Source organism: Pseudorca crassidens, chromosome 15 (genome assembly GCF_039906515.1).
Source record: "Pseudorca crassidens isolate mPseCra1 chromosome 15, mPseCra1.hap1, whole genome shotgun sequence".
Classification (NCBI taxonomy): domain Eukaryota; kingdom Metazoa; phylum Chordata; class Mammalia; order Artiodactyla; family Delphinidae; genus Pseudorca; species Pseudorca crassidens.
In genome coordinates, this window is record NC_090310.1 from 13,046,030 (window position 1) to 13,533,664 (window position 487,635).

A 487,635-nucleotide genomic window follows, 5' to 3' on the forward strand; every position below is an offset into this window, starting at 1 on the left:
AAAAATGGACGCGGGTCTTGAACAAGCACTTCAAAAACGAGCATAAACATCCAATAATCATATGAAAAGCTGTTAAATGTCATTAATCGCCATGAAAATGCCAATCAAACCACAAAGTTTTACCACTACATACCCACCAGCCTGGCTAACATTTAAAAGTCTGACGATAACACATTTGTTGACAAAGATGTTAAGCAAGGGGAATTCTCATATACTACTTGTGTTAGTGTAAACTGTTAAAACCACTTTGGAAAATAGATTTTTTTTTAATATATTAAATTTAAAGATACACAGGGCCCATGACCAAAAAACTTCACTCCTAAAAATTCCAAACAATATGAATGCATCCTTATGTGTGCTACAAGACACGAATAAGAATGTTCTTGAAAGCATTACTCATACAATATGTTACTAATAAAGAATTTGTCATTAAACTATACATAAATTCTTACACATTAATAAGAAAATAATCAACAGGAAAATGCATATAGCGTATAAACAATCACTTGACAAAATAAGATATCCAAATGGCAAATAAGCATTTGATAAGACGTTAACCTCATTAACCATCAGAAGAGTGCAAATTAAAACCACTATTCAGTAACACTAGATGCCCACATCACTAGGGAAAAGCAAACACACAAATCTGAATGGTTTGACATTCAAACCATCTGAATGGTTAAAGCTCTCCTATATTATTGGTGGGAGTTTAAGCTTTTGCAACACTGTCTGTTTGAACTGAAGTTAAACGTAAGGCTGTGTATCTCCCATGACCCTATGACATAGTAATTCTTCCACTTTTAGGTACAGACTTAAACGAAATGGACACATGAGCCAAAAGACATTTATAGCAGCCTCATCTGTAATAATCCTAAAATGAGGCAACCCAAGTCCATGGATGAGTCAGTTGTGATACATTGATTCTGTGGAACACTCGACAGCAACAGAAATGGATGAACCAGCTCTACACTCGATCACCCAACTGGACCTCATAATTGTAATGCTGAAAGATGTGGGCTCAAAGAACACATGAAGTCAAACAAATAGGAAAAAGGCCAGACGGCTTCACAGACGAAATCTATCAAACATTTAGAGAAGAGTTAACGCCTATCCTTCTCAAACTATTCCAAAAAATTGCAGAGGAAGGAACACTCCCAAGCTCATTCTACGAGGCCACCATCACCCTGACACCAAAACCAGACAAAGATATCACAAAAAAGAAAATTACAGGCCAATATCACTGGTGAACGTTGACGCAAAAATCCTCAACAAAATACTAGCAAACTGAGTCCAACAACACATTAAAAGGATCCTACACCATGATCAAGTGGGATTTATCCCAGGGATGCAAGGATTCTTCAATATATGTAACTCAATCGATGTGATACACCACATTAACAAACTGAAGAATAAAAACCACATTATCATCTCAACAGACGCAGGAAAAAGGGAAATGACACAGGGATGTGTGGTTAGGCGGTAAAACTGTAAGAAAAAACAAGGACGTCCTTATCATCGACAAAGATGGCCGTTTTGCCCAAACTCTAGCCATGTTCCTCAGAGCGTCTTTTTGACGAGGTCTCAACCTTGGCTTATAACAAGTACAGACTCTCACCGCGTCCCCTCACATTCAAAGGCTTAAATAATACTAACACAGTTTCTAGCAGCAAAGGGCCCATCCCTAGGGTGACCTAAGTCCCCTTAAAGTGCCTGCCTGAGAAACTGCAAGAGGATTTACTGTTTGTTCCAGCCAGCGCCTGAATATAGACCCCTGGCCACCTGTTCTTAGAGCAGGAGCTGAAAATCCTTCCTCTGTCCCTTGGAGATGTATACGTTATCTCCTACAGCTCAGGGCTGACTTTCTTAAGCACCTGAAAGCCATTCCTTTAAAATGTAATCATCAGGAAGGGCAGCAGCCCTGTCTCCCAGGGTCCTGGGAGGAAAGAATCCTAAGGATAATTGCCAGTGAACAGAAAGCCCTAATCAGCATTGATACTAACCAATCCTTTGTAATGTTTCACTCAGCTGATTCTACTGAGCCCCTATGTTCCTCTCTTTCTACTCACTCATCCTTCCTTTAAGACACCCAGTCACCTCTGTACAAATCAAAGTTAAATTCAAGTTGGGCCCTCTTCCAATAGTATATATTACTAACTAAAAATCTGTCCTTAGCACTTTAACTAGTGTCTGGCTTTATCTCTGACATAAAAATGGGGGTGGGGGAGGAGGCTATAGACGGCAGGGATGCAAAGAGGGCCCCTGGGTGCTGAAGTTCTAGCTCTTGATTAGGGTATTTGTTACACAGGGGCTGCCTGCTGTTGGTTCCTTGAGCTGCCCTTTTTGGATTTGTAACCATTTCTGTAGGTGTGTTATATTTCACCATTTTTTAAAAGGGTTAAAGAAAAGTACAACTTGCTCTGCTCCTCGCTGGAGGCTGGGACTCAACCACTTTCTAAGAATGTAAACACAAATGCCCCTCATTTGCGTTCAGGAGAAAAACTGCACGGACTTGGGTACTGCTGATATGATATATTGTAGGAAGGATATAGATTTTTATGTATTTGTAGCTTTTCGAGAAGCCACTTAGATTAGATTTTAAACTTTTGATATTGAATCCTCCCGCATGCTTAATCGCTTTACATTTCTTGAAGTGTGTATTACAGCGTAGGAAACTCCTAGGGACTAGAGCATCCTGGTAAATCTTGGACTGAAAGGAAGTTGCATCTTGTTGTTATTCTTTGGTTTTTCTCGAATTAATCACCTCCTCTCACGAGCACACCCAAACCACAACTATCTGCAGAACAACCATCAATGAAAAACACCGAAATCCACCAGGAAAGATCTTCTAACTAAAGACATAAAGACACCGGTAGGAGGGGTGGCATCATGATATAATCAAGTCCCATGCCCATGCCCACTCCCGTTGGGTGACCCACAAACTGGAGAATAATTATAGCTTAGAGCTTACCCCCAAGGAGCAAGTCCCACCTCGGGCTCTCCATCCTGGGGGTCCGGCACCGGGAAGACGAGCCCCCAAAGCACTTGGCTTCGTAGGCCACTGGAGCTTAATATTGGGAGCCCCATGGGACTGGGGGAAATAGAGACTCACTCTTAAAGGGCTCATACAAAATCTCACATGCGCCGGGACCAGAGACGGAAGTAGTAACTTGATAGGAGCCTGAGTCAGACCTACCTGCTGGTCTTGGAGAGTCTCCTGGAGGGGCGTGGGCACAGACACTGGTGGCAGCCATATTCGAGAGCTCGCGCTGAGGATGATGGGGGCAGGTCTCAAGATGGGGGCAGGTCTCAAGATGGGGCCCGCCCCCTAGCTCATTAGCATCAAGACCTCCCCCGCCCAACAGCCTGCAGGTGTCAGTGCTGGGAGCCTTGGGCCAAGACACAGCCCCACCCATCAACAGATAGCTGCCTAAAGACTTCCTGAGCCCCCAGCTGCCTCTAGATATGCAACTAGAGGCAGCCCTGCCCACCAGTGGGCCAAGACCCGGTTCCAGACACCAGTGGGCAAGCACTGGCCCTGCCCTCCGGGAAGCTGGCTCTAGCCTCTAGACCAGCCTCATCCACCAGTGGGCAGACACCAGATGTAAGAAAATCATAATCCCACTGCCTGTGGACCAAAGCTGCCCACAGTAGGCTAGACCCTGCCCCGGAACCTGCTGGGCCCTGGCTCTAACCACTGGCAGACCAACACAAGCTGCAGGACACCCTGTACCCATCGGTGTCAGGAACCACCCCCACTCCCCCTCAGCAATCTGACACCAGCTCTGGGATCCCCGGGCCCTGCAGCCAGACTCCAGGTCCCGTCTCTTCCCGCCAGTGGTCCTGCACTAACCCCAGGACCCGGCCTCATTCACCAGCGCGGGGGCAGGGGGCAGAGCCCCAGAGGCTTCCGGACCCTGAATCCACCCACCAGTGAGCCCGCACTAAGCCCCGGGGCTCCCCGGGGTTCCGCAGTCAGCCGCCTCATGACCAGGCCCCGCTAACCAGCAGCCGGCAGCACCCGCACAAGGCAGGGCCTGGCGGCACACCAGGCCAGGGGCCAAGCAAGCCTGCCAGATGTATTCACGTTACCGAGGTCCTGGAGGGAGAAGAGAGAGAGAAGGGGGCTGAGAACATATTAGAAAACTTAATAGCTGAAAAGTTCCCTACCCTGGGAAAGGAAACAGTCACCCAAATCCAGGAAGTGAAGAGAGTCCCATACAAGATGAACCCAAAGAGGAACACACCAAGACACACTGTAATTAACATGACAAAAATTAACGGTAAAGAGAGAATACTAAAAGCAAGGGAAAAGCAGCAAATAACATACAGGTGAACTCTCAGAAGGCCGTCAGCTGATTTTTCAGCAGAAACTCCACAGGCCTGGCACAATACAGTCAAAGTGATGGAAGGGAAAAAGCTACAACCAAGAATACTCTACCCAGCAAAGCTCTCCTTCAGATTTGATGGAGAAATCAAAAGCTTTACAGACAAGCAAAAGCTAAAAGAGTTTAGCAACACCAAACCGGCTTTACAGCAAATAAAAGAACTTCTAGGCAAAGAAAGAAAAGGCCGCAAGGAGAAATAAGAAAATTACAAAATAAAAAGCTCACTGGTAAAGGCAAGCGTATAGTAAAGGCAGGAAATTATCCACACACAAATCTAGTAGGGAAGTTAAAAGACAAAAGCAGTAAAATCATCTGTATCTACAGTAAGCAATTAAGGCATGCACAAAACAATTAGATGTAAAATATGATATTGAAAACAGTAATCATGAGGGGACGGGAGTACAACTACAGGTTTCTAAAATGCATTTAAAATGAAGAGATCAGCAACTTAAAACCATCACGTATATATATAGACTGCTATACAAAAAGCTCATGGTAATCATAAAACAAAAATCTGTAATAGATATACACGTAAAAAAAGGAATCCAAACAGGACATGAAAGATAGTCATCAAATCACAAAGAAGAGAACAAAAGAAGAAGAAAGGGGGGGAAAAAGACCTACAAAAGCAAATCCAAAACAATGAACAATGTGGCAATAAGAACGTATATATTGATAATTACCTTAAATGTAAATGAACTAAATACTCCAACCAAAAGACATGGACTGGCTGAATGGATACAGAAACAAGACCCCTATGAATGCTTCCTACAAGAGACTCACTTCAGATCAAGAGACATATGTAAACTGAAAGTGAGGGAATGGAGAAATGTATCTCATGCAAATAGAAATCAAAAGAAAGCCAGAGTAGCAGTACTTAGAGAAAATAGGCTTTAAAATAAAGACTGTTACACCCAATGTTCATAGCAGCTTCATTATAATTGCCAAGGTATGGAAACAACCTGTGTCCATCAACAGATGAATGGATAAAGAAGATGATGTTTTATATGTATATACACACACACACACACACACACACACACACAATGGAATACTACTCAGCCATAAAAAAATGAAAATTTGCCCTATGCTGCAACATGGATGGACTTGAAGGGCATTATGCTAAGTGAACTAAGTCAGAGGAAGACAAATACCATATGATATCACTTATATGTGGAATCTAAAAAATACAGCAAACTGGTGAATAAAGCCAAAAAGAAGCAAACTCACAGATGTAGAGAACAAACTAGTGGTTACCAGTGGGAACAGGGAAGGGGGAGGGGTAGTATAGGGGTAGGGAAAAAATGGGCGGTTTATTACGGGATTATATGAAATCATACGTGTGAACCTTTTGAAAATTGTAAAGCACTATAAAATTTAAAGAATCTTTCATTCAATAAAATAAAACACATTTCTGAGTTAATGACTACATCATTCCTGCTTTAACCTCTGTGGACACATGATCAACAGTCATTACTTGACTGCTTCCATCAGTCTGCCCTCAAGTTTAACTAATAATGTAAATTGAATCCATTGTAAGAAGTCTTGGGTACTCCAGCCCTTTCCAAACTTCTCGCTAGCATTCATTTCCCTCTTTTTTTTTCCCAAGGCCAGGCTTAGTCCCCAGTCCCAAACAACAAATAAACTTTGGAGGAAGTTTCTAAAAACAGCCTTGGAATTTCCTTCTGGGGTATAGTATGCCTCAGGGCCATTGCGGAGAGGCCTCCTCAAGATTGGTTCTGCGAAAACAAAGGAAGAAGGACTATTTGACTTTCAAAACCTCTGTTCCAACTGTGAGATTCTGCAGTTTCCTGATTAGACAGAAGGAAGGATGGAACCCTGGCATTTACCCATTAAAGCAATGAGGAGAAGGTCTAATTTGTGGTATCTCTGATAGTTTGCATTTTAAGGTTAAGATATTTTATTGCTTCCAGATGGTCAGCTAACTTCCAGCCAGAGGAAAGTTACTGCAGAGTTTAAGAATAGCTATGATACAAAGAGAGATTTTAATTATCATGTAAAGGATCTAATTAAAAAGACATACAGTAGTTGGCTTTTCACATGCTCAAGCCTATAAAAATCAGTACTTTCAAAAGTTACCTTAAGGAGGAAATTGGAAAATTATTCAATTTGAAACAGAGACAAGAGGAATTTCTCAATTTAGGGAACTAGAATTAGGCTAACTGCTTGTTTCTAGATGCCTTGATCTCCACGTTGTTCCTTCTATTCTGTTTTATGGAACAAGCTCATGAAGGTTCTTTGAGTCTTTCTGCTTCTTTGTTAGTTTCTTTCCGGAGTAAGGCAGTCTCTTCAATCAATCAAGCAAGCAAGCAAGAAAGCGATTGATCAATTTCTGCATCCTGAACTTGACACCTGTATTCAGATCCAGATCCTGCTGCTGATTGGGTGACCTTGGGCAAAGCACATAACCCCTCTGAGCCCCAGCTTCCTGGTTTGTAAAATGAGAAGCCCTCGCCTTAGGGTTTCTGGAGCTATCATGAGACAGTAAAAGTTAGCCATTGTTATCTGCAGAGGTTTAGAATGTGCAACTATTCACAGATGAGGCCAAAGACTGTGGAAGACGGGTAACTATTGCGTGGAATTCTACAGGCAATATTCCACAAGGCACTGTCTTCTCTGTGACTTCCTCTCCCTGGCGCCTGAGCTCTGCAGCACAGAAATATTTTGCAAGAGAAACAGTGATCGGTGTTTGTAGGAGGGATGGGCAGCGTCCTGTTGGAGGCCAACTGAGTTCTTTGGATTTAATGATTTGGAACCAGAAAGCTACTGAATTGTAACACAATGACCTTGAATAAGTACTGTCTCCTCACTTCCCTGCATGATACATCAAGACCTCCTGGGCTTCCCTGGTGGCGCAGTGGTTGGGAGTCCGTCTGCCGATGCAGGGGACACGGGTTCGTGCCCCGGTCCGCGAAGATCCCACATGCCACCGAGCGGCTAAGCCCGTGAGCCATGGCCGCTGAGCCTGCGCGTCCAGAGGCTGTGCTCCACAATGGGAGAGGCCACAACAGTGAGAATCCCGCGTACCGCAAAAAAAAAAAAAAAAAAAGACCTCCTGACCCACCTGTCCCATTTTTTCTGTTTGGCACCTTGGCACAGTGCTGGAACAAAAGGCTGAAAATGGCCAGCAAACTCAATTTAAAATAAGCCCCATCCATACTGTTTAACTTTGTAGCCTCTAGGTGTCTTTTTTTTTCCTTTTGTAAAAATTGAAATATAGTTGATTTACAATGTCATGTTAGTTTCAGGTGTATAGCAAAGTGATTCGGTTATACATATATTTGTGTGTATCTATCTATATTCTTTTTCAGATTCTTTTCCCTTATAGTTTATTATAAGATAGTGAATAAAGTTCCCTGTGCTATACAGTTGGTCCTCTTGTTTATCTATTTTTTGTATAGTAGTATATATCTGTTAACCCCGAACTCCTAATTTATCCCTCCCCACCTTTCCCCTTTGGTAACCATAAGTTTGTTTTCTGTGTCTGTGAGTCTGTTTCTGGTTTGTGAATAAGTTTATTTGTATCAGGCCTCCGGTTGTCTAAAAGTCGCTCCGGCCTCCCCACACTTTCCTTCTCCCTTCCCATTGGAATTTGACCCAGGGAATTAATTTAACCTGAATAAACCTGAAGACTCCAAATATGTCAATCCCATCTTGGAGGCTGCTGTTTCCATAGCCCAGTCTCCTCCATAGCTCTGCTAAGTGCAGTAGGCTTGGCCAGATGCTATGAAAGAAAAAAAACAGCCCTTCTCCTATTGCTCTGCGCAGGAAACCCTAATTTATTTGGTACCAAGCCTTCCTCTTCATAAGCATAGGCCAACCCAACAGCTGACCCACCACCTGTGGAATCTTCACATTTCTGAAGTGGAGGTGATTAAAAGCTGAAGGGATCATTGTGTAGTGTAGAGATCTAACGGACAGCATGGTGACTACAGTTAGTAATACTGTACTGGATACTGGAAATTTGCTAAAAGAGTAGATTTTAGTTACCCTCAACTCAGGAAAAAAAAGTATGTAAGATGTGTTAATTACCTTGATTGTAGTAATCATTTCACTCTGTGTATGTATATCAAATCATTGTGTTGTACAACTTAAATACATAGAATTTTATTTAAGAATAAAATTAAATGAATATATAACTAAAACTTCTTAATCTTGAAAGTGGTAGTTATTACGAATGCATATATTTGTCAAAATTCATTGAAATATATGCCTAAAACAAGTATGTTTTATTACATGTAATTTACACCTCAATAAAATTGATTTTTAAAAAAATAGGAGGGCTTCCCTGGTGGCGCAGTGGTTGAGAGTCCGCCTGCCGATGCAGAGGACACGGGTTCGTGCCCCGGTCCGGGAAGATCCCACATGCCGGGGAGCGGCTGGGCCCGTGAGCCATGGCCGCTGAGCCTGCGCGTCCCGAGCCTGTTGCTCCGCAACGGGAGAGGCCACAACAGTGAGAGGCCCGCGTACCGCAAAAAAAAAAAAAAAAAAGAATAGGAAAGCCCAACTCTGAACCCATGAATAAACACAAACCAAAAATATTGCTAAGACTTCCGAGTGGGCTGAGGAATTACCGTGGGGGTAAAGTAACCAAAACTCACAGCAGCAAGGCAAATCAGCTGTGCCAAATCAGAAATATTTCCTGTTTCTTCAGGAAGAATTTTTTTCTTCCAGGGGAATTTTCCCCTCCATAGTAGTTTGCACAGAGCTGTCTTTCTCCAACTGTAACAGTGGTCTGGCTGGTTAAGTTTGAAGGACAGACAGTGGTTAGGTGGTTCTCTATAAAATCACATCTATCAAGCTAAGAGTAAAACCAAGTTACTTGTAAGTGGCAGACGATAAAGGGAAATCAGGGGTTTCTGAACTCAGAAAATGTCAGCTAACATGCTTTTATAGGTCTGCATTGAGACATGAATAAGCTTAGGGATACTCTTGTGGGTCTGGGAGGCACAGGGCAGATGCTCTGATGTTGGCTTTACAGATACCCATAAAGAAATTCTCCCGTGAATTGGACACAAATAAGCTTTTGCCACCTACCAGATTCAAAACTTTCCTTCTTTTATAGGAATAAAAGCCTGTATGTATAACATCAAACACAAATCAACTTCCAGTGGAGATGCTCCGTATTTCAGGCTGAAGAACGTAAACAAGGGCCACTGTGGGTTTAGCTTTATGACCCATTCAGACCAGAGGCTGTTCACTTATTTATTAAGTTCATTAATTCATTTACTTCTTCAGCCAATATGCATTGTGAAGCTATTGCATGCCAAGTATCGAAGACATAGGACATGATTCTGACTTTAAATCTCTCACAGTCTGTTTGGTGACAGCAATGTGAACAAATCATCACAAGGCAATATGATCATCGAGGTGAGCACTCACAAAGCTGTGGGTATACAGACAAAAGCGTAACTAACACAATCCAGGGAATTAGGAAGATATTTTGCACACAGACACACACACACACACACACACACACGTGCTCATCTGACAGAGATGCCAAGGCCAGTTTGGTGAGAGATCTCTGACCTTCAACATTCCCTTAAACAATCCACAGTAAGTATTGTAACCGAGCAGGACCCCAGGAGGTCTTCCCAGAACAGACCACCCCCCCCCCATGTCCTCCACCTGCCTTTTGTCTGCAGAAAAACTTTAGTCAAAGAATAAATTTAATCAGAGAAGTGAGAAAATGCAGAAAGAAAAACAGTCAAGCAAGACAAAATAATGATGCTTTAGTCATTATTATGCAATAATGCATAATAATGCAAAGTCAAGGACCTTTAGTTCTTCCTCAAGGACTGTAGATAATATTCTGAGCCACGTCCTTTGAGCTGTTTTGCAGACGCTGAAAATCCCATCAGGTGGAAGAAGTTAACTGTACGCTGCCCATAAACACATAGACCCTAGACCGGTTGGAACCAGAAGGTTGATGATGTTGACTCCCAATTACCTCACCACCAACCAATCAGAAGAATGTCCACGAGCTGACCACGCCCTGTTCCTTGAACACTATAAGACGACTCACTACCCCCTCCAGGGCGGGACACACAGTCCTGAGGGCATGAGCCCACTGTGGCCCCCTTTGCCTGGTAAAGCAACAGAGCTATTTCTTTCTGCTTCACCCAAAACTCTGTCTCCGAGATTTAATCCAGCACCAGTGTACAGAGGCCAAATTTCGGCAACAGTGTATCATCGCGGATTTCTCTAAACCCATCTAAGGCTGAAAATAACAGAAAAATGAGTAAAGTTGCTTTGAGTGTCTCCAGTTCTGAGATGAAGAGGATGGGCAATCTTATTTCCATCATCCTGTTAAAGCATAAACCATCTTCTGGGTATGAAGAAAATAGCACTTTGGTATAATTTATTCATTCATCTCATTTATTGATGTGTGTGGATGAACATATTGATTGCCATTATGCCATTATACAGATACATTTCCCCCAAATCCACCAGATGCTTGGATTTGGTTGCATCACTCTTAACTTCCAGTCTTGGTTCTGGCTTTCCTTTTCTTCCTTTGAGATACCTTCAAGTTACTTGTCCTTCTAGGCAAACAGATCAATAAAGAAAAGTGTTACTTGCGAATTTTGCAATGACATTCTGAAAATGCGGGTTAATGATAGAGGACTCTGGAGCTGACTGTATGATGGAGGAGGGAGGGACCTGCTCTGCCCACTGGTTTCTCTGACAGAGCCCCTCTCCTCCCAGTTATAGATGCTTGATGTCTACCCAAAGGATTCACCCCTTTCCCCGATCTGGGAGCCAGCCTGGCTCTGAGGTGTCATTGGGAGGCCAGGACATAGGGTGATGATACGGAATAACACTCAGGGGCTGTGCGCATCTGGTGGGCCACGCTGCCCATTCAGATCCCCAGGTCAAAGTCTCTCCTTGCGCCCTGGTTCTCTCTCTGATCCCTGCCTGGTAGCCATTAGCTCAGGTGTCCTTCTTTTTCCTGGTCCGTCTTCTCTCCCAGGGAAGTAGTCAGACCCCTGATCCCCTAACCTTTGGCCAGGAATCTAAGACCTGATGACAGACCCATATGGTATGGATCAGATCCTTGCATATTTCGTGCCCCAAAGTGATCTGGGACTCAGTTACCTGTTACTGGACCTATCGTGGTTCGTTGGGTGCCACATTTCATCAGCCTGCCCGGACTTCCTCCATCACCTGCTATTGGTTCTGCCCACTCCCTCAATGCCTGCTGCCACTCCCCTCTTGCCTCCCCCAAAACCCTGTGCACAGCATCCTGTGAGTGACACCCAGCCCCACCTCCACCACGAAGGCTGCCCTTAGTCTATCTCGTCCCCCTGGAGTTGGGTCCCCTGTGTATAGTAAAGATGAAAAAGGGTCATTTGCGAGGCTTTCTTCAGCTTGTTCAGGGCTGTGTTTGCTAAAGTGTGATGCCCATAACCCTAACGGAATCTGAGAAAAAGAAGGTGGTCTGTGGGTGGGCCATATTTTGTAAAAAAGTTAATCACTTAATGTGCATTTTGAGCAAATATAGTTTTCAAAACAAACCCATGAGAAAAGGCAGCAGCCTATAATGTTTCAGAGCATGAAGTCTAAGGTTAAACTACCTGGTTCAAATCCTGGCTCTTCCACGTACGAGCCGAGGGACCTTGGTAGTTACTAAATGTCTCTGTGACTCAGTGTCCACATGTGTTAAATAGGCACGATAATAATAGTATCTATGTTATAGGGCTCTCATGAGGATTAAAATGAGTTAATGCATGTAAAACATTAAATAAGTTAAAACACGTATATTAAAAGCATGGCATGACACATTGTAATCACTTAATAAAATTTGCTTTTTTATTTTGTGGCTATTATTGCCTAAAATGTAGCTAACTGAAAAGAGAAGTGAGTTTGTTCAGTTAAAAAATGATGTACATAATAATACCGTTGGTACGTAAACATTAAAAGATTGGTAAATATATCCATCAGGGATGGCTAAGTGGTTGCAATGAACAGAGCCCCAAAATTCAGTGGCGTAAAGTACAAGAAGTTTATTATTTTCTTCGCAGTACAGGATGGGTGTTTCTAGTTAGCAGGTGGATTTGCTCCATGTAGTGTTTTGGGGCCCCAGGGTCCTTTAATCTTGAGGCTCTTTCTACCACTTTGGGTCTCATCATCACCTACTTGATCGAGGTTGCATTGCCATCTTCAGGTTCTTCAGAATGTCTTAAAGTTCCTGGCCCAGAAGTGGCAACACTACTCCAGCTCATATTCCGCTGGCTAAAACTTACTCACATGTTCATACCTAACTGCCAGGGGAGATCAGGAAGAGGAGTACAGCTGTGTCCCACGTTTTGGTGGAGAGCTAGCTGACTCTGAGTGTCAGTGACTAAAGTTTGGGAAATGCTGCTCTTGGGGTGGGTGGTGGGATTCTTCTCAAGACCAGGCCCAAGGAGCAAGGTGGTAGTTAAGGGATTCCCTGTGACAGGGAAGTGCCAAAGAGCTTTAGGCCCACAGATAGTTAATACTGAGTTTTACTTTTCTCCGTTCTCTGTTGTAATTCCCGTGATACACTCTGCTCGTACAGAAAATCTCTTACATACATGCTTTGAGTTGGAGGTGCCTGGGGCATGAGGGAGGGGACTGTGATGGGGGAGAATAATGCTTCCCGCCACCCCACAAAGATGTCAGCACCCTAATCCCCAGAATTCATGAATGTATTAGTTTACCTGGCAAAGAGACTTTGCAGGTACAATTAAGATTAAATTAAAGACCTTGAGATGGGAGAGTGTCCTTGAGTGTCTTTTCCAGGTGGGGCCAGTCAAATCATATGAGTCCTCGTAAACAGAAAATCTTTTCTGTCTGTGGTCAGAGAACCAGAGAGATGGCAGTGTAAGAGCTCAGCCTGATATTCTTGGCTTTGAAGATGGAGGAAGGGGCCATGAATCAAGGAATGCAGGCAGCCTCTGGAAGCCAGAAAAAGCAAAGAAATGGATTCTGAACTAGAGCCTCCAGGGAAGAAGACAGCCCTGTCAATACCTTGACCTTCGTGCAGTGTGGCCCATGTTGTGCCTCTGATCTACAGAGCTGTAGGATACATTTGTGCTGTTTTAAACCTCTTTGTTTACGGTCATTTTTCACAGTGGCAATAGAAAACTAATACAGGGACCTACTCCCTTGGTTGAGAAAAAATGGCAACATGGAGTATGGAAAAATATTGACTGGGGAACAAAGGGTTATGAGCACGAGATTACAAGGCTGGCCACGTGAAATGAGCAAACCCAGGGAATCTTACCCTTAGAAGGAGTGGGGGAGGGCGTTGGACTTCCTACAGCAACTGCGATGGAGGATGTTAAAGGAGAGGGTAACCCAGGAGCCTGGAGAACTGGGGGACAATTGGTTTTCACGTCCTTGGCCATGGAGTTAAGGACTGCCGAGACAAAAATCCCATAAACTTCTATTTATTCCAGAAACTCCACCTGCATGAGAACTCTAGTAACCTCGTTCTTTTCCGAAGTACTTGCAGAATGTTTTGGGCTGTTCCACATGAACTATTAAAAATTATGCCTCCCTGGGTATTTCCTCCAAACAAGTTGTTGCATTCAGCAAAATAACCCAGGAAGCTGTAGTTTCCAGGGTTACCTCTGGAAGCTTCATGAAAGCACCCAGCGGAGCTAGTCTTGGGGTCAAGCCACCACCCATTGGAGAGAGGTTCTTGTACCTTATCGACCAGCAGATACGTGTCGACTGAAAAGAAATGCACGTGAGAGTTGTAAGTTAAGTTTTATTTGGGGCAAAATGAGGACTATAGTCCAGGAGACGGCATTTCAGATAGCTCTGAGAAACCGCTCCGAAGAGGTGGGGGGAAGTTCAGTATATATGTGATTTTGGTGACGGGGGAGTACATGAAATCAAGCTCCTATCTTTTTTGCAGAAGGTTTCTGCTAGTCTTGTGAAGGTTACTGCTAGTCGTGAGGAGACTGTCACCATGAAGGATTTTAGTGCTTTGCTAGATACGAGGAGAATTGCAAGAATTGGGCTCATAAAACCTCCTCCTGAAAATATCTATCTGAAGACCTGTTCTGCCAGTTTTTCCCAGAGCACAGAGTGCCTCATTTCTGATCTCCACCTTGAACTCCTTTCAGGGGGCGTTGAAGGTCAGCAGCTACGGCAGCTCAGCATGTAATCCTTGCAGAGTTAGATGGCGAGTGTCATTCTGCAGTTGGCACATGTAACAAGAAAGGCATCGCGGAGCGTGTGAATACACATTTAATACGGCTCTGGGGTGGAGGTCAGTTTGTGGATGGAGAAAGCAGAGCTCTAGTCCTTGAAAGAGAGGCTGGGGTTCCATGGTTGAACAAATGCCTCCAGTTTGCCCTCCTCTGACCCCGAGCACCCACATCTGCTCTTCTTAACTGGAACAGGACTTGCCAGGTAGGACTAGAGCTGGCGTGGAGGCTGAGGGGAGGTCAGGGAGTGAGGGCTTTGTTGCCGCCCCTCTTGTGGATGATTCCAGCCCCTGGTCATCCCCTTGCTTTCTGAGCTGCCTAGTCCACTCAGGCCGCGGTCCTGCTGACCAGCATCACACAGCATCTGTGTGGCCCACGACAGGGAGAATCCAGTCTCCTGGCCTCTCTCCTCTACACCCTCACTCCAAAGCCAAAGCAAGCGCTGGTCCTATGAGTTTTACTCATAATAATAACGAGCCATGAACAGACAGTGAAAAGTCACCCTCCTTGCTCCTTCTCTGTGTGTCTGTCTTTTTTCCACTTAGAAAAATGACAGCTCTTTTGGCTGCTATAAATGTTAATTAAGTTAAGAAAAGTTGCATACTTAAATACAATAGGAGCTGCTGCATGTGAAGGACTAGGGTAAGGTTCATCTCTCCTTGAGAAGAATGTCAGGGCCCAGGCATTCCCCAGCAAGGGAGTTGTCCTTGGGAGGAGTGTGGGAGTCCCTGGGTGAGAATGAGAAGGGGTCCAGCAGCAGGGCGGAGGGAAGGGTATTCCCCCTGCAGCTCCTTGGACTTGGCCCCCTGAAGCCCTATGACTCTATGAACAAACAGCAACCACCCGCCCCTGCCCGCCCCCCAGCGTTAGGCCCTGTTGTTTCTCCTAAGTGCAATTTAATAATTTTGGTGTTAACAATTTGTTTACTATTTGCCTCTTCTGCTAGACGGTAAGCTCCGGAGGGTAGGGAACATGTATCTACCATACCCTGCACACAGTGGCGCACCGCAAGTGCTCAATAAATGTTCAATTAACGAATAAGTCAAGGACTCGATGCTTTGTAGATTTGTAGATCAATCTGTGGGTAATTTGTTGATAAAAAGCTGTGTATGTTTAGGCTCTCTGATAGGACTCCACAAAGGACTGGGTTGCTGAAATGGCCTTGTAAGGGTCTTTGAGTTTTAGAAGGAATCCAACTTCTGGCAGAAAGGGAGCATTCTAGGGAAAAATACAACCCCAGGGCTGCCATGCAACTCAGCCAGTAGGCAAGTATTTCCTTTTCATAGCAGATCCTACCAGGAAAAGATATGAAACGTACATGCCCATTATATGTAGCATTATTTCTTTATTTTCAATTTTTTTTTTTTTTTTGGCTGTGCTGCATGGCTTGCAGGATCTCAGTTCCCCAACCAGGGACTGAACCCAGGCCACGGCAGCGGGAGCCTGGAAACCTAACTCTTAGGCTGCCAGCGAACTCCCTACGTATCATCATTTAGAAATGATATACGTGCATCTCTGTCATCGTATATAGTAAACATCAATATACGTAGATTTCTTTCTCATTTTAGTTAACAGTACACAGGCATTCTAATATTTTATTTCTGTGCCCTAGTGGGTTGTCTTACGCACCCGCTTTGGAAGCCACTGCTGCTGTCTGATGAGGCTGTGGTCAGTGGAGTGGGCCCTGGCCTGGAGGGGGTGACCTAGGTCTCTTGGACAGGCGGACCTGCTTTGATGTACGTTTCTACCAACTAGTACTCTTTCTTAGTTCTCAACATTGTAATAACAGCAATAATAACCAATATTTATTGAGTGACGAGAGGCTGAAATACAAACAATGGCCAAAGCATCTGTGATTGTACAACTCTGACCCACAACCTCTCCAGCAACCAGTCTGGGAAGCCCAACCATAGCCCTTGCTGCCGGCGGCTCAGAATGGTCAGGATTTAGTCGGCAATTGCCAGCTTCTTGAGTTTCTGTCCCCACTTAGGTCCGAACGTAGGACCAATCATAGGAAGCCAAATACGTTCCCTTAACTGCTGGACTGCTAGTTATTTTGTCTCTACTCTCCCCAGGCCAACAGCCTCCAATCAGGGCATATCTGAAGCCTTCCCTTTTTCCACTATAAAGCTTTCCCTCTCCACTGCTTGCCTTTGAGTCTCCGCCAAACCCAAGGAATGGTGGCTGACTCCTCTGAGTGAGAGAATGTTGCCTGCCTTATCGGTAAACAAGGGCTATTGCAGCCATCAAGCCATCACATTGCAGCTGCCCATAATGGTGAGCCCTGAGGGAACTCAGGGTGGAAACAGGATGCCCCCGCCCCCCAATCAAGCCATCAGCCCCTGCAGCTGCCCCCAGACAGTGCACCTGAGGAGACCGAGCGTGGGAAAACACAGGATACTGGCCCCATTTAGCTGAGGTACATATCAGAGGAATGATTTCAATGAGCCCAGACGTTTGCATCTTCCCATATATAGAAAAGCGCTAAATTCCTTAACTTGAGATGCCTGATTTTCTTTAATTAACAGTAATCTTTTGATGCTCTGGCCACCTGGTCTTTGTTGCAAAAACTCTTATATATCCTGGCTCCTCCCTGACCTCTTCTGAGCAATCTCTCAGAGCTGTCCGAGAGGCTGCATCCCAGGCTTAAGTCCTCAGTTTTGTCTGCCAAATAAAACATAATATTCAACTTTTAGGTGTGCTTTTTTTGTTTTGTTTTCAGCCAACACTCGCAATAGCAAACTGAATATACAACCTTTGCTTGTCCTCACTTGGATGATCTTTGTTTATTTCCACAGTGCTGACTATATGCCTAGCCCTGTGCTAAGTGATTCACATGCATTTATCTTTGCAACTTCATGAAGTAGTATTGTGGATATCCTTCCTGTTTTACAGCTGGGGAAACAGATGAGACCCAGAGAAGTTAGGTAACTTGCTCAGAATCGCACAGCTAATAAGTGGTGAGTCTAGGCTGTTGTGTAGGCAGTGGCTGGCACACAAGGCAGGGCTTCAGCACGCGCAGCAGCTTGGTCTCTCCCCTTTCATTTATCCCCCCTTATCATAGTCTTTTCTCCCCTTATATTATGCATCCTTGAAGTGGAGGAAAGGATGGATTCTGTCTTTTTTTTTTCCTTTAAAAAGAAACTCCGGTGGAATCCTTTCACAATGCATACATATATCAAATTATCACACTGTATACTTTAGATTCTCAAATTTTTTTGGTCATTAATATTGCCAATAAAGTTGGGAAAAAAGAATAAGCGAACAAACAAACAAACAAAACCTCCAGTGAAATAAGTCAAACAGAAAAAGACAAATACTATACAACAGCTTATATGTGGAATCTGAAAACAAAAACAAAAACCCAGAATCATAGGTACAGAGAACAGATTGGTGGTTGCCAGAGGTGAGCACTGGTGGGAGAAATGGGTGAAGGTGGTCAAAAGGTAGACACTTCCAGCTATAAAACAAATGTCATGGGAATGCAAGGTACAGCATGGTGACTATAGTTAATAATACTATTTGTATGTTTGAAAGTTACTAAGAGAGCAGATCTTAAAGATTCTCATCACAAGAAAAATAATTTGTAACTCTGTATGGTGATGGATGTTAACTAGACTTCTGTGGTGAGTATTTCATAATATATACAAATATCGAATCATTATGTTGTACACCTGAAATTAACATAATGATGTATGCCAATTATATCTCAGTTAAAAAACCAAATGACAATTCCAGTATCTGCTGTAATGTTCAGGGTTTTATGAGAGTGAAGTCTCTACCTCTCTGTTTCTGGAAGATTAAGTAGATTGGCAAAGCCTCTGGAGAAAGATGAACCCCGGGTTTTCCTGGATGAACTTCCAAGTATTTTTTGTAACAATAAACTGGACTTTGTTAAAATTAAAAGCTTTTCTTCTGCATAAAACATTCTTAATAGAATTAAAATAATATTTGCAAACCATATTTCTTACAAAGGTCTTGTATTCAGAATACATAAAGAACTCTCAGGGGACTTCCCTGGTGGTGCAGTGGTTAAGAATCCATCTGCAATATAGGGGACACAGGTTCGAGCCCTGGTCTGGGAAGAACTAAGCCCGTGAGCCACAACTACTGAGCCCACATGCCACAACTACTGAAGCCCATGTGCCTAGAGCCCATGCTCTGCAGCAAGAGAAGCCACCACAATGGGAGGACTGCGCACCACAATGAAGAGTAGGCCCTGCTCGCCGCAACTAGAGAAAGCCTGCACAGCAACGAAAACCCAATGCAGCCAGAAATAAATAAATAAATTTATTAAAAAAAACAAAACCAAAAACCTCTCAAAACTCAACAATAAGAAACAATTTGATTTTTTTTAATGGTCCAAAGATTTGAACAGACATTTCACCAAAGAAGATATTTGGATGGCAAAGTATTTATTTTTTTTGGCTGCATGGCATGAGGGATATTAGTTCCCTGACCAGGGGCCATACCTGCACCCCCTGCATTGGAAGCACAGCGTCTTAAGCACTGGACCACCAGGGAAGTCCCAGGATGGCCAAGTATTTTTAACTTCGGTGATGGATTAGGCTGAGATGCGAGAGGTTTTTAACAGGAGCAAAGGTAACAGTCCAGTCAGAGCTCCATATCTTCTAGGCCATGGCTGATGAATGAAAAATGTATCTGGAATCAAAATCCTTGGTGACCTACGAACAGAAATACATCAATCTCCTTCCTTTGTTTGCTAAACAAACAAATACACCAATAAACCTCTTTTAAAAAATGTTGTTTGTAGTTTAACTGAATTTTATGCTTAGGGAAGATTTTTGGAGTCATCCAAGAGAAATTTCTTATTTTAAAGTCGAGAATTGATTTGCTTCTTGGTAACAGGGGTAATAAAACCCAGATCCCCTGGTGAACAGACCACACAGCCACTGAGGTATAATTTCCTTGGTTTTAGTAGCTGGATTGGGGGCAAATGGTATGTAGACAGATGGCAGTCATTGATTGAGGGAGGTCACTCCTCCCTCTGGGAGCCTCTGGGCACATGGTAATTGATGACTCTGTCAATGGGTCCTTTAATCTCTGTGTATGTAGTTCAAGTGGCTATGTGCTCTTTTTAGGCCTGAGAATTTACTCAGCGGGCAGACTCTATTTAGTTCCATCCCTTCACATCAGTTCAACCTTCATTCATACAAGCATGTTGGCTTTAGTCCAGAGTTTTCTTTCTTCCATCGAGATATGCAAGCAACCGGAGAGCTCTATCAACCTTGTGTGCCTTGGTACCACTGGTTTCATAAGCAGCTGGCCTGCAATAAATATTCAGCTGCTTATGTTTTTGCATATCTAACATATGCCAGGCAGGTTCTTAAAATTTGGGTGTCACTGACCACATTAAGAATCTGAAGGAAGTTATGGGTCTTTCCCCCCAGAAAAAATACCCACATGATATACACACACAAATTTCTGTATCTGACTGAGGGGTGTTTATGTACTTCTGGTCTACCTCGGACATCTCTGGGGCGAGGAGCTGATGAGAGACATGGAACAGTGTTTTTGAGTAGAATGAAGGATCCAGCTCACATTATACACCACCAGTTGGTAATGTCCCCGAGCTTTGGGGTGATATGGTTTTCCCTAGGTGCCCTCTCTTGCCTGGGTGGGATTGATTCAGAGGTGGGGATTGCCAAACTGGGGGCACAGTGGGAGACCATGTCTGTGAGTGTGTGTGAATCAGGGCCATTACTGGAAATGTATTTGAAATAAATGAGTAACCAGGTCTCGAGTAACCAGGAAGGGTAGGGAAGTAACTCAAGAGGGCATGGAAGGGCTGAAATACTGGGGAGGGAGAGAGGGGTTGCCGGTGGCTGGAGAACCTGTTTGGTTGGAATTGCGAATAGGAAAGCAGTGGGCACAGGGTGGGATTTTAGTGCAGGATTTCATGAGTGCAGCACTTCTGTGTGATGACAGGCTTCAGGGTGTGACCATGACAGTGGGTCACTCATTGGGTCTAAAACTCTCTGGTTTTAGAGGGAGAAAAGAAACCTCACTGAAGTTGAATTTTGCCTGGAAACATCTCCATTACTCTGAGGCCATTTCCTCTAATTTGCTTCCCGTCTCCTAATCCCAAATATGCCTATGCCTGGGAGTCAGACCCACCACGGTTTAGAGCCATTTACTACTGGGACACCCTAGCCCAATGCCTCAACCTCTCCAGCTGCAGTCCTGTGGATGAACAAATGCCCAAAAATTATTTTTGCAGAAGCTTCCCTTGATTGTGCTAGCTTCCCTCCGAGCGTGGTTATAATAACACCTAACTCAGCTGGGTATTCAGTGAGATAACATGGAGAGGGTGCGTGGCCCAGTGCCTGCCTTATAAACTGCTCAATAACTCAGGTTTCTTCCTACTCAACCCCTTTCCTGCCCTACCCGTGGGGTTAAAAACTGTCCCTTGTGGCTTCTGATGTGCCTTTTTCATCTAACAGTTTTGTATTCACTTTCTTGTAGATTATACAAAGCAAAACCTATTGAACCGGGACACAGAGTTCCGAGGGAATTAAAAGATTGTTATATTTTTTCATTCACTTAGATTCTATATTGAAAATCGACATCTCCAATAATAAATCAGCAACAAAACACAAAAACCCAACGGTAACAACAACAACAAAACGCTTCAATGAGATCGAAATGGTAAGGTGGAAACCACCAGATTTATTGGGCTTCGCTGCCCGATCTTTTTTAGTTGGCAGCCTTATTTCTTGCTTCAGGCCCAAGGAATTAAATGGATCAACGCGGGGTTTTGAATTCCAGCATTTGGAGCTCCTGGCTTTGGGAAGAGGAAGAGATTTCGGAAATCCAAGAGACAAAATATTGTTCTTACGATAAAATTCGCATAGAGGTGGGAGTGGACACAGAAACTGTAACTTGTACGATGAGAATTCTCACACGGAGGGAACCCACCCAGCCCACTAACGCTCGGCCTGGCTCCCAAAGTAACAGAATCCGAGTCTCCAGGCCAGATTTTCCCTCTAGCCATTCCTGGCCACGCAAAGCGGAGCTGCGAGCACACAGAAAGGGATGTCTTCATCGCCAACCAGGATGGAACAAACCCGCCCGCTCGGGGAGTGCTGAGAACCAAAGGGTCCCTCCAACGCGGCAGCCGTCAGCATGACTTGACTGCCCCCATCCCGCACGGTCTGCACTCTCCAGGCGCCCCCAGCCTTTCCGGGTGCGCGCGCAAGAGCCGGCGAGCCGGGGAGCTGTGCGTCCAGCAGCCTGCGGGCGGCGGTGGCCGACTGGCTGGCGGGGAGAGGGGTGGCCAGCAGCGGCGGAGGAGGAGCTGGCGCTGCAGCCGGTCCTCTCGGGCCGCGCCCCGCCCTCCGCCGCCACCTGCGCTTCCCCTCCGGGCTCTCGCGCCCCGGGGCAGTGTGGGCTCTCCTTGCCGCAGCGGCGGTATTACCGCGTCCGCCAATTAGAAGACTCGGCGTTTGGCTCCTTGGGGCGCGGGAAGAGCAGCGCCGCCTGTTTTGGCGAGTGGAGGGTGCGACGGCGCGCGTCCCTCCTCTCCGCGCTCCCCGCGACGTTCGTGGAGGGGGTTACAGAACTGCTGTGACTTTTGAGGTCCGACTACTCCTTCCGGCTAGCCTCCCAACGCGCCAGCTCGGAGAGAGGCCGGCGTGACCGGCAGGCCCAGAAGACTCGCTGCGTGGGCTCGGGACTTGGAACGTGTCCGGGAGCCCGCGGCGCTGTGCGCGCTGTTGAGTTTGGCGGCGGGGTGGGGTGTCCCCTGGCGCGAGGGGCGGAGAGGACGTTGCGCTCTGCCCCTTCGCCCGCCCCCTAGTGCTGCCCCCACTTTGAGAGTAATCGAGACTTGAGTGTGACTGCGGAGCCGCGAGGATGCGGGCCCTGGGCGCGGGTTTTTCCTCAGCTCGGCGCGATGGAGCGGGTCGGTGAGCGGAACAAAGGCGCCCGCCCCGGGGAGCCGGTCCTCGGCTGAAGACCGCGGGGCACGCGCCACGACGGCCGCCTGCGGACTAGGGTTGTGGCTGTGCGGCCCGAGGCGCGGCGCGCTCCTCCGCGGGCGGGCGGCGAACCCTGAGCCCGGCACCTGCGCGCCGCTCCTGCTGCGGCGCCGGGGCAGCCCCGCCTGCCGGCCCGCGGGCCCCGGGGGTCCGCTGCGCTGGCAGCCCCGCTCCCGGTGACCCAAGGTCCAGCGGCGAACCACTTGGTGGTGCAGAGGAGAGACCCCCGGCCCTTCGGCAAGAAGCCGAGGCGCCTGCTAGGGGCCGCGCGCCGTGGACCGAGCAGGCATCATCTCTGGGAGCTCTTCTGCAGACCGAAGCCTTCGGTGTGAGCCATCTAGCTCTCCCCGCGACCGCCCGGACCTCCCAACCGTCTCCGCTGCCCTAGCCGCCGTGCCGTGGGGCCGGGAGCGGCTGAGATCCTCGCCAGACGTCCGGAGCGCGAGGCTCGCACGGACCCCGGCTGCCCCGCGCCTCGCCGGAGCCCGAGGGGGCGCGGGTCCGGGGCGAGGGCCGACCGGGCGTGTTTGATGGCTTCACTGAGAAGAGTCAAAGTGCTGTTGGTGTTGAACTTGATCGCGGTGGCCGGCTTCGTGCTCTTCCTGGCCAAGTGTCGGCCCATCTCTGTGCGCAGCGGAGACGCCTTCCACGAGATTCGGCCGCGCGCCGAGGCGGCCAACCTCAGCGCGCAGAGCGCCAGCCCCATACAGGATGCGGTCCTGAAGCGCCTCTCGCTGCTCGAGGACATTGTTTACCGGCAACTGAATGGTAAGGACGCGCGCGGTTGCCCACGGGGCTCGGCGCGGGCGGGCCGGGCACCGGGTTTCCCCCGGAGGCCCTGCGCGCGGTGCGGGAGGCAAGCACCTCCTGGCTCCCCCGCGCCCTTTTACTCTTCCTGCCCAGTCTCGGCCAGGAGGCCAGGGCTCCTGGAAAGAATTACCCGTTTCTTTTCTGTTCTCCAGCTGTAAGTTTGCTTTTATCGTGGAAACACGTCAGCACAGCTGGCTCCCGGTCTCCGCGTGCAGGAATGATTACCTGGCCGCTCCGGCCCAAGTGCGGAAAGTAGACGTGCGGCCAAATGGGACTGGAGGCGCAGGCGACTTAAGGGAGGAAAGAGCTCTTACAGCTTAGCGTTTGGTGGGGTCGGACGGGGGAGGGACATTGGCCTGCTTAAATGTCTGCAACAGTCAAGGCCTCAGGTCTGGCGCTAACGCGCTTCGGTAGTAGGTTGGAGGAATGTTATCTGTCTAGGAGGCGGGCTGCAGGCTAGCAGTGAGGACTCCTCCCTTCCCGCAGCTGCCTTGGTGAGCCTGCTATTAAGGACACGCTCGGATTCTCCCGAGAGAGCTGCCCGAGGGCAATTGTTAAAGTTTGAGGTGGGTTGGGGAAGTAGGTTTTTAGAGTGTAGCAAAGAGAGGTGTACCATCCAATCAGTGATAGTTGTCAGAGTCTGTCCCATATAAAATGTTCTCAGCGCTTCGGGAGAAGAGGGAGACTTTTAATATACCCTGGTCACATCTGGTCCAGGAACTGATGGCTCATTGGACATTTGCTGCCCCCAAGGTCAGAGTATTACTCACTTGAGTATGGACAGCTCTCCAGGGTCCATGTGACTGGTATCCAAGTCAGAGTCAAGGCTGCCACCTCCCTTCCTGAGCTTCTAACTCATGTCCTCATGGTAATTCCGGAGCTACTGATAGTCATAAAGATAATGATAATAATTAGTGGTGGAATTGTGATTGTGTCAGACACAGTGCCAAGACTGTTCCAAGTGCGTTATCTCGCTGAGTGGTCACATCAGTCCAGGGTGGTTCTTTCCTTTCCTCATATCAGAAATAAGAAAAGGAGGCTTGGAGGGGTTACCTAAGTTGCCTGATGTCCTGCTGCTAGTAAGTGGTAGAGTGCGGAGTCAGAACCCCATGTCTGGTTGACCAAAGAGCCTGTGTTCTTGACAACTTCTATCTACTGTCTCCTCCTAGTTATAAGGAGTATTCATTTTGATTACAAAAAGGTTCTGCATTAGTAAGACCTGACTCATCTACTGTCCTACCTGCATTTAGAGCAAGAGACCAGTCCAGTGGCAGGCAGGGAGGAGGGTGTCACCATATTGTCTTCTTTCTGCTTTCCAGTGCTCCCTTCTGGGTCCTTCCTGGTGGGATGGGGTCAGATTTCCAAGCACCCTCTGAAAGGACCCCTTGGTCTTCTTGATATCATTCAGCAAGTATCCGGGGGATACCTTGAACTTGTATCTGCAGTGGGACGCTGCAATCCCACTGACCCCTTGTAGACAGCGGGGCCCAGCTGTAGGTATGGCCTGGCTGTAGGTGTCCCCTGTGGGGTTCTTGTGGGAGCTCTTCTCCTGAGTGTTGGAGAACCAAGGCACAGAATGAAACAAAAGCCCACAGTTCATCTCTGGAGGAATTAGATGCTTATGGGATGGGCCTTATTATTTTACACAGATCTGTGCTGTAGACCAATCCTTAAGACCCAAAAGAGAGAGTGCAAGATAGCTGGTTCCCTCAAGTGTCAGGCTGTACCCAGGGACACAAGTCGTTTCAATTAGGAAATGAAATATGATATACCCCCACCCACCCAGTGCCCCAAATAAGAATGATAAAATTCCAAAGGGTATTTACTAAGTGCCACTAAGACGCAGGGACTCGTTAAGTCTTTCCAGCAACCCTAGGAGATGGGTGCTGATACTTCCCCCTAAGTAGCTTGCTCACAGCCACCCAGCTAGGGGATGACAGAGCTGGGAATTGAACTTGGACAGTCTGGTGCCAGGATTGAGGTTCTCAGCTGCTGCACTGGCGTGTCTCAACCTTTGGCGTGTGTCAGAGTCACGTGGAGGGCCTGTTAAGATGCAGATTTCTAGGCCCAACCGAAGAATCTCAGATTAAGTAGATCTGGGTGGGGACCCGAGACTTTGCATCTCCAACAAGCTTGTGGTCTGGACCATGGCCCAGTGCCCTCTACTGCCTATGCCAGGCGGAGTAAAGAGGAAAATCCATTTGCCTGTTGGTTGGAGTGGGGGTGGGGACTTCTGGGAAGCTGTGAGTTTGCTTCAGATGGGCTGGGGTTCGGCTTCTTTCCTTGTATACTCCCCTGCCTGGTAAGCGATTCCCTGGGGGTTTGGGGATGTCCTCCACTTGGGACTGCTTGGGTTGGGTTGGGTTGGGTTGGGTGTGGTGGGGTGGGAAGATGAGTTTTCTTTACCTGCAGTCTCTGAGGAAGGCTGGGTTGAGAACTTTTCCTGGGCAAGCCGGGAATTCAGGCTGTAACTAAGGTAGCTGTTCTCTTCCTGGCTGACCAGTGTCATTTGTAACGACCCTCCTGATCTCCACCCCACCCCCCAGCGCTCCATCCTCTGCCTGTGCTAGTTTTGGGTAAAGCGTGCCCCACCTGTTGATACTGTAGGCCTGCCGGGGTCTCCTGCTGTGGCGGGAGAGTGCCAGGGGAGGAGAGTGCCTGGGAGATGGGACCTGGATTCCCGTGTCCACTGGCTCTGCAGCCTGTCTCCACCTCTTGCTACTGAAGGAGGAGAAGGTAACCTTGACCTTGGTGCTCTTTATTCCTCAGGAATTAATGGAGGGTTCGAGAGAGCCCGGCACTGGGCACATAGGAGGAACAGAGCCACTTGGGTCCAGCCCCTTGGGTACCAAGTGGGAGCTGGTGTTTTAATGATGCCTCCGATTTCTCAGACCTTTCCAGTGGACCCTTATGAAATTCAAGCAGGAGGGACACAGCACAGCCATCTCCAGTGTTCTCTCACTCCTGGGACGTTTCCTTGGGTGTCCTGAGAGGGGCCCCTGGGCTGGGGGGGGCCAGGGATGACCCAGACTTCCTCAGAACTGGCCTCTCCGCTAAGACTCTCGGTGCCTGCCTTTTGAAAATCAGTTACATGTTTTTATGGTTTTGTTTTTCTTAATATAGGCTGAAAAGGACACTTGAAAGGGAAAGTGGAAAAGCTGGTATGGAGGGGAAAGTACACAGAGATGAGTTCATTTTTGTCCCTCCAGACTCTCTTGCACCTGCCCCTCCATTCTTTCCGTGAGGCCGCGTCTGCTGCCCCCTCACTGTTGCTGCAGGACCCTTTAACCCAGGGCCCTGCCGCCCCTCCTTTCTGTGTTTCCAGCTGTCTGCGTGGAAAGCACCGCTTCCAAAGGGCCCAAGACCTTCCGGTGGTTTTGTGTTTCCTAAGGAACCGTGGTCGAGCCTGGAGGCTGACAGTCAGGCCCGCCGCCCGCCCCCCCACCCCCCCATGTTCCCGCCCTGGCCCAGTGCCTCGGCCTCTTCGAGCAAGACTGATCTACTTGCTGAAATAACCCTGCATTTGTCTTACGATGTAGCCTCCACGTTTCAGCCCCCGTCTTTGAGAAGTGCTAGCTGTCCTGGTTTGCTCTCCCCGCCTCCTTTCTGCATCCATCCATCCTTTAAAGCTTGGCTCAAGGTCACCACCTGGGGGTGGGCAGTGGTGCGAAGCCACACGGTCTGAGCTGTCCCTGCTCCAGGGTGCTTGAAGCTTTCTTGTCTGTGTCCATTTGCACCCATGGCTTTGACTTTTGTGCCTCGATGGCTTTATCTTTTGAGTGCAGAACTGGACTGCAGGCTTTTTAAGGTCTCGAACCATTATTCGGTTATTTAATACCACCTCCATCCTTCAGCATGTGTCACAGCACCTTGTACATAATGTGGGCACCAAAGGTGTATTGATTGATTAATTGGATGGGAGCTAGTTTTAGGAGGTAAATGATAGCCACAGAGGAAATAACCTTGACATTGTAAAGGCTGGATTGGGTTGGGTGGATGTGGTGAGGGGAATGAGTTGGGAAGACTTAGCTGGGGGGACTGAGTGTGAGGTAGCCATCTTGCCTGTACCATCCTGTCTCCACCATCTTGCCTGTACCATCCTGTCCCTGCCATCTTGCCTGTGCCATCCTGTCCCTGCCATCTTGCCTGTACCATCCTGTCCCCGCCATCTTGCCTGTACCATCCTGTCCCCGCCACCTTGCTTGTACCATCCTGTCTCCGCCATCTTGCCTGTGCCATCCTGTATCCGCCATCTTGCCTGTACCATCCTGTCCCCGCCATCTTGCCTGTACCACCCTGTCCCCGCCATCTTGCCTGTGCCATCTTGAGGCTGCTCTGGTCCTTCACCAGATCCTGACTAAAGAGCATCAGACCCTTGGGAGGACCCTGGAAGTGAAGCAGTTCCCAGGTTAGGGACCAGCACGTTTCAGTATGTTTCCTTTGAATGTGTGATTTCATCACATGATGGTTTTATGTTCCTTTCTCGCTCTAGAATGAAATTAATTCATGTTTTATTGTGGAAATTTTGGAAAATCCAAAACGATTATACAGAAGAAAATAATACCGTGTTAATTTTTTTTTTTTAAAATGGTGGTTTTGTACTGGCATAAGGAAAATGGACACAGGGATAGATTTCTTGTTAGAATTCCCGTGTAACTCTGTACAGGGCTTTTGGCTGTCTGTCACCTTCTGAGGAAGTTACTGGTTTCTCTCATTTTAGAGCTGAGAAAAGTGAGACACAGAGATACTGTGTGACTTAGCCAGGATGACACAGCCAGCGAGGGGCAGAGTCAAGATTCCTGAATATCACGGTACCTTTCCCAGGTCCAGCATCCCCTTGATAGGACAGGCAGGGTGGAGGTCCTGTGCCCCATGCAAGCCCCGAGCTCTGGCTGGTGACCCCGTCCCTCATCTGCACCCCCGTGCGGTGAATCACAGGGGCACGTGTGGCTGCTTCGTCCAGTAAACCCCGGGCCCCGCTGTCATAAGAGGAAATGCAGTCGATTGAGGTTAGGTTCCAAAGGTTTTCAGAAGGATATTGAATAGAAGTAGGGTTGCTCGAAGAAATTGAATATCTTTGCGGGCATGGAGAGAAGTCAAAATTACCCAGCCCAGTCCTGCCTCCAAGCCACACAGGCAGATGAAGCTGGAGTCGGAGTTGCAGAAAACCAGCACGTTCCCAAACAACTCACGTGCAGCCCACCCAGCCTGCCTCATCAGCCACGCCCACCAGGCGGGGAGAGTGAGTTGGTGCAGAGGGACAGAGGCAGAGATGTGCTCTGTGGGCGTCCCAGTTGGCGCCAGAAGGAGAGGGATCGTGTGTTGAAAGCATCTCTTCCTGGATGCCAGAGCTGGCCCTGAGCTGTTTCCTCTTCCCTGGAATATACATATGCTTATATAGACTATTAAGCTGGAATGTACCAGCGTTTCCAATGGGAAGGAGGTAAAGGGGAAGAGGGCAGAGGGTGTATGTTTGTATTAAAATCCCTCCTTGGAGTGAGCATCAGAAGGAAACCAGGGCAGTGCGAGCCTTAGGTGTTGCGTGCAGACCTTCCTCAGGCCTGGTGGCCGGCAGGGGCTCAGGTGTGTGGAAGCCTGGTCAGCAGAGCCAGAGCCTGGGCGCCGGAGGGACGCTCACTTCTTTTACCTCCGATGGACTGATCACATCTGGTGGCTCCTGGAGAGATGGGGAGCCCAGTTCTTGGAAAACCCTCAGATACAGGCACATCTGTGTTGGCCAGTGTGTGTGACAGGCACCCTGCCAGCGGGGGCACCTGCTGCCTGCCCAGCCCAGAGGTAGCGGGGAGAGGCCACCAGTGTCATTCTCGAGGAAGAACTCCAACACCCTGACCTTTGCTGTTGCCAAATCGGGAGTGTCCTTTGTGGACGGGAAGAAGGCTCCGTAATTAGAGCTAAGAGTGACAACGGGGAGGTGGAATGTGGGTGCAGTGAAGCCCAAGTTGAGTGAAGAAACACCTAAGATCAGAAACCTCTGATCCTTTAAGAATAGAATATTGGGACTTCCCTGGTGGCACAGTGGTTAAGAATCCACCTGCCAATGCAGGGGACACGGGTTCGAGTCCTGGTCCGGGAAGATCCCACATGCCGTGGAGCAACTAAGCCCGTGCGCCACAACTACTGAACCTGCACTCTAGAGCCCGTGCGCCACAACTACTGAGCCCACGTGCCACAACTACTGAGCCCACGTGCCACAACTACTGAAGCCTGTGCGCCTAGAGCCTGTGCTCCGCAACAAGAGAAGCCACCGCAATGAGAAGCCTGTGCACCGCAATGAAGAGTAGCCCGTGCTCATCACAACTAGAGAAATCCCGCGTGCAGCAATGAAGACCCAATGCAGACAAAAAAAAAAAAAAAAGAATAGAATATTGGAAGAAAGGGTGTCCTCTTGGGTGGCAGGCAGACTAGGTTTGATTTCTGGTTCTGTCACTTATTAGCTGTGTGACCTTGGGCCAGCCTCCCCACCTCTCAGCTGTGAAATGGGGTCGCTGTGAGTCAGGATGAATTGGGATTCAAGATGTACCGCATGAGCCACGGGGCCTGATGCGTGGCGGCTGGGAGAATGCTCACTCTTTGAAGGAAGGGATCTTGCCCCCTGTCGTCTCTCTGATGCTGAGAACTGCCCTGGCCCGGAGTAGGTGCTCAGCAGACATTTCGGGAATGAATGCATGAACCGTTGTGCTACATTGAGGCAGTGTGTGGTCGTCGTTACCTGAGATGTAAATCTCAAGACGGGGCGGGGGAGGTCCTTTTCCCTCAAAGTTGCTTAGACTCTGAATTAACGTGGGATCCTTCTCTCTTCCATGCGTTTGTCTGAGGCTGAATTCTGTTGCCTTCCTCCTTCTCCTTTCTTCCTCTCTGTCTTCTGCTTAGAATGATGGTGTCTTTGGCTGATCACTCTTGAGGCTGGGGAGAGGAAATGGTAGCCTCTGCATGTCAAATCCCGTTACAGAAATGTTGGTCATTTCCATGTGTTTGTGAGCACTTCCTCACTGCTGGGTGTAGGCTAGATGCCAGGATACAGAGAGATGCAGATGCCACACATACTTAGACATCTGTGGTCCAGTTGGAAGGATGCGTTTGTAGTTTTACCAGGTATATGCTAGATCTCAGAGGAATGTTAAATGAGTATGGGGGTGCTGAGACTTGACCTGGCAAACAGGAGGTTCTTGACCAACGTCTGTTGAACAAGAACGACAGAACTCAGAAGTTTTAACACCTGGAACAGAGGACCCAGGCAGTGACACCACCTGGGGACCTGATGTGGAAGCAAATCATAGAAGATGGTCAGGGCCCAGGACTGGGAATCTGCAGGGCAACTGGCAAGGGGGATGGGTAGAGGCAGAGATGTGTGTGAGGACACAGGAACAAGTGGAACTTGTTGAGAGGACTAGGTGGAGGCTGGACCCAGCCAGGCTTCAGTCTCAGGCTGGTTTGGATGTAGTTCTGTAGACGTGGGGAGCCGCTGGGTGACAGGTCACTGCACTGATGTAAGGGGACTGACGCTGTGTTGGGGTTTAGTGTGTGCGCGAATAGGCGGGAAAGTGGGTTAGAATCCAGTAGTGGGTGGAAGATGCTGGCGTTGCTGAGCCAGCCATGCCTCTGGTTCAGGGCTCAACCAGCCCTCCAATCCTCAGTGATGCCAGGTGCCCCTCACCTCAGAACCCCTCCTTGGCCACATCCTCAGCTAAGAGTCAGCATCTGGAGTTGCTCCCTTTGGGAAATCTGAATCAGCCCTCAGCACTCTGACCTGGGTGCTCCCCACCGGACCCCCAGCTTCACTGAGGTGTACTCAGCCCCCAGCCATGCCCCTTTCTCTCCCTCCCTGTGGCTCCATCCTTCCACATCCAGCCTGGACAGCCCCTCCCATGGCGAGCCTGTCGGGAGTTCTTTTACCAGCTTCTCCAGGGTCCTCACCTCTGTCCACCCCTGTCCTCTCCTCTATCCACCCCGTGACCCCCTAGTCCTGGATCGGCTGACTCCCAAGGAAAGACCCACCATGGCGGGGGTTGGCGCCCTTACGATGCACGCTCTGCAGTCTTAGCTTGACCCTGAGCTTGTCTACCTACCTGTTGATAGGTCTCCCTTTCTGTCCCCCATTCCTTCCTGAGCCAGAGGAAGTGGGCTGGGCTGGAGGGATTCTGCGGGAGGTGGTGATGGATGGGAGGAGTTCTCTGCTGCAAACCTGTCTCCTCCCGCCCGTCCCCCGCTGCTGCTCTCAGATGACACAGAAGCCTGTCCACTCCAGCTGCCGTGGCAGCAGCCCACTGCCTGCAGGCTTTATCCCAGCTGTGGCTGTTGCAGCCACAGTCCCCATAGTCTGCCTTCTGAGACCACCACCAGGCATCTGGGTCCTCTTGCATTTCATGGATCCAGCTGGAGTGCCGTGTTACAGGGTAGGACCTGCTTCCTCTGCCTAGGGGACCAGATGATGGAACTCAGAAGATCAGGGGAGCCAACTCCCCACAGGGTGACCTTTGACAGCGGGGACAAGATCTCCCTCAGCAGGGAAAGCATTTCCGAATGCAGGGTAGCACTTAAAAAAAAGATGCAGGACTCACTTGGTTGAAAGACCTTCCTCTGCCTTCGTTATTACCCCTCGCAGGTCTTTAGACTGCTTGACATGTGGATGACAATTGGTTTAGCCACTGATAGAGAAGTTTTCCCTTTTAATAATGTCCCTGTCATGGCTAACTGCAGAGCCTGAGCCTTGCCATGCATGAGTAATAAACCGCGGCCGTAATTACAGGCGGCCACAGCCACACGCCAACAAACGAGCGTGCTGACAGTTAATAGGGAGCAAGGTTCCAGAAGAGCCTCCTACCATCCCTGCCTCCAACACAATGGCTAATCGTGTGATTAGTGTTTACTGAGGGGTGTCTTGTGGTTACACGTGGCTTGTTAGGCGCTGTACCTCTCTGGTAGAAAGAGTGTGAGGAACAGTCAGGAGACCGGGTTCTAGTTCTCTGTATTTCTAGGGACCAAAGTGTATAAATAAAAGCGACGTGACTTTAGGGTCTTTTAACTCTCAGATTTGCATAATACCCCCTTCCATAATTTGCAAAATACCCCCTTCCACCCACCCCATCCTATTAAAATCTCATGCATTCTCCAAGACCAATTCAGAAGCCGTTTATTCTCCGAAACCTTCCCTGCCACTTTTTTGGAATTAATTGTTCCTTCTTCTGGACTCTGATTGTACTCTGTATGGGTCTGCTTTTATTTTTTTGAATTTTGTTTTATTTATTTATTTTTTATACAGTAGGTTCTTATTAATTATCTATTTTATACATATTAGTGTATATGTGTCAATCCCAATCACCCAATTCACCCCCCCTCCACACACACTTTCCCCCCTTGGTGTCCATACATTTGTTCTCTACATCTGTGTCTCAATTTCTGCCCTGCTAACCGGTTCACCTGTACTATTTCTCTAGGTTCCACATATATGTGTTAATATACAGTATTTGTTTTTCTCTTTCTGACTTACTTCACTCTGTCTGACAGTCTCTAGATCCATCCACGTCTCTACAAATGACCCAATTTCATTCCTTTTTATGGCTGAGTAATACTCCATTGTATATATGTACCACATCTTCTTTATCCATTCGTCTGTTGATGGACATTTAGGTTGCTTCCATGTCCTGGCTATTGTAAATAGTGCTGCAGTGAACATTAGGGTGCATGTGTCTTTTGAATTATGGTTTTCTCTGGGTATATGCCCAGTAGTGGGATTGCTGGGTCATATGGTAATTCTATTTTTAGTTTTTTAAGGAACCTCCCTACTGTTCTCCATAGTGGCTGCATCAATTTACATTCCCACCAATAGTGCAAGAGGGTTCCCTTTTCTCCACACCCTCTCCAGCACTTGTTGTTTGTAGATTTTCTGATGATGCCTATTCTAACTGGTGTGAGGTGATGCCTCATTGTAGTTTTGATTTGCATTTCTCTAATAATTAGTGATGTTGAGCAGCTTTTCATGTGCCTCTTGGCCATTTGTGTACCTTCTTTGGAGAAATGTCTATTTAGGTCTTCTGCCCATTTTTGGATTGGGTTGTTTGTTTTTTTAATATTGAGCTGCATGAGCTGTTTATGCATTTTGGAGATTAATCCTTTGTTGATTCGTTTGCAAATATTTTCTCCCATTCTGAGGATTGTCTTTTCATCTTGTTTATAGTTTCCTTTGCTGTGCAAAAGCTTTTAAGTTTCATTAGGTCACATTTGTTTACTTTTGTTTTTATTTCCATTACACTAAGAGGTGGATCACAAAAGATCTTGCTGTGATTTATTTCAAAGAGTGTTCTTCCTATGTTTTCCTCTAAGAGTTTTATAGTGTCTGGTCTTACATTTAGATCTCTAATCCATTTTGAGTTTCTTTTTGTGTATGGTGTTAGGGAGTGTTCTAATTTCATTCTTTTACATGTAGCTGTCCAGTTTCCCCAGCACCACTTATTGAAGAGACTGTCTTTTCTCCATTGTATATCCTTGTCTCCTTTGTCATAGATTAGTTGACCATATGTGCATGGGTTTATCTCTGGGCTTTCTATCCTTTTCCGTTGATCTATATTTCTGTTTTTGTGCCACTACCATATTGTCTTGATTACTGTAGCTTTGTAGTATAGTCTGAAGTCAGGGAGTCTGATTCCTCCAGCTCTGTTGTTTTCCTCAAGATTGCTTTGGCTATCCGGGGTCTTTTGTGTCTCCATACAAATTTTAAGATTTTTTGTTCTTGTTTTATAAAAAATGCCATTGGTAATTTGATAGGGATTGCATTGAATCTGTAGATTTCTTCGGGTAGTATAGTCATTTTCACAGTATTCATTCTTCCAATCCAAGAACATGTTATATCTCTCAAACTGTTTGTGTCATCTTTGATTTCTTTCATCAGTGTCTTATAGTTTTCTGAGTACAGGTCTTTTACCTCCTTAGTTAGGTTTATTCCTAGGTATTTTATTCTTTTTGTTGCAGTGGTGTGTGGGATTGTTTCCTTAATTTCTCTTTCTGATTTTTCATTGTTAGTGTATAGGAATGCAAGAGATTTCTGTGCATTAATTTTGTACCCTGCAACTTTACCAAATCCATTGATTAGCTCTAGTAGTTTTCTGGTGGCATCTTTAGGATTATCTATATATAGTATCATGTCATCTGCAAACAGTGACAGTTTTACTTCTTCTTTTCCAATTTGTATTCCTTTTATTTCTTTTTCTTCTCTGATTGCTGTGGCTAGGACTTCCAAAACTATGTTGAATAAAGTGGTGAGAGTGGACATCCTTGTCTTGTTCCTGATCTTAGAGGAAATACTTTCAGTTTTTCACCATTGAGAATGATGTTTGCTGTGGGTTTGTCATATATGGCCTTTATTATGTTGAGGTAGATTCCCTCTGTGCCCACTTTCTAGAGAGTATTTATCATAAATGGATGTTGAATTTTGTCAAAAGCTTTTTCTGCATCTACTGAGATAATCATATGGTTTTTCTCCTTCAATTTGTTAATATGGTGTATCACATTGATTTGCATATTTTGAAGAATCGTTGCATCCTTGGGATAAATCCCACTTGGTCATGGTGTATGATCCTTTTAATGTGTTGTTGGATTCTGTCTGCTAGGATTTTGTTGAGGACTTTTGCATTTATATTCATCAGTGATATTGGTCTGTAATTTTCTTTTTTTGTAGTATCTTTGTCTGGTTTTGGTATCAGGGTTATGGTGGCCTCATTGAATGAGTTTGGGAGTGTTCCTTCCTCTACAGTTTTCTGTTAGAGTTTGAGAAGGATGGGTGTTAGCTGTTCTCTAAATGTTTGATATAGTTCACCTCTGAAGCCATCTGGTCCTGGACTTTTGTTTGTTGGAAGATTTTTAATCAGTTTCAATTTCATTACTTGTGATTGGTTGGTTCATATTTTCTGTTTCTTCCTGGTTCAGTCTTGGAAGGTTCTACCTTTCTAAGAGTTTGTGCATTTCTTCCAGGTTGTCCATTTTTATTGGAATATAGTTGCTTGTAGTAGTCTCTTAGGATGCTTTGTATATCTGCGGTGTCTGTTGTAACTTCTCCTTTTTCATTTCTAATTTTATTGATTTGAGTCCTCTCCCTCTTTTTCTTGATGAGTCTGGCTAAAGGTTTATCAATTTTGTTTATCTTCTCAAAGAACCAGCTTTTAGTTTTATTAATCTTTACTATAGTTTTCTTTGTTTCTATTTCATTTATTTCTGCTCTGATCTTTATGATTTCTTTGCTTCTGCTGACTTTGGGTTTTGTTTGTTCTTCTTTCTCTGGTTCCTTTAGGTGTAAGATTAGGTTGTTTATTTGAGATGTTTCTTTTTTTTGAGGTACGATTGTATTGCTGTAAACTTCCCTCTTAGAACTGCTTTTGCTGCATCCCATAGGTTTTGGATCATCATGTGTTCATTGTCATTTGTCTCTGGGTATTTTTTGATCTCCTCAGTGATCTCTTGGTTATTTAGTAACGTATTGTTTAGCTTCCATGTGTCTGTGTTTTTTACATTTTTCCCCCTGTAATTTATTTCTAATCTCAGAGCATTGTGGTCAGAAAAGATGCTTGATATGATTTCTATTTTCTTAAATTTACTAAGCCTTGATTTGTGACCCAAGATGTGATCTATCCTGGAGAATGTTCTGTGTGCACTGGAGAAGAAAGTGTAATCTGCTGTTTTTGGATGGAATGTCCTATAAATATCAATTAAATCTATCTGGTCTATTGTGTCATTTAAAGCTTGTGTTTCCTTATTCATTTTCTGTCTGGATGATCTGTCCATTGGTGTAAGTGAGGTGTTAAAGTCCCCCACTATTATTGTGTTACTGTCAATTTCCTCTTTTACAGCTGTTAGCATTTGCCTTATGTATTGAGGTGCTCCTATGTTGGGTGCATATATATTTATAATTGTTACATCTTCTTTTCGGATTGATCCCTTGATCATTATGTAGTGTCCTTCCTTGACTCTTGTAACATTCTTTATTTTAAAGTCTATTTTGTCTGATATGAGTATTGCTACTCCAGCTTTCTTTTGATTTCCATCTGCATGGAATATCTTTTTCCATCCCCTCACTTTCAGTCTGTATGTGTCCCTAGGTCTGAAGTGGGTCTCTTGTAGACAGCATATATATGGGTCTTGTTTTTGTATCCATTCAGTGAGCCTGTGTCTTTTGGTTGGAGCGTTTAATCCATTCACATTTAAGGTAATTATTGATATGTTTGTTCCTATTACCATTTTCTTAATTGTTTTGGGTTTGTTATTGTAGGTCCTTTTCTTCTCTTGTGTTTCCCACTTAGAGAAGTTCCTTTAGCATTTGCTCTAGAGCTGGTTTGCTGTTGCTGAATTCTCTTAGCTTTGTCTTGTCTGTAAAGCTTTTGATTTCTCTGTCGAATCTGAATGATATCTTTGCCGGGTAGAATAATCTTGGTTGTAGCTTCTTCCCTTTTGTCACTTTAAATATGTCATGCCACTCTCTTCTGGCTTGTAGAGTTTCTGTGGAGAAATCAGCTGTTAACCTTATAAGAGTTCCCTTGTATGTTATTTGTCATTTTTCCCTTGTTGCTTTTAATAATTTTTCTTCTTTTTTAAACACCTTTATTGCAGTGTAATTGCTTTACAATGGTGTGTTAGTTTCTGCTTTATAACAAAGTGACTCAGCTATACATATACATATATCCCCATATCTCCAATAATTTTTCTTTGTCTTTAGTTTTTGTCAGTTTGATTACTATATGTCTCAGTGTGTTTCTCCTTGGCTTTATCCTGCCTGGGACTCTCTGCACTTCTTGGACTTGGGTGGCTATTTCCTTTCCCATGTTAGGGAAGTTTTCGACTATAATCTCTTCAGATATTTTCTCGGGTCCTTTCTCTCTCTCTTCTCCTTCGGGGACCCCTATAATGTGAATGTTGGTGCATTTAATGTTGTTCCAGAGGTCTCTTAGGCTGTCTTCATTTCTTCTCATTCTTTTTTCTTTATTCTGTCTGTGGCAGTGAATTCCACCATTCTGTCTTCTAGGTCACTTATTCATTCTTCTGCCTCAGTTATTCTCCTGTTGATTCCTTCTAGTGTTTTTTCATTTCAGTTACTGTATTATTCATCTCTGTTTGTTCTTTAATTCTTCTAGGTGTTTGTTCTTTAATTCTTCTAGGTCGTTGTTAAACATTTCTTGCATCTTCTCAATCTTTGCCTCCATTTGTTTTCTGAGGTCCTGGATCATCTTCAGTATCATTATTCTGAATTCTTTTTCTGGAAGGTTACCTGTCTCCACTTCATTTAGTTGTTTTTCTGGGGTTCTGTCTTGTTCCTTCATCTGGTACGTAGTCCTTTGCTTTTTCATTTTGTCTCTGTCTTTCTGTAAATTTGGTTTTCATTCCTCAGACTGCAGGATTGCAGTTCTTCTTACTTCTGCTCTCTGCCCTCTGGGTCTGCTTTTAGCTGTTTTTTTTTTTTTTTTTTTTTGTGGTACGTGGGCCTCTTACTCTTGTGGCTTCTCCCACTGTGGAGCACAGGCTCCGGACGTGCAGGTTCAGCGGCCATGGCTCACGGGCCCAGCCGCTCTGTGGCATGTGGGATCCTCCCGGACCGGGGCACGAACCCGTGTCCCCTGCATCGGCAGGCGGACTCTCAACCACTGCGCCACCAGGGAAGCCCTTAGCTGTTTTTTAAAAATTATTTATTGATTTATTTATTTTTGGCTGCATTGGGTCTTCGTTGCTGCATGTGGGCTTTCTCTAGTGTGGCGAGCGGGGGCTACTCTTTGTTGTGGTGTGCAGGCTTCTCATTGTGGTGGCTTCTCTTGTTTCAGAGCATGGGCTCTAGGCACGTGGGCTTCAGTAGTTGTGGTGTGTGGGCTCAGTACTTGTAGCACGTGGGCTCTAGAGCACAGGCTCAGTAGTTGTGGCACATGGGCCCTGTTCCTCTGCAGCATGTGAGATCTTCCTGGACCAGGGCTCGAACCCCTGTCCCCTGCATTAGCAGGTGAATTGTTAACCACCGTGCCACTAGGGTAGTCCCTTTTAGCTGTTGTTTATCTGTGCCTTGCATTAGAATGAATCATTTACATGGTAACAGTTTGCAAGAGAATAGGTTTTATTCATTTAAAAATTATTACTATTTAGTTATTTTTTATTGAGTAACAGTTGATGTACAATATTATATAAGTTAACAGGTGTATAACATAAGAATTCATAATTTTTAAAGGTTATACTCCAGTTATAGTTATTATAAAACGTTGGCTATATGCGGCGTGTTGTACAATATATCCCTGTAGTTTATTTATTTTACATGTAATAGTTTGTGCTTCTTAATCTCCTAACCCTATCTTGCCCCTCTCCCATTCTGTCTCCCCACTGGTAACCACTCAGTTCTCTATATCTGTGACTGTTTTTTTTTCCTTTGTTATATTTGCTTGTTTGTTTTATTTTTTAGATTCTGCATATAAATGATATCATACAGTATTTGTCTTTCTCTGTCTGACTTATTTTACTAAGGCTTATATCCTCCAAGTCCATCCATGTTGCTGCAAAGGACAAAATTTGATTCTTTTTTATGGCTGAGTAGTATTCCTGTGTATATTTTAAAATCCTTCTCCATGTCATTTAGGAGTTAATTCATCAGAAAGTAACTTGTTCTCACTTAGCAAGTGCAGAAGTAGTGGTCACCAGTATTGGTTTAGAACCATGAAGTCATCATGATGACATTATAATGTCATAGTTCATTATATTTCCTTGTTTTTTTCTCATGGTTACAAGATGGCTGTGGTAGTTGCAGTCATTGCATCATTGTACAAGGTAGGAAGTACTGTACCACTGGCCACATCTCCTATTGTTTAATCAGGAAAGAAAATCTTTTCCAGAAGTCTTCCTGGTAGGCTCATGTGGTCCAGACAATGGCCACATGACTAACCTTGCTTTAAGACAACAGTGGCTTTTCAGAGAAAGTAAGTATGGTGGAGGCCAAAGAGAAGGAGAGAAGGGATGGTGTTTGCATTGTGAATCTGTGGTGTCTGCCATCCTCTCTCCACCCCCAATACCTTTTCAGCAAATATTAAAATGAAGCAAGACTCTTTGTTCTCTGGAAATTCAGTGAACTAGAATACTAAGTCCGTGGGCATTCTGGTTAACTTGGATTTGACCTGAAGCCGTCTGATAGGTTGACACCACCATGTGTAACCATATTTTGTCAATGCTAAGGTGCACACTTTTACATCTCTGAAATTGAGATTCATTTGATGATCAGTGATGTGTCATAGTTTAATTGGCAGCACTTCCCCCCTTTCTTGGTGCATAAAAATAGTGCCACTTGCAATTGAAGGCATCTTAGATTTGATGAAACCCAATATATGGACTTTGTAAATACGCAGGCGTACTGTAGTGTGTCGTATGCAGTATTTTTATTGGCATCTAATGCATATCCAGTGTTTTGTGTTGCTTAATTCAACATCAGACCTGTGTACACTATTATACCCATTTTGCAGTTGAGGAAGCTGAAACTCAGAGAAATCAGTTGTCCAGAGACACCCACCAGCTGCCTTTCTGTGTCTTCCTTTGTGAAGTTGGCATTTGCTGACTTCTGGGCATGGGACTCAGTCCCAAGTAGTGTTGGTGGCCGGTCCAGGGATTGCAGAGGGGTGGGCGTGGGAGTGCGGTGACAGGAGGGCAGCAGGGAACCTTGCTTCCCTTAGGTTTAGCAGCTACTGATGTGTAAAGTTGTAAAGCTGTTAATTCTAGAGCTCTAAATTATGCTGTGTGAGCTTTAGATCCCGCCCATAATTAGAACAAAATGTGAGAAAAGTGAAATTGCTATTAAGTTAATTGAAAGGTTTTGCTTGTATTTGCAAGGGAATTAGCACAACAAGAGTGCTAACAAGTGTGCATTGTTAATTTCTTCTTCATTTGGGCAACTCTCAGCAGGCCTCAGGCAGGCTTTGTTCTTGGCTTCTGCCCTGTGTCCTCCCTGCCATTGAATCTTCATCTTATGGGTATCATGGTGGCTTTAATTGGGCAAGATGCAGTGTAATCTTCTGATGGTCATATTTTACTGGATACCAAGCCTTGAGTAGGAGCCACACCATGCGGCTAAGGGCCCAGGCCCAAGAGTTGTGTGTGGGGGGAGGGGCGGGGGGGTTCAAAGCTGTGTGTCAACATGAAGCTGATGCAGATGACTGATGTGGTTCCCTCATGTCTAGAAGGTACGCCCTTTGGCCCAATGCACCCTTCTTCTCTTTCCTGTTCACCATCTTGATCTAGGCCACAGACCTGGGTTGACGTGTGCAGTGTAGAACTTTCATTTGGAGTTCCTAGAAGGGTGGGGGCAATCTTTCTAATGGAATCATTTATACCAGATCAGGGTCTGGGTTAGAGGAGCTGATATCAGGCAGCCTAGAACTACCTTTGTCTCTAGTTGGGGTGGCAGAGTCAATGCCATGTTCACCAGGAGATTGTCTCTTCCTCTTGGGCACAGAGTGAATCTTCAGGCTCCCCGCAGTTAGGTGGGGGGCATGTGATTGAGTTCTGGGCATTGGAAGATGGGAGGAAGTGATGTCTGCCACTGTCAGACCTGGCCCACAAAATATCCTGTGGGGTCGTACATGCCTTCCCTCCTTACCTTCCTGTGGTAGCCTTGGAGTCTACCTGTTGGTGGCATACAAGATGGAAGGATCCTCAGTCCCTGAATGACTGTGTGGAACAGAGTATCATCCCATCCTCCCCAGCTCTCTCTTGATATCTCTGTGCATTGGACATTTGTGTTAAGCCATTGAGATCTTGGAGCTTATCTGTTACGACAGCTAGTGTTAATCATCCTGACTAATTCAATTAGGCAGGTTTTGGAACACTAGTCTCCCTGAGTCACAGGACAATCTCTCTTCATCCTTGATTAATGTGTCAGCAAATACTGAACGATAAGTTGGGTGGTGTAAGGCGGTTGAATTAAAAACCACCCGGCTCCAGACCTGCTTCTCTGTCTCTGCTGTTGGCTTTAAGAAAGCAGTCTTATTTCTCAGTGTCCCAGTGTTCTATTTACAGAATGATGGAATGATTATAATCATACACTACTTATGCTCCATGTTGGAGCTTAGGGATAAGTATTGAAATATGGCTAAGTTGTTTGCAATTATAAACAACTAAATAATACATGCATTGTCTTTATTATGCCGTTGCCTGTTAGGAACTGGCATTTTTCAAGATGAGACAAACTGAAGAGGTTAGTTTAAGAATTAGCAATTAAAAAAATCATGATCTTTGCCGCCACTGCATTTTAAATCATGCAAACATTTACGTTTGTGCCAAAGTTCCACAGTTTCCTTTAGAGCAATTACTGAAATGCATTCACAAAATAAAAATGGAGTTCAGGGAAGAATATTGAAGAGCTCTTTAACGATGTTAAAAACTTTGCTAATTTGCCAAGTTGTTCTAAAATTCACTTCAATTTTTTTTTCCTTCCTACCTACCCATCTTCCTGCAATTGAACTGATTCCAGGAGATTTGAAGAAAGGGTCTGAAACTAATATTAAAATACACAAATCTCATGAAATATCATTTCAAGAGCCTTTTCCTTTTCCTTCCTTAGCTGAAGGTGAACACTCAGGAAGGTCTAAGGACCCTCGAGCTGTGTTTACTTGCACAAAGCAGTTTGGGGAGAAAACAAAAGCTAAACAGTAGTTACCAAGGGGTGGTTCGGATTCAGTTCTTTCCTTATGTTGCTCTTCGGTAGCTTATATGCATAGGCCCTTGGGGAGGAGTAGACTGCCTTAATTTCTTCATCTTCATCCTCCTTACTCAGATCTCAGCTTGGCTCAACTGCAGCCAGCGAAGGGCTTGTGGTTCCCCCAGCATCACTGCTCCATGGGTATTCCAGCTTCCCATGGGTCCTGGGGATCCAGTTCCATCCATCCTCTTCTCCACCAGAAAGGATCTAGTGTAATGGTGCACATTTTCATGAGAGTAAGTTCATGGTTACCTCTTATGGATGAATCTCTTGAAAGCCTAATCTTCAGTAGAGAAAGTTCAATAGCATTGAGTTCCAGACAAGAGGTAAAGATGCAACCCTGACCCCGACAGTTGACCCCACCAGCTACTTCCCTAACCAGATGACCTCTGGGAGGGTGGGAGGGGCAGACAATGAACCGAGTACGGGCTTTCCAGTTGGATAGATGAAATCTCAAACTTCCTTATGGCTACTTAACAAAGCCAAGGCAAAGCTTGGATTTTGGGTGACTCACATAACATTGCTGAGCCCCAGTTTGCCCATCTAGAAAACAGCAGCTGCTTCTATAAGTATGAAAAAGACTGTGCAAGATGGTACTTGTCAAATACCTTGAGGAGTGACTGTATTTAGGAGAATGTTGATGAACAGTTTTATTATACTGTGGCAGTGGTAACAGAACTGTTACTCTCCTTGGAATAGACATTTAGCCCCTCAGAGAGTCAGCTTTCTCCCTCTTTAGATCTAGATAAGATCTAAAGTCTGTTCAAGTTGCGTAATTTTATGGATCAGAGAGGTAGTCAGCGAATCAAAGAGTATGTTTTCATGTAAACAACGGCTGCTCAGGATTGGTTAGATTTGCTTTTTTAAATAAAATGTATGTATTATTTTAAAATTTTTATTTATTTATTTTTGGCTGCGTTGGGTCTTCGTTGCTGTGCGCGGGTTTTCTCTAGTTGTGGCGAGCTGGGGCTACTCTTTCTTGCAGTTTGTGGGCTTCTCATTGCGGTGGTTTCTCTTGTTGTGGAGCACAGGTTCTAGGAGCATGAGCTTCAGTAGTTTCAGCCTGCGGGCTCAGTTGTTGTGGCTCTCGGGCTCTAGAGCGTGGACTCAGTAGTTGTGGTGCACGGGCTTAGTTACTCCGTGACGTGTGGGATCTTCCCAGACCAGGGCTCAAACCTGTGTCCCTTGCATTGGCAGGCGGATTCCTAACCACTGCGCCCCCAGGGAAGCCCTAGATTTTCATCTTTTGGCAGCAATACAAAGTTCAATCTAAAGGAATGAGAAATGATTTTCCTAGGTGTGGTGGTTTTAAAACGTATCTGCAAATTCTTTGACACTATTCCCAGCAAAAGGTGGAATTGAAATCCTCTCCCGTTGATTATTATGGGCTGGCTTGAGTGACTTGCTTCTAGTGAATGGAATTGAATGGAGATGATGCTGCATGACTTCTGAGGCTGGATTATAAAGGGCGATAGAGTTTCGACCTGGTGCTCTCTCTGAGGATGTGCATCTTTGAAGCCTTGAGGTACCATGTCAGAAACCGGGCTGCCCTGAAGCCACCATGCTGGAGAGAGCACGTGGAGAGAGAGAGAGATTGAGAGATGGAGGGGGAGGTCTAAGAAGTCTCAGCTGTTCCAGCTCCCAGCTGTTTCTGTCTTCCCAGTGCATGGGCCAGACATGTGAGTGAACAAGCTTCAGTCTCCCCAGCTGATGCCTAGTGGAGCAGACACGAGCTGTCCCCACCCTAAGCCCTGCCCAAATTGCAGATTCATGAGCAAAATAAGTATAGTGGTTTTAAGCCACTAACTTTTGGGGTGGTTTGCTATATAGCAATAATGACTGGAACACTGGGCTGGTCTCCTTGTGTTCAATAAAGTGTTTTTTCCCTCCTCACCATAAGAAATAGGGGACTTGATGTTGATGATAACAGTGTTAACATTAATACACATAACAATAGCTAACATTTCTTGTGCACTTACTAAAAGTACCCAGCACTGTGCTAAAGACTTAAATGGGTATAAAAGTAGGTAATGAAATTGTTTTCTAAGTCTTAAGTTTCTCTACCACTGATAGATTATGGATAGCAGCCTAATGATTGCAGAGGGGGTTAGGTTGGCCAAGAAGCTGAGGCATCTTTTAGCCAAGTTTCTGCCTTGGCCTTGACCACGGTGTTTAGGTGGGAGAAGGAAGGGGCCTGGAGCTGTGGTGGGAGGGGAGAAGGAAGGGGGCTGGGCCTGCGGTGGCTCCCACCCACGTAGGCATCACGTAGTTAACAGAGAACATCACGTCTGGTCTCATGGACCCTTGCACCAGAGTTTGCAATTACACATAGTTTCCAGTTGCACTGTTTCAGGTCTTTTAGCAGAGACAACACATTTGACAGAGCCTGTTTCCATAGGAGACAAAATATTTTCTACTTTTTGTGGAACCTGGAGAGTTTGGTGCTTCTACAAAGGATATATATATACACTGCAAACCTACAGAGTACCTTATTCTGCAGAACTTTGAATAATAGTGCAAACTTCTTTCATTCTAGTTAAGTAGAGTGGGACATAGGGGGCTTGTCTGAATTATAACAGGAAACAAATCAACATCCCACTGTTCCCAGAGTGAGGACATTTTTAATTGCAGTCTTAACTTGAACACACAATACCTATGGCGTCAACATTTACTAAAGACTAGGGATGCCATAGGCCAGTGGTTCCCAGGCCTGTCTGAGCTTCATACTGATTTGGGGAACTTTGGGAAAAAAGTACTAATTCTCAGAACACTCCACCTGGACGTTCACATTTTTCAGGGTGGGACTTGGAAAGCCTTACTTTTCTAAAGCTCAGTGGGTGATTCTGAAGAGCAGCTGGGAGCCACGGAGATGGTTGACTCCTCTGCTTTGAAGTGCTTTCCAGTCCTTTCCTGGTAGCAGAAGCTTTAAAGCCTTCATACCTGTGAACTACTTCTTGGAGGGTAGCTATCACTGCTCGTTTCAGTGTCTGCATCTGTAAAAAATATCCATTTGATAGGGCTGTTGGGAGGATTAGATGGGTTTATGCGCATGGGATGTCTGATACATTTGTGGCTTCTAGTAGATGATGATGATGACGATGATTTACTTTCTAACGCTTGAGTAACTTAACCAGCATTTGCCTGTTAATTTCAAGGTTTCAAAATGTACCTTCAAAACTGATCTTTTTTTTTTTCTTATTATAAGAACATTTAACATGAGACCTACCCTCTTGATAATGGGCATTGCTGTGGCCCGTGCTTTTGTGGCTCAGGCAGTGGGCACCCCTTTTGGGGCTTATGGTGCCTTCTCTTCCGCCTGCACCAAGCCTTCATCTCATGCCATCTGGGGTGTCTTTTGTTTGATAAGCTGGATCTGGGTGAATATATTTCATTCTGTTTGCTCAGAGGACAGTTTTTACCTTTTCGTGTAAAACCTGCTTTTCCTCTAGTGTTTCCTAAATCCGTATATTGTACTACTGATCTTCTGGCTTTGCAAGCTGGTACCTTCCGTCTGTCTTCTCACACCCAACAGCTCCCATAGCCAGCTCCTGATAACTCCCATCTCCTCCATCGTGTTTCTGCGGCCTCTTCTTTGTGCAGCCCACGTGTCCTACGACTTGGGAATCGACTCTATAATTGTTTCCTCCTCCAAGCTCTGCTCTTTCGAGTCTGTGCTGCACTGTACCACCACTGTTCTCTTCCCCAAATACAGCCCGGATCCAGCCACTCCTTCCCTACGCATGCGTGTCCTCAGCCTGGGATTTGTCCTTCATCCCTCGGGGTGCTTCTCAGCCTTTAGTGTAAATGTGTCTTTCTTGAAGAAAGCGACCTGTCATCTCAGAGTTCTTGAAAGTTATGGGAGGTTGGTTGGACATGATAACCTAGACTTTAAGAAGGCAGATTTCACAGAGTGCAGAAACCTTCCATATATATTTTTTTATATAAAATAAAAATGGACTTTGCTACAGTTGCAAGTAGTTTTGTTTTTATCAGAGACGCGTAAGATGCAATTAAATCTTTAAAACAATTTCCAAACCTCAAATCTATTTACGTAATTTTATTTTAACTTTTGATATTTACTAATTAACATGTATTTTTGCATTTTGGTTAAAATGGGTAATTCTGAATATTTTGCAAGAAAAATAACTTTTTTGAAAACATCTAAAATAATTAAATTTCAGCTTCTTACGTTAACACTAATTTACATATTGATTGAACTATATTCAAATTTCATATATTTTAATATAATTACATTTATTTTTAATCTGTTCGATTAGCGCTATCAATGAAACACAGATTATGTGAAAGTATTTCTTTTATTATCGGTAAGGAGGGAGCTCTGTCATTTTGCTAGTTGTTTTCCACATACCTTATAGAATTTTTTTGTCCCCCTTTTCTTTTTTTAATTTTTAAAAAAATTTAATTAATTTATTTTTTATACAGCAGGTTCTTACTAGTTATCTATTTTATACATATTACTGTGTATATGTCAATCCCAATCTCCCAATTCATCTCCCCACCCCCGCTTCCCCCCCTTGGTGTCCATACGTTTGTTGTCTACATCTTTGTCTCCATTTCTGCCTTGAAAACCGGTTCATCTGTACCATTTTTCTAGATTCCACATATATGCGAGAAACCTTCCATATTTTTAAAAATTTATTTTAAAACTTAATTTTAATTTTATATATTCATTGAAGTGTAGTTGATTTACAGTGTTGTGTAATTCTGCTGCACAGAAAAGCGACTCAGTTATACACATACGTACATTGCTTTTTATATTCTTTTCCATTATGGTTTATCCCAGGATATTGAATATAGTTCCCTGTGCTTGACGGGGAGTTTGGGGCTATTTGATGCAAACTATTACATATAGAATGGATAAACAACAAGAAACCTTCCATATGTTATGAACTTTTCCAAATCTTGTATGGTTGTCTTGCCCACATCTACCTTCCTTTATCTAGCTGTTGATTGAGTCTTTCTAAAGCATTCAGCTTGGTTTTCACAGTCACCCTCTTTCTTTTCTCACTCATAATGTCATCATTTTATGTAATTTAATAGAATTACATAATTACAGTAACAAGCACAGCTGGTATGAAGAGGTTTGAGGAAAAAAGCAACGAACCGTTGGCAGGTATACAACTCAACGGGTGAGAGAAGAAACAGAAAGGCCCATTAGAGAGAGGGGTGCCTCCTAGCCTAGCAGACAGCATGCCCTGGGCATCTTCCTTTATTCCATTTTACAGAGGTGATGGTGGAGTGTTGTCTGCACCATCAGTCAAGAGAGCATCTACTGGGCTTCCCTAGTGGCACAGTGGTTAAGAATTCTCCTGCCAATGCAGGGGACACGGGTTCAAGCCCTGGTCCAGGAAGACCCCACATGCCATAGAGCAACTAAGCCCGTGTGCCGCAACTACTGAGCCTGTGCTCTAGAGCCCACGAGCCACAACGACTGAGCCCACGAGCCACAACACTGAGCCCGCGTGCCACAACTACTGAAGCCTGCATGCCTAGAGCCCATGCTCCGCAACAAGAGAAGTCACCACAATGAGAAGCCCGTGCACCGCAACAAAGAGTAGCTGCTGCTTGCCATAAGAAAGCCCGTGTGCAGCAGCAAAGACCCAATGAAGCCAAAAATAAATAAATAAAAAATAAATAAATTTAAGAGAGCATCTATTGTGTGAAATGAGCATGTTCACTGTGATAAATTGGGGAAACAGGGAAAGATAGAAATGAGAAAATAAAATTGTTATAATTCTACAGCATTAAAATAACAGCATTTTGCTGCTTTTTTCCCCTGTAAACATTTTTGTATCTTTAAGATCATACTCTTATTTATTAATTTATTTTATTGAAGTATAGTTGATGTACAATATCCTGTTAGTTTCAGGTGTGCAGCACAGTGATTCCGTTATATATATATATATATATACACATATATGTATTTATTCCTTTTCAGATTCCTTCCCCTTCTAGGTTATTACAAAAGATTGAGTAGAGTTCCCTGTGCTGTACAGTAGGTCCTTGTTGTTTATCTATTTTATATATAGTAGCGTCTATATGTTAATCCCAAACTCCTAATTTATCTCTGCCCCCCTTTCCCCTTTGGTCACCGTAAGTGTTTTGTAAATAAGTTCATTTGTATCGTTCACATTCATATTTAAGTGTTTGCATCCTTTGCTTCCTCTTAACATTTTTATATAAATATTTCCCCATATTATTAAACACCTTATAAACATTAATTTTAGCTGTTAGATATTATTTTCATGCAATGGTTTTACCATAAGTCACTTTCTTACTTCCCTGTAGGCAGAGACGTAGATTGCTCTGTTAGAAAAAAGTCAAGATTATTTTCTTCCTGTGTAGGGAAAAACCCAGGTCTTCCCTCCTGTTTCTCTCCTGTGTGTCTCCTTTATCACACAGAATATTTTATTTTTGACACTCTTGGTCACCAAATGGATGGAGGTTTTTTTCCCCAACACCGAACAGTTCTTTGTACCGCCACCTGGGTGTCCTACAGTTCAACTCAGTTCTGACATTACCTGGAGATAGAATCAGGTTCCATGGGTTAAGGGCTCAGTCCCTCAAGACTGCCTCCCTCCTCCCCCACTTCAGATGCCGGTCATGAGTGCAGATGGTCACCTGGGCTTCTGACCAGCTATAGATCAGAGGTTCCAAAGACCCCCTCCTTAGGTTTGATTAATTTCTGGACTGGCTCACAGAACTCAAAGAACTCAAAACTTACTTACTTTTACCAGTTTATTCTAAAAGGATATGCTGAAGGATACAGTTGGACGTCCAGATGGAAGAACTGAGTAGGGCAGGGTATGTGGGAAGATGTGAGGGGCCTCTGTGTCCTCCCCCGCCACCGCTCGCCCAGCATTTCTGTGTGTTCACCAACCTGGAAGCTCTCTGAACCTCATACTTTTGGGACCTTATGGAGGCTTTATCATGTGGACATGATGGATCATTAACTCTATTTTCAGCCCTTCTCTCGTCTCAAGAGAATGGAGGGTGAGCTGAAAATTCCAAGCTCCTAATCATGGCTTGGTCTTTCTGGTGACCAGCTGCCATCGAGGGGCCATCCAAGAGTGATGTCATTAGGACAAAAGACACTCCTGTCACCCAGGAAATGTCAAGGGTTTCAGGAGCCCTGTGTCAGGAACTAGGGGCAGAGACCAAATATATATTTTCTATTATCTCACAATTGCTTTCAAATGTTTATTCTAAATAATGATGTGATGAATATCTTTATAGATAGAACTTTCTATCCAGTATCAGAAAGAAATAGTCTCAGTGTGGAATAATGAGGCCAAAAGGTATGGGATTTTTAAAGGCTTTGGATATATTTTGCCAAACTGATTTCCATTAGGTTTTTTTTACCAGTTTATACTTTCACCAATTATGCCCGAAACGTCCTGGTTATCCTCTTTCACAACGAATAGATATTATAATTTCTAAAACCTCTCTAATTTGATAAACAATCCCATCTTCTTGTTTTAGCATGCATTTTCTGGATTGGTAGTGAGATTGAATATTTTTCCAAATATTATTTATTTGCAATTGCATTATTGTAAAATTTTAAGTTCCGATTGATCTGTTAAAAACAGAATTTCTCTGTCGATTATTGCAATTGTTGATTTGCATGTATTTTTTTAGGTAGTGAAGAAATTTTCTTTGTCTTCAGTGTTTATTACAAATAGCCTTTCCAAACTCATTGCTTACCTTTTAATGTTGATGATTTCTTTGGATGGGTTGTATAGGTTTTACATTTTCATAAAGCATTTAATCTTACAAAGTTTTCTCTCATTCAGTGTTTGAAAAAATATTCACACATGTTTTTTTCTGGCTTTATTTAAAAAATTAAGTTGAATTTTTAGCATATGACTAAAAAAAAAGCATGGGAATTATGCTTGGAAATTATCCTTGACATTTGACGTTCTAACTTGATCTTTTCCACTTATTTATTTCAGCCCCATTGGTTGAGTAATGCTGCGTTTTCCACTTTTTTGTCATCCTCTTTTATCATGCTCTCAGTTGTTATATATATAAAAAGATAATGTTTCTGAGATGTCTATTCTGCTCTCATGCTATATCTGTACCTGAAGCATTGCCGTGTTCTATTAATTATGTGACCATATTACTCCTATTGTTTCTCTTCTCTTCTTCCTTTTTTTTTTTTCCTTTTTGCTGTGCTTATCGCTTTGTCTCTTTTTGGTCACAACATCTACATACTGGAATTCTTACTTTTGTCTTTCGAAGACCAGTAACCTTCCCGAAGGAAAGGTACATAGACGATAGATCTTCAGAGATCTTCTTTTGTATTTTTCCTTTGCCTTTACATATATATGCCTTGGCTAATTATAAGATTCCTTTGTCAGAATCTTTCCCCTGAAAGCTATGATATTTAGTATTGCAGTGCATAAGTCTAGGTAGTCTGTCTGTCCGTCCATCCACCCATCCGTCCATCCAATCCATCCATCTGTCCATCCAGGACCAGCTTTGTAATGTATGGGGTCCAGTGAAAAACGAAAATGCAGGTACCGTGTTCAACAATTAACAGTTTCAAGATGGTGACAGCAGAGCATTAAACCAAGTGTCAGAGCCCTTCAAAGCGCAGAGCTCTGTGAGACTGTATGAAGTCACTGTGAAGTCAGCCCTGCATTCATCCATTTCATGGATACTTATTGAGCATCCAGTATGTGTTGTGTGCTTTAAGGGAAAGAGCCCTGAAGATACTCACGGTCGGTGGAGGACACAGGTGAGTCAGCCGTGGTATGGTTAGTACTTGATGAAGGTGTGCATGGGATTTGTGGATGCACAGAGGAGAGAGAACTCCACCAGAGAGAAGGATTCTGGAGGAGATGACACTTGTACTGATGTTCTAAGACTTTTGCCGTGAGTGATGCTGGGAGCCTTTGGAGGGTTTTCAGCTCCAAATAGTGACATGCTCCAATTCAGATGCTTTTAAAAGGTCACCCTGCTGTGTGGAAATGATGTTTTAGGGGACCAGGGTGAAAGCAAGGATGGAAGCAGTTAAGGGGCTATTACAATAATCCAGGCAAGGGGAGGTGGAAATGGTGGCTGGACCTGTTTGGAATAGTGGAGGTGGTGAGAAGCAGTCATGTCCTAGATATATTTTGAAGACAGCACTGTGACAACCTGTGGATGAAATAAGTATGAGGTAGGGGACAAAGAGAGCAGCTAAGGATAACTGTGAGTTTTAATCTAATCAGTTAGAAGAACAGAATAGTCATTCACTAAGATGGGAGTAGGTTTAAGGGGGAGATGAAACATCCAACATGCATTGAGTTTGAGACACTTATTCAACATCCAAGTGAAGATGGTGAATAGACAGTTGGATGTGCAATTCTAGATCTGGGCTTGATCAAAGAGGGGGAAGAGAAGGGAAGGAAGAGGCTTTGCCGAGGATGTTGTTGAAAAGAAAGACACTGTCAACAAAATGTTCTTGGTGACTGAGTATAAAGAGAAGACAGAAACAGATTTAAGACAGTGAAACTGACCAGCTTTTAAGGCCCCTTCCCCCTCATTCCGCCAGCCTCGGAAGTATTTCTTCTAGGTCAGATTCCTGTGGGAGATGATGAAGCTAATTTCTTGATATTTATTTATGATCAAGAGAGAATTACTGCCACTTAAATGTTGCATTATTAATGATTTAGGAGGAAATGACTTCTTTCAGAAACACCAATTCTGAAGGCCTGTTAGATAGAGGCCAGGTAGTAAGTAACTCCTTTCGGTGTCAGACCTAAAGAGTTGATGCGTTTTTTGAAAGGGGTTGCAGTGATTACCTTCCATAGGTTGGGTCCAGGCAGTCATGATTTTGGAAGCAAGTCCGGGGTCAATTTGCTTTTGACACGCAGCACATTTTATTTTATTTTTTTTAAATAGATTTATTTATTTTTATTTATTTATCTTTGGCTGTGTTGGGTCTTTGTTGCTGCTCGCGGGCTTTCTCTGGTGCGGCAAGCAGGAGCTACTCTTCATTGTGGTGCAGGGGCTTCTCATTGCGGTGGCTTCTCTTGTTGTGTAGCATGGGCTCTAGGCTCGCGGGCTTCGGTAGTTGTGGCGCCCGGGCTTAGTTGCTCCGCGGCACGTGGGATCTTCCCAGACCAGGGCTCGAACCTGTGTCCCCTGCATTGGCAGGCGGATTCTTAACCACTGCGCCACTAGGGAAGTCCCACTCAGCACATTTCAGAATCTCATCTTTGCTCATAGACTCTGTTACTCTGGGATTAATCCATAACTAGGGTGAAAGATGGGCACTCTAGAACCTGTAGATTTGGAACTGAAACAGAACATTTCTAAGATGCAGGGAGGAGCCAGATGGGTCCCAGGCCATTCTGATCCGACTGGCTGAGACCATTCTTCCAGTGTCTGGCTGTCTGTTCCCAGGCGTGGTGGTGAATTACGCAGGGGAAAAATACACATCCTCATCCCCTTTCAAAGTCAAGAGGAATTTTTGCAGAGAAGGGAAATCTGGGAGAAGTACCCCTAAGTAGCACTGCCATGTGTATTCTGACTCCAGTAGGAAATTCACTGAGGGGACAGGGACCACACTGATAAGCTCAATGAGGGGACCAGGTGAATGGTCAGGTAGCCTGGTGAGTGTGTGTGGATGTGATAAGGTATTTATTTTATCATTCTCTCAGTCATTCACCCACTTTCAAAGAAGAGGTTAAGTTATCTGAGGACATTTGCTGTGTTCTGAAATGGATTAAAACTCGGCTGTATTTCCAGTGAGTGATTTAAATATTGTATAGCTCATTTATAATTGAATAAGAATGTAGTGACTCTTTACAGATTTTGAAGGCATTCTCTCCAAAAAGGCTGTTTTGTTTTCTCCTTTTCAAATAAACATGAATCAGCATAAGAAATAAGGAGCCTGGGAAAGGAATCAATAAAATTAACTGGAATTGGATTTCACACTTTGAATGCCTTACACGTTCCTATTAGGGGAGATACGGAGAAACAGGTAATCAGTTCAAAGAGAAGCTCGGGCTCATAAAAGAGTGACCTATTTCCAGAAGGTGAATATTTAAAATAAAAAAGGCTTGAAAAATAATTCGCTTTACACTGATGGACCAAAACTCCAAGTAACAGGGAAACCTAACAAAAGACAGGCTTTTTTCTGGGATTGGAAAGGGCTGGGTGGACATCGTCTTGGGGGTAGCACAGAAGAATGGGGAAGAAGACGGGGCTTGGAGTCTGAAGATCTTGGTTTGAGTTCTGTTGCTGTTGATTAGTTTATTTGAAATGTGTGTTTTAGTTTCTACCCTTAGAACTGTTTTCCTTTGTATTGCTAATGGAATGGAATTGACTTTAAAAAAATTTTTATTGGAGTATAATTGTGTTAGTTTCTGCTGTACAGCAAAGTGAATCAGTTATATATATACACATATCAATGCTTTTTTTAGATTCTTTCCCCATATAGGTCATTACAGAGTACTGAGTAGACTTTCCTGTGCTATACAGTAAGTCCTTATTAGTTATCTATTTTATGTATAGTAGTGGGTATATGTTAATCCCAAGCTCCCAATTTATCCCTCCCCCCCACCCTTACCCCCTGGTAACCATAAGTTTGTTTTCTACATCTGTAACTCTATTTCTGTTTTGTATTGTAGATAAGTTCATTTTTACCCTTTTTTTAGATTCCACGTATAAGCGATATCATGATGTTTGTCTTTGTCTGACTTACTTCACTCAGTATGAGAATCTCTAGGTCCATCCATGTTGCTGCAAATGACATTATTTCATTCTTTTTAATGGCTGAGTAATATTCCATTGTAGATATGTGCCACATCTTCTTTATCCATTCCTCTGTTGATGGACATTCAGGTTGCTTCCATGTCCTGGCTATTGTAAATAGTGCTGCAGTGAACACTGGGGTGCATGTGTCTTTTCGAATTATGGTTTTCTCCAGATATATGCCTAGGAGTGGGATTGCTGGATCATATGGTAACTGTATTTTTAGTTTTTTGACTTGACTTTTAATGTTGGAATTATGTCTAATTTCTTGGATGTAACAGTGAACCAGGAATTTAGGAGTTCAGGCCAAGCTAGATCCAGAATGGAGGGGCTGAGGCTGGGGAGTGAGCGTGTCTACAGGAGTGAAAGCCACCTCCCTTGTCTGAGATGGAAGGCCCTCAGGGAAACTTCTCTTCTTCCCCACCTGAAGCTCTCCTTACCTCTGGCTGGCGGGGCCTTCTGTAAATGGGGTCCTGTACCACATGGTATAAATATTCAGGGAGGGGCTCAGTGAAGTGTCTTCCTTCTGAAGAGTTGTCCTTGACAGAGTTGTCCTGAGCTCATCCTTAAATCTCAGTGTGTCCATCTGTGGATTTTTCTTTTGCCAGTGAATCTTGGGTCTCAAGGTCGAGCAGCCTGATAGAGCCAAAGTAGAGTTCTCTGCTTACCTGGCAAGTAACACTGAGTTTCCTCCAGAATAAAATGGAGATGATACCCATCCGATGTGTTCAGAAATCTCCATTCCTTTTTATTTACTTGAGTTTCTTATGTATTTTTATTAAAAAAAATTAAAAAAAAATTTTTTTTGGCTGCACCACGAGGCTTGTGGCATCTTAGTTCCCCGACCAGGGATTGAACCCGTGGTCTCGGCAGTGAAAGCATGAAGTCCTAACCACTGGACCACCAGGGAATTCCCTATAAGTTTCTTTTTTTAAAAACAGCTTTATTGAGGTATAATTAACATGCAATAAACTGCACACGTCGAAAGGGTATGATTTAATACATTTTGATGTATGCATGCACCCCTAAAACTATCACCGCAGTCAAGAGAATAAACATATTTATCACCCCCAAAAGTTTCCCTGTGCACTTTTGTAATTCTGCCTGCCCGCCTCTCCCATCCATCTTCCCCCAGGCAACTGCTGATCTGCCTTCTGTCACTATAGATTAGTTTGCATTTTTCCCGAGTTTTATTACATAAAGGGGATAATATGAAATGTATTCTTTTCTGGCTGATTTCTTTCACTCAGCATAATTGTTTTGAGCCTCATCCATGTTGTGGTGTGTATCAATAATTCATTCCTTTTTATTGCGGAATATGTTCCATTATAGGGGTAAGCCACAGCTTGTTTATCCATTCTCTTGTTGGTGGACATTTGGGTTGTTTCCAGATTTGGGCTATTCCAAAGAAGACTGCTAGGAACGTCCATGTAAAAGCCTTTGGATGAACATAACTTTCATTTTTCTCAGGTAAATACCTAGACGTGGAATGGCTAGATCATACAGTAAATACGTATTTAACTTTTTAAGAAACTGTCAACCTATTTTCCATTTTATAGTCCCTCCAACAGTGTATGAAAGTTCCAGTTCCTTCAGATCCTTGTCTACACTTCTAGATTTTAGAAGCCATTTTAATGTGTGTAGTAGTACCTCTGTGTGGCTCTAATTTGCATTTGCCGAATGACTAACGATGTTGAGCATCTTCTTGTGTGCTTACTTGACATCTGTTTACCTCCTTGGTGAAGGCTGTCTTCAAATCTTTGCACATATTTTCTCTTTCTTTTTTCTTTTATGATTGAGTTTTGAGAATTCTTTATATCTTCTGGATATAAGTACCTTATCAGATATGTGACTCACAAATATTTCCCCCAAGTCTGTGGCTTTCGTTTTCATTCTCTTAATAGTGTCTTTCGAGGAGAGGTTTTAAATTTTGATGAAGTCCAATTATAAATTTGTTCTTTCATGCCTCTGGTATCATAGCTAAAAAATCTTTGCCTAACCAGTTGTCACCAACGTTTTCTTTCATGTTTTGTTTTATTTATTTATTTATTTATTTATTTATTTATTTTCTTTGTGGTACGCGGGCCTCTCACTGTTGTGGCCTCTCCCGTTGCGGAGCACAGGCTCCGGACGCGCAGGCTCAGCGGCCATGGCTCACGGGCCCAGCCGCTCCGCGGCATGTGGGATCCTCCCGGACCGGGGCACGAACCCGTGTCCCCTGCATCGGCAGGCGGACTCTCAACCACTGCGCCACCAGGGAAGCCCCATGTTTTATTTTTTTTTATGTTTCATAGTTTCAGGTTTTACATTTAGATCTATGGTCCATCTTGAGTTCATTTTTGTATATGAACAAAGTTATGGATCGAAGTGTATTTTTTATGTAAATGGGTATCCAGTTGTGACAGCATCATTTGTTAAAAAGATTATCCTTTTTCCACGAATTGCTTTGGTCCATTTGTCGAAAGTCAGTTGTCTGTGTATGTGTGGGTCTATTTCTCTCCACCCTGTTCTGTTCCATTGCTGTGCTCTTCTACATTTACAACAATCCCACACGGCCTTGATTACTATAGTTTTATAATGTCTTGAAATGGACAGTATTAGTTGTCCAGGCTTTATACTTCCTTAAAGTTGTTTTGGCTGTTCTAGGTCCTTTACATTTCCCAAAGAATTTTGGAACCAGTCAGTTTCTGCAAGTGGGGAAAAACCCCAGTTGGCCATCTTTTAATTTTTAAATTGAAATATAGTTGATTTACATTGTTGTGTTAGTTTCAAGTGTACAGCAAAGAAATTCAGTTATATGTATATACATATATATATATTCACTTTCAGATTCTTTTCCATTATAGGTTATTACAAGATACTGAATATAGTCCCCTGTGCTATACAGTAGGTCCTTGTTGTTTATTTTATATATAGTAGCGTGTATCTGTTAATCCCAAACTCCTAATTTATCTCTGCCCTTACTGGCCATCTTTTAAATTTATTGTTGAATTTGATTTGCTAAAATTTGTTTTAGAATTACTGCATCTGTGTATCTGTTGACTGGTAGCAACAGACACTTCTCCTGGACCTTGGTGAGTCCCAGGCTCTGTTACCTCTGATCCTTCTGGGAGGTTCTTTCCCCAGGCTTGCATCCTTTCTTCACACTAATGCACTGATCAGTTGTCAGCTGACACTTGAGGGGACCCTCTGCAGATCTCTGGAATTCTCTCTCTGTGCAGCTCTCTCCTCTCCAGCGTGCTGCCAGTAAATTCTAGCTGCCATGGTTTCCCTGGACCCTCATCTTTATCCCCTCAACTCAGGGAGGCTGCCGGCTGCCTGGGTTCCCTCCTCCTGCGCTGTGGTCTGGAAATGCTTTCAAGGTAGTGGCTCACCTGTCTCTTGAGAATCACTGTGCTTTGTTGTCTGATACCCACTGTCTTGAAAACTGTTCTCTCCGTATATTTTGTCTGTTTCGCTGGTTCCAGGTGGGAGAGTATTTGGTCTCTCTTACTCCATCTTGGTTGGAAGTAGAAGTCACTTACTTGGGTTTTACATCATGGTTTCTTGTATCATTTAGTTTACTTTTTAGATGGGGTATTGCTGTAGCCAGGCTGTAGCCAGGCTGTCTGACCTTTTTTATGTGAGTGCAAGTTCTGTTCATCCAGAGTTCCCTTCCTTTGTTTCACATTTATAACACCTTGTCTTAACTCCTGTCATTGTTTTTGGGTTTTTTTTTGCTTTTTTAAAAAATTGTTTCTCTTTCCTATTTGACTGTAGTCTCCTTGTGGAGTATGGCTGAGTTTTACTGATAGTAAATGTTTGTTTATATAATAAATGAATGAGAATGAAATTTTCCATTTCCATAAGAATATATAGGATGTTTCTCCCCTCCCCCTCAAAGAGGTAGCTCAAAACATAATGTGTTCTGTTTAAAGGTTGTAGCTCTATTTAAAATTTAGCTTATTTTGAATTTTGAGTGTGTGTTAGAGTGTACATGCATGCAATAATGATGGGGTGCTTGGTGTTTTAACATTGGTCAAGGGATGGCTCATTGGGAGTTAAATTGCCCCCCAAATAATTCATGGTGTTCTATAAATTTCTCTCCAGGCAATACAGGTCTGGGATCATATGGTCCTTAACTTTGCTTTTTAATGGAAGTTTACTAAACAAGTGACATTATACGTTATAGCTGTTTTAAATAATCTGTGCTGCTTAGTTCTTTTTCACTTTTATTGCTAAATGGGATAGAGGAAGAATTGCTCAAATACATGATTAATAGGAAGTCTCTATGGGAATTTTCTGTTTTTAAGGTGCCTAGTGAGTTTGAGGGACGAACAGTACTAGAGAAAAAATTTAGTAGAGGGAGTATGTCTATGAATAATTATTTTAGAAAGAAAATGTATGTCTCAGAAATATTCTCATTAGAATTTTTTAAAAATAAATTTATTTTATTTATTTATTTTTGGCTGTGTTGGGTCTTTGTTGCTGCATGTGGGCTGTCTCTAGTTGCGGCGAGTGGGGGCTACTCTTCGTTGTGGTGAGCAGGCTTCTTATTGCGGTGGCTTCTCTTGTTGTGGAGCACGGGCTCTAGGTGCACGGGCTTCTGTAGTTGGAGCACGCGGGCTCAGTAGTTGTAGCTCGTAGACTCTAGAGCGCAGGATCAGTAGTTGTGACACATGGGCTTAGTTGCTCCGCGGCATGTGAGATCTTCCCAGACCAGGGCTCGAACCTGTGTCCCCTGCATTGGCAGGCGGATTCTTAACCACTGCGCCACCAGGGAAGTCCCTCATTAGAAATTTTTGATTTCCAATTACTTGCAAGTTACTAATTTGGGGAGGTGAATTTACTCATTATTATTACCATGTACTTTACTCAATTCTCTGTGATTTGTGCTTATAGCTATTGCAGAATGTAAACTGAATGCAGACTGGGTTTTTAATCTAGTTTAGCAATTTGGAAACGTACGTCCCACTGTAATGGAATTAGCTGTGTAGCGCCAAAGAATTTATTGATTCTGAAGTTTTTGTGCTGTTTACTTTTGCTTTATTTGAAAGAGATTCTGGGATGTGGCCAGAGACCACTGGGAATTGCTTGTAACTATTTTAGAACTACACGCGATGTGGTTGAACGTGGAAGTGAGGGCGCATATGTTGTACATCGTTCCTAGAGTTTTGCTGGGCTTGGAAATGGTATTTCCTTAACTGATTTTTGTGATCCCGTTTGTAAAGAGGTAGCCACTATTGTGAAGAATGTGGGATTATGGGGGTTTTGCATCTAGAACAACGTGAATGAAAGTTTCTATAGTGTTTTCCTTGACTAATTTTGGTTTTCCATTTGGTTTAGATTTACTTTCTGGAAAGAATACTCCCCCCCCACCCCCCACCAATCTGATCTTTTTCTTGACGTTTTTCAGCTGTTGGGGTTACCTGAATGGGCTAATGTAAGAGATATTTTATGGAAGGGAAGGGAATTGAGGAGTGGATAGGAGGTAACCCTAGAGGACAAAAGAAAACATGATGTAGGAAGAATTTTGGAAGGGGGCAAAGAAGTAAAAAAGAGAGGTGAAGGTGTGTGTGTTCATCAGAAGTATTGATGAAGTTAGCCAGGCTTAGGAATGGATTCAAGAGCCCTGAAGTAATCCTTTTCTGTCTCTAGTCTTATCTGAGAATCTTGGTTATGCCTCAAAGCAATGGATAGATGTAGATGACATCTTTTTTTTTTTAATAAGTCTTGTGCCATTGATAATATTTCTTTTTTTAAAAAGCTTATTGAAGTATAGTTGATTTACAATGTCTTAATTTCTGCTATACTGCAAAGTGATTCAGTTATACATACATATATATATTCTTCTTCACATTCTTTTTACTTTATCACAGGATATTGAATTTAGTTCCCTGGGCTACACAGTAGGACCTTGTTGTTTTTGACTGCTCTTTAATGCTGACGACCCCGTAAAGACTAAGCCCTGGAGAATGAAAGCTATTGAATACTTGAGGTTAAGACTGTGTCACCATCTCCCAGTTTCTACAATGCCTTTCCCATAATAATAACTTAATAAATGTTTACTGAATAAATAAATGTCCCTTAGCCTTGAAATTTCACTCAGACCTCATGATGTTTTAAATAAACAGACTAACCTGATTACGGAGGTAAGCAGTTTGGGTGGCTTTGAAATGTCTTAGTCCTTTGGGTTTGGTTTAGAATGAGGATGTTGTCGTGTCCTAAAGGCGAAGAGGAGAGAGACGATGAAGAACTGACAGCAAGACAAGGAAACCCAGGAGAAGGAGATGGGGATTTGGGTTTTGTATCGCTGCCAAGTGCCTGTCTCTTTCTTGTTCTCATGATTAGGATTGCTCTGCTCTAAGAGGAAGAAGGTGTCTTCTTTTCCTTTTTTTGGTCACAACACAATGCATTGTGTAACTGCTGGGCACTGGCCCTGGACGCTGTCCTGCCCATTCTAGAAGAACCTGGGACGAGGATATGCAATGATTTGGTTGTTTCTCTGAGCCTCAGATGTGGTAGGTGGTGCGTGTAGGGCCCTCAGGAATTCTCAGAGCTTGGTGGAATGATTCTGGGTGTGGATTCTAGAATCCCCAGCCATGTCAGTGGGAAACAAGATGGCAGGCCTGCCCTCCTGGGGTCACGGTACGACCGTGGCCTTCAACTCCTGGGCTGTGCAGGTTTTAATACAGTGATGTGTGTCATTGCTTAATGGGATGAGAGGTTGTTTAGCCTAATGATGTGACTAAATATTTTATCTTTCTAATACTCTTATTTTTCTTATTAAAAGGAAACCACATGAGCACAGGGACCTTTGTCTGTTTGATTCACTTCGTTTCTTCAATACCTAGAGCAATACTTGGAACAGAGTATGCACTCAATAGATGTCAGTTGAGTTTGTAGACGGCGTAACTACAATAAATGGGGATCAGGTGAGGGAGGGAGAGGGCGAGGAGGACTGAATACACTTGTCCTTGAACGGATTTCTGTCGGTTTGAGATTTTTTTTCTCTGAGGCAACTTAAGAGCTTCTTCAGTGCTTGCTGTGTCCCAGTGGAACAAAGCAGGACCCTATGGCCCTTACCCCGTGTCCTCCACCTACCCTTTGTCTGTGGAAAAACTTTAGCCAAAGAATAAGTTTAATCAGAGAAGTGAGAAAATGCAGAAGCAAAGAAAAACAGGACAAAACAGTAATGGTTTAGTCAGTAAGCAAAGTGAAGGACCTTTAATTCCTTCTCAAGGGCTATAGATAATATTCTGAGCCATATCCCATGAGCTGTCTTGTAGAGACTGAAACCCTGACCAGGTGGAAGAAGTTAACTGCATGATGACCAGACTAGCCATGACGTAAGCTGCCACAATTCCGAGAACTGGCCTTAAGGAAATAGGAACAAACCGAACCCGGAAATAAAGACTAATGTACTTAAAACAATCAAGATGATGCTGGTCAGACCACCACATGACCAATTTTAAGGTGACTGTCAGAGCTGACTATGCTGTTTCTGTATGTAGCCCCCTCTCTCTGTTTATAAAAGCTCTTGCCCAGGGCTTCCCTGGTGGCGCAGTGGTTGAGAGTCCACCTGCCGATGCAGGGGACACGGGTTCGTGCCCCAGTTCGGGAAGATCCCACATGCCGCGGAGCGGCTGGGCCTGTGAGCCATGGCCACTGGGCCTGCATGTCCGGAGCCTGTGCTCCGCAACGGGAGAGGCCACAACAGTGAGAGGCCCACATACCGCAAAAAAAAAAAAAAAAAAGCTCTTGCCCATTGATTGTCAGCGGGGGAAGTCGGCCTTTGGACAGGAGTCCACCCTCCTTCGCAGTTGCCGGCATCCCAAGTAAAGCAAACTTCACTTTCCACCAACCTTGCCTCTTTATTGGCTTTTGAGTGGCGAGCAGCCAGACCCCACTTTTGGTTACACCGACACAGCGCCAGGTGCCGAGTGGACCGATGGGGGAGACCCAGCCTTGCCCTTGAGGAGGTCTTACTCAAGCCAGAGGGAGATGGTGGGGAATAAACCACCTCCATCTCTTATGGAATAAACCATAAGCCACTTGAGGGCTGCCGTGGGGGCTGCCTGAACGCTGGGGGAATCCTGGTCAGGTCTCCAAGGTCACGGAGGCCTCCCGGAGGAGGGAACATGTGAGCTGAGTGTTGACACCTTCATAGGATGGCAGAGAAAGAAACCAGGGGGCGAGCCTCTACCCAGAGGCCATGCCGGAGCATTGGCACCAAGGTGTGAGGTCTTGGCCCCATCAGGGATCTTCATATGGTTGTGTGTGCTTGGAGCTCTGGGGGCCTGTGAGGGGCGGTCCAGGCATGGAACAGGGCATCAGCAGAAGCGAAATGAAGAAGAAGCTCAGGTATCATGCTTAGGAGTTTGGATTTCCATCTGGAAGTCACTGAAGGTTTATTTTCATTTTTTTTTCTTTTGCGGTACGCGGGCCTCTCACTGTTGTGGCCTCTCCCGTTGCGGAGCACAGGTTCCGGACTCGCAGGCCCAGCGGCCATGGCTCATGGGCACAGCCGCTCCACGGCATGTGGGATCCTCCCGGACCGGGGCACGAACCTGCGTCCCCTGCATCGGCAGGCGGACTCTCAACCACTGCGCCACCAGGGAAGCCCCTATTTTCATTTTTAAAAACCATTTTAAGTAGAAAATTTCAAACATGTATAAAGGTAGAAAGTATAGTACATGACATCCACAAACTCAACCTCTAGATTCTATAATTTTTCCATATTTGGTCCATCCACCTTCTATATATTGTTTGTACATCCATCCATCCAGGAGTTTAAGTAGGGATGTGATTTGTGTTTAAGAGGGCTCCTTTGAGAGGACCATGGAGGATGAAATAGTGAAGGAAGGGAACAAAGGTTGGGAAAACTCATTGAGATCCTGTTGAAATTGTTGTGGTGAGAGCTGATGGTGGCCTGAACTAAAATTTATAACTAACTAAAATTTGATAACACTAGGTGGAACTACACTGAATGTTATGATGTAGCCTTTGAAGTCATGTCCCATCACTTTCTATACATTCTAGTCATCAAGACAGTCACAAGTTTGAGGAGGGAAGATAGTCTTCACCTCTTGACGGGGAGTGGCAAGGTTCTAGAAGTTCACGTGGGTCTGGAAATACTGCTGTTGACCATTTTTGGAAAATGCAGTCTGTCCAAGGGCTGAAATGACAGAATTTGTAGTTGGATATGGGGAAGGAGGAAGGGCAAGGAGTCTGAGATGACACCTAGACCTCTAGGGTGAGGGGGCATCATTCATAGAAAGGCAATAGGGACAGGATTCATTCACAGAAAGGACAGAGGGACAGGCCCCCCCAGGAAAGGGGAGATGATGAGGAAGGAATTTGGGCTTGGGTCCCATTGATTTGTCAGTAAATCCTGCGTCAGAATAGCTTTGTAAACTGCAAAGCCACAGGTGTAGCGTTGCTCTAGGAACGGTGAACTGAGTTTCCCAGTAGTTTTCTGATAGCTTTGAGCTGAGTTGGGTTTCCTGGCCTCCTTGCCTGTTGAGAATGCTGTGACCCTCAGCATTTGCTTCCTTCAGTGGAGTTAGAGCAGCCAGTCAGGACCCAGCACTTACTGAATTCATGCAGCAGGCATTTACTGAGCACCTGTGGTATGCTGGGATCAAAAGAATTCAAGTGTAATGACCAACATCGCTTTAAAAAACTTTATCTAGGGCTTCCCTGGTGGCGCAGTGGTTGAGAGTCCGCCTGCCGATGCAGGGGACACGGGTTCGTGCCCCGGTCCGGGAAGATCCCATATGCCGCGGGGCGGCTGGGCCCGTGAGCCATGGCCGCTGGGCCTGCGCGTCCGGAGCCTGTGCTCCGCAGCGGGAGAGGCCACAACAGTGAGAGGCCTGCGTAAAGCAAAAAAACCCAAAACAAAACAAAACAAAAAACCTTTATCTATAGGAGTGATGGTGCCTGGGGCTACATGTTCTCGTGCATTACTAAGCTCCAAGGATACAGACTTCCCAGCAGGAGCAGATGTAAAATACGCCTGCTGGGCTCTTCCTTGCCTCTGGGTTCCCCACGGGGTGCACTGCTGCTGGTGTCTTTTTTGGAGCACGTACATTTCTATTCAAGAGGAGCTACTGTCCTCACGTGATATGGGACATTTAGAGACATTGGGCTTTCTCGGTTCCCATATCAAACTCAGCGTCAACAAAGTTACATCCCGTCCCTTGTCCCTGGGGCAAAAGGCAGAGCCAGTGCCCAGATGACCCTGACCTGGATCGCTGTCTCCATTCATCCAGTGTCCCAGAAAGCCTGCTTCCCAGGGAACACTGCACCCCACTCCTCACTCATGGCTTCCTACATCTGGAATCTGATTTAGTGTCATCCTTCCTGGGTGGTTCTGATACTGTTTATTCTGAAAACCTTGACTTCAAGTCTGCTTCCCTGTAGCTTGTACATAAACGACTATATTTCAAGTTAGAGATTACTGAAATGCTAAAATTTTGAGTTCCATTAAAGGAGGGGGCCCTTCTCCCTGGGAAGACGAGGGAAGTACCTGTGAGCTGTACTTTGAAAGTCAGATAGAGTTGAATATACAGAGATGATGGAGATGATGAAAAAAGCATTCCAGTTAGAGTACCAGCTTGAAAAAAAAGCAGGGAACAGGACAGAGGGGTATTTTATTCTAAATGATTCTTATCAGCAAGCTACTTAAATGAGCATGCCTATAGTTTGTGTGAGGTTATTTACCTTCATGTCTTGAAATTCTTGTTGATATTATTGCATCCTGCCTATATGCAAACATTTGTTTTTATCAAGAAACCTGAGTAGATCCACTCAACTGAATCTAGATTATAGGTTATGTGAATAGAATCATCAAATTGGGAACATTTTGCCGAAACATTTTTGGTCAAAAGTTTTGAGGTGTTTTGGAAAGAGTTGTAGCATTTTAAAATCAATACTAGGGGCTTCCCTGGTGGCACAGTGGTTGAGAGTCCGCTTGCCGATGTGGGGGACGTGGGTTCGTGCCCCCGTCTGGGAAGATCCCACGTGTCGCGGAGCGGCTGGGCCCGTGAGCCATGGCCGCTGAGCCTGCGCATCGGAGCCTTAAAAAAAAAAAATCAATACTAAAGTTTGATATAGAATGTATATTTATTTCTGTTAAAATTAAGAAAAATAAATCAGCAGGGTAAAGTTTGCTTGCGTGAAGATTTAAGTAATCTAAACTGTGTAATTTTCCAGTAGCCCTCTGTTTTTAATTCAGAGACCACAGCATGCATGTCATTTCCAGTGACATTCATGCCTTTCTGTAGATTTGTATCGACCGTCTGCAGTAACTCAGACTGAAGAACTTCCTTTAGCATTTCTTGTACTGCAGGTCTGCTTGTGCTAAATTCTCTAACTTTGTTTATTTGAAAATGCCTTTATTTCATTTTCATTTTTGAAGGATGGTTTTGCTGCGTATTGAATTCTGGGTTGACAGTTTTTTGGTTCAGTATATTAAAGATACTGTTCCATTGTCTTGTATTCTCCATGGTTTCTGATGAGAAGTCCACCATTTGGATTATTTTTGTTGTTGTTTTCATTGTCATTCGTATTATTGTTCCCATGTATGTAACATGTCATTTTTCTCCAGCTGTTTTCAAGATTTTAACTTTATATTTCAGCAGTTTGCTTAGATGCATTTTTCTTCATCCTACTTATGTTTTGTTGAGTTTTGTGAATCTATTTGTCTTTCACTAAATTTGGAAGTTTTACGCTTATTTCTTCAAAAAATTTCTCTGCCCCAATATCTGTTTCCTCTGCTTCTGCTACTCCAGATATAAGTTGAACTGATTGATATTGTCCCACAGGTTTCGGAGGCTCTGTTCATTTTTCTTCAATTTGTTTTTCTGTTCTTCAGATTGGATAATTTCTGTTGATCTATCTGCTATCTGGTTCATCTGCTATCTCTAATGTGCTGTTAATACCATTCCAATTATTGTTAACAGTTGTTAATTCTATTTCTAGAATTCACATTTGGTTCTGTTTGCACAGTATCTAATTTTCTGAGATCCCCATCTGTTTATTAATTGTGTATATATTTTCATTTACAAATTCTTGAACATATGTACAATAGCTGCTTTAAATCCGCGTTTGGAATTTGAACATCTGGGTCATCTTTGGGTTGATTTGAAAATTATTTTTTCTCTAAGATGGGTTATATTTTCCTCTTTCTTGCATGTCTAGTGATTTTTTTAATCAATTCCTAGACATTATGAAATATATGTTACAGAGACTCTGGATCCTGTTCTGTTCCTTTCAACAGTATTTTTGTTCTAACAGTTAACTTGGCTGGTTTCTAAGTCCAATCTCAGTCCCTTGTGCTAGGCAGCAACTGGCATCTCTGCTTATTTCTCAGTTTCCAGCTGCTGCTTTTTCACACCACTGCCTGAGGTCTCTCACCTCCATGTGTAGTTTAGAAGTCAGCCAGGAATCTGGGTGAATTTGTACATAGATTTTCTGAACTCACCCCAACTGTAGTTGCCTCCCTCCCAGGATTTTACCTCTAACTTTCTAGCTACTCTTCTAGCAGCCCGAGTTTTCCTCTGATACTTCAAGCCAGTTAAGGCTGTGGCTTTCTGCCACCCCTACATACATGCAAATTGGAGATTGTCTTCAGGCAAAAGCCTGCTGCAAAGTCACAAATCTCACCTTCTGCAGTTGTCTTTCAAAGGTAGACTCTTGTCTGTTTTCTGCCTGCTTTTGGTCCCTCTCCACCTTTAAATATGTTTTTTTAAAAAAATTGCATTTTGTCTAGATTTGATCATTGTTACCTGCAGAAGAGTTAGTCTGTACAAACTATTCGGACATACTGGAAGCCAGAGTCAACAATTGGATCTCCTTTACAGGTTTATTGAGGTATGATTGATGTCTAATACACAGTACATATTTGAAATATACAACTTGATAAATTTTAATATATGTTTACACTTTTCAAACCATCACTACAATCAAGATAACAGTGAGTTTTTGACTTTTATTAAGACGTCATAGGAAGATGAGTGGTAGGAAATAAGGCTCTTCTGTGCTTTCTGTTTTACAGATTGCTTTCAAACGCAGTATCTCATTTTGATCTTCACAGTACCTCTGAGTTATAGACGGAATGTTTGTCTTCCCCTCCATCCACCCCCAAATCATAGATTGAGATCCTAACTCCCGATGTGATAGCGTTAGGAGATGGGGCCTTTGGGAGGTGTGAGTAGGTCATGAGGGTGGAGCCCTTATGAATAGGATTAGTGCCTGTATAAGAAGAGACAGGAGAGCTTGCTTTCTTTCTCTGCTCTCCACCGTGTCAGGATATAATAAGGTGGCCATCTGCAAACCAGGAAGGGGCATTCACCACGTACAGGATCTGCTGGTACCTTGGACTTCCCAGCCCCCAGGACTGTGAGAAATAAATATTTGTTGTTTAAGCCATCCAGTCTATGGTAAATTGTCCCTGAACTAAGATGCTTTGTGGATGTCCAGTGGGTTTTTTTTGTTTTGTTTGTTTGTTTTTTGTGGTACGCCGGCCTCTCACTGTTGTGGCCTCTCCCGTTGCGGAGCACAGGCTCCGGACGCGCAGGCTCAGCGGCCATGGTGCACGGGCCTAGCCGCTCCGTGGCATGTGGGATCTTCCCGGACCGGGGCACGAACCCGTGTCCCCTGCATCAGCAGGCAGGCTCTCAACCACTGCACCACCAGGGAAGGCCTCTCCAGTGTTTTTTTTTTTTTTTTTTTTTTTTTTTTTGCGGTACGCGGGCCTCTCACTGTTGTGGCCTCTCCCGCTGCGGAGCACAGGCTCCGGACGCGCAGGCTCAGTGGCCATGGCTCACGGGCCCAGCCGCTCCGCGGCATGTGGGATCCTCCCAGACCGGGGCACAAACCCGTGTCCCCTGCATCGGCAGGTGGACTCTCAACCACTGCGCCACCAGGGAAGCCCTCTCCAGTGGTTTTTAATGTCACCCTTCTGTGGGTGAAAAACTGAGGTGGCTGGGTTCAGTGGCTTGCCCTTTTCATGATACCCGCCATGCTTCCTTCCGCCACTGTCCGCCTGAGGAGGTACATACATTGTGGTCCTACCTTCAGGAGTTCGATTTTATTTCGAGTGGGGAGAGAAAACTTCTCAGAGCAGGGACAGGTAGGTTTCGGGTGGAGAATTTGGAGACCAAGAAAGCCAAGAGGAGGCGTTTGGAGCAGATGTGGAGTGCAGTGGGGAGCACCGCAGTGTTTGAGTGGAGGGTTTTGTGACACGCCGGGCAGCTGTGTGCACGAGGAAGGAAGGGGCTCAAGGAAGAGCAAAGAGACCAGTCGAGGCAGGTGCCGTCAGCCCCGTGTGATGTGATGAGCATGGTTGTTGTGGAAATGAAAAGGAAAATGGGTATTAGGGTCTTTCCAAAGGAAGAACTGCAAGGAAGTAGGATACTGGATGTAAGAGAAAAAAAGTGGAAGAGTCAAGGGTAGCTTCTTTATTAATTCCTGACACCTGTGTTGTTTCACTGTCCCTGACATAAATGCCTGTTGTATGTGAGTTGAAATAAATTGAATGGCGATGGGAATAAGGGTGAGGGGGTGAAGCTTGCTTCCAAACCACTAGATCAACACTTCCCTAACTGGCAGGTGCTTCAGGGTCACCACCTGAGTTTCTGATTCCCTAGATCTGGAGTGGCCCCTCCCCCTAATTTACATTTCTAACATGTCATGCCGATGCTGCTGGCCCAGGGCCATACTTTGAGAACCAAGTGCTCGAAGTCCAGAGAACCTTTATGAATTCTGCCGTCTGCCCTTTCTGCTTCGGGGCTGACTGTATATGAACGTGTTCCTCCGTCTTGTCAACGGGAGTCGACAGTCAGAGAGGTGACTGTGGGATCATTAATCACGATTTAACATTTGTAAGAAGTCTACTTTATGACCTCACTTGAGCTCCGGAGCCTTGTTTCTGGAGCCTCTTGGGTAACGTTTGGAGAGCACTGCATGTTCTACATGCGCAGATTCTTCATGAGCAAACAAGGCAGCTTTCCAAATGGTACAGCAGCTCCTGTGTCCTGGGGAGGGCGGAGGTGGCTGTTCCGGCAGCAGATCGGGAGGTTCTGGAATTACGTGGTGCTCATTAGCTCATCTGCAGAATCTTCGTGTATCATGGGGACGGTGTCCTGACATCTCCCCAATTTGTTGGGTATCTTCTTGGGTTTCTGTTTGGATTGCACAGGGAACTACGTTTCTGTTAATGAACCCCTTAAGTTTTCAGGTTCTGCAAGCTGGGTCTTTGGATGCAGAGGGTAAGTAATTGTTTCTTAGAACAAACCATGTGCCTTTCATGCCAGGGCTGTTGGGGCACTGTGGACCTTGCAGAATTCTGTGACTCTTTTATGATTTTAAGACCCAGATGGGCAGAGCGAGGGGGTTTAGCTTTTTTTCCATTTAGTGTCAGTTTACGGCAGGAGCTGTGCCTGAGCAACGACAGCGTCATTTCTCCAGGAACTAAGCCTGAGCACTTGACTGCACACCTACTCTCTGGCTGGACATTTAACCATTTCACCCATCTGGTCCAGGGCAGCTGATGGCTTTGCTGTCCCCATCCACTTCTTCCCAGTGCAGCTCTTGAAGACAGGAGGAATCACCCTGAGCAAACACCACTGGCTGGGACCCGGCCTGCTGTCCAGACGTTGAAGCTTCTCCAATTCTTAAGTTCTCTGCCCGGAGGGCATGTATTTTACAAAGGCCCCCAGGCCCACGTTTTGGAGATCCAGGGACCTCACAGGGTTATTGAATTCCTCCCAAGGAGTTTTCCCTGTAGTGGTTTCTCCAGGTGAGAGTTGATTCTGGGTATGACCAAGACCCTGATGTCTGACCCCTTCAAGAACTCATCTCAGAGCCACCTCCCCCGCCCCATGGCCAGAGTCTAGTGTCTGCGGCTGCTTGTGTTTAAAAGCCAACAAAGAAGTGGCAGCAACGATCGCACCTTCACTAAGGACGGCCACGCAGTGTGTTACGGGCTGAATTGTGTTGTGTCCCCACCCCCTCGCCAAAGTCATATGTTTGGTCCTCACCCCTAGAACCTCAGAATGTAATCATATTTGGAGGTAAGGTCTTTAATGAGATAATTAAATTAAAAAGGGGTCTTTGGCAGTGGGCCCTAGTCCAATGTGACTCGAGTCCTTATAATAAAGAGGAAATGTAGACACAGAGGGAAGACCATGTGAGGACACAGTGAGAAGGTGACCATCTACAAGCCATGGAGAGGGGCCTCAGAAGAAACCAACCCTGCCCACACCTTGATCTCAGATTTCTAGCCTCCAGCCTGTGAGAAAATAAATGCCTGTTGTTTAAGCCACTGAGTCGATGGTACTTTGTTAGGCAGCCCTAGCAAGCTAATACGCAGTGTTGGGAATTCCCTGGTGGTCCAGTGGTTAGGACTCCGCACTTCCACTGCAGGGGGCACGGGTTCGATCCCTGGTTGGGGAACTAAGATCTTGCATGCCACGTGGCCAAAACAAAACAAAACAAACAAAAAACACAGTGTCATGCCGTTGAAGTAACCCAGATCTTTTTTTTTTTTTTTGCGGTACGCGGGCCTCCTCTCACTGTTGTGGCCTCTGCCGTTGCGGAGCACAGGCTCTGGACGCGCAGGCTCAGCGGCCATGGCTCATGGGCCCAGCCGCTCCGCGGCATGTGGGATCTTCCCGGACCCGGGCACGAACCCGCATCCCCTGCATCGGCAGGTGGACTCTCAACCACTGCACCACCAGGGAAGTCCAATAACCCAGATCTTTTGGATGATTTATCTCCTTTCTTAGCTTGGGTGCCATGGCCCATCTGCACCATCTTCCCCAGCTCTGTCCCTTAGGCCTATGTAGAAAGCTATAATCACACACAGCCTCTGCGGGTTGCTGTCTCCACTGACACACTTTACCTCAGGTAAACCCTCTCCGTCTTCAGCTCAGCCATCTAAGATACTAACCCTCTTGGGATAGGTTCTGCTGGGTTAGAGAATGCCCTCTCTGACTAAATTTGCTGACTGCCTGGCCCAGCTGTCAGTCTTCCCTGTCCTTTCTCAGGATAGAAAACAGCTGGTTAATTTAAAGAGGCCAATCACTTACCTTCTTGGCTTTAGTGTATGGCCGGTATTTAATATTAAAGACCCATTTTACATTATTCTGTGTGTAGCCATACCTACAAATGCTGAGCCAGCGCCATTACCTGGAACTCTAAATTGACTCCTATTGCAGCGCTAAAAATTGCATGGGAAATGATGGAGGGAGTTTAGGGCAGTTTAGGGCTAAACCTGGAATCGGCCAGCTACACCAACTGTGGGACCAGGGGATGGGCGTTATCTAATTTTCTACAACTCAGCTTCCATGTCTTCAAAATGGGGGTAATAATTAGTCAGTCATAGGGTCGTTGTGTATCTCTGTACTTAGAGATAGAATATATGAAGCACAGGCTCTACCAGAGTGAACACTCAGGAAAAGTTAGTTAGCTGTTAGGATTATTACTTTCGTGGTAAAGACCTCCAAGCTAATTCAAGTTTCCTATGTGACCTCTGAATCAACAGAGATATATAAAATAATGGTGGTTAGAATCTTTGTGTTAAGTATCAGTTACTCTATTTAGCATCTCCAAAAATGGTAATCCATGTAATTAGATATGTAACATGTTTTTTTTTCTTTTTTAGCTAATAAACAACAGGAATTTTATTCCTCACAGTTCTGGAGGCTGGAAGTGCAAGCTCATGGTGCCAACAGATTTGGTGTCTGTTGAGAACCTGCTTCCTGTAACATGTTTTTGAACAAAGAGAATTCTGCTTTTTTGTGGGTCTTTAAGTCATTAGATGTGTATTTCCTGGTTAATTTCCTTTTTTTTTTTTGCCCCACTCTGCACAGCATGTGGAATCTTAGTTCCCTGACTAGGGATCAAACCCGTGCCCCCTGCATTGGGAGCACAGAGTCTTAACCACTGGACTGCCAGGGAAGTTCCCTGGTTAATTTCCTTTTGTTATGTAAAACCAGAAGCTAAAGTTGCATCTCTTGCTAATTTTCCTTTCTGCTCTCCAAGAGGAGGGAGCGCTTGTCTACTTGGGTTAGAACGTAGGACCCAGATGGGGCCATGTTCATGGTGGACTGGCTGTGGCTGGCAAAACCTTGTGCATCAGAGTGTGGCCTCTTCTGCTTTCTCCCATCTATGCTACAACCCTCAGCTGAGCTGGGCCCCGCCTCCTGGGGCAGGTCCAGCTATCTTGCTGTCTTTGCTCTTCTCCTGTGGGCGCTCCATGGCTTTCATATTTTGAGTACAGAGTATAAGAGCTCGCATTTTGGGTTTGGGCTTAGCAGGTGGGAGGGGCTCCTAGAGCTTGATCCTAAGACTCCTGTAACCAACCAGATTTCACTTCACATTTGCCATTGCCTTTGGGCTGCTGATTAACCTTGGGAGCGTGATGGAAAGGAGGGGTGATTAGCCTGAGAGCATCAAAACTCCAAACTCAGTTCCCTGACGAACTTACAGCTGCGATTTCCCTAACCAGTTCCCGAATGAAAGTGGGATTTGAGCCTATACAAACTAACTCAGCTACCTGGTCCTGTAAGTCAAGACCAACACTATAATGGGAAAACAAGTATTTTCCCCGAGACAAGAAGCAAGAAAGGCTGGGCTTGTTGCAGCCTGCAACTCCTTCCCTCAGAATGGAGCCTGTGTTTCTCTTATTTTCTCTTTTTCTCCCCAAAGGTAAAACACCCAGGCAGAGACAGCTGTCCGCAACTCTGCTCCCCAGATCCCTTTCCTGTTTTCTCTGGATTTTGTATTTAAAAGCAAATCTTAAATCTCTGACAAATGGACCCAGCCACAGGGTGAGAAGACATTAACTGCAGAAAAGGGACAACATCTCCAAGTTAGTGGATACCTTAAAATGATTAGTTCAACAAGAAGATCTGGGATAAAGACGTGGTGAAACTTGTGAGGGACAAGTAGAAATCTCTCCTGAGTTACGTTCACTTTTGTCTGCTTTGTCTATTTAGATCATTGTTGTTAGTTTTGCTCGGTGGTTTTGTTTTTAAAGAAGCCACAAAAATACTTTCCTGCTATTATTTTTTTCCTCCTGTCCATTTTCCATTGTGGGATACTTTGTTCTTTTGAGAGTATAGTTTGTGCTTAAAAGTCGGGAGATGCTGTCCTGCATGTAGGTTGCCGTTGTGCCGGGGACAGTGCTGCCTGTTGAGACCCAAGTCACTTTACATGTTGAAATGTCTGCAGCAAAGCTTTGGACACGTCACTGGGTCACTGGACACAAGTGTATGTTACAAGAAATGGGCCCAGGGGCGAGTGAGTATGCAGGGAAGGGCTTTTCTGGAGGGAAAGCCCAGTTTAAACGTAAAATACACCTTGGTATATCAAGTACGTGTGTTTTGATTCATGCCCCACAGCTCTTAAAGAAGGTAAAACAAGGTTTTGAAACAAGGTAGTGAGGAAGGCTGTACAAAAGGGTTTGATGCGCCTTGGAAGACAGCCTTTCTCATGGTCCTTCACTCAAGTTGTTTCTGCCAAGAGGGGCGAGGGGGTGGCACGCCTGATGTGTAGGTGCCAGAGGGGTCAAGGAGAACTGAGGACTGGCTGGTCTGCAGTCTCAGTTCCTGGAAAGGATGGGCAATTGGAGAGAGGGAGGCAGGAGCGATCTTGGCCATGAGAGCTGACTAGTCGGTGTGGGCCAGTGGTTAGTGCAGGCAGAAAGCAAGGATGCAGGTCATGGATGCTGTGGTCATGCTCTGAGGAGGCTGCCCAAATGATGTCATGGGTGGGAGGTTGGGAGAAGGGTCGGCCTGTCCTTATCCCTGCCTCAAGCAGAGCATATTTACTTGGAACTTTTATATACTGGGCATGTCCCGTAGGACTGTTTGAACAAAGACTGTAGATGAAATAAGGTTAAAAACCACTTCTTCTGAGGGATCCCGAGAGGCCTGAGGCTTGGTCATTAGGAACAGCTGGTCATCAAGGAAAAGCAGCTGCAGGAGATGAGCTCGAGCTTGAATTTGAAATGTGAAGCCAGTGCACAGAGTCCAAAAGAAAAGAAAGCTAAATTTAGAGCTAAGATCCCGCCCTTCTGTTTCTTGGAAAAAAAATTTTTTTTTAGTATTTCTAAATTGGGGTGTAATTTACATATAGAGTGAAATGCACAGATCTTGACTGTACAGACTGATCAGTTTGGATAAACCTCATTCATTTAAGAAAGTTCTCCTGTGCCTCTCCCCGGTCAGTTTTCCACATCCACCAGAAACAAGCACGATTCTGGTATTTTTCGCCATAGATTAGTATTCCCTTTTCTGGAATTTCACAGAAATGAAATCAGGAAGTATGTACGCTTTCGTTTCTCTTTTCTCTTCACTCAACATAATGTTTTTGCATTTACCTTTGTTAGGGGTCGGCAAACTTTTTCTTAAAGGAGCAGATAGTAAATATTTCAGGCTTGCCAGTCACAAGGTCTCTGACAATATGCAAATGTTTCAATAAAAACATTTCTGTTCTGTTTCAATAAAACTTTATTTACAAAAAACAGGTGGCTGGTTTGCAGGTAGAGTCTGCTGACCTCGGATCTGTGTTATTTTGTTTATCAGGAGTCTTGTTCCTTTTTATTTCTGAGAAGTACTCCATGCATGGATATATCACAGTTTATATATTGCTTCTTCTGTTGATGGACAGACACCCGGGCCCTTTCCAGTTTGGGAGTATTATAAGTAAAGCTACTATGAATGTTTTGTGTAAGACCTTTCTGTGCCTAAATTTTCATTTCTCTTGTATAAAAACCTAGGAGTGGAGTTACTGTGTTGTAACGCTAGATGAAGGTGCCAGGTAGTTCTACAAAGTCATTGTACCAAGTTATACTTCTGCCAGCAACATGTGGGAGTTCCAGTTGCTCCTCACCCTTGCCAACATTTGGTGTTGTCAGTCGTTTTCATTTTACCCATTATAGTGGGTGTGGAGTGGTGTCTCATCCTACTCGGACTGCTTCTTGATTAATGAGCTCAGTCCTAGGCGTTGTCTTTATTGCAAGACACGCCTCTTACTGTTGTCAACCTCCCAGGCATTTAATAGCCTCTCCTTACACAGAACCTGGTAGAATAAGTGGCATGTGTTTACCCAGAGTCTTTGACAGTATGTATTTCGGTCTTGAATCATCAACTACTTTAATTGTCCACATGAATCAGGTTTTACACTGATACCCCTTTGCCTTCTTTGCTGTAAAGACTCCACTTCCTTGGCTCAGTTAGTGGAGCAGAGCTGGGAGAAAGAAGGCAACGGTGACATCATTTCTGGTTTCACAAACGCTATGGTCTTTCCTCCTTCAGAGCCTTCAGACCAGGCTGGCTCCCATTTATTGAAACACTCAGTCAATTCCTTCCTGCCATATGGTTGATTTTCCCTGAGGGTGAGGGGGAAGATTGAGAAGACAGACTCATATACGGCTGGTTATTCTGTTGTGTTTGGATGTGGAGTTTAATTTGTGTTGGAAAATAGCAGTATTCTTATTTCATTGATTTCTTTTTTGCTTCTTTTATAAAAGGAAAGAACGAAAGCTGGGAAATTAGCTACAGAAATAGCAAGTGAATAATAAAATAATGAGTTGTTGGTCCACGTGCAGTTAAAAAAGGAAGAATGTTTTACTTCTTTTGATGTGAATTGACAAAAAGCCTACCGGCTTCTTGTATCAGTGTGGTGTCTTAAGAGATATAAAGCATTATTGTATCTGCTCTCTTACTAATAAAAATAAACCTGTGAAATGATCAGATATGATGCTCAATTTATAAATGAGGGATGTGGTACCTGGCCCAAGGTCACTTAGCTTGGACTGTGGTCCTGGTTGAATAGGGATTTAAAATTGCAAATTTCTTGGTTTGTCTTAAGATACTTAAGAGAATGTTTTAATAGTGACTAATTTTTTTCCCACCTTGGAAAAGGAGATATAGGATCATAAAACAAAAGGTTTTGGATCTTCAAGGTCAAAAGAGTAGGTTTTGGGGAAGAGACCTTTACACAGAGATCCATCCATGTGATGAAAGAGAGCCTGCCTGTGGCATAGGTGCTAACCAGTGGGGACATGAGGTGATGGGGATGACAGTCTGGGCCCTGAGGAACAGTTCTGTCCTCAGTTCTGAGGAACCATCTGTCCCTAGTGAGGTCATTTAATCCCTCTGTACCTCTGTTTCTCATCTATCAAATGGGTTCTTGGATATGATATGATCTTTCTTGGATATGGATATGATCTTTCTTCCTTCCAGCTCTAAACTTTACTCATTATCTAAAGTAATTTCAGTTTCCCCCGGTTTCGTTGCTCCCTTGAATTAAAGAGTGATGTCTTTATCATTCTTAGGTATCAACAGCCATCAGTGTCCAGTGCTGTCTCAGAGTTGTAAGGTCCTATTGGAGTAAAGTTCTTAAGGAATCGAATAGATCAAGAGACGGATAAGAGATGTCTGTTCCTGTGTCTGGAGACACTATAATGGCCTCTGCTCACAGCTTGAGACTGTTACTGAACTTATTATAGCCTTATTACTCATCTGTGATATGGGGATGAAAATGCCATCTTCTAATGGATGTGGTCTGGGGTAAATGAAATGTAAGCGCATAGTAGCCCTCAACAAATACCGTGTGTACATTCTTTCCTGCTGTCCCTTCCAAAGCCAAAAGTAGCCAGAATGAGTGTGACGAGCACGTGGGCATTGCTGCAAGAAAGCAAAGGCCTTGAGTTTGTTTCCCATTATCATTTCCTTAATCCACTGAGTTATATTCCTCGCTCTCTGCTGAACTTGACTGTACCCTTTAAACGTGGCCCTGTACTGGGGAGACTGAGAGGAAGCCAAAAGACCTTGAACTTCCAGGATTTCCTCTTGGGTGTCTGGACTAGCTAACCCAAGAACTCTAAGAACAAAGAAACTCGTGATAACCATACTCTAGCCTGCGTAGCTTGGGAAGGTAGGTTGATTGGCAGACCATTTTAGTCATGGTTTCTGGAGGTGGTGTGGTTGGAAATTATAGTATCAGAGGGATTTCAATGTCTGCATTTCATCCAGAAGGTCTTTGTGTTTTCCATCAAAGAAACGTACTTCTTTTCCTCTCCCCCCTCTTAAAAAAAAGAAATCTGGGTCAAAACAGAGGGTGGAGTTCCTTCATTTATGTGCTGTCACAGGGGTTCAGCATCACCTGGAGGTCTGGGTGGGGCCTGAGAATTTGCCTTTCTAAACAGTTCCCATGTGGTGCTGATACCCCTCCCGGTCACACTTTGGGAACCTCTGTGCTGACCTGCAGCTCCTAATGCAGCAGAGTTGACCCTGGCTGAGAAACATCTCTCTCTTCTTTGTCAAGAGTGATTCCTTTAACCTCTTCACTATGCGACATTCACCCTGATTAAATAACTGAGGAGTTTAAGCTTCATTTACCCTGCAATTTTTCTTTGAAAGATCTTACAAATGATCTATTTATTTTTTCAGGGAATGAGTTTTCAAGTCTTTTCTTTGTTCTCCTGTTTGGCTTATGTTCAGAACACCACTGTTCCTACCAGTGTAACTTTTGTCACCCACCGGTATATTTATTTTTTAATTTAATTTAATTTTATATTATTATTTTTTTGCAGTACGCGGGCCTCTCACTGTTGTGGCCTCTCCCGTTGCGGAGCACAGGCTCCGGACGCGCAGGCTCAGCGGCCATGGTTCATGTGCCCAGCCGCTCCGCGGCACGTGGGATCTTCCCGGACCGGGGCACGAACCCGCGTTCCCTGCATTGGTAGGTGGACTCTCAACCACTGCGCCACTAGGGAAGCCCTGTTTTTTTTTTTTTTCTTTTTATGCCATATATATATGTTAGCATACGGTGTTTGTTTTTCTCTTTCTGACTTACTTCACTCTGTATGACAGTCTCTAGGTCCATCCACCTCACTACAAATAACTCAATTTCCTTTCGTTTTATGGCTGAGTAATATTCCATTGTATATATGTGCCACATCTTCTTTATCCATTCATCTGTCCAAGGGCACTTAGGTTGCTTCCATTCCCTGGCTATTGTAAATGGTGCTGCAATGAACACTGTGGTACACAACTCTTTTTGAATTATGGGTTTCTCAGGGTATATGCCCAATAGTGGGATTGCTGGATCATATGTTCTATTTTCAGTTTTTTAAGGAACCTCCATACTGTTCTCCACAGTGGCTGTATCAGTTTACATTCCCACCCTTTTCTCCACACCCTCTCTAGCATTTATTGTTCGTAGATATTTTGATGATGCCCATTCTGACTGGTATGAGGTGATAACTCACTGTAGTTTGGATTTGTATTTCTCTAATGATTAGTGATATTGAGCATCCTTTCATGTGTTTGTTGGCAATCTGTGTATCTTCTTTGGAGAAATGTCTGTTTAGGTCTTCTGCCCATTTTTGGATTAGGTTGTTTGTTTTTTTGATACTGAGCTGCATGAGCTGCTTGTAAATTTTGGAGATTAATCCTTTGTCAGTTGCTTCATTTGCAAATATTTTCTCCCATTCTGAGGGTTGTCTTTTCGTCTTGTTTATGATTTCCTTTGCTGTGCAAAAGCTTTTAAGTTTCATTAGGTCCCATTTATTTTTGTTTTTATTTCCATTTCTCTAGAAGGTGGGTCAAAAAGGATCTTGCTGTGATTTATGTCATAGAGTGTTCTGCCTATGTTTTCCTCTAAGAGTTTTACAGTGTCTGGCCTTACATTTAGGTCTTTAATCCATTTTGAGTTTATTTTTGTGTATGGTGTTAGGGAGTGCTCTAATTTCATTCTTTTACATGTAGCTGTCCAGTTTTCCCAGCACCATTTATTGAAGAGGCTGTCTTTTCTCCATTGTATATTCTTGCCTCCTTTGTCAAAAATAAGGTGACCATATGTGTGTGGGTTTATCTCCATTGTATATTCTTGCCTCCTTTGTCAAAAATAAGGTGACCATATGTGCGTGGGTTTATCTCTGGGCTTTCTATCCTGTTCCATTGATCTATATTTCTGTTTTTGTGCCAGTACCATACTGTCTTGATTACTGTAGCTTTGTAGTATAGTCTGAAGTCCAGGAGCTTGATTCCTACAGCTCCATTTTCCTTTCTCAAGATTGCTTTGGCTATCTGGGGTCTTTTGTGTTTCCATACAAATTGTGAAATTTTTGTTCTAGTTCTGTGAAAAATGCCATTGGTTGTTTCATAGGGATTGCACTGAATGTGTAGATTGCTTTGGGTAGTAGAGTCGTTTTCACAATGCTGATTCTTCCATTCCAAGAACATGGTATATCTCTCCATCTGTTTGTATCATCTTTAATTTCTTTCATCAGTGTCTTATAGTTTTCTGCATACAGGTCTTTTGTCTCCTTAGGTAGATTTATTCCTAGGTATTTTATTCGTTTTGTTGCAGTGGTAAATGGCAGTGTTTCCTTAATTTCTCTTTCAGATTTTTCATCATTAGTGTATTGGAATGCAAGAGATTTCTGTGCCTTAATTTTGTATCCTGCAACTTTACCAAATTCATTGATTAGCTCTAGTAGTTTTCTGGTGGCATCTTTAGGATTATCTATGTATAGTATCAAGTCATCTGCAAACAGTGACAGTTTTACTTCTTCTTTTCCAATTTGGATTCCTTTTATATCTTTTTCTTCTCTAGTTGCTGTGGCTAAAACTTCCAAAACTATGTTGCATAATAGTGGTGGGAGTGGACAACCTTCTCTTGTTCCTGATCTTAGAGGAAATGGTTTTAGTTTTTCACCATTGAGAACGATGTAGACTGTGGGTTTGTCATATATCGCCTTTATTATGTTGAGGTAAGTTCCCTCTATACCTACTATCTGGAGGGTTTTTTAAATCATAAATGGGTGTTGAATATTGTTGAAAGCTTTTTCTGCATCTATTGAGATGATCATATGGTTTTTATCTTTCAAGTTGTTAATATGTTTCACATTGATTGATTTGCATATATTGAAGAATCCTTGCATTCTTGGGATAAACCCCACTTGATTATGGTGTATGATCCTTTGAATGTGCTGTTGGATTCTGTTTGCTAGTGTTTTGTTGAGGATTTTTGCATCTATGTTCATCAGTGATATTGGCCTGTAGTTTTCTTTCTTTGTGACATCTTTGTCTAGCTTTGGTAGCAGGGTGATGGTGGCCTCGTAGGATTAGTTTGGGCGTGTTCCTCCCTCTGCTATATATTGGAAGAGTTTGAGAAGCATAGGTGTTAGCTCTTCTCTAAATGTTTGATAGAATTCGCCTGTGAAGCCATCTGGTCCTGGGCTTTTGTTTGTTGGGAGATGTTTAAACACAATCTTAATTTCAGTGCTTGTGATTGCTTATATTTTCTATTTCTTCCTGGTTCAGTCTCGGAAGGTTGTACTTTTCTACGAATTTGTCCATTTCTTCTAGATTGTCCATTTTATTGGCATATAATTGCTTGTAGTAATCTCTCATGATCCTTTGTATTTCTGCAATGTCAGTTGTTACTTCTCCTTTTTCATTTCTAATTCTATTGATTTGAGTCTTCTCCCTTTTTTTCTTGATGAGTCTGGCTAATGGTTTATCAATTTTGTTCATTTTCTCAAAGAACCAGCTTTTAGTTTTATTGATCGTTGCTGTTGTTTCCTTCACTTCTTTTTCATTTATTTCTGATCTGATGTTTACGATTTCTTTCCTTCTGCTATCTTTGGGGGTTTTTTGTTCTTCTTTCTCTAATTGCTTAAGGTGTAAGTTTAGGTTGTTTAGTTTCTTGTTTCTTGAGGTAGGGTTGTATTGCTATAAACTTCCCTCTTAGAACCACTTTTGCTACATCCCATAGGTTTTGGGTTGTCCTGTTTTCATTGTCATTTGTTTCTACGTGTTTTTTGATTTCCTCTTTGATTTCTTCAGTGATATCTTGGTTACTTAGTAGTGGATTGTTTAGCCTCCATGTATTTGTATTTTTTACAGGTTTTTTCCTTTAATTGATATCTAGTCTCAGAGTGTTGTGGTTGGAAAAGATAATTGATATGATTTCAATTTTCTTAAATTTACCAAGGCTTGATTTGTGACCCAAGGTATTATCTATCCTGGAGAATGTTCCATGAGCACTTGAGAAGAAAGTGTATTCAGTTGTTTTTGGATGGAATGTCCTGTAAATATTAATTAAGCACATCTTGTTTAATGTATCATTTAAAGTTTGTGTTTCCTGATTTATTTTCATTTTGGATGATCCGTCCATTGGTGATAATGGTGTGTTAAAGTCCCCTGCTATTATTGTGTTACTCTCAATTTCCCCTTGTATTGCTGTTAGCATTTGCCTTATGTATCGAGGTGCTCCTATGTTGGGTGCATAAATGTTTACAATTGTTATATCTTCTTCTTGGATTGATCCCTTGATCATTATGTCGTGTTCTTCCTTGTCTCTTGTAACATTCTTTATTTTAAAGCCTATTTTATCTGATATGAGAATTGCTACTCCAGGTTTCTTTCGATTTCCATTTCCATAGAATATCATTTTCCATCTCCTCACTTTCAGTCTGTTTGTATCCCTAAGTCTGAAGTGGGTCTCTTGTAGACAACATATATATGGGTCTTTTTTTTGTATCTATTACGCCAGTCTTTGTCTCTTGGTTGGAGTATTTAATCCATATACATTTAAGGTAGTTATCGCTATGTATGTTCCTATTAGCATTTTCTTAATTGTTTTGGGTTTGTTATTGTAGGTCGTCTGCCTAGAGAAGTTCCTTTAGCATTTGTTGTAAAGTTGGTTTGGTGGTGCTGAATTCTGTTAGGTGTTGCTTGTCTGTAAAGATTTTAATTTCTCCATCGAATCTGAGTGAGATCCTTGCTGGGTAGAGTAATCTTGGTTGTAGGTTTTTTCCTTTCTTCACTTTAAATACGTCCTGCCACTCCCTTCTGGCTTGTACAGTTTGTGCTGAAATATCAGCTGTTAACATTATGGGGATTCCCTTGTATGTTATTTGTTGTTTTTCCTTCGGTGCTTTTAATATTTTTTCTTTGTATTTAATTTTTAATAGTTGATTAATATATGTCTTGGCATGTTTCTCCTCGGATTTACCCTGTATGGGACTCTGTGCACTTCCTGGACTTGACTGACTATTTCCTTTCCCATAGTAGGAAATTTTCAACTTTTATCTCTTCAGATATTTTTTTCAGTCCCTTTCTTTTTCTCTTCTTCTTCTGGGACCCCTATAGTTCCAATGTTGGTGCATTTAATGTTGTCCCAGAGGTCTCTGAGACTGTCCTCAATTCTTTTCATTCTTTTTTGTTTACTCTGCTCTGCAGTAGTTATTTCCACTATTTTATCTTTCAGGTCACTTATCCGTGTCTGCCTCAGTTATTCTGCTATTGCTTCCTTCTAGAGAATTTTTAATTTCCTTTATTGTGTTGTTCATCATTGTTTGCTCTTTAGTTCTTCTAGGTCCTTGTTAAACATTTCTTGTATTTTCTCCATTCTATTTCCAAGAGTTCGGGTCATCTTTACTGTCATTACTCTGAATTCTTTTTCAGGTAGACTGCCTATTTCCCCTTCATTTGTTTGGTCTGGTGCCTGTGTTCTGGTTGATGAGGCTGGCTCTTGTCTTTCTGATGGGCAGGACCATGTCCGGTGGTGTGTTTTGGGGTGTCTGTGAGCTTATATGATTTTAGGCAGCTTCTCTGCTAATGGGTGGGGCTTTGTTTGTGTCTTGCTAGTTGTTTGGCATAGGGTGTCCAGCACGGTAGTTTGCTGGTCGTTGAGTGGAGCTGGGTCTTAGCATTGAGATGGAAATCTCTGGGAGAGCTTTTGCCACTTGATATTACGTGGAGCTGGGAGGTCTCTGGACCCACTGGTATTTTTAAAATGTTAGAGCAGATCCTTGTAGATTAGGATTCATAATCATCCATCCATCCATCCATCCATCCATCCATCCATCCATCCATCCATCCATCCGTCCATCCACCTATCCATCCATCCAGCTGTCCAGGCATTTAACCATCTATCCATTCATCCATCCACCTACCTACCTGTCTTCCTCCCTATCCACCTATCTATCCCCGCAACTGTCTACTCACTCAGCCAGCCAGCTCTCCACCAAGACAACTACTCACCCAGCCACCCATCTACCTGCCCAGTCATCCACCCAGCCAGCCACCTAGCCAGCCACACAACCAGCCATCCACCCATCTACCTGTCCACCCATCCATTCATTCAGCCATCTAGCTGTACAGGCATTTAACCATCTATCCATTCATCTATTCACCTACCTACTTAACTGTCCTCCTATCCATCTGCCTATCCACCTATCCACCCATCCAGCCAGCCACCCATCTACCTATCCAGCTATCCACATGGCCAGCCATTCCCCTGCCCAGTCAGCTACCTAGCCAACCATCCACCCATTCACCCACTCAGCCAGCCATCCACCCATCCACCCATCCAGCCTTCCATCCAGCCACCCAGCCAGCCATTCACCTATCCGGCCATGCAGCCATCCACCCAACATCATATGCTGGCAGGCTGTAGAGTTGTAAAGAAAGATAAAACCTTGTGCCTGCTCTCAAGAGATTGATGTCACTGTAATAGAAACTCCTCTTTCCTGTCTTCGTTAAAGTAAAATGTGCATTTCTTTCTTCTTAGTGAATTGAGATAATAGGTGAATCCTTTGTATTAATATTGCTGCTTCCCCACAAACATATATTTTCCCAGAAAATGTTTTGAGAAAGCTGTTAATTTCTTGACATAAAGGCATAAATGTTTTTAACCCAGTTTGTTGTGTTGAAAAGCAATTCCTTCCAAAGATGCTTTTCATAGCCTTTTGGTGCTAATGACAGAAAGGTTTTCTCTGAATAAGGATGCTACCTTTTAGAACCCTCTGCTCTGTTATCGGGTTATCTTGAAATGTCTGTGTCAGTCTAGCCAGTGGCTCTGTGCAGGCTCTTTGTGGAATGTGTTTTTGGAGTGATGGACCACCCCAGCTTAGTCTGCCTACGCTGTGTGCTCTTCACCATTATGAGCACCCCTGTAAATAATTCCAGAACACCTTCTGCGGGACCCTTTGCCCAAGTACCATTTTGGCTTTCATTGCACATGTCTGTGGGTGTGAATGCTTTAATGGTTTCTCAAAGACAGTTCTGAAGAATTTAAAGTGGTGTATTCGCTCTGTGTGTACTTTAATCCTGCAGAAGTGTTTTAAAAATTCATTATAAACTTTTATTACAATGGCCAAATTATTTTCATCTCTCCTTTTCCTCATTCCATCTTTGTTTCAACACATGGAGCTTTTTACAGGGTGGAAGTCATTATGGATATACAGTTTTTTCGGATTCACATTATTTTGTAAATGTTCTTTCTCGTTCCTATGTGGCTGTCATGACCCTGTAATAGTCCACGGTTTAATATACCTTTATTGCTTTTCCATTTTCTATTGCTGGATTTTAGGTCATTTCTATCTTTTAAAAATAACCAAATGTTGGGGCTTCCCTGGTGGGGCAGTGGTTAAGAATCCACCTGCCAGTGCAGTAGACATGGGTTCGAGCCCTGGTCCGGGAAGATCCCACATGCTGCGGAGCAGCTAAGCCTGTGCGATGCAACTACTGACCCTGCACTCTAGAGCCCGCGAGCCACAACTACTGAGCCCGTGTGCCACAAATACTGAAGCCCGCGTGCCTAGAGCCCATGCTCCCAACAAGAGAAGCCACCACAATGAGAAGCCTGTGCACCACAATGAAGAGTAGCCCCTGCTTGCCGCAACCAGAGAAAAGCCCGTGTGTAGCAAGGAAGACCCAAAGCAGCCAATAATAAAATAAATAAAATAAAATAAATCTATATAAAAAAATAACCAAATGCTTCTTTCTATTCCTGTCATCTGTAAACGGAAAGGAAAAAAAAACCCACAAGCAAACTCTTTTTTTCTTCTTTTGAATTATTTACATATATTTATATGATTGGGCTATTGTTCTTGTCATATTTTTAATTACTCTTGATACAACTAGTCAGACTTTCTTCCCACAGAATTGAGTCAATCTACTTACCTCCTTGCCAAAACCAGGCTTAATAATTTTTCTTCGTTTTTCCAATTTAATAAGTTTTCAAGAGTTTACCCACTGTTTTGATTTGCGTTTCTATAATTACAGGCACCATTAAACCCATTTTCAGTTATTGTTTTACTAAAGGAGTTCGTTCATCCACGTGTTCATGTTTGTGCTGAAGACGGGTGGAATGTTTTCCCTTTGTATGAGGTATTTGTATATATACTTTTTTTTGGTGTGTGTGTGTGTGCGTGCACATGTGTGTGCGTGCGTGTGTGTGTGGGGGTGGGTGGGTGGGTGTGTAATTAAGTAACATTTATGTTTGAGTTTTCCAATTCTATTGTCTTCCTTTTGTTTAAGATTTTCTGGGCTTCTTAAAAGTTGATAATATTTATAAAATTAGATGTAATAGTAACTGCTGCCTGATAAGAACTCAGATATTTATGAAATGAATGAATATTTATCTTTCCTTTGAAATCTGTTCTATAACAATAACTTTAAAAACCTTTTACTTGGGAGGAGAATGTTATTTTGTTTAATCTCGTTTTTCCTATGGTTTGATTTGTTATATTTATTTGTTATAAAACCATATATATAGTTGTTATATATATGGATTGACTTGTTATATATGTTTGATTTTGTAATATTTTCCCACTAAATTTAGATTGGATGTGGATCTAAGCTTACTTTTCTACATTTTGTTGTTTCTGTTATTATGTATGACATTTTATCTTACTTTTCCATTCACTTAATTCTTTAAAAGTTTGGATCTACTTCTGGGGTCCCACTTCTGCCTCAGGGATCTGTGGCTGGACTTTAAGCCATTATTACTGTTTATGACTTGTTTGTTTTGAACATATTCTAGTATTTAATGGAGAAAATCGCCTTTATTCATCCCGTTTTATTTATTCTTTCCCCCCCAATACTAATATTTTTCCTTTTTTTGCTGTTTTTAGCTAGGTTTTATATACAACAATGTAAATAAGTAAGGAAAAGTTTTATGGAACAAAAATAATTATAAAGAGCAGCTTTCCCTTTTCTAGTTCCAGTGAAATATAATTAGAGAAGCTTTAACTATATTAAAACAGTACATTACACATAACTGATTGTGGTATTCTGTACACACATTTTTATATATACGTTGTACACCTAAAATGAATACAGTGTTATATGTCAGTTATATCTCACTAATAAAAAAATCATCACACAATGTTACAACAGTAGTAACGAAAATAAGTGAAAAACTTACACACAATAACCTGTAATATTTTCTTGAAGTGCACACATAATCCTTTAATGTATATGAAGTTTTACGTGGTCTTTAATTTTAGCTAAACTTAAGTTCCATATTTTACATTTATCCATTTAACTGTAATATTACAAAGATTTCTCCATATTATGTTTCAATAATGATTGTTTTATGTGAGTCAGTAAACTCTGTTCCATTGAGTCATTGTTTAGCAATTTACCTAACGAGTTCTTTTGCTAAATAATTAAGCTGTTTCTAACATTTTGCTATTATAGATAATGCAGTAATAAACTTTGTAGTCCATATGGATTTTTCTTGTTGAGAATGATTTTTTAGGATATGTCACTACAATGAGGTCACTAGGCCACAGCTTATAGACATACGGGTGTCTATAGAAATTGCCAAGTTGCTTTCCCAGCTTGAGAATCTGTACAAATTATGTAATGTAAACAAATCTTTGCTGTTTCATAAAATATGTATTCGTATATATATATATGTTGCTGTATATATTTCATAAAGTGTATATTCATATATATAGCTCTGTATAGCAATATGTATTTCATAAAACATATATTCATATATATGTAGAGCAATAGTCACCTTGTATGCATGAAATTAGCAATATATATAGGTGTGTGTGTGTGTGTGTATATATATATGTATATTTCACATGTACAAGGTGACCACATAATTTCAGTTTGTATTTCTTCAAGGTTGAACATTTCTCCATTTGTTCAATTATATGGTACTTCTTGCATGAGTTGTGTCACTTGTGCAACTTTCAACAGGGCTTTTTTGAGCCCTGTTCCTTTCAACAGGGCTTTTTTGAGCCCCCATCAGGAGACTGCTCAAACCAGCAGTAGCTGTCCCTACCCACTCAGCGGAGGGGAGGTGGACGATTCCACAGCGTGAGAGGGACCACAGTGGGGGAGTGAACGCTGCCGGCCGGCACACATGGCAGGGCACCTAACCAGACCTAGATTTCCCCCCTTCCCCAGTGCATGAGCCCTTCCTGACCACAGCAGTGATGAGTGGACCAGGGGACCCCCTAAGGACAATATAACTACATGACTCCCCCCACTTTTTTTTTTTGGCCATGCTGTGGCTTGTGGGATCCTAGTTCCCCAACCAGGGCTTGAACCCCTGCCCCCGCAATGGAAGCGTAGTCCTAAGCAGTGGACCGCCGGGGAATTCTCGACTACGTGACTTATTATCTGTCTTGACTTGGCCTTGGCAGCAGGAGAAGCAGTGGCTGCAGAAACTCTCTTGAGTCTGGAGGCCCAAGTTAATCTTTCTGTAACTAAGTCAGATTCCTCCTGTTGCAGATATTACTCTTTGAGGTAACTCATTCCCCAAATTCCTCCCCGGGGGTTCCCTCATAGGCAGTATGTAGCCCTGATTCTAATAGTATTATATTATTTTTAGGGTTTTCTCAGGATGATAACTTTCCGTGAGGTGTAGGGAAAAGTTCTGTTGTCAGGGCAAACGAGGTGGTGGGTTTCCACTGCAGCTTTGATGAAGACTTCTACTTGGGCAGACTCCCTTACTTCTCTGGCTATAGGATGCCAACCACCTCTGCGTTCTCCTACTTTCTTTCTTTGTTTTGCTCTCTGTTCAAGGTCCCTCTTTTCTCCTCAAGACTGCTCAGTAAATTCTGTTTCTCTGGAATCTACCAGCCTAATTTTTTTTTTTTTTTTTTTTTTTGTGGTACGTGGGCCTCTCACTGTTGTGGCCTCTCCCGTTGCGGAGCACAGGCTCCAGACGCGCAGGCTCAGCGGCCATGGCTCACGGGTCCAGCCGCTCCGCGGCATGTGGGATCCTCCCGGACCGGGGCACGAACCCGTGTCCCCTGCATCGGCAGGCGGACCGTCAACCACTGCACCACCAGGAAAGCCCCCAGCCTAATTTTTGATGCCTTTCTCTCCTCCCATCAAAGAGCTCTTTTCTGAATTTTCCCTTTGATTGGTTGTTTTGTATCTTTAGTAAGCAACCTATATATAGATTTTAATGCAATTTCAATGGCTTTTTCTTTTTCAACTTATGTTTGTCATATCTTATCTTTCAGTTGTCATATCTTACCTTTCAGTTTTATTTTTGACATCTTGTATTACTGTGTTACCACCCTCTTATTTACCATCACCTGCCTCCACTTTCCCATCTTCTGTTATATAGAGTCAGAATAATTTCATTTATTTTCATTTTCTGTAGTGATGGGGAAGATAAGGTACCCTAGTTCATTCTTCTGTTAATAGGTACTAAGGACTGAAAGGAGTTCATCAGCAAAGTGGATAGTAGAGGTGATGGATGCTGGGTTGGGTGGGGGTGGGGATAGAGTAGGGTGCGTGTCATGTCGCGTGGACTGGCTGAGCAAGGGCTTCCAGGGGCAAGAATCAACATGCCGCTGTAAGTGTCACCAGTGCCTGGAATGTAGGGAGGAGGTAGTGAGAAATGAACTGAGAACCAGTCACCAGCCTTTGGGGGCCGTATGTGCCGTATTCTTTTTTTTTTTTTTCTTTTTTGCGGTACGCGGGCCTCTCACTGTTGTGGCCTCTCCCACTGCGGAGCACAGGCTCCGGACGCGCAGGCTCAGCGGCCATAGCTCACGGGCCCAGCCGCCCCGCGGCATGTGGGATCTTCCCGGACCGGGGCACGAACCTGCGTCCCCTGCGTCGGCAGGTGGACTCTCAACCACTGCGCCACCAGGGAAGCCCTGTGCCGTATCCTTGAATGTGAACTTGATCTTCGAGGCATGATGAGCCATTGGAGCTAAGCCGTCAGCATCTTTTTGAAATGGAGGAACAAAGGTTCATTGAAGAAGGTTTTCTGGTCACTGCCCTTGCCTGGGCGTTTGTCATACACACACATTTAGAGCCATTGGTACACGTTCAGGTTATGAGATGGATACACAGTCATAATCTTTTTTTTAAAAAAATATTTATTTATTTGGCTGCGTTGGGTCTTAGTTGTGGCATGCGGGATCTTTAGTTGCGGCATGCGAACTCTTAATTAGTTGTGGCATGTGGGATCTAGTTCCCTGAGCAGGGATCGAACTCAGGACCCCTGCATTGGGAACGTAGAGTCTTAGCCACTGGACCACCAGGGAGGTCTGGGATACATAGTCATAATGTTTGATTTAAACGTGACAGTCCCAGAACAACAACAGATGCCTGCTTCCACAGGGAGACTCGTCAGGGGGAGATGGTGCCTCCCCTCTGTAATTACTGTAACCAGAAGGCCTCAGCCAGACTGACCCACACAGACAAATCCCCCCAAAGAAAAATATCTGACATAGCTTTTGTACTGTGTTTGTCTTAATAAGTGCTTATAAAGTCATATAATGCATTTCTTTCCTTATGTAAGCAGTTTCAGCATTTTTATGGTATGATACAGGCTTCCAGGAATGTAATCTTCGTTTATAACATTATACCCACAGGAAACATTGATTTATAATTAGAATTGACTTATAATTGGTCATTGATTTATAATTACTTGACTTGCTTCCTTTGTCCAATAATTGATTAAGTTGGGGCTGGCAAACTTCTTCTGAAAAGGGCCGAAGAGGAAATATTTTCAGCTCTGCAGGCCATACGGTCTCTGGCACAGCTGGACAACTCTGCCACTGCAGTGTGAAAGCAACCATGGGCATCGCATAAACAGATGAGCGGGGCTGTGTGCCAATAAAACTTTATTTTCGGACAGTGAAATTTGAATTTCATACAATTTCCATGTATCACAAAATGCTATTCTTTGAATATTTTTTTTCAATCCCTAAAAAATACAAAACCATTCTTAGCTTATGGGCTGTACAAAAATAGACAGTGGGCTGGATTTTGGGTCAATGCTTAGATCATTTCGGGGGGGTCTGGGTAGCTATGGTTTACTTAACATATTGTATGTACTAGGTAGTGTGCTTTACGCTTTTCATATATCAGCTCACATAATGCTTAGGGAAACTCCGAATTATGTATTTGTTTGTTTACAGGTGGGGACACTGAAGCTTACTGAGGTTATGTATAATGTCCCTGTTTTTGAGCACTTTACAGAGTTGTGGGGAAGACAGCGGGTAATTAAACTATTTTGTAATTGTAATAGGATGTCATTGTCATTCAACTAACAAGTAGACGCCCTAGAGACAACATATTAGTAAAGCCTGGGATGAGTTTCGCTCTTGGGCTCCTTATTACTCTTACGGATGGTGCAGGAGAGAGATTGGGTGTGAATCTGACTCCCACTTGGAAGTACAGTGGCCTTCAAGTTATTTATCCTTGCTGTGCCTGTAAGTACAAATAGTGTTGTAAGTACAAATAGTGTTTACATTTATTCAAGTTCATTGTAGATCTTTCAGTTTTTGGAAGGGTAAATTGTGAATATATGTGTCAATAGGGGTGTAGTTTTTTTCTTTTTTATAATTGCTTGTTTTCTCTCCAATTGTTGATTTGTTTAAATTTTATATTTCCCATTGGCTTGGTATTTTAAACTTTAAAATGGATGACTAAATTCTGACAGTGTGATTTTATGGTGTATCACTACAACAGAGATTCTATGATGTTCTGTATGTTGGCAGTCCGCTTTTATTTATGTATTTTATTGACATTTATTATTTGAGCAATGATCAACATTCTCTGGTTTTCAGTTCTCAGTATCCCTTTAACATTTTATAAGGACCATTTATAGTTTATTAATTTTGTCTCATACACTTAGTAACCTAGCCATTTTTGCTTTTTTTAGAAAAATCTGTACACATCCTTTTTTTTTTTTTTTTTTTTTTTTTTTTTGCGGTACGCGGCCCTCTCACTGTCGTGGCCTCTCCCGTTGCGGAGCACAGGCTCCAGACACGCAGGCCCAGCGGCCATGGCCCACGGGCCCAGCCGCTCCGCGGCATGCGGGATCCTCCCGGACCAGGGCACGAACCCAAGTCTCCTGCATCGGCAGGCGGACTCCCAACCACTGCGCCACCAGGGAAGCCCTTGTTTTTGTTTTTGTTTTTGCGGTACGCGGGCCTCTCACTGTTGTGGCCTCTCCTGTTGCGGGGCACAGGCTCCGGACGCGCAGGTTCAGCGGCCATGGCTCATGGGCCCAGCCGCTCTGCGGCATGTGGGATCCTCCCGGACAGAGGCACGAACCCGTGTCCCCTACATCGGCAGGCGGACTCTCAACCACTGCGCCACCAGGGAAGCCCTGTACACATCCTTTTATAGTCACATTTGGTTCATGTGTAATAGATTTTGATTTCTAATCCAGTCAGGAACTCTTTTTCCCCAACCATGAGATAATAATTACATTCTTTTGTATTTGGTGTTACATTTGAATCATCTTCTGTCATCCTAATTTTTATTTTCATTTTTATAGTCCTTTTGACATCTCTTTCCAATTATAACGACAGAATCCTGGCCATTCCTCAATGGCCTTATTCCTTCTTTATTTTTTTAATCCCCCTCTTAATTGTATTCTTCTGGTAACCAGCCTCTTTCTACTGTAATATTGCTGAATCCAGTGGGTCAGCAAACACTCATTTCTATGTACATATGTTTAAATTTTTAACCACTTAAACCAGCAACTTTGGTTGAAAACTTTTAAAAATAAAATTATATATATGTAAGGTGTACAACATGATGATTTGATATGCACACACAGAGCGAAATGATTACTACAGTCAAGCTAATTTAACCTATCATCTTCCAGAGTTACCATTTTTTTTATGTGTGTGTGATGAGAGCTCCTGAAATCTACTCTTTTAGCAAATTTCCAGTATCCAATACAGTATCATTAACTGTAGTCACCATATTGTACACTAGACCCCCAGAACTTATCCATCTTATAGCTGGAGGTTTGTATCCTTTGGCCAACATCTCCCCATTTCCCTCCCCTCCCCTCCCCTGGTAACCACCATTCACATTGCTTCTGTGTTTGCAACTTTTTTAGGTTCTGCATAGAAATGAGACCATGCAGTGCTTTTTTTTTCTGTGTCTGGCTTATTTCACTTTGCATAATGTCAGCGATTTTGGATGCTCTCTGTGGAGGAAGAGCAGTTGTGTACCCCGACTCCCACCCTGTCCCCGGCCTTTCCTCCACACATTGAAACTTCGGGAAGCTCAGGCACCGGTTTTCTTTCCTTCTCAGTAGCTTTGTCTTTGATGCCACACACTTGGCATGGTTGTCACTGATACGTGATTGTATTGATTCTTATTCCTCACTGTATGGCAGCCCTTCCCATTAGCGCCCTTTATTTATCTTGCGGAGTTGGCATTTAAACTCAGTTGCTGCTTTGAAGTCATTTCGGAAGGGAAATTTGTCAGTAAGGGGTGTGAGCAACAAATGATGCCTTCGGGCGTTGGACACATTTAGGTCCTTCTGTCACAGGGCTCTGAAGTGACAGCTTTTCAGGGTAAAGAATACCTGAAGTCTCTGCTTTTATTTCTGAAGGTTTATGCCTATCGCTAAGGTCTAAGATGAGAATTCCGAGAAAAGGCTTGTTTGTTGTGTTTCTTTCAACGTGACCCGCTCTTTGATGTTTAGTGCGGTAAGGAGGCATTTCCTAGGAGAGAGCCTGGTGTCTTCCTCCTTGCTTGTGGACTCTGGGAGAAATGTATGAACCCCTTTCATCTCCAGACTAAGATTTAAAGCAGTCTGGTTCCTTCTAGGGCACTTTTCCCCTTCTCTGTTTCTCAATTCATCTTTTAGAGGTGCCCTTGCCATTTGAAGGTCAGGCTCGCCACTGTTGTATACTTTTTCTCCCCTGCATTGGCTTAGCTTTCCTCCATACTCCAGACTGTTGTTCCATTGATGTGATGTTTTGCGGAACCGATTCTGCTTTTGACTAAATTTCTGGGACGTTCTTAATTGTGTTATCATTTTATCATAGTCTTCTTTGAAATCCCATGTTAATCTTGATTGATTTTTGTAATGCCCCCTTTCACCTTTTCAAGAAAAGATGCCAACTGTCTCTTGAATGTCATTTTTGAGTCTGGTAGTTGTTGCGTTTTGCTTATCAAATGTGGTTCTGGGCCCAGGGGCCCACCCACCCCTGGCCAGCTTCCAGAGTTTTGCACTAATGCCACATAATACATTTTCATCCATCCCGGGTTTTTTGATTTTATTTTTACTGGGCTAAAATTTATTTTTTCTGTTTTATTTGCTTTCTGTTTTATTAGTATTTTTAATGGAGGAGGCTGTTTTGCCATCTTTAATTTTTGGAAGGTGTTTTCATTATGATTATTTTTCAGAATGGTCTGTTAACTATTACTGTAATACTCATTTTTATTTTAGTTGTATTGTAAGAATAAAATTTTAAATTCTACACAAAAGTAGAAAGGATTGTATAATGCCCCCCATGTACCCCATGTAGAGACCCATGTACCACCCAGCTTTAGAACTGATCAGTTTTTCATTTTTGCTCTATTCCCACTCCACAGACACCCCTTGTTTGTCCTGGAGTATTTAATTTATTTATTTATTTTTAATTTTTTTATTATTTATTTTTGGCTGTGTTGGGTCTTCATTGCTGCGTGCGGGCTTTCTCTAGTTGCGGCGAGCGGGGGCTGTTGTTCGTTGCGGTGCGCGGGCTTCTCATTGCAGTGGCTTCTCTTGTTGCCGAGCACAGGCTCTAGGTACGCGGGCTTCAGTAGTTGTGGCACACAGGCTCTAGAGCACAGGCTCAGGAGTTGTGGCGCACGGGCTTAGTTGCTGCATGGCATGTGGGATCTTCCCAGACCAGGGCTCAAACCCGTGTCCCCTGCATTGGCAGGCGGATTCTTAACCACTGCGCCACCAGGGAAGTCCCTGTTCTGGAGTATTTTAAAACAAGTCCCAGATATCATGTCATTTCACCTGTAAATGTCAGATATTGATTCCTGGTCATGACTAATGTTCTTCATGGTGTCATTAAATTTGCTTCCTTAGATCCCATACTTCTTATAAACTGGGAGTTGGATCAGGTCAAGGCTTCTCAATCTTTTTGGCCTTACAACCCTTTCACAATCCTACAAATCATCAAGGACCCCAAATGTTTTTATGTATGTGGGTTGTATCTATTGATAGTATATTAGAAATTAAAATGGAGACTTTCTTTTTTATTTTTATTACCTGGCTGCATCGGGTCTTAGTTGTGGCACACGGGATCTTTGTTGTGGTGCATGGGCTTCTCTAGTTGTGGCACACGGGCTTCTCTAGTTGTGGTGTGCGGGCTTCTCCCCAGCTGCAGCGTGACGAATTAGATTGTTTATGTCTAGGACAGTGATTGTTATATTTTAAATACCTTATATCATTCTAGTTTTTCCACCTTTTAGTTCTTGCCTCTTTTAATCATGCCTTCCTTTTTAAAATTTTTCATAAAAGTACCTAAGTCATATGTACATACATTGTTATTGAAGAAAATCCCATAGGGAAGTGGAAAAACAAAAGCTGTTTCTGCACTTTTCCCCACCCTGTGCTTAATTAGCACCGTTGATAGTTTAGCGTGTGCCTTTCCAAAACTGTTTTTATACAGTTATCCACCGGTATTGACACACATAGACAGAAAAGTAAATGCTTGGTGTTTTAAATGGTTTTACAAAATGATAAATGAGTATGTACACTGTGTATTTTTCTGCATCTTAGTCCTTCAACCTGACAGCATGTCTTGAAAGTCTGTCTGTGTTGGTAAAATACCTCTGACTGCATCCTTTTAGATTCCGCATGGCCTGCTATAGATTCACTACAGTTTATTCAACCAGACCGCTGTTGCTGGACATTAGGATGTTTCCACTGTTTTTCCTACGGCAACCACTGCCGCAGTTGGCATCTTTGTTGCAGCCTGTTTTGGATATTTATAGTGTTTCTCCACATAGAAACCTAGAAATAGGAATACCCGGTAAAAAGTTCTATACGTTTTGAATTGTAGCAGACACCACCAAGGTCTCCCAACAGAGCTAACACCAAGCAGTGAATTTCCTGTTCTCGTATCTTGTCCGTTTTCCCATCGGGTGGTTTGTAGGCACGGATTTTACATTCTGGATGGTAATCCGTCGTTACATTTATTTTAGAGGCAAATATTTGCTTCTAGTATTTTGCTTGGCTTTCAGCTTTGTCAGCATTGTAAATTTTTTAATCTTTTAGAAGTTGTTAATTTCACCATAAAATTTCTCAGTCCCTTTAAAGTGTTTTCTACGTGTCTTTTGCATACTTTAAATGTTTTCGTGTCTGGACTGTTCTCTTTTTTTTTTTTTTTTTTGGTGGTACGCGGGCCTCTCACTGTTGTGGCCTCTCCCGTTGCGGAGCACAGGCTCCGGACGCGCAGGCTCAGCGGCCATGGCTCACGGGCCCAGCCGTTCCGCGGCATGTGGGCTCTTCCCAGACCGGGGCACGAACCCGCGTCCCCTGCATCGGCAGGCGGACTCTCAACCACTGCGCCACCAGGGAAGCCTGGACTGTTCTCTTTTGATGGCTTTGTGATTTAATTCCAACACCATCATCACTCATGATGGATAAGCTCATTACTGCAGACTTCTTGGAGAGGTCTGAGGGGAAGGTGGGTTGAAGTGGGGACCCTGAATCTGGCTCTTGTTGTATGCCATCCGCAGCTACCAGTACTTTGTACTCTCTAATCCCTCCACGATGTTTCATGCCCGTGTCAGTATTTGCATTATTTTCCAACTGGAACGCACCCTCTTTTGATAGGCTGCTGTTTGTTGAGTGCTGGGAATGTGCAGGGCACCCTAAGAGGGACATCAAGTATGTCACCTCTGCTTCCTCCCACTCTCCTGCAGGGGTCAATGTGGTCCTCTCCAATGGTGACCCTAGATGTACCACGCCTCCTGGTTTGCCGCCTGTGTCTATCGCCCTTCCACGCTGAAGCTACGCTGGCCGTGACTTGCTATAGCCAGTACAGCATGGCGGAAGTGAGGCCATGCCGATTCTGGGCATTAGCCTTAGGAAGGCCTGTGTGCATAGGAGTAAAGCCATATCTGTGGTAGACATGTTGGCCAACCATTGGCCAAACTTTCTCTGAGAAAAAAAAAACGGTTCCGCAGTCAAATAAGTTGGGGACATTCTGCTTATCATTTCTCTGGCTTGGATATTTACAGTGCGTATTAGCAGGTGAGATGCTGGGGGAAGTCTTAGATTTTAGAAATCTGTTTAACCTTCTTTAATATAGCATTTTTACAAACATACTTCAGTTTGTTGTTAAATGTCTTTAGAAATATGGTATCCAGTTTATAAGAGAAAGAGCTCATTTGCTTTACCTGGAAGTTGGTAGTCAGAAAGAAGGGAGGCTGCCTAACATACTAAAGAGCACAGTCTTTGACTGGCTTCAGAGACCCCAGTTCAAATCCTCCACTAACCTACTGACTGGCTTTGTGGCCTCAATGAATTACTTAACCTCTCTGTGCCTTTGTAAATTGAAAACCTAATCTGTTTTCATTTCTAAGCATTTTATTTCTAATGCATGTAAAATATCTTGATGCAGAATCAACAGTAGCCATGCTTTTACTAAAAAATAAAAAAAATAAAAAAAAAGAAGGCTTGTGTGCCCTTGTGTGCCTGGGCCCACATGTAAGGGAGAGGCCCTGATACTGAATGGAAACAGAGGGGAGAAAGGCCAGCTGTGCCACTGTCCAGCTGAGCCCAGCCTTCTGTCTCTCCCGGCCCAGGCCCCAGACTACGAGTGAAGCTGTCTTGGACACTGCAACCACAGAACCAGCAGGAGAACTGATCAGCTGAGCCCAGCCAACCCACAGAATCATGAGAAATAATAAAGTGATGGTGGTGTTAAAATACTAGGTTTGGGGGTGGTTTCTTATGCTGTAAGAGATATTGAAACAGGCGTAAATAATTGCTCTGAATATATTAGGGCTAGAGATTAGTTAAAGGACTATTAGTAATAATATTAATAATAGCCATCATTCAGTGAAGTGTCTGCAGTGGTCCAGGCATGGTGCAGATATGTACACGTGTTCTGCATGGCAAAGTGCTCCATGCCCTTTGGGGATCGTTAGTGCTTTTATAAGACCATGAGTAATAACAGCTACTATTTATTGAGCAGCAAAAACAGGCTGGACAGTCTCTCTAGGTAGTTTGTGCAGGTTATTCTCAGGCCGACTCTAGTCCATCCTTCAGGACTGTGTCTGGAGGGAGGAGAGGGGCTACCACAGCGCCTGAGTTGTGTCCTTGTTTCCCTTTGCTTGTAGGGCATCTGCTACACAGCTGTGAGCATGTAGTGCCGTAACCTGTCTCTCTGCCCCTTCCCTCCTGGTACCTGCATATTATAGTTGTTGTTTGAATCCATTATTTATCTTCTTATGACTCTATATGTATTGTTCCCCCACAGCCCAGGGAACTATGATGACACGTTTAATCTTGTACAACTTCTGCAGTTGACAGTTGCCTCACTTTTTTCCTTTCCTTGTTTGGATGTTTTTGTTGGAGCTTTTGGGTTACTCTTTCAGACACTCTGACAATATTGTAACCCCCTCTGGATGCCCAACTGTCAAGCGCATTCATTCCATTTTCTGTTGTGTTTTTGTTCTTTCCTTGGAGATGGTCCTCTCAGTGCCCCGGGGCGCCTGGTGGGCAGCCCTCCTCCTGGGGATTCCCTGTGCCTCCTGTACTCTGTGCCCTGTTTCCACAAGCCATTCTTTCTGTTTTTGAAAATGTGCTCCCTTGGGATCTTCAGTTCGAGTATGTATTCATTTATTAAATATTTACCTCCTCTGTTTTCTCTGTTCTCTATCTTCTGGGCTGCTTCTACATCAGACGCTAAACTTCCTTGATTGAACCTGTGATGTTTCTTATTTCTCTTATATTTCTTGACGTTTTGTCTTTTTATCCAGTTTCCCGGGAGATACGGTCTCCCAACTCTTAAAATTTAAAGATTTTTCTATATTTAATTCTGAAACATTTTCTCATTCTCCAGTGATCCTCTTCTGAATACCCTGTTTCTGTTTTGTGAGTGTAGCATCTTTCCCTCGACGCGTGGGGATTATGGGGGTGTTTCCCCATGCTCTGCACGGGGTCCACACGCTCCACGTTCCACGTGCATGTCATCTATTTGTAGGTTTTGGCATCTGCCCTCCTGTTGTTAATTTTCCTCGAGGCCTGGTGACGCTTTGTTCTCTCACATTGAGGAGGAAGGTGTCGGGGCATTTGGGAGCTTTCTGTGCATTGTGGGGTAGAACAACCAATGGTCCCCACTGGTGGGCAGATCAAGTAGGTGGGCGGCTGTTTCCCTGGATGTTACAGGCTGAACTGTGTCTCCCCACAAATTCATATGTTGAAGTCTTAACCCCCAGCACCTCCGAATGTGGCTGTGTTTGGAGATAGGACATTGAAAGAGGGAATTAAGGTTAAATGAGACCATTAGATCCTAATTAGACCATTAGACCATTGGATCCTAATCCAATCGGACTAGTGTCCAGATAAGGAAAGGAGCTTAGGACACAGAGGCCCACAGAGGGAAGACCATGTAAAGACACCAGGGAGGAGGTGACCATCTACAAGCCAAGGAGAGGGGCTTCAGAAGACACCAACCCTGTTGACACCTTGATTTCAGACTTCCAGCCTCCAGAACTGTGAGAAAATAAATTTCTGCTGCTTGAGCCAGCCATTCTGTGGTACTTTGTTATGCAGCCCGAGCTGACTGATACACCAGGTGAAGCTCACGTGTTAGTATCTGTAGCTCTTTCCTCTGAGGCCATTCACTTTTTCTAGAGAAGAAACTCCCAGCCTTCTGCAGGGTTGTAGACCTGCCTGTGTGCACTGTGGGAGCTTGTGATAGAGTTTAGGGCAGGGAGCTAGATTTCCATGTGAACTTCATCTGTTCTCTTTGACCCTTCGCCCTCCTTGATGCCTAGGGCTCTGGTGCCAGAGCCTCTTAGGGGGAGATGCAATCAGCTGTCTGGGTGGGATTGGCACAGGGGGCAGAAGGTGGAAGGCTAGGGGCAAAGCTGTACCTCATACAGAATTATAGCCATGCTTCTTTCTCAGTCCTACACTCTGCCCCCACCTTCCGGAGCCTTCTTTCTAGGGTCCTGGGCACGAATTGGCATCTTTCTCCGCTTTCAGGTGGTGTTCTACTCTGCTGGCTCCTCCTCCCTCATTTATTCTTCCAAATGTTAGTTCATGCTGCCTGTCTGTAGTTCAGTCTCCTACTTCTTGTCCTTGTAAGTCCATAGATTTCCCTCCTGTGGATAAGAAGGGAATTTATTGGTTCAAGGCAGTGGGTAGTCCAGGATGGGGTGGGGGGCATCAGCCTCCTCGTGCAGTGGACAAATGGGATCTAGGACTTGTCTCTTTCCGTCTCTCCATGCTGTTGCCCTGGGTAAGCTTCAATTTTAACTTTCTATTTTGAAACAATTTTAGACTTACAGAAGAGTCGCAAAAATAGTACAGTGAGTTCCCTAATGGTGACATCTTATATAATGTTGGTATGACTATCCAAGCTAAGAAATTAACACTGGTACAACACCAGTGCTAAACTAAAAATGCTAATAACTAAATGGTAGACTTGATTCAGATTTTATCAGATTTCTCAGTAATGTTCTTTTGTGTGTGTGTGTGTGGTACATGGGCCTCTCACTGTTGTGGCCTCTCCCGTTGTGGAGCACAGGCTCCGGACGCACAGGCTCAGCGGCCATGGCTCATGGGCCTAGCTGCTCCGCGGTATGTGGGATCTTCCTGGAACAGGGCTCGAACCTGTGTCCCCTGCATTGGCAAGCAGATTCTTAAACACTGCGCCACCAGGGAAGCCCTCAGTAATGTTCTTTTTACCTGAATCCCAGGTCCAATCCAGGACCCTACCTTGTATTTAATTGTCAGATTTTCTTTTTTAAAAAATATTTATTTATTTATTTATTTATTTTTGGCTGTGTTGGGTCTTCATTGCTGTGCATGGGCTTCTCATTGCAGTGGCTTCTCTTGTTGTGGAGCAGGGACTGTAGGCACGCGGTCTTCAGGAATTGTGGCATGCGGGCTCAGTAGTTGTGGCCCGCAAGCTCTAGAGCGCAGGCTCAGTAGTTGTGGCGCACGGGCTTAGCTGCTCCGCGGCATGTGGGATCTTCCTGGAACAGGGCTGAAACCCGTGCCCCCTGCATTGGTAGGCGGATTCTTAAACACTGCGCCACCAGGGGAGCCCCTCAAATTTTCTTAGTGTCTTCTAATCTGTCAGCTTACCTCGTGTTTCACAACCTCAGCACTTTTGAAGAACACTGTATTTTGTAGAATGTCTCTTAATTTGGGCTTCTCTGGCATTTTCTGATGATTTGATTGAGGTAGGGATTTGGGGGAAGCACACCACAGAGGTGATGAGCCCTCTCAGAGCCTCATATCAGGGGGTACCTGATGTCTGTATGACCAGTGACGTTCATGCGATCACTTGCTAATATGGCATGCGCCACGTTTTTCCCTGTAAAGTTCCAGTGGAGGGCAAAGGTTTCCTCTTTGTAATTAATACATACTTGGGTGATAGCCATGCAAATATCCTATTTCTCCTTAAACTTTTGCCCTCTATTTTTAGCGTTCATTGGTGGACGTTGCCTGCAGTGATGATTACTGTGGTTTCTAGTAGAGATTTTCTATTTCTCTCATTCCTTCCACACTTCTTAACTGGAATTCTTCTCTAAGGAAAACGTGTCCCTTCTCCTCCATTTATTTGCTTATTCAATGATTTATTTTTATCAGTATGGACTTATGAATATTTATTTTATTCTTTGGGCTATATCCAATACTATGTTTATTTCTCTTTTTGCTCAGATTGTTCTAGCATTGGTCATTTCGAGCTTTGTCAGGCTGTCTTTTTTTTCTTGTGTCGTTTCAATGTGCCTCCAACCTTTCTTTTTCATTTTCTAAACACTTCCTTACTGACACCACAAGATGCTTCCGGCTCATCTTGTATAGTTTATAGACTTAAAATTTTTTTTTTACTTCTGTTTTGATAACAGAAGTGGACAGAGAAAAAGTGTCCAACAAAATGTTTTCCCTAAACCTTTTTGTAAAGATTTTCTGTTTCTTGTGATGTTATGGTTAATTAATTTATATTTACTGTCGTCTAAATAAATAATCTCTGAAGTAGACATCTGTTTGAAGGGGTGCATCCAGTCCCGGTTTTTCCAGAAACAATAACCTGAATTTCCTCGCTCATCCTTAGCCTGGTGCCCTTGGGTGGGACTAACAATACATCTAACTTCCAGCACATGACCCAACTTGGTTTAAAATATTTGGCACATTCCATCCTAGTCAGAGGCACCAAACCACAAGAAAACCTTTTCTAGGGCTTCTGGGAAGGAGAAGCTTTCTCTTTCTTCTATAGGAGCAACCAGAAGAAATGTTCTCCCTTTCCTTGGATGATGATGTGTTCTCAGGTCTGGAACTGCTGCAGCCATTTTGCCACCATGAGTTAAGAGTCAGGAGCTGCTATGTCTCCATGAAGAGTCTAAGGGTGAAGCCAACCCAGGAAGGAAGAAGATACAGGAAGAACCAGCACACTGGGGCTTTGTTTGAGTTGCTGCTGTAGGTAGCTTCACCTGACCTCCGTTTGGACATCCTGTTCCTGGACCGAAATATTCCCTTTATTGTTGAGGCCAATTTGCTCATTTTCCTGGAACCTTCATTCCTAACTATTATAATCTCATTCTTACAGAAATTGTGCTTTACTACATTAAGTGTACAAGGAGGGCATGCAGTAGAGATCGTAATAATCTCCATTGATCTGCACGTAGTTTGAAGCAGTCACACCTTACTTTCTGTTTCCAGATTGTTCTGCACTTTCTGCTGCATCATGATGGCACTGATGGCTTTGGAAGCTGCTTCTTTGACATCTGAGATGTTTGTGGCTATCAACTCACTGCCCCCGGGCTTCACTTAGATAGGTAGCATTAAGTCCAGTCAATAAATAGGGCTGCATGTTAGTTTTCACACACAGAGCAGTCCTATACCGGGTAATCTAAGAGATTTCCTCAAATATCTTGTTGCAGTGGATGACACAGCTGGCCTTTTGACCAAGCATTTACATCTTAGGAAATTATCTCAAGGAAATAAGCAGGCAAGTGTGCAGTACACAGGGAAGGAATGTGCCTGAAGGTTACTGCAGTGTTGTTATTACCCAAGAAAATTGGGTATGGCACAAATGACCAATAATGGGTAACTGGTTAAGTAAATTATGTCACGTTCACACAATGGCATACTATGCAGCCATTAAACAATAATGTTGATGTATATTTTTTGACATGAAATGATGTTTATGATGCATTATTAGGTTACAAAGTTGTATACAGTAAGTATAGTATGATTGCATTTTGTAAAAAATTGCATGTATGCATATAAAAAGTTAGAGGTTCTATTATAGGGTATTTTGTCCTTTTGATTATTCGTTTTTTTAAATTTTTCTAAAATCAGTATCACTTGTGAGTAGTATATTAATAAAACAGTAATATATTAATTACTCTATATTAATATAGTAATACATTAATTAGAACAAAAGTGAGTCATATGACACTAGTGCCCTTCTTCGGGAACTGAAATTTCTGAACAGTGAGTGAAGTGTGTAGGAAGTGATTCTTTAATCAGTTGTCATTTAATGAACTGTTAAGGTCTTAGGTGCCTGTGATTAGGATATTTTCCCTACCACTCACCTTGCCCTTCTCGCAGTTGGCTTGGGCAGCCGGGGTTGGGGAGCCAGGACCTCCTTTGGGGAGCAGCAGAGCAAAGGTGAGTATAAAAAGCAATGACCTGGATTCTAACTTGGGAGCTTTCATTTCCTGTCTTTGTCGTCTAGTCCTTGGTTATGTTGGGGCACGGGAAGGGCTTCTCTGCTTCATAGCAGTACAATAACAAGAGAGAGACTCTACCTGAAAGGGCCTTGTAGACGAATGTAAAATGTCACTGGAAAGACTCTGTGCGCCTTTCAGGTCTTGTTAGGAAAAGAGTTGGGATGTTGGCTTTGTCCCTTAGTTTCTTAGGTTGAATCTGTACGATCCCATGCTGCCTTCTTTGGAAGGGAAGCTTGGCGATCATCATGGCCTCTTCAGCCTTTGACCCCTCCTCAGATTCTTCGAGCATTCAGTAGGGAGAATCTGGAAGTCAAGTGGCAGGTTCCTGGGAGAGTTCAGGTGGGAACCTGGTTCTCTTGAGGTCAATCCGTCTGCTTCCCTGTGTATCCTGTCTCAATACACTCCTTGCCCCATTTGACTCCTTTGCATGGATGTACAATCTGGATGCTTTGGGCTCTTCATAAGCCATGATTGTGTTCCTTTGGTGAGAGACCCCCGTTATCCTTCCTGCCCTCTTTGCTCGATGGCTTCATTTCATCTGCTCCCACCATTTGATTTGATTTGATGGTGTGCAGCGTGAGATCCCCAAATCGTTTCTGCCTGTTAAGCAAATGTGTATTTCTGGGATTGATGTTTTAATTGAATGAAACACATTCTGATGAGGGTCAGTCTGCAGCCGTGAATTTTCTTGTGAGTGATTTGCTGAAAAGCACATCAACTGGTAACGTCTTGTGCTTGGCCGAGTGAATCCGAGATTCCTCATTCCAGGACATGGATTGAATGAGACACGGGGAGAGATGCCGCTGGCCTTGGCGTGCCTGCCTTCTTATGCTGTGTGCCACGGTCAGGTCCTTTGCTTCTATGCTGGTGGCTCTTGGATGCCTTATGCCCAGGGCTCCCTTTCATTGTTAGAGAACATTCAGGATCCTTCAGCCCAGTAGGGGAGCAAACAGTCGCCCCAGAGGATCCCAGCTTGGTGTTTGTTCAGGGAGCCACCTTTAGAATATAACAGGGCAGAGAATCAGGAGGACCTTGCTTGGTGTGTGTGTGTGTGTGTGTGTGTGTGTGTGCGCGTGCACCTGCATGTGTGCACGTGTGTACACACGTGTGTTGTGGGCTCACGTGGGAAGGAGAGGTCCGAGTCTCAGTGAAGGAACCTGGGGCTGACACAGCTGGTTTCCTGCCGAGAAGCCCCTCTCCCTTGTATTAGTTTCCTGCTGCTGCTGTAACAAATGATGACAAACTCAGTGGCTTAAAACCACAGACATTTATTCTCTCATCGTTCTGGAGGCCAGTGTCCAGAGTCATTGGATTGAAGTCAAGGTGTCAGCAGGGCTTTGCTACCTCTGGATGCTCAAGGGGAGAATCTCTTGCTCCTTCCAGCTTCTGTAGGCATTCCTTGGCTTGTGGCCATCTCCGTTCTTCAAGGCCAGCATGTTCACATCTCTCTCTGCTCTGTCTTTATCTCACCTTCTCCCCTCCTGTGTGTGTCTGTTGAATTTCCCTCTGCCTCCTTCATGGAAGGACACTTGTGATTGATTTCAGGGCCCACCTGGATAATCCATGAGAAAATCTCTGTCTCAAGATTCTTAACTTGATCACATCTGCAGAGACCCCTTTCCCAAATAGATTATATTCATAGGTTCCAGGGATTAGTACCTGCTGTCTTTGGGACATCCTTCAACCTGCAACAGCCCTTCTTTCTCCCTTGCAAGGCCCTATTTGATCCTACTTGGTCAGTTCCTCTGCTGAGGTCTAGTCTCCTGCACCTGGCTGGTCTGGGATGTGACTCAGTTCTGGTCCAGGAGGTGAGGGGCACGTTGGCACTGGGCATCCAGAATTTGCCTCCATCCTTGCCAAAGAGAGCAGCACAAGGAGGACGTCCTCTTGCTCTTTCTTTCCTGCTCTGGGTGCTGCTGTGTGAGGGCATGACTCAGAGGTGATGTAGCCTTTTTACAGTCCCGGGAGGATGTCCAAGAGAAGCGCAGGCTCTGACCTAGAGTTCAGGCAAGACTGCCTGCTTCCGTGTCTCTCTGGCTTAAGCCACTGCTTGCTAAGAGTTGCAGCCAGAAGGCTGTTCACTGACCTGGAATTCATGTGAGAAGCCCTTCTGCCCAGGCTGACAGGCTAGCCTGACCTCAGTGGCCTTGGGGTGGGGGGCAGGTAAGGTTACCATGGACCCAGTGTGGATCCCAGAGACGTGTCTTGGAGTATTTTCAGGTGCTTCCGGTGGCCACGGCACATTGGCGTGCCGCTGGCCACATGGTTTGGCCACAGGCTGTGCTGTTTCTGAGGTTTACTGTCTGGTAGCCAGGGGGTCTGAATGATAAGGTCACGTCAGGGAAATCCACACGCAGGAGACAAGTTTAGGGACTCTTCTGAGTTGTCCCTCTTCTTCCTATGGAGAGAAGACTCCAAGCTGCCCCCAACAGCCCCTGATGTCCAGGCAGACGGAGGTACAGGATGCCTTGACTCTTCGAAAGATTCCTAAGTCAGTTCAGCAAACGTTAAGTGTGTGCTGGTAGCTGGACCGTGGTCACGTGTGTGCTGTGAGAAGGGGTGGGAATCCACCCACCCTGTTCATTCAGCTTGGTGTCTGCGGCGAGCTGTGCCCAGGGTGTGACAGATTCTTACTCAGGTCACCCCACAGTCAGAAGGCAAATGATGGGATGAAACCGAGAGCAGAAACCTGCATCTCTGATGGGCTCAGACTGACTGAGCCGAAGGCCAGCTAACCCTAACCCGCTGATCCTTACCTTAGCCCTTACCCTGTCCCTAACCCTAACCCTAACCTGCAGAGAGGATCTTAGGCATCGCCCAGCTCGGACCAAACACTGTGTAGAGCTTGAGCCATGAGGAGTAGGTCCTGTCAGTGAAAGGACAAGAGGATGGAGTAGGTTTGGACTGGAGAAGAGAAAGCTGAGGGTGTACCTTGTATTATTATTATTATTATTTTTAAAGTATCTTCTCTTGCCTTTATTTATTTATTTTTGGCCACGCTGTGCGATGTGCGGGATCCTAGTTCCCGGACCAGAGATCGAACTCGTGCCCCCTGCAGTGGAAGCGCGGAGTCTTAACCACTGGACTGCCAGGACTTACATTATTATTATTATTATTACATTATTATTGCTGTTTCTGCTCTGTGAATCTCCCCATCCCCCATGAGAAAGATGCTGAATGTCCAGTTGGTTAAAATTAAATTAAATGACTACCCCACTTTAATTTTAACCAATTATTTCATATTTGGACATTCAGCATGGTAGTGGTATATTGAAAGTTTTCACCGTCAAGAAACAGAAAACCAACTAAAAGGAAATTAAATAGGTGGTTTGTTTTGCTCAAGATCAAGAATTTGGGAATGGGCTGCTACTGCATAGGGTCAGAAGCTGAATATCAGGGATTCCCTCATGGCTGCAAGGAGGCTGCCATAGCTCCAGGCATGCTGCCTGTATTCAAGAAGGAGGAAGGGAAGTTGGCACCAGCATCAGGGGAACAATAACTTTCTCAGGCCTCCCTCCCCATTCCCCCAGCAGATTTTCCCTTTGTCTCTTTGGTCAGAACTTTGTCACCTGGCTACCCATAACTGCAGAGCAGGCTGCGATGGTGGGTATTTGGGGGTTGGGAATGAAGCTGGTTCAGGCAGCCAGCAGGGCTGGCACAGCACTGCTTGTAGAACTTTAGAATCTGGGCACCTGCAGGAAGAGAGACTTATGAGCAATAAACCCTGCCAGGGCGGCAGGGATGGGATCCATACCCACCCCTGGGTGCACTTCAGGTGCCATAAACTTCTGGTTCTGCAGATCCCTCCCCCATGGGTGCGTCCAAAGATAGGCCACATAGGACAGTGGTTCTCAAAGTGTCCCTAGACGAGCACGATCAGTGTCACCTGAGAGCTTGTTAGAAACGTACATTCTTGAGCCCCACCCAGACCTGCTGAATCAGAAACTCTGGGGCGGGGACCAGTGGCCTGTGTGTCGAGCCCTCTTGCCGATTCTGGTACACATTTGCATTTGCGAACCGCTGACTCAGAGGCTGGGAAGTCCAAGATCAGGGTGCCCGCAAGGGCAGGTTCTGATGAGGGCCTTCTTTCTGGCTTGTAGATGGTCACTTTCTTGCTGGGTCCTTACAGAGTGCAAAGGAAGAGGGGGCAAGGGGAAAGGGGGAGGGAGGGAGGGGGGCCCTGCCTCCAACCTCACCTCCATCTCACCATCATCACATTGGGAGTTAGGGCTTCAACATATGAATTTGTGGGGGGGGCACACAAACATTCAGTCCAAAACTACGGGCAGGTAGGGTCTGGACGGCTGGCCTCCCTTGGGGGCATAAGAGTGTCTTTAGCATCCCCAGAATTCCCTGAGTTACGCTCCAAGTCACCATTCACTTTGGAGAATTCTCAGATTGCCACAAAGACCAGGGAGTACTGGGAAGCTTGGGGGGATGATCAACTAAACCCACAAGGTGAGGCCTCCACTCCTTCTCCTGTCAGACTTGACTGCTTGTCCCCCTTTCTCTAATCACCCCCCATTGCACTGGGGCAGGGGTGACAGCCCCTCTTGGGGCCTTGGTGGTCAGGGTCAATGGGGGGGGTACAGCATTTCAGAACACACTGTACCTCCACTGACCACCCCAGGGTCCCTTTTATTTTCGCAGGGCCAGTAGAGGAGAGGAGGGGGCATAGATGCGGAAGGAGGGGGAGGCCAAGGGGGGATCTTCATAGGCGATTGAGAGCAACATATGTTTCCATGGTGAAATCCAAATTCTTCCACATCATCTCATTTAATCCTCTCAACAACCCTGTGAGGTAGGGTGTAGTCTCTGTGTTACAGAAGGGGAAACTGAGGTACAGAGAGCTGAAGGCTGTGCCACCACCTGGGAAGAAGGCCGAGTTCTAGGCTGTCAGGTGTTCCGCTGACCCTGCCTGTCTGCCTGCCACGTGCACCCTCCCTCACACCTGCCTCACACCTTCCTTTCTTTTTTTTTTTTTTTTGGCTGGGCTGTGTGGCTTGCGGGATCTCAGTTCCCCGACCAGGGATTGAACCTGGGCCATGGCAGTGAAAGCCTGGAATCCTAACCACTAGGCCACCAAGGAACTCCCCTCACACCTTCCTTTCTAAGCATGGAGTCTGTGAGTTATCGAGCTGTGGGCTTCCTAGAGAGCAGAGCCGGGTTGAGGACCACTCCCCACCTTGTAGTCTTACATCCTGTTTTCACAGAACTGGGATGAGGTGTAGGTGGGAGAGGATGGAGCTGGAGCTAGGGGACACCTTTCTTAGGCGGCCCATCCTGGATCCCCATCTTGTCCTCTGTTCTGAAGGCTCCAAAGGTGGTGGCCGTGTGAAGGACTCATGAGCTGGAAATCACATTCAATAGAAGTAGACCCTACAATGCCAGTGGGTTAAACTGCAAGGAATACTACGACTGCTCAAAGGTTTATGTTGGCATGACCAGCACAGGAGCTCTCTGTTGACCGTATGGAAAGCCAACGAATAACAAGTTTACTTTGTGAACCTGGAATCCAGACAAGGGAGCCAGATGGATCAGTGTGTCATGGCCCCAGTCTAGGGCAGTGGCTGCATCCGTGCTGCCTTGTGAAGGGTGGTCCTGTCTTTGGGACTCTCATTCCGGGATCCCAAGCTGACCTTGGTCCTTTGGAGCACACACCTGTGGCTTTAGACGTTGAACACAGTGGACCAGCCTACCATCTGGGAGCCATGCTGTCTCTTTTGGGTGACTTTGCACGTTTGATTTCTGAGCTAGCGTATCCTGACATTATACTTAATCTTGTAGGACAAACAGGATGTGAAGGGCAGGGTAGGGTGAAGGGAGGGAAACTAAACTCTTAACTCCCATGCACTGGCCAGGTGTTCTGGAACAGATCTTCATTTCATCCATGGGAGTAACTAACCATGTTCTTCTGGAGCTTTCTGCAATCATAAACCACAGTATTGGACCAGATTGCTCTATTCCCACTGTTGAAACAAACTACAATATATGGACGCTGATTCCTGAGTTTGGAGACAGAAGGTCTGGTTCTGGCATTAAATGTCTTTTCGTGCCTTGGCTGCCCCTGCGTAGGGACTGTTGGATCTTCTGCCTGTTAGTGGCCACTGGAGGTTTAACTTTGCCCTTATCGATAAAAACTCAGTCTGCTCATCTTCGTTCTGCTCTTGATTGGGAAGGAGACCCTCTGTCCAGGATTTGAGACTTTGCTACCCGGTGTCTTGAGTCATAATACCGCAACAGAATTTCATTTTGCTGTTTCTGTTTGCTAAGGACCTGAAGTGACTTGGATGGAATTAACGCTGGAATAAATGATGTATGAAATGAGAAACCTTTGTCCAGTACCTCATGGGGAAGAGATAGGGGAAAAAAAAAAGAGGGCCACAGACAGAACTGCCGCTGTACAGAATTAGCGCCGATGAGTCGGAAAATGCAGAAGGATAAGACAAAGGATCATCAGATAGTTTCCTCCATTTTTATTGAAACGTCAAGGTTTTTATCAGTCTCCCATCAAGCCTCCCTTTCAGGCTCCCAGTGATGCAAAGTGGATCTTACACTAAATGAGAACAGACTTCCACTTAGTCCTGCCTGTGGCCTGTGTTTTGCAGGGGTCCAGCACCGGGGAGGACTTTGAAGGTGTGTTTTTCTCCCTCCAGCCCCTCCTCCCACTTTGGGGTAACCCTTCCTCCCCCCATTATCAGTAACCCTCGTTCTTTCATCTCTTTTGCCTTGAAAAATCTGTTCTCAAGAAAGGAGCTGACAGACTCATCCACGCTGAGGTTTACATGGTGGATAGGGCTTCACTGTTAACTTCTCTTGGGGTGTTTTAATTTTGAATGGTGTGAAATAAGGATCCAAGCGCTGAACCAGGAAAACTGGAACTTTATACACCAGAAAGCAGGCTGTGTCTTCTCAGCGTGCACACCCTTGGGGTTCAGCCACATGGCCTCACTTCTATAGCCTTATGGCTGCATGAGCCCCATTTCCTTTTTGGGGTGCTTTCTCCGTGCTCTGCAAACCACACGTCCTGGGTGGCCACACCCTCTCCTGGTTGTAAGGCTGCCTGATTCTTTATCCAAGGAGGAGACAGTTGCATTGTTTTGCCCCAAAACTCCTGCCCATCCCAGCTGGGAGGGCTGGGCCGGTGCTCCTGGATCTCCAGATGAAACCTCCATGCCGTGCCATTGATCTACAAGAAACATGGAATCTGGGCCAGCCCTCCTCAGGGGGCACCTGCCCTTGACCTCGCTCACAGCACTTCTGGGGGGTGTTTACAAAAACTGCACCTGCTGCTTCACTGATGGTCGTGCTGGGAAAAAAAAAAAATCATAATGTAAACCGCTAGAAAGGGAGAAGAAAAGAAAGCCAGCCCGGGGAAGGCGATGATCCGTCCTCTGCTCTATTTTTGTCTCTGCTACGTGCTCGCTGAGTGTCCTTGAGGGACTTGCCTCCCTTCTTTGTCTTGGTTTGTTCCTGCCCTGGCAGAATTTCATGCGTTGCTTGCCAGAACTCTCAGGGAATCTCATGCATCCCTGACAGCGCACAGGCAGACGAGCATGTGCTTCTTGGGGGGCCGGAGAGTGGGAGGTGGGGCCGTAAGTAATGGGAGGGGAACAGTGGTGCCCAAATTCCTCAGATTGTAGGCAAATTGAATCCTTCTTTGTCCTGCCCTGAAAGAGGGTCGCATTGTCCCCACCTGTAACCCAAAGGAGCTTCCCCCTCGTGAACTGCGTGGTGGGCGGAATAGCTGACGCCTGCTGACTGTTTACTCTGTACTTTACACCAACTTTATGTGCATGATTTCACTTGCTTCCCATTTTCAATATGAGAGGATTGGGGCTCAGAGGGATCCAGTCATTTTCCTGGAGCAGGATGGGAAGATCTCTCATTTTCAGGCCCCAGCACACAGCCTAGCATATAGTAGGTGCTCTGTACATAGATGGTGGCTGAAGAGGAGGTGGGAACTCTGGGGCTGTTATCCGTGCTCTGCTGCTGTCTCTTAGTGCTTTGATTTATTCACCTGTAAAATAGGGCTGTGGACTAGATGCTTGGATCCCAGAGTGCAGTGGGGGATGGTTGGGGGGAGGGCAGTTGTCAGCACCCTGTCTACCCCTCCTGAGTGTGAGATTACTTGAGAGAGAAGCACAGGAATCAGGACAGTGGAGTAAACAAATATCTACTTCATTAGTGATAAAAGTTGGCTTGAAGGGTGTGGCTTAAATCTGCACCCACAGTGGCTTTTCTGCTACTTCACCCCAGAATTAAACTTCTCTGCCAAACACAGCCCGAGCTGGACAGCTCCCCTGTGGGAGGGCAGGTCAGCCACACCCTCGCTGTGGCAGGCAGAGCTGCAAGAGGGAGGGAGCCCCAGGGGGTGCTGAGCCAAGTGCAGTGACTTTCTTCCCTCCTCTTTTCATTGGTGGGTCACTCTGGTTCTGGGGTGGGGGCAGGGAATGTGGGGAGTGGGAGAGAGGTGACTTCTGAAGACTTTCACACTTGCACATGGCTACCTTCAGTATTTGTTAAATGGATGGGTTAAGCACCAAAGGCTGGGGGACTGCGGGTTCCCCAGCCCAGGCATCTCTCGGATTCTGTCTGCTCCTGCCCCCAGTGAAATAATGAAATGATGCCTCCCTTTATACGCAGGCAAAGCCCTGCCCTTATCATCACAAGGAGGTCGTGGTAGGCAACCTCCAAGGTGGACCCCGGGGATCCCTGTCTTCTGTATTTACACCCTTGTGTGATCCTCTCTCCCTGAATGTGGGTGGAACTGTTGATTCCTTCTAATGAACACATTAGATGTAGCAGATGTGCTGTATGACCCTTGTGAAATTAGGTTATTAAATAACTGTGGCTTCCACCTGGGGGGTGCCCTTTCTCACTCTCCCTTAGCTCACTCACCTGGGAGAACCCAGCTGCCACATCAAGATGCAGCCCTGTGGAGAGGCCCACTTGACGGGGGATGGAGGCCTGCCAAACGTGTGTGCGTGGAGCCTAGAAGAGAATTCCGTTCAACCCCACACTGAGCCTTCAGATGAGACAGCAGCCCTGGCTGACACTTTAGTTGCATCCCAGTGAGATACCTTGAACCAGAGGCACCGAGCTAAGCTGTGCAGATTTCCGACTCTTAGAAACTGTGAGATGATAAATGCTATTTAAGCCACTACATTTTGGATTAATCTTGTATTCGATGATAGCTAGCTAATACAGAAGTCTTCTCTCCCTGAACAAGGGCCCCTGCAAAGCAGCGTTACCAAGAAGGCCCAGTGAAGTCTTAACTCCACCGCCTTTTATTCAAAAAGAAACAAGACTGCCTGTTGGAAGCAGCGCAGCCAAACCACTCCCAGGATTTTTTTTCTTTTTTCACCCCAGGCCCCAGACTAAGGATACAGACAAGCTGGACCACGTGATGAGGCTCTGCAAACAGGTTTAAAAATAACATTACTAGATTACACTGTGAAGTTTAAGCCATCCATTTAGGAAACACTGAGTGCAGCTGGGAAAATTATTTTTATGTTATTACTCTTCAAGAACAAAGTGATGAGTGACTTTGGAGTCAGAGGAGGTGGTGGTTTGTGGAGTTTATGAAAAATACGCTGTCATCTTTGTCCTATATTACATTGGAGTCGCTGGGAGTTAGAACTCAGTTTTCTTAAATTTGGGTGTTTTAAGGGACCTTGGACACATTGAAATAAAAGAATGCCTCACAGTTACGCAGAAACGACATTTCCCACTGCTTTCCTTAGAGCACGGAGCATTGAAAGCACGCTTATTCTTTCAAATTCTTACCAAGTGGCTACTTGGCGGTGCCCGGGGAAGAGCCAGAAATAGACAGAGATACATGTGTTGCCCCAGCCGCCTCAGCTCAGACTGGAGGGATTGTGAATTGTATTTAGATAAGACATATCTCAGATATCACGTATATTTTCTAGCGGCATTTGGGAAATCTGGTCGTTCTGTTTCCCTGGCTCCCAGCTTGTCCGTAGGATCTTGGAAAGTGGCTTGTTTTGCCAATATATGTAGCATATTCCCAAAGTTAAACATTCCCAAGGAGACTAACGCCCTTGGGTGACCCTTTGTCTGCTTGTTTTTTCTCTCCTCCTTCGTTTGGCCGATCTGGGCAGGGCTCTGATGGGAGAGTGGTTTGGGTAAGTCAGCTCTTTGGGGAGAGACAGCAAGCTTCTTTTGTGTCCTTCACCCTTTGTGACGAGGACTGTGTGTTGCCCACCCCCCCGCCCCCAGCCCCACTTCTGAGCTCCCCATCTTCCCTGGGTAGAGATGTTACGGCTGTCTACACAGCCACCCAGAAGAGCACTCCATTTTCCAGCCTCCCTTGCGGTGTAGTCACAGGGATAGGAACTAACAGGATTTGCACAGAAGTACCGTGTGCTGTTGCCACACTTGCCCTTAAAGTGAAGGACAATGCGTTCCTCTTCCCCTCCCCCCTTACCGCTGGTTGGAGTGCAGATGTAGTTTTGAGCCACCTTGGACCACAAGGAAGAGGGTGACGAGCTAGGCATGGTGGGGAAGAGCAAAGCAAGACGGCCACCTGCCTTGCTTCCACCAGCGTCATTTCCAGTCTCCATCACACACAGCACAAGTACAGTATCCTAACTCCTACCCTTTATATCTCCCGGGATGCCTGGAGAAGGTACCCAGGGTTCACTGAATTATGGGGTTGGACAAGTCACCACCCTAGGTAAAGACAACCGCTGCAGACGAACTCTGCCTTCCTTCTTCAGTCTGTCACCTCCAACCACTTAAGCCATTAGAATCTTAGAGTTGGAAAGAATCTTGTAGGTCATCTCTCTAGTCCACCCATCACTGGCATCAATTTCTGCACATCATTCATTCTTGGTCCTTTTAGCTCCCAGCTTGATGATGCAACACATTATGGGGCAGTCTTTTTTTTTTTTTTTTGGTACGCGGGCCTCTCACTGTTGTGGCCTCTCCCGCTGTGGAGCACAGGCTCCGGACGCGCAGGCTCAGCGGCCATGGCTCACGGGCCCAGCCGCTCCGCGGCATGTGGGATCTTCCCGGACCGGGGCACGAACCTGCGTCCCCTGCATCGGCAGGCGGACTCTCAACCACTACGCCACCAGGGAAGCCCATGGGGCAGTCTTAATAGTACCAATTTCCACCTTTGCTCTTATTTTCCCCTTCGAGCCCTCTCCAAACGATACATTGGGGGGCAGGTTTTTCAGGGAGGTAGTGATAAACAGTGTCCGAACTCATGTAAAAGTGAAAAATGTCCATTAATGTCAGGACTGAAGCATCTCTATTGGGCTTGACGATTCAGAGGGCATGGGTGTCCTTGGCCTCTGAGTAAGGGGTGGCAGCCAGATGGAAGTGGGAAGATGGGGAAAGGGAGCTGATGGATGGAGACGTGAGCAGAAGAGAGTTGGAGGTGCGGGGTTACAGGAAGCATTTGCTGTGCCTGTCATTAGGATGTGAGGGACTTGAACAGATTCAGCAGCTAAGAGAGTTCAGACTGAGGGAACAGGTGAAGTTGCAGGGCAGAGAAGGCGTGGCTGAGAGAGCGTTGTCTGCGGAGAGTGGGGAGGGCAGCGAGAATGAAATTGGGCCACTTGACGATGAACAGATGGGAGAGCCATTTCATCCTTTGCGACCAGAGGGAGGGAGGGAGAGAAGACGTGCCGAAGGGGATTTGCTGTGAAGCCCTAGCAAATCTTTTCCATCCAGAAGCCCAGGGAGATAAGCTTGGTGGAATCAGTGAGGTAGGAGACAAGGGTGTGTGCCAAGCACTGGGGTGAACTTTAAACAAGCAGCTGGAGTCACGTGGTGATGATTTGCAGTAGTTGTGACGGGCGAGGGAAAGGGAGCCTTAAAGACCTGTGTGAGGGCTGATCACGGTGCCCAGCTGAGGTACTAGGGCTTCCAAAACTCAGTTGTAGGGGCATTCCACATGATATGTGTGTCCCTGGTGATACAGGCCTGGAGAGGGTGGATTTCAGCTTTGATCCATGGGTTGGGTGGTACCCTGGAGGGCCAGGGATGCTTGGGAGTGGAAATGAGAGTAAGAGAACAGTGCAGGGGCCAACCTTGGGCTCTGGGCAGGTAGAGAAAAGACACCGCAGCAGTTGCTGCCTTGTTAGAGCCGTTTCCCCTGAAGGTGGGAGAGGTGGAAGGCTTGTGGGCAGGGCACAGCCATGTCCTATATGCTTCTGGCCCCAGAAGGTGCTGTCTCCGTCTCATTTAGGACAGTCCTGTGTGTTTTCCTGAGCCTCCACCTTTGGTCTGCAATCTAGTCTCTTCCTTGAATCTCCTGGCCCCCTTCTCCCCCGCCCTGCCCCAGGGTCCAGCCTTCACCACTCGATGCCCATCCCTGTTCAGTACAGATTTCTCTTGGCTGTGTGGGCATCCTCTGAACTGTTCTAGATCAGTGCACCCTTCTCTGCTCCCTCTCGTTCGGCCTCACCATGGGTCTGCCATCATCATGGAAAAGCTCGTCATTGTCATTCTGGCTTTGACTAAGTGCCAAGGCACCGTCAGCTGTTCCCAGCACTTAGTGTTCTAACACCTTCGCATCCCGTTCTGGGGCTCATTGATTCTTCTAAGAGAGACAGAGAGGTTGGTGGTCAGGAGCTGACGTTTGGAGTCACACAGACTTAAGTGTGAACCTTCCTCCTGCCCTTTATTAGCTGTGTGATGTTGAGTAAATTATTCAGCCTCCTTGTCCCCCTCTGTAAAAGGGGGATAATGGAAGTTATCCTCAAGGATGTAACTCTTAGGCTTGGGGTGATGAATAAAAGAGAGATGGCACAAGCTTTGTGGGAATGAAGGTCTCAGAATGAAGACAGCCAGTGGGATGCCTCACATTGCCAAAACTTGGATTAGAAATCAACGAAAAAACTCATCCATCTATTGGGAAGCCCCCCCCCCAACACGAAGAAATAGGTATTTCTAAGGAAAAGCAATTGATCTGTGTTACATAGCCCCACCCTAGACATTCCCAAATTCCCCATGGTATTTGTGTTGTTTACTGAGTCATAGACAACAAGCCATTCAGTAATTACATTCCAATCATGGGCATCCAGTCACCCTGGTCTTCTACCCACCAACTGTGTGGAACCTTTGTCACAGCCTACAAATCATGTGATTGTGATCTGTGGTTTTTTCTAACTGAATACACATTGCATAATAATCGGGACGATTCTGTGGCAGCCATGGTAAGAGTGTGTGCTGAAAAGATGGGCTGTGTTATTTTATTTTTAAATTGATTAATTAAATTTTGGCTGCGTTGGGTCTTCGTTGCTGCGCGAAGGCTTTCACTAGTTGCGGTGAGCGGGGGCTACTCCTCGTTGCGATGCGCGTGCCTCTCATCGCGGGGCTGCTGCAGAGCACGGGATCTAGGCGTGCGGGCTTGAGTAGCCATGGCTCACAGGCTCCAGAGCACAGGCTCAGCAGTTGTGTCCCATGGGCCCAGTTGCTCTGCGGCATGTGGGATCTTCCCGGACCAGGGCTCGAACCCGTGTCCCCCACATTGACAGGCGGACTCTCAACCACTGCGCCACCAGGGAAACCCCAAGATGGGCTGTTTTAAAAACCATTGATTTTGGGAGGCAGACTGTTGTGCCATTTTTCCTTTGCACTGTCTGTCACCCAAGATATAAAGGAGGGCAAGGGTCTGAAGTTGTCCACGTTAATAGTGACACTCCAAGCAGATCTGTTGTCTTTGGGCTGCTTGGAAAGGAAGAGGCAGGCAGGAGAACATAGAGTGCCAGGCTGGGTGCAGTTGGAGAAACACTATTTTGCCAGGAAAAACTGGGGGCTCTGAAGGCACCCCAGGCTTGTGTGCTGCTCCTAGTTCCAAGTCTCTGTGAATAGTTCTGTGGATACTGGGGACTGGACTGGTTGGGTGTTTAGATGTTCTGGCTCTCTGATGGGCAGAGGCTAGAGATAATTAAAGGGAGGTCTGTGTGTAAATTGGTATTTCAAATTAGTTTTCTGGAGATGAAAAAAGTTGAGGGAAAAAAAGGGCAGAAAACAATAAAAACAGAGGAGGGGCTTCCCTGGTGGCGCAGTGGTTGAGAGTCCGCCTGCCGATGCAGGGGACACGGGTTCGTGCCCCGGTCCGGGAGGATCCCACATGCCGTTGGAGCGGCTGGGCCTGTGAGCCATGGCTGTTGAGCCTGCACGTCCGGAGCCTGTGCTCCGCAATGGGAGAGGCTGCAACAGTGAGAGGCCCGTGTACCACAACCCCCCCCCCCCCTCAAAACCCAGAGGAAACCAACAGGAGAAGGCTAGCATGAATTGTGAAATCTACAGAGAGGAAAATTTTTTCCCAAGAAATAGTTGCTCCCCACTATAGTTAAGGTTTTGCCTGGACCCATGGCTCTCAGCTCTCTGGTGGCCTTGTAGATTTAGAGTTACACTTTTGGAAAGCCATTTGGAAGTGCATCTCATGACCCACACAGATATTCCATACCTTCTGAACTAGTAACCTCCCTTCTGGGAATTTATCCTAAGGCAATCAATCTGAGAGAGAAAAAAAAGTACCACATGCATAAAAAGGCTGATTGCCTCATTGCCTTCAATATTAAGAATTTGGAAGCCACCTAAAAGGCCAACAGGAATGGAATGGTCGTTGAAATGATGGTATATTGAATCACAGAGTATCATGCGTTCATTAAGATTATAATTATGAATACCATGTAGAAGTATACATCTATCTGAAATAGCAGTCTTTTATGATATAAGTAAGTGAAAATAAGCGTAAGGTAAGATGCTGTCTGAGCTATGATTAATGTATAAGATAAAGATATATACACATGAATAGGGCCTGGAAGGAACGTGCAGAAAATGAGCATGTTTGATGGATTCATGGGGTGAAAACAGGAGTGCTTGTTTTTCCTTTTTTAGGTATCTTCATTATTGCTGCTAAAGGTCAAATCCTGATTTTGTCATGGAATCACATCCATTTTGTCATCTGTACAATGGGTACAATAATACTTGATATTACCCCCTGATCTCCCTCTAGGCTCTGTTCTTGGCCCGTCCATCCATTCTTGCAGACTTCCCCATGCCCCTGGGCTAGGTACTTACAGACAGGCAGGAGAGCTTGGGCTTGTCCTATGTGGGTCACTGAGAGCAGGTTTGGGCTTCCAAACCCACGTGATTTGAGTGGTTTGACTGCAACGGCAGCGCCCTCAGCGGCCTCCTTCCTCATCAGGTGTCTTTCACCTCTGCTTTCCTGGCACTTTCTAAATGTGTCGTGAGAGTAGAGGTCCTGTGTGCTCCCTTCAGGCCTGAGATTTAGTAAATGCAGTAAACAGTAGCTGCTAATCGCCATCCTCATTATAACGTCTGTATAATAAAGTCGTAAGAAAAAAATGACAGAAGTAGAAGGGCACCTTGAGGTTCATGAAGAGGGTGAGTAAAACTTCCAGATACTATTTCCAGATACCTGTCCTCTCTTCATGAATTCTTTTTTTAATAGATTTATTTATTCATTTATTTTTGGCTGCATTGGGTCTTTGTTGCTGCGCACAGGCTTTCTCTAGTTGCGGCGAGGGGGGCCACTCTTCGTTGTGGGGCGAGGGCTTCTCATTGCGGTGGCTTCTCTTGTTGAGGAGCACGGGGTCTAGGCACACGGGCTTCAGTAGTTGGGGCACGTGGGCTCAGTATTTATGCCTCGTGGGCTCTAGAGCACAGGTTCAGTAGTTGTAGCGCACGGGCTTAGTTGCTCTGTGGCGTGTGGGATCTTCCCAGACCAGGGCTCGAAACTGTCCCCTGAATTGGCAGGCGGATTCCCAGCCACTGTGCCACCAAGGAAGCCCTTTTCATGAATTCTTAAGGTCCATCTTTAAATAACAGCATCCGTTACAGATTTTCTTTCTTATGTGGGGTAAACATACCTCCTGCAATGATATTTAAGCTATTGCCTTTGTTCAACAAAGCCTTGTTATAGTGAACACTGGATACTTTAAGCCTGGATGAGGCCAAAAGAACACTGAGTTTTGACCAGCTAGGTCAGAAGCAACAGCTCCCTCTAGTTAGATCTCTCTGTTTATAATGCTTTGCCTCTCTTTGGTACTCCTTCCTTCTTTCAAAGCATTTTCATATTTATTTTTTCTCTCCTGAAGTTGGTGAGTTAATGTGGTTGGTCTCCCCATTCAATGGATGGTGATCTCTCATTTAAAAAATTTTTTTACCCCTATTGGTGAAAAATTTTGAGCACACCCTCTAATACCTGTGTATTTGTTTACTTATAAATGATATGCGTGGATCACAGTACTGGTGGATCATATGTAAAAGCATGAGATGATAAGATGAAATAAGCAGTGTTTAAAAAATAGTTTTTGGAAAAAAAAAAAGTTTTGGGGCTTCCGTGGTGCTGTGGTTGAGAATCTGCCTGCCAACGCAGGGGACGCAGACTGGAGCCCTGGTCGGGGAAGATCCCACATGCTGGGGAGCAGCTAAGCCCGTGCGCCACAACTACTGAGCCTGCACTTTAGAGCCCGGGAGCCACAACTACTGAGCCCACGTGCCTAGAAACCGTGCTCCGCAACAAGAGAAGCCACCACAATGAGAAGCCTGCGCACTGCAACGAAGAGGAACCCCTGCTCGCCACAACTAGAGAAAGCCCGCGCGCAGCCAAAACTAACTAAATAAATAAAATAAATTTATTAAAAAAAATAGTTGTCATAAAGTTTTATTTACTAGCCTAGGAGACCTTTTTGTTCTCATTAAAATATCATGACTAGTCCTATTTTCAGTCAGAGTGGTGTGAGTGGGTATGTTTTATTAATTTCAAAAATCTTGATTTAGTACTTTGTGATACAGTAATTCAAATGTCTGATTTTAATTCACTTATTCTTGGTCTCAGTAGCTGAAAAGGTACCTTGAGAAGACATGTAGAGCCAAGTGGAAGTTCACAGACGGCGGTGCTTCCTAAATTATGACTCTTATTTTTCAGTCCCATCCATGAATTATGCAAATGTTTTTGTTGAAATTCAGCAAGTAAATTTCCATTTCTCATGATGTCAGCCACTTGTTCTTGTAAACTAACTGAAGGGTGCCACATTTTTGACGAATGGGTTCAAAACCTGCCGTAATTCTTCGTTTGGAAGATCTTTAAAAGACTAGACAAATCTGTTTGCAAGTTTTTGAAGTGTGCAGATATGTTTTTATAAATCAAATTACAGGGCTTTGGGCCACAAATCATTAATCATGGAAATGTTTCTAAACGTCCGTTTTCAAAATGCCTCTCCACTAGTACCGTTTTTTGGAAGCATTGCTTTCTTATTCATTGTTAAAATGTCATCTTTACCTTGAAGGAACAAATTAAATATGTTTGTTCTTCCTGAAAATCTCTGCTGGATGCCATAGCTCTTGATAGTCACCTGTCATCCAAGAATAGGTCATCAAATTTTGAACTTAAAAAAAAAGAATAATATATATATTTTTAAAGTTAGATTTTTAAATTTTATTTAATCTTTATTTATTTTAAAAAATTAATTAATTTTTGGCTGTGTTGGGTCTTTGTTGCTGCACGCGGGCTTTCTCTAGTTGTGGTGAGTGGGGGCTACTCTTTGTTGCGGTGCGCCTTCTCATTGTGGTGGCTTCTCCTGTTGCGGAGCACAGGCTGTAGGTGCACAGGCTTCAGTAGTTGTGGCACGTGGGCTCAGTAGCTGTGGCACGTGGGCTTAGTAGTTGTGGCTCGCGGGCTCTAGAGCACAGGCTCAGTAGTTGTGGCACACGGGTTTAGTTGCTCCACGGCATGTGGGATCTTCCCAGACCAGGGCTTGAACCCGTGTTCCCTACATTGACAGGGGGATTCATAACCACTGCGCCACCAGGGAAGTCCTGCATAATATATTTTTATATTTGCAACTCTTCTAAAGTTCTTTGACACTGGGTAACCAGCAAACTTCTGGGTGTCTCAGAAGATAGAGGTCACTGCCCATCTTATTCACAAAGTTTGGTGAAGATGCAACTGCATCTTAAATATCTTGTGTTTTTACGCTTGACATCCTGAAGCCTTTGGTGCCTCTTGCTACAATCACTTGCCAGGGATGATGGAGTGAATGAATTTCTCTGTGCTGCTAGCTCTGCTCCTTTGTCCCCCAAACCCTGCTTTGATTCAGGCAGAGCAGCCACTGTATCAGGAGCTACATTCAGACAGTTTCTCTCTGGAACAATATTCTCATTTAAGAAGCCATTCAGCTCCGAACATGAATTTACTGTAAATCTTCCGTTAACCGACTCACAAAAAAAATGCACTTTATGTGTGTCATTACAGATATGGAACCTAGCAAATGCCACAGACTGAACCGCGGTGTGAAACCATCACCCCAGGGCGCAAAGCCAGCCTCCACACTGTGTGAATCTTTGCACATTTCTCCCTTCAAATTGTCACCGATGTTTTTCATACATTTTTCCAAAGGTATTTGCTGACAAAGGGATGTGTTTAATTTGCGGCCGTTTGTGTAGCGTGTTATGGTTCAGCTAGTTTTGGTGCGATCGGGAGCACGGACATCTCTCCCACGTGGCTTCCCTACCTTTTCCAATCAAGTAAGAAACCTTAGAAGAGTCAAGGTGTTTACATTTGGTTGGAAGAAAATTTAGAAGGCACTTGGATTGTGTCTAGTACATGTTAAATATCACTGAAAACATTGCGGAAATGCGTCTTCGATTTCTGTATGTTTCATTTTGAAATGTCATCTCAAGTAAGACGGCTTCCTGCTATGCTTAGCTAATAGCTCAAGGCACAATATATTCTTAAGGTAGGGGTCACCGTTTGGTAGTGGATCTTCACCCATGTATTTCATCTTCTAGATGCTTCCTTCTTTGCTTACTGGATCAGTGTCAGATTGTCACTATTTTGACCTTGTATTGTGGCTGAAGACAAGCTCCCATCTGAAGGAAAAGTGTCAGCTTTGTCCCGTTGGGTTATTACCTTGTGTTTGCCTTCCTGCCATCATCTGCAGTGCACAGGTCCTTGGCCAAAATCTTCAAGTCTCTGGCCCGTTTGATGGGGGCTGGTTGCGTGAAACCCATGTCTTAGAATCTATACACTCACTGCGTGGACACAGGTACACTGCATGTTCAGGGGAGGCTGTGATCACATCCAAGCAGGGGTGTTCCTGTTGCCTCCCCCAGGCTGTCAAGGTGCTGGGCTCACCAGGGGCCCCCCACTTTCTTACCACACGTGACATTCCCCTGCCAGAGGGATGCCACCGCCAGCACTTGTATTAGTGAACTCTAATGGAAACTAGGGACTTTGGGTCATAGTGATGTTCAGTGTAGGTCCATTGGTTGTAACACAGGTGGGGCATGTTGAGCATGGGTGGGGGGCCGTGATGCCTGTGTGGGTGTAGGGGGTGTACGGGAAACCTTCCGCTCCATTTTGCTGTGAACCTAAAACTGCTCTAAAAAAATAAAAATTTCAATAATAATTTTTAAAAAGGTGGTGAAACCTAACCCTAACTGAATAAAAGGCTATTTGTGGTATGCATGTATCCCCTTTGGCGTGACTGTGTTTACTCTGTATAGGGCAGGGATATTCACGTGTGAATCTGGGGTGCTGGCCTAGGCCCATCATATAGTTAAAGGTAACATATTATCTTTCTAAAACCTCGAAAATTCTGATTCTGAAACCCAGCTGGATCCAAGAGTTTGGTTATGGAACTGTGACCCTGCGTCTTCTTCCCATAGCCCTGTGGATTGTTCTGGCTCTCCTTGGACCCTATGTTAAGCCTATGGAGGGTGAACCCCAAGCCCAAGGGAGTTGCCACTTGCCCCATGTTGACCAGCGTTTCCTGGAAACAGGAAATGAGACTGGACCAGGGCTGCTCTCACCAAATCACAAGTCCTGTCGCCCATCTGAGGAGAAGCCTCTGGGTCTGCTTAGAAGCCCGAGCTTCCCCAAGAGAACACGTATATATTGGTGGCCTCCTGCCCAGAGAAGATTTCATTCCCTGCAGCATCCACTGTGATAGGCGCGGGCAGCGAGGAAGAGGTATCTAGAATCACAGAATGTTCAAGGAAGAACATTTTGTCAATGGATTCATTGCTATTTCACTCACCCATTCAACACATTGTGTATTAATCCTGTGCTGAGAATGGAGCTGAGGCTGGGGATGCCAAGAGGAAAACTCTGTCAGTCTCTGCCTGCCCTGGAGGTGTTTACAGTTCACCGGGGGACAGACATGCAGATTGCAAGCGTCCGCTTCCAGGGTAACTGCTTGTGGGTTCAGGGGAGAGAGAGTTCTTCCTCTGCAGATGAGTGAGGATGGGCTTAGGATGGGAAAATAGCCCTTTACCAGAAACTTGCAGGTTGACTAGGACTTTTTCAGGTGAAGTGTCTGGAGAAGGCATGCCCGGTTGAGGGAGCATCGTGGTGTCAACTGAAAAAAAAAGCGCAACCTAAAAGTTGAGAATTATGTTTTATTTGGCGGACATACTGAGGACGTAACCCCTGGAGACAGCCTGTCAGATAGCTCCGAGGGACTGTTCTGGACAGGTAAGGGAAGAGCCAGGATCTGTAGGAGTTGTTGCAAAACAAAAACAAAACCAAACAAAAAAACCCAGGTAGTCTTGGAACATCAAAAGATTGCTGTTAATTAAAGAACACCTGGCATCTCAAGTGAATGAATTTAGCACTTTTCTAAATGTATGGGAAGATGCAAGAGTCTGGGCTCGTGGAAATCATGCCTTTGATATGCCCCTTAACTATCTAGGGCCAGTATCTTGTTTTTCTCCATCCTGAATCCCCTCATGGAGCACAATCAGGGCGGCTGCAGTGGCTGGTGGCTTGAAGGCTGCAACATCCTTTGTTTATTGACAGGGTAGGTGACATTTTTCTGTCCTCAATGGCTAAAGGTGTGGTGGCTGGCTGGGAGACATGCTGTGTCTCAGTGTATCTCAGTATATTATGGTAACTCAGTATTATTGGGGGTTAAAGTGAGAAGTAAGAGAGGTGGGAGATGAAACCAGCTTGATTAACAGGGGTCCTGTCACCCCGGGCCCTGTGCCAGAGGGGTGTACATTTCCAACATGAAGCTGGTGAACCCATTAGAGCAGGAGAGGACACATTTGTCTAAAAGTGCTCCCCAACCCCTGCCGTCTCTGGAATTCCTTCTATAGCATCCCTGCTGGATGGGTGAGTGGCCTCTGCTTGACCACTTCTGGGGATGTTATTTGGTTAGCATAGAAATAAATTTCTTTTATGTAGCTCACAATTTTGTCACCTGTGCTATTTCTAAAAACTGGTATTTTAAGGCTGTCTGCACAAGTTCAACTTGTTCTTTTTTGGGAAATGGGTGCAAGATACTTCAATTTAATTCCTTCTGCATTCTCATTTTTCACACCAGTTGTCTTATTATTCTTTTTTTTAAATTTTTTTTTTTTTTCTGGTACGTGGGCCTCTCACCGTTGTGGCCTCTCCAGCCGCGGAGCAGAGGCTCGGACGCGCAGGCTCAGCGGCCATGGCTCACGGGCCCAGCTGCTCCATGGCATGTGGGATCTTCCCGGACTGGGACACGAACCCATGTCTCCTGCATCGGCAGGTGGACTCTCAACCGCTGCGCCACCAGGGAAGCCCTTTTTTAAAATTTTATAGATTCATTTATTTTATTTATTTTTGGCTGCGTTGGGTCTTTGTTGCCGTGCGCGGGCTTTCTCTAGTTGTGGCGAGCGGGGGCTACTCTTTGTTGCGGTGCATGGACTTCTCATTGTGGTGGCTTCTCTTGTTGAGAGCACAGGCTCTAGGTGCACGGGCTTCAGCATTTGTGGCACATGGGCTCAGCAGTTGTGGTTCGCGGGCTCTAGAGTGCAGGCTCAGTAGTTGTGGCGCATGGGCTTAGTTCCTCCACGGCATGTGGGATCTTCCCGGACCAGGGCTCGAACCCGTACCCCCTGCATCGGCAGGTGGATTCTCAACCACTGTGCCACCAGGGAAGCCCTGTCTTATTATTCTTAACTATTATTAAAAGGAATGATAAAAAGTAATTAACCATCTGGAACAGATTCATGCCTACATTAGTCAGGGCATCCATTATAAAACCTCTTGAAAGTTCAGCCTTGGAAATAGATTCTCCAAGTAGGTGGATTCGCTAATGAAGTTTTCTTCTCCAAAGGCAAGTGTATTTTCCCAGCACAGCCAGAACTTCTATTGCCCGTTTTTCAAAGAGGGAAAAAGTAGAAGTGAAAATAGAAATGGCTTGTCAGTTTACTGTGTAAAAGTTGTAGATTTGATATGGTTTTTGTAAGGCTTCTGCCCTATACTTTTCCACTAATATTTGTGGATTTAGTGTGACACGTAACATTGGCTTCAGGAAGATGACTGTATTCAGTGATTGCTTCCTTCAGGGTGCCTGGAAAGCACCCCTGGTCACTTCTCATCCATGATGGAGAAGCTGGAGATGGGTTTGCAGCAGGACAGCACCAAGGGGGGAGTGTCAGAGCCTCAGCGTGTCCTGTGTGGGTTCTACCGTGAGTTTTAGGGGGGACTTGGAATTTGACAGAAGGAGGAAATTACATTGTTATTGGTTCAGCTTTGTGTGCTGCCGAGTTCCATGAATCATTCTCTCCCAGACCATCCTGGGCATGGCCAGGCTGTCTAACTCTTGGAAGACCTGTGTGACACTTTGGTCCTACTGTGTTGACCCTCTGTGTTAGTCCTTTGTACATGTAAACCCAGAGGGTTGCTTCCCTCTGCCACCTCCCTGGCCTCCCGCCATTGCTGACACCCAGAAACTGACATGAGTGCCTCAAGGCAACCCCTGCAGATTCAGGGCTGACCTGGAGCTAACACGAATTCAGACCCAAAAGTCCCTTGGGGAGAAGTAGCTGCCCCCGGGTACTTCTTCCTGGATACAGAACACAGGGCTGGACCTCCAAGGGCCAGGAGGCTGACTCACATTGTCTGTGTCAACAAGAAGCATTTGCTTTTTCCCAGATCTGAAACTGTTCGTGGTGCTCAGAATTCCCAGAGTGCCATGCTGATTTGTGGCCAAGAGCGATGCTTCATGAACTCTTCCGTGGTTTCGTGTTCGCCTGATAAGACCTAACTCAAGTACGATTTTTTTCCTGAAGGCTGGGTATTGCTAGCTTGCAAGTCGATTCTCTTCAACAAATACTTATACAGCACCTTTTGTATTCTGAGCGGTGAGCTGCACTCTGAGGATCCAGGGTTGAATGAGACATGGATCTGTCCCCAAGGAGTTCTCAGTCTGCTGATAGATGCATGAATTGAAAGATTACAGATAAACATACTCAGTGCTCGAGAGAGGTCTCAGACATATGCTGCAGGGTCCTGGAGAGAAGAAAGCCTTACCATCTACTTGGGAGGCTTAGGAAAACCTTCAAAGGGAGGATGATATTTATGCTGGGTCTTGATGCATTCATAGGGGTTTGCCGAGTTGAAAGCAGGTTGAAGGAGTGAGGAGGACAGTTGAAGCAGAAAGGACACAGACAGAAGCAAGGCTTGAAAAGCCATGGGGTGGGGCATGGTGTGTTTCTGCAGATGGACGCTCAGGGTGTATGTATAGGGAGCAAGCGTGAGGCTGGAGCCTCTCATGATGTTGCTCTTGCCTTAGACCCCGAGCCTGGCACGCAGTACCCACTGGGAGGGAGGGGCCAGGATGGGAACCCAGGATGAATCCACAGGCTAGAGCTGGAGCAGGGAGCACCCACTTTCAGGAAGAGTGATGAAATCTGAATGCCTAGGGGATTCCAAGCCCAGAAGTGTCAAAAGCAGGGGTCAAAGCCACAGGTCTCTGAGCGAGAGGAGGGGGTGGGGTGTGAGAAGAAATAGAAGCAGGTGGTTTCTACCAGGCGTGAATGAGTGATTGCCATTTCCTGTTTCATGCATGAATGTCTTTTCTCTTCAAATAGATTATATGATACTTGAAGATAGGAGGATGGCTTTAAATTTCTTTTTAAGTTGTGTACACTAGGGTCTAATAAAGTATCGTTAATGCATACAAGAGGTTGTGCCACTTGCCCACGATTTTAGGGTTTGTAGGGCGGTAGAGTTTGAGACCGTGTGTTTACCATGGCTCTGCACGGCTGCTACAGGCTGAATATGTGTGTCTCCCCCAAATTCGTGTGTTGAAATGTAATTCCTAACGTGGAAATATTTGGAGATGGGGCCTTTGAGAGGTAATTAGGTTAGGAGGGTGGAGCCCTCATGTGTGGGATTAGTGCCCTTATAAAAGAGGCCCTAGAGAGCTCCCTAGCCCCTTCCACCATGTGAGGACACAGCCAGAAGAGGGCTGTCTGTGAACCACAAAGCAGGTCCTCATTAGACACAGAATCTTCCAGTGCCTTGATCTTAGACTTCTCAGCCTCCAGAACTGTAAGAAATTAATGTTTCCTGTTTAAGCCACTGAGTGTGTGGTATTCTTTTTTTTTAAAAAAAAAAAAATATATATATATTTATTTATTTTGGATGTGCCGGGTCTTAGTTGCGGCATGTGGGATCTTTAGCTGTGGCATGTGGACTTCTTAGTTGCGGCATGTGGGATCTAGTTCCCCGACCAGGGATTAAACCGCCCCCCCCCACCCCGCATTGGGAGCACAGAGCGTTAACCACTGGACCACCAGGGAAGTCCCAAATGTGTGGTATTCTGTTATGGCAGCCTGAGCGGACGAAGACAATGGCCTCCAGTTGAGAGCAGGTAATGGCCCCTGTCCTGTGGGTCAGATCTCAACCAGAGAATGTGCTTCGTGGACATCATCACATGTATGAAAGGACGTTAACAAAGTAAAGTGCATGCAGAGGACAGAGACTTGCTGTCCTTGGTCTCGTCCTACGAAAAAGAAAAAGGGAGCAGAGAAGACACCAGGGCAGCTTGTGAGGTGGGGGGCTCACTGTCATTGGAGATTTGTGGGAATTTCATGTAGAAGAAGAATTCGCCTGGGCTGGCCTTGGGGGCAGTAGGTGGATGTTGCAGTGAGGCTGATCTCCCCCTAACTGCTGGGGCTGTCTCAGATTGCGCTGGGCTGTCTAGAAACAGTAAGACTCTCCGGCTGAGAGGCAAAGACAGCAGCAGGAGTACTGTCAAGGAGCTTCCTCTTCTGGGTGGGAGATCCCAGCAGATGATTTGCAATGTCTCTTCCAGTCTGGGGATTCTACAAATCTCTTGCTGTTGCTGTAATTCTGCCGTTCTCCCCTGGCTCCCAGGAGAGGCCTGGCTCTGTGAAGACATGAGAAGCTGAGAGGGTGGCTGACTGACACCCAGCCTTTGTCTTCATTATTTCAGTGTGTGGGAGCCATTTGCCAAAAGAAATTGGGGAAAGTATTTTTAGCGAAGGCATTTGCTTTCCTGGGACCCAGTTTCCTAGAAATGCTCAATTTCTCCCCTTTCATGCCATACCTCATCGTTCCCCAGGATTTTTTCTCCTTGGGGTGCTATTTAGATTATTTTCTTTTTCATCTCTTAAGCTCGTTTGACTCCAGAAGGATTAAGACACAATTGTTAGATTTCAACGCATAGAGACAATGTCTTACACCATCCTATTGATTGTCACAGAAAGTACCCCCTCCCAGGTGGGCTGCTGGCTTTGAAGCAGGGCTCTCAGTCTTGTCTGCACTTTGGAATCACTTGGGGACAGTTGAAAAATCCCAGTGCCCAGGCTGCACGCAGACCGGTTAGATCAGAACCCTGGGTGGGGCCCAGCACCAGAGGGTTTTAAAGCTGTCTGGGTGGTTCCAACGTGCAGTCAGGTCAGAGAATCACAGCTTAAGATACATTCTGGATTCCACCTGGCAGGACCCCTTGTCTCCTGTTCCATAAAGGCATTGAGCAGAGCAGCTTGCAGTTCCCCGACCTGCAGCCTGTGTATCTTGAGGAAGTGATTTGACTTCTTGGAGCCTTGGTATGGAGCCCCTAGAAGATTGGCTTCATGTGCCTCAAGTTCTTGATGTGACTTGGCAAGGAGCTCACCCTGATGCTCTTAGTTATGATGATGATGGTGATGATGATAACGATCATGTTGATGATGACAGTGATAACAATATTGATGATGACAATAATGATATTTCTGCTGCAGCTGATGATATTGATGATGATGATGTTGATGATGATGATGATGATGATGATGATGATGATGGTGATGATGATGGTGATGATGATGTTGATGTTGATGATATTGATGATGATGATGATGATGATGATGATGGTGATGTTGATGATGATGATGGTGATAATGATGACAGAGTTGATGCCGCTGATGATAAAGATTACAGTGTTGATGATGACGACAGTGATGATGTTAATGATGGCGACAACCATAATGAACACTGGTTGGGCGTCCTCCTGTGTAGGTGTGGCCTCCGTGCCAGGTGTTTTGTGCATGTAGCTTCCGCATTCCTCTCAATAATCTCTTCGGTGGTGACTCTTGTTATCTTACCTTTTTAAAATCACCACTCCATGGAAAATGATGACATTTGTACAGAACACGGGAGTAAAAGCGTGACACACCTGGTGGGGACTGGAGGTGATGGCCGTGGCCCTCATTCCAGGAGCCTTCAGCACTGACAGGATTAATGTCTTGGGCACCCCTTAACCCCTGACATAGAGCCAGGAAGCACTGCCTTTTACAGTTGATGGTGGTGAAGAAGAAGAGTGTCCTCACTCTTCAGGATTAATTGCTCTGTTGGTCCCTTATGCACATGTCACTTCTCACTGCAGGCAAATTGCAGGTTTTCACATGGCATGATTTGAATTCTTGGGAAATAATATGTGAATTGTGTTCGCCCAAATGAATATGTTAAAGTCCTAACCCCCTGTACCTCAGAATATAACCATATTTGGAGGTAAGGGGAGGTCATTAAGTTATAATCAGGTCTTTGGGATGGGCCCTAATCTAGTGTGGCTAGTGTCCTTATGAGAAGAGGAAATTGTACAAAGGAAGACGATGTAGGGACACAGGAGAGGAAGGCCATCTGCAAGCCGAGGAGAGAGGCCTCAGAAGACACCAGTCCTGCCGACACCTTGATCGTGGACTTCCAGCCTCCAGAACCACGAAATCCTAAGTTTCTGTTTTTTGAGCCACCCAGTTTGTGGTCCTTTGTTATGGCAGCCCCAGCATAAACTAATCCAGGGGCCGAGACCTCTGCCACTTTCTGGAGTTTGCCTTTAGAGCTTCCTTGGGTTTCTCTTGCCTCTGAAAAAGTGGTTCTGAAACTTCAGTGGGCCTCAGGACATGCAGAGTTCTGGTGAGAGCAGATTGCTGGGCTTCCCCCGCAGAGTCTCTGATGTTTCAGTTTGTAGGAGCGGGTGGGGCCTGGGAATTTGCATTTCTAGTGTGTTCCCAGGTACCTTAGTCAGTTTGGGCTGCTCTAACGAAGTGCCGTAGACTGGGTGCCTTATAAACGACAGGAATGTGTTTCCCACGGTTCTGGAGGCTGGAAATCCAAGACCAGGACGCCAGCATGGTTGGGTTCTCGTGAGAGTCCTCTTCTTTGCTGCAGACTGCTGACTTCTGATTGTGTCCTCATTTGGTGGAAAGAGAGGAAGCGGGCTCTCTGGCCTCCTCTTAGAAGGGCACTAATCCCATTCACAGGGGCTCTGCCCTCATGACCTAATTGGGGATGATATTGATGACAACAAAGGCCCATCTCCAGATACCATCACATTGGGGATTAGGGCTTCAACATACGAATTCTAGGGGGATGCAAACGTCCAGTCCATAGGATCAGGTTATGTGGATGCTGCTGGCCTTGGGGACTGCACTTTGAGAAGCACTGATCTAACAAATGCAGCCCTGTCAATGGTACCCAGTAGGCCTTCCAAGCTTTTTGAATATTTTGACTGTGGGACTGATGGGGGCCCATCAGGGTTAGCTTGCTGGGGTGACTGGCGTTTCAAATCCTGGCTTCTTCCCTCTCTCTGACCCACTCTTCAGGGTCTGAGCATTCGAGAAATGCTTCCTTTCTCGTAGGCCCTCTTTGTTGGCAAAACAGAAGGGAATAACCTGTATCTAGCCTTGTAGTCAGTCATTCTCCCAGTGTTGTTAGGGTTCCTCTCTGTTCTGGTCTTACCTGGGCAGGTACATCCCTGGGATTACAGAGGTGATGAAGACAGACAGTCACGTAAATGGTTATTGTAAAAATGTAATATTTCTGAAGAAATTCTTGGTGGGGAATTCCGTGTGATGATAGAGTACAGAGTGACTAACTTTGTACAGGGAGGGAGAAGAAGGTTGGACAAAGGTAGCACCCTCACACCTGGAGAGGGACTGATGAGCAGAGATTTTTCCTGGCAGAGAGGAGGGCTCAGGGTGCTGTCATCTGAGAGGGCAGTAGGTGCAAAGGCCATGGGGCTGGAAACGATCCAGCCTCTTTGGGGAAGAGTTAAGGAGTTAAGTGTAGCTTGAAGCGTAATGTCTGCGGGTGGAGACGTGGTGGGAGCTGACGTGGAAGAGGTAGGTTAGCACCACCTCCATCTGCTGGGGGTTTGATATTTATCTTTTAAGAAATGAGGGCACGTACAATATTAGTTTCATATTTCTTCTGTAACAAATGACTGCAAACTTAAGTGACTTAAAACAAGCCAAATGTACTATTTTACAATTATTGAGGTCAGAAGTCGGAAATGAGACTTATAAGACTAAAATCAATGTGTTGTCATGGCTACATTCCTTCTAGAAGCTCTAAAGGAGAATCGAATCAGTTCCTGGGCTGTACCAGCTTCTAGATGCTGCTAGCTTTCCTTGGCTATAGCTGCATCACTCCAGTCTCTGCTTTTGTGGTCACCTGGCCTTCTCTGACTTTGATTCTCCTGCGTTCCTTTTATAAGGACCCTTGTGATTACAGGGGGCTCAGCCAGACAAGCCAGGATAATCTCTCCACCTCAAGATCCTTAACTTACACCTTCAAAGCTCCTTTTGCCACAGAAGGTAACATTCTTAGGTTCTGGGAATTGGGATGTGGATACCCTTTGGGAGCCATTACTCAGCCTATCACAGGGCATCTGAGGAATTCTAAGTTACCTGGACAAGGGGAGAGAAATCCAAGCGCTGCTGGTCCCCAAGGGCACGTAAGGGTTGAGGAGGGCCTGGACCCAAAGGGTGTCCTTGTGGGTGGAGAGGAGATGGTGGCTTGAATTGAGAGGAAAAAATTGGTGAGAATTCAGTAGTGGACGATGAAGGCATAGGAAACATGGAGGATAACCCTGAGGTTTAAAATGGTGTCGTTCTTTTTTTGCGCTTTTGCTTTTTAAAAATTGAAGTATAGTTGATTTACACTGTTGTGTTAATTTGTGCTGTACAGCAAAGTGATTCAGTTATACACATATATACATTCTTTTTTATATTCTTTTCCATTATGGTTTATCACAGGATATTGACTATAGTTCCCTGTGCTCTACAGTAGGACCTTGTTTATCCATTCTCTACATAGCAGTGTGCATCTGCTAACCCCCAACTCCTACTCCATCCTTCCCCTCCCCCCTTCCCCTTGGCAACCACAAGTCTGTTGTCTAGGTCTCTGAGTCTGTTTGTTTCATAGGTAAGTTCTCAAATGGTGTCATTCTTTTTTTTTTTTTTTTTTTTTTGCGGTACGCAGGCCTCTCACTGTTGTGGCCTCTCCCATTGCGGAGCACAGGCTCCGGACGCGCAGGCCCAGCGGCCATGGCTCACAGGCCAAGCCGCTCCGCGGCATGTGAGATCTTCCCAGACCGGGGCACGAACCCGCGTCCCCTGCATCGGCAGGCGGACTCTCAACCACTGCGCCACCAGGGAAGCCCTAAAATGGTGTCATTCTTAATGGTCTTGTTAATCAAGAGAAGAAGGACAGGTCCTTCCATCTCCTTGCCTGCCTCACTTCTCTGGTCTTTAGAATTTTCAGGAATCCTTCCCTGGCAGGTGTAGTGCTGTCCTCGGGTTCCCAAAGCTCCCTGCTTCCCGTTAGCCAACAACGTGTTTACTTGCCTGTCTCATGTGTTAGGCTGCAAGTTTCTGGAGCACCTGGGAAGGTGTTGGCTGCGTAGCAGGCTCTGGTTCCGGTCTGTTGAGTTCCTCTTTTTGTATGTAGAGATTTGGACGCCCTTGGGCAGCCCTGAAGCCGGCAACCAGGAGACGGCTGTTGCTAAGACCCCTTTCTCACTCTCACGCCTTCCTGGAATGACGAAGGGGTCTGAGTTATTAACCTTGCCACAGTTACGAATATTTTAGTTTTCGCCCCTTCAGGGAGTCGTGTATCTTCCAGAATGTCACGTAGCCTTTAAAATGGGTGTAAATAAACCTAATAGCTGGAAAGGACTTGGAAATCATTTATCAAGGAGGGATAATTCAGCTGGAAATATGAGAAGGTAATTTTCAAGGCTACTCGCCTGCATGTTTCCAGAAATGTGCTCTCCCTTGAGATGCTATTTCTTGCATCTGATTCAGTAAATAGCTGTTCTGTTCATTTGCTGATGGGTCTTTGAAGCTCTCTGTCTCCTGTGTGTTCTGGCTCTTTCTCAGTCTCTTTCATCCTGCTTATTCCTTAAAGACATAGAGAATAGTAGTTTCCTTTATTTAAAAGCAAGGAGTGGGATGTTGAAGGGAACTTCTCCTTTTGCTTGGGAATTCTGGTTTCTGCCCTCAAGCTGAGAGCAATGCGGGAGAATTTTCCATTATTCATGGCGAGGATGGAGCCCTTAGGGGAGGAGCTATCCAAAGATAGCAAGATTGGCCCAGCACCTCAATGACCTCTCCTCTATAAGATGCGTTCAGGAGTTCATGGAGGAGATAGTTGCGGGAGAGATAGGATGCTTCCGTTTCCTTCCCAGTAGGAGTGATTCCCCCCAGGTTAAATGGGGAGATCTAAGCAGAACACACGAAGAGATCGAGGGTGCCTTCCTGAAGAGGAGACTGGCGTCTCGCTCCCTGGCTGGGTGCTCGCTGAGCTACAGCTCTCATAGGCCTGTCTTTAGACCAGGAAGCAGAGTTTGATGAGAATGTTCTTGGGAGCCTCTGGAATGTGGAAGAAATTGACATGAGTTCCCTGGATTGGGGGGACCTACATGGACATGGGGGAATTCTAAAGTCAGGAGGCCAGTGGGCAGCAGGGTGAGCGCCCTTCACTGTCTCCCCCTACCTACATGGCGAACAGGTGGGAGTCTCCTGTGGACCCCTGGAGGCCTGGAGTGGGCAAGGGGCAGGCTGGAAAGGGGGTCTGCTGTGGAGCAGACATGGGCGCTGAGACTGCCAAGGCCAGGTCCAGTAAAATTCCTAGAAGAGCTCATCCCCATATCAGGGAGCCCTGTAGTATGGAGGGCTTCACGGCAGGGCCTGGACCTCAGATGTGTCCCATAGGAGAGACCACCTTTGATCACCTGCCAGGAGGTAACGCCGGACAGTAGCAGCAAAGCCTTTAAAAGGCAAGATTTTGCTTCTCTTGCTTCGTCTGATCCGTTCTGCCTTCTGCCTTGGTCTCGGAGGAGCCAGGAAGCAGGTGGGAGGAGAAGGACATGTGGAGGACCGGCCAGTGGTCCACCTGCCTGTGGCCCTCAACCCAAAGCTGAGGGGAGGGACGAAGCTGGGAACTGGACGTCAATTGAAGGGTTCACTGTGGGCTGCACTGCACCACTTAAATCCTAAAACTGAATATTAATTTCCTAACGGATTTTGTTCTTGTAACTGAACGTTGAGTGGGAGGCTGAGGGGTCTGTCCGAGATCATCGTCAGGCAAACGAGGGAGATGGTAGAGCGCAGCTGGGGCAGCAATGGAAGAAAAACGGAGCCGTTTGCCTTTTTACTCCATGGAGTTCAGCTCAATAAATTTGTTACAAAACCTGACAGGAGCACAATGCAGGGTATCAACTCAGGATCAGAGATTTAGTATCGTCTGTGAACTGCTTTGTACTGACTTAGAGGCTTTAGAAATATGTGTGCATGCGTGTGTGTATACTTGTATATATCACGTCTCTATATAATAGCATACGACAGGTGCTTTTCAATGTCTCTCTGCTGCTCCACACATGTAATAAATGTGCTTTAAACTCATTTAATCCTCTCAACAACCGTGCGAGTTGGTCCTGTTATAAGCCCTATTTTACAAAGAAGAAACTGAAGCACAGAGAGGTTAAGAAACTTGCCTAAGGGCACACAGCAAGTGTGGAGGAGGAGAGAGCTGTGCCTAGGCCTTCTGGCTCCCTGGACCATTCTCTTTCTTTCTCTCTCTCTCTCTCTCTCTCTGCCCTTTTCCAGTCTTCCCCCGCCCCCATCCCCATCATCTCTGTCTGTCAATTTTTTAATATGGAATTTTACAAACAGAAAGTAGAGAGAACAATGTAATGGACTCGACATACACTCACTCAGCCTCAGCAATTCTCAGTTTATAAGCTGTGCTCTAAGCCCTCATGCTCTTCTGCCTCTTTTAGCAAATCTGTTTGAGGTGGTGGATGTTTGCTGAGAGGATGGATTAAAAAAAAAACAGTTGAAGAGTAATTGCCGTTTGATACAGAACAGAAGGGCTTAGCTTTGGTTTAAGCTGTTCATTTCCCCTCCCACATTCTGAAGTTCAGCTGCAGGAAAAAAAAAAAAAAAAGTAATTCAAGTAATTTAAATTCTGCATGCTGACTTAGTTTTGTCCTCATCTTATCTGACCTTATTTAGTCAGACCAAAAAAAGGAAAAGAAAAGGACCAGGAAGGCGTCTTCCAGGGATTTCATCCTGACCCTTTAAATGAATCTTCCATTTATACTTATATAATTATTTCACATTGGATAGTCTTAATAATATCAAATTTCATTTCTAAAGGGAGCTGACAGAAGCTTTTAAAGACTCGCTCATTCACGTGTGTTAGAGAAGCTGAGAATAACAATTTGCTGCCAGTTCATTTCCTTTCAGTATTTTCTGCCTAAGGGTGCTGCACTTTTCCTTTAAAAAACCCCACAGTTACAGCAAAAACCATACACTCTGATCCCAGATCCCCGTCCCAGGTCCTATAATGTAAGAAATGGCCACCCCTTAGATTTCAGTGGGCACAGCCCCGGCATCTTTCTTGCTCTGCCTGTGAGGGTGGCGATGCTCAGAGTGGGAACTGGGGCTCCCAAAGGGTCATTGTCAGCTGGAGGCAGACTGTGCCCAGTTCCTGTTCATCCCACCCCATATCCAACCTCATTTGCTCTCAGATACCTCGTGTCTGGGAAGCAGGCTTTGCTAAAGTGCCAGAAGCAGTTTTCGAAGGAATCTGATCTCATGGGAGTGAATTTAAAAACCTCTGGCCCTCATTCAGGTTTTTCTGTTTAAATGAAATTTATTGAAGTCAAATTTGCATGTAATAGAATTCACCTTTGTAGGTTCCATGCCTTTTGACAATGTATGCGGCCATGTGTCTCTCACCTCAGTTGAGATACAGAGCAGTTCCATCGCCCTCAAAGCTTCCCGTGCGCCCTTTCATAGTCAGTCCTCAATCCCATCCTCAGGCAGCCATTGATCTGCTCCCTGCTTATATGATTTTCTTTCCTAGAATGTCCTACAGGTGGGACCATACAGCATGTAGCCTTTGGGGTCTGGCTTCTTTCACTCAGTATAGTGCTTTAGAGATACATCTGTGTCGTTGCATCTATCAGAAGTTCATTCCTTCTCAGTGCTGAGTAGTTTTTCAATGTATGAATGGATATTTGGGTTGTTCCCAGTTTAGGGCAATCACGAATAAAGTTGCTATTAAATGTTCATAGACAGTCTTTGTGTGAACATATGTTTTTGTTTCTTTTGGGTGGACCCCCAGGAGTGGGATTGCTACGCCATATGGTGCGTGTTTGCATGCTCAGCAGCAACGTATCAGAGTTCTAGTTGCTCCGTATCCTTGCCAGCACTTGTTATTATCAGGAATCCTTTTAGTCATTATATGATGTGTGTAGACGTCACGCAAATTCTTATATGTGGAAGGGCAGGGATGCACTGTTAAAAAGCTGGCTTCAGTTGTTGCCCCCATGAGCCTCTTTCTCCTGAAGGCCTTCAGCTCACACTTCAGGAACTTGACTACAGGCTTCCCTGGGAATGGGTGTACTTTGTGCCACTTGGTGGGAGACTTTGCCATGGAACGCTTGGTGAGGCAGGCGTGGCGTACAGGGCTGATGAGGGCCCCTGTGGCACGGTGGGAAGAACATACTCTCGGAAGTCTGGGACCACATTCCTTTTCTGCTACTTATGATGCCTGTAACCCCCGCAGATCATTTAAAGCCTGCATGTCCTCTTCTGTGAAATGGAGATAATCGTGGCTCCTTGCCCACCCTATAGAGAGTGAAGAAGAGCTTTGAAAACGGAAACGTGCAATCCAAAGAAGAAAGGAGAGCATGATTATTTTTATTGCTTTCAAGCCATTTTTATTGCTGTTGGCTAAAACCTCAGGATTGAAGTAAAGCATTATTGTTATTAGCAGTGAAGGTCGATGAGACTGTTTTTCATCTGCTTTGTTATTTTTAACCATTTTGTAGACATATAATTCCATGGAAATGTCACGAAGACTGCTTGGAGTAGAAGCTGCATGTTCCATTGTGATTTTTAATATAAAATTCACTTTAGGCATAGGCGACTTCTTGTAATCACTCACCTCGCTTCCCAGATACTAGTCCTCTGAAATGTTATTGGAGACCTTGCTCTGATTTCAAATACTGTCAACTCTTGCTCATAAAAGGAACAGTTTATATAGTTTGTGGATTCTTTCTTTTCCCTCTTGGGCCATTTGTTTGACTGCTCAGTGTCATCCTCAGTTGGTTCAGACGGGAGAAATGGAAGATCAAGAAATGTAGGCTGGATTATTTTCTCCCTGGTTATGGCTGTAGTTGAAAGTTTGGCTCAAATAGAGTTTTTTGGGTTGTCTGGGGATTTGAATTATTCATGCTCTATGCCCTTTCTCTGTTAGCAAAGTCAGCAAAGATTGGATGAAGGGGGACAGTGAGATATTCCCATTTGTGGTCTATGGGTTCTAGCCTATATCTACCAGAATATTGTGTTCAGAGTTGATATGGGGCAAACTTTCTTAGGAGCTTCGTTCTTCTAAGGGACTTTGGAGACAACAAATATTTCTTTCAGGGAAGTAGAAAAAGGGGGCAGAATAAAGAGCCTTTGGTTGAACATTCTTTTGATCAGCTATGAAAAGTTTGATTGTTACTGACGGTCAAATAAAACAGTGGCATTTCTAAACAATTTTCTCTAATGAGATAATGTGTGTGTGTGTGTGTGTGTGTGTGTGTGTGTGTGTAAGAGAGAGAGAGAATCATAGGTTTCCAATGACCTCCGTTTTAATTCCAAAGATTCATTTTTGAGACATCCACCCTCAGAAAGTGTCTGGCTTCTAAGCCCAGCAAGCACCACATTTGAGAATACTCATGTTGCTGCCAAGCAATGCTGTGCTGGCAAACAGACTCTCTAATCAGGAAGAAGGGAGAGGGTATGTGATGGTGGTTAGGTGGGGGCCTTGATGCAGATCTTCCCACTGTGGTCTATTTCAAGCCTCTAGTGGCTGACAGCTGGCTGGCAAAGCTTCTGCATATTTAACAGCTGGCTGTGGCAGAGCTGACTCCTGCCCACCACTCATTTCAAGGGACATTCTGCTTCTCTCAGAGATCCACTGTCAACGTGTTTAATTTTCCCAGAGATCCCCTCGTAAGACATTTGTCGAGAGCATTGCGCTTGACGTCAGTGCACACGATAATAGGTTAAAGTACACTCGACGATGCCACCTGGCTGGTTTCAGTTGTCTGATGGGAAACTCCCTTACGTCCGTGCTCTGTGCTGGTGTCTTTGCGTGGGTGCACTGGGCCTGCGGATGCTGCAGGAACTGGGTGGACAGGAAAACTCAGGGCTTTCTTCTGATTTGCATTTCAAATGAGGACAAGAAGTCCTTGAAGAAGAAGTTAGTTATCTGATTGACAACGTGGTTATTGAGGTAGTGCTGTGATGGGGACCAGCCTTGGCCCTGGTTATCCAAAGCTGAGCAGATCATGACCCCTGCCCTCTGGTCCCTGGTCTCCACAGGGGGTGCCGACGCAGGCTGTGAGGGCCTGTCTCAGGAGTCAGGTCCCTGAACTGACTGCTGTGTGTTTTCAGTGCAGGGAGGCCCCGTAAAACGAACGTAGGAGTAATGTGTTTGCCTCCTGCCATCGTGGCAAATGGTTTAGTTTACAGAGCCTCAGTTTCCCCCCTCAGTTTCTCAGAGTTGGGGGGGGTCCCCCGATCTGCAATGGCAGCATCAACTTGTTGGAAATGCAGATTCCTGGGCATCGCCCCAGACCCCAGAACCAGAAGCTCTGGGGTTGGCCCAGCGATTGCCCTGTGTTTGCCCAGCTCCGCAGGTGATGCCGGTGCCCACTCAGGTGTGAGACCACTGAGTCTGGGGCTGTTTGTGGATTGCTGTGGCCCAGGTGTGAACACTAGCCCAGCGCCTGGCACGGGTATGGGCTCTGCCACCTGCAGCTCCAGGAAGGGCACTCTGAGGGAGGTAACATTTCAGGTGGTCTGTGGGTTGAGGAAGGGGGGCAGATAATGCTGCCAGCTCTATGGTGGTGACTTTGTGTGAAGGTGCGGCCAGGAGAGGAAGGAAGCAGGCTGCTTTTACAGGGTTAGGTTAGGGAACGCCCTCTTTCTCAGGCGTGGGCTTCTTCATTCTCTTCTTGCCCAGCTTATAGATTTCCCTTGGGTAAGTTGGGGCAGTGCTTTGTCTTGACTCGTGGAACCCTAGGAGAACTTGGGTCTTAACTATGGAGAGGTAGAAACAAAGGTGAGATGGACCACCTTTCCTGGAGTCCACACCCACCAGCTCCTGTCACCCCTGTGCACTTGGTTATTTCATTTTCTTCACAGCACTTATTACTTCCTGCACTTAAGTTTATCATGTGTTATTATAGTGTTTACTTGTCTCTTGTGTCTCCTGCCCAGCAGAATATCAGTACCATGTAGGCAGAGACGTTATCTGTTTTGTTTGCTGCCATCTCACAGCACCTTCGAACAGTGGCCAGCTCATGATAGGTGTCCCCGTAAATGTCTGTGGAATGACTGGGTGGGAGGATGAGTGAGTATTCTGAGGGACAGCAAGTGTGCAAATCCGGGCACTTCACAGATGTAAAGAGGTGGGGTTTGCATCACAGTTTGTGTATTTCTTTGGTGACCTGGAAGCACTGAAAAAAGCCATTAGAAAGTAGACAGCTAAACAAAGTAGAGGCATCCCACTTCCTGATTTTGAAAATATTACAAAGCTACAGTAACTAAAACAGTACGGTACATGCATAAAGACAGACATGTAGACAAATGGAACAGAACAGAGAGCCCAGAAATAAACCCTCACACATACAGTCAACTGATCTCTGACAAGGGTGCCAAGAACACACAATGACGAGAGGATAGTTTTTTCAATAAATGGCACTGGGAAAACTGTATATCCACATGTAGAAGAATGAAATTGCACCATTATCTTACATCACATGAAAAAATCAACCCAAAATGTATTAAAGACTTAAGTATAGGACCTGAAACTATAAAACTCCTAGAAGAAAACATAGCAGAAAATCTTCTTGACATTGGTGTTGGCAGTGATTTCTTGGATGTGACACCAAAAGCACAAGCAACAAAAGCAAAAATAGACACAAGGGACTACCTGAAACTAAAAAGTTTCTGCACAGCAAAGGAAACAATCACAGAATGAAAAGGCAGCTTACAGAATGGGAGAAAATACTTGCAAACCATGTATCTGACAAGGGTTTAATATCCAAAATATGTAACGAACTCCTACAACTCAAGAGCAAAAAACTAAAATAATCTGATTAAAATACGGGCAAAAACTTGAATAAGCATTCTCCAAAGAAGGTATACAAATGGCCAACACATGTATGGAAAAGTGCTCAACATCACTAATCATCAGGGAAATGAAAATCAAGTGAGATATCACCTCACACTTGTTAAGATGGCTATTATCAAAAAAAAAAAAAAACAAAACCCCCCCCCCCAGAAAACCAAAAGACAAGTGTTGGTGAAGAGATAGATAGAGAAATTGGAACTCTTATACACTTCTGCTGGGATGTAAAATGGTGCAGTCTCTATGGAAAACAGTATAGAGATTCCTCAAAAAATTAACACTAGAACTACCAATATGATCTATCAATCCACCTTCTGGGTATTTATCCAAAAGAATTGAAATCAGGATATTGAAGGTATATCTGTACTCCCATGTTCATTGTAGCATTATTCACAATAGCCAGGAGGTGGAAACAACCTAAATGTCTATCAACAGGTGAATAGATAAAATGTGGTATATAAAACAGTGGAATTTTATCCAGCCTTTAAGAAGGAAATTCTGCCATATGTGACAACACGGATGAACGTGGAGGATATTTTGTTGGTGAAATTGGTTGTCACAGAAGGACAGATACTGCATGATCGCAGTTATATGAGCTATTTAAACCACTGCATCAAGCTCATAGATGAGGAGAGTAAAATGGTGGTTGCCAAGGGATTGGGGGAGGGGAGCTTGTTGTTCAGTGGGTATAAAATTTTGATTATGCAGGATGAGTAAGTTCTAGAGATCTGCTGTACAACATAGTGCCTGTCGTTAGCAATACTGTACTGTGCGCTTAAAAAAATGTGGTAAGAGAGTAGATCTCATATTAGATGTTCCTTTTACTGCCACCCTCCCCCCAAAAAGAAAAAACAAGGGGGCATAAGGAAACATAGGTTTATTACCTTGATTGTGGTAATGGTTTCACAAGTGTATGCATGTGTCCTAACTCATCAAATTGTACACATTAAAGTATGTGCAGTTTTTGTATATCAATTATACTTCAGTAAAGCTGAAGAGAGAGAGAGAGAAAAGAAAGGAAGGAAGGAGGAAGAAAGTAAGAAAGAAAGGAGACAAAAGGAAAGAAAGGAAGGAAGGAAGGAAGAAAACAGCTGTCCGAGGAGGGGAGAGAGTTTTCTCCTTTCAGGACTAATGATGAGTGCAGTGTTTCTATCCCAGTCTCCATCTGGGGTCTTGGTTTTCATTTATTTGCATGCTGCTTTTATGCCCAGTTTCTTCCCCCGAAGGAAAGCATCTCAGTTACACGAAAGGGAAGGAAACTTGAAATGCATTTGCTTCTTTTTAGTTTGAAAAATTAATTTGTGAACAGAGCTTGTGTTTGGAGCCTAAGATATTTGGGTATTTTTTCCTGACTTTTCTTTGATGATACTTAAAAGTCAAGCCAGGCAGCTCATCTTAACTTCTGAGGTGTGCCCAGGGGAGGGAGGGAGGATGAGGGATACATCTATAAGTAATAATGATAATAATTATATATAATATAAAATGTTATTTATTATATATTATTGTTGTATATTGTTTATGCCATTTAATATATTATTTGTAGATTATATTCTATATTATAACAGATATACTAATATATAATAATTAACAATAATACAATTTATATACAAATAATGATGTAATATATGTAATAATTATATAATGTATAATATGTAATTATTATATAAATATTAAAACTATAATATAAATTAGTTATTACCTTATATATGCAATAATAATTGTACTTTATTATTAACTAATAAATTTTTACTATTATTACTTATTGTATGTATATATATATAGAGAGAGAGACAGAAGAGATTTATCACAGGAATTGGCTTGAGACCCAGGAAAACCAGTGGTCTAATTCAGTCTGAATCCAAAGACATGGAAAGAGGAGAGCAGCTGATGGTGTCAATCCCAGTCGGAGGGCAGGAGAGGATGAGGTGGGATGGCCCAGCTCAAGCTGTGAGGCAGAAATAAAAGCTGGAGGTGGGGGGTGACTTTCTCCTTCCTCTGCCTTTTATTCTGCTAAGGCCCTTAATGGCTTGGGTGATGCCCACCCACACTGGGGAGGGTGGAATCTACTTTACTGAGTCCACTGATTCAGATGCTAATCTCACCTGGAAACAACATCACAGGCACACCCAGAAATAATATTGAATCTGGGCATCCTATGGCCGGTCACGTGGACACACAAAATTAACCATCTCATCATGCTTTTACTTAATCCTCGTGACAACCCTATGAGTCAGTCCTGTTATTAGTATTTCTGTTCACAGAGGAGGAAACTGAGTCTCAGAGAGGTTAAGCGACTGACCCCAGGTCACCTGCACCCTTGTATCTGTTCCCCAGGACTCGTGTGACAAATAACCACAAACTGGATGGCTTACACCAACGAACATTTATTCTAGATTTCCGGAGCCTAGAAGTCTGAAATCATCAAGGTGTCCGCAGGGCCGTGCTTCCTCTGAAAGCTCTAGGGAAGAATCCTTCCTTGCCTCTTCTAGCTTCTTAGTTGTACCAGAAGCCGTGGTGTTCCTTGCCTTGTAACTGCATCACTCCAGTCTCTGCCTCCATCTTTACATGTGGCCTCTTCCCTCTGTGTGTCCTCTTCTTATAAGGACACCCGTCATTGGGTTTAGGGCCCATCCTAACCCAGTTTGACCTCATCTGAACTTAAGTGCAACTGCAGAGATCCTATTTCCAAGTAAGGTCATATTCTAAGGTTCCGGTGGACATGAATTTTTGGAGGACACCATTTAACCCCTGCAACAGGTCTGACTGTTCGTTCAGAGCCGAGTCTTCTCCGCTGCCTTATACAGGCTGGCATCTAACGTGGGGGGATTTCCTCGGAGGGGCACCCACACCTGGAGGAACGGGGGGAAGGTGGTCTGGGAGCAGGAGAAAATTGCACCAGTGCGGTGGTATTCGGCTTTGCTAACGTTCTTTAGAGTGTTTGGCGTGTAAGCTTTCTTCACAGTCATGTCTTCATCGGGGACTTTACCTTTCATCAGAACTAAATAGTTGTCTGGCCCATTTAATGACTTTTATTTCTCAGTCCTCTTTGAGAACAGCCTGGAGTTCTTTCTTTCTATGTGTGTTCAGTCAGTATATCTTGGGGCATGATTTTAATGGGTCTGGGTTGTATAGTTTTAAGCATATTTTGTTCAGTTGGAGAGACTATAGCATTTTCTACCCCATTGGGAGGTGGTTTTTTTTTGCCTTTGGATGAGAGAGGAGTAAGAGAGGGAGGGAATGGGGTCCAGACCCCCAGAGGATACAAGGACGCTGCCCCCGCTTCCCTGTGTTCCTTTGTCTTCATGGTTACCCAGTGAGGTGGGTGGGATTATCTGCATTTTACCACACTGGAAGCTGAGATGTTAAGGAACCTCCCCATGGTCACGTGGCCCATTGGTGGCGCAGCGGAATGAAGTCGGTATGACAGCTGCCTCTACTTCCCACTTCCACCAGGAGAGCAAGGCAGCAGATGGGAGCAGAAGTGAAAGAGATCAGGATGAAGACACCGAGGCAGGAATATCTAGTTACCAAGACGGTCTTGTTCCAAAGGGGAAAACCAATCTATCCTTATCTACGCATGAAAAGGAGGAGATAGGGATTTATTCGCTCCTGTAACTGGGAATATGGGGGGTTTCAATGGTGTCTTCAAGACCCTGCCCGCCCTGTCTCTCTTGTAGACAGGCTTTCTCATCTGATAGCTAAGATGGTAGCTGGAGAAAGAAGCTCTTCCTGGAAAGTTCCATCAGAGACATCTTAGGAAAGTCTCTGGTCTGGTTTGAGGCATGTGCCTGTCTCTGAACACATCACAAGGGCCTAGGGTTTGTGAGTGGCCTCGTCTCAATCCCATGCCTGCTTGTGCCGTAGCAGAGGAGAATCACCCTGGTCCACACGGGGTGGGTTCACACACAGACGAGGAGTTCTGTTCCCACAAACAGGGGGTTGGGGTGCTGCACAGATGCCCAGAGGTGGTGGTGGTCTCTCCAGGAGAGTAGCTGGCTTCAGCCCAGGAATCATAAAGAGAAGGAAAAGCAGGAACCACAGGACCAGCTGTCGGGAACGCCCAGGGCGCAGGTCTGAGGAGCGCTCAGAAATAGGAGAACCTGGAAGGAGGCCCAGTTGAAATAAATACCATGTTATTGCGCAGGGTTGAGTTCTAGTGGGAAGTTCAGGCATCTACTCTAGGCACTGTCTGAGCTAAGACTGCATCCAGGTGGAGACTGTCTCAGTCAGCTTGGGTGGCTGTAACAAAGATCACAATAGACTGGGGGCTCGAACAATAGACGTTTGTTTCTCACAATCTGGAGGCTGAGAAGTCTGAGATCAGGGCGCTCGTATGGTCGAGTTCTGGGAAGGGCCCACTTCCTGGTTCAGACCTCTGCCTTCTCACTGTGTCCTCACATGGCAGAGAGCAGAGAGAGAGGGATGGCTCTCTTCCTCTTCTTCCAAGAATGCTAATCCCGTCATGGGGTTCCACCCTCATGACCTTTTAACCTCCCAAAGACTGCACCTCTGAGTACCTTCACCTTCAGGCTTCCACATACGAATTTTGGGGGGGACACAAATAGTCCACAGCAGAGGGCTGGCAACAGCCCAGCCGAAAATGGAGGATTAGTTCTTAGACGGACCAGCAGGATGCTTTAGCCTTGATATGTATAAAAGTCAGCCAGGTAAGTTTCAAGGCCTGCCTAGCCATCGTCAAGAGTTAACTTCAGCAGAAATCCACCCTCGACTCTAAGTTCTGGCGGATTCCCTCTCCTGCCCTCAGCCCCAGAGTGTGCGGGTGGTGAATGCACAGGTAGAGGCAATCCCGATGGCCTTCTTGCTGTTGGAACAGGGGCTGCCATCGCAGAGCTCCAGCGCGGGGCCATCTTGCCGAGGAAGGAGAGAATGCCGTTGAGCTCGAAGGAATTGGCTCCCTTGACCTCCAGCTCCAGTGCAGACAGGAAAATAGTCCTTTTCCTGGAATCAGCAAGTGTCCACACGCAGATGCATGGGCCGGAGAAAGTAATTTCAGACACGCTGCTGCAACTTTGATAGGATTTGGGTCCCATGTGCTGTGACAGCCCAGGAAGTGACAGGATCCGGGAGGCAGCTTCTCAGCTGAGCTCTAATGAGCATCAGTGTAGAAATGCATTAGTTCTTTTGTTTGTGATCTTCTGCCATCTCTCACTTTTCCCTTTGTGATCACATCCCGGAGTTGAGCCCTTTCCAAAGTCAGCTGCCGTGTCAGGGCGCCACTGTTTCCTTCTGCTAGGGATGGTGTCTGCGGTTTTGAATTTGTGAGAAAATTATATATTTTTTCTGATATCAGAAAAATCCATTTTGACCTCACCACTTCCCCATGTGGGAACAATTTATGATTTTCTAGTCGATGTTTTGAAACTTCATTTGGAATTAAAAAAAAAAAGTGACCCATAGATTTCAGGTTAGCCTCCTGGGATGAAGATGGGTCACCTGCCAGAGCCAGTTCTGTTCTGGAACAAACCTGATTTCTTGTCATCCCTACTAGGGTCTGGGTTACAGGACCCTATATGTTAACCCTGATGTATTAACTGTTTCTTTCTCAAGGTTCTCCAAGCTTCCCTTGGTGATGAGTGAGAAGGCCCCCTTCCTCGGGCTCCTGGGTCTTCGCTGAACCTTGCTTTCATGGGACATACCCCAGAGGCATCCACGTGGTTCAGGCCGTCTAATGAAATCCCAGACTCATTCAGTGGGATGCTTTCTTATACGAACTCAAGCTCAGGCAAAAGCTTGTTCACTCCAGTGACAACTGGCACTCTTGGAACTCCCAACCACGAGAGTGGGACCAACGTGGGCTACTTTATTTTCAGTTCAGTTTAGCAAACGTTTGGGGTTTGAGACACAGCCACGTGGGGACCTTTGAGCCTGCCGGGAGAGATCAGGGTCTCAGCAGAGTGTGGGGAAGAGCAGCGCTAGGGAGAAGGGAAAGGAAAGGGTGGTGTTCTTGGCTCTCATGATAGGTCCAGCATCTAGTGCTGTGTCAGGCACATGGCGGACGCTCTTTCCATGTGCGATGGATGGATGGATGGGTGGATGGATGGAAGGAAGAGCCTCAGCCAGACTGGAGAGCTTAGAGCATGTTTATACACCCAAAGGAAAACCTTGCAAAAGGGCAGAGGAGGGGAGGAATGCTTGCAAGTGGGTTGTGGGTTGGGGAGAATGTCCCATATGGACTCTGGGTTTGGGTGATGAGTCCCCCTAAAAGGGAAGAGGTGTCTGCATCTTTGGGGAGGGTCAGGTTTCAGGGACAGCAAATGAGGTTGGGGGGTGGGTTTGCTGCAAAGAGGCTGAAGCCACATGGATTCTAACCTGCTGTGGGGCGGGGTCTTTGAGGCCACTTGGGGAGGGTTTGCTGGAGGGAGAGCGGCTTGCCAGGAGGGAGGGGCCCTGGGCAGGGTGGGGGTGAGGTTCAGAAAGGAGTGACGGCAGGAGGGGCTCTGAGTGTGACCAGGACACACAGGCGGGGGGGTGGCATTAGCTGGAAGAGCCCTCCCAGAGCCCAGGTGGGAAGAGCAGCGCTGATGTATCTCAGCCATGTGGTTCCCAGGACTCATTCGTTCTCTTCCTCCTCCTTAAAATTGTGATTCCAGTTTTTGTCATGGATTAATTATATTAATTTTATTGTACCATAAGCTACTTTCAAGTTATTCTCATATATGGTACATACATATAAGTCCGTTTGCTAAAAAAAAAAAAAAAATGCTCTTCATCAAGCTTAATAAAGTCACGCTCGCCTTTCAGGGAGTTAGTATTGATGTGTACTTGGGTAAGAGCTTCTTCCCATCTATTCCAGACAAAGCGGTTTCTTAGAGGTCTAGACGAAGAGTTCTGTGAGTTTTCATGGTTAGAAGATTCTCTCTCTTCTGTGTAACTGTGCTACCCACTGCTTCTCAAATCCATTTTCTTTTTGTCCTTTGGTAGAGAAGCTTTAAAATCAGCGCATATGTTTTTTGAAAGGAAATTCTGAGCTGTTTTTCATAAGTGACTGAAACTGATGGAAATGAAAAATGTTAGAACACTCAATTAGGGGGCTCGGGATTCAGGGTGTATTGGGGCTTGAAGCTTATACAATTTTGGCTCCCTCTTTAAGGAAAAGAATGTAAAATTAGAAATACAGAATTAGGTGCAAAATAAATATTTATCTAGAATGAGAAAAATTGTAAAAAAAAAAAAAGCCAAGTTAAAAAAGCTGACAAAATCATCAATATCACAGATTCCAGGAAAATAATGTTTTTATTAGCTACCCTACATACCTTTATAATCTTTTTTTTCTTATATTTTTGGACTACGTGTTATTTGACTGACTTCATATGACAGCAATTAGGAATATCCTTTTCTGTTGAGAGACTAGAAAGGCATTTGCTCTTTCTTTCAGGATGGTTGATTGATACTTTTTTTTAAGAGTTGATACTTTAGAAGATGAAGTTTAGCTTCACAATCAACATTGGCCATGTCAGGTACATTTATTAAACGACTGTCAAATTTAGGGTGACTTCTGTCCCTTTGCTATGTGGGCTGTTAAGACTACAAGGCATTCCATGGTTTTTTGTGGTCACTTGTATTAAATGTACTTTGAATTGATCACATCATGAGTGTTCTTGGAAGCTGTTGCTATTCCAGGGCAGCATAACAATATCGGGGAGACTGGGAACCATTGTAGACGTATTCCACTGACGCTAAACCAAATGTATTCTTAGCCTAAATTTTCCAAAGCCAAATTCTAATGAAATGCCCCTCCCTCAAATTGCCCCACCACCAGAACTGTGACAGAGGGCAAACTGGTGGGACAAGAGACAGTCATCTTAGCTGATTGCAACAAAAGTATCTTGCTTTTGCAAATGTTCTAGAAACATCAGACCATGGGCACACACTGCTGGGGCCCTTTCAGAAAGGCCTTGCAAGGGGCCCATGTAAGTGAGGGGCCCCGAAGCAAAAGCTTCATGGGAAATCCAACTCTGCCCTCGTTGATTACTTCTGAATGTGAATATTTACTAAATCCCCTGGGTGAGGGACCTGGGATAGCACATCCTGGTGTTTTCTCTTTTCTAATAGACCTTTAAATATTCAAAAAAATTTTTTTTCCCTTGAAATAGGCGTTAAGAATCCTTGCCCAGATGATAATTACATTTCCTTACATCTGTGTCGTGGTTTACAGTTTGCAAGGGTTCACAATGCTTGATTTTATTTCATCTCCACTCCAGCCCTGTGAGCTAGACAGGGCCAGTATTATTCCTGTTTGCAAATAAGGAAGCCAGCTCTGAGCTTGCCAGGGTTTTTTCCATCTGCCTCTCAGGAGGAGCATTTGGAGCAGGAGGTATCTAGGTGTGATCAGGGACCACTGGGCACCAATCCACAGGCCTGTGACTGTGCTGGCTCTGGCACAAGCTGGCCGTAAGTTCTTGTCTTCAACCCTCCCGAGCCTCAGTTTCCTCATTTGTCAAGGAGAAATGGTCTCCTAGAGGTGACCTTTAAGGCCATTTTGCTGCACTGTCCTCTGCTTGATCAAGAAGAGTGTTCCTGCCTCTCGTCTCACATCCAGATAGGAGGTGGAGCTTTTTACTGTCCTCATTTCTCTGACTCCTGATACCCTTTTACTTCCTGGCATTGTTCTGACATCCTATCAGGGTCTATTTTCCCGACTGTAAGCCCTGAGCTGGCTGGATCATTGTGGAAATTGTTTTTGTGCTCCTTTGATTTCAGAAGCAGAGCTCAGACACGCAGGTATTTAAGCACCTGACTCTCCCCAGATGGTCCCGCCACGGGCTCACGGGCCCAGTGGCAGCGCCGTGGCCCTGCTTTTTGGACAGTTTTTTGACTATGGTTCTGCTTTGATGCACGCATTCACCTGGAAATTCCGAGGCTCCCACGATTTCAGAACTAACCCTAACCATCCTGCTGTAGGGTGCAGGAGAGGGGAGTCCACTGACCCTGGGAACATGTTGGTTCTGGATATATTTCTTTTGATGAGGCTAGCGTTTCATCAGATTTTTCTTGAAATGATTAAATGAATGCCAAAGCATGATTTGGTTCCTATAGTTGAAAAGACAATAAACGACATAGTTCAGTGTGCCCATTTTACATATGGGGAAACTGAGGTCCACTGATGAGAAGTCAGGAGTCCTGGATCAAACAGATAAGTGGGAACCCGGAATGTTTGTTTAGGCCACCTCCTCCCTGTGTGTTCATCATTGGGCCACACGTCTTTTTCTTTGCGATCTTATTTTGTGCCTAATTATCATTATTGGGCATATTTAATGAGGACATGATTGAGTTTTGAATATTCCGGGGTTTTTTTGCCTTTACATATATTTACTTATTTAATTTTACATGTAAATATAGAGATACCCTTATATGTATTTCTCAGTAGTTAAGTGTTTCTTTTCTTCTCTTAGTTTTTTAATTTCCTTTTTCAAAATGTTATGTTTTTATTATGATAAAATTCACATAACATAAAATTCATCATTTTAAAGTGTACAATTCAGTGGATTTTAGTATTTTCACAACGTGGTGTAACCATCACCACCATCTAATTCTAGAACATTTTCATCACTCCCCAAAGAAACTCCGTGCCCCTTAGCTGTCGAATATTCCATTTTTAAAGGTTTGCTAAATCATGATGCTGAGTGTGTGCTTATGTGTGTGTGTGTGTCTTCCTCCAGTGGGTGTATATCTTTTGCTTGATAATGATTGTCTTTGGAGAGGTTTCTGTCCAGGCAGGAGGTCCAGGAATTTTTGAACCTGCCCTGGATTGCAAAGCCTTCTTTCTCATGGCTGATGCTGTAAGAGTGAACTGGGGAAGGTGCTCTAGGGAGGCCCTTAGCAGAGGCTGGAGGGGTGGTGGGTGGGGAGAGAGAGTGGAGCCCGTGGACGCCCCTCTGCTTTCCAAACCCTGATGAGCCAGCCCAGCACAGCAAGGAAGAGAGTTGAGCTGCAGAGGGGCTGCCTGCAGAGAGGCAGTGAGCCAAGGTCCTGGGTGGCTGGTCTATTAAAAGCTCCCTCCACAATTTTGACAAAAGCACCAGTGTTGGCTGGTTACATCCTGATTTAGATCCTTAGCTTCTGTCTCTGAAAACCCTCCCTGAAGGTCCATTTGCATGTGTTATTCGATTCTCTCTGCGTCTGTCTGCCGTGGATTACATACTCCGGTTCTGCAAACTTATATGTGCAGACTCCAGAGAGCTGCATCCGTTTCTAAAAGGTGATAATTGGAAACAGTATGGTTAGATAGATGTAATGCTGATAGACATAGTGCTCATCCAGGCTCTCTGCCTGCTGTGTGACCCTGGCCAAGTCACTTGCCTTCTCTGAGGTTTGGTTTGCTCGTTTTTTTTAATTTTTATTTTATACTGGGGCATAGTTGATTAACAATGTTGTGTTAGTTTCAGGTGTACAGCAAAGTGAGTCAGTTAACATATACATGTATCTATTCTTTTTCAAATTTTTTTCCCATTTAGGTTTTTTACAGAATATTGAGCAGAGTTCCCTGTACTATACAGTAGGTCCTTGTTGGTTTTCTGTTTTAAATATAGTAGTGTGTACATGTCAATCCCACACTTGCAATCATTTTTATTTATTTTTATTTTTTAACATCTTTATTGGAGTATAATTGCTTTACAATGTTGTGTTAGTTTCTGTTGTACAACAAAGTGAATCAGCTATAGGTATACATATATCCCCATATCCCCTCCCTCTTGAACGTCCCTCCCACCCTCCCTATCCCGTCCCTCTAGGTGGACACAAAGCCTTGAGCTGATCTCCCTGTGCTATGCAGCAGCTTCCCACTAGCCATCCATTTTACACTTGGTGGTATATATATGTCCATGCTACTCTCTCACTTTGTCCCAGCTTCCCCTCCAATCATTTTTGAGTGAGTTGGTTGGAATAAATGGTCTAGAAGTAATAATACCTATTTCATAGGAATCGCTGTCAGGATTAAATGAGATAGTGCATGAAATCCTTTGTCAAAATGCCTGGCACAAAGCTTAAGTGCCCCCAAATGGTTATTAATAGAAATGTGCTTACGATTATTAATATATTCACCTTAATAAACTGGTTTATCCATCTAGAGTTAACGCCCAGTTTCCCCAACACCATTTGGTAAATAATGGCGTCCTTAATTTGTAACACCTTTTTTTAAAGTTCTTCTGTATCCTTGGCCTGCTGCTGGACTGGTTTTATTCTCTTGGACTGTTTGCTCATCATTTTATTAGAATAACATAATTTAATGATTATGGTTTATTAAACTATCTTGGAGTAATGCTTCTCGCAATTTAAAAAGAATTTTGAGTCTTCTTACCTTCCTGTTCTTCTGTGTACTCTGAAGAACTATTTTGTTGGGTTGCCCCCAGATTCTATTGGGAGTGATTGGCATCCAGGTCTATTATAGCTATGTCTTGGTTTGTGAAAACTGGCTGCCTCACAATATCGTCTTACCATCTGGGAAAAGGGTGTACCTCTTCATTGGTTTAAATATTTTCTATCTTTCTAAACATTTATTGCCAGGGTTATTCCTACACACTTATTTTTTTAATTGAGGCATAATTGACATATAACATTGCATTAGCTTCAGGTAATGACTATATATATATATATATAAAATTATATATAATCTGTATAACTATATAATCTACATATATTGCAAAATGATCACCACATTAAGTCTAGCTATAGAAATATAATATATGTAGTATATTATAATATGAAATGTGTGTATGTATGTGTATATATGTGTGGAAACACGCACAGTTTTTTTTCGCTGTGTGACACGACCTTGGCCCCCATCACGGCACATGAGCCTGCCACGCCAGTAGATTCCTCCTCTCAAAGCTACGGATGTCAGGAAAGATGGGAACCTAGTTCTTTAGCCCAATTCCTGCCTTTAGCCCAATGCCTGCTGGCATTCTTCTACTCTTGCATGGGTGGATTAAAGAGAAGCCTGGGGGCTTCCCTGGTGGCGCAGTGGTTGAGAGTCCGCCTGCCGATGCAGGGGACGCGGGTTCGTGCCCCGGTCCGGGAGGATCCCACATGCTGCGGAGCGGCTGGGCTCATGAGCCATGGCTCCGCAACAGGAGAGGCCGCAACAGTGAGAGAGGCCCGTGTACCGCCAAAAAAAAAGAAAAAAAAAAGAAAAAAAAAGAGAGAAGCCTGTACTTACCCCCATTGTGGATTAAGTGAAAACTCTCAAGGCTCTTCTTTCCCTGTTGGGAAGGCACGTCTCACACACATGGTGCCACTACAGCCTCTACTTTTGGGAGCCACAGTTTCAAAACTGATCTTATGAAACAAGAAGGAGTTGCCTGGAAATGTTTGTATAAAGGTCTTACTCCTAATAGACCTAATCTGGAAACAACCCAAATGTCAATCAACAGGTGAATGAATAAACAAACTATTATATTCATGTTGTGGGGTATTATTCAGCAACGAAAAGGAATGAACTACCAATGTGTGCAACAAAATGGGTGAATCTAAAACATTTCATGTTTAACAAAAGAAGCACCTACAATAGGATTCTATTTCTAAAAAGTTCTAGAAGAGCAAACGTAACCTCTGGTGATGAAGTGACAATGTGGTGTTTGTCTCTGGGGTCATATGGGCACTTTCTCATGAGCTGGAAGTGTTCTAGATCTTGTCTTGGGTGATGGTTACACATCAGGTCTTTAGACGCATTGAACTTTTGATCTGTGTATTTTATTGATTGTAAGTTTTACATCAATAAACTACATGGTCATGCTTTTGCAAAAAAAAAAAAAAATAGGAGGAGTGAGATACTATTTCACAACCACTAGGCTATAGTCAAACAAGCAGAAAATAACAGATATTGGTGAGGATGTGAAGAAATTGGAAACCTTGTACATTGCTGGTGAGAATGTAAATGGTGCAGCCAGGTGGAAGAGTCTGGTGGTTCCTCAGAAAGTTACACATAGAATTACCCTTTGACCCAGCAATTCCACTCCTAGGTATACACCTCAAAGAATTGAGAACAGATATTCAAACAAATACTTGTACACAGTACTTGTTTACAACAACCAAAAGGTGGAAACAACCCAAATGTCCATCAGTGGATAAATGGATAAACAGAATGTGTTCTATCCATACATGGTATACTGTTCAGTCATAAAAAGGAGTGAAGTTCTAATGTACTCGGAGATATGGGTGAACCTCAAAAACATTATGCTAAGTGAAGGAAGCCCCCCCAAAGTCATATATTGTATGATTTCATTTATATGAACTATCTAGAAATCAGATTAATGGCTGCTAGTGGCTTGGGGGAGAGAATAGGATGTGACTGTCTAGTGGGAATGGAGTCCCCTTATGAGTGATGCAGATGTTTTGGAACTAGATGTGTTGGTTGTACAGTACTGTGGATGTACTAAATGTACTCCGATACGTTTAAAATGGTTCATTTTATGTGAATTTCACTTCAATTTAACAAAATCAGTACAAGAAGAATGAAAAATTTGGGGAACAAAGAAATATGGTAGCCAGAAGAAAATATGAATATGATTCAAAGCAAGATGTACTGAAGTTGAAGTTGAGAGCCTGCCTCAGGAGGCATGGAAGAGTCAGCATCACAGATCTATGCTCTCAGGGGGACACTGATAGAAATTTATTTTGAGTATGGGGACGCCTGTTTCAGAGTTGACAGACGAATGCATTTTAATCCCAAGATACGGAATGTGATTTTAAAAAATAGTAGCTGCCTGAGGGCGCTGGGCAGGGAGACGGGGCCGATGGTGTGACGGCGGATCTGCACATCTCCGTGAGGGGGCATGTGAGTGTTTTCACACCAGTAACTTGTGGATGCTGACTTACCGCGCTGTAACTGACTAGCAGAGTTATGATCGTGAGGGGGCGGAGCCTCTCAGCCACACACACAGAGAAAGAAAGACTCTGCCCCCTCGACCTTAATTAGAGCACCTGGGCCCACCCCTCAGTTTACAGGTGAGCAGCCTGCTCCCTGGAGAGTGAAGGACCTGTGAAGAGCTGGGTCCCACCTAGATCAATGCTCTTGGCACTTTATTAACTTTTCTCCTGGGCGTTTTTTTTTTAATATTTATTTATTTGGTCGCACTGGGTCTTAGTCGCAGCAGGCGGGCTCCTTAGTTGCAGCATGCGAACTGAATTCCCAGTTGCAGCTTGCATGTGGGATCTAGTTCCTCGACCAGGGATGGAACCCGGGCCCCCTGTACTGGGAGCGCAGAGTCTTAACCACTGCGCCACCAGGGAAGTCCCCTGGGCCTTGTTTTGATCTGCCTGGATTACTGTCATGAGTCCTCGTGTACAGAGAGCATGGGAACTGCCTTTTATGAAGCTACCTCCAATGAGCTAGGTGCTCATCAAACTCATGAATTCCTCGCAGTGGACCTATGAGGTGGGGATTATCTGCCCCATTGAACAGATAAGGAAACTGAGGCCTATGCCAAAAGGATTTGTGACACGACGAACCCCACCCCCTGGCCCTGTGCCTCCGTAGTAATACAACCTTGGTTTTTGTTGTGTAGATTCAATAGGTGTCTGCTGTATGCCAGGCACTGGACACACATGTTTGCCCTCAGGGGGTGTGCAGGCTGCCCCATGATGCAATCAGTGCTGTTTCTTTCACAGTTGGAGAATCAGTGGGGTTTAGTGCAGACGTGATGTGCAGCGGACAGAATGCCAGGGGTCAGGGCAGCCGTGTGTCCTTCGCGTGCCTGTGCTTTTAGTTCTTTGGAGGGAATGATTCACCCTCATAATCACAGCATCACAGAGCCTGCCCTTTCTTCAAGCCTGGCACCAATGGAGAAAAATGGCTGCTATGTTCAATCAGACCCTTGAGGGAGATGATTTAAGTTGCTTTGATAACAACCTTTGGGAGCTGGGGCTCCTTTTAATAATTTAGGGTGAAAGAATGTATGGTCTCATTACAGAGAGGAGGTGGATTTGGGCTCCGGCCTTGAAGTCTTTCTTTCTACAAGGAGACTTGTTGAGTTTAAAAATCAAGATGACACTGAAACGCGTGCTGGGAAACAAGAGATCTGTCTGCCTTTTTTGGCGCGTTCCTCCATCTCTGCCGGAGCGAACGTGGCTGAGCTTTTCCGAATCACTGACTATTGTACGTTCATGGACTTGGACAGGATAACAAGTGGAAGGGGGTTATTTTCTGATCCTAGTAAGTGAGAAACAGCTGTTCCTCCTAGCTTGGGAGGCAAGTCGTTTGTTTTTTCCACACACACTTGCATACGTATACACATACCGTTATCAACATGCTGCAAGGGAAAATTAAAAATTGCACGCGGTGGAACTTCCCTGATGGTGCAGTGGTTAGGACCCTGCACTTCCACGGCGCGGGGCACGGGTTCAATCCCTAGTTGGGGAACTAAGATCCCACATGTTGTGTGGCACGGCCAAGAAAAAATTGCGTACAGTATTTCTAAAAGGGGAAGAAGACGAAAGGGATTTCCAGAGATCCAACCATGATCCCCATTGCTGCATCTCCTCATAATGTGGACGCTATGTGTACACATCCTGGGCATATAGAGCATGTTCTTGGGTGGACTTGAGACTGGCCTTGAGCTTCTGGGACCTCCCTGCATCCTCCAGCCGGAGCTGAGACATTAGCTGCTCTGATGGCCTTGGAAGCTGGAATGGGTCCTTTTCCATAACTTATCATCCGGCATTTATTTCACTATTCCAGACACTTACTTTTATTTTATTTATTTATTTTTACATCTTTATTGGAGTATAATTGCTTTACAATGGTGTGTTAGTTTCTGCTGTACAACAAAGTGAATCAGCTACACATATATATATATATCCCCATATCCCCTCCCTCTTGGGTCTCCCTCCCACCCTCCCCATCTCACCAGACACTTACTTTTAAAACACATAATATTTACTCCATTAACATTTAAAGTAATTATTGACAGGGAAGGGTTTGCTACTGCCATTTTGTTATTTCCTGTTAGTCTTGTAGTTCTTCTGTCTTTCAGCAGGTGGAAAGTTTCCATTAAGCAAGAGGAATACGTTCTAGAGATCTGCTGTGCAATGTGGCACCTGTAGTTAACAGTGTAATCGTGGACACTTGATAGTTTGTTAAGAGGGTAGATCTCATGTTAAGTGTTCTTATCACAATACAATAAAATTCAGAAAAAAAAAGAATGGTGTAAATGGTAGATAAATTAAGGAGTATGCATCCGTGAAAAAGGAATTTAACTATCATTTGAATTAACCACTTATTGGTAGCTTATGCTTTTTACCCAGGAGAGGAAGGTTAAGAACTTGCTATGGACAGTAACTTTGAAAAAATAGCCTCAGTAGGTATAGAATGTGATCACAAGTAATGAGATAGTTTCTTAAACATATACTTCAATTTGTATTTCAAAATGAGTGTTCTCTAAGTTATAACTAACATTGATCACGGTGGAATATTATACAGTCATTTCAGTGCTTGAAAGATACAAACGTAAAAGTGCTAGGCTGTGTGTGCACACACAACCCTCTCTTGGTTGTTCTTGACACTTAAGTCTTCTTGTCTTTTGCTACCAAGCTCAGATCCTATAACTACATAGAGTGTTACCACAGTGGGGAGAGATAGCTGGGCTGATTTGGTGAAAATCTGGAAATACTGTTTTACTGGGTTTTATTAGTTTTCGTGAATTTATTATTTTCAGAAACATAGCATGACTGCTGTTAAAAAAAATTGTCTAAAGTTGAGACTTTGTTGAACTTGCCTTGTTTCCTGCATTTGTTGTCCCGAGCAGTGATGCGATTTTCATGCATGTAATTAGTGTACTAAGATCCTTAAACATATGATGGCTTCTGTAGGTCAGACATGGACTTAATTGCTCTCTTTTCATTTTCTTCACAAATTATACCACAGTGAAATTAGCCAGCCCATTTGGAGTGAATGATCCCTAACTCTGAATTGGAAGGGGTCTGTTCACGACCATGGCTTGAATATACGTTGGGATGCTGGAGGGGAAAGCAGGCATGGTCAAATACAAACATGGTATTTTTTCCGACTTGTGTTGCCAAGATGTCTGACTCTCATCTTTCTCGTTCATGTGGTAATTACAGATACTTAGCACACTGATCTGTTACTTGGAAGCGATTCACATAATCTCTGGTATCGGGGAATTACTCTCTTTGTTTCTGCACGACTCAGATTAGGTTGGACTCCCCTTCATCGAATTTAAAGCCCTTAAATTTGATGAAGAGCCACATTCCTTGCAAAATTTGACCCCCAACATTTGAGATTAGCCCTTGGAATTTCTCTTTATAGAAGTCTGACAACAAACCATGGGGCATTTTTCTCTCCAGGATCCAAAGAATAGCTAAACTCCTCGGGGAGAGCTGTGAGGCAAGTATTTTAAAAACAACCACATTACGGTCGTCTGGAGACTGCAAACAAGAGTCGGCTCTTATTCTTCTACACGTGTCTCAGGGAGCGCACGTGTGGGTTTGAGTCCATTAAAATACGAAACGAGGTTGTCTCTCAAGAAAGGACTCAGAGCTTTTCACTTTTAATTTCTCTCACTCATCTCTCAAGCGCACCTTGCTAGTCTGACCCCAAACACACCTCGTTTCTGCTCTTTGGGTAGCCACAAACTTAATTTTTGCAAGCATTCCTTCTTCAGAGAATCAGCAACTCAAGCAATATTCATTCATTCACTGATTCTTTTGATCTTTTACCCAACAAATAATTTCTGAGCATTTACAAAGTGCCAGGCATGGCTTAGGCTCTGGGAACACAAAATTCCAGGCCTCTAGAGCTTATTTTCTGGGGAGACTGACAAACAAATACCTACGTAAGATAGCAATGACGGCTAGAAAGAAAAGAAAGCAGAGCAGGGGGATGGAGGGTAGTGGGAGGTCCTGCCTCCCTTTTTAAAAAAATTTATATGAATACTTTAATTTTTTATCAGCAATGCCTCTAGGATACTTTATTTTTATTTATTTTTTTAAATTTTATTTATTTATTTATTTTTACAGTAGGTCCTTGTTGGTTATCTATTTTAAATATAGCAGGGTGTACATGTTAATCCCAAACTCCTGATCTCTTTCCCACCCCCGCCCCTTGCTGCCCGCGCCCCACCCCCCGCCGCCCCGTAACCATAAGTTCAATCTCTAAGTCTGTGAGTCTGTTTCTATTTTGTAAATAAGTTCATTTGTATCATTTTTGTTTTTTAGATTCCACATGTAAGCACCTTCTTTAGAGTGACATTTGAGCAAAGATCTCAAAGTAGCAAGGACTGAAGGCATACAGACATCTGGGGAAAGGGGACTTTAGTTAGAGGAAACAGCACTTGCAAAGGTCCTGAGGCAGGAGCCAGGAAGTAGAAGGAATCGCCAAAGGAGACTGAAAATAAACCACTGGTGAAATGGGAGGGAAAACCAGGAGAGGTTGGTGTCCTGGGATGGTGATGGGAAAGAAATGTTTCAGGGAGGAAGGGATAAAATCTTATGAATATTCAGGATTTAAGGTGGTCTAGAAAGGTAAACTGAGAGAGAGAAAGGGAGAGAGAAAGAGAGATTTATTATAGAAATTGGCTTGAGACCCAGAAAAGACAGTGGGGTGATTTAGGCTGAGTCCGAAGGCCTAGGAACCAGGGGAGCCGTTGGTGTAAAAATCAGTTCGAGGGCAGAAGATGAGGTGGGATGGCCCAGCTCAAGCTGTGAGGCAGAAATAAAAGCTGGAGGTGGGGGGTGACTTTCTCCTTCCTCTGCCTTTTATTCTGCTAAGGCCCTTAATGGCTTGGGTGATGCCCACCCACACTGGGGAGGGTGGAATCTACTTTACTGAGTCCACTGATTCAAATGCTAATCTCACCTGGAAACAACCTCACAGACACACCCAGAAATAATATTGAATCTGGGCATCCTATGGCCGGTCACGTGGACACATAAAATTAACCATCTCATCATGCTTTTACTTAATCCTCGTGACAACCCTATGAGTCAGTCTTGTTATTAGTATTTCTATTCACAGAGGAGGAAACTGAGTCTCAGAGAGGTTAAGCGACTGACCCCAGGTCACCTGCACCCTTGTATCTGTTCCCCAGGACTCGTGTGACAAATAAGCACAAACTGGATGGCTTACACCAACGAACATTTATTCTAGACTTCCGGAGCCTGGAAATCTGAAATCAAGGTGTCTGCAGGGCTGTGCTTCCTCTGAAAGCTCTAGGGAAGAATCCTTCCTTGCCTCTTCTAGCTTCTTAGTTGTACCAGAAGCCGTGGTGTTCCTTGCCTTGTAGCTGCATCACTGCAGTCTGTCTCCATCTTCCCTCTGGGTGTCTGTCCTCTTTCTTTTTTTAAAAATATATTTATTTATTTATGGCTGCGTTGGGTCTTCGTTGCTGCGCATGGGCTTTCTCTAGTTGTGGTGAGTGGGGCTACTCTTCGTTGCGGTGCGCGGGCTTCTCATTGCGGTGGCTTCTCTTGTTGTGGAGCACGGGCTCTAGGCGTGTGGGCTTCAGTAGTTGTGGCACGTGGGCTCAGTAGTTGTGGCTTGCGGGCTCTAGAGCGCAGCCTCAGTAGTTGTGGCACATGGGCTTTGTTGCTCCGCGGCATGTGGGATATTCCTGGACCAGGGCTCGAACCCGTGTCCCCTGCATTGGCAGGCGGATTCTTAACCACTGCTCCACCAGGGAAGTCCCTGTCCTCTTAAAAGGACACCAGTGGGCTTCCCTGGTGACGCAGTGGTTGAGAGTCCGCCTGCCAATGCAGGGGACACGGGTTCATGCCCCGGTCCGGGAAGATCCCACGTGCCGCAGAGTGGCTGGGCCCGTGAGCCATGGCCGCTGAACCTGCGCGTCCAGAGCCTGTGCTCCGCAACGGGAGAGGCCACAACAGTGAGAGGCCCGTGTACCGCAAAAAAAAAAAAAGGACACCAGTCATTGAATTTAGGGCCCATCCTAATCTTCATCTTAGCTTAATTACAACTGCAAAGAAAGTGAGAAAGCGAGAAAGGAAGAAAGAGGCAATGTGGACCCGACAGCTGTGGGAGGGAAGGGGGCATGCAGCAGGAATGGGTATGGAGAGCCTTGGACCATGATGCAAATCTAACAGAGCCAGACTCTTGGTTGACTCTTGGTGGTGATTGTTTTTTTTTTTTGCGGTACGCGGGCCTCTCACTGTTGTGGCCTCTCCCATTGTGGAGCACAGGCTCCAGACACGCAGGCTCAGCGGCCATGGCTCACGGGCCCAGCCGCTCTGCGGCGTGTGGGATCTTCCCGGACCAGGGCACGAACCCGTGTCCCCTGCATCGGCAGGCGGACCACTGCGCCACCACGGAAGCCCTCTCTTGGTTGTTTTGATTGTCTGTCCCATGTTGGGCAGAAATGATGAGCCCCCGGTACCCTGGTCATGCTCAGTGAGTGGCCACGAAGAGCATGGCCACTGCTTCAGAGATGGGGCAGATCCAAAAGGTGCTGACAGCTGGAGGCTGACCATTGGGCAGGTTCTTCCTGGAAGGGAGAGTCAGGCAGTGCACCTGCATTGCTGCCATCCCTGGTGCCATCTCTTTTTGTATTACTTCAGGGTTCTCCGTGGACGGGATGGGGCTGGTCCTCACCTGGTCTCACCATTGCCTGAAGATGCAGCTTCATCACTTGATCAGATTTGCTACCATTCATCCACATGCTTCGAGCACCCGAAATCCTGTTACGATTGTTTCCTCTTCCGTGCGCCCGTCCATGAAGGTTTATGCCTTCAGAAATAAATCCCTTTTCTGAAGTTTAGTTGCGGGGGGGGTGAGGTTGGGGAGAGAATAAAATTATATGGGTATGCTCAGTCTGCTGTGTTTGTCCAGAAATTTAGTAATTTTTTCCCAATGGGAAAAGAGCAAGCACAGAGGTGGGGAAGAGAAGTTGAGGATAAAAATACTGACTTCCAATTTGGAAGAGTCAATACCTGTATATATAGATCTAAAGCTAAATTAAGTGAAAAGCGGTGGAGAGGTGAATTAGGGATTCATCCCTCTGTAGATGGAATCTGAAGGCAAGGGGGTGGGGGGAGGGGGGGATGACAACAATGGTTCAGGCAATGGATCTCTCCCTTTGTAGCTTGAATGGTCTTGGGGGAAATTTCTAATGACCCTGAATAGGTGTCTGAATATGTTTGGTTACGTTCAGTCAATGGGTAAAACACTGAACACGGAGAGGGCTTTGATTACAGTGTTACATGCATGTTTTTGTTTGAAGTACTCCAGAGGCATCATTCTTGGGCTGTATTAAGGTCTGATCAACTGGAAACCACTCGGTTTTCAGGGCTCCCAAGATCCAAACTACCTGTGCCAAGGGGATGCCTGCAGTTTGGAGAGCTTTGGTTTGTGCTTCTTTTCCTAGTGTGCTGGAAAATGCTCTGCTAAATGAGCATCCCTTGCTAGTCCATTATTTTACTTAGCAATCCAGTATTTTTCTTCTGTGGGTGTTATATACTGAATCGTGTCCTCCTAAAATTCATATGTTGAAGTCCTAACCCAAAGGTCCTCAGAATATGACTGTATTTGGAGATAGGGTCTTTACAGAGGTAATTAAGTTAAAATGAGTCCGTTAGGGGCTTCCCTGGTGGTCCAGTGGTTAAGGCTCCGTGCTGCCAATGCAGGGGGCCCGGGTTCCATCCCTGGTCAGGGAACTAGATCCCACATGCATGCTGCAACTAAGGTCCCCCATGCTGCAAGTGAAGATTCCGCGCGCTGCAACTAAGACCTGGCGCAGCCAAATAAATAAATACTAAACAAAAACAAAACGAGTCCATTAAGATGGTCCTAATCTGATCTGTCTTTATAAGAAGAGGAGATTAAGAAAGAGACACACAGAGGGAAGACCAGATGAGGACACGGGGAGAAGACGGCCATCTCCAAACCAAGGACAGAGGCCTCAGGAAAAACCAATCCTGCTGACACTTTGTTTTGAAGTTATAGAACTCCAGAACTCTGAGAAAGTAAATTTCTGTTGTATAAGCCCCCTAGCGTGTGTGGTATTTTGTTACGGCAGCCCAAGCAGACGAATACAATGGGGAAACAAAAAAACCCAAGGTTGCAATAGAAGTAGATGGAGATACAGATACAAGTGTATGGATATATAAAATTAAATACCTTAATCCCTAACTTCATTATTTTTCTTCTATCAAACATAATCCGATTTGGAGCAAAAAAGGCTTTGAGCACATTTGAATTTCGTTGGTTTCTCAAGAGAGGTTTATTTACCTATTTTTTTACACTCCTGCTCCCAGGACTAGTCAATTACTAGATGCAAATATAAAACTTTATATATTAGCAAATCTGGACCTCACTTCTTTCTTCCTGGGGCAACTTTCCTTAGGTTGTAGATCAAATCCGGCGCCCAGCTAAAGCACCACAATTTCTCTTTTCTCTTTCTGGCCGACGCATGGCAAGAATACATTTTTCTTTTCCTTGGGATGGTAGATTCCGTGCTGGAAATTCACAGGAGTGAAATCGTTAGCAGTTGTTCTTACAATCTGGTCCCATCTTTTTTTGCGGAGATGTGTCTCTGACATGCCCTTGAAGAGTAAAGCTGTCACCTGTGCTCCTCACAGCCAGGTTTTGGGTGGCTGTCCGCAAGATGGCCAGGGCAGGGCCTCTTTTGGATGTTGTCCTCACAGCTCTATGTGGGATCAGTGGTCAGGGACACTCCAGGCTGGTTATCTGGCATCACGGGCTTCGGCCATGGAGCTGGAGAGTTTCCGTGTTTCAACTACCATTTAGATTTCAGGAGTGATCCACTTAGCTCACTGGCCATAGAAGACCGCTTCCCTGACATCCTGCCACCTCTTTTTTTAGAATTTAAATTCAGGTTCCCTGGAAAGCCACTGGCTGTTGTAAGAAGGAGAGCATCATGATTTGATTGACATTAAACATTTTTTTTAATTGTGGTAAAATATACATAACATAAAATTTACCATCTTAATCATTTTTAACTGTACAGTTCGGGGGCGTTAAGTACCTTCACAGTATTATGCAAACAATCGCCGGAACTTTTTCATCTTCCCAAACTGAAACCCTGTGCACCCCTTAAACAGTGACCCCTCATTCTCCCCTCCCCGCAGCTCCTGGCACCCACCATGTGACTTGCTGTGTCTATGAACATGACTACTCTAGGTGCCTCACGTAGGTGAAATTATTCAGTATTTGTCTTTTTTTGGTGTGACTGATTTATTTCACTTAGCATCATGTCCTCAAGGTTCACCCATGTTGTAGCATGCGACAGGATTTCCTTCCCTTTTAAGGCTGCATAATATTCCATTGTATGTATAGACCACATTCTGTGTATCCATTTGTCTATACCTGGACACTTGGGTTGCTTCCACCTTCTGGCTATTGTGAATAATGCCGCTATGAATATAGGGCTATGTGAATGCAAATGTCTCTTCGAGATGCTACTTTAAATTCTTTCATATATATATCTAGGAGTGGGATTGCTGGATCATATCATAATTCTCTGTTTAGTTTTTTGAGGAGCTGCCATACTGTCAGGTACTTTGCAGGAGATCAGCAAATATCCGTAGCAGCGGCAGCATTTTCCATTCCCACCAACAGTGTACAGGGTTCCAGTTTCTCCATATCCTCAACCACGCTTGTTATATTCTGGTTTGTTTTTGTTTTGACACAGCCATCCTGATGGGTGTGAGGTGGTATCTCCCTGTGGTTTCCGCCGCGATTTTGAACGCTTGCTGTGTGTGCATTACATCTTCAGGTGCTAGTGTGCAGAGACAGTAAGACCCAGTTCCTGCCACAAGGGAGGACTGTCATGGTCTGTTGGAGGAGAGAGACATCTAAACAGAAAATTATAATGCAACATACCAAGCGTCATGACAGAGACAGGTCTTAGAGTGGATGCAGTCAAGGAAGACTTCCCAGAGGTGGGGATACTTCTTAAAGCATTCGTTAACGCCTACTTGGTAGAAAGAACCAGAAAATGAAAAACTAAACCTAAATTCTCAGTGGTTGGTAGGTTTGGGTTAGAGCCATATTTTTGGAATAGAATGACTTTTGAAGCATTGTTTCCTTTCGGTCTGTGTGTCTCTCTGGCTCTGAGGGGCTGTAACGGTCACTTAATCAGGAGACTTACTTTACGGTTTGTGGTTATCAGAAAGAGGCCAAACTGAGATCTCTGGGGCAGGTCAGTAGGTGGGAGGTGCTCACGGAGCCTGACCCAGGTGACTTGTGCTTGCTGCTTGAACTTCTGGGGAAGTTCAAAGGTTCTGGATCCTGCGAGCCTGTCACATGGAGGAAGGTGCAGTGACAGGATATGGAGAGAGAAGCAACTTACATAAAGGCCTGCTATTTTAAAATGGTTCTCTTCTTGTGATGACTGACACTTGTCCCACCTTTGAGGCTCTCTGCAGAGGAAGAAAGGATTGAATTGCAGCTTGGAGGCGGGCAGTCTGCCTCCCGCTCCTGGGATGGAGCCGTGTGTGATCTCACCCGTGTTTCTGAGGGCCGTCCTGACGCTCAGACTGCTCTGTGCCCGTTCTCATTCCTCTGCATTGCCTTTTCTAGAACTGCTTTGAAAAGAGGTAGCAGGTCTGATGTCACAAGATCTGTCTGCCTTTCTCAGGGAGGAGAGAGACAGAGAAAGGGAGAGTGGATATAATTTTGCTCAACTCCTGTGTCAAAATCCCGCCTCCAAAGTTTGATTTAGTGCTTCTGTATTTAGTACACGCTCCTTGGAAGGCCCCCCTGGAAACCTGTCTCTCCCCCAGAGAGTTCTGTGCACCCCCCGCTCCTCGCCCCGGAACCTGCAGAGTGTCAGGTACTTCGCAGGAGATCAGCAAATATAGGCAAGTGAATGAATGGATGTGATGGCTGTTGGGAGTACAAAGGGACAGACCCTCTGGGCTCTGCTCCTGGAGCATCTTTCCTTTCTCTCTGCTCTCTTTACCCACTTCTCTTAGTTCAGGGCCTTTTTAATCTGACTTGGACAGCTGACGTTACCGTCTAATGGTCTTTTCTCCCCTCGGTGTCATTTTTCCCACTTTTGTCAGAGTCACCTTTGTACCGTCTAACATACACCTGATCATTTCTCTTTCTTACTCGGAATGTTTCGGGGTTTACTTTGACCCAGAGACCAACATCCATGACCCTTTGCAAGCTGATTCCTGTCTGTCGTTCTGACCTTGCCACCTTCACACCCCACCTCTCTCCCATCTCATTCTGCTCTGAATTTCTTCTCCCTGCTGTGGTGCGAGGTCTGTGCCTTCCCTTCCCCTGGGAATGTGTTTCTTCCACCCCTCTTTGGCCTGGCATCCACCCACGTGTCCTTCAGAAGGAAACCCAAATGTCACCTCCTTGGGGAAGCTGTCCATTCCCCTTCAGGGAGAGAAAGCCATGCCTTCTTCTGGGTTCCCATAACCTTTGTGCAAACCTTCATTTTGCCACTTACCCCATAAATACCCCAAAGTCTCTTTTCTTTATATTTATTCACTTATTAATTTAAAAAATCATTTGCGACAAAATAGAAATTACATACTACAGGGACTTCCCTGGCAGTCCAGTGGTTAAGATTCCCCACTTCCAAGGCGAGGGGTGCAGGTTTGATCCCATGGTCGGGAACTAAGATCCCCATGCCGCATGGTGTGGCCAATAAGTAAATAAATAAAATTAAAAAAAAAGAAATTATATACTACAGAATTATTCTTATGAATATAGAATGTGATACTCTAATGATAGTTACGTACGGAGTTCATGGTAAAGGGAGCGTGAGGATGAAGCCAGAAGTCACGTGACTACGAATAGTGTGTGTTGTAAAGTCCAGGGTATTTGCCAGAAATGGAGCCCACATTTGCACCTGTTCTTCCTCCCAGCCAACACCAAGAAAGAAATATCATCCATGGGGTTCACCTTATCTCCAGGACAAAGCAAGTCAGAAGCTGCTCAACTATACCAGTGCTGAGACCCTAAAAAAATTTCTCTTAAGTTGACATAAAGCACACCCGGAACCATATCACTATGTCTTCAAAGGTATATGAGGTTGTAAAAAACTAATAAACAGAAACCTTAATTAAGTAGAATCAGGAGACCAGAGGGGGTGCTCTCATGCCCTGTGACGATAGCAGAGCCCAACAGGAAGAAGAAAGACTCTTCTTTCCTGGCAAGGACTCAGCTAATGAAAAGCCCTGGACCCTTTGTTTACTTCAGCCCCGCCAACTTCCTTTTCCCCTCTATAAAAGAGTTCTCCTTCCCTTGCTGTGTGGGGACTTGTATGTAGCTCGTCACGGTTGCAGATCCCAAATTACAATTCTTTGCTGATCCCAAATAAACCCATCTTTACTGGAGAGATATCTGACAGTCCGTTTATTTCAGGTCAGCAAGGTAAATATAACCGCACATTTTGTGCCCAATTGTATTTATTTGCAAATAACAGAATTCCTAGCAGTGTCTGAAGCCGTGAAGACATTTGCTATTTTCTTAACAAGAATTCTAGACATCCAGGGTCCCAGGCTTGTTAGTAATTCTGTGATGTCTGGTGTGTGGTTCTCTTCCTGGTTGGCTGCACTCTTTCCCTCATGGTGGATCCAAACATAACGTCCTGACACCAGCATCCCAAGCAGGTTAGATAGAAAAGGGCTTTCCTTTATATCAGAGAGGAACGGCCTTTCCAGAATCTCTTTAGAAGACTTTCCCTTATATTGGCCAGAGCAAGGTTACATGGCAGTCTGAGCAACACGAGGTCTGGAGAAGTGTTGGACAGAAGGGTATGATGGGCTGAGGCCAGCTGTGATCATGAGGCTGGGCAAAATGCCACGAGGTCAATGTCCTGTTGACAAGGACAAAGGTGGGAGAAGAAAAGGGGCTCTTGGGATGAGAGCTAAGAGTGGTGGCCACAGTAGGTCTCTAACCAACACCAATCCACTAAATCCTATTTTACAGGAGGCAAACCCAGTATGCAGCTCACCGTGGATTAGATTCGTTCTCCAAATAAGTTTCAAGTCTTGAGCAGAAGGGCTACTTTGTATTTCATTTCAGCAAACTTCTATGGATGTAATTTTCTTTTCCACTGACCTTATCTATAACCTGAGCAGCTGGAAGCTGGAAAGTAAAGCTTCCTGTCAATAACTGGAGTGATGACTTGCTGTTTGACCGGTGAACTGTGTGTTTTGTCCCTCAGTGAGCTTGGGGATAAGGGACCACATCCCTCCAGCAAAGTCGATGGACCCCAAAGAGTGCATGATCCCCCAAGGTGCAGTGGAGATCATGGAGGAATGGTGTGCTCTAGGCCTGGCAAAGGTTTATGGGGTTCAGGCCTTCTGGCCAAGCCATGCCGGGGGATGCTCCCTGGGTATGCAGCCAGATGAGGAAGCTTCCCGTGGTTGGAGATAGGCTGCGGGTTGAACCCCCCAGTGAGAAGTGAACCAAGGGTGCTGTTATTGAAGCTGGTGGGAGGCACAGTTAGAAAAGTTGTGCAACAATAAAGGAGGTCCTGTGTGGGGGAACAACTCCGTTTAATTGGTTCCTACATGGCAAACCAACGGGTACGTATATGAAGAGAGAACTGAAAATCATTAATTGCAGGGATTGCAATTCTGACTTAAGCTCTGAAAATAGATTTAATCGTCCATCAGGGATGCAAACCTCATAGGAAAGTGTGTGTGCTCTTTTTGGAGTTGGGTGATAGACCAGGGGTTGTAAAAGGCCAATCTCAGTCTGTCCTCTAAACCCCAAGGATCTCACCAGAGCACAGCCAGCGTAAAATAAGACGGCTTCCACCTCTGGCCCAGGTTTCCACATTCTTGGTAGGTCCAGCTGTCCTGACACATTGATGAGCTACCCAGCAGGACACAGTGGGAAACAAGTTGGGATGAGCCCTGCTCTAGTCAGCAACGCTGGGACCTTCATGAACTCAGTGAAGTTGTCCCCCCTCCTCCAAAGGACATCTTCCCAGAATTTGGCCAAGAAGGGAGGCAAGGAAGGGGGAAATTCAGAAGTAAGTATTCCAGAGGTGGGCATGTTTAGATGAAAACAAAGCCAGTGGTCACCTGGTTTCTTCTCTCTCTGGGAGTGGCCTCCACTCACCACTTCTGTGTTGTGATGGATTGGGGACCTATCCAACTAACAGCATTGATTACCGGACAATCAGTTCCTCATAGAAGGGTATGAAGGTGCGCTTCTTAAATCCCCCCTCTGGTTACTCAGATGTGCTGTCTGCACACGGTTGTCCTGGTGGGCATGCCCCGGAAGGTCTTCAGAACCATCTGAGGAGGTGCCTTAGGAGGTCTGGGAGAGCCTAGGGGTGAGGGAGCCTTGTTGGGTAGCTGGAGGTTATTTAGGAGAAAAAAAGCTTCCAGTGTCTCCACAGTGGGTGTAGCAGCTACCCCAGCTTACACTCCCACCACCATGTTGGCCAATATAAAAACAAATCTTCAAGAAATACACCAGAAAGGATGGCCATAAAAGGTTGTATCCTAAAAGGAAGGCAGAAGGTTAAAATATTTCTCAAATCAAGAAGATAAAATGAAAGAACATAAAAACAGGAAATAAAGTGTTGATAGGAAATAAAACAAAAGAATTCAGATTTTTGATAAAGGGATAAAAAGCTAAAACTTAGAGCATTAAAATTTAAAAAATACAAAAGAATATGAACCTAGAGATTATCATGCTAAGTGAAGTAAGTCAGAAGAAGACAAATATACAATATCACTTAAATAGCCCACGTGCCACAACTGCTGAAGCCTGCGTGCCTAGAGCCCGTGCTCCACAACAGGAGAAGCTACCACAATGAGAAGGCGCACCACAACAAAGAGTAGCCCCCGCTCGCCGCAACTAGAGAAAGCCCGCGTGCAGCAACAAAGACCCAACGCAGCCAAAAATAAATAAATAAAATTAAAAAACAAAACAAAATAAAATAAACAACAAGCATTTACTGTATAGCACAGGGAACTGCATTCAATATCTTGTAATAACCTATAATGGAAAAGAATAGAAAAAAGACTATAGATATATACATATATTAACTGAATCACCTGTTGTATACCTGAAACTAATACAATATTGTAAATCAACTATACTTAAAAAAAGAAAAAAAAATTTTAAAAAGAAAAAATGAAAAGCAAAGAAATAAAATGAATAAAACTTGTGTCAAAAGTAGGTTGGTGTTATAAACCATTGTAAAGCAATTATACTCCAATAAAGATGTTAAAAAAGAAAAAGAAAGAAAAAAAACAAATAATTACAACGTACAACCACATACACACAAAAAGTAGGTTGGTAAGAGAATACCTTTTGAAAGAATAAAATATAAAGAGTTTTTAAAAATAAATATTTAAGCTTATGAAAAATAAGGGTTGGAGGAGGAAAAAATTTTTTTTAGACTAAAGTATAGATAACCTAAAAAATCAAAAAAAGCTGAGAGGGCTCACAGCTCATGCTCCTCTTTTCTCCACATAACAGACTAAAATCCTCTGATCTAGGATAATGTCTGCATTTTATAAACGAGGAGCCTGACATCCAGGGCGGTGGAGAGATTAGCCAGGGCAGCACAGCTTGTCCGTGTAAAGTTGTTTGAGGAAGCAGTGGGAGCACCTTCCCTTGACTCATTCTAATTCTTGAGGTGGGCTAAGACGTAGCAGGAGCATTCATTGTAAAGGATGCGGATGGACACGCTCAGCAGTCACTGTGTGGGAGAAGCAGAAGAGGCTGAAGCTAAGAAGGGCCTTGGTAATCACTGAGATGGGACAGAACATTAGTGAAGAGACTGCTTACCTTCTTACACCGCCTGTGTGTACCTGGATCTAAATCTTGACCTTAACTCCTGCCTCAACATCACCGGTACTAAAAAGCCCTAGAAAATTTAACATAATTGTCTGTGATTATATATTGGTTTCCTAGGGATGCTGTAACAAAAGCCACAGATTAGGTGGCTTCAAGAACAGAAATGTATCATCTCACAGACTGGAGGCTGGAAGTCTGAGATCAAGGTGTCAGCAGGGCTGGTTTCTCCAGAGGCCTCTCTCCTTGGCTTGGAGATGGCTGCCCTCTTCACATCACCTTTCTCTGGGTGCCCATCCCTGGTGTCTCTTCCTCTTCTTATAGGACACCAGGCAGATTGGATTAGGGCCCATCCTAACAGCCTCATTTTAATTTAATCACCTCTTTAGAGACCTTATCTCTGAATATGTGTACCTTCTGAGGTTCTGGGAATTGAGACTTCAGCGTGTAACAGTTACAGGGCGTGCTACTTGTTTTCTTAGCGTAGCATCCAGCTCACCTGTTGCACTTTACCTCATTGAGATGAATTAGTTGTATAATTAGTTGCCTAATATCCATCTGCCCCTTTAGGCTGTAAGAGGCATGAAGTCAGGAATTGTGTCTGTTTTACTTGTGGCTAAATCTCTAGGTCTGGGGCATAGTAGGTGCTCAGTAAATCTATATTGGTTAAAGGCAGGAATGACTCTCTTCCTTTCTGTTCCATTTGCTGTACCCTTGTCACATGTCTCCTGGACCATTCCTAGCTGTGCTTACTAGTGGGGTGCACACTGGTCATGCTTGATGGACTTGGCAGGTGGGAGCTTCCCCAAAGAGAAAGCTATAAAATTCCAACCCAGAGTCCATGTTGGGGAGAGCCACAGACTTTTCCACTTATTGAACTAGGAACATCATTTCTTACCGTCCTTGGATATTATGAACATGAATACGTTATTCTAAGCCCATATGGATCTCTCAATTCTCTGAATCATTCTAAAAATTATTCTCAGGGAGTCTTTATTTTGACCACTTAAGCCATGTGGATGTATCTCAGCTTCCTGTCCAGACTGTAGATTCCAGGAGAGCAAGGCTACATCTCAGGATGCTTTTTCCCTCCAGGTACCCATTTGAGTGCTTGGAATGACACTTTTTCAGTAAGCTGAAATTGGAAAGATTAAATGAGAAAAGATAGTAATCAGGAGGCAAAGGTCCCACTAGCTATCTACCTTACGTTTGGTAGTGTATATATGTCCGTGCCACTCTCTCGCTTTGTCCCAGCTTACCCTTCCCCCTCCCCATATCCTCAAGTCCATTCTCTAGTAGGTCTGTGTCTTTATTCCCATCTTGCCCCTAGGTTCTTCAGAACTTTTTTTTTTATATTCCATATATGTGTGTTAGAATACAGTATTTGTTTTCCTGACTTACTTCACTGTGTATGACAGACTCTAGGTCCATCCACCTCAATACAAATAACTCAATTTTGTTTCTTTTTATGGCTGAGTAATATTCCAGCCGCATAGCACAGGGAGATCAGCTCGGTGCTTTGTGACCCCCTAGAGGGGTGGGGTAGGGAGGGTGGGAGGGAGGGAGACACAAGAGGGAAGAGATATGGGGACATATGTATATGTATAACTGATTCATTTTGTTATAAAGCAGAAACTAACACACCATTGTAAAGCAATTATACTCCAATAAAGATGTTAAAAAAAAAAACAAAACACAAAGGTCCCCCTGCAGCTTGGCCAACTGTCCAATGTAATGGGGATCCATAGTTCTTGTTTCTCTTTAGGAAAGAAGAATGATAAGAATGATATATATACAAGGGAATATTACTCAGCCATGAAAAGAAATGAAACTGAGCTATTTGTAATGAGATGGTTGGACCTAGAGTCTGTCATACAGAGTGAATAAGTCAGAAAGAGAAAAACAAATACCGTATGCTAACACATATATATGGAATCTAAGAAAAAAATAAAAATAAAGGTCATGAAGAACCTAGGGGTAAGACGGGAATAAAGACACAGACCTACTAGAGAATGGACTTGAGGATATGGGGAGGGGGAAGGGTAAGCTGTGACAAAGCGAGAGAGTGGCATGGACATATATACACTACCAAACGTAAGGTAGATAGCTAGTGGGAAGCAGCCGCATAGCTCAGGGAGATCAGCTCGGTGCTTTGTGACCAGCTAGAGGGGTGGGATAGGGAGGGTGGGAGGGAGGGAGATGTAAGAGGGAAGAGATATGGGGATATATGTATATGTATAACTGATTTACTTTGTTATAAAGCAGAAACTAACACACCATTGTAAAGCAATTATACTCCAATAAAGATGTTAAAAAAAAATGGTGAGCGAGTCATAGCTCAGTAAAAGCTAATGAGGGGAGAGAAGGAGCTAGTCTGGGGAGAAAATGTATATGGACTCAGAGTTTCCCTCTCCGAAGGCAATTTGCATAACAATGATTACATATTGGATTGGAGGTTCATGGAACCCTTCCAGAGTAAGTATTGTGGATGCCAAGCCCCCTTAGAAACCTGCTTTTAAAAGGAAATTAAATGGGAAGGGTTGCATTGAAGTCGTTGTTAGCCTTGGGAAGGGATTAGAGGGGACGCTTTGTCATGTGAGAGGTCGGGAAAATTCATGAGGAGATCGGCAGGTTTTCTACTTGATAAAAAATCTTCCTCCTAATGGATTTTGAAAAAGGTAATTTAATTTTGGCCCACTGTTCGCCATCGTGGGCAGGGGCGAGGCAGGTGTTGCCCCTCATCCTTACAGGGACTGTGAGTTTTTCTACCTTTATAAAATAAAACGCAACGGAAACATTTTTTTGTCTGTAGTTTATTACTCTGCAGACAGTGGAATGGGAAAGTTAGAGTAGTTAATTATTCCTGAAGAATAGAAAAGTGTGTGTGTGTAACCATGACACAAAATGGCTTCTAATTTATTTGGCAAGAGTACCTTGTTAGGCAGGATAAATATAGTAGTTAGAGAACTGTGCAGAGGAAAGGAGGTAGAAGGAAATTTTAAATAGATGATGCATAGATAGATAGACAAATAGATGGATGGATAAATAGAGAGTTGGAGCTGGATAGATATGACCCAGTAGAGAAAGAAGCAAAGACCTTTTCTGTGTTAGTCTCAGGCAACTGCCTTAGGGCCCAAAGAGGTTGCTCTGAGCTTGACGGTCATAAAATTTTGAAGTCAACAAAAGAAAGTTGAGGAAAGAGGAGTAAAGGGTCCTTAACTGTTTTTTTTGGCTGCATATTCTCTTTTTATTTTTTTCTATTACTTTTAAAGATGTAATTCACATACCTTAAAATTCACTCTTTTAAAGTATACACATCACTGCTAGCTAATTCTGGGGTATTTTCTTCACCCCCAGAAGAAACTCTGTAACCATTAGCAATCACTCCCATCCCATCCCGCCCCTGTTCCCCAATAACTAGGGTGCTTTTCCCCCTCTGTGCCTTTGCCTATTCTGGATAAATGCAATCACACAATATATTTGATCGTCTGGCTTCGTTAACATAGCATAATGTTCTCAAGGTTTATCCATGCTGTAGCGTGTGTCACTACTACATTCCTTTTTTTTTTTTCTTTACTTAACATCTTTAATGGTTCCAAATTTGGGGAAATACAAAATAAGTGTCTGTTCTTGAGGAATTATATCTGCAAGGAACACACCAACAACTCAGTTATTTGGGCAAAGTGATTGGTAGCAGGCAAGAAATACACCTTGAATTTCTGGTGCTGATGAGGGCTTGTCCCTCAAAGTTTTCACTATGAAGTGGGAATAATATTACTTGTTTCCTCCTTTGAAAAACTCTTTTTTTTATTGAGGTGTGACATTATATTTGTTTCTGGTGTACATAATTGACATGTGACATCATATTAGTTTCTGGTGTACAACAAAATGATTCAGTGTATGTATGCATCGTGAAATGATCATTCATTCCTTTTTATGGCTGAAAAATATTCCGTTTTATGGATGTACCACATTTTGTTTATTCAGTTGTTGATGGATATGTGAGCTGTTTCCACTTTGGGGCTATTGTAAATAATGCCGCTGTGAACATTTGTGTACAAGTGTCCGTGGGAGAAACGTTTTCATTTCTCTAGAGTATATGTCTAAGGGTGGGGTTGCTGGGTCACATGTAACTCTTTGTTTAACCTTTGAGGAACTGTTAATTAAACTGTTTTCAGAAATGGCCACACGATTGTACGTCCCTGCCAGCAACGTACAAGAGTGCCCTTTAGTATTTGAGCCCCTGCCGTCTGCCAAGCACTGTGTTATCCTCTTGGTGTGTGTCTGTCAAATGAGCTTATAGTCCTTATTCCTTCTTTACAGGGTAAGAAACTGAGGCTCTGAGTGTTTAAGACAGAAAGAGAGATCACTGAGGTTATCGCTCTGTGACCAACTGTGGTATCTCCCTTAAGACTGAACCCTGAAACCTGTCCCCTCTGGTGAGGGTCACTTGAAACTAGCCTATAACAAGTAATGCAACAGACCGGTTTTGGGCAGAGCCACTGTGTCCAGTGCAGCAGCAGGAACACTGCAGAGTAACCAGCCTTTCTGCTGTGTCTGCAGCTGGAACCAAGGCAGAGGCCAAGGGAAGCCAGGAGCCTCATGGGCGATCTGGGGCCCAGCAGGACACTGTGGATCAGAACCAGGGGGAGGACAGAATGGGCTGGTCTGGGTCCCCGACTGTGGCGGGAGCCACTGGACATCCTGAGACCACCTGTACACGTATCTTCTGCCTATGTCCGCACCCATCCACACCTGCCTTAGATTAGAAACCCAAAGACTATTGATACATAATTTCATTTCGTTGCTTCTCAGTTATTTATCATTCTCTCCATTCTTGATTTTTGCCTCCGTTATTGTTATTTTTGCAAGTAGGAGGGATGTAAAGAACTACATCCCAAGTTAAAGAGCTCCTCCATGTCAAGTTAAATCTGTGCCGTGTAACCTGGGCACCTCCTCTGGACTGCGGAAAAGCTGGTGACGCCATTCACACCTGCACACCTGGGCAAGTGTTTGCCTCACACCTCCTGAATGTTCTGGCCCTGGCCTACGGTTAACAAGCACTTGCTGGGGAGAGTGGCCCAGGTGCCAGAAAGAAGAGCAGTGGAGACACTCCTTCCATGTCCGTTCACGGCAGCTCTTTGGAAATGGAAACTGGCATTTCAGTGTTGGGGCCTCTTAGAATGGACATGTTTGTTCTGTAGGTCATTAATCCCTCTAAGGTTTCCAGATCTTTCCAAGCCAAGAATAGTATATTCAGGGTGTTTTTCATAGATTATTTCCTCAAACTCTGGCCATAAAGGTCATTTTCTAAGAGGTGGAGAATAACTGGGGCATGGAAGTGTGTATGTTTTCTTTTGGCCTCTTGTAACCACTTGCATCTTTCTTTAGTGAAATCTGCAAACTATTCTGCTTCTTTACCTGTGTAACTCTGCAGCCTGCAGGTGGAGCTGGGTAGGTCTGCTACCCACCCTGAGAGACAGGTGTCTGTTTCCCCCATGGAATGCTCACCCTCTACTGGGCCTGCTTTTCCCATCTGAGAATTCTAGCAAGGGAAGAAAGCAAAGTCACATGGAACAGGGAGGGGCATGAAAGGTGAACCGGGGAAGAGTGAAGATGGAGAAAACCGTCCTGGTCAAAGGAGGCCTTGAGTTTGGGGGATTGCGGTGGCCTTGATTAGCTCTGGAGCTCTGAGGAATCGGCCTTTCCTGTGTGTTCACAGGCAGAATTAAGACCGAGATGTGGAAGATATCTCAATGAGGCTGATGTTGACTCTATTTAGAGAACATTTAAAATGAGCCCTGTGGAGGAGGCTGTCTGAGGGCTCACAAGTGAGTTTGTAGCTCTGGAGGTTTTTATTCTGAGGCTGGACTCCGCCCAGGCATCAGTGTGGAGGGTGTATACTGCGTTAGGTCAGGGACCGGAGTGGCCCTGCACGATCCTGAGATCTAGGTTTTTGCATATTTGGTCAGTTCATATTTATTGGTGGTGGAGGGTCTGTTCTGTATCGGCTGAGTTTATCAATTCTCCAAGAAGCTAGCTTTTACCACGTGTACATCTAGCAGATACATCCTAAGCTAGTGTTTATATTGCTGTACCTGGGCCTGCCCAGATCAACAAGAATTTTGCCTTACTTTCCTTCTTCTGGTTTCTGGGGTTTGAATCAGGTGTTGAGAGACCTCACAATTTCCTACCCGGAGCCACACAACCCCGTAAGAGAATCTGTAGATTTCCAGATATAGTCATGTTATTCCACACTCCTTGTTTCCTGATGGACGTGCTTCCTTGCTGTGTCCTCATTCTGTCATGTATGTTTTCACACTGGAGCTGCAGAGAGACGAGCTTGAAATCTGAGCTCCAAGCGGTCTCGGACACTCTTCTGTCACGTCCCTGTTTTACACGTGTGTGCTTTGTGGCTGGGATTGGTCTAAGGTCATCACTGACTGGGCAGAGCTGGCCTAGGATCTACAGACCGACATCCCGCACATGCCGAGCTTTATTGCTTTTCTCTGTTAGGGTAATTGTTTCTCCATAGTGATCCCTAAAATAAAAGCAGTACATTTCTTTGCTCGCTTTTATAGCAGACTCCTTGGAAGAACTGCCTGGACCTGCTGCCTTCATTTCTTCACCTCTTGTTCTCTTTCGAAACTACTCTGGGCTTTGGTTCCCTGAAATTGGTTCTGCAAAATTCACTGATGTCTCGGCATTATCCAATCCAAGGGTTGGTTCTCGGACCCTATCATTTCCGGGTGTTCCGTCTACATTCCTCTCGGTTTTCCTTTCTTGGCTCTTCTCCTTCTGGTCCTCAGGATTCAGGCTTCCTTTTTCTCTGTGTATCTCTGTTGCCTAGGTGACTCCTCAAGGTTCCTGTCTTTAAATTCCCTTTAGACACTGGTGCATCTCAATTTTATGTCTCCAAACCTGACCTCATCCCATATCATATGCATGATCCCATATCATATGCTTGATATCTCCATTCTCCATATCTTATAAGCATCTCCCATTGAATATATCCCCCCAAACTCTTGATTCTGTCCACCTCACACCCCAAATCTTTTCCTTCTCTGCTTCTCCATCTTAGTTACTGGCACCAACATCCGACATTCTTCATCACTCAGGCCAGAAATGTGAAAGGGAGCTATTTTTGAAGCCTCTCTTTCTCTCATCTGTCTTCAGATAAGCAGAGGTTCGGCTGATCTGGGCTGAGTTCGGCTGGGCTTGGTTCTAAGCTACACATTGGATCCAGCTGCCCCATGTGTCTCTCCCCCTCCTTGGACCAGTGGGCCACCAAAAGCACGTTGTCATGATGATACCAAGATGAAGAAGCCAAGACCAGCAGTGCAAGCACATTTCAAACCTCTGCTCATGTCACAGCCGCTAGTCTCTTGTTGGCCAAAGCAAGTCTCATGGCCAAGCTGAAAGTTAAGCGTGAGAAAGTACACGCTGTCCAGCCAAAATGGTCAGGCTTAATATCAATGGAGTGGGATATGTACTCCTCCCAGGGGCATGGAGGGCAGAGAGTATATATCTGATGAACAGAAATCAAAAGTACCACCTTGGGGATGTGCTTAAAAGAAGAGAAGAAATTTACTTATAAGGAAATGAAATCTTGTCAGTAGGGTCTTTTGTGAAGAACTGGATGTGTGTTTTTTAAACTTGTGGTGCTTCTGAATAGCTCTTTGAGAATAGGTATTTTGTTTTCAGGTTCTGATAATGAATTAGGGATGGTGATGGTGGTGATGGTGATGGTGGTGGTGATGGTGCTGTGTGTGTGTGTGTGTGTGTGTGTGTGTGTGTGTGTGTGTGTTGAAGGAAGGTGATACTGATGATTTCGGTGGGGTGAAGGAAGTAGAAACATTTCCCTAGGGTGGTTCATTTTGTCTGTCTTACTCTTCCCTTATCCCTCCTCTGAATTCATAATTTACCTTCTACGATGTGACCCCAGTTGTCACTCAAAATCTGTGGATCTGCACATATGATATTAAAAGATTAATGCTTTTTGCAGAATCTGGTGACGGTTACTGTTGCTAATGTTCACTGCCCTCTCTCTCTCTCTCCTCTTTACCCCTCTCACTAGGAATAAGATCCTAGGCAGTCTTGCGGCATGAGAAGGGAGGAAAGAAGTTTCCTCTGAAAGCCATCAGGACCGGCAGGTGCTGAGTGAATGTGTCACGTGGCCTGGTCTGCAGTGTCTTGTGTGCGTTTGACGCCAGCAGATTTCTTAGGTTGTGGCAGAGGGCTTTCTTCCATTCAGCATATTTCCTACCCAGCCCTCGGTCAGCTTTATTTTCCTTTGTGTGGATTTGTAAGTGATGTGAGGCTAAGTGACACAATTAACCTGTAGTCACCGTCTTTCATCCATCTGCTCCAAGCGATCCCGACAATTGCCAAACTCTTCTATTCTTTATTTTGTTAGAAGTATTCTTTTCACCTACACCCTCAGGCATATGAATCAACCGGAGCTTGGGCCAGGCCACAGACATGTGTTTATCACCTCTACACACAGAGAGATGCTTATGTCAATGTTTGCTTTGCACTGAGAATGGGATTCAGGGCTTTTTCATCCCTTTCATCACAGTTGCATGAAATCTGAGAGTGCATTTTGTTAAGGCATGCTTGGAGACCCAGATTCTAGATCCACCACTGACTACCTTCAGTGACCTAAAGAACATTCTTCATCCTCCTTGGGCCTTTCTTTTCTCGAGTGCTGAATGTGGATGGGGTCATTCTTAGGATCAAATTAAATAATCTTTGTAGAAATATTCCAGGAAGTCTAAAGTTCATAATGTAAGATATGTCATTTTGAATAAAACTGCAGTTTGAAAATTTATAGACAGCTTGTTGCAAAAGGACTTCAGGCACATAACAGTGATTCATATCTCTTGGAACTGCAAAGGCTGCATGAGCAGTTCGGTTAATGGGCAGAAATGTACTTCCAGGATTCTGGCTCCGGGGGTGGGGAGCACATGTCCAGAGACTTATTAGTCATCGTTTTGTCTTCTAGGACTGAATCCAGCAGTGGATGGCCATCTGTTATGGACTGAATGTTTGTGTTCCCCCCGCCCTGCCCAGTTCATATGTTGTGGCCCTAACCCCCATGTGACGGTATTAGGAGGTGGGCTTTTGGAATTAAATAGGGATGAGATGAGATCATGGGTTGGGTCCCCATGATGGAATTAATAACCTTATAAGAAGAGGAAAAGACAAGCACAGTTTGCTCCTTCTCCATCATGTGAGGACACAGCAAGGAGGTGGCTGTCTGCAGGCCCTGACCAAGAACCCAGTCTGCTGGTACCTTAATCTTGAACTTCCCAGCCTCCAGAATTCTGATAAGTAAATGTCTGTTGTTGAAGCCACTTGATCTTTCCTATTTTGTTATAGTAGCTCGAACAGACTAAGACATCAGGGAAAATTTGAAAACATGGTCTTATAAAGATGATGGAAGGGATAGATGTGTTTAGTCTGGAAAAAAGAAACAATGAGGACAGGTCATGATAATGTCTTGAAATATTTGAAAATGACCTGGAAGTGTAATTATTTGCATGATAGACGTAGAAGAGCAATAAGACCACTGGGTAGAAGAAACCAAACTACACATTAAAAAAAATTCAAGTGATTTAAACCAGAAAACAACATCAAAAACAGTTTCCTTATTTCTCCCACCCCCTACCCTTAGTCTCTGGCAACCACCAGACTGTTCTCTGTATCTATGAGCTTGGTATGTATATATGCATGTATGGATATATGTTTAGGTTTCACATATAAGAGAGATCATACGGTATTTGTCATTCTCCGTCTGACTTATTTCACTTATCATAATGCCCTCAAGGTCCATCCATGTTGTCGTAAATGGCAAGATTTCATTCTTTTTTTTATGGCTAGTATCCCATTGTATTTATACCTATCTACTTACCTATCTATCTACCTATATATCTCACAGTTTCTTTATCCATTCATTCATTGATGGACACTTACGTTGTTTCCATATCTTGGCTATTGGAAATAATGCTGCAAAATAATGTTGCAAAGGCAACGTGCAAAAGCGCGTTGTCATGATGATACCAAGATGAAGAGGCCAAGACCAGCAGTGCAAGCACATTTCAAACCTCTGTTCATGTCACAGCCACTAGCATTGTTTACTCTTCAGCTCTGTGTCTTCTCCTTGGCACTTATATTTCATCTCTTTGCTTTAGTTCTCATTGTGTTCATTCATTCTTCTCCCCAGTTTGGTGACCTTCTTTATGACCATCACTTGGAACTCTTTATCACGTCAATTACTTATTTCCATTTCATTAAGGTTTCTTCTGAGGTGTTATCTTGTTCTTTCATTTGAAGTGTATTCTTGTGTTTCTTCATTTTGCTTGGCTCTCTGTGTAGGTTTCTGTACAGTAAGTGAAACAACCACCTCTCCCAGTCTTGAAGGCGTGGTCTTGTGTAGGAGATGGACCTTGTCATTCAGCCCTGCTTGAGCTCTTATCTCTTAAACCTCTGGGCTTGTCCAAGCAGCCTGTTGTATTTTTAATAGCTCCCAGTAATTGAGGATGCACAAGACCTGTCAGTGTCCCAAAGGGGAGCACCTCGGTACCTAGATTCAGACTGACTAGAAGTCAGATCCTCAGGGATCAGCTTTGAGAAGTGTGCAAATATATACAGTCCTGTGGGACTGAAAGCATAAACCCTGATAGCCACCAGAGCCAGGTCGTCTGGAGGTGTCCCCTGGTGGCAGTTACAAAAACTGGGGCTCCAGATGAGTGTATAAGCTCTCTTCTGGGTGATACCAGGGAGCTATAGCAAGGCAGAGGGAGAGCACCAGAATGGCGTGCACAGCCTACAATCCTTGAGACCACCTCTGTAGGCCACTAAGTGTGTGCAATCCTGAAGCCTCCCCCTCAGGGTGAAGCCCCAGGACCGACAAAGCGGACTCCTTCTCAGAAATACTGGGGGGTGTGCCTCAGTCTGCTGTCTGTGCAGTGGCCTGGGGTGGTAGCCTGCCAAGAACCTTCTCTCTGATTCCATAGTCTGTGGGACCCAGTAATGCAGTACCCCTTGCCCCCTGCCACCAAAGGCAGGCACTCATGGGGATACCCCCTGGGTGGCAACTGCAAAAACTGGGGCACCAGATATAGAAACCAGGGAACCAGAGGCTTGTGAAACTCCCCTTCAGGAAACACTGGCACTCTAGAGCACAGCAAGGATGAGTATGAAGATAGCTGCCCCCTGAAGTCTCTAGAAGGGATTACAACCAGCCCTTAGATGCATGTTTAATTAGAATCTTTCCCCTATGCCACAGTCATGATAATTAGCTAACAGGCCTCCTTCATGGAAAGACTGATTGCTTGGGTCTGTTGCCTGCTACTGCACCCATGGGGTGGGAGCTGTTTAAGAACTCTTTCTTCGTTGTTTACAGCTCTGGGGGACCCATAAGCATAAGCCCCACTGGCCTCCAGAGCCAGCCGATCAAGTGACATCCCTAGATGGCAGCCACAAAATCTGGGGCACCAGATGTAGGTAGAAGCACTCTTCTGGTAGATACTGGTGCTCTAGAGCAGAGGGAGGGTACAAAGATGGAGCCTGCCAGTCTCAGTCCCTGGAGAGGGTTCCAACAGCCTCCTAGATGTGTATTAAACTAGACGCCTACCCCTCAGACCAACGCCTCCACGTAAACGGTTGAGCCTCCTTCACTTCAAGTCTAGGCGCGATCCATCAGCTGCCTCTGCTGGTTCCTGGGATGGGCGAGTCTGAGCTCGTGAGCCTTTAAGAGCGGATTCTCAGATTGCTTCAGTTTTGTGGGTTTCAGGACGCGAGCCCTGTTAGTTTTCAAAGTTAGATGTTTGAGGGCTCCTCTTTCAAGTGTGTGTCTTAAAGGTTGGGATGCCTGATGTGGGGTTCGAACCGTTTGTTCCTCTGGGAGAAGCTCTGGGTTTTGAGTTCCCTCCTGATTGTGGGTCACTGTGCCAGGGATGGGGTTTATGGTGTGCCAGCCTCTCCTACCTGCTTCAATGTGGTTTTCCCCTTGTTTGTCCGATGTGTAGTTGTCATTCAGCCAGCTTTCAGGTTCTTAAAAGAGGAAATAGTTCCATATGTAGCTGTAGACTCAGTGTGTCCATGGGAGGAGGTGAGCTCAGGATCTTCCTACCTTGCCATCTTGAACTGAAACTCCAAGTCAAACATTTTTGAAATTTTATCTAGTTGAGCTGTAAACCAGGAATGCCTTGCCTTGCAAGGTGGTGAGTTCATTATTCCTGGAGGAACACAGTACAAACTGGGTGGCCATCTCTCTGGAATTCCTGCACTTGATGGGGCAGGGTGCTGGCGGAGTTGATCTCTCTTTCCTTCCAACTCAAGATTGTGAGTCGGAACCCAAGTGTACTATTTGCCTTAGGCTTAGAGAATGATTTACTCAGTTCTCTTCCACGAGGAAGCAACTGATGTACTTGAACTCTTATGCCCTCATTGAAGATATTAAGACTGACGTAACCTGTGGACATGATGTCTGGGGAGCACTGAGGATACAGGGCAGAAAATGTCAAAATCAGCATAATAATGCAGATGTCCACAAAAGTCAAGATCTTCATACTAATATATGAACTGGGGAATCAAGAAGGATTTGACATGAGTTCATGAAGCAGTGTTTACCCATTTCTGACATGTCCCCAGGAAATTTCTGTATCAACATCAGCACGTGGTATATTTGGTCAGTTCATCTTACCATGCACTTACTCATTCATTTACTCACTCGCGTTGCTCATCCATCCATTTCTTCGTGTGTACAACATGTATGAGGTGCTTACTGTGAGCAAGGCTATCTGTAAGACACAGAGATGTCACCCTGTTTGCAAGAAGCCTGTGCCCTTGTGAGTGAACAGTCAAGGACACCTATAATAGGATAGAAGCAAGGCTGTGGTTGAGAGTTCTACCAAGGAGCGGCATCTGACTTTCTGGGTTGGGTAGCGCTCAGCAAGGAGTTGCAGTGTTGTGTTGAGTAGCAAGGATGACTGGCAGAGGCACTGAGAGGCAGTGGCTGCTTGGAAGCATCAGAAGTGGGTGGGGTGGCTAAAAGGATGCCACAGAGAGGAAGGTGGAGGATGAGGCTGGGCAGGGAGTCAGCTAGGGAGTGGCTTTGTCCATTACATGACAGTTTTTGGATTTTTTTAGGCAGAAGGAATGCACTAATGAATTTTAAGCTTCGTGGTCAGATGTGCATGTTAGAAAGCTCACTTTGCAAGACACAGTGTTAGGAGTTGACCACAATGACTCAAGGAAGAGATGGCTTGCTTTTGAATCTGGGTGGCGGCAGAAGGGATGGAGAGGAGGAACAGAGTCCAGAGGTGTGAGACACTAGCGCCAGGGGTCATTTGAGTAATGAATTTGAAATATTATAGTTAGATAGATAAAGGGAATATGTATTATATAGCACAATTTATATAGTTAGCACATATGTTTAACATTAATATTATATATATATGTAATAAAGTGCTCGTATAATGCTTTGTATCTAATGAACATTTGTCAGTAAAACTAACATTTGTATCCAAAAATGGTGCTTCCACTCTCTCTTTCGGCAGTATTTCCGGATGAGCTTTTCTGTTCCATTGATCCACCTGTCATTTCTTCTTTCATTATCTCACTGTCTTTTTTTAAAGTGATTTTTATTGGAGTAGAGTTGACTGACAATGTTGCGTTAGTTTCAAATGTACAGCAAAGTGAATCAGTCGTACATGTCCATGTATCTACTGTTGTTTTAGATTCTGTTCCCACATAGGTCATTACAGAGTATTGAATAGAGTTCCCTGTGCTATACAGCAGGTTCTTATTAGTTATCTCTTTTATATATAGTAGTGGGTATATGTCAGTCCCAGCCTCCCAATTTATCCCTCCCCCACTTCCCCCCTTGGTAACCATACGTTTGTTTTCTACACCTGGGATTCTATTTCTGTTTTGTAAATAAGTTCATTTGTACCAGTTTTTTAGATTCCACGTATGAGCGATAGCATATGATATTTGTCTCTGTCTGACTTACTTCACTCAGTATGACAATCTCTAGGTCCATCCATGTCGCTGCAAATGGCATTATTTCGTTCTTTATTAAATGGCTGAGTAATGTTCCCTTATATGTATGTACTCACTATCTTAATAATTAGAGCTTTTCAGTGTGTTTTCCTAGCTGATAGGTTAACTCCCTTCCTGGCTCTTCTTCACACATTCCTCTCTGTCTCTGTGATCATGCTGGCTTCCTCGGGAAGGCCCCCTCACCCTCCCAGGTGTACATGGAATTCCGGAATAAGCCTGGAATTACTGCTCACTATTAAGCTTATGGCTGTGACTTCCTGAGTGTCTGTAAGTTTTATCAGCTTCCAAATGCTTTGACATCGTGTGGGATCTCCCTGGGACTCTGTGACTTTCAGGAGGCGTTGGGGCCTCTGTAGAGACCCCCCAACACACGCTTTCCCAATGGAAGAAGGCCATGCGACATGCTGGGCTCTTTGGCTGTGTGTGTGTTTGTGTGTGTCCGTGCGTGTGTGTGTTGTGTGTGTCTGTGTTGGTGGGTGTGGTTCCCCCACACTAGGCTGTGGCTGCCAAGATGACGAGGAGCTTTATGGGTTGACGAGGCACCAGACTGCATTTTGTTTCTGTCTCTACCCTGGAGTGTGTGCGTGTGTTTTGAGTTGCGTCCCTGTTTCTGAAAGGATAACGCTGGTTATCTGTAAACTCGTCAGTTTAAACTGTGACCCTGGAGAAAATGATGTCATTAGTTGTATGCAGGGAGGTGGGAAGGTAGCTGCGAGCTGACTTACAACCTTGGCCATGGAGCCTTTGTAGCTTGGGCCAAACCGAAGACAGAGGTGGGCAGAGTGATTTATTCTTGCTGAGCAGTTATCGAGCCAGGAGACCTCGGGACTCCTGGGCTCAGTGTGAGATAGATGAAGCTGCTTCCTCATCCACGTGAGGTGTCCTGCAGAAATTTGGTGTTGACTCAACTGCACTAGAAGGGGATTTCTCAAATTTCAGAGGTGGAGGTTATTTTTATTAATTAATATTTGGAAAATTGGGTGGCTATTTGAGAAAAGAAAATATAGTTTAGAGCATCTATGCTCTAACCTCTCTGCATCTATGTAAATTTCCTCTCAGTCACCATAGCAATTTTTTTTTTAACATCTTTATTGGAGTATAATCGCTTTACAATGGTGTGTTAGTTTCCGCTTTGTAACAAAGTGAATCAGTTATACATATACATATGTCCCCATATCTCTTCCTTCTTGCATCTCCCTCCCTCCCACCCTCCCTAACCATAGCATTTTAATTAGTATTGCTTTATTTCTTAATATCAGATAGGCCCCCCCCTCAGTTTTCTTCTTTTAGAAAAATATCTAAGTTTTATTACCTCTGTGTTCTTCTAGGTTAATTTTAGAACCTTTTGTTATGTTTCAGAAAAAAAATTCCATTTGGAATTACATTAAACCTGTACATTAAAAAGAAATAATGGTATCTTCATAACATTCCATCTTCTAATTAAGAAACATGTCTCCCTCTGCCAGTTTATATATGTCTCATTTTATCCATTTAGTAAAATTTTATAATTTTCCTCCTATTGGTTAAAGTTATGTCTAAGTGTACTGTCATAGTTGTTGCTTTTACAGATAGAAAATTTTTAAATTTGATACTCTGGTTGGTTATAGCCAGAATGCAAAACACTGCCCTGGAAGCACTTAATGTCGCTGGCATGGCCATCTTCAAGGTTACCAGGGCCCTTTTCACTGCCAAACCAAATGGCCCTTTTCAGGCTTGATTTCCCTGTGACATTCATCAGTGTGGACTCTCTTTTTCTTTATGAATATACACGTACTATAGTATGTAGTGGTAATCCCTCTTCTCTTCTCCTAGTAGATGTTTTTCTCATGGGTATTTACTTTTCTTTCTCAACATCACTTTATGATAGATGGCTCCAAGTTCAATCTTCACATCTCATCCCTACTCATCCATATATACTCAGCCGTTTTTAAGACCTTTCTATGGGCCAGGCACTGGGATGACCACATCCCTGCCATTAAGTACCTAGACGTGGAACCGTAGGAGAAGCCTTCCTACGGGACAGGTAAGATGCTGTATCTGTCAGGATCCCAGCAAGAAACAAGTGGCACACTCAGAAGGGGTGATTAAAGGGATTTTAGCAAAACATTTACAAAGGTTTGGGCAGAGTTAAGGGAGATCAGCAAGGAATGACCAGGCATGGTGAATTACTCCAACGCTAGGAACAGAGGAGGAAGCAGTTGCCATGCCAATGCCTAAAGGGGCAGGAAGAGGGAGAGGTTAACAGAACACGGGGTTAGCTCTAAGCCTAGGCTAACCCTAGGAGATACCTGCCTGAACACAACTGTGCCATGGTAGCATGCAGCCTCTACCAAACCACACCTGGTCGGGAGGGATCTGGGGGATAAATACCCCAGCCTCTCTCTCTTCTTGTCCATCAGTTTCCTCAAGGCAGCTCCTGGTGGTTGAGCCCAACCCAAAGCCAGAAGGCAAGGGAACCCATGATGCTGTCTAAATAGGTCTGTCTCCTGGGGCATAAAGCAGAGAAATAGGGTGGAGAGAAACATGAAGAATATTCAGTAGAGGTGCTATGGGATGGCTGACCTCAATTTGTCCTTCCTTCTTCCTTACCTTCAACTTCTTGCCAGTAGCATCCCTTGGCTCTGCGGTCTTCAGCTACAGTAACTCAAGAGGCAGTGCCTCTTGAGGGAGAAGAAGGCAATGCCGAGTCCTCTCAGGCCTGGGGCCAAGCAGCCACCCCATTCTCTTCCCTCTTTCCCTCCTTCTCTTTGCCAATTGCAACTTCCATGCCTACACGTTCATATCAGTCTGCAGCGGCTACAGTTGCTTCTGGCCAAAAAGCAAAGGGCACTTTCAGAAAAGAAGGTTCCCTGGGTGCATGGAGTCATCCCAGCTTGTCCCAGTGGCATCTTCTCCCAGCTAAGTAAGGACCAACTTGAGTCTTGTTGGTGAACTCGAACTGTTATTTATTGTTGCCAGCAGTCTCTGGGACCTGCTAAGTAAGCACATTAAAATGCAAGTGAAAATTTTTGCTGCTTTGTTGAACCTTTCTGGCAGATTCAATTGGGGGGAAAATGGAACACATGGACCACAAAATATATAATTCATAGTTGTCACATTGCACTCTGAGGAATGATCTTTTTTGAGGCTGCTAAGTGGGTGCCTTTCATGATGGAAGAAATAATGCCACAGAAAGGGAAAAAAAATCTCACTTGGGAGGTGGTTTTCCCCATGTGTCCTTGGTAGGATTAGCCTGCATTCCTAGACTTAATTCCCATGCCATTTTGTAATAAATTCCCTCCCTGGCCCCTCTGCCTGCATTGGAAAGGCTGTCCATGGGAGCATGCTGGGCAAACACAGCTGAGATGCATTTTAGCTCTGAGGTGGCATTTTATGACCTGGGATTGGAAGCTATCTATTTAGACTGGACAAAAGAAATGCTGTATTGTCAAGGGGAGAAAAAGGTGTGCACAGATGAAATAAGAGGAAGAATCAGATGTTTTCCACCGAAGCTGCTGAGTTAAGTTGAAGGTCAATCCTGCTCCATTTGGGCAGTCTCTCTTCTTGACCCTTGGGCTCCATTATGGCAAGAAAACTGCAGAAGGCTGAGTTTCTGGCTTTCGAGAAGAGGCTGCAAATATTGGGGAGGGAAAAGGGAAACCCAGGGTGAATGATCAAAAGCAGACAAAACGAGGAGAAAAACCCACTGTCAGTAGTCTCTTTATCATCTTCTAAAATTATGTAATATTTCACACATCATATATATCACATATGTGTCAGGTGATAATTATATAATGAATACTAGCCGTGTCTCCCTCCCAGCTTTACAATGGAGCGTTACCAGGATCTTGAGGTCCTTTGGGTGTCCTTCTCCCATCATAATCGACGCTCTTTTTTACTGCTGTTTATAGTTTCAGTACATAGATTTTTATTTCTAAACTATATTTTGATTACTTTTTGAAACTTTGTATAAATGGAATTCTATGCATTTTTTAAACATCTTTATTGGAGCATAATTGCTTTACAATGCTGTGTTCGTTTCTGCTGTGTAACAAAGTGAATCAACTATACATATACATATATCCCCATATCCCCTCCCTCTTGCGTCTCCCTCCCACCCTCCCTATCCCACCCCTCTAGGTGGTCACAAAGCACCGATCTGCTTTGCTAGGTGGTCACAAAGCACTGATCTCCCTGTGCTATGTGGCTGCTTCCCACTAGCTATCTGTTTTACATTTGGTAGTGTTTATATGTCCATGCCACTCTCTCACTTCATCCCAGCTTACCCTTGTGTCCTCAAATCCTGTGTCCTCAAATCCATTTTCTATGTCTGCATCTTTATTCCTGTCCTGCCCCTACGTTCTTCAGAAGCTTTTTTTTCTTTGATTCCATTTATATGTGTTAGCATATGGTATTTGTTTTTTACTTTCTGACTTACTTCACTCTGTATGAGTCTCTAGGTCCATCCACCTCACTACAAATAACTCAATTTCATTTCTTTTTATGACTGCGTAATATTCCATTGTATATATGTGCCACATCTCCTTTATCCATTCATATGTCAATGGATAGTTAGGTTGCTTCCATGTCCTGGCTGTTGTAAATAGAGCTGCAATGAACATTATTGTATATGACTCTTTTTAAATTATGGTTTTCTCAGGGTGTATGCCCAGTAGTGGGATTGCTGGGTTGTATGGTAGTTCTATTTTTAGTTTCTTGAGGACACTCCATACTGTTCTCCACAGTGGCTGTATTAATTTACATTCCCACCAACAGTGCAAGAGGGTTCCCTTTTCTCCACACCCTCACCTGCATTTATTGTTTTCAGATTTTTTGACGGTGGCCATTCTGACCGGTGTGAGGTGATATCTCATTGTAGTTTTGATTTGCATTCCTCTAATGATTAGTGATACTGAGCATCCTTTCATGTGCCTCTTGGCCATCTGTATGTCTTCTTTGGAAAAATGTCTGTTTAGGTCTTCTGCCCATTTTGGATTGGGTTGTTTGTTTTTTTTTTGATATTGAGCTGCATGAGCTGCTTGTATATTTTGGAGATTAATCCTTTGTCAGTTGCTTCATTTGCAAATATTTTCTCCCATTCTGAGGGTTATCTTTTTTTTTTTTTTTTTTTTTTTTGCTGTACGCGGGCCTCTTACTGTTGTGGCCTCTCCCGTTGCGGAGCACAGGCCCTGGACGCGCAGGCTCAGCGGCCATGACTCACGGGCCTAGCCGTTCCGCGGCATGTGGGATCTTCCCGCGTCGGGGCACGAACCCGTGTCCCCTGCATCGGCAGGCGGACTCTCAACCACTGTGCCACCAGGGAAGCCCTGAGGGTTATCTTTTAGTCTTGTTTATGGTTTCCTTTTTTGTGCAAATGCTTTTTTTTTTTTTTTTGCGGTATGCGGGCCTCTCACTGCTGTGGCCTCTCCTGTTGCGGAGCACAGGCTCCGGACGCGCAGGCTCAGCGGCCATGGCTCACAGGCCCAGCCGCTTCGCGGCATGTGGGATCTTCCCGGACCGGGGCACGAACCCGTGTCCCCTGCATCGGCAGGCGGACTCTCAACCACTGTGGCACCAGGGAAGCCCTGTGCAAATGCTTTTAAGTTTCATTAGGTCCCATTTGTTCATTTTTGGTTTTATTTCCATTTCTCTAGGAGATGGGTCAAAAAGGATCTTGCTGTGATTTATGTCATAGAGTGTTCTGCCTATGTTTTCCTCTAAGAGTTTTATAGTGTCTGGCCTTACATTTAGGTCTTTAATCCATTTAGAGTTTATTTTTGTGTATGGTGTCAGGGAGTGTTCTAATTTCATTCTTTTACATGTAGTTGTCCAGTTTTCCCAGCACCACTTATTGAAGAGGCTGTCTTCTCCATTGTATATTCTTGCCTCCTTTATCAAAGATAAGGTGACCATATGTGTGTGGGTTTATCTCTGGGCTTCCTATCCTGTTCCATTGATCTATAGTTCTGTTTTTGTGCCAGTACCATACTGTCTTGATTACTGTAGCTTTGTAGTATAGTCTGAAGTCCAGGAGCCCGATTCCTCCAGCTCCGTTTTTCTTTCTCAAGACTGCTTTGGCTATTCGGAATCTTTTGTGTTTCCATACAAATTGTGAAATTTTTTGATCTAATTCTGTGAAAAATGTCAATGATAGTTCGATAGAGATTGCATTGAATTTGTAGATTGCTTTGGGTAGTATAGTCATTTTCACAATGTTAATTCTTCCAATTCAAGAATATTGTCTATCTCTCCATCTGTTTGTATCATCTTTAATTTCTTTCATCTGTGTCTTATAGTTTTCTGCATACAGGTCTTTTGTCTCCTTAGGTAGGTTTATTCCTAGGTATTTTATTCTTTTTGTTGCAGTGGTAAATGGGAGTGTTCCCTTAATTTCTCTTTCAGGGTTATTGTCATCAGTGTGTAGGAATGCAAGAGATTTCTGTGCATTAATTTTTTATTCTGCTACTTTACCAAATTCATTGATTAGCTCTAGTAGTTTTCTGGTAGCATTTTTAGGATTCTCTATGTATACTATCATTCATCTGCAAGCAGTAACAGTTTTACTTCTTCTTTTCTGGTTTGGATTCCTTTTATTTCTTTTTCTTCTGTGATTGCTGTGGTTAAAACTTCCAAAACTATGTTGAATAGTAGTGGTGAGAGTGGGCAACCTTGTCTTGTTCATGATCTTAGTGGAAATGGTTTCAGTTTTTCACCATTGAGAACGATGTTGGCTGTGGGTTTGTCATATATGGCCTTTATTATGTTGAGGTAGGTTCCCTCTATGCCCACTTTCTAGAGCGTTTTTATCATAAATGGATGTTGAACTTTGTCAAAAGCTTTTTCTGAATCTATTGAGATGATCATATGGTTTTTCTTCTTCAGTTTGTTAATATGTTGTATCACATTGGTTGATTCGCGTATATTGAAGAATCCTTGCATTCCTGGGACAAACCCCACTTGATCATGGTGTATGATCCTTTTAATGTGCTGTTAGATTCTGTTTGCTAGTATTTCGTTGAGGATTTTTGCATCTGTGTTCATCAGTGATATTGGCTTGTAGTTTTCTTTTTTTGTGGCATCTTTGGTTTTGGTGTCAGGGTGATGGTGGCCTTGTAGAAGGAGTTTGGGCGTGTTCCTCCCTCTGCTATATATTGGAAGAGTTTGAGAAGGATAGGTGTTTGGTCTTCTCTAAATGTTTGATAGAATTCTCCTGTGAAGCCATCTGGTCCTGGGCTTTTGTTTGTTGGAAGATATTTAATCACAGTCTCAATTTCAGTGCTTGTGATTGGTCTGTTTATATTTTCTATTTCCTTCCTCCTGGTTCAGTCTCAGAAGGTTGTGCTTTTCTAAGAATTTGTCCATTTCTTCATATAGTTGCTTGTAGTAATCTCTCATGATCCTTTGTATTTCTGCATTGTCAGTTGTTACTTCTCCTTTTTCATTTCTATTTCTGTTGATTTGAGACTTCTCCCTTTTTTTCTTGACGAGTCGGGCTAATGGTTTATCAATTTTGTTTATCTTCCCAAAGAACCAGCTTTTAGTTTTATTGATCTTTGCTCTTGTTTCCTTCATTTCTTTTTCTTTTATTTCTGATCTTGTCTTTATGATTTCTTTCCTTCTGCTAACTTTGGGGTTTTTTGGTTCTTTCTCTGATTGCTTTAGGTGTAAGGCTAGGTTGTTTATTTGAGATGTTTCTTGTTTCTTGAGGTAGGTTTGTATTGCTGTAAACTTCCCTCTTAGAACTGCTTTTGCTGCATCCCATAGATTTTGGGTCTTCATGTTTTCATTGTCATTTGTTTCTAGGTATTTTTTGATTTTCTCTCTTTTTTTAATTTAATTTAATTTATTTTTTTACACAGCAGTTCTTATTAGTTATCCATTTTACACATATTAGTGTATATATGTCAATCACAATCTCCCAGTTTATCACACCACCACCACCACCACCACCACCACCACCACCAGATTTCCTCAGTGATCTCTTGGTTATTTAGTAGTGTATTGTTTAGCCTCCATGTGTTTGTATTTTTTACACATTTTTTTCCTGTAATTTATATCTAGTCTCATAGCGTTGTGGTCAGAAAAAATACTTGATACGATTTCCATTTTCTTAAATTTACCAAGTCTTGATTTGTGACCCAAGATATGACCTATACTGGAGAATGTTCCATGAGCACTTGAGAAGAAAGTGTAATCTGCTGTTTTGAATGGAATGTCCTGTAAATATCAATTAAGCCCATCTTGTTTAATGTATCATTTAAAGCTTGTGTTTCCTTATTTATTTTCATTTTGGGTGATCTGTCCATTGGTGAAAGTGGGGTGTTAAAGTCCCCTACTGTGATTGTGTTACTATTGAGATCCCCTTTTATGGCTGTTAGCATTTGCCTTATGTATTGAGGTGCCCCTCTGTTGGGTGTATAAATATTTACAATTGTTATATCTTTTTCTTGGATTTATCCCCTGATCATTATGTAATGTCCTTCATTGTCTCTTGTAATAGTCTTTATTTTAAATTCTATTTTGTCTGATATGAGAGTTGCTACTCCAGGTTTCTTTTGATTTCCATTTGCTTGGAATATCTTTTTCCATCCTGTCACTTTCAGTCTGTATGTGTCCCTAGGTCTGAATTGGGTCTCTGGTAGACAGCATATATACGGGTCTTATTTTTGCATCCATTCAGCCAATCTGTGTCTTTTGGTTGGAGCATTTTATCCATTTACATTTAAGGTACTTATTGATATATATGTTCTTATTACTATTTTCTTAATTCCTTTGGGTTTGTTATTGTAAGGCTTTTCCTTCTCTTGTGTTTCCTGCCTAGAGAGGTTCCTTTAGCATTTGTTGTAGAGCTGGTTTGGTGGTGCTGAATTCTCTTAGCTTTTGCTTTTCTGTAAAGGTTTTAATTTCTCCGTTGAATGTGAATGAGATCCTTGCTGGGTAGAGTAATCTTGATTGTAGGTTTTTCCCTTTCATCACTTTAAATATGTCCTGCCACTCACTCTGGCTTGCAGAGTTTCTGCTGAAAGATCAGCTATTAACCTTATGGGGATTCCCTTTTATGTTAATTGTTGCTTTTCCCTTGCTGTTTTTAATATTTTTTGTTTGTATTTAAGTTTTGATAGTTTGATGAATATGTCTTGGCATGTTTCTCCTTGGATTTACCCTGTATAGGACTCTCTGTGCTTCCTGGTCTTGATTGACTATTTCCTTTCCCATATTAGGGAAGTCTTCAACTGTAATCCCTTCAAATATTTTCTCAGTCCCTTTTTCTTTCTCTTCTACATCTGGGACCCTTATAATTCGAATGTTGGTGTGTTTAATGTTGTCCCAGAGGTCTCTGAGACTGTCCTCAATTCTTTTCATTCTTTTTTGTTTACTCTGCTCTGCAGTAGTTATTTCCACTATTTTATCTTCCATGTCACTTATCCGTTCTTCTGCCTCAGTTATTCTGCTATTGTTTCCTTCTAGAGAATTTTTAATTTCATTTATTGTGTTTTTCATCGTTTGTTTGCTCTTTAGTTCTTCTAGGTCCGTGTTAAACGTTTCTTGTATTGTCTCCATTCTATTTCCAAGATTTTGGATCATCTTCTCTATCATTACTCTGAACTCTTTTTCAGGTAGACTGCCTATTTCCTCTTCATTTCTTTGGTCTGGTGGGTTTTTACCTCACTCCTTTATCTGCTGTGTGTTTCTCTGTCTTCTCATTTTGCTTAACTTACTGTGTTTGGGGTCTCCTTTTTGCAGGCTGCAGGTTCGTAGTTCCTGTTGTTTTTGGTGTCTGCCCCCAGTGGCTAAGGTTGGTTCAGTGGGTTGTGTAGGCTTCCTGGTGGAGGGGACTAGTGCCTGTGTTCTGGTGAATGAGGCTGGATCTTGTCTTTCTGGTGGGCAGGACCACGTCCGGTGGTGTGTTTTGGGGTGTCTTTGACCTTATTATGATTTTAGGCAGCTTCTCTGCTAATGGGTGGGGTTGTGTTCCTGTCTTGCTAGTTGTTTGGCATAGGGTGTCTAGCACTGTAGCTTGCTGGTCGTTGAGTGGAGCTGGGTCTTAGCATTGAGATGGAGATCTCTGGGAGAGCTTTCACCGTTTGATATTACGTGAGGCCAGGAGGTGTCTGGCGGACCAGTGTCCTGAACTTGGCTTTCCTACCTCAGAGGCTCAGGCCTGACACCCGGCCAGAGCACCAAGACCCTGTCACCCACACGACTCAGAAGAAAATGGAGAAAAAAAAAGAACGAACAAAAGAAAAATAAATAAATAAAATAATAAAGTTATTAAAATAGAAAAAACTTATTAAAAATAAAAAAATAGAAAAGTAATTAAAAAAAAGAGAGAAAGAAAGAAGAGAGCAACCAAATCAAAAACAAATCCACAAATGATAACAAGCACTAAAAACTATACTTAAAAAAAACCCCCAAAAACCCCAGATAGAAACCTAGGACAAATGGCAAAAGCAAAGCTATACAGACAAAATCACACTAAGAAGCATACACATACACACTCACACAAAGAGAAGAAGGAAAAAAAAATGTATATTTATAAAAGGAAGAGAGCAACCAAGTCAATAAACAAATCTACCAGTGACGATAATCTCTAAATACTAAACTAAGATAAACATAAAACCAGAGACCAGTCAGTCGCATACAGCCAACCCCCAGTCTACTGTGGCTCCCAAAGTCCACCGCCTCAATTTTGGGTTGATTCGTTGTCTATTCAGGTGTTCCACAGATGCAGGTACATCAAGTTGATTGTGGAGCTTTAATCCGCTGCTCCTGAGGCTGCTGGGAGAGATTTCCCTTTCTCTTCTTTGTTCGCACAGTTCCCGGGACTCAGCTTTGGATTTGGCCCCGCCTCTGCGTGTAGGTCGCCGGAGGGCATCTGTTCTTCGGACAGGATGGGGTTAAAGGAGCCGCTGATTCGGGGGCTCTGGCTCACTCAGGCTGGGGGAGGGAGGGGTATGGATGCCGGGCGAGCCCGCGGCGGCAGAGGCCGGCATGACGTTGTACTAGCCTGAGGCGCGCCGTGCATTCTGCCGGGGAAGTTGTCCCTGGATCACGGGACCCTGGCAGTGGCGGGCAGCACAGGCTCCCGAGGGGTGTGGTTAGTGACTTGTGCTTGCACACAGGCTTCTTGGTGGCTGCAGTAGCAGCCCTAGCATCTCATGCCCATCTCTGGTGTCCACGCTGATAGCTGCGGCTCGCGCCCGTCTCTGGAGCTCGTTTAGGCTCTGAATCTCCTCTCCTTGCGCACCCTGAAACAATGGTCTCTTGCCTCTTCGGTAGTTCCAGACCTTTTCCCGGACTCCCTCCTGGCTAGCTGTGGCGCAGTAGCCCCTTCAGGCTGTGTTCATGCAGCTGACCCCAGTCCTCTCCCTGGGATGTGACCTCTGAAGCCTGAGCCTCAGCTCCCAGCCCCAACCCGTCCCGCTGGGTGAGCACACAAGCCTCTCGGGCTGGTGAGTGCCAGTCGGCACCAATCCTCTGTGTGGGAATCTTTCCGCTTTGCCCTCTGCACCCCTGTTGCTGCACTCTCCTCTTTGGCTCCTAAGCTTCCCCGCCCTGCCACCCTCGTCTCCACCAGTGAAGGGGCTTCCTAGTGTGTGGAAACTTTTCCTCCTTCACAGCTCCCTCCCAGAGGTGCAGGTCCTGTCCCTATTCTTTTTTCTCTGTTTTTCCTTTTTTTGTTGTTGTTTTTTTGTTTTTTGTGGTACGCGGGCCTCTCACTGCTGTGGCCTCTCCCATTGCAGAGCACAGGCTCCGGACGCACAGGCTCAGTGGCCACGACTCACTGGCCCAGCCGCTCCGCGGCATGTGGGATCTTCCCGGACCGGGGCACGAACCCGTGTCCCCTGCATTGGCAGGCGGACTCTCAACCACTGCGCCACCAGGGAAGCCCTGTTTTTCCTTTTTTCTTTTGCCCTACCCAGGTACGTGGGGAGTTTTTTGCCTTTTGGGAAGTCTGAGGTCTTCTTCCATCATTCAGTAGGTGTTCTGTAGGAGTTGTTCCACGTGTAGATGTAGTTTTGATGTATTTGTGGGGAGGAAGGTGATCTCCACATCCTACTTGTCCGCCATCTTGAAGGTGCCCCTCAATTCTGTGCATTTTTGATGCTTGCTCTTTACGTGAGGTCTGTGAGATTTATCTGTTTATCTGTAAGTCATTCATTCTCGTTGCTGTATAGTATTCCTTTTTAATGAGTGTATTACCATTTATTTACCATTCTTCATTGTATTTTGAACACTGGATTCTTCCTTCCTACAAAATTTCCTGGGCGGAGTATTTGTGTGTTTGTTCGGAGCTGGGTGGAATGTCTTATTCTGTCTCCATTACTTTTGGATGGTCAAATAATTAATCCTTCTAAGCCTCCATTTTTTCATCTCTAAAGTGATCATGGTAATATCTACCCTGCCTGCCCAAGAGAAAAATGGATACAAAAGCATTTAAAAAATTTAAAGCCTAAACAACAGTCAACAGTGGGTGGGGAGAGAGTGGTCAAGTGGATTTATGAAGACAGCAGAAAGTTTAAGCACTTGGTTGGTATTGAGATGTTTCTCCATCCTTTTAAGCCTTCCTTGAAGTCTTGAGCTTCAAAGGAAGCTTCAGTGAGAGAACATGCGTGCAGAGTACAGAAGTAGTAAGTCCTGAAAGTATGCAACTCCTCCTGTAGATATGGTGGAAGCATAAGAGGGCGTGTGGTCAGAGAACACTTCCTGAGCATTGTCTCTTTGTTCTTGCTACTCAACATCTTGGCCCTCCCACTCCTTACAATGGCTACGTTCCCCTCCAAACTGATAGCTGCCAGGGTTCATGTTTTGGGCCTCCTCTACCTTCTGAACTTCCAAACCCACGTGTTTCAGCTCCCCACTGGGCATATGATCCTATCTGAATGTCCCATGAATGCTCCATATACCACATGTAGAGAGCAGAATGCATCTTCTCGTACTTTCTTCTGTGTGCCCTGTTTTGTGAGTGATATTGCCACTCAGTCCTCTCGCTGGAAACCCCAAGCTCACTCACTTATTCCTTCTCTCTCACCCTAACTCGTGTCTGTCTCCTGCCTTGTGATGATATCTCTTAAATGTTTCTCAAATCTCTCCTCTCTTTTTGATCACCACCCCTCATACCTTAACATGATGCCCCTTCTATCCTGGTCTGGGCTACTGCAGCAGCTCCAGAACTAGTCTCCTTATCTGTCACAGAGACCAGGTTTTATCCTCCCTTGTATCTCTAACTATATCCAGAACTCAGGTCTCATCTTCCTTTAACAGCTGCAGAACCTTAACAAAGTTACCACGTTCTCAGATTCAGTGTCCTTATTTGTCAAACAGAGATCATTATCATACCTTCCTCATGAGGTTTTCAAAAGATTAGATGAAACAGTGATAGAATATATGTCAAGCACTTAGCAGGGTGCTTCCCAGCACGCAACAGATGCTCAATAAATGGTAGTTGGCCTTACTGTTAGTGCCTGGGGTCTGTCCTTGTGCTGTCTACCTTCTAGGTAAAAATTGTAAATTGTGCCTCAGATCCTGTTACTTTCCTTCTCCATGCTTTAGGTACCTTGTCACGTACAGATAAAATCTAACCTCAAGGGAACCAAGGCTGCATAATGAATCTCGTGGGCCCTAAGCACTTTGGCCTTCACAGAAAAACAATAAAACAAGAATTTAAAAAAGAGTATTAAAAATCTTATTTGATAACTGTGTCTTTCTGATTTTAAAAGAAATTTAAACATCTTCCTGAACCCTTAAAAATATTGGGGGACCTAGGCACTGTGTTTACTGTGATGAATAGATAAGTCCTCCCTGAAGGGACCATGTACCTTCTCTCTATCTCTTTTTATCCCCAGTCTTGCTGAGGTTATTTCCTCCCACCCATCTTTTTTTCTTTTAGTTTCTCTCTCTCTCTTTCCTCCCTCCCTCCCTCCCTTCGTTCCTTCCTTTCTTCCTTCCTTCCTCTTTCTCCATCCTTCCCTGTTACTCCTTTCTTACTTGATGTCTTTCTTTTGTTTCATTAGTTTTTGTTCTTTTGTTTATTATTGCTTTCTTTGGGCTTCCTCTCTTTTTTTTTCTAATTCCTTGGGTTATATGCTTACCTTATTAATTATCAGTTCTTCCTTTTCCCCCCTTAATATACACATTTATATAGTTACTTCCAAGTATTGCATTAGCACGATCCTACAAGCTTTGAGATGTACTGTTTCATGTTCTGTTAGTTTCATGTAACTTCTAATGGCAATATGATTAATTGTTTGACCCATATTTGTTTTAGAAGTCTTTTAAAACTGCCCAAATGTGTGAATCCTTTGTGGTCTTTTATTGTTGGCTTCTGTTTTTTATTGCTTTATGTTCAAAGATGATCTGTAAGCTAGGTTGAGACTTTTTTGTGGCCTGTCAATTGTTTAAATGTTCCATATACTCTTGTAGAGAATGTACGATTATTAGAAAGTCAAGTACAATGTCCATTAGATCAAACATCTTAATTTTGTTGTTCAGTTCTACCGTATCTTTGCTCAATTTTTGTCCTTATCTGTTCAGTACTGAGAGATGTGTTAATATTTCCCACTATGATTGTGGATTTGTTCATTTCTTCTTGTAATGTGGTCCATCTTTGCTTTATGTGATTTGAAGCTATGTTGTTAGGTGCTTGGTAGTTTGTCATTCCTAAGAGCTTCTGGTGGATTTTTACTTTTATCATTATGTAACGACCTTCTTCATCCCCATAAGGCTGTTTGCCCTAAAGTCTGTTTTTATCTGATGTTTATAGAGTGATTCCAGCTTTCTTTTGGTTAGTATTGTCATGGTCTATATTTTCTTTATCCAATTCCACTCTGTTTTTTAAATATTGATTGTATTCATTTTGTGTAGTTACTATAACCAATTACCATAATCTTGATAGCTTCAAACAACAGAAATTTTTTCTCTCGCAGTTTGAGGCTAGAATTCCGAAATCAAGATGTTGGCCGGGCCATGCTTTCCCTGAAGGGTCTAGGAAGTAATCCTCCCTTTCCTTTTCCTAGCTTCTGGGAGTTGTTAGCAATCCTGGGCATTGGTTGGCTGGCAGCTGTATCCTTCAATATCTGTTGTCAAATGACCTTCTTCCCTCCGTGTATCTGTGTTTCTATCTCTAAATTTTTCTCATATGAGTACACCAGTTATATTAATTTGATGACATATGCAAAACCCCTATTTCCAAATAAGGTCATACTCATAGATTCAGAGTAGACGGGGGGCCACTGATCAACTCAGTACCTTCATAATTAGAAATTATGAAACATTTAAGGCGTACAAAAGGTCTCGTATTCTGTGCACGTTTGAGCTTCAAAATGCCAGCCTTTAGTTAATGAGCAATGCATCCTTCACCCCATCCCAGCAGATAGTCTCAGCTCTGATTATAACTTACCTCTGGGTGTTTCCTTTAACTTATTGCAAGCTCAGCTATGCATTTACAGTATTAAAAAAGTTTTCATTCAGAATTTCTAGGTAGTTTATTGGAAAGTTTTCCTGTTGTTTTAGCCTTCCATCTTGCTGGAAATAGAATTGTCTATCATAAGTGGGTTTTTAAAAATAGCTTTATTGAGATTTTTTTCACATGATATCATTCATCCACTGAACGTGTACAATTTAGTGGCTTTTAGTATATTCACAAAGTTGTGCAAACATCACCACACTCTATTTCCGGAACATTTCCATCGCCCAAAAAAGACACTCGATACACGTTAGCAGTCACTCCCCATTCCCTCCCCAAATACCCACCACCCTAAGCAGATACAGTTCTACTTTCTATCTCTATAGATGTGCCTATTCTGTGCATTTCAGGTAAACAGAACCATACAGTATGTGGTCTTTCCTGTCCAGCATTATTTCTTCGGCATGTTTTCAAGGTTCACTCATGTTGTATATATCACTACGGACAGTCTCTGACTTACAGTGGTTCGATTTATGATTTTTTTGACTTTATGATGGTACAAAAGTGATAAGCATTCAGTAGAAACCATACTTTGAATTTTGATCTTTTCCTGAGCCAGCAGTATGCAGTACGGTGCTGTCTTCTGATGCTGGGCAGTGGCAGCGAGCCACAGCGCCCAGTCAGTCACGTAACATGAAGGTAAACCGCCAACACATTTGCAACCATTTTGTACCCATGCAGCCATTCTGTTTTACACTTTCAGTACAGTATTCAGTAAATTCCATGAGATATTCAACACTCTTTATTACAAAACATGCTTTGTGTTAGAACGAGTTTGCCCAACTGTAGGTAAGTGTTCTGAGCACGTTTAAGGGAAGCTAGGCTAAGCTGTGATGTTTGGTAGGTTAGATGTTTTAAATGCATTTTCAACTTACGATATTTTCAACTTATGATGGGTTTATCGGGATGTAACTCTTTTGTAAGTTGAGGAAGATCTGTACTTTTTAAAAAAGATCGTTTTTTTATTGCCAGATAATATCCCATTGCGTGGATGTACCGCATTTTGTTTTATTCACTTATCAGTTGATAGACACAGCTAATATGAATAATGCTTCTATGAACATTTGTGTACAAGTTTTCAAGTGGGCATATCTTTTCATTTCTCTAGGGTAAAAAATGGAACTGCTGGATCATATGGTAAAACTACGCTTAGCATTTTGAAGAACTGCCAAAGTACTTTCCAAGGTAGCCGCACCATTGTGCGTTCCCACTAGTAATGTCCTATCGGGAGTGATTTTAAAATCCAACACAGGTGTCTGTACTTGACCTGGGACGAGTCCTTACAGATTCTGGAGCACAGTGAAGGTGATGTTATTGGAATGGTTGGTGCACGGTGATGTGGCACGAGAGATTAAAGGCCAGGAAGCAGGTCACCTCCTGTGACCAGGAAGTGTTGGAGTGATCCAGTTCTCAGTTGATGGTTCCTCTGTTGGGCTGGTGGAGGGCAGAAAAGATGTCAGGGTTCCCGAAAAACACCATGGACGGTGGAAATGATTCTCAGGTAGCAAAATGATGCTCACTTGAGACCAATCCTGAGATGCTTGCTGAACCTTTCCTTTTTGATTTTATATCACAGAAAATAAATGTTTATTTTCAGAGAAGCAGGAAACGGATTACAGGTGTTGCCATTATGGGGTGGAGGAGCATCCTGTGACTGGAGCAGATTTACTGGCCTTTGACTTACTTGAGGATGCCTTCCTGGGAGCTTGTGGTCCTCCTAGGCTTTGTGGTCTGCCCTCCAGGAAAGCTGAGGATGCTTTTTACATCTCTGGTCCATGGTCTTCCTGCCCGTGGCAGGAAGTGGGGTGTGTGTGTGCACATGCCTGACGGTGAACAGGGTAGCTTGGGCATTTGAAATAGCAAAAGAGAATGAGAGCCCTTAACAGCAAGAGTTTTCAAGCCGAGAAGTAAAACCTCCCATAACTGTAGGATTTCAAAATTGCCCATCAAGCTGTTTATCGTTTAATGGAACAATAGGTATAAAGCTACCACCATCCTGGGAACGTGCAGTTGCTCAATGAGGCTTGTCACCGAGGCCTTCTACTCTTCTGGGCACGGTTATCACCCTTATGGGTTTTTCTTCTCTGTGATTTATTCTCAAACATTTTGTATTTCCTTTTTGCCATTTAAATGAGATTTAAATAAAACCATTAGGTATAGAACGGTGGGAGATGGTTACACACTTTAAACTCATGATAAAATCAATCTGTATATTATTCTCTGTTCAAATGAAGCAAAAACACCTGCAGTCTGGAAGTTCCTTATTGCTGCCTTTTCTGTGTTGTACTGCGCACCTCCTGGAATATCTAGCCTTGTGGTAATTGATCATGAAGAAAGGAAATCAGGCAGGGATGACAGCCCGAGTTCTGTCCCATTTTGTGTGTCTTTCTTGGTCCACATGTCCCCTGCTTTTGGCAGTCTCTCCCTTTTATAGACCGCCCCTGCCATCCACCCCATTTCCCAAAAGGAGGGAGAGGCTCTTCATGGGTGACCAGCCTTCACCCCACACCTCACAGTTGCTCTGACCTTCCTCTCAATTGAAATGTGTTCAGGACATATTCTGATATCAGTAAATTGAGAACATAATTTTTTCTGTGACAGGTAATGTTAAAATTTCCACTGAAGCTATATCTGAGCCTGAGTGGCATATCCTGGTATGGTGATTTTCAAATAATTCTTTTTCTCCCCCTCCTTTTTCTAGGTTTATCTAAATCCCTTGGGCTCATTGAAGGTTATGGTGGGCGGGGCAAAGGGGGCCTTCCTGCTACCCTTTCCCCGGCTGAAGAAGAGAAAGCCAAGGGACCCCATGAGAAGTATGGCTACAATTCCTACCTCAGTGAAAAAATTTCACTGGATCGTTCCATTCCGGATTATCGTCCCACCAAGTAAGTTCTGATTCAGTCATTCAGAGGCGCTTGCTTTATCAGATGGCTGGGCGTAGACCCATGTCTGTGACATTTTCTTGTGTTACTTGTAACTAGTGGAGGGGCTTTTATCTCCTCTCCTCCATAATCAATAAATAGTACTACTGATTATGAAAATAAATAGAGCTAAATAAGAATTTTTAATTTTTATAAAATAATACAGAAGCATAGAGAAAGGTCCGTGATACAAAAAATTTTTAAGTAAAAATTAAAAAATCAACATGATCTCATTACCTAGAGGTGGTGACTAGTAAAATACTAGTATTTTGTCTTTGAGTCTATTTTCTATACAGATTATGAGCATATGGTGTGTTTCATTTATCCTCTTTTTCATTTATTATTTCATGAGCATTTTCTGATGTTATTAGTTATGATCATTATTTTCATTGTTAGAAATCTAGATTATTTCCAAATTTTCATTATTAGAAATATGAAATATTTATAATATTAGAAATATTTATAATTTTTATAAAATAAATTTTCATTTTTATAAATAACACTTGGATGGATATCTCCCCACTCAAATCTTTATGTATATTGATTTGATATTTACTTTCTTAATCCACACTTCTAAAGGTGTAATCCTTAGATCACATTGTAGGAGTACTTTTGGAGGCCCTAGATACATATAGCGCTATTTTCCTCCGGAAAGTTTATAGAAGTTTCTGCTCCTATTGGAACTTTACTAGACCCTTCCCAAACTGGGTACTAGCATTTAAATAATGCTTTTCCCAGCTGGTAGGTGAAAGAGTACATCCTGTGATTGTTTCAACTTACAATTTTTGTTTGAGATTCTTACCTTTGAAACAGTTTGTTTGTGTCTTGGTTGGTTTATGAGAGGTCTTTGTTCTGTGCTCTCAGATTTAAGAATTGTTTGTTTTCTCTTTGTGAAAGAAGAGAGATTGGTGGGAAAATCAAGATGCTGGGGGAAAATATCCTATTTTCTAGGCAGTAGTCCTCCTTGGCTTTTCAAACAGATGCTTCATCTTCTGTTAGATTTGTGGTGTCTCTCTTTCTTTCATTTGCAGTGTTCCCTTGCTTAGAGTAGATTATTTCTTTTTCAAATGGATTTTGTACAAATCAGTTAAATATCCTGGTTACTGAGAAAAATAGATTCAAGATAAGGAAAATTACCTTAAATGAATTTAAAATTGCAGCATTAGCTGAGAAAACTGTTAAATCTCTCTCTCTGCCTAATAAGCATATATTCATTTTGAATCACTAGGAAAACATACATCACCCCTGTTGGAAGCTATTTTGTGTTCCTGGACTTTTGCTCTCAAAAACATCTGGCTGTTTTCATTTCCTGGTGCTCTCTGATTAGCCTTTCTTATTTGGATGTTGGCAAATAAACAGAGCTGTTATTTTTGTAGTCCTGTGAGAATGAAGATGCTTCCAACGTGGAGCTTAGTGGAAATGGGTCAGTTGAACAATATCAGTGAGCACATGTTATGTACCAGATGGTTTTCCCCACACTAGAGGCAGAACATCGGCTAAGGTAGTCCTTCCCTACATACTCTTGTCTGGGGAGGGAGACAGATGTGCAAGCAGGTCAATCCAGCACATTGTGGTCTATGTGGGTATGTCAGGCCAGAGACATACACAGTATGTACAGGGAGGATCTGGGAAGGTTTCCTGCATGAGATGATGCAGAAGCTTAATCTTGAAGGCCCATTAGGAGACACATATAGACAAGTAGGAAGGGGAATAGCAAGATCAGAGCTGGGGATGCAGATGAAAACATGGCACGCCCAGGGAGGAATACACAGCTCTGTGTGCTCTATAGTGTGGCGTGGTGGCTTGAATAGACCAGGGGTCCCCAACCCCCAGGCCGCGGACCAGTACTGGTCCGTGGCCTGTTAGGAACCGTGCCGCACAGCAGGAGGTGAGCGGTGGACGAGTGAGTGAAGCTTCATCTGCCGCTCCCCGTCGCTCACGTTACCGCCTGGACCATCCCCTTCCCCCCCCCAACCCCGCGCCCATGGAAAAATTGTCTTCCAGGAAACCGGTCCCTGGTGCCAAAATGTTTGGGGACTGCTGGAATACACCACTTAGATTTCGTCCCTCCGGAAACTTTACTAAGATGATAGTAAAGGACTACAGAGGATGACAGCCTATAAGGGACAAAAACAGGTTAGGCTCCCACAGCAGGGAAGAAACACCCACAAAGTTTTGGAAGATGGAAAGAGGATGGATGAATGGTAACTGACATAGCAAACTGGATGAGGCTGAGACCCAACCTTCTACATATGATGGGAAGTGGTGGGAAGGGCAGAAGAATGTAGCCTAGTCACACCTCAGAACCCCAGAGACTCAGGAATTGGAGGTTCTGGGTACCTCTGATGGCTGGGAGGTAGATTTGAATAGAAGGATTATAGCTGTGTCCCCAGATCCTTTCTTCAACTTTACAGAGCCAGACGCTGCCCTTCCCTACCTGGTGGAACATGGAAGGTTTATTCCCTGGAGAAGGTGAACTCTGGGCTTTAGTTCATAAGATGACAGAAGATAGGGCTGTGTACTAAGTGGGGACACCCTTGGCCTCATTACCTCTGCAAGCTTTCACACTCCTGTAGTCCAGATTTGGAAGAATCCACTCTAAGGAAGCCATTCAACCTCAGAGAAATGCCAATGGATCTGATAGGTCCCCGCATCCCCGAAATGTCTGGGTTCTACTCATTAAACATTCGTAAGGCTCTTCCATCTACGCAGAGCAGTCTTACTCTAAAATAAGAAAGGAGAACCAGAATTCCTAGACATTTCAGGAGAATCTCTATTATAAAGGGCCTTAGCAGCCAGAAGAAGAACAACAGAAAAGGCATTTGGAGGAAACAGACACACTTTAAAACTATAATTAATGTCTTAGTTCATGGAATGTTTTGTTTTATTCACAAAATAAGAATCAAGTGCTATGTTAAAGTGATAATCAGAGAATGAACAAGAGGTCTTGGAAGTTAAGAATAAGATAGAAATAAATAGTTCAATGAAAGTTTAGATAAATAAATTATTGTGGTGATCACTTCAAAATATATACAAATATCGAATCATTATGTTATATACCTGAAACTAATACCAGGTTATATAGCCACCGTGCTGTACAATACATCTTCATGACTTATTTTATAACCGGAGTTTGTACCTGTTGACTCACTTCATCCATCCCCACCCCCTCCTCACCTCTGGCAACTGTGATCTGTTCTGTCAATGAACTTGGGTTTGTTTTTTAAGAGTGTGTATAAGTGAGATCTTACAGTATTTGTTTCTCTGACTTCCTTCACTTAGCATAATGCCCCCAAAGTCTATTCATGTCATTGCAATTGGCAAGATTTCACTCTTTTTGTGGCTGACTCATATCTGTATGTACCACATTCTCTTTATCCATTCATCCATTTGTGTACACGTAGTTTGTTTCCATATTGTGCCTATTGTAAATAATGCTGCAGTAAACATGGGGAGGGTGAATATATCTTTGTGAATTAGTGGTTTTTTTTTGTTTTTTTTTTGCGGTACACGGGCCTCTCACCGTTGCGGAGCACAGGCTCTGGACGCGCAGGCTCAGCGGCCATGGCTCACAGGCCCAGCCACTCTGCAGCATGTGGGATCTTCCCGGACCGGGGCACGAACCCGTGTCCCCTGCATCGGCAGGCGGACTCTCAACCACTGCGCCACCAGAGAAGCCCTGTTTTTTATATAAATACCCAGAAGTGGAATTGCTAGATCATATGGTAGTTCTATTTTTAATTTTTTGAGAAACCTCCACATTGATTTCCATAGTGGCTGCACCAATTTACATATCTAGCAACAGTGCAACAGGCTCCCTTTTCTCCACATCCTCGCCAACACTTGTTTTTCTAGTCTTTGTTAATAGCCATTCTAACAGGTGTGAGGTGATATCTCTCTCTTTTTTTTTTTTTTTGGCTGTATTGGGTCTTCGTTGCTGCGCGCGGGCTTTCTCTAGTTGCAGCGAGCAGGGGCTACTCTTCGTTGCGGTGCGCGGGCTCCTCATTGCGGTGGCTTCTCTTGTTGTGGAGTGCACGGGCTCAGTAGTTGCGGCTCACGGGCTGTAGAGCGCAGGCTCAGTAGTTGTAGCACACGGGCTCAGTTGCTCCACAGCGTGTGGGATCTTCCCGGAGCAGGACTCGAACCCGTGTGCCCTGCATGGGCGGGCGGATTCTTAACCACTGCGCCACCAGGGAAGTCCCTCTCATTGTTTTTTATTTACATTTGCCTGATGATTAGTGATGTTGAGCATCTTTTCATGTACCTGTTGCCCATCTGTATATCTTCTTTGGAAAAGTGTCTATTCAGATCCTCTGCTCATTTTTAAATCAGATTGTATGGGGGTTTTTTGCTGTTGAGTTATATTAATTCTTTATATATTTTAGATATTAATCTCATCAGATTTATGATTTGCAAATACTTTCTCCCATTCAGTAGGTCGTCTTTTCATTTTGTTGATGGTTTTCTTTGCTGTGAAGAAACGAATTTAGTCTCCCTTATTTATTTTTGCTTTTGTTGTCTTTGCAAACAAAAAAAAATTTTTACCATTCTTTCAGAAAGTTTGGAACTGAATTAGTGATGGGCGCACACACACACACACAAAGCTTGTGAAAAAGGAAAGCAATTATTAGCACAGGAAAAACCCAAAAGTTCCTCAAGAAAGGAATTGCAATTCCATATATTTTGTGGCTGAGCTGTGAACAATATCATGATACAAATATTGAATAGGTATTAAACCACAAATTATGGTATAACTCTGTTGGAAGAAAGAAGAGGCAAAGTGTGTATGAGAGGTGTGGGTAGTATAAGAAAATTAAACCTTTATGGTCAGAAACAGAAAATCAATTGAAAATATCTAAAATTTAAACATCAGGAATTGCAGCATAATGATTGTTATTTAGAAACATTGAGAGTACAGAAATGGGATAAGACTGTATGTATTTTGTTTTAATAAAATAAAAGTTTAATTATGCCATAAATGTAAATCGACACCAAAAAATTAAGTGCAAGGTGGAAGGGTGAAAGTATAATAGAAGAAAGAGTTGGAGAACTGGGTTGAATGATGTGACCACCTCTGCCTCTTCAGATTTTTCTGGCAGCTATATGGAGGATGAATTTGAAGGTGAAATTAAAGATGAACTTGAGAGCTCGCCCACAGGTCATACATGGTAACCAGAGGTAGCGTTATAAATTCTGGGCTCCACAGCCAAAGGTACCAAATTAACCTTGGTGAGTTGCAAATTCATCCTTGCCGCCAAAGAAGGGCAAGGGCCTTGCCTGTAGAAGCTGCTCCTCTGATATCTGAGCCCAGGGGATAGGAAGGGAGGCAGCTGTCTGGGGCCAGAGCACTTTCTTTCCGCCCCATGCAGCCCAAGCCCAGGAGGAATTATCCCCCCACGGGCAAGATCTTGCTTGTGACACTGCCCAAAAGCTCTCTCAAGTTTAGAGAACTGAAATTGGCTAATGTCATTGCAATTTTATACAGAACCTCAAGTTGCTTTCATTCTTATTGGTTTATTATTACACTACTCTTGACAGAGTTGTTTCTCATAAATATGAATGAATTGGGGGGTAATAGTGGGATTAACCATTTGTTGGTCACATTTTGTGCAAATGGATTCCAAAATGTTTTCTGTTTTATTTTAATTCTGTGATTTTTTTTTTCTTCCCCTGGACAGATATTTTAAATTTGTATGAACCCCCAACTGTCAATCTTTCCATCTTCATTTCTTCACTGCTTTAAAGCAGAGAAAGAGTACTTATAAATATTCTACTCTGTTTTGTGTTCCTTTTCCATCACTCCCATCCATCCAGAGCTTATTTTAGAATATGGTACAAGATATGTATCTTTTGTTTCAAATGTCTGTCCTTTTTTTTTTTTTCAAAGCAGCTTTTTCAAAATGATTTTGGAAATAATGCTTCCTCTTTCTCTTATTTGGAGCTGTTAAATGGAATACATTTTGTACTTTTTATACATAAATGGGCTTATTTTCTAGACTCTGTGCTATTTTTTTGGTCTGTTTCTTTGTTTTTTTCATTTTCTTCTCTTTCCTTTCTTTTTTTAAATCATGGAAAATGATTTTTGACTGAAGTTCCCAGTCTGCCAGACACTGTGCTAAAGACATGGTGAGGAACAGGCACATCTTGGCCCCTAAGAAATCAAAGCAAGTGGGCGAGGCAGGTGGGGCTTTGCAATCCTTTGACTTGTTTTCAGAGGACCTTAGAAACTAAGATAAGGGGATGTGCACTTCTGGGAGAGTCAGAGGGCAGCGCAGAGGTGACCTTGATCTTAATGGTGAAGACAGAACATTGAAGAGCGTGAACAGCATGTGCAAGAGGACTGGGATAGTTCTTGGATTTCAGGGCTGGGGGAACAGCACAGAAACTTTGTGTTGAGTTATAGGGTCTCCAGAGTGAATCTTGGAAGAAGAGGTTGGAGGGAAAGGGGAGGCAGGTTCTGAAGCACCTTATGTGCCACTGCTGTGTTAGGTGGTGATGTTCGTCGTTGTCACTGGATGCCAATGAAGTCAAGATTGTATTTTTGAGTCAAGATTGTATTTTTGTGGTAATTTCTTAAAAAAAATAATGTTTAACTGTGACAAGAATGTGGAGAAAGGTTAGAGGCATTGGAGGCTGGGAGCAGGATGGCTAAATAAAATCTCTTCTTTTCCCACTCAACACCTGTTGAGCGCCAACCATTTGCTAGGCATTGCTTGACAGAAGAGAAAGACTTGATAATACAGTGAGTGTTTTATAATTATCCTATTCCTTTCACGGAAGTCATTTCTCTGTAAAAAACCAAGGACTGAATAGGGATGGAGTGGAAGGGCTCGATTCAGGGAAAACTTTCTAAGAATCAGTGAGATGAGTCAGTTAATTGGATATGGGGGAATTGGGTGCAATCAGAAGTTTCTAGCTTGGGAGACAGAGTGGAAGTGATTTCATTAACCAGGAGAGAATCCTGCAGAGAGGTTCATGTTTTGCAGGGAGGTGGGGGCAAGGGGGTAGCAATGCTGCTTGTCCAGGCTTCCCCGTAGTTATGGCTTTCTTGAGGGAACCATAAGATTAATCTGTCTGGCTTTATTCATTATTTGACTATGTGTGTGCCGGTGAGGAGGTGACGTTTGCAGACACCAGAAGCCAGACAAGGCTTTATTAACCGCCACTCCTTTTCCTTGCCAAGATATCCCATTCTATATCATGTTGTGGCATATTAATTATCTGCCTGCCCACTTATAATATGGGGGAGGGGCCACCTAGCAGCACAGAAATCTGTCTGAGCTTGTTAAAGCCACAGCTGAGATCCCTGCATACATTTTATGGCTTGCTTTCTCCTCCCAGGCCATGTAGGTAATTTATGGGCAGTTTCTACTGCTGATACCTTCAGTTTCTCCTTTGGCCTCCTGCTTATAAATCCAGATGTCAGGTTTCTTTGGAATTCATTTTGCTTCACTCACAAAGACTCCTCTTTTCTTTATTGCCACCAATTCTAAGCTGCCGTAGTCCAACAGTGCCTGCTTTGGACACATATGGTGTGAGATGTCTCTGGACCGTCTTCACGTCACATCTAGCAGACAATTGTATATTTGGGTCTGGAGGTCAGGAATGATGTCTGGCCCGACTGCAGAGATGTGCAGTCATCCAAGTCCAGTGGGTCTTTTGAGTCTGTATGTATGTGAGTTACGGTGTTATCATTTAGTGGAATGCATCTACTCATTGGTCAAGACCCAACTCAAGTTTTCCATCCCATGTGAAAAGGACACATTTGATAATTATAGCTGTGACTGGCCTTTTTGTTTTTTCTGAGTCATTCTTTTGATGATGGGTATCCTGCGTCTTACAGGCTGGTCTTCAACTAGAGTGAAAGCACCTTAAAGAAGGTCAGGAACCCTATGTTAAACTTTCTCTTTTATAGATGTGGGCACAGTGGGTAGCCATCCAGCAAATCCTTGTTGGTTGAAATAATAAGTAGTTGCCTGATTAGGAATGTCTTTGAACCACTAACCACAATAATTATTCCCTTTTATTGACTGCCTTTTATGTTTTTGTCACTGTGCTGCATGTTTTATTGATCTCTTTTAAATTTAACCACTCTCCGAAGTAGCTGTGACCGTCTTTGTTTTATAAATGAGGGAAGGGGCATTGGGAGGGGTGAACCAACCTGCCTGAGGTCACACAGTCAGGCAGTGAGGGAACTCAGATTCGAACCCAGCTGCGTGGGTGTCTTTGAGGCCTGTGCACATACCCACACACATAGGTGCCTCTGCCTCCCCATCTGTATCTGTGGGACGGAACTTTCTACTCCATGCTGGTATCATTAGAAGGCAAAAAAATTTTGAGTCTTAGAGACGGGACAGTTCCTTTGGGGAAGTGAGTGTATGTGCATGCGTGCACGCCTCTGTGTTTGTGTACATGCATATGCAAGTGTTTTTGTGTGCACATGCATGTCTGTGTACTTGTGTGTGTTTACTTCCTACGTTTTCTTCTCTTGTTCCCTTTTACCCCTTCCAACTCTACCAAAATTCCACTACCAAAGGGGCGGTATCCTGAATTTGATTAATAACCCTTGCCTATTAAGACTTCCTAGTATATAGTGTAATATAGTTGAAATCCTCTTGAAAAGATATGGTATTTTGGGGGGTGGGTAAAGCTCAGTAAAAATAAATACTGTAATATTATTAGGTTCAGGAAATGTCTTACCATAAAGTTGATTTCACCTAGAGGCGTAACCAGGGAGAACTTCTTTGCTTAGGGCTTGTCCTCACCTGGCTGGGGGGGTGGGAGAGTGATGGGAAATCCACATGGGGTCGGGGGTGGGGTGCCCTGTCTTTCAATATGTGAGGGTGATAATTCCTGAAGTATTTGTAGTTGAATGTTCATCCCACTTTCATGGGTTCCCTAGGTATGAAAAGCATGTCTGGGTCACTTAAAAGCCTTAATAAGAGAATTTTTCATGGAGGTCATGTGCACAGACTTGGAAATATGACTGAGTTATAATCCCAGCTTTGCCTCTTACAAGCTGTGCGACCTTGGGCAAGTTATTTAACCTTTCTGTGCCTCAGTTTCCTCATATGTGAAATGGTGATACCGACTTCATAGAATTGTTGTGAAGAGTAAATCGGTTATTCCATGTGACCCGCAGAGACTAATATACCAGGCACTACTCTGAGACCTTCTCATGAATTAATGATATCTGGTCAATACATGTTAGCTATGATGATTTTGTGAAAGCTCCTTTACCGTACACACCCCTTATCCTTAAAATACCGTGCAAGATTTAATGACAGAATCTTCAGGAAAGTATCTACCCGAATGAAAGGTGGGTACAACTGTGTGCCTCACTCCAATATGGAAACTCAAGTCTAAGGTAATGGGCATTCCCTTGTCCCCAGGTCAGCACAGAATTCCAGGGGACCGGCCTGAGACAGACACCAGGCTGTGGTGAGCGCCTGGGAAGGAACGTTCGCTTCCTAAGGCTCTTCCAGGACAGATCGGGAGGCTCACCTTTGGGATTCACCACAGCTTCCATATTGAGGAAGTCCAGCCGGGTGTCCTGAGGGCACAGGAGACTTTGTAAAGGCTGGTGGGATGGGACAGCTGCCCCCTGCTTCTAGTCTGCCGTACTCCATAGTCGTCAGACCAAAAACACAGTGTAATGTGTATTCTTACTTTTTCACCAATTGAAATGATGATTTTCCTGACATATTAAAATCGTCTTTTTGATGAAAAGGGCTGAATATTTAAAAAACCATATTTTAAAGTGTTTCTCAAAGGGAGGTCTTTGGAACTTGTTTAAAAATGTAGGTGGCTGGGCCGTATGCAGTGTTCCTGCTCTGAAGTCCTGGCTCTTTCTATGAATTAATTCCCTCTGTTGAGAACCTCTAAGGTAGTAAGGAGAGTTTTGAAAGAGTGGGCATTGTTCAGCTGTGGCCTTGGCTGGAGAAAGCCTATGTCCTCAGTGGAGTTTTGATTTCTGAGACTTTCTGTGAAGCTGCTCCGGTGTGGAGCGTGACTGGGCTTCAGAAGCCAACCTTTGGTGAGGGGTAGAGGTTGGGAGTAGGGGGTGCAGCTGAGAGAGGGAAGAGGAAGCGCTGCCTCATCCTCCAGGTTGTGCTGGGGTCTGGGCATCAAATGACTCCATTTTCATCATTTCCTGCCTATTATGAAAAGATGGAAATCTTAGAATAAATATGGTGATTCAGACAGGGGTCTGGAATGTTCTTGGGGTAAAAGTGTCAGAAGTTGCAAGAGTGACATGTGGAAGCTTGTATAGGGCCTGCAACCCTACTTGCTTAAAGACCTCTGGTCTGGGCTTCCCTGGTGGCGCAGTGGTTGAGAGTCCGCCTGCTGATGCAGGAGACATGGGTTCGTGCCCCGGTCCGGGAGGATCCCACATGCGGCGGAGCGGCTGGGCCCGTGAGCCATGGTCGCTGAGCCTGCACGTCCGGAGCCTGTGCTCCACACGGGAGAGGCCACAGCAGTGAGAGGCCTGCGTACCGCAAAAAAAAAAAAAAAAAAAAAAAAAGACCCCTGGTCTCTCCACACAGGTGGTTCTTGGGAGAGCCTGACATAGGTTCTCAGCCTTCACTGGGCACTGACATCACCTGGGAAGCTTTTATCTTTGGGAGCCCAGACTTCACCCCAGAGTGTATGCATGGATGTAGAACCCATGGGTACGGAGGGCCTACTGTAATTAAATCAGAATCCCTGGGAGCGGGGCTCAAGCATCAGTATTAATTTCTTGTTAATAGGAATTCCAGGTAACCCCAGTGTCTCAAAACATTGAGAACCTGTGGGCCTTCATGTTTCAGGAAGTGTGGTCTTTGCATTTGAATCACCAAGGCCGCTGGTTAAAAATGTCAAGTCTTGGCCTAGCTACAGAGCTAGTAGACTGGTAAATCTACACTATTTCACAAGATCCCTGAGTGATTCTTATTTTTAAATTTGGAGCATCCTAGGGCCCTGCCATTTTCTGAGATTCTGTGGAAGTAGATGGAAGAGAAAATGAGGGGCGGAACAGGGCAGGGGTTCCCGTGCTTGAGAAGTTCCTGTTCCTTGTTGATTTACCTTGTGTCCGTTCCATCTCTCTGCTTGTTCCTTTCCATCCCATATCCTTGAGTGCATCTGTTTATTTAGTGAATGAAAATGAATAGAAATCAGCCTCATTTTGAATGATTTTCCTTTTAGAAATTCATTATACCCCATAAAATGGTTGAAACTCTCGGCAGTGTTTCAAACGTAGAGATACAGAGTAGAAAGAGAAATATGAAGCGGAGATACTATTTGCACTACGAGGGGTGTCATTAATATGATGGGGGTCGAAGACTTAGCTAATTTTTAAGAAAGGATTCCCACATCTCCCGGAGGTAGTGCCAGCCTGGCTGTCCCCAATTTATGAATTGGCAAAGTTAATTCAATCTTTTATTGGGCCCTGAAAAGATTAGCATCTAAATGCATTAGTGCGAGGCTGCAGAAAAGATTCCCCTTTCTTTCTGTTCTAGAGAGCTTTCTGGACAAGCTTCAATTTCTTGCATGGGGAACTTGGAATCAGTGGGTAGAAACCAATGTGAACCTTGTCCTGTCTACGTGAATGGATCTGCTCTGTGGTCTGTTTGCAACCCGCAGGGTCATTGAATTCCAGATTTACTTTCCTCAGATGTAGATGTGACTATGGGAAATGGAATTCTTGATTTATAACCTTGAATCAAAACAATTTACAGCAGCGGTGGTTCTTGCTTCTATAACCCTTTGATTACTTTATGTGAGGATTGTTGGCACTGGAGAACTGTAGGAGAACATCTCACCTCGTGTCATTCTCAGAAATTCCCGTGATGGCTGTTACTGGGGACTCCAGACTTTGAACCTGCAGTGTGTATGTTTCTAGAGGATTTTTCCTGTCTGCCCAGTTACTGTGTCTCTCACTCTATCAGTGCACTTTGAGATAAAATAAACTCTCTCTCTCTCTCTCTCTCTCTCTCACACACACACACACACACACACACACACACACACACAGAGACACAGACAGACACAGACAGACACACACACCCCTGCAAGAAAGCCCAAGCTAGCCTACGAGAGTCCCTCTTAGGCAACCTGCCTAATTCCACTCTGGTGGGTCCAGTGGTTACTTATTTGAAATACTTTCCTGAAAACATTTGTTTCTCAGTCCTGAATATAATCAATAGAACAAACGTCTCTGCAGTCACAACACTTTTTTATGTGTGGAGTTCGTTGTTTTTGCTCTGTGAGTCAAGTAAACATCCCCCGAACTGGCAGCAGGGAGGTGCCACAACGCTTTGTAACAAGGTGAGATTTACAGTGAGCTGGAGGGACGAATAAGGGAATGGGCAAATGGGCTAGATTCAGGTATTAATGGGAGTGTTTCACGAGTATTGCAAATGGAGACAGGCTCACCAGTATTACAGATGGAATGTCCTCAGAGTTAATTTAGAAGAAATTCTGATCACTCAACAGAACTTTGAGGATGGATGCAGCAAAAAGGAGACTGTGGCATATGGAGAGAACATATTTGTTCTTGCAAAATCAGTAGAAAATGTTTAATGTTATCATAACCTCATTTGCATAAAAATAGTCGTAAGCAGTAAACCAAATGAAAGCAAAGGAAGACGTGATGGAACCAATGCTGTTTGTGTTTCATTTCATTATGAATAACATAAAGAATTCAATTGAATAAATAAGTACAAAATTGCTTCGAGTAGATGTACTGCAAATTATTATCCCTGGACACTTCCTTTAATGGCACATGTCGTGATGATGAAGTAATGTGATATGCCTCCGTGGGTAGCACTTGCTGTATACTTGACCCCTGATAACACTGTTGAGCTCTCCGTAACTCTCCAGTGTTGTGTGGCTACAAATTTTTTAGGAGCACAGTCCTGTTACATAACATAACCTTGAAGAAGTTAAATCAGCCATGGCTTATCGTCATGGTGGATGCAGTTCCACTTCGCACATGGGAACGCTTAGGCAGTTTCTGGTAATTGGCAGTTTGATGAGTCTGGGACTGTGCTATGCTAGATACGTAATTCTTACTATTTGCAACCCTGGTGGCAGAATTGGAGCCACTGAGAATTCTTGTGTAAGTACACGTTGTGGCATGGAGAAAACGGATGGCATTTATCAGTTAGTTGATTTCAACCCACATTTTCAAGGGCTATGAAGGTAGCCTGGGGCAGGTGCTGTAGGAGTTCTAACAGATGTGTATGATGCAGTTCCTGTACGCATTTGAATTTATTCGTTAACTCAGCAAATACTCGTTGAATAGCTCCCATCTAAGGTACTGCGTTGTATGTACCCATCTAGGTACTGCGTTGGATGCGGAGACGGTAATGGGAGATGTAATAAACTGGGAAAAAGCAAACACGAGATCATTACAGGTTGTGACAAGTACGTTGAAGTAAATAAACAGGGTGCTAATCTGTGGAGTAGCTGGAAACGAGGGTGTACTTTAAAGAAGGTCCACTGAGAAAGTAGAGGAGATGAGGATGAATCCAGTGATGCAAACATCTGGCAGAAAAACTCTCCTGAAGAAGGAATGGTCCTCAGAAAGGTCCTGAGTTTGGAACGGGCTTGGCTTTATTTGGGAACTGATAAGATACACTGGCAAATGATTTAAGGAGGATGGAGAGGTAGGTGGGAACTGGATTGTGCAGGATCATGAGCAGCGATAAAGAATTTGGGATCTATTCCAGTGGGATTAAAAGTGGCATATTGGGTTGAAATTCTGTCTGGAATCTTAGAAGGTGACCTAACGTGGAGATAGGGTCTTTGCAAATGAAATTAGTTAGAATGAGGTCATACTAGATTAGGGTGTGCCCTAAATCCAGGATAACTGGTGTCCTCAGAAGGAGAGGAGGACACAGAGATGCAGACAGACACAGAGGGAAGGAGGCTGTGGGAAGACACAAGCAGAGATTGGAGTCATGCACCTAGAAGAGAGGGAATGCCGAGTATTGTCAGCAATGTCCAGAAGCTTTGAAAAGGCAAGGATGGATTCTTCCCTAAAGCCTTCAGAGCCCGGCCCTGCCAAATACCATGATTTCAGACTCCTGGCCTCCGAAACCGTGAGAGAATAAATTTCTCCTGTTTGAAGCCATCCAATTTGTGATACTTTGTCATGACAGCCCTAGGAAACTCCTGTTGATAGTAGTGGAAGCCACTGGGGATTTGATACGGGGAAGTGTCATGATCTGGTTTATATGTTTAAAGGGTCATTCTTTTTGCTGTTGGAGGATGGGCTGCAGAGAGCAAGAGTAAAGCAAGGAGACCAGTTGGGAGGATCGTTCAGGTAGGAGGTAATAGTGATTCCAATTAAGGTGAGCATAGTGAGATGGAGAAAGAGATTTTTGTTGGAGGTAATCAAGGAAGACCTCCAGGTTTTCAGACAGAAATGTATAGGTGGAGGTGGCGCTGTTTACTGGGCTGAGGGAAACAAACAGATTTGGGGAGATATTTAAGAATTCTACACTGAACATGTTAAGTTTGACTTGACTTTTGGTCATTCACTTGGAGATATCAAAGAGGTGACTGATTGATGAATCTGGAACTCAGGAGAGAGGTGGGAGTTGGAGGTACACCTCTGGAGCATCAACATAGAGACGGCCATCAAGGCTGAGATCATTAAGGAGAGCTAGAGATGCAGCTAGGGCACAGCATTGAGCGCTGTGTCACTCCAAAATTCAGATGTCACTCCTGAAAGAGGAGAGGAATTCAGCAAAAGATGTGGAGGAGGAACAGCTAATGAAGAAGGAAGAAATCCGGGAGAACGCAGTGACATGGAAGAGAGTGCTTCTAGAAGGAAGGAGGGGTCCCTGGCAGTGACTGGTACTGAGATGCCGGAAGCGGCCAGTGGATTTGGCATCAGGAAGTTCATTGACCATCTTGACGAAGGTATTTAACCCTGATTGGGGTTGGTTAAGGAAGGAACGCGAGGGAGGAAATGGAGAGAGCTAATTAACTAGGCTTGACAGATTTTATCGTGAAGGGGAGAAGAGTCGTTGGGCTGCAGCTGAGGGCTTTGGGAATCAGAGGAGGTTGTTATTGTGATCATTATTGTTTATTTTTAAATTTTTGTTTCTGTATAACTTCAGACTTACAAAAATGTTGCAAGAATAGTACAGAAACATTCTGCCTACCCTTTACCCTGATTCCACAAAAATGTCAACATTTTACAATATTTGTATCTTTCTATATGCACGTATTTTTCTCTGAACCTTTGGAGAGTAAGTTGCACACGTGATGCGCCTTTCCCTCTAAATAGTGTGTGTATCCTAAGAACAAGGGCATTTTCTTGCATAACCACAGTACACTATGATAATATTATCATATCTACTATCTGTAGACCTTATTCGGATTTCACCAACTGTCTCAATAAGTCCTTTATAGAAGAAGAAAGTCCTAGATCAGGTATTACATTCAATTGTTGTGATTTTTTGTTTTGAAATGGTCCTTCAGTATTTATTTGTCTTTCATGACAGGAACAGTTTTGAAGGCTGCAGTCCAGTTATTTTGAAAAATGCCTCTCGATTTGGATTTTTCTGTTTCTTTGGAATTAGATTCAGGCTATGCTGTGGTGCAGGAATGCTACAAAAGTGATGTGTTTATCTCAGGGCATCTTATGAGGACGCACATGGGATCTATTCGTCTCATTCCTGGGGGTGTTAATGTTGATGATTCGGTTAAAGGTGGTGTCTGCCTGGTAGTCGATTACATTTCCTGATTCCTGTAGTACAATGTTGAATTAGGAGAACAAGTTGGCACCCATGCCTTGTTCCTGACCGTAATAGAGCTTAATAGAAGTACCTCTAGTGTTTCCCCATTAAAATGCTGGCTTTATAACTATGGTATAGTTCTTTACCATGTTAAGAATATCCATCAATTCCTATTTTTTTTTTAGTTTTATTAGGAGGAGTTGAATTTTTGAAGGTTTTTAAAAGTACTTTCTGTATCTATACAAATAATCATAGATTATTTTCTCCCCACATCTATTAATATTGTGTATTAGACTATTGGATTTCCTAATATTGTACCAACTTTGCATTCCTGGAAAAAATTCCACTAGGTCATGATGTTTTTTTTTTTTTCTTAATGTAATATTCACTAATATTTTACTTAGAAATTTTGCATCAATATTTGTAATTCTTTCTCTCTCTTTTTGTACTGTCCTTAAGAGGTTTAGATATCCAAAAATTACAAAAAGAATTAGGAGTTTTCTTTCCTTTTCAATGCTCTGGAACTATCTAGGGAGCATTAGGACTATCTGCTCTTTGAAAGTTGGGTAGAATTCACCTGTGAAACCATCTGGTCCTGATGGTTTTTAAGCAGTAATTTCTTGATAGTTTTCTCTAATTCTCCTGGGAATAGGTCTGTTAAAGTTTTGTCTCTAATGGAGTCAACCTTGGCTAACTGCCTTTCCCTAGGAAAGTCTCCATTTCATCTAGGCTTTTAAATTTGTTTACAGACATCTGCAAATTAGTCTCTTTTAAAAAATTCTTGTTTAAATGGTTATTTCTCTCTTTTTTCTTATTTTATATCTTTGTGTTTTCTCCCTTTTTTCCCCAATTAAATTAGCTAAAGGTTGTCTTATTTTGATGATTACTTTTTAAAACCAGAATTTTGATTTATTGATTACATTTTGTATTTTTCTATTCTCTAACTCATTGACTTCTGCTTTTATATTTTTTATTTCCTTCCTTGTATTTCCTTTTGGTTTACTTTGTTGTTCTTTTCCTAGCTTTCTGAGCTGGTAATGAAATTCAAGTATTTTTATTGCTGAAAGTTTTTAAGGCTTTGAATATTCTTCTTATTGCTTGAAAGCGTCCCACTGATTCTTTTATGTGGTGTTTTCATTATCATTATTTTAGAAATTTGAAAGTTTTGGTTTGTATTTACCCTGGTCTCAAGATTTGTTTAGTAGTTCTTAAAAATTTCCAGGTGGATGGCTTTTAAAAAAATTATTAAGAATTTAAAATTCTATTGCATTCTGATCAGACAGTGTTGTTTGTAATACTAATATTTTATGAAATGTACTGATGTTACCTTTGGGACTGTTTCTTATAACTCTTTCCCTGAGGTTGCAAAGAAGGGCATAGTGTCTGTTTTCTGAGAGTAAAGTTTGATGCATATCCGTAAGTTCTAGCTTACTGATTATGTTATTTAGCCTATGTTCTTACTCATTGTCTCTTTGATTTGCTTGTACTTAGAGTGTTAATATCTACTATTTTTGTGGGTTCTGCCCTGTGTCTTCTTGCATCTACCTTATTGATTCATAAAGATAGTTGATATATTTTTTGGTGCATAAATATGAAAACCTGTTATTTCTTCACTGTCAGTTATGGCTTTTAGCATTAAAAATGGCCTTCTTTGTCATATTTAATTTGTTGCATGTAATACGTTTTGGCTTGAATTTTACTTTTTGTGATATCAGGATAACTACCCCTGCTTTCTTATTTTTCTACTTAAAGATAATTTGAAGTTTAGGGGGTTCTCTGTCTTATAGTAATGCTATGATTTTATTTGTCCTTTTAGCCGTTATTTATTACTTTTTTATGTTATGCTTTTTTTTTTAATGTTTGTAAATACTAGATTCAAAGTTTATACTGGTGGGAATGTTTACCTCCATCAGTGGAGCAACTGCATCAAAATCCCTTGGGGCTCTTGTTGAACTACAGATTCCTGGGCTCTACCCTGTATTGAATAAATTAGAATCTCTGGAACTGGGGCCCAGGAATCTGTATTTCAAGTGATACCTCAGACGGTTCTTATAGTCTTTAAAGTTTGGGAGTCACTGATACAGATGGTAAAAAATATAAAGTCTGGGCTTCCCTGGTGACGCAGTGGTTGAGAATCTGCCTGCCAATGCAGGGGACACAGGTTCGAGCCCTGGTCTGGGAAGATCCCACATGCCGTGGAACAACTAGGCCCGTTAGCCACAACTACTGAGCCTGAGCGTCAGGAGCGTGTGCTCTGCAACAAGAGAGGCCGCGATAGTGAGAGGCCCACGCACTGCGATGAAGAGTGACCCCCACTTGCCACAACTAGAGAAAGCCCTCGCGCAGAAACGAAGACCCAACACAGCCAAAAATAAATAAATAAAAATATAAAGTCTGATATAGAAAAGGCTACTGTTGGCCACGACACTGCAGACAGGAATTCAGGGGACTTTGGGTAACTCACACAATATTTATGTGCCCCATTGTGTCCTTCATTTATACATTCATTCAGCAAGAACTTATTGCCACCAATAACTTCTGTCAGGATCATTTGTTTCTTTATGTGAATTATAGCCATCAGAAAGTTAAAAAAAAATCTCTCCATGTACGTATTTTACACCTTTTTATTAAGAGAGAGAACAAATGGCAATCTATTTAATATCTGAGAGTTAGTAAAAAACAAAGCATTTTCAGTGTCTGTCTTTATAAACAGATCAGGCCAGTCTCGCATGTCCTGTCTGCCAGCTGTATTTAGAGTTATAAATGATGCTTCACAACCATGTTCCCGGGAATTTGGAAAATGACTTTTCCATCACAGACTAGCTCTTCCTTCTGGGTTCCTGCTTCAGTGATTCATCTGAAGTGGAAATCACGTTTCTTCTTTTTACTCATGAGCCGTGATGGTGGCGATCACATCTTATCTGAATTGGTCATCTTACTATCTGGATGATCAGATGAAATAAGTTTTAAACAAATGAGTTTAAGAGTCCTTATAAAATAGTAAACGTGTCAAATTGTGTTCAGTAGATTTCCTTTAGTACTGTGTGTGTTTTCATTGTATTTGGTTGAGCCGTATGAAATTACTGGTTTTGACTAGAAATGACAGTTTTGGGCTTCCCTGGTGTCGCAGTGGTTGAGAGTCCGCCTGCCGATGTGGGGGACACGGGTTCGTGCCCCGGTCCGGGAAGATCCCACATGCCGCGGAGCGGCTGGGCCCGTGAGCCATGGCCGCTGAGCCTGCGCGTCCGGAGCCTGTGCTCCGCAACGGGAGAGGCCACAACAGTGAGAGGCCCGCGTACCGCAAAAAAAAAAAAAAAAGAGAGAAAAGAAATGACAGTTGTATATGGTGCAGCCTAACACTTCAGTTCTTTGCAACCTGGCCTGTGGATGGTTTAGCCAAGTGGCTTCCCATTAATCAGAATAGTCAGGTAACCACACTGTGCCTTCTTTTTCATCTTGGGGAAATTATTTACTTAAAGACAACTTGTCAGATTTTTTAAAAAGTTCTTCTTATGCACCAAGGGCTAAATGAATTATTTCACACTTGACTGGAAGACCTCAAATGGTTTCAGAGATATAAATGGAAATCAACCCAGGATTGGATTATCATTCAAAAAAAAATGGAGTCTTGCCTTTTCCCTGTGATTTGGGAGTCAGCAAGCTTTATCACTGCCTTTCATGGTAAGTTTCAGCACTTAAAACCCACTAACACCAGTTCCATGACCTAGAATGGCCTTGAAGGTCCCTTCCCCTTTTCATGTTCTTCTCTGTTCCTTCTCACTTTAATTCTGGGGTAGAATTCAGTTTAACAAATAGCGATTACCTATTTACTATGGGGTAGACACAGAGCTGAGAGCTTGTGGAATGAAGAAATGAACAAGACATGCTACCTACCTGCAAGGAGTTTTTAATCTAGTAGGAGAAGTGGGCGCGTGTGGTTGTTTGTTTTATTTTTGTTTTTCTTTTGTTTTGCGGTACGCGGGCCTCTCACTGTTGTGGCCTCTCCCGTTGCGGAGCACAGGCTCCGGACGCGCAGGCTCAGCGGCCATGGCTCACGGGCCCAGCCGCTCTGCGGCACGTGGGATCCTCCCGGACCGGGGCACGAACCCGTGTCGCCTGCATCGGCAGGCGGACTCTCAACCACTGCGCCACCAGGGAAGCCCGCGTGTGGTTGTTAATACTTGGCAACATGAAATAGCCATGACTTTGAGTTTCCATTTGAGCCTTTACTTCCGTGGGGTAGATTGAATGTCTCCTGCTGCAGGTTGCAAATCCTCGTGACTGCAGCACAATATATGTTATAAATAGCATGGCATCTTGACTGCAGGTGAACTCAGAGAGAGAATGGGCAGAGAGGAACAGGAAAGGTTGTGCACAATTTGTCTGGCCATTTGTTTATGAGATTGAACTGGGTCCTAGTGCTGTGAATGTCTGGAAGAGGCAGCCTCTTTGCCTGTATGAGATGTTGTCTCTGTGACTAAAACACTTCTGGTGAGCGTGTCTGTGTGCAAACTCGCATTCTGCCCGGGACCATGTGTGTTCATGCTTAACTGATTCAACGACTACATTTCCCCAACATATTACACCAGATGATCTTAACAGCAATTAGAATGTTTGCTGCCTGCTGTGTGTAAACCTCCCCAGTTTAAGTAATTCTGAAGATTAAAGCTGGTGATTTGCAGAACGCTTGGTTTGTTTGTTTCCTGCAAATACCAAGATTAACAAAGAAATTCACGGATCCCTTTTTGCCTCCTTGAAGCTGGTGCATCTGCCTCAGGGAGTACATCACGCGTAGCTCTGTGATTTGGATAAAGACTTGCTGTTGCTTTCCTTCATGGCCAAGATGCTGATTTAGTGGCATTTCTCTTGGCAAAGGTGTCTCACGAAAACAAATCATTTTATGTACAATTTTAGAGGAAATACTCCACTCATCCCTTCCCTGGTAACAACCTTCTCAGTGGCTTGTGGAGGAAGCATGACCGATTTGTAGCTGTTGAAAGGTCAACTCAGGTCCCGACTCAAAGACCGTGCCCTGCTTGTGTGATGTTGGCTCGTCCCAGCTCCCTGGACACACCTTCCTCCAGCTGTGAACACTGGCCCTTAAACAAGATGCTTCCATTTCTATAGTGTTAATTTACTCAAGAACCAATATTTTTGGAGTACGGATGATGTGCCCTGGATCGCACCAGGCGCTGGGAAATACAGTGGTGATTGTGAGGCAGAGTCCTTGTCCTCAGAGCAGAGAAATCTTTTCCAAACACATTATGTCCTGGTCACTTTTTTTGTTTTTTTACATTTCTATTTGTTTTTGTTTTTGATTTATTTTTAATTAATTTTTATTGGACTATAGTTGCTTTACAGTGTTGTGTTAGTTTCTGCTGTACAGCAAAGTGAATCAGCCGTATGTATACCTGTATCCCCTCTTTTATGGATTTCCTGCCCATGTAGGTCACCACAGAGCACTGAGTAGAGCTCCCCTGCTATACAGGAGGTCCTCATTAGTTATCTAGTTTATACATAGTATCGATAGTGTATATATGTCAATCCCCATCTCCTAAATCATCCCACTTCCCCATCCCCCATTAGTATCCATACGTTTGTTCTCTACATCTGTGTCTCTATTTCTGCTTTGCAAGTAAGTTCACCTGTACCATTTTTCTAGATTCCACATATAATCAGTATTATACGGTATTTGTCTTTCTCTTTCGGACTTATTCACTCTGTATGACAGTCTCTAGGTCCATCCACGTTTCTGCAAATGGTACCATTTCATTCCTTTTTATGGCTGAGTAATTGTCCTGGTCACTCTTTAGAGATGGGTGGCCCATGTCGGCTGCCGCGTTACACACTTCTTGGGACAGCCCTGCCTCCTCATCCCCTTCGATCCAGACCTTCCTGTGCGCACTCTTGTCTTCCCAGCTTGGAATTCTCTTGCCTCCACTCTCTGACTTCAAACCAGCTCCTTTTGCCCCTCCTCCCAGGTCCTCCCCCTTCCTCACCCACGACCCGGCGCAGGTAAGTAACTTTGCTCATGGCTGGTAAGACCTGGGATTCAAAGTCAGGTCTGCTCTGAATCTTTACAACTCAGAGCGTCATCTGTATACCCCCGGACCCCTCATCAGCTGGGAGCTTGTTAGAAATGTGAAATCTCGGGCCTCGCTCCAAACCTACTGAATCGGAACCCACGTTTTAACAAGGTTCTCTGGTGGTTCACAGACACTGTCAAGTCTGAGAAACCTTGTCTTAGACCTGCACACTGACTGGCCTCTCATTAACCTTTTTTTCCCCCCAAAGGCCTTGGCTACTTTTATTTGTTGAGGCTCCCAATGAAAGAGAAATGCCACCACAAGATTACAAAACTTACACGGTGAATTCTCAATGCTTACCCTTTGCAAATTTACATTTTTAACAGACACACAAAAACAATGCAGTGTATTCACAGCACAATGACAAGATTTACTTTTAAGAAATTGACATGTATGGCCCTGTAGTTGGAGAGACATTGAAATTTGTCTGATGTCTGCTGTCCTCCCTTAATTGCCATAACTAGATATAGAGCCTCAGAGATCCATTCAGTCTAAATATGAGGGTCCCTGGTGTTATGGGGTGAACTATGTCCCCCCATTAAAAATCATTTTAAAAAAGATATGTTGAAGCCCTAATCCCCAATACCTCAGAATGTGACCTTGTTTAGAAATAGGATCTTTACAGAAGTAATCAGGTTAAAATGAAGTCTCATTTGTGGACCCTAATCCAATATGAATGGTATCCTTCTAAAAGGGGGAAACTTGGATATATAGACACACACAGAGGGAAGACCATGAAAGGGCACAGGGAGAACGTTAATGTGAGGACAGAGGATTGGATGATGCGTCTACAAGTCAGGGAACTCCAAAGATAGCTGGCAAATCACCAGAAGCTAGGACGGCCTCCCATTCACCTTTATTCTCACCTTCCAGAGCTGAGATGGTCTGGCCGGTTCCCCGCTAGCAGGTGAAGTGGGTGATGTTCTTCCCATGGCTTGACTCGCACATCTCCTGTGCTCCTGGTGGCCGGACCCTGGGACCGAGAGGCTCTCCTACCCTGGTCTTACCCAGGCCTGAGAACTTCACTACATCAACATCATTGAAACCAACAGGTAGCTTGGGGAGGACAGCAGAAAGACATGTACATACAGTAACTTTCAGCCAGGTCAAGGAGCTGTGGAAGCGGGTTCCCAAAGGTATTGAATGATCGTACACAGACGGGAGTCGAGGCAAAGTGCCCTGGCTTCTCCAGATTGACAAGTAACAATCCAGTACTTTCTTCAACCTGCAGTGCACACAGATATTTTGCACCCTGCGCACTTCCCTGGGTACCAACGAGCCCACGGTCCACCCTGGCACTAGCCAGGACTGGAAGGGTCCACAGCCTGCCCAGGGGATCTGCAGAGCCACTTTGAAGTTCAAGGTGTACAGTATGAAGTAGCTGCTAAACATTATCATCCGACATCAGTCAAAGAAGTTCCAGCTGGAGATGCCCTCCATAGCTTTCCTTGACGTATGTACTCATTTCCTTTGCCGACACTTAAGATGGCTACTTGGGGCTGTTGTCTCCAGAAACCCTGTGATGTTCCAGCCCTAGCAAGCCCGTCCTTTTGCCAGAATTTCGCATCTTTTGCAGTTTTCCTTGCCACGCCCACTTGGACACAGAGATAGTAGGTGTAGGAAAAAGTCTTGCAATTCTCCAGTGCCAGCACCATCTCCTAGCCCTGGAGCAGTAGACAGTAAGGAATATTTTGGAGCCAGCCTCCTGCTTCAGGAAGGCTTCGTATGTAACAGGACAGACGAGGCTGCTGAGGGACAGCTTCCCTGGGACTGGAGTCTGCCTCAGGCTTGACCTTTTAAGCCCAGCTGTCTGCCCCCTCTCATATTGCATGCAAACTCCTGGCTTAATATACTGATTTCTCACCCCTGCAGCAGATTTGGTGATTGGCCTTCTCGATTCCTGGCATTTTAGACCTCTGTGCTCCTACACAGTTTTTTTCTTTTCTGACTCTGTCTTGAGGAAGCCTCTCACCCCAGCCCTAGACCTTACAGGATCAAAATCCCACCCGGGTGTAACCCGGCCCCTCTTCTGTGAGATGTTTGTGTAGGGGTGGAATCCCCAATAGAACACCATTTTGCCCAATAACAGTGGCATTCCCATAAATATTCTTCAGACCAGTGTGCAGACAGTTTGCTACATATTTTTTCATTAGGACTCATTTGGAATTACCTATTAAAGCAAATTTTAAACATCCACATGGACACAGGGAGTAAAATGTCTCAGGAAGAGAAGAGTTGGCTGTGCCAGGACACTCATTTTGAAAAAAGTCATTACTTTGCCTGCTAGACCTTAACATGCTTCCTGCCTGCAATCAGGCCTCCTGGCAAAATGAGGAAAAAGATTCTTCAAGGATGCAGGAGCACGGGACCAGAGGGACTCATTGGCTGGGGCTGAATTCCAAATGAAGTTTCCTCTTTTTAAACCTGCTTCTGTGCTCCTTCCTTTCCTTCCACTCCCAGGCTTCTGGGAGGAATCGCCTTGATTCACTGGGTCTATCACCCCCTCCAGGACTCCTCATAGGCAACAGTACAGGCAGACCTCAGAGATATTGTGGGTTTGGTTCCAGACTCCTGCAATAAAGTCGATATCACAATAAAGTGAGTCACACAACTTTCTGGTTTCCCAGTGCCTAGAAAAGTTATGTTTACACTATACTGTAGCCCATTCAGTGTGCAATAGCATTATGTCTAAAAAAATGGACATACCTTAATTAAAAATACTTTACTGCTAAAAATGCTAACCAACATCTGAGCCTTCGATGAGTCATAATCTTTTTGCAAGAGTAATGTCAAAGATCACTGATCACAGGTCATCATAACAAATATAAAAATAATGAAAAAGTTTGGAATATTGTGAGAATGACCAAAATGTGACACAGAGACATGAAGTGAGCAAATGCTATTGGGAAAATGGCGCCGATAGACTTGTTGGACGTAGGGTTGCCGCAGGCCTTCAATTTGTAAAAAAATGTAATATCTGAGAAATGCAATAAAACAGGATATGCCTGTTATGTTGAAATGTACAGGTGTCTCCTATGATTTTCTAACTGCCATATCTATTTTTTGTCTTTTTTTTAATTTAAAGAAAGTATACAGATAACAGTTGAATGTATTATTTGTGAGTTATTTAGATGGAGAGAGAGCAAGAAAAATTCCTCTTAAAGGGCTTCCCTGGTAGTGCCGTGGTTGAGAGTCCGCCTGCCGATGCAGGGGACACGGGTTCGTGCCCTGGTCCGGGAAGATCCCACATACCGCGGAGCGGCTGGGCCCGTGAGCCATGGCCGCTGAGCCTGCGCATCCGGAGCCTGTGCTCCGCAGCGGGAGAGGCCACAACAGTGAGAGGCCCGCGTAACCGCAAAAAAAAAAAAAAAAATTCCTCTTAAAGCCTCAGCTCTGAACCTTACTCTTTTCAAAAAAGGTAACTACAATCAGCTGTTCGGTGTGTATCTGACATTTTCTCATTCCTGGGTATGCTGGACATATTTTTAATTTTGAAAGGTGCTGCTAACTTGATCTCAAATAGACTTCGCCTGTTTGTTTGGCCAACCTGAATTCAGGATACAAAACATGTTTCCTTAGAGCACTTGGATGCATGTCTTTCATTACTATAGAGATTGATCATCTTTTCATGTATTTATTGGATATTTTTATTTCTTTGAATTTCTGAGAGATGTGTTGGTATCTCTCACTATGATTGATTCTAAATATGTCTTTTACTTCTTGGCTTTTCAAAACATTTTGCTTCATGTGTTTTCAAACCATGTTGTTAGATGCATACATTCGTGACCATTTAATTGTCCTAAGTCATACATTTTATCAATAAAAAACCTTGACCCTGAATCCTTTTGTGTCTCTTGTAAAACCACTCCAATTATCTTCTTAATGATCGTCCTCCTTTCCTGATGCCTCCTTTTCAAAATGTTTTCCTCGTTGCCTTCACAATATCTTTCTAAAGTGTAGATTCAGTCCTAGCTGGGTATTAGCATAAGGATAAGTTAATGAAAGGTATGGGGCCAAAAAGAGTATTGGTGGAAACCCAGAGTTCCAGTCCCTGGGCAGGCGGGGGGAAGATGTTCCTTGCTTAGCTACCATTGTAATGCATGGTCCACTGGCCTTTGGTATAGGCAGGGCTACCCTTCTGTTTGACATGTTTGTTGGTGATTTCTGAATGGGCATCCCCAAGTAATGTGGGTTTGCCTTTAAGGGGTAGGGCCAGGTTAGGGTGAGGCCCCCTAATGTCTGAGGCTGCTCAGAAACTGGGACTCCAGACCTGGCCAGTTGCCTGCTTCTTTGCCTGGTCTTACTAGTCATTGATGAGTCCACCAGCTCCTGCTAAATTTAATTTCACAGTTCAGCCCCATTCCTTTTGGGGCTTTGCCTATGAGATAAAATGCCTTAGCCACAGTCCTAATGACTTGAACTGAAAAACATCGTTCTCTGCCAATAATGCAGTGAGCTGTAGGTTTATGTGATCAAGGAGGGACTTTTTGTCCCATGGGATAGAGAGGACACGTCAAAGATGCACTCTGAGAACTAGTGGGCAGGCCAGAGTTTTAGGACCTAGGAGAGGAATTGGAGCATCTGATTCAGTTGTGGGTACCATTGGAGGACGTCCCAGGGCCAAATGGGGCGGAATCTCTGAGGGCGGATGAGGAGAAGATGAACAGACATGGTGAGAAGCTAGGGTTGTAATCTGGGCAGTCTGACACGAAAGAGCTCCTTGTACGGGGAACGTTTATCCCCATGTCCTTTTTTTTTTTTAAATAAATTTATTTATTTTTGGCTGCGTTGGGTCTTCATTGCTGTGCGCAGGCTTTCTCTAGTTGCGGTGAGCGGGGGCTACTGTTGGTTGGGGTGCACGGGCTTCTCTTTGTTTTGGAGCGTGGGCTCTAGGCGCGCAGGCTCAGTAGTTGTGGCGCATGGGCTTAGTTGCTCTGCGGCATGTGGGGTCTTCCCGGACTGGGGCACGAACCTGTGTCCCCTGCATCGGCAGGCAGACTCTCAACCACTGCGCCACCAGGGAAGCCCCCCCGCATGTCCTTTTTGAGAGCCTGGAACATTGCCTGTGAGGTTGTGTCTTGGGCCGACTTGAAGACAGGCCTTTCTTTGATTTAGACACATGCCATGTGTTGTCATGTCGCTTCCCTGGTCAATAATCCTTGATGTCCTGGCTTCCCACTGCTGGCGGATAGGATCTGAATTTTATAAACAGGCTTCAGTGTAGCTGGCTGACTGCTCTTTTCTTTTCCTCACCCCAGACACCCTCTGAAATACCTATTTCTGTTTCCTCGTGGTGCAATGTACATTTTCTCTCCTGTTTTTGCACATGCTACTCATTTCATTTTGCTTCAAGAGTTTCTCCCTTCTTCCTCTCTCTCCCTTCACAGGCCCTCACCTGGCAATTACCTATTCATGCTTCATAGCCCAGATCAAATTTTATCTCCTTTGCGAAACCTTCCCTGGGTGGGCCCCCATCTATCTCCTTGCAGGCAGAACTAAGTTCCCAGAGCATCCCGAATAAACCTCCCTGGTGACATTTATCATCCCGTAATCATAATTATTATTTGCCTGTCTTTTCCCCTTATGGAGCTGTGAGCTTTCCTAGGGTATTAGGGAGGTTTTAAAAAAACTTCTCTATCTTCAACACCTTGCTGGTCTGTAATTGATGTTCAGTGTGTGCAAATGTCACAGTTAAGCTAGTGTTTCCAGGTGATACAGATACACTTGTCCTTTGGTGTGTTAGAAATAAAGGAACAGGTTTTCTGGGTGAACACAAGATCCATGTTAGATCAAGGGATAGGCATTGCCTTCCGTCTGTCATAAGCATTGAGGCGTATTTGTACTGCTCAGTTTTCTAGGAGTTTTCCCTCTCCTAGATCTTGCTAGTAGGGAAAAAAAAAGAATGTTTGGAATTAAATAAAGTCGCCATCCTCAGCAAGGTGAGCTGCTTCTCCAGTGAACTGATGTGACAGCTTCAAACAGGCTAAGGAGGTACCCTGGGAGGGGACTCAGTTTTCCTATGATTATAGGCTCTTTGTTTAATCTTTGGAATTCCAGAACTGTGTGCTCCATATAACCCTTTTACGCCACAGGTGACTAGAATTTCTTTTCTCTATTTTATTTGTTCATGTACGTAACAAATATTTATTGAGCATCTGGGATGAGCCCAACCCATGTGCAGGAGATATATCAATCAAAGAGATGTGGTCCCTGAGTTCATGGAATCTACAGACTAGTGATGAGAAGGGTTAGTGTTGGGGCCAAAGGCTGCACGGAAAGATTTATTCCAGTGCCTCTGCTTCATGTCTCCACTGCTATTTCTGTATCTCTCTCACCAGCCCAAGATGTGAGGACTTGTGTCAACACGGAGGTCTCCAAGTTCACTTCAGATTTTACTGCAGAGCAGAAGTACATCCTCAAGTTAGGAACTGGTCACACAAGTCATTAGATTGTTTTATACGTGGTTATTAATAGGTGAGACTAGGTGCCTGGCAAGCTCAGTTGGATGGTTCAGTTTCTCTACAAAATGCCCAGGCTTGGGTTCCCATCCCGTGTAGCATTTATTATCATTGTAAATGGCAGTTTCCGTAACTTTAAGAAATTGGCATATGGCTGGAGCTAACTGGGCTTTTATCAAATTACAGTCATTTTATGTTTAAGTTTCTCATGCCTTTTCAAAGCTACATGTTGGCTAACAGAGGAAGGTCTATGAGTGATTGGTTTTATGTTTATTATACGAGGCCATCATGGAATAGCTTCTGGGTGGAGCAACATATGTTTGTTTTCTAGAATAAATAACACGAGGTCGGGCCGTGTCATCTTTCTCCCACATCCGCCTTTGAAAAGAGAATAGTTGTAATTTTGGTTTTGACTCAGAATTCTCTTTCCTATTGTGGCCTCAGAGGGCATGTTGTGGGATGACATGGGGTGTCGATTATTTATGCCAATTGATGTCACACACAAAATTCCAAGGGTGTGTAGCCAAGCACTGCTACTCCCTTTAATTTTGCAATATGGTTCTGTCATCATGCATTAATTTAAACTGATGTGTTTTTCTGTGTTATGTTCACTCACTATAAAAAATAAGAACAGAAAATGTGTAAAGAAGCAAGAAAAAATTATTGATGATTTCACCACCTAGAGGCAAAATGACATTTCATTATTGTTTTACTTTGAATTTCTCTTATTACTCTTCAGGGTCCACCTCTTCTCATGTTTATTTGTTTCTTTTGTTCTCTGAATTTTGTGTTCATGTTTTTTGTTTATTTACCTAATTGTGTGCTTTGGGTTTTCATTATCTTTTACTCTTTTGTAATTGCTGTAAAATTTTTTGGTACTTTGCTGTTGTTTTAGTTTTATTACTTTTGATAATCAGAGGTTTGCAATTATTATCAAACTGTTGATTCTTTAATATCTGGAGTTTGTGTGAATATTCATTTTCATTTTTATTTTACTTTCCTTGTATTTTGAGTTCTCAATTTAACTGTTTTATCTATCTAAAATTTATTTTGCGGTGTGTTTGGAGGGGACACTGTCACAATTTTACCCAATAGGGAGACAGTAGTCCCGGCACATTTTTTGAATGATTCTTCCCCCACCCTTTGGTTTGTGGTGCGTTCTTGGTATACATTCTCTAAGATCAGCTTTGTTTCTGGCCTCTTAGTTCTGTTTCACTTGTCAATCAACTTGTTATTGATTAAATTATATTAGCTTTTAACATCATGTATGTCTCTGGGTTTTAACATCATATTGGATTTTAACATCATGTATGTCTCTGGGTTTCCTTAGTACCCTTTTCCCCTCAACGGCTTTGTTGTTTATTCTTACCTGTTTACTCTTTCAGGTCAATGCTGAAATCATGTGTTAAGTGCTAAAATGATTTCCGTAAAAACCTTTCAAAAAGTAACATTCATAGTATTTTTTAAGTTATGTTTGGTGTGGAATATAAAGGAAGAAACAGAAGCCATCAAAATCCCTCCACCCAGACCCTCCTTGATAAGTCATTTCTTTTTGCAGAGGCTAAGACAAGGGGCTTTGCAGTCAGGTGGATCTGGGTTGAAAGCCTCGCTCTGTCTACCACTCACCTGCCTTTGGGCTTGTGACTCTGAGCCTCATTTTCCTCATCAGCAAAATGGGGATACCCACATGACTGGCTCATGGTGAAAAGTGATTAGATAATGTATACCCTGGAAAGTTCTTGGTGTGGCGAGCAGCTGCATTGGCTGGGCTCACCCATGCATGAGTGTCCTGTGCGGTATGTCACTTTCTTACCACCCAGATTCCATCCTCATCTAGGACCAGAGAGCCAGCCCAGTGCTCCTCAGGTGATGAACAAAGGCATGAGACCCTCTCTTGAGGCTCATGCCTGGAGATGGCACAAGCGCTTCACCTTGTCCTGCTAGTCAAAACAGGTCATGGGGCTGAGCCCAGATCCAACGAGTGCGGAAGTAGACTTCGCCTCTGTAGTGAGAACTTCAGAATCACGTGGCAAAGGACCTGCATACCTTGAGGGGTGAAGGACTGGGGATCTGCTGAATTGCTTTAGTGGTCCAGAGAGGGAGAAGGCATTTTCTGTCCAGGAAGACAGGCATGGCCAGGTTAGGACTAAGCAAGACCTGGAAGGGCTGGTGTGTCAGATTTGACTCAGAGTAAGGAGGGCCAGTCTTTGGGGAAGACGTTATGGATGGAGGTAACAACAATAGAAGCAACAACAATAATAAGTTAGGGGTTTGGGATGAACAGATACACACTACCATATATAAAATAGATAAATGACAAAGACCTACTGTATAACACAGGGAACTGTATTCAATATCTTATAATAACCTAAAATGGAAAAGAATCTGATAAAAAAAAATATATATATAACCGAATCACTTTGCTGTATACCTGCAACTAGCCCAACATTATAAATCAACTGCACTTCAATTTTTAAAATTGGGGGGAAAAAAGTAACAACAGTAATGCCAAGGACGGCCCAGATGCAGGAATAAACACAAGTGTTTTCAGGGTCAGCGTCTATAAAAAGATAGGCGTGACTGGGTAGTTTGGCTTGAACATTAAAAGGAAAAATAGCTAGTTTGGTAATATGTTTCTCGTTGCTGTGCTGAAGTGACAGGGTAACAACCTTTAGAACCAGATTGGCATTTTGTGAGGGGCTGGGGGTGGAGAGAGGGGGGACTGGCTGAGAACAGAGTGTTGTATGGCCTTCAATTTCTATAAAGAATCTTTTTGACCAAATTTTGGATCCTCTGGGCTTTGGAACACCGCTATTTATTATTTCCAATCTGCGTCATTTCCTAATGTATTTTTGTCCCTCCTGCAGCAGTCGGGGCTGTCCCTGCTCACTTTAGAAAGCTTATAGGATAAATACTATGTATGAGTAACTTAGGCAGTATTTCCTGTGTCTTAAGTGCCCTGAGGCTTTCTTAGCTGTGGCCTGAAACTGTCTGCATTCATTTATCCTTAATTGTTTTTAGAAATTCTCCTCCTGAGCCACTGCTTAATGGAACTCAAGTGTTTTTCTTTTCTTTTTCTGTTCCCTTCAGTTGAAGACAGCAAGATAAGCTACATCACACTCAGGCAGATTCATCTCTTAGGCTGAGAATCTGAAGGATGTCCCTGCCCCTGCCCCAGCCCCATATGTGTGTGGTTCCCCCTACCTTTTAGGGAAAGCAGTGCTGCACAAAGCAGGAGACTTTCACTTAATGAAGAAAAAAAACTTCTGAAGATAGAGACAGGTAGGGTTTCTTTGCCCACGTCAGGACCTCCTACTATGTCTTGAAACTGGCATAGTGACATCTGGCCAAGCAGTGCTGAGTCTCATGGATTTTCTGGCTAAAGATAATTGCCCTGTCCTTGGAAAAGCAACTCTTCACAACTCAGTGAAAGAGACTTCCCAGGAAGCCATGGAGCCAGTCGGTATTCAGTCCAAAAATCAGAGGTGGTTTGAGGACGATTCCAAAATAAATGTTTATAGGAACCAGGCTGGCAGGGGAAGCATAGAGCTGTGTTTACCCCACGGTGCTTGAAAACAGGGTGTGAGTCTGGCACTGGTCTTGACCAGGATGTGGGGCTGCAACTGACAATGGTCCTCGCTGGCTGTATGGCCTGGGTTCCTCCCCTCCCACGGCACTCCTGTGGGAAGCCGATGGAGCCCCGAGAACACAAATCCTCCTACACCCACAACATCTTGCATCCAATTTCTGGAGCTTTTCCTGGGGCTCCCTGGACCCCAAGATAGGGACCCATGCCATGCATGGAGCAGGCTGAATCTTGATTCATGAAAATAGGCAGGATGCGTGCAGACTCAACTGGTGCAGTAGGCAGTTCATCTCGGAGACCGCTCTGTGTGGAAACTGAACTAATGAGGTGTGCTGCTTCTTCCTGGATGAACTGAGCTCAGCCAGAGGAAATTCAACCACTCAGGAAAGTGTGCATTTTCCCTAATGAGGAGAGATCCGAAAGAGGGGCCTCATGCATCTCATTTATTCAGCCTCGTATCTTCTTTCGCAAGGTTTGCTGTTGCTAAAAATGATAGCACTCTTTCTTAGGACTATAGGCAAGGCTTGATAAGGACGGAAGAAAAAAAGAGAGTTTGGGGCTGGTTAATGCACTTGATCCAAGCAGCCTTTAGAATGTGAGCTCTGATTAGTAAATGAAGGGAGACAGTTGTGTTCAGAATGGTATCTTTTAAGTGTTGAGGCGCCATCACTGAAGTTATAATTGCGGGAGGAGATAAGTGATGCCTTTGATCATAAGAAGAGCGGAGGGAATAAATTGGGAAGATAGGAGGACTTTGGCTTTTTATTTGTTCATTCAGTAACCATTTATCTGCCAAGTATTGTTCTGGGTTCTGGGGAAACAAAAAAGAAAGAAGACCCACTGGCTGCCCCGCACTGGGAGAGGACAGAGTGAAGAGTGTCAGGATGACAGCGTGCAGAGGGAGAGAAAGTGACAAAGGACAGGGGCACGACATCCTGTTGGGGGTCTGGGAGAGCTGCCTGGAGCTGGGCTGAGGGAGGAGGACAGGTTACGCAGAAGGAAGGGCACTTTAGACAGAGAGAAAGGTGTGTGAATTGAAAGGCAGCGTTTCCAGTTCTGGGAAATACAAATAGTTTACGGCTCCTGGGGGAAACAACAGGGAAGAGATGAGGTTGGAGAGATGAGCTGGGGCTGAACGGGGGTGCCAAGCAAAGAAGTCTGAAGCTAATTCTGAAAGCTACAGAGAGCCAAGGGGATAGTGGAAATGGAAGAGTGACATGATCACATTTGCATCTTAGAGAGATCATGCTAGCTGCAGTGAGGTGGATAGATACCAACCCACAGAGGGCTGCAGGTGGACAGACTGGAGGCCAGGGACCGGTTAGGTGGCTTTGGGTGTCATCTAGGGGGAATGATGTGGAGTGGAGGTGTGGCAGTAGAAATGGGGGTGGAGGGGAGTGTCCTAAAGAGATGCTAAAGATGGTAGAATCTTTAGGACTTGGTGACATGTTGAACGGGACATGATTTTGACTTGACTCCCAAAGAGAAAGAGTGGTGGCCTCCAATGAAGACAGGAAGGTGCAGAGAGAGCAGGTGTCGGTTTTAGGTATGCTGCATTTGAGATGCTGATGAGACGTCCAAGTGGAGATGCCCAGTGGGAAGCAGAAGCGGGAAGCATCCAGACTAGAGATGGGGGTTTGGAAGTTGCTGGCATCGTGGTTGGAGTTGTAGAATTGGATGAGATCACCCAGAAAGAGTTGACCAGGTGAGAATAGGAGAGGGCAGAAGAAGGAGCCTTGAGGAATTTTGGAATTTGGAGGATTAGCACAAAAGGGCAACCTGTGAAATAAACAAGTGGCCAGGACAGATCTCCAGTGGGAGAAAAAGCAGAGGTGGGGATGAGGAGATGGCGAGGGTGCCAGGATCCAGGAGTAAATACTGTTTATGTAAGGAGAGAGGCAACCATGTTGAACACTACAGAAAGGATCATCAGCTGGGGTGAGGTTGGGAAGTTTCCGTTGATCCGGGCCACGTAGATGTCATTGGAAACTAACAAGAGCAGTTTTAGCAGAATAAGGTAACTAGGAGGCAAATGATGGTCTAGTGAGGGACGAATGACAGATAAAGGGGGAAGTCAGGGAGGGCAGACAAGGAGAAGAGGCCGATTAAGGCTGTGGGGCAAGGGATTTTTTGGATGTAAATGGGAGAGACTTGAGTCCCTTCCTTGAGTGGAAAAAGTCAGTGGAAGAAGAGTGAAGCTGGAGGAGAGAGAATAATGGGTGAAGCAAGGCGTTTGGATGGGAGGAGGCTGGGGAATCCACAGCACAGAGGAGGGGGGGTTACCTTTGACCTCCTGAGGCTGCCTCCTTCGAGGCTGAGTTCAGAGGTTGATAAGCTCTTAGGTGGTGAGGGGGACTCGGGAAGTGCTTCTCACATTTCCACGTGGTGCGGAGAAGCCACCTGCAGAACTTGCTAAGGGACGCTGAGCCAGTGGGTCTGGGTGGACCAAGTTGGTGCATTTTTAACAGGCTGCTGGGGGGTGCTGCTGCTACTGCTGCTGCTGCCACAGGCCTGAGACCACACTTGGAAGTGCCTGCTGGTGACCTTGATTCCCTCTGTGGAGTAGGAGGTGCCTGCAAGAGAGAGGTTGGCTCGAGGAAAGCAAGAGAAGTAGGGAGTAGAGATCGGGGTGGGGATGGGGGAATTGAGAGTTCTGAAAAGCCTCGAAAAGAAGGGTGTGGGGCAGCTCCCAGGGCTTCACGGGGACTGGGGACCTTGGATTTGTCTTGTCACCACTGCAGTGGTGGGACTTTTTCTTGCAGTGTCAGCAGTGTGTGTGAAGCGGAGGAAAGTTAGATGGACGAGTGAACCCCAGCTGGGGTTCTTCAGGGCTTGTGGGAAAGAAGGCCAAGGGAGAAAGGGTGGGACGAAGGCAAGGGTGAAAGGAAGATCTTGGCCAGGCGAGGGCAGAGCTGATACACTGAGTGGAAACAGAGTGGCCCAGGACTGGGAGGTCTCATTGAGGTTGAAGAGTGGCTGGTTTGGGGATGCAAGGTGGGGAGAACTGGAAGGAAGGGAGGCTGTGACTGTGGAAGGTGGAGATGTTTGAGGTGCAGCAGCTCTGGGCAGTGATGGGGTCCAGGAAAGGCCATGGGAGCTTCGGGCTAATTCCACTGCCAGACTAGGTGGTCCTTCTGGGCGTCTCTCGTTATGGGTCAGAAGCTCCCTGGCTGTCCTGGGTGGTGTCTGAGGCTGTGACCGGAAGGAGAGATTGGAATGACAAGGTTCTAATGAGACATGACACCTCAATTTGGTATAATCTTTTCTTCCAAACTACAGGGCAGTGTATCAGTGAGGGTCCTCCAGAGAAATGGAACTAATAGGATATCTATCTATCTATCTATCTATCTACCTACCTACCTACCTACCTACCTATCCACCCACCCACCCACCCATCTATCTATCTATCTATCTATCTATCCACCCATCCATCCATCCACTACCCCCCCATCCATCCATCCGTCTATCTATCCACCCACCTATCTATCTATCTATCTATCTATCTATCTATCTATCTATCTATCTATCTACCTACCTACCTATCCACCTACCCACCCATCTATCTATCTATCCACCCACCCACCCATCTATCTGTCTATTTGTCTATCTATCTATCTATCTATCTATCCATCCATCCATCTACCCACCCACCCACCCACCCACCCATCCATCCATCCATCTATCTATCCACCCATCTATCTATCTATCTATCTATCTATCTATCTATCTATCTATCTATCTATCTATCTATCTATCCATCCATCCATCCATCCATCCATCCATCTACCCACCCACACACCCATCCATCCATCCATCTATCCATCTATCTATCTATCTATCTATCTATCTATCTATCTATCTATCTATCTATCTATCTGTCTATCCAGCCATCCATCGATCCATCTATCCATCCATCTAGCTATCTATCTCTATCTATAGAGATAAGATAGGGTATCTAAGACATAAATGGGATATAGATAACATACAGATGGGTGATAAAGATATCTGTACATAAGATATCGATAGATGATAGATAGAGACATAGATAGGTACATAGATGGAAAGCAAGAGAGATTTATTTTAAGGACTTTGGCTTACGTAATTGTGGAGGCTGACATGTCCAAAATCTGCAGGGCTCACCAGCAGCCGTGAGACCCAGGGAGGAGTTAATGCTGCAGCTCGGGTCCAAAGGCAGTCTGCTGGCAGAATTCCCTCTTCCTCAGGGGCTCTCTGTCTTTTCTCTCTTAAAGCTTTCAACTGATTGGATGAGGCTCCCCCACAGGTTGAAGGGTAATCTGCTTTACTCCAAGCCTACTGATCTGAATGTTAATCTCATCTAAAAATACCTTCACAGAAACACCTAGAATAACGTTTGACCAAATATCTGGGTACCGTGGCTTAGCCAGTTGTCACATAAAATTAACCATCATGGGCAGTTAGACTTGCTTGGTGATCTGATTTCATAATCTGGCCCTGTGTCCACAGGGAGACAGAGAGAGGAGGGAGGAGTTTATTTCTTGGTTGAAGAAAAGGTGAGGTTGTTGGACGTGGTGCGCCCTAGAAAACGTGTGGTGTATTCTGCTGTTTTATGTCAGTCAGCACGCATGGGGTTAATGGTCATGACCATGTCCGAGCTCAAGAGTGGTGGCCTTCTGCGCTCTAGAGCCCACGAGCCACAACTACTGAGCCCGCGAGCCACAACTACTGGAGCCCGTGTGCCTAGAGCCCGTGCTCCGCTACAAGAGAAGCCACCGCAGTGAGAAGCCTGCACACTACAATGAAGAGTAGCCCCCGCTCGCTGCAACTAGACAAAGCCCGCGCAGCAATGAAGACCCAATGCAGCCAAAAATAAATAAATAAAATAAATAAATGTATATAAAAAAAAGAATGGTGGCCTATCTGCATAGGGCTTCCTAGGAGGAGCTCATTTCTCTTCTTGGTAGGGCCTAACCCATGGCTTACCTTGGATTGATGTGCCCCGTAGCCACGTCTGTGATTCAGCGTGCGCTCTCAGTGTCTGTGGCCACGTGGAATTCAGGCAGCAGCCAAGAGGCGACTCTTCCACACACTCGCCTTTCCTTTCTGGTTCCTTCTGCCTGGCAACTGGATACCACTATTTGAAAAATGAATCCTCTTCCTAAGTGGCTGGGCCACACTAACGCTTTCTTGGGAGCAGAGCCCTTTTGGCTCTCAGTCTGAGAGCGTGGGCTTTGGGCTATACGTGGAGTGTGTCAGATGCTGACCAGTGAGGGTCTGGCCAAGCCAAGGAAGCATGTGCCGGCACAGCGGGGGGAGCCGGCAGGTTCGGAAGTGCAGGGGGGAACGGGGGTGCTTTCCAGGTTTGCTCACATACGTAGAGCACGATCAGTGTTTAAAGGGTAGGTACCCAGGGACCTGGACCGTCCATTTAGAGGCGGATTGGATGTCGTGTCGATGTGATGCTGGGAGTCCTTGCTCCCACATCGGCCCTCAGCAGTGGGAGGAGTAGAGGTGAAGATGTGTCTGTTGCATGCCTGTCGCAATTCTCAAGCGTTTTCTCGTTGGAGCACAGCTGCTCTTGGGATGGCAAGGTGGGGTTTGATGACTCAAAGTGCCTATTCTGTTTGACGCCCCACACTTCCCTCCCTCTCATTTTACTCCACATCGCCTTCCCGAACTCAGAAAGGTTGGTAGAGAGGCCTGCCACTGAGGCAGCACAGACTCTGCTGTCAGCTGTAGAACCTTTGTTAATGAGTTTTTATGACCTTACGCATGTTTTTGGAGCACCTTGAAAATGAAAAAGGAATCAGCCTGGTAGGAATTTGCAGAGCCCCGTATGAGTCTCTGTTTGCACAGCTTGGCACTTTGGCGCCCCAGCTCTAAGCAAGCTTGGACAGTTTTCTTCTGGAAGGCGTTGGAAGAGAGGAAGGGAGCCCTAGTGCCTCTGTGTGCTCAGAAGTGCTGTTCGCCTACCTCTCCCTCTGTTCTTGACCAAGCAAGTGTCATCCATTGATCCATCTTTCAAACCCAGCCCATAGTCATCTTCTCTGCCCTCCTGACCCATCTCAGCTTATCTGTCACATCTGGTGTAGGTCTAGTTGACCCTCCGTGTCCACGGGTCCCACATGTGCAGAGTCAACCAGCGGTAGATTTGGATCCGCAGTTGGCTGAATCCGCGGATACGGAGGGCCAACTGTACTGCGCGTTTTATATAAGGGACTCGAGCATCTGCGGGGCTTGCTTTCTGCAGGGGTCCTGGAACCGATCCCCTGTGGATCCCGAGGGATGACTGTATAGCATTTGCCGCCTTGCGTTGCACTGCCTTGTCATCGTGTTGAGTGCGTTTTAGCCATCAAACCCCAGACTCTCGTTACTGACAGCGGGATCAGTGCTCGGACAGTGCTTGGTGTTGGTCCCTTCACTAGGGTTGGGAAGACAGTGGGGCAGAGACTGAAGGGCATTGTTGCACTGGGGAGCCAGAGCTGAGGTGAGCAGCTAGGAAGGCCCTGCAGGTTGGCCGCACAGTGATGGGCCATGTGAGCCGAGTGACAGAGAAACCAGGTAGGCTCAGTGAAGGGGAGCCCTCACCTTAGGTGGGACCCCAGGAGCTGATGACCAGGAGGGGGACCAGGGGCAAGGACTGGAGCCTGGGCTCAGGCCCTCGGGACAGCCCCACCTACCATCCTGAGCACACACATGTGCACCCTCCACACCCAGCCTTATAGGTCCTGGGGTTCCCTGCCTCTGCCCTGAGGGCTGGTGGGGACCCACAGAGATGGGCCTGAGTGCATGAGGACAGAAGTGGTTCATAAGCAGCGGAACCTTGGCAATGTCCTGGCGTGGCTGAGAGCAGACGTGGCCTCCCTTTGCTTGGGGTCTTCAGTTAAAAGACTTTGATAACTCCTCGGAGACCAGCACTCAATTGGCCCCTTGCCCAGATTCGTAGCCAGAACACTAGGAGATTTGCCCATATTCCCACCAGCCTTATCAGCCCCCGGGGATGATGAAGCTGGCTTCTGCTCACCTGTCCCACTTGAAGGGACCTCTCCTGGTCTGCACTGTGTTCCCAGCAGCCCTTGGGTATGGTGCAGCTGGACACGGAGGACCGCCACCTCGTTGGGGCTTTTAGGGCAGAGAAAAGGAAGCTGAGGCTCAGAGAGACCAAACCAGTTAGCCAAGTCCCCCTAGCTAGAAGGGGCTGGGCTGGAAATTGTGTAGCTACCACACCCTGCCTTGGGCACGCAGGGGCGTTTGCAAGAGTCTAAAAGTCAGATGGTGATGTTCACGTCCAGGCACCCCTGCAGCATTTCAGACTTGCTGTGTGACTTAGGGCAAGTGACTTCACCTCTCTGTGCCCCAGTTTCCTCAGCTGTGAAATGAGGATGAAAATACTGCCTACCTTATAGGATCGTTGTTCATGCTAAATGAGATAGTACAGCACAGGGAAGCTTCTAGCAGTTTTTGACACCTGTACTATGAAGTGTTGGTTATTATCATCAACATTATTATCTGTGATCTTCTGGGTCTCCTAGAGGTTGCATCTAAATATTTTTACAATGACGGGGATCTTTTGGGGTCCTTTTTTTTTTTTTTTTTTTTTCGGTACGCGGGCCTCTCACTGTTGTGGCCTCTCCCATTGCGGAGCACAGGCTCCGGACGCGCAGGCTCAGCGGCCATGGCTCACCGGCCCAGCCGCTCCGCGGCATGTGGGATCCTCCCGGACCGGGGCACGAACCCGTGTCCCCTGCGTCGGCAGACGGACTCTCAACCACTGCGCCACCAGGGAAGCCCTGGGGTCCTCTTTTTGTTTCCAGGTTGGCCGACTGGGTCACAAGTGTGTTTTGATACCTCTTACCTGTATCACATTGGGGTCATAGAACTTGTTTCCCTCAGAGGTGTTCGTGGGCAGGGCTCTGCTTCTGAGAGGGCGTGGGCGTCTCCTTGGGCTTTGATTTCTTCCCTGCTGGAGACCTTGACCCTTGATCGTGGCACTTGACTCTCTAGTGCGTTCCCAGAGGCGGCCCAGTCTCCCAAACTCTTCTTACTCAGCATCAGTGAAGGAAGAGCACGGGTACTTTTGGTGCTAAGTGAAGTCAATGCCAGTGACTCTGGGGTGATCAGGATGAGGGAGGGGGGACAGTGGTTACCCTTAGGCAGTTCCGGAGTTCAAGAAGGCCTCCCGGACAGCTAGACAGATGAACAGTGGTAAGGTGTCTAAGAGACGTCACGTGGTTGGTTATTGGTCTCTGCCGTCTTTTCTCTGTGAGGACAGCTTCACAGAATCTGGTCCCTTGTTAGCCCTTTGAGGAGAGGAACTTGGTCTCGAATTTCTTTGTAGCTCCCCTCCTGGCCTGGAGCTTTGATTGGAATTGATCCAGACCTTAAGATAGGTTTCCCACCAACCATTTTCTTTCAGACAAAAGATTGTTTACTTCTTTCCTTTCTTTTATAAATTTATTTATTTATTTATTTATGACTGCGTTGGGTCTTCATTGCTGCGCGTGGGCTTTCTCTAATTGCGGTGCGCGGGCTTCTCACTGTGGTGGCTTCTCTTGTTGTGGAGCACGGACTCTAGGCGCACAGGCTTCAGTAGTTGTGGCTCGCGGGCTCTACAGCGCAGGCTCAGTAGTTGTGGCGCACGGGCTTAGTTGCTCTGCGGCATGTGGGATCTTCCCGGACCAGGGCTCGAATCCGTGTCGCCTGCATTGGCGGGTGGATTATTAACCACTGCGCCACCGGGGAAGTCCCAAGATTGTTTATTTCTTACTGACTAGTTATTGAAAGCAAATGTGTGATTTCTGGGACCCATCTCTGGGTCTGTTTCTAGAGGACACACACAAAGCCCTGTGGAGTTTTAGTTATTTTGCATTTTCTGTGGCATGCCGGCCTCTCCCCGGGTATCTTTCAAATCTGGAACCTGTTCTTTTATCCACACGACCTTCCGGGTTTCTCTCATTCACCTGGATTTTGCAGTTGGGGAGGCAGGAAACGTATCTGATTCTGTATGTTCCATGATATAAAGACAAGGCTGGATGCTGAGCTGAGCTGACGGCTCCCTTCCCAAAATCTGCCTGCCTGTGGGCCATTGCACAGCACCTTGGCACTGAGCACCGTCCACCTGGTCAGCTCTGCAGGAACTCGGAAATGGGGGGGGGGGGATGCTTCTTTCACGTCAGCCCTAGTCTGCAGGGTGTGGGATACTCAGATCTGTGTGGTTTGGAAGCACCATCTGAGCATCATCAGGCCACAGGGAGGATTGGTCCAGCATCAACTCCAGGGGCAGGAGCCGTACCTGTTCTCTTCCTCTGTGCAGTCTCTAGTATTTCTAAGGCCTGTGTGGCCTCCCTGTTTCCTTTTCATCATCCATCCTTAATCTCCCTTCCCGCACTCATCTGCTGCCTTGGGCATGGGTGTCTGATCGGAAGTAATGTATGTTTCAGTCTATGTCTCCTCTTTACAGCAGGTGCTTGCGGCCTCAGTTTTCTATCTGTCCAGCATACTGTGGCCACTCCTGCATATCAGGCCATAAGCCAGGCTTAGAGATTTTTTTAAGGTAGAGTCTGCCCCTGTAGAGCAACAAAACCATGTTGATTTTCATAATGACCGTATTCCTATTGTCTCCCTATTGGGAAACACTGAGATGTTGGGCACAGGAAAGGTGAATCGCTGTGAGCTGGGCGAGGTTGGAGCCCGGAGCCCTTTTGGGGAGCAGAGTCCTGGCTGGGTCCTGCAGGGTCTGGGTTGAATGAAAACTCTGGAAGCCTGGCCCATGGTAATGGGAAATCTACAAAAGGGATCAGAGGAGGCAGGAGGGAGGATGGAGGGGCCGGGCAGGCAGGCTGGTCTTTCCATCGGTTGGTACATTGCATTTTCCCAGGGCTCTCAAAGGCTGGTCTCACCTGATCCTTATGAGGACCTTAGCCAGGCACCTAGAACTAAATACAGTGAGGATTATTTTGACAGCTTTAGAGATGAAAGAAACATGAGCACTGTGCCCAGGGTGACAGGTTCAGTGTGTGGCAGAGAGCTTCTTGCTTCTGAGATTCCCCCACGATTTACTGAATGGCCACCTTGACCGTGAAGGGGCAGGACCGGGGGCCCACGAGTCCCATCTCAGCAGAGGGAATTGCCTTCTCTGGCCAAGAGGCTTAACCCGCCACTCAGCCTTAATGGCAGCCTGACCCCATTACCTGTAGCTGGAGAAGACGGTGCTGGTACGATGCAGTTTGGCCTTTTTGTCTTCTTAATTTCAAGGGCCAGAATCTGTTTAAAAACAAAAGGCCCTGAGACTTCCCTGGTGGTCCAGTGGTTAAGACTCCCCACTTCCAATGCAGGGGGCACGGGTTCAATCCCTGGTCAGGGAACTAAGATCCCAAATGCCGAGTGGTGCAGCCAGAAAAGAAAGAAAGAAAGAAGGAAACCAGGCCCAGGAGTGCATGTCAGAGTAGGTACGTGTGTACGGGCGGGGTGCTCGCGTGTATGTTGAGGAGCAGCTGCTAGCCTGCCAGGCTCAGGATGGCTGCCGGCCCTGTCAGGGAGGCTCCGAGGGACCTTCCGGGATGCGCCCTCCTCCCCCGGCTCACCATGCAGTAAATGAGATGATCCCCGCCAACTGCCCATGAGCCCATCAATAACCATTCTAATCTCCTCGACAGCCCCCAGAAGTGAATTTACAGCATCGAGGTAAAAATGAGGCTGCATGATCAGTGGATCCCTGGATGGTCTCCTCTAGGAGACACAAATGTATATTGTAACAAAACTTTATTTTCTTCTGAAAATTGCCTACATGATTAATATGGCCCAACACAGCCCAAGCTGTTCAGCATAACAAAACAGCTGTATTTCTTGCTGTCTCTTCAGTGCTGCTTCCCTTTCACTCCATTCCCTTTGTTTTGCTCTGGAACGCATTGTGCCGTATGCTGTACAGTCTCACACAGAGAGGCGGGGGATGCATTGAAATGCACTAGCTCTGTATTCCATTCTGCTCTGTTTGCACTTGGTATTTCTGATGCGGCTCAGACTATGCATAAAACCACATTCCCCGGGCCAGAGTGCTGGTGCTTCCATCACTGAGGCATGCAGAGCCGGTTCCCTGGGTACCAGTCATCTCTTATATCACTGGGCGCCCCCAGGGAGGCCCAAGCCCTACGCCCTTGAGTCCAGCCTGGATGAAAAACATTCTTCTCTCTCACCCTGTCTTCAGGTATGGGGGAGTTGCTGGATATTAGAAGGGAGGACCTCTTAGTCAGGTGGTCACATTTCCAGTCCCCAGGGAGATTCTAGGAACGCTTGCAAGAAGAGTTAGGGTGTGTCAGGCAGCACAGTCCTAGCAGGTAGAGGCCCCTCTTCCTTGATGATGATACATTTCATGTGTGTTTCATGTCTTTTCCCAGAGTGTAAGCTCCATGAGAGCAAAGGTCTCCTGTACGGTGCTGGGTACTGGGTAGGTCCGAGAGATGTCTTAGTTTGGGTTCTCCCGGAAGCAGACCCTGAAACAAAGATTTGAGTGCATTCGTTTATATGGGCAGTGAAAAGGGCACCACTAAGGGGAAGTAGGACTGAGAAGGGAAGGTGTCCCCCTAAGAGGGTGTCATGCAGCTTGCCACCATGGGTGACGGAGCTTAATCCCACCGGGGGAAACTCTGGGAGCCAGTGTAAACCCCACCCCTCAGAGTCAACCACCTCAAGGGCTGAGGGAGCTGGAGTATTTATACATCATCTCCCAGCTGCCTCTGGATGAGAAGTGATGGGGGTGAGGCAGTTGCCCAGAAGGCAGCAAAGTGGGCTCCGAGGAGGGAAATGCGGGAGCGTGGAGTGGGAAGTCGGGAAGGTGTGCACTGAAGTGAGACCAGGGGGTGCGTGTGGGCGTGGCAGCCTGGGAGACAGGCGACATGTGCCCAAGACTGATGCTCCTCATTCCTGTGGGGTGGTACATTTGGGAGAAGTGGAACTGGATTTCTTAACTGTCTCCTCCTTAGGCTTTATTCTCAGATATTAGTCCAGAGAGGCCAAGAGGGAACCAACGATTCTCACCTTGGGAGGACGTGTACCAGGATTGGGCTGACGGCCTTACCGTGTGCAGCCACAGTGCCTGTGCTTTGCTCCTTCCTCTGACTCTGCTGTCCCCTGCTGTCTTCCCGCAGGTGTAAGGAGCTGAAGTTCTCCGAGGAGCTGCCCCAGATATCCATCATATTTATCTTCGTGAACGAGGCCCTGTCGGTGATCCTGCGGTCAGTTCACAGCGCGGTCAACCACACACCGACCCACCTGCTGAAGGAAATCATCCTGGTGGATGACAACAGTGATGAAGGTATGGGGCCGCCAACCTGCATGCAGTTGTTGGAGAAGACAGTGCAAGCACACGATGTGAGCGGGCGGAAGGGTCACTTTCATTCCATCCTGAGCCCAAGTGACTTTGTCTTCTGTCCCTGGGGCATAGCTGGAGGATGGGGGCCTGTTTTGGGGGAAGAAATCCAGGTAAACACTAGTTAATTAGTCCTTGAGTCCTCTAGGGCTCTGAAGAATAAGCTAACTGTTATGTCTGGACTCATGTCCCCTCTTCATATTACCGAAAGCAGATGACATCGAAGAGCTGAATTCCTCCGCGATCCCCACCCCCCATCCCATCTCCTTGGTCCTTTCGCCAGAGGCAGAAGAAAAAGGGAAATTCTATCTTGTGATGGGAACTGTTGATCATACATCAGAATTCCCCTCTGGGCCACTGTGCCCAAAGTGACTGTCGGTAGAAATGCACAGGGTTTGCAGGTCTTCAGGAGTTCAGTTCTACTAGGAATGATGGCTCCATTAAAAAATATAACAAATACTTTTTGTATTTGTTATATGACAATATCAAAACTCCTTTGAAGTCCTTGGAGACGGAGGCCTCGTGTGAAAGTGGTGGTAGGGGGGTTGCTTTGGCCAATTGTACCTTTGTGTTGGATCCCAGCCTAAAAAATTCACTGCAGGGAGAAACGCGCACAAGCCGAGGACATCAAAGAAAGGCAGCCAGTGTGCGTGCTTAAGGCCAGGGAGGCTTATCTTCAGAGCAGCTGAAAGATTAGGAGCAAGCTGAACCCCTTGCTCTTGGTGTGATCAGTAGAAGATGACCCCGTGCTCCCCAGTCAGGAGAGGGTGAGGAAGAGGCAGGACAGTGTCATGGGTCCTGATGGAAACCTGAATGTCTTCAGCAGCTCCAATGAGCTCACGTTTCATCGGCCCAGGAGCTGAAGTCCCCCGGACCCTTCTGAACCAGCTGATAGTTACCACTGAAGTGTGTGAGTGGGTCTGGACCCAGCATTACACCCATCAGGGCACCACCATCTCCCGGGCCTCCAAGTTTTGAGGACTAATGGGTCATTTGCTGGATTTTTCACATTCTTATTTTAAAACTTACATGGAGGGTCTTCTTGGGAGAAGGAGGTTCTTTCAGTTCCCTGAAGCCTCTAAGTCAGCCGGCCAAGTCATGGCTCACAGTGGCCTGCTCTGCAGCCTCTCTGTGTGCCCCTGCAGACCTCTGGCTTCAGAAGTACTTCCAAACCCTCTGCAGGGAATCCTGACTCCTACTTCCCCCCCTCCGTTTGCTGGCTAAATCCCTCTCGTCCCCCGGGTGTCCCCTCTGTGTCACTTCCTGGGAGATTCCTTTGCTGACATCCTAAGACCCTTGCTCTGTGCTGCCTCAGCTCCCTGTACCCTCCTGTACCACACAGCACATGAGATCGCTGTGCCTTTCATAGCTGGACTCCCAGTACGGGGCAGGACTTGGTTTCACAGGGCCTGGCTGGTAGCCAGCCCTCTGTGAGTCTCACCCTATTACCGAACACAAGTTCGTGTGCCCGACACACAGTGAGGCCAAACAACCCAACATGTCAGGGTTTGGAGCAGAGAAAGGTTTATTGCAGGGCCATTCAAGGAGACAGGTGGCTCATGCCAAAAAAACCGCCAAACTCCTTGAAGGATTTCAGCAAAGCACTTTAAAAGGCCATGATTACTTGTTGCAAACTTCTTGGTATCAGAATCCTTTGTTCTTGTAGTTGTCCACGTAGACCAGGTCAGGATGTTCCTCTAAACCTCCAAGACAAATGTTATTCTGTTCTGCAACTCTTTATCACTACATGAGTGGAAAAGTGTTATACCCTTAAAGGTCAGAGCCTTGAAAACAGGTTATCCTGTATATCAGGCTAAAGACAACATTCTTTTACAAAAGGTGAAGAGCCGGCATGACTAAACACAGGCAACAGAGCACAAAGGTTAAAGTAAAAGGAACAGATCTAATATGGAGTCAGATTTGTTCTTCCCTGTTACAGCCCAGCCAGGGAGTAAATGATGAAGCTGAATAGGGCTGGGAAAGGGCTAGCAGGGGGCAAGCAACGAAGTGACCAGAGGTGGTGCAGAGAACAGCTAGCAGACCCAGAGAAGAAAGCAAACAGTAGGTGCTGGACTGAATTGGGGGTGAGGACTCACTACCAGTGGGGCTCCTTTCCCCGAGGAAATCTCAGCAGACCCAGCCCAAGAGGAAGAAATGGAAGAATAGGTCAGTCTCAACCAGAACACAAGCTCTGTGAGAATGGGGGTCTCCAGTAGATGTCTTAGTGTGGGTTCCCCCAGAACAGGCCCTGAAACTAAAATTTGAGTGCATTAGTTTATTTGGGAGGTAAAGTGCATCATTAGAGGAGTGGGGAAGTAGGATAAGGAAGGGAAGGCAAAGCCAGCGTAAAACCCTCCCCTCAAGAGTTGACCTGCTCAAGGGTGAGGGAGCTGAGGTATTTGTATACACCTTCAGCATCAGATGCTTTCACATCAGAACCTCCTGGAACCCTGGCCTGGAGGAAGTTCTGCATCAAGAGGTCTGGGGTGGGTCTGAGAATGTGCATTTCTCACAAGTTCTCCAGTGATGCTGCTGGTGTAGGGACCACACTTTGAGACCCACTGGGTTAAGTACCATTTCAGTGGTTCACACTTCAGGTCTAAATGAAGATGTTTAATGGGTGAGAACAAGTAGGGAAGAGGTATTTGTTTCAGTCTGATCATAAAGTTAATTCCCATTCATCCTCCCCTGTCCCCCGAGATACCTGGGGAACCCAGAGTGGTCTACATTAATATTGTTTCCCTGTTTTCTTTCCCCAGCTCTAGCCTCTATATCTTTTCCAGGCTAGAAGTACCTTCTCTTTAACTGGAAGAGGAAGTTAACATTTTTTTTCTTTGTGACTAGTATTAACAAATTTTGTATATGTTCTATACACATTTGAAAAGATACCCCTACTCTATAATCATGAAATTGAATTCCTGCCAGACATCAACTTTGTGTGTTTAGCTAGACTATGAGTTTATTTTTTTAAGTTTTTTTGATAATGGTGTTTTAACATCTCCTCCTACAATGACTGCTCCTTCCTGTGCTCCTAATAATGTTTGATTTCTGTATCTTGTTGTCAGTTTCTTTGGCAACTGTAGATTTGTATCTAAATGGTTTCACTATTAGCAGTGGTTGTTGCCATTATGTAATGCTCCCTTTATCTTAAAAGCATACTTTTTTCCCCCTGCCTTGAATTTAGTTTGTCTAACATTAATATTGTTATCCCTGCTTACCTTCGGTTTGAATTTGATTAAAACAGTTTTTTCCAGCCTTACCAATTTTTTTTTCTGATCTTAAAAGTAATGCACGCTCTTTGTAGGGACATTTGAATTTATCCAAAAGCACATATAATTGGACAAAAACAAATACTGAAGAGACTAACCAGAAGCAACTGCTCATTTGCCTGTGTTCTCACCCTCTTTTTTTCAATGCATGTTTTACATTAAGATCCTATAGTAAAAACAAGTTAATGTTATTGTTTTTTCTCCTCTGAACTGTGAAGCATAATATCTCCCTTTTTATTAAGAAAAAGTTCTGCAACCATCATTTTAATGAGGGTAGAATGGACCATTCTCAGGCTAGTCAAGAATGGCTCAGGTGGAAACTGCAGCCCTCCACTTCCATGTTATCACATACATTCAAGGAAAAAGAGGCTTTTCAGAGGGCAGACAGCAGAAGCAAGAAGAACTACAATCCTGCAGCCTGTGGAACAAAAATCACATTCACAGAAAGATAGACAAAATGGAAAGGCAGAAGACTATGTACCCAGATGAAGGAACAAGAAAAAACCCCAGAAAAACAACTAAATGAGGTGGAGATAGGCAACCTTCCAGAAAAAGAATTCAGAATAATAATAGTGAAGATGATCCAGGACCTTGGGAAATGATTGGAGGCAAAGATCAAGAAGATGCAAGAAATGTTTAACAAAGACCTAGAAGAATTAAAGAACAAACAAACAGAGATGAACAATACAATAACTGAAATGAAAAATACACTAGAAGGAATCAGTTAGCAGAATAACTGAGGCAGATGAATGGATAAGTGACCTGGAAGACAGAGTGGTGGAAATCACTGCCACAGAACAGAATAAAGAAAAAAGAATGAAAAGAAATGCAGGCAGCCTAAGAAACCTCTGGGACAACATTAAGCGCACCAACGTTTGCATCATAGGGGTCCCAGAAGAAGACAGAGGGAAAGGACCCGAGAAAATATTTGAAGAGATTATAGTCGAAAACTTCCCTAACATGGGAGAGGAAATAGCCATCCAAGTCCAGGAAGTGCAGAGAGTCCCATACAGGATAAACCCAAGGAGAAACACGCTGAGACACACAGTAAGCAAATTGACAATAATTAAAGACAAAGAAAATTATTAAAAGCAACAAGGGAAAAATGACAAATAACATGCAAGGGAACTCCCATAAGGTTAACCACTGATTTCTCCGCAGAAACTCTACAAGCCATAAGGGAGTGGCACGATATATTTAAAGTGATGAAAGGGAAGAAACTACAACCAAGATTACTCTACCTGGTAAGGATCTTATTCAGATTAAACAGAGAAATCAAAAGCTTTAAAGACAAGCAAAAGCTAAGAGAATTCAGCACCACCAAACCAGCTCTGCAACAAATGCTAAAGGAACTTCTCTAATGGAAACATAAGAGAAGAAAAGCACCTACAAAAACACCCAGAACAATTAAGAAAGTGGTAATAGGAACATACATATTGATAACTACCTTAAATGTGAATGGATTAAATGCTCCAACCAAAAGACACAGGCTTGCTGAATGGACACAAGAACAAGACCCATATATATATGCTGTCTACAAGAGACCCACTTCAGACCTAGGGACACATACAGACTGAAAGTGAGGGGATGGAAAAAGATATTCCATGTGAGTGGAAATCAAAAGAAAGCTGGAGTAACAATACTCATATCAGATAAAATTGACTTTAAAATAAAGAATTTATAAGAGACAAGGAAGGACACTACATAATGATCAAGGGATCAATCCAGGAAGATATAACAGTTATAAATATATATGCACCCAACATAGGGGCACCTCAATACATAAGGCAAATGCTAACAGTTATAAAAGAGGAAATTGAAAGTAACACAATAATAGTGGGGGACTTTTAACACCTCACTTACACCAATGGACAGATCATCCAGACAGAAAATTATTAAGGAAACACAAGCTTTAAATGACACAATAGACCAGATAGATTTAATTGATATTTATAGGACATTCCATCCAAAACCAGCAGATTACACTTTCTTCTCAAGTGCACATGGAACATGCTCCAGGATAGATCACATCTTGGGTCACAAATCAAGCCTCGGTAAATTTAAGAAAATAGAAATCATATCAAGCATCTTTTCCGACCACAACACTGTGAGATTAGAAATCAATTACAGGAAAGAAAACCATAAAAAACACAAACATGTGGAGGCTAAACAATACATTCCTAAATAACCAAGAGATAACTGAGGAAATCAAAGAGGAAATCAAAAAATACCTGGAGACAAATGAAAATGAAAACACAATGATCCAAACCCTATGGGATGCAGCAAAAGCAGTTCTAATAGGGAAGTTTATAGCAATACAAGCCTACCTCAAGAAACAAGAAAAATCTCAAATAAACAATCTAACCTTACACCTAAAGGAACTAGAGAAAGAAGAACAAACAAAACCCAAAGTTAGTAGAAGGAAAGAAATCATAAAGATCAGAGCAGAAATAAATGAAATAGAAACAAAGGAAACAATAGCAAAGATCAATAAAACTAAAAGCTGGTTCTTTGAGAAGATAAACAAAATTGATAAACCATTAGCCAGACTCATCAAAAAGAGGGAGAGGACACAAATTACTAAAATTAGAAAGGAAAAAGGAGAAGTTACAATGGACACCACAGAAATACAAAGCATCATAAGAGACTACTACAAGCAACTGTATACCAATAAAATGGACAACCTGGAAGAAATGCACAAATTCTTAGAAAGGTATAACCTTCCAAGACTGAACCAGGAAGAAATAGAAAATATGAACCGACCAATCACAAGTAATGAAATAGAAACTGATTAAAAATCTTCCAACAAACAAAAGTCCAGGACCAGATGGCTTCACAGGCGAATTCTATCAAACATTTAGAGAAGAGCTAACACCCATTCTTCTCAAACTCTTCCAAAAAACTGCAGAGGAAGGAACACTCCCAAACTCATTCTACGAGGCCACCATCACCCTGATACCAAAACCAGACAAAGATACTACAAAGAAAGAAAATTACAGACCAATATCACTGATGAATGTAGATGCAGAAATCCTCAACAAACTACTAGCAAACAGAATCCGAGAATACATTAAAAGGATCATACACCATGATCAAGTGGGATTTATCCCAGGGATGCAAGGATTCTTCAATGTATGCAAATCAATCAATGTGATACACCATATTAACAAATTGAAGGAGAAAAAACATATGATCATCTCAATAGATGCAGAAAAAGCTTTTGACGAAACTCAACGTCCATTTATAATAAAAACTCTCTAGAAAGGGGGCACAGAGGGAGCCTACCTCAACATAATAAAGGCCATATACAACAGACCCACAGCAAACATCATAGTCAATGGTGAAAAACTGAAAGCATTTCCTCTAAGATCAGGAACAAGACAAGAATGTACACTCTCGCTACTATTATTCAACATAGTTTTGGAAGTTTTAGCCATGGCAATCAGAGAAGAAAAAGAAATAAAAAGAATCCAAATTGGAAAAGAAGAAATAAAACTGTAACTGTTTGTAGATGACATGATACTATACATAGAAAATCCTAAAGATGCCACCAGAAATCTAGTAGAGCTAATCAGTAAAGTTGCAGGGTACAAAATTAATGCACAGAAATCTCTTGCATTCCTATACACTAACAACAAAAGATCAGAAAGAGAAATTAAGGAAACAGTCCCATTCACCATTGCAACAAAAAGAATAAAATACCTAGGAATAAACCTACATAAGGAGGTAAAAGACCTGTATGCAGAAAACTATAAGACACTGATGAAAGAAGTCAAAGAAGACACAAACAGATGGAGAGATATACCATGTTCTTGCAGTGGAAGAATCAGTATTGTGAAATGACTGTACTACCCAAAGCAATGTACAGATTCAGTGCAATCCCTATCAAATTACCAATGGCATTTTTTACAGAACTAGACAAAAAAAAATCTTAAAATTTGTATCAAGACACAAAAGACCCCAAATAGCCAAAGCAGTTTTGAGGGAAAAAAAAACGAAGCTGGAGAAATCAGACTCCCTGATTTCAGACTATACTACAAAGCTACAGTAATCAAGACAATATGGTACTGGCACAAAAACAGAAATATATGTCAATGGAACAGGATAGAAAGCCCAGAGATAAACCCACACACCTATGGTCAACTAATCTGTGACAAAGGAGGCAAGGATATACAATGGAGAAAAGACAGTCTCTTCAGTAAGTGATGCTGGGAAAACTGGACAGGTACATGTGAAAGAATGAAATTAGAACACTCCCTAACACCATACACAAAAATAAACACAAACTGGATTAACAACCTAAATGTAAGACCGGACACTATAAAGCTCTTAGCGGCAAGCATAGGAAGAACACTCTTTGACATAAATGACAGCAAGATCTTTTTTGACCCACCTCCTAGAGTAATCGAAATAAAAACAAAAATAAACAAATGGGACCTTATGAAACTTAAAGCCTTTTTCACAGCAAAGGAAACTATAAACCAGATGAAAATACAACCCTCAGAATGGGAGAAAATATTTGAAAACGAATCAACGGACAAAGGATTAATCTCCAAAATATATAAACAGCTCATGCAGCTTAATAGTAAAAAAACAAACAACCCAATCCAAAAATGAGCAGAAGACCTAAGTAGTCATTTCTCCAAAGAAGACACACAGATGGCCAAGAAGCACATGAAAAGCTGCTCAACATCACTAATCATTAGAGAAATGCAAATCAAAACTACAATGAGGCATCACCTCACATCAGTTAGAATGGGCATCGTCAGAAAATCTACAAATAACAAATGCTGGGGAGGGTGTGGAGAAAAGGGAACTCTCTTGCACTGTTGGTGGGAATGTAAATTGATACAGCCACTATGGAGAACAGTATGGAGGTTCCTTAAAAAACTAAAAATAGAATTACCATATGACCCAGCAATCCCACTACTGGGCATATACCCAGAGAAAACCATAGTTCAAAAAGACATATGCACCCCAATGTTCACTGCAGCACTGTTTACAATAGCCAGGTCATGGAAGCAACCTAAATGCCCATCAAGAGACGAATGGATAAAGAAGATGTGGTACATATATACAATGCAATATTACTCAGCCATAAAAAGGAGTGAAATTGGGTCATTTGTAGAGACGTGGATGGATCTAGAGACTGTCATACAGAGTGAAGTAAGTCAGAAAGAGGAAAACAAATATCGTATGTTAACATATATGTGTGGAATCTAGAAAAATGGTACAAGTGAACCAGTTTGCAGGGCAGAAATAGAGACACAGATATAGAGAACAAACGTATGGACACCAAGGGGGGAAAGCGTGGTCGGGGGGTGGTGGTGGGATGAATTAGGAGATTGGGATTGACATGCATACACTAATATGTATAAAATAGATAACTAATAAGAACCTGCTGTATAAAAAAATAAATTAAGAAAAAAGAGGTTTTTAAAGAACTTACAAAAAAAAAAAAAAGACTGGCTTGGGGAAAGTGTGAATAAAGCCAGGTAACTCTGGATCTGGGTACACAGGCAAGTCAGGGATTTTCCCTTTTAGTTTTTGTTTTTTCAAGTCGTTTGTTTCATTCAGCTTGAATATTGACATTGGCCTAAATTAATCCCAAGTAAGAAGCAATTCTTTGTACCTTTGTGCATTATTACACTGAAATCAGTCAGGCAAAATCACTGCTCACCACATCCAGCGGGCACTTCCTTCTCCAATCCGGCCACATCTGACATTGCTGGCAGCTTCCTTCTCGGCATCTTTCTCTTCTGGAGGCCCTGGCACCACTGTCTTCTGATTGTCCTTCAGTCGTCCTTTTCCTCGGCTTTGTGCTTTAGTTGGGGTCACTCATGGTTCTCACCATCAGGATACACTGGGCAGCCTCCTCCACTGTGCACATTCTGCTGACCTCCAAAGCCATCCCCCGAGCTCCACACCTGTGTGTCTTCTGCCTCCTAGGTGGCTACCCAGCGTCCCTCTGAGACCATAAACTCAGTCAGTCCAGTGACTAACTTACCGTTCTCCTTTCATATCCTCTTCAAATAGTGATGATTTTATTTCTTGCTTTCCAATCTGGATACCTTTTGTTTTTTCTTGCTTAGTTTTCCTGACTCCTTTATTTGATTTAAATTTTTTTTTCTTTTTTTAAATAGAAGTATAGTCGATTTGCAAGATTGTGTTAATTTCTTCTGTACAGCAAAGTGATTCAGTTGTACATATATATACATTTTTAAAATATTCTTTTCCATTATGGTTTACCATAGGATACTGAATGTAGTTCTCTGTGCTGTACAGTAGGACCTTGTTGTTTATCCATTCTCTATATAACAGCTTCCATCTGCTAACCCCAACCTCCCACTCCATCCTTCCCCTAGCCCCTCCCCGTTGGCAACCACAAGTCTGTTCTCTATGTCCGTGAGTCTGTTTCTGTTTCATAAATAGATTCATTTGTCTGACACCTTTATTTTAAAAAAAAAAAAGTACTTACTAATAAATACTCGTTATCCTACCATGTCAAGAACAAGAAATTGACCTTTGTGCTTTCCTAAGAGTTACAAAAACCTCTTCTGGGGAGTCAGCTAGGTCATCAATGACCCCAGGGAAATACAGGGCTTACCCCAGTGGGGGCACCTGGCAGGGCTATCGTGTGAACCAGGTACTGGGTAGAAGGCAAAAATCTGGACAGATGGAATGACGTGTCCTCTATTTTCTGGTTCGGACCTCATCAAGGCGTACTGCCTATGTTCAGGAGGAGGTCAGAGCATAAGGATGAAATGAATGACCTCAGCTGGTCCAAGCCGCAGGCATGGAAAACCAGCACAAACCTAGTCAGTCTCTGGTCAGAACATCTAATTATAGGGAAGGATGGGGACCAGACTTATTCGGATGATCTCCCCTCAGCTTTAAGTGTGGTCAGGTTGCAGGAGAGATGGTAACGATAACCCTCAACCCGTCTGCCTCAAGCCACACCGCTCCCATGTGATGGTTGGCCATGGTGGATCTGTCTCCCTTCCCCATCCTCCTGGAGATCTCCTTTGCCCCCCACCTATGTTGGACCCCATGCCTCTCTCTTTCTTGGTTTACATACTGATTCTGGTGAAACTCAACATCTAGAAGTTTCTTGAGAAATATTACAAGGAAGATAAAATCTTTTGCGATTATCCATGTCTGAAGAAAGCTTTTCCCTAAATCTTCTGTGTGAATGATGGCCTGATTGAGTTAGGTATCACCTTTCAGAATATTGATGGGTTTGCTCCATTATCTTCTGTCTTTCAGTGTTTTTTAGAAGAAACAAGAGTCCTGATTCCTGATCTTTTGCGTGTTTCTTTCCTTTCTGGAAGCTTGAATCTTCATTTTGTTTGCAGAGTTTGGAAATTCACAGTGATGAGCCTTGGTGTAGGTCATCCAGTGGCTTCAATCTGGAATCTAATGTCAGTTTTCAGAAAATTTCTTGGAATATTTAATTGATAATGCCTCCCCATTTTTTCTCAGTTATCTCTTTCAGCATCTCCCACTGTATTCCATTATTAAACCTCCTAAACTGAACCCCCAATTTTCTTATCTTTTCTCTGCTTCCTTACCTTTCCTTATCTTTTTGCTCTGATATATTTGCTTTCTTCAGTTTTATCTCCCTTCCATTCTATTCAGTTTTTTATATCTGCTATCATGATTCTGCTTCCAGTTCCTCATTTTTATTCTCTGAGAGTTCCTTTTTATAGCGTATTGTTTTTATTTAATGGAAGCAATATGTTTTCTGATCCCTTGGAGGATATTAATAATGTTTTGTTTTTCAGTTTTTTCCCTGTGTGTTCTGTTTCCAGAAGGTGCTTTTTTTCTTTGTTATTTAGTTTCTATCTCCCACCTTGGAGGCTTTCTCTCCCCTCCCCCGAGCCTGTTGTCAGCTCATGATTACTTCTTAAGAGGTGATTAGGCAGCTGGGGGCTGGGGGAGGGAAAATGGGGAGTTAGTGTTTAATGGATACAGAGTTTCAGTTTGGGAAGATGAAAACGTTCTGGAGATGGATGGTGGTAACGTGCTTGCACAACAATGTGATTGTACTTAATATCACTGAACTGTAAAGTAAAATGGAATATTTCACATTGTTATATATATGTACACACACACACACACACACACACACACACACTCTGAGTGCTTGGACTTCCAGGGTTTGACAGCAGAGGGGTTGGACACATCTGTCGATCTGTGAATCCGCTTTCCAGCCTCCCCAACTTCACGGTTGATGTCTCGTCTTCTGTCTTCTCTGCCCTTGGAAGGTTATGGGTTTATTTTATTTTTTTTAATCCCTTTATTGTAGTTTTCAGTGACTTTTGTCCAATTCACGAGTCAAATCTATTATCTTATCCCAGAAGTTCCATACTTATTTTTAAGAACTTTTAATAGGAATTGATAACTTGTTCTCCAGATATGTGTACTGTCCCATGAAAAGTATACGAAACTATCTCTTTCTCTGTATCCTCACCAACACCAAGTCTTATTAATCTTTGTCATCTTTGCTGTTCTGATGAGTGAAAAATGGCATATCATTTTTAGATCTGCATTTTGTGAATATTAGTGATATTGAACAGTTTTTCATACATTTGACCATATTTCTTTTTTAGGGATTTGCCCATTAATAATGACACTCATGTTTTTTCTATTGGAATATTTATCTTATTAATTTATAAGAACTTTGTATATATTTAAAAACTTTTTACATTCATTTCATAGATAGTTCTCTCAATTTGAGCTTTCACTTTAATTTGTTTACAGTATTTTTAGACAAGCCTAAAGTTTACATTTTTATATAGTCAAATCCATCAGTCTTTTCCTTTAGTAACATCCTAAGAAAGTTATTCATGGTCCCTAGAAGGTTCAAATATTCATGCATGTTTTCTTACAGGTAAATATTTCTTTTCAAAATAAATTCCAACAGATTACATATTTTTGTATCAGGTGTGAGAAAGTTTTAACCTAGAGACCCTTGTCTCAAAGTATGGTTATCTCGATGTATTTAATAATTCATCCTCACCACTTATTTGAAATATCCTGTTTTCGTATGCTAAAATATTTTACATTTGGAAACATTGAGGCTGACTCACATGAGGACTGATTGGTTATGAAGGAGGGTAAAGAGGAGGGAGGGGTCAAAGAGGACTCCCAGGGTCCTGGCTCCGGTGACAGGACAGGTTGCTGCCATCCACTAAGATAAGGAGTACGGTAGCATAGGTTTGGGAGAGGGATTGAGTTCACCGTTTGGATATGTCAAGTCCAGATTCCAGGGAATTTTACTGTGCCTTCCAAACTGAGGGGTAACTTTAGCCATCAAGTTGAAATAATATTAGAAGCTTCTTCGTTTCCACTGTTACAATCTTTAATACATAAGATTATATATATAATACATGTCTTGTCAATAGTTTTTAACTACTTTTGAAAAACTTTCTTCCTCTTTTCCTTAGGCAATAGTATGTGGAGGTCTTGGCCAAGTCACCTACCTTTTCTGAGCTTGAGTAAACTGGGGATGATAGTGGCTTTTATGCAGGGTTTAAATTACAAGCTTTCGAGGTAATACTTGTAAAGCATGTAGCACAGGTCCTGGCAGTATAACAAAGGGCATAACTGTTGAGTGCACTTGTGGTGGTATTTGATTTGCCAGCTCCAGCTTATTCCTCAACATTCTACTTCTGTGTCACTTCTGCTGGGAAGCCCTCCTGGATTTCCCAGGTGTGGCTGGGTTGGGGGCCTCTGCTCCCAGGCATCAGTGTGTACTTTGGCACAACACTTGGCTCACTGAATTGCCTCTGTGCACTTGCCCATCTTTAAACTATAAGACCCTTGAGAGCAAGAACCATAGTTCCTTCTGTGCTACGTTCCCAGTGCCTTGCACACCAAGTTATAGGGATCACTGAATACGTTCCTTTAAACGGCATGTGTGCAAAGTGTTTCTTTCTACTTCCACTGGCATCATCTTGGGAGTTTTTGTATTTGGCATTGTTGTACGTATCTTGGCTTCAATACTCTAGTTGTTTTGATTTAGGTCCCCCAAACCACCTATCTCCAATCATCATGATTTGCATCTCTCGATGCTCTTGGTGGCTGTAGACCTTGTCACTAATATTTCCCCGTGGAGCAAGCACACCTGATCAAGGTCTTCTCTTGGTTGGTATGTTCAACGGTTGAAAGAAGGATGGCTCAAGTTAGAACTTTTTTCAGTGGAAGGTTCAACCCTCTGGGCTTTCAAAAGGGATTTTGGAGAAGGCATACGGACACTGTTTGCTTTTCTTCTTGGTTTATAACTGCAGAGATAGGAGAGGTCTTGTGTTTCAGGAAGATAACACTTTTCCTGTGTTGTCGAGGCTCTGAGTAAAGTAGCCAAGAGACACCTTGTTATCACACAGCTCCACGCTGGGCCAGGCTTCCTTACTGGGACAGCATCTGCCTGCCTCTCCCCCGCTTGTAAAGAGCCTTCCTGATTGGAAATAATGCTTGTTTTTGTCCCCAACCAGATCACTGCAGTGTGACGGCATTTGCTCCGTGGGTCTGTAATCACAATTAGGTTGTGCGTTTACATTCCTCCCTGTGTATTTTAGGCCATGGGGAGGAGAGGAGAAGAAGGAGTGTGTATATTTTTACACAAGAGATAGTGTGAGAACCCCGGCTAAAGCTTCGTACGCTAACTGGCTTAAAAAAAGTGATGACAACAAAAAACCTTGTTATTTTGAAATAATTCTAGATTCACAAAAAGTTGCACAAAGGTACAAGGGGTCTTATGTGCCCTTCACTTATTTTCCCCCACTGGTAACATCTTGCTAAACTCTAGTGCATTAATCACAACCTATAAATTGACTCTGGTGCGATCCACAAATTGTATGATCAGAGCTTATACCGATTTCACCAGTTTAACGTGTGTGTGTGTGGGGAGGTGTTTCTATACAATTTGATCACAGGTGAGATTCCCCACAGTTCAGGTACAGAACTGCCCCATCACCGCAAAGCTCCCCCATGCTACCCCTTTATTACCACCCAACTCCCCTTACCTCACCCCTAACAACCACTAGTCTGTTCATCATCTCTAGAATTCTGTTATTTCAAGAATATTCTGTAAATTGAACCATAACCTTTGTGATTGGCTTCTTCCTTCTGCACAGTGTTCCATGGTGTGGGTTTACCAAGTCTGTTTAACCCTTCACCTGTGAAGGACATTTGGATTGTTTCAGTTTGGGGTTTTTACACATAACGGTGCTATGAACATTGGTGTACAGATGTTGGTGTGAAAATAAAGTTTCATTTCCTTGGGATAAATGCCCAAGAGCCCCATTACTTGAGTTGTGGTAGACACATGTTCAAGCAAACTTCTTTGGTCATTTAGTCCATTTATGTGACACTGTGTCTTTAAAAATCTGATTGGTTTTTTTATCTTCCAGCCCAGCCTCCAGTGGAGGAAAAGTTTCTGTGTTAGTCTTGGTGACCTTGACTATGATACTAAGGGGAATGGGTTGCATTCCTGCAGAATCAGGAGTAATCCAAAAACTGTGTTGAAAGTGATCAGATTTTGAGCTCCCATTAGGTAACACCCAACAATATAAGGTCCTGGAGGGGCTGATACACCCCAGGGATGGGCATGAGGCTGACCCAAGGGAAAGTGAGACCCAGGCACTCAGACATTGTCAGGTTTCTCTGTCCCGGGTCTCCACGGTCTCTGAGCCCTTCTGTTCCCCTGTCGGCTTGGGAAGCCTGGCCACCTCCAGTTTTCCAGGCCATCTGGAGGGAAATATGGCTGCAAAGATAGCCCAAAGTTGACATTGTAATTACAGCTTCAGCCACTTTAGGGAGACAGGACCACCTCTCCAGGGGAATCCCAGGGAAGGGAACTGGTGCTCTAGTTTGGGTCACATACCCTTCGTCGGACCTGTCAACTGTGGCCAGGAGGGCAGGGTCATGCATAGAACTACCACACACCAGTAACCATGGAGGAAGTCTTCAGAAATGGAGGGGGCAGGGTGGACAGGCAGACGATGGACCCCAAATGTTGTAACAACATCCATGAGATTCGCACCTGGAGTTCCCACAAGTTGGGGAAATAAATGAGGCCTTTGAGAAGGATGTGGAACCTGAGTTGGACCATGAGAGACAGTTAGAACTTGGACATGTGGATGGGAGGAAACAGCAGTGGGGGGAAGTAGACAAACCCGGATCTCAAGGCACAGGTGCTTGGGGCATAGAGAGGGAGGCGTGCAATGGGATTTGACATGTAAGAATTGATGGGTGGATTGGAGTTTCAGAGAGAGAGTCCCAGTCAGAGATGGAGGATCTTGCTGGGCCACGGGATTGAGGAGGGACAGCTTGACCACGTCCCGTGACAACGCTGAGCAGCCGCAGAGCAGGAGGGATTAAAAAAAAAGGCTCCTTGAACAGCCTAGCCCAGGCTGGAGATCAGAGAAGCTGACAGATGAGACAGAGGGAAGGGTGGATTAAGACCTAGAGTCTGTCATACAGAGTGAAGTAAGTCAGAAAGAGAAAGACAAATACCATATGCTAACACATATATATGGAATTTAAGAAAAAAAATGTCATGAAGAACCTAGGGGTAAGACAGGAATAAAGACACAGACCTACTAGAGAATGGACTTGAGGATATGGGGAGGGGGAAGGGTGAGCTGTGACAAAGTGAGAGAGTGGCATGCACATATATACACTACCAAACGTAAAACAGATAGCTAGTGGGAAGCAGCCGCATAGCACAGGGCGATCAGCTCGGTGCTTTGTGACCACCTAGAGGGGTGGGATAGGGAGGGTAGGAGGGAGACGCAAGAGGGAGGAGATATGGGAACATATGTATATGTATAACTGATTCACTTTGTTATAAAGCAGAAACTAACACACCACTGTAAAGCAGTTATACCCCAATAAAGATGTAAAAAAAAGGAAAGGTAAAAAAAATAATAATAAAAATAAAATAAAGTAAAAGAAAAGAAAAGAAAGCCCAGGGGTTGGTGGCAATATCGTCAGGAAGGCCAGCCATGGCCATTTTCACCTTTGTTCCCCAAAAAGTGGTGTTGGAGCTTTAATGTTATTTTCTTCGAAAAGCGAGGTGGATCCTTGAGTTGGCATTGCCAAGAGTACCTTTAGGTCACTTTAGCTGTGAGCTCTGAGTTGCTTACCGGGCAGAGGCTCTGTGGCCTCAGGCTGTGCTGTAGGGTCTGGGAGGGACTGTGCCCGGCACCTGCACACAGTTTGGAACAAATCTTTTCCTTTCCTCTTACCCTTAGGGCAGGATGGCTGCCTTCTGAATCCTGAGGGCCAGGTCCAGCCTGGCCGCTAGCTTCCTTGTCTTACACATCAGATGTCTGGTCTCAAGGGGGCCTGACACCCTGTAGGATGTCAAGAAACGCCGGATTGGGCAGCACAAATGCAGAGGGGCTCTGACACTCCCTTTCCCCTCCTGGGCACGACTCCATGGTGCTAACTGAGCACGCATCTCCTGGAGTCTTGACCACGCCCTTTGACACTGGGAGATGGTCATTGATATCCATTTTAAAAAAGAAGTTCAAGTTCAGAGAGGGAAGTGCTGTAATCCACGGCAGCGCAGCCAGAATTTGCAGGAGCCGGGGCTCCAACTCAGCCATCCTCGTCCCGGAACCAGGACTCTGGGGCCTCCTCCCTGGGGACTGTCACCTCCCTCTGTGCTTTTCCGCTTCCTTCCGGTTTAAGACTCCCTCCCCCGCAGCCCTCCTGTCCCCTTACCAGATTCATCTCATTGTTTCCCAAGACGTGTCCACTCTCCCTTCAGTATACAGCGACACACGCAATAAAAAATGAGTAATCATTTTAACATCTATCGAGTGCTTCTGTGTTCCTGGCACTGAGCTAAGCGCTTTGCATGCATCCACTTATTTGATCCCCCAAACAGCCCTCTCAGGTAGGGACCAGTATTATCCCTATTAACTGTTTACCCTGACATCGTGCAGCAGCTCACGATGAATGCTCCTGACCAGGTGCGTCACTGCCTCTCAGGTGCCCCCAGGCTCCGTGTAGGAGCGCAGTGATCCACAAATGCACGTGGCCCCAAGGTACCCTCCCTCCCAGAGACCTCTCCGTTTTCATTCTTTTTCCACCTCAGAACATCCCTGCTCTGTGCACCCTGGGAGTACTTTTCGAGTCTTCAGTCCGAATGAGGGCCCCGTGTGTGACCGTCAGGTGCGGTGATGGTTGGGGATCTGCAGAGCTGCTGTTCAGCCGGCACATCCCGGCGTGGCCTTACAGCTCGCATCTGTTCTGACCGGTCATTGCCTGTCTTTGGCTGTTCTAGATCTTGATCGTCTCCCCTGGGCTAGAAGAGACATGTTAGGTTCTGCAAACCTCTTGGACCCTAATCAAAGCTGCTATTTATAGAACATTTTCGTGCTACCTGACACCTTCACCTGCACCAGTTTTTGGTGAGCGTGCATAAGCATTTTTTTCTTTGCACAGGACCCATACTGCCTTTGACCTTGGAGAATTCAGGGCTCTGAATACAGAGGTCCCCAAAATACTGGAGAAAGGGAAACTGACCAGAGGCTGTACTCTACTTATTCCATTCCTGGCTGCCAGCTGCACTTAAAGAAAACTCCAAGAAGTGACCAAGCGCCACGCTGTGACCCTGTTCTCTCCAGGGTTTCCTGTTTCCTGTGTGCCGTTTTGCTCCCCCCGAGCCCCCTTAATGACGGTGACTTTGGTTATTTAAAGGAAGAGGATTGCCAGCTTCAGAGCGTTCAGAATCAATATCTCAGTAAATAAGAAACATAATGAAAGAAAAACACACTCCAGGCTGCAGACAAATTTTATCGCTTAAATTCACATGTTATTATTAGAATCAGCTGCAAGTACCGGACTTTCAACTGCCTTTTGATGGGGTGAGATAGGGGAACGCTCTTAATTTGGGGGAGCAATCTGGAGGCACCCCTAGAGGCATTGCGGTGTTTTCCTGTTGGTTTGGGCTCCTTGTATTTATTTTTTTTTAAAGATGAAATTTAAATGGAAGAAGCGGTGGAGAGGAATTTCTTAACAAAGGAGTTGAAAGCAGAGATGGCTTTCCTTTTCAAAGCCCCTCTCCTGAATGCACAACTCCGTGTGATATATTTAGTTTAACACCTCGGTATTTTGCACCTCACATCTTTTTTCTTGCTTCTTTTTGTCTTTCGCTTTCTTTTCTCCTTGCTTTGATCTCACTATGGAATCGCCTTTAAAATGCTTTCATACAGAGCAAAAACATCCCTTTTTAATCTCCCCCATTCTTCCCAAAATTTCTGGCTCTCGCCTCACCTCTTTTTCACTCCTGTAGTCAGAAAATGCATTATTTAAGTCCACAAAGCTGAGCGATGCCCAGAGAATGAAACATACAGTATAGACGCCTTCTGGGTTATTTCGTCTTGGGTTTTTACACACTCGCCAGGTCCATGCAACGGAGCGGTGGGCGTGGCAGCGGAGGGGAGGGGCGTGGCTCTTACGTCACTGCTGTCCCTTCAGAGTTTAGTGGGGTTGTTTGGAGGAGTTTGAAGTTCAGCCGGTTATCCTTGTTACCCCCTCCCTTGGAGCCTCTCAATCAGCCAGGGGGGGCTTCTTCTCTGGAGAGGGCCAACCACTGTCAGTGGACGGATGGCTGGAAAAGTGTGCCCAGAGCAGAAAAATGGGGGCTTCAGAGTTCCAGAGAGAGCCAGTTCCTGGCCAGGCCTGAGTCAGGCCTCGACTTCCCACGTTCAAGGCTGAGTTCTGCACGAGCAGATGAACGACTTCAGTTTTCACGGCCTTGCATCCGCAGGAATCAGGCAGAATGACAAGGAGGGCAGGCATGCCGCTTATGAACTGTGTGACTTTCAGCCGAGTGCTTACCCTCTCTGGGCCTCAGTTTCTTTCTCCATAAAATGGGGATCATAATACCCCTTACCTCACAGAGTGCTGATGAGGGTAGAAAGAGTTGCCAGAGGTAAAGCAGTTACAACAGAATATCCTTAATTAGGATTCAGTAAATGTGAAAGCAAAACTCGAGGAATTTTACGGGTTTACAAGAGAGAGCATTCTCGAGTTAAATACGAGAGGAGAACTCATCTGAGTAGTATTTTGGAGCATTTCATGATGAGCTGACATTTTTAGTCAGCTTTGGCTAGCAATTAGGGGATATCAGTATTTTATTATAGATACAGACAAACATAGTATTTGAAATGTTTGAAAAGTAGTGATTGTCAGCCAAAGAGCAATTTTGCATCCAAGAAGCCCGCCTCACAGGGTGTACTCACCTTGAAGCTATGGAAACTCATGATTGGGGCCCCTCGCTTGTGTGGAGGCGGCAGTGGGTAGGGAGCCTAACAGTGGTTCACAGGCCTGTGGGTTTTTGTAAAATTTACAAAAGAGATTTTTTTTTTCGTTTTCTTAAAGGGGATCCTTCAGATTATATAAACTTCAGGTCCTTCAAAGCCCAGATTCGTTTCTGGGACTTAACTAACTCCATCTGACAGATAGAAACCCACATATTGCATGAGGTTTCTCCCCCTTCCCTTTTTAAATTAAAAAAACATTACTTAAAAAAATGCATTATTGATCTTTGGCCACTTTTATGCCTTTAGTTTTGGTTAGTTATTTCAGGCATAAAGGTATTCTCAGGCATGCCTGAAAATCCAGGTGTTCTTAATCTATTTTTTGTTTTCTTTCAGTGGCATCATGGCTGATTCACATATTAAAAAAAAAAAGAAATCTCAAAAAAAAGGCACTGCAGAAATGTAGGGCATCGTGCCTAACGGCTGCGCTGAATCTGTGTTAAGGACCGTGTTTTTTCCCTCTGCTGACTTAAAGTCCCCAAGTATGGTGAGCTGGAAGTTTCCATCAGGGATGGGGAGAAAGGCTGGTGTCAGGGGGGACACTGGGGGTGTGAACACAGATCCATGGGTTGGATCCTCCCCTCTGAGAGGCTAGAACCCCCTTTAATGAGTCCAGAGGGGCTTTGCAAAGAAGCTTCCAGTGAACCAAATTACCAGAATGGGGATCAGAAAAGCTAATGGGCAGCAGAACAAGAATCAGACCTTCAGTAAGGCCTAGGGATTTAAATTCACACTCAAAAAAAATACTTCAGCCCCCGCCCCTTCAAAATCGACCAGGGCTTACAGATACAAAAGGCCGCATCTTGTATGATTCTATTTTTATGAATTATCCAGAAGAGGCCAAGATGGAGAGCAGATTAGTGGTCGCCAGGGGCTGCGGGGAGGGCAGGACACGGAGAGTGACTGCTTAATGGGTGTGAAGTTTCCTTTGGGGGTGATGAGAAGTTCTGAAACTAGATAGCAGTGAAGGTTGCACCACACTGTGAAAGCACTTAACGCCATTGTACACTTTAAAATGGTCAAAAAGGTTAACTTTATGTGTATCTAACCACGGTAAAAAAACAATGAAAGAAAAATCAGGCAGTGCATTTGAGAAGTTCTGGGTTTGTGGGAGAATCATCTGGAGTGCTGGGTCAACCCCACCGAAGCCCACTAAATTAGAACTGCCTAGGGCAGCCCGGGAACCTGCGTCACCTGCCAGGTGATTCCTAGGTAGAGCGGAATCTCACATTCTGAGGAACTCTGGCTTTGAGGCAGGCGGGGTTTTTTTTTTTGTTTTTTGTTTTTAATTGGAACATGCCATATGTGCTGTTTTCTCATCCCAGCTGTCACAACCCATGCATTCCCAGCGAGCAGCATGCCCACACCTCAGCAGCTGTTGGCAGGGAGAACTGTTGGTTCTAAGTGGCTGTGATGGTGATGGTGGCACGGATGGCAGCAGAAGCAGTGTTGGTAGAATTGTACCACTTGTCATTGTAATAGATTGTGGGAGTGAGAGCAGAAGCCAGGAACATCAGGGGTCCTTGTCAAGGGACTAATGGTGAGGTTGCTGTATTGGGGCAACCTCAAGGGGTTGAGGTCATCTCCAAGGGGTTCCATCTTACAGACAAGGCGGAACAAGAAGGCCCAGGCAGTGGGAAAAGCAGAGACAGGCGGTGGCCAACACCGGGATTCTGGAACGTCTGCCCAGTTCGCATGAGACCTATTCTGTGCACAGGGGTTAATTCGTCACAGGTGGGGTTGGATAGGGGGTCAGCTCTAAGTCAGAGCTACTCCAAGTGCGTTCACCAGAGCAGCAGTGGCAGCCTCATGGAGCTCGTTGGAAATGCAAGTTCTTGGGCCACACCCCAGACCTACTGGTGATTTTCACGCAGGTTAAAGTTTGAGAAACACCATCTAAACTTAGACTGATTCTCTTGAGTCTCCATACCTTGAGGAGAATTACAACGTTCAGTAAGTCTCATCAGCAAGACTTGATAACTCGCGGGTTAAGAGGTACGGATGGGGCCCAACCCCGGACGGTGTGGCCACTTCCAAGCCCACGTCTGTGTGGTACCCAGGTTCATGCACTAGTTTTGCGAGCAGGTGGAGATGCCTTCTATGTCCACACTTTTTTCTGAGCAGGGTTTAGAGACAAGAGACTAGGCTGATGTTTTATTCTCTAATATCTCTGGAATTGTGCGATCTGGATATAATTCTGTAATAATGTTTTTTGCTTTAGTTCTCACTGTTTGTCACTTTCTTTCTGTCAACGTCTACTCCTTAAGCCTGGATGACAGGCGGTCCTTTTATTGTTAAGGAGTAGATATATCTCCCGTCTGGTCCCTTCCAGTCACGGGCAGTGGTTGCCTTTCCCCTCTTGACCCTCAAGTGCTACTTACCAAAACCTTAAGAAACACAAGCATTCCCAAATGGCTCTAGACCAATTTAGTATTGGATTTCATAACATTGGTAGGTAAACATTTATTTTTGCAGAAGTGAGTTTTTGTTTTCTTCTCTGAGTCTGTAGGTGAGAAAAATCGTATGTAAAATGTTTTTCTTAGCTGTCATTATAATGTCCAGGAATGGTTTCATCTGTTAAGGATGATAAAGGATCTTAGGTGATGGGTGTGACATTTCTTACCGCTGTCAGGTTGAGAATTTGTTTCCTTCCATGGTGAGTCTGGAGGCCTTGTTTTTATTCAGTTAACTCGTGGGCTTTCTCACTTTAAAGCAACTTTGAAATCTCAACACCCCAATGCCCTCAGGCTGTCACAACTCTGTTCCACCAGGACCAGCCTTTCTGGAAATCTCTCCTGAGCTGCCCTACTCATCCACTTCTCCCTAAGCTAACCTTGTCCCCGAAGGGCCCAGCTGCGTCCAGAAGGGAATTCTTTTTTCTCACTGTTCCCATCAGGAAGCTACTGTTTGTCTAGATCAGCGGCCTGTTCTCAGCTCTCATTTTCTCTAACTCATTTGATTTCCCTGACACTGGATGTTGAATAACTCTTTGAAAACAGGGATTGTGTCATTTTCAACCACGTAGGCGCTCTATAAATATTTATGAAATGAATGCACAGATTCTTCTTTTGGAAACTCTACGCTTGATAGGATTCTGCCCCTGTGATGCTGTTTCTAGCCCGTCTTGTCCTCTAGCTCTGCTTCCTGCCTCCTGGATGCACACGTTTCCCAAAGTGGGGTTCTGAGTCTTCTTCTGGAACTCTCACTCCCTCCTGTGCCATCGTCTCTCCCCACCATGTCCCTGACGCTCTGTGCCCTGTCTTCTCACTCTGGACCATTATCCTGCTTCAGCACTCAGCCCCCAAAGGTCTGCTAGCCGCTCAACCTGTCCCCAGGTGAACCCATCAACTTCCGCTTCTCTTCTTTTCCTCTTTTCTGATTAATGGCATTTTCCCAGTCTCCCAGACGCTAGTGACTGTCGCCTCAGCAGATCCAGTTCCACGCCTGTGTTTTGCTGTGTGCTTGTGTATTCTGGAGTAGTGAGAGCACACGTCCAAACCTGCTGATTAACTCAGATACGACCTTCTCCTTGGACACCCGCAGCCAAAATCATTTCTCCCTTTGTGACCTTCCCCCCGACCCTCCATCACACTTTCCCTCTACGACCATTTTTCTTTGGCCCTTAGCTCCTCAATATTGGAATTTTTTGAACATGTCTCATCTCCTTGCCCAGATTGTAAGCATCTCAAGGGAGTGCTTGTGTCCGAATTGATTTTAAATCCAAGCCGGGGCACAACCCAATACATTATTGGGTCCAGAATCACATACAGGGATTGGAAAATGAAGCCTTCTCAGTGTCTCTTGTTCTCGAGCCCTGCTAGTCAGATGCTGGCATCTCCCTTCGTGTTCCCATGAAAGATCCCAGGGCGTCACTTCAATTGTGTCTGGAACAATGTGTCACTGAATCTTGAAAGATGGAGGCTGGTGACTACTGCTATAAAATGATGGTGCCTGGAGTTTAAAATGATATTGACTAGCTAGAAGGATGTGCTCTTGTTCATGGGGTATTATAAAATGAATCCATGTGAATAATATTAATAGACCAATTAGTATCAGAAATAAGATTTTGAATGCATGTCAAGGGCTTTATATGTAAATCTTATTTATTCTTAGCAACCATAGGCCAGTACCAAATGATGAGGCATTATCCTTTTATCCCTTTAAACTTTTCAAAGCACTTTAATATTCATATCCCACTAGCCCGGAGATGTTGAAGGGCAGTGGTAGCAAACCTCACTCTTTTTTGCCAAACTTGTAAATGCCTGTTTATCTCTCTCCTCTCAAGGCTCAGTCACAACCGCTGAACAAAGGTGGAGAGCACTTGATACTTAGACATGGTGACCGGCATGGCTGGGACCTGACATCCAGTTGCAGGGCAGAGCACCTCAGGGTCCCAGGTCGCCTGGCAGCTGAAGGTCAACCATGCCTGCAGGTCCCTGTCGTGGCACCTGGCACTCAGCGTCCAGAATGTTCTCCCTGAACTTACAGAGATTCTTGAGACTCCTGCCATCCCAGGCCAACCCTAGAGGGTGAGCAGGATTCCCACCGTATTATTCTGTGGGTCCATTGACTTGATTTTAAATCCAAGCCGGGCACAACTCAATACATTATTGGGTCCAGAATCACATACAGGGATTGGGAAATGAAACCTTTGCCTTCCATGGTGTGTCCCTCATCGCCTGCCCACCCACCCAGCACTCGAGGGGAGTAAATGAAAAACCAAGCAAGCATGGCCCGTCCAGCCTTCTTGCTAGCATTCTTGTTCCAAGAAATTTAATGAACAGACGGGAAAATGCAGCCAACCTTCAGTCAGGAGATGGTCTCTAAAAGCTGAAAATTCTTTGGGTCACCCCAGTCCCATGTACCTGGCTGAGTGAAGAATTCGACGGTCCCCACAGCCTGGCTTCTGCACCAGGCCCCTCACCGGCTCTGGGATGATGGCAAAGATGATAGCAAACCGGGCAAAAAGACAGACAATAGATAACTTACTGAGGGTGTAATGCTACCTGCCAAACATTCAAACTCAGTGGTTCTCAAAGTGTGGTTCCCCGTACCCAGAGCATGGGTGCCCCAGCCTAGACCTTCTGAAAGTGAACTCTGTGGGCGAGGGACCCAGCAGTCCATTTCAGCCCCTCCAGTTGACGCTGTTGGTGGCCTCCAGTTTGAGAACCAGAGTTCTGGTTTACAGGCCTATTTCTCCATCTTGGACATGGCTTCCTCAGGCTCCCTGGGCTGCTTTGCCCTAAACTTATATTGAGGGAAAGAGGGAAGTTAATTACTCATATCAGCTACTCCGTGTTGAGCGTTTACACTGTGCCAGGGATAATTCTGAGCATTCTTGAATTTATGAACATCTGTAATCCTCACCACAACCCTGTGGTATCCATACTGTTGCTGTCAGCCCTCAGTATCCCTGGATGTGAAGCCTGCAGGTACAGATGACCAACTGTAAGGGACTTGAACATCTGTGGATTTGGTATCCCTGGGGGTCCTGGAACCTGCAAATACTGAGGGATGACTGTATTACCGTCCCCCTTCGGTAGGTGAGGGAACTGAGGCACACATTGACTGGCTAAATTGCCCAGGGTCACTCAGGTAGTAAAAGGTAGCACAGCGTTCTGAACCCAAGGCAGTCTGAGTCCAGTATGAACACCCGACCACCTTGTGCCCCCTTAGAGTTTCTGCCCCTTCTCCACCCAGGTTCTATTTTTTTCTCCTTTCCAAACTAATTCCTCCCTGTATTAGTTCGCTAGGGCTGCTATAGCAAAGTACCACAGACTGGGTGACTTAAACAACAACATTTATTTTCTCACTTTTCTGGAGGCTGGAAGTCCAAGATCAAGGTGTTGGCAGGGTTGGTTTTTCCTGAGGCCTCTGTTCTTGCTTTGCCGTCGGCCACCATCTCCGTGTCCTTGTATGGTCCTTCCTCTGTGTGCGTGCTCCTGGGGGCTGTGCGTGTGTTCAAATCTCTTCTTCTTAAGGACACTGCTCAGATTGGATTAAGACCTACCCTAAGGACCTCATTTTAACTTAATCATCTCTTTAAAGGCCCTATATCCAAATATGGTCACATTCTGAGTTACTGGGTATTAGGGCTTTAACAGATGAATTTGGGGGGGGTTACACAATTCAGCCCATGACACTCCTGTTCCCCCACCATCCATGCCTTTAGCTGACAGGAACTACGTCATGTCTCTGTACCCTTGGGGGCTCTTTCACTCCCATCCATCTAAACCCCCCACTTTCTGTACTTGTTCCTGGGTCGCATGGCTGCATCGTTCCCAGGGACAACAGCCATGACCTAGAGAGGGCAGCCTCGACATGCGCTGCAAGTGTATGGCTTTAATTTGCCAGACATTGCTGTGTATAACTAGGAAGTGAGGGGTCTGCACAGTGTCCGTAAATACAGCCTTGTGGGTTTTTCTAGAGCAAGGTCAGAGGTGACGATGTCTCCAAAAGTATTGTCTGTGGACCACTCACATCTGAGTCAGCTGGGCTGCTTCTGGACCCCCGAGGCTCTCCGAGGGCGCATCCTTGGAGTGTGCATATCTCAGAATCCTCTCTCTGTCAACCCTTCCCTGTCCATCCTTCGACACCTGCTGGTTTTCCCCCAATTTTACTGAGATATAATTGACATACAGCACTGCCTAAGTTTAGGGGGTGCAGCATAATGATTGACTGACATATACTGTGAAGTGATTACCACAGTCGGTTTAGTTAATATTCTCATCTCATATAGATACAAAAAATTTAAAATAATGTTTTTTTCCTTGTGATGAGACAGTGATTCTCAAGTACGCAAAGGTATCCCTTTACGTCTGTGGAATTAGACGCATGTGACCCATGTTTCAGCTCTTCTGTTCCTAGGTTGTGACCTTGGGACAGGTTAGTCTCCCTAAGACTGTTCTTAATTTGCAGTGTGGAATTCATCTAGTTAATTAATGGGATTAATCTAGCAACCACCTAGGGTGGCCGTAAGGATTAAATTAGATCATATAGATCATGCACTTTGTACCACCTGCTGGTGGCAGGAGGGAGTGTTCAAGCCCTGATGGCCTTCTTTCACCATCAAGGTAGCGTTTCTACTGCTGAGCAAGGATTTCTTTCACATCCTGTGACCAAAGCACAAACCCTGTTAATGTTGCATCTAGGGTGTGACTCTGGGTCTGGACCTCCCAGAACACATTCTGTGAGAACCAGCATATGTGCAGATGGAAAAACCCATATAAAATTGATAAACAAGACCCAGGGGACAGTGGGGGCACAGGAATGCTGGCCAAGGAAGGAGGGAGGGTCAGAAAGAAATCCCGAAGGACATCAGTCAGAGATGTCTCCTGAATCACTGGGACCAAGTTGACTTTTCTACTAAAATGACTAACATGCAAAATTTTCTGCAATCTCTGGACTAACTGAAGATCTGTCGGCCTCACGGTGGGTTGGATGCACATTTGACACGTTTACGGACCTTCCTGTGTTTTGTCATTTGTAGAGGAGCTGAAGGCCCCTTTGGAGGAGTATGTCCACAAACGCTACCCCGGGCTGGTGAAGGTGGTGAGAAATCGAAAAAGAGAGGGCCTGATCCGAGCTCGCATCGAGGGTTGGAAGGTGGCCACCGGCCAGGTCACCGGCTTCTTTGATGCCCACGTGGAGTTCACCGCTGGCTGGTAGGTCTCAAGCTGAAGGCTAGAAGCGCTCGGGATTTGCAGCGTGGTCAGCGGGGCTGGAGTCTGGGAGGTGGGCCACTCTGGCCGTTTCCCCTGGGGCGCTGGCGAGAATGGAGAATCTCTTGCTACTTTGCTCGTTTCCATTTCCGGGGAGGGTGGTTGACTGTTGAAAACAAGAGATTCAGTTATAGTTTTACCTACTCAGGCAAAGCTTCCCAGAATTTATGGGATCGTGACTTCCCTGGCAGTCCAGTGGTTGAGACTCCGCTCTTCCAATGCAAGGGGTGAGGGCATGATCCCTGGTTGGGGAACTAGGATCCCGCATGTCATGTGGCCAAAAAAAAAAAAAAAAAAAAAAAATTCTGGGATCATCTTTAACAGCATTTGGAGGAAGGGAAGAGTTTCTCTCTGCCGATGTGGCCCCTCATGTTTCTCCAGGTGAAAAGAATATGAGAGAAATCGATGGGCGTACAGGGAGTAGATTTTGGATGTAAGAGAGTGAAGCGTCAAAAATGCCCAAATCGGGGCCTCCCTGGTGGCGCAGTGGTTGAGAGTCCGCCTGCCGATGCAGGGGACGCGGGTTCGTGCCCCGGTCCGGGAGGATCCCACATGCCTCGGAGTGGCTGGGCCCGTGAGCCATGGCCGCTGAGCCTGCGCGTCCGGAGCCTGTGCTCCGCAGCAGGAGAGGCCACAGCGGTGAGAGGCCCGCGTACCAAAGAAAAAAAAAAATGCCCAAATCAGTCAATGATCATGTTAAAATTAGGTTAGAGCTTTACAGTTATATGATTATTTCTAACTAACCAATGATAAATCAAGTCAGAGGTTAAACCCCTATGCCAGGATTGCTTAATTAGTAAGAAGCAGTATTTAATTTCATTAATAATGTTTATTTACACTCAATGATACCATCTTGAATAAGTTCACGGTACCATATTTGAAGAGCCAATATCCCATCACTAATTACGCCTTAAAATGTCTATTCTTCATTTGAAACAAACTTTAGAATCCTTTTAATGGCCAGAGAAAAGGATGGTCATGCACATGACCACACAAAGGTTTGGAACGTGGGGTCACCGTTACTACTGGTCCTTTCATTTGCACACGGGCATCTGTTGCCATCTCAGACCCCAGTTTTCTTCCTTGCTTTTTCTGCCACCATCAGACCCTGATGCACACAGCTGTAGCTGTGCAGCCCTGACCTCCTCTGAGCCTCACCACTGTTTATCTCTCATAATCATTCTCAAAGTGTGGTCCCCAGACCAGCAGCATCAGCATCACCTGGGAACTTGTTAGAAATGCAGATTCTTGGGCTCCACCCAGACCTATGACATCAGAAGCTCTGGGGATGGGGCCCAGTAAGCTGCTTTAACCAGCCCCCCACCAGGGCACTCTGCTGCTCACTCAGGTTTGGGAACCCTTGAGCTAGAAGCCTTCTGAACAGAAGCCCTTGAATGTTCCGTTGGAGCCTCAGCCTTGCTCTGTCTCACCTTTTCCTCCATATCATTCCCTCCTCATTTCTTTCCTGTCAAAACTGGTGGTACCACCCATGTCCCCATCACTTGATTCTTCTCTCCCCATCGTGTTACTCATCCAAGCCTCCTCCAGCTTTAGCTGGTTTTTCCTCTGTTTCTCACGTCTGCCTTTTCCTCTCCGTTTTGACCTCCACGTTCCCGCTCAGACCTTCAATATCTTTCACTTAAACTAACTGACAAATATTTGCTGGGTGATGAGACCATGTCCCAAAGACCGCTCTAGGCTGTGATTTAGGTGACTGCCTGGTCGGGTTTGCCCAGCACTGAGGGATTTCCCAAAATGCAAGACTTTCAGTAGTAAAATCAGAACGGTCTTGGGCAAAGAGGACAGTTGGTCACTCAGCTGGGGTTCAGAATCTGGTGAGATTTGGTATCCGCCCTCCAGGAGCCTGAGCCTATAGTCTAATTTTGACTGATGTCTGTGATCCAGTCTTAGCCCTTCAGACTCATTTTCCAGACTTCCAACAGAGGGGTGTATGTCCTCATGGCAGATAGACAGTGTGTCGCAACTCTCACTAGGTCACACTGCAGTAACGATCTCTGTCCTGTCCACGTGGCAGATCCGCTGCGGGTTGTCTGTCTGTGGCTCTGCTCCATACGGCCTCTGCGTCCCAGGACCCAAGGAGCACCCCTGCCTAGGATGTACCACTTTTGTAGCTCAGGGAAAAGGATAACAGTTTCTGCTCAGATGTGACATGGTCACACCTTCTGTTGGCCAAAGTAGGTCACATGTCCAAGCTAAACGTTAATTGGGGTTGAGGGAGAGCGTGCCCCTCAGCAGGGAAATACCGCAGGCCTCGGGGTCATCAGCAGGATGTCCCGAGGCAGGGGAGCAAACCGCTGGGAACAGTTGTACGCTCTGTCACAGACTGGGAGACTGAGCTCCTCAGCTTCAGAAGCATGATTTGAACCAAGGTCTTCTGCCCGACACTCAGTAACTTCCCCCACACAGTGACGGCCGAGCTGAATGCTTCTACCTGCAGGGCACCAGACCAGCCTAGGGGAAGGGTGGCCCATCCAAGGAGGCTGTGGAGCTTAGGGGTTGGGCCTAAAGCCAGACCATCCGGGTTAGAAACCTGGTTCTACCTCCAGCTGGCTGTGTGGGCTGGGGCATAACCTCCGTGGGCCTCAGTTTCCTCATGTGTAAAATGGTGATCATAGTATTTGCCTCATTTGATTGTTGCGAGATTTATATTGGTCAGCTCATACAGAATGTTGGGAATGGTGCCTGGCAAGTAGTAAGTGCTTGATAAACATCTGCTATCATGAGCTTATAAGGAAGAAAAACGTGTGTTCAACGATCAGCAAAGACAGCGTGTTATCAGGGTGACTTGAATATGATGGAGAAGATGCTCTAAGAGTTGAGAGGATGGAGAGAGTCTTCTACTGGGGGAAATGAAGGCAGGCTTCCTGGAAGAGGTGGCACTTGATTAGAGAAGCTTGTGTGGGTGGCTAGATTTCCTGCCTGGGCACAAGGGCATTCCTGGAGGAGAACAACAAGAGTGAGGACTTGGAGGGGGCGGAGCTCTGAAGCACGTCTAGAAACCAGGGAAAGTCAGTCCCATTTGGTTATCAGTCTCTAAGGTGTGTGCAAAAGTATCGGAGGCAGTAAATGGCCCAGGGTATATTTTATTGCTCGTTTTAAATAGAAACACGAGATGTGCCAACAGGTAATTCAGTAGATGCAAATGAAAAGAGATGGAATGGAGGCCGAGCGTTCTCATTATTCTTCGAAATAATGCAGAGGAATGGGGTTTTCACTTGATTCCTTTCCAAAGCCTGCGCCCTGTTCTAAGCAGGGAGATTAATGCCCTGGTTTATGAGAGCCATCTTTTCGTTCTTGAATACGGGAAATGATCCCTTCCTACATCTACGTCAGAGACGCACTCTGGCAGGGGTGCCTGACCATCTGCTTTCTCCTAAGCTGGCAGGGCTACACCTTAAACCTGGAGCCAGGTCCCTGCCTGTCGCCTGCTGTAGCCCTGAGCGGGCGGGCTAGCTGAGAGGCAGGATCCTGCCTGCCCTTGCATTCAGTTAGTTCCTGCCTGCCATCCCTAACCCATCCAATTAGATCCCTTTTAAGAAATCAATTAAATAATCAATTAAAACAACTGAAATAGGCACACTCACAAAGAAGCTAGTGAAAGGCTTATTGAAACCAGGCCATCAAGGGCAGAAGTGACCTATTTGGGGAAAAGGCAATTCAGCTCCAGCAGAAAACAAAAAACCAGAGGCATCGGCCAGTGCCTGAGGGGAAACTGAAAACACTGTACAAAACTGTGGGGAGATGCAAACCTTATCAGGAGGGCCTTGATTGGACGGCTCACACTTTTTTATTCTTCCTCGTATCTGTCTAAGCTTTGACTTAGACACTGTTGGTATAAAAGACAGACCATACTTTCCGGGGCAGAAGCCCTCGTGTTCTGAGTCCCTGCTTCAAGCCTCTCATGCCAACGCAGGCAGCACTGTGGGAACCCCACAGGGGTGAGGGCGTGAGCTGCACGTCACAGGGCTCCTTTAAAGCCACCTGATCCAGGGCTTCCCTGGTGGCGCAGTGGTTGAGAGTCCGCCTGCCGAGGCAGGGGACACGGGTTCGTGACCCGGTCCGGGAGGATCCCACGTGCCGCGGAGCGGCTGGGCCCGTGAGCCATGGCCGCTGAGCCTGCGCGTCCGGAGCCTGTGCTCCGCAACGGGAGAGGCCACGACGGTGAGAGGCCCGCGTACCGCAAAAAAAAAAAAAAAAAAAAATCCCCCTGATCCAGCTGGAGCAGCCACTTGGGAGCCCAGTTTCCCTCTGAGTTCCAGCCTGCCCAGCCTTTTGCTACGACGCTTCTATTCATTGTCTGTGGTCTTGGGGTCTGGGCCGGTGGAGGTGCGGGTGAGCCACAGGTGAAAGATTTTATTTCTGCTTCTCTGTGTTTCAGGGCCGAGCCAGTTCTCTCGCGGATACAGGAGAACCGGAAGCGGGTGATCCTCCCGTCCATCGACAACATCAAACAGGACACCTTCGAGGTGCAGCGGTATGAGAACTCGGCCCACGGGTACAGCTGGGAGCTGTGGTGCATGTACATCAGCCCCCCGAAAGACTGGTGGGACGCCGGAGACCCTTCCCTTCCCATCAGGTCTGTGCCAAGCACGCGCTCCAGTGGCTTATTTGTCCCCAGATCCCAGGGGAGAGAGGACCCCACCCACCCGGGGAGAGGGGGGAGGGAGGGGGGCTGGAAGGGACCACTTGAGGATGGAGCTGCAGTGGGGAAATAGCTGCTTTAGGAATTTAGGGTGTCTTTCCACTGAAGTTTTCTTGCTGAGAGAGGACGCTGCATTTTGCTTCTTTCGCTAAAAATTCTCCAGTGCAGCTTATCGAACAGCAGTCCTGAAGGATGGAAATTGATAGGACAGCTCACACTTTTTTTTATTCTTCCTCGTATCTGTTGAACTGTGTTCAGGTGCTTTTAAGTGTTGACGTTTGAAAGGTATGAATTCCTGGGACTTTTTCATACTTGCATGCTTCACAGTCGCCGTGACGCAGGAGCACGTAGAGAAGGACAGTATTTCTATGGTAGCTGGGGTAGCCCAGGGCCTTCGGGCAGCTCTGTAGGATTTTTGCCCCAGGCCCCACCCAGCATCCCTGGAGGTGAGGAGATAGATCCCTCATGTTGTACCAGTTGGGAAGCTCAAATACAAAGGATGGGGAATGAAGTAGGTGGATTCTGATGTCGTATTCGTTTCCTGTGGCCTCTGTGACAAATGACCACCAATTCAGGGGCTTAAAGCACAGAAATGTGCTTACTTTCTAAAGGTACTGCAGTGATCTGAAGTGAGCCTTAGAGAGCTGAACGCGGGGTGTCTACAGGGCTGGGTCCTTCTGGAGGCTGGAGGGGAGAATCCATTTCCTTGCCTGTTCCAGCTTCGGGAGGCTGTTCTCATTCCTCCGCTCACGGCTACATCCCCTCCCTTTCTCCCCCTGCTTCCTTCATCACGTGGCTGCCTTCTTTCCTCGACGTTCCTGCCTCCCTCCCATAAGGGCCTTTGTGATGGCATTTGGGGTCCACATGAATAACCCACGATTGTCTCCCTCTTCTCAAGATCCTTTACTTAATCATATCTGTGAAGTCCTTTTTTCCAGATAAGGTAACATTTGCCGTTTCCAGAGGTTAGGGTGTGGGTTTTGCGGGGGGGTGGATGGGGAATATTGTTCAGCCGACAACAAACGCTTTGACTTTCAGCGAAGATGATACCCGAGTTACAGTTCAGTACTTTCTGTGAGTCCTACGTGAGGGTCAAAACTGGCTTAGTATCTTCGTGGTTCCACGTTAGAAGAGGTGGAAGGGGCCGTCTTACTTTGCCCTCGTTTCAGGACAGTGTTTGTTGGTATAAAGGGGGCAGTTGTGGAACAGGAGTCAGGACTTTTTGCAAGTACCCATAAAGTTCTTTCTCAGTTTATACATTTTTAATCAACCAGAGGAGGATTTTGAGATGGACAGACCCCCCCCCACCCCGTGGCATATTCTCTTATTTTCTGGCACAAATTGAAAGCTGACAGATTGCATTAGGGTAGAGCCACTCACGGGCAAATTTATGCAACAAAGAAGGTAATCTTGGGCTAATAACTTGCTCAGCTGGAGATGTCTCGTGGCTCAGTTCCCAGCCCAGCCTAGATGCTCAGTGTCTTCATGTACTGCTGCAGGGCTGTGCTCTCGGATTTCTGCAAATAATAATGTCGACTCATCACCAAGGTGTTATCTGAGAACCAAAGCGTAACCTTCAGAGATATTTAAAATGTAATGGTTGAGATGACACCCATGAGGATGGCTACTGTATAAAAACAAGCAAAATAACAGATGTTGGCAAGAATGTGGAGAAATTGGAATCCTTGAGCATTGCTGGTGGGAATATAAAGTGGTACAGCTGCTATGGAAAACAGTATGACAGTTCCTAAAAAATTAAAAATAGAATTACCATATGGTCCAGCGATTCTGCCTATGGGTATATACCCCAAAGAGTCGAAAGCAGGGTCTCAGAGAAATGTTTGTTTGTACACCCGTATTCATAGCAGCATTATTCACGATAGCCAAAAGGTGGAGGTAACCCAAATGTCCATCAACAGATGAATGGAGAAACAAAATGTGACATGTACATACAATGAAATATTATTCAGCCTTAAGAAAAAGAAAGAAAATTTGACTCATGCTACAACACGGATGAGGCTTGGGGACGTTACACTAAGTGAAATAAGGGAGTCACCAAAGACAGATATTACATGATTCCACTCATATGAAGTGGCTAGGATAGCCAAATTCACAGAGACAGGGAGTAGAATGGTGGTTTCCAGGGGCTGGGGAGAAGGGAGGAATGGCGAATTATTATTTAATGGTGTAGAGGTTCAGTTGTGCAAGATGAAAAGAGTTCTGGAACTTGGTTGCACAGTCCTGCAAATGTACTGAACGCTACTGAAGTGTACATGTAAAAATGGCTAATTCAGTGCATTTTATGTTATGTGTATTGTACCACGATTAACACAAAATTAATGGGGTGTGCTTAAAGACCCCGTGGCCTTCAGATCTTGAAGCGATGGCTTGACGGTGAGTTTCGTATTTTTGTCCAAGCACTGCTTCATCCCTGACACACAGGGAGGCTGACCTCCAGCCATGACGGGTAAGGGAGTGAAAGTGTAACAGTGGTGTTAGGGACAGAGGAAAAGGAATGGATACAGTGCAGTGCTTTGGGACGCCCGGAACACAGAGCTATCCCCGAGTATGTGAGGCACTAGGCGAAAACTGAGTGTGTACTTTAGGTCACGTTAACAGAGGAGTAATACGCATTTTAAAAGGACTGAAGAAAATGGAGTCGTGATCATGAGTCATTAATATCTCTGATGTACACAACAGAATCAGGTGATCCCTTTTTAATGTATCATAACTTATGCAATGCTTAATTTGTTAATAGTTGATGGAGATATTTAATGGTAGGAAGGACTTTTTATGGCCCTTCTGATGTTATTAAGCAGATACAATACGCTTTTTTTTAATTAACCATTTTATTTTTTATAAATTTATTTATTTATTTTTGGCTGCGTTGGGTCTTCACTGCTGCACGTGGACTTTCTCTAGTTGTGGTGAGTGGGGCTTCTCTTGTTGCGGAGCACGGGCTCTAGGCGCGCGGGCTTCAGTAGTTGTGGCACGTGGGCTCAGTAGTTGTGGCTCATGGGCTTAGTTACTCTGCAGCACGTGGGATCTTCCCGGACCAGGGCTTGAACCCGTGTTCCCTGCATTGGCAGGCGGATTCTTAACCTCTGCGCCACCAGGGAAGTCCCAACAATGCTCTTTCTTAAATGTCAGGATGTGATGGTTCCCCCTCCTCCTTGTGATCTCAGTATTTTAAAAGGAATGATTATTCTGATAAAGGGTAGGATGAAGAGAACTCTTTCACCATCCAGATGACATTAGATTGGATGAATCTTTAGATGCTGAGTCTTCCCAGTAGGCCATACGATATAGGAGATGTTGCGTTAAGGGAATGTATATCCTTTCTGTTTTACTTCTTTTTCTCTTTCTTCCTTTGTAACGCTTTTTTCTTCCTGTTTGGTAAACAGCTATTTCCCAAGGTTTTTCCTCTGCTCTTCTTTGTCTACACCAGGGGTTCAGGCATTGAGAGTAGACAGGTGCTGTTAAAGAGGGGAGAGCCAAGTGTGAGGGGTGGCAGTGGGGACTGAAGAACACATGCCCCGCCCAAGGAGCCAGCAGCTGCCAGCCCCCCGTGATGGTGACGGGAGCACAGAGGGCCGGCGTTGTCAAGTCCTCAGACTTTTAAGAAAAGACACAAATTCAGATCATTTTGTGAAATCTCCTGACTTCTAAATACTGGCAATAAATCCCTCTTCTTCAAAACTATGAGGGCCAAACATGTTTCTAGAGTGGATTTGACCAGCCGGACCCCCAGAATTTGGTCTGTGCTCTATACTTGCTCCATGAAGACCTCAGTCATTCCCAAGGACAGCCTTAGTCCTTGGTTCTCATGCTGGGAGCTGTGGCACCTGCGGTCTGTGGCATTATGGTGGGGCTGAGGGGTTTGGGGAAAGTGTCACTCAAAGCCGTGGAAGAAACATGGCTGGACTTCCTGGAGCTTGAGTTAAGCCATCAGAGATCCCCTGCCGCCTCTGTTGTGTGTCACAGTCCTCTGCTGCCCAGACTCTTAAGTCAAAGACTCTGGGAAGTGCCGACCCCGCTCTCACCTCTGTGCAGAGAAGGCTCTCAACCTATGTCTTAAGCCCCGATTTTTCTCCAAAGTGACATCATCTCTAATGTCGCGTCAACAACCTATCATTAGACCAGTGGAGTTTAAACTTTTTTGAGTCGAGGACCTCTTCGATAATCTAATGAAAGTCATAATCACCTCACTCCTGAGTATGTATGAGTGAACAGAACTTCACATGTAATTTCATGAATTTGTGAGATGCCTGGAAGCCACCTGCTTATTATCCACAGGGCTTATATTAGGAACCACTGCAAGGGAATTCCCTGGCAGTCCAGTGGTTAGGACCCCGCACTCTCACTGCTGAGGGCCCAGTGTGAATCCTTGGTCGGGGAACTGAGATCCCATGAGCCATGTGGCCAAACCACTGCTAGACATTCGACCTGGTTCTCCCAGTGGAAGAGCCTTTCTTTACCGTTCTTTATCAGCTACTAGTCTGTATGCTTTATGAAGCCAGGCCTGTGGTTTTTTCTACTGTAACCCCCGTGACTAATGAGTACTTAGCACTTAGTAGGGATGCGGAAAACATTTAGTGAACAAACGAATGGATGAGTGACATCCAAGGCTCAGAAGAGAAGTCAGGGTTCGTGCACGATTCGGAAGAGGATGAGATTGCCTCCCCCGTTATGCATTCCTATGCCTCCCTCCCCGCAGCCCCTGACAGCTCCCAGTCTTTCTGTCTCTATGGAATTGCCTATTCTGGACAATTCCTATAAGTGGAATCATACAGTATGTGGCTTTGGGGGTCATCCATGTTGCGGCAGGTGTCAGTACTTCATTCCTTTTTCTAGTGAGTTTTTATAGTGAGCACCTTAACGTGGTCACAGATCAGCATCCTTTCTGGCTTCCGTATCTGGTTTCCAAGACTCACACACCTTTGTCCTGCGTGGGAGGGGAGAGGTGACTTCTCACACACAGGGCCCCCATCTGCTCCACTGGCCACTTTTCACTTGCTTAGCATGAGTCAGGCACCAGTGAGTATGTTTCTCCACTGCCGGGAGTGCTGACCACCAGGCTTGGGGTGAGATGGTAGGATGCCCACCTTCTCCCCCTGGGGAAGGGGATTCAGGGTACACCTCGCTCCAGGGAATCTCTCCCTGACACACTCGTCTCCCAAACTCCACTTACTCATCCTCATCAGGCAGCTAGCTGCCTTTTGGTTATCTGCTTTGAACTTTTTGCATGATCTCTTTGAGTATAGCATCTATTGCCTGAACATCCTCAGCTCAGATGTGGACGTGAAAGGTCTCATTTTAACACAGTACATACAGCTGAGGGCATGAAGCAAGGAGAGAGGGAGGGTCTGAAGACACAGAAAGGAGGAAGAGTGCTGACTGGGAAAGAAGGACCCTGAAGAGGCAGTAGGGGATGGGGTCAAGAACGTGAATTGTAGTCTGGTCTTGAAGAGCAGGAAGAGAGAGCTTATGCTGTGTGACCCACATTATGAATTCAGAGACGAAATCACTGCTGAGAGAGAGAGAGAAATTTTGGATCGGGGGCTACAGAAAAAATGATAAATAAAGGTCTGGCATAATTGCCAAGAGCGATGGGAATGGGTGAGCTGACCTAGAACCCAAAAATGAATCGCTGGCTGTCTTGGGGGCCCAGAAATAAAAAATCAATAGATTGTCCATGAAGATTTCTTGACAAAAAACTACTATGAACTCCGTTGTGCTTCGATACCAACTTAAATTGTATTATTCATAGTATTATGTCCATATATGTGAAAAATAGTAGCAAAGGTAAGAAAGAGGGATATACTATCTTTAGCCTGAAGGCACCATGACGTCATGGGAACCTGCCTTAGCTCAGCAGCCTTCAGAGCTCTGTAGCTCACAAGTTGGGAACCGCTGATCTTCACAGTTCTTTCCAGCTGTAATATCCCGTGACTTTTACCAGGGGAGGGAAGGGTCTATGGAGTCGTCAGAGATGGGAAGGTTTATAGCATGTTGCTTTCAGGGCACTGGCTGAAGCTGAGTCAGGCGTCTTCTGTGACGTGCCAGCGGTGCCTGCCTGCTCTGTGTTAGGTGACCCTGTAATTAGCGACATTACTCATTAATAACTAATTCAAGCTGATGATTAACAATTAGCAATCCTTAATCCAACATATAATTTGATAATAAATTATAAGGTACAGGAGCCATTAGAGCCTGTTAGACTCTGGGAGTTGAAAGGGCTGTCCTGGATATGTATAGTTGCTGGAATCTCACATTCTGTGCACAAATGTATATAAAATAAGAAGGTTATTTTTTTTTCCTCTCTAGAGGAAGATGACTGGCTTGCTGAGAGGAAATCTTTAAGTGAAGAATCAGATTGTCTTAGACTTGGAAATAGAGCTATCGTCCCTATGCATCAGCAAATATATTTTAGGAACCAACTGTGTGCTCAGCCTCGTGGTGGGAACTTCTGGGGGGACAGTATTGGTAAATTACATGATCTTCTTGGGTGAGTTACTGGACTAGCTGGAGACACAGGGCTCAACTGTGCATAATCACACTTTAGCGCAGGTAAGTGTGGATTTGTAGGAGGGGGGAAGCTTTGTGAGTGGAGTGGATGGGAAAGCTTATCAAAATCATAACTAACACTGGAATTTTCTACGTGCCCGGCACTTTTCTCTTGCTTTACGCAGTACAAATCCATGTATACCTCATACTAGCCCTATGAGATAAGTATTGCGGTCGTCCCCATTTCACAGGCGTGGCTACTGAGACGCAGGGGCAGCACTTTACCCAAGGTCACACTCCCAGTAAGAGCTGAAGCTGGGATTCGGAGCTAGTGGGTCCAGAGTCTGTGCCCTTCCCCACTGTGCTGTCCCTCCTGAAAAAGCAGTGACTTGTGGGCCTTGCAAGCTGCAGGGGATTTTCACTGGCAGAGTGAAAATGTGGGGGATGACACAATTAGAGGTACAGTAGTGAACATGAGTGTGTTTGGCGTTGCCAAGACCACCCTCAGGTTTGATGATCCACTAGGACTCATACAACTCAGAAGAGCTGTTATGCTCGTGTTGATCGTTTATCACAGTGAAAGGATACAGATTAGAACCAGCAAAGAAAAAAGAGGCATGGGACTGAGTCCAGGAGAAGCCGAGCGTGGGCTTCCGGTTGCCCCCTCCCTGTGGAGTTGCACGGACGGAGCTTCAGTCTCCTGGAAATGATTTATAACAACGTGATGAAGCGTTGCCAACCAGGGAAGCTCGCCGGAGCCCTAGCATTCCTGGTTTTTACTGGGGGTCAGTCCCGTAGACGTGGAGCAAACATGTGACCAACCTTGGCTCCTTGGCCTCCGGCTCCTCCCCACCTCCCCCTGCAGAGGTTAAGCCAATACAGCATGGCCCAGGGCCTCCTGGACACTCTTACCGGGCAGGATATTCCAAGGGTTTAGTGGTTATCTTCCAGGAGCCTGGCAAGGGTGAGTTCTTTCTTTGGGATGTGCAGGGTTTGGGCAACTCAAGTCCATTGAGTTACCCGTCTACTGACAGCGCAATGAGGATGGGGTGTTTAGCATCTGGTGAGGAGATGAAGGTAGAGAATGTGCATTAAAAAGTGGAGGGGAAAAAGAATAGAGGAAAGATGGAAGACTAAGTAGATTGAAACAGGAGGTCCACTTTGTGGAGAGCTCTAGAAGACAGAAGGAGGAACCCGGACTCAATCCACTGTTCCAATGAGCTGGAATGAAAATGAATAAAAAGCTAATTGGGAGAGATAAAAAAGTCGAATAGTGGTTGCCTAGGGCTAAGGGAGGAGTGGGAGAGAGGAATGATTGTTAATGAGTACAGGGTTTTGGGGGGGCATGATGAAAATGTTCTAAAATTGATTTGGGTGATGATTGCACAACTCTGTGAACATACTAGAATCTATCGAATTGTAGACTTTAAATGGATGAATTGTATGGAATGTGAATTCTACCTTAGGAGCTGGTGGCCATCAGTAGATGGCAGGTGGCCAATCTTGCAACAAGATGAAGACACTCGGGTATTAATCCTTGGCTCAGAGCCTTGTGTGGACCTCCCTCTTCGGGGAAGTGGCAGGACAGCACAGAGAACACACCAGGAGATCAAACTGGGGTCCAATCCCAGAGCAGCAGAATTTGTCATGGTAGAATCGCAAGCAGGGATCGGAAACCGAGGAGCATCCTGGGCAGAAGTTGAATGTCTCACAGAGACAGACCCACCGATTCTGTTGACCAACCTGGGCTGTGTATATGATGCTGGCCAAGTGCAGCACATTGTGGGTTAGAGACCACAGTGGTTAGGACTTCCCTTTGGGTCTAGGAAAGGAGAGTCAGAAAAGGAATCTAGCTCAGGGGCCAAGGGAAGCCTTTCACAATTCAGGAAGAGAAAAATCATAAGAGAAAAGCTAACCATCCTCAACCATCTTTTCCTGCCCTTAGAGTCTACCAGTAACAGGAATGACCTGTTCCATTTTGCCACCAACAGGGTCTGTGTCATTAGGTGGGTCACTCACCATCTGTGTAAATGAGCTTTTAATTTTCTTATCCATAAAACCTACCCAGCATTTAAAGGTATATTGTTCCAGTAGTGGAAAATTTCCATAACAAAGCTTTTGGTCCTTTAGTTGAAAAGCTCTAATTGTAAACTCTCTGAGTTTATGGTGTGAGGTGTTGTAGATAATTAAATGTTTCGGTTAATAGAGTTCTACAGAAGCAAGTCACAGGGGAAATTTACAGTTAAAAACCTCTACAAAACTCTCCATGCTTCCTTCTGGGAACAATCCTGGAGGAGCCCGGTTGATGGAAGGTGTTGGTTCCGTCAGTACTGGTCAACCGTGGGGTTTCATGCTCCTCCAGAAGAAGCATCGTTATAAAATGGGATCAGGAATAGGGGGTGGCTTTGCGGTGCTCCGTCTGTTCCCTCCTTGGCTTGATGAACATTGATTGATTCCTATTGTGTATAAACCTCTGTTCTAAGCAGAATGGGGGATGCTCTCCTTCTGCCACAGTCCTTGTCAAATTTATCCACGTCGACATATTTTTGAGACCCCAGTGAGAACTCAGTGGATGACAATGACTGCTGAAGAAGCAACGAGTAGGGGTTGCCCTTCTGTAAGACTGTCTAATGGAAGACATATCCATTTCTTTAAAACATTGGTCATGTAGTCAGACGATTAGCTGGCAAGAACGCCTCAGCGAGAACACAGTTGATTGAGATGTTGAAGGAGCATCGACCTCAACTTTGTCACTTCCTGGTGACAGCAGGTACAGTCCACATGGAAACAGCAGGTACAGTCCACATGGAAACACAGGACGTCACTGCCCAGTTGTCTGCTCTGCATAGCCCTCCATAGCTGACTGCTGCCTTCTCTTGGTGCTCAAAGAATACCTGACCCCAACAGCTGGGAGCACGTTGTTCTCAAATGACTTGAAGTGTCCACAGCATGATGGGGTGGAGAGAACATGCCCAGGTCCCAAGACTTGTTTTCTAGGCTAGACTTGGCACCTGGCTTTGAGCCTCAGCTTACTTCTCTGTATAAAAACTAGATGTGCTACAGACCCATTCTATGAAAACTTGGTCAAGCTACTTAATTCTCTGGGCCTCAGATTCTTCATCTGTAAGTAGGGATGATAATCTATTTTACAGGGTGGTTGTGATTCTTAAATGAGATAATGCGTGTAAGATGCCTGAAAATGCTAGCTATTATTATTGGTGCTATTGTTATTATTGTTCCTCTGTAGCCTACAAGAGCAAACCTTGCGCCTCACTGTGGGAATCCTATAACCCTTTTCTTATTATCTGGGCATTCATACAGCTGGATGATCATGACAAATAACCTAATCATTGTATTATCCTTGAGTTAGTATCCTACATAAGGAGCAGAACCCTGGGTGCTAGCAGGGAGAGGCATTTTTTAAATTAATTTTTATTGTAGTCTAGTTGATTTACAATGTTGTGTTAGTTTCTGCTGTCCAGCAAAGTGAATCAGTTATACATATCCACATATCCACTCTTTTTTAGATTCTTTTCCCTTGTAGGTCATTACAGGGTATTGAGTAGAGTTCCGTGTGCTATACAGCAGGTTCTTATTAGTTATCTATTTTATATGTAGTAGTGTGTATATGTCAATCCCAGTCTCCCAATTTATCACCCCCTTCCCCCCTTGGTAACCATAAGTTCGTTTTCTACATCTGTGACTCTATTTCTGTTTTGTAAATAAGTTCATTTCTACCATTCTTTTTAGATTCCACATATAAGTGATATCATGTATTTGTCTTTGTCTGGCTGAACTTCACTCAGTATGATAATCTCTAGGTCCATCCATGTCACTGCAAATGGCATTATTTTGTTCTTTTTGAGTAATATTCCATTGTATATATGTACCTCATCTTCTTTATCCATTCATCTGTCGATGGACATTTAGGTTGTTTCCATGTCCTGGCTATTGTAAGTAGTGCTGCAATGAACACTGGGGTGCATATATCTTTTTGAATTATGGTTTTCTCTGGATATATGCCTGGGTGTGGGATTGCTGGATCATATGGTAGCCTTATTGTTAGTTTTTTAAGGAACCTCCATACTGTTCTCCATAGTGGCTGCACCAATTTACACTCCCACCAACAGTGTAGGAGGGTTCTCTTTTAAGGAGAGGCTTTTTTTTTTTTTTTTTTTTTTTTGCGGAGCACAGGCTCCGGACGCGCAGGCTCAGCGGCCATGGCTCACGGGCCCAGCCGCTCCACGGCATGTGGAATACCCCCGGATCGGGGCACGAACCCGCGTCCCCTGCATCCGCAGGCGGACTCCCAACCACTGCGCCACCAGGAAAGCCCCAAGGAGAGACATTTTTAATGCCAGGGGATTTGCACACGAAAATAAGGGGCCCACGTTTCCCAAGTCAATCCCTTGAGGGAGGCAGTTCATTCTAAAATGAAATACGTTTATTCAATGGTGAACACACTGCTTTTGGGTGAAATTAATGGTATTTTTTGACATCACCTCTGTACCTTCAACACCAGCCTGGGTACATCAATTTTTCTTTTTTCATGACACATTGATAGCGCTGCTAGATACCTTTCCTTTGGAAGCAGAATTCCCAGGCAGCGCCCTGGAGCGAGAGCAAAGCTTGCAGGGTAACCGTGCTCGGCCTTGACGAGCATCATCCTGCCTCTGTCAACCGACATGTGTTGTGACAGCTCACAGCAGCCAAGTAGGTGAATCTGAATAATTTGGAAAGGTTTTCCTCCTCGCCCACAGAGAGGTTCAGTGTGGTGGGCTGAAGAGCAGGTAAGTTTCACTTTAAATTCAAGGATTTTTAAAAATGGAAGACGCTTTAGCTCTGAGTTAAATGTCCGGCTCCTGAGTTATTCCTGGACATAAGTAGGGGAGCAGCAGTACCATGAATTGTAGCAAGTTGATCCGGTGGAGGAAGAACAGTAAGGTTCAGATCCCTCTTTGGATGGAGCTGAATGGGTATGACTGCGGAGAGGGGTAGGCTCCAGCCGTTAATTTTGATAGCTTTAATCCTTCCTTTCTAGATGATACGAGAATGTGCTGTCAGCTGGGCCCTTTAATATTCCTTTTTTCTCCTGCCCTGTCTTCCCATTCCTTTTTTTCTATTCCACCCTCATAGCCCAAAAAGTAACTAGAGGAGGGTGCAAAATTAATTATTCCTTAGTCGTTTTTTAGCGGATCCTTTGGACGCAATGGCTAAGCTGCAGATTATAACTTGTTCTCAAACCCAAACAGCCTTTTCCATTTACGCAAGTAGCACTTGGAAGACTTTCCATCCTCCAAGACTGGTTACTTCTTATCAGGCCTCACCAGTTGGCACAGTGTTTGTTATGTTCAAGCCTCCATTCTCCTCTCTTTTATGGAAATTCAGGAACACATAACTCTTTCACTTCTCTTAGATTGGAGAGAAAGCAAATAGAATTTTCTTTCCGAGCTCGGGAAATTCATCATAAGCACTGATTCCAGAGCCTGTAGTGACCTTCTCTGCCAAATAATGAACTGTCAGCTGCCCCGCCGACACAAGTGACCATTTGCTGTTGCTTTCCTGGCCACTGAGACATTCTTCTGCCTGGGACCCAGCACTGTTTCTAAGGCTGCAGGAGTTTTTACCCAGACTTTCCCAAAGTAGGGAAATTTGGGCTGACATTTTGCAGTCTCTCTGGAGTTTAAGGTCACAGTCTTCACTCTTTTTGCTGCCAACGTGGCTCTAAAAATAGCTTCTGCAACCAAGCACACAAGAAGCAATGAGTTTCATTTTCTGAACTCCAGGCTCCTGTGTCTTAAACTGCCCTGGTAGCACATCCTCATAGCAGCAGAGAGGCTTGTTTTACTGGTTTAAACAATGTGACTACCTGTTCTGAATGATGGAGCAGTGGCCCCTTCAAAACATTTTGAGAACCGGGCAGTGTGGAAAGCCTGGGAAAATTCACCCACCGAGGAGGCCCTTTACAGACTTGGTAGGATGCCCAAGTCAGTATTTTGGAGTCTGACTTCCATGCATGAAGTTCAGTGGACCCCAGGCTCCTAAGAAGTTTAACTTAAAGGAAAGAGGAGAAAAATGTTGCCTTGAGTGTCTTTGATTAACACTGAATTTCCGAGTGTGGCGTGCTTGGTAGCTGCGGGCGGTTTCCAGGACAGAACCAGCTGTGGGGTGAGCAGTTCCCATGCTCCAGCCATACCTGAAGTTTCAGGTGGAGGGAAGGGCTCTGAGAATGACTCCTGGCAAGCGGCAGCTTTTTACTTTAGAGGTCGATCCCATCTCCAATCCAAATTCAATTTATCGTAAGCCAGTAGTGTGGTATCTATTTATTTATTAATGCGTTCATTCATCATTCATGTATTCATTTATTTCGCCATCCCTCAGTAAAGGTTTGTAGCAAGTTGCTTTCATCTGTACTGAAAAACAAACTGACGGTAACTCTTAATCCAGACATTGCTCTTAATTCTGTATATACCACCCCATTCCCCTGATGTATGTGACGATGAAGTAAATGGAAGCAAAAAGGCAATGAGGCCAAAGAAAGGTTGTGAACATGAACTTTTTCACCTGGCCTCTGGTACCCTCGTCTCAATTAAATGCTCTGATGTGGAGATGAATGATAAAATATCACATCTGCCATTAGGTTGTTAGCAAATTTCTTCAGTTTCTTTTTTTTAATTAATTAATTTTATTTATTTATTTTTGGCCGTGTTGGGTCTTTGTTGCTGCACGCAGGCTTTCTCTAGTTTCTAGGCGCGCAGGCTTCAGTAGTTGTGGCACATGGGCTAAGTAGTTGTGGCTCGCGGGCTCTAGAGCACAGGCTCAGTAGTTGTGGCGCATGGGCTTGGTTGCTGTGGCATGTGGGATCTTCCCGGATCAGGGCTTGAACCCGTGTCCCCTGCATTGGCAGGCGGATTCTTAACCATTGTGCCACCAGAGAAGCCCCAATTTCTCTAGTTTTAAATTGAATGTCTTGGACAGGAAAGAGCAGAATATTCAATCATTCATTCACTCACTGGCAAATATGGATTGAGCCCGTACTATAGGCCAGACTCAGCCAATTCCGAAATCTAGGGACTGCTGCTGGGTTTGGGTTACCGACAATAGGTCCTTTCTTCGGAAGTGCGCAGCCTCTTCAGGAAAGAATACTCGTCTCAGATGGTTTCTGGGTATGTGCGGACAGACAGGCTTATTCCCCCTAAACGGCTGAGCAGAAGCCTCAGGGTCTTTGTGTGTCTCCTCTTCCCTTGGGCAGCGTCCTTGGCCCTCCTGGCTGCTCCTGGCTCTACCGCTGTCACTGGCAAACGTCTGCAGCTGGCCCAACTTGTGATCTGACTTCTTGGCTTGATGAGGGCCCGTCTGCCTTGGGTCCCTGTAGCCCACGCTTGCTGCAGACACCTGAGCTTAGGTGATGTTTCCCCCCACCCATCCTAGCAGGCTCATCTCACCGGGAGGGGGACCCTCAGCTGCTCCTGTGGCTTTCAACTCGGCCTCCCCCTTCTCTCCATGGGAACTGAGCCTCCCGCCACACGACCCCACTGCGCCATCATGGTCACTTAGATGAGATGGGCCCCATATGGCTATGAGGCCACCTGTGCCAACTTCACTATCAAACACATCTCTCCATGTCTCTGGACCAAACCTGGGCACATGTCCCCTCTCCCCACCTTCCTGTCCCTTGTCCCCTCCCTATGAGATCTTAGGTGGGAAAACCATGGGCTTTTGTTTAAAACGCTTCTTAATTCTTCCCTGCACCAGCCCCAGTACTTGGCTTTCTCTCCAGTTATAGAGCCCATGGTCTGCTTCCTCTGAGCTTTACATCACCTCCTGAAGGCTTTACCTCTTGCAGAGCAAAGAAAACGGGATTTCTGAAGGAGAGCTGCTCCCCAGGCCCTGCATCACCCAGGGTTTGGAGGACGAGTGGGGACAGCAGTGAGGACCCGTGTCTTTGGTCAGCCCTGCCCTTCATCCCCTAGCTTGTTCTCTCCCCGGCTCCTCCAAGACCCCTGCCCTACCTTCTTGTTCACACACCCAGCCCCACTCTAGGTCCTGGGCCAGGATGTCTGACGTGGGGGTCAAGGCTCAAAACCAGCAGCTGCGCTGTGAGCTGAGAAGCTGGGTTCACATCTTGAACCGTGAACCTCCGGGCATCCTTGCCAGAATCCCCTTCATCCCATTCACCAGCGCTGCTCCCACGGGCCCTTGTTGTGATCATGAGGCTCTGGACTGACGTCCCCACGTTGACATGCTCCAGTCCACGAGTATGCCCTGTTCATAGACTCCTGGCTTCCAGAGAGCCGGGGCCTTTCTGACTCTGGCCAGTCTGTCTCTTGGGATACCAGCCATCCACTCAGAGTCCTAGGCGTCTAGAAATGTTTGCAGTGCCTGCCTGCCCTGGAATCACACCTCTGAATCCTGCTTCTTTGTTGGCCTGCTGCGCCCCTGCCCCCAGCCCCAAGATCGCTCTTTGGATTCCTGGTGTCCCAATAGATCACTGAGCTCTGGTTGTAAATTGCTGGGACCCTCAAATGCAGTGATTGTGTTTGAAGGGCTGAACTGGGACTTCCCTGGTGGAAGTCCAAGCTTCCACTGCAGGGGGCGCGGGTTTGATCCCTGGTCGGGGAACTAAGATCCCGCATGTCGTGCTTGGTGTGACCAAAAAAGCAAATAAAAAAATAAAAATGAAGGGCTGCACTTTTTCAGGCCACCTCTGTGCCTCTGTGGCTGGTATAAAACCTTCCTTGACTCCAAATGGCCACCTTGACCTTCCTAACCCCAGTCTTGATGTATCCCCTTGTATATACTCTCATGCCTCTAAGTTGTGAAGGAGGGTGGTCTCATTGATTGTAAATTTTTATGTGACCAGGACTTCCATACTCTCCTCTCCCAAACCCTATAGTAGTTTCTTAAAAGTAACTGTGCCCAGAAAAAAAAAAAAGAAAGAAAACTTAAATCTTGTTATCTCTGGAAAACTGGAATATTGGCATGAAGAAACTTGAAATTGCAGAGTCTTCAAATCCCGAAGAATATGAGGAAGGAAGAGCTGAGGCTGACAGCCATGAAATTAGAGCTCTATAATTTGCCTATAGGCTTTCAGGAATGGAAGAAATAAGAATAATTTTCTGCCCTGCTTCTAATCCAGATGTTGTCTTCCAGCCCAGCAGAGAAGAACAAGGGGCAGGGACGAGGACACTGGAGAATTTAAAAATCACATTGTAACAATACTTTTTAAATTATTCATGGTAAAATTTATTATGTATGCATTGTAAGTTTAATATTCATTGGAAAAATTTAAAAATAAAAAAAGGATTAGATAATTGCTCATAATCACACCACCTAGTGATAACCGCTATTAATATTTCATTAGTTTCTTACATGTTTTAAATTATTTTGTAGTTTTATAAAAATTATATATGGATGTGTTTAAAAAGTCAAACATATATTCTGCAAGGCTTTATTCACTCTCTAGAGGCACCACTCTCCACTCTTGTAAATGATCCTTTTGTTTACCTCTCTATCGCCACATACTTACAGTTCTACTTCTTGTTTTTTGAGATGTAGGTGTGTTTCTTAACTTCCTCCTACGAAAGATGATGTAATAACTCTTTATCACTCATCCACACCCACAACCATATTTACACATCCTTCTCATTCCTTCCCCCGTCCTCCATTATAATTATATTGTAATTTTGTTTAGATCATTTTTTAATATTTACGTTATTATAACTACTTACAGCTGATTCACACAAGGTTACTTCCCTTTTCCGGCACAGCTTTTTGTTTTCTGTATGCTTAATTACTGCCTTTCTGTCTGTTTGCTTACTTCATTCTCTATATACTTTTCACTAACTCAACCCCAGACCCTCTGCCTCTTGTCTGAATTCTCTCTCAATCCTCTCAGCCACATTTGATATTCTGTCCAGTTCATCTTTTTTGAAGAAGACTTTCCAGAGTGCTCTGACCCTTTCCATCAGGACTGGCTGCCCAGTGGAACACAGATTCTGGGGTTCCCTTCAGTTCTTTCCAGTGTTGGATCCCCTGTGTCGTGATCCCATGTCTTTCTTTTCTTGACTTACTCCTTCATTTTAGTGATGAATCCTCCTCAAGTAAATTTTTTAGTCCTTGCATACCTAAAAATATCTGGATTCCCACTTCCCACTTGGAATGATTTTCCCTCCTGTGTTCCATTGTCTCCACACTTCCAATATAGCTATTTGGGAGTCCAGGGCCATCCTGACTCCTGGTTTTTTGAAAGTAACTTTTCTTTATCTTTTTAGAAATCCTTTTATCCCAGGTGTTCTGAAATTTCATGATGATGTGCTTTGGGAGAGATTTACATTTATCCGTGATGCTGAACCCTCGTTAGAACTTTCCAACGGAAACCCATGTTCGTGGTTGATATTCTTCGTGTGTGTGTGTGTGTGTGTTCTCCATTTTTTGGAATGCCTTTTGTTTGGGTGTTGAACCTCCTGGACTGGTTCTCTAATTTTCTTATCTTTTACTTTCTTATTTTTCATTTTTTGTGTTTTGACTGTACTTTCTGGGAAATTTCCTTAACTTTATTTTCTAAACTTCCTTTTTCTGCTTTTACGTTTCAATTTTCCAGAGCTCTTATTGGTTCTTTCGCTGAAGTTTTGTTACAGCACCCAGTTCTTGTTTTATGAATGTGATATATTCTCTAATTATCTGAGGATATCCATGCTATTTTTTTCAAAACAAAAAGCATGCCCATCTCTCAAACATACTATTAAATCAAAGAATCTAGATCCCAAAGAGTCTATATAGAGTTTTATTCTTTTTACGTAAATTTCAAAATCAAGCACAACTAATCTACAGTGTTGGAACTCACAATGGGGGAGGTAACGAGAGGGTCATGACTGAGAGAGCACACAGGAGGATTCTGGGAAAATGGTCACCTTCTGTTTCTTGACTTGATAATGGTTAAATGGGTGTGTTCCATTTGTGAAAATTGACAGAAGCCAAACACTTGAGATTTGCACACTTTTCTGTATCTCTGCTCTACTTTAATAAAAAGCTTTCATTAGAAATGACAACTGACAACACTTCTGAAGCCTTCATAATTCTAATAATTTTTGCTGATTGTCTTGTTTTTATTTTTCAAGGTGAAGCATCACATTACGAACAAATAAACATAATGTTGCCTCTTTCTTTCCTTTCATTATATTGAACTTTTTTATTGTCTCAAGTGAAATCTACCAAACAATACTGAATATGCATGGTGGTCTTTATTTCAGCAGGTCTTATTTCATTCCTGACAATGAGATCCTTTGAGTGTTTCACCAGTATGCCTAATATTGGATATTTGTTTTAAAGAGATATCAAGTTAGGGAAATTTTCTTTCTAATTTAGTAGGAGTTTTTCTTGGGAATACATACTGAATATTTTCACATGGCTTTTTGGCATTTATGAAGGCAATTGTATGTTTTTTCTCTTGGTTTATTAATATTTTAAATTATATTCATCAATGATCTAAAATAAGGCCATATTTGTAGCCCTGAAATAAACTCTACTTGGTCCTAGTGTGTTAGGTGCTAGTATTTTAGTTAAAAATTTCAACCCTCAACTGATCAGTGAAACTTGTACGTAGCCTTCTCTTTCGTGTGTGTTGTCTTTTTTTTTTTTTAATAACAGCATTGTTGAGATATAATTCACGTCATATGTTTTATCCATTTAAAGTGTATGATGAGATGTTTTTTAGTATATCCAGCAAGTTGTGCAACCATCACCATGATTTTAGTACATACTCGCCACCTTAAAGAAATCTGTTACTCGTTTCCCCTGACCCACACAGTCCTTCATTGACTAATCTTTCTGTCTTTGTGGATTTGCCCACTTTGGACATTTCATGTAAATGGAGAAAGTGGTATTTTGGGGACCCGCTTCTTTCACTTAGCATAATGTTTCCAAGGTGTATTTGATGGATGTACTGCTTTTATCGTGAGCATTATACATGCTTGGAGAAAATTACAACCTTTTGCATTTTCTTTTATGTTCTGGGCTACTTTCGATTTCATGCCATTTTCTCTTCCTCAAAAAATAAACAGAATGTACTTGTACAGTCTGGGTCTAGTGCCTTTTTGGACAGTAATGCTTGATGACTTTTCCAGGCTTTCCAGTGAATAGTCTATGCCAGTTTTCTCCTGTCTCAGAAAGCTTTCTGGATTGACGTTTCTGCCATTCATTTGTCATTAAGACATTTAAAAGCTTCTTTATATTTGTGGTCAAAGCCCCTTCTCAGTCCTCATAGCATTTATATGTTTTTTCTTTCCTTTTAAAATTAGATTTAATTTTAAAATCTATTTCATTTCCCTTTTCAAAGAACCAACTCCTTATTTATCAATTCCTATTCTTCTCTGGATATGAATTCTACAATTTGTTTTGTCTTTTCTTCTTTTACCCTTGGTTTCTTGCTTTTTATGCCTCTGAGTTGAAAAAATCAGTTCATTTATTTTCCTTTTGTCTTGCTTAATAGCAAAAGCCTTTAGTGTTATGTGTTTTTCTCTTGAGCACAGATCTTCCCACAGCTCATAAGTTGTTTTTTTTTTTTTTGCGGTACGCGGGCCTCTCACTGTTGTGGCCTCTCCCGTTGCGGAGCACAGGCTCCGGATGCGCAGGCTCAGTAGCCATGGCTCACGGGCCTAGCCGCTCCGAAGCATGTGGGATCTTCCCGGACCGGGGCACGAACCCGTGTCCCCTGCATCGGCAGGCGGACTCTCAACCACTTGCGCCACCAGGGAAGCCCCAGCTCATAAGTTTTTATATGTAGTGCTAGAGTTGTCACTATTTTGTAAATAGTGTAAAATTTCAATTTTTAATTTCCTCTTTGATCTAAGAATTATTTAGAAGTATTTTTTATAACCAATGTTTAAATGTTAGTTTTTTTTTATATGTTAAGCCTTCATTCTTAATTTCTTGATTAAACTGCATTGTGATGATTTTTAAATTATTATTAAGATTTTTTGGATCAACTTTTATAATGGTTATTGGAAAAGAAATTGTGTTCTCATTGTATTGTCCATTGAAAGAAAGTAACATCTTTTACTGATTGGCATTTGCTTCTGGTTTGTCCCTGAGGAGCGGTACAAGCTGAGCTGAGCAGAGGTGACCCTCTGTCTACTTTAGCTCAGTGTCTCATGGGAATGGGAATCTCCAGTGGGTACAGGCTCAGGGGCTCTGGAGCAAAAGTAAATTACATTGCTTTTTTTTTTTCCTGGCAAGTTCTGTTTCATGAAGTATAGTCAGAATATTTGCTCTGCTCAATCCTGGGTAGCTTTTTTTCAGTTTTCCTCCATATGCCTTAAAAAGGTTGTCAATTCTGCCTAGAACCTGGCCCTGATTCTCCATCAGTCTTAGTATTCTTATGTGTCTCATCCATCATTTTCTCTGTTCTCATTGGTGGCTCAGTGAGTCCCAGACTCTGAACTCTAGGAGGAGCCATGCTTACCTTAGTTATTGTTATCTTTCTAAGGTATAGTCCCCAGCCTGAAACATAGTATTTTTTTGCACGAATGCAAGTTGAGAGTGGCTGGCTGAGTTGGGGGTGTTGCTAACTGATTTCATTTTTTTTAAATTGAAGTCTAGTTGATTGACAATGTTGTGTTAATTTCTGCTGTACAGCAAAGTGATTCAGTTATACATATATATACATTCTTTTTTTTAATATTCTTTTCTGTTATGGTTTATCCTAGGATATTGAATATAGTTCTCTGTGCTATACAGTAGGACCTTGTTGTTTATCCATTCTATATATAATAGCTTACATCTACTAACCCCAACCTTCCACTCCATCCCTCCCCCAACCCCCTTCCCCTTGGCAACCCCAGTCTGTTCTCTATGTCTGTGATTCTGTTTCTGTTTCATAGATAAAACCAGTTTCATTTTGAACATCATTCATAATTATATTCTAGATATTTGTCTAGCATAGTAACCTGGGTAATCAGCAAACTTGATTCTAAAATATTCACTAATATCTATCCTTTCCATGTAAGATAGTGTGGAAAGGGCAGATGTGGAAAGGCTGGGAAGTGAGCAACATGGGAGGATATTCTCCCATCCTCCTCCTTTGGACCACTTCATGTTTTTTTCAGCAGCCTTCTCCCCCTCATCAGGTCCTCACTGGATGCTGAGTGCCTTCATCCGGCTCCTTTTGTCCACATCAGCAGACACACTGATTGACCCACATCCCTCTTGAAAGAACTTTTTCTGTCTGACCCCAGCTCGGTAACTGACTTGCTAATCCCTTATAAACCTTTGCATATTACAATTCAAAAATATTATATAATAACTTAATATGTCCCATGAGTATTAATACTTTTCAGGTTTCTTTTGGGGAGGGGGTTGGTTTTTTAATCAGAGTCTTTACTCATCTTCTTGTTTGTTGATTCAGCAAACATTTCTTGAACAGCACCGTGAATCAGGCACTGTACCAGACCCTGGGGGACAAGAAGAGTTAATACTCACAGAGAAGACAGCTGTCTTGCAGTTCAGGCTCCCCAGCCTGGGTTGGGGAAGGGTGTTCCATCTGGAACCTCAGATCCCACTGGGCAAACACCACACTGGGCAGGCCATGACTTTTCTTTAAAAGATAGTCCTGTTTACCTAAGAGAACAAGTCAGACTTTTAAAACCAAGTAGACCTGGATCAAACCTCGGCCTCATGACTTGTTAGCTGTCTGTTACCTGAAAACTGGGTTTGCCTCTTGGTGGGTGTCAAGCCAGAAGACACAACCAAGCCAAAGGTCAGAAGAAGGAAGGATTCATTACTAGCAGCAAGGAAGGAGAACCCCAGGCATCTTTCCCAAAGCAGTGTCTCCCTCCACAGCAAAGGTGGGGAAGCTTTAAGCTCAGGGTACCTGCATACTCCCGAAGGGGCTTGGGCGGTCGAGTTCGAGCTTTAGTTGATTGAAGTCATGAGGGTCAGAAAAAGTCAACATCATCATCCCTTAGGTTCCCGTAGATCTGGTGGTTGAGCTTCAGGCTAATCTTTACCATTAAAACAGAACTGGATAGAGGGGTGGAATAGGGAGGGTGGGAGGGAGGGAGACGCAAGAGGCAAGAGATATGGGGATATATGTATATGTATAGCTGATTCACTTTGTTATAAAGCAGAAACTAACACACCATTGTAAAGCAATTATACTCCAATAAAGATGTTTAAAAAAAACCAAAAAACCAGAACTGGAGTCTTTACAACTGATATATTATCTTTGCTATTGCCTGATGATAGGCAATGTTTCTGCATTCTTTTGTTACCTTGTAATCATTTACTACTAAGACCTGTTCAAGAACAAGCACTGTGTGGCCAGGCTTAGATCACAAAATGGCTTAGGCCAAAAATGGCTTCTCTCATGTCAAGAAAGCCATGCCTGATTCTCTTTCTCTGGGAATCCCCTACCCTATCTGTTTACATGTCTTGGTTCATTTCAGTGAGCCTCAGGTCCCAGGAGAAGTCTCAGCAGAGATTGTTACCTCTCGGGGCTCCTGTGAAGCTTAAGGGAGGTGGCGTGTACAATGCCATTTACCTGAGTTAGTTCTTTCCTACACTCTCGAAAATCAAGTGCGAGGCCTGGCAAGGGGGGAATGTTGGTGCTATAGCATTTACATCTTAAAATAAGCCTCTTTGGAGAAAGGAGCTCATGACATTTTATCCCAAACAGTGGGCATCAGTGGGAGCTAGGGCACACAGCCACCCCCTGCCCCCACTCTGTGAAGCCATGCTGTGTTCCCCAGTAGGGCCTCTGTTATCACCTACCCCATCCTGCCATGGAGTAACCACAGCAAAGCTCAGTGTGTGAGGTCGTCCAGACCTGCTGCCAGGTTTAGCAGCTGGCTGGTCCGTTTTCCACCACAGATGTAGTGGGTCTCTATTCTGTGTATCAGAAGACTAACATCTGACTGATCTTTGATTGCTCCAGGACCAAAGAAAGTAGAACTCTTTCCCATTGAATTAAAAGCTGCATAGAGCAATAGGTGAGCCCCTCAGATACACAGGTAGACTTAGAGCTTTCCATCAAATAGACAAGGATGGCAGTGTTGGACCATAGGATTGGGGGGGATAGTGAAATATCATGAGGTCCCTGTTTCTTAAGTAGTTTTGATCACACAGGACAGAAAAAAATAAACAGAAGCTGTATGAGAGGAAAAGTTTTCTCTTCTACTCTTCTAGGTTCTTGACTGGTACCCAGTAACAAAAGACAGATAAACAAAAGAAAAGCAGACAGAAATGTATTGACATGTATATGTCATATATACCTGGGAGAAACTCAGGGATGAATCAACTCAGAGGTGGCTTAGAATTGGGGCTTAAATATCATCTTCTGCTAAAACAAAGGAAGAAGGATGTGGAGGAGAACACTTATGGGAAGAAGACCAGGAAAAGTACAGTAAACAAGGAAAGATAAGGTTTGTTATGCAGATTTAAGTCCATGTCTTCTCCAAGAGTCCCTTGTGATTTAGAGACATCCTCTCTTCCTGGTACAGAGGGGGAAACGCCCTTTCAAGTGGAAATTTTCTTTATAAATGTTAATTTCCCTTACAAAAAGATAACTTATACTCTGTTTGCAGAGCTTCCTCTATGTCCACTGTTTCTCAAAATAATCCTCATGCCAAAGAGGCATATTTGGGGTGACATACTTTGGTTTCCTACGGTCATATTTTGAGGTGGCATATTAGGGTTGGCTTCTTATTTCCTTCAGAAGAACTCAAAGGTATATTGTTACACGTATCCCTTGAGGAGGACCAGGACCCGGCCCCACAGCTGCACTATTGTTTCTTGACTGCTCTTCCTTTGTTTCTGCATTCCCTCGCTTTTCTAATTAGTGACTGTTTGAATCTGTCCTTTGGTATTCAGGGAAGGTCTAGGAGGCAGAAACCTCTTTGCTACAAAGAAAATGGGGACACAGAAAGGCTTTTGTACCCAGGAGGGTCCTGCAGGGTCCTGCTCCATTTCACTTTTTCACGCTCATGATGGAAACCCAGGCATTCAAGAATGTATTAGTCGGGACTTCCCTGGCAGTCCGGTGGTTAAGACTCCGCCTTTCCAGTGCAGGCGACCCAGGTTCGATCCCTGGTCGGGGAACTAAGATCCCAAAGGCCATGTGGCACGGCCAAAAAGAGAAAAAATGTATTAGTCAAAATCTCATCATCCTGTATCTCTAGGTCTTACAGATGGCCTCGCAGACCTGTCAAAGGAAGGCCAAATCCAAACTACTGGGAACATTGGAAATACATGTCATGGATGTTAGACAAACACTTTAAAAAAACAAGTTGTGTAAAAAATGGAGACAGAATGTAAGAATGGGGCTTTCATTTTTCTTAAGCAGGAGGTGTTGAAATCAATCGTTGACCTACTACACTCTCTTCTCATTAAGAAACCAAGTATTCAATGACTTCTAAGTATTCAAAACAGGGAGGTGATAATGGAAGGATTTCTTAGAAGTAGAGTAAAGCAGTCCATCATCCCAAAGGCTTTAGAAGAGTATTTGGACAGTGATTGCTGAGGGCTGTGGTTTTCTTTCATGTGTGTATTAATTCACTGTCCTTTTTACTCAATGGGGCATAGATATAACATCATTTAAATTAACATAAAAAGTCAGAAATGGGACCTCCATTAGCATATCCTCAGGAGGGAGTGAGCGCTTCCTACATGGTTGCCTGTTGCCATTGCCGCCCTGGAGCAGGACCTCCTGCTGATGCCTTCCTGGTTCTTTGCCTTTTGCTGTCCAGTTCCAGCAAGTTCTTCATCTTAGCGCTCTGTCCCACAGCTGCCCCAGTGGGGCTGAGCTAGTTATTATGCAACTGTTATGAACTTGCTGCCCTCTTGGGCAAGAAACGATGCATGTCTTTAGTTTGGGGATCAATTGAAAACTGGCTTAATTAGCTAGATGTGCAGGAAATGCCTTTATTCAGTTCTCCTGTTCCCACCTATTTCATCAAGGACACAAAAGTCCTGGGAAGGCACAGCAGACCCTTGTGCTCAGTGATGGTGGGGATAAGAGCTGCTCCGGGTTACAGACCCACCCTTCGTGTAGATCTGGAGGACGCTCCCTGCTGCCCCGCCTTCCGAAGGCATCTGTGCAGCCATTCCCGGTCGGGGCATTGAGGGGACCAGGGCAAAGTTCTCCCCCGTAGTAATGTTCATCCTCACCCCAGCCATTCATCCCCTCCATTCAACGGGCGCTAAAAAGCTTTATGGTGCTTGTTTAATGGTAAGGAACACTGTATTCAAGACTATTGCAGTAGGGGTTGACTCTGTTTTAATAGGGGAGAGAGGTCAAGCTCAATTTTGAATACAAGGACAGTGGGGATTTATAGCCAAGGATCAGGGTGACAGGGTCAGTGGGGGGAAAATTATGAAGAGGACCATCAAGGGTGGGAGGGTTCTTGCTAAACTGAGCTAACAGGGTTCTCGCTGAAGGAAGGCCAAGGATGTAGACATTAAGGGTGGGAGATGAGGAACTTGGTTAAATACGAAGGGGGTAGGATTCTGTCTACACTGACTTCACAGCATCCTTGTGTCAACTGAAAAAAAAAAAAAAAGCCCAACATGAGAGTTGTGAGTTAAGTTTTATTTGGGGCATAATGAGGACTATAGCCCGGGAGACAGCATTCCAGATAGTTCTAAGAAACTGTTCCAAAGAGGTAGGGGGAAGGTCAGTGTTACATATGATCTTAGTGAAGGGGGTACGTGCAGTTAAGCACACATTTTGGCAGAAGCTAGCTGCTAGTCCCAAGGAGCAGATGTCATTGTTAACGATTGTAGTGCTTTTCTAGATATGAGGAGATGCAAGGATTGGGCTCATAAAATCTTCTCCTGAAAATATCTAACTATCTGAAGACCTGTTCTGCCAGTTGTTCGCAGAGCACAGAGGGCCTCCTTCCTGATCTCCACACTCAGCTCCTTTCAGGGGGTGTTGAAGGTCAGCAGCTGCAGCGGCTCATGATTTAATCCTTGTAGAGTAGACAGCAAGTGTCGAGTTGTGGTTGGTACTTGCTAAAACTGGACTTGGCAAAGGATGGACACAGGAGGCCAAGGCCAAGGCCTGGTGGAGAAGAAGGCTCAGAGGAGCGTGACTAAAGTTTGGGCAAGGAGAGAGTCTTCGTCAGGGGTCATCTGCCTACGTCCCTTGCCCTCCATGCCCAAGATGGACCTAACCTGTAAGCAGGGGTGGGCTGGGGGCTTTCTTCAGAGATGCCCCTGAAACAGAAAGAAGCTGTTTTATGACCCTCTGTTCCCCCTCCCCCAGGACAACCTTCAGACCACAAAGATTTGCTGGGAAAATGATCTTTTCATTCTTTCCCGTCTACTTGTGCCAAGACAAGGGCAGGAGTTAGGACACTCCTTGGCAGTCCTTTCGCGTTTCTCATCTCTGACTCACGCGGGGTCCACGGATGGCATCAGGATCCCTAAAACCCTGGTGCTGGGGGACTGATGAGAGACAGAGAGGAGATGGCTTTCTTTTCTGATTGTTTCCCTTCCTCCTACTGTTGTCTTCAGCTTCCTAAACACACTTTAGTTCCAGAGTTACAACATAAGCTCAAGAAGAAAAGCTTTAAGGAATCTTCATTTAACCTCCTCAGCTTGCTCTCTCGAGAGTTCACCAAATCTACTTCTTTCTCTTTTTTTGGCCGCGTGGCTTGTGGGATCTTAGTTCCCAGACCAGGGATTGAACCCAGGCCACCGCGGTAAAAGAACCGAGTCGTAACCACTGAACCACCAGGGAATTCCCCAGATCTACTACTTTTTTTTTTTTTAATTTATTTTTGGCTGCATTGGGTCTTCGTTGCTGTGCGCGGGCTTTTTCTAGTTGTGGCGAGCGGGGGCTACTCTTCGTTGCGGTGCACGGGCTTCTCATTGCAGCGGCTTCTCTTGTAGCGGAGCACGGGCTCTAGGCGCGCAGGCTTCAGTAGTTGTGGCTCACGGGCTCAGTAGTTGTGGTGCACAGGCATGCTTGCTCCTCAGCATGTGGGATCTTCCTGAACCAGGGCTCGAACCCTTGTGCCCTGCATTGGCAGGTGGATTCTTAACCGCTGCGCCACCTGGGAAGTCCCAGCTTGATCTGCTTCTTCATACGTGAGGTTTGATAGACTTCGCTCTCCCCAAGATGACTGCCTGATAGACATATACAAATGGGATGGAGCCTTCCTCCCCAGCTCTGTCTTCTCCTTCTGTGTCTAAGCTACCAGGACCCGACATTGGTGGTAAAAGCTTCCTTCTGCCGTCGAGGCTGCTTAGAAGAAGCATTAGCTCTTGCTTTGCTTTGTACTCACCTGCTTTCTCTCTTCCTCAAGTCTAATTCCTCTTTCAAGTTACGTCTCTACATAGTTCTTGGTTGGACAGCAGTAATGGCTCCAGGTTCTATAAAGAAGTTGGAAAGCTGTCCATCCCGGGGACAGCTGTCTGGTCAGAAAGGGGCTGGAGTGGGACTGGGCAACGTGTCTTAGAGCCATTTGCACATCAGCTATGCTGTGTTATAGATCAGGGGGGTCAGCTGTGTCTTTTAAATAGGCTTTTATTTACGTAAGACCCACAGGAGATGGAGTACCTGCCCATTGTCTGTATTACAAAAGCATCTCTTTAAAAACAATTGGGTTAATTTGGGGCAGTGGGGGACACAGCCATGCCTGCAAGGTAGTGACCATCAATAGAGAAACACAAAGGCAAGGAGCCCTCTTTTTCATCAGAAGTAGTCACCTTGTTTTATGTAAGAGATGTGTGCTTGAAAAAGTGGCCTTTAAAGGAATTTCTGCACTTGAATCCTGTTAGCTTGACTCCCTCCTCGTGGCAGGACCCAGCCTGGTGAGCTACCAGTTTACTGATGGGAAGAAGGTTTGGGACTCTGGGGGCCTGAGGCTCATGCAAAGAGTTCCATTCTAGACACCAGGGAACGTGGAAAGCCAAAGGAAGCTCAACGTCTGTGGGGAAACCTGAAGTCTAAGTACTGAGAAAATCAGACGTGGATGACAGCTGTGATGGGGACCAAGGGGTCTCAGAACCAAAACGTACAGGCTGTTGTCTACACAGACTGGCACAATGGCACAGGGGCCCTCGGTGAGGGCTTCTGCCCCAGCCGGACCTTGCATCTGAGTTTTATGAACTGGCACGTGGGGGAGAGTGTGGGTGTGTTCTGGGGGCCATTCTTGATCTCATAGATGGGACCCCCTGAATTCTCACTGGCTTGTGCTCTTGACCTGGTCATTCGCAGTGTCTGTCCCTGCACGGGGAGTTTTGGGTTCTCCTCCTGGGACTGCCCTCATTCTTTCATTCATCCACCTCGTAGTCTGTCATTCACTTGTTCTTTCCTTCCTTCAGTAAAAATTTATTGAGCTCTTATTACTTGCTGGCTTCAGGGCCATAGTGATAAGTCAAAATAGACGTTCCTGCTGCTTAAGGGAGCTCAGAGATTAGTGGGGGAGAGAGCCATTTATCACATCATCACAGAAATGAACTCACAGTTGCAAACTGAGGTAAGTGCCTGGCCCGTAAAGATGTGATGTGAGAAGGTGATGGGGAAGCTTCCCTCACAATGGGGACATTGGAATGGAGATGCGATGGGGATATGAAATATGTAAGAGATCAACAGGCAAAAGAATGGGAGAGAAGGGAGAATGGGTTGTCAGAAGGGTGGCAGCCGTTCTGGGCTCAGGGAATGGTCAGTGGAGGTTCTGGGTGTGGGGAGGAAAAGAAACATCACAGTTTCCAGGAACCGCTAGGAGGTCATGTTGCTGGAGGGAGGAGAGATAGAGGAACCGTGTAAAAGAAGGTTCTGGAGTCCCAGAGGCCTGGGTTCAAATGTTAGCTCCACTCTATCACTTTGGGCAAGTTATTTCAACTTTATTAGCCTCCGATTTCCTCATTTGTAGATTAACAGTCATACAAGCATGGTGATTTTGCTTCATTATATATTTGAAATTTGCTAAGAGAGCAGATCTTACATGTTCTCAGCACAAAATAGAAATGATAGTTATTAATTACAAAAAAATTTTTTAAAAGAAATGATAGTCATGTGAAGTGATGGAGGTGGTAACTAACCCTGCTGTGCTAATCACTTCTTAATTTACGCATGTATCAAATCATCACTTGTACACCTTAAACTTACACAATGCTATATGTTAATTATATCTCAGTTAAACCTGGAAAAAAGAATAGCAGTGGTACCTATCCCTAGGGCGATTGTTAGTAATATCAGCCACTGTGTGTGGCCTTTAAAGACTGAGGCCAGGGACCAGAGGACCAACATGACTTTATCATGCAATGACAGTTACTGTCCGTCAGGGGTAAAAAACAGAAACAAAAAACGTTGGTCTCAACATATATGGTACCCTTACATTTAAGTCTGTAGTCTGGTTAGGAAGTTAGTAGCAATGGTATATTTCCAAAAATAAGAGATAGGATATGAATACAAAGTTAAGATTGGCAGGGCGGGGGAGGATTTTGGTTGGTTAGTTGATGGGTTGGTTGGTTGGTTGATTGGTGTTTGGTCTCTCCAGTGGTCGGAAGAGAAACACCAGTGGAAGCCAAGTTGAAGGGAGCACTTTGGATGGAAAGTCCCTTGGCTTTGGTCAGTCCCCTTCCTATCTGCAGTATCCATGGGTCTCTCTCTGGTTGTTCAGACCCAGATTCAGAAAGGAAAAACTCCTTTTAAACTGCTGGTTTTTAGAAATGAAAAGACTGATCTAAGCAGAAGGAGTGAGGTGGTGTAAAAACCACAACCTAGGCAGAGATTTTAAATGGATCAGGAAACGAACAGACTGGAGAACTTACTCAGCTGAAAGACACCTAAGGGAACCTTGAGTTCTGAAAACAAGTGACTGAGAATCACAAATGAAGTCATCTGTCTGACTTTTGGATTTCAGAGAGTGAGGGTGCGTGTTTTGCATATTGAATAATCTTTTTTTTTAGACAGAGTGATCATTGGTTCTCCTTATTTCCCTTTTATTTTTCACATTTTTTTCATGCAAATTCATTAAATTTGAGATGTGATAATGGACTGGAATCCTGCCAATCTGATTCCCTACACCACAGTTAATCTGTTGGACATTTTGAAAAGCATACATATAGTTTTAAAATATAATTATGCATGACCCAACGTGACTGGGGCCCTGTTTTTAATCCCTGCATCCTTCTAGAAGTAGAGCTCAGCACTGAATCCTCCAAAAATAAATTCGACTCCACAAAGCATGTTTTGTGTAAAATAGATTTCACAGGCAATTAACGCGAGACGTAGTAGAGAAGGCCATGTCACATGCCACATTAAAACTTGACATAATTGCTATTAAAACCTGATTCTACCCTTCAGTTTCCTCATGGGCTCCCACTTACCTTCCCCCTCCTCCCCCGATATCTTTCTGTGCTTCTCTCACACTAAGCACATTACCTCTTAGGTTTTCCAATCTGATTTTCTCAAGCCCGTCATCCCCTTCAGCAAACAAAGGACCCTTCTAGAGCTCCATGCTTTGCAGTTGGGGATTATAAGTAACCCATAATGCTTTCCCATCACAGATGTTTATGTTTCAGTTTGCATGTGTGTGTTGGCTCAGTCCTAATATTTGCATTTTATGATTGTGTTCTGAAGTAAGAGAAAAATAACCCAGTTCTCCTCAACAGGGTAGAGCACTAGGTCTGCCCTCAGGGAGCCTGATCTGGGCTTCACTTTTCACGTGGGTTGTCATGGAAGATGTTTACTGAACTCCCAAAGCAAACTCCAAGCTTTTAGGGACTCGTGACAAAGCCAACTTAATGGGACCTTACAGGTCTTTTAGTCCAGTCACCACATTATGACAGTACAGTACAGTGGGCCCTCGAGCCAGACCATCCTTCCTAGCTGTGTGAACTTAGACAAGTCTCTTAACCTCTCTGGGACTCGATTTTATCATCTTTAAAATGGGGAAAATTAACAGCACCTGTCTCATGGGCTTGTGTGAGTTATTGAGTTAATACTGTGAAAGCAGAGTTCTCAAAAAGGTAAAATCGTGTTTTCCATGCAAATAGAAAACATAATACTTTATTCACATTTTTAACTTGTGGAAGATGTCAAGTCCAGTTAAATGAAAGTTTGATTTACAGAGATTTATATTCTTTACCAGAAAAAAAGTTCACTACAGGTGGCATCTTCATTCTTCTCAGTTTTCTAGAATGTGGCAGCCACCTCTGCAGGGGGTGGCTGACTAACACCCCCTTCCCCAAAGATATCCGCAACCTAATCCCTAGAACTTGTGACTGTTACTTGGCAAAAATGACTTTTGCAGACATGACTAAAGATTTTGAGAGGAAAAGATTATCCTGGATTATCCCAGTGGACCCTGAATGGAACCACATGTATCCCGTGGTATTCCTATCCATGTGAAGGAAACAGAGATATGGTGTACACCCACGCGTGCGCGCGCGCGCGCACACACACACACACACACACACACACACCAGGGAGCAGTGTAACCACGGAGACAGAGAATGGAGTGATGTAGCCACCAGCCAAAAAATGCCAGCAGCTGCCACATACTGGAAGAAGCAGGAACAGAATCTCTCACGCAGGGTATGAAGGGCAAGGCCCCAGGTGTCATGATTTCAGCCCAGTGAAACTCAGAGAGCATACATTTCTGTCGTTTGTTAAGCCACCCAGTTCGTGACAGTTTGTTACAGCAGCTGCAGGAGTTGGCTACAGAGTTGTAAAATAGCGCCCTCAACAGAAACTTGAGGCGCACACTCCCCAGGGGCTCTGCTGGACCACACCCAGCGTTTCACTGAAAGGATCAGGAATCTCCTACCTGTTCCCAAATTCGGACAGTTCTTCCTGATGGTCTTGGGATATATGTAAAGTCTAAAGTGCTCAGAATCTATATAAAGCATCTGCTTCATAGTAAGGTTTGCTACATAAGTCTTAGCTAGGATACTACCCTTACTACTCCTAAGAATAATTAATTACGCACCTTCGTCATCACCACCGTCACAGTTATTATTATCTTCATTGTCCTTCATGTTTGCGGTTGGTTCTTTTCACTTGGTGGGCTGTGTTGACTGGGAACCAACGATTCAGTCAGCTGGTTGGGATCCATGTCCTGTGGCATAGAATAATGAGTGGGATTATGAGTGAAAGGATGGTTGCTCTAGTTGGAGGTTACTACGCCAGCTCTTAGGTGGAGGTGGAGGGTGTTAGCAGTGATGCGCTTTGGATTATCCAAGCCTCTCAGCTGCTGGGAAGACACAGGCAGCAAAAAGGACAGTTAAATGAAAAGATGTGTGGTTTTCAACGAACAAAACTCATGGAGCATGCCCACAGGATATAAAAACACTTGCTCACAAATCCCCTGAATAGCTGAAGTAAGTGCCTTATTGCTAGCTTAAAAGGAGATTGTATTTCTTTCTTTAATGAATGAGGATAAACCATAGGTTGATGAGAATGCGGAAGAAATGGAGTGTGACATTTAGTAGAATTTTGGATCAATCTAGGGCTGTGGTTCTCAAGGGAATGGGTGAGAATTTTGTCCTCCAGGGGACCTTTGCAATCAATATAGGGTGATATTTTTGGTCATTACGGCTAGGGGTGCCGCTGGCATCTAGTCAGTAGAGAACAGGATGCTGCTAAACATCTTGAGAGACACAGGACAGCCCACAACGAAGAATTATGCAGCCCAAGATGTCAAGGGAGCTGAGACTGAGAGACTTGCATCTAGGGTGAGAGTCTGAGCCTTATAGAATCAGAACCCTGGACGGAAACTTGGAAATTGCATGCAAAGTTGAGTGGTTTTCAAATGATGTCCTTCAGATCCCACAGGGTGGGATGAGGATGGCTCAGGGGCTATAGTGGGGCCAGAGGGGAGGGGGAGGGGTTCTCCAGGTGTCACCCATCACATCACCCCATCATCTACCCTCTTTTTTCTGCTCTTGTGCTGGTGTGAGATCGAGTATTTCAGCTGGGTCCTCCTGTTGCTCAACAAAAGTTTGAAAGTAACCCATGTGTTTTAATCCTTCCATTGTGTAGTTGGACAATAGAACTTTGATGGTTGTAGCACAGGTCACAGTGCCAGGTGGGGACCCCAGGCCATGGCTTCCCCTGTACCATTGCTGACCCTCTCATGTATCCATTCTGACCCTGTTAGTAAAACCTGTGGGGTTTCAAACCCACGTCTGAAAATCTTCCACACATGAACTGGTGTAGTTTCTGACCATAACGAACACATCCAACAGGATACAATAAAAGAGTTCTGCATTTATTGAGAATCTTATTGAGACCATTCACTGAGACATTTACTGTGCCTACCTGTACTTGGCTCCGAACGCTTAGAGGCTGTAGGATTTGCAGCTGAAATTATCCAATTCCAGTACATATTCTGGAAGTTGGAGTTTTAAATCAATCCACAGCTGATGTTTTTGCCTCTTCTGAACACAGAATGGTAAGGGCCAGGAAGAATAAGGATCCTGCTGCCATCTGTCACCCTGCTTGATGGCTACCTAGCACCTGGGCCCACCTTCCTTATAGTTGGGGGAGTTTCCACCATGAGTCTCTCTTAGCTCAGAGAAACTCGCTTTCCAGCCTCCCTTGCAGATAAGGCCAGTCGGAGAACCAGCTTCTCCAATCAGACTCACCTACAGGGAGCCTAGGGAGACAGTGAAAGGAGGAGGTATCATGGCTCTTCTGGCGACAGGAAGGAGAAGCCTCTGAGAGGCAGAAGTGGGGCCTGTCTTTGTTGTGGCATCTTGTTCCCGCGTGGACCAAGTGGCAGCTGGATACGTGCATCCTTTAATAAATTCCTGTTTGGCTAAACTAGTTAAGGGCAGTTCTGTAGACTGTAACTCAGAAGCCCTCCTGCTGCAGAAGGAGAAATGGAACAACAGAACCATCTCAGGCCAAATCCCTTTGCATTTCTGCCTTTTTTGGTGCAATACTCACTGTAGCCATCAGGCAAACCTTCATGGCTCCCACCTCTTCCGTGTTGCCCACTCTCATTAGGTAGGTTTGGGGAGAACAACCTAACGGTTGTATCTTGTCTGTAGACCAGAAATCATCTCTCACAGTTGAGTTCAAGAGCAGTGGCTTTATTTGCAGCAACATGGATGGACCTAGAGATGATCATACTAAGTGAAGTAAGTCAGAAAAAGACCAACACCATATGATATCACTTAGATGTGGAATCTAAACTATGACACAAATGAACTTATCTGCAAAACAGAAACAGACTCACAGACATAGAAAACAAACTTATGGCTACCAAAGTGGAAAGGCGGTGGGGGAGGGATAGATTGGGAGTTTGGGATTAGCAGATACAAAGTACTATCTATAAAATAGATAAACAACAAGGTCCTACTGTATAGCACAGGGAACTATAGTCAATATCCTGTGATAAACCATAATGGAAAAGAATATGAAAAAGAATGTATATATATAACTGAATCACTTTGCTGTACAGCAGAAATTAACACAACTTTGTAAATCAACTATACTTCAATTAAAAAAAAAAAAGACCAGTGACTTTATGACAGGGACTTACACAGCCCATGGTGACCACATGGATGACTGACTCAATCTCTATACTTGAATTTCAAAAACTATTTCAAGTAAATTTTTAAAAAACCCCAAAAGTTAATCTTTTTTCTACCCAGTTTTCCACTGTGTTTCTCAACACGTGTGGCTTTAGGTAGGCTCTGTCTTAATAGATCCTTGGTGGAAGCCACAGAGAAGTGGCCGTGACAGGCTGACAGCGCTTCCTTGATTACAGCTCGGCATGGCTTCAAGTGACACTCAAGTAGCTAATTGATTCAGGCAAGAGCATTTGTGAGTGATAACAGCACAGACCTTTTCTTTTCAGCTGGTCCTTGAGGAAGAAGTCTTCCTAATTCAGTCATAGAGGAGGATTTTTTTTTCCTCTTGCTGGAACTCATTCATTTGCAAAACAGAAAGATGTTTAAATGTCTGTAGAAATTTGTAAAATTTCTTTTTACAAGTTGAAGATTGTAACATTGAACACAGAGATGGCATCAAACTCATGCTCAGATGAAAAACAAAGTCGCATTTGAACTTTAGGCCGGGGCTTGAAGGACTGCTTCAAGGATTGCTCTGATGTTCTCAGGCCCCAGGGTCCACTTTGGGGTTGTTCCAGCCATTTTTCCACAGTGTTCCAATGGAAGCATTACGCCAGATCTGCTTCTGTGAGTCATGTCACATCTTTCACGATGCTGACGGAGCCATAATCGTTCTCCTTTGAAGTAAAGCCCTTCTTGGCCAAGCAGGTCTATCCTTTGAGAAGAAGCTTTTGGTACCAGGTGTGCTTTGATCCTTTGTTGATCCTTTGATGACTTGTTTTCTAGGCCATGCTAACCAGTTGGGCAGGTGGTTAACAACTTGGTCCCAGGAATGGTCACAGGTCAGTGGCTCTTGGGAACCCCTCAGAGGACTCCTGCACAGTTCTGGCAGGATCGTGCAGTCAGTTCTCCTCGCCGCCAGCATGATGCCCTCCACTTTTCTCTCCCAATGCCCTGTGATGTCTCTCCTGTTGCTGTGATGCCCCAAATGCCAACACTGTGGGCGGCACGGTGCCCGTGGCAGGCACAGCCGTCCATGCTCACCCAAGGTGCTTTGGTGACCCCTGTGGCCCATCAGTGAAGCCACTGGAGTCTGATGTCAAGGCCTTTGTCTCTCATCATTGCAGAAGTGGCTGGTGCCTACCCTGCTGAGCCTGTGCTTTCAAAACCCTACAGAAGATTTTCCTGCACAAGCCCTTTCACTGCAGCTCGGTCAGCACAGAGTTCCAGAGCGGGGAGCCTTTGCAGCCTGCCTGTGAAGATCATAAGGCAAAGAGACCACATATCCCAGGCTTGCAGTCACCTCGCTCCTTTGAATGTGGTCCCCCAGCTTTGTGCCAAACCAGTGTGCTTTCTCAGGAGGCAGCTCGGAGTCCCGTATGAAAGCCTGCCTGATGAGTCCTTCAGCTTAGATGAAAGCTGGGCGTGGTGGTTTGGGGATGCGTCCGCTCGGCCTGGCTGAACTACACTTCCCCAAATCTCCTTCCCTATGTGTTTTCCAGTAGGACGGTCCACAGGAGAGATTCCTAGGGGAGATGTGGACGATGGAGGTGAAACAGCAGCCGTTTTGTAGCTCATGTACATTTTCACTCCTCTGCTGCCTCCACCTGTTGGCTGCTCCGTAGTTGCTCCACTTTTCCCAAGAGCTTCTTTAGCTTCTCCACCTCCTGGGCCTGGTGCGTGTGTTTAGCTCCGTGATGAAGGGCCTTGGCTTCTGCAGGACTTCCCAGACCACCAAGGTCAGAGGCAAGGAGACACTTTGACAAGTTTCATTCGTCCTCCTGGGCTCCAGCTTGTGCTTGTGGATTCCAGCTTGTTCCTTTTTTTTTTAATTTTTATTTTATATTGGAGTATAGTTGATTTGCAATGTTGTGTTAGTTTCAGGTGTACAGCAAAGTGATTCAGTTATACATATTTTTATTCTTTTTCCACATAGATTATTACAAAGTACTGAGTATAGTTCCCTGTGCTGTACAGTAGGTCCTTGTTAATTGTCTACTTTCTATATAGTAGTGTCTACGTGTTAATCCCAAACTTCTAATTTATCCCTCTGCCACACCTTTCCCCTTTGGTAACCACAAGTCTGTTCTCTATGTCTGTGAGTTTATTTCTCTTTTATAAATGATTTCATTTGTATCACTTTTTTAGGTTCCACGTATAAGTGATATTTGTCTTTGTCTGTCTGACTTACTTATTTCACTTATTCACAAATAAGTCTGTCTGACTTATCTCAGTGTGATAATCTCTAGGTCCATCCATGTTGCTGCAAGTGGCATTATTTCATTCTTTTTTATGGCTGAGTAATATTCCATTGTATATATGTACCACATCTTCTTTATCCATTCATCTGTCGACGGCCACTTAGGTTGCTTCCATGTCTTGGCTGTTGTAAAAAGTGCTGCAGTGAACATAGGGGTGCATGTATCTTTTCAAATTATGGTTTTCTCAGGATATATGCCCAGGAGTGGGATTGGGTTCCATCTTGATCTTGCTTCTCTATGTTATAGCCATCGTCTCCCCTTCTTGACCGTCTACCCTGTGGAATTGAAGCTCCAGCATTAGACGTGAAGACGGAAGCCTTCCAGAGACTGCCTAAGCAGCTCCCGCGGTTGTGTGTGGGGTCAAATCTCTGTAACAAGCCATCTGTCTACGTATCTATACATCTACATCTGCATCTCTATCTCCTATGGCTCTGCTTCTCAGCTTGAACCCTGACTGGTGCACTGGGCGCCCTGTTTCGGATGTTTTTGTTCCTCTAGCTCACTAATCTGAGATCTTACTTTGGCCTCTGCTTTCAGTCTGAGCAGAAGTGTGATAGTCCTAGCTTCTGATCGTGTATGCTGGCTCAGACTTTGTTTTTTTCGAACGACCTTTATCGCGGGTGCTTGTTCTGCCCTTGGTGCCGTCACTGAGAGCTAATCTTGCTACCTTTCACCCAGCCATGCTTATGGCTCAGTGGAGGTGGGCTTTGAGACCATCCACTATGTCCATTCTAATTTTGTGTCCCACCAACCCCTCCGACTCCATGGTTAAGGGACAAGCAGGTGATATGCTAGTATTTCTGGAGCTAAGATGTGCTTTGTGGTCTTGTCATTTGCTGTCATGGTAGCTCCCTTGGCATCCCCTGTGGGTTTACTTCATAGTGACATTGTTTTTTTTAGATTCAGTCATAATCCGTCCTCTGGACTGAAGAGGCTGGTGAGTATTTGCGTTGTTCCCCAGAAGTTATGTGGGCTATGGAGTCAGATGCGACAGGACACAGTACTTCCTCTTAAGAAATTCATAACCTAATCATCATCTTTCCCTGCCTGGAGCAAAAGCATGTTTCACTGACCCAGATTTTATAGTATGAGAATAAGCAGAGCCCCAGCTACCAGTGTTCAATAGATCTGATGGACTTAAGGTACACTGAACATATTTTCATCCTGGTCTTGATTGTATTTGTAATGGCAGATCTTTGTGATTTCCTAGACTGTCGAGACCTTTCAGTGTGGACCGTAGCCCACTGCCTCTCACAGCAGCAGAAGCCTTGGTGGCGTGCCAGTGCTCTGTGGACGCTGCCGTCTATCACCTACATCTGTCCTTTCAAGACCAAGGAACTTACTTGTTCCTCCAGCTGGTGGGACTGTTACCTCCTCACAGCTCACAGCTGAGTCCCTCTCCTCACATCTCGATGACAGGAGGGTGCTGCCTTGCCCAAGGTTACGTCCTTGTATGTCCCCAAGTACGGCCATCACCCACTGACTGTTCATCGTGGGGCATGGGGGTCCAGCCCTCTTGCCTGATTTGAGACATCTCTGTAGGGCAACTCTGATCCAGCGTTTCCCAGGGGATCAGCCGAGGTCTTTGTTGTAACTGCATCACGGTTCAGCTCCTCTCCTATCTGGTTCCCTCACACCCTGCACCCAAATCTCCATTTCAGAGACTACTTCCTGGGGACCTGACATATGACTGGTATCTCCACCAGGAGGGTGAAGTTTTTCCTTAAGCATTTCCCAGTTTGCTGGAGTATGAACGTGAGTTTGTTCATATATTTCCTTAGCTGTGCTTCACTGAGACAGAATGGGGTAGACCAGGAAGAAACCAGCGTCTGGAAACTAGAGCAGGTGGGTCAGAAGTTCGGTGACGGGACCGAAAGCCTGTCCAGGGCCCAGGGAATCACTGGGGGCTAAGCAACGATAGACTGAAGGCAAGAATGAAGCCGTAGGCAGTCAGCACAAGGGGCAGTGGGGTAAGGGAAGGGCAAAGGGGCCTGCTAGGGTGGAGACCATAGGGTATCTGGGCAGGCGAGCTCATGAGGTCCTGTAGGAGAGAGCAGGACCCAGCATCCCACCTGATGGAATTCAGAGGAGGCGTACAGACTTTGGAGAATGTGAAGAAATGTTCAGAACAATGGCAGGTTCCACACAGGGAGCAGAACTGGACCCAGTTACACATCGAGATCACCTGACGGGCTTGTTGAAATGCAGTTCCTGGCGCCACCCGCCCCCCCCGCCCCAACGCCACCCCAGATTTTCTCATTCAGCAGGCTGGGGTTGGGTGGGGCCTGAGGAGTTGCATTTTTAACAAATTCCCAGGTGACTCTGATGCTGATGGACTGGGGCCATGGTCTGAGTACCTTGACATAGAACAAGAACAGAAGACAGGTCAGCTTGACACCAACACCTGAAGATAGCCCTCCAAGGTCTTAGTCACACCCAACTGCTCCAGCCAAAGACAGAGACCTGAAGTAAGATCAGGAGATTCATATAAACAGACTGATGGATCTCATCAACAGACTTTAGAGTCAGATATTCACTATGGGAAGTGACTCAAATGCTCTGAGCCTGGTTCTTCCTCTGAACAAAGTTCATCTGAACACCAGCTGTCAGGGAGGGTGGTTGTAGAACTGGGAAGAATTGACTGAGATCAAGTATAGAAGGTGCTATAACCCGAACAAACTCTCACTAGATAGAATGACGGCAAGATCGAATAACTAGATAGAATGAAAGAGAAGTACAGAGAATGATGGATGATGAAATGGTGATAGCAAAGCCCTGTGTTTGTACAGCACATGGAGGGTGCAGGCAGAGTGGGGCAGCAACTTTTTTTTTTTTTTTGACCACACCGTGTGGCCCGTGGGATCCCAGTTCCCTGACCAGGGATTGAACCCGGGCCCTCAGCAGTGAGAGCGTGGAGTCCTAACCACTGGACCTCCAGGGAATTCCCTGGGACAGCATCTTGAGGGGCCAGGGGAGCCAGTCCCTGCAAAATGTTGGCATTCTGATGCCCTGGGCTCTGTCTCCTGCCCATTCTCCTGGGCCTTTGTGGTGCTATTGAGTAGCTGGGCCAATGGTAGAGGTGGCAGGAGCGGAGGTAAGGGTGGCGGTGGTTTTATTTTTCCTAAGGCAGGGAATGTAAGAAGCTGTCAAGACGATTTCTTTCCACCAGTTGATTTTACAGCTTATGATTTGTAATGAGGGCCATCCTGGCCTGTGAAGCACGCAGCGTTATTTATATGTTTGTTCCCTGCCTAGTTCTGGGGAAGATTTAAGGCAGCCACACACCCCGGTAAATTAACCTACTATCTGTGCCAGGGGAGAGGGTTCTGTTCACAGCCCAGGCGGATAGGCTGGGTGGAAGTGGCCTCAGATGGAGTGGTCTTGGTGGTAGACCCCAGCGCCATCCTGATGCAGTTGGAGAAGACAGCCCAGACCAGCTGTGCAGAGGATTTGTCAAGCACAGATCACTGCGTCCCACGCAGATTTTCCAATCCATTAGGACTAGGGCAGCCTTAAGGATTTGCATTTCTAACAAGTCACCAGACGCCACTGATGCCACTGGTCTGGGAGCCAGGCTTTGAGAAGCACTGACCTAGAGACATCTGCAGTGAGATCTTTCTTCTGTAAGCAGGAGCTGGATCCGGTGTCCGTGTTTCCAGGGGTAACTGGACCTGTTTTAGGTCCTCTTTCCCAGCACAGAGCTGTATCATTTATACCCATTTTCCCGAAATGCATCCTGTGCTAGAACTTTCCAACCTTGGCACCCATAGACACCCTCAATTCTTTGGCTGTTACTTTCAGGGCCTTGTCAGGAGCCAGCATCCCAATTCCATGGTGTTTTTACGAAGGCATCAGATAACGGGTGGCTGATGGCAGCTCTGCCCTGGCAGAGCAGAAGAGAGAGGCTTTGGTGGCTGCGGGACTTGGGTTCAAAAACTACGTTGAGGTGCTTCCCTGGTGGCACAGTGGTTGAGAGTCCACCTACCGATGCAGGGGACACGGGTTCGTGCCCCGGTCCGGGAAGATCCCACATGCCGCGGAGTGGCTGGGCCCGTGAGCCATGGCCGCTGAGCCTGTGCGTCCGGAGCCTGTGCTCCGCAACGGGAGAGGCCACGACAGTGAGAGGCCCGCATACTGCAAAAAAATAAAAAAATACGTTGAACCCAAGTTCAGGCAAGGGACTTCCCTGGCGGTCCAGTGGTTACGACTCCGCGCTTCCACTGCAGGGGGCGTGGTGCAGGTTCGATCGCTAGTCAGGGAACTGAGGTCTTGTATGCCTTGCAGCACGGCCAAAAAAACCCCAAAAAGCAAAAAACAACAACAACACAGAAATGTTGGCAGATGCTTGGATGAAACTGGGCAAGTTACTTAAATTCTCTCAGTTGATTAATCTGTAAAATGGAGAGAATACAGTTTCATAGAACCGTTGTGAGAATTCAGTTTGATGATAAAAGAACTTGACACCGTATCATCATTCTTCCCTTTTCCTTCCAAAATGCATTGTAGTAAGAGTCCTCTCTTGAAGGAATGACCCAAATGGAGAACATATGATGGGCCAGAGCAGTAATTGTGGGAAGATTTGGGGGCCAGGGGTCCCCCTGTAGCATTCCTTAGTTCACATGCTCTGGGTGGATGTGTCCCTCTCAGCCCCCTGATTCCTACTTGCATCTAAATAAACTGCATAAATAAATACATATTGTAGTTGAAATGGTCAGTTTCCCGAGCAAATAGTTTTGATTTCCACTCCTGTTCCTGCTTAAATTCTGGCAGGTATCAGGTGCCAGGGCTGGGTGCTGGGGGCACAGAGATCCGTGAGCATCGCCTGGCCTTCCAGGAGCTCAGGTTCATGCCCAGATCCAGCCCGAGTCTTTCGGGGGCTCTTGTGAGCTCTCCCCCACTGCCAGATCCCTGCCAGTGCATCTTCTGTTGTCTGGATGTTCTTGACTGGGCCCCAGTTTACCTTCATGTTGAAGAATTACGTTCACTTGGTAAGGAGAAGGAACTGAGCTTTGATTGGCCCCCTTCCTTTCCCTCCCCTTCTCCTTCCTTCTCACATCACCCCACCCCCATGCCTCTGCCTTTCCTGTCTGAACGATGCAGGTATTTCCATTTAGATCTTTTAGGTGTTCTCTCACTTTCTGGTAAACAGAGGAGAGAAGCCTAGGAGGGATTATATATACTCTATATCCTGTGTGAGGACGGTGATGACAGTGGACCTGGAGGGTATTATGCTCAGTGAAATAAGTCAGAGAGAGAAAGACAAATACTGTATGTTATCACTTATATGTGGAATCAAAAATAAAACAAATGGGGCTTCCCTGGTGGCGCAGTGGTTGAGAGTCCGCCTGCCGGTGCAGGCGACGTGGGTTCATGCCCCGGTCCGGGAGGGTCCCACATGCCGTGGAGCGGCTGGGCCCGTGGGCCATGGCCGCTGGGCCTGCGCGTCCGGAGCCTGTGCTCCACAGGGGGAGACGCCACAGCGGTGAGAGGCCCGCATACCGCAAAAAAAAAAAAAAAAAAAAAAAAAAGATTGAATATAACAAGAAAGAAACTGACTCACAGATATAGAGGACAAACTAGTAGTTACCACTGGTGAGAGGGAAGGGGGGAGGGGCAAGATAGGGGTCTGTGACTAAGAGGTACAAACTACTGTGTAGAAAATAAATAAGCTACAAGGACGTATTGTACAGCACAGGGAATGTAGCCAATATTTTATAACTTTAAATGGAGTATAATCTATAAAAATTTTGTATCACTGTGTGGTACACCTGAAACTAATATAATATTGTAAAGTAACAAAACCTCAATTAAAAAAGAAAAAAAGTAAAGAAGAAACAATGACAACAATAATGGCTACCTTTATTGAGCACATACTATGTGCCAGGCACAGTGCTCATCACTCTCCAGGGATCAGTAACTTATTATTACTCAAAACAAGCCAGTGAAGGAGGTACTATTATTATTGTCTTCATTTCTGTTGAGGCAGAAAGGGATTCAGTAGCTTGCCTGAGGCCAGCAGTGGCAGAGCTGGATTTCAGTGTAGTACTGAGGTCTGACTCCAGTACCCAGGCCCTAACCGCCGAGTCCTGACCGGGCCCGGGAAGGGAGCATTGTATCTTGGTGCAACCACCATGACCGGAGGATGTGTGATGGTCGTGTGTAGAGGCTGGTGATTTCTCTGCTTGGACTGGAGATAATAATGCTTCTGCGGCAGCTTATGACCCCCTTCCCCTCCTCTCTGCAAGTGTGTAGGAGGCTGCAGGGTCTGCTGCAGCTTATGGCCCCCTTCCCCTCCTCTCTGCGAGTGTGTAGGAGGCTGCAGGGTCTGCTGCAGCTTATGACCCCCTTCCCCTCCTCTCTGCGAGTGTGTAGGAGGCTGCAGGGGAGCGAGGAGAGAGTTCTAGGAATGTCTAGTTTGGGTCTAGAGAATGATAAAAAAGGCAAGCCCAGTGACCTGCAAATGCCACCAAGGCTAGAGGGGCCGTCTATGAGTGCTTGGGAATCAAAGAAAAGGGGGAGTCCTTTCCCAGTTCCGCATGTTCTTTGAGGCACATAAAAGAGGATCACAGAAGCTCCCTGGGCTTGAGAGTGAGGGACCCAGAGACGGGCAGGGCACGGAGGAATGCCCAGGTGGCTGCGTGACGGAGCCAATGGGAGACAAGGTGGCCTCTCTGGTGGGGATGGGGAGAACCTTATCATAGAGGGGAACACCTCCCCAGAAAAACTGCGTGCCACACAGCCCGTTTGGTGACCACCACATTGGTGAGGCCGTGAGCCCCAACTGGAGCCCAAGGCAGCCACGGTGACCACAGAGCACCCCCCAGCACTGACATCCTCTGGTGACATAAGACCGTCTCCACCTCCCCTTGTAACCCAACCTCAGAGGAGTGAAGAGGAAGATGTAGTTCAGAACTGGCAACATCCTCTTTCCTGTTCCAGAACCTTCTAGCTGCCCCGGATAGGAACGAAAGTCAGCCTTCTCAGCTGGACTCATCTGAGTGTCAGTCAGTGAAGGTGACTTGAGGGTTAGGACATTTGTCCCAGGACAGGAATGTGGACCCATCTGTTTGAACTGGCAGCAGGGACTTGAATCAAGTGTTTTCCTGTATCTCTCCCCAGGGAGCTGACTTTCCTCCCTGTGTTAGGTTGCTCCGGCTGCCAGCACAAGTTACCACAGACTGGGCGGCTTAAACAACAGAAATTTTGTTCTTCCGATTCTGGAGACTAGAAGTTTGAGATCAAGGTGTCAGCTGGGTTGGTTTCTTCTGAGGCCTCTCTCCTTGGTTTGCAGATGGCCGTCTTCTCCCTGGATCTTCACGTGGTCTTCCCTCTGTGTATGTCTATGTCCAAACCTTTTCTTCTATGAGGACACTACCCAGGTTGGATTGGGGTCCACCCTAATGGCCTCATTTTAATGGAAGTATCTCTTTAAAGACCTGTCTCCAAACATAGTCACATTCTGACATATGAGGGTGAGGACTTATATGAATTGAGGAGGGCGATGCACAACTCAGCCCGTGTTATGTGTGGCCCCACCACGCCCTTTGGGAAGTGTGCCGTTTTCCTGGAGCACATCCTCCAAATGCCTGCACACAGCCTGCCAAGGTTAGCGGCAGCCACCGCTGCTGACCACGCCTGCTTTCATTGCCCTGGATGAACGGCAAGGCCGGAAGGGACAGGGACACTGTCTGTGGGGCTCCAGCAGGAACGGCTAACTGTGGGAACCCAGGTGTTCTTTGTGACGATTCGTCCTACAGATGACTGGGACTTGGGGAGGAAGAACACGCACTCCATACTATTATTCTGTGTACAAGGCAGTTTGCAAAGCAGACAATACAGCATGAGCCTACTTCAAAGCGTGCGTGTGCACACGTGCATGTGTGATCACGCCTCGTATCCGTGCAAGCAAAGAACTCTGATGTGTCAGCCCACAGTGGGGACAGAGGTTATCGCTGCGGGCAGGACGATGGGTGATTGCAGTTTCAAAAAATCCTTACTCGTGTTTGCCAAATTTTCTACAACGAATCTAGATTTACGTTGGTACTATAAAAGTGAGAAAGGGCTATAGGACCAAGAAGAAGGAAAATACTGAAAAGGTGAAGGTTTAGCCCCAGAGTTGGTATCAGTGAATGGCATTTGGATTGCTGAGCCAGGACTTGAAATGTCAGAGTGATGGGCTGGGGGGTACAAGAGGGAATGGAGTGTACAGGAGGGGATGTCCATTTGCCCAGAGTCAAGATGACTGGAAGCAGAGGATCAGGATACGGCAGAGGCTGGGAGTGGAGGACCCGTAGGTGTAGTTGTGAAGCAGCGGCTACTCTGCTGTCTCAGAAGACCCTGGAGATGGACGTTCCAGCAGGAGCCAGATAACTGTGTCAAAGAGATGAATAGGATTGAAATAGATGGCATTCAAGGTCCCTCCTAACCCTGAGATTCTGTGGTTCCGTGAAACTGCAAAACCCCTGAGTTAAGCTATCTTGGAGAGATGGTGACATTTGATGCTGAGAGCATCTGTTGATATTTTCTTTGAAATCTGCGCTCTGCCAACTCTACCTGTAAGGATGACCCACAGGACCTTGGAATACTTTGTAAATCTCCGTAGCAACTCTTTTGGCAGAAGTATATTCTCAGGAGGCTCCAAAGGCAGGAAGACAGTGTGGCAGTATTTTTTCATCTCCAAGCCTCATGTCCAAGTTCACTACCATTTAATGAAATGGCATTTCTTTCTTAGATCTTCCTTTTTCCTGCCTCTTAATACCAGTCAACAGAATCTGTGGGTGTGTTAGATGTGGGGGATGAGGAAAAGGGAGGAATTGAGGATGATCTCTAGACCCTTAGCTTGAGCCATGGGATGCAGGATGGTGGTACCATTTCCTAAGATGGCAGAGACTTGGGTGGGGGGAGAATGTATGTCGCAGGGTGACTTGTAAGTTTTATTTTGGCTGTGTTGAATCTGAGATACCTATTGAACGTTTACGTGGACATGCTGAGTAGGTGGCAGTGGCTGGATATATGAGTCTGCAGAAATCAGGGCTGGCGTGAGATATTTGGGAGCTCAGTGTCATTATTTAAACCCATGAGGCTGAGAAGGTCACTTAGAGAAGATGCATAGTTACACAGAGAGAAAAGCAGAAAAACACCACTCAGAGGGCTGGGGACACCCACATGTAGAGAAGGATTAGCCCCTGAGCAAGGAGGAAACCCAAGAGAGGGTGCAAGGTACCTTTGACCAAAAGGGAAAGTGAGTTGCCCTGCCCCCCAGCCAGAAGCATCATCCTTGCCACCTCCTGTCCCTCACCCTCCGTGTCCCATTCAGCTCTCAGTGCTATGTCCTGAATTTCTCTCTAGGCTCTCTGCTTCTCTGCCTCTGTGCTGCAGCCCCCCCTAGACTAAGCTGCTGTATCTTTTACTTGCACCTCTGCTGTAACCTTTGGAATGCTTTACTGCCATCCCCTTCTGACATTCTCTTCTTTCTATCACAATCCCAGGGTTTTTGTCAAAATGCAGATTGGATCACACACACACACCCATGCTTGAGTGCTCACACATTAAATAATGCAGTGGCTTCCCCCCAGCTTTTAGGATTAGAAGTCTCATCCTTTACTTGGCCCACAGAGTCAGGGTGCTGTGGCTGTATCTACCTCTCCAGCCCCAGCTGGAACAGTTCCACCCCCCGCTTTGTTTGTTCTCACCCCACCAGCCCTCCTCCTCTTCTTCCTGCTGCATCGCCCCCTGCCACAGGGCCTTTGCACATCCCTCTGCTGGGATGTCTTGTCTTCCCTCTTCCATCAGTTAATTCCTTCTCATCACTCAGAATTCAGCTTCTCTGGAGAACTTGAAGGGCACTCTTGATGAGATCAGATTCTTCTATTATACTCTGTTAGCATGTGCTTCTCCTTCTGGGTGTCCAACTCCAGCGATTCCACAGTTAATTGTGTGATTATTGGATTACATTTTCATCCTGAGTATAAGCCCCTTGAAGGCCCTCCGTAGATGCCTCTTCTCAGAGTACTTAGCAAAAACTGTGAGGACAGAGAGAGAAAGAAGTGATTATGTCTGCCAGCATTTCTCTTAGCTCTTTAAAAAGCATTTCAGGATGTGTACCTGAAATGTGGAAGCCGCAGCCTTCATGGCTCTAGTACTTTTTTTTTCTTTCTGCCTCTTGGCTAAAGCAAAATCAAGAATCAAAACCAAGCAGGAGGCCACACCAGCTGAGTTACAGAAGGAAGGCTTCAGAAAGGCGCGTTCGATGCACCAGAAGGTGTGAGGTCTCCACCCCATTGCCCCTTCCTGGACACAGCAGTTTTGATCCTGAACTTATTTGGTAACCTGTTTTTTTTTATACAATGAAAATGAAATTCAGGGAATTCCCTGGTTGGTCCAGTGGTTAGGACTCCACGCTTCCACTGCAGGGGCCCAGGTTTGCTCCCTGGTCGGACAACTAAGATCCCAAAAGCCACATGGCGGGGCCAAAAGAAAAGAAAAACAGAAATTCAGCCAAAATGATGAAAAACACTTGGTATTTATGTATGCCACCGAGGTGTTTCTGGAGAAAACCTTGTCACGGGTCTGGAATAATTTTAAGATGGTCTGCTGGAAGTAAACACTTATCCCAGTCCCTTTTGACCCTCAAGTGGGGAATTTTTTTTTTTTGTGTGTGGACTGCCTTGATACACTGAAGAAATAAACTGGCTTGTGTCTGTGGACATGCATCTTCTGATTACCTGTTTATTACCTGCTGGATAAAAGAGTAGTCTAGAACATTGCACATTTTCCCACAGGAGGAAAGGAGCTACAATGCAGGTGTACATGGCTGGGAAGTGTTTGAAGGGGGGACGAGGAAGGGAAAGGAAGCATCTCCCTCCAGGATAAGCCTAATTGTTTTAAGAAGGGGATTTCAAGTTCCACACACCTGAAATCAGCATTCAGCTCACAGGCTTTGCTAAGCTGGTGTGACAGGATAAGCTCCTTTGTTCAATGCCCGAGAAGGATATTTTCTGTATTATTAGACAAGTCAATGAAGATAAAACAAAATATTAAGTATCTTAAGCTGCGCTAGTCCACCCACAAGAAATTAAGCCACTGCATTCTAATCATGCCCAGCTTTCCTTGTCCTAACGAGATGGCACTGAGCCGCGGGCATGAAGTGTTGGGTTTGCAGGGGTCCAAAGCCGTGCACTCACTACGAGCACGCTTCACCTTTCCTCCACTTTGCTTCTTTCCCTTGGTTGATTTGTAGAGCCTGGGGACCTTGTTTCCAGGCGAAGAAAGAAATGAAATCTAAACGAAGACCACAAGGGTGTGACATCCATCAGCATATTTTAAAAAGTCATCTTATGTCTCTTTTGCAATTATGGTAAGCCAGCTAATTCTGGGTCTGGGTTTTGGCAAGTTGGAAACGTTACAGCAACTCATCAAGCAGAAACTGCTGGTCCCAGATTTGCATCTGTGACACTGCGCAATTTCCCATTGGCTGTTTAAGACAGAGACATACGTGATATGGTGAGAGCTTTGCCCGCTTTTCCGGTTCCTTTGAGTGGGAGCGGCCATGAAAAACCAAAGGGGTGAACACACACAGCCCTCTTCTGGCAGGTCAGCTGAGGAGGGGCCGCTGTCCTGGGTGCAGGTGACTGTTCCAGGCTCCTGCCCACACCGGTCCTGATGAGCTAAGTCTTCCGGCTCCCCAGTCCTGCCCAGCTCAGGGCCATAGCCCTGGTTTTGCAGATTAGGAATCTGTAGTAGGAGGTGTGACAGTCTTCGTGCTTCACTGCCCTCCAGAGGACCGTGGTCCCTCCCCACGACAAGCCTCAGACCCAAGAACTACCATTCTGGAGTGTCGGAGGTTCCCGGGAGAAAACCACGAATGCCATTGTGTGTGTGTTGAGCGCATGCACGCATGCGTGTGTGCACACGTGTGTGTGTGGACAGCTCCTCAGCCTAACAATCTTCCAGTCACTCGCCTGTCCGCTGCACTCACTCCTGTCTCTGTTAGTTCTTGTGCTCAGCGCTGTTCTAGATGTTTATGTTTGCTGTCTTATTTAATTTTCACAAGAATGTTTATGAAGTGGGTGTAATTATCTCTGTTTTGTAGCTAAGGAAACACTTGGCTTCCCTGAGTCTTAAACTTGCCCAAAGCTAATAAGTTTGTGGCAGAGCTAGGATTCAAACCAGAGCCTATGTCTTGGTGGGGGGTGCCCCCAAAGACCCCGAGGATGGGATTCGAGGCAAGCAGTTTATCGGGGGGAAGGTTCCAGAAAGCACAGTGAAGGGGAAGCAAGGCAGTGGGGGGGGGGGCTTTTAGCAAGTGAGCCATTGCTGAGGGTGGCGGGGGCCAGCCCCGTGGGACCTTGGAAAACCTGCATGGAACACAGTCAGCATTTTCTCAGGAGACTCAGGGTCTTTTTATTAAGAGTTTTATTGAGATGTAATTCATATGCCATACAGTCCTCCCGTTTAAAGTGTACAACTCACTGGGTTTTGGTATATTCACAGAGCTGTGCGTCTCTCACCATAATCAACTTTAGAACATGTCCATCATGCCAGAAAGAAACCCCGTACTTCATAGCCGCCATCCCTCAGCTCCTCCATCTCTCCCAGCCCTAGATAAACACTAGTCTACTTTCTGTCTCATAGATTTTGGAGATTTCGTTCACCAGAATTCTTGGGTCCTGCATCACTTGGGTCACTCCTGGGTGAACCTTGATGCCCTGGCACATCCTGCCTGCCCAGAGTACAGGCTCACAGGCCAAGCTCACATCCACCCGGAAAACACAAAACACCCCCAGGCAGAGAGGCCTGGAAACAGAAGACCTCAGCAGGTGTCTGTGTGTGTGTGTTGGAGTGTTCCAGGGCTGCGGGCTGGGCTCTGACGGCATCTGCTTACCATGCTGCTTCCCGATGCTGTCCGTGGTCCTCTTCGCACCCAACTATCTTCTTTTTTTTTTTTTTTTTTTTTGCATTACACGGGCCTCTCACTGTTGTGGCCTCTCCCGTTGCGGAGCACAGGCTCCGGACGCGCAGGCTCAGTGGCCACGGCTCACGGGCCCAGCCGCTCCGCGGCACGTGGGATCTTCCCGGACCGGGGCATGAACCTGTGTCCCCTGCATTGGCAGGCAGACTCTCAACCACTGCGCCACCAGGGAAGCCCCCAACTATCTTCTTTGCTTCCCTCCGTTAAACGGCACCTCTTTCTTCCAAGATCCAGGACCGCTGTTGTGAAAAGCCTCTCCTCCTCGTGTTCATGCCATTTACTGCATCCTCTTCCCAGGTGGGAGGGACTGTGGCTTTCGAAAGGCTGGTCAGGGCATGCGTCTCCCCTCTGAGACCTGAAGGAGGATTGCACAGCCGAGCAGAGTTCTGGGGGGACAGCATCCACAGGCAGATGGGCGAAGCAGGAACAGGCTTGGAGTTTGCAAGGATCGGGTAGCAAGCCCGAGGGCCTGGAGTGGGACTCCTGAGGGCGGAGGGCCGTGATGAAGTGGGAACAAGAGCCTGCACGCAAGCTCTTGGTGACCTTGGTGAGGTGTTTGGATCGTATTCCAGAAGCAGTGGGACGCCTTGAAGAGCGTTAATTAGCAGGGATGCGACCTGATCTGACCTCCTGCTGAGACGTGGTCCACCGACTTAAGGACTTCATCCCTTTAGCCCTGGATTCCTGTTAGTCTTCTCCAGCCCCACCTGGCCCTCATCCAGCCATTACACTCCAGTCCCATGACAGGTTGCTAGCACCCTTGCTGGCCCCAACAGCACTTTGTGCAAATTAGGAAAAGGCACGAGACACTTTACTGCCCTCTGCTGGAAAACCATCATAATTAATATACACATCTATGGTGTTGCCCCCCGAAATTTGGGCAGTGCACAGCCTGCACCACCACGTGCAGCAGCCCTGCCTGCCATCCACAGCAGACTTCTCTGACACTGTTGGGAGTAGCAGGGTTCCCTTCTCTTGTCAGACATCCCAGAGTCCTACCTCCGCTATGTGTGTCTGATAGTCACTGCCACATGCCACTGTACTCCTAGGACCCATGTCCCATCTTCCTGATTGGAAGGAAATTCTTTCTTTCTTTTCTTAAATGTTTTTTTTGTTTGTTTTTTTGTTTTTTTGTTTTGCGGTACGCGGGCCTCTCACTGTTGTGGTCTCTCCCGTTGCGGAGCACAGGCTCCGGACGCGCAGGCTCAGCGGCCATGGCTCACGGGCCCACCGCTCCGCGGCATGTGGGATCTTCCCGGACCGGGGCACGAACCCGTGTCCCCTGCATCGGCAGGCGGACTCTCAACCACTGCGCCACCAGGGAAGCCCCTTAAATGTATTTTTTATTGAGATATAATTGACATTGTTTTAACTTAAGGAATTCTTTCTTTTACCTGCAGCAGAGTTTGTCCCCGTGCACTGACTGTATATCAATGAACAGATAATTAGGGATCCATCTTCCTGACCTCACTGAGGTCACCCTTCCTTGTCCAGATGTGCTATGAGGTGTGACAGTGAGAAGTGGCTTAGGGGACGTTTTTTCTAGCTCTGTTCTCACCACCTGTGTGGACAGCCCCTGACTTCGAGCACCTAGGTCAGCCTGGCCGCCTGGACCTCACAAAAGACCTGTGGCCTCCACCTTTCAGGGAGCTGCCGCGTGAGAAAATGTCTGCCTGGGTCATTGCACAGAGGTCTAGAGGGCCGCTTTGCTTTCCAGCTCCCTCTGTTTCCTTGTTCTGGGCCTCCTCCTTACGCAGTGGGGGGTGGGGTGGGGGGGGTGAGAAGTGTTTGAGGTTGGAGATGTTTTCCAGGCTCTCAGCTCCACCACGTGGGAAGTGGCCCAGTTATCCCATTCGGCTATGCCCCAGTTATCCCGGTACTGAGCTGTGCTCTGGTGCTGCCCTGGGCATCATTCTCTCTCGCTTCTGACGGCCAGGCACAGACTTGGCTCCGTGTATGTGTGTGTGTGTATGTGTGTGGGTGTGAGGAATGTGGTATGGGGGGCGCGTGAGGAGAAACAGGCCCGGGGCCCAGGCCGCCTGTCAAGGGAAATATTTCGTTGTTGTCAAATGGGCCAAGATTCCTTTAGCTACAACCTGGCCTCCTCTTCTGGAGCTCTGCGATTTCCCAAAATGGCAAGCGGAAGCTAAAACACTACATTAAATAGCATTTCTATGCAACGAAAACACATTAAAATGGCAATTAAGTTTCACAAACAGCCGTCTCTATGTTCCCCGGGTGGGGTTGGCTGTTTGTGTAGCTCTTCAAGGATGGTCTGTTGTAACTAAAGGCTGAGTCGTCTTTTTAGGGAATGAGCCACATTCCATGGGAGGCAAGGAACCCTGCGTTCTAAATCTTTTATTCTTCCCCTGGCGATTTCAGTTTCTTTTTAACTCTTTATTATGGAAAATTTCAAGCATTTACAAAAGTAAAGAGAACAGTGCAACATACCACCACGGACCCATCACCCACCTTCAACAAAGATCAACTCGCAGGGGATCTCCCTTTGGTTATTCTTCTTTCCCCTAAGGTACTAGTTATCATTTTTCCTAAAGAGAAAAACAATGTAGGAAAATTCTGGGAAGAGAAGTTGACATGGGCTAAAAGCTTTCTGATAAACCATAATGGAAAAGAATTGAAAAAAAAAAGAATATATATATATATATATATATATATATATAAAACCGAATCACTTTGCTGTACACCTGAAACTGACAAAATATTTAAATCAACTCTACATCAATAAAAATAAATGAATAAAAACTTTCTGGATCCCAGGACTGTGGCTGCAGTGATTTCAAAGACAAGTGGTACCTGGCCCCAAGGAGCTTAAGGTCTGGCTGGGAAAACTGATGAGTCAAGTACAAGAAGTCATGATGTGATTGGTGTTATTGCCCCTACAAGGCATTACGGGATCATGTGGGATGCAGGGTCCCTAACTCAGCTAGGGAGTGATCAGGGAGGCATCCTGGTCAAACCTGAATGGGTAGGCATTAGCCAGGTGAAAGGTAGGAGCCTTTTGGACTGATGAGCAGTGTTCCTTCCTTTTCGGGACTGGGGGTCTTGCTGTCAGAGACGCCTTCCTTGAGAGATGAGGGACCGGTTCCTACTGGCTCTGCCATCGTAAATCTCCACCAGCTGTCCCCTCTCCACCTGCGCCCTCGTCAGATGCTCATTCCTCTCTTTTGGCAAACTGGCTCATCCCCTTCAGCCATACACCTGTCCACCCTCCCTCCCAGGGTTAATACTTCTGAAACCCACTCTCATCCTATCATTACCTTGCTCGACCTTGTCCCGCCTCCAGCCATGTCCCTTCCTCCACAGATTGAAATCCAAATGCTTGCTTTGCAGTCACGGCATCTAAATTTCTTGCTTTGGTCAGTTTCAGTCAGATAGTGAACATGGCCGTGGGCAGTAGAGGCAGTGAGCAGTAGAGTTGACATCCCCCAGGAGTGTACCTATCCTCTCCCCCTGACTCCCTAGGGGTCTGTGCAGCTGCCGGGAGACCCCCTGGATAGATGTCACTGCTCACCTCCTGCTGAAGCGTGTTCGTGTATATAGGCTACATCACCCCAGTTTCTCTGTGTCTTTCATTTTCCCCCTTGTGGGCTCTGTGGTCTAGAAAGGATTTCATCAGGGCTGGCAGTAAGGCCTTTTGAGGTTGGACTTCTTAGGAACATTCCCTAAGGTTCGGACGGGGCCTGTGATGGTCCCCCCTCTCTCCTCATTCAGGGGTGCAGGACCTCTTTAAGTTGGCTCATCCATTCTTTTTCTCCCTGTGGGGAGAGGTGAGATATTACCTTTCTCATCCTTATAGTTGTGGAACTGAGTAATTGTTCAGTGTCTATGGTGATTAGTAGCAGAGGAGGATTGGGGCTTGGGTTTCACTGTCTTGGAGGAGAGACGGAACAGTCCTCAGCCTGTGTTCACAGGGTCGTGGGGTCGACTGTAGAACCCCTTCATTCTAGAACAGGCCGTCTGAGGGGTGGAGAAACAGCCCTTCTTCTCCTCCTCCTTGCCTGCTTCCTGAAGAGCTTGCTGCAGATCGCAGAGGGCAGAGGGGGCAGGATGCACCTCACGCTCCCCGGGTATGTAGGTTTCTTGGGGAAGATGGAAACAGGCAGGAGGTACCTGAGGTCAGCCCACAGGTGTCACAGAGCAGCCTCCCTGCCCCAGTTGGCACCCACTTCCTCCTCTTCTGCCCGCCCCCCTCTCACCCACCACAGAGTCCCTGTTCATCCAAGATTCCTGCTTTGTCCTTCGGGGCTGGACGTACCGTGTTTGTCCTAGCTAGAAGCTACTCCATTCTCCCAGTTTCACCCTTGGTGTCTTTGAGCTTAGAGCTCACAGCGCCCCAGTGGGGGGTTTCCTGGGCCACCTGGGATGAATGTCCTCTTGGCCAACTTTATCTTGTCTCTTGTGTCACCATTCCTCAGAGCTTGAAGTCACCCCAGGGGCAGCTGACAGTCGTGTAGGGATGTCAGAGAACTCAGGAGGGGACCACTGCTTCCCCTGCTTGTTTGCCCATCTTCCTGATTTTCATGTGAAGCTGTTTTAGGAATGACACAACTTCAGAGTGTCCTTTTTCCAATCCATTTCATTGAATTCTGTTTTCAGTTTTGTGGTGGTTGTTTTTCCTATTAGATTAGACATCACTCTATATAAGACTTAAGGACGGGGTGAGGGAGGGATAAATTAGGAGTTTGGGATTAGCAGATACAAACTTCTATATATATAAAATAGATAAACAACAAGGTCCAACTGTATAGCCCAGGGAACTATATTTAATATCTTGTAATAAAACATAATAGAAAAGAATATATATATACATATGTATGTATAACTGAAACACTTTGCACAGCATTGTATATCAACTATACTTCCATTTTAAAAGAAGACTTAAGATGAATATAGGATAATGAAGGTCAATCATTTAATAAAAAAGATTTGTTGGCTGCACCTACAGTTCTCCATGGGGGATACATTCCAAAAGCCCCAGTGGATGCCTGAAGCCTCGGATAGTACCACACTCCATAAACGATGTTTTTTCCTATACATACAAACCTATGATACAGTTTAATTCATAAAGCAATTACAGTAAGAGATTAACAACCATAACTAACAAGAAAATAGAACAATTATAAGAGCATCCTGTAATAAAAGTTATGTGAATGTAGTCTCAGAGCATCTTAGCGTGGACATGTAATGCCTTTTCTGTCTTAAACGCTTATCATGCACTGTGGCCCTAACTTTTGCATCTTGAAGTGTGACAGCAAAACTAGCACACATTTCTTTTTCCTGCTTCACAATTTCACGGAGAGAAGATTGCGTCTTCCCGTAGATCTTAGCAACCTCAACGTATGATTTTTTTTCCCTTTCATTACGAAGCTGAGACGTTTCTCCTTTTCACTTAAAGGAAGCACTTTACAGCTTCTCTTTGGCACAAGTTGCCAGCATCCCTCCTCTTGTGCTTTGGAGCCATTATTAAGTAAAAAGAGTCAGAGGAATCTAAGCGCGGTGATTCCTCGACAGTTCATCTGATAACCGAGGCAGCTACTAAGCGACCGAGGGGCAGGATACGCTGAACAAAGGGGAGATTCACGTCCCAGGTGGGATGGAGTGGGCTGGCGTGCCATTTAAAACTTCTGAGTTGGGGAGGATGGCTGTCCCTATGCCAGGGGCTGTTCCAGATGTAGGGATCTCAGTGGTGAATGACACAGAGAACCCCTCTTTCCACGGTGCTTACAAATGACAGTAGGGAAAATCATGAAACCAGCCAGCCCCAAGCAAATTAAAACAGAGAACCTGAGTCTGTGCTAACTGTCCTGTAGGAAATTGAGTGGGGTGACGTGAGTGTGACATGGGGACTGCTGCAGGGAAGCTCAGGAAGGATCAGCCATGGGGAAAGGGAGCGGCTTATGAAAGTCCCCCGGGGAAGGCAGTGCTTGGCCCCTTGTGGGAACTCAAGGGCCAGCAGAGAGGCAGGAGCCGGTGGGGGGAGCAGAGAAGGCAGCCAGGGCCAGGTCAGGGGGGCCTTCTCTGCCAGGGCAAGCAGGGAGCATTTTATCCTTAGCTCAAGGAGAAGCCTTTAGAGGGTTTTACATAGGGGCATGAGTGATCTGATCTAGTTTATAGAAACGAAACGCAAGGATGCTCCTAGGTGAGGACCAACCTGTGCGTCTTCTTTCTTATTTTCTATTGGCTCTGCTCATTTGCTTCCCTTGATTTCTGAAGAAGACAAATACTTGATCTTCATATCGTCATTTTTACTGGCCCTTTCCTTTGGGATCCAAGTTCTCACCCAGAAATTGCTTTCCCCAAGGAACTCTGGTTGGGTGATTTGCCATCGCTTCAAGTCATCCTAACCTGCTCCACTTGATTGTGGAGTTTCTGAAAGTCCTGGATAAGCTGTGAAATTTAATCACCCAAGAGCCACAGTCCAGCATGTACTACTCAAATCAATATGCCTTGAGACTGTTATTTCCAGAATGTCTTCTCAACTCGGTGAGTCACCAGGAAGCTTTAGCGTAGCTGTAAAGCCCCAGAACACAGCAGCTTTTTCTCTAATCATGATTTGGATAGACTCTCACACAGCCCCTTGGGCGGGAGGAGAAGAGATGGATGTTCTGAACAACACATCTTTCTAAAAGCCACTGCCAGCCAAGATTAAAACCTTCGCCTGGAAGGAAATTGGAAGATTCTCTGAGTTCCAATAAATGGTTCCATGCCTATTTTTACCCTGTCCCTTGCTTGGATTAGGTCAATGGTTTAGTCAGTGAACATTGGCCAGTCCATTCATTTATTCTCACATTCATTCTTTTTGTAACCACACACTCTGCCAGATGTCCTGGAAGACACTGAGAAGAGAAAGACAACGTTTCTTCCCTGCAAGAAATCACAGGGATTCTTTAAGGTCATGGTTGAGGACATTCAGGAATATTTCTGTTTTCCAAGTTAACGCGTTTGCGTCAGGTAGGGGGGATACCTTCAGAGCAGAAAAAGCCAGGAGAAGCAGATAAGTTGGCTCAGGGGGGTGACAAATAGAGAGGTGTGATCTAGAAGTAGGTTCAGCAGTTATTCTAAAGAGATCTGTGTAACTACCATGTCAGTATGGGATGCAGGAGAGGCGGAAATGAGCTGGGGCCATTATCTACCAGAAGGCAGCGATATTCATTCATTCAGTGAACATTTATCCAGCACTTACTATGTGCTGGGCTTCTAGGAGGCTCTGAGAAGTCAGTGAGATGCAGCAGCCCTGGCCCACCAAGAGTTCACAGTCCAAGGGGGAGACATCCATTTAGGTAGGTTATTATAATACAGTGGGGTCAGACTATGGTGGATTTATGCAGAGTCCCATGAGGACCTAGAGTTGAGGGGGCTTCCCATCCTGTGTGACCTCTCCAAACCTCTTCCTGGAATTCCACGTTAGGGGAGATGGGATGGGACATCTGGGCAGAGGGACCAGCATAGGCAAGGAGGTAGGAAGCAGGATGGTGTGTATAGAAGCTACAAATGCATCCTTGAAGTGGATGATGGGAAAGGCAGGAAGATGGAGGGGCCACCCTCCCTTGCCCTGGATCCTGATGCCAGGAAGTTGACTGTTTTATTCTTGGTCAGGGTGATTCCTGGAAAGTTTACTAGGCGGGGGTGGGGTTAGGAGTCTGGAGCAAGCGTGGAGGGAGAAGATGGGGTGTGAGATACAGGAACCCAGCAAAGGCACTGCCAGGAAGAGAGACTAGGAAAGAACGAACGGGAACAGCCAGTGGTTGGCTTGGACTCAGTTTGGCTCAGTGGTGAATGACGCCGGTTCCCTCTGTTTCCCCACGGAACCCTACAGTAAAATCTGCTACGGGGTCAGTGTGATCTTGGGCGCTCTCTCCAGGTAGGGGGGAGTGGAGGAGAGCGAAAGCGGACTGTGGGAGATTCCTGAGGGCCATGCAGAGCCTGATGATCCCGTGTGTGTGTGTGTGTGCTGGAGTCCAGAATGTCACATACACCTATTTGTAGCACAACAGAGCTGTGACTACAGGTGCCCAGACAGATGCCAGCTGTCTTTCTGAAGGCAGATTCCAGGGCTGGCATGGGTTTACTTCTGCGTTTGCATGCCAGCGAGTCAAAGGCCAGGCTTAGCACACCTGTCCCCAGGTGGCCAGAGTGGCCAGGTCTGCCCAATATAGAGGTTGCTTTCTGCCTCTATGCTTGTTCACCTGCCCAGGGAACCTCCTTCAGCCCCTGCTCACCTCTCCCTGGGGTCTAGACCACCGATTTGCAGGGCCTGCCTGGGACCCCATCTTTGTATTAACGGCTGCTGCCCGCACCCTCTCCATGGAACGTCCTTGGAACGCTGGTACCGACGTGGCAGCCTTTCTGCCCCCAGTGGATGAGGACGGCAGTTCATTCAGATCACAGTGGCTGAGCCCAGCTCTGGGCCTGCTGCTGATGTAGGCTCCTCCACTCTCTTCCTCTTGGACTTCTTGTGTCCAGGCTCTGAGCCATGTGTCACCATGCTGGCTTGCTGGGAAATGGTTTCTTCCCAAAAAACATTTGGTGGCAAGTTGAATATCGTCAATCATACTGTAAAGAAAGGACAACAGATTACTAGCTGATGGCATTGTGTTTATGACATATCGGAAACGGTAACAGATGGTCTGTATTAGAAGCGTAACCGTTGAGTGAGTACTCCCACAATCCTAGAGGATTTTTTCCCCTAAAGTTTTGCTTCTAGAAGGAGTCATAGAACATTAGACCGTAAGAGCCCGTGAAAAGCTTCTCATCCAAATGTCTCATTTTGCAAACAAAAAAACAAAGTACAATGACGCTAAGTGATTTGCCCATGGTCACTGAGCTATTTAGTGATGAAGTTGAGATAAAACCTGGGCCCCTGGCATTCAATCTGGTGTTCTTTGCGCTGTACCCTTGGGCCTCAGGACCTGCTTTGTCTTCTCTAGGAGAAAAAAAGAAGAACGTGCCAGAAACCCACAGAGTTGATGTGTTCCTGGCACAACATCAAAAACTGCAAACAGTCCTCGCACCCTTTCTGCAGTGATGCAGGTGATTCTTGGGGCCTCTGCTGGCGTAAACTGACCACACACCTTCACTAGCCCTCTCCTCAGGCCAGTGATGTGGTCACAGAGCCCGGGCCTCCTCCCTGGTGGAATCTGGTTTCCCCTGGGGTAGTTTTCTTAAGATTGAGAATGTTTGGATCAGTAGGGGAATAAATCATCCAAGTTAAGGGTTCTCGAAGTTTGCTTCCTAGACCAGCAGCATCAGCATTCCCTGGTAACTTATGAGAAATGCAGATTCTCACCTTCCCTTCCCCCAGCCCTAGTGACTAAGAAATTTGGGGGATGGGCCCAGCAAATCCTCCAAGTGACTCTGATGCCACCCACATCCAGGGACCACTGGTCTAGGCTGTCCCGGGTACACAGAGCTCCAGCAGAACTCTACCCAAAGTCCACGCATGACCTCGGTCTCCAACCAGCTGAGCAGATGGCCACGGTAGACCACATGGATTTCCTAAAACATTTGGTACTTGCCCTCGGAGAAAGCCGTTCAAGGAAGTGATGTCCTTGTGTTCCTGAGATTATAACCCCTCTGTCTCAATCTTATGAAAAATAGTGAGTGGGCCTTATCAGCGCAGCTGTCTGATTTCTATGGGCTAGAGGCACTGACTTTCATTGTTCTGAAATTAATGCTGCCACCCTTGTTTTCTTTTTGTTTGTTTTGGCCTGATAAATCTTTGCTGATCTTTTTAACCTTTCTCTGTCATTCTGTTTTCAGCATGCTGCCTGTGAGTCGTACGTGGATGAATTTTGTTTTTAAACTTAGTGTAAGAGCCTTTCCATTTTAGGATGGGGTTCTGAATTCTATGTGATTATTGTCAGGAAAAGACATCATCGCCCTTACTTGTGTTCTGGTTTTTGCCTCCTGTTTGCAAACTCCCTTGGCCTTCATTTTCTACCTTTTTCTCTGCTGTATGTTTTCTTTGTTTTTGTCTTCTCCAGTGATTTGGAAGACATACATTTTCCTTTTAGTTCTATTACTTCTATTTATATTTTCAAAAACACTTGAAGTCTATATTTTTAAATGATCAAACTTAAGAAGAAATCCCTATTGGTTGACTCCATCCCAAATAAGACAAGGTGTTGAACTCATTTAAATTTTTCCTGTCCCTTGTCTTCCCTGCTCCATTCCTTCTATTAATGAAATCTGAGGGTTTAGGCCTACATTATTCTCAGTTTATTAATTTTTACACTAGCTATCATCTCTTTGAAGAATAAGACTTGGGCTTCCCTGGTGGCTCAGTGGTTGAGAGTCCGCCTGCCGATGCAGGGGACACGGGTTCGTGCCCCGGTCCGGGAAGATCCCACATGCCGCGGAGCGGCTGGGCCCGTGAGCCGTGGCTGCTGAGCCTGCGCGTCCGGAGCCTGTGCTCCGCAACGGGAGAGGCCACAGCAGTGAGAGGCCCGCGTACCGCAAAAAAAAAAAAAGAATAAGACTGACAGTTGCATGTGTTTCTGTGGCCACATCTATTATAATCATCAGACCTGTTTAAATGTGTTTAGTGCCAGCCACAAATTCGTTTAGTCCAAAATTTTCCCACTTTTCCTTTTTCATTTGGATTCTTCTTTTAGTAGGATGTTAGACTTTTTTCTCAGCAAAAAGTTGTTGTGACTGCTGCTTACACATGGTGCCAGGAATAGAAACAGGACCTGGGTCATTTCAATTTCCTTCTCTCTCTCTCAAACACCAACTTCTTTTCCGGAATCTGCAGCCAATTCTTCACAAACTGGTTGAACCTAGCCAGAGGACCCGGCAAAGCTTCTCACTTGGAAATGCAAAATACATTCTTTTGTAAACTGGAGTCACACCATGCTCGCAACATTTCCAGACACTGCCCTGCTTCACTGGTTTAACCGGCAAGGTTACATCTGCTTAAAACGACCTCCTCGACTACCAATGCCCAGAAGCAGGCTCAGCCTTCCCACTGCCACCTCCTCCGTGAAGCCCACCTTCGTCTCCAAATTTGATGTAATCTCTCCACGGCCCCTCCGTCTGCACCTCCTTTATGGCAACGGTCATTTCCTTTGCTTTATTAGTTATTAAATGTCATATCCCTATCACTTCCATCAGCCTCCAAGTTCTATGAGAGTCTTTCATTAGAATTTTAAGTTAGAATCTAGTCCTATTTATTTATGTGTCCAGCCTGTATCTAGCACAATGTATTGCTCATTTATGAGCATGCCATCCACTGTTGTCATAATTATGATTGTTGATGGAGATATTCAGTAGACTCTGAATGAATGACGTGAATTCAGCATACTTGAAAACATCCCTTCAGTAAAATATTAAAAGGGAAAGAAGGTCTAAAAGATAGTTCAGTATGATATATAAAAATCACACAGGAAAACCATTATGCACGTCATTAAGCAATACGAATCCACAGAGTAGAAGAATTAGAACCAAGTCATCACAGAACGCCACCGTTTAAGTGTGAAGAACGACTGCTTTACCTCTGATTATGTGAGATCAGTCCTTCGAGAATGTCGTTAGGTTTCCTGGGATGTAATTGAAAGAGCTCTCAGGCTGGGGATTTCAGAGCCCCAGCTACGTGGAGATCCGTTTTTCCTTCCATTTTGATCTGATTACTATCCTGTCCTCCACAGGCTGACGTTGAAGGCTCACTTTAGTCTTGACTTTAAGGACTGTGTAAACTTTTAACTGTCTTTTCTCACGGTGCTCATTTTATAGTTGGTTTGTTAATAAATGTTTGCCCTCTGTAGCAAATCCTCAAATGTCTGCAGTGAAAAGCGAGACAGGGAACCTGGCATTTCATCAGAAGAGACCTTGATTTTCTCCTTAAGTACGCACACCTGTGTGCTCTCTCTCTGACACACACACACACACACACACACACACACACACACACACACACACACACACACACACTCCCTATCACCGTCCCCTTTCTGTATTCATCTTTTCTCCACTTTTGAAATATGACTGTTGGACCAAGATTTTTACCAACATTCCCTTCCATTTTTGGGGGGCTAAGTAATTGAGGCTAGTGTGCCAAACCCAAAGGGTCTCTGCAGGGGAGATATAAACCCGGCAGAGAGCCTGAAAATGACTCATAGCAGGACAGGGGGCTCCAACCTCTCCTTGACGTCTGGGATACAGGATTATGGAGTGCCCTTGGATTTCATTGTTGCAGTTTTGGGTATCACCTCATCGTCTGGGAATTCTTTCTGTTTCACGTACTTCTGTTTTCTTGGCCAGAAGGTTTCAGGCAAGCGTAACACACGTGTGTCTCTGGCCTTAGAGCAGGCATGGTGTCCCACGAGCTGATCCCAGCTGGGATGCGCCGTCGGATTGGGGCCAGGATTCCAGTCTTGTCCTTTGGCATCAGCAACAACCAAGCTAAGAAGAGCGCTTATGCTCTGTTATGTGGCATAACCAGTGACCCCGCATCTTGGTGGCCTCAACAGCAAAAGGTCACTGTTGCTCATGTCACATGTCATCTACGGGCAACCGTGTGACTCTTCTCCGGGCTGTGGATTGACTGGGAGTCTGTTCTACGTCTTCTCGTTCAGGGACCCAACCGAAGAGTCGTACCTGTGGGTACGTGATAGTCTTATGGAGGGGGCAGGAGCAATCAGAGCCAGAACGCACAAGGGCACTTGAAGATCTTGTTTGAATACGGCCTGCATCACCTCCATTCACACGCCATTGGCCCAAGCAAGTCACACAACCAAGATCATGGTCGGTGAGGCGGGGAGCTACCCAGGAAAGCATGGTCAGAGCAGGGAGAAGACGAACAATTGTGTTCGGTTAATACAGTCTGTCTCCCTTTGTAACTCTGGTATGTTCGGGGGGGCGGGATTAGAAATCCTAGTGAGTTTAGTTACCAAGTGGTAGCTGTTACCCACAGCATGGAAGAATCGTTTGGCTGGACGAGTGGATGGATGGATGAATTTACAACCACCTATTTGCAGAAAAAATGTGAGGAGACTTACAGTAAAAGCATAGCTATATAAAACTTAAACCATGTGACATAAGATTAAATGTGTAAAAAAGATTTAATGTAAAGTAAAATATAAGGTTACATATAAAATGAAAATATGAAGTTTCAGTGATTGAAATGGCCCACCTAGCAGTCAGGGCAAAGGAGGGATGGAATACTCAGCTCTCATTTGGTGCTGGTGAGATGTGTACAAGCACATTGCAAGAGACAACTTTTCCCAGCTCTGCGCTTCCAGAACATTTATGATCTGGTTCTTTGCATAAAGGGAATCAGCAGCCTCTTGACTCCGTAGCAGATTACGCATGCCACGTGCATCTTCTCTGTAGGTGGGAAGGTTGAGGGCACGTGTTGCAAGCACTGCTAGGGAATTAATAATCCATGAATTTTAGTCCTGTTTACTTCAATATTTGCAAAGCTAATTGCACAATCAAGAATTCATCGTTACAAACGTGTTGTTTAAATCTGACTCGTGGGCTTTTCTACGGAAAGCTTCTGAAGTATAAATACCAATAAAATGTAAACATACTTCTGTTTAAAAATAAAGATTAATTGTGACCGTCAAAGGAGAAGCATTTGCTAAACAGTGAGCTCTGTGATTCAGAAGGTGAACAGGAACAAATGGTTTGTGACTCAGGCAGCTTTGGCTACTGTTATCCTTTCTGCTACTTACCTGGTCGCCTGTCATGTAAGGACAGCCTTCCGCTGAGAAGGTGGCAGAACAGGGTCCCTTCTGTCCCTTCAGGACAGTGGATATGCTCCTGATCATCTGGGTTGACAGAGATTTTGCTTTAAGTTGGAGCCATCTCTGGAATTGTGATTTCTATTATTCTGGTTAATTGTGAGAGAACAGTATTTATGTTTGTGTATAACACACACACACACTTCTCTTGAAGACATTTTAGGAGGCGTGTGAAGAGACAAATACCCCATCCGCATCTCAGTTACCCTTAAAGTGTGGTTGGGGAAGACCCACATCAGCTCCCTTGAGGGGTCCGGTGATCAACCCTGATTGCACAGACCCTCTAAATCAGCATCTTTCGGAGGAGCCCAGGAATTTTATTTTTAACAAGCTGTCCAGTTGATTTCTAGGCACATTGTCCAAATAGAGCTTTCTGGGATGATGGAAATGTTCCCTATCTGCTCTTCCCACTGTGGTAGCCACGTGAGCCCTTGAAATGTAACCAGTGCAACTGAGTAACTGAATTCTTCATTTAGTTTTATTTTCATTAATTTATGTTCAAATTTAAATCGCTACATGTGGCTAGTGCCTACTGTATTGGATAGCGTTGCGATAGACGTTAATTTAATAACAGTAGCAGATGTAGTGATATAACAGTAGTAACAATAGCCGGTCGTATGTGACTTGACTCTTGGGCTTTTCAAGTTTACTAGATGCCAGACGCTAGTCTAAGTACTTTCCACGTATTAACTCATTTAAGCCTCACAAAATTCTAGGATATTTCCTAAAGGTAGTGGGTCAGTCAGGATCCAATCAGGAACAGAGGTATTTCAAACACAGAGGGTTTTTTTTCTTTTAATTTTTATCGGAGTGTAGTTGATTTACAATGTTGTGTTAAGTTTCAGGTGTACAGCAAAGTGAATCAGTTATACATATATCCACTCTTTTTTAAGATTCTTTTCCCATATAGGTCATTACAGGGTATTGAGTAGAGTTCCCTGTGCTATACGGTAGGTTCTTATTAGTTATCTATTTTATATATAGTAGTGTGTATATGTCAATCCCAACCTCCCAGTTCATCCCTACCCACCCCCCCTTATCCTCTGGTAACCATAAGTTTGTCACATCTGTGACTCTGCTTTTGTTTTGTAAATAAGTTCATATGCTCAGTTCACCTGGGGACGCAGTGCATGTGGTACCAGGAACTCTGCAGTTCCCTGGAGTTTGGGGCTCTCGTCTTCCTTTGCTTCTTGAGAGATGTGGCTCCAAGCCCAAGACAGGGGATGAGTCCTGTTTCCTTCCCCTGACTTCCTGCCTCCTGCCAGTGCCTCCCATTGGCAGACGTCTAATTTTATGGCACACAGAATCCACAGAACCTAATTTAATCAGATTCTAATCAGAAATCTAATCAGAATATAATCAGGCGAAGGGGTCTGGGAAATGTCATTTGGGGACTTCCTGCCCCAGTATCACAGTGCCGGGTTGAGAAGAGTGGGTTTGGCGCTGAGGGAGATTAGAAAAATCATCTGAAGACAGTTTCTTGATTAGCATGTCTTTTTTTTTTTTTTTTTTTTTTGCCACACTGCAGGGCCCGTGGGATCCCAGTTCCCCAACCGGGGATCAAATCCAGGCCTTTGGCAGTGAAAGCGCAGGGTCTTAAGCACTGGACCGCCAGGGAATTCACTAGCGCGTCTCTTAAACTTGCGTTATGTCTAACTGTATGAAGGACATCATCACTTTCCAAGCTCAATAGCACAGATCAGACCATGTCTCCTGAGATGGTTTGGATCTAAAGAACCAAATCTTGACTAATTGGCAGTTTCCACATTCCCCTCAGCTGGGGTCTGTGCATAGGAATAAAGGCACGAGAGGGCTACCAGCCCCTTTCGTGGAGATTTCTTCCCTATTTTGCTAATTGGTCTCCTCTCTGTTAAGCCTTGGGGCGTCTTCTCGTGCAGAGCTCGAAGCTCTAGAGGCAACCCCAAGGAACCCACTTTTTGCCTTCCCCCCCGGGTCCACTCCTGTCCATAGCCCTCCAAGGCTTGCTGCTCTCAAGCCGGGAGGAAAAAAGGAACAAAAAATACATGGAAGAGAAGTTGCTTCTTGCTACACCTGTTTACAGGTTCTGTGCTTCTCCCGGTAAAAGCCCCGTTGCCTTCGTAGGGCCTCTGTGTCTCCTCCTTTCGGCCAAGCTCTTCATCTCTGGAGATGCGCCTCACCTCCACCCACAACCCCATGTGAGGGACCAGAGGAGTTGATGCTTGCGTTTCTCTTTTACCCAACACTCAGACCAAACATTTAGAAATATACTTCTTATTAAAAATTTGAATTACCTAAAGGAACGTATCTTCATCGTACAAGTTAAAAGTCCTCCCGTGGAAGCAAAGCTGAGGCATTGAGGCAGGAACCAACAGGATTCAGTAATATGAGTGACTAGCTCATGAATTTATTCAACTGTAGGGGAACAAATATGTGTCCTTCTTCCCTGCCAGAATTCGTAAAATAAATATGACGTATAATGTCTTAGAAAATAGACTAGGGAAGATCATGAGACTAATGCAGTGGAGGATGACAGACTTTTTCTTGTTTTCAGTTTCTGGTTCCTGTAGCTGGTAATTTCAGAGCTCTACTCTTTCTTGGAGACTTCAGGAAGATATTTTCTTTCCCTTGCCTTGCAGTGTTTTCCCACAGACTGTCATCCTCAGGAGACATGCCGGGCAAAATGGTTGATTAGCTTAGGCTTGAGGTGGCAGTCAGGGCCCGTTCTCCATCCTTACAGCCACACGGATCACAGGTAGACGTCCGGAAGCTTCATTTATGAGCCTTTGCTGGGCTGAGGTGGCATCATATCTTTACCCCATCCCTGGGGGGTCTCTAAGGCATCATATCTTTACCCCATCCCTGGGGGGTCTCTAAGGCATCACTCTCTAAGGGGTGAGCCTTTGCGGGGCTGAGGTGGCATCGTATCTTTACACCATCCCTGGGGGGTCTCTGAGGCATCATATCTTTACGCCATCCCTGGGGGGTCTCTAAGGCATCACTCTCTAAGGAGTGAGCCTTTGCGGGGCTGAGGTGGCATCGTATCTTTACCCCGTCCCTGGGGGGTCTCTAAGGCATCGTATCTTTACCCCATCCCTGGGGGGTCTCTGAGGCTCTGTGCATTTGCTCCTCCATGTTTGTTTGGGGGTTCTTTGCATGCATGTTGCATATTGAGTCTCACTGTCTCAGTGCTACCTTCTCCCTTCCCTGCTCACTTGGGAGAACTGCACTTCTGTGATACGGTATATCACATTCCCTGTGGCCATATTTCCAGCCTGTTGTTTTCTGGGAGTTTTCGTTTCCTAAGGGAGAATGGGACAACCCAGTATCTTGTCCCGTAAAAGAGTAAGAGCCAAGCTGCCCAGTTTTTTTTTTCTCTCTCTACCCATGAGCCTTTGGGCCAGGGGGAGGATGGTGAGAAAGCATCATTTAGCTTTCTTCTCATCCTTCAAGAGGGCAAGAATACTGTTTCAAGAGTGTCCAGAGTTGTGTTTGTCCCTCCAGCCCCACTTGACATGTGGTTAGTAGCTGTTTTGGCCAGATTCTGGCCATAGCTTGCCTGAATCCAAGCTTTAGAATGATTAGAAATGTTTATATTCTTCTGTATGTCCATCCATCTTACCACGTGGCATGGTGGGCGCTAGCCAGATGCTGACTGACCTCTGAATCCAGCTCATGCTGTCCTTATTCTCCTGTCTCTTTGTTCTGAAATGTTATCGGGGTTCATGCTCCCTGGAAGATGAGGACACCAGATCAGATCTGTATGGAAGAGAAGGACAGTTGAGTAAAATCTGGTACATTTCCTTTCATTTCTATGCATTTTTACCTGTGAAGTCAAAGTAGATAAAAATTCCGTTGGGGGACCATTGAATTCTCATATCCACAGACGAGTGTACAAACAATAAGTCATCCCACTTTGTGACGCTTCCTTCTAACATATGGCTCGGTGGTGACCACACTGTCTTTGTCTCCAGAGTTTGCATCAAGCATCTGTGTTAGGAGAAGTGGTGGGCGTGAAATCTGTGCTCATGGGGTTATGATTTCATTTTATCTGCTTATTAAGAAGATAGATGTTATTTCTGAACCAAGTGTCAAGACCCGACCAGGGGTTACTTAGCAATTGGAATATGAGTTGGTAAACATTAAGTATTTCTGCACCTGAGGCCATTCCCCCAAGGCAATTTAATTTGTAGAAATAAATGCATTTAATTTCCAACAGTTGGAATTTTCGACTCTGTGTATAGTAATGCTGAAGCCATATCTATATAACACCCCAGCCAGGCCATTATCGGAGTGTGTTTACTCATAAAAATCAATGAATTCTGCCTAACAACTCATACTATGACTCAACTGACTGTCTTAACAATCAGTCTCTTTGGGTATTTAGCCATCAAAGATTAAAGACCAAACATCAACGGCTGTTCATAGCAGGAGAGGTTGTTTATCAGCGTTAGCCTTTGCTCTTTTCACTAAATTCTTTTTCCCAGAGATAGCTCAGTGAGCCGGCTGTCATTAGTGGACTTGTTCCCCCGGTCATACCCAATACTCCGTGTTTGGGGGGCTCCTACATCTAGGCCTCACCCTTTCTCCAGGCACAGCTGGAGCAGCCTGGCCCAGGTGTCCAGCCTCAGACACAGTCATGTTCATTGCTCAGGAGGAAGCACAGAAGAGAGACCTTGAGCCTTGAAGAGCTCCTTGTATAATGGGGTGCACACAGGTATAGATAAGTTTGAAGTGACTAGTCCTTGAAAAGTTGAGTGATGGCAAGTGCTTGGCAAGATGTAGAATTGGAAGGACCAGATCCTTCACAACCTGACCCCATATGGTAAACCCCGTCTCCTGCTTTCTCCCCCAAGACACACACACAAGGATGCTATGCTCCTGTCCCCTTGGGTGGCTTTGCCTGCTCCGAACACACCGTGCACGTTCAAACCTCCATTCCTTCCTCCATGAGCCCGTGATCTTTCTGCTGCCTGGGATGCCCATTCTCATCCTACCGCATCTCTGTCTGCCTACTGATGGCTTACTTATTCTTTAAGGCTCAGCCCGAATGCCTGCTTCCTCTTCTTTATAGCTTTCTCCTAAATCAGTCTTCCAGCCTCAAGACTGTTGTTTCCATCTACCTTTTATATTTCACAGCACATTGTATCACACTTACTTGATGATATATGTATCTTTGTATCCTCAGTGCTTACCATAGAGTGGCAGATTGAATGACGCCCCCCCACAAAGGATATGTGCACATCCTGACCCCCAGAACCTGTGATTGTGACCTTACGTGGAAAGGAGGCGAGTCTTTGCAGATGTGATTGGGTTGAGGATGTCTAGATGAGACCATCCTTCATTATCCAGGTGGGCCCTAAGACCCATGGCAAGTGTCCTTACGAGAGACAGAAGAGGAGACACACAGAGGAAAGGGCTGGAATTGGAGTTATGCAGTCACAGGCCAAGGAACTCCTGGGGCCCCTGGAGGCTGGAAGCGTCAAAGACAGATTCTTCCTTAGAGCCTTCCGAGAGGGTGCGGCCTGCTTATGCTTTGGTTTTGGACTTCCAGCTTGCAGAATGCTGAGAGGATAAATTTCTAATGTAAGCCACCCAGTTTGCGATTATATGCTACGGCAGCCCAAGGAAACTAACGTACAGAGTGACTAGTACAAAATGGGGGCTCAGCCGTTAACTAAATAAACGTTGCTAATTTTGTGCTTAGAACACTTACAGTGGTTGACAATATTTAAAAAGAAAAGGAAAATTCTAAACGTGTGTTGTGCCCAAATCACATTTTTATGAGTCCGTTTGAGACCCTGGAAATCAGAGCTTCCCAAGGCTGTTTCGAGAACTGTGCTCCATCCTTCATCCTTCCTGAAGGATGAAATGGCCTCTTATTTCTTTAGCCCTTAAGCCAGCGGCACATGGAGGTCGACCGCACCCGCTCTGTTTCACCTTCAGTGGGGATAAGAGACCAAGAACTCCACATCGAGCCTTACTGTCAACCGGATAGGACATGGCAGATGGCAGAGCAAAAGTGCATGGACGAGATCGTCAATTAACCTAATAAAATTGATTTAAAGGCCTTTAAACTTGAGAGCGAGTTCAGTGCCTGTGAAAGTTCTCCCTAGTCCCTTGAAGTGATGAAATAAAATGATCAATTGCCCTTATCAATCTCCCTTTCTTTGGGTAATGTGGTGGCGGGAACACCTTCTCCATTGTCAAATTAACCCTCATTTTATGAAGGGTTTCTCCAGTCCCTTCTCTGCTCGCTGTGAGTTCAGGAGCTGAGCCCTTGGAATGACTTCTCCGTCACCTCACATCCTATTGGAGGGCTGGAAAGAACAGCCTCGGGCCAGCGATGATTATCCACTGCCCTTTATGCAAGTTACTGGCCCTGGCCCTCGGCACAGGGAGATTTTCTTGGAGGCTGAGTGGTTTTTTTTAATGTTTAAATTTCAAAACTAGAAAAATGTTTGTTGTAAAAAATTCACCTCTTGGAGAATTACATAAACTGAGAGTTCCTTACCTCACTCCCTTCCTTTGAGCTGTTTGTATACAGCCTTCCAGACCCTTTATGCATTTACCAGTATGTGTGCCTGTGTGTGTAGCACGTACATGTGCTCATAAACATACATGACACCTTCTGTGTAAATTCAACAAACGTTTTCCAGCAAATACACACACACACACACACACACACACACACACACATATTTAAAATTGAAGTGTAAGTCATTTACAATGTTGTGTTAGTTTCAGGTGTACCGCAAATTGATTCAGTTATATATAGAGATATATAATTTCTTTTTCAGATTAACGATAGGTTCTTATAAGGTACTGAATATAGTTCTCTGTGCTATACAGTAGGTCCTTGTTGTTTATCTATTTTATATACAGTAGTGTGTATCTGTTAATCCCAAACTCCTAATTTATCCCTCCCCTAAGTTATTTTCTATGTCTGTGAGTCTGTTTCTTCCAACAGATATCTTGATGACACCTACAAGCACCAGATTCCTAGTACCTCATTCACTTTATTCTGTAACTTGCTTTTTTTTACTTAATATACATCAAGGACGCATGTCCGTAGCTGGAATTTAGTTCTGCCTCAGTCCTTTTAACAGTCGGATGCCGTCCTGTTCATCTTGTAAACACTTACTAAGCACCTCCTGTGCGCCAGCAGTGTTCTAGGTGCTGGGCTTACGGCAGTACACGTGACAGACAGAAGTCCATCTGTCCTTGGAGGCTTTTAATCAGGACCTATTGATGGACACTAGGTTACTTCTATTTTTTTTTATTCCAACAAATACAATAGTGATTAGCCTCAAATGTCCATTTTGTTACACAGACATATTTCTAGGCCAGTTTCCTAGAAGCAGAAGTGTTCTGTTCAAACACGTGAGCATGACTGTGTCATAACTCACAAACCGGAACTGCCCATGAAGACAGTGTTCACCAGTGGGCCATTTTCTTTCTTAACAGAGGCTCGTTACCATCCATAATGCATTAGATCCACTTCGGCTTTGAATCTGTACTCTGCACTTGCCGGCCCTTGATTCTTTAAGCCACCACACAGAGTTGAACTGGAGGAACAGTGGTCCTGCTACCGGGTAGTGTGGGGAGGGGATTCTTCAGTCTCCTGTTCCCACTCCCAGCCCCCCTTCTACGTGTGTAACGTGGCCACTATTCTACTCTTTCCCAATCTGGGACGATGTAAGGAGCTAGAAGCTGGAGCACCTTCCTATGAATTCTTCCTGAGAACCAATGTGATCAGGCTGCAAATCTGAAACAAGAATGCAAAGGACAACTTCATTACGAATATGACCGCTTAGCGACGTGCGTGCCATTTCTTTCTGAATTCCTGCCGCTCTCGTGTGAATACACAGGAAGGCCCTTTGCAGAGAAGGCTTTTTGAAGCAGAAAGCTTACCAAAGAAAGAGTGTCCCACTCAGGCCCATCCATTCATTTGCTACCCAACAAATATTTATAGAGCACTTACTCAATGAAAGATATTGTGTTAAGTGCTGTTCATGATTAACAAGGGAACTAGAACATGGGCACATTTTTAGAGCAGAGCTCAGTCATGTAGGTGGATAATGGCCATATAAGGTGGAAAGCAATAAGTGCCTAAAAGAGGTGAGGAACGAAGCTTGCTTAGAGTCTAGAGGACATACTTCCCTTTGCTGTTGGTTGCCCTGTAACTCTGGGAGAAGCCACGTTTCTTTAATAAAAGATAATCATCATCTTGAGAAGGTTATTGAAGTTGACAAGGATGTAGCTGGAGCAGGACCTATAGATCTGCATTCTACTTGCCTTGCCCTTTTGAGAATTAAAATACACAACAGATATTTTGCAAGCAGCTTTACCCAGGCTCCTTCTGCCAAGGGTAATGGATGCACAGACTCGTCAGATTTGAGATCCCACCTGGCAGATGTGTTGAACCCCAATATCTTCTAAATTGGGGATATCAGAGTATAGAAATCAAGCCTGTTTGGTGTGTGAGGGTGTCTGCAGCTGAACAGTTTGTTTCCGTGTCTGTGGCGGGGAAATGCTTGAGAGCCCACACACCCAAAGAATTTCATTTCTCCTTGTCCTTTGGTGAAAGAGTTGCAGTAACCCGTGGTTGACTTATGGTTTCAACCCACGGTTGAGAATATGTTTCTTATCTTGTGCCCTGCCTGTGAAATTGACCCTAACAGAGTTCCCATCCAGTTTATTTGCCCCTAAAATAGGGAGGAAATGAATGAGGCATTCATTTCCTCCCGCCCAAAATGATGAAGCCCAGGGTGGTAGGAGTTCATTCTGAGAACTGGCTGCAGCCAGCAATTCACCTTTTTTGCAAGCCAGTCCAGGCTAGTTCTGCCTAAGCAGATAGCGGGTGCTCTCAAAGACAAGGCAGGAAAGTTGCTCTGTGGTTCTAAGGTTCTATGGTTGACTTCACACTGTGGAGACTCAGGTAACTTGGCAAAGTTTCCTCCATTATCATCCCAGTTGGCATCTGCTATGGTCTGAATGTGTGTCCCCCCTACCCCCAAATTCATTTGTTGTAATCCTAATGCCCAATGCCCAACGTGATGGTATTAGGAGGTGAGGCCTTTGGGAGGTGATTAAGTAGTGAAGGCAGGACCCTCATGAATGAGATTAATGTCTTTAAAAAGGCCTGAGACCTCTCTTGTTCCTTCCCTATGTGAAGACACTGAGAAGTTTGCAACCCAGAAGAGGGTCCTCACCCAACCATACTGGTATCCTGATCTCAGACTTCCAGCCTTTAGAACTGTGAGAAATAAATTTCTGTTGTTTATAAGCTGCCCGGCCGGTGGTATCTTGTTACAGCAACCCAAACAGACTAAGACAGCAGCACCCTTTGATTAAGAAATATTCATCAGGAAGGGATGTAGTAGAGAGGAAAGGCTCTTGGATTCTGAAGATCCCCTTTGGTTTTCAAATTCACCATTGATGAGCTGTATGATTTTATGTAAGTCCCTTACATCTTTCTTAGCTTCCATCTTTTCATCTGTAAGGTGAGTAATTTAGTACCTGTAGCTTTATTGCATGGATTTTTAAAAGATCAAATGAATTATAGGAATTAACCTCTAAAGTTTTGTTTATAAATTATAAAGCTTTATTTGAATGTAGACCATTTAGTAATTTCCACTGCTGTTGGCCACAGGGAGGAATTGCCCAGGCACCAGTAGCTTGCTGGCTAATGTTGGCATGTCAGGATCCAGCTTTCATTATCTCTTAATCTCTTTTGCATATTTTCCATCTCTTTATATGCACTAAGGGTAATTTCATCAATCTCTCCCTTTGTTCGCTCCATTTCCCTCTTCAGCTAAGTATAATTTACTCTTTGACTTTACTATTACAAGTTTACTCGTTACAAGTTTACTATTTGTCTGTTGTGTTTTAAATTTCAAAGACTATATTTTTCATTTCTAGAAGTTTCATTTGCTTATTCGGCTTGGGTATTCTTTATAGGGTTTCTTATGTTTTGGATCCTTATTTTTATTTATTTTTATTTTTTATTTTTTTTTTTTTGCGGTATGCGGGCCTCTCACTGCTGTGGCCTCTCCCGTTGCGGAACGCAGGCTCAGCGGCCATGGCTCCCGGGCCCAGCCGCTCCGCGGCATGTGGGATCTTTCCGGACCAGGGCACGAACCCGTGTCCCCTGCATCGGCAGGCGGACTCTCAACCACTGCGCCACCAGGGAAGCCCTATTTTTATATTTTTAATCATCCTGAACACTTTTATTTTACGGTCTCTGTCTGGTAGTTGTTGGGGCAAGGGCGTTGGGTGTTTCCCCCTCTACCCCTCTTGCCTTCTTTGGCTGGACTAATAATAAAATTGACACAAGACAGATTAACAGGAGAAAAAGAAACCAATTTTTAATTCGTGAGCATGGAGGTCTCATAGGAATGGGTCTCGTAGCGGTGGCCAAAGCAGACAGCTTTTATTTTAGACAAAGAAACAATACATTTGAGAGGAACTGATAAGACAAAGAGACTTAGGTTTTGGGTGCCCAACTAGTGAAGAATCTAAACAGAGTTTGGGTTTAGGGTAGCAAATTAAAGAAGTAACAAGGTTAGTTTGTAGACTTCTCAGCCTGAATTTCTTCTCTCTGGCGATAAGGGTGGCCTTCTACCTCCAGATGCAAGGAATGTACCTTTTGCTTGAGAGATTTATTTCCTCTTTTCAAGGAGACAGAAAGCAGAGTGTCAAGAGTGTTTCTCTTGCATTGGCCATGTCCTGTGTAACTTTAATTCAGAATCATCAAAATATTCAATATGCCATTGTGGCATATTCTGGGATGGTCTGCCCTGAGCCCCAAGATAGTTCTATTATCTCAAGTTCTTGGGGGTTCTAATCCTGTTGTATTTGCTGACTCTCACTCATGGTGGATTGTTTCCTTATATTTTTGTAATTTTAGATGATGAGCTCACCTTCAGTGGAGCTTCTGGGTTGGAACTCAGTGTTGTCTGGCTCTGGGTTGAATGTAGGTGTCTCCAGTGAGGTTTTGCATTTGCTTTTGCAAATTGAGCTATTTGTAATGAGGTGGATAGATCTAGAGTCTGTCATACAGAGTGAAGTAAGTCAGAAAGAGAAAGACAAATACCGTATGCTAACACATATATATGGAAGGGTGGGATAGAGAGTGTGGGAGGGAGGGAGACGCAAGAGGGAAGAGATATGGGAATATATGTATATGTATAACTGATTCACTTTTTTATAAAGCGGAAACTAACACACCAGTGTAAAGCAATTATACTCCAATAAAGATGTAAAAAAAAATAAAAAAATATAGGCAAACTTTGGAAGTGTGGAATCTGGCACAAATGAAAAAGAAAAGAAGGTTCTGATGGGGTGTTATATTGTCTGTGTTGGATTGTGTACAGAAAAGAGTTAGCATAGGAGGCCTAATCATTTATTCTTAAAACGGCCTGCTTACAAGGTTGGCCCTTGGCCGACATCTTGGATATCTGGTAAGAGTAACTCACTGTATCTGAATTACTTGAACAAACAATATGGTTTATGCTAAGCGCCTGCTTTCCGTCCGGGAGACTGGAATTTTGGTACATGCTAGGCAGAGGGTACCTCCACGATCACCCTTCCAGTAGACGCCCAGGCTCTCCACTGAGCCTTCCTGGTAGACACCATTTCACACGTGTTGTCACAGCTCGTTGCTGTGCCGTGTAACTCCACTGGGAGAGGATCTTGAAAGCTTGTGCCTGGTTTCTCCCAGACTTTGTTCCATGCCCCTTTCCTTTGCTGATTTTTCTTTGAATGTTTTTGTTGTAGTAAGTCATAGCCATGGTATAACCATAGTTGTGTCCTATGAATCTTCCTAGTGAGTGCTCAAACCTGGGAGTAGTCTTGGGGACCCCCTGATGCAGATGTCATTAGAACTGAGGCTGCAGTAACACAGTGTACCGGACTCCCCTAAACACCTCCGTCGCCCCTGTGCCCTTGACCGCACAGGACTCAGAGCACAGGCTGTGAGTCTCAGCAGGGTTTGAGTCTCAGAGAAAGAACAGGAGGCAGGGATCTGACTGAAGCAGGAAGGATGCAGGCTAGAGGAGCTGGGAAGGTATACGTTCCCTGGAGACAAGAGGCTGGAAGATCAGGGATGCTGGAGTTCGTGGGGAGGGCATGCAGGAAGAATCTGCCTGAAGGAGCACATGCCCCAGGGGAGGACCAGCCCCATCGCTGCTCTGTGGACCACTGCCAGCAGTGTGGTTCTCCCCCAGGCAAGGGCCAGGACTCACCCAAAGGTGAGGCAGACAGGTGGAGAAGGTCAGGTGGGGAGAAAGCGCCAAGGGCCTTGCCTGAGAGCCCGAGTTCCGGTCTTGGCTACACCACTTACTAGTAGTTTGCTACTGGAAAAATGATCTACTTCCTTTGTGCCTCAGTTTCTTCACCTTTAAATTGGGGATATTAATAGCCTCTACCGCATAGGTTGTTGGGAGGCTTAGGTAGAATAATGTTTCGAACATAATGCTTAGGTAAATGCTTAGAACAGTGCCTAAGACTTGCCAGACACTCAATAAACCTGAGCTGTTACGGCGCTGGTGGCAGAGCAGCAAATTTAGTGGCTCAAAACCCACTGCCGCTCAAGCTGGGCAGCAGAGCGTACTCACAGCTGACAGGTGAGGAGAGGTACCCCCAGGCTCATAAAAACCAGCTGAAATCGTAGCTGCCCAGCCGATCCTCGGGGGATATACTTCCTGCTCGGATATTTGCTCTGCAACTCCTCCCTGTGGGTCCGGACTTGACTCTGACCCTGAATTTGGATGTTCTGGCCTCTCCCTGGAAAACGTGTGGAGGCTTGTCTTTGAAACTCTGGACCTGGCCAGGCTGCCGGGCACACCCCAGCCCTGTACAAAAGGCCAGCCTCTGCTGATCTTCCGGGTTCCATCCCGGCTTGCCAAGCTCCCTCCTCCTACCCAGCTGCTCCCTGTGAGACAAAGCTGTTCTTAGTATCTCATTCCCTTCTGGCCTCCTCTCAAAGCCCACAGTGACAGAATTATTCTGCTCTTTTGGACCCAATCTGATGTGTGGATGGCAGGGATGCGATGCAGTCATCATATCCATTAAAGGCTGACTCATGCGCTGCTGCTGATTCATGGTACCCAAGCGCTCCCATCGCTGAAGCCTGTGGGCACAATGTCTGATTAGGAAAAGAGCAATATGGCCATGCCCCCAGTCCTGCGACCTGAAGGTAGGGGTGGGGAGACATGGAAAAGTGAAAAACAGAACAGTACACTTGCCAAAGGACTGTTGCAGACAGCAGGTACTCTAGAGGTGGAGAGCCGCTGTGCCGAACTGGCCAGAAGACTCATGGAGGCCACGGGGCTGCAGCCAACCCCATAAAATAGAAGGACTTGAGGAGAAGGGAGCAGAGGATGGCATAAACACAGAGGAGGAAGCACAAATGCTCTTGGCGTGTGAGTGAGGATTCACAGAAGGGATTGTAGATAAGACATTTGGGAAGCTAGGAAGGGGCCAAGTCTCTGCCAGCCTTGAATGTTGCCCGGGAGTTTGAGATCCATCAGGCAGGTGTTGGGGATGCCTTGAAAGTGAGCATGGGAGTGACCTTTGAGAGGCTATTGCCCGTACCCTTGGAGGTGGCTGGGAGAAAGCATTTCAGGGGTGGTGTTTTGAGGCAGAGCCAGCTGGTCTCATTGTGCTGGCTGTCCTGTCTTCTTCCTCAGAGCAGAGACGTTTAAAACAAGAATGATTTCATTAAGGAAAAAAAAAGCAGCCAAAGTCCCGTTCCTGTAGAGTATTTTGCTTAATTCCATGTGTTACATCTCCATGTAATTATCAACTAATCAGCCTTGGAAGCAAATAACGGACTGCAGTTGATTTCACTGAGCCAGGAAGCGAGTGAGGGTGTGTGAGAAACCGCTTTCTTCTGAGGCTCTGGGGGTTCTGGATCCAGTGAAACCCCTTGCCAGCCTCTGGACCCTGGTGATTACTTGGCCTTTATGAAAAACCACTTCCTCGTGTCATTATCTCTGGGATGGCAGGACAGTACAGTCCATGCTTCATGTGCTCTGAATCTTACTCCAGTACGTTTCCCACACCCCAAGCCTGCTTGGCCAAGGTTATCAGTCCTGGACACCTGCTTCTTTGTCAGTTTGATTCCTGAATGGAATTCCAGAGGCTGTTTAGACCCGTGTGGGATGAAGAGGTGATAGAAGGAAGTTTTCCTTCATGAGCTTCTAGGTCAAGCATCTATAAGACCATGAGAAAAGATCATAATATTAAAGATTTAATATGTCTTCTTATACTAGAGGAGTGTTTCTTTTTTCTCCTTGAGTTGTGTTAGAAAAGCCCTTCTTGTTATCCCAGCTCGGTATATGTCAGGCCCAGGAGGGGATGGGGACATGCCAAACTGCTGCAAGAATATTTTGGGGAAAAGAATCCCATCCTGTTACATGGTCTGCTGTTAGGAGAACAAAAGAAAAGTTTTAGAGGGAAAGCTTGGCAGGCTGTCCATAGAAGCGTCCAGAAAAGAGCAGCTATATACCAGCCTCACTCAAGTAATACCATGTTTGAACATTAACCATCTCCTGACTGTCTTTCAGTGCATTAACCCCAAGTTACTTAAAAATAGAATAATTAGAACGTGACATGTGCAAAGTAAGCGTAGCTCAAATGGGTCCTGCCCCAATTTGGAACTGAGAACAACAAAGATGGTTAGTGTTGTATTTTTCAATGAAACTAAGCAAAAGCCATTTTTGTTTCTGATTTTAAAAGCCAACAGGTTCATGGCATAAACATGACAAAAAGTTCAAAGAAGAAAATAAAAATAACCCACAGCCTCGAAACTGGAAATAATGATTGGTAATATTTTTAGCATATTCCCTTCCAATATACCATATATATTTAAAGAAAGAGATCATACATTGATACCATAGTATTTTGACTTTTTTTTGTTTTTGAACACAGGTCATTTTATGCTGTTGATAAGCTGTCTCGTTGTGGTTCCTTCTTTATGTCTTTAGCAGTAGAAGATATTTTCTGGTAGGTTCTGGTCTTTTTCATCAGTGGCTGTTCTGCATATAGTTGTGATCTTGGTGCACCCATGAGAGGAAGTGAACTCAGGGTCTTTCTACTCTGCCATCTTGGCCCATCTCCTGAGAAACTGTATTTTGACTTTTTTATTAGCATTAAATTCAGTATTTTTAAAAATGATGTTTTAATAGCTGCATACATTTCATCATAGGAATATGCCAAAATATATTTAACTATATCCCTATTGATGGAAATTCAGAAGGTTTCCAGTCTTTCTTCATGATAAGTAATGTTTTGATTAAAAATTTTATACAAAAACATTTTTTAAAAATCTTTATTTCTTTTTCTTTTCCCTTCTGACTGCTTATAAGATTTTGTCCCTGTTCGTTTAACTTTTTAAATTTCATTATGACATGTCTAGGTGTGGATTTCTTTTCTTTTTTTTTTTTTTTAATTCTGCTTAATATTTGCTGGGCTTCTTGAATCTATGGGTTGATGTCTTTCTTCCGTTCTGGGACATTCTCAGTCATTACCTCTTCAAATATTGCCTTGCCCTATTTCTGCTCTTCTGGGATTTCTGAAGCCTATGTCAGACCTCATCATTGCATTCTCTGTTTCACTTATCCTCTTTCATGTATCTTCCATCTTTTTATCTCTGTGCTTCTTTCTGGAAATTTTCTTTTGATCTATCATCTACTTCAATAATGTTCTCTTCAGCTGTGTCTAATCTGCTATTAAACTACCCAGTGAGTTCTTAATTTTACTCAACTTTTCATTTCTAGATTTTTCTCTTTTTTTCAAACCTGACGTGTCACTTTTTGTAACTTCTAGTTCTCTGTTGAAAATTTTAAGTTTTTTTTTAAATCTCCTCAAACATAGTAAACACAGTAAACATAGATATTTTGCAATTACTGTCTGATAGTACCAATATCTGTAGGTCCTGTGGCAAACTTTCCCTTGTCTCTTATTTCCACCAGTCGAACTTTTGACATCTTGATTCCTGATGCTTCTAATTATCTTTGGTTTTATGTTAGAGATTGCATTTGAAAACTTATTTACTGAAATAATTTGAAACCTCGGGTGGTATGATCTGCCTATAGTGAAAATTTTTGCTTACTTCTGTAAACACGGGAGTGCTAGCAGCCCTGGTGCCCTTAATTGAATTTTAAGATTTGAGGTTCTCTGGACCACCCAGATGACATGATGCAGCCTGGCAGCCTGTGGGAGGGCAGGTTGATTTCCAGTAGACAGTTACTCTAAGGACAGCCTTTCAGGGTCCTAGACAGAAATGGAGGGCAGCTTCTCAGGTTGTTCATCCCTGGGGAACCCTGAAGTCCAACTTTTAACTCCCTAGTCTTTTGAGGTTGCTCCTCTGTATTCACTGCCGACGTTCGTGTTTGTAGTCCTAATCTTCAGGCCAAAAATGCAACCTCAAAAGGGGACTCAGCCTCTCAGCTTCCTTTCTGGACTAGTACATACCTCCGAGCAGAAGCAAACCGACTGCTGGGCTTCTCTCTCTTTGTTCCATTCTCAGTGAGATCTCAACTCAATCATTTCCATGTGTTTGTCTTTAGTGGTTTTATTAAGATTTCAATTTTTTGCCCAGTTTCTTCCATTGTTTTCACCTAGACAGTTGTGCAAATCACATAATCTGATATTCTCAGAGGCAGATGTCATTATTATTCTCCAGGATATATTCCTAGGAATGAAATTTCTAGGTCCAACACATGTCCATTTCTGACACTCGTGTGACATATTGCCAAATTCTTTTCCAGAAAAGTTGTTTCTCTTATGTGACTCCTTTGTTCTTTTTTTTTTTTTAACATCTTTATTGGGGTATAATTGCTTTACAATGGTGTGTTAGTTTCTGCTTTATTACAAAGTAAATCAGTTATACATATACATATGTTCCCATATCTCTTCCCTCTTGCGTCTCCCTCCCCCCCACCCTCCCTATCCCACCCCTCTAGGTGATCACAAAGCACGGAGCTGATCTCCCTGTGCTATGCGGCTGCTTCCCACTAGCTATCTACCTTACGTTTGGTAGTGTATATATGTCCATGCCTCTCTCTCGCTTTGTCACAGCTCACACTTCGCCGTCCCCATATCCTCAAGTCCGTTCTCCAGTAGGTCTGTGTCTTTATTCCTGTCTTACCCCTAGGTTCTTCATGACATTCTTTTTCTTAAATTCCATATATATGTGTTAGCATACGGTATTTGTCTTTCTCTTTCTGACTTACTTCACTCTGTATGACAGACTCTAGGTCTATCCACCTCATTACAAATAGCTCAATTTTGTTTCTTTTTATGGCTGAGTAATATTCCATTGTATATATGTGCCACATCTTCTTTATCCATTCATCCGATGATGGGCACTTAGGTTGTTTCCATCTCCGGGCTATTGTAAATAGAGCTGCAATGAACATTTTGGTACATGAATTTTTTGAATTTTAGTTTTCTCAGGGTATATGCCCAGTAGTGGGATTGCTGGGTCATATGGTAGTTCTATTTGTTTTTTTGTTTTTTGCAGTACGTGGGCCTCTCACTGCTGCGGCCTATCCCGTCGTGGAGCACAGGCTCCGGACGTGCAGGCTCATTGGCCATGGCCCACGGGCCCAGCCGCTCTGTGGCATGCGGGATCCTCCCGGACCGGGGCACGAACCCATGTCCCCTGCATCGGCAGGCGGACTCCCAACCACTGAGCCACCAGGGAAGCCCTATTTGTAGTTTTTTAAGGAACCTCCATACTGTTCTCCATAGTGGCTGAACCAATTCACATTCCCACCAGCAGTGCAAGAGTGTTCCCTCTTCTCCACACCCTCTCCAGCATTTATTGTTTCTAGATTTTTTGATGATGGCCATTCTGACTGGTGTGAGATGATATCTCATTGTAGTTTTGATTTGCATTTCTCTAATGATTAATGATGTTGAGCATTCTTTCATGTGTTTGTTGGCAGTCTGTATATCTTCTTTGGAGAAATGTCTATTTAGGTCTTCTGCCCATTTTTGGATTGGGTTGTTTGTTTTTTTGTTATTGAGCTGCATGAACTACTTGTAAATTTTGGAAATTAATCCTTTGTCAGTTGCTTCATTTGCAAATATTTTCTCCCATTCTGAGGGTTGTCTTTTGGTCTTCTTTATGGTTTTGCTTGCTGTGCAAAAGCTTTGAAGTTTCATTAGGTCCCATTTGTTTATTTTTGTTTTTATTTCCATTTCTCTAGGAGGTGGGTCAAAAAGGATCTTGCTGTGATTTATGTCATAGAGTGTTCTGCCTATGTTTTCCTCTAAGAGTTTGATAGTTTCTGGCCTTACATTTAGGTCTTTAATCCATTTTGAGCTTATTTTTGTGTATGGTGTTAGTGAGTGATCTAATCTCATACTTTTACATGTACCTGTCCAGTTTTCCCAGCACCACTTATTGAAGAGGCTGTCCTTTCTCCACTGTACATTCCTGCCTCCTTTATCAAAGATAAGGTGACCGTATGTGCGTGGGTTTATCTCTGGGCTTTCTATCCTGTTCTATTGATCTATCTTTCTGTTTTTGTGCCAGTACCATGCTGTCTTGATTACTGTAGCTTTGTAGTATAGTCTGAAGTCAGGGAGCCTGATTCCTCCAGCTCCGTTTTTCGTCCTCAAGATTGCTTTGGCTATTCGGGGCCTTTTGTGTTTCCATACAAATTGTGAAATTTTTTGTTCTAGCTCTGTGAAAAATGCCAGTGGTAGTTTGATAGGGATTACATTGAATCTATAGATTGCTTTGGGTAGTAGAGTCATTTTCACCATGTTGATTTTTCCAATCCAAGAACATGGTATATCTCTCCATCTATTTGCATCATCTTTAATTTCTTTCATCAGTGTCTTATTCCTTTGTTCTTTTTCCCTCTTTGTTTTCTCTTGCTGTCTTAGAGTCCATTTATTTTTCTAAGTACTCTAAATACTTCTTCTAAGTACTCTGTAGCAGGTTTTACATTGCAGTTGCAAGTCAGATGTAAAAAATACTGACTTATTTTTTCATATTTGAAATTCAGCTTGGTCTCTAACTCCTGTTTCACTGATGATGGAAATGAAAACTAATCATGTCACTTCAAGGTAACTCAGTTTCTTCCTATTTAAATCCCCATCTCTTTGAAGTCAGTTGCTCAGCAAAATCAGGATTAAGCGGGGTATATTCTTTGTAAGGGCCACTCTTCCTCCTCAGAGGGTTTCCTTCTCTCGCCTCCCCTCTTGAATAGCACTTAGGAGCAAGGGGAGCTGGCCATGGGGAGAGGTGCTGGGCTGCAGGCTGCCCTCTGGAAGCTTCCTGGGCGCTGCTGGTTCATCTCACACATGCCCATCTTCAGAGCTTTCCCCCTCTGTATTCACTGCTGACGTCCTTGGTGTTGGTCTTGAACTCTGGGCACAATATCTACCTATTTTGTGCCCTCCAGTCTCCTGACTCCTCGTGATTCAGCCTGGTAACTATTTTGCCAACCCTTCCCTGGGGAATGCAGGAACGTCAGGATTCCGTGCCACACCAGGAGCTGGCTGTGAGCACTGGGAGTGCTGTTGTAGGTCTCCTTTCTGCCTAAATATCTCTCCATCATATCTGCCCCACTCTGGGCACCCAGCAACACTTTCTCCCTCCCCCCGGAGTTCTAGGCAGCAAGCAAGGCATCATCTCAGCTGCCTTCCTAGTCTATTTGCAGGCTTCCTCTCCCCACCCTGACTTCCAGCCTAAGCAGTAAGACTAGAAGAGCTCTTCTCTCAGGGCTTTTCTTTTCTCTACTCCCCCTCAGCCTTCAACCCCAACCCAGGAAAAACTAGCCTCCTTTTGGGATTGGACACATCCCGTCTGTCATGGTTCTCAACCCTCGTTGCACTTTTGACTCAAATATGGATGTAGAACAGTTGAATCAGAGTGTCTGGAAGGGAGCCCGAGCGCAGGTAATTTTTCAAAGCTCCCCAGGTGAGCCTAAGGTGAGTGAGCATCGAGACCCACGGCGCTGTTACACCTTCCATCCTCTGGCTTTGCCTGACCGCCATCCTTGATATTTTCAGCGATGTTCCCAGTTTAGAAAACACTTCTCCCGTGTCTAGCTCATGCTCATGAAATCCTGGCTTTGAGACTGTTTCAGAAGTTAGCTTCAAGGGTTGGTTTTATCGTCACAGCCGAAAATTCACATCTTTCTGCTTCTTTTCATCCTAGTCTTAAAGCATCCCAGTCCCATCTCAAAGCTACTGATCTCAGGTGGCCTCAGCCTGCAGCGGCTTGAAGCAGGATTTTGGTTCCCGGCCAGAGACTGAAGTCAGGGCGCAGCAGCGAGAGCGCTGAATCCCAGCCACTAGACCACCAGGCGCCAGTGGCCAGTGACACGGCCCTGGCCCATCAGCTGTACAGAAATGAATTTCTACATAGAGACAGAACATAGTGAAACATGTAAAGTGTTTATTAGGAGGAGAAAGGGTACATGTGGATAGACACACGGGTGGACTCAGAGAGAGAGTCGCGTCCTTGTGGTAGTTTGAATCACTTATATGGGGCATTTCTTCCGGGTTTCCTTTGACCAATCATCTTGCTTTGCCTGAGATGAGTCCGTATTTGGTACATCTCATTTACTTACTTTTAATTTTATGTTATCCCATAGAGCCTGCATTTATATAGGATGTTCTAAAATCTTCTCAGGAAAATTTTCCAGCATGCGCAAATCTCAACACTCTTCGTTTGGTACGGGAGGAAAAATAATTTCCCCTCTACCCTTCTAGGTTCTCAGCTGAGGACCGCCACCCCATAATAAAAAGACAGATTAATAGGAGAAAAACAAACATCTGTTTAATAACCTGTATGCCTTGGGTATTCATGGAGATAACCAAGAACACTGAGTAATTCCCAGAAATGGCCAAAGCCACCACCTGAAATACCATCTCCAGCTAAAGACAAAAGAAGATGTTGGGGAGCAGGGAGGCCTGTTGATGGAAGGTGAACAAGAAAAGCACAGTAGGCAAAGGTAAGGTTTGTTACGTAGATTTAAGCTGGTGTCTCCTCCATTGGGGAGAGTTTATAGAGACTTAGGGTCATCCTTTTCTTCCTGGTGCAGAGAGGGAGACACCCTTACAAATGGAGATTTCCTTTCTGAATGTAAACTTCTCTTTCAAAAGAGTTACTTTTAGATTTTTCAGAGCTTCTCCTAAGTCTGCTGTTTCTTAAAAATAACCAGCTCAAGATAATTCTGTGCCAAAGAGGCGTATTTTGGGGTGGCACATTCTGCTGCCCTTCACTTTCTTTTATAGAACAACACGTGTGTCGAGAGCCTGATGCCATTTTCAAGTGTACGGCCCAAAGCATTTATCAAATTTGTTCTTACATCAGCTCTGGAAGCTGCAGCAGGACTGTTATCCCCCTTTAACGGATGAGAAAGAGGCTCATCTATCTTCCAAGTCTTTCCCTCCCCTGAGGCCCTTATCTATCCTTCTCCAAGTTCCCTTCCGGCCACTCGCCAGGTAGGTACCAAGTTGCTCCACGTGGCATCTGGATTTCCCTCCAGGGCTCCCGTTCTAGAACAGAATTCGGCAAAATTTTTCTGTAAAGGGACAAATAGTCAATATTTTTAAGCTTTAGGATCCAAGACACACTAAATCAAAGCTATTATGTAGGTACTTTTGAACAAGAGTGAAAACCAACTTCCACAAATATTTTACTGGTGAAATTCAAAATATAATAATAACGAGTTCAATTTTTTGGAGTCCGGGTCTGCTAATGAGGAACACTGAATTTTTGCTGGGGGAGGGGTAGCCTTTTGCTTCACTGAGATTCAAAGCAAGTGCTTCCATCTTCAAATGGATTATAAATGTTCGTCTGTGAAAAATGTTCTTAGCTCTCTGTCTGGACAGAAACAGCCAGAACCTTGCTCTGGACCTTTCTTCTTTTTCTCTTCCCCAAACATTCACTGAATCTATGTTTCATCTCACAAGATAGCATATGTCATATATATATATATATATATATATATATATATGCGCCATATATATCGATGGCTGATAACTACTTAATGTGTTACCACTTCTTCTGAAACTTGATGCTTTTACAGAAATAGCCTTCAAAGGATACTTTGCAAATCGGTTTCTCAAAGCCTAAAGAAACTATGATTAGCAAAGAGCAAAAGTGTTATGCTGAGAAAATTATTTATAGGAAACGTCTTGCTGCAGAGTTTTGTTAGGGTCTCTGTTTTAATAAATCCAGCCCAGGCGAATCAGTGAGCCAAGGAAAGGCGTTTGGGACCGGCAACTTCAATCCCCACTGACACTTTCTGCATCTGTGAAAAATCGCACTGCAGAGAGATGAGCGCTGCCTTTATCCTTCACAAGGAAAGGCTCTTAATACCCAGACAGTTCACTCCCCAATCTGGAGGAAGTTGTTTCAGCATGAATTATCTTTTCAGCAACAAAAGGGAACGTGTTACCTCTATTTAACAGGCGAAGCGCTGGCCTTTGGGCCCTATTTTCTGGTGGGATATTTGTGTGCTGGATCCAGCATTTGATGTTTTAGAAAGGCAGCGGTACTTACCCTTTAGGTATTTATATGTATAGCAGAGGCAAATGGAGCTCTGAGTATTAAATAACTGTACTGTGCGAGTTGAGAATTCTATGAGAGCCAGCCAGCTCCTTCCCCCAAATTGTATTTTTACTGTTCAGCGGCTGCAAGTTCCCAGGAATCTTCAAAGTAGGACCACTTACTTTACCCAGTGCGAGAGCTCTTAGCTGCTGCCGGTGTTCAGTGATCTCGTCTGGGAGGCAGCAGGATACCTAGGACGCTGTGGGATCAGACACCACCAGGTTGCTCCTAGCTCCGAACTTATTTGCATGTGTCTGCCCTTGGACAGTTCACTTAACCTCTAGCCTCAGTTTCCTTGGCTGGAAAGTGGGACTAATAACTACCAAGTAGAGCTGCTTTGAGGATTAGGTGTAATTATGAATTATACTCCTGCAGCGCCAGATGCATCTGCAACAGGGCACTGCTGGCCTGGGTGACGCAGTGCCTGCTGAGTTCTCCTCTCCCGTCCCTGCCCTGTCTTTTGGTCACTTTAGCAAACCAGTGTCTGTGCCAGAGGGTGACTGAGGAGGGTGACATCCACATCAGGAACTTGTGTTTATTAGGAAATGGTGTAAAAGAACTCATGGTGTGTGATGTTATAATAAAATGCACTGAAATCAGTGCATTTTTGATTAACCAAGCTACTTATTGCTGAAAAACGTGATGGGACCCCCAAAATACCCAGTGCTGGCTGGGCTCTGAGAACGGGATTTGCAGAAATTCATGCAAAGACAGCTCCAGGGATGGCAATGAGTTGTCTATGTTTTTCTTACAAATGGGGCCTTGGTGTTAGAAGATTCTCAGCTAACAGGCCTGGTTATTAGCTGAGGCAGAGCTGGGACCAAGGAAAATGGCAGGGGTTGAATCTGAGGACAAAGAAAGGCAGTTTGGCCCAAAGAAAAGAGAAGAGAGAAAACAGGGTAAGCTCCGGACCCCTGACTCCTGAACCATCAGCTAGACATGCCTTTGGAGATGTGGCCACTGGGCTGGCAGTGGTTGGGGGCAGTTGGGAGCTCCAAGAGCGGCAGGAGGTAAGAGGTGGGCAGGGCAAAGCAAGGGGCAGGCAGACACTCCAGCCCCTGTAGCCACCGTGGTGACCTAGACAGCCAGCCACGCTGTGACACACACACACCCCAGTGCCCCGGTAAGAGCCGTCACTGAAAAGGGGAGGAGGGAAGACCCTTCCCGATGGGGGCTTTGTTCTGAAGACAGCTCATCACCGTGTCCACACGCCACAGATCCACAGTCTCCGTTTCTAGCTCCTTCTTTCCCCTGCACCCCTGGAGTCTGCTCTTTCCACTCCAACAGCCTTGCTGACGCATACAGATGCAGACATATAGATACATAGCTGTAACTCCATAGCTTCAACCAGAAATCGTTTTTACTGAGGAACACCAAGAACTAGTGCTTGCTTTACTTCCCCACTAGGACGATCTCTTAGTGTGTTTTTATCTCCTCAAGTGCTTGCTACATAGTCTAACAAAGGCATCCTCCATTGCCTGGTGATGCTTGTTGACCAGATGAACAAGTGCACAAATTAGCAGCCACACTTGACCCCTACTCAGAGCCCTTCTGTGCCGTGCGGATAAGGCGTTGAGTTGAACAAGTGCCAGGAGCAGCAAGGAGGTGGGATCTCACGCATTTTCTCCTTGACCCCACAGGCTGAGGCACAGACTGACCCTGACCTCAGGGCTGAGAGGAGGTGACCTCTGGACGGGCTGGGCCATCTGCGGGGCTAAGCGTCCTTCACCCGTCACTGCGAGTTGGACAGGCATTTCTCTTGGGCCACTGTGACTGCCCCACTCTCTTCCCTGGGTGTTTTCATACACCCACCCCTGATACCGACCTCAGACTTCACACCTTTATACCATGTTGTGTACTAGACTTCCTTATTTCTCTTTCCTCCTAGAACTCAGGCTTCCTTCGCTGCCTGTCTCGTTCTAGACCCAAAATATTTCCTGGAGGGACACCATTTGCCGGGATACTCCCTCACCAGCTTCTTCCCTCTGTTCCCCTCCCCCTCAGTCCTTCATCCCTCTGCTTTTCTTTCAAGTTCTTGATAACACCTCACACGTGTTGAGTACATTGTCCTGCACGGAGACCATGTGTTTTCATCACCTCATCAGATTCTAACCACAGTCCTATAAGGTGTCCAGGGCAGAGTCTCATGCCCGGTTTACTGATGAGGAGACTGTCACAGAAGGTTGGACACCACCCAGCAGGACGTTTAGATTAATATGCTTTCCCTGAGCCCTGGGGCCGTGTGTCCTCACCCATCCTAGAGTGAGCACCTTGGTGTTTGCGCCATTTATCCCAGATTGTGAAAATGTGGTGTTTGGGCTAAAACTGGAAGCATCTTGGGATGGTATCTCCAGAGTGTTAGAAAATAGTTTCCATGAATAGAAGGTAAGGATGGAGATAGAACCACCCCTGCAGTCTCCTGCCCTCTGTTTACCGGCACCTGGGAAATTTGGGTTCCCATTTATAATGTAATGTACAATCAAAGGAAGCTTAAGAATTATTATCACCAGTTCCACATTTTTTTATTGTGGTAAAATACATATACAATTTACCATTTTACATGTATAACTCAGTGGCATTTAGTACATTCATAATATTTTGCAACCATCACCACTATTTACTTCCAGAATATTTTCCTCCAAATGGGAACCCTGTACCCATTAAACAGTCACTCCCTACTGTCCCCTCCCCACTGCCATGTTACAACGTGTCTCAGAACTGTCATCCATTGTACAGGTGGACCATGTACATTTTGTTTATCCATGCATCCATTGGGCTCAGCCTTTTGGCTCCTGTGAAAGATGCTGCTGTGAACATGCATGTACAAGTTGTTGTTGGAATACCTCTTGTCAGTTATTTTTGAGCGTATACCTAGGAATGTAGCTGGAGCGGAGAGGGCAAGAAGAAACTCGGAAACACAGGCTGTCCGGATGGAGCCTTGGAGGCTGTTGTGAGACCCTGACTTTTACTCTGAAGGAAATGGGGAATCATGGGAGGGTTTCCAGCAGACGCATAGCCTGATCTGACTTGTGTTTCAATAGATCATTGAGAGTTGGCTGCAAGAGAGCGGGGTGAAAGCCAGTTGGGAGCCATGGTGGTAATCCAGGCAATATGATGATGATGGTTCAGATTACATGGTGGCAGTGAAGATGGTGAGAGGTTCTCAGATCCCAGACGTATTTTGAAGGTAGAGCCATAAGAATTTCTGACCGGTTGGCCCCAAAGCCAACACCAAGGTTTTCACCCCAACATTTGGAAGAATGGAGTTGACATTACGTAAGATAGAAAAGATAGGTGGGATGGGTTTGAGTGGAAGGAAGGTTAACGATTCCTTTCCAACTGTGTCTGAGGGATCCCTTAGACATAATGAGCCATTGGATGTACCGGTCTGCAGTTCAGAGGAAAGATTCAGACTGGAGTGTGAATTTGGAAACTATTGGCATATAAATGCTACTGAAAGCCAAGAAAGCAAACATGATCACCAAGGAATGAATGCAGATGGAGAAGAAAAGAGATCCAAGGGCTCTGCCCTGGAGTCCTTCTACCCTGAACATCAGAAAGCAAAGGCAGAGTCAAGAAGGAAGATTGAAAGGGGCGCGTCCACGAAGACAGCCGGGCACGGAGAGCCTGCTTCCAGGGAAAGGGAATGGTCTGCTGTATCAGATGCAGCTAGGAGGGCACACGTGACGAGGACTGAGAATTGGCCATTGGATTTAGGATGAGTTGTCTCTGACCTTGACAAATGCACTTGCCGTGGAGTGGTGAGGGTGAGAGCCTGGTTGAGTGGCTTAGAAGAGAACTGCAGAGAAAATTGGAGACATCAGGTGTTCACAGCTCTTTAATTTAATTAATTCATTCATTTATTTTTGGCTGCATTGGGTCTTCGTTGCTGTGTGCAGGCTTTCTCTAGTTGCGGAGAGCAGGGGCTACTCTTCATTGTGGTGCGCGGGCTTCTCATTGCCGTGGCTTCTCTTGTTGCGGAGCATGGGCTCTAGGTGCGCAGGCTTCAGTAGTTGTGGCTCGTGGGCTCAGTAGTTGTGGCTCACGGGCTCTAGAGCACAGGCTCAGTAGTTGTGGCACACGGACTTAGTTGCTCCGCGGCATGGGGGATCTTCCCGAACCCGGGCTCAAACCCGTGTCCCCTGCATCGGCAGGCGGATTCTTAACCACTGCACCACCAGGGAAGCCACTACACAGCTCTTTAAAGGGGCTTTGCTGTAAGGGGGGAGCAAAAAATGAGGAGAGGCAGCTGTAAGGGAAGTGGGTCAAGAGGGGAATTGTCGACTGTGAGCTGCTAGGAATGAGCCCACCCAGGACGGAAGATGATAATGTACAGTGTTGTTCTAACACGTACTCAGGGTTTTTAAATTCAGATATGGTGAGGACAACAGAATATTGCCATTAAAAAGATAGTTTGTTACCCACAGTTTCCAAGAGAAGGAGGCCTGCCATGCCACACAGGGCCATCCGGGGAAGCACCTGGGGCAGTTAGGAGGAGAAGAAGTGAGGAGAAGGCAAGGGCCCAAGTCTTTACTGTGGTTTCTTCCAGAAGAAATGGGCGAGGCAGCGTAAGCAGCTGATCTGGCTTAGGATCGGCTAGTTGGAACATTTTGGGGTGTAGGGGGCTGTCTCCAGTTATCTGGTTCCTGGCCCTGGGATGATCAGGGTAGAGGGCTGTTGCTTCCTGGAGTGTAAAGACCAGGTAGAGGAGGTGACTGGGGTGGGCTCTGGGCTGGTTAGTTTGCATAGGAGAGGCATCCTCTCCAGCTGGTTTCTTGCTGTCTCTAAGAATTGGCGAGCCCTGGGAGGGGCAGTCTCTCCCCAGTCAACAAGGCCCCGAGTGTCAAAGCACCAAGAATACAGAAAATAAGAATAGATTTTAACACAGGTGAATAGATATTTAATACAGGGGTATTCAGGGGAGGGGGGATGGCTGAAGTGAGGTCCTCGAGCAGCAAGAGAGGATGGGTGGAGAGGTTGGCCTCAGCTAAGAGCATGGACAGTTCAATTACAGCAAAAGGGAGGCAGGAGGGTGACGGGGCCCACTAAGTGGGTGGACGAGGGAGGTGGGGACATTCGCTTTTGTTTGCTGCTTTCTTAGGGAAGTGGGAAGGAACGTGGCTGCTTGAGAGGGAGGAGGTCGTGTGGGAGGTTTGCGGAGGAAGGAGAAGCTGGGGCAGAGTCTCCTAGGAGAGTCAGGCTGGAGTGACTCGGGCCCCGGAGCAGGATTGTAGGACACCACTGAGGACCCACTGGACACACACAGCCCTGAATTTAAAGCCAAATCAGAGTTGCACTTATCAGCATCAGGGTTCTGCCAACAAAGCAAAGTGGGAATGGGGAAGCCGGGGCGCTCTTACAATAAGCAACCATGGCTTTGAGCTTGGCGGGTGGGAAAAACACAAGAGAAGGGGTTCCACTGTCAAGGTGGCAGCGCCAGTGGACTGCAGGTCCCAGTGGGGTGGATCCGGTGAACTTGAGGAGGTGAACTGGAACGATAGCGGCTGGATGACAGAGTTGAGAGCTTATGGCCAGAGAGCACAGATGAATTTATTGTTTTCTTATTTTTGTCAAGGTATATTTTCTGTAAGACATATATCTTTGTTTTTTGCAACAGAAAAGATAAATATGTTTTGAGAGGTGGTTAGGATTTGGGCAGACGGAGGTGGTCCTGTGGAGGACATTTCTGGAGAAGGACGTCCAGACATAGGTTGGGACACGTTTCCCGAACAATGAATTGCCCAGTGTGGTCAAGCCATGGGCAGGCATGCTAAGAACTTTATTTAACTCAGGAGAGAGTAGGGAGCCAGTGAAGGGCTTTGAGGGTGGACACATCTAGAACACAGGTGGGCCCTTTGTCACCAACGAGGAGAGGAAGCAGTGACATTGACAAAGCTCTGCATATCCGGGTGGAAATTCCTGGGCCTGCCGCCCTGTCCTCTCCTGTCTCTCCCTCCCTTTCCCCTCTCTCTCAGCTGGAACCGTCGTGTATGTTGCCTACATTCTCTGGAACAGCAACAATAAAAGCGATTATTTTTAATTTCCGTTCTTCTCCTCCGTAATGGAGCTATTAGACTTTGGCAGATCCCTTAATATGATTATCCTTTTTGAATGATTTCGAACTGAAATGTTTGTGCTGATGGTGGTAATCGCAGTGGAGTTTGAAGAACGAGGCTGTAGGCTCGCGCTCCAGGAGCTCGTGACCCCGAAGTACCATCAGCTGTGGTTTGATGGGCAGGTGAGGATGAAACCTTGGAGGGGAAGTGGGGCCCCGGTGGGCTCTTGGTTCTGCCTGTAAGGACGGGTCTGGCTAACCACGCCACCAGTGCAGTGGGTCCCAGATAGGCCAGGTGGAGGCTTTCTGTTGGAGACCTGCTTCTCCCGAGCAGTGAGGACAGCTGTCCATCATCAGTCCAGAATTCAGAGCAGTCATCCAGCAACCCTCGCTGGCCCAGCCAGGGGTGAGCATACGCCTTTTAATTAGTCTCCACATCGACCAGGGATACATCAGTCACCTGCTTGAACCTTGCCCCGCTCCCAGCACAGTGGGGCAGCCTCGGAGCCCTGCTGTTTGCAAGACTGGGTTCTTGACTTAGCAGGGAAGCCGTCTCCTCGGGGCTGGTCTCCCAGGCTGCTTCCAGTCCCTCCTCTGCACCATCCCTGTCAAGCTTGGCCTCATTAGAGTGCCAAGATGGGTACCAGCGCCCAGGCACCCTCTTGACATGGTGGCAGGTGTTTGACCGTGGCCTTTAGGGGACCTTTCCACATGCCACCAACAGCAGTAATGATCACATGCTCATTCCACATCTTCGTTGCGTGAGGACCAGCCTCCTGCCCTTGATCTTTGGGTTCTGACAGCCCGCCAGGATGCAGACAGCAGCCTGCTTGTCTGTGACCTCTTTGTGGGGCCTCGTGACAGCTGGGTGGCTGCTGTGGCCTAACTTCACTGAGGAGGCACTAGGGGACCTCACCGTCCTGTCGTGGGGAATCCTAGGGCTTCTGCTGTGGGACCTGCTGGAATACGCTGAATACAGCTGTGAGCAGCAGGTAGAGGACCCAGGGTGACTCATACTGTGAATCCATCTCTCCTCGCCACCGCAACCAAACGATGTCATCCGGATAAAGCCAGTTACATGAAGAGATCAGGCTGCGTGATGGCGAAAGATGTTTCCTAAAGGGCGATCTGAGAGGTATCGGGAAGGAAGAAGCGGCCTGTGTCCTTGACAGTGAAAGTCCTGTGCCTTGAATCCTTCCCTCCTTCTCTCCCTCTCCTTCCCTCCTTCTTTGTTCATCCCTCCCTCCCTCCCCTAGCAAACGCACACTGTCCTGCTGCCCTTGGCTTCTGGTTCAGGTCAGCTAGTTTGTCCCTGGGGCATCACGGGGCCCTTCCCCACCAGGGGCGGTCACCAGATCTGTTACACTCATTCATTCACTCAATAGTATCTAGCTCTGTGTCAGCAAGGCACTCACTCCTGGGAATACAACGAGAACTTAGGGGGATAACTTCTCTGCTCTTGGAGACCTGGCAGTTCAAGAGGGAGATGGCTCTACAGGCTGCTTCTGCTGGTACAAACACAAATTCCTAAGTCCCGTCTCTGTAAGTCTGGTTCCATGGTCTGGGCTGCACCCAGGAATCTGCATTTTCTAAGGAGCCCTCCGGGTGATGCTGGTGTAGGTGGATCCTGAACCAATCTCAGAGAAACATGCTTTTCAGCCATGGGGCTGTGCCCAGAGCCACCCCTTCGAGAGTGTTTGTTGACTGCTGTGCCCTGTGATTCTGACTGCCCTGCTTGCCCTCGAGGGGTTAGAAAGCACAGCGTCTTAGAGCAGGATCTTATTACGCATGCGTGTTAGCATTGGGAATTTTCAGACCTTGAGTTTAGGGGTTGGAGAGACTGTTCTGACTTCTCAGAATTTCTTGATGTGCTCAGCAATGGCTCTCTAGAAAACTGAGGTGACACCAGCACTGGCTCCCGTTCCCCCTTCTCTGCAGACTCCCGCCCTCCCAGGACCACATGTCCCGTCTCCAAGCACACACGTCACTGGCATTTCTCCATCACTCGAGTGACCCCGGCTTATAACTCTCCCAGAGTGAATCTTCCCTGAAGTTTGCCTCTTCTGGCTGTGTGATAAAACATGCACCCTCCCCCGGATCATAAGGAGAGGGTGGGGGAGATGGCACGTGTCATAAGAACAGAAACCTGTCTAATACGGGTTAAGTCAAGGAGGACAGATCGGGCTTCCCTGGTGGCACAGTGGTTGGGAATCTGCCTACCAATGCAGGGGACACGGGTTCGAGGCCTGGTCCAGGAGGGTCCCACATGCCCCGGAGCAACTGGGCCCATGGTGCCACAACTACTGAGCCTGCGCTCTGGAGCCCTTGAGCCACAACTGCTGAGCCCGCTGTGGCACAACTACTGAAGCCCACGCGCCTGGAGCCCGTGCTTCGCAACAAGAGAAACCACCACAATGAGAAGCCTGCGCACCCCAACGAAGGGTAGCCCCCGCTCGCCGCAACTAGAGAAAGCCCACACGCAGCAATGAAGACCCAACGCAGCCAAAAATAAATAAAATTTAAAATAAATAAATAAAAGGAGGACAGATCGCAAAGACCCAGGGGGCTCGCACATGACCCGGGGCAGAGAGCGGAGCCAGGCCTGTCAGCAGGCGGGCAGCCGAAGACACCAGGCCGCCCCCCATCCCGTGGTCTCACACCTCCACAGTGCATCTGCCTCCCTCTGCTCAGCCATCCTTGTACAGGGACCACCGGAGCTGCCCCCAGATGGCAGCCTGAGCCCTACAGATGGATGAGACCATCTAGTTCTAGCTCCTAGCACTGTCTCGATCCCAAGTTTCGGGAAAAACATAATCTGATTGACCCCGTTTGGGATCTGTGCTAACTCCTGGTTCAGTTAACTGAGATAAGAGTTGGGTTCACATAGTGCTTTTGCAAGCAAGGGGTCAGCTGCTTCTCTCAGAGGGACCAAAGGCTGCAGGAAATGACTGACGGTGAAGTGGTTGCCGTCCTGGCGTAACTGGTACAGCTGCCCCAGTAGAGGGCAGTGTCCTGTGTCCATAGGTGGGATTGGTGTGAGCTTCCGGGAGAAACGCGGAGGGCAGAGGAGCCTTGTTTATTGAGCCCCTGCTCTCTGCACTGAGCTCATTGCATATCTTTTCACAGCGATACTCCACAGAGAGTTAACTGGGATCCAGGAGGGTCCATTAACTTCACACAAGTACACTTTCCCATGGCAGCACCCATGTTCATCAAACTAGGTCCGTTCAACTCTGAACACTCACCTTTCCAGTGAGTCCCACTGCTGCCGCACCACGTGGGCACCGAGAGGGGTCAAAAATCTGGACGTTAAGGACAAAGTCAAGCTCAGGATCTGGAGGAGCGGACGAAGATCGAACGTTGAGGTCTACAGTTCAGCTCAGGAGCCTCCCACCGGAGAGCTTCCCGGCGGCCCCAGTGGAGTTTCACGGGGCCTCCCGCATGAGACGTCTGTTTCGCCCGGGAAAGCATCTGAACAGCATTTCTGGCGTTTGGCAGTCTGGGCGTTTGCCGGCTCCTTCACGAAGCCATTTCTGAAGAGTGCAGTGAAGCAGAAAGGCTAAAATGAAGGGCTTTGCAGTTGGCTGGGTCCTGACCTCTACTCTATGATTCATGCCAGGTCGCGAGCTCTCCGCGGGCTTCGGCTGGAGAGGTCCTACCTCCTTCACACGACCATGGATGTTTTTAAGTGAGAGAGTGTGTGAAATGTGCTTTGCCTTTATGCTTGAGTTGTAGTAATGACTCGATAAATGGCTGCGATAATCATAGTAATAATAATAACTTAGTTGCTTGAACGCAGGAAGTATGTCGTGTGTTTCTTTACCCCCTACGGCACCAGTAAAATGCCTTAGAGGCGGCTTCTTCTCCTCCCCCTCCTTCAAGTGAGATACAATTGACACATAACACTGTGTAAGTTTAAAGTATACAGCATGTTGACTTGATCTCTGTATTGCAATAAGATAACCACCGTAGCATTAGCTAACGCCCCTAACAGGTCACATAATTATCGTTTCTTTTTGTGATGAGAATATTTAAGATCTACTCTCTTGGCAACTTTGAAGTATATAAATACTGTATTTTTTTTTAATATTTTATTTATTTAGGCTGCATGGGGTCATAGTTGTGGCACAGAGGATCTTTTAGTTGCGGCATGAAGGCTCTTAGTTGTGGCATGTATGTGGGATCTAGTTCCGCAAACCCAGGCCCCCTGCATTGGGAGTGCGGAGGCTTACCCACTGGACCACCAGGGAAGTCCAGTATTCTTTTTACTTTTTATAATAAATTTATTTATTAATTTATTTATTTTTGGCTGCATTGGGTCTTCGTTGCTGCGCACAGGCTTTCTCTAGTTGAGACGAGCGGGGGCTTCTCTTCATTGCAGTGCGCAGGTCTCTCACGGCGGTGGCCTCTCCCGTTGCACGGGCTCCAGGCGCACGGGCTTCAGTAGCTGTGGCTCACGGGCTCCAGAACGCAGCCCCAGCAGTTGTGGCGCACAGGCCCAGCCACTCCGTGGCATGTGCGATCCTCCGGGACCAGGGGTCAAACCTGTGTCCCCTGCGTGGGCAGGTGGACTCCCAACCACTGCGCCACCAGGGAAACCCCAAGTCCAGTATTCTCAACGATAATCACAGTGCTGTGCATTAGATCCCCAGAACTTGTTTATCTTCTAACTGCAACTTTAGACCCTTTGACCAACATCTCCCCAATTCCTCCACCCCCCAGCCTTTGGTAACCACCAATCTACTCGTTGTTTCTATGATTTGACTTTTTTAGATTCCACATATAAGAGAGTTCTACAGTATTTGTCTTTCTCTGACTTGTTCCACTCAGCATAACGCCCTCAAGGTCCATCTGTGTTGTTGCAAATGTCAGGATTTCCTTTTCTCGCGGCTGAGTAATATTCGCATGTACGTATCACATGACTGTTGCCTCTTTCTCCCTCCCGCAGAACGCCAGCCATGATTGGCTGCTCGTTTGTGGTCAACAGGAAGTTCTTTGGTGAAATTGGTCTTCTGGACCCTGGGATGGATGTGTATGGAGGAGAAAATATCGAACTTGGAATCAAGGTTTGTGTCATGGCATCCTTTCCTCTTAGTCTGTTTGTGTTTGTGAGTAGAACTGCCTGGTCATTTTTGCTGTGTATTTGAAGCTTCTTTAGCTGGTGAATGACAGAATCCTTCATCCCACTTCTGTTCCTAAAGATGTTCCAGCAGGGTTGTCACCCCTCCTCAGACTGGGGGAGACCTGGCCTTCGCCCCTCGAAAGGTTGAACAATTTTTTCATGCCTGGGCGACCCAATCTGGACATTAGCTAGAGAATTTGGTCCCCACTCCCATCCAGTTTCACTCTCTCCTTAAATTTTTCTTAAAATTAAATCATCTCCTTAAATTAGAATTTACATGCTACATGTTTTGACTATTCATGTACATCATAGAGTCATAAGATGCCAGAGGAGAGAAGGACCATGTTCTGTGGGACTCTCCCATTTCTCAGAAATGCTTCTACGGAGGATAATGGGAGTGGGGAGAGGAAGAAGACACAGAATGGCCTCTTGCTGGCCCCCCATTCAGATCCGCTCCACTGCTGGATATTTCAGACACTGGGTATTGCTTAAGATTCTGTTTGAAAGATGAAGTTCACCGTAAACAAAAAAGTTGGACAAATTGATGCATTCCAACCTCTTCACTTTAGTGAATGAACCCGAATGAGGGGTGTGGATGGGGGACACCTGGTAACCGCTTAACTGGTACGTCCTCCTCCATACCGCAAAGAGGGGGGTCCTGGGGGATGATGCCCAGCTGGGGTCTCTGTGTCCCCACTGCTCCCTGTCCTGAGCTTGTGCATTCCTGAGCCCCTGGGAAGTAGGCTTTTTGGAAACGACTCAGGACACAACTGTAAGGTTTAAGTTTATTGAATTTCTTCCTCCTTCCGCTGCTGGAATCTCCTTCTTGTTCTAGCCAGGCAAGTACCCAGTACCTAGTGCAAGTACCCCAGTCAAAGCCTGCTCTCTGTGTCAGATTTCACTCGTTATCCCTAACTGCTCAGGACCTTTAAGACACTGCACTGCCCCCTCCTCTACACTTGAGCCCCCTTCGTGGAATGGAAGGCTTCATGTCCTCATGATGTAATGAACGTCCAGGCTGCAGAAGCAAAGAGGATGGTGGAGACCTTCCCTGGATCCTAAAATCACTCCCTTTTGGAGACTGCAGACTCTTGCTGTGTTTTCGGTTCCAGGCTGGGTTCTTTCCTAAGTGGAATTTACATAAGATTTCTTTGAAAGTCGAGCAATTAAAAAGCCCATGAATATGTTACCCTAGCTAATATACTTGGCATTTACCCATTTGAAATTTAATTGAAGGAAAAAATTTGGGCCCAGCATGTTGAACTTGGCCTGTAACTTCAGTCTCTGCCCTGCTCCCATCTCCTCATCCCTTCTCACGCTGCTCTTTTCCTGAGCTCTCATCCGCTTCTAGCACGCCAGGGAACTGACTTATTTATTGTGCGTATTGTATTTCTCTACCTTTACTAGCTAGATTGCAAGCTTTATGGGGCACAGATCTCTGTGGGGCTCACCTTTGCATCCCAAGCATGTAGAACCATGCTTAACACATGGCTCAGTAGGTATCTGTTAGACTGATGACTGAATGCCTATGAGGACCCAACATGCGTAGAAGCAGCGACATCATGGAGACAAGCCCGATGGTGAAATGGGAGGTGATAACTTGTCCAGGTACTTATTTGTGAAGGGAAGGAGCTGAAGGCAGCCCTGCATTGAGATGGTTAAACTTCTTAAATTTTTTATAAATTTTATGATAGTTTATAAAATTTTATGTATATAATATGTATACAATTATTAAAATTTATAATAAGTTATTAATTTTAATAATTTAATACTTTTATTAAGGGAGATTTGAATGTCTCTATATGCTGTAAGAAGGAACCCAGTGGAGGGTCAGACGTCACCAACAGAGGGGAGAACAGGATGAGGGAGCACTGTCCCTCCGGAGGCAGGGGCACAGGTGGAGGGGTTATGGGCACAGGAGGGCCCCCAGATTTTATTGCAGGGGCAGGCTGCGCTCCGGGGAGAACAGAGGTGGTGACCGCGGAACCCACTGATAAGGCTTTCTAGGATGTTGGTCTCCCCATGCTTGCACAGCAAAGGTCTGGGTGCCAGGCTCTGCCAGGCTCCATGTTGATGACAGTGACAGTCCTTCGTGGCTACCCGATCCCTGCAGGAGGGGAGGGGCTTGTGAGTCTTGGTCCTGCAGCAGCACAGCCTAGTAGAGCACAGCCCCTGTGCCATGAGCTGAGGGCCCGTGAGGTCCGCTCTGCATCTCCATGTGGCAGGCTGGAGCAATGGGGCCCAGAGCCTGCTCTCTGACTTGTCTTCTCTGGGGTAGCTGCGTGTCTGGCTGTCCTCCACACGTCTTTATGTAAGCATCCGATGGATGGGGCTCGGATCCCACCCTCATGCAATCACTTGCCTCTTATCCCGGGCACGTCCGGCATCCACGCTGGACATTTGGGAATGTTTATGCCTCTTACTTCCATAGACCGTGTCATCCCATGACCTACGAGCTGACTCTCCACAGAAGCTTTGGTTTTCTGCTGATTCTCAAAGCAGGAATTGACTGCTGTTGGTACCCTAAGGGCCAAGGCCTGGGTCTAGGGTCCACGTAGCCACCATCTACACAGTAGTCTGTGTTCTTAAGATGTGGTCCCTGACCAGCGCATCCACGTCACCTGGCCCTTGTTACAAATGCAGGTTCTCGGGCCCCATCCTACACTTACTAACACTCTGGGGTGGTGTCCAGCAACCTGTGTTTTAATAAGCCTTCCAGATGATTCCGTTACACACCCAAGTTTCAGAGCCCCTGATCTACACCCGACCTTAGCCGGCTTCCTGGCAAACACGTATCTATTCTCAGAAACGAGCCCAGGTGAGAGTCCACATGCTTCAAGGCCCACCTTGAAAAATACATTATTAAGAAAGCCATCCCTGCTGCTTGAAAAAACTCAGAGCTTATGTAATATGTGTACACATACATACACATATATAATTATATAAAGTGTACACACATACATTATATAAATTAACCTATAATAACCTGTAAGAAATGACACAAAATTCTATGCTTTAGTTAAGTGGGGAAATTTTAACATGAGACCACATCTTTGTAATTTCTTTGACTAAGAAATAGGTCCATCTGTGATCTAACTATTCTCTAACATTTTTCATTACTTTTTAATTCCATCCTCAGTAATTAAAGAACAGGAAGAATAGAAAGTCTCACTGTGGTTCAGGGAAATAAAAACAGTAGGATTTACTCTAGGGCTATTGTTTGTATGAAAGGCAAGCTTGCCTGTGACCAAAACAGTCGATACAGTGGAGGGGAAAAAAAAAGCTTTCCAGGGCTGAGAAAATAAATGAGATCAGAAATTGAAAGGTTTCATCTTGTTCTGAGTAACATTAATCAGAAACCATTAACGAGGCATGTTATAGTAACATGTCTAAATGGTAAGAGGAAAAAAAATTCTCCGAGGAGAAAAGACCAGATAGATTACTTTTAAGTGGTATAAAATCAGATGGCCTCAGGTTTCTCCAATATATCCGTCTGCTTTGGGAAGAAGAGGCACTGTCTTATTCTGAGCTCTCATATAAGAGCGTGACATACACCACTGCGGAATCCTGTCTGGCAGCTAATCTGAAAGGAAGGTGATAGAAAGATGCTGTCAGATCCTCAAGCCACCAGAAAAGGTCTTAGCTCACCATGAATCTCAAGAACTGAATAAAAGGCAGAATTCCTATGTGTGTACATTGTTGTTGAAAATATTGTCGAGACCAGCATTTGAAGGACTGCCTCCTTCAAAGGGCTTAGAAATTATGGGCTGTCTGGGGTGACCTAAGTCCCAGGGCTCCAGATGAACATGGAATCTCCCTCTCCCACTCTTTGCCCCATCTCTTGTTCTTTTTTTTCTTTTTCTTTTTTTTTTTTGCTCCCGATCTTGTGTCTTGTCTCTGACAAGCTGGTGGTATAATTCAGTGTGAGTCCAAAGGCCTCATAATCAGGGGGGCTGATGGCATATACAGTCCTGGTCTGACTCTGAAAGTTCAAGAATCAGGAGTACTGATGTCTGAGAGTGAAGATGGATAACTCAGCCCAAGTAGAAACATGAAACAGCTCTGAAAAGTGCTGTTGACTGATGCTCTGATCCCCACCCCAGCCACTCCTCTGTCCATGGGCTTTGGGACTCATCACCCAGCATCCATTTTAACGTGAAGGCTCCTCCCTGCCCTCTATCAGACCCTTGACATCAAAATCCCCAATGTCCAGAAGCCTCTTGTGCCCTTTGTCTTCCGTTTGGAACTCTTGGTTTTAAGTCTGCTCTATCTATTGGATGTTGTGATTTGGATAATGGTCACTCCTGGAGGTGACCAAACCATCAGTTCTGTCTCGTTTTCCTAATCCTTAGACTGTATGAGTCTTTGGTTCTTCCTTCCCTATTGGCCTTGGTCATCTCTGGCTATGGGAAGGTCTTCATAGCGCAGGGTTAGAGTATATACCTGTGATAAAATTCAGAGCGAAAGTCCCTGGTCTCGTGTAGATAGAATAGGCTTTGGGATTTCACCGACTGGTCTTTAATCTGGATGCATCTATTTCAGGTGGCCAACAGTTCAGATGAATGCTTCTGGATATAACGGGGAGCCTTCTCTGCTCTAGCAGACGCTTTTGCTAGGGAGACCACAGTAGACAGACACGGTCCCTATCTCCATGAAGTTTATAGTCAGGCAGAAAAACCATTCATTTAATAAGTAATTACCAATGGGATGAGTGTGAAAAGATAGGACAAGGGGAGAATAGAGGAGAAGATAACAGGAGAATATATGCTACTCTAGGGAGTTGGGAAGCGCCTCCCTAAGGAGACGATGTTGAAGACTTGAAAAATATGTTGAATTTAGATAGGCCAAGAAGGTGTGGAAGTGGAGTGTAAGAGTAAAAGAATATTCCAGGCAGTTTTGGTTGTATGAGATGATTAAGTTGTAGAGATCTGTTAGACAGCATAGTACTTATAGTTAACAATGCATTGCATACTTAAAATGTTGCTAAGACGGTAGATCTTATGTTGTATTCTTTTCAAAACAGGTTTGTTTGTTTGTTTGTTTATCTATTGAGATATAATTGACATACATCACTGTGTAAGTTTAAGGTGCACAGTAATAATAAGTAAAGAGTGGAGGAGGAAACGTTTGGAAGTGATGTGTATGTTTATAGCATAGATTGTGGTGATGGTTTCCCAGGGGTATACTTATCTCCAAACTCAAGTCGTATACGTTAAATATGTACAGCTTTTTAATGTCAATCATGCCTCAATAGACTGGTCTTAAAAAGAAAAAGGATATTTCAGGCAGAGAGAAAAGCATGTGCAAACGTTTGGAATTCTGGGAAGGAAATATATTCTGGGAACTGCGAGGCGTTCCAGGTGGCTGGAGCAGGTAAAGGGAGAGGGAAATATGTTAGATGTAGTGGCAGCAATCTAGTGGTGTTAGATTATGCAAGACTTGTAAACAAGAATTTGGCTTTCTCTTAAGGACCACTGTGGACATTTTGAAAGAAAAAAAAAAAAGACATGCGATATAAGAGACATATATCTGTGTGTGTGTGTGTATCTACACATAGTCCCATGTTTTACCCATAACCCAGATCCTCTGGAGGCATCTAAGGGGAGCGAGGTTATCAGAATTTTTTTTTTTAATAAGAGGACCATTATGACTGCCGTGTGGAGAATGGATGATAAAGCTGGATGGACTCAGAGGAAGGGCAGTGAGAGAGCCTGGACTATGGTTGGGGCAGTGGGAGAGAAATGGACAAATTCAGAAGGCAGAATAGACAGGATCTGAGGATTGAGTGTACAGAGGGGATGAAGGGAAGCAGGCGTCAAGGCTGACTCTCAAGTCACTAGCTTGAACAATTGGGAGTTGCTGTTCTCTGAGATGAGAAGCACCGTTGGAGGATGCCTGGGAGAAGGCAGAAGATGATGCTTTCTGTTTGAGATGTGGTCAGTGTGAAGTTCCTGACACTGCCGAGTTCATCCAGTAGGCAGTTGGTTGTGTGGAGATGAAGCTAAGGGTAGAGGACAAAGCTTGAGATAGACTTGAGCATCTTTGGTACCTAGGTCATATTTGAAGTTGCCAGAGGCAACAGGTTGCATAGAGAAATGAGAAGAGGGGATAAGACAGAAGTCCAGAAAAAAAGCAACATTTAAGGTGTGGAAGGAGTGGCTGGAAAGGAAACTGAGAAGAAGGGACCCGGAATAAGAGAAAAACCAAGAGAGAGTGGATTTGAGAAGAATGTGTATACATACCCAAAGCAGGCATGGAGAGGAAGGGATGGATCTGGGCACCATTCAGGAGACATGATGAACAGGAGCTGGTGGATGATTGAACATGAGGAATGAATGAGAGGGGAGTGTGGGGTAGCTCCCCGGTTTCTGAGCAACCGGGTGGATTCACTTAGAGAACACTGGCAGAGAAGAAGGTCTGTAGGTGGGAATTCGAGAAGTTCCATTTTAGAAACATTGAGTTTGAGGAGTAACAGTCCTCTGTGAGCTGGCAGTGAGATGTTGAGGGAACACAGGCATAGGACGGGGTCCCAACCAAGAGCAGGAATTGGGACGAGGTTCCAGGAGAAGTATGGGGTGTTCACCGTGCCACTCTGGGCTCCACTGGACAGTGGGGCTCAGGGTTTAGGCTGACTTATCTCTAAAGTGTATTGCCATCCTCTTAAATAAGAAAAGCTGAAAAAACACACATATGCGTATACACACCCCGCCCCCCAAACAAGCCTTCCTCAAGAGACTTTCCCAAGGACGGCCAGCAACATCATGTCAGTTTGTAGAATAAAATGGTTTCCATAGAGTTTCTAAAATCTTTAATGATAATTTTCTACTGGCTGGGAATTCCACCCCAAGTGGATGAAGGGATTAGACGATACTGCCTCTTGTTACTTTTTTTTTCCCTCAAAACAAATTGGAGAATGAAGAATTGTCATTACATTTTATGTTAACTTCTTTTATTTTTATTCAACATTTTATTATGGAAAAGTTGAAACATACACAAAAATAGAACAGTCTAATGAATCCAAATGTACAAATCATTCAGCTTCAACAAATAGCAACATTTTGCTGTGTGTTTTTCAGTTGCCGCCTCTCAGCTTTTAAAAAGCAAATCCCTAGACATCATATCCTTCTGCCTATAAAAACTCTAGAGTGCATTTCTAATATATAAAGACTTTTCTAAAGCGTAGGCTCGAAGTAAATTTACACATAGTAAAATCCATTACCAGTTCATGTTTCTCAAAAATATTTCTCAAAATTCTGTGAGATTTTCTCAGCAACGAAAACAACAACAAATGCGATTTGTAGACCTTTCCAAACAAGGTCTACAAATTGCATTTGGTTGATATGCCTCTTTTGAGTTTTTTTAATTTTTAATTGAAATAGAGTTGATTTACAATATTGCGTTAGTTTCATGTGTATAGCAAAGTGATCCAGTTATATATAATTTCAGGTTCTTTTCCATTATAGGTTATTACAAGATATTGAATAGAGTTCCCTGTGCTATACAGTAAATCCTTGGTGTTTATCTGTAATATATAGTGGTGTGTGTCTGTTAATCCCATACTCCTAATTCATCCCTCCCCACCCAGATTCCTCTTAAGTATCTTTTCATCTAAACATTTCCCCTCACCTTTGTTATTCTCGCGTCATTCATTTACTGAAGACGCCAAACCATCTGTCTTGTAAAATTTTGCACAATCTGGACTTGACGGGTAGATTCCACTTAATGTCTTCGACATGTTCCTCTAATCTCCATCTTCTCTAAGCCGTATTCGATCTAGAAGGTTGATTAGACTCAGTTTCCTTCTTTCTAGCCCTTCCTTCTTTCCCACAGGAACACTTTAGGTGATGCTGTAAACTTCCTATCACATCACATTAGGAGATGCATACCATCTGGTTGTCTGGATTTTAGTGATGTTAAGATTCAACAGTAGGTCCATGTGTTTTCAGACTGGTTTATCCATTATAAAATTCCCCACTCAACCTTTCACCTAATGGTTTTAGCAGCCACTGGTGATCATTGCCCAGATCCATTGTTTCATTAGGGCTTACGAAATGGTGATTTTTTAATTTTACCTTCATCCTGCGCCTCTAAGCCGTAATTCTACTAAAAATGAACTTAACCTCATCAACTATTTGGATACTCTGAAATATAGTTGAAATAGGAAAGGCCGGATAAATGCTTGCTTCTTTCCTTTTATTTAAACAGTTTTAGAATATTGATTTGGTGCTATAGCAACCTCCAAAGGTGACCAATAGGCTCTTTTCCAGTAGTGTTATTTTTTTTAAATATATTGGAGAACGGACTTGAGGACACGGAGAGGGGGCAGGGTAAGCTGTGACAAAGTGAGAGAGTGGCGTGGACATATACACACTGCCAAACGTAAGGTAGATAGCTAGTGGGAAGCAGCCGCATAGCACAGGGAGATCAGCTCCGTGCTTTGTGACCACCTAGAGGGGTGGGATAGGGAGGGTGGGAGGGAGACTCAAGAAGGAGGAGATATGGGGATATATGTATACATATAGCTGATTCACTTTGTTATAAAGCAGAAACTAACACACCATTGTAAAGCAATTATACTCCAATAAAGATGTTAAAAAATATATATATATTTTTTTATGTTTCTAAATCCGTTACAGTCATGATTCATTTTTGGCCCATTCTGTATGTGTTTTTATTAAAGTCCTATTTAATACAGTAAAATGCAGATTTTCAGTCTTCAGTCTGATGGGTTTCACAGTTACATACATCCCAATAATCACCTCCCCAGACATGATATTGAACATTTCCTTTGCCTGAGAAAGTCCCTCGTTGCCACTTTCCTATCTTTTCTCTCTACTCCCCTACACCACCCGCTCCAGGCAACCATTTTCTGATTTTTATCACCATAGGCTAGTTGTGTCTGTTCTAGAACTTCCCATAAATGGAATCAAACCTTATATACTCTAATCTTTTAACTAATGAATGTTTCTGAGATTCCTCCATGTTGTTTTTATTTCTGAGAAGTACTCCATTGTGTGAAAATATGATCATTTGTATATTCAGTGTTTTGCTCAAGGATAGTTGGGTTCTTTCCAATTTAGGACTGTTATGAACATACATGTTAAAGTCTTTTTTGGACATATGTTTAGATTTTATTGGGTAAGTACATAAGAATTTAATAGCTAGAATGTAGTGAAGATGCATGTTTCACTTTTTAAGAAATGGTCAAACAAGTGTCTAAAGTGTTTGTACCATTTTCCCCTCACGCCACCATTATATGAGAGGTCCAGGTGTCCACATCTTTGCCAGTATTTGGTATTGTCAGTATTTATTTTAACGAATCCAGTAGGTTTAAAGTGGTACCTCGATGTGGTTTCCTTGATAGCTGATGATGTTGAATATCTCTTGTGCCTATGGATAATTTGCACATCTTCTTTTGCCCATTTTTAACCATTGTGTTGTTTATTTTTATTGTTTATTTGTAGGGATTCATTATACGTGTTCTGGGTATGATCTTTTTTTCAGATATACATACTGTGAATATTTTTCTCTAGTCTATGGCTTGTTTATTCATTTTCCACTATATTTTCTTCTGGAAGCTTTATGGTTCTAGCTTTTACCTTTGGGTCTATGAGCCATACAGCCCTGAAGAAAACAAAAGAGAATATCTTGAGGTAGGCAATACTTTTTGGACTGGGTACAAAAAACATTAACAGTTTTTTAACAAAGTGATCAATTGGATTTAATCAAAATTTAAAATTTCAGCTCATCAAAGCATAACCTTTAAAAATGTATAGGCAAGCCACACACTGGGAGAAGTATATCTGACAAAGGAATCTTATCCAGATTCTATACAACACAAGCTAAAAGTCAAGACTAAAAAATGGCAAAACACCTGAACAGCCACTTCGCAGAGCTTCCTTGCTTTCTGGCCCAAGAGGTTCCAGACTTGTCGCATATATTTTATGTCTCAAACCTGGAATCAGCCATTACTCTAAGGATCCCCGATTCCTTCTAGTGGGAAATTAGAGACCAGAGTCTTGTCAGTGAAGGTGCTCGCTGCTACTGGATTGTTATCTTGTCTGAGACTTTTCAAAAAAGCTGGACAAGACTGACTTTTTTAGAAAGAGAAATGTAAGTCGTTCTTTCATACGAATATTTCCAATTCAAATTTGTGATTACAGGATTTTTACTTCTTTGATTTTATACTTATCTTTCACTGAAAGGCTTATTATAATATACATAGAATGTCATATTCTTATTGACATAATTTCTTACTTGCTTTATTCTACTGTATATATTATATATGTATGTATATATATTCAAAATAAGAATGCCAGCTAACAAGTTGACTGAATGAAATTCAGTGTTTCTTTATGGTTTATTTTGTTCTTAGAATGTATTCCACTAGTCATGTGTGGTCAATGCTCTGTGTTTTAAAGGTATTTGAAATCATTTTTCTCTCTGTGGTTATGCCACCTCCTTGATATAGGATGTTAGAGTCAAATGACAATGAACAACAAAATTTACTTTTCTAAAAAATTTTGCTGAGGTTACAAGTCAGTTGACGACTTATTTGACCTGAAGTTTCGGCTATTTTTTAAGATTTTTTTTTGTTTTTTTTGTTTTTTGCGGTACGCAGCCCTCTCACTGCTGTGGCCTCCCCCGTTGTGGAGCACAGGCTCCAGACGTGCAGGCTCAGCGGCCATGGCTCACGGGCCCAGCCACTCCATGGCATGTGGGATCTTCCCGGACCGGGGCACACCCGTGTCCCCTGCATCAGCAAGCGGACTCTCAACCACTGCGCCACCAGGGAAGCCCAAGACTATGTTTTTTAAGAGCAGTTTTAGGTTCACAGCAAAATTGACAGCACAGTAGAGAGATTTCCCCACAGATACATAGCCTCTCCCATTATAACATCCCTGACCAGAGTGGTACACGTGTTACAGTAGATGAACCTACACTGACACATCCTAATCACCCAAAGTCCATAGTTTACATTATGTTTCATTCTTGCTGGTGTACATTTTACGGGTTTGGGCAGTGACAGGTGTCCATCCTTGTAGTGTCATACACAGTACTTTCACTGCCCTAAAATTTTACTGTGCTCCACCTACTCATCCCTCCCACCCACCCCCAGCCCCTGACAACCACTGGTCTTTTTACTGTCTCCATAGCTTTGCATCTTCTAACATGTCTATTTGTAATTGTACAGTATGTAGCCTTTTCCGATTGGCTTCGTTCACGTAGTAATTTGCATTTAAAGTTCCCCCATGTCTTTTCGTGACTTGGTTGCCCATTTCTTTTTAGTGCTGAATAATATTCCGTGGTTTGGATGTACCACAGTTGACTTATCCATTCCTCTACTAAAGGATATCTTGATTGCTTCCAAGATTTGGAAATTATGAATAAAACTGCTATACGTGCCTGTGTGTAATTTTGGCAACACTGTATAATCATAGCAGCATGGGCCAAGCCCTCTGTTTTTAGGCTGATTTCTACCCAGCACCCTCTCAGGCTTTTGGTTCTGTGATGTCCAGCAACCCACACTGCCAGAGGAGCTGCAAGTCTGGACTGCTGCTTCACGTGGATTCATTTTGTATATAAATCTGTCCCAGCCCACCTTCACTGTGGCTGAGCTCATGTGTCTGATTCACCGGGGGCTCTAGGATTGTTACTGTTGTTAGAGTATTGGAAAAAAAAATTCAAAAACTGCCAAGCATAAAAAAAAATACTCCTCCCTCCCCCTCCCCTGCAAAAAAGCATCATATTGATTGTCAGAGCTAAATTAAATCATTGCATACCAAAGCCAAACCAGGGCCTTCGCTGGTGGCGCAGTGGTTAAGACGCTACGCTCCCAATGCAGGGGGCCCGGGTTCGATCCCTGGTCAGGGAACTAGATCCCACACACCTGCCACAACTAAGAGTTCGCATGCCACAACTAAGGAGCTGGCGAGCCGCAACTAAGGAACACACCTGCCACAACTAAGAGCCGGCACAACTGTAAATAAATAAATAAACAAAGCTAAACCACAGAGGAAAAATTACCCATATAGGGGTAAAGACAGGACCCCAAAAATTCTGAAAGTGGGCAGAGAACGTCAGGAAACACCTACACCATCATCAATAAGTAGAGGGACACCAGGGAGAAGAGAAGGGAGGCCCTGGTGAGAAGAACCCACAGGCTTGACCTTCTCTATAACCTTCACTGTTGCAGTACTTTTTTGCACCACAGTTAGTCTATATTCAGTTAGTCTGTACTCGGTGCTTAAGAAGAAATTCGGGCATTTCCCACAAATGCCATGACGTTTAAATGGGAGAGAGAAACACTTAATAATATCTGCTGTTGGTTGGCACTAACATTGGGCCAGACACTGTGCCCATAGGCACTTTACAAACATTAGGTTATTCAGTCCCCATGAGAATCCTGTGAATTAGTCATTATCGATGCCATTTTACGGATGACACTGGGATTGTTAGGAGGCAAGCAATTTGTCCAAGATCTTACAACTGATAAATGGAAGAGCCAGAAGTCAACCCCAATTTGTCTGACTCTAAAGCTCTCTGAGGTTTTCGCTCACCTATTGCTTAGAATATTTATTCATCCAGAGCGCTGCATCCCTCCACCCTGTGAATGGAGGTGACAACACTGCTGATTACGTAATGATGTCATCATACAGTAGGTGCTCAAGATGTTGGTTGTCTATAATACATATCATAAAGTACTTCCATTTGCAATAGATTCAGTGCTCATAATTCCTGTGTAGACACCCAGATAGACACGAAGCCCATCCACCTCTATCATGTAATACACTATCTCATATATAGAGAACTGTACTTATGCAATAAACAAAAACGTGTTTGAAACAGCATGCAATTGGATTTCCTCATCCATAAATTGTGTGATATTTATGTGTAAGTTATAGTTTGAGAACCGGAACCACGATGTTGATATTTTTATAAATGGTGTCTAATGGATTTCTATTAAGGGGAGATATATTTGCCTTGCTGAAATGTATTATCATAATAGCCAAGCCATCTACTCTAGCACTGGAAAATATTGTGGTGTTCCATCTGGAATTTCACTTGCCTGCTCCCAAACTGCCAGATCTATTGTCAATTACTGTAGGCATCTGTGAGTTATTTATAGGAAGCATTCATCTATTTTTACAACTCTGAAACGTCTGTCACTCTCATTCATCTCCCTGGGAATAAAGCAGTAATTTGATTCTCTATAAATGTGAACCTGAATTTACACCATCCTCTCCAGTTAAGACTGTAGTGATGTGGGTGGTCTATAGCTCTGGGTTTCTGGGGCGGGAGACTGGAAGGTAGCATCCTTGCCTGGTGTGTTTGTTGCCATTTTCTACTATTTCTACACGAAAGGGGGTGGGAATCAACCTGTCCCTCTTCTACAATATTTAGGGCACAATTGTCTCGTTCCCTGTACCATGTAGGCTTGTGGAATGCCATGCCACAAAGAACAGCCACCAGGATCCTGAGCCACTGCATTCAGCCCAGGATCCAGTAGTGGGGTGGATATCTGCAAACATGGGCCTTGGGCACTGCGATGTGCTCAGCTTTCAGGAAAACTGCCACTGCAAAGTTTTTAGGGCTTCAACAGGAAAATAGTTGAATGTCTGGGGGCCTCTCAGATATTTGCTGTCGTGCAGAGAGCCAGTTGGACAAACCCAGGTTATCCATCCTTGGCATCCCATCTGTTGGCCCGTTGAAGGAGAGCTTGCCTGAGAAACGTCAGTGTTTTATCCCCTCTTCCCTTGCTGAGGTGCCAAGGAGGGAGCCATCCTTAGTCAGCTGCCTGGGGTCCTATGGAACCAAGGCTGTTTGGGCCTAGAAATCTGATGCTTCCAGGGTCAGGGAAGTGGGCAGTGGGAAGAGAGCTTGAATAATCACTAAAATGAGAACATAAGGGGCATGAGGAGGAATCGGGGCTGGAGTGTGTGGCCAGAGGATTGGAGAGCTGGGAAGACCAGAGGGAGAAATGATGGACCGGGCAAGCAATGTGGAGAGAAATCCTGGAGGAGTACCGGAGACAGGTGGGTTCCAGCGCCCTGGGCTGTCTCCCTCACGCATTCTGCAGCAGGATGCTTGCGTGGGCTGGCTGCACTGAAAGGCCCTCAGAATAGGGCAACCCTTCACTCAGCTGCAGTCCCCCCTGAGGGAGCCGGGTTCAAGCATGAAAGCACCTCTGACATCTCTTTATCATGTTCTGAAAATGGAAAGTTTGTGCCAGAGACTCTTCCCAGATGGAACCATTTGTCCTTAAAGATCATTTCCTAAGTATTACATACCAGCCTAGCTCAGCAAAGAAACTCTTTGTTTATGCTAATGGCCTTTATTTTTGTGGAAGCTCTTATTTAAGCCAGTTAGTTTTGGGGAAAGAAGTCTAAGTGGACATATGGTGAGTGGATTTGCCGAAGGTTACCCTCAGCTTTGAAGCCACCATTCGTCCACGTGCAAATGCCATGTAGGGGCACATCTTCCAGGGACAGCCACGCATAGCCACTGTCTGCTTCACCGAGCATGAAACGGCACCTCGTTTGACTATTTTGTAATTAATCCCCTCCCCGCTTTGGAAAATCTAAAAGGGAAATATATTGTGCATTTGACAACGCCATAAATTTTAAAGTACTCACGCTTAGAAATACATCTATATGTTTCCTCTACGTGACAGAAATGGGAGGCATTAAAACCTCACATATGTTTTCTGACTGGCAGTTAGAGTCTTTTTAACCTTTTGGTGACACATTCACATTCCACTCCTCCTACAAGAACAACCATGTAGGATATTACAAAGGTCCATTCTATTGATGCAAAGAGGCCAAAAGAATGTGCAGATTTCAGTGAAAGGTTATCATTTTCTTTTAAAAATGTTTTTTACCTCCCCTGATGCTCATACCAAGTTCTCCTGTTTTGCTCACCCAGAAAATCAGCCAGTCCTTTGGGCTTAGAATGGTTATGGCAAATTTGGGGCTCTTTTTTGGAAAGTTATCAAAGATAAATTAGCCCAGAGGCAAGATGCTCAGTCTTCTTAAAGAACTGGCAGCTATGACAAACTCTAGTAAAGCTGTTAAGAAGAGATCTGTATCCAGGCAGGAAAGTGGGAGGCACAACTTCTTAAGATCCAGATGATGGAAGAGTTGGATGGGCTTGAGGGAGTTGGTTGATGTTCCAGTTCTATTTGCATAGAAAATAGCCCCAGGGAATTCCCTGGTGGTTCAGTGGTTAGGACTCCACTGCAGGGGGGCCGGGTTCAATCCCTGGTCGAGGAACTAAGAGCCCGCAAGCCGTGTGGCACAGCCAAAAAAAAGAAAGTAGCCCCCAAATGAGCGGATTAAAATAGTAGCCATCATTTCGTCATCTCTCCTGTGAGTGGGGAATTCAGACAGGGCACAACGTGTTGTGAGACGAATTATGCCCCCCTTCCCCAAGAGATGTTGAAGTCCTAACTTCCGGTACCTGGGATTGTGGCCTTGTTTGGAAATAAGGTCTCTGCAGATGTAATCAAGGTAAAATGAGGTCATTAGGGCCGGCCCTCATCCGGTATGACCGGTGTTCTGATAAGAAGAGGCGAAGACACAGACACGTCGTGAGAACATCTTGTGACAACAGAAGCAGATATTGGAGCGATGCAGCTGCAAGTCAGGGAATGCCAAGGAACACGGAGAACTGATGGCCAAGGAAGCGTTCAGAGAGAGCACGGTCCTACCAATACCCTGGTGGACTTCCAGACTCCAGAACTATAGAAAATACATTTCTGTTTTCAGCCCCCCAGTCTGAGGTCTTCATCACAGCAGTCCAAAGAAACTAATACGTGTATTGTGGGGATGGTTTGTCTCTAGTCCACCCTGCCTGGGGCCTTAGCTAGAAAGACTTACAGGATGGGAGTTGGAACCGTCTAGAATATTCAGGCACATGTCTGGCAGCTGGTGCTGGCTTTTAGCTGTCTCCTGAGCTTGGCTCCCAGGTAGGACACCTCCACATGGCTCTCCAGGTCGTCTCCCGGGTGGGCTGGTTTGGGCACCTTCTCAACATGATGAGACTAAGCATCTCAAAAGAGCCCAATGGAAGTTGCATCACCTTTTATGACCTTGCCACCCAAGTCACCCAGTGTCATGTCTACTGTAGTCACAATTCAGGGGAAGCCTGGGGTTCAGAAGGAGGGGGCATAGACCCCACTTCTGGACGGGCAGAATCACATTACAAAAGAGCATGTGGAATGGAAGAGATGGTTGCGGCAATTTTGGGGGAAATATAATCTACACATTGGAGAATGTTTTCCACTTCCTCTTGGGTGGATTAGACATCCACCATCCAATGGCAGGGGGCTGAGATAGTCTCTTCAGTCTCTCCTCCCTCCCTTCCCCTGTTGACTCTGCCATCTCCTTTATGGGTTGTCCCTGCTGCCACGTCTGGTTCTTGCAACCTTGGTCTGGTCTTCCACCCTAGAAGGAGTTACATTTAGTCCAATAGGCATGTCTGGAGTCCTGCATGCAAGAAAGTGAACTAAGTGTCGCATCAGGCCCCGTGTTGGCAGAGAGGGGAAAGGTTGCAGGCTGGGAGGACCTGCGGTGATGGAGAACAGTGATGGGTGTGCAGCTGACCGCGGTACAGGCCAGATGTGATTTAGTGCTGCATGTCACATGGAAGCAAAGTGGTGGGGAATCAGGAGATTGAAAGAGGGTTCCTGGTGGAGGTGGTGAAGATTGGTTCCATTTCTGGGTCCCCCTATGACAGGTGCTGCAAGACTGCCTTGCAGGACAAGGTGGGGCCTGCGGGTCTCTGCCCCTGATGTCTCTCTGTGCCCCTCAGATTCCTCACCTGTTCCCGTGACCCCTCCACTCTGCTGTAACCGCACCTCAGCTTCATTTCTTACTCTGACAGAAGACGCAGAAGACGGTTCTTCTAGAACCGCCCAGGTTCTAGAAGAGACTGGCCTCTCTGATAACACTGACTGAGGGCTGACTGCCTCAGAAGCAGCAAGGTGTGTCCTTAACATACTGTAGCTAAAAACTGGCTTCCTTGGCCAGCAGGGATACTGGTGACACTCACAGAATGTGTGCTGATCTCACCCACGTGGAGACGCAACAGCTGTGCTCGCCTTTTCTCTTACCTGCATTTGGTGGTAGTTTGTGGTTTCCAGGGTGACTTTGGGGTTTGTCTGGAAGCTTTTGATTCTTTTTGTATCTAGGGTGTGCTGGCACTCTGAGAGGCCTGGGGGTTTCAGGTCTCTGACATCATAGAGCTGACAGTCTGGTTGGGGGATCATACAGTAAGTAACTAAACACACACAGACAAACAGTGATGCCTTGAAATACGTACGTTATAGGAAGGAAGAGCACTAAGTGCTCGGGGAAAGCACAGGAGACGGTAGGCTGTCCCCAGGGTGGTAGGCTGGGGACATTTGTGGTCAGGGAGGATCTGTCTCGGGAATGATATTGAAGATGACTGGAAGGGGGAAGGAGACAGCAGAGAACAGAATTCACAGGGCCTCGAACTCCAGAGACAAGTGGGTTTGTTGAGCTCCAGGCAGGGATGGCTGAGCAGATCGGTCAGCGTGCAGACTGAGAGTGAAGAGGTCAGAAAGGCAGGAAGGGCCCAGATCACGTGGGGCCCCAGAGTCCGCCATGCACGTTGGGTACGTGGTTCTCATTGAAGGGAGAACCACATGACCCACAACACACGTGGATGAGAGACAGAGCTAAGGGAGACGGGCTGGTCCAATTGCAGTGGAAATCTCTGATTTGCTGGTAGGGGCTTTGCTCTCTTTTATTTAAAAGGTCAGGGCTTCCCTGGTGGCGCAGTGGTTGAGAGTCGGCCTGCCGATGCAAGGTACACGGGTTCGTGCCCCGGTCCGGGAGGATCCCACATGCTGTGGAGTGGCTGGGCCCATGAGCCATGGCCACTGAGCCTGCGCATTGGAGCCTGTGCTCCGCAACGGGAGAGGACACAACAGTGAGAGGCACGCGTACCGAAAAAAAAAAAAAAAGGTCAAGGCCACCCGCTGACAATCAGACTCTTTTGAGGCTCTGCAGGACAAGGGCTTGGCAGGGGTGACCAGAATTGGGGTCTCCCCGGGGCCTGGGAACCTCATTGGCAGTGAAGGTATGGTCTTCGCTAGTCCCTCTAGGAGCCCTGAGTTCAGGTCTTGTGCTATCATTGCATCACGCCATGCCATCTTAAGAAAGGCCCTTCCACCTGTGAGAGCATCTCTGAAAGCCAGCCAGAGCCCGGCTGAATTTTAAACCTAGAACACTTCTTCTGTTGGAGGTGAGGACCCTAGAGGTCTCGAGGGTCAGAATTTCTCACCTGGACACTGTTGACATGTAAGGCTGGGTAATTATTGGTTTAGGGGGTAGCGATGCCTTGTATGTTATAGGCTGTTTAGCAGCATCCCTGGCCTCTACCCCCAGTAGTGCCCACTCCTCACCAACCAAAAATATATTCAGACATTCAGACATTGCCAAATGTCCCTGGGGAGAGGGGAAGGGGATAAAGTTGGCCTTGGTGGAGAACCACTGATTTAGACCATGCCCTCTCCCTGGGGCACTGTGGCCCCCATGGGGGTAGGGGGGTAGGTAATAACACTGGTTCTTGAAGGGGGCAGATCTTAGCTATTACAATGGTTTGTAATGCTTCAAAGGGCCATAGTACGTACATAAACAGTATATCCGGGACTTCCCTGGTGGTCCAGTGTTTAAGACTCCATGCTTCCAATGCAGGGGGTGTGGCGTTGATCCCTGGTTGGGGAACTAAGAGCCCACATGCTGCGTGGTGTGGCCAGAAATAAATAAATAAAATTAAAAAAAAAAACAAAATAACAGTATATCCATGATACTAAAATTCCATGAGAGAGGAAGGCAATTAGCAAAAAATGTCTAAAAAGACTTCGGAGGGGCAGGGGAGTAATAATAGAAAACAAGGTTGAGAAACACTGCTTTAGACCAAGGGGGAGCCATTTTTTCCGGGAGGCTATAGGACAGGAATTTGGAAATTGAAATGGGGAACCAGAGGGCAGCATGGAAGGGTCGGGCACCAGGGACCACTCATCATCACAATAGCTAACGAGAATCACTGCCCACGTGCCGGGCACTGGGTCAACTGGTTTAATACACACAAGCAATGCCACGCACCATAAAAGCTCTTATTTATTTCCCACTTTACAGCTGGGAAATGGAGGCACACACAGATTGACAGTGAACACTCAATGTCCAGAGACTGTGACCTGTGACCTGGGTCACAGCCAATTAGATTAGGAGGGTTTGCACCTTGAGGGGTAGTTTGGGATCGTGAGAGAGCAGGGAAACTCTGGGACAGGATGGAGACAGAGCTGGGAAAGGAGGAGAGGAAGGCGTGACAGTGGGGCATGAATCAGAAGAAAACTGAAATTTGAGAGATTCGATGTGAGGGAGGGAGGGGCTAAGGATCCGCAAGCATGGAATGAATCAACCTCAGAGTTCAGCGCGATCCTTCACTTGACCTTCTGCAGGTGCCTTTTCCTCCCCAGTGGCTGCAGAGATGGGTTGAAGCAGGCTTCGCTGGGCAGCTGCAAATGCATTCTTTCCCAGGCAAGGCTGGCCTTGGCCTGGCCTTTCATACCTGCTAAATAAATCAGGATGCCTCCTGACTTCCCTCTGGGCCTGTCTCAACTGACTTCTTTCTAAGCTCAAGATTTTCTTTTTTTTTTAATTTAATTTTTTATACAGCAGGTTCTTATTAGTCATCCATTTTATACATATCAGTGTATACATCAGTCCCAATCTCCCAATTCATCCCACCACCACCCCCGCCCCCCTCTGCTTTCCCCCCTTAGTGTGCATTCGTTTGTTCTCTATATCTGTGTCTCAACTTCTGCCCTGCAAACTGGTTCACCTGTACCATTTTTCTAGGTTCCACATATATGTGTTAACATGATATTTGTTTTTCTCTTTCTGACTGACTTCACTCTCTATGACAGTCTCTAGACCCATCCACGTCTCTACAAATGACCCAGTTTCATTCCATTTTATGGCTGAGTAATATTCCATTGTATGTATGTACCCCATCTTCTTTATCCATTCGTCTGTCAATGGGCATTTAGGTTGCTTCCATGACCGGGCTATTGTAAATAGTGCTGCAATGAACATTGGGGTGCATGTGTCCTTTTGAATTATGGTTTTCTCTGGGTATATGCCCAGTAGTGGGATTGCTGGGTCATATGGTAATTCCATTTTTAGTTTTTTAAGGAACCTCCATACTGTTCTCCATAGTGGCTGTATCAATTTACATTCCCACCAACAGTACAAGAGGGTTCCCTTTTCTCCACACCCTCTCCAGCATTTGTTGTTTGTAGACTTTCTGACGATGCCCATTCTAACTAGTGTGAGGTGATGCCTCATTGTAGTGTTGATTTGCATTTCTCTAATGATTAGTGATGTTGAGCAGCTTTTCATGTGCTTCTTGGCCATCTGTATGTCTTCTTTGGAGAAATGTCTATTTAGGTCTTCTGCCATTTTTGGATTGGGTTGTTTGTTTTTTTAATATTGAGCTGCATGAGCTGTTTATATATTTTGGAGATTAATCCTTTGTCCGTTGATTCTTTTGCAAATATTTTCTCCCATTCTCAGGGTTGTATTTTCGTCTTGTTTATGGTTTCCTTTGCTTTCCAAGAGCTTTTAAGTTTCATTAGGTCCCATTTGTTTATTTTTGTTTTTATTTCCATTACTCTAGGAGGTGTATCAAGAAAGATCTTGCTGTGATTTATGTCAAAGAGTGTTCTTCCTAGGTTTTCCTCTAAGAGTTTTATAGTGTCCGGTCTTACATTTATGTCTCTAATCCATTATGAGTTTATTTCTGTGTATGGTGTTAGGAAGTGTTCTAATTTCATTCTTTTACATGTAGGTGTCCAGTTTTCCCAGCACCACTTAATGAAAAGACTGTCTTTTCTCCATTGTATATCCTTGCCTTTGTCAATGATTAGTTGACCATAGGTGCGTGGGTTTATCTCTGGGCTTTCTATCTTGTTCCATTGATATATATTTCTGTTTTTGTGCCAGTACCATACTGTCTTGATTACTGTAGCATTGTAGTATAGTCTGAAGTCAGGGAGTCTGATTCCTCCAGCTCCGTTTTTTTCCCTCAAAACTACTTTGGCTATTCAGGGTCTTTTGTGTCTCCATACAAATTTTAAGATTTTTTTTGTTCTAGTTCTGTAAAAAATGCCATTGGTAATTTGATAAGGATTGCATTGAATCTGTAGATTGCTTTGGGTAGTGTAGTCATTTTCACAATATTGATTCTTCCAATCCAAGAATATGGTATATCTCTCCATCTGTTGGTATCATCTTTAATTTCTTTCATCAGTGTCTTAGAGTTTTCTCCATAAAGGTCTTTTGTCTCCCTAGGTAATTTATTCCTAGGTATTTTATTCTTTTTGTTGCAGTGGTAAATGGGAGTGTTCCCTTAGTTTCTCTTTCAGATTTTTCATCATTAGTGTATAGGAGTGCAAGAGATTTCTGTGCATTTTTTTTGTATCGTGCAACTTTACCAAATTCATTGATTAGCTGTAGTAGTTTTCTGGTGGCATTTTTAGGATTCTTTATGTATAGTATCATGTCATCTGCAAACACTGACAGTTTTACTTCTTCTTTCCAATTTGTATTCCTTTTATTTCTTTTTCTTCTCTGATTGCCATGGCTAGAACTTCCAAAACTATGTTGAATTATAGTGATGAGAGTGGATATCCTTGTCTTGTTCCTGATCTTAGAGGAAATGCTTTCAGTTTTTCACTATTGAGAATGATGTTTGCTGTGGGTTTGTTGTATATGGCCTTTATTATGTTGAGGTAGGCTCCCTCTATGCCCACTTTCTGGAGAGTTTTTATCATAAACGGGTGTTGAATTTTGTCAAAAGCTTTTTCTGCATCTGTTGAGATGATCATATGGTTTTTCTCCTTCAATTTGTTAATATGGTGTATCACATTGATTGATTTGTGTATATTGAAGAATCCTTGCATCCCTGGGATAAATCCCACTTGATCATGGTGTATGATCCTTTTAATGTGTTGTTGGATTCTGTTTGCTAGTCATTTATTGAGGATTTTTGCATCTATATTCATCGGTGATATTGGTCTGTAATTTTCTTTTCTTCTGGTATCTTTGTCTGGTTTTGATATCAGGGTGATGGTGGCCTCATAGAATGAGTTTGGGCGTGTTCCTTCCTCTGCAATGTTTTGGAAGAATTTGAGAAGGATGGGTGTTGGTTCTTCTCTAAATGTTTGATAGAATTCACCTGTGAAGCCATCTGGTCCTGGACTTTTGTTTGTTGGAATATTTTTAATCACAGTTTCAATTTCATTACTTGTTATTGGTCTGTTCAAATTTTCTATTTCTTCCTGGTTCAGTCTTGGAAGGTTATACCTTTCTAAGCATTCGTCCATTTCTTCCAGGTTGTCCATTTTATTGGCATAGAGTTGCCTGTAGTAGTCTCTTAGGATGCTTTGTATTTCTGCAGTGTCTGTTGTAACTTCTCCTTTTTCATTTCCAATTTTATTGATTTGAGTCCTTTCCCTCTTTTTCTTGATGAGTCTGCCTAATGGCTTATCAATTTTGTTTACCTTCTCAAAGAACCAGCTTTTAGTTTTATTCATCTTTGCTATTGTTTTCTTTGTTTCTATTTCATTTATTTCTTCTCTTATCTTTATGATTTCTCTCCTTCTGCTAACTTTGGGTTTTCTTTGTTCTTCTTTCTCTAGTTCCTTTAGGCGTAAGGTTAGATTGTTTATTTGAGATTTTTCTTGTTTCTTGAGGTAGGCTTGTATAGCTATAAACTTCCCTCTTAGAACTGCTTTTGCTGCATCGTATAGGTTTTGAATCACCGTGTTTTCATCGTCATTTTTCTCTAGGTATTTTTTGATTTCCTCTTTGATTTCTTCAGTGATCTCTTGGTTATTTAGTAATGTATTGTTTGGCCTCCATGTGTTTCTGTTTTTTACATTTTTTTCCATGTAATTGATTTCTAATCTCATAGCGTTGTGGTCAGAAAAGATGCTTGGTATGATTTCAATTTTCTTAAATTTACTGAGGCTTGATTTGTGGCCCAAGATGTGACACAAGAGGGAAGAGATATGGGAACATATGTATATGTATAACTGATTCACTTTCTTATAAAGCAGAAACTAACACACTGTTGTAAAGCAATTATACTCCAATAAAGACGTAAAAAAAAAAAACAAGATGTGATCTATCCTGGAGAATGTTCCGTGAGCACTTGAGAAGAAAGTGTAATCTGTTTTGGGATGGAATGTCCTATAAATATCAATTAAATCTATCTGGTCTATTGTGTCATTTAAAGCTTGTGTTTCCTTATTAATTTTCTGTCTGGATGATCTGTCCATTGGTGTAAGTGAGGTGTTTATATCCCCCACTATTATTGTGTTACTGTCGATTTCCTCTTTTATAGCTGTTAGCATTTGCCTTATGTATTGAGGTGCTCCCATGTTGGGTGCATATATATTTATAACTGTTACATCTTCTTCTTGGATTGATCCCTTGATCATTATGTAGTGTCCTTCCTTGTCTCTTGTAACATTCTTTATTTTGAAGTCTATTTTATCTGATATGAGTATTGCTACTCCAGGTTTCTTTTGATTTCCATGTGCATGGAGTATCTTTTTCCATCCCTCACTTTCAGTCTGTATGTGTCCCTAGGTCTGAAGTGGGTCTCTTGTGGACAGCATATATATGGGTCTTGTTTTTGTATCCATTCAGCAAGCCTGTGTCTTTTGGTTGGAGCATTTAATCCATTCACATTTAAGGTAATTATCAATATGTATGTTCCTATCACCATTTTCTTAATTGTTTTGGGTTTGTTTTTGTAGGTCTTTTTCTTCTCTTGTGTTTCCCACTTAGAGAAGTTCCTTTAGCATTTGTTGTAGAGCTGGTTTGGTGGTGCTGAATTCTCTTAGCTTTTGCTTGTCTGTAAAGCTTTTGATTTCTTCATTGAATCTGAATGAGATCCTTGCTGGGTAGAGTAATCTTGGTTGTAGGTTCTTCCCTTTCATCACTTTAAGTATATCATGCCACTCTCTTCTGGCTTGTAGAGTTTCTGCTGAGAAATCAGCTGTTAACCTTATGGGAGTTCCCTTGTATGTTATTTGTCATTTTTCCCTTGCTGCTTTCAATAATTTCTCTTTGTCTTTAATTTTTGCCAGTTTGATTACTATGTGTCTTGGCATGTTTCTCCTCGGGTTTATCCCGTATAGGACTCTCTGCGCTTCCTGGACTTGGGTGGCTCTTTCCTTTCCCATGTTAGGGAAGTTTTCGACTGTAATCTCTTCAGATATTTTCTCAGGTCCTTTCTCTCTCTCTTCTCCTTCGGGGACCCCTATAATGCGAATGTTGTTGCGTTTAATGTTGTCCCAGAGATATCTTAGGCTGTCTTCATTTCTTTTCATTCTTTTTTCTTTATTCTGTTCTGCAGCAGTGAATTCCACCATTCTGTCTTCCAGGTCACTTATCCATTCTTCTGCCTCAGTTATTCTGCTATTGATTCCTTCTAGTGTATTTTTCATTTCAGTTATTGTATTGTTCATCTCTGTTTGTTTGTTCTTTAATTCTTCTAGGCCTTTGTTAAACATTTCTTGCATCTTCTCGATCTTTGCCTCCAATCTTTTTCCAAGGTCCTGGATCATCTTCACTGTCATTATTCTGAATTCTTTTTCTGGAAGGTTGCCTATCTGCACTTCATTTAGTTGTTTGTCTGGGGTTTTATCTTGTTCCTTCATCTGGTATATAGCCCTCTGCCTTTTCCTCTTGTCTATCTTTCTGTGAATGTGGTTTTTGTTCCACGGGCTGCAGGATTGTAGTTCTTCTTGCTTCTGCTGTCTGCCCTCTAGTGGATGAGGCTATCTAAGAGGCTTGTGCAAGTTTCCTGATGGGAGGAACTGGTGGTGAGTAGAGCTGGCTGTTGCTCTGATGGGCAGAGCTCAGTAAAACTTTAATCCACTTGTCTGCTGATGGGTGGGTCTGGGTTCCCTCCCTGTTGGTTGTTTGGTCTGAGGCGACCCAACACTGGAGCCTACCTGGGCTCTTTGGTGGGGCTAATTGGGGATTCTGGGAGGGCTCATGACAAGGAGTACTTCCCAGAGCTTCTGCTGCCAGTGTCCTTGTCCTCATAAGGTCAAGGTCTTCTAGGGAAGGAATTTTGTGAGCATCCCTGATTTAAAAAAAAAGGGGGTGGGGATTATTTCCCATGCAAACTAGGTTATCTAAAAGAGAAATAATGCTACTTCATGCTATCTGAGGGGCAAGTATTACTCCCATCTCAGATTCCAGATTTTATCCTGTCCAGAGGGCTCACTGCTGGAGAGGCAGCTCCCAGCCCCCGGCACACCCCCCCAAACAGATTGACCCTCCTCTGCTCGCCAGTGGTGACCTGGGAAGACAGCAAGGGCTGAATCTTTGATGTTTCAACTTGGAAAAGTTGCTTTAATGTAGAGTAATTAGAGCATTTAAACTAGGAATGGAATTATGATAATTGACTCTACGTGTTGCTCTCTCCAAGATGGTTCTTGCACACAGATTAGATGTAGCTCTTCTCTCTCTCTCTCTCCAGCTGTTTGAGGGATCCAGAGTGCCTGCAGCCATGTTCCAGGGGAGATACACCATCAGCCTCAGATTCACTGTAGGGGTCCGTTGGGAGGGACCTAAAAGTTCATATATCAGTTGTTAGCCAGCCTGTGCTTGAACTCCTGTGGCGACGAGGTGCTCATCACCTGACACCCCACCAGAGTCATAAGACCACTGGAAATATCGCTACAAATGGCTCTCATTTTAGAATGCGGACCATAAACCAGATACTATGCTAAGTGCTCATCGCTTTATTCAATACTTAGATCTGCCTAATGAGCTGTTATTATCAACATTGCATAGTTGGGAAGCTGAGTCACAGGGCTAGCAAATGGAAAAGCAAGACGTCAGACTCAGGCAGAATGAACCACCATGTGGTATTGCTTTATAATTTATTTCACAGTAGCTTTAATGCTGTTTCTCCCTGTGGCTCTTGTACAGGGCATGGTTCTACCCTTTGGAGCTCTGCAGTGCAAGTTCAATTCCTCTTCTGGTAAAATCCCTTCACATAAAAGACCCCAGTGGTGGGTCTTCCCCATCCCCTCTCCCATCCATCCCCCCCTCTTCTGCAGGATAAGCATACCTGTTTCCTCTCTGGTTCTGATCTCATGCTTCAAATCTCCTATCATCCAGGGCCTTCTCCTCTTGTGTTGCTCAGAAAAGAACATGACTCTTCATACATGGCCAAGGGCAGGATGGGGGGCACATGTCCTAGTCCTTATTCTGGAAGTTATGCTTCAAGCCTAAGCTCACATCACACTGTGGGTACTGCATGAACAAACCCACTTGTTTTCTCACAGACAAAGAAATGTTTTGGGGAATTCCCTTAAAACTAATCACCGAAGCTACATAGAGAAGATCTGAGTCAGGGATACCTAGAAAGTTGTCTCCGTACTCCACCCTCAGACTTGATCCCTCTTTCAACAGTGTATATTTAACCTTAAGGAAGCCTTGCCTTTGTGCCAACATTCTGTTTATTCATTCATTCATTCAATATTTCCAGAGCAGTAGTGCACCTACTAGGTTTCAAGCAGAGCCCTGCATTTGGGGATACACTGTAAGGAAGTTATAGGTCCTGTTCCCAAAGATGAAAAAGAAGAAATCCATACATAGAAGAAAGTGTGATGAGCACAATAATACAGATGTGCCAGGATAATCTGGGATTACAGAAGAGGATTCTAGGGTTGGGGTGGTCCAGAATCACATCTGGCTGTACCTTAAAAGACACGTAGGGGTAATGAGGTTCTAGGAGAAGAGAAGGGCATGATCAGAGGAAAGAGAAGTTCGTTTAGCCTAAGGGATGCTTTCCAAGATCAAGGAGGGAGAATTAATATAAATCATATTGGAAGAGTTACCAATTTAAATATTTATGGACTGCAGCTAAGGGTGCACATCTTTCAGGCACCACTCACCCCATTCTGAATCTGTCACCATTTGTGGCCACTGTGTTCCAGTGGCCAGCACTTAGCACGAAGAGAGTAAAGGAGACTCACAGCTCCTGGCAGTGTTATTTTTTTTGTGAAATTGTCCTTTCTCCTATCTTTTTCCACCAGAGGGATGTTCTGTATTTATTGATCTTTTGTAACATCTGATCTTATCTCACAGCAGAGACGGTACATCTCTATTTTCACAGAGTATGTAAAGGTTCTTACTTCTGGTATCCCGGTGGCCTGATCATAATGTCGCATTGCTCGGTTGGCCTGATACCCATCCTTCTCATCCTCTGCTCTTCCAGTTTGTAAACGGTCATGTGATTGGTGAATATTTCTTAGGAGATTCTTGGCTTTGCTGAATTTACTTCTGTCAGCTTTAACCATTGTTGTTAACGCTCATTCACACTCATACGCATGATCACAGGTGTACACACACACACACACACGAATCCTGTTTTGATTTATCTTGCTCACAATCTTGGATCACAGACTGATACATTGAGACAGACTGATACATTCAAGAAGCCACAGGCAATATTAATGGAGCTTATAATGAATCTGAAAAAGGGGACAGTGTCAGGGAGAGGCAAAGCTAAGAACTATTTGGTGATCAGAAATAAATGGCCCATTTCTCCCCAACTAGTTGTCTTGTTAAAATACAAGCTGATATCACCCAAAATGGTGATATGGTGAGAAGCCCATTAAAAATACTTCCAAATACTGCCTGAGAGATAAAAGAGTTTTATCATCAATTCACTGGACTCAAGAAAGTATGTGAACAAACAGAAAAAAATATCTAAAGCCTATGAAAACGTTTTGTAACACAAAAGAATAAAGTCATGAAAGCTTAAACGTGCATCTAAATTATTTCTTACTTGAAACCCATGGTAAAGTTAGGAAGCCATTATTACAGATTCTCAGTGAGACAGAGGGGGACTTTATTCATCATAAACAGAGTGGAATTAAAACTGTAAGAAGCTATGTGCTGGCTTTTTCTTTCTTTCTTTTTTTTTGGTTGCACTAGAAAGCAAAATTATCCACTGAAGAAGATAAAGAGATACACTTAAGAAATATTTCCAGAAGAATGCAAGAAAATTTGATGGACATGGTAATAAAACATAGAGATAGAATCTATGAATGATAGGAGTTCCCAAAGAAAAAGAGGGGGAGAGAATCCCCAGATGAAAAGAGGATGAGAAGAATTGACTGTCTCTTGATTTTCACTCTTCCTTGGTGATATTGCTCAACAATATCACTTGGTAAATATCACTTGCTCAACAGATCAGACCGAATGTGGACCAAACCTCCTTCCTTCCTTGCTGATGGTCAGCGTACCTGGAGACACAGTGATATTTCCTGAAGAACCGTATCAGTCAGGATAAGATAAACTCTGCTGCAGTAACAACTAAACCCTGAACTTTAACTTGCTTAACACACAGAAGTTATGTCTCACTCATGGAAAGTTTAGTAAGAGTTGGTGGCTCTCCAAGGCAGTCTGCTTACAAGTGGTAACTCAGGGACTCAGTTTGCTTCCAACTTGCATAACACAGGGTGCCTGTGGTTCTGTTTCCTCCAAGAAAATCCTGTTGTCCTGACATAATTATTACAAGTTCCTCTTTTTCTCCCTAAAATATACATGTGATTGCATCAGTTATATAGTCATCTTAGCTACACCATCTAGAACTGGCTTCCAGGTCCCCGCAGCAGGGAAGGGAGAAACTGGAGACTCACATATCTGTTTTGTCCATAAATGCTCTGGCCCAGGTGTGATGCACGTTATTTCACTCACTGCTCATTGGAATCCGAGAACTTCATCTAACTCTGAGGAGGACAGGTCATGTAGGTGAGCACGTGGATAGTCAGTGAGTGGTAAATATCACTGTCCCAGTAACCTTGGTGAAAACCAAAATGAAAGGAATAGCTACACAAGTACAAGCAGTATCAAAATAATGAAGTCTGAGTGCAGTCAGAGAATGTTTAGCTCTTCGACTGTAACCACAGGAGATCTGAACTCTACTTGGTTTCCTCCACTTCCTGCCAGGTCTACACCAAACACCAAACTCATTTTTTGAGCCAGCTGTGTAGTCACCTGGACATCCTTTATTCCTCCTGATCAAAGCCAAGAGAGATGACCCAACTGTTCAACTCTTCTCATCCGGGACCCTTATTACAGTGTGGATGTCTACACTGGAGGATGTGCCTTAGTCTGTCTCCCCAGCATTGGTTCATTGATTTATTTTTTGCCCGGGCTTGCCTATAGAGATGACGGATTCAGAATGAGTGACCCTTTGAGGGCTAGTCAGGGACCAGTAGGCCTGAAACAGGAGAATTGGTGTCACACATGTTCATTTGTGAGTGTGAGAGCTTGAAGAAGAGGGCAAAGGACCACCCACTGTTGAGATGAGAAAGGAACGAGGTACAAAGCCCCAGGTGAATCAGAGCTGCGAAAGGAAGTAGAAATTGTTAGTCCACCATTCTTAACACGTGAAACTGAGAAAAAAAAAGAGAGAGAGAAAGAAATGATACAGTTGATATGAAAGATATAATTAATTCAACTTAATCATAGTTAACAAACATTTATTCATCAATTATATAATGAATGAATGAGTGAACACATCATTAGTAAAGGTATATATTTTTAGAACTTGACCACTTCCCAGGAGGAGAATACAACTTCTTTTCAACTGTCCATGCATCAGTCACAAAAACTGCTTATATCCTAGCCTGAAAAATTTTCATGTATCTTAAAAAGCAGAAATCTTAACAGATCTTATTCTCTGATCACAATATAATAAAATCATGAATCGATAATATAGGATTAAATAAAAAGACCCCTGGGGAAGGAAGGTTTGCCATTTCAAAATGCCTCTAAATATAGCACTGTTGGGCAAAGGAGAACACCAACAGAACCCTAACAGGTGACTGAAAACTAAGACAAGTGAAAAGAGTACTTATCCAATCCAAGGACTGTTGTCAAAGGAATACTCAAAGGTAAATGGGCAGCTTTCACGGTAGGCATTACAATTACGTGCGGCGCTCGGGGCAGGTGGGGGGTCAGGAATATTCAATCTCAGTCAAAAATTCCCTTGACCAGCAGCCACACAGCCTCTGAACATGCGCCTCCAGCTCCTTATTTTGCTTCCCATCCAATTCATCCAGGGGTTCCCTCCGAGAACCCTCAGACTGTCTTCCAGCAACACTGCGGTCTATGCCCCTTGCCTACCCTCATTTAGACCGTTATTTCCACCTCCTGGGATTTTTCAACCACCTCTTCTTTCTGAAACAGATAGGACCTGCTGTTCCCCTCGTGAGAAGCATTTACCGTATCCCTACTGATGTCAGATTGAAACCTGTCCTCCGTGGGTGGGCACTCAAGGCCCCTTCCCCAGAGGACCCCAGTCAAATGCACTGATTTCAAAATCCAGCTCAAATGCCAGGTCACCTCTAGTTACAAGTCATCATGCATTCCAACCCAGCAGCCCCCGTCCTTGCTTATAGTTGGCGCGACATCACTGTATCATAGACAAATACACATCTGTTGACTTCTCTTTGTTCCCAGTAGCTTTTAGAAGCTCCCTTCCCATGTCCTATGCCTTTATGAATCTCTTTGCCCCTTCTCTTCGTCACGATGCCTGAGCACAGTGCCTTTGTTTGCTAGACGACAGAGCATCCTTCCTGGGCCCTAGAGCAGTCACAGACATTCAAAAAGCATTTACTTGCATGTTGGCATTAACATATTACACGTTTGGGAAAAGGGGGAAACTGTATATTATCCAGTGCCATGAAAGTGCTAAAGGAATTCAGAGAAAGCAGAATTGTAGTGTGGAATAACCCAGGAGGCCCCGATATGGTTTCTGGCCTTGCAGAAGGGAAAACCTTGGAACCATGGCCTGGAATTTCTGTCTGAAGGAATATGACCCAAAGCAGAGAGAAGGAGTGAGTGTGGGGACGGTGGCGTTGCCACCTTAGCTGCAGGGAACAGTCTCCAATGAGGAGACTGGTGAGTTTGGAGGGTCCACACACCCGCTACCCTGCCACAGTTTGGGTGCTAGTTGGCCCCATTTCATGTCTCGAAAGCATCAGTGGATGAAGAAATTGGTATCATTCAGACCAAGGAAGATTTCTTTGTTCTTGGAAAACTTGCGTAGCTGGTATTAACAATGTCAGTGAGTTCAAATGGAACATTCCCCCAACGTAGAAGACTTTATCTGCCGTTTGCAAAGTGAGACTAAGGGCGTAAAGGAATTTGAGTTCAGACTCTGAGTTCACGTGAGTGGGAGAAGAGGGAATTTTACCAGATTGTTTGGATTTTTTTCCCTATGCTGGTTTTCATCCCAAAGCGGCTAAATCTAGTCCAACACACACCCCATCCACAGTGCTGTGCATATGGAAATAGCCCTTTGGACGCTTAGGATTAAGTCATTTTCTATGGCACGTAATTACTCTGCCTGCATTTCAGCATGGACGACTGGCCGTCAGCGCATGCCCTCTGTGTGCTTGGTTAAAATTAGTTAAATCAAAGGAATGCGTGGAGAAGAGACGGTGTTTAGGAGTCCATCGTGCTGCTGTGCTGATTAGGCGTAAGCTCTTTAACCTACTGTGTCAGTGAGATGCGCTGTTGTATTAATAAGCTGTAAATTTTAAATAATTGCTTGATAGAATGAGAATCTAAAGCGATGGGCTTCTGTCTAGAATGCTGATTATTCCCCTCAGTCATAGAAGGCAATCGCTTTCCTTTGGAAAGGAAAGGACGTTTGGGCCTGGCATATTGATGGAAAACACTTAAAATTTCCTTGGTGATTCTTTTGTTTCCTTTCATCTGAGCTTCTAGTTTGTCAGACATCAGCTGGGCAACGTGAAGTCTTCTGCCTGGGCCACTTAGTTTCAATTTGCTGATGCCCATGAATGACAGACACTGCTTCTTTTTCTGGTCAGAGAATGGAAATTCTGTTTCCTGAGGCGGCAGAGTCCCCAGGGACAAACGGAGCTTCCCCCAAGAGTCATAACCCGAAGGTGGGTGACTTGGCCACTCTCTCCCTGATCTCCAAGCGGCAGCAGACATTTCTGATGCGGGGAAGCTCAACTCTGAATCCAAGCCAGCACTGGTTGTTGGTTCCAATGAAAAAGCAGTCGCGTTCCCCGAAGTTCAAGGCTGCAGCCCAAAATGCAGTGTGTCCAAAAACGCATGATCTTTTTTGAGAGGCAGTTAGTCCAGAAAGGGCTAGATGCTGCCAGGGAGGACTAATGAGGGCACATTTGTAGGTGATAAACATTTTAAAGTTCAAAGAAATCCATAGTAGATGATTTCGTTAGCGTTATTTGTAGATGGCAATGAGGGTTTTCTGTTGTTGATTTCCCCCCCCCCCGGCATTAAACAGCCCATTTATTAGAGGACAAATAGGAATTGACCTTTAGCTAGACAGTGAGGAAACAGAGCCATCACATTAAGGAAACCAAATGCAAAAAATACCAAAGGGTTAGCATTAACCAGCTCTGGGAAGCAGTGTCATCCTGCAGGTGCATCATCTGAAGCAGAATCCATCTTCCCATGAGCAGTTGTTGCTTTCTGGGAGGACCAGCAAGGACACAGAGCTTGAAGAGGCATTCCAGATCATTGCGTTCAGTCTCCTCCACTGGTTGAATGGTTACTTCTGGATATTTTTAGTTACCCCCTCTATCTTGTTTGGCTCCAGGACACATAAGTTCAAAAAAATCAAGTATAAAAAACTCATAGCACTGAGAGTCAAGAACCCCAGTTTATTTCAGGTCTAGCTCACTAACTGTAAGAGCTAGAACAAGTCTTTGAACCTCTCTGGGCATTTGCTGGGAGTTGCAATTTTATTTTAGTTCTAATAGTCCAGGATTTTATGATAAAACCCTTTAACCTCATCACACAAAGTTAGTATTTCAAAACCAACAAAAAAAGTCCCTTAATTCCCAATTTTTTTCTGTGAACATATTAAGTGAAGCCAACCCCAATTTTTCTTCTGGCGATCACTCTTGGGGTCATTTCCACCCTCATCTAGTTTTCCTTAAGGGAGAAATGGATGACTATTTCCTTTGAAGACAGCCTGTTTCAAGACCAATGTGACTGGCGAGAATCTTCTAGCACCAGTGTGATAACTTCTGGTGGGGAGGAACATTGCCCTGGAAGGGACGGTGTCTGGAGGGGAAGGGCAGGGAATGATGATGCAAGAGTGACAGCAGGGCTTCCCTGGTGGCGCAGTGGTTGAGAGTACACCTGCCGATGCAGGGAACCCGGGTTCGTGCCCCGGTCTGGGAAGATCCCACATGCCACGGAGCAGCTGGGTCCGTGAGCCATGGCCACTGAGCCTGCGCGTCTGGAGCCCGTGCTCCGCAACGGGAGAGGCCACAGCAGTGAGAGGCCCGCGTACCACAAAAAAAAAAAAAAAAAAAGAGTGACAGCAGAGAGCACAGGTGCTAATCTCATTGCCAGTGCTTTGTGTAGCTGAACAGACTCTGTCATGTTTAATTTCAGATGCAATTGTTCAATTGGGGCCTTATCCAGACCGCCTCCCAACCCGCTAACCTGCTCTGTCCCCTTGTCCCAGCCTCTGTCACTTTATTACTCTCCCAGCCCTCCATCCACTGGCCAGCCCCCAAGTCACCTGGGTGGTCGGCCTCAGGTGTGGCTTTTCCAGCCTGTGTGTGGAGTAGGTTAAGTCACCCTGGCTCCCTTCTCTGTCTGCTCTTCAGAAGCAAAGTACTTTCTGATTCCCTTACTCTGCATCAACTCCTTTTCTCTCCAAAAGGCTCTGAATGAATGAGGCCATGAGAAGAGGTGCGGCCTCCACTTGGCTTGACAGGTAGGCAACAAAGTGTCCGCTGATGATTCCAGGTGGAGAAGGGTTAGCCCTCATCTCTCCCACCTCTAAAGAAAGCAGGGGCAGCCTAAGGCAGCAGGAAGAAACCTATATTGCAGTTCTAAGCAGTGCTTGGGTGGGCAAGACCGTGCTTCTGTCAAATGGAGTGAGTGTCTGTCCAGCTGACCTCACAGGTGGGTGGGACAGGAGGCCTTGGCACACCTCCTGGGGCGCCATGTAAATATTTTAATACAGTTTTTAAAGCTTATGCTCCACTTACAGTTATTACGGAATATTGGCTCTGTTCCCCGTGTTGTACAGTACATCCTTGTAGCCTGTCTCACACCCGATAGTTTGTACCTCCCACGCCCTCACCCTTATATTGCCCTTCCCCCCCCGCCCACTGGTAACCACTAGTTTGCTGCCTGTATCTGTGATTCTGCTTCTTTTTTGTTACGTTCACTAGTTGCTGTATTTTTTAGATTCCACATATAAGTGATACCATACGGTATTTGTCTTTCTCTGTCTGACTTATTTCACTTATTTCACATAATGCCCTCCACGTCCATCCATGTCACTGAACATGCCAAAATTTCATTCTTTTTTATGGCTGAGTAGTATTCCATGGTATATACGTATCACATCGTCTTTATCCGTTCATCTGTTGCTGAACACTGAACCATGTGCCTGGCAGGTGGCCTCCAACTTCTGTCTAAACCAGACTAAGGCTTTTACTAGAATCTGAACTTGTTCTTCGAGCCTGAGGTGCGCAGTTAGCTTGGTGCCTCAAGGTAAGCTTGAAGTCAACTAGATCCAAGATTCCTTGCTCTTCCCAGGCACCGTTTTTCATCATAGAAACTGGCCGGTCTCCTCCCCTTCTAGGTGTGGTTTTCTCTCCTCCTCTTTTATTTCCAGGCCCACCTGGAAATAAAAGGTGGGCCCTGCATACCACGGCCCTTCCCCTCCAGTGTTGCCCCATCTGTCAACGAGGAAAACACCAGCTCTGCAGCCACTTCTGCCCAGGGACTCCCACACGGAGCCTGGGGTGAGGCGCTTGTCACGCTCTTTATCATTCATCTGATGAATGAGATTCCAGAGGAAGGAGTGAAGTAAAGTTTCCTTCCTTCTTCTCTACCCCTAAGGTTAGTTGGAAGTGTGAACTGACATAGATCCCCTTCACTTTGCTTTTGATGTTATATTTGGAGAAATGTGAACCTTTCTGCTTTGATCAATACATTGCTCATTGCTCACCATGTCTGAAAGTTTTCTGAGATCATTCTTTTCACCCAGAGAGTAATTTTGAAGTAAGGTGGAGAGAATAGGGAAAGGCACCAAATCTTTTTGACAGAAAAGGAATAACTGTCCGAAGCGTAAAGCCTTCTCTCTGTCAAGCTTCTGCTGGCCTCTTCAGCTCTTCCGGTTGTCATTCTTTGCTGGCAGCAGCCAGCCTTTTTTTTCCCCTTGGATAAATATCAGGTTCATTCTGATTCTCAGTTTCCACAGGCTTGCAAATTCAGATCGCACTGAAGACCAGATTACCGCCTTTGGGACAAGGACCTTTGGCTGACTGCTAATCGGGCACTTAGTGTATCACTCAGAAGACAGGGTTTGGGTCTGAGATTTTACTGGGTTGCATTTTTTAAAAACTCAGTTAATTATAAGCTTAAGTCATGTATTCGAATGCAGATATGAGAGATACCACAATCCCACATTTTAATGAGATCCTTAGGTAAAGAGAGTTTGAGCCGGGTATAAATTCAGTGTGAACCACTTCAGTGAGAACACACTTCCTTTTTCAACGCCTGCCTTTCTTTTTTTCTCCCTCGCCTTACATCTGTGCTCTCGTGGCACCCAGAACATCTTTTTCTTCTCAGTGTGCTTGAAATACTTGTAATTGCTTCATCAGTTCCCTTATCTGTTAGATTGCAAGCTCCCTAAGAAGAGGGTCTGTGTCTATTTTATTCATCAGTGTATCCTCTGAGCAACCTCATATGGTGCCTGGCATGTCATTGGCCTTTAAGAAATATTTATAGTATGGGTGGATGGATGGATGGACGGATGGATGGATGGATGGATGGATGGTTGGATGGACGGATGGATGCATGGATGGATAGACCAGTGGGTGGATGGACAGATCAATAAACGCATGGATGGATGGACAGATGGACAATGGATAAAAATATTTATTTTCCTATCTTCTATTTTTGGAAACCATGATAAGAGCGTAGCATCCTAGGGTAGAAATACAACCTTCATTTTGTTTTAAAGGTTCCCCTTGGCTTTTCTTCCAGACTGGCCACATGGTGTGTCTCTAGGAAAGGGCTCTTGTCCTCTTTCTTTAGTCAAGCTCAGTAAAATATCTTTCCTTTGACCATGATCTCTGGGGCTTAATTTTTCCATCTGTAAACCACCCCCCCCCCAAAAAAAAGAAAATGTACTTCCTGAATAGATGCCTGGGGACCTGCTTGTTTTTCATCTCCTTGGAGATGAAGAACCAGTAGACCCCAAGTTAGTCTGCCCAGCTCCTTTGCTGCAGGGATTTCTGACACGTGGTACTTGGAGTGATGGCTTCAGAACATACCGTATAGGGAAGGGGACTCAGCACAGAATGTATATGAATGGAGTCCCTGGTGGCCCTGCTCTCAGGCAGGTAGAAAGCCTGTTGTGCAGGCTAACATTATGAGGTCGCTCCATTGTATCCATCAAACTGTGTTAGGCATTCTTTTTCTGGGGCTTTCTGAGCATAAAATGATGGTCTCACAGTATATATTGGAACAGAAAATGAGAGCATACTTTCCCAAGTGGTAGAAGCATGAGTTCAAACGCTGGACACAGAGGTTGTTAAGATTTACTGACAGTGGCTGGAACCCTGGGTCTTCAGAAGTCCCTAGGATGAGTGGCCTTCGTCCGCCAGCCCTCTGTGGGCTCACTCTCACTAACGCCTTTGTGTCTCTTAGCTTCTGCTGGCTTTATTCGCGGACGCATCCTCTTGCCCTGACTCCTGCCTTGCCCCACTACAATTTGAAGCTTCTCTCCAGGTCGTTTCAGGATCTGACACTTTCTGGACGTGGCATCTCTCAGGAGCTGACCTGACTCTGTCTGGTTTAGGCTTTATCACTCCTGTTCATAGGCTGAGAGACTGCCCTTCGGGTCTGGTCTGAGCCAGGAGGTGGTGGAAAGACTGGGGTGATATCAAACTCTTCAGAAAATCCTCCCTAAATGTGGACTCTCCCAGCCAAGTCCTAAGACGCTATAGCAGTGGGGAGTGGGCAGTGCCTCTTTGGTGATGTTTGGAATGCCTCTTATAAACCCCGGGTGGGACTTTGAGAGTTTCCTAGGGAAGTGAGTCAGGGTCTTCAGGCCCAGACTTTCCTCACTGGCCCGTCTGCTCATAACTCCCTCTCTCTATCCCCTCCTTGCCATGTGCTCCTGTCTGCGTTTTATTCCTCTTCAATGCCAGATTCTCTCCTCTGCATGAGTGCAATGTTTGACCTGCAGCACGAGTCATCTGCCCCTTCCCATCTTCCTGGGTCTGGATGTCATCCTTCCTTTCAGACTCTGAGCTCCTCCCCTCCCCGAGAATAGATATCTCATCGTGTTCTGTCTGTACGGCATACCCATAAAGAGCATGTGCTTTAGCACCAGGCTTCCTGAATGCAAACCCTTCCTCTGAAGTTTACTAGCTGTGTGGCCTTGGGCAAGTTACTTAACCTCTCTGTGCCTTCTATTCCTCATCAGCAAAACGAGGATGACAATAGCACCTCATTTCCAGGGTTGTGAGGATTAAATAAATAAATACACGCAAACGACTAAAACAGCACCTGGCACAAAGGAAACCCTTAGTTGGTGTAAGCTCTATCACTGTTACCAGCAATAGTACCTCCTGGCATGGAGGTTCTCAGGAAGTGTGCACTCAGTGAGCCTCTGTGTGTGCAAATCTGCACACACAGAAGCATGCAGGCTTCCCCCTTGCCTCTCAACCTCATTTCCACCATCTCCCTTCTCCCATCACCAGGTGATGGTAAGAGGAAAGACCAAAACTCAGGTTGCTGAAAGACCCAAAAGATGAATCTATAATGAACCGCGTCCCAAAAACCCACATCAGAACGAGAGCTCAAATGTCACCTGAGATGTCAAGGGAGCTGGCAGGAGAGGGCCTGTCACAGATGGGGGGAGGACACGGCCACCCAGGGCATTTCATGATGGCTTTGTGGTGTTGGCCGCTGCCCCGTCTGTGCTTATGAACTGTCTGGGGCAGCAGAGAGGTCTGATTTCCCACATTTCTTCCCACACACGGGGCCCATCAGAGACTAATGAAGTGAGCCCTGGGAGGTCGGGGAACTTCCAGCCGCCACCATCCCCGAGTCTCCTCCTAGCAGGCAGAGAAGCAGTTCCCACGGTGGGCGCAGAGGGCAGTGCGGGGGAGGAAGGAGTCTGATGGGTGCCTGAGAAGGTTACTGGACCCGTGAGCTGGGTTGTTACAGGCCGTCCCTTCTCTTTTCTGAATGTATGAAATGAACGTGTTCAACAATCAGCAAAACTCTGACAGTCTGTGTTTCTCTGAGAGTTAAACTTGAGAGGCCAGATGCCTTGTCCATACGTTGTGGGCTAAATTGTGTACACCCCATATGTTGAAGTCCTAACCCCCAAAACCTCAGAATGTGACTATATTTGGAGACAGTGTCTTTAAAGAAGTGATTAGGTTAAAATGAGGTCATTAAGATGGGCCCTAATCTAGTACGACTGGTGCCTTGTAAGAAGAGAAGATTAGGACACAGACACAGAGAGGGCAGACCATGTGAGGACACAGGGAGAAGACAGCCGTCTATAAGCTAAGGAGAGAGGCCTCAGGAGAAACCCACCCTGCTGACCCCTTGATCTTGGACTTCCAGCCTCCAGAACTGTGAGAAAAATTTCTGTTGTTTCAACCACCCCATCTGCAGTACTTTGTTATGGCAGCCCAAGCAGACTAATGCAGCATCCGTTATGTTCTCTGAGCCTGCATCCAACAGTTCAACAGATCATTGTTTTGAACTGAGACGTATTTCTTTGTTCTCTAAATAATTCCCTCCAGGAGAGGATGAATGACCACGATTTAAGGACATGAGCTAAAGAGTCTTCTGAAAAAAATACACCATCTGGGCTTCCCTGGTGGCGCAGTGGTTGAGAGTCTGCTGCCGATGCAGGGGACGCAGGTTCGTGCCCCAGTCCGGGAGGATCCCACATGCCGCGGAGCGTCCGCGACGGGGGAGGCCACAGCAGTGAGGGGCCCGCGTACCACAAAAAAAAAAAAAAGAAAATACACCATCTGGGCATCTCAGAGAGTGCTCAGGGGATCTGGGCACTAAATGCGGCTGTGATGCCCCTGTACTTTGGCTTGTCTCCTAAGAAGAGAGAGTGAGAAACTATAGGCATCTTCAAGGTAGAACAAATCCACTTCTGGTTAAAAAGAAACTAGGAAATGAATTTGAGTCTCCAGTGCCTTCCAGGTCTTGTGCTGAGCCTTGGGAAAGAGAATGACCAGAGCCAAGGTCATGGTAGTTTCAGGAGCCACAGGGGTCCTCAGGCTTACACCAGGAGCAGTAATGGGCAGGATTCTTAGCTGGGTGATGGGGTCTGAGTGCACAGGTGCTGGCCCCCCAGGAACCTCTGCATCAGCCCAGACGAGGAAGCAGTTCTGCTTTTTACTGATGGAATTCCAATGACCCGTGGCTTTGGGGCAAAGGAACATGAATTAATAAAACCTCAGGCTCAGTTTTTTTTCCAAAGCGTATTCTCTGGAATGCCGGTTCTGTGGGTTGTCATGGGTCTCCTACAAAAAGTAAGGGAGTGTATGTCATTAAAAGTAACAGAGGTGGAAGCTTCTGACTTAAACAGAGGTAAGCGGGCTTCAGTGCCCAGGGGACATGGCTCCCAGCCTTTACAATGATGCTGAGGGCACTGCAGGTGTATCAGAGGGGAGCATTTCCCAGATTAGTGTTTTCTGCGGAGCAACTGCTGCACTGGTTACCCACACTCTAGAAGGAGCCTCTCCAGATGGCCTGCGAGGCTCCCCATAGCTGCCCGGAGATGTCCAGATGATAAGCAGTGAGTGGTCACAGGGCAAATGACCAGGAGAGCAAGAACGCTGGGGGTGACCAATGGGCATGACCATGGCCGCTGCCTCCTCATCTTTCAAAGATTCACAAGACCCTGCGGGTAGATACTAGATAAGGGAACCTACCGACACCCAGAGTCGTAATCAGTGTAACGCCTTAGCTGTAATGTACAAGGGAAATACGAGAAAGGGGATTTACAAGAATACGTATGTTGCTATGCTCCGCTCGACTACTAGCTGACAAGAGCACCCACACGATTTCCAAATCCCTCCTAGGGGCAGCGCCTGCCTACCCAGCACCCCAGCAGTGCTTCTCAAACTACCTGTGCCATGCATTCCGATCGAGAGTGACATGGTCCCCAATGGGATGAAAATTGGCTCTTGGAGGGGGATGCAAAAAAGTATTGTTCTTTTTATGTGTAAATCGCGAGCATACATACAGCACACAAACATACACAGACTATCTCTGGTGTTAAGATTTCATGGGGGGAGCAGAGCAGGTGGCTGGGGGTGGGGAATATCTAAAAGTGCTCCACAGGGGGGCAGTAGTGGAGAAAAGGTTGAGAAATACGGACATCTAGTAAAAGACCAGATCTTTTCTTATTTCCAATCTATCAAGAACTGCTACTTTTATAAAATGCAATAAAAATGAATTACTAGAAAAATAAAATAGAGACAAAGAAAGAAACAAACACAAACCCTTAATTTTTATTATTGGATTCAACTGATACACAGTTGCTCAGAATTGCTATAAATGCTTTCAAAGCTGACTCACAATTTCCTTCGGAGTCTTTTTCTGCAGACCGTTGGTGGACAGGCTGTGGCCACACTCCGGGAAGCGCTGGTCTGGGGCTGCTGGGGTGGGGGAGACGAGCAGGGGTGTTCAGGACAAGCTTTGAGGAGGGCACCCCTGAGGGGTCTTAGAAGCACCAGCGGGAGCTAGGGAAGGAGGAAGCGTGTTTCAGCAGAAGGTGCAGTCTGGGCAGAGCCCTCAAGGGAAGCGCATGGCACCTGCGAGGTTGGCGTGGCAAGGGGGAGGGTACAAGGTGGGGCTCTGGCAGAGGGTGGGGGCCAGAGGAGGAGCGCGGGCGGGGCAGAGGGCAGAGCACATGGCTTCGGGCAGGAACTGGACCCACAGCCCTGCGGGCTGCACTCGCGTCCTGTTCTACCACGCGCCCCTTCATGTTTTGGGGTCCATGGCCACTTGGAGATTCTGAGGGCACCAACAGACCCCTTCCCGGAAGACCGAACGAACTCAAGACATCGTATGAATAATCTGTGGGTTGGGCGGGTTTCGCAGTCCCATAAGCTGCATCCGAAGTCTCCAGAGTCAGAGCCAGTGTAGAGAGCTGAGCCCATCCCGCTGAACTGTTCTCTTGTGCTCATTCATTCAGGCTGCCGCGTTTATGGATCGCGACTGTGTGCTGACTCCAGTTCTAACTGGTCTGCCAGGTACACGCGGGACAGTCCCCGCCCAGAGGTTAGCCTGGGTTCCAGGGAGCTGGGGGCAAAGCCACACCCTTCCCTTGGCCGAGCTCCCATGACGGAGGAGTGGAGGGTAAACCCAAGATATCTTGGGGAACAAGGGGCTTGGTGTCCTCCTAATGTGCTGACAACCCCCCTACCCCCCATATAGTCTGGTCCTCCCTTCCCCAACCTCTCTGTGTCAGCAGCTCTGCATTTTCATCCCTTTCATGGACTTATTTTTGTGAACTTCCACCGGATGGTGGCGAGGCCACTCAGGACCAGAATGCCGCTGGGGTCTGTGAGGATTGGGACATACTTAGTGGGCAATTTCATCAGTGATTGTAGAGAATGTAAAAATGAACCAGCAAGTGGAAACGTATCCAGGGAGGCAGCTGGGATAATTGGCCCTCACAAACACACAAGAAGTGCTCTTCTAAAAATACCAGGGCAACACTGAAAAGGCAGGCCTGGGACTCAACTCAGCAAGAGTTGAAAATGGCAAAGACAAAATGTTTGGATCTTCCATTGCAATCCAGCAATCATGGAGCTTGGCACTGCGGACTCGAGAGAGGTGTAAAGAAACAGCAAATCTGACAGAGACTCCACTGTTGGGTTCAAACCCAAGAATACTGTGTGTTGATAAGAATATAAACTCAGAGGCAGGTTCTTCAATTCATTTATTCATGCAACAGGTATTCATTGGACACTTACTGTGTGCCGGGCCCTGTTCTGGCGCCAGCATGCAACCGTCAACAGAACAGACATGGTCCCTGCTGTGATGGAGTAGCCAGTACCTATTATGGAGCAAGGGGACAGAGGTTGGGGTTTGGGGGAGAGGCTGTTTTGAATAGTGTAGACAAGGAATGTTTTTAGGATAAGGAAGTATTGAAGTAGTAGACCCGGATGATGTGAAGGGACAAGGGATGTGGATTTCTGGGGGAAAACTGTCCCATGCAGAAGGCACAGCGAGTGCAAAGGCCCTGTGGCGAGTACAGGCTTCGCCCCGTTGAGGAACAGCGGGAGGTCCATGTGGCTGGAGGGCATGAGCAGGGGCAGAGTGAGAGGAGATGACGGGCAGCAGAGGGCTGACCCTCAGCCATCGTCTGGACTGTGGTGTGTACTCTCAGTACGGTGCGGCCACGGGAGGGTTTTGAGCAGCAGATTGACGACTTTGACTGATGTTCTAAAAGGATCCCTCATTGCTATACGGGGATTCTACTGGGAAAAGAGCAGAAACAAGGGTCCAGCGTGGCCGTTTAAGGTGGTAATAATCCAGGTAAGAGCAGCAGGTGGCTTCAACTCAGATGGGCAAGCGGAGGCGCTTGAAGCTGATGGCAAACTTTGAGGAAGAAAAAAATTCGCCAGCAGCCCATCTAAGACTTTGAGGGCCTGAAGTAACCCCCGGCACCCTCTTATTTTTGATTCCTAAAATATTGCGTCAAAATATTATTTATCTGCTGGACGTCTGCCGGGGTCCAGGAGCCACATCAAATGGGGATCCTTTAAAGGATCCGGAGATGTTTAAACTAAAGAGAGAAAGAAAAAGAGATGCGCTTACAAGGAGTACTGTTAGGACTCTAGATAAGGAAGGGCCTCTGTCCCGCCAAGCTCTCCCACCATGAACAGGCAGCTTCGGTGATGCTGAGCTCCCGTCACGTCCCATGGGACCCCCTGTCAGGATGCTGTGGACACTGGGAGCCTCCCCAATTCAGAGGCGCCTTAGCATTGCGTCATCCCTCTGATAGGGATGCGGTTCTCTTGCCAGCTGCTGGGGTTTGAATATTGAACAAGATCCAGTCCCACCCCTTAGAGAGGGGAGACGATGTTGGGTGCTCCAAGGGGATAGGAGTGTTCCTAGAGGGGCTCTCGTCAGGCTTAGGGTGAAGAGAGTGATAACTGAGACCACGCTTGCAAGCACGAACACCCTTAGCCACGTAATGGATCTGTGGGTCTGTGTGCTTTGGGGACGAGGGGCGAGGGGAGAACTGGGCACCTTCCTGGACATCGAAAATAAGACCAGAGCGTGATAAGCAAGGAGGAGCAGTGGGCTGCTGCAGAGGGTGCCCCGATCTTACACACGGACTCATACTCTGGATCTGGGACCAGAGGGAGGCGTGTGAGGTGAGCCGTGCACCTGTAGGGTGGGAGCCTGTCTTTACTGAAAATGTTGACGTTTTGCTCGTCATGGATTTTTTGCATTATTTTTGATTCCTAAGATATTGCGTCAAAATATTATTTATCTCCATTCCTGAGTTTTTAGGGTGCCCCTTAAATGTTATGTGCAGACATTGCCTCATCCCAGGCTCAGCCTTGCTCTAGACTGGGGAGGTTTCCCAGGGTGGGGCATTTGGGCGCCACGTGGGAAGTTTGCATCATAAAATTAGAGGAAGGGGCCTTAAAATCAGAGCCCACCTACCCAGACACTTTACATAGGGGCAGGCTGGGGCTAACAGCGTCCTGAGGGCCAGCAGAACCCTGCAGTCAGCTGATGCGTTCAGGGAGGGCTCCCCCTGGGACGCCTCTGAATCCGGAGCAAAGTTCTCCTACGGAGAAGGGAGTGTAAGAGTGCAAGAGGGGTAAGTGGCCGAGGAAATGAACACGGCTGTGGGAACGTGCCACCTCGTTATGTATTTATTTAGGGGGATTGCTGTTCTCACTGCTAATCTTCATATCACATGCCTCATTGCCCTCTGGAGGCCCTGAGATGTTTCTCGTAGCATTTATTTGGTGGAATTTGTTCTTGAAGTCCTGTTTCTGGTTTCTCATTACTCGCTCTTCTGGAAGTACCAGAGAGGAAGGGAATTGTAGGAGAGGCAGGCCAGCCGATGGCAAATCCAGGGCGTCCTCATTTGCAATTAGCAGGTAAGGAGCGAAGGAAAAAAAGCCCATTTTTTACTTTGCATTTGAAACAAGTGTTCAGCTGCATCAGGAATGGTGAGGGCAGGGCGGCAGCCCTGGGCGAGGCAGAGACAAAGGAGGGAAACTGGTACCTGTGCTTAGAGGGGGACCTGGGGCACAGGGAGGCCTCCCCCTCCCTGCCTGGGTCTGAGGCTGCCAGGCATACTCGCGGGGTCCCCAGAGGCCTGGAGAGAGGACAGGGTCCCTGGGAGGGCCGATGCCTTGGGCCCTGGGTGAGGAGGCATTGGCCGGGTGGCTGTTTGGGCAGGTGGGGCTTCCCTGAGAGCCCCTGCGCTGGCCCCTGCATTTTCTGCATCTCCCCTTTCAGACCTCTGGCCTGGGCTGGTCCATCCCTTGGCTACTGTTTCAGCATCGACACCTCCTTACATTTGATGGACCGGGATTGTTTGCAAATGTCTTTGATCCTGACGGGAGGCACTCACCCTCTTCACGCGTTCTCTGCAGGACTGTCCTGGGCCCAGGTCACCCAGGGTCTGGCCGAGGTAGCCAGACACGTTGTCTTCAGTGCGCTGGTGCTCAGTTCTTGTTCATAAACAAGCAGCTTTGTTTCATCAAATTCTCTTCTCTCCCTCAAAAACTAGTTCCAACAAGGTCTATTTTCTGCCCTGTTGCCATCCCAGGGGTCGGGGGTGGTGAGGTGCAGGCCTGCTCTCTGCCCTGAGGTTGGAGCTCCTGGGGTCTGAAGCCTCACAGGCCAGCTTGGGTGCCAGCATTTGGGTGCCCAGCTGGGTCACTTGCTGTAAAAAGGACCAAACCAGGGCAGGCTTGGAGGAAAGCCGCTGATGGAGACCTCTGTTCTCAGAAGCCCCCTCAGGGCACCAGGGCTAGAGGGGCAGGTGACCCCAGGCCCTGCGAGGCCCGGCAAGGACCCAGCACTACACGCCCACCCCAGCTTTAAGGGCAGAGGAGCTGGAAGACAAATCAGAGGGCGTTATTTCCTTACACTGAGGTCCGGATACCAGGGAACTTAAAGCTATACAAGCCAGAAATAAAATGCACTCGAAAAGAGGGTTGAGAAATTTGGGGGATAGGAGGACAACAGATAATTATTGGAAAAACAAGGGTTATTTTTCCTGCATCACGGTGGGTCATGATGACACACGAACCCAAAGTGACGGTACGCATCCTGCCACTCGTTCGCTATGCAGCAAAAGTTACTTACCTTCTCACAGCTTCAGTTTTTCATTTGTAAAATGAAAGGTATATAAGTAATTTGATAGAATAATTGTAAGAATTAAATGAATAAGCTATAAAGTGCCTAGTCCAAGGCCTTGCACGTCAGAGATGTAATTATTATTTTTCATGTTCATGGTAATAAAGGATGTTCCAGTGTCGCTTGTCTGGCCTCATGGATCATAGGACTGACTCAGGGAACCACTTTTCTGTTCAGAGACCAGACTCCCTGAGAATCCTGGCTCCACACATTAATATGCTGGTTATTCAGTAAATGCCTGCGATGTCAAAGACATCCCTCTGTGCTGGCTTCGGACGAGGAATCAGAGGCGGGGCACCTGGGTGACCTGACAACATGATGGGAACGTAAACAAGGAAACAGCAGGCAGAATGGAAATGCTATGGCTGGAGAAGTAAACGAGGCATCTGTGGGGCATGCAGCTCCGAGGGAGGGCTAGGGAAGCTTCTAGAGAAGGCGACATTGAGATGAGACCTGAGGATGAGGGGGAGAGATGGAGGGTGGATGAGAAGTCTCGTTATCAGGCAGAATTGGGCCAAGAGGATTTTTCTGGGGGGGACAGAGAGCCTTTCACTGTGACTGGAGCATCGGTGGGGGACACAGGAGCAGATCAGCAGAGACCCGGTCTTCCAGGCTTGGTGGGTAGATTTTAGACCATCTCCTGAGGTCATGTGAAGCCCCTGAAGATGGAAGATGGGCAGAGCTGAGGTGCGATCGGCACTCTGGGAAGCTCAGTCTGGCGGGGTTGTGGAGCATGGGTTGAATCGGGTCATGACAGAGATGCAGGGAGACCAATCAGGGTGGCACCAGGGTCCTCCCGGGAAGATGCCAGGTGGGGAAGTGGCAGCGGGGTTAGAAAGAAGCAGATGCTTTCAGGAGCTGTTTCAGAGGCAAGATCACCAGATCCTGGTGACAGGTCGGCTTTAATATTAAAGGTGACAAGTTGGCTCTGATATTAAAGGAGAATGAAGTTCCCAGGTTTCTTCTCTGGACAACTGGGTGAGATCCACGGTGCCCTTCCCTGAGATGGGTTGAGCAAGTTTCTGGTGAGATTGGGACTAAATTTCTGAGGTCTGTGGCCCATCCAGATAGAGGGATGAGCAGACCGTTGGACTTACAGGTCTGATGTTCAACATCGCCAGCGGGCGACCGGCAACTGACCAGAGAGAGCTTGGAAGAGGAGCCCTGGGGAGCCCCAGAATGTAAAGTCCAGGGGAGACGCCTCTTGGGAGGCTGAGAAGGAGCAGGCAGCATGGCAGAAAGAACCAAGGGAGACCGGCCCCATGGCAGCCACGGGAGGGGAGAGTCCAAGAAACCCACCACCTCTTGCCGCCTCCCTGCTCCCTTGGCTAAGTCACCTTCACCTCCTGCCTGGCTCAGCTTCACCTCCTCTCTGGTCTCCCCGCCTCTGCCCCGGCCCTTGTAGTCCATCTCAGCACAGCAATCAGAGTGATGCTCTTAACACTTATGTGAGGTCGTGGTACTTCTCTGCTCCAGAACCGTCAATGGCTCCCCATTTCACTTGAAGTAAAAGCTAGAGTCCTTTCGGTCCCCTAGACAGACCCCTCCGAGAACTGACTTCATGGCCTGCTGGTCCTCCCAGCTTCTCTCCTGCAGCCCCGCTGACCTCCTCGCTGTTCCTCGAGCTCACCTGGCAGGCCCCTGCCGTCAGACCTTTGCTGCAGCCCTTCGCAGCGTCCGGAATGCCCTTGCCTCAGAAATCTCGTACCGCCTTCGCGTTGTAGCCTCTCTCGCCTCGTTCTCGCCACCCCCAGCCCTGCTGAGTACTCCACGCCGCTTTACTTCTTTTCTCCGTAGACTTCCCACCTTCCGATGTGCTACATAATTTACTGATGTATTATATGTGTTATTTCATATCTGTCTGCCCTTGCTAAAAGTATCAGCTCCACCAGGCAGAGATCTCCAGTTGTTTTCACTGGTGCCTGATACATAGTAGATACTCAACAGATGAATGAATGAAGTGGGTCAGCGGGACCGAGAAGTACATATGAAGAGGAGTTCCAGTGCCCTTAGACTGATTCAGCAGCAAGGGCATCCGTCACGCTGTGGAGAACACATCCCCCCTGTACAAGGAGGAAGGTGGGAGTCTGGGGCTGTGCAGTTTCCCACCTGGTGGCTTCTGTTTGCCCTGAGAAATGCACACTATGGCATCAGCTGAAAGTGAGGGGTGGTTGGAGATTGGAGGAGGACGGGGAAGATTGGAATAGTTGCCGTGAGGATCAAAGAGGGGGATCTCGGGCTTCCCTGGTGGCGCAGTGGTTGAGAGTCCGCCTGCCCATGCAGGGGACGCGGGTTCGTGCCCCGGTCCGGGAGGATCCCACGTGCCGCGGAGCGGCTGGGCCCATGAGCCATGGCCGCTGAGCCTGCGCGTCCGGAGCCTGTGCTCCGTGGCGGGAGGGGCCATAACAGTGAGAGGCCCGCGAACCGCAAAAAAAAAAAGAGGGGGATCTTTTCAGGGAGAAAGATCCCTGAAAAGTGGGCTTCCCCAGCAGTATTTAGGGCCCCCTTGAGGTTTGCGGACTTATACTTATGGAGACAACTCTGTGTGCTTATAAGATTTTTTTCCAATAGTATTTAGTAGTGTGAGTGTTGGTCCAGGAAATGCAGACCCTTGGTCCCATCCAAGGCGGCGGTTTTGCCAAGAGAGTGCAGGGCGCAGAGGCACCATGAGAGGGCGCAAGAGAGAATTCAGAGGGACAGAGGAGGGACTGTAAGCTGAGCTGGAAAGGAAGGGCTAGGCAGAGCCCAAGTAGGAGCGGCAGGATATGCCAGTAGCAGGGTGCAGAGCCCCCGTTCAGCTACTACCTCCCTGGGTGATTTGTACCTCGGGCTTAATTGATAAAGGTGATAGTGATGACACAGAGAGGTCAATGCCACTGAAAGAAAAGTTTACTGTTGCTCAGACTTCTCCTAGAAATGAGTGATAGGCCACAAAGTCAGGAGGCAAAACGAGTGAGGGGAAAAGCTGGCCAAAGCCCTTATTGAGGTTTCTACCGGCTTGGGGGGGGGGGGGCAGGGTAAACAGTTTAGGATTGGCTGGTTTGAATAATTCTAGCACGCTTGGGGCATAGGGGCTGTCCCAAGGTGTCTGGTGCCTGGCCCTGGGTGATTTAGGGCAGGGGGAATCTTGGCTTGGTATGTGAGAGTTAGGTAAGGAGAGAGATCAGAGTATGGGCCCTGGATGGCAGGGGAGATATAAACAATGTGGTTTGGCCCTGTGTGTAGTTGGGCCCTGTGATTAATGGATGCCACATAGACAAACATAGAGTCTAAGAAAATACGGTTAGGACACTGGGTGTCTTTGGGCAATTTGCTTAAACTCTCTTTGCCTCAATTTCTTTGTTTCTAAAATGGGGAACATAACAGCACTTACCTCATAATGTTATTATGTGATTGAGTTAGTAATAAGTTAGTAAATGTGAAGTGCCTAAAATACAGCTAAGTGTTAGCTCTCATTATTTTGTTGTTAATTTTACCATTACGGGCATCACATGGCCTGAGCCTCCCCGCTCTATGAAAAGGTTCAGTGGGAGTAAGTGAATGAGAGAAACAGAAGAAAAGAAAAGGAGCCTGGGGTCAGAGTGGGTCGTTCCGAATTGGCCAGTGCGGAACTGTGGGAACAGGGCATTGATGTAGAGGGTGAGGGTCACTGCAGACAGGGAAATTTGGACATTTCTCAGCACTGGCTCTGTATGCAACTCACGAATTGGAGTCGTGTACAATGTACCCGTGCACAGCGTACATTTTAGACCATCTGCTTCATCTGTGAAATAGTGGCACAAATATGGAGTGTTATAATAGATGAGGAAAGGGGGCTGCCCCTCCCTTGGATGGTTAGGAAAGTGCTTCCTTGGAGGGGTCTCTGGCTTTGAAAAGTGGGTGGAATTTGGCTGGGCAGAGAGGCCAGGAGAGGGAGGTCCTGATGTGGGCACTGGCTGAGTTTAGAATCGACAGGAGAGCTTGTGGTGAGTGTAATGCGGGAGACGCAGGAGGTAAATCTGGGAGTGTAGGCTTGGGCCGGAGTAACAGACGCAAATAATGAAATGGAGCTTTTTTTTAATATCTATAAATTTGTTTATTTTTGGCTGCATTGGGTCTGTGTTGCTGCACACGGGCTTTCTCTAGTTATGGCGAGCAGGGGCTACTCTTCGTTGTGGTGCGTGGGCTTCTCATTGCGGTGGGTTCTCTTGTTGTGGAGCACGGGCTTAGTTGCTCTGCGGCATATGGAATCTTCCCGGACCAGGGCTCGAACCCATGTCCCCTGCACTGGCAGGTGGATTCCTAACCACTGCGCCACGAGAGAAGTCCCTGAAACAGTCCTATCGATATTCGGGTTTGGGTACCTGCCCTCAGTGTATAGTGAGGGCTCTAAGTCTGGGATCCTGGGGACTGAGGCTCGTGATGCTTTGTGAGGGAAGAACATTGCTTTGAAAGGAGTCAACAGAAAAAAAGATCTGAGATTTGAGTGGCACTGGGCGATTTTACGAGACCCTTTCAAGGATGAAGCCGTGTCTAGGTGGATCACACTCTCATCTCCAGGGTGCACACCTGGGAGACAGGCTCCGCTTTCTCCCCCCAGTGTCCTGGAGGTGCTGCTGTCTTCATCCTCTCCAGGTTGGTGTTTGCATCCTACCACCAGAGGCTCTGCTGCAGAGGAATTGCGCAAGGAGGCCTGTGGGGACGGCTCAGCCCGCTCCAGCAGGCGAAGTGGAACTCCTTGTTACCTCTGCCACGGAGATGAATAATTGTGCGCAGCCTGGGAAACACTGAAACCCACCTAAACCACAGCACACAACTGAAAGTGGCAAAGCAAGAAATGCTCTGAGCTATCAAATGCTTTGCGAGCGTGCACAAAATCCTGTTATCTTGGGATCTAGTGCAGAGCTAAGCACAGCAAACTTTCTGGTGCCCATAAAGCATTGCTCCTAGCCGCTACATGGGGCTCTCTGTTATGGCTTTATCCAGTTGAAACTTCAGGTAATCTCATAAGAGGAGGATGTACTCCGACAAGGCAAAGGAAAGGGTGGTTGATTACGGGAAGAATCTATTCTTTTCATGAATAGATCTCTGGCACCGTTTGCTCTGAATAAGGGATAATCATTTCTCGCAATCTGGGAACCGTGTTATTTAAAAAATTAGGATAAGTACAAAACAAAGCAAGGGTGGAGAAAAAAATAACTTTCATCTTAGAATGCCGGAATGCTGACCAAAAGATAAATCATGCAACATTTTCCCTTGTGAGATTTGCATGAATGTTATTTCTTGTGGTTGCTATTCCACTAGCGGTCGTTAATTTCTAAATCAATCATTTAATGTAGTCCCTTTTGCCTGGAAGAAAAGATCAAAATATCCATGCAGCCTTCTCATTGCCAAAGAAAATCACATACCTCTTTGTCTTGATTTACCTCTTGTGAAACCTGTTTGGGGAGAGATGAAAAAAATCTCTTGAAATCCACATTCTAAATTTTTTAGATGATCGCTGATAATAACCCCCAAACAAGGGAGTTGAGCCTGGAGTCCATGCATCTCCAAGGAGTCTGATAAAATCGACGGCTCTGTAAACTTGGTCCGGAATGTAAAATTCATGTTTTATGTTCACTCATCTCTAACCGACATTAGCAATTATTTCAGTTATGAATGGAGGCCATACATCTCTGTACCATTAGCAGTTATTTCAGTTATGAATGGAGGCCATAGGTGTCTGTACCATTAGCCATACTGTGCTTTTGACTCCAAGAGGAATCACAGACAAGCATATATCACATCCTACTTCTTATAGACATCGTGAAATACTTAGGTCTCCTCCTGTCTGTAAGAGGAGTTTAAATTTATAGCAGTTGTGAAATCCACACTTGATCTTATTTAATGTCTTAAAGAAGTACATGTATCACTATATCATGATTTTTAATACTTGATCTGGACATCCCTGGTGATCCAGTGGTTGGGACTCCATGCTTCCCCTGCCAGGGGTCTGGGTTTGATGCCTGGTCAGGGAGCTGAGATCCCACAAGCCGTGCAGCAAAAAAAAAAACCAACCAAACAAACAAACAAACAAAACTTGATGACTATATTTCAATATAATTGGTTTCCAGAGTAATTCTATGCATTTTGTTTTATTTGATGCGTTTTTTTTTAAATTGGGGTGTAGTTGTTTTACAGTGTTGTCTTAGTTTCTGCTGTACAGCGAAGTGGAGTTCCCTGTGCTATACAGCAAGTTCTCATTCGTTATCTATTTTATACATATTAGTGTATATAAGTCAATCCTAATCTCCCAATTCATCCCACCCCCCTTGGTATCCATACGTTTGTTCTCTGCATCTGTGTCTCTATTTCTGCCTTGCAAACTGGTTCATCTGTACCATTTTTCTAGATTCCACATATATGTGATATTTGTTTTTGTCTTTCTGACTTACTTCACTCTGTATGGCAGTCTCTAGGTCCATCCGTGTCTCCACAAATGACCCAATTTCGTTCCTCTTTATGGCTGAGTAATATTCCATTGTATATATACGTGCCACATCTTTATCCATTCGCCTGGCGACGGACATTTAGGTTGCTTCCATGATATTGGTTGCGTTTTTATTCTGAGAAGGGACCCATAGGCTTCTCCAGACTGCACAGGTGTCCAGGGCACAAATCTTTCCGGATCTTTCCCTGGTTCCAAACAAGTAGATACCCTAAGCTTGTAAAATGTCGATGCTCAGGCCCATCCCAAGATCCACTAAGTCAGCACCTCAGGGACCAGGACCTAGGTGTGTGTGTGTTTCACAAGCTCCCCAGGTGACGGGGCTGTGGTCAGCTCAAGTCAGAGGTCTGTTATGTGGAAACCTCTGACTTAGGTCATCTGTATCCCAGTAACCCAGCCCTCGGAATTTGGAGGTGGCTCTGCTGAGAGGCTGGAGCACAGAGAGACAAGGTCTTCTCACACTGCTGGAAGTGTGTAAGGTGGGAAAGAGTACGGGGCTCAAACAGACCCCAGTTTACTTTTGGGCCTTATTAAGCATGTGTCTGGGGCATGCTCCTTAACGCCCCGAGCCTCAGTTTCCTCCTCTGTAACTTGGGGAAGGACCTGCCTCACAGGTTGGTTGTGAAAATGAAATAAAATCATGAATATCAAGTACTTTGCAGAGTGGCTGAGTAGGTCTTAGGTACCATTGTTGTTAAAGATAGTGATGTTGGGCTTCTCTGGTGGCGCAGTGGTTGAGAGTCCACCTGCCGATGCAGGGGATATGGGTTCGTGCCCCGGTCCGGGAAGATCCCACATGCCGCGGAGCGACTGGGCCCGTGAGCCATGGCCGCTGGGCCTGTGCGTCCAGAGCCTGTGCTCCGCAACAGGAGAGGCCGCAGCAGTGAGAGGCCCGCGTACTGCAAAAAAAAAAGATAGTGATGTTCTTGCTTGTGAGCTAGGAGCTGTTCTGTGTCTGGCATGGGAAGCAATGGTTGTAGAAAGGCAGTAAGACCTGCTTCCAAAGCTCGGCAGGGTGTTTGTCCTAGAGGTTCCAGGGCAGCTGTGTTCAGCTGTGTTAGAGGATCTGCTCCCAGCGTTTCCAACACCAACTATCCCAGATGGGCTGACCTGTCACCAGGAGTACGGGGCTGTCTGCTGATGCCTCTTCCATGATCCTGGGAGGGCAGCATCCCTCCTGACTGCCCCACTCCTTCACGTGGAATGTAGCATCTCATTTTGTGGAAGAAGCTCCTTCCTGTCTGCGGGCCAGAAACCACTTTCCCTCCATATGGGAAGCACTTTAACCAAATCTCCTCTGTTTCTGAGAGGGGACTTGAAATGTTTTCCCAAAGCGGGCCTCTAAGCTAATAACAAAAGGGGCTACAATTTCATAGGCAACTAAATACTTCAAGATGAATCTTTTGAAGGCAAGTGTTCCTTTACAGAACCTCTTCTGCATTCTCGACACCCTTCTATTGGCCCTGTTCTCTCCGGGTTCCTCCAGGGCAGTGCCCTGTGATGAAATCCAGGGAAAATGTAGAAAGGATATTGTGTTAGTTTGCTAGGGCTGCCACACCAAAGCAGCACAAGCCTGGGTGGCTTGAACAACAAAAATTCATTTTCTCACACTTCTGGAGGCTAGAAGTTCGAGATCAAGGTGTCGGCAGAGTTGATTTCTTCTGACGCCTCTCTCCTTGGCTTGTAGATGGCCAGATTCTGTCTGTGGCCTCATATGCTCTTCTCTCTGTGTGTGCATGTCTGTGTCCTAATCTCCTCTTCTTATAGAGACACCAGTCCTTTTGGATTAGGGCCCCACCCTAATGACCTCAGTTACCTTAAATTCTCTCATTAAAGGCTCTATCTCCAAATGCAGTCACGTTCTGAGGTCCTGGGAGCTAGGGCTTCAACATATAAATTTGCCAGGGGGTCGGAGGGTGGAGGTGGGGGAATGCAATTCAGCCCATAACAGTCATGATTTCTTCCTGTCCCCTGAGCATTCCTCCTAGGACCCAGGGGTGGCAAGAAAAGGCAGGAGCAAACAGCATCTGTTAAGGATGTCAGACACGATGAACTTCAATCACAGGCTGGATTGTGTTTCAAATTCTCCAGGACAAAGGCCTTGAGGCAGCCTTTGAAGTAACCCCAAGCTGCTGGTTCTTTAAGATTTCAAAATCAGTGCCATTCAATGACATTCTAAGAACTATCGAAACCCAACCCCACAGACCCCAGGCTTTTCACAAAAGGGAAAAAAGGGTACATTCAAGATAATACAGTGTCATTCCTGTGTTTTCTCTGAGCCAGAGAGCGGGCAGACTTATTTCGGTCAGGCTGGCTTTTTTTGGACCGCGCTTTCTGTGAATGGGTAGTGAGCTCAGGTGTTCGGCCTCACAGCCTCTGTAGGAGCCAGGCCCCTGGCTACTTACAGCAGCAGAAGTCAGCAGGTAGGAGATGACATGTTAGAATTGTTCAGATAGACCCCAGGCCTGGAAGATCTGCCGGACACAGCGTTGAGAGCAAGAGGGAGAACTGTTTAAAAATCTAAAAGACTATTTCCCTTTATCATCTCTGCTGCTGGCTACCATTCCAGCCATTTCCCAAACATGAAACTGGCCCCATGCAGGGCAGTGGACAGAATAGGATGAGAGCGCATCACTGCCATCGTCAGTATTCAGATGCAATAGTCAGCCTCCACAGACGCGGAGGAATGCATTGCTTTCTGGGAGAGAAATGGAAATAAAATTACTGGGTTGGAAGGAAGCTCTGGGAGGCCACTTGCTTCAGGTCATCGAATCCATTCAAAGCCTGGTATTCCTGTAGATGTTTAAAAATTCTACACACTGGGCTTCCCTGGTGGCGCAGTGGTTGAGAGTCCGCTTGCCGATGCAGGGGACGCGGGTTCGTGCCCCGGTCCGGGAAGATCCCACATGCCCGTGGGCCATGGCCGCTGAGCCTGCGCGTCCGGAGCCTGTGCTCCGCAACGGGAGAGGCCACAACAGTGAGAGGCCCGCGTACCGCCAAAAAAAAAAAACTCTACACACTTTCAAGTCAAAACAGGAGATGGGGCATCTCTGGGGCTGGTTATTCTGGCCACTGGAACAAGCAAACCTCCAAACCTCAGGGGCTTCGCTGAGATTTTAGTAAAAACCAATTGTGGATGTTCACGGGTGGCAGGTAGCCTTCCTTGTGGTCATTTGGGGACCTCGACTCCTTCCACATGTGGCTCCTCCACCTTTAATAGGTGACTTCCAAGGTCCCTGTGCAGTGGGAGAGAGAGGATGGAGAAAGCATGCTGGCTTTTCAACCACATCAGCCCTGGGGGACACGCCTCCCCTAGGCTCCCATACACGGTGAGAATGAGTCTTAAGGCCACACCTCCCGTGGGGAAGCCAGACTTGCGGGTGCCCAGGAGGCTGTGGTGCCCAGGCTGCAGCCTTTGCCATAGAGTCTGCAGGAACCGGTGCTGACACTGGCAGAGGTTGGCCCCATCTTTCCCACGAGCAGTGCCGTGTTTAGGTTTGTTTCGTCAGGGACGGTTATGGGCGCAAGGAGAGCATCACATGATCCTCTGGTCCACCTGGGCACCAAAATAGAAGCTGGAATTCAATAAAAGAGACTCAGATTTGTCACCTTCTCAGCATATGCATGTCTACTGCCACCGTGAGGATCCTTTCTTGATCAAAGCCCTAAGGTTTACGCCAAAAATCTTGAAGAAGTGGTGAAATCTACGAACATCGTAACTCACCAGGCCCCAAGCCACCAGCCACAGGCGCAGATTGACTTAGGAGGGTCGTCTAATGGTTCTGAGTTTCTTTCTGTGCCCAGACGCAAGTGAACCGGGATCTGTGTTTGTCTTTCCCTTGCTTTAAACCACGCAGCGTCTCCAAGAGCACTGAATGGCATGATGGCCTGGAATTTCTGGGCTCCAGACTCGCCTATGGTGGCAGCATCCTGGCCCCTAAGGTCACCCCTGCCCAGTCCTTGCTGACCATCAGTAACGACCGGGTCATCCACTTTGCCCCCGAGTCCCTGGACCCTGATGCTCCATCCTGTCCCTTTCCGGAATCACAGCTTATTATCAGTCCAGTTACTAGTCCAGCATTTAAAACATTAGTTGACGTTCTCAGCAGTTGATGCAAAAAGAAAAGGCTTGTATGGAATTATTGGAATGGTTCTGAGGAGCCCCCAGCCTTGAAAGGTCTCCTTGTCTTAATGTCTTTCGAGGGGGCCGGGAGGTGGACTCGCTTTCCGTCTACATTTACCTTCCAGTTATTCTTCCCGCTCTTTTTTCTTTGCGGATCCTGGAACATGAGCGTGTGTTCATCCATCAGGGTGGCCTCCTGTGCGAACCAGCTCACAGGGGAGGGAAACTGGTTTCACCCCTCATCTCAGCTGCAGGAGGAGGGAGTGGAAAGGGAATGGAAACCTTCCTGCACCTGGACGATGCCTCCTGGTGACCCCATCACCACCAAGGCCAGTGTGTTTGGTGATGTCCTTCCTGTGGGCACCAGCCAGAGGCCCTCCTGCTGTCACTGCTCAGGACACAGCTCATTTGCAGCCACTCTCGTGGTCAGCAAGTAATCGCTAACTTGGGTTTTCCCAGCATTTACTATGAGCCACCATCGTGATGACAAGTTTTACGTACATCACCTCGTCTCCTCCTCAGCACGTCTGTCAAATAGGGTGCTGTTATCACCTGCCCTTCATGGTTGAGGAAACCAAAGCCCAGAGATGAGCATATTGCAGCTGCCATGTGGCCGAGCTGGACGTGAGCCTAGCGCTTCAAAGCCAGCCCTGCCCTTTCGTGATATCACAGTCCACAGCAGTCACAATACTAGCTTGTGGGAAGCCTGGAGCCAGCGGCCCTGCAGTTCCCGCAGTGACTCTCAGGGTCCTCGATGCCCACTTCCTCCCGTCTGCAGAAGGGGGCCCCGCCCTCCCCTTACCAGCTCTCCCCACCGCCCTTGGCTCTGTCTTGGCCTCAGATCCTGGTCTGGGGCACCGGGATGGATGGCTTGTTGTGTGGTGCTTCTCAAACTCTGTCTGGACTTGGACATGTCCACTGATGCAGACTTTGGCGGTTCACCCTTGGGATCCAAACTTTGGAACTTGAGTGAGGGGTTCTCACGTTTCTATCCCCAGTGACAAGGGAGAGTGGGGCTCCCTCTGGCCCCCACTGGGGAAGAAAGAAGAGTTAGCTAAGCAGCTGGGTTCTCCCCAAGGCATGTCTCAGGCAGCCTGTGTCCTAAGGAATGGGATGGGAGGTCCTTATTAGCCGATGGCCAGTGGGTAGATGGGCTGTTTCATCTGGTGGCACTACGGAGGGCTCATCCGTCCTGGCCTCTCATTAGTTCTAGTCCAAAACTGCAGGCAACCCCGAAGCCACAGTCCCCTTCTGCAGATTTCTGGGAGAGGTAATTGTCAAGGTCTTTTAGTTAACCCTGACCAAGTCAGTTTCAGTGAGGGAACTCGGGCGCTAGAGAAAGCGATCACAACCTTCGAGGGCCTTTTGAACCGTGGCGGCGGGATACTCTTTGAAGCATGCGGCCATTCCAGTCTTCTTCCAGATCACTGTACACAATCTCAGAGCTCTGGCCCTTTGGGGTTAAAGACAGAACTGAATCTATATTAAAGAAGATGTGGTATACATCTACAATAGAATACTACTTGGCCATAATAAAAAAGAATAAAATCATGCCATTTGCAGCAACATGGATGGACCTAGAGAGTATCATACTAAGTGAAGTAAGTCAGACAGAGAAAGACAAATACCATGTGATATCACTTATATGTGAAATCTGAAATATGATACAAATGAACTTATTTTCAAAACAGAAACAGACTCACAAACCTAGAAAACAAACTTACGTTAAGCAAATGGGAAAGGGGGTGGGGGAGGGATCAATTAGGAGTATGGGATTAGCAGATACAAACTACTCTGTATAAAATAGATAAACAAGGACATACTCTATAGCACAGGGAACTATATTCAATATCCTGTAAAAAACCGTAATGGAAATAATACGAAAAAGAATATATACATACATATACACATATATATACATTTTGCTGTACACCAGAAACTAACACAACATTGTAAATCAGCTATACTTCAACAAAAACTAAAAATTAAAAAAAAAAAAAAAACTGAATCGAATTCACTTTCCTCTGTGGTTGAGATCGTTCATCCACAATGGCGCCCTACCAACTCCTCTTTAATCCTAGGCAAAATGCAGACTGAGTGAGAGTAGAGCATGGTTGCATACGTGGGGAGATGAATGCAGTGTTATCACCGCCCCCCCTTCTGGCTGCTTCCACCCCAAGGTTCTAGAGTGGTCCTCAACACTTTCCTGGAATTCCAGTTTTAAACTCTGAGGAAAGAACAAAGGCTATGAGTAGGATTCATGTCTCAGTTATCTTTGCATCCCTGGCAACATTTAGCTCTGAGCTCTGGTCTTAGTGAACACGTATGCAGCATTGAATTGAACGACTAAGCGAAGTGAAAGGCATCAGGCTGGGTGTTGGGGATGCAAAGATGGGTGAAATGCTTGACATCTCCTTAGTCGGAGCTGCTTTTTCAAGAAGGGATGGTCCAGAGGAAGGAGTCTGTAAACAGGGCAGAGATGGCGGGGCAGAGACAGCAGCCAGCGAAAGCCAACGTGGGGCCGTCTAAGGAGAGGGAAAGAGAGGTGGGCAAGGGAGGGGGAAAGACGGGGCCAAGCTGACCCAAAAGCGCCAGATTAAGGCTGCTTTGAGCTATTCTTCTAACATAGAAGCCCAGCCCTCTCTGACCATATCATACCAGCAGGCTGGATAGTAAGACCGGCGAAAACTTTAAATCAGTGAGCATAAACCTGATTTATTTGCTCCCACCCCCTCCCCTTATTATTCTTTTACGTGCATAAGCAACAGCAGCTAACATCAAAAGAAAAGGAGAAAAAGCCCCACCAACACCCTTTTCATGCTCCATCAATCAAGCTCCTCTCAGTACGCGTTTCTTTTCTCCCCTGAATCATGTGGACTTTGCCAAGCTTCGTTTTAATTCCTCATCTTGCATTAAGAGAAATGACCTGTGGGGGAGGCGGAATCCCGCGGGAAGCAGAGAATGGAGGAGGGCTGGCTGCGCCTCAAAGAAATCTATGTGGTCAACGTTTGTGTACATCTTTATGAAGATGTCCTTGCGGCACCTGTGAACATATAGCCGTTTTAAGACATGGGGGGGTTGAGGAAGATGGGGGAAGAGTAAGATGCGGAGATCACCTTCCTCCCCACAGATACATCAGAAATACATTTACACGTGGAACAACTCCTACAGAACACCTACTGAACGCTGGCAGAAGACCTCAGACCTCCCAAGAGCCGTGTGGATGAAAGGCTCTTGGTGCTCCAGCCAGGAGTCAGGGCTGTGCCTCTGAGGTGGGAAAGCCGAGTTCAGGACACTGGTCCACAAGAGACCTCCCAGCTCCACGTAATATGAAACGGCGAAAATCTCCCAGAGATCTCCATCTCAACACCAAGACCCAGCTCCACTCAACGACCAGCAAGCTACAGTGCTGGACACCCTATGCCAAACAACTAGCAAGACAGGAACACAGCCCCACCCATTAGCAGAGAGGCCTAAAATCATAATAAGGCCTCAGACACCCCAAAGCACACCACCGGACATGGACCTGCCCACCAGAAAGACAAGAGCCAGCCTCATCCACCAGAACACAGGCACTAGTCCCCTCCACCAGGAAGCCTACACAGCCCACTGAACCAACCTTAGCCACTGGGGGCAGGCACCAAAAACAACGGGAACTATGAACCTGCAGCCTGCAAAAAGGAGACCCCAAACACAGTAAGATAAGCAAAATGAGAAGACAGAGAAACACACAGCAGGTGAAGGAGCAAGGTAAAAACCCACCAGACCTAACAAATGAAGAGGAAGTAGTCAGTCTACCTGAAAAAGAGTTCAGAGTAATGATAGCAAAGATGATCCAAAATCTTGGAAATAGAATAGAGAAAATGCAAGAGAAATGACTTGCATCGACTGGCAGTAGGATCCAGGTATTTAGGGCTTCTCGCCGCTGCGGTGTTTAAATTGAGGTATGTTTTGAGGTCCACTTTGGTAAATCCTATTACTGAGAAACAGTAATAAATAAAGAAGAGTTTGAAATTGACTTTTTGGAAAAGGACTTGAGGAGGAAAGCCATTATGTGCCCATCCAGTGTAGTGGAGAAACTGCGCACGTAGACTGGGAAACGCCAGCGTACTGTCCCCAGGATGGCAGAGGGGAGCGCTGAGGGGCTGGTGTGAGTCCTCGCCTCTGGGAAGCGGGTTACCAGGGAGTCCCGAAACAGATTGGGAGGACGGAAGTAACAAATAAAATACTCTCTTAGCCAGCGATCTGTGTTGTCTTGAACAGATTTTGCCAGCCGGCAAAAGGCTAAAATTTGCTTGCCCTTAGATTACCGAATGGGGTTATTTACATAATTTCTGCACTAAGCATTCCTTCAGTGTTGCTTTTAACATTGTAAATGGGTTTAAGTGGTTTCCAAAGTGACTTCACATCTGATACCGGGAAGAATTCCTGTCTCTGGGGAGGCAACATCGAGAGACCAGCTCCAGAGCATTAGGGCTTCCCTCCCTAAGAGAGAGGATGGGAGGGGTCCCCAGGACAGGGCTTCCAGGTTCTCTGGGGTCAGATACTAGCTCAGGCCTTGAAAGGAGCACATGCAAGTAAGGACCCTGGAGGTGAAGGTCGGGGGCTCCCTTTCTGTGCAGGGATGGATTATAGGGGCTGCAGGGGCCTGTGGGGCCCTAGAACCTTCATGATCCAGAACACCAGGATGTGGTCACAGGAACCACATTGGTTTATTTACCTCTGTGTCCTTTGACTCCCCTCCCCCACTTTTTTTAGGGGTAAACTTTTTTCTCTCCTATATTTCAAATCTACATGACAAAATCTAGAGAAACATATGTTTTCTTCTCTCCTGAGAGATGTCAGTGAAATCTCCTGTTACTTCAGGTATCTGTCCCTTTGAGTTGGGAAGAAAGCTTGCTAAAAACAGACTGGAGGCCTTCACAGAGAAGCCTGCCACTTTCTGGCTGGCTGACCTGTCAACTGTCTGCCATTCTCCCATTGGAGTCCTGAGATTCCTCATTCTCACGTGGAGAAAAGCCAAACATAGCTTGTGAAAAGCAGCATCGTGAAAGACATCAGAGTAGGACTTCCAGGTAGCCTGGGGGGTGCAGGGCTGCCTTGCTAGGTTTGGCTGAGACACCGGGATGGAGAGCCTGGGGCACCTCGGGGGAGAGGGAGAAAGTGACTTGTTTAATGTCATACAGCTGGTCTTTGGAGGACGTTGAACAAGAATATTGACCTCTGCTGCGGTTCATTCCTCTGCACCTCACAGCCCTCTCCACGCCAGCTCTATACAGAGCCCGGGGGACAGACCGCCCATAAGGAATGATTTGAAAGGTCTTGCACACTGACATCCAAAAAGATGATGAAGACTGAGGCAAGAGAAAGAGAAATGACACTGGAAGGCAACTTCATTTTCACCCTAAGGCCTCAGCTCATGATAAAAAGACAAACAACCCATTTAAAAAGTGGGCAGGGGATCTGAATAGACATTCCTCCAAAGACAGACAAATGACCAGTAAGCGCATGAAAAGGTACTCAACATCATTAGCCATGAGGGAAATGCAAGTCAAAACCATAATGCGATACTACTTCACACCCACTAGGATGGATATAATCAAAAAGATGGACAAGAACAAGGGTTAGCGGGGATGGGGAGAATTTAGAACCCTCATGACACTGCTGGTGGGAATGTAAAATGGTGCAGCTGCTTTGGAGAAGTCTAGCAATTCATCAAAGGTTAAACATAGAGTTACCCTATGACCCAGCAATTCCACTCCTAGGGTATGTACCCAAAGGAAATGATAACGTATATCCAGATAAAAACTTGCATATGAATGTTCATAGCAGGGTTATTTGCAATAGCCAAAATGGAAACAACCCAAGTGTCCATCAACTGACACATGTATAAACAAAATGTAGGACACCCATACACTGGAATCGTATTCTACTATAAAAAGGAATGCAATAATGATATTTGTTACAACATGGGTAAAGCTTGAAAACATGATGCTAAGTGAAAGAAGTCAACCATCTGAGATCCTCACCAAGCTCTGCTTTGCTTTTTCCAGTCCGCCGGAGCCTCCCCAAACTGGAATCCATCCCTTGAATCTTCTTTTCCCCATCTCTCTGTGTATTTATTTATTTATCTATTTTTGTCACAGCTTTGTTGAGATAGTCACATACTACTATCGCTTGCCCATTTAATGTGTGCAACTCAATGGTTTTTAGTATATCCAGGAGTTGTGCAGTATTCACCACTATCGATATGAGAACGTTTTCATCACCCTAAAAAGAAACCCATACCCGCTAGCAGTCACTCTGTTCCTCTGACCCCACCCTCAGCCTTAGGCAACCATCAGCTTACTTTCTGTCTCTATGGATTTTCTTTTACTGGACATTTCATATAAATGGAATCAAATAACATACAGTCCTTTGTGACCGGCCTCTTTCACTTACGTAAGTTGTCAGGGTTCATTCGGGCTGTAGCGTGTGTCTGTGTTTTGTTTTTATTGCTAAATAATATCGTATGGATATATCATATTTTGTTTATCAGTTGATGAACCTTTGCCTAATCCTAGATCATGAACTTGACTCTTGCGTTTTCTTCTAAGTGTTCTATAGTTTTGGCTCTTACATTTAGGTTTTTGATCTGTTTTGAGTTAATTTTTGTATATGTTGTGAGGTAGTGGTCCAAATTCATTGTTTTGCATGTTGCCCCAGAAGTTGAAGTCCTCCAAATTTGTTCTCTTCAAGGTTATTTTGGGTCCCTTGTATTTCTATATGAAATTTAGGATCAGTTAATTTCTGCAAAGAAGCCTTTGGGGTTTTGATAAGAATTGTGTTGAATTTTAAATCAATTTGGGAAGTATTGCTAACATAACAGTATTAAATCTTCTAATCTGTGAACATGAGATGTCTTTCTGTTCATTCTCAGAATCCTGAAACTGTCTAGGGCCGCGTACCCATGGAACTCTGTGGGTTTGTATGTTGCCCACTCCTGGAAATTCAGCCACCTTCTTTTACCCTGTAAGGTCTCTTGCCTCTATTCCCCCATAGGCCTTTTGCCATATTTTGCTTCCCTGACTTGGCTTCCTTCCACTGCCAACAGCTGAGTCTGCCCCAGTTCATGGGGGCATCTAGTTGTCAGGTCACAAATCAAACTAGTCTGGATCACCTGCTGTCTACCAATCTCATAGCTCACATTCTCCTCCTTGAAGAAACAGGCAAGGTGAAGATTCTTGGTTATGAGGAGAATTTTCCATCTGTATTATTTCCTTGTGGTGCAGCCAGAGTTGGGAAATAGAAACAGAAGATCGCACACACACACACACACACACACACACACACACACACACACAAATTTGCCACTACATTCCATCAATAAAGGCCCAGGGGAGGTGGGCAAACACTCGAGAGGGTCCCAGTATCCTCGAGGAGGGAGTTTGGGAAACTGAAGGTAGAAAGTCTTGAAGTGACCTAGGTTGGGATGAGCATACATGGTCTGTGCTGACCTGAGTTAGCTCACCGGCACACTCTCATTTACAGAGAGTGTACAGGACTGTCTCATGGGTCCCTGAAACCTCTCTGTGTCTTCTTCCTCTTCTCCTCACCAGTACCAGGAATTCATTTTCACAAATCAGTCCTTCCTGACCATCAGAAATGCTTTGATTGTCCTGCTTGGGACTGAGAGAAGCTGGGTGGTCCTGTTTTCCTCTGGGAACAGGGCCTTTTGAGCCTGGAAGCCTACCGTGCTCCTGCAAGAGGATGGCAAGTTGTCACTTCCTTGGGCTTTTGCATCCTTAGAGGCAATTAACATTTCAGCCTTCCACTTAAATATTCTAGCAACAAGTGCAACCTGTACATGATGGCATTGGGGTGGATGCTTCCAGAAGGCCCGGCGTCTGTGCTCTTAGGACTCCAAAACACAGCATATTAGTAAATGGAGAATTAAACCGTTGTACACTTTGTGCTGATACGAATAAAGATATTCTGTTTTTTTAGTTTGAATTTGCCATTATAGCTCCGTAGGGCCCAGCTTCAGCCAGATGGGAAATAAAACTTTCACAGGTGACAATTGTGCACCACTGAGAACTTAAGAAAACCCATGCGTCACCAGGAGCACATCACATGTATTGGCGTTTCTTAGGAAGAGCTGCATTTTAATATCCTGAGCTGCTGTATCTATGAAAAGCTCCCCAAAACCATCTTTTCTACCAGTTTTAGTCAGGTGAGGTTAGGTTATGCTGCAGTAACAAACCAACCCTGAAAGCTCAGTGGCTTTATATGTGAAAACACATTTCTCACTCAGGCTGTCTCCTGAACCATTGCTTTCGGGCCTGGGGGAGGGAGCAGTGGCCTCTGGGAATTTCTCTGTCAGGCTGATGAAGTCCTTGCCCCCCTCCCCAGGTGTGGCTGTGCGGGGGCAGCATGGAGGTCCTGCCTTGCTCACGGGTGGCCCACATCGAGCGGAAGAAGAAGCCATACAACAGCAACATTGGCTTCTACACCAAGAGGAACGCTCTCCGGGTTGCCGAGGTCTGGATGGACGATTACAAGTCTCATGTGTACATAGCGTGGAATCTGCCACTGGAGGTAGGACCGAATAGCCCTCCCCATCACCCTAGAACACTGACATTATGTTTGATGGGTCACTGATCCCTTTACTAAGCCAATGGTTCCTCCCCAGAAAGAGGCTCACCCTTGCAAAATTATAAGTGTACTCTGAGGTGGCTTACAGACCTCCAGGTTTTAGAACCCCTGCTTTACATGGGGATCAGCACCATGGAAATCTCTAGATCCATTTACAGAGATTAGCGGGGTCTCACCGTGTTAATTCTGGTCTCATATTAATCTTGACACCCTGCTTCTGAATGTACACCATGTCCAGAAGATCCTTGCCCAACGTTTCTGGCACCAGACCCTGCCGTCTGCTCTCACAGTGTGCCCTCCCGTGGAGCTCCAGCTGCCCCGTGACGTATGTCCCTGCTGTATGCTGGATCCCTGTTTACATGGCTCTTCGGTTCTCTTCCATATTCTACCCAGAATATAATCTCGGAAAATCCCCATGTTACTACAGCCCCACAGGAGTATTGCATGGCGGTTGTGCTCTGGCTTGGTTGGGATCCCAGCCCTGCCATTTACGGTTATGACATCCTGAACAAATCTGCTTATCATCTCTGTATCTTAGGTTCCTCAGCTATAAAATGGGGCAAATAGCAGGTCCTCCTTCCTAGGTTGATTGTGAGAACTAAATCAGAAGTACTTACTCTAAGTACTAAGTACTAACGTACTAAAACTAAGTACATGTGATGTACTTAAAACAGTGCCTGGCACAGGATATGGAATGTTGGCAAGCATTTCCGTCCTCCAGTGCACAGCGGGGTGACCTATACCCTCAGCCACAGTTGGGTTTATCTGTTCAGCCAGAGCACCTGTAGGTGTCCGAGCTGTGGCATTGTTCCCACTGAGAAGTGGCAGCCCCTGCGTTTCAGGAGGCTGGAGCCCAGGACAGCAGAAATGCAGTTGAATATGTGCGGGTTTGTGGATAAAGAGGCTAAAAGTGAAGCATTTTTATATCATTGTTGTTACAATTATTGAAATCATGTTCTAAAGCACTGAAAACCCCCTTATGGCCATGCAGCACTTTATAGCTGTTAAACTAGAAATGATTTTCCACATTATTATATAAAAATAGGCAGCCTTTCTTGAGCTCCTTACACTCTCCCAGGTACTCGCTGAGTTTCTTATTTGCAATATTTCATTTAGCCCTCATAACAACCTCATGACAGAGGAACTGCCTGCCCTGGTGTTCTCATCTGTAAACCAGAGATTGTTAACCCTGGTCTCATAGGGCTCCTGGAAGGATAAAAATGAGGCTTAAAACAGAGCATAACAAATAGTAAGTGCTCAATAAATGCTAGCTTGATATGAACCCACTGTGATGTCCATTTTACAGATGAGTAAAGTGCAGCTCTGGCAAGTTAAATTGACTTGCTTAAGGTCCTACACCCAGCACATGGCAGGGCAAGGATGTGAACTGGCATCTTCACTCAACTCTGCCCACAGCCCTGTGACATCAGTGGAACAGACGTTGTCATTTCTCTTGTTTGCAGTTGAGAGTTGTGATCTAGGATGGGCGTGTGACTTGGGGTCCGAAGAAGTGAGGGCTGCCAACCCTATTTCAGTGCTTCTCCATCATTACAAACCACCTCGGTCCCTAATGCCAGTGTTCCCTACCAGGCTTTTCATAAATGACCATCCTCGTTAATCACGCTAAGGATATTAAAACAAAGAGTTAAATATCACTGCCCAGGTTTGCCTTTGGATATTAATGTTTGACATTTAAAGGGACTTTTCTTTAAAAAAAAAAAAAATCACTGTTTAGCTGCTGAAGAAGAAATCTTAATGAAATCATTTAAACATTTCTCCTGCTCCAAGATGATGCTTGGCTGTCCGCCATGGAGGAGCGCGTATCCTGTCTGCACTGGGTCACAGCCATCCTGTGGCTGACTCTGGAATCGTATTTCAGCTACTTTATTTTCCCCTGTCAGCACACAGCAGCACATTACAGGTTCACTTCTGTAAAAGCAGAGTGAATTATTCATTAGAGCATCATTACAAGCTTTGCAGTGGAAAATTATTTTCACATCTGCATATAATGAACTTCGCAAAGAGCCAGCAAAGGGGGGAAATTACACGTGTACGGAAAAGAAAGATGGGAGGAGGTTATAGATGTTTATTTTCTCATCTTAATCAAATAATTCCTCTAATAATTGGGTCCTGAGAGTCACTGAAGAAATGGCAGAGATGGAGATGGGGCCTAGGTTGTCAATATCAGTGTGTCGCGGGATCCCTTTCATGATGGTAAGGTCGGCTGACTTTGGGGGTTGCGTGCTGTGCTCGGGGGACAGTATTGTCTAGCTCGGGGCTAGATGATCAAGTAAGGGCTTCAGATTTCTCTCCGACGGTTTCCCCAAAGGTGATGCTGCCTGTCCTCCACTCTGGCCAGCGCCCCCTGGTCACTAATGCCCTTTGCTTACTTTCAGAATCCAGGAATTGACATAGGCGATGTCTCCGAAAGAAAAGCCTTAAGGAAAAGTTTAAAGTGTAAGAATTTCCAGTGGTACCTGGACCACGTCTACCCAGAAATGAGAAGATACAATAACACCATTGCCTACGGGGAGGTAATTAAGACCACGCATGCTCTCGGCTTGGGTGGCTGTGCGGTGGGCTGTGGATTGCTTTGCTGGGGGAAAACAGGGAACAGGGACTTTCGCTCATTCATTCATTCAATGATTAGTTTTTGGAGGTGCAGGCTTTGACAGCAAGGCTCTCACCGGCTGGTGGGGGGATACATGTAATCAGTGGGGGCGTGGGCGGTGTGGAGTGTGGAGTGGACCATGAGTTCTGTTTAGGACATTCTGAGGTCCCCTGGGACCTGTAGGACATTCTGTGGAGTGTGGAGTGGACCATGAGTTCTGTTTAGGACATTCTGAGGTCCCCTGGGACATGTACCTGGGACATTGAGCAGGAAGTTGGGTGTAAAGAGAGGCGGGGACTGGACCTGTCTGTCCACTGCCCAGTGCCGTGGGCCGGAGCCACTTAACTGCCAAAGAAAGGGTACGGCTGCTCTTCTCAGATTTTCTATGATGTCACCTTTCTGAATATTGAAACAGATTGACTTTTCTCTTAGTACAAATGCCATAAACCTGCATTTTAGAAAAGTTTGAAAATAGCGATCATAGCAATGAACACTTAACAATGTGCCGGTACTGTTCTAAGTGCTTTTCACGTATGTGTTCAGTCACCCTCACTTTACTAGGCAGTAGTGTTATTTCCATTTTATTGATAGGAACGCTGAGAGTTAGAGACATGAAATACGTTATCTAAGGTCTCACAGCTTGTAAGTCATGAAGCCAGGATTAGACGTAAGCGTTCTAATTCCAAAGATAAAGTACATTTGGATGTACCGTCTGCTTTACTGTGTGTGTGTGTATTTCTTTTTACTAAAAATATAGTTTTTATATACATACATATACTTTTTATATACACCTCTCTATGGATATAGATATGGGTATAGATGTATATAGATATTTGAAACTAAAACCAGGCTGTCCACAATGCCTAATAATTTGAAATGTTACTAATAATAGAGAGTATTTTCCTGTGTTAAGCCTTTTTCTGCAACATTATTAATGGCTGTATAAAATGGTACCTTTTGTGTATGCTGTGTTTTGCTTGAAAACATAGACATTTCTGTTGTTTCCTTTTTTTAAGACAATATTCTAAGCAGCACTGCTGAGAACATGCATGTGTATAAGCACTTGGGCATCTTCCCTGTTACATCCCTGTGTGTTTGGATGAGGAATCGGCGGCACAGATTCTGGTCAGGGCTCCGGGAGCCCGGTGCTCTGGACCCACCAGAGATAGCCCACCACTTCTGGCATTCGGATTTCTTCCCAGGGCTCCCTGGAACTCCCCGTGACAATCAGGCTGAAGCTAGGAAGACTGTCATGGACTTAGAGTGTTTCCTTTTCTACAACTGTGAATTTTTCTGTTTTATGCGAGAAGCCTTTTGTAGGGAGTACATCAGCCCCAGGTTAAATCATCAAGGTGCAGGCGAAGTGTCCCTGTGGGGCTGGAGTCTGGATGGGGAGCTTGCTTCTTGCAGGGGCAGTGAGTGTAGTGGTTAAGGACTCGTGAAGATTCTGGAGCCAGCCTGCTGGATTCAAGTCCGAGTGGCTCCTTTCAGCGTCTGTCCCCTCATCTGTAAAATGGGGAAGTGAAAGTACCTACTGCGTGGGGTTTTTGGGAAGATGAAACAAGCCGCCATATATAGAGTTCTTAGACCAGTACCTGGTACGTCCTACTACTTATTAATAGGTCCACATGTTTCTCTTTGTTTTTGGTTTTCAAAGATCAACTATAAAGGAGGCATCGAAAAATAGTGGGCAGTAAGTGGATTATTTGTAAGACAATTGGGTAAATTGCCCAGCTCTTTGGAAAAGAGAACAACTTAGATTTTTACAGCATATCATATCCCCAAGTATATTTCAGAAGGACTGTAGCATTAAATGAAAGAAAAGAAGCCATGATCGAACCATCCGGAAATAGATATGAATCTGAACTGTGGGGACGGGCTCTCTAAGAGTGAAAGCTATGGAAGAAAATGCAGAGAAAAATGATATTTGATATGAGCTCATAAATATTAAAATAATCTATATATCAACTGAATGGAGAAATAATATTCCAAGGTGGAAATCTGTATGTCATAAATACTATAGATGAGTGGATAATACCATTAATGTATAATGAATTCTGTGAACTGATTTAAGTAAAAATTTTCATTTAAATAAGAAAATAAAACATCCCCAAAGAAAAATAGACAAAGTACAAGAGAACATACAAGTGGATGAAATTTTTATATTTATTTCATAATCAAAGAAATTAAAATTTAAAATACACTGAGGTAGCTTTTTTCCTTCTACCAAATGAACAAAGGTTCAATTTTGGACTATATGTTGGTACTTTGCCAGTGAGATCTTAGTAATATGGAAAAGCACAGGTCCTCTGGTGAGAGTGCAAATTGAAACAAGCTTTTTAAAAAATGGTTTGAACCACCTGTATTAAAAGGCTTAATGATAGTCATACTTTCCTCTCCACTCTTATCCCAAGCAAATAATCTGAAATGAGGACAAAGATTTGCGAGTAAAATTGTTCACCTTGGGGATTTATTTTTTCCTTGATCAAAAATTTGAATTTAACTTGAAGGTTAGTTAAATATACTATATTAATAGTTTGCAGTAGTTTGCAGCCAGTTCAAAAGGTGTATACAAAAGTTTAATGATGTGAGAAAAATATTGATAATATAAGACTTAAGAGGAAAAAGTCAGGATTATAAAATTAGATTAGCTACCATTTTAGATCGGAAGTAAGCAAGAGAATAGTATTGGGAGGTAAAACTTCTACGTAGCGGGACAGACAGTTCTTATGCGGAACTGTTTATCATGTTTTCCCAAGTGTCACTAATGTTTATGTGATGATTTTATAAATGAAGAAAAATACCTTTGCAAAGAGAAAGAATAAAAATGAGAAAATGCCAGAAGTCCAGGGCACAGTTCCCCAGGCTGTGGACTGCACAACTCCAGGGCCTGCCCTTCACATGAAGCACAGTGGAAATGACAGCTGTGGAGCTGAAGGGTGGAGTGGCCTTGGAGATAACATAGAGATCATAATCTGATTTTTGGAAGGGGGAAGCCTTTTGTTTTTGCAAATTTTCCTATCTTTTTAAAGTAATAAATTCAATACATACGTTACATAGAAAACAAAAAGATAAAACTTACGTCAAATCCCAATTCCCGGGACTTCCCCCGTGGCGCAGTGGTTAAGAATCCGCCTGCCAATGAAGGGGACACGGGTTCGAGCCCTGGTGTGGGAAGATCCCACATGCCACAGAGCAACTAAGCCTGTGCGCCACAACTATTGACCCTGCACTCTAGAGCCCACGAACCACAACTGCTGAGCCCGTGTGCCACAACTACTGAAGCCTGCGCGCCTAGAGCCCATGCTCCGCAACAAGAGAAGCCACCGCAATGAGAAGTCTGCGCACAGCACCGAAGACCCAAGGCAGCCAAAAATAAATAAATTAATTAATTATTTTTTTAAAAATCTCAATTCCCAGCTATGATCGATGTTAACACGTTAGGGCATTGGTTTCTCTTACTCCTTCTCTGCTTGCTGAGCTCACCATATACTGAAATATATTTCAGGTGGACTCTAGTATTAAATGGAAAAAACCAAACTGAATCAAATTCGGTTTGGTAACAAAATCTAGCATTATTTAGACAACTCTGTTTTTAACACTCCTGTGGGTTCTTTTCACCACACCCAGACCCCAGAGCAGTGGGAAAAAGAGGAAGGCAGAGTGAATATCACACTATATGAGTACTTTCTGGCCTTTGTTTTTCGTGTACAATTCTGTTTGGGAGTTTTTCCCCAGGCCAGTGAGGATTTCTGGTTTTAATGCTCCTTGTTCTTTCTTCATTTTTTAGCTAGCTTGTTTGGGGGCTTTTAAAAAGCTTTCTCATCATGTGCACTGTATATGCCCTGTTCTTATAATTACATTTTGGTAACCTCTAATTTATTTTTTAAATTAATCTCTGAGCCTCCAAAATGAAGGGTCAAGTGGTAAGTAATACAAGAACTTTTACCGACCTCTTCATCGGTTGATGTGAATTTTCAGTCTTTTGTTAACATTATGTGGAATGTTAAAACTCAAACATTATTATACTTTATTTGCACTTTATACCTTCTTGAAGAATAACTTTTTAGTCAAATGCAGTTCCGTGACAGAATTTACCATTATTCAGACAATTGTATTTTAATGCTCACTGCTACTAGTTCTTTCTGCCACACCAGACCCCAGCACAGAGGCAAAGGGAGACAGACACCTCTGAGCAGGTGTCAGCCCCTGGTGTTTCTGCCTCACCCTACAAGCAGTGTTGGGGCCTACACCCACTTAGATAATAAGTCTTTCTTCCTTGAGTTGTACATTTTTATTCTGCTCTATTAGCTGGAATGTCTTAAATTAATTTTTAAAGAAAGATATGCAGGGAGGGATAAAGTAGGAGTTGGGGATTTGCAGATACTAACTACTACATATAGAGTAAACAGCAAGGTCCTACTGTATAACACAGAGAACTATGTTCAATATCTTGTAATAAACTATAAAGGGAAAGAATATGAAAAAGAATATATATATAAATACATATAGAGAAGATACACACACACACGCGCACACACACACATATATAACTGAATCACTTTGCTGTACGCCAGAAACTAACACAACATTGTAAATTAACTATACTTCAATAAAAAGAAAAAAATTTTTAAATATATGCAAATACTTTATGTCCTGACTCTTACATGTGTAAGATATTGCCTTTCCAATGCAAAAGCACTTCGGTGTGTACGGAAACATTAGCCACCAACTCTTCTGTTCCAAATTCTGTGCTAGGCTCACACTGAAAAGCCTTTGCTCCCTAGTTCACTTTTGCTCATCTTTTCTTTTTCTTTTAGCATTATTTATATGAAATATGACACACATACAATATGCATACACGAAACATGTGCAACATAATAATACAAAGCAAAAGTCCATGTAGCCGTCCCCTGGGTGGAAAACAGAACATTGCCAGCATCTCTTCCACTTATCCTCTTTAACGTTTAGCTCAGGTGTCATCTCCCCTTAGTCTCTGAAGCCTTCAGACGGAGTGAAGGCAGGCTCCTTGCTGCCCTGGCATAATTCAGTCATTGTACTAGCTCTTCCTGTGTCTTTCTCTCTCTCCAGACCATGCTTCAGAGCAGGGACTCTTTTTTTTTTTATCTTTGTGCTCGTTCCACTTAGCACAGTACCAGGCCCTCAATAAATATTTATTAAGTTACTGAATGAGAGATGTGCTTGCATAAACATTAGAAACACAATTTAAAAGCCTGGCTTTCTGAAATCATTATATGGAACACATAGGCCACAAAAACATTAATATCCTTAATATGTAAAGAGCTCTTACAAATCTATAATGAAACCACTTGAGATCCCAATGGGAAAATACATAGGTAATTCTCAAAAAGGGAATAATTGCTAAACATGAAGCATTCCAATTTACTATTCAGTATAAATTTATAAAAACAGGATATCTTTTGTCTGCTCTCAAACAGTAATATTTTTTATTAATTTTTATCACCTCTAATTTTTATTTTACACTTAGTTTAAATGCTTTGTTAGACTTCAGTAGACATTTTTACCATATTGCTCTTATGTATACATAAAAAGAAAAATAAAACCAAAATACATTGGTAAAGGTATTTCTAAAATTTCATCACTTTCAAAAATCTAACTCTTCTGAATTACTTTTTGACTCAGAAGTTGTGGGCTTTTCCATGTAATTAATCTTTGCACCATCGAAAGCACTGGCAACAAGCATTTCCTTAAAGCATCCATAAAAGAACTAAAGTCATAGTGCTGGTCTCCTAAGCTAGCTTTGCAATTCTTTAAAAATAGCTCTCTTTGGACCAACTTTGGGAATGTTGTTTAATAGATCTGATTCATCACTTCTCTCTACATCCCTCTTTATGGACTTTTGGAACCTTGGGTTTAAAAGGAATGCTACAGGGCTTCCCTGGTGGCTCAGTGGTTGAGAGTCCGCCTGCCGATGCAGGGGACGCAGGTTCGTGCCCCGGTCCGGGAGGATCCCACATGCTGTGGAGCAGCTGGGCCCGTGAGCCATGGCCGCTGAGCCTGCGCGTCCGAAGCCTGTGCTCCGCGACGGGAGAGGCCACAACAGTGAGAGGCCCGCCTACCGCAAATAAATAAATAAATAAATAAAAAGAATGCTACAGGGAAGGAAGGAAGGAGGGGAGAAAGAAAGGAAGGAAGGAAGAAAGAAAGAAAAGAAAGAAAGAAAAAAGAAAAGAAAGAAGGAAAGAAAGAGAGAGACAGAAAGAAAAAGAGAATCTATCCTAGGTATTTCAAACATGGGATTTAATATAAGGAATTGGTTTCCAAGAGAAAAGGGGTTATAGATATCAGAAGCTGCTTTTCCTCTGGCTTGAAACTTGTAGCTTCCAAAAAAAAAAAAAAACGCTCCCCCATTGATTTTTTTCCCCAAGCTGATGTTCTTTTTCTTTCTCTCTGTCCAGCTTTGAGATATAATTGACATATAACATTGTGTAAGTTTAAGCTGTACAACTTGTTGATTTGATGCACTTATGTATTGCAAAATGATGACCACCATAGCATTAGCTAACATGCCACATAATTACCATTTCTTTTTTGTGGTAAGAACATTTGAGATCTGCTCACTTAGCAACTGTCAAGTATGTTGCTATCAATATTGTCAGTTATAATGACCATGTTGTACATAGATGCCCAGAACTTACTCATCTTATAACTAGAAGTTTGTACACTTTGATCAACACAATACTTTTAAATGGTGAAACTCAGGACTGGTTAAGTATTTACATACCTTCTGGATAGGAATACCAGTTAGTCCAAAGCTTCCAGAAAGCAGTTGGGCAGCAGGTTTTAAGAACATTAAGGTCTCCACACCCTTTGATAGCGTAGGCTCTGTTCTAGGAGTCTATTCTTAAGGAAACCTGAAACGTGAACAAAGCTTTATCCTTTGTTGCTCATTATAGCCAAAATGGAACAAAATTAAATTGTCCAAAGTTGGGGAAAAAATTGAGTAAGAGGATTGTGAACCATTGTTACTTTCCTTTGTATTTTCCAAAGCATCTCAATGAGATGGTGTTACTTTTTAAATCTTTTTTAAAAAGTTATTAGAAGTCTGCTCAGTTGTCTGAACCCAGACACAACTTGGGTGCACAAAAGCAGATGGCCCCGTGCCTCTCTTCTTGACTTATCCCTGGTTAGTGTGGTTTCCATGGAGAATATAATCCGGAGGGGGCTCAGATGTATGGGGTAGAGCAACAATGTTGCCATTTTCCCACTGGTTGAGATTTCAGGTGGTGGGTGGGATGGACACCAATATAGAATCACAGTGGGCCTGGAGATCCAAATTAGGTACGTTCTTACATCCAAATTAGGTAAGAACTTACAGGTAAGTCCTTAGGTAAGTTTTTTCCTCCGCAGATTCATTCCAAACTCTTAGAATGGAACCTGGCCCAGTGTATGCATTCAGTAAATATTTTTTGAATATATAAAGGAATGTTGCTTGAGCTTTTCCTGACGGCAAGATTTTTTTTTTCTCTTTTGATTACTATTTTTCATGCCTCTATGCCAGTAATGACCTGAAAAGCCGTCCCATGGTTCCCAGGGTTGTGGGAACCAGTGCTGGTACCGGGGTCCACTTGGATAACCAACGTGTAGTCAATGTTCCTATGTCCAAAGGTTCTCTGAGATCTTCCTTTGTGCTGGGGATGGGGGAGCTACGTGCATGTGTGTGTGTCACAGGCAGAGGGCCAGTACCCACACCACCCACTGGAGGACTTTGTTGCTGAAGTGATCACCTCACAGACTGAAGCTTCGGTCCTTACTTGGGGGCGGGGGTGTGGGTCTCATGGCCTTTGCATCAAGAAGTCAGAACCAAGCCACAGTGGAGCAGTGGATGGGGAGTAGCAGCTCCACCAGATGAGCTCTGACGGGTCACGTTTTGCCTCTTCCTGCAGCTTCGCAACAGCAAGGCAAAAGACGTCTGCTTGGACCAGGGGCCGCTGGAGAACCACACAGCAATACTGTACCCGTGCCATGGCTGGGGACCCCAGGTAGGAGCCCGTCTCGGATCAGGAAGGGAGTAAGTTCACCGGACCTACAGGGGATTTGAAGGACTTCTGGGAACTCCTGTCCTCTACTTTGGTAATTGTTAACTGTTCTGAGCAGCCGAGAGGCTTTCTGGTGGTTTCTCTATAGAGACCGGGGAAAAGATTCCCAAGTGGTAGCATCAGCACAGATATTAAGAGGATCAATGGGCACATTTCCTACTGAAACGAGACTGCATACAATTTGTGTCATTTGCTAATAGGCAAACGGGTGCCACGTGTACATATGTTTAATTATAACCAAATATGCCTGTTTACAACTTCAAAGAGTTAGCAGCTTCCCTCATGAGAATCTGATTGATATCTCTGTTCTGAAAGGCCATCACCAGTTTGGTGGTAAGCATGGCCTGATCTGTAAGTGCTGGTACAAGTGCCAAGCACTGATTGAGAAGGAGAAATGTGCTTGCAGTAATATTTCAAAGAACACACGTGTCTTCTGGTCTCCCAGGAGATAGCAAAGATAACCAAAAAGGGCAAAACAATCAACCAACAGAGTAAAAATAGAGCCTGGTAAATGAGCTTCCTTTGACAGCTTTGTGCTAGCCCTCAGTGTGTGTGTGTGTGTGTGTGTGTGTGTGTGTGCGCGCGCGCGCGCACGTGTATGGGTGTGTGCACCAAGAGCTTAGCAGAAATCCTCTAGAACCGGGAGAAAATATATCCAAAAATGTCATTAGACTTGACATGCATCAAAGTTTGAACCAATTTTATGTCAACCAATAGTAATAAAAGGCAAGCTACAAACTGGGAAAACATATTCAATCCCATAGGAGCACAAGATGGTTGGTTCTAAGCCAGACTTACAATCTCTGTTCATCTATAAAAGGAAGACAGTGGACAGAATGCCCCGTAAGCTCCCTTCATCTCTCTCATGTTTTATGGACACACACCTTACGTGCCAAGTTCACGTTCATCGGTCATACACACAGACTCTCGCGTGCATTTATGGCTCGTGGTTCTCTCCGCTCGGAGCACTTTTGCTTTCCCATTAAGCCAGCATCTGGAAAGAGAAGAGCTGTATTTCCTTTCCTATCACCGCAGGTAGTTCTCAGAATCCAGACCCTCCGCTCCCTTCAGTGTGTGACGTGTCCTCTGAAAGTGGACAAGTAACGCCAGGCTGAATTTGCTCCTTTTCTCCTTGCGGTCACTCTAGGAGGCAAGCAGGCAGCATGGGGAAACTGAGGCACAGAGGAGCAAATGCCTGTGAACAGGCTCTTTTGGGTTGTGCTGGAGCAGGCTCTCCAGCACAACCCAAGCATTTTAAGTTCAAATCCAGTCCATTTAATTGCAGAAAATTTCCTGAGCCCTACCACTGCCTAAAAGTGCCCGCAGGGAGTAGAAGAACGACCAGGAAGCCCAGACCTGCTTCCTTCCGTGGAGAAACAGAGCTTTAACATCAAAGGCAAGAGGCGCTGAAGAGCCCAGTGTCTTCCTCCATTCATTTCTTCCTTCCCTCAGCAGATGGGTCTTGAGCACCTACTGCAGTCACTGGTGGCGACTGTGTTTGGCAGTTGATAAGATACAGCCCCTGCTCTCAAGCGGTTTAGACTGGAGGAGGAAAGACCAGGAAACCTACAGCGTAGACGATGTGAGAAGAGTGAGATAGCCTGGGATGCTGGGTGCTAAGAGGCAGAGGTGGCCCAGTTTGGCCAGGGTTTAGAATGCAAGAGGGAAGGATGTGCTGAGAGATGAGGCAGAAGAGAGATGGAGAGGCGGCTCTCCAAGGCCTCATAAGACATGTTGCAAGGCACTGGGTCTCACACGTCAGTGTGCAGCAGAATCATCTGGAAGGCTTATGACAGCTCCTGGGCCCCATCCTCAGAGTTTCTGAGTCGGAGGGGAGTGGGGGGCGCTGAGATATTGCATTTCTAACAAGTTCCCAGTGATGCAAGGATGCTGTCCTGGAGAGTTTGAGACTTGACCCTGAGGGCACTGGGGAGCCCTTGAAGGTTCATCTGCTGCTGCGGTGGGGGGCAGTGTGGTAATGGTATGTTTGTTTATTTATTTATTTATTTATTTTTTTTTTGCGGTACGTGGGCCTCTCACTGTTGTGGCCTCTCCCGTTGCGGAGCACAGGCTCCGGACGCGCAGGCTCAGCGGCCATGGCTCACGGGCCCAGCCGCTCCGCGGCATGTGGGATCTTCCCAGACCGGGGCACGAACCCGTGTCCCCTGCATCGGCAGGCGGACTCTCATCCACTGCGCCACCAGGGAAGCCCTAATGATACGTTTAGATCAGACACAGCCAGTCCCGGAGGAGTTCAGAGAGGGATGGACGCTCTGGAGCCATCCTGACCGTCAGTCCCTACTGACTCTCCAGTTCTTCCCTGCCAGGGTCTGGAGGAGTAAAGTGCCCTAAAAGTCTTGGTGGCCGGGGAAGTGGAGGTGGGGAGTTGTGGCCTGAAGGGGATGGTTGTGTCAGCCATTTAAGAGGCTGCGTCTTGGAAGAGGTCAGATGACAAGCCAGTTATCCACCCCCACTAGTCTCGGGCGGGATGGCTGGGAGAGGAGATGGTGACGTGGTGGTACTGGGCCAGGAGGGCAGCTGGAGCCTGGACACGGAGCCTTGGAGATGCCCACTTCTGGGCCACCATGCTGTACGTGAGCATCATTTTGGGAAATGCCAGGAGTAGCTTTTAGAACGCTGAACTCCCAGGTTTCCTCGTCCGACCTTCTGAAGAGGTCCCATCTGAACTGAGTGCTTATTAACTGTGAGGTAACAGACACTATCACGTGCAGGGATTTGCGTAGTCAAAAACCAGCCCGTCAAGCCAACTTCTGTGAATGAGAAAAGGGATAAAAATGGTCCAGTAAATGCCTCCCAGAGACCTGAGGGCTTCCTCCTAGGGCTCGAAGCAGTGCCTTTTCACCTGGGTGTTTCAGGGGAAGGTTCTCCAAGCCACTCAGGAAGTTTTTGACTGAACCTGAGGGCCAGGGCATGAAGGCGGCTGCATCTGCCTTTCACAGACCTGCGGCCACCTCCTCCCAGGGCCCCCTGCCCTCCCCATGTACCCTGACTGCTCAGAACCCCGGTCTGACACCCTTGTGATGCCCACATCTCCAAACGGTCTGGGGCAGTTCCCTGAGAACTTGACCTTCCAACCCCTTCTGTCCAGAGCCTTTACTCGTGTTGCATCCCCTCCCTCAAGGTCCCACCTGGTCACCTGCTAAACCCATCCAGCTGGAATGCCCAGGTAGCCTACCTCCCAGACAGCACAGGTGAAATGTTAGGAGAGTCTTTGCCCTGGTGACTACCTGCCTACTCCCTGCCAGGACAGGAGCCGGGCACCAAGTTCTCCTCTCCTGCTGGGAGCTGGGGGCCTTCACAGCCCAGTACAGGGGGCTTTGTTGGGAAATATCTAGAATTCATCGCTCACCCATTCCACCTGCATGCAGAACTTTTCCAAATGAATTCTCCTTCCGTTTAGTTGATGATGGAATGGCAAACCAGATCAGGCTGGTCTTTGCTCCCCCACCCCTCCAACTCTGGGATGAATTCCTGTAAGTGGGGACCATGGTCGTTTTCCAGCAGCTGATTTTTTGAAAGTAGACCTAATGTTTCGTTTTGGTTTTTTTCTCTTCCACCGCATGTTCTGAATTAGAGTGCATCCTTGGTACTGCTCTCCAGCTGCCAGGCTGCCCTTCCTCACGCTCACCAAGGTTTCCTCCCCCTCCTGCCCAAACCCGCTCCCCCTAGGCCAGGAGTGTTGCCCCACCAGTCACGTGCCTTGGCATCTTTTTAAACCACTTCATAAAGTGCTGTTGGGCAAACAAACTGAATCAAAGCTCCCATATCAAGGCAACTCCCAGAAGAAGGAATTGGTGTTCCACAGACATTGTTAGTTTAATTAATGGACTCTGTGTTGTAATTTATTATCAAACGGCAATTAAACAGAGATAAAATAGGCACTGAGGAGGGTAATTTCCTGCCTTGCAACATGTGTTTGTCAACAAGATGGAAACGGTTCCCAGCCACTCAGAGAGCCTGCTCCATGACGAGCGAGTGACCAGCCTTGCTCTTGTCTGGTTACTAATTTGCATTAGACAAACAGCCGTTTCTTTTCTGAGCCAGTGTTTTATTTAAATTTCTTTTTCTTTAAACTGGCTGTCTTTTTATCTTACAATTATTTTAAAATAAACTTTATATCACAAACCTAAAAGAAACAGACGTCAAGGGCACGGGGCGGCCTTCGGTGTTGGCTTGAACCCATTCAGAGCGGGAGGTCTTGTCTAGGCAGGCCCAGGGCTCTCCCACACACTCCCAGCTTTTGCCATCCTGGGCCCAGGTCCCCGTGGGTCCCTTCAGTGCAGCAGCTAAGGTCTCCCTGCCGGGATATTGGCCGTGGGATTGCCCTCCTCTGCCAGCCCCTTCCTGTGCTCTCTCCCAGCCCACCTAGTGAACCTGTCAACCTTTCCCATTCTGATTTCCCTTGAGGGCGGAGGTCAAGAAGGGAGAACAAGGTAGGCAGTGCTGGGCCCGGGGCATCATTCTTTCATTTCGTGGTGCTCTCGAGTCCCTGCGTCCGAGCTGCTGCCCGAGGTCCCAGTGATGCAGCTTCCTGGGCCAGTGCCGTGGCTGGATTGAAACAGGGAACAAAAGGCTGACAATAAACCCATTTTGGATTTGGGTAACGTTTATCCTATCAGGTAAGTAGTGACTCCCCCTGCTGCTTTGAAAGTTGAGATTCAGGTAATGCCAGGCCACTTTCCAGACCATCCTGTGACTCCTGGTTTTGGATCTGGGTCTGGGCTGGTCTTGGAACTCCTGGTCTGGGCTGTACATTCGTGGGAGGGGACGCGTCTCACATTCTTGAGCCCCCAGACGTTCTCTAGCTCCCAGCAAGGCGTGGAAGAAAGACTTGAAGCATGCGTAGGGGCGACACATCCAACCTGAGGACCAGCTTCACTGGTCATGGGGACCACGCATACAGCCTCACCGATTCCAGTGCGGGCTCCTCCCTCCCGAGCTGTGGACCAACCACAGCTTCCAGCAGCCCCGCCATGGACAGAGCACGACCGGCAAGCATTCCAGTGCAGTGGCCCTGGGGACTCCACGGAACACTCTTTGAAAGAGCTACAAACTGTAAAGGATGTCTTTAAGACGAGGTGTGCACCTTGGAGAGGAATTGAGAGAAGTCAGGCTTTGTCCAAGGAACTCTCCTGTCCAGTGGGTTCCTGGGAGGGTATCACAGGTCTCCCCTGTTTGTCCTTCAGTCAGTACGTTTAGTCTTCCTCTCCCCTCTTTTCTGAGACGCTCACATTCCCTCCCTCAGTTAATTCATCAACAGAATGACAGACGAGAATTCTTCTATCCCATAATTAAATGTAATCTCATCTTGGACTTATGCCTTGATGGCTTCGTCGTTTAAGCAATCCATCATCCAAACACCTTGTCACGATGATGCATTTTGCCAATAAGGCGCTAGTGCCCCACGGAGTGACAGAGCTTAGCCTGCGGGGGGCACTCGGAAAATGCAGAAGTTCATGACATCCAGCAGCCTTGGCTTCCAGGTGAAGTCATGTAAGGGGTGGGCTCAGGGGACGGAGCCACGAAGAGCACATGGGGGTTAGCACCCAGGGCAAGATGGCTCTGCCCCAGCGAACAGGCCCGTGATTCTGGGAGCAAGCCTCCCACCTTCGGTAAGAAGCAAACCCTGTAATCCCTCGATTCCTGGAAACCACCACGAGGTCAAAGCAGAGCCACCTTAGACGCAGTGGGAAAACAGGGTTGGAGGAGCGAGGGCAGGTATCGTTTACGTTTGGGAAACCTACACACACAAAAAAGAGACAACGGAAAGCAGGAGAGACAGTACCGGTGCTGAAGCGTGACATCTCGGAGGTTCTGAGCTGCAGTATTTCCACTTCCCATCTTTTACGCGATATTTTGAAAAACCCTGCCCCGCATTCCGGTGCGACACTTAGAAATCCGTTATGCTTCGCGGCAGATTCTCTTTTTCTGTTCCTCTGACTCATCTTCTCTCCAAACATTCAAAACGTTTCTGGTTTTATTATTTCAGAGCTGTTAGCTCCTGCCTCCCGGGCTGTGCTATCATCTAGCCCGTGTGGGCATCCCTCACGCCCACCCTCTTCGCAGACCTCGAAGGAGAGCAGGGTTACTTGCTTTCTGCTCCCTGAGACTTTCCCGAGACTTAGCGGGAGACCCAAGCCTCTTTCTCTGCCATCTGCTTTGCTTTGCTTTTCTATTTCCAGTCCTTGGTTCCCACTTTCTAATTATCCCTGAAAAGTAGGTCTCACAGACCACATACAGGGAACAGGGATGCTTGATGTCCTAAATGGCATACAGAACTACAGACACATGTATTTGATTTTGCTTAAGGGGGACTCCAGGTTAAGGAGGAATTCCTGTACTTTTTCTCTCTCGCCAGAATGGGTTGATGAGCTAGTCTTCCCAGAAAATCGGAGTTACGATCATAAGTTGTTTTCCAGTGAAGATTCTTAGTTAAAATTTTACATCTCCTTGGAAGTTATTGGGTGTTGTTTGTTTGTTTGTTTGGGCCACTCCGAGGGGCTTGTGGGGCTTGTGGGGTCCTAGTTCCCCAGCCAGGGATGGAACCCAGGCCCTCGGCAGTGAGAGCACGGAGTCCTAACCACTGGACCGCCAGGAAATTCCCATCTCCTTAGAAGCTGAGTTAATCTTCCTCCAGACACGATAAGTGATGCAGGCAGGTTTTGTGTTGCTGTTAGGCTTGGAATAATGAAATCAGATGGGACACTAGGGTGGTGGCCACATTAGCAGCTGAGCCTTCCTACCTTGCCCAGAGCTACTAAATTCAAAGCGAGTCACTGCCAATCTTCTTCTTTTTCCCTAAAGGTGCGACAGCGTTATGGTGAATTTGAAAAAGACAGATTTAAATCGTCTATAATCCTACCACCCTCAAACAACCATTATCATTTCTGAGGCTTGCTTTCAGCCTTCTTTTTTTTTTTTTTTCAAAGAAATATGTTGCTCTCTTAGGTGGTTTTCGTATCACCGAATTAATAAGGAAACAACATTGCTGCTTCTGAAGGACAAGGGGGAAGGTGAAACCACCTAGTAAAGAGGTCTTTGTGGTCTTAGCACCATGAGATGCAGCAGAGCAAATAAATACAAAATGTTTGAACAGTCTTGTCCCCTGACCGTTCAGTCCAGAGTTTTGATTTCTCTTTGGAGCAGTGGTATCTGTTGAGTGATTGTTTCCAAAGACATTGCTTGTTTGAAATGAAGAGGATCTGAGAACAGGGCCGATCAGAATTAAGGGTGGATCCTAATGTCGACTGAAAACAAAATGCACAACCTAGAAGTTGAGAGTTAGGTTTTATTCGGCGGACTTAGAACTTCGAACCCGAGAGACAGCCTCTCAGATAAACGCTGAGAAAACTGTTCCAAAGAGGAAGGGGGGAACCCAGGATACGTAGGAGTTCTTACGACAACCCCAGGTAGTCAGAAGAAAAGGTTACTGTAAATAAAAGAAAACTAGACTTCTCAAGTTACGGAATTTAGCACTTTTCTATGTATGGGAAGATGCAAGAGTCTGGGCTCACTGACACCATTCCTTTGATAGGCACCTCTGCTATCTGGGGCCAGTATCCTGTGTTTTCTCATTCTGAGGCTGCACCGTCTGGGGTGGCTGCAGTTTGATGACTGCTAGACGGCAGGTATTCTCTGTTTCCTTCCTGAGTTCCCTCAGGGCTCACCGTCCAGGTGGCTGCAATCGCTGAGGACTGGACCTCCTTTGTTTACTGATAGGGCAGAGGCAATATTTTATTTCTCGCTAAAGAGTTTAGGGCTAGTGGAGTTTAGGCCATTGGTACGGGATGACGGGGCCTCTGGAGTCTGGGTTTCCATCAGATGCGGCCAAAGGAAGACCGAAGTGTGGGTGGCTGAAGTTTCTAGACTGTCCTCATTGTACCATCTGCCTGGCTCAGGAGCTAGGGTTGTCCAGAGTGCCAAGTATGAGACACTTTGCTGGAATTCCACCCACACGGTGGACCACTGAGTTCTGTTGTGGGCCATGTGAGTTTGGGGGTGAGGCTTTGGGAATCCCAACGTGGTGTCCTCCCCAGGCAGCTGAACATTCCAACTCAGTGCTGAGGGCAGAGGCCGATGGGGCTCCAGATGCATCCCAGGGGACAGCAGGCCAGGGGTCCTAGGACAGACCCTAGTGTGGCTCCACATTTAGTGGGTGATGGGGCCAGAGCACTGGACACCAGAAAGGTGGGTGTCACACCAACCAAGGAAGAGCAGAGCCAAACACGGCTGCCCAGAGGGCCAGTAGCCAGACTGCACTGCATGTTCAATGCAGTAACAAGAAAACCATGAGTAAGAGGAAGCCAGACTGGATTGGGTGCAGGGGAGAAAGGGAGGTGAGGAGGTGGAGACATGATGCAGAGAACTTTCCAGAAGCTCGGCTTTGAGGGAAGGTGAGAAGACAGATGAAGTGGCTACGAGGGACTGGCACTTGCAAGCATGTTTAAAAGCAGAATAAGGGCAATAAAAGACTAAACAAAAAAACTAGCTACGTTTCTAAAATATTAGTGGAAGATCTAGAGAACAGTGAGAATTAATGCTCAGAAAGTAGATGTCTGTCATCTGAATTTGAGTAAAATTATAATTTCCCCTGCATCGAATTATGGGATATTGGAGCAGAAACGTAGGCTTTTTTTTTTTTTTCCTAAGAGGAATTTATGAATTTGCCTCAACAGAGACATGGAAATCAACTGATCCACCAACCCAGGTTTACCCTCCAAGACCTACAATTTCCAGCTCACCTAGCATAGCTTACAATGTTGAGGCCCCCAGATTCCAGGGAAGGGCATTCTTCCGGGGAGTTCCGGGGACGCGTTCTCTCCGTGGAACATGAAGAGGCCGTGGCACATGGTGGGCAACGTACAAATGTTTAATGTTGAATGAAGGACACACAAATGGCCTATTAACTCCTGGGGCAGGGGGAAGGGGCCAGATGCTTTGGCCAAGCCTGTGTGGTAGCCCTGGGGTGAGCCCAGGGTGGCTTCAGGCTGGGACAAGCACCAGGATGCACTGGTGGGCTCAGCTGGGAGGGTGGAGATGGGCAGCACGAAAGGAACCACCATGCCAGTGGGAGTTTGGGCTTCTAGAATCGACGGAAAAAATATAGTGTCTGCGTTGGGAAAAAAAAAAGGGGGGCGTGCCCTGACTTTTGTAGGGTCATTGTCATGGGTTAAATAACATCCTGGCAATGAACGAATGAACACCCCCAGAATGAGGCCCGGAGTATGATGGGGGTTCAGTGATGATGGAAACCTCGTCCTAAGTCTCTGGGGCTGGTTCCACATCAGAGCATCTTCACACCCGCTCTCACGTGTGGATGTCATAACCAGGCCCACGTCTAACTCCTCTGTTGAGGCTCTGAATTTTCGGGTGGTCCAGGCTGATCTAGGCTGGCTTCTAGCCGATGGCTTGCCTGGATTCATCAGGGAACATGCCAGGAGCAGAAAACAGGCTGAGCTCTTCTTCCCCCACTGCAGAGGCACTGCAGGAGGGGCAGAGTCCAAGAGAGAGGCCATGGGTGCTAACGCCCCAGGGCAGGCATCCGTGGATCACACAGTGGCTTTGGGGATGCTGTCAAGAGTCCAATTCAAGGCCCAACCCTTTCAGGAATCTGGCCCATTCCAGGCAAGGGCATGTAGGATCTGGACCAAACCGGGAAAGGGAAGTGGGGGAGGGGAGGGGAAGGACAGGAGCAGAGCAGTAGGGGATGGGGGGTCAGGCGTCCAACCCAATAAACGCACACACCCAGCCCAAGGGAGCTTGATGGGCTGGGTAGCTGCCTGAGGGTCCTGGGCTGCCCAGCAGTATCGCTGAAGCCGTTGGGGCAGCCTCCCCTGGGCAAATGGTTCTGGAGACAGTGGGAAGCCTGGAGTGGCTGAGTGTCGGGAAGGAACTAGGGCTGGGAGATGCTGGCCCCGGGAGCCCACACGGGAGCCAAGAGGGAGGAAGAGGAATCTGTAGTGAAGCAGGAACAAGGCCCCAGTTCTCCACTGGTGTGTGAGGTCTGGGGAAATAAGGGTAACAAACACACGGGGTTTACTATACACTGCATCCTCTTCTCACTAATTTGTTTGGTTCCATAACTACCCCGTGAGATAAATCCTAAAATTAGCCCCATTCTGAAGATGAGGAAACAGACTTCCAGAAGACAGAGTAACAGGCCCAGGGTCATAAAATTAGTTAGTGGCAGAGCTTGGATTTCTTAAACAGGCTCCAGAGTCTGAGTCCTTAACCACATCATATGCTATCTCCTTTGATGACCCAGCACAAAGCCAGGCTGCTGTTTGAGTTGGCAGAATGAGAAGGTGAGACAGATGTAACTAAGATCAGCTGAAAAGGGGAAAAAATGTTTATCAGCATTTCCATACCGTACCGGGATATAATCCTACCTTCCTATTTCACAGATAGAGACAAGAACGACATGCATCTGCTTACTGAAAAACAGCGTGTCTCGTTGAAAAGCAGTCTTTGCTCCTCTGGCCCATTTAGCATTGAGGGTGAGGTTGGCAGGCATGCTTAGGAATTTGCTCCTGGTCCTTGGGAAGTAGGAAAGGGCTACACTGCTCACCCATCCCCTGTCCCACTTGCCTCTTCCGACCCTCATCCTGGTGCTTCCCCACCCTCAGGACTCCTCTCCCAGAGGCCCCCAGCTCTCGCCACAAAGCTGTGTGGTCCAGACCCTGCCATTCCCGTACCTCCAGGGACACTGCCCCAATCCATCCACTCCTGGACCCCCGTCTGCAGGAAAATCAACCTAAGGTTTTGTAGCACAAATATGTCTCCCCATTCATTCCAAGTAGCAAGTGCATTTTCTGGAAACACCGTGCTTGAATCCAGCATGGTGGGTCATAATGGTGGTTGGGAGAAGATTGAGGAGAGAGGTCCTGGGGACCATCCCACCCCCCAGGAGCTGGCTCTCTCTGCAGGAACTGTATCTTGTTCCATAGCGTGCCTTCCAGGCTCCCAGATAGATTTTTAAATCAACTTTATTGAAGTATAAGGTCGGTACAATAAACCGTCTGTTTAAAGTGTACAATTTGAGGAGTTCTGGCGGGGGTACACACCTGTGGAACTCCCTGCTCAATCAAACGACAGAACATTTCCATTCCTGCCCCCCAACCACCCGAGAGATTCCTTTGCTCCACCCCGGCTCCCAGGCAGCACTATGCATCCACTCTGAGATACAGTTGGAAATATTTTTTTTCTGTATTCAGTTTGAGTGCTGGCATGCCCTGGACAGTGATGGAGAAAGTCTATTTGTTTTTTAAAATGTACATATGTACACGTAGTTACCAGAAACCACTCTTGTGGCCTCAGCCATGAAACAAACAAATAAATTTACCCCAAAGCAGTTTTGAATCAACAGAACCCATCTCTCTGTCTCCTGGCTAGAAGCTGGATAAACTGCATTTTTCATTTAGCAATGGTGTTCTACCCTCACTAGGCCTGATTTTAAAGTGATAAGAAAGACCCTTAATACGAAAGCCATTGCAAGCCATGTTTTTATTGACAATCTGATAGATTTTGCTGTGTTCCAGAGTTATTCCACAATTATCTGGCTGGGTTTTGTTTACTTGGCTATAACCTGCATATTTGAGTTTTCCCTCAAGGCTGTTAAATGTGGGTTAATAGTTTTACATGCCTCTTAGATCACTTCTAATAGAAAATTCCTTTTCCTCCTAAATGAGAATTAACTGTATTTGAGCTCAGAGGGTTTTTTCCTAATGCATTCGGGTTGTGGATAATGACATTTATTTCTCATGGGCCCAGCAGCCAAATCTGGAATAATCCCATTCAATTCAAAAGACATTTATGGAGCTTTGGTTCTTTGCGAGATACTTTTCTTGGTCCTTGTGCTATATAACAACGGGTAGGATGCTACGGTACTAAAACAACAATGACAAAAATCTGTAACAGGGAAACACATGTTAATATCACACAAGTATGTAAGCTGAAATAGATCACATGGTGGGGAGGCTTTGTGGAACGAAGCGAGATGGGGGAGGGGTAGGGTGGGGCTATAATTTATTCAGGAAAGACTGTTGGCTCTTTTTGGGAAACTGCAAGTCATCTGTCAGACTAAGCTGAGAATCAAAGAGTTAAAACAAAAGGTGAGTTGGGGACCTATAGTAGAAGATCATGGTTACAAGTTTATTCATAAATCCGTGGGCATTGGGAGCCATTGAAGGTTGAGGCAGGGAATGATAGAATCTGAATTTGCAGGATTGGGAAGGCCAAATGGAAATTGTGAAGGGCTGGAAGGGGGACCAGTTTACAAGCCTAGTGCAGCAGTTCAGTTCCCAGAAGAGTCTTAGCTGGGATGTTAGGAGGAAATAGATGAGAAATTGGCCCTTCTTATCTGTGCTTCTGAATCTGCAGGTTGAACCAACGGAGAATCATGTAGTACATATTTCTTGAAAAAAAATCCACGTGTAAGTGGACCTGCCTTGTTCAAACCTGTGTTGTTCAAGGGTCAACTGTATAAACAAGAGAATTGACGCTCACATAAAAACTTATACAGGACTGTTCATAACAGCATAATTTATAATAACCCCAAAGTGGAAACAGTCCAAACGTCCATCCCCTGGTGCATGGACACACAGGATGGTCCAGAGGAGATGGGACTATTCCATGCCTTGAAGGGAGGCACCAGAGGATATGGGTCCATGTTGTCCCAAAGACTGGAGAGGAGGTAACTGGAGGCTGGAAGAATGAAAGGAGACATTGTGGAATGGAGAGAATTGCGTTGAGCTCTAGGAGAGTTGAAGCCAGAAAGTTCTAGAAGGAGCCCAGTAACTAACATTTCCAGGCAGGGAAACAGCTGAAGCAAAGCCCTGGAGGCAGGAAAGCAAGTTGGACATGCAGAGGATGGGAAGCGGAGGTCCTTACAGAAGGAGTACTAGGGAGTGCGGAGTGGTGGGACTGGACTAGATGGGCTCTTAATCCAGGACTGGGGAAACTGGGGGACCTGGTGGATGTCAGGTCTCAGCACTCGCCACCTTTCCCCTGACCCTGGCCCCTTGGCCAGGCCAGCAGAGCCCATGCATGTGGCCTCCTTGTACGGGTTCCCGGTGTGAGAAACCACCTTCCCCCAGAAAAGAAATCCCGCAGGGCCCTCCTCACCTGGGGCTGGATACGTGGCCTTTTGCAGGTCCCGGAAGTCTGGGTCTTATTGTTTTCATGTCCTAAAAGACTTCAGAAAGGAGAGCTTCTAACTCCCAGTGGCACTTAGCTTCACTCTTTAAACATCTGGGTCACAGATATGCTCAGTTAGTTAATGTTCTGAGCGCCGCTCACGTGCCTGCTGGGTAATAGATTGATTCATAATTTCAATAAGCAGCTGTGTGTATCTTTCCCCTGAACATAAAGGCAGCTTGCTGTCGTTCATCGCTTTGCATTTGATGAATTTAAACACATTCAGAGAGACGTTGTTGAAAGAGGGATGGGGCGGGGCTTCTGATTTTTTTTTTTTTTTACCATTTTGCCTCTAGCAGTTATTCTGATTTGGAACTAATTTGGGTTTAAAACACATGTTAACCACATCTCTCTCTCAAGGGCATTTAATAAACTCCTGTCACTTGTTCCTGAGGGGATCAGGCAGCCTCCCTTTGGGGATCAGAACAGAGGGTTTCTGACAGCTTTCACCAGAAGAGAGAGCCCCTGCGGAGCATCTTATCCCCTGATGAGGCACTTGTGTCCCAGGGCGGAGGTACTTTTCTGCTCCATTCCTGGCAAGAAATGCCCAGGCTTTCAGGAACCCAGGATCATCTGAGAGGAGGTCCCTCTGCTGCTCAGCTGCTGGGCCAAGGCTTCCAACCATCGAATCTCTGGGGACCCAAGGATAAAAGCCAGGACCCGGCCAGGTGACCAGATGTCTTCATGCCTGTTTCCTCTTCTTTGAAATGGGAAGGTTAATAGCACCTACCTCACAGGTTATTGTAGACATTACATAATTTATTCTCTGTACCATGCTTAGAAATGGGGCAGAGTATGCCTCCAATATATGCTGGCTGGTAATATTATTTTGTAATGGACTAGGCATCCGTTGTATATTAATAATGATCATCACTCCTGCTCTAGACACCTCATAGGATCATGAGAATGAACGTGAAGATTGTGCTTGCCTCTCGCCAACCTGCCCTGGAATCATCTCAGTGGGAATACAGCCCCATCCTTGTATTCTCAGTACCTGTCCCCAGCCTGGGCACATAGAGGACTCTTCAAAACATGTTTGTGGAGTTTAAAGGAATAGCCATGGCTGCATTTTGTAAATGATGATGTTGATCGCATTTGTAATGTGTTCATTCACAAACATGTTCGGAGCCCTTGGTCTGTGATCGTCTCCTAGGAAGAATGAAATAAATTGGACACGATCCCTGCCCCAAAGGAGCGTGAAAGACAGGTGAACGTATCTGTTCAGAAGTTGGAATACAGGGCTTTAAACAACGTGGGCAGTCAGGAGAGGCCAAGGCACCAAACTAGTACGGACTCACAACTAGTTGTGAGAAGGATTGTCAGGCACTATCATCTGTGTATCAGATAGCTATTGCTGCGTAAGAACTACCCCAAAACTTAGTGGCATGAAACAATATGTATTTATTTATTTATTATTGTTTACAAGTCTATGGGTCATCTGGATGGTTCTGTGATCTGGACCAGGTTCAGATGATTTGGGTCAGACTCATTCGCGCATCTCCCATCAGCCAGCAGCTCGGCTGAGGGCCGCCTGATCGACGATGACCTCGTCCACTTGTCTCGTGGTCGACTGGCTGGTTGTCTGGACCACGTGGCTATCATCCTTTAGCAGAGGCCATCCTGGCCTTACTGCCATGGTGGCCGTAGGGCTCCAGGAGGGTGGAAATATGCAAGATGTATACCAGCAACAGTCGCATCCCCCTTTCTGCTACATTCTGTGGGCCAAAGCAAGTCACAAAGCCAGCCAGTATTCAAGGATGAGGAAACAGACTCCACTTCCTAATAGAAATTGCAGCAAAGTCATATTGCCCAGGGCGCACAGAAGGATGTGGCCTTTTTGGGAACCTACCCAATGCTACCTAGCATTTGTTGCAGTACACGGAGCCTGGAGCAAGTACCAGGATGGGGTTGTGCCTTTAGGGTATTCCTGCCTTTTCAGCATTAGAAGTAACATTGCAATAAATACCCTGTACATAAACTTTCTCCTTCCAGTTTCACTGATGTAACTGACATACAGCACTGTATAAGTTTAAGTGCACAGCATAATGACGTGACTTCCATACATCATGAAATGATAATCACAGTAAGTTTAGTGAACATCCATCCTCTCTCCCGGATACAAAATTAAACAGAAAGAAATTCTTTGTCTTGTGATGAGAACTCTTAGGATTGACTGTCTTGACTTTCCTATATAACATACACCAGTGTTAACTGTATTTACCATGCTGTACATTACATCCCTGGTGCTTGTTTATAAGTGGAAGTGTGTACCTTTTAGCTGCCCTCATCCAGTTCCTCCTCCTCCCCACCCCTCTACATAAACTTTTGTTCACAGTTCTAATTATTTTCTTGGGATAGATTTTTTTTTTTTCATTTTTCTTTTCTTTGGCCGCACCTCATGGCTTACGAAGGGATCTTGGTTCCTCCACCAGGGACTGAACCTGCACCCTCGGCAGTGAAAGTGTGGAGTCCTAACCACAGGACCACCAGGGAATTCCCAAGATTTTGTTGTTGTTGTTGTTGTTGCGGTACGCGGGCCTCTCACTGTTGTGGCCTCTCCCGTTGCGGAGCACAGGCTCCGGACGCGCAGGCTCAGCGGCCATGGCTCACGGGCCCAGCCGCTCCGCGGCATGTGGGATCTTCCCGGACCGGGGCACGAACCCGCGTCCCCTGCATCGGCAGGCGGACTCCCAACCACTGCGCCACCAGGGAAGCCCTCCCAAGATTTTTTAAAGTAGATTTATTGGGTCAAAGGAGAGAAACATTTTAAAAGCACACTGCTTATATTTTGCAATTCCTTTTTGAAAGGTTGTAGTAATTTACCCTCCCTCCAGCCCATCTTAGGCTCACCTTGACAAAACACAAATAATCTCTTTTTTTAAAACGTGGTGTCTCATTGTTTTGATTTATTTTAATACCTAGGAGGTTGAATGCTTTTTCATATGCCTGTTGCTTCTTCGGTGAACTGACTCTTTGGGCCCTTTTGCAGCAGGGTAGATTTAATTAATCCCGGTTTACAAATGAGGAGGAAATGGACGCTCAGAGAGGTTAATTGACTTGTTCAAGGTGGCCCAGCCAGCTGGAAACAGAGCCAAGCTTTAGAAATCGGATGTCCCGCTTTTTCACTTATTCCTGCTCCCTGCGTTGTTGAACAGAAGGCCAGACTCCTGAAACATTGACCGAGGACATGCTTAGAAGGAAATCAGGGAGTGGTCCAGGGAATCTGTATGCAGGCTTAGCAAGCCGTGGGCTTCCTGGACGGGGTGCCCCTGTGAGTTGGGTGTGTGTGTGACAGGCCTGTGAAGGTGGCCGGGACTGCAGCATGGACAAAGTCCTGGGTGACCCATGTGTCCCTCGTGGTCTCACCTCTACCTCCCGTGGCCCTGCCGCTCTGCTCTCTCCCCAGCTGGCCCGCTACACCAAGGAGGGCTTCCTGCACCTGGGAGCCCTGGGGACCACCACGCTCCTCCCTGACACCCGCTGCCTGGTGGACAACTCCAAGAGTCGTCTGCCCCAGCTCCTGGACTGCGACAAGGTCAAGAGCAGCCTGTACAAGCGCTGGAACTTCATCCAGGTAAGTGCTCCACGGACAGGCCTGGCAGCCCAGAGCACGGGAGGGTGCCGCGAGCGCCCCCGGGAAGGGCAGCCAGCAAAGTGCAACCCACAGTCTCCCGGCTTAAGGCACATGGACTGCTGCACAGGTTCAGGCAGAATCACTGGAGCCTTTCCCCGTGACACAGCCTTCAGAATCCCTGCAGCAGCGCTAGGCTGGGCTGGGCTCTGATACATCTCGAGAGGGAGTTCGGGGTGATTTCTCTGGAATCTTCTAAATGCCAGAGAGATGGAGAAAGTCAGCTTGAGACTATCCAGGGCAGTCCCCCATCCTGACACCATCCCCTACCAATGCTTTCACCTGGTTCAGCCACTCAGACTCGGTGAAGCTTATTTATTTTCTGACTTTAGGGTTTCCAGAGAAAGTCCAAAGGCCCAAAGATCCCTCCCTCCTGTGCACAGAATTTTGGTGGGATTGTTCCCCAAGAGGGGCCATGTGCCGGGCACTATGGTGGTTAAATCTCTCTCTCTCTCCCTCTCCCTGTCCCTCCCTCCCCCTCTCCCTGTCTCTGTATCTCTGTCTCTCCCTGTCTCTTCGTATCTCTCTCTCTGTTTCTGTCTGTCTCTCATTCTCTATATCTTTCTCTGTCTGTCTCTATCTCTCTGTCTGTCTCTCCATCCTTGTCTCTGTCTCTCTCTGTTTCTTTGTTCCTGTCTCTCTGTTCCCGTCTCCGTCTCTGTCTTTCCGTCTCCATCTCTCTGTCTCCTTCTCTGGCTGTCTCTTCTCCCTCTCACCCCCACGTGCTCCCAGAATGGCGCCGTCATGAACAAGGGCACAGGGCGCTGCCTGGAGGTGGAGAACCGAGGCCTGGCTGGCATCGACCTCATCCTCCGCAGCTGCACGGGACAGAGGTGGACAATTAAGAACTTCATCAAGTAGTGGAAGGAGCTGGGGCCCTCGGAACCTGGCCCTCGGGACAGGGTCTGCGTCCTCTGGACCAGCCACGCTGGGAGAGAAACAGCAAGGAGTCGGCAGGTGCTCAGTGGGCCTCCCGGGGCTTCTCCAGGGCAGCCTGGGGCCCAGATGGAGACACTGCCCCTCCATCAGGCGTCCAGCTGCCTGAGGCTCGTGCGCCCTGGCAGAGCTCCCTGACCCTTCGCTGGGAGCACAGGAGCCGTGTATTCCGCAGCCTGGATACGGACCTGGTACTGAGGAGTGACACATCGCATCTCCTCCTGTCCTTCTTCCCATCCACTTGCAGGACTGGGACAGGCGGGGGCCCCTCCTTTTTCTCATCTCTCGTAGCAGCAGCAGCAGCTTCTGAATTCCACCTGAGCCCTCAACGAAGTGGGGGGGGGGGTGCTGGGCCACAGCCTCGCTCTCCCTCCTCTGAGGAGGCAGCGAGGCCCTGAGACCCAGTGTCCCCCGGGTTGCTTCTGCCCAGACACCTGTTCACAGCCCAAGATCGCCAGCCCCCAAACCTTTCCAGCAGGTGGCCTTGGACTTTTCTGGACTCCACCCCCGAGATGACCTGGAAGGAGCTGATGCTCCCACGGTCACCCGGGCACTAGGATCCTATGTGCCTGGACCAGCTCTTCCATGTATGTCGTCAGCAGGGAGGCAGAGAGCATGTGCGGTGGTCTCAGCTGTGAGGGCCCCCAGGCTGGAGCCGGGCCCATTCTGCTCTGCCTGCCCAGGCGCCGGGGAGCCCGGACTCACAGTGGCTACCGCAGCGGGGACAGCAATCAGCCCCCATCTGGAGCTTAAGGACTGACGTCGGCACAACATAGGGGGCCAGGACCCTGGAGGATGCTCTCGTGTCTCCCTGTGCTCGGCCAGCGGACAGGGAAGAAGGCAGTCGAGTCCCCTCTGAAGAGTAGTAACTTCTTTCTGATTGCCCTCTGGTTAGGGTGCACTTATAAATCAGAGTTAATATATGGACGAGTGTGCATGCGTATGAGGGTGTGTGCCTGGTGGGGCGAGTGTGCTGCTGCCTGTGCGTGCGTGCATGGCGCGTGTGTCAGGGCGTGTGCGTCTGAGTGCACGGTAGGGCAGACGTAGAGGTGTAGCCTTGGACTTGTTGCATTACTGCCAGCCCAGATCAGATCAAGGATGCTGAGAAGCTTGTGGGGGTGGGTTGGCCAGCAGGATGTGACAGGGCTGGCACCCCAGATGGAAGGCTGCCCTTCTGCCAGTTCCCATCTGTCTCCCTCATGCTGTCCGGCCAAGCCCTGCCCAGAACCAAACCCCACACCTGCCCAGTTTGGGGTTCACAGTGTCTCATGTGGTGGCATCTTACTGGTGATCCTTCCCCCCTTTGTGAAATAAATACATGTGAGCACTTCCCAGCTCAGCCTTTTTGGCTTTTCGATTCTTCCAGAGCCTGGGCCAGGAAGCACTTCCTGGGACGTGGCAAGGGCTTCTGGTTTATTAAAAGGCAAAGAGCGTTCATTCGCGGGGTGGGGACACGGCCAGCCTGCCCTTGCGCTCGCCTCCCCCCAAAGCAGGACAGAACTTGACGTTGGACACCTGCTTGCTAACCCCCTGTTGACCCCAGATTAGAAGGGTCAGGTGGGTGCGGAAAGCTGTGACGCAGAGAAGGGCCGTGGGTGACCTGGCCAAGCGTCCTGACCCGCCTCTTCGCACTGCCGGCCGCCACTCCTCTCTCTCGAGACCGGAGAGCCCGTAGTGGAAGCAGCTGCCCCTTCGATTCATGGAGAAGCGAAATCCAGAAAGACGGCAGGCCTTCTGCCCTGGAAATGAGCCTGGAAGGAAATGGGCTGAAGTCCCCTGGGCCTTGACAGCCCCAAGTCTCTTCCCTCCCAGGAAGCCAAGAAGATCCGGCTCGTTCGGCGTAACCCAACCCACAGACATGCGTGTCAGCTGCCGTTTGCGGGGGCTCTTTGAGAATCGGGGTCCATGAGCACAGATGGAAAATTCTGCTGTTTGGTGAGGAGGGGTTCATCAAACTTAAACATCAGATCCTCGGGGTAACTATTAAGCCGAAAGAGCCAAGGGTCTGCCGGTCCCCCGCGGGGTCAAGGGGGCCTTGGGTAGCATTCCAAGGCGGTGCTTTGAGGAGCGGTCCTGCCCAGACTGAGCCATTCTCCTCCTGTGCGGTTCTGAAGGTAGAAACTCAAAGAAGACAAATACTCCATTCTACCGTTAGCTGAGGCTTTGAGCCCAACTCCCCCCGGGGTACTCAGTGGGCCCCTGTGGGATCCTTCATCCTCTGGGAAATGGGCCGAAATGGCCTCGGACCAGAGAAGCCGCAAGACCTGCTCTGTGTCCCCCGATGGAGCCGGAGCCCCACCCTCTGACTTGCTCACTGCGCTTTGGGCTCGTTTCTATTCCTAAGGCTGCACCCCTAGCATACGCACAGCAGGAAGAGCCCTGGAGTTTTCGAGAGAGAAGTGTTGCTTTTCTTCAGGGCCACAAGGCAGCAGGCAGGATGTTTGGGTTTGCCTGCTTACGTGATGGGGATGAGGGTGCTGGTTTAGGGCCATGGGGGCCTCTCAGCCTCCCGGCACAGCATGTGTGCTGCAAATCCTGGCTCTGGCCCTTGCTTCCAGCATCCAGGAAGCCTGGGCTGTCTGTTCATATCAGCACTGGTTCCTCCCAAAGGCCAGAGCCTGAGGCCAGCATCTGGGTCGGCATCCTCATTGCCCCACAGCATCCCAGGCGACCTAAAGGCTTGGGGGTGGCAGGCCAGCGGCCAAAGCACAGAAGAAGAATTAACTGTAGCCAGAGAGGGAGGAGAGAAAAGATGAGCAGGGCCCTGGGGAAGCCTAGGGTCTCAGAGCTTCAGGGGAATTTGGAAGTTCCAGAGACCCATCCCTCTGCGTAGCTCAGGCAGCAGGCTCCAGGCATCGGGCTTGAGTTCTGACAACCTTTGTGCACCTCCCTCCATCCATGCGGTCCCGTCACATAGGCGCTTCCCACTCTCCTGTCTGGTGGCCGTTTCCTTCTCTTTCATTTATTCCCCCTCGATTCATAAGGCAAAAAAAAAAAAAAAATCACAGATGGTATTCCCGATCGATGTCCAAGCCATGAAAGCTGACGCCTTTGAATGTTTTATTTCTCGAATGTGTTCTTTATACTGATTCTGGGGGCTACAAAAGAAGAAACCGAAAGGGCAGAGAAAGGTGAGTTCGGGCCAGACGTCGTCATCGTAAGCCATGACTCCAAACCCTTTGACTTGGGTTTCTGAAGCCACGTGTTTTTCATCTGCTATTTCTTCCACTATTCTCAGAAAGGATCCCTGTTTCACAAAGGGCAGAAGTCAGGCCTGGGCAGAGCCGGTGACCCGCACACCCCTGGGCTGTCCGGTGATCGGTCGTCCCTGATTTGTATGCAATCTCCCCTCCTTCCACTTTGCTTTCAAGGGCTGCTCTGAGAAGAGCTGAGTGTCAGAAGCCCAGGGATGGACCGGGGAGGAGCTCGGAGCCTGCACACGGAACCAGGTGGTCCACGAAGCCTGGAAAGGCCAAGGGGCCAGAAGCAGGTTCCCAATCCCCACTGATTGCCAGTGTGCCAGCCTCTTGTTTGGATTTGAGCTCCAGAGGAGCAGGTGGGCTGGCAGATCCCCAGCTCCTAATCAGCTGCCCCTTCCTCTCGCCCGAAGCACAAGTCCCTGGGTCTCTCGGCTACTCTGCTTTCTCACTTAGGCCAGTTTCCAGGACCTACATATAGGGACAGGTGGCGGGCCCCGAACTCCAGAGGTTTACTTCGGTCCAGTTCAACAAATATATTTGGACACCTATTCTGTGGTTTGCTTTTTAAGACTTCCAGGAAGGAAGGAAGGAAGGAAGGAAGGGAGGGAGGGAGGGAGGGAGGGAGGGAGGGAGGAAGGAAGGAAGGAAGGGAGGGAGAGAAGTGGAGGGAGGGAGGGAGGGAACGAAAGAAGAAGGACCTAAAACATATTGAGCAATTGCAAGGCACCATGATGAATGACGAGTACCATGGTATTTACCCTTTAAAGCTTATATCTGAATAAAGAAAACAGAAACAATATACTGGGCCTCCCCACCCCTGGAGCCGGGGCAGTCATGAGATGGGGTCTTTGCCTATCGGTGTAAATGGGGTTCTTGACGTGTTAGCAGATTCCAGTGTTCTTTCCCCAAAGAGGCTCCAGCCAATGGGTAGCTCTTGCAACTGTGGCTCCCAGCTTCGCTTCTGCTGCTGCTTATTGATGTGGGCCCCCAACACTGTCCAAACACGAAAAGCCAAAATGAGGAAGTGAGAAGGCCAGACAGGCATCACTGATGCTGCCGCTTGTTCCGGGACCCTGGAAACTGTCCGGCTCGCCAGCGATCATCATCCTTAATAAATGGTCGGGGGTTCCTGTTACTCCAGGGTCAAAATACCATCTAATCCGCTCTCCCACTGGAGGCCCATCCACCAGTCCACTATCGGCTTGATAAACTCTAGAGACAGCTAGTTCTAGGGCAGAAACCCTCTTTCTGACAGTGAACCAAATAAGGTCTGAATATCAGTAACTGCTTCCCACTGTCCGGCCCTCTGGAACTCTGAAAACAAGATTAACTGCCTGTTAAAATCTACCTTGCACTTGGGCTTCCCTGGTGGCGCAGTGGTTGAGAGTCCGCCTGCCGATGCAGGGGACGCGGGTTCGTGTCCCGGTCCAGGAAGATCCCACATGCCGCGGAGCAGCTGGGCCTGTGAGCCATGGCCGCTGAGCCTGCGCATCCGGAGCCTGTGCTCCGCAATGGGAGAGGCCACAGCAGTGAGAGGCCCGCGTACCGCAAAAAAAAAAAAAAAAAAAAATCTACCTTGCACCTTAAGTCAGGGCCCCTCTGTGAAGCTTTAATGCTGCTGGTTGTAACAGAGAGAAGCAACCTATGTTCCCTTGACGACAGCTTTATCATGGACAGAATTCATCTTTGCCGCCTCGTGAAATGGTTCACTGTCTTGGCTAGGCAGCCACGATCCATTTGCCACAGGCTAGGGTGCTCTGCGGTACCCACTTATCCTCGGGGATACGTCCCCAGACCCCTAGTGGATGCCTGAAACTACAATAGTACCAAGCCCTATATATACTGTTTTTCCTATACATACATAGCTATGACGAAGTGTAATTCATAAATTAGGCACAGTAAGAGATCAACAACAATAATGATAACATAGAACAATACACTGTAATAAAAGTTGTGTGAATGTGGTCTCTCTCTCTCTCTCTCTCAGTATTTCTTATTGCACAAAGTTAATGCCCTTTCCATCTTAACTAAGCACTGTCCCACGCTGTGGCCGTAACCTTTGCAGTTTGACGTGCGGCAGCAAATCTAGCTCAGATTTCTTTTCCCTTCCTCACGGTTTCACAGATAGAAGATTCGTTCTCACTGCAGATCTTAGTAACCTCAACATATGATTTTTTTCTTTCCTTGTTAAGTGGAGAATTTTCACCTTTCACCTAAAGGAAGCACTTCATGGCACAGTCAAATTGGTCAGAGTGAGGCTGAGAGATTCTTGGTGAACTTTGTCAATTTCAGCTGGACTAACCTTTTCAACAAATACGTAGTTCATGGGTAGCTAACATTAGGAACCCTCCCTCAGCCCCGGGAGTCTGGGCTTTTGCATCCAGTGTGGGATGCAGCTTTGAACAGCAGGAAAAGCAGAGCTTTCAATGGTCACATCCAACAGGCACTGGGCGAGGTTTGTGCATCGGCAACTTCAGATGCTGAAATTTCTACAGAGGCACCGCCCTTGGTTAGTTATAAGGCAGGTTTATACTCCAGCCATGCAGATAACAAACAAGAACGTACAGGCTGCCATATATACAATTACTCAGCCATGAAAAGGAATGAAATTGGGTCATTGGTAGAGACGTGGATGGACCTAGAGTCTGTCATACAGAGGGAAGGAAGTCAGAAAGAGGAAAAACAAATATCGTATATTAACGCGTATATGTGGAATCTAGAAAAATGGTACAGATGAACCTATTTGCAGGACAGGAACAGAGACGCAGATGTAGAGAACGGACATGTGGACACAGTGGGGGAAGCGGGGTGGGATGAACTGGGAGATTGGAATTGACATATGGGAGGGAGGTCCAAGGGGGAGGGGATATATGTATATATATAGCTGATTCACTTAGCTGTACAGCAGAAACTAGCACAAAGTTGTAAAGCAACTATACCCATCCCTCAAAAAAAAAAAAAAAAGAATGTACAGGCTGCTCTGCTTAAAACTTTCCTCAGACTTTTTTGCCCTTGAAAACACACAAAGAAGAACGAAAGCTCCCCGTCCTGGCCCAAGTCACCAAACCAAGTTTCTGGTGCCCAAATTCATGTCTCTGAATTTCTCTGCATCATTCCAAGTCCCAACCTCCCTGATTCAGTATTTCAGATGCTTGAGTAAATGTTTGCCTGGACATTTGCTCCTATGACCAAAGCTTAGAAAATGATTATTTCACTGCACGGTTGCAGAGTGCCTCCGAGACCCCCTTGGACATGCATCCCACCACTCTGCTATTTATACCCACATCTTAGATGTTCTTTGAAGAGTGTCACCCACCTAGTGCCAACGCGGAAATCAGAGGAAAGTTCTGGTTCCCATGTGCACTGAGAATGCATTTCCTTTCCACTGTTTTAGAATTCAGAGTCCCTTTGTCCCCAGAAGCCCAACCCTAACCCACCACAAATTTGTCCAAATTAGTGAGGTTCTAAGTCTGTCTTGGGACTCTTTCTAGAATTCTTTTTGAAGGTGGAATTGCTGCTCTGGCTCCTAGAGAGAACGTGTGTTTCTTTCTGGAGCATTTCTGTGAGGTTCTGGTCAGTAACCGGCACGGCGCTAGGCTCGAAGCACGCAGGGCACGGGGGAAATCAGCTCTCTGCAGGAGCCCGGGACAGAAGAGGCCAGAAACTCCTGCTTCTCATCCACCCTGTGCTCAGGTGGTCCACAGCCTGACTCTGACCCTGACCCTGACCCTGACCCTGACCCTGATGGAGAGCCTCTGCTCTCCTGGGCTCTCCCAGTGCATGTGACAGTCTCCCAGAGGTGTCATATTAGACAGAGTCCAGCTCTTGACAGCTGTGAGATAAACATGCTTGATGACAGCTCAGTGGAAGAAACCTGCCATCTCTGTGGAGGAAATAGTCTGTGCTTTGGGTCGTTGTAGTGGGAAGTGTGTTGTTGTTCTTCGGTTTTGTTTTTGGTCTTAAATTTTTGGGTTTTGAGTTATCTGCTGTTTAAAGACCTTTCTTACCCCAAAAGAACTCTCCAGAAGGGTGAGGAAGTTTCCCACTGGCACCTAGATATTGGCGAGGCTGAGTGCGGGCAAGTGTTTCTCTCAAACACAGCGAGGTTTTGTGTTTTGGTTTTGTTTTGCTATTTTTCATTTCTACTGCTTCCCCTGGATCTCCATTGTTGGTGGGCCAGTTTCCTCATCAGGCTGGTGCTAACTGCTGATGCGGGTCGTGGGGAGGATTTGCTTGGCAGGACAGGACCAGCCTGTGCCGGGGAGGGGGGCACAAAAGTGTCATTCTCACCATAGTTATAACAGCCACCTTTATGTGAGCACATGCTGTATGCAGGTCACAGGCAAAGGCTTTTACAAGCACCCTCTCTCTTAATTTTCCCAACGGCCTCCCGGCCAGTGCTATTATTCCCTTTATAGGTGAGAACACCGGGGCTCAGAGAGTTAGAACATGTCGCAATGTCCCGGAGTCTGTAAGGGGCAGGTTTGCGGTTCAGACTCACTCAAGAGCACTTGTTCATAATCATTAGGCAACACTACCTGTCCAGCAGCTTTGCTCCAAGCCCTCTGTTCTAACATAAAAGCCTCGGATAAGACAGGAGGAGGCTGGCTAAGCAGTTACATGACTATGCCTAGGTTCTCTGCCACGGATGCTTGCGTGATGGCGGAGCAGAGAGCCACCAACTTCATTTCACACGTCCCCAGGCCCTGGGAGCATCTTGGTCCCTGGGAGGCGGCCGCTGACTCCCAACGGCCAGCGCTGCCTTAGGCTCTGCCTCCTGCCCAGACTTCTGTTTCCCTCTGGTCAGCTTGAAGTGGCAACACATATGTACTTTAAGGTGAAAAAGGAATGGCAGGATCTGTCTGAAATGGTTCAAAGAGCCCTCAGCAGGCTAGGAAAATAGTCCGACACAAACAGGAGCAAAACTTGGGGGGGTAAGTTACAAATGAATTGAAGGTTGATTAGAGAAAAATTAAATAATAGAGGTAAGTAATAACAAGAGGAAAATAACATCAAGAATCCCACCATCCAGCCTAGAGATTATCATACTAAGTGAAATCAGAAAGAGAAAGACAAATGCCATATGATATCACTTGTATGTGGAACCTAAAATATGACACAAATGAACTTATCTATGGAACAGAAGCAGACTCACAGACATAGAGAACAGACTTGTGGTTGCTGGGCGGGGAGAGGGGTGGATTGGGAGTTTGGGATTAACAGATGCAAACTACTACATACAGAAGGGATAAACAACAAGGTCCTACTGTATAGCACAGGGAACTATATTCAGTATCCTGGGAAACCAAAACGGAATATAAAAAAGAATGTATATATGTGTATAACTGACTCACTTTGCTGTATGGCAGAAATTAACACAACACTGTAAATCATATACTTCCATTAAAAAATAAAAAAACATAAGCATTGTCTTATCCAATCATCTCAGGCACTGGATGTCTGATGATGTCAGCTTGTCCAGGGTTACACAGGTCATCAGTGGTAGAGAGAGAACCAGCTGTGTAGGGCCAGCACCTGTGTTTGTCTTCCCACACCTCCATCTGGGCTTCAGGTGCATCCTACCCAGCACTGAGGCTGCCCAGAAATAGGAAATAGAAATCACTCGCCTAGGAGCCTGAAAAAGAGAGGCTGCTCACCCACCACCGTCCCTCTACACAGTCCCTGCTTTCCTGAGCTGCAGGGTTGGCTCCCAGCCCCAAAGAGCTGCCTGCAGCCTTAGGAGGGAATCATGAGGGTGTGTGTGTGTGACTGACAGAGGGAGGGAGGGAGACGGAAGGAGAGAGGCAGAAAGAGACCTATATAAAGAGAGGAAACAAGCACAGATGACAGGAAGAAATAAACAGTGTTAGAAATAGCAACGAGAGAGACATTCAGACAGAAAGGTGACAAAGAAAAGAAGAAAAAGAAAGAAAGAGACGTCAGAGAAAGCGCAAGATAAGCAGAGTGGGATGGACAGGCAGAGAGAGAAAAAAACCAGGGAGTGGAGAGCAGGCTGGTCACCTCCGATCTTTCTTTCAAGGCCCATCTTTTTAGGAAGGAGAAATGCAGGTGGGCTCTCCTCGCACCTGCATACCCAGCGCCCCCTGGTGGAAATTTGAGTTCCGTTCCTCAGTGGCAGGGACCCTGCGTCCCCCATACCTGTTGAAAGGACAGAGAATGGTGGGGTCTGAAAGGACAGCGAATCGTTAAGCCGGCCCAGGTTGCCCGTGGCTCGGTCTGGCCCGGGTGTGTGGAGTGGCTGCCAAGGACTGTGGCGCCGTGTGCCGCGTGGGAGGCGGGGAGTTGGTGGTTGGAGGTGTGAAGAGATGCGGTCGGGGCTCCGTAGATGCACCGCCTCCCGTAGGCGGCTCTGAGCGATGCGGCTGCACCTCCTGCCGGCGCCAGACTGATTTCCGCTGCTCCTTTCCTCTGAAATGAGTTAAAAGAAAACCAGGGAAGGTTGTGCCCCTCCAGTGATTCGCCAGGGGGCGGGGAAGAGGAGACCAGCACAGTCTGGGACCTTCCCCGTGTTCTCTGGCCTCTGGTCTGACAGGTGGTACCAGCCTGGGTTGACCTTGTACCTTCTGACATTTGAGGGCCTGCCAGGGGGTTTTAACATTTTCCACGCCACGGACCCTTTCGGCAGTCTGTGGAAGCTTACAGACCCCTTCTTAGAATAAAGTTTTAGAAATGTGTAAAATAAAGTACATAGGATTACCAAGAAACCCACTTATATAGAAATACACAAATGTATGATATAGAAATATATATACCATTTTATTAATACATTAAATAAGATGTGATATCTTATCACTGTAACATATGAAGTTGTATGGTTATAGATGTTATTGTAAGATGTTATTGTAAGAATCTTACAATGTTATTGTAAGATTGATATCTTATCACTGTAACATATGAAGTTGTATGGTTATAGATGTTATTGTAAGATTTCTGCAACAACTAATTTGACATGAAACTGTGATTTTTATTGGTGACAAAGGTACAGGTACTTTTCATCAATTGTGGTTTGTTATCTCCTTTCATCATTAAAGGAAATGCTAAATTTCACTTAGAGGTAAAAAAAACCAAGGGCATCATTCTTTTCTCATCCAAGTTCACAGACTCCCTGAATCCTACACATGGAGCCCTTCGGAGTCCATGGACCTGAGCTTAGGAAGCTGCAGAGATAGAGGTCTTGTCCCAATCTCATTGTACCAAGGCACCACCTGATACCACACAGGTTTCTAGGAGCCAAAGCTCCCAAGCGAGTTAAAGGCACGCAGCAATTCAATGGATGGACTCCCTCATCACTAATCATAATAGTAACAGTACACACTTTAGGAAAAAAAAAAGATGGCCAAAATGCCTTATGTGCCAACACCATGCAGAAGCCTTTATGTCATTCCATCTTTCCACCCCAAACTCCATCACCAGCCCAGACAACCCGACAATATCCCAGCAGAATGCTGATTTCCCGGGTCATCACAGCCAGCCTCCAGCTCCAGGTCCCTGAAGGATGCAGGTCAGAAGGGCGTCTCTCAGCCTCTGCAGAGGATCTCAGCCTAGAATTTGTTCTGGTAACGGACTCTCTCCGTTCCTCTTCGCTCCCAGCCTTCTCGGTTCTAAATGCCACTTTGCCACACACTGGGCCAAAGAGGCTTGCTTACGTCACCTACTTTGATGACTGTTGTTCAGCACGTTTCTCTGGTTTGACCTCAGATTGAGCATTTGTCTCATAGCCCCTTTTAAACTATAGATAGGAAACACTTTGGTTCTCCTCTTGGACCCATGGGACGTGGTATAGACTCCCATCAGGCTTTCCCAGCAGGCAAAGGAAGGTTGTGAGGATAAGGGATGCTGTTGGTGGCCACCTATATCCATCCCTCAGGCCTTTCACGTTACTGAGCTCCCGCTGACTTCCCAATGCCAGCATCTCTTTGCCTGGGGGGGGCCTCTGACAGCCGCCAAACAATGCCTCATACAATTGTGTGTAAATATCCAGCTTCCTCACTCCTTGAGTGGGCAAATTCTGAGAATCTGGGGGAGCCATCCATGCCATTTCCTTGAATCTCCCCCACGGGATTAAACTCCAGTCACCCACGGTGGTAGCTGGCTTTATCGGCTGCCTTCCTGGTTTCCTGCATTTCCCCCCAAAAAACAACCTGCACTTGAATCTTTGTCTCAGTGTCTGTTTCTTAGAGAAACCACGATGAGACAAAAGCCCCCATCCTCATGTGGAGAGCTTGTCCCTGGGGAAAGGAATGGGGTTCTGGGGGCACAGTTGGTCCAGAGTCCTTGTATGTTTGAGGAGAATCACAGCTAACCAGCTCCAGCCTTGGACCCCTGACGCAGGCCCTGAAGTCCCTCTTTAGATACTTCGTCAGGGACCAGGTTCTCTTTGGTGGGGTCTTTCTAAAGCTTCCATGTAGGGGCTCATCAGCTGAGGACACCAGGGGTGTATCTATGAGTCAGGAAGAGGGTCCCCAGTACTTAAAGTCTGGGCAAAAGAATCTTCCTCATCTTCCTCCAAGCCCTCAGAGATCCCTTCTAGCTAGGTCCTCCCTGCAAGAGAGCTAGAGGCAACCCTCCAGGAGTGCGGGATATTACAAAGCAGTTGGCTTTAGGCACTTCAGCTAATGACCTGCCATAATTCTCCCCCAAGGCAAAGCGGTAGTTAACTTTCCAGAAAGTGCAGGGAAGCGGTGGGTTATCCAGCTGCACAATGTCCACATCTGTAATCGCTTCCCTCAGACACAACAGATCAATATTTGGGCCACAGAGCAAGGATCCACTCTTGTGGCTACAACCAGAGTCCCAAGGTCACCAGCACTCCAGGGCCCATGAGGGGCCCAGCCAGTTACTCTGTCCACATCTCACCGGAGAACATAGGCAGGAGAACCCTGATCCTCATTAAATTGCTGGTAGGACAGGCGGACAAGCTCTAGAACAGCTCTAAGATGTGGAATCTGAGGCACCAGGGACATCATAGAGTAAACCTCAGGGAGACACTGAAAGATGTTTTGGAAACCCTTCTTGCCTTCGGGGAGCCTGCCTGGATGTGAGACCCTCCCTCTTAAAGGTGAAGGAGCACTGCAGCACTGCCATCTAGTGGACAAGAGAGGAAATGTCACAATTCTCAGAGGAGCCTCTGGGAGCTGAACTCAGGGGCTAGAAAATGCTGACCTAGCCTGCCTTCCTGGCCCTCTTGGCTGGACTAAACTTCAGACAGGGCTCTTCCTGACTCTAGGCCCCTGACCTCTCTTTTCTTGTGCATGCCTCAGGACCACCGCTGACCTCACGGATGGTGTCCGCGAGCCATCCACCTCTGATAACCAGGAGCATCTTCAGGGCACAAGGGTGCTATGCTCCGTGGCCACCTTATCCTGCCTCCAAGCGTATTCTGCACCACTGGTCACTTCACTAATTGCAGGTCCTTACAGTGTTGCCTGCAGAGATTTCTGGACTTCCCAGGGGCCCCACCCAGGCCATGGGGAAGAAGCCTCACCTCCCTCGCTGGGCTGGGTGCTATTGCCACAGTGCTCTGGCCACATGTTGGTCCAGGGCACCCTGTGGGTAGTCTGTTTCCCCACGAAATTCCAAGACCCTATCTTCTTTGGTTTCTTTCCATTTTTCCTCCATCTCCAAATCTCCCCGGCACAACTTTGTAATTGAAAGGGGAAGGGGGCCGCCCTCCCTCCTGGGGAGCAGGACTTCCCTGTACTGGAAGCCACATGAAAGTCTAAATTCAGACCACCCAGCTTCGCCCTTCCTCTGTAAAGTGTGGCTATTGGAGCCTAGAAATCCTTTTCTCTGTCAACAAAGCCTACAACTGCAGGCTTCCCTGGTGGCGCAGTGGTTGAGAGTCCGCCTGCCGATGCAGGGGACGTGGGTTCGTGCCCTGGTCCGGGAGGATCCCACATGCCGCAGAGCGGCTGGGCCCGTGAGCCATGGCCGCTGAGCCTGCGCGTCCAGAGCCTGTGCTCCACAACGGGAGAGGCCACAACAGTGAGAGGCCCGCGTACCGCAAAAAAAAAAAAAAAAAGTCTACAACTGTGAGCTTCCTATTGACCCAGAAAAGTGTAATTTGACATACAGAACTAAACAAGGACGCATTTGTCCCGGGATGCACTAACTTCTCTTTGAAGCAATGACCCATCTTATTTAATAATTGAAGGAGAGACCAGAACAACCAAGAATTAGGGGTTATTGGAAATGAAAATACAGTGGTTTATTATCTAAGAAAATGTGAGCCCTGGTGAAACACAATTTTTCATGTGTGTCCATTTGGGGGGGGGAAGAAAGAGTTCAAAGTTTTCATTAAATTCTCAAAATATCAAATTGCCAAAAAGTTAAGAGCTGCTGCTTTAAGGCTTCTATCTGGCTGGCTCTGAAGGTGTAATTTGCCCCACACGTCTGTATCATGTCATCTGCAAACAGTGACAGTTATACTTCTTCTTTTCCAATTTGGATTCCTTTTATTTCTTTTTCTTCTTTGATTGCTGTGGCTAAAACTTCCAAAACTATATTGAATAATCATGGTAAGAGTGGGCAACCTTGTCTTGTTCCTGATCTTAGAGGAAATGGTTTCAGTTTTTCACCATTGAGAACTATGTTGGCTTTGATAAAGGAGGCAAGAATATACAATGGAGAAAAGACAGCTTCTTCAATAAGTGGTGCTGGGAAAACTGGACAGCTACATGTAAAAGAATGAAATTAGAACACTCCCTAACACCACACACAAAAATAAACTCAAAATGGATTAAAGACCTAAATGTAAGGCCAGACACTATAAAACTCTTAGAGGAAAACGTAGGCAGAACACTCTATGACATAAATCACAGCAAGATCCTTTTTGACCCACCTCCTAGAGAAACAGAAATAAAAATAAACAAATGGGACCTAATGAAACTTAAAGTCTTTTGCACAGCAAAGGAAACCATAAACAAGAGTAAAACAGCACCCTCAGAATGGGAGAAAATATTTGCCAACGAAGCAACTGACAAAGGATTAATCTCCAAAATATACAAGCAGCTCATGCAGCTCAATGTCAAAAAAACAAACAGCCCAATCCAAAAATGGGCAGAAGACCTAAAGAGACGTTTCTCCAAAGAAGATATACAGATTGCCAACAAACACATGAAAGGATGCTCAACATCACTAATCATTAGAGGAATGCAAAGCTACCATGAGGTATCACCACACACCAGTCAGAATGGCCATCATCAAAAAATCTACAAACAACAAATGCTGGAGAGGGTGTGGAGAAAAGGGAACCCTCTTGCACTGTTGGTGGGAATGTATATAGATCCAGCCACTATGGAGAACAGTATGGAGGTTCCTTAAAGAAGTAAAAACGGAACTACCATATGACCCGGCAATCCCACTACTGGGCATATACCCTGAGAAAACCATAATTCAAAAAGAGACATGTACCCCAATGTTCATTGCAGCACTATTTACAATAGCCAGGACATGGGAGCAACCTAAGTGTCCATTGACAGATGAATGGATAAAGAAGATGTGGCACATATATACGATGGAATATTACTCAGCCATAAAAAGAAACGAAATTGAGTTATTTGTAGTGAGGTGGATGGACCTAGAGTCTGTCATACAGAGTGAAGTAAGTCAGAAAGAGAAAAACAAATACGGTATGCTAACGCATATATATGGAATCTAAATTTTAAAAAAATGGTTCTAATGAATCTAGGGGCAGGACAGGAATAAAGACGCAGAAGTAGAGAATGGACTTGAGGACAAAGGGAGGGGGAAGGGTAAGCTGAGACGAAGTGAGAGAGTGGCATGGACATATACACACTATATAAAATAGATAGCTAGTGGGAAGCAGCCGCATAGCACAGGGAGATCAACTTGGTGCTTTGTGACCAGCTAGAGGGGTGGGATAGGGAGGGTGGGAGGGAGATGCAAGGGGGAAGGGATATGGGGATATATGTATATGTATAGCTGATTCACTTTGTTATACAGTAGAAACTAACACACCATTGTAGAGCAATTATACTCTGATAAAGAAGTTAAAAAAACAAACAAACAAACAAAAGAGCTGGCGGGGTAATACAGCCTTCTTGGTGCAGACACCTAGTCCTTCCAACAAGCTCACAAAGTGGTGTGCAGCCTTGCTCCTGAATGCTTTCACGGGGACTAAACCGAGTTGTCTACAGGTTTTAAAAAATAACCAAAGATTTTCAATATTTGTGGTAGGCATAAAACTGAGTTATTTCAAAACTTCGTTTGGAAAAGCCTTGTGCCTTGGCGTGACAGGGCTATCAGTAGATCCCATTGTTGCACCTGGGGAGCTGTTAAAAATTGCGATTCCTGGGCCCCGTTCCAACCTTACTGGTTGGAACCCCCCTGGACAGGGGCCTGAGAAGCTGTGCTTTTATCAAGTTCTCCAGATTCCTATACAAGGAGCCTAGCACTGGCTGGTGGGAGCCAACGGTAGAGAGCCCTGTGGGTCGTCCATGGTTCTGGCGGTGCCTGAATGTGTGAGTGGGGGAGGGAGCGGGCTCAGTGGGGAGCGGATGAACTGGAGCAACCATTCCCTCCAGGCCCCACCTGGGCCCCTCTATCAATCAGCCTTGACACGAGGATTGGAGCATCGTTCTCTGTTCTCTAAACCCACGACGTGGTCTGACCACATGGGTAGCATAAGAGGGCGCACCCTGGACACTCGGGATCTCCATCTCTGATCAGTATGATGAATGGAGTTCTGACCGCAGGTGTGGATTCCTCCACTGAGAGCTTATTGGAGACCAAGTGCCCGGGTACTTTCCTCATAGCCCGTCCCCTACTTCCTCGGTGACCACAAGACGGCGCTTTTTCTCTTCCGGTGCTTTGTAAAACTATCCAGCACAGGATAGAGTAAGCGTGATCGCCCACGTCCTCACCCCGTAAGGCAGTGTGTCGGGGGTTCCCCAGATTACCCTCGGGTTCGCTAATTCACAAGATGAGCTCTCAGGATCCAGAAAAACAGTTATCCTCAAAATTATGTGTTTTTGTTGTTGTTTGTTTTTCAGTGAAAAGATAAAGACAGAAGTCAGCAACAGAAAAAAGGCACAGAGTCCATGAGAGACCAGGCCAGGGTCTGGGTACAGGCAGATGCTGGGCTTACCCTGGCCGGGAGGCTGGCCTGCAGCAGACACAGGTGGGGTAGTAGGTCCAGGGCAGTCCCAGCTGTCTGGCAGCCACACAGAGCACGTCCTAGGGCTCAAGCGTGCACCCAGCCTGGTGCCAGGGAGACGGTATGGCCCTGGCCGTGGCACACACAGGTATGAGGGCACAGGGTCGCGCTCTGCGATGCAGGCTGCAACAGCGGCGGGCCAAAGGTCGTCTTTCTTTGCTTTTGGCTACAGGATTGTTAGAGCATTCCCTGTTGTGATACCTGCTGCCTCGGCCCATCTAGTTCATTTTTTAAATATTCTGATTTTTTTTAAGGAAATGTGTTATTATTTAATAAAGATAAAATCTTTCACAGCGTAGGGTCCAAGAGAGTGCAACCCAGCCACAAAAGCCAATAGGAGCAGTGCCAACGGCAGCACAGTGATGGGCTAGGAGTCAGGGGTGCAGGTGAAGACCCTGAGCTGGGCCGCCAGCCACACGGTACAGGCTGCGGGCGGCAGGGAGCACTTCTTGCCACTAGAGGGCGCCCGGCGGCCGCCGCGGGAGGCTGCTCGCAGGGCGCGGATGGGCGCAGCCGGATTCCGGGGGCTGCGGAGAGCGCAGTGTCTCCTCACCGCCCACGGCCCTGCCCTGGCCTCCCGCCAGCCCTCGCGCTCTGGGCCACTCTGGCCAACCCGGCTCCGCCCCTTCTGTGGCCACAATAGGCGGGCGGTGGTCCCCGACTCGCTTCTGCTGGGGCACCTCCTCCGTGCCGCCCTCCGAGTCACACTGTGGGCATTTCTTATGGGGTTGATCCCAGGGCTCCATACTGGGGCGGTCGGGCCATCTGCTTGATTCTCTGCCCACCCATGGGTTTATACCTTTAGGGATGACACCTGGGAGAATTGGGGACCCATGACTCGCAAGATGACTCAGAGAATTGCATTCCCCCGGGGCCCTGATGCATCCAGGCTGCTGGTGTGGGCAGAAGTCTGTGCCAATAGACACGGAAGGCCCCTGCCCACCCCAGTCTGCTTTCCATCCTCTGGCTGCCCAATGTCATGCAAGATGGAGAAGCCCCATAGGGCCGCTGTCCTTACTCCCAGCTGAGGGAGCAAAAAGAGGGTGCTGGTAGAGAGCCCTTCCTGGAACTCCAGCAGCCCTGAGAGAGGCCTGCTGTGTCACCACAGGCAGGTCACCCCCTCTGTCCTTCTGCACCTCAGACCCCATCTGTAAAGTCCTAATTTTAGGATGTGATTTTCTAGGTTGCTGGGAAATAAATCTGTGAGGGCAAGCACTGAATAAAGTCCACCTAGGAAAAATGGGAAGGAAGAGGAAGGAAGCAAGGGTGAGAGGAAGGAAGTCTTCTGCCAAAAATTCAGGTCTCAGCAAGACACTCATGCTAGGGCCTTGGGGACAAAATGGTGAATCTGGCAGGTCACCTGGGTGCCAACGAATGCCTCATGCACCCAGGGCCTCTCCACTCCCTTCTCAGAACTTCCAGAGACAGCCTTGGTGGCGGAGGGAACAGAGTGACTCAGGGCACCCTCCCAGTCTGGTCTCTGCCACAGATTCCCAGCCCCGCCCCTCTCTGGGCCTCAGTTCCCTCATCTGCCCAAAGGGCTCTGTGGTTTTCTACCGTCCCTTTCTGCTGACATTTCAAGTAGTCAAATGGTCCAGGTTCTCAGCCTTCCCTGGTTCAGATTAAAACTGCCTGGGGAGCTTTAAAATCTTATAGCCTGGACACTCCTCCCCCCCCCCCCAATTTTGATGTAATTGGTCTGGGGCGGAGTGCAGCATCAGTATTTTTTCAAAGTTCCCCAGATGCTTTGAATGCGTACCCAGGGCTGGGAACTTCTGGCATCTAATTCCTGCTAAGAAATGTTTGCATTCTCATAGGAGACTCCTGGAAACGGAAAAGTCCCCCCTCAGCTTATCTCTAGTGGTGGAATAACAGGCACAGTCATGACATGGAGTGGTATTTGGGGGCAGCCCCCCCGCAAAGGCTTATGAGTCTGTTGACCCTCCAAAGGCTTTGGGTGGATAACAGGCAGGACAAGTAGAGGGGTCCTTTTCCTCTCTCTCCCCTCTCTCTCTGCCCCTGTCCCCCACATGTTCCTGTCTGGTTGTCCCCACTTCGTTCATCCCCCCCAATCTGATGGCAGCGGCGTTGATGCTTGGTAGCAGCTTCCACATCTGGGATGGCTTTCTGGCTTCTGCCTTTCTCCCCAACTTCTGTGTGTGTGTGTGTTTGAGAGCCTTTCTTCTCCAGGACAATGACCCCCTTCTCCCTCTCTTAGTCCAAAGCCTGAGCTTT

At 45.5% G+C, this 487,635-nt stretch overlaps 1 protein-coding gene across 1 annotated transcript; it reads left to right on the forward strand.

The window, feature by feature from the left end:
• The first annotated feature begins 21,620 nt into the window (after nucleotides 1–21,620).
• Nucleotides 21,621–470,336, forward strand: GALNT17 (polypeptide N-acetylgalactosaminyltransferase 17). The gene is made up of 11 exons (XM_067705964.1): nucleotides 21,621–23,358; nucleotides 202,547–202,730; nucleotides 246,753–246,919; nucleotides 274,072–274,246; nucleotides 278,703–278,900; nucleotides 375,572–375,689; nucleotides 440,286–440,471; nucleotides 442,925–443,062; nucleotides 451,068–451,163; nucleotides 467,842–468,009; nucleotides 468,799–470,336. The coding sequence occupies exons 1-11, from the start codon at nucleotides 23,121–23,123 to the stop codon at nucleotides 468,925–468,927; spliced, it is 1,797 nt and encodes a 598-aa protein (XP_067562065.1). The 5' UTR covers nucleotides 21,621–23,120; the 3' UTR covers nucleotides 468,928–470,336.
• Nucleotides 470,337–487,635: the final 17,299 nt, after the last annotated feature.

Bases quoted from the DNA above. Each gene is read 5' to 3' on its own strand.
- GALNT17 (XM_067705964.1), top strand. From the start codon at position 23,121: ATGGCTTCACTGAGAAGAGTCAAAGTGCTGTTGGTGTTGAACTTGATC. The intron at 278,901-375,571 runs GTCTGTGCCAAG...TCCCTCCCGCAG, and splicing joins GACCCTTCCCTTCCCATCAG to AACGCCAGCCATGATTGGCT. The intron at 451,164-467,841 runs GTAGGAGCCCGT...CTCTCTCCCCAG, and splicing joins GCCATGGCTGGGGACCCCAG to CTGGCCCGCTACACCAAGGA.